The sequence below is a fragment of the Amphiura filiformis genome, chromosome 3 (assembly GCF_039555335.1).
Source record: "Amphiura filiformis chromosome 3, Afil_fr2py, whole genome shotgun sequence".
Classification (NCBI taxonomy): Eukaryota; Metazoa; Echinodermata; class Ophiuroidea; order Amphilepidida; family Amphiuridae; genus Amphiura; species Amphiura filiformis.
In genome coordinates, this window is record NC_092630.1 from 6,320,787 (window position 1) to 6,821,890 (window position 501,104).

At 35.6% G+C, this 501,104-nt stretch overlaps 7 protein-coding genes across 8 annotated transcripts in view; 2 read left to right on the plus strand and 5 right to left on the minus strand.

Moving 5' to 3' along the window:
* LOC140147610 (uncharacterized) overlaps nt 1-8,915 on the minus strand; it is a 15,152-nt gene extending 6,237 nt beyond the window's left edge. Inside the window, exons 1-2 of one of the 2 annotated variants that reach the window (XM_072169386.1) lie at nt 8,289-8,915; nt 1-101 (exon numbers count right to left, since the gene is read on the minus strand). The exon at nt 1-101 is cut by the window's left edge and continues 341 nt beyond it. In XM_072169386.1, coding sequence (XP_072025487.1) covers nt 1-95 — 95 coding nt within the window. In that variant the 5' untranslated portion in view covers nt 96-101; nt 8,289-8,915. Of the gene's footprint in view, nt 102-5,628; nt 5,831-8,288 lie in introns of those variants that run through there. The other variant, XM_072169385.1, reaches the window with a different exon arrangement.
* A 15,871-nt stretch (nt 8,916-24,786) lies between these two features.
* LOC140147035 (solute carrier family 22 member 4-like) lies at nt 24,787-31,172 on the plus strand. Its single transcript, XM_072168808.1, has 5 exons — nt 24,787-25,047; nt 26,720-26,950; nt 27,375-27,571; nt 27,867-28,187; nt 31,037-31,172. Exons 1-5 carry the CDS (start codon nt 24,820-24,822, stop codon nt 31,170-31,172), a joined length of 1,113 nt encoding a protein of 370 aa, XP_072024909.1. The 5' UTR covers nt 24,787-24,819.
* Nucleotides 31,173-45,793: 14,621 nt separating this feature from the next.
* Nucleotides 45,794-55,165, plus strand: LOC140147036 (solute carrier family 22 member 21-like). The gene is made up of 7 exons (XM_072168809.1): nt 45,794-46,021; nt 48,123-48,353; nt 48,711-48,907; nt 49,180-49,509; nt 50,492-50,623; nt 54,603-54,675; nt 54,941-55,165. Exons 1-7 carry the CDS (start codon nt 45,794-45,796, stop codon nt 55,163-55,165), a joined length of 1,416 nt encoding a protein of 471 aa, XP_072024910.1.
* A 7,413-nt stretch (nt 55,166-62,578) lies between these two features.
* LOC140147933 (uncharacterized) lies at nt 62,579-332,486 on the minus strand. The gene is made up of 8 exons (XM_072169728.1): nt 331,222-332,486; nt 117,436-117,809; nt 97,805-97,925; nt 92,978-93,142; nt 82,473-82,599; nt 79,944-80,022; nt 70,325-70,588; nt 62,579-65,526 (listed from the first exon to the last, which is right to left on the minus strand). The coding sequence occupies exons 1-8, from the start codon at nt 331,553-331,555 to the stop codon at nt 64,873-64,875; spliced, it is 2,118 nt and encodes a 705-aa protein (XP_072025829.1). The 5' UTR covers nt 331,556-332,486; the 3' UTR covers nt 62,579-64,872.
* A 73,240-nt stretch (nt 332,487-405,726) lies between these two features.
* On the minus strand, nt 405,727-406,290 carry LOC140147037 (uncharacterized). Its single transcript, XM_072168810.1, has one exon. It carries the CDS (start codon nt 406,288-406,290, stop codon nt 405,727-405,729), a length of 564 nt encoding a protein of 187 aa, XP_072024911.1.
* Nucleotides 406,291-422,025: 15,735 nt separating this feature from the next.
* LOC140147038 (uncharacterized) lies at nt 422,026-425,017 on the minus strand. The gene is made up of 2 exons (XM_072168811.1): nt 422,566-425,017; nt 422,026-422,045 (listed from the first exon to the last, which is right to left on the minus strand). The coding sequence occupies exons 1-2, from the start codon at nt 425,015-425,017 to the stop codon at nt 422,026-422,028; spliced, it is 2,472 nt and encodes an 823-aa protein (XP_072024912.1).
* A 52,486-nt stretch (nt 425,018-477,503) lies between these two features.
* Nucleotides 477,504-479,519, minus strand: LOC140147039 (uncharacterized). The gene has a single exon (XM_072168812.1). The coding sequence runs from the start codon at nt 479,517-479,519 to the stop codon at nt 477,504-477,506; it is 2,016 nt and encodes a 671-aa protein (XP_072024913.1).
* Nucleotides 479,520-501,104: the final 21,585 nt, after the last annotated feature.

Below are 501,104 nucleotides of genomic sequence, written 5' to 3' on the forward strand. Positions count from 1 at the left end.
TTGTACAGCTCAGTCTTACTGCATTTTGTTGTGAAGTCTGGGTTTATTATTTTGCAATCCAATTTTAATTTTTTCACTTTGGTGGTGCCAGCCATCTTCACCTGTGAGACAAGAGACAAATCATAACAAAATTACTGTATTAAAAAATCAGTGTACATACATAGTAGTAGTGCTTTTCTATTCATTTCAGTTCCAAGCAAAATAGGACATGGGTCGAAATGAGAATCAATATTTTGATCAATATATCATGTGACGTGTCATGTCAAAAGGAGACACTTTTGGGCAGGTTATCAATTTTGAGGTTTTTACATATTATAAATATAGAGATATTTTGCTCCACAACACCGTTTTTCCCCAATGAAATGGACATTCCTAAGCGAAGATATTGAGTTCGTAAGTTATGGTATTATATTGTCACATATATGAAGACTAATCTAAAATAATTTGGTATCAACTGAAAGAAGACAATTTCAAATCTTTAAATTGAGTGATGACAAAAAAAAAATTAAAACTTTAAATCATTCATACTCTTGTTTTTCACCTGCAAATGATGATATGATAATCATGTGTATTGAAATTATGAGATTCCATGTGTACCATTTCTTTTAACATTTAAATTGGATTAAATTTTGACATGTTGTCATTCTGTAACACTACATTGATTCACATTTTTGTATCATAAATATATTTAACATATACAGGGATGCAAGTGACCTGAAGTGATTTTGCAGGAAAAACCTGAAAAAGTGCGCAACTTAGTGCTATAAAGCCTCAAACCGGGCTGAAAATTAAAGTGCGGAAATTTGGAGTAAAAAAAGCCTGAATTCCTGCAAAAGCAGGAAAACTTGCATCCCTGATATATTTAATAAAAAGAGAAATTCTGTAGTTTTTAAAAGCTGCATCTTCACAGATCCCCTCTACTGTCGCTTTGTGGGTTGTATTGTAGTTTGGACGTAATCCCCCGCCTAACCACAGCATATTTTCATTGCTCTGACCAGCATCCCAGTAAAGATATCGGTAATTGGAATCGCCGTCCATCATAAGACTGGATATAGATCAGATATTCATCTGTATATCATTTCCTAACACTATGGGTAGGTCAAAAAAAAAAAAAAAAAGGGCGATGTTTCAAATTTCTTTTTAAGGAACCAGCTTATTTGATGCGGTATGATCTCCTGAGCATTTTGACACCTTTTTCATCCAAATCACCCCCCACCAAAAAAAAAAAAAATGCCGTAAAACAAATATTTGGACAGGGGCTCTGAAAATCAATAATTTCACCAACAATCATTCAAGTCAAAATTTCTTTAATATGTTTCTGTTTACTGAAATCATGCATAAGCAACTTAAATGCCAGTAAAATAAATAATGTTTCAAGGCTTAAAACTTTTGATTTATAATAAAAAAAATTGACATTTCCATATATTAACATTTTGGTTAGATCTAAGAAAAAATGTATTTTACATAAAATTATGACATGAAAGCTAGAATAGGCCCCTACATGTAAAATTGCATTCCAAAGTAAGTCAACAGATATAAGTTAAATTTTATATCATGTTTTGCTATGTTGCAGTTTTGAAAATGTTTAGCATCAAGTGTCATTTACAATGGAAATTTCCCAACCTTGCACATATTTTTAAAGTTTTAATTGGGTTCCTAAAATAATTTGAATGTCTGACTTCATGTACAAATTCCTTGATAAAAGGAACCTCCCAGCCAAGTTTAACAGAAATTGGGAGTTATTTTTTAGAATTGACAATTCAAGCGATTTGTGTTTCGGAGGCTTCAGTTAACAACACAAATGATCATAAAAGTAAAATATTTGGCTAACTATGAAAAAATAGGTAAAAATTATCACAATTACCAATTTTCATGCTTTGCTTCCAAGTATTGAATTTCAGTTGTGACAAAAAGTAAATTATGACAGCAAGTCATGAAATGAGTTTTATGTTTGTTTCGGAAGTAGTTTTTTTTTTAAAGAACACGGTTGGGATCATGTAGAAGCTGTTATTTTCTTGTGTGTATTGAATCAATAATTCTATGTGGTAGATTTTGTAGATTTATCACACTTTAATTTTTTCACCCATTTGTTTAGTATGGTGTTAACTTGCATGTGAAGCCTCCAAAACAGACTTTCTTGGGTATCAATATATTTTTCAAACATTAACCATAATATCAATACTTTTTTAAATTTATGACATTCTGCACATATCAAGTACCCTTAACAATTACAATGCAGATATCTGTATGAAACACACCAATTTAGATGTACAACGATGATAATTAATCTTATTGTTGTTTCGGAGGCTCATTTGTTTCAGAGGCTTCAAATGTTAAAGGAAAGTTTGTATTGGGTCCCATTTTCAAACGGTGATGTATATCTTCACTGTTTAAAAACAGGTGACTTTAGGATCTACTTTGCTACATTTTGATAAATAGATTGGATGAGCTATTTTATTTATATTGACAGTTTGTTTCAGAGGCTTCAAAAGAGTTAACGGCATCTTGCCTCTATGAAGTCAAGATTTTATAAAATTTTAAAAGCTTGCAAATCTGCTCATTTTTGTTACCCATTTCAAGTTAAGTTATCAACTGTTATGAATCAAGAAGAAATGAAAAAAAAAAAAAAAAATTATGAACCAAAGCTATACCCACAAAGTTTGTTAACAATTGTTAGCATAAAATGAAACCTCGAAGAAACGACAAATATCAAATTACGGTTCTCAAAAATACAGGGCTGTTCAGAATTAAAACTAATGTGGCAGTTTTTACTGAGCATATGACTACACTTTCAGCATAAGAAAAATTATCCATGAACTAACTGAAGAAAACACAGGCTTTCCAAAAATGTTACTATTTTTTTAGTACCGGTATATTAAAAAGGTCATATTTATGTGCATTTTAGCCTGCCAAAACTGAACGCAGTAACTCCCAAAGATGATTATGCTACCCAAGGTAGCTGCTAACTAGATGAATTATGTGGCCAAAAATAGTGGAATTCTGTAGCTTTATCAGACCACTACGTATCAAAATGTTGAAAATCCAAAGTTACACCCTTTACCGTGAAAATTACCATATAGTAAGTAATAATTGAATACCTGAGTAGAAGAAAGGCCCAACTCCATCAAAACTGTTTTTGAGATATTAAGAAAAACTTAATAATAATTTGGAAAAGTTTTATAGACAGCTTGTTTTCATCTTCAGGGGACCTTTAGGGGCTGTGCAATAATTATGAGCCTGGTGGGGGTAAAAATTCTAAAAATCACTTGGCCCCCCTCTCGGCCCGCCAAAAAATCTTCCCCTCCCCTTCGAACATGCCAAATTTTTGAGATCCCAATTTGCAAACTTTAAATGGTCTATATGTATGTTGCGAGCGCAGCGAGCAGGAAAATCTGCATATTTAGGCGTTTCCGTGCTGTTTTCCTAATCCTTTTTAGAGCGTTTTAATAAAAAGGCGCCCAATGAATGTGTGCCAAAATTGCTTGCCCCCGGCTTGCCAAAAATTGCTTGCCCACCCCTTTCGACTTGCCAAAAATTTCTGCCCCCAATTTTACCCTCCCAGGGCTCATAATTATTGCACAGCCCCTTAATACATGAACATACAATATCACATATACATTCGAAATTATATATGATGTCCCATGGCAACGGTACAGACAGGTCTTAATGTCAGCTGGAGTTGGGCCCTTCTTCCACTAATAATATACTGCAAGTGGCAGTTCCGTTAGCAGATGTGTTATAAATAGCTACAGAAATTTAATAATAATTATCCATTAATTGCACAAGTAGAAGCACGTATTTAGCAAGAAAGTTTATTGTAGTGAAAAGCAGATTTCATGGATGAACAAAATTCCTCTTCAACCCAATATTTGTGGGAGAAGGGCCAAACTCCATGGAGTTGAGCCTTTCTTCCATGCAAACCATGATTTAAAAGTGTAACAGTACGTGGAAGACTATTTAGAGAGTGGATTTTGGCTCAGCAGTCACACACAAGGAAGAACAGTCTGCTGGCAATGAAATGCTGGGTCTAACTCATTTTTGTAACAAAAATGGAGTTGGGCCCTTCTTCCACTCAGGTATTCAATTTCTTTCTTAATTTACTGTTTTACTTCATTCCTAACTTTTGGATACAATTAAAATACCTGTACGGTGTCATTTGATCTAAACCAGGCCTTCTCAAAATTTTATTTGAAGTACTACCAACTGGAAAATTTCAGTGATCATGAAGTGCCAACAGATATTCAAAATCTTAAAAAAACAAGCAGATTGTGTTTACTTTTTTAAAAGCCGATTCAGTGAAAAGTTCTTTTGATATATGTAATTTTAATATTAACATTTAGGCCTTTTATGGATTTTACAACAAGTTGAAGTTAAGTTTGGGTCAATTGCAATGTGTGACTCAACATGTTAAAGTTTTAAGGACTTTATGTAAATGAACTTGTATGTTCTATTGAATGATAAGTGAGCCATTGTCACTTGTTGCTATGGGCCAAATGTTGCTATGACTTAAGTGGAAGTCATTGTGTTTGCAAGTTTATGAGCTCTTGAAATTTATGGTCTTTTATTAGTTATGATGTGCAAAGTACTTTGTTGATTGGCTATATTCTGACAAATAAGGTTATTGATTTGGAGCTCACACACGAAAATGTGGAAGGGAATGCATGCGTAACCATGTTCCTTATCAAACACACCATCATTTACTCAAATTATATGCAAGCAATAAGAAAAATATAAAATATGATAACATACAAAAGTAAAATAAAATAAAATGCATACACAAAACTGACTCTTTTATACCAGAAAGAATGACAATCAAATATGCATCACATGCCTTTTTAAGTGCTTTGTCTAACACTTAAATTTGCCCTGAATGATGCCGAGCATACAACCAATTCTTTCTATAAAAGTGTCATAAAAACATATAAATAATAAACACAAATTATATTATCTTGTGTACTTTTAATTAATGCCAGTGTGTATTTCATATATATTTTTGTGTAATCTGTACGATTAAGGTAGGCCTATTAAGGGGTTTTTAGTAATGTATTGGTTTTGTATTACTTTTGTTCAGCGCCTTGAGGTGTATGCGTAAGGCGCTATAAGAATGCGGTTTTGTTGTTGTTGTTGTTGTTGTTGTATCACCATGTTCACTCAATGTTATTGAAATGAACAACATAAAGATGAAAATGTACACTAAAGTAAGAATCAAATAATATTTTTAAGTTCAAACTGTGATAGATGGATCTTGAAAGTTAAACATGAGTGTGAACTTCAAACAAAACCAAAATTGTTTTGTAATATGACAAGTTATCATTAGGATTTTGAATAAAGTAACATAGCAAATGTAAGAACAACATGTATTAATCAAATTACTTAATATTTTTAGAAGCAATTTGGAATAAAAAGTCCAAAGGAAATTCCAAAAAGAAAAGTATGAAATAAATCAATTAAATGAATCACAATTCATTTGAGCTCAGACAAAACTTTGCAAAAAAGTTATCTAAAAGCTAGTACGTCCATGCTAAAAGTTATCAAAACTTCAAACTACAAATATTTTTTTTGCAACCATAACTTAATGTGGAACATTGACATAATTATGAGAAAATTAGACAAGGATATCTGGCATACCTGAAACAATATAAAAACAGGAAAAGTTGTGATGATGAAGAATATGTGTCCATGGCCATTGACCGCTGAATGCTGCAGATGATGTAATTGATCTATTGTGTAATGTTAAAACTATGTTGCCAGATCCCTTGTGCTTGGTTGAATCTATTAATTGAAGAGGGGGTGCTCATAGGTCAATGTACTTTATCAATAGGGGAGGTTTTGAGGCTATTACTTAAAGTCATGTGTGAACATATATGGTTACTCTGCTATGTTTTTTCTGGCTAATATTAGTAATAAAAAATGTTGAACATTTTTGGTTTTTGACCAGAAGTGACCCTTTTGACCTTTGATCCCAATTCTGTGGTATAACTTTTAGACACTGCCTGAAAGCATGTGGCTACGATGGCTGATTAGGCTATTGAAACTTGATGTTGAGTTTAGCGTCCAATTTTTTTCAGCTCATAATGAGGCAACTATTTCATTATTCATTATTCATTATTTTCAAGGTTTCATTATCATGATTATCAGCAGCCTTTTAACAATGCTTATATGAGCTTTTGTTCATTCTAATTGGGTATCGCAAGTCGCAATATAATGTCACAAACACACATACATGTAAGCATTTATAAAAGTATAATTATCGTGCTTCTTGTTTTTCAAGTTTTAAAAGAAACTAAATGTATTCCGAAGTATACCACGCCAGTCTTCTTCACTCCAATTTGTACTAACCTCTCCGTATACATTTGAGGATAGGGGGAAATGGGGGGGGGGGGGGATTGACTCATTAAATACAAAAATAACAATCATGCAGAACATTATGAAATACATTTTTGGCACCAATTTGTCAAAACTAAGTCTTTCCTAGTTTAATTATTTAGAACATCAACAATCTGGTAAAAACATTTTGGCTAGCTTGATTTCTCTTCTAGTCTATCCTGGTATCCCAAAGGTATAATTCAAATAATTGGATAGAGCAAGGGTCAAAAACCTGTATATTTTTAATGCTAAAATATTTAGATGGATTCATCTAATAGTTCTCAAGGCTTGCTATAGTTTTTGAAGGGTTCAAATACAAAAAAGGCCCCGGTTTAAACATTTTGCAGAACAAATTTTCTTTCTGGTTTAGTAGTAATTTGCAAAATAATGAATTATTTTCAGATTTTACATCTCAAACACCGCACAAAATTCATAGGCAAATATGCATCACTTTGGCACAAAGCTTGACCTTTCACCACTTTTATATTAGTGCGCCCACTTGATCCCAAGTAGCTGTTTTGTCTACCAAAGAAGCTAGACGATGAACAATAAAATTGGGATCTTGTTGGCGCATCTTTTTGTGATGCAGTAAAAAGCCCACATTGTGCTACGCGTTGAACATTGAAATGCTGTTCGGAGAGTCAGGTAACGTTGGCGCGCAATAATACAGGCATGTAAAAATGTGCGAAAATGGGAAATTTTGACCTTTGACCTCTGTTAACTATGTGCGCCATCGAAATCCCAAAAAACTTTTTGCTGAAAAATGAAACTTACCATTGAGGTCTTTAATTTCAAACTTGTTCGGACTTGGGATCTTGATGGCGCAGCCCGTTATGATGCTTTGAAGTTTGCACGAGGGCTCTTTTCATCAAATCATTGGATTTGCTGATTTTGTGCGACATCAAGATCCCATTTTTTTTCTTGGTTTTTGTAATGTAACCATTTGGTACCGGTACTTTAGAAAAATACAAAATGTAGGTTGGGATGATGATGGCGCACAATGTTATGCACCTCCAAAGTTTACCATTTGCAAGTAAGGCTCAGAGAGGCTGAAATGTCACGACTTTTTTCAAGCTGAACGTGGGCGCTGTGCACGCTCATGTTTTATATGTATGTGAGTTGTTGGTGCTAATATGTACCAAAATTATTTTTTAGAAAAAATTCTATTTTTTTTTGTATCACAACCCCCTGGGCCCTTATTCATCCATGTACATTGGCTCTTAATAAATACGAATATAGAGTAGGCCTAAAATGAAAGACAAAGATAAAAAGACTAGTTTGCGTCTGACGTCACTGTCAATCAAATAAGGAAGGTCGATTCATCTGGCTGGTGCCGATTTTTTTCTCCCAGCTTGACCCAAAACGCATTGCAAAAAATGTACTATCATGACTATCTAGCACTCCACTGGTCTCTTTTGACTTTAAAGGGTAAACTTTCTTAGAAATTAAAAAAAAAAAAAAATCTGATTTGGATGATATTATGAACTCCTCATTCACATGCATGCTTGATATGACTGACCCGGAGACTGACCTATGGCCGACTGTTATTGCTCTATTTATTAATTCACCTGTTGTTCATACCCTGAAACTTTGATTGCGGTACCCACAAGATGGGCACGTTGACGTTGTGACGTCACACTGATGGCCTCAAATGCTATTTGTGCATGTGTCCTTGACTATTAATGCTTCACGTTGTCATGAAAGGATTCAAATTAAGATAGACACACAATTTCACCCCGGATCCTGTAGGATAGGCCTATCTTTCACTTTTCACTTAAAATTTGATTAAGAGACCCACATACATGTAGGTCATAGCACCCAATTGCAATTGGGCTATTTTTAAAGTGCACATTCCGTATTATAGCCACTGCCGTGGCAAAAAGACTAAGCTAGCTGGACAAATACAAGTTTTACTATCTTACCCTATCATGTCCAACTCAACTTTGAGAGTGACATCATGTCATGACTGTAAACTACCAAGACTAGTACAGGTACAGTACAGCTAGCTCACGGCACGGCTGGCCTGGTTCATATGCATACATGGATCAATGGATGAGTGCAGAGTGACTACCGGTGGTGGTGAGGCGTTTTACATGTTTAGCACATAGATCGTGAGATGCATGCATGCATATAAAGGACGTGATGGTGGGATGTTCCTCACTAACAACATGAAGTCAAATCATGTATAGAATCCAGATCAGAATCCTTGTTATTGATTATTATTGCACTTGATGTCTTGCGGAATTCATACGGACAGCCACCACACTACCTCATCAGCAAGATCAGAGCGGCTAGTCTCGGGCCAATCTGTGGCTATCACGACAGTCACGACTGTTTTAGAACCGACACAAACCGGCTGTGAAGGAGACTGCACTTCGGCCTACGTGGTTGAAACCCTTTTTGTTTTTCAGTGTTTTTTTATGGTTTTTCTCATTTTGCTCAAAGCGAAGTGGAATATGAGGACGTGTGGAACGACCTTCACCTTTTACGGATGGGTTTGGGCGTTGTAGATAATTCAGTGATCAGATCAGCAAAAGTGTATTTAATCTGAAGAGACTATCTATATATCTGAGACGAATTCGTCTCGGGTAAAATCATTCAAATACTAGTAATATTCCCGGGTAATATTGTGTAGTTTAACTTTTGTGTCGATCCCCCAGGCTGAATTAACAGTGGCTCGGGAAGGGGGGGCTGGGGTCCACTCAATAATTTTGGTGAGGGGCCCGAGTACCCTAGAGCTCCCCCAATAATCTAAGATAAAATTCATTATTTTTAGGATAAAATTCATAATGTTAAGATAAAATTCACAATTTTAAGATAAAATTCACAATTTTAAGATAAAATTCATAATTTTAAGATAAGGCACAATAAAAAAATAAACATGTTTCACGTCCCCTCCCGCTTCCTTTTTTGAGATTTCCTCAAATATATTTTTATTTTTTTTATTTCAGTTATAACTTTTCAAAAAATATGTCTAGGAAGTTGGAATGCTTTCTATAGCCTTGTTAAGATACAAGAAACATTTTAGGAAGGTTTTGTGATCATTGGAGGGGGTGTAACTCTCAGAACAACAAATAAAAAAGGGCCTCCTTCTTTTTCCAGGCATTATTGTATATGCTAAAACAGCTCCAAGTATGGGTATTTACACCAATGTTGCGATAAAAAATAGAAAATAAAAAGCCCCCTCCTCCTCCTTTTTTTTCGAAAACCCGGACATGAAACATGTTTTATTTTTTACTTGGCCTAAAATTCATAATTTTAAGATACAATTCATAATTTTAAGATAAAATTCATAATTTTAAGATAAAATTCATAATTTTAAGATAAAATTCATAATTTTAAGATAAAATTCATAATTTTAAGATAAAATTCATAATTGTAGGTATAATTGAAAATGTAAGGTACAAATCAAGTAAAATGTATGCATTTCAAAAGATTTCGCGCTTCGTGCCGGAGGGGGATAGGCTTACCCCCGCCCACACCCACCCCCTTTGGCGTTTCGCAACTCGAAGCGGACAGAAAACTTTGGGCCCCCAATATTAAAAGTCTTCCGGAGCCTATGATTAAATTTGTATGACCCCCTCCCATTAAGCTCATATTGAAGACAAATAATATTCATTCTTGGAACTATCATTGGGAACTATAGCCTACAAACGCGCCGAGAAGAGGAAAACAGCACTATAAAAAGCTGAGATGCCATCAACATGGCCTAGTTTCTTTACTTAGGCCTATTTACAAATTCATGTGAATACAGATCATGTAGCAGGTGACTCCTAGATGGGTGGCGGGGTCAAAAAAATAAAACTAATATTGATAAAAAAAAGCCCGCTTCCAAAAATCAAACTTTTATTAAAATATTATGCAAATAGGCCTAGACCTAGGGCCTATCCAAAAATGATGTAGAATTGATGCAAAATTTCCTGCTCGCTACGCTCGCATAAGACAATCAAAATTAAGGTTTTAAATTCGGGGCCTACTAGCAAGCAGCGACTAGCAAGCAAGTACCTGTACTAGCATATCCCTGGTACTAGCAAGCAGCGTCGTTAGGGAGTTTTTTGAATAGGAGACGGCAAAACTGGCACTTTGATAGCTTTTGATATGGTAACGGCGCATACCGTGTGTATATATATCCTGTAATACAGATTGGTATCCCAGCCACGGTGTCCACCGTGTAGATAGGGGAGAGCGGGGAGTGTTCGCCCTAGGGGCAGGTTCGCCCACCCCTTGTTTCTCAGCACTACGGCTATCGGGGAATTTGGTGATGGCAAAATTAGGTGACATATGTCATTATAAACTTCTCATATTAGCTACGCGACATATAGGGACGTGTTCATCGAACTGCAGCCAAAACAAAAAAATTACACCAAAACGTAATTTTTTCTTGCATTAATAATTTCGTATTATCATTGATACATAAATGCAGATGGTTTTAATGGAAATCTGTATTGGGAACATGTGGGATTTGTAAAAGATTTAATGCAGTTATAAACTCCTTATTCGATTTGTATTTTGCATACCCTGAAGAAAATAAAAAAATGTGCACAAGGGGCACGTTCGCCCTTTTGAGGATGGGGCATGTTCGCCCTATATCTTCCCCGGGCGGACTTACCCCAAACTGGAGGGCGAACCTGCCCCATCAGCGTATTATGCAAAATATTTATAATTATACTATTAAACAAGGTAAAACTACTGAAACGCATGTTTTTTAACCTTATGTGGTATCAGTATTACTCATACCACCGTTTATGTCCTAATCCATAATCTCCCCGAAGTTGTAAACATGATACGTTTAAGCTCACTTTGGACCCCTACATTTTACCCTGACCCGACCCCACAGCAACACATTTAGTGACTCCCCAGAAGAGAATGAATGCCCTGTATACTCTTGCTAAATGTTTGCATTTAATATGTTATTGTTATGCAATGTTTAAACCTTTTTTTGTGATTAGGGTGAACTTACCCCACCATATGGGCGAACCTGCCCCAATATGGGGCAAGTTCGCCACTTTATAAAACTTTTTGTTTGCTCTATCCTGTTGCTATTGTAAGGCCTATAGTTCTGGGATTGTGGCCGTATATAGCTAAGACATAGGGCTTTCACATGGGCTAATCAGGTCATCCCTAACCTTAAAATTGACATCGCTAGGCTGGTCAGAAAAATATAGGGCGAACACTCCCCGCTCTCCCCTATAGTGCATATCTGTACAGTGTGTACCGTGTAGATACGTGTGTATGGGGTGGACATACACAGTAAAGGTGATGAGTGTAACCTGCTTGTAGCGCAGCGCGATATGTTCAAAATTGTTTTCACCTATTGCTATGGTAATTAATCCGATTAATTACGCAACTTCACCAGCGTATAATGGCCGAATAAATTCTGACCATCACTTGGCTTGTTGGATTCGTCTATACTACAATTCGCTGTCGAAGTGACGTAATAATCGCAATAACTACCATCAAGCAGATTGCACTAATCACCCGCGTATGTCACCAAACATAGATTGAATACCACTCTTTTCATAAATACTAATCTTACATGGCGAGTGATTAGCATTTCTTTGACAACTATGGTTTAATGCATAGGTGCCACGTGAACGATGAAGTGCAGGGCTATATTCGAAATTGTATTCATCAATTGCTATGGTAGTTAATCCGATTAATTACGTCACATCGACAGCGAATAGCCTATAGTATGGGTTCAAGTGGAACAAAAATAGTGTATGTCCATTGCTAGCTATGGTAATTAATCATGTGTTTACATCACTACTTCGGTGAAGACAAGAGAAGTGTGCCTTCTCTACCAACGCCTGTGATATAACAGGTGCAAGCGAAACAAAATTGAATGACCAGAATAGTTTCCTTTGTCAGATGAATTGATTGAAGTTTTTGAAGACACTCTATTCTTGATGGGACAATAGATTCAAATATGGAATAATTATTATTCCTCATCTATTTTTTTTATTGAAAAAACTGCAATTGTGGCAACAGAACAATATTTATTTTGATTTCATTTCAAGTAGAAACAAAATCGTGCTTAAGCCAAAAACGCACCCTACCTACCATTCCTCAAGAATTGGGATGGCACAAAGGTGCAACATAGGTTTTTATTGCAAAGACGAGGACAGACAAGTAGTTACAACACATCTGTCTAACCGTGGGTTTCGCTATTATTTAGAATAAATGCTTTTACTAGTTTCTATAAAACCACAAAATTACTAAAAAAACTATAAAAAAACTAAAAAAAAAAAAAAAAAAAAAAATTAGAAGTAGAAAGGTAGATTTGAAGAAAGATAAAAAGAACATGTCAAAAAGTTAAAATTAAACGAGAATGAAAAAACGGAACCGGTGCCCGGACCATGCTCTCTTCAGCATGTCTTCAGTTCCAAAGTCTGACGCTCTATCAATTGAGCTATACGATCCTGATATACGAAACAGTCGTTATTATGTCAATACAATTGATTGGTGTTACAACATACTTAGATGGAATGCATAGCCACCCAGTGCCAGTATATATTTGCTCAAACTCCAAATACAACAAGCAACCAATTTTATTGAGGGCGTTTCTCAGGTATATCCTTGTAGACGGGGTTTTACGGTATAGCACAATCGCCCAATAAAGCAGCTTTGTAGAGCAAATAGTCTGAAATTCTATCGTGTGTCATTTCCATATATGTTTCATCGTTCATGACATTTATTATGTTGCAAGGTGACAAAATTCGTAACCTTCAACGTACAGTCAGAATTAATAGGTAAATTTTCACGGGAAAATTTTCTGGACACGTGACACCCATGGGCGCAGACATATTAGCATTGTGGAATGTGACCCCGAGCACAGCGGGTGGTCTTCCAATGTATTTGAATAGGAAGAATTCCTCCTTTAATGCAAAATAAGTAACTTGTCGCAAGTTAAAAATATTGTGGTAAGAGTTTCCGTAGATAAATATTTTTTTCCGTAGGTAGATATTTTTGAAATTACGTTTTGATGATATTGTGAAGAAATTAAGTTTACATGATATTCAATAAATTTGCAATACACGAATTTCTATCAAAATTGCGGCCAAGAATACTATTCCTATTCAAAATTACTAAGACTTGAATAGCGAGGTCACCGCCGGGGGTCAAAGATCAGGCTCGAGGTTACACTTACATTGATAAGCATTGGTCACGTGTCCAGAAAATTTTCCCGTGAAAATATACCCATTAATGTTGACTGACGTATATGATTCCAGGAGAAGAAAAATCCACGAAAAGAAAAATGATGCAAAAGGTGAGTACGAGGCCCGGTGTGTCAACTACTCTTAAAAATGTTTTACATGCCATCAAACAACCGTGCATCCAGTTGAAGAAAAGTAAAGTATTCATTTGCTACATAAGCCAGTATAGTCCGACACGATTTTGAGGTGCCAAACTCAAAGCTTAATTTTCCGGTTACAATTCGGGAATTACTATTTAGCAGTGGACTTCGGGTATATATATAAATGCGCATATATAAATGCGCACGTGACATCTACAAGTCGCCATACCGTGTTCAACGATGAAAGGTACCCGGATGTGCACAAATTCCACACGTAAAAGTATAGGCGAAAATGACAGGTTACAAGGAAAATTGGCTTTGTAAAATAGTGGCATTGATTGCAAAGGGCAAAATAATTTGACCCGAAACATAAACTCTTTATTTGGATTTTCCATTACGGAAAAAAAAAACTATGACGGAAAAGCTAGATATAGCTGATTTAAAAAGTTATATTTCATTATTTCCGTGCTAAATGGGCGTGGCAATTGGCCATATTGATGACGAAATGTAATTCTTACTGGCATTAAGGTCAGAACTGGGTAGCTGCCGATGATGTTATTTGATAATGTTTGCACGTAGGGAACTTAGTGGGCTGTCATTTTCTTCGGAAGGAAGGGGTCATGGATTTATTTATTTGGGAGTCAAGATAAGTATTCCCCCCCCGTAGTGCCGCCAATGAACATAACTCTGACCCTAATTTTAACTCTAATTATAACGTAAATTGAGGAAACTATAACTTTAGCCCTTTTCGGCATAATGACCCTCTCAAACTAATAGGCTAGATGTCCCCGCCCGACCTCCTCAACTCTAACGTACTCATTCGCTCGCAAATGGACAAAAAACAAATTCAAAATGTGTTTTTAAGCACCTTTTTGTGTCCCCCATGTTAAATCGGTAATCTGTACACCCTTTGTCACCCTTTGACGTACAATTTAGAGTATAAACACGTAGATGACTGTACACGATCTAATCATCCCGGCTGGAAGATTTTGAGGAAGACTCGTATACTATACATCACGCTCATACGTTATATGACAATTTGACGTACAATCACGTATGTGATGCATGGTTTGAGGTTTATTCAGCTAGTAAGTTAGATCCGTCATACACATTATTGTCATGGTATTATATTGTAATTGTATACGTCAATTTTGTTCAGTTTGATTCAACCGGCTTATAAAGTTTTACTTTACACGGAAGGGGAAAGTAAGCAAAAAAACAATTAATTTATGAGTGTAAAAGGGGGGAGGGGTGGTTTTGGGGGGAAGGGGGGGGGGGACAAATAATATTTATAAAATTATAAGTAAGGCGAGAAAGAGAGAAACCCTGTTCTACGGGCGAACGGACCTTTCAAGTAGGGTCGGTCGGTCGGTTGGTATTTTTTTTTAAATTTTTAAATAACCCAAAAATCACAAAAATACAAAAAAAATTGTCCTGAAATTTCCGAAATTTGGGGTCGGCATTCATTTGTACAGGAAAAATTTGTTTCCCAATTTGTTCAAAATAGAACAGGGTTTTCGTTTTACGTCGTATAAATAAATAAATAAATAAATAAATATATAAATAAATAAATAAATAAATAAATAAATAAATAAATAAATAAATAAATAAATAAATAAATAAATAAATAAAAATAAATAAACATTAGTTATGTTCGTACATGGGGGTGCTGTGCAATAATCATGATCCTTTGATATCCATGATTTATCCTTGCAAATTTATAGCATCGAACCTCCAGCCAATGTTCCTTACCAGTGCTAGCCACGAAACAAGGTCACAACTGTAGCCACTCCTTCAATGGTCGCCATTTCAGTGATTGACAGTGATGTAATGCAAATATGGCGCTGGCCAACTGGTCACGTGCGCATTTATAAAAGCTCATTTATATATACAACCGAAGTCTACTGTTTACCTTAAGTGGATTGACATGATTGTACGCCCCGTAAATATGTGCAAAAACTGACCCGCCCCCCCCCCTCCCGGCCTGCCAAATATTGCCTTTACCCGCTCGGCCTGTCAAAAAGTAAGCGCTATTTTGACCAGGCCTATGAAGCGTTAAACCAAATGCGGCGGAATTATTTAGTTTTGTGCACCCGTAAGCTTTTACTATTATTAATTTTCTTTTTCTAATCTTTTCATGCTTGTTAACTTAAATCAGATTCATTCTTGACATATTTCGATCAATTCCTATACATTTCGATCAGTTTCGGCCCCTTTCGAATTTTCAGCAACGTTTCCCGCTGCAGAAAACATCGATAAGGAGAACAAAGCTCCAAATCTATAAATCGTTTGAACGGAAAATCAAGGTCGTGAACCGTGAACCGTCGCTGTGGAGAAATGTAAATGCGACGTATATCGCAACGGAAAAACGCCCGGGACTCAGTCCGAACTCACTTAGAATTGTTTCGTCACTCTGTTCAATGAACAATTCCATTCTCAGGACAACTGCTTAAGAGCATTAATACTAATATTGGCTTTAAAGGTCAATTCTTCTTAATTAAGAAGAACAGGGTGTATTAGGATCGGGGGGAATTATAAATGTTTGGTGGGTATGCTCCCCGGAATTTTGAGGTGGTGGGTCGTGCCGATAAAAGGTGTTCTTTTGGAGCTGCGAACAGGTAAAAAATCCAGGGTTTTTCTTGGCTTTTGGGTGTAAATTCACCTGAAAAAAAACCACAGACATGTGAGGAATGAGCAATTTAAGAGCCTTTTAGAACTGGATACTTTAAAAATAAAGGGTCTTTCGGACAAATTGGCGAAATCCAAAAATGGGGGCCTTTCCAGAGAGCATACCGTATGGTCATTTCTGCTAAGTCCCCCCAGAACGGGACTAGGATCGGATGGATTGACAGGATTCAGTTGGGTTTCCCCAAAGATGTTTTACTTTAGTAAAACCTAGATGAGCTTATCTTTTTACCGCTGCGTGGCCGCAAACGTAACCGTCTCGGCTGAAACATGCAGGCCATGTAGATGAATCAAAAAGGTTATACGGCAAGACTTTTTCGCACCACGTACGTCGAAGTTCGCTTTTAAATGTGCAAACTGTAGTTAGGATAATGAAAACGACTGGTAAGCAAGTCTACTAAATGATCTCAAAATCTGAAGAAAAAAAAATGGCGGACCGTCGCCGGACCCTTTCCAGAACTAATACAGCATATTTAGCCATTGTCAACATGGGGTCATCGGTTTGAATATTTTCCTTGTATACAAAACTAACACCTCCGCTATATGGTATTTCATGATATAACATTAATGGAAAGAAAAGTGCAAATGCTTTTCGTGTTTCGAATCGGACGAGTAACAAGCTCTGTGATGTCATGATGTAAACAACGTCTGGGTCATTAATAATTAATTAGGTAAACCCAAATATGGAAACCTCCAAAACTATGCAAATTAGGTGTTCGACAAATCAGAATACGGTCAGCCCACCTCCAAAATTATGCAAATGAGTTGAGGCGGTTACGTGAACATGTACACTAATGCGACTCTTGTGTATACCGACCTCTGTGGGTTTCCCCTGTCAATATACAATATATTATACCTGAAGTGTAGACCAACGTTAACATCGATGGCATGTTACCCGGGATGTCGTCACGGCTATATGACGGTGACGTCAAATAAAGCACCAAAAAAGTGGCCAAATGACGGACGGACTATCATTGAAGATATGTGTTCCGCAGTCCAGTCTCAACACCACTTTATAATCTCCGATATTTATCATTTCTAATGTAATTGTTTCTCTAAATTAGCAAGTCAGTATAATAGTATACTAAACGGTTCCAAAAAAAGTAAGTCCCCCTAAGACATTTTGGTATAATCCAAAAATCAATTCTCTTGTTTGCTATTTTTTTATCATCTTCATTGCGAAATACAGCAATTTATGAAATTTTCGGCCAAAAAAAGTTGCATTTTTCTACATAGGCTTTTGTTGCTTCAATTTGTGTTTGACAATTTGTTCCCTTTTTAAAGGGAACAAAAGCCAGTAATTTAAACAAAAAGAAGCATCTTTAATTTAATTAAATATAAGCTTTTGCTGATTTAGGTGTCACACATTCGAAAACAGTTTTTATGGTTCAGTGAATAGATTAAAATGAATGCTGCAGCTTATTAATGTCTTTCAATAATGAATAGGCCTTCCTTCATGTAAGATGGCTTCCATGCATCGGTCTTCTCTGCTGTTGGTCAAGCTGGTTCCCCGCATGCTGCAGGATTTGCTGCAAAGACCTTTAAGGTGATGTTGTCCCTCACCTGCCCGCTTATAACAAGTAAAGGTCTTGATAATAATACCCATATAAATGATTTTTGAACCATTCAAGGAATGACCAATGAAAAATGTATTGGGATCCAGCATAAAAGATTTAACCAAAAATCTGTTGGTCCATTGGTTAAATTAATCAATGAACTCAAGATGTATCATTGAAGTTATGCGACTGTCACACTACACCGAATAGGTCTTCCGTACAAGAAACGGATGGTATTTTAGTAAATCCGTTGTTGTTCGTCAATGATCGTTTTATGTTCTTTTTAAGTCCTGCTATCATCCGCCAAATGCGTTTCGTAATAGGTGATGTTCGTTAAGTCCGTCGGCAAGTTTTGTGCATGTACACAACTTGAAACGGAGTGTACCGAATACACATGTTCGGTATTTATCCGATGTGTGTTCGTATGGTGCTGCATATTGCCGGAGTTTGTTCGCTCTCCTTTCGTTCATGTTCGTTCTTTGTTCGTTGCACTCGGCCCGTGTTCGTTGCAAATACGTTCCTGTGAGGCCTTCACCACCGGATAGCATATTTTTGCATTCGGTGATGTACGTTGACCCAGACCGTGTTAGTGTCACACTACACCGGATCGGTCTTCCGTATAAGAAACGGATGGTATTTTAGCAAATCCGTTAGTGTTCGTCAATGTTCGTTTTATGTTCTTCATATGTCCTGCTATTATCCGCCAAATGCGTTTCGTGTTAGGTGATGTTTGTTTAGTCCGTCGACAATACGTTTCAAGTTTTGAGTGTGCCGAATACACATGTTCGGAAGTTGTCCGATGTGTGTTCGTACTGTTCTGTATAATACCCTGGGTTTGTTCGTTATTCTTTCGTTTATATACCGCAGGTGTTTGCAAGGTTTCGCAGGCGCTTGTGCTGGATGTAGGCCTATGGCGAACATGTGCATCGATCATGGGGGGGGGGGGCTTTCTGAAGGGTGTGTGACGCAATATCATATTACCCCCAGTACTTTAGTGAAAAAGTAGAAAAAAGGGGAAAAAAAAAAAAAAAAGAAAAGAAAGTGAGAAAAATTGAAGAGAGAAGAGAAGAGAAAAGTTAAATTGCACGTAATTTAGTAGGCCTATGCATGTAAGTAGTATTGAGGAGGGCACTTTCTAAAGGGTAGAGGACGCAATATCAAATTCCTACCAGTTTTAGTGATTGACAAGAAAGAAAAAGAAGAGAAAACATGGAAAAGGTTAAATTGTACGTTATTGAGTAGGCCCAGGATAGTATATAGTAAGCCTAAGTATAGGCCTGTGATTATTGTAGGCAGTGCTTAAATGTGGTTCCTTGGCCCAAAAGCCTGTGAAAATTACTGTCGGCCCGTCGATATGTAGGGCCCGTGACATTTTGTCACCAAAGTCAGTATTTAAGACGGACTATTACTGACTTTAACAGATCAATCCATGCATGCTTTACCTGAAATTACGAGTCTGAAGTCTTATATCTAAGTGTCAGTGGATCAGTGGATCAGTGTAACATTTTAAATTTTGAATAATAATAACAATAATGTAAATAGGCCCTACAGTCCCCATGCAAATGGCTTCAATTGGACCTTCATTTTGAAAAATGGACAAGTCTTCCTTTTTGCTTCTGCTATGGACATCCACGTGTTATTTTTAAAACAATTGTTTATATTATACAATAATGGTGAAAACTTTTCAATGGCTTCAATTAGGCTTTCGTTTCACCAATTTGCGGCTGTTTCCAACTAAAATAGTACCCAATAATAGTGCTAAAATTGATCCAAAAAAATGACAAATGGCTTCAAGTGGGCCTTCATTGTCCAAAGGTTTCTCATCTCTATTGCCTCCCCCCCGACGCTGGTTGCCCTGATATATCAGATTTGTAGCCCTTTTGTACTTATTAACCAATATTTGACCATTTTCGTCAAAGTTTTCCCCCTTAAAATTGTCTTTCCCCACTTTGTTCACCCTCTGAAAAAGTGCTTGCTACGTCACTGCCTCTAAGGGGTCAAAACCCTCTCAAACACCCTCTCCTCCCCACTTTTCTGATAGGGTGGACGTCCCTGTTGGTGCCACAGAATACGGATTCGCCGGTCATTTGTCGGACGTTGAACGATTGAATATAAAACGCCTGCAGGATTATTAGCGGCCACAACGCATAGAGAGACGAACGGGAATCGGACCCCCAAATCCGGACGTTTGTCGGACGTTGACCCCAAATCCGGTCATTTGTCGGACGTTGAACGATCGAATATAAGACGCCTGCAGGATTTTTAGCGGCCACAACGGATAGAGAAACGAACGGGAATCGGACCACCAAATCCGGGCATTTGTCGGACGTTGAACGATCGGATATAGGACGCCTGCAGGGTTTTTAGCGGCCACAACGCATAGAGAGACGAACGGGAATCGGACCCAAAATCCCACCGAATCTTCTGCCGGACTGGTGATTTTTCCACCGAATAAAATATTTTTGAATTCGGTGATGTACGTTGATCCAGTCCGTCATAGTGTGACAGACCTATTACAGTTGTTCCTTCATAATAAATTTAATTAGAATGAAAAACTAAATTTACCCATGTTAATGCAGGCAAAAAGCCAATTTAGAAAAGTGCAACTTTGGTTTATGTATAAAATTTCATAAATTGCTATAGGATTTCTCACTGAACCATAAAACATGTTTTAAATGTGTAAAAAGTAATTCATGAACATCTTTACTGAAGTCATTTTGATAAAAACAAACAAAAATAATAATATCTCGAGATAATATCTCGAGATAATATCTCGAGATAATAAAATTATCTAGAGATAATAAAATTATCCCGAGATAATATCTCGAGATAATAAAATTATCCCGAGATAATATCTCGAGATAATAAAATTATCCCGAGATAATAAAATTATCCCGCGATCTGTATCTCTTTAACAAGGCCATGTCAATCACACAAATGTATATTCGTTTTTAATAGACGCCCGAACTGTCAGGTGTGCGTACGTCTGATTAGGAGACTGTTGCAAATGCACTGCGCATGCGCAGACCGGTAACTTTAAAAAACCAGGAAATTACACTTCGGACGTAAATATTGCCGAAATGTAATGACAATACCCACAAAATACAGCCTTTTATTTTTATCAGAAGTACAATCGGATAAAACCAATTACATATGCATGAAAAGTGAAAACAAAATTATAAATAAGCTAAATAATTTGACTTGATTTGCTCAAATAAAGATAAAATCGACAGTTTTCCTCACACGAATCACGCCCAAAAATGTCACACAATTTCCCGGGACAATTTATCTCCAAATTTCATGCAAAAGTTCCCCAAAAAACTGCTCTATTGTGGCCACAATTTTTGATTTTAAGAACTGAGAATTAAACATTAGCTTTAGCATGGGGTTTTATTTCAACCATAAGTTGAAATGCAACACTGGACAACTAAAAGTAAAGCCTCCGAAGCAAAATGGACAGCAGGGTTTTTCACAGTACCACCAGTTTCACGCGAGAGTATTCGAGCGAGGCATCGCATGGGGAACGGTCCGTTAGTTGTCCCGGGGGCCCCGCGGGCTGCCGGCTGGGCTGGAGTGCCGTAAAGACAACTTGATGCAGTCGTCTTCCGTGGCCGGGGTCTTCCATGGCCGGGGTTGGGTTTGTTTGTTTGTTTGTTTGTCGGTCTCGGCCGTGTGAAGACACACTTAGGTCCTGATGGGACCAGCCAGGTTCAAACAAAGTGCTCAAGCCAGGCTAATTGAGCCTATAGCCTCGGGATCTCGGGATAATTTTATTATCTCGAGATAATTTTATTATCTCGAGATAATTTCCGAAAAAATATTTTTAACATTCTAAAAAAATATTTTTACCATGTCACTTCAGGGGCTCCGTAGATATCCACGAACAAGCTTATTCCCAAAATTTTAGTTGAATCTGATTTTGCGTTTGTGATTTATGCATGATTATGTGTATTATACTGCTCCATAGACAATGTGTTGTAATTTCGTTCTGGTGTACCAGAACATAATTCAATTTTCACGATATTTTTTCTAAACGAATAAATCTGCAAGTAATGTTTTGTACATAAACATTATGTAGCCAGAGGTTTCCAGTGGTAACAAAATCTCAACTTTTTTTTGAGAAAAGTAGGGGGGATGATGATGTGGATCACGAAATGCCCTTTTAAGAACATTTGTGTGTTTGTTGGACTAATAAGTCGACACGGTTAAATGGCGATTTACGGTGGTTGTCCTTTAGTATAAGATAAACTATCATAGATCAAGGTTATGGGTTAATAGATTATGTCAATTCAAAATAATCTGGTCGGAGATAAAGACAATGATTTAATAACAGCATACAAAGTACAGCTATTGTTGCCATATTCATTCTGTATGCACGTGTTTCGTATCATCCAAATGTGGCTAATTATTTCCTTCGGAGTATGTAAGTATTTATGCCTGTTTAATTTTTTCCTTTTATATGTGTATTATGATTTTTAAAAAACGGGGGAAAAACGATCCAAACAGGTAATTTAACACAATTTTGTGTCTATCTTAATCAGCCCAATACAAAAGTTTGAAAAAAAAATTAGTGGTATTTATCCCAGATTATTTGCAACACGTTCATATCGTGTTGCATATCAATGGACACCTAATTTATTTTCCTTTACAATGACACCACATTTTAAACATTCACCTTGTTCATGGCTGAGTAGGCCTACACATCTTGTCAATGTAGTGGGGTCTCAAACATAATGTGCCAGATTGACCATTATTCTGTCCCCAAACAACACTAGTCACTAACCTCAATGGACCTTTTCAAATCGAAGTTTTCCGAAGTTTGTTATGGATTACCCCGTTTACAATTCCGGGTTATCGCAACTATTACGTCTAAACACACATCTGCGTGAAAGACACGGGCAAGCGTTGGGTATGGCTTGTGCAAGAGATTGCGAAGACCACACTAAGACCAAATCAAGTTTGCCGCAGATCTGAGGATAACATACCATCAAAAAATTATGACTTTCTCCGATGTGATTTGGTGAAAATATCAAGTCACTCTTTTTTATCTGTTTATAATCATGATAATGTAGCTATTCACAGACCCGTGCTTTTTAAACAGCTATTTTTTATGTGCATATACATATTTGTTTTTATTGGCTATTACTTGCCGATGGTCGAGCTCCTGCCACCAGACAAGTTAGAAATACAAACTAGTGGCAAATGGTGGTCATAAACCACAACCCAAGCTTGGGCATGTTGGTGTTTTGGAGGTATCTGACCTCTGAAAAATGTTCCAAAAATGTTCCCCTGGTCATGAGGTTTGTTGTCACCAAATTTGAGCCCCATACGAGTTACAGATGGCCAGATAATACAATTCTAAGATTTGACCCCAGATGACCTTTGACCTGACCCAAGCATGATGTTTCTTAATGTTCCCCTGGTCTTGAGGTTTGTTGTCACTAAGTTTGAGCCCCGTACTTCTTACAGATGTCCAGAAAATGACATTCTAAGATTTGACCGCAGATAACCTTTGACCTGGTCCCTGCACAGTGTTCCAAAATGTTCCTTGATCATTAAGTTTGTTGTCACGGAGTTTGAGCCCCGTACCCCTTACAGATATCCAGATAATGCATTTCGAAAATTTAACCTCTGCATGACCTTTGATCTGACCCTGCAAATGTTCCACTGGTCATGACATTTGTTGTCACTGAGTTTGAGCCCCATACACCTTACATATATCCAGAAAATGAGATTAAAAGATTTGACCGCAGATAACCTTTGACCTGGTCCCTGCACAGTGTTCCAAAATGTTCCTTGATCATTAAGTTTGTTGTCACGGAGTTTGAGCCCCGTACCCCTTACAGATATCCAGAAAATGCATTTCGAAAATTTAACCTCTGCATGACCTTTGATCTGACCCTGCAAATGTTCCACTGGTCATGACATTTGTTGTCACTGAGTTTGAGCCCCATACACCTTACATATATCCAGAAAATGAGATTAAAAGATTTGACCCCAGATAACCTTTGACCTGGCCCCTGCAGAGTGTTCCAAAATATTCCTTTGATCATTAAGTTTGTTGTCACCAAGTTTGAGCCCCGTACCCCTTACAGATGTCCAGGAAATGCATTTCTGCATGACCTTTGACCTGACCCTACAAAATGTTTCCCTGGTCATAAGATTTGTTGTCACCGAGTTTGATGCACATACCCCTTACAGATGTCCAGATAATGCAATATTTTACCCCCTTAATGACCTTTGATCCAAATTCCGTGTACAAGTTATAGGCACTGGGTCAAGCCGACGCATGTGTAAGTGACGTAATTGTGCTATGTAATATGTGACAGAAAAAGCATTTTGAAGGTATTTGGTTATATACCAGAAATGCCCCTTTAATGACCTTTAACCCCAGTTCTGTTTGCACCCTATAGGCACTGGGGCACTGGATATAGGCGATACATATGTGCAAGTAGGGTGTAACATGCCGGAAGAAGAAAGAAGTAGAATCGGATAGCATTATAATTCCTAGATGGGGTGTAACCCGCCCTCCCCCAGCTAGGTAATAAATTGTCTAAACATATGTTGGAAATCCCCATAATTATGTCTCAATGTCAACGTTGACGGGGTGAGATTGCCAGGTAGATAGGATAAACTATCGCATGAGGAAATGGACCTGCCTGGCCGTTTGCCATTGATCAATAAAGGGGCATGATTTGCTCGAGATTATTTATGAGGTGTTTTATATAGTTTTAATCCAGGCACTACTTCAAGTCTTGTGTATGAAATTATTTTTTTTTATATTCGTAACAGCAAGCTGATATTATGGAGTTAGACGACGCCTTTCGATATATTGGTAAATGCGGTCGTTACCAAATGTTCCTGTACTTTTTAATGAGCTTCTGCTGCTGCTGGCTCAGTGGTTTCCAACTAACAGGGATGATTTTCGTGGGATATGGTCCAAAAACATATTACTGTACTCCTCCAAGTGGCTTTCTATCTAACGAGACAACTCCAGTGACTGAAACTAATGATGGAACGACAGAGATTGATAAATGTCATATGTATGACGTGACAGATGATGGTATCGTGACGACCAACTTAACAGATTGTGTTTATGGCTGGGATTATGTGAGTCAGAGCGGAGAAGCTAGCCTGGTTACTGATGTAGGTTGTCTGCTTTTTAAAAGAAATTACACGATATTATTATTTTAAATTTTACAAAAGGTTTAATAAAAACCTTTTAAAACCCCTTTTCGGTTGTTTAGGCTATATTATTTATAGGTTAATAAATGCGTATCACTTGTCACAATCACAATAATGCACGCGTACTGAGATGTTGATGCGTCTAATGCACACTTTCTCGAGCAACAAGTGATACGCATTTATTAACCTATTTCATACACAAGAAAAAAGCCGTGATTTTTGCCATTTTTATAACAAAATTGTCACTAAAAATGTTGAAAAATACGAAGAAATATAAATGCATCAACCCGCAAGAAAAATGATTCAACCTTACGCGATGCGAACGCGCGCGAAAGCACTGCGCGTAGTCGCGGAGTGCTCGCCCGTGCAATTATACAATATTAATGCACTAAGCGTATTTTTCTAACGGCTTTTCTGATTGGTTATGTGGTTCTAAGAGTGTATAAAATGATAATATGCTTCTTCAATGCGGAAATTATTCTGTCAAATTAAGCTAAAACTGTGCCTTTTATAAGAATGTAGCACTGGTTTAGTGCAGGCTGTGACAAACCATTCATGGCAATAACAAATTGAATACAGGTCAGCCATCTTGCCTTGTTTGCTAGGGCACTATTATGTGTGCAAAAACACAAAGTTCAGGACTTGGGTGGTTTTTGGATTTCACATGCTCAATAGACGCACGTAGAGGGTGGATTTATGGTTTTTTTTTATATATAAATACATAATGATAGGCCTTCGTATAAGCAACAATTTTCCATGCTTAACTCAATTTGGCCAAAGTATGGACTTGGGTGGGTTTTGTATTCAGGTATTCAATTGCACGCCCTAGCAAATATACGAGAACTGGTCAATAATTTCCGCGCAACTATGGGTGTATCTCCGCTCACGCACGACTTGGATGTCTATTACCTACGCTAAATACAAGTTTGTACTTTTGTCATTCGAAAAAATATGTATTAGCGATGTTGAATACCTGATTACGTAATGACATTAGCATAAACACAATAGCGTATGGACACTGCCTGGTTTATGGTGAAGAAAATAGTCAAGAAAATCTCGCGCCAAGTTGAGGTATTGTTACATGATTCCAAATATCTCGAGAATAAAAGTATCGAATCTGGCGCGATTTTTGTGACTTTGTTAACCGATAACATAGGAATGATGCTGTACTCTTTTTAGACCTATACCATTTTTTAAAATTAAAGATGAGGGATCATGTTGAATATCTCCAATTTTGAGTAGGCTTTATCACCCATTGTTCTTTATAACTGCTTTGGTCCTTACTTCTGCTTCTTTTTATTACATGTTCCTCAACTACAATTCAAATTTCCCGCCAATGTTGACATTATTGTCAGTGTTAGCAATGACTTTATGCAAATGAGATTACGTCATTAAAGATACTCTAATACTAATTGTTATGTCTTTTGAAAGATTGAGTCATCTAAGTCATGCATGAGCGGAGATAAATAATAGTTGCTGGATATTATTGACCAACCCTCGTAATTTAATACACGTTATGTGAAGCCAGTTTCCTTAGTAAGACTCAAAGTCACGTTTCTACTTAAGACAACTCCAAACGTATGACATAAAGCTATGTGTCCTTGCTAGACACATATTTTCTTGTTTTCTTTAGTTCGATCTTTACTGCGATAAAGACATATACGCCAAAGCAGCACAATCTGTTTTTATGGCCGGTGTTCTTGTCGGCTCGTGGCTATCAGGTCAACTCTCCGATTACTTTGGAAGGAAGATCGTCTTACATGTATCACTTGTATTAGAAGCCCTATGTGGAATGGCAATGGCGCTTTCTTGGAATTATTATCTGGTGGTATTCTTCTGGTTTCTGGTAGGAATATTTAATCAGGTGAGGTTTCAGAAAACTTATTGCATATTACTTAACTTATAAACACGATTATTGCGTAAATATTCAAAAAACGAAAACCATACAGACCACTAGGATGCTGCCTGTATCGAACACATAAAAAGCATAATAAAGGAGAACGATTAACCTGAAAAGACAATACGTATCTTATTTCCATTAATAATGGATGAGTGGATAGATAATTGTGTATTAAGTCATAAACTATATATACTGGACACTTAAAGAGTATCCAATGTTACCTTTGGAAGATGCAGGCTTTTCAATAAACATAAAAAATAATGGATACCAATCATTTTGATACAGTCTGTAATCTGTATGAAATAACATTCGTCTTGAATAGTGGGAACAATTATAAATGTTGTGATGTTATATACCCATAAATAAACCATTTATTCCATATTTTTAGGGTTTACTTAACAGCTCCTACGTACTTCTAACTGAAATCTTTCCACCAGAGGTCCGTACCATGTCCACTCCTCTTGTTGGTGTAATATGGGGCGTGGCAGTCACTACCTTCACACCAGTGGCCTACCTCTTGCCAAACTGGAGACATTATGAGCTATTTGTTTCGTTACTTTGTCTGATAGCAATACCAATGTGGTGGTAAGGAATACTGATGATGATGATGATGATGATGATGATGATGATGATGATGATGATGATGATGATGATGATGATGATGATGATGATGATGTTGATGTACAAGTGCGATACAGCAATGGAAAGTGTGTACTAAAAATAATTTAAATTCCATTCTAATTAACACATTGTTGTTGCTGCTGCTGCTGCTTTTAAGCCTAACAATAGCAAATATATCATTATCAATAATTGTTACGTCGTGTAATATGAAATTTAATAATATAATAAAAGTCACACATTTTCTCTCACTCTTTCTTAGGATTACACCAGAGTCCCCCAGGTGGCTTATTTCTCAGGGACGCATCGAAGAGGCTGAAGAAATTTTACAAAAGATGGCCAAAATAAACAAAGTCAAAGCACCAAAGTATTTTCTTTTGGACGATGAAGATGTTCCCCTGACAAAGACAGATTGTGTTACTGATACAAGTCCCACAAATCATGGATATAAACCAATCAATAACGGTGAAATGGACAAATCGATTACCGTATCAGTTGAAGATGAACTTCGACATGGCTCACTTCTTGACATTATTAAAGCACCAATTTTGTTTCGGAACCTTATTGTTATGGGCTATTGTTGGTAAGATTGGTCTTCTTTGTGTTCTTCTTTAATGAATATCACGATTTGTGCCAAAATAAGGGAAGCTTCCTCAAATTACATCTGCACAATAGAAAAAAAACTTCCTTCAAATTCAATGTCTTTATTTTCTCTCAATCTTTTAGGATCACGCAAAAGTCTCATAATAATTCCTTAATTAATGTCAAGATTTGTGCACAAATAACGGAAGTTTCTTCAAAATAAATATGTTAAATAAAGTAAATTTACTCCAATTAAACCGCTACAATTAATCTACTACAAAGGCGAAATCAGGGGTGCACTTTAAACGCATATCTATTAAATAAATATTAGGTTACTTGTAATGCCTTTTAAACTCGTCTTGGTATTTACGCAGTCAAGGTATAGCGGTAAATACTTAATTTAACACTTTCAATGCTAAACTAAACAAATAGACAATCAAAAACTCTTAAAATCATTTGGGTATAAACGTATTATATACCGGTATATACATTTGACATTTTAAAAGAAAACCTAACAAGAAACAACAATAAGTTGTCCTTACGATGATGATATTAAGCCAACATTTCGAAAAATTGTAAATGAATTATGTTATTAACTTTTTTTAGTTACAGTTTTAAAATATAAGTGGAGGTGTACCACAAGGGTAAATTCTTGGACCCCTATTATTTATATTACATATAAACGATAATAAATACATCAACGATGTTCCTTATTATTTTTGCTGATTACACAACAATATTACTTTTGAGAAAAGTTTTTTTAAGTCTCCACAAACATAAATGACAGCCGATGAAAAAATGTCATGATCGCCAAACCGACTCTACCAACTGAGCTGATGGATAGAGAAGAGTAATTACAAACATTTGCAATAATTAGCATTTAATTTTGGCCTCTTTTTGACGGAAATTAACCCCATTTTTGGCCCATTTTAGCAAAAAAAATATGAATTTTTCTCGCGCTTACTGCGCATTAATCTCAGTAAAGCAATTTTGATAGCAGGTCAGCCGGACCTTGCAATTCTGATCCTTTGAAATTCATTTTTCAACTTCTTCAGAGATTTGATTCCTTCTAAGTTAAAAATCATAAATATGAGTGGTGGGGAAGCTCTTCTGATGCCTTTTAAAGGCCTAAAAGCCGTGGCGTAACTTGTTGGAAATGTTTTGACGAAGTCCAATTTGATGTAGGTAGGATAGCAGTGAAGTTATTGTTTATTCTACAAAGGATGTGGTGGGTGGAATTTATTTTATTTATGGGTGCAGCCGTTTCTTTGTTGTATGAATTCAACAAAGAGCTAATGCTTATGCAAAATTGTCAACACCCATCGCATGCACCATTCATTAGCGTCAATGCCCTACTGTAACCATCATACTGTGGGAAGGGGGAAGATGTGTCCCCGGCTCTAAATACAGGGACAAAATTTACAAACATTTGCAATAATTAGCATTTAATTTTGGTCTGTTTTTGACGTGAATTAACCACATTTTGGCCCATTTTAGCATTAAAATGTGAATTTTTCTCGCGCTTCGTCGCATTTGTCTCAGTAAAGCCATTGGATTGGATTGGATTTGGGAATTCCCGCCTATATTTCAGGCGCACCACTGCTCATCTATATCACTATTTCACAACATTACATTAACACAACTAATCTACTACCATCACTGTACACACAACTACTACTGCCCTGGGACCTAGGGAGGGTGCAGGTAACAAGCCCGGGGATGGTCCCCCTACTTTTTTCGATAAGGCCTGCAACTTTTTACGTGCTCAGGTTTGACTTGTCTGACACACGAAACCGCCATTTTACGTGACCATTCGAACCACGAGACGCCGGGCACCCACCGTGTACACCTGCACATTCTACACGGTGAATGGGAGCGAGGAGAAATATTACAATTATATTCTACTAGACTGAAAGAGAATATGATTATGATATTTCCGACCTATTGGAACTATTTAGAGTGAGCAACAAGGATCGGGCAGGATGGGGTTTCGAACCACGGACCCCTCGCTCAACTCCAGCGCCTTAGACCACTAGGCCACCTCGCCCATTTTGATAGCAGGTCAGCAGGACCTTGCAATTCTGATCCCCTTTTTTCATTTTTCAACTTTTTCAAAAAATCAGAGATTCGAATCCTTCTCAGTTATAAATCATAAATATGAGTGGTGTGGAAGCTCTCCCGAAGCCTTGTAAAGGCCTGAAAGCAGTGGCGTAACTAGTTGGAAATGTTTTGACAAAGTCAAATTTACTGTGGGTAGGCACATTCAAAATATTTTTTTCTTAAAATGAATATAGAAGAAATGCATCTGAAAGGTAAAAAGGGTCAATGATTCTTTAGTACTCGTTTTATTCTGTGCTAAAGTTAAACCTTTGTTACTAGGTTTTGAAATTTCTACTACATTCAAGCACCGTAGCTTTTTTGTTAATTTATTTCATTTTAGAAAGCTTCAACATAGTTTGTTAAATTGTTGTATACGCTTTGCTAACACATTAGAAAAATAATGTAAAATGGGAATAAGTGGTTCCTGATTTATTTTATGATTTCACGAACTTGGTGATATTCAGTGCTCTGCACTTACTTAACTCGAGGGGAGACCCCCTTCCAGCACTCCCATCCCCACAAGCTCGTCTCCGCTGGTTGATCTTTTAGATTTTACGTTTGCTAACGTGCAGTGACTCTTTTTCTTAAAACAGCCCCTTGTGTGGGGGATCACCAGGAGTTTCTGGTTTAATGTACGTGTATATATATGAAACGTAACAGTTTCCCCAAAATGTATTTTTAAGCATACCATTTAATCGAAAGTACCTGTTTCTGTTAATACCAATTATGTTTCCATATTTTCTTTAACAGGTTTGCAACTGCCATTGCCTACACTTGTTTAAGTCTCAATAGCGCCACACTCTCAGGCAATATGTACCTAAACGTCTTTTTGTCATGTGTGGCTGAGTTCCCTGCATCGCTGATGATTCTACTTCAGAAGTGGTAAGATTATTTAGTGTCAATATACAGGATGTCAATGAAAGAAATGTATCGTCAAAAACCTGAATTCTCGTACCTTAATGCACAAACCAAACAATAAATAGATGATGTGGTTGAGGAATAAAACAGCTGGGTATTTCTCTGAAAAGGTGTACTATTGGAAGATAGGCAAATATGAATTTGAAAATGATTATAAATATGTTTCCTTTACATATCTGTAAGGATGTAAGTCTCTAGTTAAGTGCATGAAAACAATATTTGGCGCAATCTTTAGGGGCGCCCTCTATATTATAGAGGGCGTAATCTGCAGGTTGTGCCAGGTGAGTATCATCTCCGTCACATTTAGGCCAAAAAGGAAAAAAGGACAAAAAAATTGTTAAAACTCTTAATTATGTAAGTTGCTTGATTCATGTTTGCTTTTTTCATTTAAAAAAATACGATTTTGTACTTTCGTCATTTAGTTGGGACAATGAGAGACAGGCTGTACGGAAAAAGTCATGTCTGTTGGTATTTTTTTTATACAAACTTAAGTATATTCATAATTTTGCTTGAAATAACTAAATAAATTTCTATTGACATAGTAAACACATACAATATCAATTTTCAAATAGTAAATTCCATGTTGTCTGGGTCAAAGGTCAAATAAAGGTCAACAACAATTGTGATGGAGATGATATTTCTACACAAATTCCTATAAAGAATCATCTCCGTCATAATTGCAGCGATAAATTTGATTTCAGTAATGTTTTCACACTACATGAAAATGAAATTCATACAGATGAGAAGGTTTAGAATTGGTAAGCATTTTCTGATAAACTAAACTGGACTTCGCTGTATTTGAAGATCCGGTGCTGTGATGGAGATGATGGTGATGTAACGGAGATGATATTTCTACACGAATTCCTATAGAGAATCATCTCCGCCACGGCAAATTGTGACGCCAACTGATGTAGCGGAGATGATGGTTCAGACATTGCTTACGGTTAATAGCAGGGTAAAGCTTACCCATGTGTTACATATCACCACAACAGCTTGTGGGACATATTCAACCATCATTATTTGCCGGAAAAATTCAACAATATCACTTATATCAAATTGATCAGAAACGTTTGGAGATGATGTTGAATAAAGGTACGCGCCTGTATACTTGAAGATACCCTCAAAATTGGCAGGAAAAGAGTGCCAATGTGCAGCTATTTCGGGTTGATGTTTTTCGTCGTCTGTAAACGGCAGCGTACGGGGTCAAATTATTGACCTCTGATATTTGGTCTTCACCTCCAGCCGTTTTGATGCCAATGTGACGGCAATGATGCAAAACTAAGGGACAGCAATTTTTGACACACATTTTGAATTATTCCATAAAATTGACTTTAGAAGTGGTTTTAAGCATTTAAACCTTCTTAGACATGATATTTACCCCAGTCAGTGGTAATTTTCACTTCCCACACTTGCTCACAAAAATACTACAAAATCACTAAAATTCGGTGCGGGACATGGGGGTTTCAGGGGGGTCGTCAGATATTGAAGAATTTTTTGACTCAAGAAATTTATTTTTCCCCACTTGGATGTTCTATTTTTATACATACAAAAGTCCATGACTAAGCCAAAAAAGAAAAAAAAAACACCCGCTTTTAAAACTTTTATGAGCGCCGAAAGTCGCGGGACTTAAAAGTTCACCTTTTCAGAGAATCACCCAGCTATCACTTAACTTGAATTTGTTTGTCTATTTTTATTTTTATTTAAATCCGTGGAACAGATTGAAAATGAGGCATGTTCGTAAAATTGTTAAAATGCAAGTATGTGATAGTTGTTTCATTCCTCAACGACTATTTTCTTGTGTTTCCATGACACATCCTGTGCGGAATCTATCGTTTAAAAAAATATACATACACTCGCATAACACGCTTTAAAAGTCGTGTCATAAACGTAAGTTATTTCAAGGACACAGCGCGGAATGCATAATTTATATTGCATGATTTAGGGATACACCGATGCAATCTCCGGGGGGGCACTCGAGTTTGGAAGTGACGGGGATGTGCGGACAGCAGTTCGAAACTAGGGGTCTTTCGGTATGAGCCTAGACACCGCAAAAGGGGGGTCTTTCAGTGAGAAGGCCCCAAAAAGGGGGTCTTTCAGTGTGACTGGGGAAAATCTTACCAAAAAGGGGGTCATTCAGTGAGACTGGAAAAAAATTGGGGTCAAAATATAAAAGTTGATACAAAATTGTCAAAAATTCATCAAAATTTGAAGAAAAAAATGAAAAAATTGAAATATTTTGAAAAATTGTCACCAATTTTTAGAGAGTGCCCCCCCCCCGGGTGCAAACCAACCACGTTCCAACGTGACGTTGGTGTATAACAATATCAAGTTCTTGTTACCTCATGCAAAAAGATTCATCACGTTGTTTAATCATCATTATTGCCTACAATAAATTACATAGGGTTGGTCGCCGCCCTGCTGTTGGAGTTGCATTTCTCATGGGTGGCATCTGCTGTATAGTTACTGCCTGTCTTCCGAAAACCAATGGTATGTGTCTGAGAATGTTGTATTCTTTGCGTACAATTCCATGTAATTATACAGATTGCGATATCCCATACTTCCTGCACGGACCTTGCGTTTATATGGCGTTCAATACGTCGTACATATTACTAGTCTCGGTTCCTATCTTCATACTTGTGTTCCTTCGTCACGATGGAGCACAAGGCGACTTGGACTGCTCAGACCATCAAAATAGGGCGACACACTTGAAATTTAGTGGTCATCGGGTCTTATGTCTACTGCAATACAGCATGTTTTGATTATGACTATAAACCCAAGGTTAATATGCCACTTAAAATGAATTGTATTTCAGTGCTTCCCGAATATTATGGTTGCCATAAAACAAATATTTCGGTAGATTAAGGACAACTACATGCATATATAATGACTGTATAGTGACGCCGTCAATTCAACGTCCTCCGTGCGTTTACTATACGTACGTGTGTTTCAAAACATGCAAATCGCAATCTGCTTTTCTGTACGGCGGATCTCACACGCATTTTAATCTCTACGTACAAGCCAAACAAATGAATGAAGTCAAATTTAGACTTTTCTTCGTACGTTCAATATCCTTCACTGTCTTTATTGTGTATTGTGTCCATTTTCTACGTTGTTCAATTCTGGCTATATACGCAACCTCGTTCCGTTACAGGAGAGTGATTTTTAATTAACCTTTTCGGTAAATCCCATAAGCCTTTGTGAGTACACCTGAGAGCTCGTCATTTGACGTCACGCCGATCTGCGCCGATGCGCACATCGTTTATTGAACATCGTTACTGCGCATTACAAGTCGGCGTAACGTCAAATGACGAGTTCTCAAGTGTACTCGCAAAGGCTTATGGGATTTTCCGAAAAGGTAAATACGGTAGATAGACGGGCGTACGATCACGGCGTTTGGAAATAGTAACCGTTATATACCTCATATATAGATTCCTGTCATCTGATTGGTTGAAAGTGCAGTCATTGAATTAACTATGCCCGCAAAATGAACTATGGACCGGTCCAGGGAAATGAACTATGGACCGGTCACGTGCGTCACGATCAAACTGCGCGTGTTTCCCAGCGTAAAATGATATTACGCACGCGTTAATGTTTTCACGCGCTATAATTACGCAGAAATCGCAGATTGTAATCTGTGTGCCGTTCGCATTGAAACTATTAATTTCTCTTCCCAAAATCGATGCTTTTAACCAAACAGATGACAAGAATCTTAAGATTTGGTATATAAAACAAATATTGACTGCTTTTTATTCGGGGCATGGTTAAAATTATAGGCCCAAGGTTTTGAGATCACCGCGGGCCTATAATTTTAACCATGCCCCGAATAAAAAGCAGTCAATATTTGTATACTCTACTGTTAATATAGATCTTTGAGCGTAACAAAGTATTTACTCGAGAAGTCTAGCTCCGAATTTGCTCACCAATACCTTCGCATCTGCACTTCAATTTTGATCAAAAATGATCAACTAACCACCATAGATTAGTCTTTATTCTATTATACTGATCTCATTGCTGTCTTTGTTTTGTTTTTTTTTAGGAAAGAGTATATCCACAGCAACCATAGTTGTTTCTACATTCGGCAAATTCTGGATTACGTATTCGTTTTGCATCGTATATTTCTATACACCAGAAATCATGCCTACGCCAGTCCGGTATTTGATCACTTTACTGTTTATTAAAATAACAATATCACTCAACAGGTCGACCCAGTACTAAGGTGTGCAGTCCCAAAGACCCCCTGTTTAAGTTGCCTGTTTGTCCCCAAAGATTTTTTGTGTTTTCTCCAAATCGCCCCTCTTCCCCCAAAGATCCCAAATGCTTCGTGTTTTTCCCCAAAGACAAACATTTTCCCCGACTGTCCCCAATTGTGCTCCCAATACCCTTTTCAAAAAACAAGAACACGTTTTTAGGATCTTCCCATGCATGAGAGGCCCTCTGCCCCAACCCCCCATGTTTTCTTATTTTGCATCGAAGGACCCCAATATGTTATGTTAGCATCTGCCCACGAAGCCCCCCCCCCCATTTTTAGCATTTCAACCGAAATACCCCTATACCCTCATAACATTACTACAAAATCTTTCCATAGATTTGTGCTAAAAGCAGCGAAGAACTTCAATTTGTCTTCTTAATGTCATAGCTTAGGAACTCTATATGCAAATCGTATGCAAATTAGATTACATTTATTGTTATAAGTATGCTTAATGTCCAATGAAACTATAAAACTGATTTTGCTAAACATATAACGTACCTTTTGTTTTGGAGTCTGCTTAACGTTGGTCAAATGAAGGTTTTGATTTAAAATATTTATTTTTTCATTTTGATAAAACTTAACTGGATTATTGAACACATTTTACAGTACACTGGGTTTAGGAGTCTGCTCAATGTTTGCCAGAATTGGTGGTATTGTGGCGCCGTATATTATTTACATGGTATGTTGAATTTCATTGTGTTCAGTGATTTTGTTTCTTACAAAAAAATTATCTTGAAATCGGACATAATATTATGACAACTTGGCGCAGATTGCACAATTTTCATCCATTGTTGGTAAGTTGTTCCCCCGGGGTTGTTTCAGATGTTTTTAAATGTGTCTTAATTGATAATTTATGAAAATTACTAAATACTGAGAATGTATGTCGTTCCAGAAAATTGTCATATTTACCCGGGTTTTTGTTTGTTGTTTTTGTTTCAGAATAATGTCACAGAATATTTGCCGTTTAATTTCCTCGGTGTGTGTGCTATATTTGCTGCTTTTGTGAGTCAAATCTTACCAGAGACCAGAAATATACCCCTCCCTGAAACATTTAAGGACGGAATAGAACTGGCCCAGGACTCTTTGTGTAATAGGCGCTCTGGACGACCGTCTGGAAGCAGAATATAATCAGAATGAACAAACAAACGATGTTTGATCATTTTGATATAACAATGGAAGAGAGACAGAACAAAAAGATCTACAACCAAACTACCAAAAAACCGCCGTTTGTACTTACAAAACTTATATGTGCCCTGTGCCGTCGAAATGAGCATTCAGTCGCAAGTTGGAAGTTTCGTGACCTTCCAATTGTTGAATTGCTGTTCTTTGTTTGAAGACACCTGTATAGTTAGTGGTATTTCCTCTGTGAATTTTGACATAATATGCTGTACTCTGTATTCAATTCTGTCCCCAATCACAATGGACATACCACTTCCAATACTGGTGTCTTCAAGTAAAGAACATCAACTCAACAATCGGTACGTCTCCAAACTCTCAACTTGCGACTTTACGCTAATTTCGCGGGAACAGATCACAAAATTATACACAAATGTACAAACAGCGTTCCATACAGAGCTGTAGACTAAGTAATGTCACGTGGTATTCTAAAAATAAATATTGGAGGTTCGTTATTTTGTCTTGTGGAGTACATTATCTTATTACCATTATTCCATGGAGAATAAGGCAGGATTTCTCACATGATTGAAAACACGGAATGCTATACCATTGTTTATCGGCTGGTTTCTGTTCAACAGGAATAAGTTTTTAACCTTGGAATAAGATTTGAGTATGAAATGTGAGAATACATGCAATATTTAAAAATACAGAATGCATGAGCAGTTCTTTCGAAAAAAGATATCGCTTCCATGTGTAATTAAAAGAGTATCGTCTGGACCAAGGAGGCTGGTCAGATTTCATGCTATTTCTGTCTTGGTGGAATTATATACCTCAATTAACACTCACTCCCTGCCTGTGAAGTACATGACAGTATTCCAGTCCCTTGGATACGAGAACCCAAAATGTTATGTAATTAAGAGTAAGCAAATGGTCAAGGAAAAACACAAAATGTTGTTATCAAAATGTTTTATAAACGTGTTATGGTGTACAGGGGAAAGAAGAATTACGCATCGCACACTAGCACATTGAAACATGAATTTTACAAATGGAAACATAACATGCATAGGCAGATATACCAGAGAAAAAACTCCGGACATACCTGCCTGTGCGGGGACTTGAACCCCAGACCTCTCGCTTGTCGGGCGAGCGCTCTAACCACTGAGCTACACAGACTGTCCCTGATAAACAGGACTCAAGTCTGGTACTTATGGATATGAGCAGTCAAGGGTGAACAGTACAAACAACACATTACACACCAGTGTACGAGATCAATTAATGATGCTTACCCGCCAGCCTAATATAATCATACAAACAGAGGAAGAGGCTTACGCATCATACACTGGAACATGGAAACATTCAAACATTACAACTAGCGCACGAGATCAAATTAATGATGCTTAATCGTTATTCTTAATATATCAATATACAGGGGAAAGAAGAATTACGCATCGCACACTAGCACATTGAAACATGAATTTTACAAATGGAAACATAACATGCATAGGCAGATATACCAGAGAAAAAACTCCGGACATACCTGCCTGTGCGGGGACTTGAACCCCAGACCTCTCGCTTGTCGGGCGAGCGCTCTAACCACTGAGCTACACAGACTGTCCCTGATAAACAGGACTCAAGTCTGGTACTTATGGATATGAGCAGTCAAGGGTGAACAGTACAAACAACACATTACACACCAGTGTACGAGATCAATTAATGATGCTTACCCGTCTACTATTAAAGCATATCTACACGGATGGTTAATTTTCACTGCACGAATATTTTATCTCGTCACGTACGTGACAGTGAGGCACGTTAAAATAGCCCCTGCCCGTGATAGCCTGCAATTTCAATTTATAGGGGCTATGGATTCCATGATTATGAAAACCATGTTGTCTGTTTGTTTGTTTGTTTGTTTGTTTGTTTATTTACCTAGGATGAGGTCCATGGGAAAATCCACTGTCCAAACCTAGAAAAATTCGCGTGTTATTAGAGGGATTTTAATTTTCTGTCCCTTCTATCTCCAGGTGAATTTTGAATGACCCCCCCCTCCCCCCATCGCGGGTTGGCATTTTCATTGCACCCTTCAGACTTGCGTTCGGGTTTGTGTAGGCCTATTTGTCATAATTTAGCGCTATATGACCTACTTTCTAAATGTATAGCTATAGCCGTGCTATATAAATATTATAAGGTACCGGTATGTAATATTATGTAGGCCTATGGGGGTGGGGTGGGTACTCAACACATTTTAACCATGACTTACAATGCAAGGCTCATTGTTGCCATAAATGATTTTTCCTTTAGGTCATTATAATAGGTTGTTATAAACTTCCATGTTTAACCTTGTATTGTTTTGGCTGCTTCATTATGACTTTCGGTGGGTTTAAGCAATTTCAAACAAACACAAACAAAAGGCACTATACCCAGTCACCTTCATGACAATTGAAACACTAGGTAATTTCTTTGCTATATTGAAGTTCTGGCAACACTGTATCCAGGCCGGGCACCCAGAGATATCGATCCACAATGCTAGTATTAGCCTAAGATTTCACGCGTGGATTTGAAAATTTTTCAGCTGGTAGTCAAAAATTATGGAATCAATACGGAAATTCTGACAAAACTATGATATATCGCTCACGGTGATGTGCGTTAGAAAGTTGGGAAAAATCCTTCTTTAGCGAACTATATTACTTTGAAAAGCTAAAAGGTTGATCAAAAAAAAAGGCTCGCGGGCAGAGTTGAAGCCTATCAGAATCGAAAATCTTACACTAAATGACTGAATTTCACGACTAAGTTTAACACTAAGATTTGAAAAAAATACAGTATCAAGCATTACAGTTTTTCCTGACATTTACTGAAAAAATGAAAATTATTGCTTTTCATTTAGCCGAGAAAAAAAATTTTACACTGAAAAGGTGTAACTCAAAATTGTGTTCATTTGAATACCAAATTCGATCGTTTGTATTGTCTTATTAAATGACTGAGTGAGCCTTGCAGAACAATAACAATCGGTTGTCCAGCGTCCTAACTGCAATGACATGAAACACTGATCTCTCTTAAGCTCGATTCGATTAATCAATAATGTTATACGGTCTAGTGAAGAGATCAGAGGGTGTTTTACATGTCTAGATCATGTAGATGATTCGATATTTCGGGTATTTCTAGCTAGAATTACCTGAGGGATTTCAGATAGAAATTCCTTATATAAAAATCTCTAAATTGTTCCATAGTTTTGGATATTTCTGTGTTTTTCGTATTATATTTTCATCGCCCAATGAGATAGCTTCTGACAGGATTCAGGTTCTGTCCGGGACCTGCCACAGTTATAATTTTCAGATAAGATACATTTCCTTATTTTCATGTATGATTTTTATGATCAAAGTTCACCAAACATGATTCATCACAGCGCCAGTAGGCGCTGAAGCGAAACGTTTGTGATTGGCTATTATTCCCTCACATCCGATTGGCCAGTATTTACGAACCAATCATATCTCTCCCTTTACCAACCAATCAGCGCAATGCGTCATTTCCGGGTAGGCCTTAAAAGAGGATGTCTTCTAGTCAGAAGCATCATTCGTGATACCCTTTCCACAATGGAAGGACGCAACAAGAATAGCAAGCTTAGCAGAAGCCACCAGAAAGAGTCAGCAAGTCAAGAATCAGGGTCGCCGTCTAGTAGCAAGTCGCAAGGCTCCAAAGAGCAGGCGGTAAGTTCTTCAACATGTTCAACAGAGATAGTTTTAGTAGTGCAAGTGTTGAAAAACCAGGTACATGATGATGATCCGATCGGGCCTACTCAGGACCCAGAACTTATTGCCCCAGGTAAAATTGCTCGACAAGATGCCCCCCTCCACCACCTAAGTTAATTGATACGGAGATCTCGAAAGTCGCCCATACTTTAGTTAACGATCTAATTCAGGTGGTGGAAACCAAATTAGTACATCTCGCCATCAACGAAGAGAAATTGGCAAAATTTGAAAGTTGGATTTTGGACCCCTCTAAAATTCCGGCGGAGTACCGTGTCGCGAGAAAACTCCCCGGCCTCGCACCTGGGCCAAGGCGAGAATTGAAATCGAAGCACAGGACATGGCCTATATCAAATTACTGAGAGATGACGTGGAAAAGGTAGTCATCCCAGAAAGTGAGTCGGATTTAGAAGAGGCAGTAGCCTCGGCTAGGAGAAAGCTTGATAGTAAAGTTCCAGCTTTTGAACTTCCCAAAGCAAGACAGCGATTCGAAGAGAGCCTTGAGAAAGAGAAAGGGAAGAGGGTAGAAATCCTCGACCAAAGAAGAAAGCCTTCAAGCAACAAGAAGAAGAACACGCAGCAACTACTGAACTTAGTCAACAGCCTAATAAAAGGACACGCTACTCTTCACGGCAATATCACGCTCCCCCGCCCCAGTGGGGATGGGGTCCTCCGCCGCAACAACAGCAGTGGTGGCATCATCAGCGGACCCATCGTTCCGCCCGGCCTGGAAGCCTTCCAAGGCCAGAAAACAGTAGTTCTGTTTAATAAACCCAAAGGCCCTTTTCAGGGCCACCCTACCTTCCAAAAAGAGAAATGACTTTGTTCCCATTTGTCCTATGTCGCATTTATTTATTTAGTATAATAAAATAATCGTGTGTATATCTTTCTTTCGAATCTTCATTACTCTAAAGACAAGAAATTGCATCAGAGTTCTTTTACCTTAAATTTATTTAATGAAATTTTCATTCACTCAGACTCTTTAGGCAAGAAATTGCATTAGAGTTTTATACTAGTTAAACATGTTGAAATGACTCCTTCGGCAAGAAATTGCATTGGAAATTTTCAGCTAATTAAAATAAATTTATCTTTTACATTTGACTCTTAAGGCAAGAAATTGCATTAGAGTTTTCTAGTTCATTTTAATTGTAATTTTAATCGGACTCGTTAGGCAAGAAATTGCATTAGAGTTTTGAATTTAGTTACACATTTTCTCAGAAGTTTAGTTTAGCTTATTATATCAGCACAGCATATATGTTAGATAATTCAGATACAGCCTAGAAAGTCATGATAATTTTGCCACGTTAATTAAAAATGCAAGTATATTAAAAGCCAACATGACATGAATCAACAATCTTTTCATAGTTGATTAATCAATATAATCCGTGGCTCCGCGGAGACCGTCAATTAGATCAAAGGATGATTGACAGGTTATTGATTGACATGTTAATTAAGTATACAGGTTATACTTGAAATACCAAGGAATTTCAAAGTTGGAAATTACTTATATAATTAATATATCAAAAATATCCCATAGTTTTGGGATTTTATTTTATTTTAAATATATTTTTCATCGCCTATGACATTTTCCGACTGGAGGCTGGTTCTGTCCGGGACGCTTAATTTCCTTCTGCAACCATAATGGGCCGCAATATATCACTAACCGCATCGTCCGAGGCAAGGTTCATTATTGTCAGGGTTAGGGTTAGGGTCTTATGGTTAGGGTTAGGGTTAGGGTTAGGAGTTAGGGTTAGAGTTAGGGTTAGGGTTAGGGTTAGGGTTAGGGTTAGGGTTAGGGTTAGGGTTAGGGTTTAGGGTTTAGGGTTAGGGTTAGGGTTTAGGGTTAGGGTTAGGGTTAGGGTTAGGGTTAGGGGTTAGGGTTAGAGTTAGGATTATATTCGTATTTATAAGTACTAATATACTAGTAATAGTATATTGTGTGTATGCACTTTATTCAGTAATCAATAAGTATCATAAACAAACACCTTTCTGGCACAACGAATCATAGCACAGTCGTGTAGGCATTAGACTATGGATACATAGGTTGTGGGTTCGAACCCCAGGTAAACCTTTGTAGAATTTTAAATTTTATCGATTTCTTTTTATTTTATTAAGTAAGAGGAAATAATAATGGTAATAAACTCGTGTTATATCTTGCCTCATAGGCCTATAATTACATGTATGTACTACGTGTTATCGCATTGCGGCCCATTATGGTTGCAGAAAGAAATAACGCGTCCGGGACCTATTTCATCTTTAAAAAAACCGGTTTAATGGCGATTTATGGTGGTTGTCCTTTAATATTATCTACTACCTTGGTAACGTTACATTGTAGCAAGTGCAAACAGTATCTTAGATAAATTATTATAGACCAAGGTTATAGGTTAATAGATTATGTCAATTCAAAATATTCTGATTGGAGATAAAGACAATGATTTAATAACAGCATACAAAGTACAGATATTGTTGTAATATCCATTCCGTATCCGCGTGTTTCACATCATCCACGTGTGGCTAATTATATCCTTCGGTGCGTGATCTGAAATATAAAAAAAAATCGATCAACTTTAGAATACTATAGGGTTACGTAAGTATTTACACCTGTTTGATTTTTTTCTTGTGTATTGTGATAAAAAAAACACGATCGAAGCAGGTAACATAACACAATTTTGTGGGGTGGGTCTATAGGAATAAGACCAAACAAACATATTCTTGTTTATGCCGTAATACTGTAGTCTTTCAACCCTTTCACAACTTCAGCTGTGTAATAAATGACCACCAGCCTATAATGTTCTGATCACACTATAGTCTGGGATTAAATGTGACGTCATTGCCAGGCAATTTGTCTCTATTGTTCCTTGCCCGGAAATATATATCGTCGCCAGAGTGCTACACTATCGTAAGTGACATTTTTGGCCAACATGAGATTTTGACGATTTATGGAAGGCCATATAAAAACAAACATTTTAACCCAGGTTTTAAGTTTCAAAATTGCTTAATTATTTTTTAATTAATAAAATAAAATATCGTAAGTGCAATTTTAATTGATGCATGCAAGACTATCGTATGTGCCACTTACGATAGTCTTGCACGCTAATTTTGTTTTTCATTTGCTGCAAGACCATCGTATGTGCCACATAGGCTACTTTATTGGGCCTAAACAACAAAATCACGGAATGCTACAGCATCGTAAGTGCAAAACAGTCTCTAACACATCACTGGCTGTGACGCTGACGGCTGTATGCGTTGTCAACATACTGGATAAGTTCATAGCTCCCATGACTGGTAATAGAGACGATAAATCCGGTGTTTTTATTTTTAGATTCAGTAATAAATCTTGAGCGATAACATTACGCCAAAAGGTGTCTTGCTATTGTAATCATGTGCCAAAATAAATTAACACTTGTTAAGAAACATAAAATGACAAAATATTGGACATTTGAGCCGATATTACGCACATCCTAATTTAGCAATGAATGCTACACTATCGTATGTGGCACATACGATAGTGTTGCACTCTACACATATTTCTATTTCAGTGCAACACTATCGTATGTGCCACATCCGATAGTGTAGCACTCTGCACTCATTTCTATTTGAGTACAACACTGTCGTATGTGGCACTTACGACATCTAAATCAGTAAATAATTCATCGATTTATTAACTTTAACACCATTTATATAGTTTATATTATTAAAATCAAATTGCTTTACATTCCCATGTCATTTTATGGCTACTTGGAAACGAACAGCTACGCAACACACAAATATGCTCCTCCTGTAAAACTGTCCAAACTGCACTTACGATAGTGTAGCACTCTGCCGACGATATGCCCACGCATCATGTTGTGTTCAGGGACCGTGGTTTTAAAACGCCCGCCAGATCACAATAAGGCCATTGAACTGTGTAGTGGTTATACGTATTCGCTGAAGCATTACAGTAGGCCAGTCCCTTAGCGACTCATTAATAATGTGTGGAAACAGGTCAGGGATGGTATTATGATGATTCTAATCCTTTCTTTGAGGTCAATAGATAAAAGAAAGGTCTTCAATCACACAGGTGGATGGTTGTAGATAATATTTTATCATCAAAGCTGCTGGCATAGGAAATTTTAGGGAGGCGGTGCTTATTATTTCTTGTAAACACAATCTAAGTGTGGTACTCACTACATGTAGAAGGCCGGGTCTGCAAATGTTCAGTGCATGAAGCTAGCCTAGACATAGCTTCATGTTCAGTGTAATCAATTAAAATACTAAAGCTGGATATCAACAAAATCGTGAGGCATTCCTTCTTGTTATGGAAGACAAGTATTAATTTTGATATTATTATTATTATTACGGGGTTCGTTTTTTCGGTGAGATGAAATGTTTAAAATGATTTGAATTTCTGCCCGACAAATTTAATTTCACCTCGTCGAAATTAATCAACTACCTTTTTCGGAAATATTAAGAATTTCGGCGAGCCGATGTGTTATCCAATCAAAATAGGAAAATGCTGGCTTTAACCAATGGAAAGACGTTTCTTACGGCGAGCTGAAATTAATTTCGGTTACCGCTAGCCAAGGGTAGCATTACCCTACTGATTGGATACCATTTATCTCGCCAAAATCTACACCGCTCGCTGAAATTCAGTTAGTTCTGAATCGAATGACCAATGACAGTGTGGTTCTTTACATCCAGCGGGGCCAATTTAGCATATAGATCTTGTATTTGGTGTTCAGCCTACTGTTTCAAGTTTGTAGAACACACTGATCTCATGATTTGCTATTAAAAATATTGTATAGCCTATCAGTCGTTATCCACATAGATGGGAAATCCACGGGCGGGAATCATGTTTTAAGGAATCTAAAGGCTAATTATTTCACCAGAAGGTTGATAATATATAATTAAAATTTTTTATTATTTATTATATCTTTTTTTTTGTCCCGCCTTTTTTCTGTCTCTCTCACTCTCTTATAAAAGTGGCATGGCCTGAGCCACGCTTCTGACCCCTCTGGATTAGAGAATAATGGCTACTGGCCTATCATTCCGAACTCGGAGGGTGAGGGAGGGGTATTAGGCTCATAACCAGTACCGACGGTAAAATGTTTCCATATATCCCTGATATAAACCATGTAGTATTTGTTTTATTACACCAAACGTTGACTATGCTGATGCGATTGCCCTGTAGTATCGCACAGGACAATAGACTTGGTCGTTTGCCATTGATCAATAAAGTGCCATGATTTGCTTCAGAATATTTATGTGGTGTAATTATTATTATACTGCAAATTTCTATTCATCCACTGCCACAGCTTTTATGGCAAATACTTCAAGTTTTATGTGTAAAATTATTTATTTCCATAGTCGTAACAGCAAGCCGATATTATGGAGCTGGACGACGCCTTTCGATATATTGGTAAATGTGGTCGTTATCAAATGTTCCTTTACTTTTTAATGAGCTTCTACTGCTGCTGGCTCAGTGGTTTCCAATTAACAGGGATGATCTTCGTGGGATATGCTCCCAAAACATATTACTGTACTCCTCCAAGTGGCTTTCTATCTAACGAGACAACTCCCGTGACAGAAACTAATGATGGAACAACTGAAATTGATAAATGTCATATGTATGACGTGACAGATGATGGTATCGTGACGACCAACTTGACAGATTGTGTTTATGGCTGGGATTATGTGAGTCAGAGCGGAGAAGCTAGCTTGGTTACTGATGTAAGTTATATTTTGGTCAAAGAAATATCATGTTTATTATTTTGAATTTTACACAATTACCGAAAAGGTTTAAAAGCATTATTTTTTCCTTTACTTGATGATTGATTATTACCACTGAAATGCAGGTAACAACCCCGAGGTAATAAGAAACTGGATAAGCAAAAATTAGCCTCATAAAAGGTTATCTCCAGTATGAATTATTCTGTCAAATTGAGTGAAAACTCATACGAATGGTGTTTTGTGATATGAAGTCGCTTCGAATCTTTACAAATAACTATATTGGCAAATTTTCACAGAATATATATTCTGCTTTTGAAAGTATAACATAATTATTATGTAAGGACAACTTGTTGTGTTTAAGAATATTGTTCACGATTATAACAAACATAAGTGGCTCACTAGACCAACATTAATTCTTAATATTTTGTGACGTGAATTTTGTGTTTTGTCATAACTAAATAACTACATAAAATTTATAGACTTTGAAAGTGCATATTTATGACTCGATTCTTATTATCCTAGCACACACCTGGTTCACTTTTTATTAAATGTTAATCAGAAAATTACAAAAGAAAATGTTTGAATTTATTTAGGATAAATTTTCACTTTAAATTTGATCTATTTAAATGAATTGCAATTTTGTATCTAGCTGTAGCTCGATTGAAGTTCACAGCGTTACTGTCACCAAGTTCAATGATATTATGTTTTACAAAATCAAATTAATAAGAATGCAAAAACGCATGCAAATTTTGCGAATTGCATAAAAGACACTCAGCACTCTGTCCCCAACGCCTGTTGCGCACCCGCTCGTCCCCAACTTGAATAGTATAGAAATAAACACGGATATTAACAAGCACGAATTTTTAATTCTCACTGCACGGATTTTTATTCTCATTGCACGGACGTGGGCACGTTAAAATAGCCCTTGTAAAGTTGTGTCAATGCAAGACACTTTGAATTAAAAAGAAGTGTCAACACGTCTATTTGCGAGACGCTGTAAGTTAACCCGGCTGTGTACTCTAGACATTGTTTCTTTCGCGAAATTGAGCTTTTTTGAAATGTATTTACTTTGTTATGTTTTTATCAATACAAGGAAAGAAAATCCAGATTTGTTAACTCCAACTGCTCTATTTTATGGATTTTATTTCACTATTTCACTCGTTTCCGCAATTTAAAAGGAAAGACAATCTTTGTTGTACCATCGGGGTATACGCGCGCAACAACGCATCGCGTTTTGTAGACGCGCAATTTGTTAACGCACATATACACTACGCAACGCTTATCTGCAAGCGCGGCGCATCTTATGGAAGCACCACGGAAGCACTCATTTCATAAAAACCTAGCGGTCAAATGGCTCCGTTTTAGCTGATAAAATGTGATTTTTTTTTTCAAGTTCTTTCCCCCGATTTAAACATCAAGATATGAATAGATTTCACCCAAACTTCTCAAGGGGCTGTTGATTTACCCGATGTTCACGTAATGTAAGGTAGAAAAACGAGAACTGTCACATTCTCCTGTGAGCTTCGATCAAAGTGCAACTTGTGACCACTTTAAACTTCAACGGCCTTTATTTCAATGTTCATTTTCTCGGTAAAATGACGATTTAGGTACACGATAACTCAATAAATACAGCATCTATATAGGTAAGCAATTATGCTCATCATAAAAAGCATGAGCGACTTAAGAAACGGGTTTCTCATTTTTTTTTTTGATCTATTTCCGATTTTAGGCATCATTTTGTGCAAATAGGCGTTTGTGAATTTTAAAAAGTTCATATTGATGCCTTATATGGTCAATATCTCAAAAAATAAGGCCAATATCAAAAAACTAAAAAAACCCGTTTTTGGAATGGTGTCTCAAGATTAAGAAAAAAACAAAACAAACATTTTTGGAAAGAGTGTTTTTTTGTTATGATGTACCGAACAAAAATTACACCAAATCTGTATTTATATTAAGATTCATTGATGTATTGCCTTTATAAAAATGTATACTATTATATGTCTTGCGTGAATAATTACAAAGTTATGGCACTTTTACTACATGCATGTCTGAGAGTACACAGCTGCCTTAATAAACATACGGTATTTCTTGTTTTCTTTAGTTCGATCTTTACTGCGATACAGACATATATGCCAAAGCAGCACAGTCTGTTTTTATGGCCGGTGTTCTTGTCGGCTCGTGGCTATCCGGTCAGCTTTCCGATTACTTTGGAAGGAAGATCGTCTTACATGTATCACTTGTATTAGAAGCCCTATGTGGAATGGCAATGGCGCTTTCTTGGAATTATTATCTGGTAGTATTCTTCTGGTTTCTAGTAGGCCTATTTAGTGAGGTGAGGTTAGAAAATATATTAATATTAACTCTCGAACAGTTATGTTATGAAACTTATTATATTCAATTCTCTTGGTTGATAGGATGAAAAAAATCTTCAACATGTTTCTTATTAAATAAATATTCAAAACAAAACACGAATAACATACCACAGATGCTGCTTATATCAAACATATAAAGGCTTACAACGGAGAATGAACATATAAAAAGGCCTATTTAGTACGGAGAACGAAAAACATAATATTTTAATATGCAATAACAGTCAGTGGACATGTTGATATTTGGGAAACAATTATGAATGTTATGATGTTATATACCCATAAATACACCACATAAACTATTTATTTCATATTTTTAGGGATTGCTTAACAGCTCCTACGTACTTCTAACTGAAATCTTTCCACCAGAGGTCCGTACCATGTCTACTCCTCTCGTTGGTGTAATATGGGGTGTGGCAGTCACTACCTTCACACCAGTGGCTTACCTCTTGCCAAACTGGAGACATTATGAGCTATTTGTTTCGTTAATCTGCCTCATAGCTATCCCAATGTGGTGGTAAGGAATACCGTAAACGGAGCAGGAGGAGACGAAGATGATGATGATGAAAATGCTAAAGAAGCTAGATTATAATGCTGACGATGATGGTGGTGGTGATGATGATGATGAAAGAGAATAGAAAGGTGGAGTAGAAAATAAAATGAGGAGTTTGAGGAGAAGAACGAAGTTGAAAAAAGAAAATAATATCAAATATACCATTATCAATAATTGTCACGTCGTGTAAAATGAAATTCAATAATAAAAGTCTTAAACTTTCTCTCACTTTTTAGGATTACACCGGAGTCTCCCAGATGGCTTATTTCTCAGGGTCGCATCGAAGAGGCTGAAGAAATCTTACAAAAAATGGCCAAAATTAACAACGTCAAAGCACCAAAGTCTTTTCTTTTGGAAAATGAAGATGTTCCCATGACAAAGACAAATTGTGTTACTGATACAAGTCCCACAAATCACGGATATAAACCAATCAATAAAGAAAATGACGGTGAAATGGACAAATCGATTAATGCATCAGTTAATGTTGACCTTCGACATAGCTCACTTCTTGACATTATCAAAGAACCAATTTTGTTCCGGAACCTTGTTGTTATGGGCTATTGTTGGTAAGATTGGTCTTCTTTGTGTTCTTCATTAATAAATATTAAGATTTGTGCCCAATAAAAAAAGAACTTAAAATTAAACCATTTATATGGTATAATAAAGTTCAATTTATCCCATTTTCTCTCACTTAAGTCCCATAATAAGTCTTTAATAGATGTCAATATTCGTTCAGAAATAAGGGAAGTTTCTGCAAAATAAATGTGGTAAACAAGTAAATTTCCTCAAATTAAACCACTATCGACTATCAAAGTAAAAAGGTATAACCCAGCATGTTTCAGCTTATTTCTGGACACACAGCAGCCGAGAACAAGATTCATCAACTCAAATTTCTTGTCCATATACTGCGTCTTGAAAACGGGGAGCCTGTGCGAGAATATGTCGTTTATATTCCACCACATGGGAAGATGAAACCGGGACGGCCGCGCACACTGTACTTACAGTATGTCCAGCACAGACTGACGACACATTAATCATTGCCGGAACTAAGGCGCGAAGGGGGCAACAACTTCAATGCAAAGAAAGTGTGCAGAGCGCGAGTTAAAATTTTGATCATATGTGTAAAGAAGGTAAAATTTTGAGTCGTATAACTAATAGTGCGTACATTTTGATCGTAAGTTAAAAGAATTTTGCACATTTTCGGGTCACCAGCATTTTGGGTCACCAGCCCTTAAATATTGGGTCACCAGTCCTTAATAATTCTTAACACCCCCCCAATGTTGGTGTCAAAAATTATAACCCCCCTATTTCTATGACCCCCAGTATATTCATGACCCACCCCCTTCTGCAGAAAATGACAGTCCCCTTAGTTCTCATCAGTCATGTATGTGTGTTATACAGGGTGGGTCTGTGTGGGGATCACCAGGTGTGTCTAGTTTGAAATATACCTGTAACAGTTTCCACAAAATGTATTTTTAAGTATACCATTTAATCGAAAGCACCTGTTTCTATTTATACCAATTGTATTTCCATTATTTTCTTTAACAGGTTTGCAACTGCCATTGCTTACACTTGTTTAAGTCTCAATAGCGCCACACTCTCAGGCAATATGTACCTAAACGTCTTTTTGTCGTGTGTGGCAGAGTTCCCTGCATCGCTGATGATTCTACTTCAGAAGTGGTAAGATTATTTAGTGTTAACATACAGGATGTCACAGAAAGAAATGTATCGTCAAAAACTTGAATTTGTTGGTACCTTAATGCCCGAACCGAGCAAATGTAATTAGATGATGTGGTTGAGGAGTAAAACAGCCATCACTTAACTTGAATTTTGAAAATTGCCCGCTCCGTTCTTGAAAATATAAGAAATGTAATGTTACGTAAATACCTAATTTTTTATTTATCTCAATTCCATTATACAGATTCAAATATCAGTGACTGATCTAGATCTGGTACAAATCAATGTACTTTGATATTTGAATCTATGGAATGGATTGAAAATTGCGCATTTTTGTAAAACTTTCATATTTCAAGAACGGAGCGGTCAATTGTCAAAATTCAAAAGGTATGCGATAGCAGTTTTATTCCTCAATACGTCAATGTTCTACTTCTGTTTCCGACGATGCACTCTCATGGATACACTGTACGGGATCGATCGTTTGAAATAATAAATTTGCATAACGCGTTTTCCAAAAATAAGTTATTTTATGGACATCAGAGCGCAGAATACATTATTGCATTATTAATGGATACATCAATGCAAACCAATCACGTTGGAAAACACATGAAGTTATGTAGTCGTCATTAGGGTTGGTCTCAGAGTTATATTTCTAATGGGTTAGGTGGCATAAGCTGCCTATCACATTCCTTTAAATATACTTCGCCAATAAATATACTGCGCCAAGTATCCTTAGGATTATTTTTTTATTTATTAGATGCACTATCTAATAATAATGTATTATGACACCCATTTAATGCAATGTGACTTCAAGAAGCAAAGTTACAAGTATTTGATTAGACGAAGGTCCAGTGTTAAATGTGACAAACTGGCCTATTCAAAAAGCCACGGACAAGACATCTTGTTTGAGAGTGGTGCAATGCTCATTTATGGGCGCCTTTAATTTTAAACAAAAGGGAAAAAAGAAAACTCAAACAAAGGAAGTAACAAATGAAACGAAAGTTAAAACTGAAATAAAAAATGTTTTAAATAAAGCATCATTGAAGAAACTTGTTAATGTGTGCACCTCATGCAAAACATTCATCAAGTTGTTTAATTATCATTATTGCCTACAATAAATTACATAGGGTTGGTCGCCGCCCTGCTGTTGGAGTTGCATTTCTCATGGGTGGCATCTGCTGTATAGTTACTGCCTGTCTTCCGAAAACAAATGGTATGTGTCTGAGAATGTTGTATTTTTTGTTCCGTGTAAGTAGACAGATTGCGATATTCCAATGGACCTTGCGACATATTACTAGTCTCGGTTCTAAGCTAACTAATGCTCCTCCATCACGATGGAGCACAAGGCGATTTGGACTGCTGAGACCAAGAGGATGATTTAAGCACTTCCCAGCAAGTCTTGCGGTTAGCACAGCTGTGTGAGTGAACATGACACCACTGCCCGCCCACTGCATACACACGTGCATGGTTAAATTTGAATTTGGACAGATATATTTACAATAAAAACACCTTCAAAAAGTTGGTCGATTTCACATTTTATGTTATCTACAGAAGGTGTGAATTATCCTTCATGCATACATATTTACATCACTTTAGATCTGAAATCGACCAAGTAATAATGACACACGGGCAATTCTAAAACAACATCTTTTGCACAGAGTTCAATGGGATTTGAAAAGTAAAGTGGCAGTTGAAACTCTAGTGATAACACTTTTACAGTGCATGATGGGGCTTCCTTAAATCATCCTCTGGCTGAGACCATCATCTGACCTGGTCACAATAGGGCATACTTAAAATTTAGTGGTCATCTGGTGTTATGTCTACTGCAATACAGCATACGTTCATGAAAGTTTATCTTGTGACCTCGTTCAGTTAAAACAAGAGGGTGATTTTGAATAGATGGAAGGGATTACGATCACGGCGTTTGGGAATCGTAACCTCTCCACTGTTAATATAGATCTTGGCAGTGTTGCCAACATATTGTCTGTATTGCATACGATATTGGCTGCAATTGGCTGTTACCGCAATAAATGACGTCGTCCACCATCCTCTGCGAGAAGTCTAGCTTCGAATTTGCTCATCGATACCTTCGCATCTGCACTTCTACACCCTTTTTCCAGTTAAGATAAAATGATCAACTACCACCATATTAGTCTTTATTCTATTATACTGATCTCATTGCTGTCTTTGTTTTGTTTTTGTTTTGTTTTTTGACAGGAAAGAGTATATCCACAGCAATTATAGTTGTTTCTACATTCGGCAAATTCTGGATTGCGTATTCGTTTTGCATCGTATATTTCTATACACCAGAAATCATGCCTACGCCAGTCCGGTATTTGATCACTTTACTGTTTTTAAAATTACAATATCACGTCTGGGTCGACTCAGTACTAAGTTGTGCAGTCCAAATGCCCCCCCTGTTTTTGCCCGTTTGCCCGTATTCCCCCCAAAGACCCCATATATTTTAATTTTTCCCCAAAGGGGCCATTCTTCCTCCAAATATCCCAAATGATTCGTGCTTTCCCCAAAGCAAACATTTCCCCCGAATTACTCCAAACTTTGCTCCCAATACCTTTTTTGTGCAAAAAGTCCTACTGTAACAGCATCTTCCACGCAGACCCAAGTTTTAAAATCTGCCCCGAAAGAACACATTTTAAGGATCTTCCCATGCATGAAAGGCCCCTGTTTTTATATAGAATCTGCTCCAAATTACCCTATTTTCTATTATCTTGCTTCGAAGGACCCCAATATTTTAGAATCTGCCCACGATAACGATAACACCCATTTATAGCATATCAACCGCTTTCCACACACTTTTGTTCCGAAGGTCCCCTACAGGCTGAGTTAAAAAGAAGTAAATTCATGTTTAAGGGGCTGTAACTAGAGATCTGTAAGGAATCTCCTAAAGATAAAAATATCATTGGAAAGAGCAAATTCTACACGTCTAAATAAAAAAAGGATTGTTGCAATTACTCACAGCAAACTCAAGTTATACTCATATGAATACAACCACCCATTTTTGTGGCTACACACAGTTTCACTTCCCAAGTACTTATTATATTGATTGGTAAGGCGCGATATTCAAATGCAAATAAAGTTACGCGGCCAAATGACAACATGGCACCACAATTTACCCCACGGAAGCGCACGTTTGTGTCGACGAAGTATCATGAAACTAAGAGTCCCACTGAACTTCAGCGTGTTTCCCACAGCTAATCGGATTCCATGTAAGGGAGCAGTATAAGAATATGAACAAGCTCAATGTACATGGGATACTAAGAAGCAGTGAACATTGCTAGAGTTAGACATAAATTACAGCATTCCCCAATCAAGCTTCTCGCTCTTAAAGACTTGCATTGGTATCCCTACAAACTACAGTATCGTCAAGACTTTGTTGAATATAAATTAAAAGCAAAAGCTGTCATTTCAATAATAAATCCTGTTAGCACTTTGCTGATTCGTCGAAATTGAAATAGATGAGAATCAATCAGCCGTGTGCAGCTACAAAAATGAGTGGTTGTATTCAAATGAGTATAACTTTAGTTTGCTGTGAGCAATTGAAACAATTCTTTTTTTATTTAGACGTGTAGAGTTTGTTCTTTCCAATAATAATTTTCATTTATAGCAGATTTGTTACAGATCCCTAGTTACAGCCCCTCAAACATGAGTTTACTTCTTTTTTGACACAGCCTGTAATGTTTCTTTACGATTCGTGCTAAAAGCAGGAAAGAACTTCAATTTGTCTTTTTAATGTAATAGCTTAGGAAGTCTATATGCAAATCGTATGCAAATTAGATTACATATATTGTTCTAAGTATGCTTAATTTCCAATAAAACTGATTTTCCTAAACATGTTACGTACCTTTTGTTTTGGAGTTTGCTTCACGTTAGTCAAAATGAAGGTTTTGTATTACAATGGTTATTTTTCATGGCATGTTTCATTTTTATAAAACTTAACTGGATTATTGAACACATTTTACAGTACACTGGGTTTAGGAGTCTGCTCGATGTTTGCCAGAATTGGAGGTATTGTGGCGCCGTATATTATTTACATGGTATGTTGAATTCCATTGTGTTGAGTGATTTTGCTTCTTACAAAGAATTTATCTTAAATTCGGACATAATATTATGACAACTTGGCGTATTTTGCGCAATTTTAATCAATTGTTGGTAAGGTGTTTCCCCGAGGTTATTTCAGATGTTTTTAAATGTGTCTCTCTTAATTAATAATTTATGATAATTACTAAATACTGAAAATGTATGTCGTTGCAGAAAATGGTCATATTTACCCGGTTTTTTTGTTTGTTGTTTTTGTTTCAGAATAATGTAACAGAATATTTGCCGTTTAACCTCCTAGGGGTGTGTGCTATATTTGCTGCTTTTGTGAGTCAAATCTTACCAGAGACCAAAAATATACCCCTACCTGAAACATTTAAGGACGGAATAGAACTTGCCCGTGATTCTTTGTGTAATAGGCGCTCTGGACGACCGTCTGGATACAAAGAAGCAGAGTATAATCAGAATGAACAAACAAACGATGTTTGATCATATAAGAATGATTTACAACCAAACTACCAAAAAAAAAACCGCCGTTTGTAATATATATATGTGTCCTGTTCCGTCGAAATGAGCGTACAGTCGCAAGTTGGAAGTTTCGTGACCTTCCAATTGTTGAATTTCTGTTCATTGTTTGAAGACACCTGTATAATAAATGGTATGTCCTCTGTGAATTTTGACATAATATGCTGTACTCTGTATTCAATTTTGTCCGCATTCCACTTCCAATACTGGTGTCTCCAAGCAAAGAACATCAACTCAACAATTGGTTCGTCTCCAAACTTTCAACTTTCATGGGAACAGATCACATAATTATACACAAATGTACAAACAGCGTTCCATACAGAACTGTAGACTAAGTAATGTCACGTGGTAATAAATATTTGAGGTTCGTTATTTTGTCTTTTGGAGTACATTATCTTAATACTTTTATTCCACGGCAGGACTTCTCACAGTACACCATTGTTTACCGTCAATGGCGACCGGCTGGTTTCTTTTCAACAGGAATTAGTTTTTAACCTTGGTATAAGATTCATATGAAATGTGAGAATATATGCAATATTTTAAAATACAGAATGCATGAGTTCTTTCGAAACAAAGATAATGCTTCCATGTGTGATTAAAAGAATATCGTCTGGGCCAAGGAAGATGGTCAGATTTCATCAAATGCTATTTCTGTCTTGGTGGAATTTTATACCTCAATTAACACTCACTACCTGCCTGTGAAGTACATGCCAGTATTCCAGTCCCCTTGGATAAACGTGTTATGGTGGTTATTTATTGGGTTAAAAGGTTTTTATATCATTTAAATCGTTGGTTATTTGCTTCCGTAGTTTTTGTAATCGGCTAATGACTATTATGAAAAATGCTACAACATTTCAAAAATGTTGTCAAAATATCATTTTGTAACGTTTATATTAATGGGCAATATTTTTGAAAAAATATTTGGTCAACACTTAGGTAACATTATGTTAGAACTGTTTGAATGTTATTAAAACGTTTACCCTTATATTACCCGACATTAAACGATTTGCTTGTAAATACATTTGGTTTGCGGGGGTTAAACGTTTCAAAATCCAAACAAATCGTATTTTAGCCCTAATATTTCAAGGTAAATAAAAAGAATAGTGGACTTTCTAACCGATACTGTAGGTTCTGGATTAGGGTTAGGTTTCTTAAAATGGTTGGTGTGTGGGTCTTTTTCTTTTCAGATATATTGACCATGAACTTATAAACTTATTGGGTCAATGAACCATGACATAATCCTGCCCGTCGGATACGTGTGCAGAGTACAATACCTGCGTATGTAAATCACAGTGTGTTTCAAAAAGAGTACAGTGTTAACCCCTAATTGTCCCAATCCATCCTGGGGTTGTTTGATAGTCACGATCTAAGTGCCGACAGGATTTGTGTTTCGTAATATTCACCTGGAGAAAGCGATCTGATTGTACCAGCGCCTGGGAATATGTTATGCATATAATATTTGTGCTATTTAAATGTTGTTGATTGATAAATAAGGACACACATAGACTTTTTTTATGAAAAATGATAGTATATCTTTGGACCACATATCCATAATATAAAGTATTTTACAAATAATTTACAATACTTTACATTTACAGAAATGGGTATACAATATTGCCCAAATACAATATTATTATTATTATTACAGAATGAATGTATTACACATGGTGCAAAAGATTTCTATCGCCTTTTTGACCTGCAAAGTGGACTATTAAAGACGTTGTGATATCCCATAAGCAATGCGCCTTACTGCGGGACCTTCACCAAGGCGAATGTATCAATTTATACATTATGGATGGCGGATACCTTCTAAAGACGCCTTAGATAATATACTTAACCTTACACGTCCAAGATGCAATCTTAGACGTCTAAGAATTTCGCGATAGACTTAAATCAACGAACCACGGGGCCAGAAATCCCAAACAGCCAATCATCTTAGGTCTATTCAATTATTGACCAATGAAATCTTACACGCCTACTAGTAAGATTTTACACCATTTACCATGACTAGTGATGAACGGTATCGCAAATTCGATCAAAACGTACGGCGGACACTGTTTAGACAGATGCCACTTGTAAATGTTTGCCAAAAAAATTGCTTGTCCCCTTTTCGACCTGCCAAAATTACTTGAACCCACCCCTTTTTTGGGGGGATAATTGCAAAAGAAATGTCCCCACTGCAATTTTACCCTCTACAAGGCATTCATATTATTATTGCACAACCTCTTACTAGTACTAGCAAGGAGAAGTATAGGAGAAGTGATAACATGTCAGTATAACTTCCGACTGTAGCAAAAACAATTTATGTAAGCCTACCCCTCTATACATGTAGATGCTCTCACTACTGGTGCCTGTTGTTGTTGACCCGGCATGGATGCGGTCGTGGCATTTGGTCAGTGTGTTCTAAGACCTGATACAAAATGAGGCGGCGATTTGCCATAATTCTGCCGGATTATAATAGTGATATTATAAAAAGTATGATTTTCTGGGTGATTTTCTTGGTAACTATAACTAAACTGAACTGATTATCCATTCCCGCTGTACTTTATGATCAGTGTGCATGGTATCTGTTGTACGAGCTGCTATTGGTCTTCAAGCTGTTTTTGCGAGCTTTTGGTGATACCGTCCATCACTACAATTATCAATCTTAGACGTGTAAGAAATCTTAGGGGTTGGTCAATAATTGAATACGATTTTAAAGATGATTAGCTGTTTGGAATTTCTGGACCTGTGATTCCTTTAAATCTGCCGCGAAATTCCTAGACGTCCAAGATGGCATCTTAGACGTCTAAGATTGCATCTTGGACGTGTAAGGTTAGGCGTATTATGTTAGGCGTCTTTAGAAGGTATCCGCCATCTATAATATATCGAACATTCCGGCTGGGTCAGAGACTCACCGTAAGGCCCGTGGCGTATGAGACATCGCAAACCGCTAATATCTTACATAATAATACGTACACGAAATGGGAGGAATCAGACCAATATTCTGTATCGTTTCGCCGGCCTTTCGAATGATTTGTTTTCATTTGTGATTCGTTCGAAGATATGGCCCGGGAAATAAATATTGCCAGCATTGGCCTGACCCATTATATATACACGTAGTTGAACTTATATTTCTGCAATACATGTATTGTGAATACCGTTCAAAATAGGTGACATCACACAAGAAAATAAGACTAATGTCGATAATCTTAAGGTCCATTATTGGGACAAATGGGACAATAGATACTGTAATGCAAATGCAATGCGACCTCACCAGAGTGCAATATTGTGTCATATGTCAAATAATTCAGAGAACGCTTCAACAACAACATCAGTGGACTTCTGATGAAACCACAATATCAAGGATTTTGTGTTTTTTGTGTTGGAAGTGCACAATCTGAACACCTTCCTCATTTACTCATGTTAAGTCACCTATTTTAAAATAACAATAACATCAAAACTAACATAAAAATTATTAAAATGCGAGATAGTTTACACATGTTTGTGAATGTGAAATCGTGGTTACATATACTTTCTTAACCTACGGGAGATGTTATGTTTATCAAAATACTGGTGCAAAATAGTTCTGATTAGCCTGTATTTATATTATTTATATGTATATAAATACATATATTTATTAATATTAAATTTCAAATGAAAGTAAAACAAATCTTCAATTTTCCTTTTGCGTATTTATTCAAAATGTCGTTACCTGAATTTGACTTCGAGAATTGATTCTGTGAAAGTTAGGGCTACATTATAATGGTATTTATTCTAAATGGTTTCAATTCAGATCTTCGAATCATTGTGAATTTGAGAGAAATGGCCCGTATTAGCCTTTTCGAGATATGGCGGACATAGGATGGCGCTGCACGAAGTGGGTAAAGTCTTTTGAATTTGCCGGCTTTTACCCAGATTAAAGGCTGCCCTCCTTCTGTGTACGCCATAGTTCGAATAAGGCTAATTTGATTTATTTTTCGATTCCTGCATCTACCAAATCTAGATTATTATTTGTATGTAGAACTTTATTTACATTTTATTATTCTTATCGATTATTTGTTGATCTATTTATCTATTTTATCAATTAATTCATCTACTTTACAATTATAAACAGTGCGCTTAGGTGGTTAATATTAATTGATTAAAAAAATCGTACGTGACGTACGTGACCCATGGGTGCCATCATAACAACATCATGCAACTAATTCAGTTGACTGATCAATATACACAAAATGAATTGAACTTGTCAGACATGGTCATCAAAACTCTAACAATAAAAAGTCAACATTGTGCTGAGAAATCGGTCATGCTTGTCGCCTCTCCATTCAAATGTACAGGAAGATAACCTGCTGTACCGAATGTCATTTTCCATACTTCCTGTCCAGACGCTGTAATGTCAGCGCCCATGTTTATAACGTGACGTTTATTTTAATAGGGTATTTTTAATCCATTTAACTAACTGACAAACGACTTCACTGCGTCATTATGATTTGTATTTCAGTTATATACGTATATTGATAACATGACAAATATTATTTTATTTAGCTATACATGTTGACCAGCTTTCTTATAATTATACATATATGTGAAGGATGCTTTGTATTTAACTTTACTAGGTTTCTAAGGTTGGCGGTTTTATATAATTAATAATAATAAATAATAAATAATAATAAATAATAATAGAAATAAAAATAGAAATAATAATAATAATAATAATAATAATAATAATAATAATAATAATAATAATAATAATAATAATATATATCCGTTTATTTTCTTATTCTCGCTTATTCTCAATCTCGCTCTCCTCCGCTCGCCCTCACTTCTGTTTTCTCACTTTTAATCCTCACTCGTACTCCACTCTATTTTGTATAATATTCCCTCTTTTGCTCTTTCAATTTGATAAATTAATTTCTTTGAATCTTGCAACATACACAGAAGATGACTTCAAAACCCAACCACTCGTTAACTACCGGCATCCTGGCAGAACCGGTGGTTTTAATCAAGTTCTGTTGTTCCGAACACATAGAAACCGGGTCAAAGCGCCGGTTCTGTCTAGCCTTGGTCCAGGGCTTAAAGTCACAAAAATCACGCGGTTTGAATGTCAAAAAGACTTAGTTAAGTCCATATGACAGTCGGTTGAATTTTGAAGCTATTCCTAACACAATAACAGATTGGTTACTTCAATCTTACGCCGTTTTATTTTTCTATTTCCTCCTCTCTCGCACGCACCCCACACCCCACCGCACACACAAACACCCACCTTTTATCTTTCAACTCTCATTCTATTTCTTCATGTCGTTTTACTTGATACTCCTTTCCGTTATTCTTTTTCCCTTCGTTCTCGTAATTTAGATGTGTGTTTTTTTCCCTCTTTAACATTTTCCCTTTCTCTCTCACATACCCTCTAACAGCTCTTCACGTCATCTCTCCTTTCATGGTCTCTATATCTCTCTCATATCAACCGTTCAAGCACATGTGTCACTCCTTACGTTTCATAATGAATGCAACAATGCTAAATATCCTAAATTTGGTCAGATTGTTATTTGGCAAAACCCGTTTCATACCTCAACAAAACGATCAAATTGCTAACTTAAAGAAATATATATTTTCTTAAATATATATGTCTGACTTTATCGCATTATCTTACTAGTATTTGGATTACCATCGCTCGGGAAATGGGATGTTTTTGTAAAGCAAAATTAATATTCAAGTCATCTGCGATTTCACTACCATTAACCAATACGCTAGAAAGTTAATTTATGCCAGAGTTACATTCAGTAATCGGTTACTTGTTACTGGCGACTTAAGTATAAACCGCGTTAACCATACGCAGCAGTATACATGGTATACTGAAAAAAAAAAGAAATAAAAAGATTGTTTTTATACAATTTATCCATAATTATTGACCAATACATTATTATTTATTACATTACAGCCTTTGTCAGACCAAAACTTTGTATTATACTTTTTAAGTGCATTACATAAGCGTTGAAATACAAACAATGCACTTTTTTATTTGAAGAAGAGAGATTGAACATGATTCTAAGGCATTTTGTATGAGTAAATACTTGTTTTAAGTACAAAGGTAACACCAAAATGAAAATTAGGGAGTACACTCGGTAATTGTATTGTTTGATGCAGTGAGACCCTGTGTTTTATTTCGCCCCTGGACATACATAGACTTGAGACATTGACCAGGATGCATGAAATGTAAGAGGTCCAGTCCACGACGAAAACACATTCGGCAGATAACCGTCAATATAAAATTTAGTAGTAGAGGCCACACAAAGGTCTGTAATAGATCAAGGCGGAAGCGGGGATGTATGTCTCTGACAGTGATTGACTACATGTTGTTGATCAGGGGTGCCAACGCCGCGATTTCAAGATGCTGAATTCGGCTACTCGTTGCTGACACAACTCGCGGTTGTTTGATGGCATGTACAACTGTATTAATGTTTAAGCAAAGTTGAACACTGATGGCGCTATTTAACTAAAATCTCGTTTGTTTCTTACAAGGGGTAGAGACTTGTTTAATGACATTAAAGCATCATAAAAATGAGTAACATATAGTAATATCATGAAATGATTAGGCTAAATTATATTTGAAATAATGTAAATAGCGCCCTCAATTTTCACACAAATATACAGTTTATAGAATAAGAATTACTACAAAAAGACAGAAAAAATTTCATATAGAAACGAAAATGTAAGTTAAAAATATATAAGTGTGTGAAAGCTGTTGGTATTGCAAAGGTCTAGAATTGAAAGTTCTGTAATGTTTTGTTAGAAACATTGATAAATGATCACATCAAACAACCGTAAACTGACGACAAACCGTTAATGCGGCCAAGTTGGTCAGAATTCACTTTATCAAGAATCAAAGAAGATTTATTTAAGCAGAAAGCTAATGATTTCACTCTGCCTCACGTGTGCCCCTACAAACTTATCATCATGTAACACATAAGCGTCACTTGACGCCAACTTACTGCTGTTAAAGTATAGAGTCTGCTGGTCATTAATATCCACACATGGTAAGGAATAGTTCAAGAGATTTCAGTTCACATGCACTACAATCGTGCAAATCGTGTTAAAGTTGCCGTATTTGGCAGAGTAATAAATAATACTTAAAGAGGTGAATTATCTAGGCTATGGAGCCGTTTCAACAACACCCATCATTTAGTGGGAAAAGGGCATTGAACTTTGCACAGGAGGTTAAGTTCAAAGTTATTCAAACTTGCTCATAACCCACACCATATTGTGAAAATTGGTCTCATTTTGTTGAAAATGGTCTCAAATTATTCATCTTGTTGAAAGAAAGGATAAAAAGAATAGTTATAACTCTCTAAGAGTGTTTAATTATCCATTTAACAACAACTCTCAAGGTCAAATATAGAATTCAATACGACTAAGTGGATCTTGTCCTATTTTGTTTTATTACCAAGGTAACAAAACATCCTTCATAAGGAAACCTATTCTTTTTCTGATTTTGCATGGCAAAACAAATAGTTTAAAACCAATTGCAATAAAATCGGAGCAACTTTCATTTACACTCCCGTGGAGCCAAAATTCGATCTATGACATCACAATGTTACCTATTTGCCCATAACTCCATAACCATATACAGACCCTTTTAAAAATCAGTCCTTTTTTACCGACGTTTTACAGTTTTAGCTGAAGAAGGTCACTTTCTGGAAAATTGAACAGCCTGAATTGAACAAGGTCATCTGACCAAACATCACCTCCAATTCCTCATCTTCAGGATACATTTATGTATTGGAAGCTTGAAACTCCTTGAAAATCTGTGTTTTAAAGTCGAGTCGCTCTTTTTGTACGGGTATAAGAAATTAAACACATTATTGCATAGTCATGCACGTAAGAAGGCATTATTAATGTTTGCATTTTGGCTTCTTATTGCATAACAATTAACATTTTCCCATCCGCTTATCAATAACCTCAACACTAACATTATTTCCCATATCGTCGGGTTCATTTTATAGTGTAAGGGGATTTTTTTCGTTTTCTTGAAAATTGGAACATACGTAGTCAATGATGTACTCTTTCATTTTGTCTCAATAGCCAAAATTAGCTAATTAATTAATAATAATTAGATAATTACATTTGGCGTATGGTTACAAAATTAAATTTTGTGTTTTGCATAGTAACCCTACGCCACTTTTATACGCATATTGTAATAGTAAACAAATTAAGAAATATCGGCAAAATGAAAAACATTGCACGTCATACTGGCGTATCATCATACTTCATTCCATAGTCACCTTACGCCACTATGGAATGAAGCCGACGTAGAGTAAAGATATAGGGATTACACAGCGACCGAGCTGACGTACGTTTACGGTATTGTGTTTTACATGTTTTCCATACTGACGTGCTGCTCGTCAATTTGCCAGTAATATGTCTGTATTCTTTAGTTATATAAAGTTAAAATCTATTTATTTATTATAATGAATGTCTGATTTACTTGATTTTATATTGGCATTTCTTCAAACCTGACTTTCTCGAAAAGTTGTTTATTCGCGGGGCCCCACCTTACGCCACTATGGAATGAAGCCGACGATATGAGCAATTCTTCAGGCAGCACTGCATATATCCGCCACTGACTTTGGTGGTAATCACTTTGCTTGGCCATTATGGTAGTCATCAACTTACAAGGTAGCGGCTACGAAAATACACAACTAAAATTATTAGTACTTAACAATTTTAAGCTTCAAGCGGCCAAGCATAGAATTCGGCGCGGCCACGAGCTAGTAGCCAAGGGTTTATGGTGGGAACGAAAGTCAATGGCGCAATTAAACAGTAGGCCTAGTACCTTCATTAACTCTTTCACATAGCCGTTATCTACTTACATCAATAGTCTTATTTCATCTTGATTATAATATTAAACTCTATAAATAAACCTGCATAAAATGTGTGAATCATGTCATTAATAACAATAATTTATCAAGTGTTCTCGCATCGTCTGTCATGGTCTGTGCAAGCATTATTGAACGAATGTTGTTCCACAATTATTGTCGACAGCTAAAATTTTGACTATAACATTCCTGACGTTAGTGGTGTGATTCTTTTGTTATTCTGTTTTTATTAAGTTCGGGATAAGCAAACAAATCCAACTGATTTTGACGGTGGCGGTTCACAAAAAAAAAGAATTTCATAACTTAAACCGTTCGTTGAAACCGAAAAATCACTTCCATCTGTTATTAATTGTCAGTCGCTCCACGACGACGATTGCGTATTCAGCAATACATGTGGTGTTTTTGTTGTAGTTTGCACGAATCAGAAGAGTGATTACAACCTGATAACCAAAATTCATTGTTTATGTCATACTGGTAATCATGGGCTTATGAAGGCAATCGTCAGTCACGTAAAAATGATGTTTGTTGCATCCACAATATGTTGTTCTTATACTCCTTCTTATACAATTGTATTTATGTACAACTGAATGGAATTGTCTAAAATAAAACAACACATGTTAAATAAAAGGTTACTTCAACCACAACTACTTTAATGCAAAAAGGATGAAGAATGTAGAAATCGGAACAAGTAACATATGTTTGAGGTTTCAGTGTACGAAGTTGTTATTCAACATACACCACGACTTCAGCTATAAAAACACGTATTGTAATTTGTATGAAAATGTGCTGAAAGATCACTCATCCTCACAATCATTATTATACACTCGCAGTTTGTGCTGTATCATTATCCTCCCATCTCATTTCAAAACAGTTTCTTTTCAATTGATTAGCAGCATATGTTTCCTTAGTCAACGGTTCCAATTCACTGCATTTCACATTTTCCTCATTATCTTCACTTTCACGTCGTCCATTGGGGGTTTCATCAACATGATGGACCTCGCACGTTATTACCACCTGCTTCTTGCCATCCTTCTCATCCTTTTTATTTGACCCCTCAGCGTCCAACTCATCTACTTTAAATCGAGCACTTTTACGCGCTTTCACGCTTAAAACAGCATGCCTAAAAGACGATATATGACGTCCCTCGCCTTTGGTGGGACTAGCGCCTTTAGAAGACGTTCCGTTAAGTGTTTGAAGTTCAAGATAATCTCCTCCTTCATTGGGTTGATTTCTTTTACTACCAGTTCTTACAAATCGCCTCGAAAAAGGCGGAGAAAGCCCCTTTAAATGTTGATCAACTTTAGGCTTTTTAAGTATGGAGTTTTTTAGTATAGGAGTAGGCTTATGATGTGGAGTCATCTTGAGTATTCCTTTTAATTTTCCATCCCCTGTTGGGTGTGGCCCATAACCTGGTGATAGAGATCCTTGCTTGGCTACGGGTCGCCAGGTTCCGAAACCTTCCCTGCCGGGCTGTGATAAATAGAAAAGATAGAAAGTAAAGAAGGGTAGGTTACATGGTAAAAAAACATTATTACTCACTGCAACATAAGGTTGGTTATCTGTACAATGTGTATTCTTTATTCCATACTACACCAGGCACAAAAAAACTCGTCAACAACCTGATAATTTTGGATTATTCTGAAATATACATTTTGTCTGTTGGTTTCTCATTTGACACCCTGTTTGTGAAAATCGAGTCAGAATTAACCAAGATATGCGCCTCCAAACCCTCAAACCCCAGAATCAAAAGTTGCAATTTTAACTATTCCATTGTGCCTGTTACATTGTGTTCTTTATTGATTGGCCCGTGGTGCTTATGTGCAATACAACGATGCGTTCCCATTGAAAATCGTTGAAATTGCAACTTAAGATTTTGGGGTTTGAGGGTTTGGAGGCGCATATCTTGGTCAATTCCTGTTCGATTTTCACGAACAGGATGTCAAATGAGAAAGCAATGTCCACATAATAAAATGTATATTTCAGAATAATCCAAAATTATCAGATTGTTGAACAGCAAGGATGACAATAACTGACGAGTTTCTTTTTTGCCTGGTATATAAGTCGATATTTTAATAAGAATTTTACTAAGAATATATAGCAAAACAATAATGATATAAAAAATTAATATTAATAGTATCATTAATATTAAATCCATTAAATAAATCCTGATGCTGCACACAATGACTTCTTTCAATACGGAACTATAACAATAGTATTATGCTAGTGGTAAAATTCTCTGATGCATGCTATACGATTTTCAGATTCATATCAGCGCTATTATTCAAAAATATCTCGTCACCAGTGGCGTAGTTCGACACGCCCCATTTGCCGATCATATCTAAATATTTGACCTAACGTCGTGGAATAATAAGTTTTAGTACCTCTACTTTCATAAAGGTCACTCTATGATTGTACAGGTGTATATGTAAACGAACTGTGTACTAATGGATGAGTATATTTTAGATCCTAGTTCAGATATAAGTGACTTAATGGAAGATGATAATGTCAGATGGCGTTCCTATCTATATCAACATAATACATTACCTACATTTGAATGAAATTGAATAATATATGGACGGTGAAAAGAAACCAGAGCAAGGCAAACCTCAAGAGTAATAGAATTAGTAAAAAATTCACGAAACCTATCGTTAAGTTTCATATTTGACAGAATCAACGTCTCTAATGGCTTTAAAGTGGCACTAAAGTGTAAATTAGTTTTCACAAGTTTTTATAATCAAATTACAAATTCACAATCATAACAACATAAAAAAGCGATTTTCACATTTTATGAGACTCGAAGACTGAGTGCATTCTCAGTTCAACATGTCTTGTAGTTCGTTTAATGTGTTTGTAATGATATAAATGATACTAATGTTCAAATCTCTTGCCAGATTCATTATTATATGCACTTTTAATGCTACCGTAAAAACTTGATAGTTAGCATATGTGCTTTACTATCGAGCGCTTTTAAAACATGCAAACATGAAGAGCACCATATATACTAACAATTTAACCTGCAAATGTGTGTCTCAGCCCCATTAGCTCAGTTAGTAAAGCGCCGGACTTTGGTACAATTCCATGTTTTCAAAAGCGCTCGATAGTAAGCATATAAACTAACTCGAGTTTTACGGTATATATAAAATGCCTTTCTTTTCTCTGAATATGTTTAAAAGTTCCAAAGAAAGGCTTTAATGTTGAACGCGACCTTAACATAACTGAGCTGATATAATAATGGGTTGACATTGCATATATTTTTAGCGCGTTAAAATCATCATTGTTAAGTCACGAAGTAAATAACAAATGTCCTTGTGCTGATGCTCATGACAATAGCTTGTTCGAAGTCAAACGTGTCAACAATATCGGTATTTTTAAAGCTCGTGACAATGACGATAGGTTGTTCAAATTCAAACGTGTCTATACTGTCAATAATATTCAAACTTCAATTATACAGGATATAATGGTGTCAGAAATGTCAATTATTACATGACAATGACTTAAAACATCGCGTTGTACAAGAAAATTCACCAGTAACCAGCCCAAACATGGCGCCTCCTTCATTGACCGGCATATTTCCAAACACATTAGTGCAAAATATCTGTGATGGTCTCTAATGAAGCGCTTGCCTTTGCTCTAAGTATTAGTTCTAATTATGTCCCGGGGTAAAATAGTAGGTCATGAACGTAAAGATTTTTATTCTTTGTGAGGGAAATCAATGGACAGTTTATAACTATTGTGTATCGGCACACAAATTGATGTATATTTGCAGGAAGGGAGGTGTGGATGTGACGAGTGGATGTAGGGATGGGTGTGTGGGGTTTGTGATTATGTGGGGTGTGGGTGTTGATGTAGGCGAGAGCGGTTGGTATATGTGTATGGAATAAATATGTGCAGGGGTGCGTTTGAACACAAACACACCCCCGCACACACGAAAAGGTTTTCAGAGTACACCCAGAAACTGGAAAACTTACGCTGCCAATACATTTGATGTTGCCGTGATAACAATGCATGAAGTACTTTTTAGGGGGCATCTATAAGAGTTGTAAAACTTACCCTACCATCAAGTTTGTGCTCGATAGGATACAGTTATATACAAAAATGAACCATATGTCAGGTTTATTTGGTTCATAAGATAAAACTTTTTGCAGGCGACATACATGATTATTTTTTCTATGGTTACCGATAAGAGGTACAGTCGATGTAGAGATTTTGTGACATCGCGAATGGTCACCTGTTGGAGGAATATTATTGATTATTAGTCTAGCGTTTATTCACTTGACGTTTTCGCTTGCAACGACATATCGTTTAAAATTTGATAAGTAAATTTCGTGTTTTTCGACATCGACCATACAAGATCAGAAACGGGCTAGTCGTCTCGCAATGACATATTGCATAAGTGATATCTGAATCTCAGCGATCTTACTGATCCAGTTCAGTCCAGTCATATCAGCCAGAGCGGCACCGGGTTGTCAACTTAGCATAGTATGACCATTTTAGATGGCTGAAGAACATGATCATAAATTCTTGAGGGAGGCGTATGCTATTCAGTTGCTGCAGTGGAGTACTACGTCGCCTCCCAGGTAATAGTGTTTTTTGTTGTGTATGTTTCTCTTTCAGGGATAAATAGAAATTAATTTATCCGCGTTTAAGGTCACGCATAGAATAAGTGGAAAACTTACCTGACTATCGAGTTTGTTGTTTAATAGGAAAATATGAAATCTATTTCAGAGTACATCCGAGTTCTATAGCCAAAATATTAAATTCTCGATCATGAGAGCCAACTTGGGTACGCACAGTTATTTGCGCCGAGCGTACTACGCAATTACCGGCGCTTACTGCGCAAACACAGCTTTTGAGAATTTACCAATCACACGGTCGTTGCTAGGCAAGGTCAAGGTTCGGTCATGCAGGTCGCGCGATCGTGTTATTCTATGAAAAGTACGCTGACGCAGAAGGTACATCCTCTCATGATCGAGAAATTATTATTTTGGCTATAGTAATTTACTTTTATCAAATTTGGTGATGCATGCTCATAAGATACAAATCTAGATAAAGGAACCAAGATCTGAATAACTTACCTTATACTCACGTTTTATGTTTTGTTGCATAGAAATTAAAAGTGTTTTTAGGCTCACCGGGAACAGGAAAACCTACCCTGCCATCATTTTTTTTCTGCTGTATAGGATAAAAGGTTACATCCAGACTTCCAGTGTGTTTAGTCCGAAATTGGTGCATAGGTTGAAAAGTTTTTTAAAAAACCTGTTCTCAGAGGGCACCCAAGATGCACAAAATGTACCCCGATCATCATGTTTTGTCCATGTATGATAAAAAAAAAACGTACCTTACCCTCGATATGCTGACAGTAGGAACAAATTATACATATTTTCACGATACACCAGGACCTAGGAAAACTTACCTTACTATTAACTTTGCTGCTTCATATGATGAAAATTGAACCTATTTTTAGAGCACACCAGGGATATGGAAAATTTACCTGATCATCAAGTTTTACTGTTGCATAGAATACAAATGTATCACATTTTAATGCTCTGCGTGCTACCATAGGGGTGAACATAAAAAAAATATATTTTTATTTTTATTAAAATATCAAGAGCTATCTTATATAAGAACCACTGAACCAATATTAGGTTTGTTTGTACTAATTTTAATGCATTTTTCCTGCTGATTCCAAATATGGTAATGAAAATGTGCAATTCTGATATTTTTACAATTTTGTGGTCTTCAGTCGACACCAGCGTGGAGAGAGGATCTGGGCAAAATACCAAATGCGTTTGCTTCATAGGATATAGTTAGAGTACACACAAGATCTGGAAAACTTACCCTACCGACGAGTTTACTTTTGTGACGATTATCATTCAGGCAGTAAAAATAAGACATTTTAGTATCACAATCTGCACATCTGGGCTTATTAGTTTTGAGTGGCAAATTTTCACATCCGAGCCTGGATGGATCATCACACCAACTGATATTTTGGTGGCAAAAGTTCGTTGATTGTGCATGTGCAACTGCTGAACACCTGGGATGTGATCATTTGACGATGCATCCTTGATTAGATTTGAAAAGTTGCCACTTAAAACTGATCAAGTCCTGATGTCTAAAATGCAATTCAAAATTTCATATCGAGTTTACTGCCTCAAAGGATAAAAATGAAGCCTATTTCCGTGGGTCACCCAGGATCTTACCATCAAGTGTGTTGGCTAGATAAAATACATTAAAGCATTTTATCCTTATTCCAGCAACTAGAACTTACTTTTGTTGGTAAGTCTAAATACGATGGAGGTTGTTTGAATGAAGACTTCTTTTTAGGCGTATTTTCCGTCGATGAACCCGTTTCGGCACGTTGTTCGGAAGACGACGGTGATGTAGTATCTTCAGCTTCAGCATCGGCATCTCCATTTGAACGGAACGACGACGACGATGATTCACTTTTCTTCTTCCGTTGACCCTCAGAACTACTACTGTCGTCGTCATCTTTAGGTTTAGCAACTTTGATCATAGGCATATCATAGTTTTCCTGTGTAAAAAGAATACACAAAACAAAAACTAATACTGTCAAAAGAATGAAATGAATTATAAACGTTAACGGGAATTTTCAATGTCATGTTTTTTATGTACTTGGTGCTAAAGAGAGCTTTTTATTGTCTTTGATTTCAACGCACCTGTCTAGTCTAGATGAGAATAGATAAAACTGACAAGTAATTGATTTCTTGGTTCTTAGTTCTAATGTTTATGTGATCATTAGGAACATTTGGAATAAATGATAATGATCATCCAACGGTATATCCTCTCTTTCGAAGGACGTTACACTCATAATTCGTTTATTTAAATTCAAATTTTAATCTGAAGAGGGTAAAACTAAATGGACTTTTCCAGTTGAAATCCATACACCCCTATGATATTAATCTCCCACATAGGGAGATAAGGAATGTAGATTCCAAATGAAGTCACCCATTTAGGAAACCCCATTTGAATTTCATACTCATGATGTGGAAGTATAGGAGTTTGTATGGATTTCAATTCTCGCTATTCGCAATAAGGGCGCCGCCAGCGGTTTTAATGTAATCGTGATGTATCATGGGAAAATCGTGATGTATCATGGGAAAAGGTCGACATCAAGTCCGCGCAATACGAATATTACCATGCTATTACATAGGAACACGTGATAATATTGTTTAGTTTGCCAATATAACGGTATTACACGCAAATCGATAGAGAAAAATTAATTGTGCACATTTCAAATCACATTATTAAGTATTATTGAGTATCGATTCGCGTGTAACACCGTTATATTGACAAACTAAAAAATATTGTCACGTGTTCCTATGTAATAGCATGGTAATATTCGTATTACGCGGACTTGGATGTCGACCTTTTCCCATGATACATCACGATTACATCGCAAACCGCTGGCGGCGCCCTTATTGCGAATACCGAGAATTGGAGTAGTCTAATGCAGATGCAGATTTTTGAAGGCAACAACTTTCCAACAAAATATCCGGAATGAACAGGTAATATGAATCTTTTAAAATAGAAAAGGAGTATTTTGTGATCTCTTTTCATGACATTTTTTAGTAGATAACCAAAAGACAAAAGATTACTGCCAAATTTTCATTTGATTCCGATTTTCCGAGTTATGCATGACCATGTGTATCGCATTGCTCCATAGGCGACTGTGTTGTGGTAATTTCGTTCTGGTTCAAATTTGACTCGACGATATTTTTGCTAAGCGAATTAATCTGCAAGAATTTGTTGTATATAAACATTGAACTTTTTGGGGAAAAGTGCGGGGCGGGGATGAGGCTGTGCATTAAGAAATGGCCCTTTAACTTAAGGGTATCGACAAGGATGTGTACCGTGTGATACATTGGGTAAAGTGTGACAGTGTCATGAGAGTATACAAAATTACAATAATTATGTCAATATCTTTTATTCTTTAGCAAAAAAGTCAAGAATCATTATATTTTTAGAAGCTGATAAACGCCAAATTGCTCATCACCGAAGAGATTGATGTTTGTGTTTTCATACACTTCCGATGATTACCTATACAGCTACTTATAAAATTCTTCTATATATCATTATTAATATCTTTTAACTAGGTCTCATGTTGTTCAACACTTGACACATTGTATATACATACGGTATTCATATTCTCTTTCTCAGCCGTTTTTACTGTTTCATCCTATTTTTGACGCCTGCATTATGTATTTGACGTGCCTTTTCCTGTCGTTCTAGTTTTAAATGTCATAGGTAGTAAAAAAAAATTCGCTCTTCGATCAAATCAGTATTTCAAATCGTTTTCAGTATTTGCAATAGCTGCCAGGTGTAATAATATATCACATTTGTACAATACAGAATGCAGAAATGGTCAAAAGTTTATAGCGCAGCTATTGCCGATAGGGCCTTTTTTGCACTAACCCCTTGGTTTTTTTCATCTTGCAACAATGTAATATGACACAAAATAAGGTTAACAAATGAAAATGTAGCAAAGCGTAAATTGTGTTAATTGTCCTGCTCATGTGTGACCAACCATAAAGAGAACGCTTGATTATTTCCAATTCATTTTGATCTGACAGTTTTGTTGTTGTTAATAACCATATTGTGTAACCCTTAACATGATGTCCTCAACTACTAATAGCCTCACTTATAGAGGCCTTGCATGAAATTATTGATTGGCTCCAAACAAAGAATTTGAACCGGTGTCATTCACCGTAGTTATGGCGGAGTACAGTCCATTCAATCAAATGTTGTCATCAACCTATTTCATCGTAGTGCAGGGTTATGTGTGTGAGACGAACTGTCACGGTAGATTGCAATCATGCTTTTGTTGAATGCATTTGAGTAGTCTGCCATATTTACGGGATGATACGTCACATGCAATGCCTCTATATCTATACTCAACCCCACCTAAGCCCCACCCAGTAAAACCCACCTCACACACAATAATTACATACAGACTATGGTAAGGCTCGGTTCAGATTTACTCTTCTTTATAGATACATTCCCAACAAGCCCTCTTAAACGTTTTCTTGCATTTAGACCGCTTATTGCCATAATTCTATAATAGCATCATTATCAAAATGATAATCTATGCAACAGCGCTTAACATGTGATTAGGTTTGGCAAATGCCTACAAAGTTCTCAGGAGTGATACTAAACCGAACATCATAGAAATCTACACTATGAAAATATATGTACGCACAGAAATAACTTCTATCACGAGTTTTAAAACCGATTCGATTTGTCGAAATGTAATTTCTATAATAATTCCATAAGTTCTACCGGTATGTATCATTTGAATTCAAACCCTTATATTATATTTTAATAGCATCTCATTTCGCCAAACAAAATCCCCAAACGTTGAGTGACGCATGGTTTTTAAAAATCAGAGCACAAATTGAATTTTTGTGTTTATGTTTAACATACATTAGAGTGTTTGTGGAAGACTTATGTATGCGCAGAACGCAGGTGCCAAAACAAACCTGTGTTATTTCTAACGATACTTGACGCCACTTGATATCAACCTGAAACATCCATGTTTTAGCATTTATCCACTTTTATTCACTATAGTGTCAATTTTGTGGGACATAATAATTATTTTCCTGTAGTAAACGGTTGAATAGCTCAGAATAACACTAGGCACCGCTAAGATGCGTTGATTTGGGTTATATTATGCAAGGATTTGGATTTACGTATACACTAACACAAATCAACTAAAATAGCTGGTATTCTTCGTCAGATTTTCTAGTCTCCATTTTCCAAATTTGAGACTTTGCTTTGCAAATTAATTATCCTGATTAAAAATATGAAAAATGTAAGAATAATTTCCGTGTGACATTTTAGAAACAAATTCCTGATCGAGGATGCTTCCTTGGGCAAACTCGAGGGAAAAGATAAGACTATAATATTAGCCTCAAAAATAAAGAAACAGTTATTAATCAATGGAATTGAATATGAAGAACACGCTTAGGGAACAACAGGAATGTTCGACGACGTCCTATAAACGAAAGTCAGCATTTCATACTTTCATTTCAGTGCTTTTGTTTATAGGACTTTATCGAACTATTGGTTTGTTCTTTAATTTGAATTGTTTTGATACTTATTGAAACAAGTGTTGTTTAACTACATGATCCGCTAGTCCACACGTCCAAATTTTACTAGTGTCCTATCCCTAACCTTAAAATCATAACCCTTACTCTAAACTGTTGAATCCTTTTATTATTTGCACTAGCGAACCTTTTCTCCGACAAGCGAACCTTATAATCCAAGACCGACGCGACGTCGCGACGTTCTGTCAACCAGACCAAAAATACCGTACTGCACAGGTCAGCAACCAATCACGCCACGCTTTTGCCCTGACGTCAAACGCAAACTAGTCATTTTTTATTCGGTCTTAGATTATAGGATTAGCGGTCGGTTCTCAGTGATTTAACCAGTTTCCCGTTAAGAAGTGGAGGATTGATACATACGAAACAAAATTTATCATTTTCAGGACGCAGGTATAAGGTAGCACATTTGATTGTTGAAATAAAATTAAAAGTGTTTTTAGGCTCACCGGGAACAGGAAAACCTACCCTGCAATCATTCTATATTATATTGAATAAACATCAACCATACGGAAAGTGGTGTTTTAAATATACACAAGGATTTTCGATATCATTTTACGTAGTTGCAATGCTGTCGTATAAATATTTGCTTACATCGGTTTCCAATGGATCATAGAGTAGTTTTGTCTTATTTATCTTTTCTATCAACGCTCGTATTATTAAGCCACCATCATGAGTGTGACAAATACGAAGATAATATATGGAACCTGTCATTTCGTCAAGCTCAACAATCATTCAATTTTAAATTACTTTCTTCTTTCTCTCTCGTTTTACTCCCTTTCTCCCTCTATTTCTCTCCTGCTCTCTGAACATGTCCTTAGGATCTCCTTCTGATTCGCTTTAGAGTAAAGTTTAGACGTTTGTCAATGATTAGGTAAATTCCGCTGACATTTTCACAGCGATGTGATGCGCAGAACAGTGTACTTTTCCTTTGTATGCATGCAAGGTATGTTGAAATGATAACTTACACGGTGATTCAATAGTTTCAACTGCTATCTGAACAATTACAATATTAACGAATCGATGATAATGGCATAAGTTTCTATTGAATAAACTAACTCAAATGAAAGAAAATTCACATTTCGTATATTAGATCTAAGGTGGTTGCTGTAATATGCAATCTATCAATGTCATCAAAGTATAGGCTTAATTACTTAATTGGCAAAAGCAATTTGGCAAATATGGGCATCAAAATTGCATTAAACCCGTTTATAACCGTCTCATTGCCAGCATGCAGTATAAATGATTATGTGTTGTAATAGTAAATGACCATTAACCAGAGTTCTACTCAGAGGGGTTGTACTATCTCAAGGTTTTTCACCCGGCATAAAAAAAACGCGCGTATTTACACCCAAACGACTTAAGCTAATCGTAGATCCATCCTTTGCGCAAATTTAGGTGATAACATTTTTCCCAAGTACCTACACGAGTAAGGACCGACAATCAAAAATGAGCAGGGAGGGGCACATAGGTTTCTACAGTAAAATCCATGATTTTTTTGCTCGTTTAAAATAATTGCAAGATGTATCGACTATTTACTTGGTAGATGGATATATAGACACAAATCTGATAAAAAATCGCATGTTTATAGAATTTTTAGCCGAAAATCAATTTTGCCTATACTTTTGCGAGGGCGCGCTCACATTATGACGTCAAAGCGATATTATGTGTGGAATGCTAGCTTGTACTTATTTTGGTATCATTGGATAGAAGAGATGGCAACTTATCGTCTTCCGTGTTAGGCAGATTGTTAGGAAGTGTTTCAACATTATTTAGTGCAACTTGTCTTAACTTTCCTCTGTTGCATCAGTAAATATGTACATATACATGACCGCTAAGGGTTGTTTTTTCCTACATTTACTTTTTTCATCTGCTATTGTTTCAACGTTGGTTTAATGGTAAGGCATTGAGTGCAATTAGTCTTAATTCGCTATGCAATTAAGTTCCATACGTCATACAATTTGTCCAAAAAGTAAAAGCAAAATGGGCTGTTCCACAAATACATACACCCCTATGGAAGACATGACTTCCATCCATTTAAAATCATGTGTGGGAACTTTAGGTCATGTATTCCATAGCAAGTGTATTGTCGGCTTCAACTGGAATAGCCCTTTTCTCCCAGTGTGCCTCGCAAGCCGTGTAATTAAAGATTCAATTGCCTGGTCATCAGGTTCTACAAGTACCGATCAATCTTATCGTACAATTCCTGCCCCTTATATCGTTTTCAACCGTCTTTACCCGATATGCTATGCTTCCATGCTTAGGTCGAGTGTGCTGTAAGCGACCACAGGTTCCTGCATTTAATGAATGTCTCATATATCTGTTGTTTTTCATCTCAAGTCTCGTTTAGGCTGTCTATTTAGGTTATATCAACTTATATGACTGATTATTCTAACTTTCTTTTTAATATTTTAGCATCCAGTGATATACTTCTAGTTATATATAATTCCTGGAGCATTGGTCAGCTATATAAAGCAGATAAGACTTCCCTTGACACAATCGCTTAGATTTAACCCACCCTACTGTCCTTATAATGCAGTATTCTAATTACAAAGTTAATTGCAGCTCCACAGTTTATGGAAAGCCCTGATTATTATGCTAGAGAATGCTGATTTTACGGTTTGATCAGATTGTCATGGGGACAACATACAGCGTCAGGGTATGAAAAGTACGAGGGATACAGTTTGACCAGTTATCGCGTTTATCGTCCCTAAGGGTTTTCGTTCTCAAAACGTCATTGGCAAACCTATATCATTAGGTCTATATTATAATTTATATGAAGGTGTATTCTCGAATCTTGGCTAACGGAACAACTTTACTTGGTTTCTTTATACTTCGGGCTCAAACGCTATGCTCAATTAACTAAATTGTCCAGAAAACGAGTTGGGCCACTTTTGTCATTTTCGCGCAAATCAAGATTGCATTGAGTAAAATTAGCTTTCATGATGAGCAATTGCATTTGTGCTTTTCAGAAAAAACTAAAAGGGGTCATGGTCTTAATGTGATATACAGTATAATCAGTAATATATCTTGGCTAACAGTAAAACTTTACTTGGTTTCATTCCTAGTGCCGGCAAGTTGGGTTGTGTTCCAGTTGAGATTTGTGTTTATTTGTTGTTTAGTTTAATACACTTTGGGTTGGAAAACTGTTATTTCTTTCTTATTAATTATATTCAATTTCCTCTTGTAGCGAGCAATCGTTCCCTATTGTGTTTATTTGTTCTTGTGCAGGATGGGTAACCCCGTTACCTACTTTACACGCTAATTCGTCGTCCGTATTCCATAGTGGCGTATAGTGGGGCGCCGCGAATAAACAACTTTTCGAGAAAATCGGGTTTGAAGAAATGCCAATTTAAAATCGAGTTGTGTAAATCAGACATTCATTATATTTTGTAAATGATGTGAAATTTCTGTAGTAAACTAAATAGATTTTATTGTTATATATGTTTCAAAAGAAATAAATACATACTATTGCTGGCAAACTGAAAATAAAACTATACGTCACTATGGAAAACGAACAAAACGCAATACCCTAACCTAACGTTAACCGTACGCCACCTCGGTCGCCGTGTAATCCCTATGGCGTTACTTTTCGTCGTTCGTATTCCATAGTGGCGTATAGGTCCGATACGTGTACGCCACTATGACATACGATGTTTTTCATTTTGCCGATATTTCATAATTATAAAATGTGTATAAAAAGTGGCGTATGGTCGATACGCCACTATGGAATACGAAAATGTCACTTTGTAACTATACGCCACATTTAATTAATTAATTACTAATTAATTAGCTAATTATGACTAATGAGACTTAGAAAAAATTAAAGAGAACATAATTAAAAACATATGTGCCAATTTTCAAAAAAATGACCAAAAATCACTATACGCCACTATAGAATACAGCCGACGAATTGTTGTTTTTTCATCTTTTTTCATCTGGTAGTGTTTCAAATTTGGTTTACGTTATTACTCAAATGGCACGGTATATTGAGTGCAATTGGTCTTAATTCGCCGTGCAATTAAGTTCCATACGTCATACAATTTGTCCAAATCGTAAAAGCAAAATGGGGCTGTCCAACTTGAAATACGTATACCACCATGGAATACATGAGTGAATTTCAAATAGGGTTACCTTAATGGCTGACTCAGGTCATATCTTCCATAAGGAGTGTAAGGATTTCAACTGGAATAGCCCATTGCTCCCAGTGTACCTCGCAAGCCGTGTAATTAAAGAATCAATTGCCTGGTTATCAAGTTCTACAAGTACCGATCAATCTTATCGTACAATTCCTGCCCCTTATATCGTTTTAACCGTCTTTACCCGACATGCTACGCTTCCATGCTTAGGTCGAGTGTGCTGTAAGCGACCACAGCTTCCTGCATTCTATAACTGCCTCATATATCTGTTGTTTCTCATCTCAATTCTCGTTTAGGCTGTCTATTTAGGTTATATCAGCTTATATGACTGGTTATTCTAACTTTTTTTAAAAATATTTTAGCATCCAGTGACATACTTCTAGTTATATATAATTCCTGGAGCAGTGGTCAGCTATATAAAGCAGATAAGTCTTCCCTTGACACAATCTGCTGTCCTTATAATGCAGTATTCTAATTACAAAGTTAATTGCAGTTCCACAGTTTATGGAAAGCCCTGATTATTATGCTAGAGAATGCTGATTTTACGGTTTGATCAGATTGCCATGGGGACAACATACAGCGTCAGGGTATGAAATTACGAGATACAGTTTGACCAGTTCTCAAAACGTCATCGGCAAACCTATATCATTAGGTCTATATTATATATGAAGGTGTATTCTCGAATGCTATGCAGACTCTACCAATGAAAATTATACAAGTGCAATTTTGCTTATAAGAAATAAATAAAAAAAAAGATCATGGCATCAAAGGTATATGCAGTGGAATCAGTAACATCTTGGCAAACAGAACAAGTTTTCTTTATACTTCGGGCTCAAACGCTATGCTCAATTAACTAAATTGTTCAGAAAACGAGTAGGGTCACTTTAGATATTTTCGCACAAATCAAGCTTGCATTGCGTAAAATTGGCTTTTATGATTAGCAATTGCATAAAAGGGATGATGGCATAAATGTGATATGCAGTAGCTATAGTCCGTATACCTTGCACGAGTCAGTCAGTAAAGTGAAATCAAATTTTGATATTTTCTCAAAAACTGTTCATTTTTGCAGGAATCTGTTATGCTAGTTGGATTCTTCCATCATTTCCTTTATGAAAATGTATACTTTTATATAGTTCTCATCATTACATTTAGAGATACAATAAAAAGCAATACCTAAATTACTGACTCGAGGAAGGTGTACAGACTATATCAGTAAAACTTTACTTGGTTTCATTACTAGTTCTGGTTAATCGCCCGAGTTGGGACCAATACGGTATTTGCCATGTTCGCACGTATCAAGTTTGTACCGCGTAAAATTAGCGTTCATGCTTATCGTTAAAAATTTCAGAACAAAAGCAAAGATTTTTCCCTGTTTTTTTATACTAAATTGACATATCTCATTTCTATTTGTTTTTGTTATGTTCCAACACATAACTTCGTTCACCATTAAGTTTGGTAGTGTCGTAGACAGGTAGATGCGTAGCTCGTCGGTCTCAGTTTCAAATCGTAAGCACTAAACTAAACGTTTGTCGGCAGTCGCGAAAAAGCACGAACGTCACTACCAAACTGTAAGTATCAGGTAGTATAGACTGAGTGGCTGAATTACATGACAATCTATCATATTTACCATTAGATTCCGTCTACAGCTGGACACTGCATATGTATAGGTCCTTGAGGAAGATGTTTTCCCTTCTCCTCGTGCTCTCCTGCATAGGAAAATAAATTATAAAACGTTCAGTCTTTTCAAGAGATGATAAAACGACATTATGATGTTGTTGTGAGTATTTTATGCCATATTTTTGTTGTTGAAAGAAGTAGTATGCAACAAATTCCTCGTCTGGTAATTAAATTAGTTACATCCTATCCATCAAGGCTCCTATAAAACAAACCATTAAAATGACTATAATAGGCCTAATATTACAGGAAATGTCATAATACTGGTATTCAATCTTTGCCAATTTAGATGTTTTAGTAGCAAATATGGTATCAAATTAGAGCTAACAAGATGCTGCACACACCTGAGTCAATCAAACCGTCACACCATACGCAGGTTTAGATTTATGACAGGTTACATAAGAGAGGACTTTCTTTTTGTGTTGTGTTAATTTTGCAAGCTAGTACGTAATACCACTTATTCACTCTGATTATGATTGACGAAAATAAGCTTCAATCATGCGACATCAAATCATGGTCAACTATGGCGAGCATAAAAATAAAGCCGTCGTTTGTGTGCGCTTTATGTAAGTACCTCCCTGCACCTCATACATTAACTTGATTGCTGCTGATCACGGCATATTGTTAAGGACCATTTATTTTCTACTTGGTCACGATTTACCAGATTTCTTAGTGGACATTAGGGAACTCTCAAGAGTAGGTGCTGGGCTCGGGTTAATGCCTTTTAAGATTTCATGGAAAAAGGTTTGAAATTTTTCTTTTTTTGCTTTTTTCTTTTTTTTGACGGCTATCTAAGTATGGTGAGTCGGTACTTTTGCTAAGAGGGGCCCTTTTGGTGACATGCCATGATAAAAATCGTATCTATCAGAAAAAATCATTAAAGATGACAGTATCGATACACGCAAGATAATTTTTTTCTAAGAGGGGGTCCCTATTGGTGACATGTCGTGACTAAAAAAACGTATTTATCAGACAAAATAAGTACCAGGATGACAGAAATTAAAGGAGTATTTCGCGATCCTAGCATCCTCTTCCACGAAAAAAGCTTATTCTCCAAATTTCAGTTGATTCTGAATGTAATTTTGTAAGTTATGAAATACAAATTTGACGATATTTTTGCTCAATGAATTAATCTGCAAGATATTTTGTGTACATTTAAACATTATGTAGCCATAATGAAAGAAATGTGAAAAGTGAAGGGGATGAGCCCGTGGATCATGAAATGCCCCTTTAACAAAAACGAGGTGTTTTGTAGGATTTTGTTTAAAGACATCTGTGGTATTTTCTTGCATAACTCAATCATCACAAACCATTACACGCGATTAGATTCCATGTTTTCCAGATTGAACCTACATGTTTTTGTGAGGAGTTATTATTGAGTAAAACACGTTTTAAGCTAGGATGGTATTCGCCGTAGAAGAAGTTTTGATGTAACAGGATTAACTGTTTTGTTTTGTTTTAATATATAAAATGCTAGAGTAAACAATAGCCCATGAGGAGTGACACATGTCAAATACTAATATAGGCACCTATGCACTATAAAAGACAACCACATGGGCCAATCAGTGGTTCACAGCAGCTTAGGGACAACAAGAGCGAGGGGGTACAGTAAAGCATCAGACACAAGAAATAAGATGCTTCTGCACTCTGCTCCTGAAGGATGGTACGCCGTTGTCAGATATGTCTCCAACTACTCTATCTAGTAGGCTATTCCAAACGTGAACTGCAGTGTGGATGAAGGTCCTGCCAACAGTTATGATTCTACAAACTAGTACTGTGAGAGCATGACAAGGCATGGACAAGCTGGAGCGTGTAGCGTTTCTGACAACAAATGGCTTTGGTAGCAGTGCTTTCAGATCTGGTGGGCCCAAGCTGGTGTGCATTTTGTAGAGGACTGTTGCAGCAACCGCTCGACGTCTTTGATGGAGAGATGTGATGTTCAGCGTTGTGCTTGCCTCTTCGTAGCAATAGCACTACCATAGCAATAACTAATGTTTGAATAGGTCCATTTTGTAATATATCGTCCTGCACTACACGCAGGTTGCACTAATCTCCTGTGTATGTCTGCAATCATACATTAAATGGGCCCCTACAATACCGCTCTTTTCAAATATACTAATCTATGATATGAATATTCTATTGAATTACGATATAGGTCTTTATCCCTGTTCTTTGACACAATGGTTCAATGCAGAGGTACCGCGTGAACGTACTGCGATATAATAAAAAAAAATGGTTTTCACCTATTACTATGGTAGTTAATCCTGTTACATCATCACTTTCACTTTTGTCCTTTACTATAAGATCATTGTCGATCCGTAACTTGAATTCAAACATACCACCATATGTTAGTAATCCTATGTACAAATATGTTTCTCAAAAACGGTAAAAGCATTCAGAAATACATTGACATTTTATAGACGATCAATCTGCAGTCTATGCCACGCGTTACGAAATGGTAATAGACCAAGAGTATGCTTACGTCGTCTGAACACGCTTTTCAATTGCAAAACAAGTCATCCAAAGGCACATGATAATTGCAACTCCAACACACACCCCAGTCACGATTACTTCAAGTTCTTCATTGGCCACGAGTCCCGTTAGCACGTCTGTAAAACGGAGGTAAAGAACAAAAGAACACGTTAATGTAACAATTTTGTGTGTGTCAGTCTAGAATTGAAAAAAAGAGTAGATTTTTATTGTCTCTTATATTATTGCATTCGTGACCTGAATTGTGCATTTGAAAAATCAATGGAGTGACAAGCCGGCACTATAACCGGTATGAATGAATTTGAAATGCATTTAAAAATGAAAACAAACAAAAAGTGATGTACAGTTACGATGATATTGATACTATAGCTGGGTGCATAAGACGATCAAAATCTACCATATTTCCGTGTTAGCTACAGTAAATTTGTCATGTGAAAAATTGAAGATGAATTTGGAATTTGATAACGGTTAAGATGAACACTGTCACCAAAATACTGGAGACATTATTCATCTTAACTATGCTGTAGGCACTTTTCCGCAACCAGTCAGGCACTCGGGACAAGTCAAGCGAATGGGGACAAAATACTAGGATAAATACTTAGGTACGGGTCCAGTTTTAAATGAATTGACCATGTATAAACCGTCGACTGATGAAGAGATGCTATTGTTCCGCTTTGACACAGAAAACAATATTTTGATACATAAAGAGAGTTCAAAACTTTTTAAATCAAGACTCAAATGTTGAACAAAAGTAGAAAACAAAAGTACACACATGTCTGTAGGTCATTCGGATGGTTAGAATCATCCAAAAATATCAGTATCTATATTTGTACTAAAAATAAAATAAAACGATTGGAAAAACATTAGTAATAAAGAAAATACTCACTATTTGTTATATAGTCAACTGTTACATATCGTGAGCAAGTGTGAAAGCTGTTATTTGCAATATTTCAAAAAATGTATTTTACTTTTTATCTGAATAACACATGGACATGACGAAGAACCCAACCTACATGAAGAGGTGATATCTTGGGTTAGCTTAGTGGATGTCGGAAAGTTATAAAGAACATCAACAATTTACAATGAGGGTTTTGTGTTGCAACAAATCGGTATTTTACATACGGCAGCTGTTACATTATACTGTACTTTCGATGGTCTTGCTCTCTACCAACGATATTTTCCAACCCAGAATTTTACCACAACGAAAATTGAAATTTGATATATAAAGACATTCAGACAGGACGAATAATGAATATCCACATCCAAAGACCGTACCCCTTGTTTTAAATCACACTATATCAAAAGCAATAAATCGTTTAATGCATTTTTGGCACATTAAATTACTGACAAGCTTTTGAATTGAAGTCGGTACCAGTTTCCGTGGCCTCTACACATAAATATACAGGGTGTGCCAATACGGTTACAGATACTTGGGAAGGCAAATTGTGTAACTATCGTTCCAGTTTAAGGTGGTGTTGGCGTTGTAGTTAGCGTTGCAATAGCTAATATGTTAATGTTTATTAAATTCAGTTATATTTTTAGCATAATTACGTTTATCCTACCTGCTGGACTGCATTAGATTACAAAATACATAAGCAGCAACGTGTGCCGTTTCCCCACAATGCAGTTACAGAGCTAGTAAAGTAATTAACTAGTTAATAAACTCATTTGGTCAAAATACAGTTTTGTATGAAATTAAAATCATGGCAAATGGCGTCAGATATGCAACAGCAACATTGTTGAATTATATATATATATTCCCTAAACATTCTGGAAAATAAAGAAACCAGTAAAAATATTATAGACATTAAACATGTTAACTCATTAACTACGTGTTTACAACCCCTTCCTTTGTCTTAAAGATACAGCGCTGCTGCTTTAAATTACATTATTGCCATTTTGTTCAATCTTTGTTTGATCACCCTGTATAGCAGTAACTAGTAATAAATAATTATCATGAGAGGAATAACATCACGTTTTTCGGTGAACAAATCATTGTACCAAAATACGATGAATGCTTTTACAAAAGCTTGAGATATTTTTCTACAACTAACGAACGGCACGACTAGCAAGAATATGCACTTTGAGTGCGGTAAATTGGAGAATTACTTTCAGCTTCAACCAGACTTAATTCGCAAATGGAAGTTACTTTTGAAGACTACTTATTGTCGGAGAGAAGGCGACGAAGTGGAGAGTTAATTATGAGAGGCAGTTAATTTTCTTCAGTGGATGGAATTCATCACTTTATTGTACGGTCCTTTCCTCTTGAGCGGGACGAGCAGTCAAATATCATTCTAATGAAAAAACTAACAATAATTTAACTCGAATTAATGAATGCTATCATCCACTGCTTTCATCTTTCTCTCTCTGTGTGTGTGTGTGTCAGGTGGCGCTGTGTAGCGCTGCTGTGGTCTTCACAAGAGTACGCCATCTCACTCGATCTGATGCCAAGTGCGTTGCACCTTGCATTCCCTGGTTAGAAACAAGCTTCACGTCATTAGTCCAAGATGTTGGTGGACGTCCTCTTCCTCGTTTGCCTTCTATAGCCCCTTGCAAAATCTGTTTTTCTACACCACCATGTTTCCTGACAATATGGCCAAAGTACTTCAGCTTTCTCTCCATTATGCCGCTTCTGATGGTTAGACTTGTACCAATCTTGTCGAGGATCCAGGAATTTGTTCTCCTGTCTTTCCATGTCACTCGTAGAAGCCTCCTGTAACACCACATCTCAAAAGCATCTACTCTTTTCCTATCATTCTTGGTCATAGCTCAAGACTCGCATCCATAAGTGGCAATGGAAAACACAGTTGCACGAAGTAGGCGTACCTTGAGGTCAATGGATAGGCCTCTGCTTTTCCATATGCTTGACATGCCCTGCACAGGAAAACGTAATTTGAATTGCAGCGCTTTGTTCTGGTCTAGTATTCTGCTTGTTTATTTTATTCCACAGAATATTAACCAACCATCATTGAGGCGAGTCGGGGGATATTTTTTCTAGTTTTGGTAATTTTGCTTAAATAATATGCAGGCCAATACATTGACAGAAATGAGTGAAGCAAGCCACTGGTCACATGTATACTTATATACGTTGTCGAAGTGATGATGTAACAGGATTAATTTTTGAATAGATCGCCCAGCACTACAACGTTCACGCGGTACCTATGCATTGAACCATAGATGTCAAAGAAAGGCTGATCACTCGCACATGTAAGATTAGTATTTTTGAAAAGAGCAGTATTGTATTCAATCTATGTTTGCAGACATACACAGGTGATTAGTGCAATATGCTTGTAGTGCAGGGTGATCTATTCAAAAATTGTTTTTCTCTATTGCTATGGTAGTTAATCCGATTATTACGTAGCTTCTACAGCGTATTGCAGTTATTCAGTTATGACAATAACAGGCCAAAACGAAACTTTTCGCTATTTCCCTCTACCAGGAAAAATAAAACCCCGTTACAATAAGCCTACGTATTGAATCCATATTAGTGTGGGCCTTTTTTCTCAATATATGAGCACAAACACCGTTAGCTCGGGTGCTTCCAAATTTTGAGATGTATTCCTCCAGCGGTGTTGATATGATAGCAAAAACCTTAATAACCAATGGCCCCATTTGAAAGTACATACTTCTTTTTACCACATTTTACCACATTTTACCACGAACATAGTTTCCATTTTCCCACGTTTTTGTTCACACCATCTAAACAAACCATATCTCGGGCGTTAAATGTTTACAATTTACTGGGTATATGAGAAACATCTGTTTTGATGAGGGAAAAATTGGGTATGTGTACATCGATCTGGTCAAACACCTTAACGCTATCGACGTTGTGCCATAATTGCTTCAATTAATATGCCAATATTGTACATGAAACCCACACGTTTGTTACCGAGCAGATATATTATTATTCAAAGAATGGACGCTGATTAGTGAACTATTAAATGAGTTACCCGTATAAAAGGATTTTTTACAATAATGTTAGTCTATGAACAGTAAAGTTGTTGTTCAACGATGTCTTCTTTATTATTTAAAAACTTGAAAACTTAAATGTGCAAATATTCTTAATCACAGTGACAATTTAGAGATAATCTATTGTAGACTTATCACTGTGATCAGTTGGGGCATACTTGTGGCAATCTGTTGACATCAAAATCTGGATTTCCATAATTATTTCTATCAAACATACCACTCTTCCACTTTCAATGAAACTACAATATATAATGAAACTTGGGCCTTATTTTTTTATTATTAAAATCTGCAGTACTTGCCTTATCCAAATTTACACATTAAACGTCATTTTACCAAGACTGTGTAAGAATTACAATATACGAAAGCATCTCAGACGTAACACAAAAGATCCATTTAATATCGCCTTCTTTGACTGATATATAACCACTTTCCTTAGAGTATTCTTTACTGGTATGCACCAAATGAACGAAACTGTTTTCTTAATGATTACAAAAAAAATTGTCTTTTTGTATGCAGCAACAAAATCCCTTGACAATTGCAAAGAATTCGTCTGTCAATAAGATGGATGGCTTTGATTACTCTAGGGTCTGTGGGCAATGGCAATTCTTTGGGGAGATTGATTATACAATTTCGCGCTGATATGTTGCAGATCAGTTATGTGATTTCTGCTGTGGATTTTACCTTTACATTATGTGATTACAACCGTGTATAAAAACCAAGGCCGCATGTGTAGATTAGATGAAAAAGAACGACATTGTAATGTACATTGTTCACGAATTGATCAGGAATTTCAGACACAGACCTTTACCATTCGGATACAATAACTTTATTAAAATATGTGTAGTTATATTTAGAATCCGCGATATACAGCTGTAGCCGACTATTAATGTAAGTTTTTTTACATCGGATACTCCAGACGATCCTGATATCAGAGCAGACTAATCTTATGAACTTATCAAAATAATCAAATTAATCAGACCGAAACAAATTTACTTCTGCATTTATGAAAGCAATTTTGTGCCAATCGTGACTAAAAAACGCCCTTAGCAAACTTATCAGACTGAAACATACATTGAAATTCGTTTTTAAGAAAGCAATTTGTCGCTAATCGTGACTAAACCATTTTGATTTTCTCTACTGACTTGTTTGGAAAGTGTAATTCGTGTTTTTGGACTAATAGATCTACTCAAGTTATTAATTCATTGAAACAGACACTGCAGGTGGCTGGCAAAGAGATATCAGATTGCGCCTAACCTCTGGCGCAGGGCTGGTACTTGTGTCTCCTCGAACGAGGCATGCAGATTAGATCTGAAGAGCAATTCGGTTTTTTCTAAAGAAAGCTTGCAAAAAATAACTTGTTGGTGAATATATTTGTGTTGGAGAAGAGCTGGAATTATTCTGAAATGTTGATGGCGAGAGCGAAAATAATATTTTGAGTTTTCATTCATTCATGCTAGTTGATATTTTAACAAGGACAGGTTTTTCTGTTCCGATATGATATTATTTGTTCAATGCAATTGGTAGACCCACAATCCTATAATACAGAAGTCGATCATTTGCGTAAACTTTTTAAACTTGTACTTCTTACGTAAATGCTATGAAGCTACACTTTTTATATCGAAATAATCAAATTAATCAAACCGGGGAAAATCGTTTTTATGAAAGCAATTTTGTGTAAATCATGACTAAAACATTAAAAACCTTTTACTTTTCTCCGACAACTTGTTTGCAAAGTGTAACTCGTGGTTCTAGACTAATAGATCTACTCAAGTTATTTATTCATGGAAGCAGACACTACAGGTTGCTGGCAAGGCGATATCAGATTGCGCCTAACCTCTTAAGGGCTGGTACTTGAGGTACACGAGTCTCCCTGAACGAGATGGAATAGTCATAATTAAAAACGAGAAACCTTTGTGTTTTCTACAGAAAGCATTCAATATTGAACTTGTTGACGAATATTTATATTGTAAAACAGTGACATCACGGTGATTATTTTGAGAATTCTTTCAGTTAGTGTATTGTTTTTGGTAGATCTGTAATGAAATTATTGGTTAATATAATTGGTCGACTAAGACTCCAGTTGCGAATTTACGCTTTGAACATGCTAACAGTTACTGAAAGGGCCACCTTGCTATCTTGGCCTTTGCAGTCGGGTTCTTTGTAGATTCGGAAAACTAAATATCCTTGATATACAAAAGCCGATCAATTACGTAAGCTTTTGTGACACTCCTGTCGATCCTGCTATAATTAAAACTACACTCATCAAATGTACTTGTGTTAATCATACCGACATACATTGGCTTTCATTTTGTGAAATCATTTTGTTTTGCTAATCGTGACTTAAACAATACGGGGATATGATCTTATGTATATACTTGTGTTAATCATACCGACATACATTGGCTTTCATTTTGTGAAATCAAATTTTTGCTAATCGTGACTTAAACATTACAAACACTTTTCCCCATCAACTTGTTTGGAAAGAGTGACTCCTGGTTCTGAACTAATAGATCTACTCAAATTATTCAATCATAGAAGCAGACACACAGGTGTTTGGCAAGGAGATATCAGATTGCGCCTAGCCTCTGGCGCAGGGATGGTACTTGTGACTCCGTGAACCAGAAGCAATAGGCATGATGAAAACTGGAGAACGATTGTGTGTTTTCTAAAGAAAGCTTTCAATAAAGGAAGATGTTGATGAATATTAGTGGTGAAAAACAGTAAGGATTATTATTTAATGCATACTGGTAATTGTAAGAGTGTAATAATTATTTCGAGATTTATTAATTCACGTATATTTCTGGAAATTTGGTATTCAAGATTCCATTCATTCTAAACATCTAATAAATGCAAACATTTCCGAAAAAGAAACAACGATCATTTATTGTGCCACAAATAGAGTGGCGTGTAATTACCATTTATTGTATACTAATTAATGTTTTTTAATAAATAAATAAATAAATTTATTAATTTATTAATTTATTCATTTATTCATTTATTAATTTATTAATTTATTAATTTATTAATTTATTAATTAATTTATTTATTAATTAATTTATTTATTTATTAATTTAATTAATTAATTAATTAATTATCTAATTAATTAATTAATTAATTAATTAATTTATTTATTTATTTATTTATTTATTTATTTATTTATTTATTTATTTATTATCAGATACCCTGTAAATTTACGCTTTTGATCCCTCCCCTTAATTTCTTTGCTAAAGTTTCTGATTTATGCCTATTCGCCAACTCACTAAGGCAGCCGGACTATCACTTTACACGCCTTCCCTCCTCATCCTCCACACCTATTTGAAATGGTACTAGGTAATAGGTAACAGGCATGATTAAAACCGGAGAGCGATTAAGTGTTTTCTAACGACAAGTTTTCAAGCAGGAACCTTGTTGAATTAATCTGAATTGCGCACTGTTAATGGCACGATTCATTCATTCATCTAGGTTGATATTTTAAGAGGGACAGTCGGGTTATTAGATTCGGAATTATATTATATTATTGGTTAAATATAATACCAAACATATTTGACATGCAGAAGTCGATAATTACGTAAGCTTTTGTGAAACTAACACTCTGGTATTAAATTTAAGCTATATACTCATCAAATGTACTTGTGTTAATCATACCGACATACATTGACGTTCATTTTGTGAAATCAAATTTTTGCTAATCGTGACTTAAAGAATGCGGGGATATAAGCTTATAAACATTACAAACACTTTTCCCCATCAACTTGTTTGGAAAGGGTGACTCCTGGTTCTGAACTAATAGATCTACTCAAATTATTCAATCATGGAAGCAGACACTACAGGTGTTTGGCAAGGAGATATCAGATTGCGCCTAGCCTCTGGCACATGGATGGTACTTGTCTCCGTGAACCAGAAGCAATAGGCATGATGAAAACTGGAGAACGATTGTGTGTTTTCTAATGAAAGATTACAATAAAGGAAGATGTTGATGAATATTCGTGGTGAAAAACAGTAAAGATTATTCTTTAATGCATACTGGTAATGGTAAGAGCGTAATGATTATTTCGAGATTTATTAATTTACGTAACTTGATATATTTCTTGAGATTTGGTATTCAAGATTCCATTTATTCTAAACATTTCATGAATGCAAAATTTTCCGAAAAAAGAAACAACGATCATTTATGGTGCCACAAACAGAGTGACGTGTAATTACCATTGATTGTACACTAATTAATGTATTTATTATTTTTTAATTAATAATTTATTTATTTATTTATTTATTTATTTATTTATTTATTTATTTATTTATTTATTAATTAATTAATTAATTAATTAATTAATTAATTAATTAATTAATTAATTTATTTATTTATTTATTTATTTATTTATTTAATATCAGATACCCTGCAAATTTACGCTTTTGATCCCTCCCCTTTAATTTCTTTGCTAAATTTTTCTGAATCATGCCTATTTGCCAACTCACTAAGGCAGCCGGAGTATCACTTTACACGCCTTCCCTCCCCATCCTCCACACTTATTTGAAATGGTACTAGGTACTAGGTAACAGGCATGATTAAAACCGGAGAGCGATTAAGTGTTTTCTAACGAAACGTTTTCAAGCAGGATCCTTGTTGAATTAATCTGAATTGCGCACTGTTAATGGCACGATTCATTCATTCATCTAGGTTGATTTTTTAACAGGGACAGTCGGGTTCTTAGATTCGGAATTATATTATATTATTGGTTAAATATAATACCAAAAATATTTGACATGCAGAAGTCGATTAATTACGTAAGCTTTTGTGAAACTAACACTCTGCTATTAAATTTAAGCTATATACTCATCAAATGTACTTGTGTTAATCATACCGACATACATTGACATTCATTTTGTAACGTCATTTTTTGCTAATCGTGACTTAAACAATACTGGGATATGAGCTTATAAACATTACAAACACTGTTCCCCATCAACTTGTTTGGAAAGGGTGACTCCTGGTTCTGAACTGATAGATCTACTCAAATTATTCAATCATGGAAGCAGACACTACAGGTGTTTGGCAAGGAGATATCAGATTGCGCTTAGCCTCTGGCGCAGGGATGGTACTTGTGACTCCGTGAACCAGAAGCAATAGGCATGATGAAAACTGGAGAACGATTGTGTGTTTTCTAAAGAAAGCTTTCAATAAAAGAAGATGTTGATGAATATTCGTGGTGAAAAACAGTAGGGATTATTCTTTAATGCATACTGGTAATGGTAAGAGTGTAATGATTATTTCGAGATTTATTAATTCACGCAACTTGATGTTTTTCTGGAGATTCGGTATTCAATATCCTATTTATTCTAAGAATTTCATAAATGCAAAAAACAACGAAGCAACGATCTTCCAAGATTTCACAAATTGTAATTATCGTTTATTTAATATTCCTTTGTCTAATAATGCGTTTCAAACCAGAGAAAATAATCATGATTTTTAATTTTTTAATCATATGTAACATGTAACGTGTCAGTTTACTTACGTGGTCCCCCTTTTACATCCGATCGCTACACACTTATGAAAAAGCATGGCAACTTTGGAGAATTGCCCGGAGAATTGTCGTAGCTCATACACATTTTTTTGTGATGCATTGAAAATAAAATGCCTTTTTGGTCGATTTTGTCGATGCTAAAGATACTATAGATTCCGTGGTATTCTGTTTAAGAAGATCATAATTGTGTTTTGGCTCTCTCTATAATCGACAGTTAATAATATCCAGGTGTTGCTGAAATTCCCCAAAGCCTAGAGTAATACCTTTTGTTTGTACCATAGAGATGGCGAGTGAAGTGCAGGTACTTTTACGTAGAAGGTAAATAGTAAGCATATTTATGTAACTATAATTGAAGACCGAATTAAACAGACTAGTTTGCGTCTGGCGTCAGGGCAAATGGGCGACGTGATTGGTTGGTTTTGGTCCGGTTGACATGATGTCATACGCAAACTAGTCTTTTCAATTCGGTCTTCAATTATATTGTGCCCGCCTTTTTGTCGACATACTACTAGTATTCCACATTACCCTTAAGATAATGTATCTCGAATTTCATACAATAAATATAGTCACGCCCTATGATTAATACGGTTAATGAAACTAATTTATATGAATACATGGAGAAGGAGAGACGACTGCTTTATATCCATTGACAGGATAATAAGCGCAATTCGCCGTTGAAGTGACGTAGTTAATCGGATTAACTACCATATCAATAGAGGAATACAATATTGACTAAATCGCCCTGCACTATACAACGTTCACGCGATTCATTGATCCATATATGTCAAAGAAAGGCTGACTACTCGCACCTGTATGATTAGTATCTTTGAAGAGAGCGGTATTGTATTCAATCTATGTTTGCAGACATACACAGGTGATTAGTGCAATCTGCTTGAAGTGCTGGGCGATCTATTCAAAAATTGTATTCCTGTATTGCTATGATAGTTAATCCGATCATGACGTCACTTCTACGGCGAATTGCGGGTTATATTGGATTGTAATTGTTTACCTGTTTTGTTCCCAGCCGTTGATGTGATGGCCTGATAAACAGGTGTTGTCGCGGAGGATGGATCGCTTGTGCCAATTCGCACTATAAACTGTGGCTCATCTCCCATAGTCGTTCTGGTAGTCTTAGTAGGAGCTGCTGTACTGGGTGACGGCCAAAATATCGTATCTGTTGAGTAGACAAATTAAATCACAATTGGTACATATGAAAACAAATATCTGTCCACGTCACAGTGATGCAGAGATACGAGTTTCTGCTCATGATCGTAAGGTTTCGGGTTCGAGCTCCGAGGTACCAATTGATCGGATTATGTTTTCCTACGTGAAATGTGAATCCGGAAGGTGAACGTCTGCCGTCGTTACATTGGCAACTTTATGAGACGTAATCAACATTAATGTGCAGTTAACTATCGCAACACTAATCGGTACTTCAGTCGAACAGGTTTTTCTTTTGAGACTAACATTCTTAATGACGTCACACGTTCACGTACCGCATCCTCGTCCGAAAAACTAAACCTGACAATTGTTCAATGCAGAGATGACATCATCTGCCTTTAAATATCTACCCAGGTGTATGTAGATGATAACCTCCTCCGAAGGTAAAACAATCTTGTTATTCGAGGGCAAGCTTACTCTGGTGTCTTGCCTTGGAGAAGATCATGTGAGCATTGCTCCGGAAATGATATTTGCCATTATTTTGTATATTTGCCCCACTGTAATGTATTAATTTTATAGAATCCGAAATCCTAAAAGCACGACGTGCTTGGATAAATGTCAGTTCATTTAGATAGCGCATTCTGTACCATTTGAAATCATTCATTTTATTTTTATACCTCCAGCGTAGAATCAAATATAAATGAAACGCTTGCAGATGGGGGTAAATGTAAAGAAGTATTTTAGATAATGAGCATTTCTGCGAGGCTGGGTGTCTAATAGAACTTTTTGAACAAAGAGAAGAAGGAGCAAAAGAAGTAGATGAAGAATAAAGAAGGTTATTTGCTCAAATAAGCACCAATTAGTTTGATTAGTTTTATTGTTTAATATTTTGTAAGTACAAGAATTGAAAAAGAACTATACGCTTCTTAATACACTGCGCCAATAAAGTATCCTTACACTTGGAAAAATAATCACAATTTCAAAACTGAACAATATTGGGGTAAATTTGCAATCCTGCACATTATGACACCACATTGAATCCGATGTGACCTCAAGAAGTAAAGTTACAAGCAATTGAATAGACGAAGTTCCAGTTTTAAAAGTGACAAACTGGTCTATACAATGCGCAAAATAAGCGAAGCAAAGAGACAACACAGTTTCTGTACTTTTCATAACTTTAATTTTATTTGTCAGTTCTTTTGTTTCAGTGTTCTTTTGTTCCTTTTGTTTTAAATTAAAGCCAAACGCATAAATTCGCCATTCACCACTCATTCATGTCTAGTCTTTGAAGTTTTGAATAGGTCAGTTTGTCACTTTTGAAACTGGGCCTTCGTCTAATCAAATGCTTGTAACTGTGCTTCTTGGAGTCACATTGGATTCAATGTGGTGTCATAATGTGCAGGATGAGATAGTGCATCTATTAATATGTGATTATTTTTCCAAGTGTAAGGATACTTTATTGGCGCAGTATATATGCCACGTATTGCATTTAATCTGGATTGTGTATGCTCGAATGAGACAATATAAAAAATATACTTGAAGAACTACATGTATTGTGATTTGACCAAATTGAAGGATTGAATTGAAGCAAGTGAAGATAATTTTCAAACGGACCGAGGAATATTGTATCATTATATTGCTTATTGACACAGATCGGTCTGTCCTTCCAGGTACATCCTTATTATTATTGTACATTATTATAACCTTGGCTTCAATTTAGTGGCCTCATTTTACCTACGCTGTGCTAGAATGCCAAATGAGTGTATGTGGCATTTTGAATATATGTTTGGCTATTTTCAGTATTAATAATAGCAACCGCCTTAAATTGTCCAAACTAAGAATTTAAGATCATGTAATAAAACAATTGCCCTGCCACGATAAACGGGCACAACCTACTATGTATTAATGGCCAACACTCATTAATTCGTACATGCACATAACTTTTTTTAACGTTTTTTAGGTATTCTTTGCAAATCTGAACCCTTCGAAGTTAAAACTTCTGAAAAGTATGTAACGGATTTGTATAATGATTTCGTAGGTTTCAAATTGTCAAAAATACAATTTGAGTTATGGGCCACGGTGTTATTTTTAAATATAAAATTGAATCAAATTTCTTTTATCGTGGTAGGTTACAATAGTCATGTCGAATTCATTGATCCTATGTGTGAATAACTTCTAACAAAGACTTTGTGAAACCAAAAAATGACACAGTAGATATCTTTTTTTTTATCTATGTAGCGAAAGAAAGTGTAAATGTTGCTTTAAAAACTTTCTGTACATTGCAAACATAGAAATGTCTGCATGGAACTCTGTAAGCTACTTGCACAACTCTAACACTTAATGCAGAGTCAAATGTGTTTTATTACAAGGCTAGACATTGTGGGATGAAATTTTACCAGGTTAAGAGAAAACAGACCTAAGAAAAGCAAATGTTAGTGAACTACGCTGGATGGAACGAGAATCTAGAATTACTGCTAACCTTTTATCATTACTTGCTTTTCTCAGATGATATTTCCTCCAAGATATACAAACACTTTTAATGTGTAATTCGAACGAATAAAAAAGGGCAAAAGTGTAAAAGGGAAAACGAAAAATGGCGCTTTAAGTCTAAACTTCATAACCACGTACGTGACAACGAATTATCTGTATAATGGTATGTACATGTATAGACCAATCCTGACGTTTTTGACCAGTTCTCGTGTCGATAATGTGCTACACCCATTTCTAAAAATATGACAAAACATGCAGGGACAATTATATAGTTGCTCCCTGTACAAGTAATTTGTTCTGCTTTCAATTTTACGTTAACTGTCAAGTGTTGTTGTAAATCAACCTTAGAGAAGTCAACTTTTTGCATTAAATGCTGTGTATTCACGTGAGAAAATCTAACCAGCCTCAAATATATCGTCATTTTGATTGCAGTGAAAAATTCACCGTCATTATTATCATGTGCCAAATTGTTAATACACTAAGCCAAAAAAGAAACTTATGATTTTTCACAAGGTCATATCTTAAAATCCTGTCTATCAAAATTAACCGAAATTACACACAGGATTGCCTCAATACTCTACTCTAAACACATGTCACTAACTATGCAGTTGTCCAACTGACACAATAGCAAAATGCACTGACATGCAACACCTTCCTGGACCACATTCACAGCGCAACAGATTTCTTTGGCTGGGTTCCAATTATTCGCCTGTGAATGTGATCCCGGAAGCTGTTCCGTGTCAGTGTATTTTACTGTTGTGACAGTTGGACAACTGCTTGGTTACTGACATGTGTTTAGAATAGAGTATTGAAGTAATCCTGTGTGTAATTTTTGTTCATGTACAGGCGAAAATTGGAACCCAGCCAAAGAAATCTGTTGCGCTGTGAATGTGGTCCAGGAAGGTGTTGCATGTCAGTGTATTTTGCTGTTGTGTCAGTTGGACAACTGTTTGGTTACTGACCAGTGTTTAGAGTAGAGTATTGAAGTAATCCTGTGTGCAATTTTTGTTCATTTTTATGGAGAGGATGTTAAGATATGACCTTGTGAAAAATTATAAGTTTCTTTTTTGGCTTAGTGTAGTTTTGTTGACATTTACCACGGAAAGGTGAATATCCTCAGCTACGGTTGTCTGTGAGATGAAACAAGATCAACTGTCATATAGGAAGCCTGACAAGCTCATTATGCCCCCCTTACACGCGGGATTTAAGCATCATTAGAATCTAAATGAACATTGATTTCAACACGTTCGTTCATCGTCGTCAATTTGTTCAATTTGAATCATGAGATTTAATTTGAAATTGTCATCAGAAAACTATACTGGGAAATCTGCCATGTGTTTCTTTGGGGATTACGTAACATAGGATCTTAAATAGTCGAATCTATCAGGACACGGTTGTTTGAACCCAATATGATAATACAATTATAATATGACCTCTTAATGAATTAGGTACAAAAACTCATACTTCAAAGACTGAGGTCAGTTTTGGATTTATCACTTAATTGAAGAGGTTATTGAACGATGTCAATAAAAACTCAAAGTGACTGATATACGTGCCATAGCTTGCTTCCGAATCGTTTTAATTTCATTCCTTCCGTTTGTGCCTTAATGTGTATACCTAAATTTTTATATACCTTAAGCATGGCATCATTGTACCAGCACCCTACAGATACTGAGCTCCTTTTTAGTAAAACATATCACAATATCATTGCACATATTGGCTACTTATTGCTTATGATTGCATAAGTATGCTATAGATAAGAGACACATTTTAGTAAATGGTTCAATGTGTGAATTTTTCCTCTGTAAATTGCATCTCTCGAAAATAACATGCGCCCTCCAGTGGTCGTATATGAGACACATTGTTTCCTCATGGTGAAGAATCCGGGCCCCAGATTATTATAGAGAGTCTTGTACAACATTACCAATGAGGCGACCTTATAATTTTTCCAGTGAAAAGCTGTTGTGACATTGTCGCTACACTTAACACGGTGATGGTTAATGAAGGTTTGTGAAGGTTGTCATTCATCCAGGTTTAATAAATATTGAATTAAGCATAAAACTGATCAACTGGACTCACATTTATGGTTTATATTAATCTTCTTTTCGTAAGTTCTTTTGAAGTTATCACTATGATTTTTTAATAGATGTTATAAAATACGTGTAATATGCAATATGCTACTTACAAGTTTTGATGCCTTCTACTTTCACCATTGCACAGATCTCAGTCTCTATTGTGACACACCGAACTCTGAGCCGAACCAGCAGCCCAGAGAGTTGCTTGAATTCACTCTCACTCCCAGTCCACTAACAAGAGAAGAAAATAACACAGAGAAAAAACATCTATTAAAGTAGCTGTTTTATCACTAGGCCTTGTTAATTAAATTAACGAATAAAGCACAAAAGTACCATTCACCCTTTTTAATACTTTTCAGTCTTTTTTTATCTGCTCAACTATTCACTTCTGATTACTAGCTACAGAAAGGAATAATATTAGTACAGGTGAAGTGGTTTTGTTGTTGTTGCTGCTGCGCTGATGTGATGATGATAATGAGGAAGAGGAGGAGATTCGAGGATGAGGATGATGATGATGATGATGATGATGATGATGATGATGATGATGATGATGATGATGACGATGATGATGCTGTGATGGATAATGATGATGATGATGTTGATAATGATGATGGCAAAGATGACGAGGAAGACGACCAAGAAGGACAACGATGATGATCATGATGACGATGATGATGGTGATGATGATGATGATGATGATGATGATGATGATGATGTTGATGATGATAATAATGATGACAACGATGATACAATGATAATAATCACGACAAAATAATGATGACGCCGATGGCGAAGATGGAGATGACAACGTTAATGATGGAATAAAAAACGATGTATTGAATAACTCATTCTGATCTCGTGAGCCGTAATGAAAATAAAATTGTATTGTTACATCAAGCATTTGATCTCAAAAGATATCACAGAAATTGAATCATATGCCCCAGTTAACATTTCGCAAATGATAATTATATCAAAACCCATTTCCATTATTTATCAACTAATGTTGGTTCAGAACGGTAGATTTAACCAGTCGAATCTGTAAAACTGGGACAGGTTTACAAAAATATTGTACTGTTTCATATTATAATAAGTAGTTTCATATTATAGGATGATGTTTCACACTCAATTATTTATTTTTTTGTTATGACTTTATGATGAATGTTAGCGATAATTCTCTTTTGATATTTTACCCCATCTGATATTTTCATGTCAAAATATTATATGCATAAAAAAATGAATATGCTATTCACATATTTTCTTCGAGCATCTGCAAAAAAAGGAATATCAACAAGAAAGACACGTGATACACATTATTCTATTGTGCCCTAAACTTAAATATACAAAAAAATACACAGGCCTTGGAAAAATACTGGGTTGCATAGGTGACATTTACCATAAGCAGCAAATGAGAAGGTTTTAGCAATTTTGCACGCCATTCATATCATGTGCTAAAATCGTGCAATGCGTGTAAATAGCACGGGGAAAGTCATGCGGGATGGTTTGAACATCTTGTAAAGAGGTCATGCTTATCCCTACTTATTTATTCACGTCTAACTTTAGCACTGAGTAAATACGAATGATCTCCTAAGAATCATGATACCGATTTCACATTGCAAAGTAGACAGATAACAATTATTGGAATTAAGAAACCTGGATTCAAAGAGTTGGAAATGATATTTTAAAAGCTTAAACAGGTTTTTTAAAAAAAAAGCGCAGTGATTTATAGTGCGCTACGCACAGGCACAACGCCTAGACGTTGATCCACAAGCCTCAGCACACTTTACAGGTTGTCGCTGACCACTACGGCCCCATATCATTCCACAAACCATTAAACAACAAATCAGGGACTTTGCTGCTTCAAGAGCGCACACCCTAGACATTCCACAAATAACCATCGCAACCAGGATCAGCTCCCCGAGTTTCGCACGGGCTACAACGAGACAAATTAGCAGTGAGTTCCTTGTCCAGGGGAATTTCAAGCTAACTCAATTTTTAAGCGATTGTCATATTGCCGCAGCTTGATTGGTCTATGCACCTTATAGAGGAAGTAACACATATAATGCTAATTGTTCTGTCCTTAGCAGTACATCATCCACTGTTAACAGCATTCTTGATCCCGTACAAAATCATCGTGTGCAAGTATCCCATAGTAGCCGGCAAGATGATTGATGGCCTCACCTTTACTGAATACCTTACATTAGCGGAATTGAAGAGGCAGACAAAGTAGGAGATGAATACACGACATCAGAAAATATGGTCACGTTACATGGAAGCGGACATCTCAGGACAGAACAAAGTGGACAAATTGATGAAGAGGCCTCCATCTGCAGTGGAGTATAGGCTATAGAATTTTTATTGACATTCACCATATAACAGGTATGGTCAAAATACAAGACAACACTAAATACTACAACTAATACAATTTTTAAAATTACTATTATAAACTAGCACAATAATACTGTAACACTGAAAACTAATTAATCAATTTATTGATGATCGTAGATCAAATGCAGATTTAACATAATTAGCAACTACATGAACTGTATCATGATCGTTAGCACTCATAATTAAATGAAATTTGTTATTAACAAACATTGAATTGAAATCAAATATATCACTAAATTTATCAAACAAATTACCACGCAAGTTATTATAAAGCGAACAACGCATAACAAAATGGAATTCATCTTCAACCTCGTGAAGCTCACAAAAAGTACAAAGACGATTTTCAGGAGGAATTTTTGGTGAGGAATAACGACCCTTTTCAATCATGAGTTGATGAGCGCTGATACGAAGTACGCTGATAGACATATAGTAGTACACACGTGGTGCTGTTTTTTCTATACTTTAGAGTAAAGCATATGTGTGTGTCCTGGGTAATTTAATTTGATTATTCAAATTTGTTTACATTTAAAGCTATCTCATAAAAGATAGGAATCCCCATGTAATCATAATAACAAAGTCAGTCAGACTTACATATGAAAAATCCTGTGGCTAAAATAAGATGAATGTGGCAGAATGATCTTTCATAGAACTTGGACTTTTGAGTTTTATTAGCTCCGTATAAAAGACAGAAGCAGGAGATTTTCGTGGCAGATTTACTAAACTTGTGTTGTTGTCGACTAGTTGATGTGATTATTGTTTATGTGCCTCCAAGGAAAGGTACTTGCGAGCCATGTATATATGTTTTTTCATAGTCAATATGCTACCAATTATAACGAAGATTATGCAGAGTACGCCAAAGAGTGCATCTTTTCCTAAAAGGGATTATATTCTTCTGTATTGTTGAAGTGTGCTTTATAAAACTACACATCTGTCAATGTCATGTGGAAACAGAGTGGAACAAAGGCTTTTCCTGAAGAACGTGAGTGAATGGAGAAAGAACCACCGTTTGAAAATCGTCACCTGTGCAAGGATTTTGTACATATATTACGCAAGACCAGTGCCCATTCATACTATACTTTCCATTAAACACCATATTTTCCATCTTATACAAACATTGTGTTTTTTGTGTGCATTCTGAAGTGAATTTGGGTTAAAGGTGTTTTTGACAATGAATCGTTGCGATCCATAACACAGCCAATATCAACAATGCTGTTCATTTCTCATAAGAAATACGAAGCATTTTCTTATGATCCTCAACACGGGATGCTGGTCAAAAACTCTATCCTTTTTGCCTGATACAGTTGGCAGTATCATAATAGGTATTCCAACAAAACAACTCAAATATCTATGATGACCCCACTTTTATTTTCAAAGGCACTCCAGCAACTCAAACTTAAACGAATATATGAAGTACCTTCATTCTGATCCTTAAGCAAAGTTCAGAAAATGTCACTCACATGAATTGCTACAGGAGAATTATCCATGACAAGGCACTTCTTATTTTCAAGAGATTATGCAAATCAGCATCAGCAAACATTCAAGTTATGTTAATATTTAGATAATACGCTTGATGCTGAATCCCAATAGTCGAGCAACATTGTGTTTGATGAGTCGAACCATTCAAGGAAGAAATAAGACCTGGTTTAACGCAATATATAATTGAAACAGTCAACCAGTTTATAGTTGAACATTTGACCTTTTTAAATTATACATAACCGAGCAACATCCCAAGTACACATTGGTGACATAAATTACTGCATTACGCGTAAATATTTAATTTTAATGTTATGTTAGCAATGTAATATCAGAATGTTACGCTCTATTAATATAGTATATACAGTAAGCAGATGTTCTTAACCAGCTCAATGTTACAGCATCGATTGACGTCGTCTTTGAAAAGATTCAAAGTGAATATTTGAAGCTCTTGATCTGATTTTGTCTATTACCTAATGTAACAAAAAATCAGGCATCACGCACACCTCGCATATTTATAAAAGCTGTAAAGTATGTTATACATGGAGCATGGATGGCTAGCACAGAGCATGATGTCAAAACACGCAAGGCAGCAGCTTGGAGAGCATGCAACAGCCTAAGTAAGATCTGGAAGTCTGCTCTACCAAAGAATTTCAAACTGAGGGTCTTCAGTGCAACAGTGGAGTCTGTGTTAACGTACGGATGTGAAGCCTGGACCATAACTCCCAAACTATCTAAAGAGCTGGACGGCTGTTACACCTGTATGCTTAGGGCAGTGTACAACATCCACTGGAAACAGCACATAAGCAACAAAGAGTTGTATGGAGAACTCCCAAGGCTCTCCGAGAAGATCAGAGAAAGGAGAACACGCTTCGCTGGCCACTGCTTCAGAAGCAAGTGTGAACCTGTCGCCAACCTGATAAACTGGGCACCCAAACATGGAACAAGAAACCCTGGTAGACCACCCCTTACATATGTAGATGTACTCAAGCAAGACACTGGACTGGAAGCATCTGACCTGGGAACGGCGATGCAGGACAGGAGGATATGGAGAGCTGTCGTGGTTCGGGAAAACCACCCGAAATAAGCAAGTAAGTAAGCATGTTATACTAGTAGCTGAAGCAGCAAATTCTAAAGAAAAAGTAGTCCCTTGGAACTTCTGTATTTCACCATTCTCACGTTCCAAATAACACTGACATATCAGTAAGTATAAAAACACTGTTGGGTCAACTCTGTATCCATTAATGTTAACTATCTCCCATCATTTCAAGTCATCAATATCCAAATCTAATAGTATTAGCATGTTAAAAAGGAATCAGGAATCTCTCATACCTGATTCCCGGATGTCAAGTTCCTTTTTATAGGTGTCTTATAAGACCTTGATAATCCGCTTTCTGGTTTTTCAACAACCTTGAAGTGCGATGCTCGGCTGTAATTGAAGGTGGGTAAATGTATATATTTTTTGTTAGGTTGTCGTTAAAATATATATGGTCTCGCACATAAATTTCGAATGTATCGGTTCGCATGTAGAATATTCTTGATTGTCGCCTTGTTGATCGGATAAGTCATAACAATCAATTTGAAGAAGTAATATTCTCTTAACTTTGACAACTAACAAAATACACTTGAAATAATATAACTCCACTAACATACCAACACAAATTTCTCTTCAAATAATGGAAATCTTAAATTATCTATCCAAAGACACCAATGCCAACAGGCTGCCAACAAAATTTGTATAATTTTACGGCGATATTGTCATTTGAAAATTGACGGCTAGAGTCATTTTGATTAACTAAAATGTTAGCTTTTTCAGTCATAATTGATGATGATGATGATAATGATGATGATGATGATGATGATGATGATGATGATGATGATGATGATAATGATGATGATGTTGATGATGATGATGATATTCATGTCTAAGTATATTACATTGCGTAATTCATATTCATGTCAAGTACACTGCAGGCCTTGGAAAACCCATGGGTTGCATAGGTGACATTTACCATGACAACATAATGTAAGCAGCAAATAAGAAGGTTATAGCAATTTTGCATGCCATTCATGGCATGTGCTAAAATCGTGCAAGGTATGTAAATAGCACGGAGAAAGTCATGCGGGATGGTTTATACATCCTGTAAAGAGGTCATGCTTATCCCTACTTATTTATTCACGTCTAACTTTAGCACTGAGTAAATACGAATGATCTCCTAAGAATCATGATACCGATTTCACATTGCAAAGTAGACAGATAACAATTATTGTAATTAAGAAACCAAGACTCAAAGAGTATGAAACGATATTAAGCATAAACAAGTTAAGCGATTGTCATATTGCCGCAGCTTGATTGGTCTATGCACCTTATAGAGGAAGTAACCCATACAATGCTAATTGTTCTGTCCTTAGCAGTACATCATCCACTGTTAACAGCATTGATCCCGTACAAAATCATCGTGTGCAAGTATCACATAGTAGCCGGTAAGATGATAGATGGCCTCACCTTTACTGAATACCTTACATTAGCAGAATTGAAGGGGCAGACAAAGTAGGAGATGAATACATGACATCAGAAAATCTGGTCACGTTACATGGAAGCGGATAGCTCAGGACAGAACAAAGTGGACACATTGATGAAGAGGCCTCCATCTGCAGTGGAGTATAGGCTATATAGACATATAGTAGTACACACGTGGTGCTGTTTTTTCTATACTTTAGAGTAAAGCATATATGTGTGTGAGAAAGGTTTTAACACAAGTCATCACATACATAAATGACAGCCAGTGAAAAATTTTCACTGAACATCCAGGATTTGAACCTGGGACCTTCGGATCACCGGACCGATGCTCTACCAACTGAGCTAATGGTCAGTGAAATTTTTTCACTGGCTGTCATTTATGTATGTGTTGACTTGTGTTAAAAACCTTTCTCATATTTAATTTACCACATAGTTTGACTTTATTTCTCCGTCTCATATATGTGTGTCCTGGGTAATTTAATTTGATTATTCAAATTCGTTTACATTTAAAGCTATCTCATAAAAGATAGGAATCCCCATGTAATCATAATAACAAAGTCAGTCAGACTTACATATGGAAAAATCCTGTGGCTAAAGCAAGATGAATGTGGCAGAATGATCTTTCATAGAACTTGGACTTTTGTGTTTTATTAGCTCCGTATAAAAGACAGAAGCAGGAGATTTTCGTGGCAGATTTACTAAACTTGTGTTGTTGTCGACTAGTTAATGTGATTATTGTTTATGTGCCTCCAAGGAAAGGTACTTGCGAGCCATGTATATATGTTTTTTCATAGTCAATGGGCTACCAATTATAACGAAGATTATGTAGAGTACGCCAAAGAGTGCATCTTTTCCTAAAAGGGATTATATCGTCGGGTGCATCACATACTGGTCTATCTTGAATTGTTGACTTTTTTGAGAAAATTGGTATATAGTTCATTTTTACGGAGCTCTTACAATACAACAAATTACAGACCTCAATTTTTCCTAGATAATTAGTTATAAAATGTTTATTTAAACTATCTATGATTTTTTCAAAATACGTATTTTCACATACTGATCTATCTCGAAAAACACGCATTTCTAGAAAATCGAAATTGAAAATCTTCGTATTAAGTTGACCTTTCTACAATTTAATTAGACTATGGATTTTCATGAAAGTGGTTTTAGATTAAAGCATATACTTAGCAGATTTATCTAAGTGGAATCTTTAATTATATTTACGTATGTAATATTGCTTAAAATTACACTTAAGTTGTAGTTCTGTATGTGAAATCATTAATTTCCCGATATCGTATTGAAAGTGCATTACATACTGGTCTATCTCGAGATAGACCAGTATGTGATGCGTCTAAAGTCATATCATTGTTCGCGAAATCGAGATAGCCCCCAAGATAGACCAGTATGAAACGCACTTTAAATACGATATCGGGAAATAAACTATTTCACATACAGAACTACAACTTTAGTGTAGTTTTAAGCAATACTGCATACATAAATATAATTCAAGATTCCACTTAAATAAATTTGTTAAGTATATGCTTTAATTTAAAACCACTTTCATTAAAATCCATAGTCTAATTAAATTATAGAAAGGTTAACTTAATACGAAGATTTTCAATTGCGATTTTCTCGAAATGCGTGTTTTTCGAGATAGACCAGTATGTGATGCTTCCGACGATATTCTTCTGTATTGTAAAGGGTTGAATCATCTGTTGGAAAAGTAGGCCTCAAAATGAACGCTTCAAAAACTAAGTTCATGTCTTTCAACCACAATCAACAGATATCTATACAGACAAACAACGGCACCAAACTAGAAGAGGTGAGCGACTTCAAGTATCTGGGTGCATGGATGGCTAGTACGGAAAAAGATGTAAAAACACGCAAAGCAGCTGCATGGAGAGCATGTAACAGCCTCAACAAAATCTGGAGGTCAACTCTCCCAAAGAAATTCAAGAGCCGTTTGTTTGCTGCTACCGTCGAATCCGTTCTAACCTATGGATGTGAAGCGTGGACTATGTCTCCCAGACTATGTAAAGAACTTGATGGTTGCTACACAAGAATGCTTAGATCAGTATACAACATCAATTGGAAGCAGCACATCACGAACAAAGAGCTATATGGTGACCTACCGAAACTTTCACAGAAGATCAGAGAGAGGAGGACACGTTTTGCTGGGCACGCATACAGAAGCAAAATGAACCTGTAGCTAAGCTGATCCATTGGACACCAAAACATGGAAACAGAAAACCTGGTAGACCCCTCTAACATACGGGGATGTATTGAAACAGGACACTGGACTGGATGTTATGGATTTGGGAACGGCCATGCAGGACAGAAGGGTTTGGCGTGCTGTTGTAGTTCGAGGACACCACTCATCTTAAGCAGGTAAGTAAGCAAGTATTGTTGAAGTGTGCTTTATAAAACTACACATCTGTCAATGTCATGTGGAAACAGAGTGGAACAAAGGCTTTTCCTGAAGAACGTGAGTGAATAGAGAAAGAACCACCGTTTGAAAATCGTCACCTGTGCAAGGATTTTGTACACAAAGGATATACATTACGCAAGACCAGTGCCCATTCATACTATACTTTCCATTAAACACTATATTTTCCATCTTATACAAACATTGTGTTTTTTGTGTGCATTTTGAAGTGAATTTGGGTAAAAGGTGTTTTTGACATTGAATCGTTGCGATCCATAACACAGCCAATATCAACAATGCTGTTCATTTCTCATAAGAAATACGAAGTATCTTTTATGATCCTCAACACGGGATGCTGGTCAAAATCTATATCCTTTTTGCCTGATACAGTTGGCAGTATCATAATAGGTATTCCAACAAAACAACTCAAATATCTATGATGATCCCACTTTTATTTTCACAGGCAGTCCAGCAACTCAAACTTAAACGAATATATGAAGTACCTTCATTCTGATCCTTAAGCAAAGTTCAGAAAATGTCACTCACATGTATTGCTATAGGAGAATTATCCATGAAACGGCACTTCTTATTTTCAAGAGATTATGCAAATCAGCATCAGCAAACATTCAAGTTATGTTAATATTTAGATAATACGCTTGATGCTGAATGGGCTATTCCAGAAAATAGATGCACACCCCCTATAGAGGAGTGCGGATATCCGGACTTTTTGTCCAACCGAGACTGTTGGAAATCCAGACTTTTAAAGTGTCCAAAGGTAAAAATATCCGGCAGAAAAATGGTTCAACATCAGAAATCCTCAATTTAAGAGTTCATTTTGGACATTTCCGTGATATTTCCTTCATTTCATTGGATTTCCAAGCTTTTTCCAGTGATATTGGCAACTGGAATTCCAGTCGTTTTCAGAAAGCAGACTTGGAAATCCGGACATTTCTTTGATTGAAAATTTACTCCTCTATAGGGGGTGTGCAATTATTTTCTGGAATAGCCCAATCTCAATAGTCGAGCAACATTGTGTTTGATGAGTCGAACCATTCAAGGAAGAAATAAGACCTGCTTTAACGCAATAAATAATTGAAACAGTCAACCAGTTTATAGTTGAACATTTGACCTTTTTAAATTATACATAACCGAGCAACATCCCAAGTACACATTGGTGACATAAATTACTGCATTACGCGTAAATATTTAATTTTAATGTTATGTTAGCAATGTAATATCAGAATGTTACGCTCTATTAATATAGTATATACAGTAAGCAGATGTTCTTAACCGCTCAATGTTACAGCATCGATTGACGTCGTCAAGCTCTTGATCTGATTTTGTCTATTACCTAATGTAACAAAAAATCAGGCTTCACGCACACCTCGCATATTTATAAAAGCTGTAAAGTATGTCATACTAGTAGCTGAAGCAGCAAATTCTAAAGAAAAAGTAGTCCCTTGGAACTTCTGTATTTCTCACCATTCTCACGTTCCAAATAACACTGACATATCAGTAAGTATAAAAACACTGTTGGGTCAACTCTGTATCCATTAATGTTAACTATCTCCTATCATTTCAAGTCATCCATATCCAAATCTAATAGTATTATCATGTTAAAAAGGAATCAGGAATCTCTCATACCTGATTCCCGGATGTCAAGTTCCTTTTTATAGGTGTCTTAAAAGACCTTGATAATCCGCTTTCTGCTTTTTGAAATACCTGGAAGTGCGATGCTCGGCTGTATTATTGAAAGTGGGTAAATTTATGATTTTTTTGTACTGGGTTGTCGTTAGAATATAGGCCTATATGATCTCGCTCATAAATTTCGTATGTATTGGTTCGCATGTAGAAAATTCTTTATTGCCGCCTTGTTGATTGGATATATCATAACAATCAATCAATTGTTAATACTTTATAAATTTACCTTTTCAAGAACACAATTGCCAACAAAATTTTTCTCACTTTTTAGTGGTTAATTGCGGTGATGTTGTCAACTTGTCATTGGCAAAATATTAATAATGATGATGATGATGATGATGATGATGATGATGATGATGATGATGATGATGATATTCATGTCTAAGTATGCTCTATTGCATAATTCATATTCTGATCTTGTGTGCTTGAATGTAAAAAAAGCAGATCTTAGATATAATATATAAATGTTATTTGAATCATTTGTCCCAGTTACATAATTTCAAAAAGATAAATAATAACCCATTTCAATTATTCATCAGCCAATTTAAACAGCCACATTTGCAAAACAGTGCCATGTTTAAGAACAGATCTTTTTTTTAAAGTGTTTTGTTTCGCATTCAATTAGTGTTAACAAATATTTTATATTCCTCGTATAGAAATCGAAATATCTTTGTGCATTTAAGCTACGACTTTATCATGATCAAATTGCTCTTTCAAAAATTACTGTTATGACTATGGTTTCACAAACCAACGAAAAGAATACTACAAATGAAGACATGGGAGAACACATTATTCCATTGTACTCTCAACTTCAAATAGGTCTTGGAGAAACCTGGGTTGCAAAGGTAACATGTAATGTACCATAACAACACATAACATAAGCAGCAAATGAGAATGTTGCAGCAATTTTGTACGCCATTCATGGCATGTGCTAAAATCGTGCAAGGCGTGCAAATGGCAACGGGGGAAAGTAATGCAGGATGGTTCATATATCTTGTAAAGAGGACACGCTTATCTCTGCTTATTTATTCACGTCTACCTTTAGCGCTGAGTAAATACGAATGATCTTTTAAGAATCATGATACCAATGAAGGGGGTGTACCAACATAAGGTTGTTCATCTGTCATCAAAAACATGCTCGTCTTTACGCCCAAACAGCTTAAGCTGATCGTAGAGCCATCCCTTGCGCTCATTTTAGTTATAAAATGTTTACCTCAGCACCTTACCCAGGGGTATGACTGACCACCATAGAGTAGGGGTGAGGCCATCATTGGTTTATACGGTAACATTCATGATCTTAATTTCGCTCTTGTAAAATTATTCCAAGAGACATTAACCTTTTATTTTGTTAGTTTAGTTTGAAATTGTCATTTCTTTTCCTATTTAGGAGAAAATTTGGTGAAAAACATTTGTAGCAATTTTAGCCGAAAATTAATTTTGACTATACTTTTGTACATAGCCAGAAAAATGTCACGATTTTGCAAAGGTGTGCTCAACATCATATCGACATTATGCGGGGAATGTTTGTATTTATTTTGGTATCACTGGATAGAAAACATAGCAAACATGTAACCACGTACCCATTGCTTAGAGAGTATCGCATAATAGTAAACATGTGGTTTTATAATTCTGATCTCCTGAGAATAAAATACCTGCCGGTTCTCTGTGGTATGCAGTATTCAATGTTAACAATGTTGTTTATTCTGTTTAAAATACAGAATATACCCAAATTACTATACTGATACCCCAATTAAAGCAAAGTTCAGAAAATATCACTCAAATGCATTGCTATTGCAGATATCCATGACAAAACACACTATGAAACATGAAATTACATCAGCAAACATTCAAGTTATGTGGATATTTAAATGCTTGATGCTGGATCCCAATTGTCGGGCAGCATTGTATTTGATGAGCCGTACCAGTCAAGTAAGAAATAAGTCCTTGTTTAACGCAATGAATAATTGAAACAGTTTATAGACATTTGACCTTTGTAAATTATACATGACCGAGCGACACATCACAAAGTACATTTTGGTGACATAACTTGCTGCATTAAGCGTAAACATTGAATTTTAATGTAATGTTAGCAATGTTATATCAGAATGTTATGCTCCATTAATACTACATTAATAATAAGCAGATGTTCTCAACTATGGAACCTGCTAATTAACAGTACTTTCGATATTGTTTGCGTCGTTTCAAAAACAAAGTGAATATTTGGACCATTCACACATTCCTACGACATTCCCAAACAACACTGGCATGTCAATAGTTAAAAAACAACTTTTGGGTCGTTTTATCTGTTATATGAGATATAATACAACTGCGCCCTCAATTTTGACCGAAGTCCAGTTTTTAATATGTACGCTATATTTCCCAAAATTATTATACTAATATAGTTATGGCTATGATTTTGTAATAAAGTTCCGGATCCGGAACTTTATTCCACAACACATGTCTAGCACATAAGCTTAACGCGGTGCTGTTATGTTTCTTATATCAATATTACAGATTTTTTTCCACAAATTACTGCTCAGTAAGGCTCTTCAATTCAATCTATGAAAATAAAGCAGTCTTTTCTCATGTGATTGTTTTTGCAAATTCTACCAGAGTCACATTCCATTCACATTATTCATACCAAAATCTAACAGTATTTTAAACATGTTTAGTAGAAATAATAAAAAATCTTAACCGTGATTACCGGATGTAAATCCCTTAATCCATATTTAAGAGGAATAAGAAATATCTCAACCGTGATTACTGGAAGTAAACTCCCTTTAAGGTGGTACTACACTCCCTGATATATTTTGTGACTAATTTTGCATTTTTCTAAAAAAATAAATACACACTGGTAACAAAAATTATGTATATTATAGGGGCAAGGAATCCAATTACTTCACGGAAATTTCAGTGATTCAAGATTTGTGGTTCATGTATTATATGTTAAGAAATGAGGTACATTCTAGCGGTACCTCTTTTCTTATCATAAATAAATACCGCTTGTCTTGAGTCACTGAAATTCAAGTGTAGTAACTGGATTCCTTGCCCCTATAAGATACATAACTTCTATTACCAGTGTGTTATTATTTTTTGAGGAAAATGCAAAGATAGTCACAAGTTTATCAAGGGGGTGTAGTACCACCTTAAACTGTTTTTAAACAGTTAAAATTGGGTTTTCTCAGTCGTTTGTAATCTGCTTACAGCTTAATGTACTTTTCAAGTGTTTCAGTGTTTCAAGTCTCGGTATTTAGAAAAAAAGTATATACAATAGCTTGAGAGTCCACATGTTAATGAGTAAATTAAAATAGGCAATATATGGATGGAAAGGTGATATATTACCCTGCTTTGATAGAGCTAAAAAGCAAACTAAAACAGTATATAAATATTGAATGTTTATGGGTTCAATGGTAAGAATGTTTTCATGAGGAGTTATTGTGGACTGTTTTTCCATTTTTTCACTTTAACGAATAAAAACATTAAATATTTGTTTTATATAACTCATATGTAAGCTCCCTTTCTTCTACTTAATTTTAAATATCACCAGGAAAACAAAATAAATTAAAAATATCAAAATGTTCATTTATTTTAGAAGCAACACCCGTACCAATAATTGGCGAGTCGAGGTGGAAACCTCGCGCGTCTATCAGCGTTGCTATGGTAGCTCTGCGTCAGTGCAATGGAAATAATTACTATTGCACTCGCGCGGAGTGCAATAGTCATTTTGCAGTTGGCGGCTAAAAATAGCAGAAATAATCAATAGTAATTGACCAATCAAATGACAAGAAATTTTGTATGAGTTATATAATTAACTGACCAGCAGGGCTGCAGGGGGACTTTGGTATGATCTCTCACAACCACTCTTTGTTCTACATGAATAACATGCAAAGAACCAATGATATTGATAATACACTATGATTAGACTTCCGATATTTTTATGAAATTAATGAACATCGTTATCTTGGGATGTTGTACTCGTACTCGTACATTCGTTTTGGCCAACATTTCAAATCCATATGTTTTGTGACTTTGGTCTGTATATATCAGGGGTTTTTTTTCACAAATGCATTTGCGAATAAAATGATTGTCTGCAATGCAAATAGGCCTATTTTGGTACATACTCGTAACTCCATTCTACCCAGCGCAACAGAGGTGGTACCAACCCATTATACAGAACACGAAGTATTAAATCGCCAATGCGAACTCAATAACACCACATAACATACCTTCGAATGAATTTAGAATGTGTTCCTATACATGGGTTCCTGAATGCCCATTTAGCACAAATCGGCCGAGGTATAAACTTGGATCATTTTCATCATTTTCTGCCTGCAGCATCTTTTATCACTATCAATAACACGTGTTTGAAAAACTAAACCCGGCTGAAACCAGCCACGTTTTAGCAACGAGGCACATGCTTCCGAATCTTGACACATTTTTTTAAAACTCCATGCCGCAAAGCATTATGGGCTGTACTTATTATTTTTGTAAGGAATTATGATGATGCTCTGATACCACTTCCTCAGGAAACAGATTGAGTGCTGTTGCACTTATTGCGTCCAAATTCAATTCAATCAATCAGCTCTCTGTATTCTTGCAAAATGATTACTAATGTCATATCCTAAAATATCAAATCACGGACAGATTGCAAATGTCGAGGAACTGATGTAGAACAGCGGACATGCAAACATGTTATGATTGTGTAACGTATCACCTGTTTTGATTGTTATTTTACGAGAGATTGAAGACACGACCGTTCACTAGACTGTACTGGATTAGTTCATGTGACGTGAAAGATCAAATTCACTCATATGTCAATTATTTTCTTATTCCATTTTCAGTACAATTTACAAATTATTTATACTGACAGTTGAATCCAACCTGGTAGACCCCCTGAAACATCAACGAATGTACATTTTCTGCAAATCTGCTTGGGTCTAGAATATAGACTAAAGATATAGTCATAAACATTCTCATTGTAGTATACTTGATCATGTTGGTTGTGAAGGTATATTTTGAAATGCCCTTTTCCTGTTTAGTAAGCGTATATTGTTCATTACCTAATGCCTAAATTGAAAATCAGCTGCAGCTTGGAAACAGGCACTTATTTATAATCCACAGTATGTAAAAGATAATAAATCACAAAAGCAATTTTTGTTATTATTAATTTACAAGCACAAGAACGACAATACATGTAAATAAAAATCTACAGGAAATTCTTAAATATCCAAATACGGTTAAATATACATGGCTAGGAAGGACTATTTAAGTAAGTAATTTAAGTGCAATAGACAATACACTATAAAAGATAGGGGGATATGCTAGCGGTGGCATGAAAAGTGCTAAAAAGAAAATACATGCCAGTTAGTTAAACAAGCGAAGATATGAATAAAACTATAGGGTTTTAAGGTATGAAAAACATCGATTCAGAAGTAAAGCAACGAATTCATGCGAAGCAAACAGTAGCAAATTGCCTCAAGAAGCAGTAGGTATTTGAAAGGTAGATAGAGCGTAGGAAGTAGAGGAGAGAGTGCTACAATGTTTTAAAGCGTCGTGAAGATATCAAAAGAGTGAAGAAGAAGTGATCTAACGGCAAGCTTGAAGACACAATACAGGGTGAATGCAAACAGTGATGATATTTGCAATGCGGAAGCAGAGAATAAATGATTAAGAAACGGAGACCAACAGAAATGGGACAGGATACAATCCACCTTCCACACATATTGGCCGAGAAGAAACCTATAATATTACCTTTAATCCATTATGTGTGGATTCAATAAGTTTATTCATCTAGTCACGGTAGGCATAGAAGCTATTGCAATACGGTAGGCATAGAAGCTATTGCAATATACCGTTCGTAAAGCAATTCGTAATAATGCCGTGGCTAAGCCCAGCTTGCTAAAGTGATACATGACTATACTGTGAATCATTAGATATATACTGTGAATCACTAGATATACACATATACGGATAAAAACATTAACGTTAAAAACAAATAAATCACACCCTTGCACACCCCTCCCCACCCCCACGCATTATTCACATATACGCACTCACCCCCAATCATTTATTAATGTTTCTAACAAAACATTGCACAATTTTCAATTCTAGACTTTTACAAACCAACAGCTATCACACTAATGCACATATATTTTTAGCTATTTTTAACTACATTTCTTTTCTTTATCAAATTTTTCATCCTTTTCTGCCTTTTGTTGTAATTTTTATCCTATAAATCGTATATTTGTGTGGAAATTGAGGGCGCTATTTAGATATATTTTTAATTTAATTCAGCCCGATAATATGAGGTATACCTTTCATTTCATGATAAAAATTAGTTTGAAAATTTCTCTGCTATATGTTACTTGTTTTTATGATGGTTCAATTATTATAAATAGCGCCATCGGTGTTCAACTTTGCTTAAGAATTGGTACAGTTTTACATGTCATCAAACAACCGTGGCCCCTACACCAAACGAAACACACCTGTTATCCTCACGTCACACATACACATACAAGGTGTCCCAAAAGTTTCGATACCATTGTATACCGTCATATCTTTCACTAGGATTGACCGAGGAGACATCACAATACATATCTGGAAAGGAAAGAGTAAATTCATGCATTTATTTGGATACCAGACATGATACATTTCCTTCCTTAGTAAGACATGCATGACAAGTGAAAACATTTATTCATAGAATTTTCCATCGAACAATGGTTATTATATTCAAATATTAGTTTTAACCTTGGCCCTGATCACACTGATGAAGCACCAACTGAAGATCAAAAGTAACAATTAATGTTTTGAATATGCCTTGAATTTGTTTACAAAAGGTGTAAGAGAAGAACGACGCTTATGTTCAATGTTGTCCGTCTTTCATCATCCACTGCGAATTATTATTATGCCCCACTGTTGAGAGGAGATAGTGGATACTTGGGATCCGAAGAATGTGCTGTAAAGTTATTGGATGATTTTTGTGTGTAATATGCCCAACTGTTTCACCGTAGATTACTAGTATTTATTATGTGTGTGTGTTTATATGTCAAATTTGGTGTCAAAATAATTACACAAGTTTTAATTCTGCACCGTAACCTTGATGTTTGTTTCGGTTGTTGAATACTAGAGTTATGAATGTTTAAAATGGTATCGACTTTTAGGACACCCTGTACAAACACAAAACACCCATATCCACACAAATAAACATAACCTACACCCAAACCCCCTCAACCCCACTCGCATTATAAATGAGCGCGCACAGACTGCAACATATCTATTTGTAAGCGTTCTTTAGCAAAGTCATAGTTCATTGAATTTACAACCATATGGCATAACAGGCGAAAATAGTAACTTTTTGCACAATATTTGCAATTTAAAGAGAATTGGCCAGTGCTCATTCTAATGAGGCTAGTATATGGACAATATAAGTGTGCTCTTTCATTTAATGACATTTAAAATTGGAAAGATATTGTAAGAAACTCTTGCGGTTTTGACTTTTAAAACCTACATTTTGCTCAAAATTTGTGCTGGGATAGGTCGTTTTCAAAAGATTTACCACATTTACCTTGCTATAAACATCTGTTGACCTAATGAGAAAAAGTGTTTTTAAGGGGAAGTGTAACCTTTCGTTCAATATAAAAAAATTCTGATTGGATGAAAAAAACACTTCAGGTTTGAACAAAAATACAATCACAGAGGCATGTTTGTTTTCCAGCTGGAAGCGCACAAAGCTCTTACGATGCTATGCACTCAACCGTGTAGTGTAATCAAAGACTGTGTTGAGACAATTCACTGCTTGCTTGGAAGCTCTTGGACGGAAATGTGTGTTCAGGTGTATCGAGGTGGAAACTGTGCAAAGATGGTTTATAACAGAATCGTTTTTGTATAGAAACTTTTCCATATGTATTATTCATGTTATTACCATATTCGTTCCATTTACCGTCCATATCCTTATAAGCGCCCAATCAGCAACTTTTCTACACACAGCAACCATGCATACTATACATGGATCAAACACATAACCATATATACTGCGCCAATAAAGTATCCTTACACTTGGAAAAATAATCACAATTCCAAAACTGAACAATATTGGGGGAAATTTGTTGTTTTTAATAGATGCACTATTTAATCCTGCACATTATGACACCAGATTGAATCTAATGTGACCTCAAGAAGTAAAGTTACAAACAATTGATAAGACAAAGCTGCAGTTTTAAAAGTGACAAACTGGCCTATACAAGGCGCAAAAAGATTCCAACAAGCGAAACAAAGAGACAACACAGTTTCTTCAATGAAGCGTTATTTAAAGCAGTTTTTATTTCAGTTTTTGCTTCTCTGTACTTTTCATAACTTTTATTTTATTTGTCAGTTCTTTTGTTTCAGTTTTCTTTTGTTCCTTTTGTTTTAAATTAAAGCCAAACGCATAAATTAGCCACTCACCACTCTCAAACCAGATGTCTAGTCTGTGGAGTTTTGAATAGACCATTTGTCACTTTTAAAACTGGACCTTCGTCTAATCAAATGCTTGTAACTTTACTTCTTGAAGTCACATTGGATTCAATGTGGTGTCAAAATGTGCAGGAAATTTACCACAATATTGTTTAGTTTGGAAATTGTGATTATTTTTCCAAGTGTAAGGATACTTTATTGGCGCAGTATATCTACATTTACACATGAAATCCATACTTTAATTTGTACTATTATGTAATTAAATAAAAGATTTTAAAAAGTAGGCGCCCACCCAAAATGACTTTGTTAAGCACCATGAGCGGTTAATGGAACGAATACATATTCGAACACGAATACATTAATTTCATCAGACTGTTCTGTTGCAACGACTGCATTTGTAATACATGTTGAACTTGGTAACAGAAAAGAGTAGGCCTACTAATTGTTTTATGTGTGTGTATATATAGTGGAACACACACCCTATGACACACCCCTGCACCCTCACCCCTTTACCCCCCCCCCCCACACACACACACACCCACCCACACACCAATACGCCCCCCCCCCCCATACCATCCCCTATCCGTATTCTTGTCCAAGCATGCACCCCACATAATCAGGCTCTCAATGAAAACGTATACATACTGGATTTGTGTCTGTTCCACCCTATATTATACAGGTACTTTTCATAAGACCTGAAGCAGGCTTTATACATTGCCTTATTTACAGAAAACAGCGCCGCTGGATGCGATCTAACAGAAACGGAAAAACGTAATTTAACTTACCCTCACACTAGGAATCGTATCCTCGTCCAAATCAAAATTCCACGTTACTTGTTCTTCTGTCTCTTGTGTTATATTGTCCTGTGAAACATTGGGTTTCACTGGCAAACTGGAGTTCCATATTATTCCATCTAAAAATTCAGATGATACCACTTCACAATTGTGGCTATTGCTAGGTATACTTTGTGGAGTAGAAAAGGTCGTTGTGGTAGTGTAGTAATCGAGTGCTTCCTCATATGTGTGGTTAAACTCAATAGTGATTGGAGCAAGGGATGTGGCGAGAACAGCTTGTTCAGTTTGTTCTTTTTCTATGCTGGTATCGTCTGTGGTTATAATATGGAACACGCCATCGCTGTTTGTATCTATGTTGATGCATTCTGTGAGGAAAAGAGAAAAAAGAACGAGATGTCGAAGATGATTATAAAATGATAGATAAACCTAAGAAGAAATTCAATTATCAAACAAATCCTATATCACGTATATCATTATGTTTGCAGAAAGTTGCTATAAGGAAGTTGTTAACAATAGACTACACGGTAGTCTTGCCGTTCGTTTCTTTTTGCGAGTATTACCAAAGGGAGAATTAAATTGGATGACATTCCCGAGGTTTCAGATTAATAAACGAAATGTTAAAATAAATATCTTTATTCACTGTAACTAATTTGAAATGACAGTAGCTATCAAAGCAATTAAGTAAGTCTGTGACTTTTTTGTCCTTTCCCTTTTAACCTTTTTAAAATCCATTGTTAAATTTTCATCTTACACGGAGATTATTGAAAAATTCAAAATTTCAAAATATTTTAAGGCAAATGTGTACCAGATCTTTGAAATTGTATGCATGTGTATTGAACGTGAGTCAGATTAAATGGTGAAACACACGAATCTATGCGACTCATAAAATCATGCAAACATCTTTTTTCAATATTGTTGGCACCTATATAACAGGTAACACATCTGTCGTTGGGGGAAATTAAGTACTCTACTACGATTCGCAGATATATCACAAAAATAACTCTTAAAAGAGCGTTAAATATAGAAAGGATTGAAGTATAGAATATTAAGAGTAATCATGTGCTTATAAATCTACTCGATATTGCAAATGGGAAAGAAATAATGGTTGTAAATTATGGCACCTATGTAACATAGGTAACACATCTGTCGTTGGGGGAAATTAAGTACTCTACTACGATTCGCAGATATATCACAAAAATAACTCTTAAAAGAGCGTTAAATATAGAAAGGATTGAAGTATAGAATATTACGAGTAATCATGTGCTTATAAATCTACTCGATATTGCAAATGGGAAAGAAATAATGGTTGTAAATTATGGCAACCTATTTTCACAAGCTCCTTTTGTATGATAACAAATATAATCACGACTGATTTTCCAATATCCCAGGTTACTATGGCAACCATGGGCTGTATAATACTGCACATCTTACTATCTAGGATCTCCTGTTGTCGTGGCAAATAAATCGAATGTAATTTGGCTTTCCTTTGTGGCATAAGACACCAACCGTGATGTAGTTAGTATTATGCTGTCATAGTGTCTCCGATGCTCACATAATTTACGTTAAAACACTTTGTCATAAATTTAACAGCATATTATGATGTGTAGTGAATGGGCGCTTTCTAGGCTTGGTGAAATTCAAAGCGACATGCTCGTACAAGCGCGAAGGTAATATAATAGCAAATATAGATGAGAAAAGGAACTGCTTTATTAAAAATCACTACTTTGAAGTATAATCTTTGTAATATATATAAATGCTTCAAATCACTTTGTTTTTTATTACATGTATCGACGAAACTAGAAATATCAACTAAGATACTGTAGCTTCGATTTTGCCTTGACTCTCAATTATATTAAAGTGTTATTGATCAACAAATATATCCTTTTCGTAGACGAGAATAAAGTTCAATATTATGATTCTCCAAACACTACCCATTTGCTATTGATCCCCTGAATATAGAATGTATATAGCACAAAATGATATCTGACATTTATGCAGGTAAACGAATAATACGTGTATTATTTCAAAGAAATAAAGAGCAATATGTATTGATATTTTAAAGGCAGGCATGACAAATATCTTACAGGTGTTTTTAAATGACGATTTATAAAGCAAAGAAACACTGCATTGAAGAAGCAATACAATTACCCATGGAGTGACTATTCGGATTTTTACTTATTTGTAATTTTGAAATTGTGTAATTTGATAAGCAATTTTGATGCTCGGTTCTGTTTTATTTCAATTGCCTTTTGACCGATTTGTCAACGGTTTTATCGCGATTCTCATTGCTGAGAAAATACACATCTATTCGTTTTGTGGAGGCAATTCTATTATGTCAATATCAGTATTTATCTTGAGTTTGGGTTTTCCATCCCTTGTTGAAAGGCTTTGGGGTATAAAAACAATGTGATTTATAAAATTTCTCATTCTTTCCCTTACTCTCTTATAGTTGTCTTTTCATCCAATTTTCTATATTTCGAAGCACTCCATTAAAGCTTATAATACAATCTCACTTAAAATAGGCATTATTGACCGCTCCATACAAAATCCGGATATTACTGCATTATAATAGTTTCTTAATTATAGCAAGCCGAATCATTACATGGCGTTTACAACATATTCGTCCTCAGGCAACATCAGCAAGTTGAAAACACAATATTGAATATTTCACAAAGTAATAAAAGATCGACGGCAGGGTTAGAATTTTGTGTAGAGAAATTAGGAGAATGGGAATAAACAAATGTATTTATTTATGTATCTATTTCTTATTTAACCTGGAGTGACTAATCAGTGCGCTGGCACTGTTCTCTCTTGGTTCCCGGGGAACAGATATGTATTATGCTTAGTGCTATGACCTTCAATTTACGGGTACCTATAATATGATGATTTGATCAAAAGTTGTATAATGAATTGACCACTGCACAAAAACACCACGACCATATGGCATCAGGGTATTATACTGATACACCCCCTACACACTCGCCCCCACACACCAATATTGCATACACCCCGAGCACTACTAATATTTCCGAGAACCTATAATATTTCCAACTGTCTTCGGTGCGTCGGTGTGTTGTCATGTCAAGTCTTTAAAAAGTCAATAATACCGAACAAGTTTAAAACGGTTAAAGCTTCGAGGACGTGAACTGTAGAGGGCGTAGTGGGGTATAAGACCTCGTTTGGCGCTGTTTAACGAGGACTGTACGTAGTGAGGACGCGTGTTTAGGTCCTCGTTAAGAACGAGGTCCTCGCTGTGTCGGTGTGTCCTCGGTGTTCTCAGAAGTAATGCGAAACAAAAACCCACCCCAATTGAATAGTTATTCATCTAACACCCGGAATCAGGAAAAGACACCCCAATAGTAAGATTGTTGTGTCGCACAAAAAAAAGTACAGCTAAGAGTCATTATGGTTTAGTATGGATGAGTGTGTGTTCTATGCTTATATTTATACAGTTTGCTTTACCTTAATCTACAAAAGAAACATCTTAAGGGATCTGGAATGAGCGTTTTGAGCGTTTCGACAGTATTTTTTATGGAACATGAGAGCACCTCAGACTTATCGAATTGCATTCTGAATACGAAGCATGTCTTTCTGATATCAAATAATTTTCATTTTTTTGAAAATCACGATATAATACAAATTTTATGACAAATTATAAAAATTTGGTATTTTCAAATTTTGATATATAACAGTCCTCGAAGTAATTTTATAAATCTAATGATATATTCTTAAAGTGTATGTAGCTGGGAGAAAAAGTTGACGATCAATTGAAAATTTTGACCTTTCATATTGAAGATATGGATTTTTTCCCAAAAAGACCTAATTTTTTTGGTATTTTGGGGAAAAATCCATATCTTCAATACGAAAGATCAAAATTTTCAATTGATCGTCGGCTTTTCATCCAACCTACATACACGTTAAGTATAAATCATCAGATTTATAAAGTTTACTTCGAGTACTGTTAAATATAAAAAGTATCAATTTTTAATGATTTGCCATAAAATGTGTATTACATTGCGAATTTCAAAAAATCAAAATTATTTGATATCAGAAGGACATTCTTTGTATTCAGAATGCAATTCGATATGTCTGATGTGCTCTAATGTCCCACAATAAATACTGTCCAAACGTTCATACCCCACCCCTTAAGACGGAATAAACATATGTGTAGTTTTCGAGTGAATAGCAAATGTAGGATATGGTCTAACACTCAAAAACAGGGTACATCATTGTAAATCAAATATAGGGACTGCTTAAAGCTGAATGTACAGTTCAATCAATACCGATTAACAGTTGCTTTATCAGCCAATAATTTGGATCGTGCATTTCAATACAAGAACTAACAACAAGTCTGATTGCTCAGTTTATATAAATCGCTTCGTGCCAGCGATTGAACTGTAAATTGAGTATAAGTGTTTATTGGTGCCAAACGATCAGGCGAGCGAACAGACGTGGAGCTTGTTTGTGACATGCCAATCGCAGACTTTTGCGCCAAGCATATCACATTTTCTCCTAACGATGTCAGAAAATCGATTTTGAGAAAAACATTAAAGCTTACAACTGGGGAGAACGTAAATATAAAAGCGGACACTTAGACCATCCTTTTGAGCAAGAACACGCATGAACGCAGTCAACTGGTTTACTGTTTACTATTGTTTTGTTTGTTTGTTTGCTTTTCAATAAAAAGGTCAAAAAATAGATGAAACTGTTTGGTGATAAGGCGTTTAGGAAGTCCAAAAAGGGCATATTTATCGACATGATCAAATATACATCAACATTCAATAGCATGATTTGAAAATAATCAAACAACAAAATAATACACAATGTCCGCTTCGAAAAAATGATAATTAAAAACCTCTCTTCAGCCATTTCTTCATCATGTTCATGTTGCTTCATATCCATTTGCCTTATTGCGATGTTTCTGATGTGAATTAAACTTGCGTGTTCATTTATACTTAATTTCAACTCAATATGCATTTATTGGGAGGATTTAATTTAAAAGTACATAATGATCACAAACATTAAATTGCCTTTAATGTCTGGAACATTTAGTAAGATGTCATGTTGATAGACAAGACTCTCTTGAGGAATGTGATATTTTTAGAATACATAACACCATGAATGTCAATTTCAAAGCATAATACTGTTATTTCCTCTCACCTAAATACCTTGACTACATAAATATTGACATTTTTATTTTCCTTTCCATTAACATTTATATTTCAGCAAACAGTTAAGGATATTGTGCATTTATAATCTGCAATATAACGTTAATGTTAAAAAACAAAAACTAACAAAAAACAAAAAACAAATAAGCACTGATTTTTGGGGAGAACAAAACGAAATACTATTTCTATAGGTGCAATCCTCGCTGAAGGTCTGTATTGTTAAATTCTTCTGAGGGTTCCTCAATATTCTATTATTACAAACTTGAATGTCATATATTTGAGTTGATTTTGCCTGCTTCAATGATTTGTAAAAGAGAGTCACCGAAAGCTTTTTTGCAATTGCTGCTCATTAAAAAAAAGAGATTATATTTGCTAAGGTAAACGACTCCTGAAGCTACGTCGTTGCAAACTGTATCGCTTGGGGATATGTGCTGATATTTCGTAAATCATGTGGCAAAAGCCATTATTGCTTATATTAAAACACTCAAAAGCTCTCCGCATACATTTATTCTTTCACTTTAATCACAATAAATAATTTCATTCAATTGAATCAGTTGATGATTTATCTTAGTAGTCTTACAAAATAACAAAAATGCTACATTGAAAGTACAACCGTTATGTCATGTTCCAAAACCGGAAAAAGTCAAATATATTGGCTCCAGTAGGATTAAGTAAAATGTCATGTTGCATAAACATTGACGTAACATTGAGCAGTACGGGTGACTTGAATTAGTTACACGGCGTAGTTGTATCATGTGCCCAGAATACCAGAAACCTATTAATTAAGGTACTTGTATCAAGATAACGTTTTATTTATACATATGTTAAAGCAGTGAAATTCCAGCACAAACTATATATATCCGTCGTTCAATCACAAGACAAGGTCAAAGCAATGCGAAGAAGAGAATTGTGTATTTTGATAAGCGATTACTTAGTGAACCGAATTTTGCTGTCTCATACAAGCAACCACAAATCGTTTACCATAACTTTTAATTAATACTAGTGATATTATTTTTAGCAAATAAACATTTTATGTATTTCTCAAATGATCACAAGCAGATCCTTCAAAGTAACGCAGTGATCTGATCAATCATTTGACGTAAAATGTGATTTATAACTAACATAATTGTTAGAAAATGTCGCGTGTTCAGGCACATATTTGAACAGAACCCCGAGAAATATAACATTATATCCTTTTCTGTAGTAGACTAATGTGGGAACGGAAAGTTGAAGAAGCAATTTTTGAAAGAGTCAAAGATCGACCTTTCGGAATGTTGCACAGATATGGCGCTTATAATTAGTATTAAAGGTAAAGGTAAAGGAGACGATCCTGTATAAACAGTGATCGGAGTGCCCATCTCTCTTTCATTGGCGATTGGGCCAGACTCCTCCATGTAATTTTGCTATAGGGGGATCGCTACACCTCCTCTACAGCGAGTCAGTTACCTTCCCAGCATTTAAGAATGCCGGTACCCATTTAAACACCTGGGCGGAGAGGAGTAATCGAGATAAAGTGCCTTACTCAAGGGCACAACACGATGGCGTCGCCGGGGCTCAAACCCGCAACCTTCCGATTATGAGTCAGCGCCCGTTCCGCTAGGCCAATTAGTATTAGGGTAGTATTAAACACTGTGTTATTATTTACGTGCACTTGCTTTCAAAAAATAATATCCTTATGAAGTATCTATCTCTCATATTTACTATGACCCAAATGACCTCAATATAGCTCAAAGTTGACCTCTAGTAGTTGCAGAGTATGAGTTTTTGTACCCTATGTATGAAATGTCAATATGTACACGCATACTGAGGGAGAAGATATGTGTATATGGTAAAGTTTAGAATATTTCATCACAGCGTCTCATTTTCTTGTTTTCATATATTTCCGAATCAAAGTCTGTATCAAGTGTAATGCCTTCGATCACGCTGACCCTAGCGTTACAAATGTATTAACCGATCGTTTTCCCGCCACTTCGTCTGTTAACGCCACTAATACTGACACTAATGTCTACAGTTTGACAGCGAACACTGTTGATACTATGAAGCTTATAATAACAGTAGGTAGCTTATTTTAATAATTGAAATTATTAATCCATTAAAACGAGCACGGCAAGATGAACTTCTTGCCAGGCACTCTGAGCTGCGTAATTGACAACATGGTTTCAAAAGGTTTGCTGCTAATTTCATATAAAAGACAACTAAGAGTGAAAACAGTAATCATATGAAATGATGTCAAATTCTGAGAAAAAGTATTGATTTACCTGTTTTACCATACGGTAATGCCCAATAGCAAAGTAGCAATCATTTCCGCAATGTTTTTATTTAATTACTTGCGAATAAGAAATAAATTAAACTCGCTCGGTAATTTGGAGGGGGGAAGTAAAGTCATTACCATAAATTTTCTATTTTTCTTGTTATAAATACTATCTTTTACACTGTATGATTACAGATTCACAATAAACAGTTGATTGAACTCACATAGCAGGGAACCACAAATATGAATGCATATAAAGAAAATATCAAAATTGGGTCAGCCCTTCTTGAATTTACACCCACACATGCCACAGGTTTCCGTTTATATAAAAGCCTTCAGCAACTTTTAAAATGGTGTACGTATGCGGGAATTGTAGCACACGGATTAGTCAGGTACACAATGTACCGTTACACGTCTAAAGGCAAAAATAAGTTTTCAACTTAAGGCGTCACATGAGACGCAACACACATGTACATACCACAATCTAACTGTAATAACAGACGACCCAGAATGGGATTGCTGGTTAATTTAATCAACAACATCATTGAACGCCAAAGACTTGTTTACTCTGTCTGTTATTGAAAATAACATATACTTCTAGGTCTGCGATCTGGTAAACACAATTAAATTCCTCTTTCATGAGATACTGCACATAGGCAGATAAATTCTTGATCAAACTGTTTCTCGAGAAAAATTATAAATACTTCCAAGGGTGTTATAATTCTTCAAGGGGTGTGTCATGCGAATTAAAAATATGTCTAAGATTGAAATAAATAATTGAATATCTGAGTGGAAAAATGGTCCAACTCCACCATTTTACAAAAATAAGTTTGACCCAGCATTTTATTGCCAGCAGACTGTTCTTCCTTGTGTGTGAAAAAAGGGCCCAAAATCCACTCTCTAATTATTAGTCTTTCAAGTCATATTTAACCCAATATTTATAACATATCTGTTTATAACATATCTGCTTACGGAACTAGCACTTAGAAGGGCCCGACTCCGGCTTGTATTAAGACCTGTACCATTGCCATGGAAACATCAAATATCGTTTCACAGGTATGTAATGATGTATGTTCATGTAATAAAGGTCCTCTGAAAACTCTAAAACGTTTCCAAATATTAAACGTTTTTTCTTGATATCTCAAAAACAGTTTTGACGGAGTTGGGCCCTTCATCCACGCAGGTATTCAATTATATTCACGTGTACTTTGGTGATTCAGTAGAGCAGAGATATACCAAGAGAACTCCATATAGAGAGGTACCAGAAACTAAATCAATGCGTAAATCGCCTTCCTCTGCAAAATAACAGTCCACCGCTAAAGATACCACAATAGAATAAAGTAGAAACGAAACAGTAATTGAAACACTGTAGGTTTCAAGCACATTTAAACCACTGTGTGCAGGTTGGACACGTCTGATAAACTCAAGAAGCCTAGTGCACTCCTATTAATTCAGCAATAGAGTGTCTGTCTCCATAAGTGAATTAGTAAGTCTTTTAAAAATGATTAAACATAGTGTCTGTAGAAGAACAAGAGAGTTATTGTCACTTCATTTAAATGGGGTACGCCTGTGTCAGCTTTTGCTGCATTTGATGAACAGCTAGAGAGAAAACAAATCTGGAAACTAATCCACGTCATTATGACAAATGGCGTATTGATTTGGTTTAAGCACCATACGTGGAATAAAGCATTAGGAATACAAATGTTGTTACTTATCTTTAATGTATAATGCTTTAGATGTAACTTTGATCATGTTAATAGTACGACGTAAGAACCTTTTATGACTAATTCTAACACTAAACTATTTGAAAGTCATAAGTATAATCCAGTCTTAGTTGCTGATTTAGTGTCGACAACGCTTAATGTCGACAAGCAGAGGATTCCTTCCTACTCCACAAAATTGGCATGAGTCCAGGTACAAATGATTTACGTGGAAAAAATAACAAATTGTGCGGAGATTGCGTGGAACTTTTACACATGAAACACACATATAAAACAAAGGTAAAAGAAAAAACATACACCATGTCATGTATATTTTTTAGCATTATGACATCTAAATCACACAATTTGTGGCAATTTTTGACAATTTGTAGGCATTTTTGCGGCCATTTTGAAAATAGCCCTCTATCTGGAGTGTACCAACATTTGACGAGGTTGCATACTTTTTAAATGATTCCTCATGCTTCAAAGTGTAAGATACCATTTTCAAATCTTATTCCCCGTGAATATGGTCACGAAATCACTATTTTAACCCATACAATACATCCTAAACTAGTATTGATATCACTTGTGTGAATTTCCAACATAAATATATGCCTCAAAGTTTATTCACACGCGTAAAGATAAACGTTTAGTATGATGATGAATGCGCGAAACTAAGCAACGCTGGTACGAGACAGACTAGCAAATGATTGACATGACTGTGACGCTTCAAAAAAGCTGACATTTCAACAAAATGAATCGAATTTCGCGGAGCAAATAAAATTGCGCGGGGAAAGGAAAATTTCGGGGCGCGTCGTGCGATTTCGCGCCGCGAATATCGTTGGACCCTGGGCATGACCCAAACTAATAGGGGGATAAATATCAATAAGGAAATAATTTATTATAAGATGAATGATCCATAGAGGCATACCAGAATGGACTCGGAATTAAGTGACATTCGTTACCGTATAACGGAGACTGGATTAATGAAATGTTTGTTAACACATTTTAATACTATGATGTCGTATTAATGCCATTCTAGCAATAATTCCATTCAAGGAAGCTCTCTTAAGTACTACTTTCATTAATTTTCATAGATTTAATATTATCTCATTAAAGTACAGTCGTAACAATATTATGCTACATTGGTAATACAATGCCAGGATCGTTAAATATGTATGTAAGAAGTAATGAGTTTTTATGATTCTTTACACGAATCCCTTAGCGAGCATACCGAACACAATGTTGACACATCCGACTATTAGGACAAGCAATTTACTGCAACTACTATTTTTATTACATAGAAACATATTATCTTACGCATGAAAATACTTCATCAACCGTTTTGGTACCCTTGTGCATTGAGGGTTTGCTCAACGTTCCCAGAGGGACGGGTTTTTAAGCGACTCTCTATAAAAACATATTTCGTAATGATCATAATTTGCAACTAAATAATTATCTTTTAAATAGTATTAGGATTTGCTAGCACATGGAAAGATGCTGATGGATGTATATTTATGTATGATAAAATATTGAATAAATTGAGGAGGTTATTGGTGATTTTTTTAAAAGGCAGTTTTGTTGTTGTTATAAGCAGGTCTAAGGATTAGTGAAAGAGGAAGAATGTCTCGTCGACACATGAATCGACGAGACTCATATACAAAACAACATTTGTAAGACGGAAGACGTACTAAAGATTTTTTTAAACATAGACACATATGCATATAATAAGGGTAACATACCTGTCGAAATGGACATAAAATCAAGAAATGGTGCTCGGGCAAACTAGCAATAATAAATTAAGTACTCTAATATCACACAAATGGTAGGTTAAAAATGCAAAGGATCGCATTAAAAAATATGAGACAAATTGTGTATCTACTCAATATTGCGTATGGGAAAAAATGTTTGGTTGCAAATTATGGCAATAATTTTCACAAGCTCATTTTGATGTAACAAATATATTTTGCAATATCCCACGTTACTATGGCAACCATTGTCTGTATAATACTACACAACTTATTATCTAGGGTTCAAGTTCTCCTGTTGTCGTGGTAAATAAATCGAATGTAATAATGGCTTTCCTTTGTGGTATTATACACACACCATGATGTAGTTAGTATTATGCTGTCTTGGTGTGTCTCATGCTCACATAATTTACGTTAAAACACTTTGTCAGAAATTGTCTTTCTAGGCTTGATGAAATTCAAAGCGACATGCTCGTACAACCACGAAGGTAATATAGATGAGAAAAAAAGGACTGCTTTATTAAAAATTCACTACTTTGAAGTATAATCTTGTAATATATATGTTTCAAATCACGGTGTAATATTTTTATTACATGTATCACTGGAACTGGAAATAAAAATATAAATTGATAATATTGTAGATTGGATTTTGTCTTGACTCTCAATTATAATAAGTGTTATTTATCAAAACTATAGGCATATAGCCTTTGTTTAGGCGAGAATAAAGTTCAATATGTGATTTTCAAAACACTTCCCATTTGCTATTGATCCCTTGCATGGAATTTAAATGGCGCTAGATCAGTGGCGTATCGTGGCCGCTCCTGCCCCGGGGCTGAAGAAAATTCAATTTTGCCGCCCCTTCCTCAACAGCCCGAAGTTTCATTTTAACCATTTTAACCATTTAAGACATCATTATTCCTTGAAGATGAACATTTCATTCAAAAGATGTTCATAATTTTGGTTCCATCGTCCAAAAAGACATAAACCATAATTTTGTTTCACTTTCATATCTTTGAACTAGAAAAAATAACCTATTTACGTACCGCATCGCTCAAGAACATTGCCAACACATAATGCAAGTGATTAATACAACTGCTCATTCTCTTATAATACTTTCTTTTCTTTTCTTTTTTTTTAATATGGGGAAGTTTCTGTAATTTAAATCACCCTTTAAAAGGGTCTTACTCTCTCCACGTTGGTGTCGACTGCAGACGACATTTTAAAAAAAAATCAAAAATTTCAAAACTTTTCATCACTATATTTGGAATCAGCATGAAAAATGCATTAAAATGAGTACAAATACCCCTAGTATTGGTTCGGTGGTTCTTAAGATAGCTCGTGATATTTTCAGAAGAAACTCTCAAAACTTGGACTTTTTATGTTGAAGCCTATGGCTAGCACGCAGAGTATTAATACAATATTACCCAAAATAGGCGTTATCGACCATACCAGACGCGTGGATTACAATCCGGAATTGCAGCATTATTATCATGTTAATTATAGCCAACCGAATCATTAGATGGTGTTCAATACAGGTTTGTCCTCGAGCAACAGCAGAAGTGGATTTATAAATACATGCATTAATAACATCACAAAGTAAGAAAAGTACGACACTAAAGCTATAATTTTTTTGTGTAGAGAAATTACGATAAAGATAAAAGGACAAACGAGATTAGATATTTTTTTGCTGAGTGTTGTGACCTTCAATGTGCTATTCTAGTTGAAATACACACTACTTCTGTGGAAGATTTCAAAATATCTTCAATAGGTTGAGTATGTTTTCAAATGTAATTTGTCAAAGTTAATCATTTTGAAACCCATACTCCCTCTGTAGTATGGCTTTACCTATATCTCCCACATCTGGAGTGAGTATTGCAAATGAAAGTTACCCAACTGCTTATTCTATTTGAAACTCATACACCCTCTGTGGAAGATTTTAGCTAAATCTTCAACAGGGGTAGTGTAGATTTTAAATGGAATACCACAATGTACAAGCACCCGGAATCGGGAAAATGCACCCTAATAGTAGGTTTTTTGTTTCATGGAATAAAATAAATAGCGGAGAGTCATGCTGCTTTAGCATGAATGAGGGTGTGTTTATGTTTATATCATACGATTTGCTTTACCTTAATCTATAAAATAGACCTCTTAAAACTAAATAAACATGCATGTATTTTTCATGAGAGAAGCAAATCTGGTCTAACAAACAAAAACAGGACACATCGTTGTAAATCAAATATAGGGACTGCTTAATGCTGAATGTACAGTTCAATCGATACTGATCATCGGTTACTTATCAACCGATAATCTGGACCGTGCTTTTCAGCGCAAGAACTAAAAACAAATCTGATTGCTCAGTTATGAATCGCTTCGTGCCAGCGCCTGAACTGTAAATTGGGTAAGTGTTTATTGGTGCCAAACGATCAGGCGAGCGAACAGACGTGGAGCTTGTTTGTGACATGCCAATCGCAGACTTTTGCGCCAAGCATATCACATTTTCTCCTAACGATGTCAGAAAATCGATTCTGAGAAAAACATTAAAGCTTACAACTGGGGATAACGTAAATATGACAGCGGACACTTAGACCATCATTTTGAGCAAGAACATGGACGCCGTCAAATCACGTGATATTGAAGAGCGCTACACATTAAACTCTTGCTAAGATAAGTGCAGATTGTTTATTCTGATGTTGGGCAATGATTTAACAATTTCGTACAGGTTTTGAAGATAAGTGAAGGTTACATGTGAAACATATTAATCTGAAGCATTCCACGAGATAAAATAACATAAATCAAATCATAATGAACGGTTACAATCTTACATGTAATATCAAACAGATACTATACTAGTCTTTTTTTTAAGGTGATGTGTTATTTACTTGCTTTATTATGTTTGTGAACATTGCAGGAACCTACAACATTTTCTTTATATATTTTAAAATATTTATTTCCTGTTATGTAAAGAAATGTTACAAAGAACAAGCAATGCCCAGAACAATTTTACTCAATGAATCACAAAATATTCACCATCATGATTCTTTCAATTGCATTATCCTAAAAATCAAGCAATAACATCTGGCTGTTTCATTCCCATCTTCGAAATGTTTATTGTAAATTTAACTTGTCTTGTTGCCTTGTAGTTGCCTTGTAGGTATGTTTATTAATAATTGTGAGATTACATATTCACAATACTCAATGCATTCATTAAAATGATTTAAATTTAAACTACATATAATGATTATAAAAATTAAATCGCCTTTAATGTCTGGAACATTTAGTAAGATGTCATTTTGATAGACAAGGCTCTCTTGAGGAATGTGATATTTTTAGAAAACATAACAGCATGAATGTCAATTTCAAAGTATAATAATTATTAGCAATACTTTCATTTCCTCCCACCTAAATACCTTGAATATATAAATATTGACATTTTTATTTTTACTAAATACCTTGAATGTATAAATATTGACATTTTTATTTTTTGTTTTCATTTTTAACTGTATTGAACAAATCAATCCGTAATGTATTGTTTTTATTAAATTCAGCTGCAAGGCCACAGAGCTCACCATTATAGTCTTTGCCTCCAGTATATCACTATTTATTTAATATAAAACATCAATGTGCTTGCTTTTTTTCTCGCTAACATTTAATATTTGACAGAATATGATTGACTTTTCTTGTAAATGTTGAGCAGTTTCTTTCTACAATCTTGGCAACAACAACGACGAGCGATGATGATGTTGAGGCCAGATGATAATGGTGGTGATGATGATAATAACGATGACATTGATGATATTGATTATAATAAATAAACCAATTACTGATTATTTTGTGCTTAATTTCGAATTGGGAAAGTAGTAGCATCTTCTTCAATATGTTGAAAATTATTGTGTTGTTGATGTTGTGTTGATGTTAATGATATATTTAGTATTTGATGCTATTTATATGTATCTTTCTCGTTGTTTTAAATTTGCAAATGAATGTATTAAGGTTATTAATTATTTTTAACTGTTGTGATTTGGTAGTTCACAGCATCTTACAAATGGTAGTGAGCTTTGGCAAAAACTGCATAGCTCAATTCATAGCGAGTGTGTAGAAGAATTAAAATATCACAGATATACTTTTATAGGTGCTGCGGTTCTTGAGTTACGTTGTAAAGAGGGCTGAAACAACAACACTTTTGTAAAACGTACATACCTCATTAACAACAATAAATTAAGCAAGTTTGCAAAGTATACGATTTGTAGAATGAACTTTTGCAAAACATCAAGGTGTTAATTTTCAATAATATATTGATCTAGATAATGGAAATCGATTTTTAGGTTGCTTCGACCAACAATACCTCGTCTACCCTTAACAGTGATTCGCGATTGTACGATCATGTTGCTTTGGATGTTGTCGAGCCTAGAAAATGCCAATTCGAATATTACATATCACAATATGCTGTAAAATTTCTGACAACGTGTTTCAACGTAAGTTATGTACATGTGAGCGTCAGAGATACCATGACAGCATATATATTAACTACATCATGCTCAGTGTTTTATGCCATGGGTTCGTATAAAGGGTAATATAAGAAGAAGATTTTTATTTAAATCAAATAATCTACCCAAACAACCATCTAGGCCTAACGATAATCACAAAGTGGCTCATATGGAATTTTTTCCACATCACTGCGTCCAAAAAAGACCAGGAAATATGTCGAAATTACCATTTATATTTAAGGCAATGTTATCACATCCTAAGACTGAAAAATTAATATTAAAAACCTTAAGCACTGATTAGCTTTCAAACGAATACTTTAATAGCTACATAATGCCTCACTGACGGTATAATTGCTATTTTCAGGTGGTAGTTCCCCGTTCTTTTATTACTAAAAACTTGAATGTGATATATTTGGCTTGACTTTTACTGATTCAGTGATTTGTAAAGGGAATCATCTGACGTTGTTGTTTTTTTCTATGGATGCTCAGTTAAATAAAACAAATATGATTTTATTCGCTTAGCTGTACGACTGCTGATGTCACGTCGTTTGCAAAGAGAATCGCGGGGAGTGATGCGGATATTTCGTAAATAGTGTGACATAATGTTGTTTATTAAGTGGCTTATAATTAAAACCCTTAAAGGTCTTAGCATACATTTTATACTTTCAATTCCATCACAAAATTAATTTTATTGATTTGATCATTCATCTCAGTAGTCTTTACGAAAAATGCTGCATTGAAAGTAAAGTCATTTATTTTTAACGTTATGTTCGAGCACCAGAAATACACCAGGCACAAAAAGAAACTCGTCAGTTATATTCATCCTTGCTGTTCAATAACTTGATAATATTGGATTATTCTGAAATATACATTTTGTTAATTGGACTTTGCTTTCTCATTTGACACCCTGTTCGTGAAAAACGAACAAGAATTGACCAAGATATGCGCCTCCAAAGCCTCAAACCCCAAAATCAAAAGTTGCATTTTCAATGATTTTCAATGGGAACGCATCGTTGTATTGCACACAAGCACCACAGGCCAATCAATAAAGCACACAGTGTAACAGGCATGATTGAATCGTTCAAATTGCAACTTTTCATTTTGGGGTGTGAAAGTTTGGAGGCGCATATCTTGGTCAATTCTTACTCAATGTTCACGAACAGGGTGTAAAATGAAAAAGAAAAGTCCAATTAACAAAATGTATATTTCAAAATAATCCAAAATTATCACGTTATTGAACAGCAAGGATGAATATAACTGACGAGTTTCTTTTTGTGCCTGGTGTAGTTGAATACAGTGGCTCCAATAGGATTAACTAAATTGGCGTAAATATTGACGTAACAATGAGCAGTAAAATGTTAGACGACGTAGTTTAATAGTGCCATGCGCCCAGAATAGTTGCGAAACTTCTTAATTATAGTACTTGTATCATGATGAGAATTTATATATACATGTGTTAAACAACGGTTGAGAAACTCCACAACAAGCTACATTTAATTTCAAGAAAAGATCAAGCCAATATGCGGAGAAGATCTTATGGTGTATTTTGATACGCGATTACTTAGTGACCCGAAATGCTTGTCTCGTACTCACCCACTAATGGGTTTTTTTTATCTTTCCACAGTATACACAAGGTACACTGTGCTTTTATTTTATCAACAGGTTACATACAACGTAGCATGAATGATATAATCATAGTAAACATTATGATATATGATATGTATAACAACAATGCATTTGTACTCAATAAACTGTAACCATTCCCGAGCTCTTTACCCACCTTTCAGCCGCCTCACACTTTGTCAAAGAAGTTTCTTCCACCTTGGTCCTATGTTATGGAATGCGCTGCCAGAAAATGTTGTCTGTTGTCCCACCTTGTCCGCTTTCAGGGCTGCAGTTAAAACCCTCCAATAGTTGTCTTTTTTATCTTGTTTTTGCTTTTCAGTTTATTTTTGTTCGCTTTGTATGTAGGGCTTCCTTTAATTTAGTGCTCTTTGAGCACTATTGGGTATTGCCTGTGCTTTTTGCCAAATGTTATAAATAAATAAATAAATAAATAAATAAACATGATACGGTATACAATTATTATAATTATTTTACAAAATGGAGTTCCAACGTTTATGCCATTCATTTAACCTATTGCTAGTACATGACATGCTTTTTTCTACCTCAGCAGTCTTCTAAAGCCGCCTAATAAAATAAGAAATATTAAGAGAACCCTGTTTTTACTTCACATCATAAATTAATTTTTTCCATGAAGAACAAGGAAGTTGAATTTGGACAAATCTGGGTCAAGAATACCTAACAAAACACTCTTCATGTCCAGGTAAACCTGTTTTTTATGATTTGATTTTGAACATCATTCCAGAAATTTCTTACAACATTACATTCCCAAAAGAGATGCTCTATAGTCTCAACTTCATGTTTACAAAAATAACACAAATTGGAATCAACATAACCAAATTTAAACAAATTATTATTGGTACCAATGTACCTATGAAGAATTTTAAATTGAAAATATCTAAGTTGGGTCGATCGGGAGGAGGACAATGGAATTTGATAAATATCACACCAATTCAAATCAATATTATCAAAGATATACGACCATTTCTCTAATTTTATCAGGTTTGTTTGACCAAACAAATTTGAAAATAATAGAATTCAATTCCTTAACAAATGAATCAGGCGGGTTTGGGAGAACCGAAAAAAGGAAAATAAGCTGTGAGAGAGCAAGAGATTTAAGAATGGTAATTTTGCCTATTGGAGTGAGATCTCTCATAGACCAAATTCTAAGAATCTCTTTGAGTTTTTTTTAATTTTGGCGCAAAGTTTAACTCAAAAGTATTATTGAGATTAGTATCAAAAAGTACTCCTAAAACAGTCAACCGGCCGGTCACAGATATAGGCCTTGGTTTCTTTTTTCTGAGTGCATCTGACTTGGTCTATCCTCTGTGAAATTGTACAAATTAAGTGGAGATAACCTTGTATTTGTTTAATTTTGCAATGCTATTAATTTTCGAATGACAAATAATAAAGGTTTTCTGGTTGTAAAGGGTCCAATCCATCATTACCAGATTTCACTTTAGCGAAAATGAGTGAAGAAATGTGATTTTTGGAACAAAACAGATTGCTCAATTTTTGGGTACAAAGTCGGGTAGTTTTTTGTCTTAAAGAATACCTCCAGCAGACATATTTACTTCTGTTTTTTTCAGTGTACAAACTTTACATCATTCCCTTCTAAATGCCATGAAAATTATATCATATCAACGTTGCAAACGGTCAAATCCACGAAACTAGTCCAAAAAACGCATATAAAATATTTTGTCAAAATTCGTCTGTGTGGAAGCCACGGAATCAATCAATATTGCTTTTGTAGTAGACAAGGACATAGAACCAATCGTGCGTGGAGTTTATACAGGCGCGTGAATTCAACCGATCGGATTGACTCGTGGTATTCGGAAAACTGTGTAATGTCAGACCTGCTAAAACAAAACATGCATAGAGTCGCAATGGCTTTATTAGACAAAAATCCATTGTGATACTGCCCGACTTTGTCATGTTTATGAGGGTGCAGATTCCATAATATTCTATGGCGTAAAAAGCCGATCTAGTCGTAATTTTATATACTTTCACTTCCATTTTTGTCCTAATGAAAACCGTTGAACACTTCTGATTTTGTTATTAACTGACAGATCAATGTTTTATGAGCAATTTACCTATGGTTATTTTCTAGGGGAAGGTTGTAAACGGTCAGGTCCACGGTTTATTTGGGCACAGTTCATGAAACCTTCAAATTTATCATATTATCTTAACGCAATTATTTTCCAGAAATATTTTATGAATACCAGTTTTTTGCATGATAAGACAAGAAAAAACCTACAAACATACTTTTGAGGCTTTTAACACAACTGATGACTACTCCATAACTATCAGAAAATGGTTTTAAGATGTGCCTTTACTTCGGCAAACTTCGGCAAAATCAGCGCGGTGACTGGGTTGAGAAATTGCGAGCATAGAAACTGTGACCTCGTAATGCATAGATCGTGACCTGCCGTCTGACTGTAAAATGGTTTACTGGCCCTTGATTATTACTAGATATTAATTTAGCTCAACCGCTTTGTATTTATTTTATACATTATCGTGTCATTTTAATCCTTAATTAAAAAAAAAGCATTCGGTTATAACCTTGGTTTTGTTCTCGATATCAAGGTAACACAGTGATCAATCATTTGATGTAACGTGGGATTTTTTAAGTAACATAATTGCTAGAACATGCTGTGTGTTCAGGCACGGACTGAGCTTATGATTAAAGGAAGTGTCCGGCAATCACAACATTATGTCTTATATGTTAGAAAAATAATTATCAAGCACGAATCACATTGTTTTATTTAAAAATTATCACACAAATAGGTGATTTGAATGACAACTGTCATTAGGTTTTAGACGATGTTCATATTGGTTTCACAACATTATGTCTTATATGTTAGAAAAATGAGATGGTTTTATTTAAAACAAAGTCATATTAACCATAAAAACAAATAAAAACAGCAATCCCTCAACGCGCGATATTCAAAATTCCCGCGCCGAAATTTTCTAGAGCAATGACGTCATGGTTATTTGTGCTCATTTGTCGTCAGGCTTCATTGATCTATTAGGACGTCATTGCTCTAGACAATTTCGGCGCGGGAATTTTGAATATCGCGTGTTGAGAGATGGCTGTTTTTATTCCTTTTTATGGTTAATATGACTTTGTTTTAAATCAAACCATCTGATTCGTGCTTGATAATTATTTTTCTAACATATAAGACATAATGTTGTGAAACCAATATGAACATCGTCTAAAACCTAATGACAGTTGTCATTCAAATCACCTATTTGTGTGATAATTTTAGACATGAAAATGCATTGAAGTGAATACAAAGCTAATTAAAAAATCAAGGGTCAGTAAACGAATAGTGGGTGCGTGCGAGACAGTCATTTCGGGTCACTAAGTAATCGCGTATCATAACACACCATAACATCTTCTTCGAGTTGGCTTGATCTTTTCTTGAAATTAGTCGATGTAGATTGTGTTGGATTTTCTCAACCATCACTTTAACATATATAAAATTTTATCATGATACAAGTACTTTAATGAAGAAGTTTCTCAGCTATTCTGAGCGCATTTACTTCATTTTTCGTAGTTTGTTTCACGCCATTTCCCGAGAAAACGACGATAGTATTATATTTGCAACAAAGACATTTTACACATGGGAGCTAGCTTAAGGACGTTATCAGCTGCTATATTGGTTACTGATCTGAGAAGCTCTTAGACAAAATAAGTTGCGATTTAGACTGTAGAGTTAACAAGAAGCCTATGAAATAAAGGCTTATCTGAACAAATGGATAGTAAAGAGGTGTGGGATTATTCACTTACAAAACAGATACCAAAATAAAGGCTGGGTAAAATCACGATAGAGCCATCATCATATGATATAAGTCTCCTGGACCTCATTTATAGATCGAATTCATTCTTGAACCGTGTCACCAAGGTATACTTCAGCTTACTTTTCGTGGTAAGGGATAATCTTTTCGACATAATACCATTGCCTTCTTAAATCTAGGATTAGTAAAAAACATATCCTTTACTGAGCTAGGCGAATGTGGGAGTGCCGACTAAATCGTCATGGAAAATTGAAAATGCAATATTTGAAAGAGTCAAAGAAACACTTTAATGTAACGTATTTTCGCACACATGTGTGGAAGTTCTAATCAGGCCTATTATTAGCCTAGGATTTAGGATCAGTATCTATGAACTAGGCGGATGCGGGAACGCCGAACATGGACATTCACGTTTAGTATTAGGTCGGCGTAGGGTTTGCGTAGGAAGTTGAAAAAAGTGAGTTTTCACAAATTGAACAACATAGAGAGCTTTTTGCGATTTCCAAACATACATGTCATCCCTGTGCGTGTCATACGCCCGAGCATCTATTCAAAATCACTCTCACGTGACGGGATTTTGAACAAATGCACGGGGGTATGATACGTACGTTTGCAAATTGCAAGCTCTCTACTATGTTATTATTTGCCGTGCACTAGCTTTCGAAAGATAATATCCGTATGAATTCTCGCTATGACTCGTTCAATATCATAAAACTCATAGCTCCACCAATAAATATGGGTTCAATCAATTATTTAATATCAAAGTTAACCTCTAGTTGTGGAGTATAAGTTTTTGTATCCATGTATGAAATGTCAATCTGTGTGCGTACACGCACATTGAGGATGATTATAACATAATGTTAGATCATAATGTCTCGTTTTCTTATACTTCATATACTTTATATATTTCAGAATTTTGGTACCCAGTTTATGCTTGCGATCACGATGACCTTAGCGTTACGAAAGTATTAAATTGTGGATCGTTTTCCCGCCACCTTGTCTATAATGTCACTAATACTGACAGTAATGTCTAGCGTTTGACAACGAACACTGTTGATACAAATGAGCTTATAATAATCTTACAGGTAGCTTATTAATTGTTAATTCACTGTAACAAGCACGGCAAGATGAAATTCTTCCCGGGCACTCTGGGTTACGTAGTTGAAAACGGGGTTTGAAAAATGTGCTGCTAATTTCATAAAGGTGCAAAAACAGAAAAAGATTGCAAAAAGCAATCGCATGAAAACATGTCAAATAATAGGCGAATAGTATTGATTTACCTTTTGATAATTGCCAATAGCAACGTAGCATTCATTTCCACAATGTTTATATTTAATTACTCGCGAGCAAAAAATAAATTGAACTCGCATGGTAATTTTTGGGGGAAAATAAATTCATTACTAGAATGTTTCTATTCTTGTTTCTTTTTATAAATACTTGCAGCACATGATCATAGAATACAATAAATAGTTGAAAGAACGTAGCTGAAACACAGGTATGATTATATAAACAAAATGTCAAATTTAGTGGGTATGCCCTTCTTAAATTTACACCCCTGGGTTTACAAACGTTATCCTGTCAACAAATTTTAAAATGAAGTTTGTTTTGGGGAATTGTGGTACACATATTAATCATGAACCGTTTTACGTCTAAAGGCTAAAATAAGTTACCACCTTGAGGCATCACATGAGCAGGAAATATAACATAGTGAAATAACGGGTGGCCCAGTACGTGAGTGCTGGTTAATTTAATCAACAACATCAAGGTACGCTAAAGAATTATTTTCAATGTTTACTATTGAGAATGAATTCCTGTTTCATCAGGTACTCCACCGCCAAAGTGTCGTGTAACGTGTAGGCAGATAGAATGCTAGATCAGATTATTTCTCAAGACACACGATAAATACTCCAAAGGTATAATCATTATTCCAGGGGTTCGTCATGCGTACTCCAATGTTTTAAGTTTTAACTAGATAATTATGATACTCATAATTATCATACTCAAAAATAAATGAATGAATGATATGAATGAATGAATGAAATGAATGAATGTGTACGCCTTTATTAAGTAGAAAACTAATATACCAAAAGAATTCTAATATAGAGGTACAAACAACTAAATAAATGTATAAATCGCCATTCGCTGTAAAATAACAGTCAACTTCTAAGATAAAAAAAATCGCTGTAAAGCAAAAAAATAATAATTGAAACACTGTAGGTCTTCAAGTATATTTAAACCGCCGTGTTCAAGACGTTCTCGTGTACTCGTGTACTAAAATTCAGCAATGGAGTATCTATCTCCAGAAGTCTACAAATCAGCGTGTCCTACATGCTTAAACATGGTGTTTGTAGACGACCACGAGTTCTCTATATTCACTTGCATTATGAAACAGGAATGTGCCTGTGTCAGAGCTTACAGGATGTGCTGTGCAGCTATAAGTGATTAAAATACAAATTTACATCAAGTATTGATTTGATAACGCACCACACGTGGAATACAACATTAGTAGTACCGTAATGCACACCTTCTGATATAAATTATGCTTAACCCTCGAACCCTAGTACCAACCCTTGAACTCTAGTACCAACCAAACGCACGCGTTTACGCCCAAGCGACCTAAGCTAATCGCAGATTTATCCTGTGCGCTCATTTTAGTGATAAAACTTTTACCCCAGCATCTAACCCGGGGGTTTGACCAGCCGACAAAGATGACCATAGAGGGGAGAGGAGGGTGATGAGGTTTATTGGTTGGTTTATACAGTAAAATCAATGATTTTCATTTCACTCTTGTAAAATTATTCCAGGAGCTACGGACGTTTTACTTATTAGATAGGTGAAAATAGTCATTTCATTTTATTGTAGACTTTTTAGCCGAAAATCAATTTTGCCTATATTTTTGTACATAGCCAGAATTCCCTAAATTTGCATGGGCCCCCTCACATTATGACGTCATGGCGATATTCTGTTGAGAATGTTTGTACTTATTTTGGTATCACTGGACAGAGGACACCGATAGCTATACATTGCTACCAAATATAACGGTACCTATATGACGTTTGAAAATTGTACTCCGTGTTACAAAATATGGCTTAGTAGTTCAGATGGTAAATGTACCTGTCTGACATTGATCATTCTGGTTTATCTATACCTACGTTTGCTCGACACTCCACTGCTCGATAAGGTAAACCCTAACTCTAACCTATACTGCCCTAACCATACCTCCATTACGTGTCGAGCACGCTGATTGTCGAACAAATGCTTCCTTTCTATTCCACAAATAGCGTGACCCAGAGGAGGATAGTTACATCCGTCAGCTTAAATAGATCGTTAATCGTAAGATGAATATCTGTATGCAGTCGGAAACTCTTTGACGGTCCTTTCTTTTAACTTCGATTAATATATGTAAGAAAACATTCCATAGCTATACGGTATACTAAAGTAGTCTCGGAATATACATGTACACTAAGGCAAAAAAAAGAAACTTATAATTTTTCACACGGTTATATCTTAAAATCCTGTGTATCAAAATGAACCAAAATTACAAACAGGATTACTTTAATACTCTACTCTAAACACATGTTAGTAACCAAGCAGTTGTCCAATTGACACAACAGCAAAATGCACTTACATGGAACAGCATACTGGACCACATTCACAGCCCAATAAATGGCACACGGCACAAGAAATCTGTGAGTAAGTGGAATAGTGTAGAACAAAACCTGTTTCTGGAAAACAATGCGTGAAAAGCAGAAATCATCCCCGTTCACACTATTCCGCTTACTCTTTGGGAATTGTCATCTGTGTAAGGATCTTATACGCATTCTCACAGATTTCTTGTGCTGGGTGCCAATTATTGGGTTGTGAATGTTGTCCAGGAAGTTGTTCAATGTTAGTACACTTTGCTGTTGTGTGAGTTGCACAAATGCTTGTTTACTGGCATGTGTTTAGAGTAGAGTATTGAAGTAACCCTGTGTGTAATTTTGGTTCATTTTGATACACAGGATTTTAAGATATGACCTTGTGAAAAAAGGTTTCTTTTTTGGCTTAGTATTCAGAAATGTGTTGTGTATGACGCAGGCTGGATTAATGACATGTTTGGTACCATTTTAAATGAGATCAAACACTTCTAATTAAACACTGTCTCATCAATTAAATGACATTCAAGCAATAATGCGATTCAACCAATCTCTCTCAGAGGAGTAGCGAACAAAAATGTTACTCTTTTATTAATTTATATAGATTTAATATATTTAATTGAAAACAAATTGCAGTCTTAACAATATTGTGCTTCATTGGTAATACAATGCCAGGATCGTTAAATATTCATGAAAGAAGTAATGAGTTTTTATGATTCTTTACACGAATCCCTTAGCGAGCATACCGAACACGATGTTGACACATCCGACTATTAGGACAAGCAATTTACTGCAACTACTTTTTTTTTACATCGAAACATATTATCTTACGCATGAAAATACTTCATAAACCGTTTTGGTACCTTTGTGCATTGAAAACGTTACCAGAGGGACATACATACATGCGGTTTTTAAGCGACTCTCTATGAATATATTTCATAATGATCAATGATTAAATTGCAATTAATATATTAAATTGTCATTAGAATTTTGAAAATTGGCACTAGGAAATGACATTTAAAAAATGATGAACATGATATTGTAGACCGTCTAAAAATGCAGGTGGGTGTATATTGTTGATAAATTATTGATTAAGTTGAGGAAGTTGATGATGAAAATAAAATAACTGACAGTTTGATTTGTTTTCACAAACAAAACCATGACAGTAGTAGGTATTTTGTGATAACACCGACGCTGAAGCTGACAATAATACATCACCATGATCTTCCGAATGACGTGTCACAACGGGGTTCTTTGTCGGAAAACGTCCTTAAAAGAAGCTAAGATACAACAAACTTGATGTAAGGGCCAGTTTTCCCGATGCAGGCTGCACATTACAAATATCCTTTATGTAATTTTTGAAGCAGCAAACTTAATGGTAGGGTTAATTTTCTGGATCCTGTGTGTTCCTTGAAAGTATGTTTGACTTTTATTCACTGTGCATCCCAAAAATAGTTTTTCAGAAAAATGCGTCCTGCTATTAATCATAGAAGTTCCATGTAATTGTGAGCTTTTATGTTATGGCTCTCTTATACACTTGGGAAATGTTTATGTCTACCATAAGTAGGTTCGTTTGATTAGTTCGAAGTAAACAGATTTTGACTGATGATATACGAGGAATTCGAGATGCAACAACCGCAATCCAATTCCGTGTTAAGGTGATCAAAGTCTGTGACTCTGTGTGGGATCTGTGCAGAAAGGTCGATGGTATAATAATTAACAAGTGCCCGTCTGTCCATTAATTGAATTGTTGGGCAGATGCAGTAGATGAAAAAGTTATCGCAGCCAGTTCTGAACACCGAGTGATTCACCGACAAAACCTGTTATTAAATAGAGAGATTCTTAAGCAACAATGACAGCAAATGACTCTCAAAGGTCACTGACTCAACGGATCTAGTTTTTTATTCAATTAATATTGTAATGGATGTTCACCAGCAAACATTCGTGTTATCGTGTTTCATGTTTATGAAGACTTTGAATTCCGCTAAGTGCAGCTATGAACTTGAGACATGTCTCTTCCCACTAAAACGTGGTCACTCTAAATCGTGGATACTTTGATCGTCTTGTTGGCCATACTGAATTTTACAATTACGTTTTCCACCTCTTGGCAATACACGATTAATATTATCATTGAAAGATTTTAAAGCACAAAGGTTAATTCCTTGTTTATGGTATTAGTAATCGGATTAGTTGACGACTGCACATAGATAGACCGCTCCTCTTCGCTTTAGGTATTAAAATAACTCAAGCAGCAGCTGAATACGGATTTGAACATAATAAATATTGAGCATGATGCAGTCATGGTCCATGGCAAAGGCGATTCGACCTTTGTGGCATTAAACCCAGTTAACAGGAAATTAATCCAGTAAATCGATTCAGTAAAGCAAATAAGCTCATGCATTCGATCACTAACGGCAACCAGCTTCGGTCGATTACCCCAGCTGCAGCGTGTGTAAACTCTAATTTGCATAGAGGCTGTACGTGAAATTATTGATTGGCTCCAAACAAAGGATTTGAACCGGTGCACGTAATCATGGCGCAGTGCAGTCCATTCAATCAAATGTTGTCATCAACCTATTTGATCGCAGTGCATTGTTATGTGTGTGAGACGAACTGTCGCGGTTGATTGCAATCAAACAAACGATGTCTTATGTATTACTTTGTTCCGTGATGAAAATCGTGATGTTTTATTTAATCACTCTCGAAAAATGTATTTCTTTTGTAGGCCTATTACTTTGTTTTGTGATGAAAATCGTGATGTTTTATTTCATCACGCTTTAAAACAAACGATTTCTCATGTATTACTTTGTTTCGTGATGACAATTTTGATGTTTTATTTCATCACTCACGAAAAATTGATTTCTTATGTATTACTTTGTTTCGGGATGAAAATCGTGATGTTTTATTTCATCATCACGCTCTAAAACAAACGATTTCTTATGCATTATATTTGTTTTGTGATGAAAATCGTGATGTTTTATTTCATCACGCTCTAAACAATAATTATAGTTACATGCATTTCAAGAAAAAATCTTATTAAACTGTAGGCCCTATGTTGTTTAGAAAAATGTAGAAAGTGATGATGATGATGATGTCAATGATGATGATGATGATGATGATGATGATGATGATGATGATGATGATGATGATGATGATGATGATGTCTCCAAAAGTGTCCCTGTTTGTTTTTCTTGCCCTAAATCGTGCGTATCTATTAATAAGGCACTTCAATAATCAATAATCAGTCCCGTGACGGCCTCCACTAACTAGCTACTAACTTGGGTTTATGGGCGCTGATATTTCATGTTCACTGTCACTTATTTATCAGAAAAGTGCGACCCTTTGTCAATCACCTACAGTACCCTATTTCGGCATACTATATAAGAAACTCATCATGATGATTGCCAGAGAATAGTTAAGATGTAGCTTGTACCGTTTTTTGTGGCATCCTTCAGAAGTGAGCGGTCCGATACCAATATTTTCGGTCAAATCTCCATTCAATTAACACGGGGAGTTGGCTAGCTATGCCTTGCCCTCACTCATATTTTACAAAAGTGCGACTATTTCTGAACATCTAACCTAGCTGTAATTTTAGGTCATGTTAGAGAAATATATTTGCTAGAAGTTTGGAGAATAGCTAACATATTGGCTGGTTATTTTTCACACAGTGATGTTAACTAGGCAAGTGCCCATTCTTGCAACGTACATCATTTGTAGGGGTCACGCGTCAATGGTGAGAGCACTGTGTATTGTGTATAGGAAAACGGACAGTAACTGCAGTATGGTTATTCTAAATTTGTTACTTTCGATGCTGCTGATGCTGCTGCTGCTGCTGCTGATGATGATGATGATGATGATGATGATGATGATGATGATGATGATGATAGTAATGATAATGATGATGATGATGATGATGATAGTAATGATAATGATGATGATGATGATGATGATGATGATGATGATGAATCTTTCCACTTTGGACAAGATTCTACCTCAAGAATCGCTCACATCTGAATCTTAGTTTAATGAAGAAAATGCTATAATCTCTCACGAAGAAGCCACAAGAATGGATCTTTTATCCCACCCCGAAGAGGGAGGAAACCTAAATATAAAAATACCACCAGACACCTGTCTTGGGTTGCTTTTCAACAGGTTAGGTTGGGGATTTGCCATTTGGTCTAATACCATTTGGTATAATATGCATCTCGTCTATATCCATTTCGTCTAAACCCATTAGGTATATATCCACTACGTCCAATAAGCATTTGGTCCCTTAACCATTTGGTCCAATAACCATTTGGTCCAATAACCATTCAGTCTAATAACCAATAAGTCTAAAACCATTTAGTCTAATAACCATTTAGTCTAATACCCATTTGGTCTATAACCAATAAGTCTAATAGCCATTTGGTCTAATACCCATTTGGTCTACAAACCATTTAGTCTCACTAACATTTAGTTTATTAATGAATAGACAAAATGGTATTAGACTTACTGGTTATTAGACCATACAAGTATTAGACCTAACGGTTATTAGACGGAATGGGTATTAGACCAAATGGTTATTAAAAAATATTAGACCAAATGGTTATTAGACCATATGGTTAGTAGACATTCTGGTTATTAGACCAAACAATGTTAGACTAAATGGACATTAGACTATATGATTATTAGACTAAGTGGCAATTAGCCTTTCTGGTAATAGACCAATTGAATATAGACTAAACGGGAATTAGACCAAATGGTATTAGACTAAATGGCAATAGACCGTTAGGTTCTATCCCCGTCTTTTCTTTTCAAATAATATATCAAAAAATATAGTTGAAAGCATAATAATATATTTTGTTATTCAAGAAATAAAAAAGGCAATGCATCGTTAAACAACAAATGTGCTGGCATTGGAAGTCTGCAACACTTGATGCTAAATAATTGCTATATGGTTGATCCCTTGAGAATACACAGGGTTCATCGAATATTCAGTGAGGGTGGAATATATCTCGACTTAGAAATCACATGTGTGAAGTGTGATGTAGTTGTGAGCAATTTGAATTATTTATCAAAGACCAAGTGAGATGTTATAGTAGTGGTAGTTGTAAAAGAATACCCTCATTAGCAATTATGATTAACAGTCAACATCAAACCCATTTACCAAAAAAACCCGCCATGTTGGAATAAATTATTACTTACGTTGCAAAATTCGGAATTAAACCATAAACTCTGAAGAGAGAGTCTGTGATTAAACATAGTGGATTTTATTTTTACCTGGTAATTGCTGAATTACAACGTCCCCAAGAAGTGAAGCTGTTTTACATTAATTCAACACATTATTATTTACTATTACCAGAAAATAGTGCGATTTAAAGAGAAAATATCATTTTTGGCACAATATTTTAAGTTGTTTACTTCAAGGTGGAGCGCGTACGCGTAAGTGATAGCGCGTATCGCGGAAATATAGCACGCGTAACCAAGCGTAATGCCGTACGTAGAATGTGTTACGGCACTTGACCCATTATTGCAGAATAATGGGCTCTCACGTGACGTGTTTTAACAAATCACAGTGCGCGATTTTGAATAATGGGTCGTAAGAGTAATAGAAATAAAGAGCTATAAAGGGTGCAGCATTATCCTTTGCACGCGAATAATGTGTCCTCGGTAGTAAAAACGTTTAAATATTATTTACGTTTTTACTGCCGATGACACATTATTTGCATGTAAAGGATAATACATTACCCTTTATTTCTTAAATAAAATAAGACTGAACTTTGGAATGATTTGCAATTTAAACAATTGCAATGCTCCGTTGTGGCGTGACCCCTGGAATGATAAACCAATCAGCGACATTATTTATTACCTATTATGGGATGGTAAATCCACAATGTGTCAGTCAGATGTAAGGTTCACCCAAAGGCAAACAATGTATGGCAGGGAGTTTCACAAGATCTTATCAATCTTGTGACCTTTCCAACACGTACCAAAAATTGACGGAAAATGTATATTTATTGAACGTCAAATAGCTTTCCATGCGTGCTTATTCACGTTGTGAAAATATTCAACACTAATTTATGCAATTGAGAAGTATTATGTACTACAATACTACGTGTATGTAACAATGCATAGGAATGACACGTGGGAATAATCGTCTGCAATTACACATCAATCAATTATTGCATGTGGGTATGTGGGTGTGCGTTTCTAGGTATGCAGAGGAGTATTTGAGTACGTTATTCTTGATGTTTTGGCATGTGGACAAATTACATTACTTTCTTACGTAAGCATACCGGGTTTGGAAGTTCAACTGGAGTATAAGCTTAGACCAGTCATAATCAACGCGCCAGTCGGATTTATGCAATGGATCAAGGTACTAAATGCAATGATGATATAGATGAGTTGACTTCTGACGTCAATGTCTGGCAGTATGCGCACGCATCATCACAATGTCCATTGTGTTTTGCCTGGCAGTATGCGCGCGCATCATATTATGCTCAGGGCTCATCGTGTTTTTAAAACTCCCGCCACATCACAATAAGGCTATTGAACAGTGTAGTGGTTGCATGGGGTTCACTCAAGTATATCGATATACCAGTCCCTTACCTTTGTTGATAAACATTGAGGTCACCTCATCTATACTACGTATGTTAAACTGTATTCATGTCACGTTGTTCATTCTGAATTTGCTAACTTTTTTGTGTGTGTGTGTCACGTCGATTGACAGTTCAGCCTGTTGATAGTTATGGATGCCCTATTTTAGTTATCTATTTATAACATCAAGGAGAAATCGTGACAAAAGACGTAAAATAATAGGTCAGCAGCATCAACGGCACGAAAGACGGCTTTATTGAAATTACTATTTTTCTTCGTGCGTGATGTTATTTTAATTATTCATGTGTCTGTTGTTTCAGTGTTACGCTAAAATAACAGCTCTTTCAAATGTCGCAGGCAACTCTTTCCAACATGCTTTAGACATTTGATTGAAGGTCTTCATGCAAATCATCCTCAACCCAAATTGCGACTTCAGCTTAACAGGATAAACTTGTGCGTTCAAGTTCTTCTTCTTGCCTACAAGAATCTGATCCGATCAAACCAAATAATGAAATAATGAAATGGACAAATAAAAAGTTCATAATTTTGCAACCAAATATAACAGGAATATTCGGGATTTCAACATTAGTAAGGCAATAGAAACAAATTAGTTCGATTTTTGGATCGACCATCGATGCTTGGTCGATCCTTATAATTTATGAAACCAATTAATGTACTATTGTTAATTGTGATAACATAGAAATATTTGCCTGTATTGATATTGACCAATAATGTAATTAATTGATAGTTCATTAACAACAAGTATCGAAGCATTATCGGCGGTCTATCCAATTATTTTGGTTCCGACTGATTAGATCAGATTTTGCCATAAATAATATTTTCTGCAACCAAATGTATGCCAAGCTCATAGAAGTCGTCTTACTTTATCAGTTATCTTCACAAGACATATCAACTCATACCTTTTGCTGCCAGCCAAGCACGTTGGTATGATAAACTTTGCTGAAGTATTTATACCAAGAAACAAACTCGAATCAGAAGATGAACACATGCAAATACCCTTAAAATTTTCCCTTCCACAAACACGCCAGCTTACAAAATACACTTAAAGATATTAACCAAATCCCTATCCGACGCTTGGATAGATAGATATTTTATATTTTGACGTCATTATTACCATGGTAATAGTATTGATTTTGTATAACCTTGACCATTCGATAGAGGAAAACAAAGGGTCGATTCAAATAGAAGATTGGCATACTTAAGTGTAAGGAAGTCCTTTGTCATGAAGATTTTAAAAGAACAATTAATTCAGGTTATGCTTCTATATTTTGATCAAAAATATACTAAGCAAAGCTCTTTAAAGTTCTTCATGAACAAATAATACAACAACAAGCTAATTCAAACTGGGAATGTTTCTTCAAAAAAAATAATCATAATTACAATCATAAAGAAAATGCACTAAATATACCGTAATTTAATAAAAAATACGACATTTTCCCATTTTGAAATATAAGGTATTACATTAGTACTGAATGTCTAGAGGTACCTTTTCTCTGCAATCATTAAAATACATAAATATCGTAACCAAAACTCTACATACAGATATCTATATTACATGGAATTTAATGCAGCTTCTCATGTTGTATACAGAAGTAAAACAAAATCTCTGAATAAATAATTTGACTTACCAGATACAGGTTGATGTATTATCTCATCATCTCGCAATGGTGACGTGAAACATAGCTCAACCCTATATTAATGACGAATGCATTTACATAACTTCCTACAGATTACTCCACAATATAAGGAGCAAATGCGAGTCTAATTAATATACGTCGTATAAAATAGACCTTCAAGTTTCTGCGTCCCCAAAAACTCCGGAATCGATTGAAAATTAATCAATTTAAGCTTTGCGAACACAGGAATGAGTAAAAACGATCAGCATATACGACAGTCTCTAAAGACTATCGTTCTCCACCAAATTGCTAGATTGTGCTGACTACAGACCTGTAATACACGTAAAGGTTCAGAGACTCTAGAGTAAAATATTGGCATTTCCGCTTGTTTCTTTGCCTCTGTCACGGCATTTGTAATAAAACTGTTTGTAGGCCAGAAAAACGTGTCTCTTGCGGCTTTCTCCTGTTATTACACGCTTTAACCTCAAATATTGTCAACATTTAATACCTGCCTCCAAATTGTAATAAGCTTTTCATACCCATGTATGTGTAATAAACTTGTATTCCGAAATCACATCTTCTGTATGCGTGTCGCTTGAGTGAGTACAATTCTACTTTGATGTTTTCATCAATAAACATTGTGCAAGCACATTAATATAAGGCTTTTTCATCTGTGCTGGTAGACTTCGTACTTAATGATTTAAACCTATGATTTCAGCACAAAATTAAGACGTACCTCAGACTTCGTACTTAATGATTTAAACCTATGATTTCAGCACAAAATTAAGACGTACCTCAATTTTCCCCTAAACTTTGATCCACAAGCCTCAGCACACTCATGTACTTATCTTGTTGATCATCTGGTGGACCAGTTTTGCAAAATATTTGTATTGAAAACATTTGACTAGACTCTTAATAGAGTATGTATGATAACCTTGAGCGAAAGACAAAATCCTTGCTTTGTTTACTTTGCTGCACTAATCAGACGCTAAAATCATCCCCGTGAAAAGATTTACACAGTCTTTCCCCTTTCAAACAGGAGCTTATTTTATATCTTCCCTGTCTCTGTAAATATTTGCAAGCGGCAAAATTACATGTGCATGCAACATGCTGTGTCAGAAAATTGTAAAACCATTTGCTTAGGGAAGAATATTTTCCAGCATGTTACCAGATACCGCTTGTGTATAACAGTATCCAGATGATTGACAGTAACACAATGGTAGACTTGCTTCAAGTCCTTGGGCGTCCTTATGGTTAGTGAATGAAAACTACTTTGCCGCATCTTCCGAAAATCCCGTTTCTTTCCAACATGTTGAAGTTATTCTTTCAAAATAATTATTTACCATCATAACTTTGACATTTAAAAAAATCTATTTGAAATTTGACTTTCTAGGCCAGATAGTGGAGTTCCTTATCATACTTGGTACCTCTAGGCATTATGTGCACTGCAGGGTTTTTGAACAAAATACCCACTAGGCATATGCTTCCTCCCTAGCTCATGAGCTAGCCAGCGCCCAGTTATCTGACCTGAATAAAATCTGAGGGAGTCCAGTATAATTATGATACTACTACCACTGATTAATGGGTCCTGTACATGGCATGAATACAGAAAGAGTAAGGGGAAGCCTTGACTCAGGCTATTTCATGATATCTAATTGCACAATATTTAATACTCACTCCACTATAGAGTGATCACGTGCTAATATGTTGACATGGTGTACCTCAGAGATTGTGATTCATTGTGTTTACTCCTGTGGAGAGATTATTTATTGTAAGAACTTTTTTGTGAGGATCATTGTAGATCTGTCGTAACTTTTTCACAATTTTACAGATTATAAAGAGTGTGACCAGAGATCGATCATAAATAAATCGTTCGGTTCTGATCGATCGGTCATCCGTTCTTCAAATCTTATACATTCGTGTAATTAGATGCATCAGGTTTCGATGAATAATGTATTGTAAGAGTGCTCTTAACTTGTACGCCTTTTGCACTAGACGGAAACTATTAGATTGCTATTACATTTAGCACATTATTCTGAACTATTTTTCACCTTCATCAAAATATCAAATACAATAACTGACCATTTAATGCATCAGTATGTCAAATAAAAACTAACCTTTGTCTTTAATTGTAGCTCGATCCCCGTTGTATAAACACAATACAGATTTCAAGTTGAATATGTCTATCTTGTCCTTTAATATTGAAAACACAAAGCAATGCGATAGAGCAATGAAAAGCGAATCGCGATGTTTACATCATTGTAATTTGTGCTCCTGTTTGGTTACTTCTCTTCACGCGGGTGTCGACTGCAGACGACAAGTCTCAATTTTTTTTAAATCAAAAATTTAATATCCATATTTGGAATCAGCATGAAAAATGCATTAAAATGAGTACAAACAAGCCTAGTATTGGTTCAGTAGTTATTAAGATAGCTCTTGATATTTTGAGAAAATATTTCAAAACTTGAACTTTTTCCGTTCAAGCGCATGGTTAGCATGCAGAGCATTAAATACACACAGCCTATGTTTTACTATTTTGCGTAAATATTGCCTTTACATTGTAGAGATAACAACACTTGTGCGTATATTCAAATATTAGTCGCGATACACTTTCTGTAAATTTTTTAGAAAAACATGCCATCTGGGTTTCATCGCAAAGTTGGTGAGCAGTGAAAACTAAAGGTTAATGTATGGTTATGTATAATACAACATCTAACGCGAGCGAGCTGTTTAATGCATATCTGATGGATATCTGCTGTCGTGAGATACACATTAAATCGTTCTGTTTTGTAGACCCATGTACAGCTGACAAATATGACAATCAGTCAATGTTGCTATACTTTAATGCTCTGCCTGCTAGTCATAGGCTTCAACATAAGTTTTGAAATATTTTTTCAAAATACCAAGAGCTATCTTAAGAACCCCTGAACCAATACTAGACTTGTTTGTACTCATTTAAATGTATTTTACAGGCTGATTCCAAATATGGTCATGAATTTTTTTTGCAGTCGACAGCCCCTTGGAAAGAGTTAAAAGATCCATTTATGTTGAAAATGTGGGCGTATTTTTATTTTACTTTCGCATTATTGATTTGTATATCTTGACCATAACTCCTAATAACATCCGGAATACTCGTAAACTATCCGTCAGTATAATCGCTTTTTGGTCCGGCCCAGTTATTTTGATTTGATCGCGTTGCATAGGACCACAGCATAATTACTCGTTGACTATGCTTATCCCGAAGCATATTCCTTTTAACTCAACTTTTGAAGCAGATGTTGAACAATACATATATAAGCATAGAGATCCATCATGACAAACTCACTTAGCAGAAGTAATTATAGTGTTGTTCTTCTTGTGGCTGTATCTAAGCTGGTGACTTGCCCCACATGTCAATTAATTTGTCATCGGTTTTAAGATGACAAACCCACAATGCACATACTGCACAAAGTGACTGAGTTGTGTTGCAAATAAGATAAACACCAATTAGTTAAACATATTTTCAATGACAATGAAAATGACTGACTTTCAATTGAATATCTCAAATTATGCATCTTCGCTCTACACATTAGAGTTTATTGTTACATTTACTGTTGATAATGTTTGAAGCAAGGGGGTTACACTTAAATTATAATTACAAGTGCTATGTAATAATACTGTTGGGGCTTTTCTCCAAGCTAACTAAATGTTCGCTTCTTGATGTCTGATATCAATCATACCTGTTCGAAAGCTAACGTTAACACAATATTTCAACAAAATACGACTTTCATTTTGAAAGTCATTGAAATAACATCAGGCTGTGTATCTTTTGTTATTATTGTTGTTGTTACTTTTTTCTGATTTCAGAATATTGAGGAGCAAACTGCTTAGTATATGTTTCAACATAATTTGCGCACTTTCTTATTCCATCCACCCAAATCTTATTTGCACCACCAAAGAGCAAAAGTTAGTACAAAAATCAACTTTAACTCGCAAAGAGCTATTCCAGAAAATAAATGCACACCCCCTATAGAGGAGTGTGGATTTCCGGTATTTTTTGTGCAGTCGTAATTGTTGGAAATCCAGCAGAGTGAGCAGAATATAGTTCAAAATTGGAAATCCTCAATTTGAGAGCTCATTTTGCATATTTCCGTGATTTTTCATTCATTTAATTGCATTCAAAAGTTACTCCTCTATAGGAGATTCTTATTTCATGGAATAGCCCAAAGCATGTAACAAGACATACTCGGCTACTTGGTCTAACAAAGATTGTCTGAACGTGTAGCAGGAAAAAATCCTTTAACACCTTAAATTAAAATTCCTTATTATATTTTGCCTTTTTGAAAAGAAGCACTGTGAATCAATAAGTATTATGGGCTATTCCAGAATTTAGATGCACAACCCCTGTAGAGAAGTTCGGATTTCTGGAATTTTTGCCCAGTTATGATTGTTGTGACTTTCACAGTGTCTAAATACAAGAAAATCCAGCAAAAATAGTTCACAATCGAGAATTATGGGGTTATTGCGTGATTTTTTATGCATTTATTGCATTTCAAAGCTGGAAATCCAGGCATAACTTTTATTGAAAATGTACTCCTCTATCAGGGGTGTGGAATTTTCTCCGCATAGTCTAATAGAATCTTTCGAGTATATTTACATCGCTGAAGGTATTTTCGTTTGCATTCGGTAGCTTTCTTTTTAGCATGTAAAAGAAAAGGTGAACACTGATGGCGCTATTTATCTTAAACCGTGTTTTCATCTTTACAAGGGGTAAACACTAGTACAATGCCATCCAAACATCAGAAGAAGAGTAACTACTAGCAACGAAATTTTCACAAAACTTTTTATCATGAAATGTAGGAATAATGTATATTATTTGGCTAAAATAATTTTGAAATATATGTAAATAGCGCTCTCAATGTGGACACAAATATACAGTTTGTAGAATAAAAGTGCCATAAAAAGGCAGAATAAGTCGAAAAAGAAACGAAATTCTTTGTCAAAAAGAGGTGGAAATATGTACATAGTTATTGGTATTGTCCAGGTCTAGAATTGAACATTATATAATATTTTGTTAGAAATTTTATAAATAATCACATCAAACAACTGTGAGGAAATAAAAAAATACATTTGGGTACCGCCTGTTATTTGTTTAGGAATATGTAAGTAAAGATTCGTATAGAAATCGCATGGTCATAAATTAGCCTTGTCTGTAAAGTTTTATTTAAACCCACAACTAGGTAAAAAGTCAAGCAGGCCATAACATTTTCTGATTACCTACTTGTACATGTTCTCGTTGAAATACATAAAAACATGGCGGATAGTCAGTTGCAGGTGAAAAGCGATGATCCCATCAATTTTGATTTATATCCACCCCAAATCTAGTGTGCATATTAGATTTTGACCAGCTATATACTACTTGGTAACGTTTGATTTGATTTACTGCATTACATTTAAATTTCAAATACGTCAATATGGTGTTCTAGTTTGTAGCTATAATGAAAGACATAGATAAAAAGATTAAATCGCGTTTGACGTCAGGGCAAAGGCGCGCCGTGATTGGTTGCCGACTTGCACAGTACGGCATTTTCTGTCTAGTTGTCAGAATTCTAGACGCGAACAGTCGTTTTATCTCTGTCTTTCATTGTACATACATGACATATGTATCTGTCAAAAGTATCTGCATTTTCATCTATTAAAGGCCTTGCCCATAGACTTAACCAAAACAAAACAAACAGTTTAATCGTTTTTAATGTTTAACCTAACCCTTGGTACTAAATTTTAGAATGCGAATAACAAAAATCTTTCAAGTAACCCCATAACTTTTCTTTAATGCTCAAATGTACGAGGGATTTCCTAGCTTCCAATTTGACCTTCAAAAACCTTCCAAGTGACTTAGGTACCGACATTTATTCATATTATAGTCATGTATAACACCTGTGTGCTAGACCCGAAGCTATATAGAAAGACATTCAACTATTGTAAAACAGTTGATACGAAAAGGAGTAATATAAAATGAATTCGCAGCACACGCAATACCAAAAACATGTCATATTTTAAATGTTTTACGAAAAGGTATATCAAAATGAATTCGCAGAACACGCAATACAAAATAACATGCTATATTTTAAAGGTTTTTGTTTCTGCAATGAATTAGAAATGGATCTTCATAATATGTGGGGGCATTGTCTGAAATGCCATCCGAAGTATGCAAGAAAGAAGTACCCTAGCTCTATTATATTTGCATGAATATTGGACATCCAAGGCTAATACTGAAGCACTATGCTTGAATTCTTACGGTAGGCATACAAAAATAAATCTGCAAGATAAACAAGACAAATATCATGTTTAAATGCACAATTATCATTTTTCTATCATGAATAACATGTGCTCAAATACAGAGAGGTTCCTTCTGAGGCATAATATACCGGGCGAGTATGTTAACTTAAAAACGATGAGACATACTGTTTGAAAGAACTTAGATGAACCTCATCTCAAAAGTAGGGTGTATTTTCCTGTCTAAACGATGCGACAATATGAATCGTGCTTCCTGTCAGGATATTGAGACATCATAGCGTATCAATGCATCTGACATTCCTGGCGATCGAATTTCCTAAAACTTGCTACATCCTGCACTCTTATTAATGTACTTTTTGACCGGAAGGCACAATCCCATCTTGCTGTTGTTGGCAAATCTGATCCATAGAGTTCAGTCAAATATTTATTATAAAATAACCGTATGTTGAAATCATCCCTTAATTAAATCAAAAATTGACACACTCGCTTCACATTGGATATTATTGGATAATACCCATGACATTCAAATAGTTTTCGTCGAGCGAAATTGACTTAAAGTGAATATACTAAATACTCGTATGCATCCGCTACCTTTTAAAGTGTATAAAGTGTATAAAGTGTTCAATGAACTTACCGGAAAAATAAATAAAAAATATAACTACTTGTGTTGTCGCGGATCTCGCAGCCAGTTTCGGCTTTCGTACACCCTGCCCTGGGATTCATGGAGAACAGTATCCGAACACTATTTGATTAACAACAAGAAATCATTACAACATTACAAAACAGACAGAATTCTTAAGCAACCGTAACAGCAATGTCGCTGTCAAAGGTCAGTGGCTTAAAGTATCTTGTTTTTAATTCAATCAATTTTTAATATAGGTTTGCTATCGTATTTCCACTACCGCCAAGTGCATTTAACATCTTCCTATTCCTACTAAACCGTGGTCACTATGAATCGTGAATACTTCTTTTGACATCTTATTAGCTAAAATATATTTTACATTTCTAGATTCAATTATCTTTTTTACCTCTTGGCATTACATGATTATTATTATCATTGAAAGATTTGAATGCACAAAGGTTAATTCCATGTTTATAGTTGCATTTATCGGATTAGTTGCTTGCACATATAGCTAGACCGCTTTTAGTGGCCTCCACTTGTGAAATTAAAATACCTCTAGCTATACGGATTTGAACATAATGAATTGAGCTATTCTAATTTTTATTGAACTTTTTTTTAGAATACACTTTTTGTGAAATTTAACTCCGAAAGTTAATTGTAAAAGTGTTACAGGTCAGCTTTTTGCCCAGAATGAAGATTTATCTTTAAAAGATCTGCATATTACAAAAAATCCGCACCACCACGAAAAAAATCTTGGCTACAGACCTGATTATGATAAGATGAATTGAAAGAGTAGGAAATATTATTGTATTCATGAAAATAATTTTTAAACAATCTTGTAATGAATCGTAAAGCACTAAAATGGCATTGTATGTCTGTATCACCCGATGCTCAATATTTGCTATATGGCAGATCTCTTGAGGACACACCAGGCTCATTGCATATGCAGCTAGGGTGGAATATATCTCAACATGGAAATCACACTTGTAAAGTGTGATGTAGTTGTGAATAGTTTGAATTATTTATCAGAGACCAGAGAGAGACGTTATATATGTAGTAGTGGTTAGTTTGCAAGAATGCTTAATTTTCAATTATTATTAACAGCCCACATCAAACCAATTTGCACAAAAACGCTGTGTTTGAATGTTTGAACAAAGTACTATCGATACTTTCTGCATAATTCTGAATTGAACATGAACTTTAAGTTAACCTGGTGATTGCTGAATCACATCTTAAATAATGCAATATTTTGTTATATTAATTTCAGATAATTATTGGCATCAACAAGAAATACAACGGCTTTTGAGAGTGAATTGCATTTTTATTCACGTCCAATATAATTTCCATGTTTAACCCATAGAATGAGCAACCAATCAGCGACATGTATAACCTATTATGGGATGGTAATCCACAAGGTGTCAATCAGACGTAAGGTTCACCCGAAGGCAAAACAATGTATGGCAGGGAGTTTCACAAGATCTTATCAATCTTTTGACCTTTTCAACACGTACCAAGAATTGACGGAAAGGGTATATTCATTGAACGTCAAAAAGCTTTCCATGCGTGATTCAAATATCTACGTTATGAAAATATTCAACACTTGTTTTATCTATCATATAGTATGGTATGCAATTGAGAATTATTTTGCACTACGAAAATATGGTGCAATACGGTGCAATGTATTGGAATGACAATTAGAACAATTTCAAAATTGGTATTCCAGAATGGGTAAATTTACATGACCCTGACCTTAACGCTCCAATTGCTTTTTGGCGACTGGAAATGAAAGAAGGAAGGACTAAATAGAGAAAACAACAAAGATGTTGTTTGTTTTGGTCGGGATTTGAACCCGAGATCCCTCGCGTGCCGTGCACTAGGTCGACGACCGGTAGCCACGTGTGTTTTGCTGGCCGGGCCAACGAAACCATGCGTATGATGATTTAGGGTGATATAATGTAGTATTTGTTATTACCTGGGAGTGTTTATAAACTCTCTGAGAAAAAGTGCAGCTTGAAAAACATGCGAGATCGTTATCAATTCAAAATAGTAACTCCATTTTCATTACATAAATCCCTCAGACACACCGGGTATGGGAAGTTGAAGTATAAGCTAAGAATAATTGTTATAATCAATATTGCGGTCGGATTTAGGTGATAGATCAAGCTACCAAATGCGATAACGATATACCACGTATTCTAAAACTGTTCTCAGGTCACGTTGTACATTCTAAATGTGTTTCAACAAATGTGTTTTCTTTGGCGTCAAGTCATTTGACAGTTTAGCCTCATGAGAGTTAATCGAATCGTATAAACCGGTTGGTAAACCAAATGGGTGTCCTCTTGTGGTTACTGTATTACATCGTTACTAGTGGCAATGATGCTGTTGTTGGTTTTGGGTGTTTTTTCCGAATTTTTACTTCTCGTTGTTGCTGAGTGCTGAACTTTCCATTTTGTTTCTTTAATCACTTTTCTTCTTATTATTATTGTGATTTTGTTTGATTGGTTTAGTTGATTGGCTTTTTTGTATATAATAATGCAATTGAAGTTTGAAACGGAAACAAAAATATGGTACCAAGAATTATGCAAACCAGTGCTGGACTGTGTTTTGCTTAGGGAGCGATCGTTATTTATGGCAGGGGGGAATGGGTACATTTATGGGGGAACACGAAATGTTTTTGTGGTCTTGAGGGGGGAACCTGAAATTTTTAGTTGAACCAGGAGGGGGGATTGTTAAATTTTAAATGGAGAAAATTGGGAAAACAAGGGGAACGCGAAAATTTTGAGCGGACGCGAGGGGGAACGCGAAATTTTTTTTTCGATATTTTTGCCAAAACACCCATTCCCCCCCTGCCGTAAATAACGATCGGTCCCTTAACACAGATCTATAATCTAAATGTTGCAGGCAACTCTTCTAAATGCTTTTAACCATTAACAAATTGCAGTTTTTGTTAACCAACCATCCGCAAGTAAAAAACACCCTATCATAGCATAACACACGCCCTTACAAATCACACTTAAATTTATTACCAGAATCCCTAGATACTATCAGATGCTTTGATATATAAATAGATAGATTATGACGTCAATATTGAATCTGATGTTAAAAGCTGTACTTGACCATCGATAGAAAACAACAAAAGGCCAATTCGAGCAGAAAGGATTGGCATACTTAGAAAATAAACCCTCTGTCACGAAGGTTTCAAAAAGACTCGTAAAGAACAAAACACATATTTGTATATTCTCGTTTAAAATTTATATTGTTTAAAATTGGTTAATTTGTATGGTTAAAACAGTCCATATTTTGATCACAACTATTTAAATACGCTAAAAGCTCTCAAAATAACATGATTCTTATATAAGTTCTTCTATATAAATCCTTCAAGACAAAATGATACAGCAACAAAGCTATTTCACAGTGGCAGCATTTCTTCTAAAAGCCTAAGTCTAAGCCTTGTATTGATCACAATCATAATGAAAAAAACCACCTGGTATACTCCGATAAATATACCTTGATATAATGCAAAACACGACTAACATTTTTTCTTTTATTTTGAAAAATAAAGCTTTTAGTGCTGATATGATATCAAGAAGCACCTTTTCCCTGTAATCATTATAATACATAGATATCATAATCTAAACTCTTCAGGCAGATATCTATATTGTCTGGTGTTCAATGCAGTTTTGTGTATACAGAAACAAAATGAAGCACTCAATCTCAAAAGCATCAAGGGGTGTTTCACTAAATAAATAATTTTGACTTACCAGATACTAGTTGATGTATTATATTATCTTCCCGCAAAGGTGGCGTGAAACATAGTCCAATCATAAGTTTATGGCATATGCATTTACATAGGTTGCTATCAGTCGATGAAGATAACTCTACACTTGTATGTAGTAACAAGTACGTATAAATATAAGTAATGTATAGATATAGACCTTTATTCAACTGTATATATGCAGAGGAGACGCAGAATCAATTGAAAACGAATCAATTTGATGTATGCAAACCATAGGAATGGGTAAAAACGATCAGCATATAATGTCATTCTCTAAAGACTATCCTTTCCCGCCAAATTGATAGATTGCACTGACTATAGATCTGTATTACAAGGTGTCCCATAAAAAGGTTACATGTAGGAAATGAACCGCATTTTGTGGTGGTACAACAAAACAATGTCATTATTCCGATATTTTTAGTAATCCTTCTTGTAATTGCCTATTAACAGATTAACTTATGAGCGCAAGATGACAGGGCAGTCAAGAGTGGCTAACCATCACAATATCGCACAACGAAAGCTGAACACACGACGAGCACACATGTGATTTCATATGTTTCCTTATTACTACCTAGTATGTGTAGACCAGAAAATGGCTTCTGCCAGTTATTACACGCTTAAAAGTCAAATATTGTCAACATTTAATACTTCTTTGCAAATTGTAATAGACTATTAACCCCACCGATGTGTGACAAAATTGCATTTCCGAAATCGCAGGTTTTGTAAGCGTGTGGCCGGCTTTGATGTTTTCACCAATAAACTTTGTGCAAGTACCATTCATGCCATTAAAATTAAGACGTAAAAACTAGGGCCATTATGAAGTTACATTTGTCATAAATTTGATGCATTAACTCCATTAGCCTGTCAAAAATACCCATTGCTTATTTTCCCATGATATCGTAATACCGACCCGGTTTTTTCACATACTTTAAAAAGTTGCAAAATACAGTAACATCATCTGAATTTAAATTTTGTCAAAATTGGAAAAAAAGTATAACTTAATAACAGTAATATAAGCCGTGCAATGGAAAGTCGTGACAGCAATTTAATAAAGACAAAATTTGACATTTAATATGAAGGAAGGATAAAAGTACATTTGTGCACTTATTGTCTAGCAACTGAGTCTATCGAATGTAGGAACCTTGGTTAGCATGCGAGCAGTAAAAACCGAGGATAGACGCTAACATATGGCCAGGCTCGTATGCGTTTTTCTTCTTTTTTTTTCGAGGAGGGGCGATTTTGTGGAAAGTGGACGTTATTCCCAAAACATGGACCACTTTTTAACCAAAAAGCATTAAAAAACCTGATTTTTTCACTCGCTACGCTCACAAATTGGGATTTTTGGGACTTATTTGTTTTTATATTTGTGCAAATTTGGAGCATACATTGTAGTGCTTCTAGCCAAATGCTTCTAACCAAATGAGAATTACTTTCCTACTCGTTTTTTCTGTGATGGGCGATTACTGTAGTAAACGCAAATGTTACACATTAAGAATGTATTAGATAAAGACAATGAATGGATCATCGGTCTTTGTTAATCCGTTTTTTAATCGTATACATCAGTGTACATCGCTAGGTAATTTTTCGATAAATAATAATACATTATACGAGTCCTCTTAAAATGTTTTACGCCTTTGCACTACACGCAAACCATTAGGTTATTTTTACATTTAACTGAAGGAGTTTCGTCTCGCACGCTATTTTGTCACCTTCATCAAAATATCAAATACATGATTAGATTTCTGACGATGTAATTGATCAGTATACCAAGTATAATAACCTTTGCCTTTGGTTGTAACTCAATCTCCGTTGTATAAATACCATATTGATATCAGGATGAACAAGCCTCACTTGTCATTATAAAAACAAGGCATTGAGAAAGATCTGTCATAGAATTTTAACGTTAATTTGCTTCTAATGAAAAGAACGAATTGCATGACAAGATGTTGACAAAACAATGCAAATTTACATCCATGTAATTTATGTATAATCAGTTTATGGAAGTGTCCATAGTCTGTGTTTCACCGTTTTGCGTAAATAATGATTTTAGTAGTAACAACATTAAGTGCGTATTCAAATATTGGTCGCGATACAGCCATATTTGGTGTTAATTTTCAGCCTACGACTAAATCGTGCTATCTTGGTAAATTAGGTGAGCAGAGGCTGAAGGTTAATATATTGCTATGTATTATACAACATCTAACACGAGTGAGCTGATAGCTATCTGATGCCGTGAAATCGTTTTGCTTTGTTCACTCTTTTCACCATGTATATAAAACAATATGACAAGAAACTATTTTTGCTCAAATTCAAAGGATCCGTTTATATGAAAAATGTTGGCTTTTTTGCACTCTATATTATTAGTTTGGATGTCTGACCAGAACTTAGACGATCCTAAAACAGCAGGAATACTATCATCGCAAAATACCCTCCAGCCTTCAAATTGTTGGTACGGCCCAGTTCTTTTGTTTTGATCGAGTTGCATAAGACCACAGCATATTTATACGTAGTATATGTTTATCCCGAAGCATATTCTTTCAAATAATTCTTTGGAAGCAAATGTTGAACAATTACATATTAGCATAAAGATCCATCATAGGAAACTCATCTAGAAGAAGTAATTATAGTATAGATAGTCTTGCGGCTATATATTGTTGGACATAAGATGAAATACTCGATGTGTCCGTTTGCCCTCGGTATTAACGATTCTACCCCATTTATGCATTCATAAAGTGGCTAGGTTGTGTTGATAATAATCAATTATCAAAATGTCTTTGGGATGATAAAGTTAGGATCTGAGACTCATAACATGTGTATTGGTATAGAATGACATGTGTGACTGACGCGCGCTTATGTGAATTTACGTTCAGCAAACACATGAATGTTCTTTAAATGTTTATTCAACTCTTTAAATGTAGGGTTATATAAAGATCATGAATACGTTTCTAAAAATGATTGTCAAATATTTTGGGCAAATAGTTTTTCAAAATATTTTGTCAACAGTTAAGTAACATTTTGTAAGAATGTTTTGCATCATTCAAAAATGTTACATGAATGGTATTAGAACGTATATATTACCTTTATATAACCCGACATTTAAACCTTTTTTGTAAAACCTTGTGTGTTTGCTGGGTGGTGAGTTCATTGACGTGCGCAGTAATAAAAACCGAATAATTTTTGCAATTATAAGCCGAACAAACTTTAGTTCTCATCTTCACCCCAAACACTGAACTTGTAATTGCATTTCAAGTGCTGATATATCTGAAACAGGTGATTACACCTATGAATTATACATTATTACAAATGCTAGTTATATCCATGAAATAATTATGTTTGTTGTAGGTTTTTGGCTGCAAATTTTACGTGTATTGATGAACGAACATGTTGGTTGTAGGGTTTTTGCTTTTGTCAAGCGAGCTGAAAGTAGGTTCGCTCCATGATATCTGACCCAAATCATATTGGTTTGATACTATCGTGAACAAAAAGGTATGGATTTCTTCCTAACATGTATGAACTGATCCAGAATATTGAGAAGTAAACTGTGTAGTAGCCCAGCAAACACAAAACGTTTTCGACATCATTCGCAAAAGGTTATAAAAGGTTGTCAGAAAACGTTTAAATGTCGGGTTATATAAAGGGTACATTAATGGTATAAAACGTTTTTATAACATTAAATAACATTTTTTGATAATCTACTGCTCAGCAAACAAAAATGTTATATAAAGGGTATAAAAACGTTTTAATAACATTCCAAAAACATTCTTGAAAACTTGACACAAAATATTCTAAACAGAATGTTATTTTGGGGTTGAAAAAATATTTTGCGAAAAATGTTTGCCCAAAATATTTTCAATAACGTTTTAAAAACGTTTTCATGACGTTTATATAACCCGACATTTAAATGTTATTAAAGGGTTTTGAAAAAAACATTTTAAGAACATTTCTGTGGTTGCTGGGTTCAAATATTTTAACATAATGTTATTTAAGTATTGACACAATATTTGGCAAAAATGTTTGCAAAAATAGTTAACAATAACATGTTTTGAAAACATTTAAAAATATTGTTGTAGTGTGTTTTCATACAAAACGTTTTAAAACGTTATCATGACTTTTATATAACCCGACATTTTAATGTTATTAAAACGTTTTTACCTAAACCAAAAGCCAAAATATAACTTATTTAAAACGTTTTTAAAACGTTTTTGTGTTTGCTGGAGGTTTAATCAAATATGAGCAGTTTTTAATTCTGACCGCTGACGTAAGTTTATACAAGTTGATCTTGAACATCTCAAAATTGCCTCAAGAAAATAATGTTACAACCTCCCAAATCTGATTTGTTACCATCTAAAGAGCAATAATCAATAAAGAAACTAACATTAATTAACGGTCAAACAATCTAACAAGTAGCATACCAATACTAATTTACATATTCTGCTAAAGATTGTATAACATTCTAATAGGACAGTTTCCTTGACTATAGAAAATGTTATTATATTTGTAACTGCAAAACACATTTAGGTACAGCCTAAAATATAGTTATTTTCGTGTTTGTCGTTAATTTATATATTTAGGACGCTATGAGTATAGCAATAGCATGGTCAGAAGTAAGTATTTTCCGTAAGAGTTATATAAGACCGTAACTAGGTCAACAGTCAAGCAGGTCATTGCATTTTGTGATTACCTACTTCTACACGGGCAGGTTGAAATACACAAGAACATGGCGCCTGGTTACTTATAGATGAAGATCGATAATGCCTTCAATTTTATTTTAGGTCCCACAAAAAACTAGAGTGTGCATATTAAATTTCTACAAGTTTGTACTTCTTGGTAACATTTTTGATGTTTGATTTCTACTGCTTCTACTGCTTTATTAGCACTCGATCAAGCCAAGTTGCTTGAATACATTTCCATTTAAAATACGTCAGTATGGTGTTCTGAATTTATAGCTACATTTAGACCAACTTTATCGTCATTTTCATCGTTACCTGGCCATTACGCCCAACCAAAACAAAACATTTGAATCTTCTTCAAAATCTAACACTGACTACTCAATTTTAGAATGCAAATGGAATTGTCATTTTTATCAAAGCCCCATAGCTTCCCTGTTATAATGATCTAATCTACGAAGAATCTCTTTTTTTTCATATCGACCTTGCAAAGTACCGACACTTGTTCATATTATAGTCCTGTATCACAAGAAAGAGAGCACCTGTGCCTTTACAGAACCACCCAGGGTAGACCCGAAGCTATGTAGATAGATATTCAAGATGTTTCAACTAAACAGAGTCCGGGGAAAAGGCATTCCATAATCCAAAATTCGCCATACAAAATAATATGTCAGGTTTGAAAGTCTTCATTTCTATCATGAATTAGTAATATATTCAAATATAGAGATAGTTTGTCTCAAATGCCATCGCGAGTATGGAACAAAATCAGAAGTTTAATAAAATTCAGTCAAAATCACTGTACACGTATTTAGAATGCGGCAAATGAACGATATCATTCAGTTCAATGTAATTGTTTTTCTATGCATTCCTCTGTAGATTTGAGGATAACTATTGTTATCCCATATCAAAACTACACTATGTAAGTATATAGTGTTCGTAAGACACAGTAGAAAAGCCATTGTCAGCATTTACAGTTTATCTGTCATTCAATCAACTCAAGCTAAACAGCTTTTCATTAAAAAAACACATATCGACGCGGTGTTTTCAATTCACAATATACACTCAAAATAAACCATAAAGCTACCTAAACTAACACCATTTTCAATCATCCCCCATGATTATCAGCACACTCAATTTTTAAAGGATGGTAGTAAATTATATTTGTACTAGACGCAAACCATTAGGTTATTTTTTACATTTAACTGAAGGAACTATTTTTCACCTTCATCAAAATATAAAATACATGATTAGATTTCTGACGATGTAATTGATCAGTATAGCAAGTATAATAACCTTTCCCTTTAGTTGTAACTCGATCTCTGTTGTATAAATACCATATTGATATCAGGATGAACAAGTCTCTCTTGTCATTATAAAAACAAGACATTAAGAAAGATCTGTCGTAGATTTTTAACGTTAATTTGCTTCTAATGAAAAACGAATTGCATGACAATATGTTGACAAAACAGTGCAAATTTACATCCATGTAATTTATGTACAATCAGTTCATGGAAGTGTCCGACAGTCGGAGTTTTACCGTTTTGTGTAAATATTTTGTTTTTAGTAACAACATTAAGTGCGTATTTAAATATTAGTCGCGATACAGCCATAACTTGTGTAAATATTTAGAGACTAAAAAATGCCATCTCGGTTTCATTGTAAAGTAGATGAGCAGAGAAAACTGCAAGTTAATATATTGCTATGTATTATACAACATCTAACACGAGCGAGCTGATAGCTATCTGATGCCGTGAGATACATACTAAATGATTTTGTTTTGTTCGCTCTAGACCCATGTATATTAAACAATATGACAAGAAATTAGTTTCGCTCAAATTTAAAGGATCCCTTTATGTAAAATATATTGGCGTTTTGCACTTTACATTATTGGGTTGTATGTCTGGCCAGAACTTCCTAAATCAGCAAGGAATACTATAATCGCAAAATACCCGCCAGTCTTCAAGTTGTTGGTACGGCCCAGCTCTTTTGTTTTGCTCTAGTTGCATCGGACCACAGCATAATTACACGTAGAATATGTTTATCCCGAGGCATATTCTTTCAGACACACATTTTGAAGCAGATGTTGAACAATTACATATTAGCATGAAAATCCATCATAGGAAACTCACTTAGCAAAAGTAATTATAGCATAGTTCATCTTGCGGCTATATATTGTTGGACATAAGATTTATGCAGTGACATTATGTCACGTGTCTATATGCCCTCGGTTTTAAGGATACTTGCCCACAATGCACATACTGCATTCATAAAGTAGCAGGATTGTGTTGATAATAATCAATTATCGCAACGTCTTTGGATGATAAAGGTAGGATCTGAGACTCATAACATCATGTATTGATATGGAGTGGCGCTGGGTGCAGCTAATTGTGTGTTGCGTTATGCGTAATGCGTGACTGGCGCGAGCTTATGTGAATTTACGTTAGAGTAAGTGTGGATTTCATTGACGCGCGCAGTAATACAAAACGAATATTGTATGCAATTATAAGCCAAACAAACGTTATTATTCATCTTCGCAGCAGACTTCGCTCTCAATATTGAAGCTTGCAATACATTTCCCGTGCTGATGTATCTCAAACAAGTGATTACATCTATGAATTATATTACAACTTCTACTTATATTCATGAAATAATTATGTTTGTTGTAGATTTTCGGCTAAAAATTTTACGTATATTGATAAGCGACCATGTTCGTTGTAGGCTTTCAAGGCAAGCTGAAAGTAGGTTCGCTCCATGATATCTGACCCAAATCATATTGGTTCCGTCTATCGTGAACAAAACAGTATGGATTTCTTCCTAACAAGTATGAAAGGATGCATATCTATTGTACTTCCGAATACAGAATATTGAAGAGCAAACTGTTTAGTATAGCTTTGAACAAATTTGAGCAGTTTAGAATTCAGACCGCTGTATATACAAGTTGATCTTGAAAATCTCCAAGTTGCTACAAGGTAATAATGTTACAACCTTCCGAATCTGGTTTGTACCATCTAAAGAGCAATAATGCATAAAGAAACTAACATTAATTAACGGGCACACAATCTAACAAGTAGCATATCTACTCGACTAACAATACTAATTTACATATTCGACTAAAGATTGTTTGCAATTCTAGTAGGAAAATATCCTTGAGTAACTTTTTAAGAAAAAAATGTGACTTTAAAATAAATTTTGGTACAGCTTATAATATCCTTGTTTCTGTGTTTGACGTTGATTTGCTTAGCACGCTAGAAGTATATTCTAGAAGTAGCATGGTCAGAAGTAAGTATGTGCCGTAAGGCTGCGATCACATAGAAGTATACGGTATACGGTATACGGTATTCGCTATACGATACGCTCATTCAATCAGGCTGAGTTCACATAGGAGTATACTATGTGAATTCAGCCTGATCGAATGAGCGAAGCCCGTAGCTAGGTCACAACAGTCAAGCAGGTCATTGCATTTTCTGATTACCTACTTCTACACGGGCTGGTTGAAATACACAAAACAATTGGCTGAGAAGATCGATGATGACTTCAATTTTATTTAATATACACCCAAAAACATAGAGTGTGTATAATGTAAGTTACAAACTGCTTGGTATCATTTTGTTTGATTTTTACAGTGTCTTTAGCATTCAATCAAACCAAGTTGAATACTTTTCAATTTAAAATACGTCAATAACTGACACGTAGTTATTTAGGAGTTTCTCTTTGCTTGTTTGTCTGTCTGTCTGTCTGTCTGTTTGTTTGTCTATATGTGACACTTACCTGTTAATTCCAAGTCAGGTGTAAGAAACAAAGCATCAGCACATGAAAAAGACAAAATAGAAACATTTTCCATTAATCAAATTTGAATGACTAGGATCTACTTTACAGTTTAAATAACACATTATTTAATTAAAATACTAAAATGAAGCAAAATACTATCTACTGAATATACACTTAGCAGAAGTAATTATAGTATAGTTCGTCTTGCGGCTATATATTGTTGGACATAAGATTTATGCAGGTGACATACCACACGTGTCCATATGCCCTCGGTTTTAAGGATGCTCGGCCACAATGCCAATACTGCATTCATCAAGTAGCAGAATTGTGTTGATAACAATCAATTATCGAAATGTCTTTTGGATGATAAAGGTAGGATCTGAGGATCATAGCATCGTGTATTGATATAGAGTGACGTGCACGCCACGCAGTTGAGTGCAGCTAATTGTGTGTTGCGTAATGCGTGACTGGCGGACTTCATTGACTCGCGCAGTATTAGTAAACCCGATTTTTGTTTTGCAATAATAAACTAAACAAACTTTAGTTTTCATATTCGCAGACTTCGCTGCAAATATTGAAGCTTATAAGTATATTTCCCGTGCTGATGTATCCGAAACAAGTGATTATATGAATTATATTACAACTTCTACTTATATTAAGGAAATACTTATGTTTGTTGTAGATTTTCGGCTGCAAATTTTACGTATATTAATAAGCGAACATGTTGGTTGTAGGTTTTTTGCTTTTGTCAAATCGCGCTGAATGTAGGTGCGCTCCATGATATCCGACCCAAATCATATTGGTTCGGTACTATCGTGAACAAAACAGTGTGGTTTTTCTCCTAACAAGTATGAAAGGATGCATATCTATTGTGTTTATACAGAATATTGAGTAGCAAACTGTTTAGTATTAAGTATAGCTTTGAACAAATGTGAGCAGTTTAGAAGTCAGACCGCTGCATATCTTGAAATCTGTTACAACCAATTATATCGGGTCTGTACCATATAAAGAGCAATAATAATTAATAAAGAAACTAACCCTAATTAACGGGACAATATTCTAAAAAATTACATATCTACTCGACTAACAATACTAATTTACATATTCAACTAAAGATTGTGTTTGCAAATCTACTAGGAAAATTTCATTCAGTAGCTTAAATTAAGAAATTTGATTTGTTGATTTGTTTAGGACGCTATTAGTATATTCTAGAAGTAGCATGGTCAGAGGTAAGTCTGTGCCGTAAGAGTTAAATAAACCCATAGCTAGGTCAACAGTCAAGCAGGTCATTGCATTTTGTGATTGCCTACTTCTACACGGGCTGGTTAAAAACATGGCGGGTAGACACTTAGAAATGAAGATCGATGATGCCTTCAATTTTAATTAATATACGCCAAAAAACCTAAAGTGTGCATATAAGTTACATACTATTTGGTAACATTTTGTTTGATTTTTACTGTGTTTTTAGCATTCAATCAAACCAAGTTGAATACAGCTCCATTTAAAATATGTCAATATGGTGTTTTTAATTTATAGCTACATGTAAACCAACAATAATTAATCATCTCTTTCATCGATTAAGTTGCCTGACCATAACTAAGAAACGGTTATAATGCTACTCTACGAAGAATCTCCTTCTTTTTTCAATCAGACCTTGAAAAGTATCGACACTTGTTCATATTATATTATATAGTCCTGTGTCATAAACAGAGAGCACCTGTGCATCCATAGTACACCCGAAGCTGTGTAGAAAGATATTCAAGATTTGTAACTAAACATAGTTATACTAGAACTCAGAATTCACCATACAAAATGATATGTCAGGTTTGAATGTCTTCGTTTCTATCATGAATTAGTAATATATTCAAATATTGAGATGCTTTGTCTTAAAATGCCATGTATCGCGAGTATGGAACAAAGTCAGAAGTTTAATAAAATGCGAAATCACTATACACGTATTAAGAATTGGGCAAATGAAAATATCCTTCAGATCAATTTTTAAGTGTTTTTTTTTAAATTTCTCTGTAGATATGAACGATTTTTATCCACCATCAAAATTACCGTGTGTATGTAGTCTTCGTAGAAAAGCCATTATGAAAACAATTGTAAGCACTTACAGTTTATCTGTCATTTAATCAACTCAAGCTAAACAGCTTCCCATTAAAAAACACATATCGATGTGATGTTCTCACTTCACAGTATGCGTTCAAAGTACATTTTCGAATGTATCAAACCATAAAGCTACCTAAACCAACTGCTTTTTCAATTTTTCTCCCATATTTAACTCTGATCATCAGCAGACTCAATTTTTTAAGGATGGTAGTTCGTTATCTTGGTAAAAGTGCATGATTTTCTTCTCAAATTCTTGACTGTATACTCGTTGGTTGAGATGTAACCTAATCCCGAAAGTAGGGCACATTTCCTGGTCTAAAAAGATGCAACAATGAGAATCGTGCTTTGTGGCAGAATAATGATGCATTGTACCTCAATATATCAAAGCATCTGATATTCTTGGCGATCGGATTTCCTGCATTCATTCTATTAATGTACTTTACGACCAGAAGTCAAAGTCTCACATTGCTTTTGTTCGGCAAATCTGATCAACGGAGTTCATTTAAATATTTATTGTAAAAATAACAGTATTTTCGAATCAAGTCTAAATTTAATTAAAAATTTACACGCTCTCTTCAGATTGGACATTATTGGATATTTGTATGAAACATTCAAATGGTTTTCATCACATGAAACCTAAATTATTTACTCAAGGCACTTTAAGTTAATAGACTAACTACTCGCAAGTGCATCAGCTACCTTTTGTTTCCGTGAGAGCGTATCGTCAGTATTTAATTAAAGTACCGCCGTAAAACAAAACAATAATACCGTATTGTGTTTTCGATTGGGTAAGGCACCAGACACAAATTCTTTCGATCTTTGGATCGAACGTCCATGCTGCTTCGATGCTTGTTATTAATGATCTAACAACTAATTAATCAGAATTAATGCTAAATTTATATTGCTCAATATTAATACAGGCAAACATTCATATGTTATCACAATTAACAATGGCCAATTGATCGATTTCATAAATAGTAAGGATCGACCAAGCATCGATGGTCGATCGAAAGATCGAACTAATTTGTTTCTATTGCCTAAGGGATCGACTTGAATGGGAAACGCAGGTCCGTATATCTTTTGGCTGTTTTCAGCAGCTATTAGTAGACGAGGTGAAGTTGCCATTAGTAAATACTCCTATGCTACTATTATTCACTGAAACCAAAGAGCCTCAAAGCTCAATAACAAAACTTATACTAAATGAGATATAACAGTCTGACATATTATCAGCTGTAGTAAGCTTATAGTGTCGTGAATGTCTAGTTCTCTCAAATGACTTACTTTAAAAAGTTAATATTCTCTCTCTACTTTTGATGACCTACTATTATTATATTTAAAACGTCTTAGCTTTGAAACGTCGTATCTTGTGTAAGTTCTAAACTGCAATGAGTTATGTAATCAGCTATGGTTTTGTTCATAATTTGAACGGTATTTACATAATACCTCAAGGAACCTTACAAATTAGTAACGTTACCACATTCTGTTGCAGAAGACAACACGTTCTTCTTGTATAATAGCGTCAATTTAATTTCACAATTTCACAATAAGAAATCTAAGCTATATATTTAACAGTATACTAACAGTATACTACATCGAAATGGCAAAGACCCATCCCATGCTTAGGCTTTATACACGTGATCGACAACATTATCGGCAATATTCTAGCTAGTTCGTGTCAGCATTTCAAATTGTATTTTTGTCTTAGTCTTAGACAGAATCAAAGATTTGAAAGGACAGAGAAAGGTTGTTTGTGTCATTTGCCGCTAGAGGCGAGTGTCAATGGGTTGGCAAACTCACCAGACAGTAACCACCGCCTCATGAGACATTTCATCCGTGTTCAAATATTTAAAGTCACTGGTGAGAAATGGGGAGAACTATCTTGCAACAAAAGTGTCAAAACAAGTTTCAGATGCGGAGACATAAAGTTAAACTATGTAGAAAAATAATTGTGAGAATATTTTTAACACAAGCCTCAATCATGCATAAATGACAGAAAGTTAAAAAAATATTATATTGAAATGAAGGCCTATGGGATGGTTGGTATTTGAAAGTTGAGCTACTGTTGAGTTAAACCTTGTGTAAACAAACTGCTTATTAGTGTGAAGCAATTTGCTGTTCATTTTTGTCGCGTGTACCTGATAAAGCTGTTTTTATGTTACCTTGTTAATCCATTGCGTATATTCCTGATTCATTATTAGATTCTGCCTACAAAGAATACAGTGTGCAAATGTAAATAGTATGTCAAAAGAGCAGTCTCGGCGATGTCATTGTTTCACTCATTTACTTTGTTGTACCTGTGACACAGGTTTTACTTCATTTTGTTGAATGATCCGCCGGTTTTCCCGCGAGACTTCTCATTCCTAGGGTACATAGTTCTCAACAGCGGATTCTTCGGTATTTGAGAGGTAAATTCTGAACAAAAATTAATAATGACACTCCGACATAAAACAGACAAACAAATATTCACTATACAGTGGCTTGGAAGGAATAACCGAATAACCAGCAGGTTGGCATAATGCAGCCTCACATAAATTACTTGACTATATTATAATTAGTATTTTCACCTAACCAATAAACACAGGATGCTTCTATAGCTCTTGGTTTACATGTATAAATCCTCATGATCAGAAAATTCTTTAATTAATAATAACAAAAAAGGTGCCACTATAACTTTCTTGTATTTGTGTGCCATCTTTAAGTTTAAAAAATAGTCGACAAACGGGACAGTTGGAGAACCCTTCTAAGCCTCTTATATTCTGAAAGTGTAATAACTATTTATCACCTGAAAGGGCAGATGGGATGCCCTACTACGTGTAAAATATGCATAGTCTCATAAAAGGTCACGCATTCAATACACACATTTCCCTTTTTATTCCGGTCCAAGATACTACCCTATTTAAGTACAAAACTCACAGTGATACGTCAATAGAGATATTAGCTAGTCAGAGCTGATTAGACCAAATAAATCGAATTATCTATTGAATTATTTTACCATCCCAAGTTGACCAGAAAGCTTTACGGCTTTATACGTGTATATATTGTTGTGATCGTGGGTTTGACCCACCATTGTTTTAACTCAAGACTTATGATAATCATATACAGCCTGTCTCAAAAAAAAGTGTGCAAGTGAAAAGCGCCCTCTCTCGCAATTAGAAAATACCGTTGTGAAATAATGCTTACATCAACGTCAAAGGTGTAGTCTTAGTTCTCAAATGCCGTTTGTTCTGTTCAATTTGCTTGTTTTAATCTCGAGATATGTTGAGTTAAAGACGAAAGGGTAAAATCACAATTGTGCCACTTTTACTATGGAAGAGGGCTTCACATGTAACAGTGATAGCATCAAGTTTATCAAGAGTTCCTTCATGAAATCAAAAGAATACACAGTACAAAAAGTTTTTGACTGTTTTTACTGTTTTATCATGATGCAGGAATGATGTTTCTCTTTTTCCACTTAAAATAGATTAAAAGATAAATAAATATTTCACATTCTGTTGTAAAAATGGATTTCACATTATGATTTTATCATGGTAAATACTGTTCTCTTAGTCACTTAAGGGATCTAAAATGAGCGTTTATTGCGTTTCGACAGTATTTTTTGTGGGACATGAGAGCACCTCAGACCTATCGAATTGCATTCTGAATACGAAGCATGTCTTTCGATATCAAATAATTTTCATTTTTTTTAAATCACAATATAATACACATTTTATGACAAATTATACAAATTTGATATTTTTCAAATTTTTGATATATAACAGTCCTCGAAGTAAATTATATAAACTAATGATATATTCTTAAAGTGTATGTAGCAGGGAGGAAAAAGCCGACGGTCAATTGAAAATTTTGACCTTTCATATTGAAGATATGGATTTTTTCCCAAAAGGCCTAATTTTTTTTTTGTGTTTTTGGGAAAAAATCCATATCTTCAATACGAAAAGTCAAAATTTTCAATTGATCGTCGGCTTTTCATCCCGCCTACATACACTTTAAGTATAAATCATCAGATTTATAAAGTTTACTTCAAGTACTGTTAAATATCAAAAATATCAATTTTTAATGATTTGCCATAAAATGTGTATTAAATTGCGAATTTCAAAAATCAAAATTATTTGATATCAGAATGACATTCTTCGTATTCAGAATGCAATTCGATATGTCTGATGTGCTCTAATGTCCCAAAATAAATACTGTCCAAACGTTCATACCCCAGCCCTTAAGGCATGTTAAAAGACAAGCAAATATTGCGCACTTATACATGTTATAGGTTAATGAACGCATATTACTTGTTGGGAGAGATATTAGACAAAATAATGCACGCATGCTGATGTTGATGCGTCTAATGCGTGCGCCCCGAAAGGGCGAGTGCATTAGACGCATCAGCATCAGCTATCATTGATTTACATGTACAGCTTTCTTCCCTAGTAAAAGTGGCACAATTGTGATTTTACCCTTTCGTTGTTAAATAAACATATCTCAAAATCGGAACAAGCAAATTGAACAGAACAAACGGCATTTGAGAGCTAAGACTGCGCCCGTGACATTGATGTAAGCATTATGTCACAACAGTATTTTCTAATTGACAAAGAGGGCGCTTTTCACTTGCACAATTTTTTTTGAGACAGGCTGTAGTCTGAGGTTGCTTAATCCGATATTCTCCAAACTGGACGTTCGATATATATTCCTACGGAGTGGAGAAGGCTACAAGAACTGAGAACCATATATTGCTCACTCTAATTCCCCCATGTACTTCTCTCCATTTCCATCTGAGCACCCTTACCGATCTTCTCTACTCTAATCTACCATGAGCTATTCTTCTACTCTTACCTCTTATGTGCCATTCTTCTCTACTCTAATATCTCTACTCTTACCTCTTATGTTCAATTCTTCTCTACTCTAATCTCTCTACTCTTACCTCTTATATGCAATTCTTCTCTACTCTAATATCTCTACTCTTACCTCTTATGTTCAATTCTTCTCTACTCTAATATCTCTACTCTTACTTCTTATGTGCCATTCTTCTCCTCTCTAATCTATCATGACCCATTCTTCCGGTTCTACCTTCATGTAAGTATTATCACGAATTCTAAGATTTGGTTTTAGGGTTTATGGTTAGGGTAAGGTTTAGGGTAACAATTAGGGTAAGAGTTAGGGTTAGGGATATAATAATTTCGTAATGCTTACATGAAGGTAAGACCCATATAATTCTTCTCTACTATAACATCTCATAAGCTATTCTTCTATACTCTAATCTAATGAACATTCTTCTCTACTCTAATCTCTCCTGATCTATTCTTCTTACCCTTAAGTGCCATGAGCTATTGTAGCTGCTCATGTTAAAACAGTTATTCAGGTTATTTATATACGCATTACTATATAAGGACTGAGATTTGTTTATTACTGTCTTTCTTGGTTTGCGCTTGAACATTATAACGTCTATAGTGACAATAAATATACTGCGCCAATAAAGTATCCTTACACTTAGAAAAATAATCACAATTTCCAAACTGAACAATATTGGGGTAAATTTGTTATTTTAATAGATGTACTATCTAATCCTGCACATTATGACACCACATTGAATCCAATGTGACTTCAAGAAGCAAAGTTACAAGCATTTGATTAGACGAAGGTCCAGTTTTAAAAGTGACAAACTGGCCTATTCAAAACTCCACAGACTAGACATCTAGTTTGAGAGTGGTGAATGGCTAATTCGCTAAATGCGTTTGGGTTTGATTTAAAACAAAAGGAACAAACTACAACTGAAACAAAAGAACTGACAAATAAAATGAAAGTTATGAAAAGTACAGAGAAGTAAAACTGAAATAAAAACTGCTTTAAATAACGCTTCATTGAAGAAACTGTGTTGTCTCTTTGTTGCGCTGTTGAATCTTTTTGGGCCTTGTATAGGCCAGTTTGTCACTTTTAAAACGGGACCCTCGTCTATTCAATTGCTTGTAACTTTACTTCTTGAGGTCACATTGGATTCAATGTGATGTCATAATGTGCAGGATTAAATAGTGCATCAATATTGTTCAGTTTGGAAATTGTGATTATTTTTCCAAGTGTAAGGATACTTTATTGGCGCAGTATACAAGTAAAACCTGTCTACTTATGTTGAGTCTATATTGTTGTCCCGAAGGACACAACAATATTTGTTACAGTTTCAACTCTTCCTGGTTTTATGTGCCTTATATTGGCGTTGATTAATGAGTGATATCCACAAAGGAAGTGATATAATCATGATAACGGTAGAAAGCCAGTTACAGGCTAATATGGATAGTGAGTTCGTCACTGCAATCGAGACTATTATATGGTATTCATTTGTTTTGAGTATAATTGAATGTGGTAGTACAAAATGTAGTATGAATTCTCTGACATTAATTGTATTAATACGATTATGAGTTTCACTCCCCTTAATGAGTTAATGTTTAATTAACGATCACAATGTATTGAAAGTAAACAATATGTACAGCAGAACAAAAAAAACAACATTTTAGCAGTCGATTGGTTTTGCCAATACCATTCATATCAAGCACTTTAGATCTGACACGTAGAGCACATAGTACGTGAATGCTATATATATACAATTATTTGTCTTCTTGTGTCAAATGTAGCGATATTTATGTCACTCACTATACGGTGTAATTTTAGCTGATTTAACTACTTCAAGGTATATGGATGAGTTTAAATGGGCTATTGTTTCACCGTTCAACTGCTCTTTGATAGTACTTTATTTGACAATTATTCAACAACTATAAACGAAGTTGATTTTGAATTATATTCTTTAGCATTATTTTTTTTGTTTTCAAGTATAGTTTAATTTTATGTTATTCTATAACCATTCATCGTAGTATTTATTTATATATTTATTCCAATATTTTGCTCATTGACTTATTACATCTATTACTAATCATGCGTGGTTTAAGGGGGTACTACACGCCTGGCCAATTGTGTGCCTATTTTTGCATTTTTCTCAAAATTATAGGACATTGGTGACAAGTAAGATGTGTACGTATATTATAGGGCAAGGACTACAACTACTGCACTGAAAATTCAGCAACTCATTTTTTGACTGTAACTCCACAACTGTTGTCTGTGCTGAAATAAAATTTCCAGTGCAGTAGTTGTAGTCCTTGCCCCTATAATATACATATCTTACTTGTCACCAATACGCTATAATTTTTGAGAAAAATGCAAAAATAGACAAAATTGGGCAGGGGTGTAATACCCCCTTAAGTCATAGCACTTTAATACAATGCTTTTTCAAACCACTTAGAATTATTGAAGACGGGGCAGAAAACAGTATTTGCTTAAGAAGAACGTTTTTGATGTTCGATTTTATTCCATTGTCACCTCCTTTGAGTTATATAGCCTAGGGGAAGAAGTGGGTCATACGTCACTGATAGTAAACATAAAGATTCAAAAAGGACATCGGCAAAACTGGATTGTGACGTCATCCTAATGTACACAAGATATTGAGGGTCTTAGTCTTAGTTTGTTGCTGGTGAAACAGCTGAAACAAGAAATTCCTTTCGTAATACCACTAACGACAGTTTTTAATTTTCAATGCACTCGATGTGTTGATGTCCTCGGTTACTGAGGCTCAGTATACACGTTTCTAACACGTTTTTATTTACAATCCACGGTTAGTATCTTGGAAGTAATGGTATAAATTCCTTTCTATCGCATTAATATCTATAGACATCAGAGAAGCTTCGAAAACTAAGCAGTTCAATTATCCGTATAAGAAAAAAGACAAAATGTGCAATATTTACATTTCTCGAGGGGAAAAAACAATCAGTAAGAACCATGCAACACACACATGCGTATTACAATTGTTTTGTGCAAAATAATTTGCTCAAAATCCTCACTGGTGGTGCGTTTTTTTTCTAATCATCTTTATCGCGCGCTCTTAACTTTAATCTTTTGAATTAATTTATCGCTCAAGGGATATATCAATACAATGTCTTTGATTTGTGAAATTGGGTTTGACATTTTACATTTATTTCAAATTAAAGGTCCGTAACCCGATCGACAGCATCATCCCCCGATTTTTTCATTGTTGATGAGGTTTTGGTATCACATAATAGATACTATTTTTCTCATTACTATCCTGAAATTTGACGCTCCAAGTCGATGTATTTCCGGAGAAATCATGAATCACAGCGGTTTTTACAGGTATACCAGTTTGTAAACAATGGTAAATACTTTGGAATTCTGGGAGGAATTATGAACGAAATATCAGTCACCGCAAGACGGTGCGCCGTATATAGTTATGAAAACGGCAACGGTAAGCGTGGTGTGCTAAATAGCTCAATTGACTAGCGCGTTTGTTTTTTACCTGAGAGGTACCCGGTTCAAAACCCGGTCTCGGAAGGGTTTTTTCCTCTCAATTTTACCCAAACTTTTTTATATTCATTTGAAGTGTACATATTGCAAGGGAAATATATTTTGTTTCCTTTTTTTCTGAAACGGTACGAAAAAAAAAAAATTTTCCGTTCAATACGGGCCGGGCATTGTACAGCATGTCAGCATTCGTCATTGCCTGCCCAGAATGCAATTCACGTATACCAAGGTATTGGATTGCAAATTTGGCTATTTATTCACATTTACGCTGAAAATGCTCTCGTTTTTTCACAAAGCAGCATAAAGGAGGCGATATTTGATATTATTATGTAATTTTAAAGACAATCCATATCCAAAACCAATAGGGTTACCCCCCTTTAACACAATCCAATGTAGCAAAGTGCTTAAAATACATTTGAACATATGAGATGCATTTGGCATTACTTCGTAAATACTAACTTTAAACAGAAAATAATCCCGTTGTCGTCTTTTTATAGACCGGAAGAACTATGTGATTTTGTTATGAAAACACGAAAACAGAAACTGAAAATAATAAATGGTGACTGCGAATCATCTACTTCCTTTTACTTACTGTGTCTATGACATTATCATTCAAATATTCATAAACACTTGAGAATGTTCTTGCAATCTTATATCCGTGTGATATGACACAATATCACACACTTTACCGCGTGTGCGTCGACGCGATTCTCGTACACGCTATTTGAACCAATCGGAGGTGCATAGCAACAACGGGACTGATCGATTCTAAGTCCTAGGTAATTCCTTGTAAAATGTAGGATTTAATTTGATTAAAATTTGGTATATTTATGATTAATATATTTATTTGAATTGATGTGTTTAAGAATGAGAATAAAGGTATTGTTTTTAGCTGCTGTCGTGCATCTATCGTCTCATATAACACGCGACATCATTATTTTTGGCGTAAAACAACTCAGTTTCGCCTCGTTGTTTTACTTAAAATAATGATGTCGCCCGTGTAATATGAGACGATAGATGCACTCCAGCGGCTAAAAACAATACTTTTATTCTCTAATTAATGTATAAACAAGACTGATAGTGTGAAATAGCGTTAACTTAATCTTATATTGCCCCTTGTGCGCACAGTGCAATTTGTTCGGTTGGAAAGATCCCTTTTGTACAATTAGAATTTGTATATAGTAAACACTCCTATTATCCACTTCAAGACTGGGGAATATTGAATAACACATTCCCAATGTATTTAGAATGGTATCTTTATTCGAATGTGATTATTGTATTTTGTTACTGTATGCTCAGCATGATTGTGTTACCTAGTCCTGGTAAACCTAAATTAGAAACAAAGTTATCAACAGCTCATTAGTACGAGAAAATTGAAGCTGTTTTTAACCTGCATGTTTGTAAGTAAACGTTATTAAACGTTATTATGATCGATTGTCTAGCGATACCATAAATGGATAATCCATAATTAATCTTAGCCATTAAAATACTATTGATATATTTCACAAAAGGCCTCATCGTTTCCTAATTATGTCTAAATCTAATATTCTTAATATTTCAATTCTACATTTTATATCTTGAAAAAAAGTGACCTCTATTCATAAAATATTCTTGCAACAGAAAGCACCTGTGCCTATATGTGAACATCCAAGGTAGGCCCGAAGCCCTGTGCAAAGGAAATTAAATGTTGTCTTGCGGAAAGTCGTACTAACACTATGGACCACAAAAGCCTCATCCCAATGGCATTGTCCAATAACCTCAATTACATAATCATAGTGCAAAATTTGACCTCAAGTCGCAGAGTATGAGTTTTTGTACCCAAATCTTCAAAGGTCATTCAATGAATGTACAAATGTATTGGGGTTCAAGAACTGTTCTCCTGATAGATGAGCAAGTTGTGGATCCTAGTGTATGATCAATTGCAAGAATACGCAATACATTATAATAAATTATGTTTTAAAAGTTTAGTTGTTTTAATAGTAGGCGTTTAAATGACACCTGAGCTTGTGTGTGCAACGATTAATATCCACAATCATAAAAGTACTGGACTGTGTATAATTAGTTCTTTAAAAGCCAACTCATTTTGCATTCAATTTACTCCAAGCTAAATATATTTCCATATAAAAACCATCGATGAGATGTTTTTACATTATTATATACCCAAAATAAACTATCGACATCCTTAACGTTTAAAGGTACATAAATTTAGAATCGTTGAAAAATATTTTTAACCGTGTCCATTAGACTTAATTTTCAACCGATGCTAGTAAAATTACACGTTTTTTCTAATGCGTGAATCTACAAGTAATTAGTTTCTTTACACGAGTTAATTATTACGAAGTGTCTCTACCATTGTGTGAATAATGTCCATTGAACATCTCAGGCCATGTTTGAAGCTTCATGGGCTATATAATTCAATTCAAGGTCGGTTAAATTATCAGAGAAGCCATCCAAAAATAATTAGCAAGATAGACAATTCAAAATATGTCCATGTTTCAACGCGTAATTATCATTTCTTTGTCATACATTTGTGGCAGGTGTTCCAATATAGAGAGCCAGATCTGAGCCGTAATAAATCGTTCGAGTCTTGTACAGCTAATAAAAACGTATTCCAAACATCAAACAATAACTCACGCTGAGACATACTGTTAAAGAGAGATATTCGTGCCTTTTAAAAGAGTTTGATATAAAAAGTCCCAAAAGTAGGGCATATTTTCTAAACTTTCTAAACGATGCTATAATACGAATCGTGTTTTCTGGCAGGATATTGGTGCATTGTAGCGTATATCACAGCACCTGACATTCCTGGCGATCAAATTTCCTAAAACTTGCTACATCCTGCACTCTATTAATGCACCTTTTGACCGGAAGGCACAATCCTAGTTTGCTTTTGTTCGTCAAATCTGATCCATGGAGTACATTCAAATAGTTATTGTAAAAATAACATTATCGAATCAAGTCTAAATTTAATTACAAATTTACACGCTCTCTTCTGATTGGACATTATTGGATAATTGCCATAAAACATTCAAATGGTTTTTGTCACATAAAATCTAAATTATTTACTCAATGCACTTAAAGGTAATAGACTAATTACTCGCAATTGCATCAGCTACCGTTTGTGTTCATGAGAGTGTGTCGTAAGCATTCGATTAAATTACCCTACAATACAACTTGTGTTTTCAAATAGTTAATCGACTCGGTAAGAAACCCCAGGTACGTAAATTGTTTGCTTATTTTCAGCAGCTGCTAGTAGACAAAATGAAGTGACCACTATAAATACCCATATGCTAACTATTATCCACTGAACCCGAATAGCCTCAAAGCCCAATAACAAAACTTATACTAAATAAGATATAACAACCTGACATATCAGCTGCAGTAAGCTTATAGTGTCGTAAATGTCTAGTTCTCTCTCATGACTTACTTTGAAAAATTAATATCCATTTGACAGCTAAGTTAACATATTATTTTACGTAGCGGGTACGCCAGTAAGAGTAATATAATCAAATATACAAATCTCTCTGGTCTCTACTATTTGCCACCTACTATTATAGTACTGTCATTCTCATTTCCTACTATTTTCATCTCATGCAGTTTTTTAATAATTTTTTTCAAAGACAATAACATGAATATCTAACATACAATCTGAGTTTCTGTCTACTTATCATTTTTATCAGCTATAGCTTTGTTCATGATTTGAACGGTAATTGCATAATATAATACCTCAAGGAACGTTAGAAAATAGTAACGTTACAACATTCTGCGGCAGGTGACAATACTTTCTTGTATAATAACGTCAACGTATATCACAATACCACAATAAGACTTCTCATGAAGCCACTTAATATTGTATACTACGTCAAAATGGCAACAATCCAACGCATTCTTAGCCTTTATACATGTGATACATTAGCGGCTATCTGGCTCATGTCGGCATCTTAAATTTAGAAAAGTTTGAAAAGATAGAAATATGTTCTGTGTATCGTTAGCCGCTAGAGGAGGCGCGTGTCATTGCCTTGGCCATTCACCAGACAGTAACGAACACCTCTGGAGACATTTCATCCGTGTTCTAATAGTTGTAGTCACTACAATAGTGAAGACTATCGTGCAACAAAAGTGTCAAAACAAGTTTCGTTATGATTAAAAGGGCATTTCGTGATCCATAGCCTAATCCCCCTACTTTTCTCAAAAAAAGTTGTTTTTTTATACCACTGGAAACCTCTGGCTACATAATGTTTATGTACTAAATATTTCTTGCAGATTAATTCGTTTAGCAAAAATATCGTCAAATTTTAATTTCGTTCTGCTATACCAGAACGAAATTACAACAGTGTCCTATGGAGCAGTGAAATGCATAACTCGCAAACGCAAAATCAGAATCAACTGAAATTTTGGGAATAAGGTTTTTTTTTGGATATCTACTGAAAAATGTCATAAAAAGTGGAGACATTTCATCCGTATTCTAATAGTTGTAGTCACTACAATAGTGAGGGCTATCTTGCAACAAAAGTGTCAGAACAAGATTAGGAGGGATTGAATATTAACATGAAAATAACTTATTTTTACAGCAATACAATACCGTCATGAATGGACAATTCTCACGTTTCACAATACAGTGCGCCTCCAGCGGTCGCTGGGTCGAGGCAAAAATACGCAGTGCATCATGGGAAAAGGTCGACATCCATGATAGCCCGCGTAATACGAACACAATACAGGAACATGCATCATTATGGGTTTAAATGTCATTATAATAATATTACATGCGAATGCACACGCACACTAAAACAACAATTATAGTAGATCCATTTTCTATCTCTTGATTACAAGGAATCCTTCGTGGAGCTGTTTTCAACATATTTATTATCACACTCGCGTGAAAATTCAATAGCAGCTAGAACGGCGATGTCAACTTTGACTGCCAAAAGCAACCGTTGGTGGCGCATCGTATTGTGAAACGCGAGAATTACACAATTATGTGCTTAAGGGGGTACTACACCCCTGGCCAATTTTGTGCCTATTTTTGCATTTTTCTCAAAAATCATAGCGCATTGGTGACAAGTAAGATGTGTATATAATAGGGGCAAGGACTACAACTACTGCACTGGAAATTTTACAGTCAAAAATGATGGAAAACCGGTATTTAATCAATAAATCAATAACTACTTGCCTTGAGTTGCTCAATTTTCAGTGCAGTAGTTGTATTCCTTGCCCCACGTAAGATAAGTAGTAACTATCAATTTAAGGTGGTACTACACCCCTTGATACATTTGTGACTATTTTTGCATTTTTCTCAAAAACTAATAAAACACTGGTAACAAAAGTTATGTATATTATAGGGTCAAGAAATCCAGTTACTACACTGGAATTTCAGTGACTCAAGACAAGTAGTTATTGATTTATTAATAACACCACAACTGTTGTCTGTGCTGAAATAAAATGTGCAGTAATTGCAGTCCTTGCCCCTATAATATACATATCTTACTTGTCACCAATGTGCTATAATTTTTGAGAAAAATTCAAAAATAGGCACAAAATTGGGCAGGGGTGTAGTACCCCCTTAAGGAAGTGGGTTATTTTAAAGTTACTGTTTTTTCAACATTGCGTAAATACATTATGCACTTCACTTTTGTCGAGTGTACCTAGTAAAGCTGTTTTTGAAATTAACACATTATCTCCGTGGCGTATGTTTCTGTACTCGACATTAGATATCATCTATAACTTATTCAGTGTGATAATGTAAATAGCATGTCACACTAAATCCGCAACACTCATAGCATTGTTTTTAGCATCTTTTTTACATTTTCAAGAACATGATTAGTGCAATTATCAATTTGTTACATTACCATGGAGGTTATTCTAAAACTCTAAACATTACGGTACTCAAGAGATAAACTCAGGATTTCTTTTTCTTTTTTTCATGCAAACGTTTAATCCAAAGTGGCAATGAATCTCTGCCATAACAAATACATAGAAAGGAAATGACACAATACTGCGTATCACCTGTTGCAAATTACACAACAGGTCAACATAAGGAAGCCACAAGCAAGATATTTCCTTCGGCCATTGTCATAGCATTCATTAGGTAGGTTATTTGCACCTATTCATTGGCAAGGAAAAAATACAAGAAAGTTACAGAATGATTCTTGGTTAACCTATGCAGACCCCCCAGCGCACATTTAAAGCCATATACGATCATATAATAATGAAATTGAGTAATTTAACCTAATTTTTGACGTATTTGTAACGTTTACACATGTCCCAGCTTACACCTAAATGGAATCAGCTAAATTCGTTATGTTTATTAGGTCAACATAGCAATTTTTATAATGTCATAATCCACACACTTAAAAGCCTCTCATAGAACTCCACGTTAAACGGCCAAAAATAGCCAACGGGTTTCTTCCACTTTACCTATTTTCTTTGGCTTAAATTGGACAGAAACATTCCCTGACAGTTATTTTGAGTGACAATAACAAAATTAAAATTTGATGGAAATTGTACATCATGGCTTTAATTAGTGAACACATAGAAAGGTACTTTATATAACCAGATGGTCCACAATTAGGACAGGTTGAGAAGCTTTCTTCTTCTATTTATCAACCACTCGTACAGATGGGCTACTTTACTACAGGTGAATTAGCATGAAAGGTCACGCACTAAATACAGACATTTCCGCTTTTATTCCGGTCCAGGCAACTGCATTGCTCACGTACAGAACAAACAGTGATACGTCAAAAGGAATAATAACTAGCCAGCTTTGACTAAACCAAATAATCGGAATTATCTATTGAATTGGTTCATCCTCCCATGTTGACCAGCAGGCATTATTATAAAAGGTTTGTATATGTATTTTCAAAGCATCGTGGTTTTTGTGCCTTCTATTGGAGTTGATTGATGAGTGCTTTCCACACAGGAAGTTAGTGCTATAACGGTGGAAAGCCAGATACAGACTAACATGCATGCTTCATTGCAATAGTGTATACAAATAAAACGTACATGACTAAGAAACGGCGATAATTTGTTTTAGGTATAATAGAATGTGATGCAAAATATAATATTAATTTTTCTAATACGACCATTAGTTCACCAGACGGCATTACATGAGTTTGTGATTAATTAATAAACGACAAGAATATTAACAAATATATCAATGCTATTATAGAACAACAGAGCAGCATTTAGTCGATTGGTTTTGCTGAAGCTATCCATATTCAAGCACTTAAGGTGTGACACGTAGAGATCACTGTACGTCAATGCTATATACAATTTGTCTTAGTGTGTAAAACGTAGCGATATACAGGTTGAGTCAAAAAGAAGTAAACTCATGTTTGAGGGGCTGTAACTAGAGATCTGTAAGGAATCTGCTATAAATGAAAATATCATTGCAAAGAGCAAACTCTACACGTCTAAATGAAAAAAGATTTATTGCAATTGCTCACAACAAACGAAAGTTATACTCATTTGAATACAACCACCCATTTTTGTAGCTGCACACGGCTGATTGGTTTTCATCCATTTCAATTTCGACGAATCAACAACACAGTACTAACAGGATTTATTGATAACTTACATTGGTTATTGTTTCACCGTTTAAGTGCTCTTTGATAGTGCTTTATTTGAATATTATTGAATAATTAAAAACGAAGTCGTTTTTATGCTAGCATTTGAACATTCATTTAATGTTTAACATTCAAGCAGATTTTGAATTGGATTCTTCAGCATTTTTCTGTTCAAAATGATTAAAGATATTAGTTGTTCTTATTCATCGTACTATTTATTTCTGTATTTAGTGCAACATTTTGCTAATTTACTTATTAAGTCTATTACAAACCACACGTGGTTAAAGTGAAAAGCAAGTAACGAAAATCTGATCAAAATATTCATTGTATTTTAATACAATGCTTTTTTCAAAGCACTTAGAACTATTAAATACAGAGTGGAAAACAGTATTTGCTTAAACAGAAAGCCGTTTTATATAGATACTTGATTTTATTCCATTGCCCCTCCTTTGAGAGATATAGCAAATAGGTAGGGCATATATATCTCATAGTAAAAATCCAGATATCAGCAAAACCTGATTGTGACGTCACCATAAAGTGCAAGAGGAAATGTCATTTATGATACTTACGGGTAAAACAACTGCTAGAAAAAATATCATCACCAGTGACGGTTTGTAATTTTCAAAGCACTCGATTTCATCTTCTCCGTATAAACGTTTCTTACATGTTTTCAATAAGCCACGCCTGGTATCTCGAAAGTAACGGTGCACGAGGTGTTTTATGTGAGAAATGTGGGAAAACAGATTGTACTAAATCTACGTATATAAAAACTTTGTACCGCATTTTGGGGATAGAGAAAATAGTAGCTTCGAAAATTACCCAGCTCAATTCTCCACGTCCGAAAAAAAATAAACCTGGAATACTTACGTCTTACGAGAAAAAATGCAAAAAAACGAGAAACCCAAACATGCGTACACTTCGGTCGACAACCTAACTGTTGGTGTGCTTTTTTATAATGATTTCATTCGTACGCTCTTAACTATATTCTTTTGAAATAATTTATCGCTCAAGGGATTTAGCAATCTTTGGTTTATGAAATTGGGTTCGGCAATTTACAATTCAATTTTTCCAATTGACACAATCCGGTGATTTTACCAAAGTCCTTAAAATTTATTTGAACATGTGAGATTTTGTCTACATTGGGCATTGCTTTGTAAACACTAATTTTGAACAGAAACTTATATTGTTGCCTTCCCTCGCGGCGGTGGTGTAATATAAAAAGTGTTGTCTTCTTTGCATACGACAGTAGAACTGTTTGATTTTGTTATGAAAACAGAAACGAAGAATAGTGGATTGTAACAGCGAATTATCTGCTTCCTTCTACTAATTGTGTCATTTTAGACTGATTCGGTTATCTATAAAGAAAGATGCATTGTGTACAAGTATAGTGTGTGTGTATTGGTAAACACTCTTGTTAATATCCACATGACGACTGGGGTATAAAGACTAACACAATACCAAAGTATTTTCTAGTATGATACATTTACTCGGATGTGATGGCTGCTCTTCGTTTCTGTGTGTTCAGCATTATTGAGTTACCGAGTTTGGATAAAACTACAGTGGAAACAAAGTTATCAAGAACTCATTAGTATGAGAACATTGAAGTGATCAGCATATATGCATATTCTATAAAATTACAAAACAGGGTTTTATCCCTGTTCTTTAACATCTATGGTTCAATGCATAGGTACCGAGTGTACGTTGTAGTGCAGGGCGATATATTCAAAATTGTATTCATCTATTGCTATGGTAATTAATCCGACTAATTACGTCACTTCTACGGCGTGTCAAAGCACATGACATTACTAGCGATTAAATTTCCCAAATCTTGCTACATTCCGCACTCTATTAATGTAATCTTTGACCGAAAGGCGCAGTTATATCTTTCTTGTTTTTGTTGGGGCAAAATCTGATCCGTGGAATTAATTCAAGTCAAATATTTCTGATTATAATAATAGTATTTTCGAATCAATCTAAAATGTAATTAAAAATTAACAAGCTCTCTTCAGTTTTGACATTATTGGGTAATTACCATGAAACAAAAAAAAATATTTTCATCACGTGAAACCTAAATTATTTACTCAAGGCACTTAAAGTCAATACACTAATTGCTCACATGTATCAGCTACCTTTTGTGTCCAAGGGAGTATATCGCAATATTCAATAATGGCAGTAGACCAATTAAATTACCAACGTAAACAAAACATTACTAACCAAGAAAATTTTAAAACTTTCAACGGAAACTGAAGGCAAATAAATAAATATTTACCTGCTAATATTTTCGGTAACTAACAGTTACCATCCTCAGGCAGTAATGACTGGCTGACTGTCTTCTTCACACTTGGATGATTTTGGTGTTTCTAGAAAAACAAGTCAAGCTCAACAGAGACGGGGGCCGGGATCTTCCAAGAATTTACGACTGTCTATGTTATTTTAACTACCGGAACGTATGAGCCTACATAGCCAAAACATTACTAGTTTGGATGGAAAACGTAAATCGCAATTTGCTTGTTATTGTCTTTCAGCAGCTGCTTGTTTTCCGCAGTAGCTGAAATGAAGTGACCATTATAAATATATTCCAATTATTCACTGAACCTAAATAGCCCCAATATAATAGCCTGACATGTTATCAGCTGCAGTAAGCTGATAGGGTCGTGTATGTCTTGTTCTCTCTCATGACTTACTTTGAAATATTAATATTGATTTGACAGTCAATGTAATATAATATACGTACCGTGAACGACAGTGAGGTAATATAAGTAAAGAAATCCCGCGATGATTAACGAGCTATTACATGTATACCAACCAAACACAAAAATGTTCTTAACAAGTTTTTTTTTCTAAACATTTTAATAACATTTAAATGTCGGGTTGTATAAAGGTCTGGAAAGTGTTTTTGAAATGTTATTGTAAAATATTTTGGGCAAACATTTTTGCAAAATATTTCATTCACAAATGTTTTTTGAATATTATTAAAATATTTTATACCCTTTATATAATCCAACATCTAAACGTGTTCTGTAAAACGTTTTGTGTTTGCTGGGTAGTCTATGCGGTTACATGTGCAAGTATAATTTCTAACAACAATACGACCTCAAAATAATGCAATGATTTTGTGTCTACTTGGTATATTTTACCAGCTATAGCATTTCTCATAACTTGAATTTCATATTACTTCGAGGGACTACATTATGGTCCCCCAATTTTGCTTCAGGTGGCAATATATTTGTGTATAATAGCGTCAAGGTGTATCACAATAGAACACATTTTGTTTTTCTCAAGCCACTTCATAGCATATTTCAGCCGTTTTAAATTGAAGCTCAAGTGCAAAGACCCAACCCATACTTAGCCTTTGTGCGAGTGATAGACATCGTTAGCGGCAATATTCGAGCTCGTGTCACCATTTGAAATTTACTTATCTCGTGCTCTTTAACAAAATCAAAGGTTTGAAAGGACATAGGTTGTTTGTGTCGTTTTGCAGCCATAGGCTAGTGTCCTTGTGTTGGCTAAAGTCACCTGGCTGAAGTGACTAAGATAGTGAAGGTTATCTTGCATATCATGCAACAAAAGTGTCAAAACACGGGTTAAGTAACATGAAAATAACTTTGTCAAAGCAATCTTTCAACGCCAACAAATATGTTAGGGAAGATGAGTACTTTTAAAGTCGGGTTACTGTTGAGTTAATTGTTGTCTACTTAGTTTGAAGCAATATGCTGCTCATTTTTGAACGCGTAACTGTTCAATCTGTTTTCCAATGAACCCTTTTTAGTCCATGGTGTATATGTTTCTGAATTTGTTTTTATTATATCATGATATAATGAAAGACAGAGATAAAAAGACTAGTTCGCGTCTGAAATTCTGACAATTAGACAGAAAATACCGTACTGCGCAGGTTGGTAATGAATCAAGACGCGCCTTTGCCCTGACGTCAGACGCGGTTTAGTCGTTTTATCTCTGCATTTCATTATAGTAGCTACCGTCTATACAGTGTGGTAATCTAAATAGTGTGTAACAACAACTTTAAGATGCCATTGCTTCACAGTAGAATCCGTTTTCGCAATTTCAAGTACAAAGTATATAATTTGATTTATCACTTATCATTCTGAGTATTTTTTCACACTAACTGTTAATCCAAATTGGAAATGAAACGCCTATGAACAAGATGCATAGTTTTGAACAACAACAAACTCACTATATAGGGCATCAACAATTACAAACAGGTCGACATAAGGTTGCGAGAAACATCCATACTATAACTATAACAGGAGTTCGCCAATACAATAAATCATATACACATACGAAATAAGGGCTATGGGTAAATACAATGCTTTTACTTTTACAGTGACGTCACCAAAGCTGCCCAAAAAGTGCACGAGGAAATGTCATTCTGAATGCAAGATATCGAGGGTCTCATTTGTGCTTCCTTATGCATTGAGTATACAGAAATAAATCTTTCCTTTCGTGCACAGCAGAAATAAACCTTTTCTTTCGCACATTTTCTAATCATCCTAATCGCATTCTCAGTTAGTAATCTTTTAAAGTAAACTCAAGGGATATATCAATACAACACAAACAAGGAAACGCCTTTTAAATACTCTTGCATAGTTAACCTTGACCGTGCATTAAATCGTGAAATGGTCAGAGTATTGTTATATTTTGAACAGTCTCATCGTTTCCCTTTTAAGCATTAATCTGCGGTTTTTTTCTTCAATTCGACATTTAAAAAAAATCTATATTTTGAATATTGTAAAAGTAAATGAAAGTATCTCAGTATACCACTATTGTAGATCCCGAAGCCTTGTACAAATAAAAGTGAATTGTATTATGGCGAAATTAATGCAGACTTGCTGATGAGAGTAACCACAGATATCGCATACGTACGCGCGCAGACCAATTATGCGACCGCGCGCACTTTTCGCGTAAATACGCAAAAAACAATGATGCTTTGATACAGTAACCGTAAGTTATTTTTTTACCCTGGATAAGGTATTTTATGCTGCCTTTGCTCATTTTTGGACTTTAATTGCTAAGGTGGAATAAAATAAGGTGAATATGCAGCGTAACTCGTTGTATGATTAGCATTGCAAGATTTCAATTACAAATTCATCGTCATCCTTCGAGTTTTGATCTCGAAGGGTTTTCCAACAAGACACGGTAATTTATTATAGATGTAATAAATCACGTTTTAAACATCTTTGTTTCTATTATAAATTAGTGATCGAGTAAAAATTATTATGCATTCTATCGTCAGTATGCAAGAACGTAATTAGTGGTGATAGATTACAAAATTCCACCGAGCGAGTCTTGTACATGCAATGAAAATGGTAACCATCCATGTTTGACTAACATAAGTCACGATTTCAATTTTGGGTACTCAGGCTCAAATTAGATATAAAGTGGTTTCTTATAATTTGCTGTGCAAAGCAAATAATAAGATAATAAGATAATAAAAATTGAAATTGCACTGTATTGCGCATAATATTCGTTTATAGAAAATCCATCACTATATTATAGTTTCTCTTTTGCAGCCTATCTGGCATTCAAATTATATTACCATATAGAATCCATCAATGATATGTTTTTTTTAATAGTATGATATACCCAAAATAAACTTGGGAGCACGTGTGGCCGAGTGGATAAGGCGCCCGACTCATAATCCATAGGTTGCGAGTTCGAGCCCCGCTCGTGCCAACGTGTTGTGTCCTTGGGCAAGGCACTTTATCCTCATTGCCTACTGGGGGATGGGGATGGGTTTAGTCCATACAGGACCAACGCAATATTTAGTACTATAATCAACGCCGTCAGGCGTTGGTCCTTATAGATCCGACATATCCTCCCTTGGAAAGTCAAGGGAAATGTCAAACTGACTATAACCACGCCTACTGACAGCTACTGACGATATTTAGCCAATCAGATTAGACTTGCCTTTCACCTGCCAACTACTAGCTTCCAGCTTTGGATCTAACACCACTATTGCGTAACAATATCGATAATCCTGTCCATTCATTCATTCATTCATTCAATTTATCTATGTCCTTTTCAATCGCGATCAATGTTCATCATCCACGTGAATGAGCATTGATCTGATTTTACCTCTTCACAGGGTTACTAAACCGGCGAGGTGGTAGGCAATTGGGCAACTATTGAAGATTTTCCCGGGACTTTTGATAATAGAGGTTATCCACTTCACTCATGTGTGACTTCTAACAAAAGGCACTGGTTCCCGTAGTATTCCTCATTCAAACTAATTCAATGCACGACCTCGGAGTTACCTGCATGACTTTGGCAGGCTATTTTGAAACAGTCATGGTTGCACATGCAGGTACTTCTTTAGAATGTCCTAAACAATGTATAGCAGTCGTTGATAGGACATGCAGCTTATTCCTGTCCCAGCTGTCCCATATAAATCAATGGTTAAGAAGATACTTGGCGATTATTTGACCCGTGATTCGGGCTGAAATGTTCTGTTTTCAAGTTCTTCACTTTGTAGGTTGCGCACATTATACAGGTGTGTTTTTTTGGGGGGTGGCCATCGTTTCATTTTATCATTAGGCCTCAGTTATTATTATTTGTTTTACAATAATATAAAATGGATGACGCCGCTATTTTGCATGCTTCGAATAAACTAGGAATTCAAGAAGTTACCCGCCAACAGACGAAGGGAGTTACAAGTTTATTACATGGACATGGTTTTTCGACAGGATATGGGAAGAGCTTTATTTTCCAGTCAGCGCCAATTTGTGTTAATTTTCTTTAAAATGTCGACATCGCCATAAAATGTAGTCATTTACTTGATTTGTAGTTTAGTCCAATTCATATTACAGTGAAGTAGGCCTATTCACTTTCTTTACTAACACAATAATTTCAAGAGTTTGTTTCCAAAAGGCATTAGTTCAATAGCTGCCTTGTCTAACATTTTGCTGGAATATTTTTACATTCTAAAGTTTAAGTGACATTTAACGATTGGAATGGATATGTTTGCACATATGGCTTATTCTCTTTCAATAATAGATTTGTCCCCTAAAATTGTCAAATTCAAGGTTTTAAAATGGCTGCCATTGCACTTTATGCCTTTTTCTTCTTCGCACGTGGGATGTTAAAGAGATTTGCAATTATTTGCCAAAATTGTTATAACTATATATTCTACTACGCCAATGTTATTCGAGTGGCAAGGTTACTGCTACTCAATATTTTCAAATGGAACTAAACTCTTCATTTAATGATGTTCAAATTTTCTCCATTATTTTAGGACCCTGGAATAAAGCAAAAAAGACCATCGCTTAATTCAATACCGGTACATTTAATTTATGGGTATAAAAATGGCATTTTTTTTTGTGATTTTTGTTAAGTTTTGACCAAAAGAACAAATTTTATATGGAAAATATTTTGAAAATTGACATAATACATCTTGCAAAGTGTATCAGTTTACTAAGATGGATGTTTGGATCAAAAACGTCAATCATAACATTTTTCTGCGACCTATGGTTTTTGACCTATGACCCCTTGGAATTCATAAGTAGGTCTAAAACGGTGTTTTAGTGATTTTGGTGTGGGGTACAAAATATTTTGGTGTATACAAAAAAGGATCCAAAAGTTTTGAGTCTATAAAAAAGTGGATCTAAAAGTAGGGGGTCAAAAAGTTTTGACATACCGAAATCAAAATTTTCCAGCCCCCAAGTATTTATGAACGTTCCTTAGCTCTTTATCTCTACCAAATATGGCAAATTAGGCCTATAAACATTTAGATTTTGCAGTGTTCCTCTTTTGGACCTCGCCTCATACAAACAGACGGCTGCCAAAAATTGAATAACGATGAAAGCAGTGCACTTTTTAAAATGTTGTCTTGTCTTGTCTTTTCGTGTTTGTAACTTTGAAATAAAACAAAGACCAGGAAAGTATTACTATCAACGTGCATTTGAAATATCAACACATTCAACAGTAGGCCTACTTGCGAGTTGCATCGCCTTTTATTTTATTTTACTCACTCTGTTATTTCCAGTTAGGTGTTAAAGGCTTAATGTACGATTTCTTCAAATTTTAAATTTGTCATTATATATTCAAAATGCTGAAATAATACCAGTAATGGGCCCTAATTATCGGGAATGGCTTCTGTCCATTTTGAACTGAAATAACGAGGTAAACATAGGAGGACATAAAGTCATAATTGTTGAATTATGACTTTATGTCGAACTTTGCTCTGTTTACCTACAAACACAGCAAATTTGGCTGATTCCATTTAGATGCAAGTTGTGACATGTGTATACATTACAAATATGCCATAAAATCAGGTTTGAAAAAAATTAACCAAATTCATATTATAAGACCGTACATTATGACTTTAATAAATCAAAGTTCAGTTCCAAATAAACGGTGTGTAGAATTGATGTTCTTTTAGCTTTTTTAATGGTATCACAGTTAGGCCTATCAACAAATGTGACAATATTAAATAAAAAAAGAAAACAAACCTAGAATCATACAAATGACTTTTTGTTAACACTGATTAGGCCTACATTATCTCTGCACTGATATAGCAACAAAAAACTTTCATTTAATTCACACCAGCCCGATTTACACTGGTACATGGTCATGGAAATAGTAGATATCTACTATTTCCATGCACTGGTAAGCGACCTCAAAAGTGTGTATTGCTTTGATTGCATTATCAAAATCAATCGATTGGGATACCAAGTACTTGAGATGACTTGAGAGTCCCAGTTATGTAATAGATGCGGCTGAATGATGGCCCGAATGATGGGCGGGGCTATTTTCCATATTTGGATTCATGACGTAACTTATCGACTGGTTTGGTTTTGGTCACTGTTTATTATAATGAGGTGCACTGCTGGGGGTAGCGAACGGATTTGTAAGGACCAACGCCTGACGGCGTTGATTATGGTGCTAAATATTGCGTTGGTCCTGTATGGACTAGATGGGTTGGATTGGATGTTTGTATTGTTGTTTGTTTGTTTGTTGCAATATTGGCGCTGATTAAGCTGCTGCCTGCAAATTGCATTGTGTCTGTTTAGGTGTGTTTAGTGTACAATTCTAGCAATTTGACCTGCAGGTCACCATTAGAGTTTAAAATTTAAAAAACCTTCCTTTAAAACTATATAGACATCGGGCAATATTTAAAGGTATCAAACCTATACCTTTGGAATTGTCTCAAGTTATTTAACCTTGACAATTAGACTTAATTTTTAAATTAGACTTAAATTTGTTATCTTTGAAAAGTGCATTTTTTCTCTGATGCATGAATATATGCGTATTTAGTTCCTTAACACGACCTTCAAGAGTTAATTAGATAAATGTCGACCCTTCTTCATATTAAATTTTCTATTAGAAAATTACTATTATATGGATAATGTCCAAGGCCAGGATTGAAGCTTTTATGCTCTATTCAATTCAAGGTCGTTAAATTCTTACTGAAAAGCGTACTAAAATAATAACATGTTTAAACGCGTAATTGTTATTCTTTATCATAAGTATGTGACAATGCTCCTATATAGAGGTTCGATCTAAGCTTTGATATACTGAGTAAGTTTTGTACACATATGCTCTCGTGGAAAAATTGAGCTAGCTTGAATTTCCCCTGGACAAGGAACTTACTGCTAATTGTCTCGTTGTAACCCGTACGAAACTCGGGGAGCTGATCCTGGTTGCGATGGTTATTTGTGGAATGTCTGGGGTGTGCGCTGTTGTAGCAGCAAAGTCCCTGAATTGTTGTTAAATGGTTTATGGAATGATGTGGGCCGTAGTGGTCAGCGAAAACCTGTAAAGTATGCTGAGGCTTGTGGATCAACGTTTAGGCGTTGTGCCTGTGCGTAGCGCACTATAAATCACTGCGCTTTTTTCTTCTTTTTTTTTTTTAACTCTAAACGATGGAAAACATTGTTCAAGAGAGATATTTGTACCTTTCGGTAGAGTTTAACGTACCCTCGTCCCCAAAATAGGGCATCTTTTCTTGCCTAATCAAGTAGGTAGAGATGTGCTTTCTGGCAGAATATTAAGGTAACGCATCTGATATTCTTGGCGATTTAATTTCCCGTACTATTTTGTCTCGACAAACTTGATCCAGTTACATTATTCGAAATGTTGTTAAAAATTGACAATCTCTTCAGATTGGATATTATTAAATTGAAATGACGCATAATTTTCAGCATATGAAACATTAATAATTAGTTACTTTTACTTAGCCCTAGTGAATAGACTAAATGCTTCCATGTATCAGCTACCTTTTGGGAATTGTAAACCAATATAAGTGAGGACATTTGTCTGTACTATATGTACAATGTGGGGATAATAAAAAATGTGAGGACAATTTTGATGTCCTCACATTTCTATAGTGTCAAGGTCACTAAGCTTTCTTGCCCTGCGGGACCCTTCTAAATTGGAACTCACTTGGAGTGCTTAGTCGTCTTATGGGAGCTTCCGGCCTTGGGCCTGCAGGCCCTGCGGCCTTGATTTTTTTTATACTGGGGCCAAGTATCAACAAAAAACATCAAGGCCGCAGGACCGGCAGGCCCGAGGCCTTAAAACAACATAATGATTAGTATTGTGCATAATTTGAAAATTAATTTATGAATACCTCGAGGAGCTACTACAGTAACGTTACCAAATTTTGCTGCAGTATCAATACGTTGATTAATAGCGTCAAGCTGTATCACAATAAAACATAGTTTGTATTTCTCAAGCCACTTAATAGCACAATACATCCGCTCTCAATTGAAGATCAAGTGGAAAGACACAACTCATACTTAGCCTTTATACATGTGATATATAACGTTAGCGGCAATATTCTAGCTCGTGTCACAATTTTGAATTTTCTTTTTTCGAGCTTTTATTAAAATCAAAGGTTTGGAAGGACATAAAAAGCTTATTTGTGTCGTTTACAACCACCGGCTGGTGTTCTTGGCGTGGAAAAGTCACCAGACAATGACGAACACCTCAGGAGACATTTCAACCATGATAAAATATATTATATTAAGGGGGTACTACACCCCTCGATAAATTTGTGTCTATTTTTGCATTTTTCTCATAATCTAATAATACAGTGGTAACAAAAGCTATGTATATTATAGGGGCAAGGAATCCAATTACTACACTGGAATTTCAGTGACCCAAGACAAGTGGTTTGTTATTTATGATAAGAAATAAGGTACCGCTAGGGTGTACCTCATTTCCTATCATATATACTGAACCGCTTGTCTTGAGTCACTGAAATTTCAGTGTAGTAATTGGATTCCTTGCCCCAATAATATACGAGTACATAAGTTTTGTTACCAGTTTGTTATTAATTTTTGAGAAAAATGCAAAATTTTTCACAAATTAACCACAGGCGTGTAGTATCCCCTGAAGGCACGAAGATAGTGTGGGATATCTTGCATATTTTGCGAAACTTAGAACACAAACAACTGGGTTAATAACATGAAAATAACTATTTTACAGATATCTTTTAACACTAACAAAAATAGGGAAGGGGTACTTCTAAAGTTGGGTTACTGTTGAGTTAAACACCTGATCATTGATTGGCAAGAATAAAAAAAATAATAATAATAATAATAATAACATTTCCGTTTGTATTCTAAAGTACAGTATACCTAAGTAATGACCTCTCAGGGAAACAACAAAGGGATTACAACTAGCCAGAGCAAAGGCCGACATAAGACCTCTCTATCCAAGATATTGAAGATATTGAGGGTTTATTTGTGTTTGCTGATGACCCAACTCCAACAGAAATAAATCTCTCCTTTGATGCACTTTCTAATCATCCTTATCGAACGTTCAGTCAATAATCATTTGAAGTTATCTATCGCTCAAGGGATATGTCAATACAAAATATAATGGATTTTGCATTTTACAATTCATTATTTCATTGGCTTGCTATATAAATAAATGAAATTGATAACCAAAGGGCTTGAAAAGTATTTGAACATGTGAGATTTGTTTTTACATAGTGTATTACTCCATTAATACTAAATTTGTACAGAATTGTATAATGTTGCCTTTACTCGCGGCGAAAATGATACATTAGATTAGAGAGTTCTCTTCTTTGTATTTTGTGATGGAAACATAATTGAAAATAGTGCATGGTGACTGCGAATCATCAATATCTCGTTTCTGTGACATTTTGATGCAATAAATTTAACAAGATTGATAGTGGTTATGACATAGCATTTGTTGAATATTATATTGCCCGTGTCTATAGTGTGGTTGGTTATCTATGCAGAAAGGTCTCTAGTGTACAATTGGAATGTGTGTGTGGTTAAACGCTCTTATTTCCCATAAGACCAATATCATGCCAAGATGACTTAGGATGAAGACTAACTCCAACCCATTTAAACAAGTATTTTTCTAGCGTGATACCTTTATTCAGATGTGATGCTTGTATCTGGTTATAATGTGATTCAGTTTGCTTGTGTCACCCAGCCGTGTTAAAAGTACATCGGAAACAGATTTATCCACAACAATAATCACATGCATTGCTCAGGAGTTTCTTGAACTATTGTTATCACACAACATTAATCTCTTTAGCTACTAAATATTTACTAGAATTATTTGCATTTGTACGCACAAGGTGTGTCGATTCCTTCAATGTATTTCTTTATCATTTTCCAGTAAAGTACCTGACAAAACAATGCAAAATTTATAAGATCACTGTAGCACGAAACTTGGCACACAAGGAAGCTTCTTTGCAAGATATTGTTTAATTTACATTCACGTGTCTGCATTTAAAATCAAATTTTGCCGATGGTCCAATCAAACATATTTCTTAGACCAAGCTGTGTAAAACATGTAACAATAAACGGCATTCTTATGTATTCAATGCATTTTAAGTGTAAATTATGACGCTATTCCAAAAACCATTGAGCTTGTGCTGCATATTGAATAGGATGCAAGAGGATAAAACAAAAAGGGTGAGTTATATGAATAAGGAAAGGTAGCAAAGCGAATTATGCAGTCATGCATTTATAATATAAATATGAAGAATATATGGATATCATAGAGAATGAAGGCGGTAATAGCATAAATTATTGTAGTGTACTTTGTGTGTGTCTATTTGTAGGGTATGTATTGGGGTTTGCATGTAGGTGTGTAGTTGGACACTGGTTTCTTTCATAGTCGTTTGCTGTCGTTCCTAAACCGTAATTGAGCAGAAACAATGCCTCCAATTTTTTTGGCTACAGCTTTCCGACTGAAATTGGGAGATGTCCATCAACATTCTCAGTAGTCTAGTCACGATTGTCTATCTTAATCCATTATAATTATCACAATTGACGTCGACCTTTAAATTATTCAAATGATATACTTACCTTACACGCATAACCTGAAATGCAGTCAACCTCTCCTAATTACAAGGCTTCCATTAGCTGTAACAACCCTACCAGTATCTTGACCTAGAGTACACATGCATACAAATATGACAATATCCCTCAATGCAAAGTACCTATACTAATTATGTTGTATTAATTGGTGTGCTGGTATAAGAATTGAGGGGTGTTTATGTGTTGGTCTTTGTTTGCTTTGTTTTACTTGAGTGTTTGTTTTTCTTTAACTGTTGCCCTTGTTATGTTATTTATGCTGTAAAGGGTGTATCGAGTGTGCGCCCGTTTGTTTTGGGGTATTTATTATGTTGGTGTGTTGCTGTGTTGTGTGCTTAAGCTTTTTTCACTGTCGTGTTTCTGATTTACTAATGGAGGTCAACCTTCTTCAATTTGAAAGGCAGTTTAGCAGGTTTCCAGGTCTCATAGAAAAACTAATTAATTAAAGTATGCATAATAACGTTGTTTATATTTTATGTGCGGACCTTTCCATGTATTTATTTATGTAGGGTGCCTTTGTTTGTGCCTGTGTGTCCCCTGCTCAATAGTAGCGGTTTAAGATTCACTCAACATGAAGGGCACTCAACTAATGCATCCAGGTGATGGAAAAAAAACTACTCTATTATTGAATTTGTCAATTAGCGTCACTCTTCCGTAATCTGTTTCACCGTCATTGTTTATTTAGCGTGAGTGTTTGTATAATGTGTGTATGGTTGCATACTTATGAGAGTTCGCGAATATTTACACGTGGTGTGGGGTGTGTAAAACTATGTATGTAGGTAAAGTAGTGGGATACTTACTACTCTTTACTTATTTCAAGGTTCTTTACAAATATATCAAACGCTATTCTGTGTTTCTATCAATGCATAATATATAAGTTATTTTTCGAAAAATGACAACGTAATTAAACAGAGTACTACTAGGATAAATAGATTGTTACAAAGAGAATTGCTTTTGTGGCTACTCTAGGAAACAGAAATACCAAACAATCCTTATATTTACGATGACAAAAATATAATACTGATATATTATGGGTTACTGTACTATAATATTGATTCCAACTACATCTAGTATTATACATATATGTTCTTCATGTCTCACAATATATTTCCATGAAGATTCAGGAAATCTCAGATGTGCATTATGATTGCTTCTACCGCGAGATTAATGTACGGTGCATGTTTGGCATCTAGGGGGAGTGCAATTTGAAATACGAGTTAATATAAATTCCTGCTGTCGTTATTCAAAACAGCGTTTCTTTCAGCCTGAACATCCGTGTTAAGGAAAGACAGCCCTATACGCTTCAGTATGCGCTTACTCTGGGAGCTTTACACAATATACAATATTTCAATAGCAGTCTTGCTTTTAGTTCTTATTGTATCATAATAATCATCTGCTAATGATGTGATGCTAAACGACGCACTTCAAACTTGGTGAGTGTTAATGTGTGAATGACTGTCAGTACGAATTACTTCCCACAAGGTGCTTGGAATAGGAAATACACTGTTTATACTGTACACTCAAAAGTGCAGAGATGAAGCAAGAGTCAACAACAGATGGTCTCGCACATGTGACGGTAAATAAAAAAAGTACTGGAGGAAGTGCCCGTATCCATCCGTCTTTAAATATAATAATTTAATTTCAAGTCACTTCGGGATGTTTTTGGTCAAAAAATTAATTCAAATCAATTCTTCCTTATAGTTTGCGGCGATATACTTTTCATTCTAACAAGCGGGTCTGTACACCTATTAACGGTAATCATTCGATCCATGATATAAAAGTCACGATTGCAATTTGGGGGTACGTGGACTCAAAATAATAGAATATTGCATCCGCTTTAAATTGAAGATCAATTGCAAAGCCCCAACCCAGCCTTTATACAGGTAATAGACAACGTTAGGGGCAATATTCCGGCTCGTGTCACAATTTAGAATTATTTTACTCTTTTCTTGGTTTCAGAAGAAAAGGTTTAAGATGATGTGTTGTTCACCGCCATAGGCGAGAGTCCTTGGCTTGGGAAAGTCACCCGAGAATAACGACGACCACCTCAGGAGGCATTTCATCGATGTTCAAATATTTGAAGTCACCAAGATAGTGCACATCTTGCTACAAAAGTGTCAAAACAAGTTCAAGGTGGATTAAATAACACGAAAGCAATGTTTTGAAACCAACCAACTATGCTTAGGGAAGGTGGATATTTTCAAGGTTGAGTTACTGTTGAGGTAAACATTGCGGAAATATAGATATTAGTTTGAAGCAAGTTGCTGCTAATTTTTGAATGTTGTTAAAGCTATTGTCAAGTTAACCCTATTTGGTCCGTGGTGCATGTTTTTAAATTTATGACCAGATACCATCTACAAAGTATAGTGTGAAAACCTAAATATTGCGGCAATGTCATTATTTCACTGTGGAATCCGTTTCAGCAATTCTATGTACAAAGTACATGCTTTAATGTGTTGGTTATTATTCTTATTTGTATGACCTTGGAAATAATTCACAATATGATAAATTTAATAATGTTGATATCTATTTGGCAGATTATGGGTTTTTATGCAAACTGTTAATTCTAGTTGAAATGAAACTCCGCCATGAAAAGGATACATGTTGTCAACAAAACACAAAATCACTACACAGCGTACCACCTGTTGTAAATTGCCAGATTGATTGGGCGGAATAACCAACAGGTCAAAATTATCTAGCCGCAAATAACTGCTATCCTTGACATTGCTACATCGGCATAGTTTAGAAAAGCAATATAAAAATAAATCCAGGTATTTTCACCTGATCATTGGCAAGAAAAAGATATTGCAGGATAGTTTTATGTTTGTTCGTTTACCTATTATTTTCTTTGACTCTTTTAATTAAGAACAACGAAAAGTGCTTAATAGAGCCAGACTATTTCTTTCTGGCATTTATACCAGATATTTAAGTTATTGAAAGATTCCACAAATAGGACAGGTCAAGAAGCCGTCTGAAGCTTCTTATGTCTTAAAAGTGTAATATTTCTTCATCATCTACCAGTGCAGATGGGATGCTCTACTACAGGTGAATGCATATTCTCATAAAGGTCAGATACTAAATACAGACATTTCCGTTTTTAATCCGGTCCAGGCTACTGCATTACTTAAGTACATAACTGTCAGTGATACATCAAAATGGATATTAGCCAGCCAGATCTGACTAAACCAACTAAATCGACTTATCAATTGAATTCCTACGTCCTCCTAAGTTGACCAGCAGGCTTCATGGCTTTATATTTGTATATACATTGTTTAAATTTAAAGCTTCATGGTTTTAAGTGCTATTCTATTGGAGTTGATTGATGAGTCCTCTTCGCACAGGAAGTTCTATAATGGTAGAAAGCCCGATACAGGATAATGTACATAATGCATCCGTCATTGCAATAGAGTCAGACAAATAAAAATATATGATTAAAAAACGGCCATAAAAGTGGACGTCGTGCAAAATATATATAATACACTTCTGGGGCAAAGTTGTAATACAAGTACAAGGCAATTATTAAAATGGGTTAGTGATTGATGTAAACGACCAGAATGTAATGAAAATAAATAATATATTAACGATACAAGAGAAAAAGCAGTAGCATTTAGTCGATTGATATTGCTGAAACCATCCATATTCAAGCACTTAAGGTGTGACACGTAGAGATCACTGTACGTGAATGCTGTATACAATTTGTCTTCGTGTGTAAAACGAGAAGATATCAATGTCAGTATGCGGTGTAATTTAAGATGAATTCATGGTATACGAAAGAGTTTACATTGGCTATTGTTTCGCTGTTCAAGTGTTCTTTCATATTTTTTATTTGAACAGTAATAACTACATGCACCTAAATCCTATCTTACATGAAGACCTAGAATTAAAATAATATGTTTCCAAATAATTTTGAGTTGTATTGCTCCAGCGGTTTTGATATGAGAAGCACAATTCATCCCGGTTTTTGTGCATACCATCTAAACAAGCATAATTTGGGTATTGAATTCTAATAAGGTAGTGAGAAAAACCTCTTAAGAAGAAGAATTGGTAAATACGTCGCTTACATGGTAATCATCCAGATGATAACAGAACATTGGAAATATACAGTAAGCAAAAGAATTAAGGTAGCAGTTGTGTTCACCCCTATATATCCTAAATAAAGACAAATGTGTCAAAAATAAAAACAAGCAGCCGATGCCTGTACTCTTCACCTCTAATTTAAGACCTTATTTGTTGAAATTGGTTGAGAATTAAAGAAACGGTGATCCAAAACCTAATGAAGATTTGAAATAAAAAGTTGCACTTTTGTGTTCTAATCAATGAAAGCACGACGCTGGATTTCGTGCTAATCAATGAAAGCACGGCACTAGTTATCTTATTCGCGAACGCTTTCAGTGTACAAATCAATAGGGCATGCAATGTGGCAAACTGCAACTTTTATATTTGAATCTTCCTTGAGTTTTTTGATAGTCGTGTCTTTATTTCTTGAACAATTTCAACGAATATGGTCTTAAATTCGAGCTAAAAGATGCAGCTATTGGCTGTTGGTTCCAATTATTTAGGATAATTATGGTCATTTTCACAGTAAAGGGTGTAACTTTTGATTTTTTGGGTCAAAATTTCAAACCACTTAAATATGATTCTGTTTACTGAAATCATGCATAGAAGCAACTTAAATTCCAGTAAAATAATGTTTCAAGGCTTAAACCTTTTGATTTCTAATAAAAATTTTGACGTTTCCATAACATTTTGTTTTGGTTAAAATCTAAGAAAAAATGTATTTTACATAACCTCAGAAAATTATGACATGAAAGCTGGAATACATGTGAAATCCCATTCCAAAGTAAGTCAACAGATATAAGTTAAATTTTATACCATGTTTTGCTATGTTTGTAATTGCAGTTTTGAAAATTTTTAACATCAAGTGTCATTTACAATGGAAATTTCCAAACCTTAAACATATTTTTTAAGTTTTAATTGGGTTCCTAAAATAATTTGAATATCTAACTTCATGTACAAATACTACTTGATGAAAGGAACCTCCCAGCCAAGTTTCACAGAAATTGGAGTTATTTTTTAGAATTGGCAATTCAAGCGATTTGTGTTTCGGAAGCTTCAGTTAACAACACAGGTGATCATAAAAGTAAAATATTTGGCTAACCACTACAAGTTGACATAAAAAATAGGTAAAAATATCACAATTACCAATTTTCATGCTTTGCTTCTAAGTATTGAATTTCAGTTGTGACAAAAATTAAATTATCACAGCAAGTCATATTTTTGGTTTCGGAGGCTTCATGTTAACAATTGTTAAACATTGCAGAAGTAGTTTTTTTGAAAACAACAGTGTTGGGATCATCTAAGCTGTTATTTTCTTGTGTATATTGAATCAATGATTCTATGCGGCAGATATTGTAGATTTATCACATGTTAATTTTTTCACCCATTTGTTAAGTATGGTGTTTTTTTTGCATGTGAAGCCTCCGAAACAGGCTTTTTGGGTATCAGTATATTTTTCAAACATTAACCATAATGTCAAAAAAATTTAATTTATGACATTCTGCACATATCAAGTAATAATTACAATGCAGATATCAGTATGAAACACACCAATTTAGATATGCATAGATGATAATTAATCTTATTGTTGTTTCGGAGGCTTCATTTGTTTCGGAGGCTTCAATTGTTAACGGAAAGTTTGTATTGGGTCCCATTTTCAAACGGTGATATATATCTCCACGATTTAAAAACATGTGACTTGAGGATCTACTTTGCTACATTTTGATAAATATATTGGATGAGCTCTTTTATTTATATTTGCACAAGCTTGCTGAACAGTTTGTTTCGGAGGCTTCAAAAAAGTTAACGGAAAAACGGCTCTTTGAAGTCAAGATTTTATAAAATTGTAAAAGCTTGCAAATCGACTAATTTTTGTTACCCATTTCAAGTTAAGATAACAACTGTTATGAATCAAGAAGAAGTGAAGAAATAACCAAGAATTATGAACCAAAGCTACACCCACAAAGTTTGTTAACAATTGAATACATGAATACAAAAGCCACCTAAGTCCATAGGAAGTGATTTTGAGAGAAAAACCTGTGTATCATTTTAATTCCTTCAGTTAGATTTACCTGGTCAATATGGTAAGTTTTACGTGCAAATGAGTGGATTAACCTGTATTAGGTATGACGATTAGCATTTCAGGGACTTCGTGGGGTTCATTTTAAATTTTGGACTTAGGTGGTTTTTTGAATCATATACAAAGACAACAATGTTAGAATGAGATTACCACTAGTAAGATAATACAAAATAAAGCACACAGGTATGTATAATGTTGATAAGCATTCTGCCATGTAATATAAACCACACACTTTCCTTTATTAAACCCATTTTTTGTTCAAAAGTCACTCTCTAGCAATGAATGTGTTACAAGTGGACTTTTATACATAATGGATTTCAATCAATGTGTTACAAGACTCAAATCATGGAATTGGGTGATTCTTTCATACATGCTATTTTTCACATGCTTAATATACACAGAGAATGAATTTGAGTTGTTCTTTCATACATATGACAGGCCTATGTATAGCAACAATTTTCCATGCTTAACTCAATTTGGCCAAAGTATGGACTTAGGTGGCTTTTGTATTCATATATTCAATTGTTAACGGAAAATGAGGCCTCCGAAACGACAAATATCTAAGTCCGGTTCTCAAAAATACAGGGCTGTTCACAATTAAATCTAATGTGGCAGTGTTTACTGAACATATGACTGTACTTTCAGGATAAGAAAAATTATCCATGAACTAACTGAAAACACAGGGTTTTACAAAAATGTTACTGTTTTTTATAGTTTTTCAAAATGGCAATATTAAGTACATTTAAGCCTGCTAAAACTGAACGCAGTAACTCCCAAAGCTGATTGTGCTACCCAAGGTAGCTGCTAACTAGATGACTTATGTGGCCAAAAATCATGGAATTATGTGGCTTTATTAGAACATTACGGATTAAAATGTTAAAAATCCAAAGTTACACCCTTTACCGTGAAAATGACCATATACAAAGGGTGAACGTTATTGGTACCTTAATTATTTGGCTTACTGTATATTCGATAAGTACCTTAATTTTAAAAACGGATTGTAGCGTCACCAACGCTGCACTAAGAAATACATGAGAAAGTAACCTGTTTATCCGAGATATTGAGGGTCTTAGTTCTGTTTCCTGATGTAAAAACTCCTAAAGAAATAAATCTTTCCTTTCGTACACTTTCTAATCATCCTTTATCGCTCGCTCAGTCAGTATTTTGTTTTGAAGTAATGTATCGCTCGAGGGATATATCAGTACAAAATAATGGGTTTGGCATTTTACAATTCAATATTTCATTGGCTTGCTATAGAGATGAAATTGACACAATCAGGTGATTTTACCAAAGGGCTTAAAATGTATTTGAACATGTGAAACTTTTTCTACATAGGGTATTAGTCCATAAACATAAAATTTATACAGAATGTTGCCTTTACTCGGGGCAAAAATGATACATTAGCGACATGTCTGCTTTGTAGTGTGTGATGAAAACAGAATAGTGAATTGCAAACCGTCAACTTCTCTAACTCGTTTCTATAACATTTTGATGCAATAAATTTAAGCAGATTGATAGTGGTTTTGACATAGTGTTTGTTTAGTATTATTTTGTCTGTGTGTGTTGTGTGATCGGGTATCTATGCAGAAAAATCCCATGTGTAACATTATAATATGTGTGTGTTTGAGTGTAGCTAAGAGGACAGACAGCGTACTCTAAATGGGAAATGTTAGATATTTTGTATTGCAGTCAAGATAATGCGTATAACTATGATGTGAGAGGTTGCGGGTTCGAACCCTGGCGGTGGTTTAAGACGCTCTCGTGGAAATTTTAGTTAGATTGTCCCCTGCACAAGGAAGCTACTGCTAAATGGCTCATTGTAACCCGCGCAAAACTCGGGGAGCTGGTCCTGGCTGCGAAGGCCAATTGTGGAATGTCTATGGTGTGCGATGTTGTTGTTGCTCAATAGTTTATAGAAATAGTTGTTATTTTGAAGAAAAATAATTAACATGGAAAATCAAATTTGACGCTTTTCTCAAAAACTGCCCATTTGTTTAAAAATTGTCTGTGCTAGTTGGATTCCTGGCATCGGTTCCTTTTTGAACATGTATACCTTTATGTACCTATCATCATTACATTTACAGATATAATACAAAATAAGACCAATACGATGCCAGATCAACCTTGGCACCACGTCTAATTTGGTCTAATGGTGCTATCGGTGCCCGGTTAGGTACTGATCATACACTGTTGATGCAATACATTGTATCAAGCATAATAATTAATACTTGCATATTGTTATCGTTTTTCATTTAAATAAAAAACGAAAGCAATCGTTTAGGGTACGATAGAAAGGGCCATCAGTACCTATTCTTGGCGCCGATAGCGCTAAAGGACCGAATTAGACGCTGTGCCTTAAGATAACAGAATATCATAAACCGGCTGAGGAAGACACCACTTATTTTTGTATAATGCAGTTAGATAGCACATAATCAACAGTCATCCCTTTAATATCTTGCGATTTTATATAGTTACTACTTTCTTTATTTTACACAACCACACTGAATTTGTATTATGATATTAACCTTTTCGTTTATTCTTTGTTCATCTCATTATGATAAATATTTGGTGCTCATTATAAATATTTGGTGCTTTAAGTTATACATTCTCTTAGCTATTTTGAATCATTTTAAAGTAATATTTTAATGAATAATTTACGTAAATCTCTTAATACAGTCCATTATCTTATTCCGTCGCCCTTTAATATTAAAATGACAGTATCTCAAATCAGAGTGATCTAAAATGCACTCAGCCACTTATAATTACGGGACTTCCATTAACTGATAACAACCCTACCAGTATTTTGACCTAAAGTACACTGTGTACAAGTATGATAATATCCCTCCTCCATACAGCGTATTTCCCGTAGTATGTTGCATTTTATTAAACATATTATTACGGGAAAAACCAAGTAAAATTAGTCAAATTAATGTGCTGTGACTATAATTGAGTGTTCCATAGCTGGATGGATGGGTACGGCAGAGCTAATTTGTGGCATGGGGTGTGTGTATGTATGGGTATTTGTTTGCTTTGTTATTTTAGTATTTGTTTTCCGTTGCCCTGTGCGTGTTTCGAGGGGGTGAGAGGTGCGTAAGGATTGCGGGGGTGCGTTTGCTTTCGGGATACGTCTATGTTTGTGTGTTGGGGTGCTTATAGCTGTGTATTTTAATGGACCGCCACGACAGCCTCCAGTTTTTGAAAGCTTAGCTTGTCGGTCTGTATTTGAAGAGTTTGTTGCCAAAAAGAATTATATACATCCACTTTGTATAGTTCTGAGACAATCAACAATTTTATACAATAAGGATGTTGAACCTTTTTGATTACGTTTATTAGGTAAACACCAAATATCATCTTCTAGTATATGTAAAATAATTCTCCTAAGAATTGGGGAATGGGCTATTGCATTTAAAATCCACATTACCCCTGTGAAAAATTTTGGAAATATCTTCCACAGGGGGAGTATGTTTTTCAAATGTAATTGATCAGGGCTAATCAATTTGAAACCCATACTCCACCTATATTATGGCTTTACATATATCTTCCACAACTGGGGTGAGCATTTTAAATGGAAGTTACCCAATTGTCTATTCTATTCAAAATTGAATCGATACTCCCTCTGTGGTAGACTTTAGCCAAATCTTCCACAGGGGTAGTGTATATTTTAAAAGGAATAGCCCATTACATAGCTTATCGCTAAGCTTTCCAGGTCACTGAACAAATAATTCAGTAATAAAGTATGAACAATTTTAATAACGCTTTTCCCTTTATGCACATAAAGTCTGCACAAAAAGTAACTCAGCTGTTATAAATACTCCTATAGATTCAGAACAAATAATATTAACAACACAGTAGTGCTTTTACAGAAAAATACCCGAATTTAAAAGTTGCAGTTTACAGCGATCAATGGTTATAATGCCAGCACTGCAAACACATAAAGCCCGCCATTATCTTCGCGCTTACTTCAAATCAATACAAATAACTGCAACTTTTAAATTAGGGGTATTTTTCTTTCAAAACATTGCTGTATTGTCAATATTGAACAATATTGAACAATATTGGACAAATGGGGTATCAAAATGCGCGTAAATAAATCATCCTTCTTTTTATCTTAATATATTGTGAAAACAATTATTAGTTCTGAATCTATAGGCGTATATATAACAGCTGAGTTACTTTTTGTGCAGACTTTATGTGTGAATGTCTTAGCGTGTGTATATTTGTATGCAAACTCAGATGTACGCGTTTGTTAGTATGGAGTTCCTTTGATTGTGCATATGTGTCCCTGTTCTCCTATCTAGCGACGGTTTAATATTCACTCAACATGAATGGTACTCAGCTAGTGCATCCAAGTGATGGAAAAACTACTCTATTATTGAATTTGTCAATTAGCGTTACTCTTCCGTAATCTGTTTCGCCGTCATTGTTTATTTAGTGTGAGTGTTTGTATAAAGTGTGAATGGTTGTGTGAGTAAACACTGCATACTTATGAGTGTACAAGTGCATGAACGGTAGGTGGGTTTAGTAGGGGTGTGTGAGTAGATGTACACGAATTTGTGTGTGGGTGTTTATTTTAATACGTGATATACACTCGAACCCACGTAAGATGACATAAATATATTTTGCAAATCTTGAGCTTCTGATCGGCGCTTAGTTTCTTCTCTTAGTCGTGAAGTCACAGTTGTTTGATGTGATCATTTGTTAATGTTCTAACAAAACATTATATATTGTTCAATTCTAGACCTGGACAATACCAACAACTATCACACTAGATTCTCGTTTCTTTTTCAACTTATTCATCTTTTATTGATTTTTTGTGGTATTTTTATTCCATAAACTGTATATTTGTGTTGAAATTGAGGGCGCTATTTACATATAATTGAAATTAATTAATTTAGCCAAATAATATAAGTTATTCCTACTATTTCATGACAAAAAATTATATCAGTGTCTACCCCTTGTAAAGATGAAAACACGATTAAAGATAAATAGCGCCACCAGTGTTTACCTTTTCTTAAAAATTACGCAGTTTTACATGCTACCAAACAACCGTGAAGGCAACGTTTACTCAAAACACCATAATTATACGATACCCAATGTTTGCATTTAAACAAATACCATGGATTTGGACTGCTTTCCTATGTTATCTTGTATACTCTTCACAGAGTTTGTTTTTATACTTTCTTCTCATATCCTAAAAGAGCACACGAACTCCTGATTAGTATGCCATATTCTTGGAATTGCAATCCATCTAAAACATTTGCAATATTTGCAGACATTTCTGACTTGTTTGGTAAATTATTCACCTGTTGCCTCAATTAAATACAATCTCACGTACTGTGTAATATCTACCGTGAAGAAATATGAAATGTTAACAATTTTCTTGACAACATCTCTTCATATTTTCGATCTTCATTCATATTTTCCACTTATATCCTCACTTTTCTAGTTTTGCAATAACCAATAACTAATTTCAAATGCATGAATATAAGGGAAATTTGACAAACCATTTAATGTAAAACTGGATATTATCAACATTCCCGAGGGTGCTAACAGATAAGTATTGAAATTATATCAAATTGAAGCCTAACACGTAACGCGTGAAATTGAACACTTTCTTTACTTTACAGATGGAACTGTGTAATGCAAGTGTGCTTTTTGGCAAGGTACAATGGCTTCCGTTTAAGATGGTGGGTAGAGATCTACTATCATTCACGACATTCGATAACTGATAAACCACAAATGTGATACAGTTGCCCTATATTGCGATATTGGTCTTGGGCGATATCAAGTGTACTTCTTAATGCATAAAATCATCTTCAATTCTATATGCTATGCTTTTAATGTTAAAGTAGCGTGAGAAATACGACTCTTTACTTAATTCAAGATTGTTTACAAACCACTACAGCGTTGTTCTGTGTTTCTATCAATGTTTACGATCTCAACAAAAAGTAATACTGATACTGGTCTTAAGAAATACAAACAAAGATATTTTAAAACGAAGCAGGCCAACGTAATAAATCAACGGGATACTACTAGGCAAATTGTAAGTTAAAAGTGCTTTTTCAACTACTCTAGGGAACAAAAATATCTAGCAATCATTATATCTACGATAGATAATGGTAATCCTGACAGAATAGGGGTAGCTGTACTATAATGATAACGGTACTTATCATTATACCTAGTATTATAGATACGCCATTAATGCCTCACAGTACTTTTCCATGAAGATTCAGGAAATATCAGATGAACATATGATTGGTTCTCCCGTTAGATTCACGTACGATGCACAGACAATAACCGTCAGTGGGGTATTGGTTTCAATCGGCTCTGTACATTGGGATATCTTAGGGGATGTCCAATTTGAAATACGAGGTAATGCCAATTCCTCCGGCCGTTATTCATAACAGCGTTTTCTTTCAACATGTACTTCCGTGTTCAGGAAAAACAACCTTATATGCTTTAGTGTGTGCTTATACTGGGATCTTTGAGTAATATCCTCACAGCAATATTACAAAGTCATGTTTCAGCCGCCTTGCTTTTAATTCTTGTTGCATCATAATTATCACCTGATAATGTAATGCTAAAAGACGCATATCACACTAAGTAAGCGGTAATGTGTGAATGACTGTCAGTACGAATTACTTCCCGCAAGGTACTCGGAATGGGAAATGCACTGTTTATACTGTACTCTCAAAAGTGCAGAGCTGAAACATGAGTCAACAACAGATGTTCTGGCACATCTGACGGTGAATGAAAACATATTACTTAAAGAAGTACCCTTATCCACCAGTCTTTAAATATAATAGTAGGGTTTTGGTATGTTTCTTGCAAATTAATTCTGATCGATAGGTGGTTGTTTTCTCAGCATGTTTCAATTTCAAGTCATTATTGGTTTTTGGAAAATACAATTTGTGAAACCAGCTCATATGCCTTTACCATCAACTCTGACATTTAGCTTCAAGTTTGTTTTATGTAGAAAATTGAAAATTAATTTGAATATATCATTTCGCTTGGATTATGACATTCTATTTCGTCACAACCTTTTCAATTTCTTAAATCAATTTCACCCACCAATTTATGTTCTGTTTATAATGTATTGAAATGTTTATAAAACATGCCATACACACAGTCGTATGCCATAAACTTTATGGCTCGATTTTATTACACTAATTATTAAGCCAACTAACGATATAATAAATGATACTTTGAAATTTATTACGCGTACGTTCTAGGAAAGTGCCGTCTGATCACTCGTTTCCACAGCGAAAGGTACAATTAGTATTGTACTCTTGGTTATCTTTTTTACCACGGGCTATATATATAATAAGCAAATCAATATCACGCGCGCTACTCTCATATAATTCACTTAAATATTAAATATGAAAGGTTCAACATGCGCCAAAAGGTAAAATTCGTCGTATATTATCATCTCATTGCAAGTTATCCATGCTAACCTCAGATTATTATGCTAGTTCTAGTATCTAAATGCAAAAGAACATGCAATGTGCAGAGTACGCGTGGACAGACATTTATGATCAAACTTATATGACTCTATCAGGAATGGCTCAGAAGATGATACCTACCCTGACAAGTAAAAGTCCAATATCTGCTTTCGTGAGTATTGTCAGATAAAAACGCCGTATATGCTGTTCTGTTTAATAAGGAAATAAAGGGTATACAGTATTCTTCACACCCAAATAATGTGTCCGAGGCAGTAAAAACGTAAATAATGAGTGAGGTGCAGCCGAACCCATTATTGAAACGTTTCTACTACCCTTTATTTATATTCTGTTACCACAAAAGAGTGCGATTTGAAGACAATATATCACTTTTTTCACGAAATATTTTAGGTTGTTTACTTCAAGGTGGAGTGCGTTCGCGTAAGTGACAGTGCGTATCGCCGAAATATTGTACGCGTAACCACGCGTAATGCTATGCGTAGATTGTGTCCCAGTACCGAACTTGACGTATTATTGCAAATAAAGGGCTCTCACGTGATGTGTATTAACAAATCACATTCGGCCATTTTGATTAATGGGTCGTGAGGGTAATAGAACACGGCATTCTGGCTGAAGGAGCAGACTGATTCTAAACACCTGTCTCCTGAGTAGAAGGCAGTATGTGTTTTGTAATAACTCTACAGATACTGTGTTTTTACTTGGACAGGTAAGGAAACACGAGATAGTATCATCACCAAAGAAGCAGCGAAAAACAGTAGGGAAAGATGAGACCATACTGAATAATCAACATTCTAGTCATCAAGGTTTGTGTTCACGAGAGGGAATTATCTACATACATGTGACCTGCTATCACGAAATGAGCGTAAAGTCGTAAGTTGGTAGTTCCGAGACACCCTGGCTACTGAGTTTGTGTACTTTGTTTGCCGCGCACCTGTTCAAGGCAGTAGTATCCCAGCAAACACAAAACGTTTTCGACATCATTCGCAAAAGGTTATAAAATGTTTTACAGAAAACATTTAAATGTCGGGTTATATAAAGGGTATAAAACGTTTTAATAACATTCCAAAAACATTTTTGAAAACTTGGTACAAATCATTCTAAACAGAATGTTATTTTGGGGTTGAAATAATATTTTGCAAAAAATGTTTGCCCAAAATATTTACGATAACGTTTTTAAAATGTTTTCACGACCTTTATATAACCCGACATTTAAATGTTATTAAAACGTTTTGTAAAATTTTTTTTAAAAAGACGTCTGTGTTTGCTGGATGCAAATATTTTAACATAATGTTATATAAGTGTTGACAAAATATTTGGTCAAAATGTTTGCAAAAATAGTTTACAATAACATTTTTTGAAAACATTTAAAAATATTGTTGTAGTGTTTTTTCATACAAAACGTTTTAAAACGTTATCATGACCTTTATATAACCCGACATTTTAATGTTATTAAAACGTTTTTACCTAAACCAAAAGCCAAAATATAACTTATGTTTTTAAAAACGTTTTTGTGTTTGCTAGGATGTCTGTATGTCCTTCGGGAATGTGGACACAATGGGGCATTCACGAAAGACATAGTACTGACTTGTACAGGTCCACGGCAAACAAACAAACAACATCAACTCAGTCAGCCTGGATGTCTCGAAACAAACTACCAACTTTCGTGGTCGAAAGGTCACAAGTCCGGGACAAAACCCTACTATTGTATGGGACACGTAAGGTGGAGAAAAGCTTATGAAGCTGCTAACATATAATACAAGCTTCGTGAGTGGTGTGAGCAAACGATAGTACCAAACTGTTATTTACAAAGAGCAATCGATCTTACGTTTTAAACAATGAAATTAATTTAGGGGGAAAAACATTCGATTCGATGCTGTACTCAAGACAGTTATGTAACAATAGTTCTATTAATTTGTCCCAAAATTACCATTGAACACTCATGGGATAATTCATAAATGTTGAAATGATCTCTGTTCTCAAAATAGTAACAACCCGATTGCCATGAAACTATCTGGGAATTATCTAACAACGCAGCTAATTAATTTACTGAAATCAAAAGCTCTTTCAAGGATAAAACCCTCTTTGTGATGGACCTGATTTTAATTTGCAAGTAAAGAACATTTAATTACGGATCACCTTACCCTGAGTCTTTATAATATTAAAATACTCCACTTTTATTCGAATTAAAAAAATTCTAATGTCTAACATCATTCGGTGACATTTTCATGAGAATCAAATAAAATAAAGAGAAATGATGAATAAGCTTTTGTTTTTGTGTTTTTTAAGTTTCCTTCTACCTCTCGCATATTACATAATTTGTATGTTGACAATACAAAGTGTCTTTTTATGCAAACAATTAATAGTTATTAACAAGCTGCCATTCTGCTACTACGGATGCGATCACAGTAGAACTGATATTAAAAACGATAAAAAAAATAATATCTATTGAATATTACAAAAGAACAATCCAGGAGTTGCCGATGGAAATGATAGGGCACGGAATTCCTGGGCGTTTGGAGGAATATGTAATATTATTCTTATCTAAATATCTAATATTTTTATTATTTCACATACTTAGCTTTCAAGATAAAATAATAAGATAATACATGGGTAATTAGGAAACGTAGACGACGGATGAGACGACTTGCAAGGAATATATAATATTATATAAATATTATATTATATTATATTATATTATATTATATTATATTATATTATATTATATTATATTATATTATATCATATTATATTATATTATATTATATTAAACTATATTATATTATATTATATTAAACTATATTATATTATATTTTATTAAACTATATTCCATGCCAGAGCTGTTAATACTTGGAATGGAAATGCACCTCATATCCGCAAATAATTAAATAATATGTCTTTGTATCAATTTAAAGTGCAAACAAATATTTCTGCTAAATAACTTGTATTTCTATTCCCTTGTAAATTGTACTTTTATAAGGACATATTAACTTTAGTTTGTATTTTGTATAATCTTTGCCGTATGTAACCAATATTATGCTTTAGATTTATCATGTGTATTTACCGTTTTTTCAATTTATGTATTTTACAGTAATTGTATGCGGGCCTGCTTGGAAAGCAGTGCTTGACACTGAAGTGGAATTACCCTCAATAAATTATATTATATTATATTAAATTATATTATATTATATTATATTATATATATTATATTATATTATATTATATTATATTATATTATATTATATTATATTATATTATATTATAATAAATATTTTCATCAAGACTTAAGACTTATAAATATAAGTTGAACATATTATAGTGAATACACATGTATGAAGCACCAGCAAAAAATAGAAAAGCTCTACAGCTTCTGTATTTCTGTCAGAAAAGAAAATGTATTTGTCGATAAAATACTATATGGGAACCTTTAATTTCCTAGTATATGTTGATTATGCTCTTTCTGATCAAATAGTACTTTAATCCATCGTATCTGATATTGCATGACGACCACCATGACCACGGTCTAGCCAAAGGGTTTATATATCACCGTGGTTTACAGCTTAGTGCAGGTCATATCATACAGCTCGGATTTCATGAAGGATCTCTGGACAAAATGTTTCTCGGATATAAATTGGTTATCTTGATGGTTGTTTAATATTACATTATATTCATGTATATCTAAGTTCTTTTAGCTCTATATCAGTGGTGATTGCCCATATTTGGTTATTGCCTACTGATCTGGACTCAACAATATCATATTTATCATTTTCTGATATATTAAAAGTCAATATTCCAGTACTATCCAAATACTAGATGGACACTAGGGAACAAACCAAAAGATCGATGACGTCCTATAAACGTAACTGGTTTCGTCCGTTTAGGGGGGAGGGGGTAAAAATACTCGATTACGTTTGTACAAAAACATCGGTCTGAAAAAATGTGTCATTATTATTATTATGTCAAAATTTTCAACATTTTATTATTACGTTTCTGCAGGGAGAGGGGGGGTCGGCTGAGAAACAAAACCAGTTACGTTTAAAGGACGTCATCAATCTTTTGGTTTGTTCCCTAATACATGATAATTATCAACAGCATTTATCTACTTTAAGTTTGAATGACTACTATATAATTGACACGCACTTTGTCTTATAGCACAAAAACTAGCTTGCTAAATAACAATATTTTGGGTTTTTTATGCGCAGTGGATGCGGTCAATTTTAGGTTCCACAGTGCTGTTAACCTCAACAACACTGTGGAGCCTAAAATAAACTGATCCAAAATTGTTCATTATGTAAAAATAAACCAAATAATAAATTATATTGCAAACTTTGTTACTGGAGTAATAAAACAAGAAAGAAATTTACGTAAAATACCTATACCTATCTAGCAAACATACATGTACTTCAATTAATAAAATTCTATCAAAATTCTAAGTGGAACATTACCTATATCAAATGTATTGTCATTGAACATGTTGAATAAAGCACTTATCTTGAATTATTGGTTTGCAATTGTTTAGTCACGTGGCATTTGCAACATTGATGCATTCTTATCAGCTATTACTTCCACTGCAAACATCAAGGTTGTTTGAATCATTGTCTTCACATGGTTTTTATGATGACATTTAAATAGTGTAGGCGGAGTAGTTTCCACAATGCAATTATTGTTTATGCTTCTCTTGCTACGACTTATGGCGCGGTCTTTTAAGGTAGTTATAGTAGTTATATTGCAATGGTAGAGAATTGCTGGTGGTTACTGATGGTGAAGGACTCGTAATTATTGTTACTTCCTTCGGCAGTAAACAAGAAGTATCTGTTTTGTTAACAAGTAGCAGATACTGCTTCTTACTTTAGGATTAGGCTGAAGCGAAATATCCGTCTTCTATATAAAATATATGTGGCCCAATCAGGCCAAAGTTGAAAATTTTGAAAATTGAGTTACAACCATTGCTAACTTGCTCAGTACATTATTACTGATGTTGAATCCCCAGGTCTCTTGAATACTTCGTTGCAAAGTTATGAACATTTACTATGTCCATTTTCGTATTTTTTAATTGTTTTTTTCTCCTCACTTTTTGCCTATATCTCGGTTTCATTATTGCCGACTTTAGCCTGATTGAACCAGATCTGGTCACATTATAAGAACATATAGTAGCTATTTGTAAATACTGCAGTATTACTTTAGGAGGAGAGTTATTATCAAGACTCAAATACGGGCAAATAGAATTTGGCCAAAAAAATGTCCAAAATGACCTAAATGTCTTAGTAAAAAAAATGTCTTGAGTGGGATCAATAAGACTGATTTGTGTGCAATCTGAACCTTTTTTAATTATATAATACATAAAATTGATCATTTGACAAAATATAATCTAAATGGTAATTGTAGGCCAAAAAGTGCCCAAAATGGCCAAAATGTCTTGATATGAGTGGGGTGATTAAAACAACCATTTTGGCATTATACACTTTTTTGTTACATTGGGTATACTTTTCTAAACAGTTGCACCAAAAATCTGACCCAAAAAATTGTGTAACTAAAACTTACCAAAATGGTACTTTTTGGCCTAAAAGTAGCCAACATGGCCAAAATGTCATAAGTCGGGTCAAAAAGACTGCTTTTTTTTCCAATCAGCACACTTTCTTGACATATGATATCATGACATATCTGATTCAAGCCAGTTATCTCCTAGAGTAAGTTTCAAATTCACCTGTTTCTCAAGTTTTGAAGAGCAGGTGGATTTCAATCACTGAAAAAGGTAGCATCTACCCGTGTTGGATCAAAGGCTTTGTCATGCAAGACCAAGGCCAAGGCGTTGACTCTCAAGGTCAAGGCTAAGGTCAAGACTTTGACCCTTAAGGCCAAGGCTTTATACAAACTGGCTATTAATAAGCAATGATTGACTTTTATCAATATACATTTTAGGAATGATTCCACTTTCTGATTGATTGTGACAAAAGTTAACCATAATCTTACATGTTGTTTGGGTTACAGGCCTCGGTTACTCGTTTTACTAAGATGGTGAGGGTTGTACAACCCCTGCTATGGATTTCTATTAAGTGCTGTGATATTTGTTTATCTTTAACTCGGGAGAACACTTCTTCCGATAGGGCGTTACCAAATAACAGAACCATTATAGTGTGAATCATAGTTGAGATGCATTAACATACAAAGAAACATGTAATAACAAATAACAACAAAACGTCTTCATGTTTCCGACTGGTAGCCATTAAGTCAATATTCAAATTTCAAAGATTTACATCGATATCATTTCTATTCAAAACATCATTGCATTTTGCCACCTTTATGCTAACAATAAACCCGTTAAACACCAGTTTACCAGGGTTTTCAAGTCACATTTTAGGTACAGTGACTATAAAGCTAGTCCAGTCAATCAACGTTGTAAGACACAATGAGAAACCTACCTTTGTAGTTGTATCATCCAGTAGTATTTTGTGCTTGCAAACACAGAATAACAAATTGCATACACGTTAAGAAATTCCCAGTGTTATTATGCCATTATTCCAAGCGTCTGATTATTTTATTATGAGATGGGTTTGCACACTGCCATGCCACGACACGAAGCATGTAACTAGACATTCACCGACGAAAAGCACTGAAACCGGCACTAATAACTCACTTGCCGCTCTTCCACTCTTCATCGGCTAATATGATTTCTGCGACCAGCATAATTGACCTAATCGAATGTCTGCAGCAGTAGTATAAAGCCAGGGGCGCTGTTTGGTCCTACCATACCATACGTTTCTATTGGGTTTTACGTTTTCCTAATTCTGACCGATATGCATCCGTACGTCCGTCTGACAGGAAATCTCATCAATATATCTGGGCATGTCGTTAGCATTTAGATGGGTGTGTATTCTGCGTGTCTATATTCACCTCCAAATTCATTCAAATATAAATATATATATGTATCAATACTATTAGCTTTGTAGAACTGATCCAATAGAACTTCCTTAAAGTTCATTGAAAAGCGAATAATATTGGTGTATCAAGTAGTGTTTTGAAAATATACAAGGTATGCGGGATATCAATACAAAGCATGTAAAATAGTAATTTCTCAGCGGAGGGCGCTTGAGCTGAATATTGCGTCATGAGGATTTGTTTGTAAACGTACCCTAGATGTATGTATAAAATATGTTCACAGTTTTCACACAGAGTTAGAAATCGGTCATGACGTCATAGTAAAGTGGAGACGATTTAGAAGTCCCTGGAAAATCATGTTGAACATGATGGTAAATGTCATTGTGTTTATGAACGACCTTCCTCTCATGTCTCCCTCTCTCTCTATCGCCCTCTTTTTATATTATATCTCTCTGACCATCTCTATTTTGTCTTTCTCTTTTAGTTTTACGTGTCTCAGCGAAAAATTAAATAATCCATAAAACGTGTCAAACGGTTATTTTCCAATTATCTCACTTCAATAGACTAATATTATGAAATAAACTAGCGATGGACTAATATTGAATACATCATGCATAAAGTAATCAATAACAAGCATCGGTGGACGATAACCCTGGGGAAAGAATGATATAACAACATTTTAATTAAATTCTACAGTATTTTTATTAGATAAAAGCAAGCTTCGATGACTTGTTTAACATTCATATAGTGAACACATTCAGAGGATTTAAAGCATAAAAGCAGTTATGTTATTGGATTTCATCGACTAATTGCTAGATATATTTTATATATTTCTTTCAATTAATGGAAGTCACGAGCACGACTCTTCCATAATTGTAGGAACCTTGCACTATAGAATATTAAATGTTGATAGGTTTAAAGGGAATATCAATGTTCGGATATGTTTGATGATTATAAATCTGAATTTATACTCCATCGCTGAGCGACGTGCGATTGCTATTTGACCATTAGTTAGTGCGCTTTTCCAGCACAACAAAAAGCGCTCAACCTTATTGACTAAAAACCAGTAGTATAAAGTCAGCTTAACAGCAATTGTATATTTCTAATGAACCGAATAATTACCATATAATGATGCTAAACTTATTCGAACATTATTCGGAGGTACAACTCAGCGAGGAGACAGTGCACAATAAAATCAATTTAATTTATGTTTCTGCCTGTGGCTATTTCTTAAGAGCTATCGAACGCACTTACGACAGCAGAACATACAAAACAGTTGATAAGAATCGTCACAAATCTAATCAGTTCAACTCGCAGATATTGTAACTGATTTCCTCAACGAATTCAGACTATTATTATCAAACAGGTTGGCTTTTGGTATTTAAGATAATTTGTAATATTTTTGCGTCATCTAGGAATAATTAAACAATTATAATTACATTAATTGTTGGTGTTAAAATATTAGACTATATCTGGTGATCGATATTTGTGACTAGTAATTTAACATTTAATACTTCAAACGCACAGAGTTCAAACCTGATGCCAAAAATGAAAATTACGATATTTCAGAAAGGAGTTAATATAGGCATTAAGTTCATCATGTGCATGGGCTAATGTGATTTAAAACGATAGCATGATAAAAATGGGAATGATTATCAAACGTATGACAAACAATAACATATTTGCTACTTTTAAAAACATATGGAGTCAATCTCATCGTTATTCCAAATCTTGTCCGACAAAGTTGGTTAAGAGCTTTAACAAAATGTTTTTCCAAAAACAGATCATGGGTAGTCTATCACTGTTTATCAACAAACTCTTCAATAACAGACTGCGCAAGAAACGATATCTCTACTTCTGTACTGATGAGATCATATAAAACCCAATAACAAATTATTTACCACATTAAATTTAAGATGACGTTGTTACTATTACAATAACACCATGGACGAAAAGATAACAGATCGCGTACAAGCAGTCAAAGTTTCAGCATCACCCGAGGGCCGATTGTTCCATGAAATGCGACAGGCAAAACTGCTACGCACTTGTCGTGTATTTTTACGATCTATAGCGTAATCACGAAGGCACGCAACGTTCTATTGCGTATTCGCATAGGCACCCAACGCTGGCATGATTGTTAGACACAGCACGATCGAACAATCGGCCCTCATGAATATGCGAGAATTCACAGCATAAAATGCACGGGGATTTTGACTGTTGATACATGGTCTGTAGTAGTCTGTGACTAACACCTACACAAATAGCATGTCAATATCTATCTACTTACTTGACTGTATAGACAAGCCTGAAGACTGCAACATACATAGCTACCGCGCAGAATTCCTTTACATTCCTTTGCCAACTTTACTTGATTCGGAAACATTCATGTATTCGAATAGGTCTTTGAAACTAACAGGATTTGGAGTAAATATAATGATATACTCTACTTTAAGACACAAGTGAGAATAATCTTTTTATTCCGTTGCGCCTTCTACAAAAGTATTCACATAATTTGTTTATAATATTACATGAGCCATGTATGTGGTGCTCACACCTATCCAATGAATGGTCATCAATCGTGGCTGTCGATGTAAGAACATGCAAAAAGATCATATCCCCGAGAGGAATCAATGATCGATGATCGCTAAGATGCAGCCATCGACCGTTAAGATCGCAGCTAGCAAAAGTGTGATAAGTACGATCAGGTTATTTTGTGTTACCTAGTGAAAGAGCAAAGGTTACAGCCAAAGGAGATCGCTGTTGTCATATTCGCAAAGTGTCTAAGCGAGGTTTAAGGATTTATTGCTTTGCCTAATGGCAATCTTAAATTAAACCACTATAGCTCTAGTAAATAAGTCCGTCAAACGTTATAACGTGAACATGGTGGTAGTTGAAATGTGGCAGCCGCATCTGGTACGCTAGGTAAATACTTGATGTTTCGTATAATCTTAGAAAGTGCTTCCAAAGTCCACCTTGCCTTATTAAGTGCATTACCCGGGTGCCTTGTTTCAAGTGATGTTTTTCAATCCGCAATGGTTTGGTGATAGCTTGTTTCTATCCTCATCTACGTTCAAATTAAGAATATTCTAACTGATTTCTTCAAAGAGAAAAGACTATTAGTTCTATTAGTTTGGTTTTTGATACTTAGATTGTACTAATTGGAGATAACAATAAACACAATTGTTGACATTGAAATAAAATATATTACGAAATAGCCTACTTTATATATACATGGTGACAAGTAACATGGTATTCTAAAGTTCAAATATCGAATTTCATTAAAAAAAAATCGGATGTCAAACAAATTCGTTCATGCATCAATGACTTAAAAGATGATTAAATGACAATATCTGAATTAAGCGGAAACCATTGGGGAAGTAGCATTGGGGAAGTAGCTACTTTCAAGTACAAAGGTCAAAGATATTTCATATAACAGTTAACACCCATACCGGTATTATTTCATGCGTCAATGGCTAATAAAGTTGACGACATGGTGTGAAGATATTGTGAATTACGCGGAAATCAATCAGGAGAAAGGGTAGCTATATAATATAAACACATGAACCTCTGTCTCATTTTAAGTCACAAGGTGGCCAGTAAAAAAACCCAATTTAGTCAAATTTAATTTCCAATAATGTCGAAAACAGGGCCTATTTAACTAAATTACAGATTTTCAGTAATAATCAATTGAACCACAGACTGCGCAAGTAAAGACATGATTTCTCAATATCAAATAAAACACTGTAACAAATTCATTACCACACTCAATTCAAGATGACGTGGTTATTTTACACACCTACACAAAATACCCATGTCAAGATCTAGATATCTACTTTGATTGTAAAGACAAGCCCGAATACTGCCCTAATTACATAAATAGCTACAGCACAGAATTTCTTCACATCATTACACTTTACCTGCGTAAATATAAGTCGATATTGATATGTCTGCTGTATATTCGATTCGGAATCATTCATTTATGCAACTATATAGGTATTAGGTAACATTCATTTCATTCCATACCACTGCGGAGCAGGCGACTATAAATTTATCCAAGCACAACGATCTATAGGTAGTGAGACTGTAGGACCTATTCGTAAATCCTCTAACAGCTTCTGCATTATAAGTCAGATATCTTGTCCTTTGTTGTCCTGGTCTCTTTTTGCCATGTGATGGAACCGACTCTGGCATCCTTACGATGTGTCCGAGGAACAAATATGACGCTGCCTTTAGTATTTAATATAATGGTATTAGAACATCGCAAAACATACTAACAATGGCAAGGAAATTTTCAAAATACTTTTTATCATTAAATGTAAGAAATAAGTTATATTAGTCGGCTAATAACATTTAAAATATATGTAAATAGCGCCCTCAATTTTCACACAAATATACAATTTTAAGAATAAAAATTAAAAATTAATATCGAAGCGAATATCTATCTTAAAAATAGCTTTAAAATATATGTGTATTAGTGTGATAGCTGTTGGTATTGTCCAGGTCTAGAATTGAACATTAAGTAATGTTTTTGTTAGAAGAATTAATAAATGATCACTTCACTGTGTGTCAGTCATATATAGAATAGATCCGGGCGTTGCTCACACAATCAATGCGCTTGACATTGACCACAATCCTGTTGCATGATGTGGCGACTGTATTGATCTTATTTCCATAACACTAGATATTACCCAGTATTCACAGCCATATAAAAGCACTGTTACACAGGTGGTGTGGCAAAGCCTGGTTTTTGTTGCGATGGAATTAGGTGGACTTCTCCAAAAGTGCTCTAACTTCCAAAAATTTGTCCAAGCAAGTGCTTTCCGCCTGGTTAGATCGCTGGTACTAAGGGGCATCATTGATCCAAAATTTTATTTCAAGTTCAAGTTGGATGCATACTTGATAGACTCCACATGTATGTGGCTGTGGGATGCACACCTTTGTTCCATAACCATTAGTGTATAGGACATTTTTTGTTTTTGATATAGCCCCCGAATGAAATGTATTTAATTATGTTTGTACTCACTCAGGTAGCATTGTGTGTGAATTTTACATCCGAACTAGAGGCTTTTCTTTTTTTATGGGCATTTTAGTGTCTAAAATGGCCCAAAATGAGGGTTTTTCAATATTGCCGTCCATTTCTAATCGTCACCCCCATAGGCTTTACATGTAAAATAAAAAGGCACATAAAAATTTAATAGCCTCTAGTCCAGATGTAAAATTCACACCAAATGCTTTTTGAGTGATTACAAAGATAATTAAATACTTTTCATTCGGGGGCTATATGGAATTTTTTTAAATGTATTCATTGTACAATGACATTTCACTATAAAATGTCCATTGGAAACAAAGGTGTGCAGTTGACTGTCATTTACTCAGTTTTTGGGTACGCCGATGATAAGCCCTAGCTGTTCTGTTACGTCAGCTGTTCCAGTCAGTTGTGTACATGTACCTGTGCTCATGAGATGGAAGATTCAATATCGTCAGCAAAGTCCAGATCATTTATAATCTGTGCTGGACTGACAAAGGCGTATTACTATACCAGAATTGGTATTCTCGGTTGTATTTCTCTGGTAGACTATGAGTACAATGAATAAGAATTACTTCCAGAACACCCCACTACAATACCCCAATGAATACCTGAAACGGTTGCCATCCATCATAACAGCACTCTTCCGGTTGCTGTATATAGAATACACCTATTATATTATAGCAGGGCTCTGGAATACGGAAGTGATAGAAAATTAAACACATGACACTCCTGTTGATTGAATCAAAAGCATTCTTAAAGTCAGAAAAATGTGGTGTAAATATGTGTTCTAATTCTCTGCTTATTAAAGACATGAGACTATCCCTTAAGCTTGAGGTGTTTTTGTTATGTTGCACCTTACATGACTTCACATGAGCCATGTATGTGGTGTTCGCACCTATCCAGTGAAGGGGTCATTAATCGCGGCTGTGGAAGCAGGAACATGGAAAAAGAACAAATCCCGTTGAATCGTACAATTTACGCACACACATCTATTATTTTTCGGGTATTTTGAAAAGCTATTCATTTTGCTTAGAATTCAGAATATTCCTCGGTTCAAAAACAACTGATGTTATACCACTAACCTCTAATTGCTGACGTTGATAAAAAAATAAAGTATTACAAATTACTTCAAAACATATAATTCTAGCTGGTTCTCCATTTTGTCACACGTAATTTCATGTTATACATATATAATCAAAGTTCAAAGGTTAAAGACATTTCAAGAAAATATTATTACCCAAATTAGTTCATGAATCAATGGCGTGAAACAGATGATAGTATGATATTAATCTGAATTAGGCGAAAATCATAAAGGGGAAAAAGTAGATACATAATAAGGAACAATCAAGTAAAGGAAAACAATTTGTTCAAGAACAATTTCTAATAACGTCGATGACAGACGCTATTTGATCAAATTATAGATTATCAGTTTTAAACACTTGAACAACAGACTGCGCAAGTAAAGACAAGATTTCTCACCTTGCTGATGAGATCAAACTAAACACGCTTAAACATTGCCATCTCAATTCAAGATGAGGTAGTTACACTCCGTTACACTCCATTACACTCACCTACACTTATATTCATGTCAAGATCTAGATATCTACTTTTTTGATAGCAGACATGCCCGAAGTCTGCCCCAATTACATAATTAGCTACCGCGAAAAATTCTTTCAATCACATGTCTACACTTTGCCAACATAAATATCATCGATATTGATATGTCTGCTCTATATTCGATTCGGAAACGTTGATTTATTCAACTATATAGGTATAGGTAACTAATAGGATCTGCTATAAATACAATGTTATATGCTCTGCCGTTAAGCTTGAGGTGTTTTTGTCATGTTGCACCTTATGAGAGCATTCATAATTTGTTTGTAGTTTTACATGATGCATGTATGTGGTGCTCACACCTATCCAGTGTAGGGGTCATCTCGGCTATCGAAGTAGGAACAGGCAAAACGAACAAACCCCTGAGGGGAATCAGCATATCGATGATCGCTAAGATGCAGCCATCGACTGTTAAAATCGCAGTTAGCAACAGTGTGATAAGTGCGATCAGGGTATCTTGTGCTGCCTAGTAAAAGAGCAAAGGTTGCTGTTAAAGTTGGTCGCTGTTGCCATATCAGCAAAGCATCTATAAAGCGAGATTTAAGACTTTATAAGGATATTACTTTGCCTAATGGTAATCTTAAATTAAAGTACCGTAGCTCTAGTCAAATGCTATAAAGTGAACACGGTGGTGGTTGGAATGTGGCAACTGGTACCTAGGTAAATACTTGGCATTTCGTATAATCTTCGAAAATGCTTGCAAAGTCCACATTGCCTTAGTGAGTGCCTTTCCCGGGGTGCCACGTTTGAAGTGATGTTTTGAATTGCAATCCGCAATGGCTTGGTGACACCTTATTTCTTGTCTCTTCTACGTTCAACTTTAAACTATTATAACTGATTTTGTCAAAGAATGAAGACTATTTTTTGATATTTTTGATATCTTAAACTGTACTTACGTGACGAGCTAATTGGCAATGACAATAAACACAATTGTTGATGTTGAAACCAAATGCATTACGAATTACTTTAAAACATAAAACTGGTAATGCGATATTTTATAATTCGAAAAAATCAGGCTGTCAACCAAATTAGTTCATGCATCAATGGCGTCAACGATAATTACATGAGAATATCTGGATTACGTGGAAAGCATGTATGGGAGAAGTAGCTACTTAATATGAGACAGCATACACCCCTGTCTCATCTTTAGTTACATTTTGGCCCTTAAAGGAAATTTGTCAATTGCAATTGTTGATGTCGAAGACAGATTGTAATGTGATCTTGTTACAGCTTATCAGTAATAATCGCTTGTTCGTAAGGAAAGACAAGATTTTTCAACTTCAGTACTGATGGAATCAAATTAAGCACGCTAACAATTTCATTACCACATTCAATTGAAGATGACTTACTTTGATATTTTATAATTCAAAAGTACAAAGGTCAAAGATCTTTCATAAAAGAGTCAATACCCATAATAGTTCATGCACCAATGGCATATAGAGATGATGACATGATAATATTCTGAATATTTGACAAAATTACAGTTTATCAGTAATATTCACTTGGACAGCAGGTTGCGCAAGTAAAGACAAAATTCTCACTGAGTACTGATGAGATTAAAAAAAACACGATTACAAATTAATTACCACACTCAATTCAACTTGACGTGGTTACTCTACGTTAGACTTACCTACACAAATACTCATGTCAAGATCTAGATATCTACTCGTTTAACTGTATAGACAAGCCTGAAGACTGCCCTAATTACATAAATAGCTACCGCGCAGAATTTCTTCACATACTTATACACTTTACCAACATAAATATCATCGATATTGATATACAGGGTGAGTCAAAAAAAGTGCAATAGAGAAAAGAATCCATTTTTATTTAAGAACTGATTTGAATCTTTTAGGTTTCAAAACATTTTATAAATGATATACCCATTAGTGACCTTGTGTGAAAAAAAACCAAGGAATTAGCATTTACCGTTTTGTTTTTATGACACATTTTATAGCGATACCCAATTTTAACGTTTGTCCAAGAAGCATCTCAAATTTGAATGTCAGCCCACTCTGTGTAAGGTAGATTTGGAACAACTGCTATTTCCTTAACCTCATTGGCATTGAAATAAAATACAGCATCCAAATTGTTATTGTCCTTGGTCTTGTTTAAGGAAAAGAAACATTATTTGTTGTTATTTTGATTTTACCTTTACTTTAAAGATGTTTATTCTCTATCAAAAACATACACATTTGTAGGCGGATTTTTCCAAATGTCGAAATGAAATGCGCGCAAATTGAAGTGGAGTGAATTATAAAATATCCAGTAAGTTGGACATATTGGGATTAAAAAAACTGGAGTTGGAGTCGAGTGAGGTATGAAGGACTTAAAGTAATGTTAGAAAGTTAATTTGAACAGAAAAAAGAAATTAAAATAACGCAAAAATCAACCTTATTTAAGTTAAAGTCAGTTTCAGAGCTGGCGCCTTTATCGTGCATTGTGTGCTCTCATTCAAAATACATGGTACCTCGTGGACAAATAATGAAATTGGGTATCGTAGCAAAAGGACTCATAAAAATTAAACGGTAGATGTGATTGACTTCATTTTTTCCCAACAGGTGACTATTGAGTGTGGCATTTATAGAAAATTTCAATAATTGGAAAGTTCAACGTGGTTCTTACATAAATATCGATTCTTTGCTCTATTGCACTTTTTTTGACTCACCCTGTATATGCTGTATATTCACTTCAGAAACATTAATTTATTCAACGAGGTATAGACGAATCCAACAAGCCAAGGGGTGGTCAGAATTCATTCAGCAATTACTGGGTCCCATCAGCACAAACCGGTGTTATGACTGTCCAATTAGGTGGTGGAAGGCCGCTTAAAATTCATATTATTATTGTATTGCGTTGTAAGATCTCATCAGTCCTTTGTCTACGTGTAAAACAGGTGATGGAATGCAGTTTAAAATCCCCATCAAGCCTGCATTATTTCACATATCAGGTGGGATGAGAGTGGGACCCAGTAATCTCTGCCATTGGGGTGTAGGAATGCGTGAAATTGGATTAGTCTATAGGTTACTAACAGGATCAGGTGTAAATATAATGTTATATGTTCTACTTTAATTCATAGGCGAGACTATCCCTTAAGCAAGGCATCCACACAATTTGTTCCTTACTTTACATGGGCCATGTATGTGGTGCTCACACCTATACAGTGAAGGGGTCATCAATCGCGGCTGTCGAAGTAGGAACAGGTAAAATGAACAAATCCCCGAGGGGAATCAGCGTATCGATGATCGCTAAGATTCAGTCATCGACCGTTATGATCGCAGTTAGCAACAGTGTGATAAGTGCGATCAGGGTATTCTGTGCTACCTAGTAAAAGAGCAAAGGTTGTAGCTAAAGGAGTTCGCTGTTGCCATATTCGCACAGTGGCTCAGCGAGGTTTAAGGCTTTATAAGGATATTACTTTGCCTAATGGCAATCTTAAATTAAAGCTCCGTAGCTCTAGTCAATAAATACGTCAAATGCTATAAAGTGAGTGTGGTGGTAGTTGCGATGTGACAGCGGCAGCTGGTCTTTTATGTAAATACTTGTTTTTGTATAATCTTAGAAAATACTTATTAGTAGGTGCCTTGGTTTTAAGTTTATGATGTCGATTACAATCAGCGATTATTTATCTTCATGTTGTTCCTTGTATATATATTTTGCATTGCGTAACCCAATTTGCAAGCATGCAGTTATCAATGTTTTAACTTACATGGAACATGAAACTTCCAGGTTAGCTGCAATCAATATCTATAACAACATAAGGGCAGAAATGCTTACAGCAGGCGCACTACCGGTCTGCGCTTTTACCGCAAACACCACCAGATGCGACAGGTGTTACACTCCCATTCAACCTTAAGGATGGTCTTAACCCTGGAATTATGGAAACTTTTGGGCCTGGTATACGCGCATTTGTAATGAGCTGGGACCATTATATTCGGAACGCACCTTGGCTGGCGACATGGGGGCAAACAATAGATATTCATAATCAGCTTTATTGTTCTATACTTTCAAAGCATGTTACAACTTCTAACCCCACACATTTTAAAAACAAACTCCTTAGTATAAGTTATATTGATAAAAGTCATCTATAACAGACGAAACAAGTCTGAATATGACATGAGAAGACGAGCGACATGGAAATGGTATTTTTAGCGGAGAATGTGCCTTAAGGACTAAGGGGTACCACTGAGATACAACATATACAAATAAACAAGGAATTTTGTCCATCCCATGTTTTGAAAGATGTTGAATATAAGGAATAAACAAATTTGATAACAAAGAATGCTGTATTCCAGATGGCAGAATAGCCAGTATCCTATGCTACTTACCATACGATAACACATGCATTAGGTGGTTTCTTGCTTTCTATTCGATTCAAACTTACACTTAATTCTTAGTCATCGTTATGAGGGCAGTATTTTAGTTCAAAGACAAACGCTTAAATGAATGTTTTACCTATCGTAAATATAGATGGCGGTCTTCAGTTTTTTCATCTGCACAAAAACGGTATCCTTTGCCATATTTGCTGCTACATTTGTTCATCAAACCTTTGGAACTATGAAGTCGATGCCAGCTTTCAAAATCAATAAAGAATGCCTCAAAACAATTAGTCTCCATAGATTCCAAAACATAGTTAAAGATATTCAACAACTGCCTGTATTAATACTACATTCAATTTCTTTGGGTAAATTTTGCAATCTTATATTTATAGCACAGATGGATCTTATTATTGTGCACATTAATGGAAAGTGCAATCGACAATATAGCCTATTTAAATGATTCCTCCGATCTTGCTGAAAGGTAATTAATCACATAGATTGTATTACACCTACAACATGCGAATATCAGATTGACTACACTTCTATTGCTTTACTTGTCTTTTGTGTTCAGGTGTATGAATGTATGGCTCATAAATCAGAAACCTCAACGTCAGATTTTGTTACAAGTCAATATCGGCATGATCGATCATTCTTCCACTTTTTAATTGAACTCCAGTGAGAGCAGAACAGAATGACAATAACAAGGTTGAAGACTGTAAACATGGTAAGTAGGTCACGCTTTTGGCCCTCGGAGATCACATGTCCTCGAGTAACTGAGCCATTCTTTTTTCACGCGAAACAAGTGGGATTTTTGCTTCCCTGGATTTTGTTTTGCAACATTTTCTTACATTATATGTGGTATCAGTGAATGTGTCTCCTAAAGTGGGGGAGGAAGTATTGACATTTTGTGCTGATTTTATTGGGAAGAAAGGTGCAAAATATTTTCAATTTCAAGCTATTTTAGCCCAAAATGAAGGTCTCGTCGTTATAAAGTCATAATATGACGGTAACCTCAAGTAATTGCAAATCATGGCTGTAAACAAAATACTAAGCCATTATTTATTATCGGCTAACATGAATCATACAAACGTGTGATTTTGATTATGTATAGGAAATTAGAGCATAGGAGCAATGGGGAATACAGTAACCTTCCCTTGATCGTGGTAGGTCAATTTATGCTCGCTAACATGAATGAAGTGATTGACCCCACAATTAGATCAAATGAGCTGGTAACATTTTAAGCATGCTGGGTGAAACCGTATCTTAAAAGAGGGTTGCCATTATATACCTCTATGGAGTGATCAACAGAGACCACCAGATACCATGCATAAATTCGGCCAACCCGATTTCCCTAAAAGGAAAAGTTTTATTGGCGTACAGTGGTGTTTCACAAACCTCTTATTTAAATGTGAAGCTTCAGAGGAAAAAAAACAACAACTACAATGTACATTTTTAATTTATTTACTTGTATCGTTTTGCTCGTTTTTGCCAATGAAGATTAATGAACAACAAAAATAATTCAGAAAAATGCTCTCCGTGCATCACATTTACGTACTGCTACTTTTCAAAACTAATATAAGTATGTGATTTTGTCGGTCTGCATTAGTAAACGTTGCGAGCCACAAGTAAGTAGGGTCATTACGGCCCTGATTTGGTAAAATGATCTAACTTGAAAATCGCTGTTTCGAGAAAAAGAGCTTTTAAGTTTGAACACTTGACGTTTTTCTTTTTGAATAAAATAAATTATTAAACACGTCTAATATCTTAGAAAATATAAAAATTTTTTTAATTTGCAAAATTTGGCTAATTCGGTTGAGTAATTTTGAAATGACGACCATTTTTAGGAAGTAAGATTGTTTTACATTGTTTTACCTCGTAACAAAAATAAACATAGCGAGACTCATTAATTTGGTAAAATGATCCATCTTGAGATTGTTTTTCCGTGTTATGATCAATGCGTTAGGGTTTATCTGACGCTCTCTAGAGTCTTGGCTAATGTGGTAAAATGATCTAACTTTGAGATAGCTCATTTTACCACATTAAACACATGAAAAGTGACAAAAAGTGTCAAGATAGGTTCTACTATCTTCAAAATGAAGCACGGTGGTGATTTGAGGATGTCACCAATGGAAAGAGCGCCTTCACATTACCCAAGATATGGATTTTTCTCAAAATGTCCAAATTTCAAGTTAGATCGTTTTGGTATCACGCTTCTGTCAAACTTCCATGTCTGCGCTGCACACAAACGTTGTACATCTCATCTGATTTAAGAAAATATTTGCATGGCGCCATCATTTGATATGAACTTGATCTAAGCTTTGTCGTCATAAGGTTTGTTACATCATAATATAGAGGGATTGTGATTTACCGACACAGGAAGAAAGTACTAAAATTTTAAATTAGTCATTAGTCAGACTCGGAGATTTGCAAAGACTGTTCTATATGGCAATAATAGCTGCAATCACTTTAAAATCACCTGCTTGCCATTTGCTACGCTATCGCAGAATATTATTTTACTGTGGGTTCCTGAAAGAACTGCACCGTCATTTTGGGATATTTTTAACAAGTGACCGCTCCGTTCTTGAATTAGAACAATTTGAGATGTACACCTTATTTTAATCCATTCGTCAGAGTCACCCGTAAACTATGTATTGAACAATAATGACAAATGACGCCTGATACGCAGTGCTTGGCACTCCAGATACAATTGATATTTGAATAAGCTGGAATAAGTGGAACGGATTATAATGAGGTATATTTTCGTAAAACCCTGACATTTTAAGAATGAAGCGGCCAGTTTTCAAATTACAAAAAGTACGAGTATATATGAAAGCTATTTTACTGTAAAAATGCATCATGTATTTGGATATGTTTGATTCATGTATATAAATGCCCAAAGTTCTGACAGTAATGTTCTTTCAGGGACATCGTTTATTTGCGGGGTTTTTATTTCATCAAGTAGAAGAACAATATCAAACGTATGTCGTAATTTTTGTCTTTAATGTAAAATGTAAAATTCAACCTTTAAAACCATTTTTGTGCATTTCACCAAAGTTCGAAATCCATACTTAGACGTAAAGCCGATTACAAAATGAGCAGTCATCAAATCAATGACATTGATTGTTACAACTAGCGAGGAATGTACGATCCATTCCATTGGTTTAAAATGTAATCGTCGCTGGCGATCGAGCTACTTGACCTATGAAATTAGGTTTAACGTTCGCAGTTGAGCAGATTATCTACACATTCCCACCCGGTAATCATATGCACACTTTATTACATCCACGACGTCTATTGGGACTACATGAATAGAGAAGCGTCTATTTTGTTCACCGCACCATATTATATTAAAACGTTATCGAATTAATATTACTTCAAAAAAAAATTTGATAATAATACATTCCAAATATCATTCAAACAGTGTTACAGAACTGTAATCAAATTACAGAAATTTTGCAATAATACATTCCATATATCATTTAAGCACTGATACAATATTGTAATCAAATTAAAGGAATTTTTCTTTTATTACTTACTATTGTCTTATTATTCCCACTAATTAATCGTAATTTTTCATAAAGACGGAACTGAATTTGTTCTAAATCTGCCAATTCTAATTTCAACACACCTGAGTTACATGAATAGTGGTAAACCATATTCATCTTGTAATAAGATTTTAAGACAAGCATTGAATCATTGTCTTTTGCTCCTGCATTATAAATAAGCAGATAGTGTAAAGCCTGTGGCATACGAACACAATAGGTAAAGCCTGCATTACGCTTGAAATTGAAAAGCGACCTAGTATTGGGAATGTTGAATGAAGTGTAAGCAGGATATTTTATATATCAATTGATTATTATGGGCTATTCCACTTGAAATCTAACACCCCTGTAAAAGGTGAAATACATGATCTTCCACAAAGGGGGTGTAGATTTTAAATGGATTAGCCGTTCAGGTAATATCATTTGAAATATTAGAATGAAGTGTAAGCAGGATATTTTATATGTCAATCGATTATTATGGGCTATTCCACTTGAAATCTAACACCCCAGTAAAAGGTGAAATACATGATCTCCCACACAGAGTGTGTAGATTTTAAATAGATTAGCCGTTCAGGTAATATCATTTGAAATATGAGGGTCATGTCTTCCATTGGGGGCGTACGAACTTCACGTGGAATAGCCCAATGGCTACTTTATTCGAAGTACTGTATAATCATATTTTGTACAGCAAAGTACAGTCTTGCCAAAGGTAAAAGAAAGACAGACACTATATCGGTAATACGCCCGGAAATGTATATCTTAATGGGGACACTTGTCCGTTCAGTATGTGGCCGTGTTTAACTTGTGGGGACAACAGCCACGTTCCCATAAGCTAAATATGCTTTAAAATATTGGCATACCGTGTGAAGCCCACATTCTTAGGAGCAAGTCTTCACAGGGTATATGCCTTATGGGGACTTGAGCCTTGTGGGGACAATTTGTTCTCATAGAGATAGTACATAACTTGTAACGTCCCCACAAGGTTTACACACTTGCACACACTTGGTCCCCATAAAGATAAGAGTGTCCGTATGGGATATATGAGTGTGATCGAGCTTTGAAGTGGAATGATGCAACATCACCTGATTCAAATAATCATAATTTACAGACGACCGGAGAGAGGAAAGTCTACATTGTATTTTTAATTTTTTTTAATCCATTATTGTTTCCATCCATTGGCGTCTACCCCATCTACGTCTTTAGATGGTGGGCATAATATCAAGTGCCACCCCATACCACCATGTGTCGGCATGTTGCTGCCACGAAATGGCCATGAAATGGCATACAATTGCTTCAATTGAGCCTTCCATCCATTTTTTGTTGACGTTTCAAACTTTTAAGGGGTACATCCCCTCAGAAACCCATTGTGTATAGACAAAATACTCGTAGTTTCTTGGCTTCTGTTTTGGACAACCTACACGTTTGGTCTTGAACAACACTACAAAAAATAATAGTGTTTTTAAAGGTGGGTATCATGCTTATGCATGAACTCTCGAAATACACCATAAACAAGTATTATTGTGAATATTTTCCTGTCCCAAGAAATAAAAATGCAAATAGATACTATATTACACGGTTAAGTTGGTACTTTTCAATGACTTTTGTATGAAAAAATTGTACCGTATGAAAACTTTATATATACTCATGCAAAAGTAACTCATTTTCTTGCATTTTATTTTCCTTTAATTTTTTCACCATAAACACATGTTCAAATAGAAAAATGTCCCTTTTGCATAATTTAATATTTGAAAACCAACCTAATCGTTAATCGCTCATCTCTAGCAACTGAACTATACATTTAGCCTAAATATTTTCCCAGTCATCACCCTGTGGTTTGTTGTACTCTGAAATTCAATATACTTCATTGGCCAACAAGTATGTCTAATCGCTCACCGTTAGCAAGTGAAGTATAAATTTAGCCTAGATATAATTGCCCAGCTCTCACCCAGTGGCTTTACGTGCTAAACCCACTTTGACGAAAGAGACAACGGTCTACAGAGTACTCACATGAAGATCATTTTAGATAGCTGTGGAACTCAAATTGTACTCGTAAACGTGAAGAGGTCAAATAGGCAAAGGGGAGGTCCATTGCAAATATGGTCGATGCAATACACCCAGAGTGGTCACTCGCTTGCTTGTCTCTTTTGATCAAGCTCTGTCCACTTAAAGACCCATTCAGTGATTCTAGCGCAAGTGTAAAAAATTAAAATTGTTTATAAATTGCTTGAAAGTGAAGGATAAGTCATTCAAATTGTCATTTGGTATTTCTAAAATGAAAAAAAATAGCAAAAAACGAAGAAAACAGCACTATTGACGAAGTTGAAGCCCCATTCAAATGCATGTAGCTAATTTATATATATAAATTACAGATTCATGTAAAATGTCTTATGTTGTCTTAAATACACGGCTGTCGGCTGAACCACTAGCAGGTTATGTTAGTACATCTATGACAATAACAAAGGTACCCACATCTGAATTTTGATGATTTTTACAATCGTCCGGATGAGCAAATCACTGAATGGGCCTTTAAAGTGATTCAAGCATGGTAAACAATAACTACGGTATGGTAGCAATATGCATAACGACCTGAAAGCTTACTAGACTAGACTGACGTTTGTTTTAACAAACAAAAAATTGTGAATGCTGATTGGTCTATGAAAGCTTCTTTTACGACTATCTGTCTCTATCTCCCCTCTATCTATCTCTCTCCCTCGCTCTCCTTCACCTTTTAAACCGTTTTTTGTCTTCTGTCTGTATTTATACTATATATCTTTTTCTGTCTTGAGGAAAATTATATCTGCCGTTCCCCGAAATATAAATATATCATACATCTGGTGTACATACCGTAATGAAATCTATATCAATGTGGGTGGAAAACCAATCGAAGTTAAGTGCCTTGCCCGAATAAATATGCACAGTGTCATTTCCAAAGGCACTCTAATACAGCGATCCTTAACATGATAACATGTTGCGATTTTGGTATTACTTTCTATAATTATAACAAAAGAAGCATAATTACTTCTTGGTAATGAAAACAGGTAAAAGTTTTGTTTATATCTTGGATCCTAGAAAGCCCCAGGTATGCCCTTTATTATTTGCCAACATTTTAGTTTCGATTGTTCGAAAGAAATCTAGTTCGTGTAGTTATTATTTTTATATATCTATTGTGCGTTCCACTATAGTTTTGGACAAACACAATTGTAGCATTGTTCAACGGAATGTAGCACGACAGGGTAAATCTCCTAGGAAAACCACCCATATAAAAAGTTTTTGTTCATTCCAATTGCCTATTTGGCATAATGTGTGATTAACGTCCACTGAGTTTGTGATTAACGCCCACTAAGTTGTCAGTATCGAGATCCATGTCAAATAATTTGTCAGGGCGTTGAATCACTGGAAATAAACAATCGGACAAGACAGGAATGATTGCTTTAGTGAGTATTACTGAAGTCATCTGGAGCAGCACGTAAGAAAAACATAACAGACCATTACCGTACATATGAAATAACAAACTGGCAACAGGTGGAAGACATCGCCCTGCATTTAAGAAGCCATCATTTAACATGTTTAAAGGAAGTGTTTCCAGTAGCAGTAACCCGTCCTTTTTATTTGCGCCATTGTAGTATAGGCTATATAATATACTTTTTTACAGAGATAGTTAAGTACGGCGAAAACCTCGTTAAAACATGGCATATCGAATATCCAAGCAAAGGCGACGTAAAAAGATTCTACGGCCGGACGGGCCTTTCAAGTGTATGGACGATTGGTGGAGAGTTTGTTTAGCAAATGACAATAAAATTCACCAAAATCTATAAGTAATTACAATTTTGTGCTTTTTCTTTCTTTCTCCATTTTTTCTGCAATTAAATCCACTTTAGCAATTTTTTAAATCCTAAAACAGAAATTCTGGGTCGGTTTTTTTCTTCGCCTTATCCTTGAATATCTTACGATTTACTAAACATTGTAAACACAAACTGTTAACAGTATATACATGTACTACGTTAATTGCAGTAAGCCATGTTTTATATGTTTACTGTAATATATAAGCAGGTACAAGAAACATTAACTCATACTTTGTCAGCTACAACAATCGATAACATATCGTTAAGATTATGGGATGAGTCTGAACGTGAATTTACTCTCCGTCGCTGAGCGACAAGCGACTGACTTTCGACAGTTCATTGCTGTAGACAGGAAATCACGCTTCACGAAGTATCGGCTAATGACGATTTCGTGAAGTACTTAAGTAAAATTATGGCAAGCAAAGACAGCCGCTTTTAAATACGTCCTTCCTAGCTCAACAATGGTATGCAACCTTCAAGAGTACCCAGATATTAGTCGTGCGACAAAATTACTCGAGCTTGGAAAAGCACTCAGGCCTTTCATCATCCTTAGCTAATAGCATCCCTAACCAACAAAAGGAGAGTATAATGACATTAATATGGGGTGATCCAAGATCTCTACACCATTTTACTGATATTTTTCTGAGTGTGGTATCAAATAGACTTCTCCGTAGTCCACTTGCCCATTTTGCATACTCTGGCTATTACATATCATAGTCGGATTTTTTACTCGCGAATAAACTGGTAGATTCCGAAATCAGAATTGTTCGGTATTAAAGTGAGCCATTATGCAAGATATGTTGCATTCAATAACATAAGTATACTTACTTTTACTGTCACTAATAATATTATATAAACTCTTTATGACCATTTTACTATTAATGATATACACATCAGTATAATTTTGAGCTCCAACAGGATGCGTTCAGCATGATTGATAATAACATATTTTTATTTAAATCAAAATTCGACTATGGCATAGTCTAGGTATAAAAGGGTGTTACGATCACAAAAACAAATAAATCCTATCAAACTTCGGATACATGTGAAATATTACCATACTTTTAAGTATGTCAGATGGCAATACATGTACATGTATCCGAAGTTAACCCTTTTAAAATATTTGTTCTCGAGTTCCTATTTTGAGTTCAGTTTGAGTTCAGTTTCCTATTTAAAATTCACGCCTTTGTGCACTTCTTCTTCTGCTCTACGGTTTTTAACCCTAGAACTACGAAGGGCTGTGTACCAACCATCCCTAAGATTTTCATCCGTCATTTTGCCCAAACAAGTTAAGCTAATCGTAGCTCCATCCTTTTTGCTCATTTTAGTGGTAAAATTTTACTTAATACTCAAAATAAATCAAAGCAACCCAACTGACAACCGCAATCATACAATGCAAAAGCAAATTCGATGCACATAATCATTCATTGATTAACTGTATCTATTGGAAATTACTTTCTAATGATTTTCATTAGGAAAATCTGACAATGTGTGACTCCCCTTTGAATGACATTGTCGATGTTATATACGTTGTAAATGACTGTCTATTGCACATCAGGAAGTCATAACATGCCGGCCGAGAGGTCGGAAACTTATATTTTTTTATTATCAATAAAGAAATATTTTAGCTGCCTCTTGCTTGTTTAAACAAGCTCTTGTAATCCCAGGACAGGTTTGGGATATATATATACAGGGTGTCCCAGAATGATTTATACCGTGTTTGAACAAAATATCAAAAATATATAGTCAACAGTGTATCTAATCTTAATAAGTGTAATACAATGCCACACACATGTCTCCTACTTATTCTCTGACTTTCAGGGAAATAGCTTGATTCGTTTTGGCGTGACATTGCTATTACTGAAAATGGACGAAAACTACATGTGTGTAATTCGCAGTGCAAAGGCATCATAATACATGGATCCTTTATCACCATCGTCCAGCCGCACTGTGCAATATATTGGAGAAATCCTACATTCTTTGATAGGAAATACACCAAATTTGGCACAGATGTAGAGCTTACAATGCTAAATAATTCTTGATATGGGATTAAGTGAAACATTTCAATATGACATCAGATATTTAGGTTAAAAACATGCTTTTTATGTGATTTTTACCACAATTTTCACACACACATGTCATTATTACAGAGGATATAACTTCCTCAAGGATCCTCCGCAGTAAATGTTAATCTTCTTCATTACGTAGCTGTGGGTTTGCCCATATACAGTGGACATAAAAAAAACTTAAAATGCAAAACAATATGACCAATAGAAATGCCGTTCATACCTAAAAAATTCCATCTTTCCCGGTATAAATCATTCTGGGACACCCTGTATAAACCTAGTGCCATGCGTGTGCTAGATTACACAGATGATATGAACATGATTTACGATCTTACATCATGTCAAATATACAAAGTTACTCAAATCTTTCGGTTTCTTGGTTTTTGTTGTTATTGTTTTTGTATTATTTTTGTTTGCTTGTTTGTTTGTTTTTTAAACTTAACATACATTTACATTAATATTAAAAACAAGAACAATTAAGGTACACACATGAAATTAACTTGAAATATTGAAAGAAATAAAAATGGCACGCAAGCCGAATTTTATGGGTTCTATAAAAGAGATCAAAAAGCTTGATATAATGCATGATTTTTCATGATATTATAATACTTTCGTTTTGATATATTATTGGCCTTACCCAGCAAACACAAAAACGTTTTTAAAACGTTTTAAATAAGTTATATTTTGGGTTTTGGTTTAGGTAAACACATTTTAATAACATTAATATGTCGGGTTATGAAATCGTTTTAAAACGTTTTGGATGAAAACACACTACAACAATATTTTTAAAATGTTTTCGAAATGTCATTGTAAACTATTTTTTGCAAACAATTTTGGCCAAATATTTTGTCAACACTTAAAAAACATTATGTTAAAATATTTGCACCCAGCAAACACAGAAATGTTCTTAAAATGTTTTTTACAAAACGTTTTAATAACATTTAAACGTCTGGTTATATAAAGGTCATGAAAACATTTTAAAAACGTTATTGTAAATATTTTGGGCAAACATTTGTTGCAAAATATTTTTTCAACCCCAATGATTTGTACCAAGTTTTCAAAAATGTTTTTGGAATGTTATTAAAACGTTTTATACCATTTATATAACTCGACATTTAAATGTTTTCTGTATAACATTTGTGTTTGCTGTGCAGTAAAGTACCAACAAATGTTTTTTAATGTTATGAAAACGTTTTATACCATTAATGTACCCTTTATATAACCCGACATTTAAACGTTTTCTGACAAGCTTTTATAATCTTTTGCGAATGATGTCGAAAACGTTTTGTGTTTGCTGGGTACCTCAAGAACCAAAAGACATTTGAATACATGAATTCAAAACCCACCCAAGTCCATGGGAAGTGATTTTGAGGAAAAAACCTGTGTATCATTTTAATTCCTTCAGTTAGATTTACCTGGTCAATATGGTAAGTTTTACGTGCAAATGAGTGGGTTAAACTGTATTAGGTATGACGATTAGCATTTCAGGGACTTTGTGGGGTTCATTTTAAATGCTACAACAATGTTGGAATGAGATTACCACTAGTAAGATAATACAAAATAAAGCACACATGTATGTATAATGTTGATAAGCATACTGCCATGTAATATAAACCACACACTTTCCTTGATTAAACCCATTTTTTTTTCCAAAAAGTCACTCTCCAGCAATGAATGTGTTTCAAGTGGACTTTTATACATACTAGATTTCAATCAATGAGTTACAAGATTCGAATCCTGGATTTGGGTGGTTCTTTCATACATGATATTTTTCACATGCTCAATAGACGACACAGAGGATGAATTTGAGTTGTTCTTTCATACATATGACAGGCCTATGTATAGCAACAATTTTCCATGCTTAACTCAATTTGGCCAAACTATGGACTTGGGTGGGTTTTGTATTCATATATTCATTTAAATGGAAATATAAATATAAGAATTACTTGATTCATTTCCCATAAGATAAATTTATTGACATTAAGAAGTACATTCCACTTGTTTCAGCTAAATCTAAACCTTGAAAAATATAGCTCCTGCCATTCCCTCGCACTAAATCAATTTCCGTCAAATACTAAAGATAATGGTAAGAGTACGATGGCAAAGCCTTTATTTAAGTAATTAAATAAAATTTCTTGTGCGCTCTCTTATATTAAATTACGAAATATAGTACAATACCTTACAACAATATAATGCCACATACCATGCTAAAGACACCATACCACCGAATACGCAATAGCAAACCGCGCATTGGAATAAAAAAAAACACACGATGATCTGCTATTTTTGGTAATTTAATTCTCAATAATTCAATTGATAACATTTTGCACATTGTTGTTGAAGAGAAAAGTACAGATCGTCACATACTCTTGTTAACAGTTTTATTGAATTATCTTTTCATTGAACATCACATAATATCCCCACTAGTATAGTATTTCTTAATTATTTTTCTCTGGCAATAATTAAGCACAGTGGTTAATGTATTTGACTCCTATAGACGAATCCAAATCCACGCATTCCTACACCTGACTAGCAGCCTTTAGTTGGGTAGCCGTCGGCTACAATGCACCCAAAATGTGAAATGATTCGGCCTTGGCGGGAATTTTAAACTGCATTCCATCACCCGTTTTACACCTTCCACGAAAACACATGTAGACAAAAGAATGATTAAAGTTTACAACACAATAGGCCCTATAGTTCCTTCGGCAAAACACACAGCTTCTACATGGTCTATTCGCTGTTGAAGTGACATAATAATCGGATTAACTACACCATATCAAACGCTACAAATGGATGTACTTGCGAACAAAAGGACTATGCATGAATAGATGCGACGGGATTACCTGCGGAATTATCTCTATTGTATATATTATTCTATTAACCCTCCTCGTCCTTGCATCTTCTCTAGGTGTTAGGCGGCTTTTATTTGCACAATGGGGCGCTCAAAACACCAGGTTGGTGCTAGCGGCTACCCAAAGATGGCCGACCAAATCCTGACCATGACTTGGCTCGTTGGATTCGTCTATAACCAGTGGAGGTAGGACATCTTCAATAAATACTTTTCGTTCTCTCTCTATCTTACTATATTCAAATCATGGAGTAGATGCAATGGGTAACAAAGACTTCGCAGGCAGTTCTTATCAGGGCAAGACCTATAATTGAAGACCGAATTAAAAAGACTAGTTTGCGTCTGACGTCAGGGCAAAGGCGCGGCGTGATTGGTTGCTGACCTGCGCAGTACGGCATTTTTGGTCTGGTTGACAGGACGTCATACGCAAACGAGTCTTTTTAATTCAGTCTACAATTATAGCTGTTTGTTCTCACTGCCTTTGGTATAATTGGAGAAATGTGTCACCAATGATTCGTACAGGCTTTACAGGTTTTACCACAGAATTAGAGACAGAGAACCGGGACTCGCCCGGCATTTTGATACAGGCATGGAGCAAAAATGGGGGTATTCGGTTTCTTTTTCGGAATGCGCTCGAGGCAATGCAAGCGCGACATGGATGATGGACGCCATTGAGAGACGCACAGAGACGCTAATGATGAGACGCAGAATTGTTTTCGTTCGTCTCCGCGCACCGTCGGCAAGGACCCGAATACCCCCAATTTTCTCCCCATAGCTGACGGCGCGATTGTACGTGGCGGTATAGGGAGTCCCAGTTCTCCTTTTCCAATTATGTGGGTTTTACACATATTTTTAAAGTTTTGTAGGTAAAGTCATGATATTTGACAAAAAGTTAGCTGTCTCTTTTCGTCAAGCTCTGCCTACTTAAAGTGATTCAAGCATTGTCAACAAGAAATATGGTAGCAATAGGCATGACGAACTTCAACTTTACTAAACTAGACTGGCGTTGGCTTTTGTTAACGAACACACTGCTGATTGGTCATGTTGGTTTATACCACACAGTGTCGACTTCCTATTCGATAAATATAAACTTAATACTCCGTTGGTGAGCGACGGGCGACTGGTATTTCACCGAACGCAAGAAAAGGAGTTCTATCTGATTGGCTAGCAATCGATCGCTTAGGTCGCTTAGTAGTCAACTACAAACTCAAAACTGAGCATCGTATTCAATTCGATTGAAATCGATATTCTATTATTGCCGTAGATAAAGAGAGTGATAGTGTGTCAATAATGTACATTGTATTGCAGCTGGATTTTACATGCATTTTTTATATAAATTTTTTCTCAAAGAGTTGAATATGATCAAAATTTTTTACTCAGGATTTCAAATTTTTACCCGCAAATTGCAGTTAAACATATCCACAGCAAAATACCGGTCCTCACTAATTAGTGTATTTAATTTCCAGTTAGTGTATTTAAGATAAAACCTGACAACAGATAACATTTCCTTGCAATAGAAATATCATATGGGCTACTGATATGGTAGGCCGCAACCGCCACAACGTGGAGCTGACTTTTTGCTCCGTGGAGCCAAATTGACCAATCATGATCATGTTAGAGTTTTTCATTACTCGGAGGTAAAACTGACTAATTAAGTACGACTTACTCATTACGTGAAGCGAATTTATTCATTAAGAATTTGCCAGACGAGCGTCACGTAGTTGCAAGATATCCTCGGTCACGAAAGTTATGATTCAAAAAGTAGTTTATGAAAAGTACGAACTGACTTATTATTAAGATGGACATGCACTCATAAGAAACTCATACAGTATTGTACATAACTATATAGCTAGGCAGAGTGGTGGTAAACTATGCACACAGTTCTGCGATCTGCAGTGTATCGCCGGGAGCTAATTTGTATAACTTGCGCGGTGTCCCTGCGAATTCGACCTTCAGCAAACTGCAAACCAGTTCGGATTTACTTTATATACTAGTAGTAGGCCATACATACTGTAGTTACTGTCCGTTTTCCTATACACAATACTCAGTGCGCTCACCATTGACGCGTGACCTCTACAAATAGTGTATGTTAGAAGTATAGGCCATTGCCTAGTTGACGTCACTGTGTAAAAAATAACCGGCCAATATTTAAAGTATTCTCTGAAATTCTAGAAAATATAGTTTTGTAACATGTCCTAAATTTTAGCTAATTTAGGTGTTTGGAAATATTGGTACTTTTGTACCAAAAAATATGAAGAAATTATTTCTAAACCGTGTTAAGTCATTAAGCTTCTCATTTTCAAGAACGCTGGTTAACAATAAGCAGACTATTGTCTCATTTCGTAAACAAAAGCGCACAGTATTGTTACCTTGCGTTCGCTTTATAATCGTTCACCCAACTGAAACTATAATACCAGCTCATTGCTCATTGCACAGTTAACACATTCTCATGTGTGTGTGGTTTTAACCAGAGAAGATCTGATGTTACATAGTTGAGCCATTTTCATTGAGTGTTATCTTGGTTTAATAGCTTTTAATAGGGTTTAAGTCCTTCAAAGGTCGTGGTGAGTTCTACTGTAGACATGACTGCATCATGATTATTTTTAAGTCAACAACATTCAACAATATGATCACCGTGATAGTATGAGAGTATCAGTACCTGGGTGTCAGTGATCCTGGCCTGACACAGTAGACAAACAAACAAACAAACAAACAAACACGCCACACACATGACACATGCATGCAAGGTAACATTGACTATACACTAATCAAACAATGGTATTGATCCTGTACAACTGGTCGTGGTTTATTTACAATCGATTCATTTAAAATCCCCATAGTAAACATTAATTTTGGCAAGAGTTTTCTCTCTCTGGAACGAGGATGCATCCACTGGCTCCGCGTAATGAAAAGATCTAACATGATTGGTCAATTTAGCTCCGCGAAGCGAAAAGTAAGCTACGCGTAGCAGCTCCACGTTGTGGCGGTTACGGCCAGCCATATATTGATCATGCGAAAATCGTAAAACATAGAATAGAAACAGTGTGGCAGGCGCTCAAAATCTCAAATTGTATGCTTAGCCTGAGTTGCACGGCCTATCTCGAATAAAATCACCATGCGTAGTTGTTGAAAAACGTGAGGATTCATCGTACTATCACGGTAATTTTTAACACGAAGATATAGGGATGATGACGGTGTGTACCAGCTGCTTTTACGACCATCTGTAATATCCACAGATTTCTAGTATGCTGGATCGTTAACCTTTGTCTCTCGTACAAACCCATCAGATTTGTTTACCACCAAACGACTTGGAGTAATTGTAGGAACATCATTTGCACTCATTTTAGCGAGAATAAAAAGACCTTCCATCTCACATTAGACCAAGAGTGTAGGCTGGTGCAACCTCAGCATAATTTGTGTCGCTGTTATGATAATATTTAAAGGACTACCAAGTTTGAAATTAATATAATGATTTTAATGTAGTTAGATTAGATAGTGAAATTTCATTTATAATTAAATTGCACGTTGCATTTATTAGCCGTAAGTACGCTCATATTTTGTGTGGGATTCTCTTTATTTCTGGAGGGCATACTTCAAAATAATGACGTCATAATGACATAATATAGAGACAGTTGATACTTAATGTGGTATGGTATAAATTGATAGAGGAGATCAATCGCTATAATGTTAATATAAAATAAAAGCAATAAGATAATACGTTTAGTATTGAAATTTTAATTACCCCCTCCTTCTTCGGTAGACGTGTTATTTTAATAATTTAAAAATCCTTGCTCAAATTAGGAAAGATAATACTATTACTTTACTACTCATGTTGTTTTTTGTTACCATAAATAAAATTAAATGTATGAGTTTTTTTCTTTCTTTCCATCATCATGTAACACTTCTGCTTATAAGGCTTCCACATTAAATGGTATACAGCATGTCATCATTTCCTGTATATATGAATATTTGAATGACAAGGGAGGCATCGCTTACTATTAATAATTCACTGAACATAGTAAAGGCCCACTTGATTTTGATATTATGTGCACATAAACATAATCCGTGGATTTTGGTTATTAAAACGTTTACATTTAACACCTTGTTTTTGAAATTACAAGTATCGAGCGCATTTCCACTTATTGCTTAGAACCATGATCGCAATAATCAATTGAATACATGAATTCAAAACCCACCCAAATACATGGGAAGTGATTTTGAGGAAAAAAACCTGTGTATCATTTTAATTCCTTCAGTTAGATTTGCCTGGTCAATATGGTAAGTTTTACATGCAAATGAGTGGGTTAAACTGTATGACGATTAGCATTTCAGGGACTTCGTGGGGTTCATTTTAAATGCTGGACTTGGGTGGTTTTTTTAATCATATACAAAGACAACAATGTTGGAATGAGATTACCACTAGTATGATAATACAAAATAAAGCACACATGTATGTATAATGTTGGTAAGCATACTGCAATGTAATATAAACCACACACTTTCCTTGATTAAACCCATTTTTTTCTTCAAAAGTCACTCTCCAGCAATGAATGTGTTACAAGTGGACTTTTCTACATACTGGATTTCATCCAATGTGTTACAAGACTCAAATCCTGGACTTGGGTGGTTCTTTCATATATGCTACAATGCTCAATAGACACAGAGGGTGAGTTTGAGTTGTTCTTTCATACATATGACAGGCCTATGTATAGCAACAATTTCCCATGCTTAACTCAATTTGGCCAAAGTATGGACTTGGGTGGGTTTTGTATTCATATATTCAATTGTCAAGTTAACCACTTAAAAAGTCGATGCCAACAAAACTATTACATTGCAACTTTCTATCCACCATTTACTTCTCTTATTGCATACATAAATAGTTCTTAATTCAATGGAAATGCATACAATGCAAATCTTATCAATAGTGTCTCGCATTCATGTATTCTGCTGAGACACATAGTCCTTTGGCGAGTTATGTTTACCTAGAAGAAGTGCATCAACACGGGCTTCAATAATACATCTTAAATTTTAAAGGAAGTGTCTCTCTCTCACATGGAAACATGACATTTTTAGACTTTGTTAGACATGTCTTGTATAGTAAATGCACCGAGTGCTTTGTTCATCTTTCTAAAATGGTCACATAATATGTGGGTCAACGTCTAGGCGCTGTGCATATGCGTAGCGCACTATAAATCACTGCGGGTTTGTTGTTGTTGTTGTTGTTGTTGTTGTTGTTGTTGTTGTTGTTGTTGTTGTTGCTGTTGCTGTTGTTGCTGTTGCTGTTGTTGATGGTGGTGGTGGTGGTCGTGGTGGTGGTCGTGGTCGTGGTGGTGGTGGTTTTAACACACTTTCATCCGAACGGTCCATGAAAATTTAAAATATCCTATATTGAAAAAAGCCCAGAAACAAATAATTCGCCCGAAGGGAGTGCCTTTAATGCATTCATGTTAAGTTCGTGTAGTTAATTTTAGTTAGCTCCGAGATATTTCTATGTCAGCCTTTCAAAACCATCATCAACGCCGAGAAAACGAGATCAATGCAGAGAAATGTGGAATACGATAAGAAGGACACATTAAGATTAATGGATGCCATGAAATAACTTTCAAATTTTGCTGAAAATGTGGTTTAAGAAATACTGCCGTAGATTAATGATTTACCTAAATATATGATATTCTTAACGCTGATAGCTACTTGCATGTTGATTACCAGTTACTTATCATTGTTATGGGCCGCTGTTTCCTTTACAGCTGGTAACTTGGCTTAGTAATGTATTTGTGGGATGGTAATAGTGTATTTTACAAGAGAAATGATTTAGGAATAGCTTAATGTGGCTATCAGTCAAAGTTGTATTACTATCAGTCGGTAAACTATATCATAATTAATAGTATTATTCTTATAGTAATTATTATAATTATTATAGTCGTCGGCGTTATCCCACACACCCGCAACACCAACATCAGCACCGATACCAAAACCAACCAATACCACCACCAACACTACACTGATACCACCAACACAATCACACTATCAATACCACACCCACCACCTATACATGCAGTAACATCAACAACAACGCCAACGCCAAGACCAATATCAACACCAATGATAATAATAATAATAACTAGAGCGGTTCTCAGGTTGCGCGGTTTTCGGCATACGCGGTTGGTGTGTAAGGTTGTTGGGCGATGGTATGGTAGTGGTTGTGTTTAAATGTGAGTTTCTTTTCAGAACCCTGTATGGGCGAAGCCTGGATGGTGGATGGGGAGTGTGGGGTGATTAAAGAAGGAAATAATATGGAAATGTAATAGGCCGCACAGCTATGTAATGTTTATGTTTTACAAGATGCCCAGAGCACGGGTTGGGATATGGAAAATCCCCTCGTGGTGTCGAGTTCACAACAGGTGTTGGTATTGCTTTACCAAAACAACCCGAGCCGTGTGTTGGAAGATTTTGTATGTTTAGACAGTTTTCTAGCAATGTTCACTGTACCCACCACGTTTCATGCCCATACGACAGATTTTAGTAATTTGACCTCAGATGACCCATGAGTGACCTTGGATTACCCCCAAAATGACCTTCCAAAAATTTGACTCTTAATGTTGACTGTACTCACCAAATTTCATGCTGTTCAGACAGTTTTAATTTGACCTCAGGTGACCCCTGGGTGACCTCGGATGACACCGAAATGACCTTCCAATAACTTGACTCTAAATGTTGAATATACCCACCAAGTTTCGTGCCCATATAACAGTTTTAGTAATTTGACCTCAGATGCCCTTGGGTGACCTCGGATGACCCCGAAATTACCTTCCAAAATATTGACTCTAAGTGTTGACTATACCCACCAAGTTTCGTGCCCATATGACAGTTTTTAGTAATTTGACCTCAGATGAACTCTGTGTGACCTTGGATGACCCCGAAATCTATTCAGCTCTGTAAGAACATCAACTACAAATACAACTGACCAAGTTTAGGCAATACACCATGTTGTTAAAACCCCTGTAGACCCTATGGCATCATATGATATCGCACATGTTGACTTCCAAACTTCATCACAACATAAACTTCGAAAATGATCCATTCATACTGTCCCATTTATTGACACCATCGGTTTGTATCAATTGCCAGTGAGCAAAATACACGTGCTCTGTTCACTATACACAGCAAGGTATGGGAAGCTATGTGCACGATATTACAACCTCTACCTTGCTGCATTTTATTTGCAGTTCTGACATCTGGCCTGCGCCGGTTTAACCAACCAGGTCAGACCTTTGGGCTAGACAGGGATGACAGAAAGCTGTGTCGTCATAAATTAAATAAAATGTATTACTTTTGGTAAACAAGGGTTGTCTGAGAAGAAAAAATGTGGAAAGGTGAAAAGCAAAATGAAAAAAAGAGAAAAAAAACAGAAGGGGGAAATGGGTAGGAACGGGAGGGAAGCTATGATTTCCTTTCTCCATGCTCAAAATTAAATGTTGAAATTAAAGTTTTCATTTTTCGTTGGAAAGGGTGTGCCCGAGTGATTGCGTATTAAAACAAACGTTAACAAACAAAAACAAAATTCCCTAAATTGTTATGCCAAAATAAAAAAATTTATCTTGTAAATTTTTGGCTCTATGTAAAGTTTGGAAGGATTTTTGTTTCTCAAAAAAAAAAAAAAAATCTGGTGTCATAATGAATCAAAAGATGTATGTTTTATACAGTAAATTAAGTAAAAATTATGATGCGCAGTGATTATGCCATCTTTTTAAATTTCTAATCTTAATATTTCGTCTTTTTGTCAAATATACACAGTGGCTAGATAACCCCTTAAACGTGCGAACAAATATTGCAAAACAAAATTAAAGTATGGCTCTCCGCCTATGGCTACGCCCATACAATAATAATAATAATAACTTTATTTATACACGGTAAAAACATGTTCAATACAATATTGATCTTCCACATGTCCGTGTGGATATTAAAAATATTACTAACAAACACAAGTTAAGTTAAAATACAATACATTAGTGTACATAGACTAAAAACTAAAATTAATACGATCTTTTACTAAAAGACAAAATATATATAATAAATAAAATATTAACCCTGCATTCTTCCTCATACAGTCACACTCTCACTCCCACATGCACACCCCTAGACATCCCCTCTCACCCTCTCAACACACGCCATTCATACATCTTTTTACAATAAAATGTTATGATTTATGTACAAGTTATATTTAAATTATTAAAACACATCATCAAGACCACTATTGCACAAATACAGAAATTTCAAAGAATATAAAATATGACACAATCTGGTCCATGGGGGCCAAAGGCGGCAAATTGTGACGTGTCATGTCAAAAGGAGACACTTTTGGGCAGGATCGTAAATGGAGAAATAGCCAAAAATCTACCTGGGGTGATTTTTTCACAATTTGGGTTTCTTGCGAATTTGTGATGTTAATAATGTTAAAAATATTGGCCAATAGTTTCAGACCGGAATATAACTGGCATCTTGTATTTTTCAAGGTAATTCCTACCCTCACCATTGTCAATAATATTTTTAAAGGCTGATATCTCAATTTCCAATTTTATAATACCATAACTTACGAACTCAATATCTTCGCTTAGGAATGTCCGATTTCATTGGGGAAAACGGCGTTGTGGAGCAAAATATCTCTATATTTAAGATTGGTAAAAACCTCAAAATTGATAACCTGCCCAAAAGTGTCTCCTCTTGACATGACACGTCACAATTTGAAACTGATATAAAAGCAAAAATATGGAGTAAAAAACAATAAAATACATAAGAAAATACACATCACAAAACCTCATAACTTTAGAACCAAGTATACTAGACCTATGGTGTTTTCAGTATATGATAGCCTAATGTTACAAGGTAATAATTATAGTAACTCAATTTTCAAAAATGCCTCCTTTGGCCCCCATGGAGCAGATCGTGTCACAAATACTATAAGAGTAGCACCTACGTTCATCCTCATACAATCACGCACACACCCACATGTAAGCTACCACCGCCTCACCATGAAACAACATACACTCCACTCACCATTTACTGAAAATGTCTACTACATGTAGATCGGCATCTTAAAATAATATAATTAATTATCAACATTATTCAAGTATAGAAGTGTGTTAAGATTCTCATTGGTGATAACAGCGCATGGCAAATCTACATAAAGAATAATTATTCTAAGCATATTCACCGTTGTATCTACTTAAAGCGATAATGCGAGACAAAATGGAATTTATTGCCAGTCTGGTGGGAGCTTAGTCCATAAAATGAATACTAATTGCTAAATAATCACCTATGTATTATTCTGGTCACAGAAAATTTGCTACAATGTGTGAAGCTCACAGATTGGCAATTATTATGGCTTAGTGGCTTCATAAGAAGGCTCTACTAATGAATTTGTTGCTTAAGCCACAGCAATTAGCGACGGCACAGGGGCAAGGCCAATTTCTTGCAAAAAGTGTGTTCTTACCAAAAGAGTTTCAACCTGGTTTGAAGTGGGAATCTACCTACAAACATCAAGCAATAACCCAATTTCAAACTGTAACCCTATTATTTTTCCTCCAAGTCCGTTTTCGGCAAACCCGAAAACAATAAGTGAGTGAGCAATCTAAGTCAGCTATAACAGACCACGCAGTGCAACAAAATCATGTCATCAGTTGGTTAAAAAAACTCTTAATAAGGAGTGTGATGCAAATGTCAGATATGTCAAAGAATCAATATGGATCATGAGACAAGTACCCAATGTCATGAACAGAGACGAGGGGGCCATACCTTAGTCACGTGTATGATCCTCTCCTGACTGTAAATACACCCTCTACGTAAAATCGGGATAGGTCCTACCGGAAGTAAGGATCTACCAATGATGCCTATCGAACATGATAGGCGAAACCGTCAAGTGAGTATATTTTGGTTTTGTGCATAAGAAAATGATTTTACTGTAACCCTATTATTATTAAACATGTATAAAACTATTTAAAAGAGAAAAAGCATCTTGCTTTAAAGAAAAAAAATAATATAAAACGTAATAAATATCAACATGCTAGCAGCACACCGCTATTTGTCTGTACAGCAGAACTCACATATTACCTTACAAATCTAATCTAAGATTTAGGATGCAGCCTCCATATCAAACACATTCCATCAATTCTTAAAAGAAAACTTGCTCGATATAATTACCTAGTTGTATAAACAGTTATTAAATGAATGCATTTTTGCATATGATCGATTGACATTCGCTTTCAAACATCTTTTCTAATATAAGAGTGTTCTTTTTTACAATGCCTTAAAGGTCTTTGATTTGTATTAAAGGTTGGTGATCTGCTTTTATCACACGATGTATTCTACTTGGCGATTCATCACCCACACATTCTTTTTCTAATTTTGAAGGTAAGTCATTACCACGATTATCTTGTGGAGTTTGAAGCCGCAGAGCCCCTCCCAATTGCTTGTTAATATCATCCAAATCAATCTATTTCTTCCTATCTAGGTTTCATCAATCCCAGTGCCAGGATTTATTCGGTGTTGTACAAACCACGCATTTCCTTAAAAAGTAAATCAAACTTGTTTTAGGCTTGTTCTGTGCCATTTTTTAAAAATTTAAAAGTCAATACATTTTGTCATTTCGATAATGTTTTACTGTTTACTGTTTTTAATGAGAGATTTCAGATTATATCATCGATTAAACGAGAACATAATTGCAAAAAACATGGCGATACATTTATAACTGTTATACAAATTTTACATTCTACACGACTCTTTATATATTAACACCCCTGCAAAACGAGCCGTATTTGAGTCAACAATTGACGCAGGCGGTTATAAGTAGCTGTAATCGAACCATTACAATGTTTACCTAGTCAGCTATGAATGTTCTGCATTAATGAATACCAGGTTTATTTATCCATCTTGTAAGAGGCATCCTATGAAGTCGCAAAGAAAAACATGACCCAATAACGATATTATTTTGTAAAACATCTACATTGTGCAGAGATTGATGAATACATCACGTGTTAACAATGACATAATCATAAACATGTCTTATTGGTTCTTAATATGTCTTGGTATTATTTGACCCAATGCACATTGAAATGGAATTTCTTACTTGTATTACCTTTTCTTTTGGTTTTAAACAAATCTAATGGCGTGTTATTGGCCCGGTTATTGTATTGTTGTATACATTTTAATGTTGCTGTTAAGTTCGCTGTATATGGTTGCTCTTTTTCTATTTTCATTTCGCAACAGCACGCAATATCCGTTTGAGAATATCAAATCAAAGTAAGTATTGCTATCGAAACAAGTCGGTTATGTGTGTTATGCATCTGTCGTCATAGGACGAGTCAAGGGTTTCCTATGGAGTAATTAAATGTCCAAATTAATAGATATCCCCATATAGGGAAGCAATAGGGAGGTCAAATAGATGACTAGAGACATACCCCCATACCCCCATACCCCCACACACCCACCAAGTGGCGTAGCGTGGGTCTTCACGTTGGGGGGCACCGACCATGATTGGGGGTACCGGGTCTGATGGGGGCACAGGCCGTTTTTCGGCAATTTTCCTGTGGATTATTTTTTTAAATTTCGGATCGATTGGGGAACGTGCCTGCCCCCCCCCCGTATCCTTATAACGCTACGCCATTGCACCTACCCCACCCACACACATACACACCCAAATATAGATCCCCATCCCTGCAAATACATTTAAATTGATCTTGATTGCATATATGAAGTTGATATCTGAAACTAAAATGGCACAAACTAGTTAACAAATTTTTATGAACAAAAGAAACAACCTGAAACAAATAAGTGTTTCCAATTTACTGGAACATACGGATCAGCGGGAAATGAATTAATTCCTAATATCATCAAAATATTATCTGAGACTACAAAGGGACACAGATCATAAACATCAATATTATATTACATGTACATTCCCAAAATGACCTTTATATTTATTGGTACAAATGTCATAAACAACCAGTTGAAGTCAGCTTTGTGAGCTCAGAGTTATAAAGGTCATTGAATGTTCATATTGGAAATAAGAAAGTTATCATAGAGTAAGTTAATACACTACACCATCACTACGTAATAAATTGCGACAGGCTTATGTGACTAACAATATTGTCCAAGTGAGTTTGTTATGTAGACTTTGTCGCTTTTGGCAAAATGTATACTATGGAGGCCCAAAGGAAGCCGCGAAAATCTGGCACTGAGACACCAGCTGTTCCCGTACTTGGCTGTGCTGGTCATGATAGCGAGCCTCTAGACGGGTACATGTAATATTCTTCGATATTACGTCATTATTCATAAAGGTAGAATAATGTCAATGTCAGCAATTGCCATGCTGAGATATTAATGCTCTATCACAACACATCATTCTTTATAAGATATGAAAAACAAATGACAACTTATTGCCATTTCTGTTCTTACGACAGTCAACTACAGCCTGTCTCAAAAAACATTGTGCAAGTGAAAAGCGCCCTCTGTGGCAATTAGAAAATACCGTTGTGACATAATGCTTACATCAACGTCAAGGGCGCAGTCTTCAAATGCCGTTTGTTCTGTTCAATTTGCTTGTTTTAATTTCGAGATATGTTTATTTAACAACGAAAGGGTAAAATCACAATTGTGCCACTTTTACTAGGGAAGAGAGCGGTACATTCTGCGGTGAATATTAACATACCCTTGCTTTTTCTCCTTATTGTGTGCTTTGTATAGCTTCCAGTGCTTTGCATAGCTTCCAAACAGCCATATTACAGATTGGATCAAAATAAGTTGTCGTCTGTATTCCATAGTGGCGTATAGTGGGGCGCCGCGAATAAACAACTTTTCGAGAAAATCGGGTTTGAAGAAATGCCAATTTAAAATCGAGTTGTGTAAATCAGACATTCATTATATTTTGTAAATGATGTGAAATTTCTGTAGTAAACTAAATAGATTTTATTGTTATATATTTTCAAAAGAAATAAATACATACTATTGCTGGCAAACTGAAAATAAAACTATACGTCACTATGGAAAACAAACAAAACGCAATACCCTAACCTAACGTTAACCGTACGCCACTTCGGTCGCCGTGTAATCCCTATGGCGTTACTTTTCGTCTTTCGTATTCCATAGTCTTGAGTCTTGAGTTTGGTACTGTCCAACACTCCAGAATGGAGACAAACGGCCAGGATGTGTGATCTGGGCTGTGGTTTTTGAAATTCTTGCTTAGTCTTGGTTGCTTAGATACTTTGTGGCGTATAGGTCCGATACGTGTACGCCACTATGACATACGATGTTTTTCATTTTTGCCGATATTTCATAATTATAAAATGTGTATAAAAAGTGGTTATACGCCACTATGGAATACAAAAAAATGTCACTTTGTAACTATACGCCACATTTAATTAATTAATTACTAATTAATTAGCTAATTATGACTGATGAGACTTAGAAAAAATGAAAGAGAACATCATTAAAAACATATGTGCCAATTTTCAAAAAAATGACCAAAAATCACTATACGCCACTATGGAATACAGCCGACGAAGTTCCACATTAACGTTATATTTAAAAAGGCTTTTTAAAAGCCCGTATTAAAATATACCAGAATATGCTAATAAAAGAGTGTTTTCCTTCACAGTGACTTCTGGGAAGATATTGAATCACAAATTAAATAAAACCAGACTACCCAGGGACTTGGTATCACCCATACAAGACCGTAGACTACTTGTAATCTCTTCACATACACGATATTTAACTTATTTAATTAAATGATAGCCCAAAGCATCGGTTTAATTTTCAGTTATGTATCAAACATATCGAATGAAGAATGCCAAGTTAGGTGGTCTAAATTTGCATCCCGAGAGTAAAATATATGCAAAATGATATATGTTGCCGAATCAGGAACTGTAATTTGAGCCACACAGAAGGAACTTATCACGACCGTAAAGTTAGTTTAAGATGAAAGTATGAATTGCATGAACACATGCAATACAGGCATATACATACCAAATTATTTTAGTCAATTACTAGAACACGACGTGACGGCAATATGTTGATTATTTCATCGTATGGCTGCGCTACGAGGAGACAAGTATATTTTTCAAAATACACTTGTTACAAATACTACTAATCAATGATGACAAAACATACGAGAAGCTCTCAAAAGATCCAACCAAAATTTACAAAGCTGACCTTATCCGTACTCTATCACGTCTCATAAAAGAAAACAAGATCACGCAGAAGGATTAACAACACCTATATCCCACTTCTGGGGGTGTCCCCAGAATGTATTGCACACCTAAAATGCACAAACCGGGCACACCATTGAGACCCATAGTCGACTACACAGGCCAAATATATCGCCAACGTTTTGGCACGGCAATGGGCAGTCCAGTTTCCGCCATAATTGCTTAATTCTGCATCGAATTCTTAGAACAAAAAGCCATTTCCACGGCCCCCATGGACTGTCGTTCCATACTGTGGAAAAGATACGTTGATGATGTCCTCGAAATCAAAGAGGGTAGTGTAGAGAATTTGACAGATCACCTCATCAAACAGAACCTACAGGCAACATCAAATTCACGCACGACCCAGAAAAGAACAAGCCAGATGGATCAGTAAAATTGCTCATCTACAGGAAACCCACTCACACAGATCAGTACCTAAACTTAAATTTCCATCATCCGTTACAACACAAGCTTAGTGTTGTCAGGACACTAATGGACAGAGCTCAACACATAGTCACTGAACCAGAAGACAGAAAGAAAGAGGAATCATACATCAGGCAAGCGTTACGAAAGTGTAACTACCCAGACTGGTCTTTCGACAAAGTTAAAAACAACGGGCCACCAAGTCCAAGAAAACCAACAAGAAAACTGACTCCGATAGCAAATCTAAAGGTATGGTGGTGATACTATACATCCAAGGTGTTTCAGAGAAACTGCAAAGAGTGCTCCGCAAACTTAACTTCTCCACCGCTATGAAGCCACACACCAGCTTGCGAAAAACTCTTGCTCACCCCAAAGATAAACGCCAGATAACAGAAACAGCCGGCTGTTTTTTATGAAACCCACTGTCAAAATTGTGATTTCACTTATGTCGGAGAAACTGGAAGGCTAATGGGCACCCGCATAAAAGAACACTGCGCAGAAGCGGAAAAGATCTCCAGCAAACTCCACACCAGAGCCTCCAGACTTAACATCAGTATCTGACCAACATAAATCGGCTATCAGCGCTCACGTAGCTACAATAAACCATATCATAGACTGGCAGGGAGTTAAAATCCTTCACCGGGAAGACCAGAAGTACTCCAGATTGATCAGAGAAGCCATTTGGATAAGACGCAGAGGGGACAAAGTTATGAACAATGACCAGTACAGACATTTTTATGGAGCTACGACGCATTGTAGCTACATAAAAATGTGAGTACTGGATATGTTTCAAGACATTTTATATTGCTTAACTACTAATCAATGTTTTATTGTTCTAAAAATGAACCTAAAAATTTAGCTTGTTTGTTTGGTTTTTTTGTTTTTGTTTTTGTTTTTGGCTACAAAAACATATCGAATAATATTTGCTCACAAGATTATGACAATACCAAAGTAAGTTTTGTGCATGCACCAAACTTAAAACGGACTGTGCCGGATATACATGTTCGGTAGTTGTGCAACATTAGGGAGATATATCATTTGTTAATTTATTTTGCATTTCTGTAAAACCATTGTAATGTTTCTTAAATGAGGCGATGATATTGCCGTGATATTTTTCAAGAGGCATAAATTATTATTTTATCTTGATTCAACTATCTTTAATTGAACCGTTCTAATGAATACATGCATGCTGCTTCTAGCTTTAACAAAAAAAATTGGTTGCCTATATTCTACGTAACCAGTTTTGGTTTACTGTTTTACATTGTAACATCCCACAGCGTTATTGTGATATGCACGGTTGTAACAACGTTTTTCACAGCATCGATTTCGATTTTGGGTGTTTTGCAATATTATCTTAATCCAATTATTTTACTGAAATGAGGTTAAGTATATATTGGTTTATTTGAAAGTGCTGTTCGTTTAGTTGTTTCTATATGACAAGCTCTCCGAAGCATATTTATAATGAGACTGTAGTGATTCCATTTAAGTTTTCATTGTAGCCATCTATAGCCAATTTCACTGTTATGCGATTGGTAATTGAATCAAATAAGTGATTTCAATCAAATTATTACTTATTAACATGTCTAATGAGATATTTGTGTTACACGTCGTTCTATATGGCGGGTAAAATAGCACCATTTCAAGAAATAGCACGTACATAATTGAGCTAAGCGACTGATGACTCCAGTTTTCAGACTTTTTGTCTTTGCTGTTTGGTTGATTATATCCTCTATTTGCTACTACTAAAATAACAAAAAAATGTGTCATAATATGTGATGTGAAGTAAAATCAATCAGAAGTCGGAAATATTGATTTTGAGATTATAGTCAAACAAAGGAAATAATTTCTTCTCTTTCCTATTGTTTTGGAAATCCTTCGCCTGCTCATATCTTTTGAACTATCTGTCCAATTTCAATGGGGATTTCTGCAAAATGTAGGGTTGCAAATACTTTATACATCAAAGTAATAAAATACAACTTAAGACTGATTTTGCTATGTGTCAATTGAAAACATTTTCAAGAAATATCATCACGTTGATCGCCTGAATGCACACAACCTGTAAATGTAGCGTCATGGTAATTGATCATTGTGGCAACTGTCAGCGTGTGTCATGGTCTCGGAAATAATTGGCATTCCATAACAAAGGGGATTTCCTTCTGCTTCACATATTTTTCTTCAATTAATCCTAATGAGTCGTCCTATACTAAAATGTCACCTGAGTTTTAGTAATTATCCAAAATTGCTTTCAAGAGACTTGATACACTATAGGAGAATACTTGTAAATTCCAACGTGTTACACAGTCTCCTTGAGTGGTGTTGCAATGAATGAATTACCATTATTGTACAACCATTACTAAAACCAGCCAATAAGAGCATCAATTGGGCATCAACAACAACATGTCAAGAACAATAGCATCGGGACAGTAATAACTGTTATGTATATTTCTTCTGACAGTGATTTATTTGACTGCCCATTCACAGTGCATTTACTATAATCGACTAGAGAAGCCATCAAATATATGATGCGATCAAGCAAAATCAGTCAGAACTCGGAAATATTACATTTTCAGTTTCTTATAAGATAGTAAAAAGCATTTACAAGCTGCATTTTGCAAAAAACCGCATTGATTTTGGTTATAAAGAAATGCCTCATTCAAATGACTATTTGACTTTCATCTCTTGAAAGCCTGTGAAATTACTGCGGGTCCATCTTGAACAGTGGAATCACATGCCGGGCAGAATCGATGCTTCATTGGTCAATTCGGTGCATCCCCTCCCCCCTGCTCATACGCATATTGGGAATGCGCAGAATGTGATTCAACTGTTCAAGATGATCAAACACGATAAAATCTAGGTGCAATACAAATACGGAGAGCTTCAAGTTTACCAACCATTGATTGACTTAAGTCCGTCAGTCACGCTTGAACATGTTGACATGTTAATTACTGTTTTATAATCGGAATCGTTGATTTAATTACAAGTTAACAAAAGTCTTAGGTGTTATGTGCTTTTCATGGAGCTATGTTTATTTTTTTTTAAATATCATTAAACGTAACAACTTTTCTCTTAGATATTCATTCGTTTTCAAAGACAAGATTTTAACTTTAAATAAAAACACTTGTTCGTTTAAATAGTCTTTTTAAAGCATTGTCCTTCAGGATGTGCATGAACATTTAAAATATCTTATATCACATAAAGCCTAGAAACGCGTAATTCGTCTGATTGGTGTGCCTGTAATACAACCTTGTTTCGCTCGTGTGTTTAATTTTAGCTAGCTCTGAGATATTTCTATGCAAGGCTTTCAAGAACGTTAACAACGCGATCGAAACAGAGAAATATGACAAGTAGGATTCGATTAAATCTAATGGAAGTATGATACCGACCTTGTTACCGATTACCGACTGTGGTAAAAGCCATTTTGAAAGAACCGTAGCAAATGAGGTTACGTTACAAAGAATTTTGCCGGAAATTGGGGCATGACTATGTTGCAGTTCAATTAGTTAAGTAACTGCAAAATGTTGCTTTATAAGCTTATGTATGTTTATTATTTAGCTTTTGGCTTATGTTGATTTCAACATTACACAAATTCTTTTCTAGGCCGTTTTCCTTTATGTTGCTTCTTTTACAGCTAGGCGGACCACTTAGCATTCTAATCACTGCTGTTTGATTGTAACTTTATTACTTTTAGCCTAATACCAGTTAAGTCTCAACATTGTTCTTATTTATAACAGTATTTTGGTAAATGTATGCATTTATTTTACTACCTTTAAATATTTATAACTATTATTTACCAACACGCTTTAGATTGTGTGAAAATTGAGGGCGCTATTTATTTTCTATAAAAACAGGCGGCATTTGTCATTCCATGTTCAGTGTGGAATCACACGGTATCAACGTTTGAAACGGTTGAAACTGCATTTTGTGGTATTTTTATTCTAGACTATAAACTGTATATTTGTGTGCAAATTGAGGGCGCTATTTACATATATATTAAATTTAATTCAGGGTTAATTCAGTCAAAAAATAAGTTATTCCTAACATTTCATGATGCAAAGTTTTTGAAAATTTATTGTTACTCTTTTTTTAATGCCATTATACCAGTGTTTATCCCTTGTAAAGATAAAGACTTAAATGTGGTTTAAGATAAATATTATCATCGGTTTTCAGCTTTTCACATGATATCAAACAACTGGGCGCTGCCACCACCACACCCAAAACCATTAATACAGGTCCCTGAAAATATCTACTGGAAAGCGACAACTTCAACAATGTAAATGATTCTCAACTGTTTTCAAAGTATAGAATTAGTAATTGTCGCTGGTGCTAAAAGTGATAGGCAAGTCTGAGTATAGAATATTTATTCCAAGCATATTCATGATTGTTTCTACTTAAGCAATAAAGCGAGACCAAATGGAATTTCTTGCCGGCCTGGTGGGAGCTGAGTCCAATCAAATGAATGCTAATCACCAAATAATGACCTATGAAAATTCTGGTCACAGCAAATTTGCTACAATGTGTGAAGCTCATACGGTAGCAGATTTCAAAAGAAGTCATTATACAAATCGTTAACGGAAAAAAAACTTTGGCCATGCTAATGTCGGATTTTTTTCGTTTCAGTCACAGCAATGCTGTCCTACCATGATGTAAGGTTATAACGGCTGACATTCTTGCCCACTAAGTATCACTAAGCTGTTTTTGGCAAGGTGGTAATTATCTACAAAAACACACTTTGGCGATGCAAATGTCAGATTTTTTTTCCTTTCAGCCCCAGCAATGTTGCCCTACCATTATACAAGGGTACGGCTGACATTCTTGTCCACAATAATTAATCATTAAGCTGCTTTTTGACAGGGTGGTAATTACCTACATATCATTTGAAGCAACCCAATTTCAAGCCGCTATCCCCCAAATCTACCTTGGTAAAATTTGTCATTCGTAATACATTATTCTGAAATAATCAATATGTCAATTTTCGCTGTGGTAGGTCATAATAATCTTGTATATAGTAGGTTTATGATCTCTTACTATTCAGATCCATTATCTATTCATATTGTGTTCTTCTTTTTCCAGGTACTGAACATTGATTGATTGTGTTACATTTTGATCATAGTTATGAAAATTTTGTCCTTGACATTAAAACGACAGAAGTCGTTTTATTACACCAAGATGATAGAATGAAATTATTGAGTTGCATTTTATGAAAAATTAAAAACTATTTGTCGTGTTGAATGAAATATAATTATGAAGACAGCATTAATTCAGTGTTATTTTGCGTTTGCGTTGTGCTATCTTGGGAGAGTGTAAATCGATTTCGCAGACGTTTTGATGTCATTCATTAGAATCTGCATGATTTCTATATATAGTAAAGGAGAACAAAATGATTTGAAGACATGAGATAAGTGAAGATAAGAAATTGTCAATTTACAAGTACCTTTAAAATTAACAGTTGCCAAAGGAGCCGCGTTTAAGTCAACAATTTACGCAGGCGGTTAAAAGTAACTGTAATCGAACCATTTCAATGTTTACCTAGCCAGCTATGTGTGTTTTGCATTAATGAATACCTGGTTTATTTATTCACCTTGTAAGAGGCATTCTATAAGGTCTCAAAGGTCTTGTATGAAGGAATATAGAACACAATTAATAATATTATTGGCTTGCCATCATGAGCCAAAATAGCGTCATATATCTGTATAGTTCAGCAGCAATCAATATAATATAGCTCAAAAATTGTTTATGATGTTTGAGTTTTTGAATGTTTGCCGACAATAGTAGCATACAGCCTGTCTAAAAAAAAATTGTGCAAGTAAAAAGCGCCTTTGGCGACTAGAAAATACCGTTGTTACACGATGCTTACATTAACGTCAAGGGCACAGTCTTAGCTCTCAAATACCGTTTGTTCTGTTCAATTTGCTCTTTTTAATCTCGAGATATGTTTAGTTAAAAACGAAAGGGTGAAATCACAATTTTGCCACTTTTATATACTAGGGAATAGAGCTGTACATGAAAATCAATGATAGCTGATGTTGATGCGTCTAATGCACAATTGTTGTTGTTAAGTAAGCATATCTCGAGATTAAAACAAGCAAATTGAACAGACTAAACGGCATTTGAGAGCTAAGACTATGCCTTGATGTCGATGTAAGCATTATGTCACAAAGGTATTTTCTAATTGCCACAGAGGGCGCTTCTCACTTGCACAATTTTTTTTTGAGACAGGCTGTAAACAAGTGTATTCATATATTCGAAGCACTATGTAAACATATAAACAGTTTAATATAGTTATGTTACCTTAATTACGTTAACAATGCCATAATCACGATTCATGTTTGATTGGTTCTTGTCTTGGTATTATTCGACCCAATCGACTTTCTAAATGCTATGCACTGCCTTTGAAGCTTAGAGTTAACCTAGAGACATCTTTTAGCTAAAAATATCAGATAAAATTTGCAGGTAATATTGTCTGCATTTGTATGTTGCTGTTAGCGGCACTGTGTTGTTTGCAAACTTTCTTCTTTTTGTGACTTTGTCTTTGATTACTCTGTTTCTATGTTCATTTCGTAACCGCACACAATACTCGTTTGAGCATATAAAATTAAAGTAACTTTTCGCTACCGAAACAAGTATGTCTGTTATGTATTAAATATTGTTAAGTTTATGCGTCTGTCATTATAATATGAGGTATTCCCAACGAAGGGTCCCGCGTGGAGTAATTTAATGACCCAATTATAGGTGTCACTATTCCATTATGGAGTAGTCAAAATAGATGTGTAGGGAATATTTGCACTGTCTGAGCGATACCCTACATACAGCCGTGACCCATCCATAAACATAAGGTTTAATGGCTACTCGGATAGAGCGCATTTTCCACATGTATCAGGTAAACGATTTACTGTGTTACACAATTGTAATATATAAACATCCATTCACCCACACCCTCCAAGTTCCAATAATATCCGCCCACCAAAGACACCCAGACGCTGGAAAACCCGTTTTTCCTACTCTAGCTGTACCCTGAAATGAGTTAATCATGTTTATGGTGTACTTTTTTACTTAATAATAATAGTAAAAAATAGTTAAAATTAATAGTATTAATACACCCAAATCTCATCTCACATTTACCCTGTACTACCAACAACCCGTACATATCCCGCACACTCACCCCCACACACACCATACACCCATACAAAAAATGACTGTTCAGATATGCTGCGCTTAAGTTAATTCTAAGGAAAAGCAATCATATTGTCATATTGAAATGTTTCACTTAATCCCATATCAAGAATTATTTAGCATTGTAAGCGCTACATCTGTGTCAAATTTTGTGTATTTCCTATCATAGAATGTAGGATTTCTCCAATATATTGCACTGTGCGGCTGGGCGATGGTGATAAAAGATCCATGTGTTATGATGCCATTACACACATGTAGTTTTCGTCCATTTTCAGTAATAGCAATGTCACACCAAAACGAATCAAGCTATTTCCATGAAAGTCACAGAATAAGTAGGAGACATGTGTGGCATTGTATTGCACTTATTAAAATTAGATACACTGTTGACAATGGGACACCCTGTATAGATCTATTATGGAGTTTGCCATAGGCAATACTTCTATTATTAGTCAGTTATTAGTAAATATGACCTAACTAATAATATATCGCCCTGCACTACAAGCAGGTTGCAATCATCACCTGTCTATATCTGCAATCACAGATTGTATACAATACCGCTCTTTTCAAAGATACTAATCTTGCAGGTGCAAGTGATTAGCATTTCTTTAACATATATGGTTCAATGCATAGGTAGCGCATGAACGTTCTAGTGCAGGGCGATATATTCAACAATTGTATTCATCTAATTAATCCTGTTACGTCATCACCTCGACGGCGAATCGGAACAAAGCAGGTGACTGACCTACAGCCATTAATGCTTGCTCAATATTCATCCAGAGAAACATAATTATTAGCAAACAGAGAGCAAGGAAGATTATGAGAGACGAAAAAAATGCAGGGCAAAGGGGTAGAGAGAGGGACATGGAGTGAAGAAGAGAGATACGGTATATATTTTTGGAGGTTTATTTCGTACTTCAGTAAAAGTGTATCTCTCAAAATGAGGCGATATTATTGCCCTGAATTGCTTGCAAGGAGCATGCGTTATTTGAGCTAAATGTCAAATTTATATATATTTTATCATAGAAATAGAATAATGAGTAAACTGCAGTATGCTTCTATACCTTTAATGAATACTTAGATTCCTTTTATGTATATTCTACGTAACTAGTAGTGGTTTATAATTTTCACTGCATTATTGTAACACCTCACAACGTTAAAGGTGGGTAACCTGATTGACAGCCTCGTCCCCCTACTTTATCCCATCAAAATGCATATTTTGGTATCAGGTAAAAGCTCATATTTAGGCGTTTTAGGCGTTCCAAATCAATGTATTTCCGAATAAATCATCAAAAAATTGACGAATTAGTCTCGACTGATGATATCTTTGGAAATACACCGATTTGGAACTCCTAATTTCAATGTGTTAATAACAAAAATCTTTCATTTGATATCACTTTATTACACGATCATGATGATTATCATTAATAAAAATACCGTAGACTACTACGTATCACGATGTATAAATGTCAGTAATTCCATAAGGAATTAGTCACATTTACAAGGAACATTTACATGATCATTTTGCATGAATGCTTGAAAGGGACAACATTTTATGTTATATATTATGTTTTAAAGAATTATATTTTCCAAATATATCAGGTCACCTTCCTTTAAAGCATTATATTGTTATATGCACGGTAATAGCAACAATTTCATTTTTTGAAGCTTCGATTTGATTTATATATTGTCTTAGTCCAATTATATCATTTAAATGAGGTCAAGTATTTTGATTGATTTAAATGCAGTGTTCGTTTGGTTGTTACTGTATTACAAGTTCTCTTACTTATTATTCGAAGCATATTAATATGGCGTCTGTAGGCGTTTGATAGGCGTCTATAAAGAATTGAATCAAGTAAGTAAATATTTCAATCAATATATTGCTTATTACTTATGAGCTCTTTGTATTCTGGGTGTTACACGTCATTCTATAAGGCCGGTAAAATAGCACCATTTCAAGAAATATCACGTTTAGAACTGTGCTAAGCTGATAGAATGATGGCTCCACTTGTTATACTTCATAATTTGTAGGTGCTGTATTGATTTACACGAATGTAATCAAATTTGCATCACTTGTCTGCTTCTTTACCTATCTTGCTAATACAAAAATGTAAAAATGTGTCATATGTCAATTGAAATACTTTTCAAGAAACATCTTGACGTCGGTCGCGTGAATACACACAACCTGTAAATGTAGCATTATGGTAATTGATGATTTTGGCCACTCACTGTTAGCGCGTGTCATTTTTTGGCATAAAGTATAATCTGCCTTCCATTATAACAAAGGGTGATTTACCTCTGCTCTATATCTTCTTCTTCAATCTATCTTAATAAGTCGTCTGGCATGTAAATGTCACTTGAGTGTTAGCTCATACGTGGTTGTAGTAATTATCAAAAAGTGTTTCCAACAGACTTTCAGAACTATAAGAGAATATAAACCTGCAATTCCCAACGTGTAACACGTGTTACACAACCTTTGTTTAGACTACAGAAACACTCATTGAAGTGCATGAATTAAGCATCAAAATCAAATGTCAAGAAAAAAAGCACCGAGTCTGAATTAACGTTATATAATTTCTCCGGTCAGTGATTTATTTTCCCAATCACAATGCAGCTCCTATTGTAAACTAGTAAAGCTCAAAAGGAATTATCAGATATTTTATGATAATTATGAGGTTTTTGTTATGGTTTTCGTATTCGAATGCATTGGTGGTTCCTATGTAAACAACCGCTATTCTTGAGAAAGGAAAGAAGTTATTCTATACAGATGAAAATTTAAATTGTAAACTTACGAGTATGTTGTTAATTTTAGCTAGCTCCAAGATATGTCTATACCAGGCTTTCAAAAACGTCATCAACATTAACAAAGCGGAAATATATATATGGGGTATGATAAGAAGGATTCGATTAAATATAATTGAAGTATAGTACAGACCTTGGTAAGTATTACTGACTATTGTAAAGGCCATTTGAAATAAGAGGTTACTTCAATGAGAATTTTGCCAGGAATTGGGTCCTGCTGCACTACAATCTGCTACGTAAATGCATAGTGTACCTTTATAAGTAGGGATAACCATCAAAATTTCATGTTGCCCCTATTGCTACAAAAGATCGTTTTCTGGATAGAACTCATCAATAGAAGTATTTTGGTGGTTAAATGGTCAAAATCGGTCAAAAACTTTTCAAACTTTTCAAAGTTTCCCATTCTGACCGGTCATTGGAACGAAATGAAATGACAAGGTCCAAAAATAGCAATTGGGAGCAAACTTGGCATAAGCATTCCTTTATATATTTCTTTATTTTAACATATATGCAAACATGAAACAACATATTGTGAAAGTATCAAAGGGGTTTCTTATAAAATGGCACTTTACTAGTCAATGGCATAAATTATTTTTTCAAACCGAGGCATTGAAATCATGCAATTAGAGAACATTTGGCAAAAATCATCCAAGATGGCCGATATGGCACAAAATCAAAATTGCACTAAGTACAGGTGAACTTTTTTTTTCACAACCAAAAATGTTATTGGGTTTAATATGACCAATTAGTAGGTGTATGCAAAGAAAATCTTAAGTGTCATTGAAGGTCATTGACTCACTATATTCACAACAATAGAGGTTATCCACTTCACTCATCATGCTCATGTGTGACTTCTAACAAAAGGTGCTGGTTCCCGTAGTATTCCTTATTCAATACAATTCAATGCATGACCTCGAAGTTAGCTGCATGACTTTCGCGGGCTATTTTGAAACAGTTATGGTTGCACATTCAGGTACTTCTTTTGAAAGTTCTAAACAAGGTATAGCCAGCAGCAAGTTGTAGATGGTATAGGCCTAAATATAAGAAAACGTTTAGGGTTGAAATCAGGTGAACAATACATCAAATGAGCACGAAACTTCACATTTATGTTCAGAAAGGTGTCTTCTTAGCATGATTCGAAAGGAGTATGGAAATTCCAAAGGTAAGCTGGTGATTTAATTTGTAACTCAAGATCTACTTGTTCAATTTTTTAACCTTTTTTCAGAGAGTATGATAGAGGTATTACTGGCAACTCTGCCAAATTACAGCTCAGTAGGCCACGTTGTTCACCTGATCTTATTGACATGAATATTTTGTGCCATTCTTGAGCAGTGCTGAACTCAGCCACTGGCAATTAAGTGCACTGTGGCGATGGACCAATTTTGACTCGCACTTACAGGAAAATCAACTAAGTTATGTTGCTGTAATTTGCAAGATAGTTACAAAACATAATTGGCATTAACATCCCCAATTTTTACAGAAAAATTATGAAAAATAAAAGAATGAGCTCAATTTAGAAATGTCTGTGCAAGCAGTGCACAGTTGAGCTCCCTGCATGTCTATGGGAGTGTTCTAATCAAGTTGATGGTTCATTGGTCATCCCTAATATAAGCTTATATATGTTTGCTCTTTAGCTATTGGCTTATGTTGATTGCAAAAATTATTATAAATTATTTTATGGGGCGCTTTCCTTTACGGCTGTTTCCTTTACAGCCAGAAGGGCCACTTAGCATTGAAAACTCTGGTGTTTATTACTTTTAGACACCAAATATTATTTAATTCAAAACTTTAGTCTTGATTGATACTTTGAAGGTATTTATAACACAATTTTATTAAAATATATAGATTTATTCTTCGATTTATCTATTTATATCTATTATTTAACCCTACACTTTAAATTGTGTGAACATTGAGGGCGCTATTTAAAATAGAAATATTTATTAATCGGCTGTATAGTGTACAAATCTTTACCATTTTTTAATTGCAAACAAACCTTAAATAATAGCGCCAGTTAATGTTTGTTTTACATCGACCTCTTACAGTTTGCAACAGATCCTTTTTGCAAACTGGAAGAGCTACATTGACAGAACTGACACATAATGGCCGCCATCATTAGTCTACCATTTCATTCTGTTGTACTGATTTGATTACTGCTAAGTGCACTTTCCCACATTTGTGGGGTAGTTGGGTATAGATCATTTTGAGTCACCTTGTACATTACGCGGTACACTCTGCCACATTCGTGCACACATGGAGTAGGGGTAAAATTACTGCTTAGATCCATTATTTGCAATTCGGATTCTACAAGATACTGTGCATTGAATGTATTACTCTTAATCATATTTATTTCAGGAAAAAATTGCCCTTGACATTAAAACGCCAGAAGTCGTTTTATTGCTGGAATATGACATGATTGAAAAAAATCAAAGAGTTGCGTAACTTAACAAAATTGAATTATTGCTGTCATATTAAACGAAATATGGGTTCTTTATTAGAATTGCACTACTTGATATTGAGTGATTATGTTGAATTATTCAAATTTACCTTCTTTCTTCCAATGTTTGAATAACGCGCAAAGGAAATACTACCGTTGCAAATTCCCACTGATGTACCCTATTTTCTTTAAGAAAAACGTAGACACAGCTTTTGTTTTTCAATTTACTTAGAGACACTATTGTTTGAGTAAAATAAATGGGACGAAGCAGAATACTGATGAATTTTTCAAGTTCGTCATTTGATTATCGTAGATTATATTTATATTTAAACAAATATGAAACGTATTAACTTGCTAGCGTCCCTACTAAAAAAAAGTGAAATGGGTAAAGTATACCTGTACGATCAGTTTCCTTTTTCTGCATTAGTATAATATACTGCAGGTGACGACTTCGTTGGCTTCCAAAACTTACAATTTTCTTTAAATCCTTTTTTGTTGACAAAAATGACAACTTACTCTCTCAGGTCAAACCTATAACGTTTTCGTTAGTTTATTTCCGGTCTAAGTTACTTTGTTTTGAATTAACTTTTACTAAATTCAGTTGCAAGGAGCAGATTATTTAAATCAATTGAATATTACTAGTGGGTTGATGAGAATTAACAATATAAGTGATCATCAACTGTTTTGAAAATAAATGTCTGTTGTTTTTGTTCATATTTAATATCACTGACTATTTATGCATATGGTCAATATTTTGTTTTGCAGTTGTATTAAGTACTGCAGGCGATTACGTTGGCTTGTTAGAGCAAGAGCTTGTTTTCTTTTCTATATATAATAACGGTTTCTATTCCTTTAAATAAGAGAATGTTTCATAAACATTTAGCTTGACAAAGCCAAGTTAATTTTTACTAGTTACAATATTTCGTCCTTCACATCGGAGGATTTATCAGGTATGACTGATATGGTCAGTCAAGAGAATGTTTCCTTTGCTATGTCTTTAAATTTATTCGATTTGTTGACAAAATGGCAACACTACTCTTTGAGTGTTTGTGTGTTATTTGTTTGGGTAAACAAAAAAGTACATTTCAAATCTGATACGCTGCAATAGAATAAATTTATTGCTAAGTTCAGTTGCAAGGAGTATTTTTAGTAGATTCATGGTTATGTTGGGTAAATCATAGGCTAACCACGATGCCCTTAGCAGGTAACTTATATGCACGACCGGATTGTCACAATACATTATGCTCAATCTGGTTAAAACATTACATTTGCATATCTATATTATGCTGGTCCAAATTTATCAGATGGTGCTTTCCACCTTATATGAGGGACCAAACATTCTCATTTCATGTTCAACTGCTCAACACTGCTCAAGCAGTTTGCATATTACAAGAAAATATGTATCTCATAATGGCCCATAAGCTCAACAGCACGTGGCACTGAAAAGGTCTGCCCCCGGGGGGCACTTCAATATGAAATGGATATAGGTGTAGGGCTAGCACTTTCGCACTAAGGGGCATTCGGTGAGAGCAAAATGTAAAAAATATGGGGTCATTGGGTGAGAGGATGATTTTTGGCATTGGGTGAGAACATGACCTTTTTTAAAAATGGAATCTTTGGGTGAGAGCCAAAACAGCGCCACAAAAACCTCGAAAATTGAATTTCTTTTCTAAATGGCTTCAAATTTCATTATTTTTTCAAAATAAGTAACAAAATCAGTGATAAATGAAAGTTGCTGTTCAAATTGAACTTATAAGGGTCTTTGGGTGACAGATCAAATGGAAAAATAAGGGGTCTTTGGGTGACAGAGCATGTGTTCGTAAAAAAATATGGGGTCTTTAGGTGACAGCGATGCTGAAAAAGGGGGTCTTAACAGCCCTACATACGCGTCACCTCCAAAGTTGGAGTGCCCCCCGGGTGTCTGCCTAGATATGAAGAGCTTATTAATTTTCCAAACCGTGTTAAGTCCACCCACCTTCAAAATTGAGATTTTGATGAAAATGGGTAGTGAGTAACTAGGGCTATCCAGCAATGTGTGTGTTTTCCCCCAAAATTAGTCAATTTCCGAAATATTGACACACAAAGTATTGATTTTTTTCCAAAACGTGTTAAGTCCAATCCAGTTTGGTAGCAAACTGTGTTAAGTCCACGAACACTGCCCTTGTGGGCAGCATGTAGGCAAGTAGCATGGCATAGTGCTTCCAATAGTTAATCGCCCAAGTTCTGCATGATTGATAACACTGCCTTGCTTTGTGTCTTCGTTCTTCTTTGGTCCTGAGAATACCTGAATTTGGTCTGCATAAAAAGTTGTTGTTGTTGTTTTTTTTTTTTTTTGTTTTTTGTTTTATATTAGTAGGCCCAGTTTGTATGGGATTTCTTAGATATTTGATAGATACCTCCAGAAAGACATGAACAGGGTGGGAAGGGGGAGATGTGTGATGGTAGAATTAATGTTAGAGGTAGAGTTAGTTTTTGATATTATTATTTTGTATGATTATCCAAATGTGCTACTAAATTCAAGGTATAATTTTAAAGCTAAAGGTATAAAAAAAACTTAGGACTTAAAGACTTAAAAGCTTACGACTGTCAATATGAGATTAGGGTGGCAGCATGGGGGGAAGGGGGAAATTGTAATAATGTGATAAAACAAGTGGATATTTCAGGGCATCACTTATTGTCAGTGAAATGATGTTTATTCAATTATGAGAAATGCAATTCAACTAAGTTTTGAATTTTGAACTATTTTAAACGTCGCATTTTGGTTAAAAAATGAGCGGGAGGAGGGGTGTTTTGTGGCAAAATTGTGTTTTTTAGTAGAGAGAATCACATTTTGTATGTTTTTAATAAATGTGTTATCTTTTAAGACTAGTTTGAGACAAATATGGTTAGTTCTGTGTTACAGATACTATGTTTTGTGTCAAAATGTGTTAAGTCCATGCCAGAAATTGTGTTTTGTGTCAAAACGTGTTAAGTCCATGCTATTTTTAATACAAATTCATTAAAAAAATCAAACGTCTCTAGATTTTAACTTACTATGTTTTTATGGTCCTATATATGTCACCTTCACTTCACTGTAATTTTATAGAAATCGAACTTTTTTTCATTGCCATAAAGAAAATTCCTGATTTTCTTCAAAGTGAATCTTGTGGACTTAACACGGTTTGGAAATAAGCTCTTCATATATAAAAAAAAAAAGCTTTTGTTGTGCTATCTTGTAAAAATGTAAAACTCAATTGATTTTGGAGAACAAATTAATTTGTAGACGTAAGATAAGTAACAACTATCAATTTAAGGTGGTACTACACCCCTTGATAAATTTGTGACTATTTTTGCATTTTTCTCAAAAACTAATAAAACACTGGTAACACATGTATATTATAGGGTCAAGAAATCCAGTTACTACACTGGAATTTCAGTGACTCAAGACAAGTAGTTATTGATTTATTAATAACACCACAACTGTTGTCTGTGCTGAAATAAAATGTGCAGTAATTGCAGTCCTTGCCCCTATAATATACATATCTTACTAGTCATCAATGCGCTATAATGTTTGCGAAAAATGCAAAAATAGGCACAAAATTGGCCAGGGGTGTAGTACCACCTTAAGCAAATTTATAGCTGTTCTGAAATTACCAGCTGCCAAAGGAGCCGCGTTTATGTCAACAATTGACGCAGGCAGTTATTAGTAGCTGTAATCGAACCATTACAATGTTTACCTAGTCAGCTATCTGTGTTCTGCGTTAATGAATACCAGGTTTATTTATTCACCTTGTAAGCCGCATCCTGTAAGATCTCAAAGGTCTTACATGAAGGAATAAATGGCACAATTAAAGATATTATTGCTTTTCACTCTGAGTCCAAATATCATCACCATGTATGTGTATAGTTCAACAACCTGTATTCAACAATAGCTTAACATGTGACATCATGTTTTGGAGTATGAGGTTTTTAATTTGTACCGAACAGCTAAGCGTATGAAATCGTCTGGAGTATTGAAGTGTAAGGTCACGGAAATGGTGGTGTAAGTTCAATGTCTTGTAAATTTGAAAAGATAAACAAAGTTATTTATATATTCCAAGCAGTATGTCAACATTTGGATAGCGCAGTGGCTGTGATTGCTCTGTATAATTATTTATGCGTGAAGAATGACATCATTTTGACAGGAAACATGTTTTATTGGCTCTCATATATCTTGGTTTTATTTGCTACTTATCGCTATAAGACATTATCAAGCGTCCTGCATATACACACATTTATTCGCCACACACAAACACTCTGACCCACATCAAAACACCCCTACCAACACCAGTTCTCCACCCAACAAATATATTTTGCTGTTTCTAGTTTTATATGAAAGCAATAGTATGACAAAATCAATTTTATTAACATACGAAACACAAATATTTTCAGCATTTACATTTACATACTGAATCAGCGAGAAGAAAATTAATGGCTCTAGGTCAGAACACATTTTTTAAACTTAAATCGACTGCTCAGTGCCAGAAGTGGGTAAGTGCAATTAGATGCCATGTGTAGCTGCCGTGTGTAAATTGCCAAATGTTCACAGGGCAGCTACAGCACTTTCCCACTTTTGGCACTGAGCATGCGAAATATACTTGTACACTCAAGTAATGAAAGTGAGTACAAATCATTAGATTTGTCTATCAAAAAAAATCACTAATTGTATGATACAATCCTACAAATGAAACTTTGTAATGAATGTGTTAGTTACAAATTTCATACACCACAACTTTTAAGTTGCCATTAAAATGGCATCTTTTTGAACTATGAAGGTTTGGAAAATTGCTTGTAGTACATGTTACAAAGTCCATATACTACGTTATTCCTAGTGGCTTATTATTGAGACTAACAAGATTGTCCAAGCGAGATGGTTATAGACTGTGTTGCTTTTAGCAAAATATGAAACAAGAGAGGCCGAAAAGGAGTCATTAGAACCTGGAAGCTACCAGATGTTGTCTATACTTGGCTGCGCTGGTCAAGATAGCGAAACACTAGACAGAGAGACAAAGATAGTATTGCTCTCCAATAATATATCGTTTTTTATCGGGACAAAAATTATGTATATAGATCATGGCAACAATTTTATGCAGTGGAATCAGTAACACCTTGGCTAACAGAAAGACTGTACTTGGTTACTTTACTTAGTTCGGGTTCAAACGCTATAACTCAAAATCTGAATCGTCCAAAAAACGAGTTGGGCTATTTTTGACATCACGTAAAATCGACTTTCATGATTAACATTGCAATTTTGTAATACCTTGGCTAACAGAAAAACTTAACTTGGTTACTCTCCTAATTCAGGTTCAAACGTTATGTCCGATTTTACTTAATCGCCCGAGTTGTGCCATTTTTTGCCATGTATAGCGTAAAATGAATGAATGTTTTTTCTTTCACATATTTGACATTAGTAAGTAAATAATGATATTTATTTCAAATTTATAAATTAAAATACCACTTTAAATGCCCTATTGTTTAAAGTTACAAAGTGGCACAAGCTATTTTAGGACTACTTAACGCAGTTGGTATTAATAGGTCTCAATCGCTTGTAGACCACCGATTTCATTGAAACAAAACTTAGGTAGTAGCTTAAGAAATTTCCCTGACGACCAAGTAAATTTCAATACAATCAATAAGTGACATGTTTGCATAATAATTTTGCTAAATTGTATAAATGTTTTCTTACAACAATTCAATCTGCTTTGTAAATCAATATATATTCTAGTAAACAATCTACTATTATAAATTTAGATTACATATGTATTTAAAAAGGTTCCATATTAATGTTACTTTTAAAGACTTCGTTCGTCTAATACACCATCTTGGAATAGAATAGAATATTGTACCAAAGGCTGTCGTGGTTTGCCTGACAACTAACTCTAGAACGGCTTTGAATGAGCTTCATATAAAAGCAGACTTTACCCTGGGACTTTTATATCGCTCATACAAGCGAATGCGACATAACAATACAATAGACTACTGGTAATCTCCTCTCAGACACACTATTGAAACTGATGCTTTGGGCTAACATTTAATTACGATCAGTTATGTATCAAACATATCGAATGACGAATGCCAGGTTAGGTGGTCTAAATTTGCATTACCTGTGAGTAAGCAATATGTAAAGCGATGTCTCTCTCCTGATCAGATTATACAACTTTGCGCACATAAGGAGTTTATTAATATCAATAAGTTAAGTAATAATGGAAGTGTAAACCTCGGAAACGCTCTTTATTGAGTCCTTATTCAATTGTTTTACATATGATACTGTGATATAAGCATGTATGCACACCACATTGTTTTAGTCAATTGCGTTATATCGACACGATTAAGATTGAATCTGAAGTAGTTTGTGCTGAGTTTCCTGTAAGCATCGAGATGTGACGTCAATATGTTGCTATGATGTCATAATATGGATGCTTGCCACCGAGCTATCTAAATACTTACCTATACGTGTTGAAAATGTTACCGACCATATTGATGTATTGCGAATTTTAGGCATTTAACGTGTGTTATGTTTTGCTTGCTTGTTGGTTGTTGGGTTTTTTTGTGTGTGTGGAAGATATTGATCATAAGCATAATTGAACAAACGTATTACGATTACGACGGTATTTGAAAATTTGTATTGACATTCCATAAGGTCGTTTTAATAAATGCCAGTATTACCTGTTTTATTGTCAAATTAAAGCTACAAGTGGAAACAAGAGATGATAAGCAACAAGCTGTTTGAGACCAAACAATTGGATAAGCCATATGTATTACATTATGCTTACACCCAGTTTAGTTCCCTCAAAGATGTGTCGTAGACAGAGATCTAGAGTCAGGGAAGCATAGTAGAGAGATTGAGATGATGCGGGCGATATTCATATAGCCTATCAAACCGACTAACCGACTAAATAAGGAGAGATAGAAAGAGTCTAATTAGTCATTTTGTTTTCCACACGTCAGTAAGACAACCTTTGTTTTGCATTTCTCGATTCTTTAAATGTCAAATGCATAAAATTATTTTATCTTGATTTAATAATTTCTTAAATTTAACCTGTTCTTTAAATCGCTTACTGATAAAAGAATATCACTGATACTTCTGGTAATAATTCACCACCTTTTACTGTTTATTGTTACGCAATTATAACATCTGTAGTAAATTGTAACAATGTTGCAATATTATATTTTCATAGGCACTGTTGTAACAACATTCTGATCTTTAATGTGTTTGGTAATATTATTCTAATCCAATTATATCATTGAAATAAGGTTAAGTCTGTTGATCACAATGTTGTGTTCGTGTAGATAATTATCATAAAATTACGAGTTCCGCTATATGCATGTAGTTAGCCTGCAGCCAATTTTACGGTGAAATTATATGTTGCTAATCAAATAAGTAAGTTTCAATCAAATCTTATAGAACGGAAGTACTTTTTAAGATGCTTAATGAATTTTGTGTATTCTATGTGTTACGCGTAAATTATGAGAGGCGTCTGAAATAGCACCACTGAGAAAATAGCACGTCTAGAATTGATCGAAATTGAACTAATGTTTCTTCTGGCAAAGCTTTTCAGATTTTATCATTAAAGTTTGTACTTCCTGTAGTGAATTACACACATTGAACTCAAAACGTGTTTCTTTCTTGCAAACCTGTTTTTATCATTACTTATCTTATACTTATTCTAGTATGTTTTAAAAAATGTACTATGTATGTGTCAGTTAATTACAAGCTGTAATTTGTAGCGCCATGGCAATACATCATCGTGAAAACTGCCACTTAAGTTATATAGCATTATTCATTTCATTTCAATGAATCGTGGCTTCATAGGAAGGTTATTTACCTATGTTCTGTCAATGTTACTTTCATAATGCAATGCTATTAAAAGCGTGCAATTAGCCTCTCATAGTAATAATTAAGTGATTCCCCTTTTCACCTTCCCTCAACCTACGCTACCAAGTCGAGTGAAACGAAAAAGCCACTAGAGTGTAAACTCCTAAGTGGTCGGTCGTAGTAATTATTCCAAAAGTGCTTTTAACAGACTTTTACTACTATATTCTGGTATGGATTCTCTTATAGTGTGAAAGGCTGTTAACAGCACGTTTTGGAATAATTGTTGGAGCAATCCTATGTTGGTGTTGTGAATTTATACCATTATACAGAAAGCACTGCAGGTATTCTCTGTCGTTGTGCATATATTATACTTCTTTATACATAGCTTTGTTTATAATATATATTTTATATGATCTGATGATGAAACTGCCCAATAGGGTCCATGTGTCATTCTTCATTAAAATACCCGTGCAGATGTATGTGAAATTCTCTTTTATCCAAATATTTGATGCAATTTTTCGCCATGCTGCTTTGCTATTTTGATGTACTAACGCTATGCTGTATATTTTTGGTGTATATTATAATTTGTTTCTCTGTAATGCGCATTGGTCCATGGGAAATGCGTTCAACCTTTTTATACCCTTTATATGACCAAACCTTTTCTGTAAAACGTTGTACGGTTAAAATCCATTAGAGCTAATAGCCATTGTTTGCAATTCGGATTGTGTTCTTCTTCTACTGAGATACTTTGCATTGAATGTATTAATCCTAATCATATTTATTTGAAAACAATTGCCCTTGACATTAAAACACAAAAAGTCGTTTTATTGGTCGAAGATGACATGATTGAAAAAAAATCAATGAGTTGTATAACTTAACCAATTGAATTATTGCTGTCATATTAAACGAAATGTGGGTTCTTTATCAGGACTACACTACTTCAATGATATTGAGTGATTATGTTGAATCGTTCAAATTTACCTTCTTTCTTCCCATGTTTGAATAACGCGCAAAGGAAATACTACCGTTGCAAACTCACACTGATGTACCCTATTGTCTTTAAGAAAAAACGTAGACACATCTATTTCAATTTATTTAGAGACGCTATTGTTTGAGTAAAATAAATGGGACGAAGCAGAATATTGATGAATTTATCAAGTTCGGCATTTCATAATCGTAGATTATATTTATATTTAATAAATATGAAACGTATTAACTTGCTAGCAGCACACCAATTGTTATTTTAACGACAGAGCTCGTCTTATAAGATTTTGGATACAGCCAGTCTCTTTCGTCCCTACTAAAAAAATGAAATGGTTCAAGTATACCTGTACGATCAGTTTCCTTTTTCAGCATTAATATAATATTCTACAGGTGACGACTTCGTTGGTTTGACAAAGATAATTTAATTTTTACGCATTACAATATTTCGCCCTTCACATCGGAGGACTTCATCAGGTATGACTAATATGGTCAGTCAAGAGAATGTTTCCTTTGCTATGTCTTTAAATCCTTTCAATTTTTTGACAAAATGGCAACATTACTCTTTGAGGTCAAATCTATAACATGTTATTGGTCTAAAAAAAAAAAAAAGTATATTTCCAATGATGATGATACACTGCATTAAATTCAGTTGCAAGAAGTAGGTTATTTATATCAATTGAATATTTTTAGTAGATTGGTGGTTAAGTTGGGTAAATCATGGGCTAACAATGAAAGGTAGCTAATATGTAACGACCTTATTGTCACACTACATTATGCTCAATCTGGTTAAGAAAATTGCATTTACATATCTATCTTTTTTTATTTAAATTTAAATATATTTTACAGATTGGTGGTCCAAATTTATCACATGGTTCTTTCTACCTTACACGCGGGACCAAACATTCTCATTTTATGTTAAACTGCCCGAGCAGATATTACAAGAAAATATGTATATCGTTGTGGCCCATAGATATCTCAACAGCACGTGATACTGAAAAAGTCTGTTTAAATAAAAAATATATATAGCTTTTGTTGTTTAAGTGTAAAACTCAATTGATTTTGTAAGCGTGTTAATATCATTCGTTAGACTCTTGACGATTTTAACAAGTAAAGGCGAACAAATTAATTTGTAGACGTCAGGTAAGTAGTAACTATCAATTTAAGCAAATTTATAGCTAGCTCTGAAATTAACAGCTGCCAAAGGAGCCGTGTTTGAGTCAACAATTGAATACATGAATCCAAAACCCACCCAAGTCCATAGGAAGTGATTTTGAGAAAAAAACCTGTGTATCATTTTAATTCCTTCAGTTAGATTTACCTGGTCAATATGGTAAGTTGTACGTGCAAATGTGTGGGTTAAACTGTATTAGGTATGACGATTAGCATTTCAGGGACTTCGTAGGGTTCATTTTAAATTCTGGACTTGGGTGGTTTTTTGAATCATATACTAAGACAATAATGTTGGAATGAGATTACCACTAGTAAGATAATACAAAATAAAGCACACAGTTATGTATAATGTTGATAAGCATTCTGCCATGTAATATAAACCACACACTTTCCTTGATTAAACCCATTTTTTATTCAAAAGTCACTCTTCAGCAATGAATGTGTTACAAGTGGACTTTTATACATACTGGATTTCAATCAATGTGTTACAAGACTCAAATCATGACCTTGGGTTGATTCTTTCATACATGCTATTTTTCACATGCTCAATAGACACAGAGGATGAATTTGAGTTGTTCTTTTATACATATGACAGGCCTATGTATAGCAACACTTTCCCACGCTTAACTCAATTTGGCCAAAGTATGGACTTAGGTGGCTTTTGTATTCATATATCCAATTGACGCAGGCAGTTATTAGTAGCTGTAATTGAACCATTACAATGTTTACCTAGTCAGCTATCTGTGTTCTGCGTTAATGAATACCGGGTTTATTTATTCACCTTGTAATACGCATCCTGTAAGATCTCAAAGGTCTTGCATGAAAGAATAAATGGCACAATTAACGATATTAGTGCTTTTCACTCTGAGTCCAAATATCATCATGTCTCTACATAGTTCAACAACCTCTCTTCAACAATAGCTTAAAATTTGACAGCATGTTTTGGAGTATGCGGCTTTTAATTTATACCGAACAGCTTGGCGTATAAAATCGTCTGGAGTATTGAAGTGTAAGGTCACGGAAATGGTGGTGTAAGTTCAATGTCTTGTAAATATGAAAATATAAACAAAGTTATTTATATATTCCAAGCAGTATGTCAACATTTGGATAGCGCCGTGGCAGTGATTGCTCTGTATGTTATGCGTGATGAATGACATCATTTTGACAGGAAACATGATGTTTTATTGGCTCTCATATAGCTTGGTTTTATTCAAGGGTGGGGGCGACCAAGATTGACTGCATTTTGACGTCGTCATTTCATTAGTTTTACACGTAAACACGAAAATGTCTCAAATAATTCCAAAAGTGTATTATCAAGCAATATTTTATCAGTCTAAATCCGTTGAGGTTAGACAATGAATTTTTTGTATGAATAACGCACGACATGTTATGCTATATACTAAAATGTCCCCTTGGTGAAGCAATGTATACATGGTGTAGTGGTTGGTATTGGTACCTGCCACGTAAGAGGTCTGGGTTCAATCCCCACTACCGGCAATTTTTTTTTTTTTCACATTCATTTTGAATCCAAAATTATTTATTTTCATGTGAAAATGTATACATTGCACTGGGAAATATTTTTTTCTGTAACGGGGCCAATAGAGCTAAACACGCACCTTGGCTCGGGGAAAAATAATTGCGTCAAAGCAACGTCTAGGCAGTGTTGCCGTCATATTGTCTGTTTTGTTTACGCTATTGGCTGTTGCCACATTAAATGGATGTCGGTCACCATCGTCTGGTTTTATTTGACCTATCGTCCGCCATGCCTGCCCATCTTGTGCATAAAAACGTCGGACAGTTGCATATTTAATAAAGTGACATATATTATTTTGTAGACTGAATTTTGCTAAACTGAATCGAATTAATGTGTAATGTGTGAAAAACGCCCCCCCCCCCACACACCCCCACACAACATACACCCCCACATAACCCACCCCCATCTACACGCCCACACACACACCACCGACCAGAATGATCAAACGACTCTTTTATTTTCTTTATTATATTCTAATATGAATTTATAAACTTGATGATAGTGTGTTTGTCAGATCTTGGGTGTATTCTAAAAATTATTTATTCTGTTTTACTTATTGGTAATTATACACACGCACCACACACTCTAATACATTATTTCGCGGCTTCCATATACACCCATTTTCCCGCCACACACAAGCACCCACCCCCACTTCCAAACACCCCTATCAACACACACCAACCGGGCCACAGCATCCCTACCCACACCAGTTTATCAACCCAGCCAATATATTTTGCTGATTCTAATTTCAATAAAATGAAGTAACAGTATGACACAAACAATATTTTATAATCAAATGATACCAAGTGTATTCGGCAATCACATTTATATACACAAGAGAATTAATGGCTCTGGGTTGTTACAATTTAAATAACTTCTGCACTACTAGTGCCAGAATTGGCTAAGTGCAATAACTGTCATGTGTAGCTGTCGTATGTTGATGAGTACAATACATTGTGTGTAAATTGCCAAATGTTCACCGGGCAGCTACATGTATTGCATTTACACCACAATTTATTTTCATCTTTTGAGCTATGAAGGTTTGGAAAATTGCTTGAAGTTCATGTTACAAACTCCATATACTACGCTATTCCTGGTGGCTTATTATTGAGACTAACAAGATTGTTCAAGCGAGATGGCTATATAGCCTTTGTTGCTTTTGGCAAAATATAAATAAGAGAGGCCGAAAAGGGACCATTAGAACCTGGAAGCTACCAGATGTTGTCCATACTTGGCTACGCTGGTCATGATAGCGAGACACTAGACTAGAGACTAGATACTAGAGATAGTATTGCTCTATCACAATACATAATTTGTTATCATGACAAAAAATAAAGTCAAACCCTTTGTTTTATCTTACTTTAAATATTGAAAGTCTCAGGTGAGCAAGAAATCTGCTTTGTGAATCTCTATAATAAACAATTGACAATTATATACTTTGCCAAACAGTATCGGAACATTTAAAACAAAGCCATATCTTTAACTCTAAATCTAAATTGCAAAATAAAATGGTCGATAGATGAAGAATGTTGTTCTGCGTACTTTAATATCTTATTTGGCACTATGCGATTTTATTTCACTAAGCTATACTCATTTGAATTTCAAAGGTGACAAATTTCTCAGTGTTTCCCTTTGATCAATATATCTGCGTGCTTCGAAAGATAAGATAAGTCAATGCAAATTTGTGTCACTTTTGAAAAGCTCTCTTTTTATTCAAACTGCTATAAGTTCGGAAAATAAAGTCGTATCGTACCATGAGAGATATTAAAATATGTAGAAAAGAACAAAAGTTTATACCTATATATACAGTAGATAATTTTGTAATTTAGTTGTAGTGTTTTTAAGAAATTTTAAGGCTTTTGTTTTAAGTGTCCGGATACTTTAAAAAAGGCTCCATATTAATGTTACTTTTAAAGACTCCTTTCTAATACACCGTTTGAATAGAAAATATACATGTATCAAATGCTACCGTATTTTGTCTGACAACTAATTCTAAACGTATTTGAATCAGCTTTCAAACTTTGATAACACCCATATATGTGAATACGGCATAACAAAACTATAGATCTCCTCTCAGACACACTATTCAAACTGATTCTTTGGACTAACATTTAATTACGATCAGTTATGTATTAAACATATCGAATGAAAAATGTCAGGTAAAGGTGGTCTAAATTTTCACCACTCTTATACCCGTGAGTAAGAAATATGTAAAGCAATGTCTTTCTCTTAACCAAGGTATATAACTTAAAAGTACTTAAGATCAATAAGTTAAGTAATATATGGAAGTGTAAAACCTCGGAACCGCCATATTAATGTTGCTTTTAAAGACTCCTTTCTAATACACCGTTTGAATAGAAAATATATATATATGTATCAAATGCTGCCGTGTTTTGTCTGACAACTAATTCTAGAACGTCTTTGAATCAGCTTTCAAACTTTGATAACACCCATATATGTGAATACGGCATAACAAAACTATACATCTCCTCTCAGACACACTATTCAAACTGATTCTTTGGGCTAACATTTAATTACGATCAGTTATGTATCAAACATATCGAATGAAAAATGCCAGGTTAGGTGGTCTAAATTTTCACTACTCTTATACCCGTGAGTAAGAAATATGTAAAGCAATGCCTTTCTCTTGACCAAGGTATATAACTTAAAAGTACTTAAGATCAATAAGTTAAGTAATATATGGAAGTGTAAAACCTCGGAAACACTCCGAAACACTCTTTTATCGGATCCTTATTCAATTGTTTTACATATAATGACACTGTGATATAGGTATGTATGCACACCAAACTGTTTTAGTCAATTGCGTTATATCGACACGATTAAGATTGAATATGAAGTAGTTTGTGTTGAGTTTCCTATAAGCATCGAGATGTGACGTCAATATGTTGCTATGATGTCATAATATGCATGCTAGCCACTGAGCTATCTAAATACTTACCTATACGCGTTACAAATGTTACCGACCATATTGATGTATTGTGAATTTCAGGCATTTAAGTTTTATTATGTTTTGGTTGTTTGCTTTTTATGTGTGCAAGATATTGATAATGATAAGCATTATTGAATGCCAGAATCACCTGTTTTATTGTTATTATTTTATTAAAGCTACAGTGGGAACAAGATGAGATGATAAGTCTGGGACTAAAGAATTGACTAAGCCCCATGTACGAGGGGCGGTCAAAAAGTGAGTAGAACACGGTAATGACTTTGGACTCATTTAAAAGCTTGTTCTTTCAAAACATTACTGCAAATATATTCGATATCACTGTATATGGACAGGATACTCTGCAGAGGACACATTAATCACTGAATTTATTAATCCCACTTCTAAGAAGATCATCACCAAGGTCTTCGTCATTATTTTCTGAGATTCAGGGAGAGTCTTAAAGACAGATCATTTGCCAAATAAAAGTGTAATCATAGGTATATTTCATACAATTTTATATATATTTAGGCAAGCCATCAAGTAAAGAAGGTTGATGGTAGGAATGGGACTGTTCTCGGATTGTGGCCTCTACCAAATTCTCAGTTTGTCAAGCTGCCAAAGGGCTCAGTTAACTAAAGTAACTATATTGTGGTCCAGGCATGTTCTGCAGTTAGTGAAACCAATTTAAAATTCTAAGACCTACCTTCACAATATCAGGTTTGAAGAGTGACATGGAACAATCGGAACACTTCTATTTTGTTGACACAGAAGGTTTCAAGAAAAATTGTGACGTGTGCATTAAGGTATGCATTGACCGTGTTCAAGAGTGAGATAGAAATAATTTGGCTAGTACTCTTTCAAGTACCTTGTTCTACAAACTTATTGACCGCCCCTCGTATTACATATGCTTACCCCTCTCTACCAGTTTGACTCCCTCAAAAGAGAGACATGGAAGCATAGCAGAGAGATGGTGATGATGCGGGGCGATACTTATAGAGTAAATAAGGAGAGATAAAAAGAGTCAATTGCTTCTTATTTCCACACGTCGGTAAGACAATCTCTTTGTTTTGCATTTCTCGATTATTTAAATATCAAAAGAATAAATTAATATTTTCTTGATTCAATTATCTTAAATTAAACTTGTCTTTAAATCGCTTACTCATAAAAATATATCACTGATTCCTTCTGGTAATAACTCAGCACCTTTTATTGTTTATTATTACGCAACTATAACCTCTGCAGTACATTGTAACAATGTTGCAATATTATATTTTCATATGCACTGTTGTAACAACATTCTGATTTTTAATGTGTTTGCCAATATTATTAGAATCCAATTATATCATTGATATAAGGTTAAGTATGTTGATCGAAATGTTGTGTTCGTGTAGCGAATTATCATAAGATTACGAGTTCCGCTATATACATGTAGTTAGCCTGCAGCTATTTTACGGTGAAATTGTATATTGCTAATCAAATAAGTAAGTTTCAATCAACTTAATAGAGCGGAAATACTTTTTTTTAATGCTTAATGAATTTCGTGTATTTTAAGTGTTACACGTAAATTATGAGAGGCGGCTGAAATAGCACTACTGAGAAAATAGCACGTCTAGAATTGATCAAAATTGAACTAATATTTCTTCTGGCAAAGCTTTTCCGGTTTTAATTACTATCATTGAATTGTGTACTTCCTGTATTGAATTACACACATTGAACTCAAAACTTGTTTCTTTTCTTACAAACCTGTTTTTATCATCACTTATACTTATACTAGTATGTTTAAAAAGTGTACTATGTATGTGTCAATTAATTACAAGCTGTAATTTTTAGCGCCATGGCAATACATCATCGTGGAAACTGTCACTTAAAGGAGTATTTCGTGATCATAGCATCCTCTTTTTCAGGTTTCCAGTGGTATAAAAATCTCAACTTTTTTTGAAAAAAGTGGGGGATGAGGCTGTGGATCACGAAATGCCCTTTTAAGTTATATAGCATTATTCATTTCATTCCAATGAAACGTGGCTTCATAGGAAGGTTATTTACCTGTAAGATCATGAGCTTTCTCATGTATCCTCTAGCCCACTCATTGTGGCCATAAACGTGCAGACACCACAGTGGGGGCATAGCATGCCGTGGTTCGGAGAGTCACGTAAAATGGTGGTCCCATGTAGCAGAAGAGCAATATCTGGACTTGTAAAAGTTGCAGGCCTTTTCTTAAAGAGCAGGGGATCAGCCCGGGCCTGTTGTATGTCACACTCAGCATTGAGGTCAACTTGCGCTGCCCTTTGGGGCTTGGAAGCATATCGACATTTGGTGCGCTTTGAGGAATCTGAGTATTCAGAAAGCGTGGATAATGCCGTTTTATTATTTTATTATTATTACCTATGTTCTGTCAATGTCACTTTCATAATACAATGTTATTAAAAGCATGCAATTAGCCTTCCATATTAATAATAAAGTGATTCCCCTTTTCACCCTCCCTCAACCTACGCTACCAAGTCGCGTGAAACGATAAAGCCACTAGAGTGTAAACTCCTAAGTGGTCGGTCGTAGTAATTATTCCAAAAGTGCTTTTAACAGACTTTTACTACTATATATATTCTGGTATGGATTCTCTTACAGTGTGAAAGGCTGTTGACAGCAAGTTTTGGAATAATTGCACCTTTGTCAGAGCAACCCTGTGGTGGTGTTATGAATTTATGAATTTACATCATTATACAGAAAGCAACATCAGGTATTCTCTGTCGTTGTGTATATATTATACTTCTTTATACATGGCTTTGTTTATAATATATATTCTATATGATCTGGTGATGAAGCTCCCCAATTGGGTTCATGTGTCTTTCTTCATTAACATACCCTTGTAGATTTATGTGAATGTTTTATCCAAATATTTGATTTTGTACTAACGCTATGTTGTGTATTGTTGGTGTATATTATAATTTGTTTCTCTGTACTGCGCATTCGTCCATGGGAAATGCGTTTTACAAATTCTCGGAAATAATAATAATTAGAGTCATTATTCTCATTAATCAGGCTAGGGTGAATGACATCACTTAAGCCAACACCAACGAAGTTAAAGTAGGAGAAGGCAAATCCATCACCTAATCACATAATCACTGTATCATTTTCTGAAGTTTCAAGTTACATGAAACATGGAGAAATTCAAGATATGAATTTTCTAGAAACTGATTCTTTTTTCAGATTGTACGAAAGCACGTGTTGCATCGTGACATTTGAATTACGGTTTAAAATTTATAATGATGTATAGTTCGTAAATCATCTATCACTTATAAAGCTGTAAATTTGACGACTCTGGCTCCACTGATAATTTCATTTATCATGCTCAATGCAATTGTATTCCAAAATACAAGCATATAGTGTGTTTTTGATGAAAGCTAGATTAATACGAGACAGCCGTAAATATGCCAATACAATAGATTGGTCTTACGGTCTTACAGTAGCACTTGTTTTTATATGCTTGTATCAGTAATTAATTTGCTCATACTCCATAATATTACAAGTTTTTCGATGGATGGTGTCTGGATTAATTTAGCTTTCATCAAAACCACTCTATATGCTTTTAGACGCGGTTTGACGGTAGTTCATGAACTCCGAGATTAGATACAAACTCAAGCCAACTAATGCAAACTCGAATCCTGCATGTGTTTCATTAGGGTCTCTTTACTCCGTTAATCCATCAATGTAAATAAGTAATATTCCAATGTTAGCATATGACATGAATATTTGCTATATGTAATAAAACATGGTATGTTACAACGGCAACGTTCAGTAATCTCCACTCAAAAGAAATACCACAAATGTTAACCTCGTATTGTAGACTATTGCTTTGTGTACCAAACACATACGAATGTCATTCTTTCCAAGTACAAGCATATTGAAGTTAAAGGGGCATTGTGAGATTTCATAAAAAGTACGCCCTCATATTTGGTCAAAGTAAAGTTTGTAACATGTACGCAATGTTTGTCCATACACTAATCAGCATATGAAATAGTTAAGCTTAAATCAGCATGTTTCATGCAAAATTGTATGATTTTGTAATAAATGTCTGGATCCAGACATTAATTCCCCCACACAGTTCTATAGGAGATAAGCTTAACGTGGCGCTGCACAACATGTCTCTTATTTTAAATTTGATAGATTTTGTTAGCAAAATTACTGCTTGGTAGGCACTCTCTGAGTATTCAATGTATCAAAATAATTGAAAGCGAAATATTCTGATTTCATTTTCCCAAGAAATCTCTTAGAGCCGCTTTAAGGAACTGTGTCGTGGTAGAACCCCCACCCCTTCATTGTTCCCCGTATGTGCTCTGAATTTAATTAACTATAGTAATGAGACTAGATGATTTTTTGGCGTCATGCGTTTATTAACATGGACTGTTTTCTACGCAATATCTAATCTACCGTTCCTAATCATTCTTCCGAAATAGATCATATGTGGGTTAGTCATATAAAGGGGAGTAGCTTCTGCCGGTATCTCCTCTATGTTTTCTTTACATAATGGGTTCCATAATTTCCATTGTTCGCTATTGCTCCACATGTTTCCATCTGGTTTGTCTTTAATAACAAAAAATTCCATGTTTTTAATATCAAAATATAATTTTGTATTTCCATTTCATACGACATAACATGAAATATATTCAATGCCCCATTGTATATTGAGTAGAAACCATATAATCAGCCCTAGATTTTGTTTAACCAAATATAGGGCAGCCTATCATATTTGTTCCAAATCCCCGACATTTTGTCGTCAACATAATGTTGACATAATTATATTACACGCACTCGATTGTGGTTCGGGGTTTCCATATTTATATAACAAATTTTTTCGTTATATTCGTATTGTCATTTATGTCATTCTGAATATCACCTAGGAGCAGGTATATTGCCCATTTCCTGTTCAGCTCGTTCCACTTCTCATTGTTCCATTCTCGAATCCTTCAAAACCATAGTACCAATAGCGTGTTTTAGATGTGAAAATATTCCAGTCATCATACTAATTTTCCCTAATATAAATGCAAATATCCCAGTACAATTTGTTCCGCAGTTCTTTAATCCCCAATTCAAAAATCGAGGGTTGTACAAATTCGAGTGTCTCTCCCATTGTAGCCCTTGATCTAGCGACGTCACAGTCTTTCGTAATTTACTCCGTGTTCCACAATATGGCTGTTTTATATGGCTGCCTTGATTTGGAAGCGTTCTTAAAATTTTGAAGAATCGAGAAGATGAGAAACAAATTTCTCTGTAGATTTGTCTTGTTTACTACATCAGAAAGGTAGTAACGATCATCTTGTCATGTACGCGGCTTGAAATTATTTTGTGTTGATCCAATTCAAATACTGAAATTATCAAATTAGGTTTCAGTATAAATAGTTCATGAACTCCGAGATATTCAAGCCATGAAATACAAACCTGAACAACGCTGTATTTAATGGGTATGTCTTCGTTGGTAATACTACAATGTATAGAGAATGTTGCGGAATGATTACACTGGCTGTTGAACCTGTACAAATCATTTCAGATTATTAGTAGTAGAAATACGTACATTATTGACGCTTTCAAATGAGAGCCAGAAAGCCTTAACTCACAATCACTTGCTCCCACAAAATGAACAAAAGGTCGCCAGAACACTTCCATTAAGTCCATTAAACATGAAAAAATTCAAAGGAAAACAAAAGAAATTCTGGTAGAAATATTGATTTTTGAGAACAAAAGCAAGGAGCCATCTTAACATGTTTGGTATGAAGTTGAATGGTATAAAATAGGGATTTAAAATCTGGAATATCTCAGAAAGTTATTTGTCAGCTTTATGCTCATTTTGTGAGAGCTGGTCATGATGAGTTACGACTTTCTGGTTCTGAACCCTCGATTTATTTATATTTGTTGAAATGGCTCATATGATTTCGTTTCTCTAAAACGAATTCTGGGAATGTTTTAAATTAGCCTCTAAATAAAACCAGACTGGAAACCCAGACTTAACCAGGGGACTATCATCTATAAATGCAAATACGGCATAATATAGACTCTTTGTAAGAGACCGTTTACTATTTACGTCAGGTGGGAATGAGGGGAATAAAAATATATTCCCACTCGCTTCCGCTCATAAATATACGGATACCCTTTGCTTTCCCAATTTTTTCCAGTTTTTCTAAACTTAACATCCCCTATGTTTCATATAAAAAGGCAGTTTCACCCTCACGACCCAAAAAAGACTTGTTTATTTCTACCCTCATATTACTCCCCCCCCCCCCCCTCATCACCCGCATAAATATTGAAAGGTCCCTAATATCCACTCAGACACAACACTCAAACTGATGCTCTGGGCTAATATTTAATTAAGATCAGTTATGTTGTATATCAAACATATCGATGGTGTAAATTTACATTACTCTTATACCTTTGAGTAGGAAAAATTAAAAGCGCGCCATTCTTCTGATCAGGGTCTATAACTGTACACACATGACTTATTAATAATAGTTAAGCAATAAATGGAAGTATGAACCTCACGAACACTCCTTATTCGATTGTTTTACATAAAATGACACTGTGATACAGACATGTATGAACACACATTGCTTGAGTCAATTGCGTTATATCGACATGTTTAGTGTTAAGTTTCCTTTGAGCACCGCGATGTGACGTCAATATGTTGCCATGATGTCATCGTATGGGTGCCTTGTAACCGAGACATCAAAACACTCACCTATATTTGATGTCATTGTACATTCTCTATATTGATATTTATTTATATTTTGTGTGTCTGTTGTATCAAGTTTATGGCCAAGTTAGACAGTGGAAGTGATGTTGAAATGTTGTTAACTGAAATCGTACCCATTAACATCACAGCGACCCGTTTTCAGCTACATTCTAGCATGAAGTTGATATTTCGTTCAAACATGATCGGAATACGGGTGAAATTTGATCAATATCAAGTTACAAATGCGGACGCACGTCGACGTTGATTGGACGTAGACTTGACGTTGACGCAACTTTTAATTCCGACAGTCATTTCAACCGTTGATTCAATGGCAATTCAACGTTGATTTATCATTTATCAACATTGTGCAACTAAGTTATTCATCAAAACAGAGACAGAAAGCAACTGAGATCTGGGACTAAAAGACAGGGGCAGAGAGATGGAACAGATGGGGAGATCGAGAGAAAGATGAACACGCCTTAGAGACAGAGAGACAAGAATATAATTTTTCGTTTATTTCCGGAAACCAACATTGTCTCTAATGTTATTGCTTTTTTGGAAGAACATAAATAACCTTTCTAAATGTCAAACCATTATATTTTAATCTAAATTCCATTATCTTGAATTCAAGCCGTTCTTAAAATACACTAATGAAACCAAATGCTTCAAGCTTGTACAAATAATTCGATAACCCTACATATTTATTCAACTAGTAGTTTACAACGACAACCTCCAATAACCCCAGTAGCAAATATATAGCAACCTGCAACTTTTCAGTGGTGTATTGTTATATGAACGGTTGCAACAACATTTTGCAAAGCATCATTTTCATTTCTAATTTGTATTTCTTATCCTGTAATAATTATTGAAATAGGGTTAAGTATATTGACCGATTTAAATGTAGTGTTCCAAAACTGTTACTGTATTGGGCTATTCCAGATATTATCCACACTCCCCCCAAAGATGACATGGTTAAAAACAATTTTTAATGTGGGATTTCCCATGGGTGAATTCACAAAACCATGTGGGATTTCCCAAGGCTCTCATATATAATAGTGGGATTTCCAAAGACCAAAGATGACAAAATCAAGATCAGTTTCCTTTTTCCATGGGAATTTACCACAATTTGCTGCGATTACTCTGGGAAATCCCAAATACCCAAAGATGGCATCCATGAAAATCACTTTTTACATAGGAATTCTTGAAAACCCAAAGATATGTAACAATTTAAAACATTTGTTTACAAATATGTTTCACTTTCAAGATGGGAATTAGTAACTTCATTTGTTTTATTTTTATTTTAATATTGTTTTATATTGCCCAAGAAACAAATAAACAAACAAAATCAAAAAAGATGTATTGTGCAATTGATGGAACGCTAATGAAAAAGCATCAAGGCCCACAGACCTTTACTCAGGGAAGTATATCGACCTGCGATTATTTTAGGCCTACTGTTTATAAATATTATCATGCAAGACATGCACATTTGCAAATAAGAAACTCATAGTTTATCATTTTATGCATTATTACCTAGCTGGGGGGTTTACACCCCCCAGCTAGGTATTGTAATCGTTCGGGTTCTTCCGCTGGCAACAAACCACTGTAATCTTCCCGTTTTCTTCCGCTGGCAACTAAGTGAAATTGCACATGTTTTTGTACTTTATGCACCAAACCCTCTATCTTTTAACCAAATATCCCACAGAGTTGTGCGATATGTCAAACTTTTCCTCTGGTCATAAGGAACAAAAAAGTCAGTGGTCACATCTCTGTTCGATCATTGGTTAATGAGATATAGTCACTTTTTTGTACTTTATGCACCAAACCCTCTATCTTTTTAACCAAATATCCCACAGAGTCGTGCGATATGTCAAACTTTTCCTCTGGTCATAAAGAACGAAAAAGTCAGTGGTCACATCGCTGTAGGATCATTGGTTAATGAGATATAGTCACTTCTTTGTACTTTGTGTACATAACCCTCTATCTTTTTAACCAAATATCCCACAGAGTTGTGCGATATGTCAAACTTTTCCTCTGGTCATAAGGAACAAAAAGTCAGTGGTCACATCTCTGTAGGATCATTGGTTAATGAGATATAGTCACTTTTTTGTACTTTGTGTACTTAACCCTCTATCGTTTTAACCAAATATCCCACAGAGTCGTGCGATATGTCAAACTTTTCCTCTGGTCATAAAGAACGAAAAAGTCAGTGGTCACATCTCTGTAGGATCATTGGTTAATGAGATATAGTGACTTTTTGTACTTTGTGTACTTAACCCTCTATCTTTTTAACCAAATATCCCACAGAGTTGTGCGATATGTCAAACTTTTCCTCTGGTCATAAGGAACAAAAAAGTCAGTGGTCACATCTCTGTAGGATCATTGGTTAATGAGATATAGTCAATTTTTTGTACTTTATGCACCAAACCCTCTATCTTTTTATCCAAATATCCCACAGAGTCGTGCGATATGTCAAACTTTTCCTCTGGTCATAAAGAACGAAAAAGTCAGTGGTCACATCTCTGTAGGATCATTGGTTAATGAGATATAGTCACTTTTTTGTACTTTGTGTACTTAACCCTCTATCTTTTTAACCAAATATCCCACAGAGTTGTGCGATATGTCAAACTTGTCCTCTGGTCATAAGGAACAAAAAGTCAGTGGTCACATCTCTGTAGGATCATTGGTTAATGAGATATAGTCACTTTTTGTACTTTATGCACCAAACCCTCTATCTTTTTAACCAAATATCCCACAGAGTCGTGCGATATGTCAAACTTTTCCTCTGGTCATAAAGAACAAAAAAGTTAGTGGTCACATCTCTGTAGGATCATTGGTAAATGAGATATAGTCACTTTTTTGTACTTTGTGTACTTAACAATCTATCTTTTTAACCAAATATCCCACAGAGTCGACTGTCGTGCGATATGTCACACTTTTCCTCTGGTCATAAAGAACAAAAAAGTCAGTGCTCACATCTCTGTAGGATCATTGGTTAATGAGATATAGCACTTTGTGCATTTAACCCTCTATCTTGTTAACCAAATATACCACAGAGTCGTGCGATATCTGATATGTCAAACTTTACCTCTAGTACGTGAAGACGGCCTGATTGGCGCGAGGTTCATATCGGTGCGTATGCACCAAATATGTATCTTGTAAACCTTAATAAGTTTTGCCTTGCCTTGCTTCGTAATCCTGTTTGGGCTGGACAAAAAAAAAATTCCACTTTTCCCCAGTTTCCCCTAGGTATTTCGTCTTTAAGCTTACTGATATACAGGGATTGAATACGAGTGTCACGGCCCTGGTTAGTGTGCATTCAAATCAGAGATCCCTGTTCAAGGCCATCTTACTTAGCCGTCGGAAATGATTGCAAATTACCCCGGGCAAATTACACATTTGTAATCATTTTGACCACAAAATATGATGTGAAAACACAGGTAAGCAATGAGAACAAGTCCTCAAACATTTGAAATTTGTAGCTTACTACAACCTGATGATGTACTCATCCCAGGCAAACCTTAGTTAACACATTTGCTAGTCAGCCAAATTCGCCGACAAAATGCAAATCAAGGGGTGACACTAAATTCACGGTTGTTCTATTAGCAACGCAAAATCTATGAAAAATTCAGCTGGTTTACTAGCTAGAAAGTGAGGCCAGTTATCGATCCGTTATAGCTCGTTATGAATAATTCATGTTCGACCCCTTGGATCATGTTAATTGAGTTTCGCAAATAACAACGTTGTTAGTTTTGCGAACTTTGCCTGTTCAATGAGAGTATAGCGCGCCCCCAATACATCTGGGCACAAACCAGGCGAAAACGATCCAGTTTAATGAAATGGCGGACGGGTATTCCCATCAGGCACCAGTGATATGTTTTTTCAAAGAAAGTCTACTAATTTGATATGAAATGACATTTTGCAATTTGCAAAGTCAAAATTAGGACTTGCTGGCAATAATATGAAGGAAATATGTGACAGAGGCAATGTGGGAAATACAAGTAGTATTTAAGTTATAATAACCTTTGATACCCAACCTGACCTTCCATCATGGCGCCTTATTCGTCTTATGTATTTCTATTATGCTCTCAAGTAAAATAAAATACCAATCTGCACTGAGTAGACAATGTTACTTGGCTCCCAGCAGGAATTATTGATTTTATACGGAGGTAAAAGAAATGCACAGTGTACTGTGCATGATGTGCAAGCATACTCCAAATATGTACGGTAAATCTGAATAGTGGTCACATGTTGAAATATCATGTGTTCGGGAAATCACGTGGCAACATTTTAAGATTTCAGGCTTGTTTACTAGTTAATTGCCATTTGTACTCTTTATTATTTATCTTTGTTAATTAACATATATTTTAAATGCTGATAAATCGTGGTTGGCTGCCCATGATATCTGTTAAATTCAATGTTTTATGAATATAATTCTACCACGCAGAGGGGGTCACGCAGCAGAATTTCACATCACCTGACTTAGCTAGATTTCGAAGCTCTGCTTTTCAAATTCATGTAAATTTCAAAGTTTATACATTTAATATATTTAATATGATACTAATTTTTTGTTATAACCAACTGGTACACGAAATATACTAGCTTATTACCTATACAGAAAGGTGATTATCAGCCTTCACTCAGCAAATTGACATGCCTGGCATATGCAGCCATTCTCCGTCTGGGTAACATGACTGTCGCCCTCAATACGTCTGGGCACAAATTTAAATAACAATACGCTATTTACATATCAATGTGGCCTCATGCTAATTAAAGCTGCCCCATCCAGGAGTTCATCTATGTGCATATTTACATAGAAATTTAAAACAACTGGCCGAAGAAGGAAACCTACATAAATATGTTTTCTATACTTCACTTGACCCAAATATATGATTTTTTATGGTGATAAGACAATCGCACAAGGAATTTTAGAGGGATTTTGATAGCAGTTCCATTAAAAAAAAAGCTGCTATCATAATGAGACTAAGATCTAGAAACACCCCGAAATGCCGTTTTGGGGAATTTTGCTAGCTGAATCTTTTTGATGAAAGTCAATCTTTGACAAGATGTAACTTTGCTACGGAAAGTGCTATGAAAAAAAGGTTTTCAGTTTTGGCTTTGTTTACTCAAGAGCAGGGTTAGCGGTGACCTGCTGAGTCCAGGGGTCCAAATTGGCAAATAAAGGGGTCCAGGCATCTAATTCTACACAGACGTACAAAATTAAGGGGTCCAAATCACGGGGACCTGCCAAATCAAGGAGTCCTGGACCCCAAGACCCCTTAAAACGCTACCCCTGCTCAAGAGCTTTAATTTGATATATAAAATGATGCAGTTTGATGGCAAATTAGAATTCACCTAGCATACCTAAAATACCATGTACATGTCAGATGTACGGTATATTGTATTGGCAAATATCCATAAAAGCGTTCATTATAAAATTATTTTGATAAATTGTCACATTTTATGCCATGTATTAATATCCTTAAAAGTAACCGGTGGATTTGCGAACAATTTGTGGACATAAATGACCTTCCCGGAGAAACGGTAGCCCAAAATGGGTTATATTTCATAATATGCAGACGAATGGTCAAATTAATAGAAAAATACCTGTGATAAATTTATCTGTACACATTGTCGCACTCCGAGTGACGTATAGTATATTTGCAACCCTGTGGTGGATTTGCGAACAATTTGTCGACATAATGATGTTCGCGGAGAAAAGGTGGCCCAAAATGCGCTATTTTTGGTAATATGCAGACGAATGGCCAAATTAATTAATAGAAAAATAGCTGTGATAAATTTATCTGTACAAATTGTCACACTACGAGTGACATATGGTATATTTGCAACCCTACTGTGGATTGGCAAACAATTTGTCGACATAAATGACCTTCGCGGAAAAACGGTAGCCCAAAATGGGTTATATTTGGTAATATGCAGACGAATGGTCAAATTAATAGAAAAATACCTGTGATAAATTTATCTGTACACATTGTCGCACTCTGAGTGACGTATGGTATATTTGCAACCCTGTGGTGGATTTGCGAACAATTTGTCGACATAATGATGTTCGCGGAGAAACGGTGGCCCAAAAATGCGTTATTTTTGGTAATATGCAGACGAATGGCCAAATTAATAGAAAAATACCTGTGATAAATTTATCTGTACAAATTGTCGCACTACGAGTGACATATGGTATATTTGCAACCCTACTGTGGATTTGTGAACAATTTGTCGACATAAATGACCTTCGCGGAAAAACGGTAGCCCAAAATGGGTTATATTTGGTAATATGCAGACGAATGGTCAAATTAATAAAAAAATACCTGTGATAAATTTATCTGTACAAATTGTCGCACTCCGAGTGACATATGGTATATTTGCAACCCTACTGTGGATTTGCAATTGACCTGGGGAACATATTGGAACATTTTGCACGGGTCAGCTCAAAAGACATCACTAAGTTCTGGGGCCAAATCTTAGAATTGCGTTATCTGGACATCTGTAAGAGGTACAGGGCTCAAACTCGGTGACAACTCATGACCAGGGGTGAATTATGGAACATCTTGCAGGGGTCTGGTCAAAGGTCATCTGGGTCAAATCTTAGAATTGCATTTTCTGGACATCTGTGAGGAGTACAGGACTCAAAACTCGGTGACAACAAACCTCATGACAGGGGAACATTTTTGGAACATTTTGCAGGGGTCAGATACCTCCACAACACCACATGCCCCAGCTAGGTTTGTGGTCTATGACCACCATTTGCCTCTAGTGTTCAACTTCAAATTGACATAACATTTCATTAAAAATTGTATTGTAAGCTATTTTATTTTATAAACATAGGCCTAATATGTCATTAGTGCTAGTATACTGAGCTATACCTAAAACAAAAATTAATAAAACTAAATAATAGATGAAGAACACAACCTTTTTAACACAGATCTTCATGGCTAGAAAGCGAATGTGATTGATTTTGCCACTTAATTGTTGCATTTTTAGATTTATACTAGTCTTTTTTCATGTAAATAATTTGTAATACATTGAACACAGAGAAGGCATTATGTTTTAAACACCTGATTCGCTCCTATTTATGTGGTTTTCAAAACAATAGAATGTGTTTAATAATTATTGATACTCTAAATATACCAGTGCACCTTAATAGCAGTGCAAGAATTCTGCCAATGCCATTAACCTCTGCCCCTAGCTCGCCCTATTTGACCTTAGTAACTAAAAGTGGTAAGTTTGAACTCTCTTTAGCTCTAGTACTGGCTACTAGGCATAACTTGCTACTACTGTGACACAGTACATATTTACTATTTAGGAAATTTAAAATAAACTTGAACAAGAATACTAGTGTCATAACAATTACACATATTTTATAAATTAAATAATTATCTGATGAAGTAAATAAGTAACATGTGTACAAATCTACAAAGAACATAGTGATATTTGCTATGAATATACCCTAACTGTAAACTGTTATACTCTGAGAAATACATGTATACGTCTAAAAATCCTGAGAGTCAAAGTCATCATTAAAAAACAGTTGTGTACATTATTTAACATTTTAAAATTAATGTTTAGCAAATTACCACATAAAAGTATGAGTATAAATTGAGTATGATTTTGATGAAAATTGCCCGGGAAAATTGTTAATTTTAATTAAGTATTGTTGTTGTTGTTGCCGACTTCCTGCAAAGTGTCGTTCGCGTGTTTTCATGTTTTTGGCCGGGGTTTTTGGTATAAATCTTGGTATATGAGTAGGCCTACAGTGGCCTATAAACTTATTTGCAGGCATATTCAAATTAGGTTTTCTTCTACTTCTATGCATATTCTCATCAAAAGCCTGTTCAGCAACTGGATGAAGGAAATGCCTTTCAGACTCAATTTCATACAGCTGCAAACTGCATGTTTATTTTGGGCAGTTTTTAAATCAATATTTATCATCATCTCTTCAAAAGTATTAACAAAGAAACTATTGAAATTTAAATATGGAAGACAGAGATATATGCAATCAGATATTAAAAAGGAAAAATCATGTGTATAGTGAATGTTATAAATAATTTTTCAAACCTAAAAAGGCCTGAATAGTCCTTGAAAATTTGGTTCATTTTCAAACAAACAAACAAAAATAACCATAATATTCTGAAGTTGAGTTTGGGCTTGTAAAAGTTGGTGAAGGCCAGGCAAATATGCAGGATTTATTGGGGGGGGGGTCAGTATGTCCAAAAAGTGGACCTTTTTTAAAATAAAACTATACTTGGGCAGATATGTGGACCCAAAACCATCTACAAATTGCCCTTTTTGGACCTTTTGAATGTCTATCACCAAAAACCTGAGTGGACCTTTTGTCAATGTTTTTCTCCTACTTTTGGACCTTTATAATTGGTAAAAGGAACAATAAGCAGACCTTGACCTCTGTGGATTTTTTTTTTGGGGGTTAAGGGAGCTCTGCCGCAGCTCCCTGTATGGCTTAGCCTTACGCACACCAGGCCCATAGATAAGAATTTCAAATTTTTATTTATGCCCTTTGGAATTTTTAGATACATTGTTTTAACAAAAGTTGTTTTCTGTTACCTGTAGCCCATTCATAAAACTTTTTGTTTCAAAATTATACTGTTGATATACGTACGTCTGCAACAAGCAAAATGAAATTAATAACAATAAATGTGTAGATTTATAATATTAGCCTTTTTTTTCCAAAATTGCAATATCAATCAAAATTAACCCTCAGTGTTACACAAACACAAAATAATTTTAAATACTTATTTTGTAACTTTGGTTCAGGCCACCAGCAAAAAAACAAATTAACTTGTTTGAATAAGTAGGCTATACTTTGAATGAAAACATATTTTAATGTAAGTCATGACACATCCCATACCCCTATATCTTTGCACACATAAACAAACAAACATAACAAACACCACCACTAACAAACCAACACGGACACCAAGAAACAAACAAGCTAACAAACAATAAATAAATATTATATATAAATATATAGATAAATAAACTAAATAAATATTAAGAATTACAGACCAAGAATTATAAACAAATAAAATAAATTTGAAATAGGCAAAGGATGTTCTGTAGGCCTACATGTATGTCTAAGCTAGGTTTATAGTGTTCTGAAATCCTTGTAGTTCATCTTGGCATTACAACAATGTTTCAACACAATTTCCTCACAAATATTGCTAATTATTGTGCCCATTGCATTAAATGGATAGATTGATCTAAAATTCAACAAATTTATGGTACCCGACAATCTGCAGCTTTCTCAAACAAATTTGACGGTGTTTTTCTTCAGGTTATTTAAGTGGAAACAATAACCTGATGAAAAACACAGCCAAATTTGACGATGTCCTGCGATCAATGTTAAAAAGCTGTAGATTATCGGGTACCATGATTTTTTTTCTTTAATTTTAGATTAGAAGTATTTAATTCCCGATTTTTCAGATTAAGGCCTATATATTGTCAAATTGTTAAATATTGAATAAAAGTAAACTTAATACATCATAATACTTTAGTTGGACTTAAAGTGGCAATAAAAGTCCAATTTTAATATTTGGCCCAAATTTTTTTAATAAGGGCCAAAAACTGTTCCTTCTGAAAAAAAAAAAAAAACCAGCATGTGCATTGTATTTTACAAGCAAAGGTTTATTTTAAAGTTTTTGCGTAAAGTGTAGAGGACTGGGGATTCACTTTAAAATAATAAAAAAGTATTTAAAGAAAGATGTTTTGGAGTAAAAAAATTTAGTTTAAAACTGTAATGAATGACCGACGTTACTTTAAACAATGAAAAAAAAAATTGTGATCCATCAAAAAACAAACCTTTTATATCAATTGTACATTTAAACACTTGTACTATGGTCTTTTTTTTTTCAAATGTGTGCCCTCAAAAAAAGAAAAAACATGCTGAGTGATTGCTTTCTCCCTTATCCGTATATTTACACTGAGTAATATGTTCATGTTATTTACACATTAATCATATTTACCTTTAAAAGAAAACATAATATTTTATTTAACATATATATTTTGTGGCTAAACAAAAGAATAAGAACAATATATTTGTTTTCAAGTTTTTTTTTATAAACATGGTAAAATAGTGCACTTTCTCTTGCTATATAACAAATATTGATTGTTTTCAGGTAAAAAAAGTTAATGGGACCTAATCTACCTTGAATTTATATTTATAATTTATTATTTAAACCAATTAACAAATTGAAAAAATTATCAAGTTATATATATTATTTCTTAAAGTCAGTCAACTTTGTTCAATTCACCCCAAGTGGATCTGATATGGGGTAAATAGAACACCAAACTGATTAATTAGCTAATAAAATAATAATATGCATAATTTCATCATTAAAATCTACTATACCAATATTCAAATATTTAGGAATCAATACCCTTAAATTAGTATTGTTCACTCAATCCTACCACTACTTTATGGTTAGTGACAACCTTTAGCTTTTCTTCCGCTCCAATATCAAGTAAACCCATGAAACAAAACGCAAGGCATGGAGGGGGGGGGGAATAGAACACTCGGTATAATGTTGCCCGATTTTGTTGATTGAGGAAATTCTTAGTATCCATATAATTTCATATACCCCACATCATGTTTTGCCCTCTCTGTGTCCAAAAGCATCCCTGTCCCCGCACATACTTAAGCTTTAAGGGCAAAAACTGTGAACAAAAGACATTATTAAAACATCACTTTATTGAACACCATTGCTACCCAGTAAACAAAAAACGTTTTACAGAAAATGTGTAAATGTCGGGTCATATAAAGGGTATAAAACGTTTTAACAACATTCAGAAAACATTTTTGACAACTTAATGCAAAACATTCTAACATAATTTTATTAAGTGTTGACAGAATATTTTGCAAACATGTTAGGCCAAATTTACAATAACATTTTGACAACACTTTTAAAATGCATGTTATTGTGGTGTTTTTTTTTCATATAAAATGTTTTTCAAATACCGAATCCAAAACGTGTTTATAACATGTTTAAGGGTATACGAGGTATTGTTGGTCGAAGCAGCCAAAAAATAGATTTTCATTATCTGAATCAATATATTAGAGAGCTTGCGAAATGGCGTTACTTTGACTTTAACTTTATACGTCTAGAGGATTATAGAGGATTATGTATAATCCTCTATAATCCTCTAGACATTAAAGTTAAAGTTAAAGTAACGCCATTTCGCAAGCTCTCTATTATTGAAAAATAACACTTTGGTGTTTTGCAAAAGTTCATTCTACAAATCATATACTTTGAAAACTTGCTTAATTTATTGTTCTTAATGAGTTACGTACGTTTTACAAAAGTGTTGTTGTTTCAGCCCTCTTTACAACATAACTCAAGAACCGCATGACCTACAAAAGTATATCTGTGATATTTGAATTCTTCTACACGCTCGCTACGAATTGAGCAATGTAATTTTTGCTAAAGTTCACTACCATTTGCAAGATGCTGCGAACTACTTTTTGTTTTGGCTGCTTCGACCAACAATACATCGTATACCTAATAATAATGTTTTAAAACATTTTTTGTGTTTGCTGGGAAAGCGATTTGGGAAAACAAATTTATACTATACACTTTAATCAGAGACTCGAGCATGATACAACTGTTTGCGCCTTTGTTTAATCAGAGTTCTATTATCATGTTTAAATCTTGCGCGTTTAACAACGGCTAGTATCGTAGAACTTGGAAAGAGAAAGAATTTGGACATAAAAAGTTACAATTTTCTATAGATAAGATAGAAAAGTTTTTCGTTTTCTATCGGGAAGCAAGATATAAATCTTACTCTAACCCAACCTTAACCTTAAACTATACCCTGATCATAAACTAACCCAAGTCATAATCCTAACCCTATATGTAATACACCATTTTACCCGTCAATTATAAAATCTCAAATTACCAAATTCGAATTTTTGATGCCAGATAAATGGGCATTTTCTATCAAATTTTGTTTAAATTTTTTTTCTCAATAAGAAAATTAAATCCATATAATGGTTTTCTTGGAGAGTTTTTGATTCAAACAAACCATCAGAAACAAAAATTGCTACAATACGGCTATTTACAATACCTACTCATGATTTTCTGATTATGGTCTGCAGGTCTTCTTCTAAATGCTGATTGATATTAAGGGTCTTTTTACCTTTTCAGTTTATGTTTTTGTTGTCGTTTACACTTTTGGATGACATTGTTATTTTGAAGTGTTAAGGGCTGGGGTAAGGGCAAACTTACTGGTAACTGGAGAGAGGAAACTATGAGGAATCCCAAATCTCAGCGCCAGGTAATGACTGGGCTGTCATGTGCAAATGTTCATTTATTTTGGAAGGTTCATGTTTGTTTTAAATTTGGGGGCGTTTTTTCCGAAATATTTTGGTGATATTTCAAGAAAGCGACATGCCAAAGACAAATCTTTTTGCACATACTCTGTCATTGTTAATGCAACTCTTTTCTGCATACCTACGTTACAATTGGTTTTGGTGATTTAGTAATTATTATAAATGTTGTGACTGCATTTTGGCATTTTCAATGCGTTTTAATCTTACCGTGGAATTAACGCTGATATCTGGTCCTGCTCCTTTTATAATTTCTGTCTGGTCGTCGGCTTTTGCAAATAATAGAATGCAGATTGGCTCGCCAGACACCGAGTGATGTAATGGTTGGGTGGCCGATCGGTCTAAGGCGTTGTAATTGATTTATTTGATGCTGCTCTGATCGTCGCTGGTTCGAAACCTTGTTATTTTTTCATCTTTTTTCTTATGAAACATCAGTTTAATATTTTGCAAAAGTTTATTCTACAAATCATATAGGCCTACTTTGAAAACTTGCTTGATTTATTGTTGTTAATAAGTTATGTACGTTTTACAAAAGTGTTGTTGTTTCAGCCCTCTTTACAACATAATTCAAGAGTCACAGGACCTACAAAAGTATATCTGTGATATTTGAATTCTTCTTGAATGAAATGATCAATGCAATTTTTGCCAAAGCTCACTACCATTCGCAAGATGCTGTGCACTACCAAATCGCATCAGTTGCTAACCTTAATCGTACAGATGTTACTCAAAAAGGGTAGCTAAATTCAGCACCAAGAAAAAAGTAAAATGTTGGGTAAAATTGAACTCAAAAACTCCTCAAAATGTGTTTTCAACACCCTCTCACCCAATGACCCCCTTTTTTGTTTTACTGAACTCTCACCGAATGACCCCTTTTTTGTTTTCCTGTCACCAAAATATCCCTTTTTTTCCAAAATTTTGGGAAGTTCCTGATAATATCTCACTTATGACCCCATTTTTTCATGAATTTTCTTTAAATTTTTGTCATATTTTGATAAATTAAAAAAAATTGTATCAACTTTTATATCATGACCCAAAATTATTCCCACTGAATGATCCCCTTTTTTGGTCAGATTTTCCAGTCTCACGGAAAGAACCCCCTTTTGGGACCTTCTCACTGAAAGACCCCCCTTTTATGGTGTTTAGGCTCTCACCGAAAGACCCCTAGTTTTGAACTGCTGTCCGCACATCCTCGTCACTTCCAAAGTCAAATGCACGCCCTCCCCCCGGGTCCGGGGGGTTCTTGGCCTCTTGACTGGTCTTGACTGGTGGTTTTATGTGTGTTCGTCGTAACTGTTAAATACTTGCTTAGAGTGAGAAAACAACCGCATAGTACTTGTTTTGGGTCCTTTTTATACTACTGAAAAATACTTGCTTTGGGTACTTTTTGAAAGTTCTTGTATGCGGGTGATATAGGCCTACATTTTGAAATACAAGTGGCTCACCGGATCCGGACCTGGGCCCAATTCGTAAAATACTTTGCCTGTACAGCGCTATGAGCTTATTTTACGTTTGGTGCATTTATCATGAATCTTTTTATCATTATTTATCATTATTATTAGTACTATTAATATTAGTATTATCATTATCATTACTAATATTATTAGTATTATTATTATTATTATTATTACTTTTTGAAATTTTCATTCCAAGCCTCCTACATTTTACAACTATCCTCTCCCAGTATAATATTGACAGGAAGGTGAGTGGGAAATCCCAGTGTCATCTTTGGGTGAGTGTGGTACCGCATTTTAATGATGGGAACTCCAACTCAAAGAGGCATTTTTGTGATGGGAATTTCCATGCAAGAAGATGTGGGATACTACATTTTAATGATGGGAATTCCCACTAAAGAGCCACTTTCATCATGGAATTCCCATGCATTATGCACCTTTCATGATGGGAATTCCCATGCAATATTGAGAAGAGAAGGAGTGGGAAATCCCAGTGTCATCTTTGGTGGGGGTGTGGATAATATCTGGAATAGCCCATTACGGGTTCTTATTCATTACTATCCGAAGCAATTTGAAAAGGCGGTTTTAGTGTATCCATTTCACTTCCTGTTAAAGTCAACATATTGCCAACTTCGCGGTGCAATTGTATTTTGCTCTGCAACCACAACGAATTGAATCAAATAAGTAAATTTTAATCAAATTAGTTACAATGAAAATAAACCCTTTCTACCATGACTCTTTTCTGGACACCCTCCCAACAAAAAATAACCTCAGCCGTTGGGGCAAAAAATTGTCCACAAACTGTAATTTATGTTTTAAAAAAGAAACTCTTCACCATGTTTTAAACCACTGCCAGATTATGCTCGAACAAGGCAGGTATACTTGGCGCCATGACTCTGTCCTTCGTATCATCCATGACACTCTCCAGGAAATTGCTGCCCCATCATGGACCTTCTATTGTGACCTAGCTGGTACAACCAAAGTTGCGGGGACCACTATCCCTCCTGATATTTTGGCAACTCAACAGAGACCAGACCTGGTCCTCGTCAACCGCGACTCAAAAAGATCATTGTCTTCGAGCTAACTATTCCGTTCGAACAAAACATCAGAAATTCTCACGACCGCAAGGTAAACAAATACTCAAGTTTGATCATGGATCTCCAGGGACAGAGTTATGACGCCAAGTTATTTTGTATTGAAATTGGCAGCAGAGGCCTCATTACTGACGACAATAAGTGCAATATTCAAAACATTTTCACCTCTGTTTCATTGGGTAATAAACCCCACAAAATACTGTGCAAGAAATTTCAAGCCAACCTCAGTAAACGTGCAATACTGGCTTCATATGCAATCTTTTACTCCAAATATGACCAGGACTGGTCAATCTCCTAGGAGCTTTTGTAATCTGTACATATCTTGAAATGTTTATTGTTTTTAATATATTTTGTTTACTGTCTTTCATCCATTTTACTCCTGCAGAGATATGGCAACTGAATTCTTTCTGATGCCATACTCTTGTCTGGATTTGTATGTCTACTTTTCGATCTGTTTTGATGTAAATGTATTTAATAAAGATTGAAATGAATAAATAAATACTGCGTGTATTCTAGGTGTCACGCGTTATTCTGGGAGTAGCACGACTGAACAAATAGTATGTCACGAATTGGTTTAAGCCCAAATAATGTTTCTTCATCTGGCACAGGTTTTTTTTACATTTTATCATTTATTGTTGAAGTTTCTGTATTAATTTACACCAATTGAAGTGAAGATGTATTACAAAATGTGCTCAGCATCTTCTTTTGGAACAGAGAGATTAAGAGAAAGATGGTCACGCCTAAAACACAGTAAGACAAGAACATAATTCAGGAAACCAACATCGTCTCTAATGTTATTGCTCTTTTGCCGGAGCATCAATTACCTAATTCCTTAATGTCGAACCATTATAATATTTTAATCTGAATTCTATTATCTTGAATTCAAACCGATGAAACAAAATGCTTCCAGCTTTACGAATAATTCGATAATCCTATATACTTATTCAACTAGTAGTTTACAACGTCAACCTCCAATAATCCCAGTAGCAGGTAGAAACCTGCAACTGTTGAGTAGTATATTTTATATGAAACACAGTAAGACAAGAACATAATTGATTCCGGAAACCAACATTTTTCCAGAACATAAATTACCTTTCTTAATGTTAAACCATTTATATTGTAATCTGAATTCCATTATCTTGAATTCAAGCCGTTCTTAAAATATCCTAATGAAACCAAATGCTTCCAGCTTTACGAATAATTCGATAACTCTATATACTTATACAATTATTCAACTAGTAGAGTTAAAGGACAACCCCAGTAGCACATTATAGTATTACTACCACTTTACAGTAGTATATTGTTATACGAACGGTTGGAACCACATTTTGCAAAGCATCATTTTCATTTATAATTTGTATTTTGTATCCATTTATATTACTAAAATAAGGTTAAGTGTATTGACCGATTTAAATGTTATGTTCGTTTAACTGTTACTGTATTACGGGTTCTTATTCATCACTATCCGACTATAACGCGACTGTAGTGTTTCCATTTTACTTTCTGTTAGTTAAAGTCAACATGTAGCTAACTTCGCGGTGCAATAGTATTTTGCTATGCAACCACAGGAATTGAATCAAATAAGAAAATTTCAATCAAATTAGATACAATGAAAATAAACCCTTTCTAACATGATTAATGATCTGCGTGTATTCTGGGAGTTATTCTGAGAGGTGGGTGAAGTAGCACGACTAAACAAATAGTATGCCAAGAATTGATTTAAGCCCAAGTAATGTTTCCATCTGGCACAGTATTTTACATTTTATCATTGAATGTTGTAGCTTTTGTATTGATTTACATCAATTGGCGTGAACATTTGTTATAACATTTTAAAACATCTTCGCCGTGTTCACATCGATCTCCTAAATACCATGGCAGAAGATCCTTGGGGATGGGGATATTCTTCGAAAAACACATGAATCTCCCTTGAAAAGCCCAACGCCTAAAATCCCACGCTACTCGCGAAATTTAGATACCACATAATTATACAATCAATAAAAAATCATGACATTATAGAATAATGACATTGTACAAAATCCTTAGATATGGGTCCCTATGTTTTGGGAAGTTACCCTTACAATTTAACATCTTCATCTTCAACCTAAGCTAGCAAGTCCTGTGAAACGAAAACGTCACTGGTAATAAGTTCATATACGTGATCATATTAAAATTTTCAACAGGCTTTCAGCATACCTTAAATTATCAACGTGTGACACGCTTCTTCTTCAAAGGAATCTCAAGGTGTTAATTGTTTCAACCGACATCAATATACATGCAGTCATTTATCATGTTAGTCAGATAACAGACACGCTAGAAGTACATCAATTAGGTCAACATCAACTACATGTAAAGGGCAAGAAGATCAGAAAATGATAAATTCATTGCAATGTCGCTTTCATAGACGACAGTAATGGTCCTGTACCATTATTTTGGGCAAACATCTATCGAATGCCAAAGAATGCAGCGGCTGTTGAACATATTGAAGTATTGAAGTATTTCAGATTATTGCATTACCGTAGCAGATATACGTACATTATTGGTGCTTTCAAATTGACAGAGAACGTAGCGGAATGATCACCATGGTTGTTGAGCCTATGACAATTATTTCAAGTTATTGCATTCAAGTAGCAGATATACATATTGATGGTTTCAAAATTAGCGGAATGATAACCCTAGCTGGCTGTTGAATCTGTAAAAAAAGTTCACTCTATTGTATTGAAGTAACAGATATCATTATTGATGCTTTCAAATGATAAATTGTCATATCATCAGGGTTTTTTGCAATCGTAAAGATGAGAAACAGATTTCTCAGTAGATTTGTCTTGTTTACTACATCAGAAAGGTAGTCACGATGATCTTGTCATGTACGCTGCTTGAAATTAGTTTGTGTTGATCCAATTAAAATACCAAAATTATCCAATTAAAAGCATAAATAGTTCATGAACTAGGAGAACACTGTATTTCATTATGGGCCTGTCTTCGTCGGTAATACTACAGTGTGAGATATAATTCAATTTAGTAAAGGTTGGACTATACATGTACGATAAATTGCCATCAAGTCCAATAATCCCCATTTAACAGTAATACCTGAAATATTAAATGTAGGATGGAACATTCAAAAAGGTCATTTTCTTTCCCCGTACAATCATATTAAAGTTAACGAACTGTGTCCTTTCAGATGAGCATGTATTATAATCCCCTTCCCTTTTCACTTAAGTTCCCCGTATGTGATTTGAATTCAATGAACTACAGTAGCGATTTTGAGACAAGATATTTCTGGCGTCAGGCAAATTTCTAGGGAATATCTGATCTGCCGGTAATTTCAGGTAATAAGTCCTAATCATTCTTCCCAAGTAGATCAGATATGGATTATTTATAGGGGGAGTAGCTTACGGCTGTTTTTAGATGCAGTTGTTCGGTCTCATGTATGTTTTCGTTGTATAATGGCTTTCAGATTTCACTGTTCCATATATTTTCCATTTGTTTTGTATCTGGATAATCTATTCGTTTTTATATAATAATAGGCCTTTTGTGTTTTTATTCCATAGAATACGACATAAAAAGATCTTCAAGTTAAATATGGAATAGCGACCCTATAATAACAATCAGCCCTAGATTTTGTTGAACCAAAAAGTAGGGCTGCCTATGTGAACAAAACAACTCAAACATGATAATTGTTCAAAATCCCTGACATTTTGTCGTCTACACGCGTTGGTATAATTGGATTACAAACAAGCGTAGTTTGATGTTTTCATACTTGTCATATTAACATCGTAATTTTTCGTCATATTTACGTTTTATTGATGTCATGCTGAATATAATTGGTAGGAATACTGAATGACGATACGGCAATGTGCAATATGGTCGATCAAGTTCTTATAGAAACTGTTCAACTCATTGTATATCCGAGTGTAAAAATGTTGCAAGTGAGAAATTGATTGAGAGCACCTATGCAATAACAATATTGAGCGGTGAAGCTATTCAACTTTACTCCATTTTCACAATGTACCTGGCAATTAAATTTTGGCTCTTCAAGTGGGCCAGTCTATCAAGTTTGGAACTTAAACTTTTATATTCAAAAATCTTTTAAAAATACATATTTTGAACTTGATATACTTGAAATGCCAAAAAATGCAGCGGCTGCTGAACCTATAAAGTATTTCAGATTATTGCATTAACATAGCAGATATACGTGCATTATTGGTGCCTCTAAATTGACAGAGAACGTAACCCAATGATTACCCTGGCTGTTGAACCTAAAACAATTATTTCAAGTTATTGTATTCAAGTAGCAGATATACGTACATTATTGATGCTTTCAAAATTAGCGGAATGATAACCCTAGCTGGCTGCTGAACATGAACAAAATGTTTCATAATTGTATTAAGGGTATACGAGGTATTGTTGGTCGAAGCAACCAAAAAAAAAATCGATTTTCATTATCTGAATCAATATATTATTGAAAACTTTGGTGTTTTGCAAAAGTTTATTCTACAAATCATATACTTGCTTAATTTATTGTTGTTAATGAGTTATGTACGGTTTACAAAAGTGTTGTTGTTTCGGCCCTCTTTACAACATAACTCAAGAACCACAGGACCTACAAAAGTATATCTGTGATATTTGAATTCTTCTACACGCTCGCTATGAATTGAGCAATGCAATTTTTGCTAAAGCTCACTACCATTCGCAAGATGCTGTGAACTACTCTTTTCTGCTGCTTCGACCAACAATACATCGTATACCCTTAAAGTAACAGATATACGTACATTATTGATGCTTATAAATGACAGTTTGTCATAATCATCAGGGTTTTTTTGGAAGTGTCCTTGAAATTTTGAAGAATCAAACAGATGAGAAACAGATTTCTCAGTAGATTTGTTTTGTTTACTACATCAGAAAAAAGTATGACACCGTTGTTTGATGTGATCAGTTTCTAACAAAACATTACATAATTTTCAATTCTAGACCTTTACAATACCAACAACTTTCACACTAATATACACATTTTATTTTTTAGCTATTTTAAAACCTTTTTGTGGTAAATTTAATTCTATAAACTGTATATTTGTGTTCAAATTGAGGCAATTAATTTCGGGCTCTTCAATAGGGCCAGTCTATCAAGTTTGGAACTTAAACTTAAATCATTTATTTACAAATGCGTATTTTGAACTTCATATACGAGTAACCGCGGTTTGTCAAGTGTTCGATAAGAGTAGAGAGACTGAGTTTAATTATTTATGACCTTATCTTGAGTACTAAACGAGTATTCTTGATTCCAAAAGCAATATATAGACGACATTGTTTTCTGCTCAATTCTAACTGACTATTGTATTATAAAAGTGAAAATAATATGATGGGCAAGCATATTATATTCATTGCCAACCAATATGCCCATGAAATACCATTAGCGTAATGCATTTCAATAATCATAATTATCTGTAACTAACATCTTGACCTCCATTAGATATTGAACTTGGATCGGGATTTCATGACTGATAATTGATGGGAATATATGAAATTAATTTATGAAAACCTTTCATGTGCAGCGGTATATTATCTTTAATGAAAATGGAGAGTGCATCATTTTGTCAAAGATTGAGAGATTAAATTAATGTTGCACAAGTAGCAATTCGTTTTGTACTATAATATCTGTTACTATAGGGTCCACAACTTATAAGTTCCCCCTAATACTTTTTAGAATAAGTCCAAACATATTTTACAAAATGTAAAAATGTAAAAAGGTATGTATAGCCCTTTTTGTTTTACACATGTGGACCGATTTATAGCATCACACGTCATTGCGTTCAGTCACAATGGCTAATTGTGTAAGAAAAGAGGCCGCTTTAAAAGTTGCACCTGAGTCCGTAGCAGTCAGGTTTTCTTTAACAAATACATGCATAGACCTGGCCTACTGTATTGTTTAAAACAGTCTCTTATTTTACATAATGAACCATTATGACTGAACGCAATGACATGTGACGTTATAATTTGGTCCAATGCTACCCATACCTTTTTTAACGATTGCATTTCGTCAAATATTTTTCTATTTATTTTAAAAAGTATTTGGGGGGAACTTATAAGTTGTGGACCCTATAAATATCACGAAGTATTATGGTTTTTTTATTATGTCATGATGCAGTCATGTCTACAGTAGAATTCATCTCGACCTTTGCAGGACTTAAACCCCATTAAAAGCTATTAAACCAAGATAACACTCATTGAAACAGCTCAACTGATTAAATCGGATCTTCTCTGGTTGTGCACATGTGTCTGTTTTATATGTGCGCTATCGCTATGAGGTGCTATAATACAGCTTCAGTTGGGTAACTGATTATAAAGGAAACGCAAGGAAACAATGGTATGTGGACCTTTGTTCACGAAATGAGACAATGGCCTGCTTTTTGTTAACCAGCATTCTTGAAAATGAGCAACATAATGATTGTTGACTTAACACGGTTTGGAAATAATTTCTTCATATTTTTGGTGTTATCTGTCGTTTACATATCCTTCCTAAAACACAAAAGTGCGACTATTTCCAAACACCTAAATTAGCTAAAAATTTAGGACATGTTAGAAAACTATATTTTCTAGAATTTCATAGAATAGTTTAAATGTAGCTTGTACCGGTTTTTTTGTGGCATCCTTCAGAACGGAGCGGTCCGTTACCAATATAGCTCAATATTTTCGGTCAAATCTCCATTCAATTAACACGGGGAGTTGGCTAGCTATGCTTTGCCCTCACTCATATTCTACGAAAGTGCGACTATTTCTGAACGTCTAACCTAGCTGTAATTTTAGGTCATGTTAGAGAAATATATTTGCTAGAAGTTTGGAGAATAGTTTAAATATTGGCCGGTTATTTTTCACACAGTGATGTTAACTAGGCAAATGCAATACCGTAAACGTTCGCCTAATGGCGCTTTTGGATTCTTAGAAATGTGAGAGCGCCATCCTTGTAAAATCTCAACAGCATTAAGGATACGTCTATGTTAAATTGAGCAACCTGGACATAATGCCTCAGAAAAATATATCGTGACATGACCCAATACTTTAGGTCACTAGGTTAATTGCTAGAGCAGCAAATGTTTTGGGGTTTCTTCAGGTATTCTTTCTCAAAGTGCCATTGGACTTAATTTGTAAATCGATTCATACGTTATATCTAACTCATTTTGGTAAATCTTTTTATAACATTGTAATTTCTTTATATTTGTTTAATATTCTTCAGTTCAAAATTACACCCTTCTATTGTCTGACCCGTTAGCTCAGTCGCTAGAGGGTGCGCCTTGAATGGTGAATGGTACTTGTTCGAATCTTCATTTCTGCCCCCACTTTTATGTGAAGAAGGGTCAAGAAATGTTTTTGGATTTTGTCCCCATTTTACGAAAGAATATTGTGATTTTTTTTTAATTTTGTTATTTATTTTAGATAAATAGGCACTGCGAACAAACTTCAACAAAAACCGCTGACAAAATTTGCTCCACCTGCTACCTATCAATGCGTGATATATTCCACTACATTTAACAGTTAAATGACCTTTGAAAAATAGAACGGCCTCGATGTTTCAAATTGTTATTTATTTATTTATGGATTATAAATGATCAGCTATTTTTTCTTTTCTTAAAAGGATCGAACCCAAGTAGATCAGACCATTGATCATATAACTACCAGACCACGAAGTAGTTACGTAACTCCGTGATGGTATCGGAACCAAGCACTGTTTGTATGGCGATCATTACGATCACGCTATTCTGGTATGCCTTTTTGTGTACTGATTGTTTCGATCGTGGTTCATTACTTAAGCGCGTGATCCCGTTGACATAGTAACATTACATAACTTCGATACCGGGCTTCGATACTAAATAGTTGTTGAGTGCACATAATATGGAAAACCATTGGGGTATTGTGTGCCTTCCAAAGCGCCTTATAGAGTGTATGCAATAAACCCAAGCGGAACGAGAGTTGCTAAGTAACCGCTACCCGAACCATAAACACATGCATGATCAGACAACAAGTGTTCAATTTCCCCATAGCTTCCCACGTTGTACACATGTCAGTCGAATTTGGCGGTGTCGGTTTGTTTGTCCTCCAAGTTATAGCATTGTTCACTTTGTGTTGAACATTGTACGTGGGCCTCACTGTAAGAACTCAAAGATAACTGTGATCATCATTTCAAGAGGTCACTCTCCCGATTAAGCTAAACAACCTATGTGGAGGAATTTTATGCATGAGCAATCACATCAATGACGTAGTAATGAATACCCTCTATAACATGTTCTCATTGTGTTGTGGAATCCTAGCCAGTATTCAATGATAGCTATAGAGGCCTTGCGTTTATCGATTGGCTCCAAACAAAGGATTTGAACCGGGTTCTTCCCCGTAATCATGGCGCAGTGCAGTCCATTCAATCATGGAAGAAAGAGATGAGAAGGAACCACAACGACTTCGATCGGCCAAGTTTTAATCCGCTTATCTATTGACGCATGAAAAGAAAAGCTATCCAGTCAGCTACTTGCACAACCGATTCTTTTGTTCTGCAAGGCTCACTCAGTCATTTAATGAGGCAATACAAACGATCGAAATTGGTGTTGAAATGAGCAAAATTTTGAGTTACACCTTTTCAGTGTAAAATTTTTTTTTTTATCCTAATGAAAAGCAATAATTTTCATTTTTTCAGTAAATGGCTTGAAAAACTATAATGCTTGATACTGATTTTTTTTAAATCCTGGTGTTAAACTTAGGCCTGAAATTCAGTCATTTAGTGTAAGATATTCGATTTTTATAGGCTTCAGCTCGGCCCGCGAGCTTTTTCTTGGATCAACCTTTTAGCTTTTCAAAGTAATATAGTTCGCTAATGAAGGATTTTCCCCAACTTTCTAAAGCACATCACCGTGAGCTATATATCATAGTTTTGTCAGAATTTCCGTTTTGATTTCACCATCTTTCACTGTCGGCTGAAAAAATTTCTAAATCAACACGTGAAATCTAAAGGCTAGTACTAGCATTGTGGATCGATATCCCTGGGTTTAATAGGAATACCGGCATGGCTATAGTGTTGCCAGAACTTCAATATAGCAAAGAAATTCCCAGACCTATAGCGCTCCTACTGATCATGTTTAACCAGAACACCCAATTGGGGATTTAATCGCTGGTCGGGCAATTTGCTTTTAATGAAAAATTGACCTGGATAACAACAAAGGAAATATCGACTATTTCTGCTGGTTGCTCTCGAGATAAAAGTACTCACCATTGCCTACTTTTACTTAGTTTGACATTTTCTGAGCATGAATGGAAAAAGGGTAAAACAAAAACGGAAATTCTGACAAAACTATAACATATAGACCCACACGATGTGCTTTACAGAGGTGGGAAATATCTTTCTTTAGCAAACTATGTTAGTTTGAGACGCTAAAACATGAATTCCGTAAAAAGCTCGCAGGCGAATTCAAGGCCTATAAAAATCAAAAATATCACACTAAAAGACACAATTTGATGCTTAATTTTAACACCAGGATTTTAAAAAAAATGTATATCCAAGCACCAAGTTTTTAACTGACATTACTGAAGAAAAAAAAATTGCTTTATATTTGTATCTCTGCTCTGAATTGTGCTGATTTTTACATGTATCGATCGACTTTTAGCGCGACTAAGCATTTCTAAAGAATTGGTTGTCCAGGCGGCAGACTGTACTTTCATGTATGATCCATTTACCGCGATCGATGCTTGGCGAAATCATTACTGGAAAAAAACTATAACAAACCCATCCAAGAACAAACAAACGCTACCCAGAAGTAAGATTATGGAATTTCACTGATGCTCTGAACTTGTATAGTAGCTTTGTTTTGGGATCTACAGTCAAACTGTTTACTTGATCGTGTTGTGTAGAAAATGTCCTTTAACACATCGAAAAGGTCATCAAAATCGGCCGTTTTTTTGCTGAGTTTCATCTTTAGCAAATAAGGTAAGATTTTGGTGATTTTTCGATGAAAAATAGATGCAAAATGTTCTTAAATAATGCACAATGTTCCGGTTGAGTCCGGTACATGAAACCTGTTTAATTTAATAGTTTATATGTGTATAATCGTAACTAGCTAACTCGTTTCAGTGCCAAAGACTGCCAACTCTGAGAAAAAAAGTCATCAAAGTTCGGGAAAATTGGGCGAAATGGAAGAAAAAGATGTAGGCCATCAATGACCGATGATCACGTCACCAGAGAAAATCCTATAGAGTGCTTGCACGGAAGGTCATTAGTTCAAATCATCCTTCAGACACGCTCCAGAAGACATGCAAATACATGGAGTACAATACCAATCACCTATTTAACGCGGGGTATTGATCGAAGTAAATCCTCATGAATAACAATGTCAATTAAATGTCGGTAAAGGGAGTGGACAAAGTGAATGCGTTCGTTGTGGTTCCTTCTTATCTCTTTCTTCCATGATTCAATCAAACGTTGTCATCAACCTATTTGATCGTAGTGCATTTTGTTATGTGTGTGAGACGAACTGTCGCGGTAGATGCAATCATGCTTTTGTTGAATGCATTTGAGTACTCCGCCATATTTACGGGATGATACGTCATATGCATAGTCTCTATTCAGTTGGTCGTTGTATGATTTTGTTCGTTCACTCATTCAAATTTTATTTATATCATTTGAAGACTGAGCCTATTATGATACATCCTCGGTGGAACAGTTTCAAACAAATATAGCTAGGGATTATTGGGGCAGAGGTTATCTTTTGAATCCTCTCAGAGGGCTATCATTTTTTTTCGGAAGGGGGGTCCCAAATTTACAAAAAAGTCTGCGTCAATAAAATTGCGTACCCCCTATTTCGGCATCAAAAAATTTATGACCCCAAACCCAAAAACTGTATTGAAATCAGTCTTTTTGAATAAAATAATACACTTTCTGTGGTCATCGTGTGACTCCCTACATTTTGGTCATAAAACATTTTATGACCCCCTCCTATTATTCTTTCCAAGACTTTATGACCCCCGTATATTTGGGACCCCCCCCCCTTTCGATAAAATGATATACCTCTTATGACCACTGATGCATAGGCAAGGACACTCGCGCGAATTTAAAGACTTGTCGCACGCGACAGTTCGTCTCACACACATAACAAATGCCTATACAATCAAATAGGTTCATTACAACATTTGATTGAATGGATTGAGTTACTCTAAAATGAAACGATAAAAACAAAGAATCATGAAAAAAGACACATACAAGATAAAATAATTATATAAACAATGTTAAAGATAAAATCAAGAAAATAGAGAATAAAATTTCCTCAAATCAGAAAAAAAACATTGACAGACATCATAATCTGTCAGAAATTACTGCATGAGATTCGAACCATCTTCTCCACAAGTTCTCTTTATCCTCGCACTATAGTCTAATGCTCTGCTCACTGGGCCACAACGTATCAGGTGAATAATTACCGCATTATCATGAACAAATTTGTTCGATCTTATTCATAATTGTATGTGTCGATAGGTTTCACCCTTTAACTACACGTACCCTTAATGATCAGTGATAATAGTCGGCTTTTACAGGGATGGCGCTCTCTCATTTCCATGAACTCTATAGCGCCATTAGGCGAACGTTTACGGTATACTTCTAACATACACTATTTGTAAAGGTCGCGCGTCAATGGTGAGAGCACTGTGTATTGTGTATAGGAAAACGGACAGTAACTGCAGTATGTCGTGACTTCTTTTCAATCGCATTCGAACTTTATGATTTACTAGGCGGCTTATTGTATTTTGACACAGTAAAATGTCATGATAACAATTTGCCCACAAATGTATTACCATGTCTTACGTTAAGTTACTTATACTCATCCACATCAATTCTTTTATTTGTCGTGACAAGATTTTGCATTATTTTCATCATTCATGTGGCCCTTTTCATAAACAACATCATAAAGATTAATGTTCAATGCATTAGAACTATGAGTTATAGAGCAAAATATGTTTCATTTAAAGAGGTGTGGTGCTATTTTTTACGTTCTGTTTTCTATCTTATATTGACGCATACTATTAAGACAATATGTTTCCAAATTTTGAGTTGTATTGCTCCAGTGGTTTTGATACGAGAAGCAAAAACGTGTCCCCATAGGGTAGTACATAGGGGTATCAAAAAGTTTTTTGAAATCACCCAGAAGTGAAGGAGCTATATCAATTAAATTTTGTCAGTGTAATCACTGGTCCTTATGTACACTATGGTGCCAAAAATGGTCTCATAAGTATGTTTACTCTCTTTACAGTGGCGCAAGATGTCAGTACCTGCCTATGTAACACATAACCAGCAAGATGAGAAAATTGAGGCACAAAGAGGGATTAAATTCCATTTTAAGGGTTACAGTGCCCAGAAAATCTATGATGAAATAAAAAAAATTCCTTTTCCAAAAGTCAACAGTACCATATGACAATCACCACTGTAGACAGTTTTCATTTTATTATAGATTTTCTGGGCACTTTAACCCTTCAAAAGTAGGATCTTAATCACGCTGCTACCCTCAATTTTCTCCATCTGGCAATTTATATACGGTAACATGGGCAACAGGTTACTGGCATCTAGCTCTACCTGTAAAGAAAGTAAACATGCTTATGAGCCCATTTTTGCACCATAGTGTGCATAAGGACCAGTAATTACACTAGCAAAATTTCATCGGTATAGCTCTTTCCCTTCTGGGCGATTTCAAAAACTTTTTGATACCCCCTCGTAGACTACCGGTGTACCACATTTCACAACGTTGTTTTCGCAACGTTTAAACAAGAAATATCTCGGGTGTTAAATTTTACTGGGATAATGAGAAACATATGAGCTTTCTTCTGATACCAAAATCTCAGTTTTGATGAAGGAAAATAAAGAATGAGGCTGGCGATCGGGTCAAGGACCTGTATTGGCTAAGAAAACGTACGTTTCTAATAGAACAGCATATATCAGACACAGGACTGACGATAATATAATATCTCCATCGATGGACCGAGCATTCTCCTGGTTAAAACTGCTAGACATCTTCTACCAAGTGGCCCCTATTGCAAAATATTGAACCGTAAACATTTGAACTAGAAACGTGACCTGAAACATTTGCACAACATAATTCACCATTCCGTACGAAAGCACTAGCAATCAAAATCAATCGAATAATATTTCTCATGGCGAACAATCTATTTTAAGTAATAACAATTGTTGATTGTCTTGAAACACTATCACACATATTTTTTCTTCGCTATAAATATTCATATTGACGCCATATTGACGGCAATTCAGCAGTACTAGATGAATACAGTAGAAGCAACTTGCCTATTATGTATCCTGAATTCAACACATGTTAGTCAATGTTTTCCACACAGTATGTCAAAAGTCATATTTCACGTTGCTTGAAATGCGCTCGAATAAAATATGTCGTGCAAAATGGATTTTTTGGTGTTTTTGGTAGTGAAATAAAGTTAACAACATTTAGTAACCAGATCCGCTTTTTAAAACTGAGTTTATTTGTAGCACCATCTTTGTTGGCGTCACCAATTCGAATTATGTTATTTTAACAACTATTTTATGGTTGTTTGTCTCAATTTACCTTATCTGTATTTGTATGTACCCATAGCCAAATTTCGTACTCCTGTATTTATGTCAGTATTTGTGGTGTTCGTTACAGCTCAAGCTGAATAAACGAAGTTACTAAAATATTTTGCGTCATCCCAAGAGTGGCTTAATGTTTAGCAGCAACAGTGTCGTATCTTTTTAATGTTCCAATATCTTCTCCTTATCAATATCAATCTTTTGTAGATTGGTTGCAAAAAAAGCTTTTCTTGTACATGTTGTATTTCTAATCTTTTCATCTATCATAAAGAGCTGATATAAAATGCATCGAATTACATGAACTCCAGAAGACTCTGTCTGCATCATCAGACATTAAACGGTGGTCCGCGAAATCTTCATTGGAGCTTGCTGGGGCTCACACATCTGAACCTGTGAATTTTTGACCAGCGATTTACGTATAATGCACGCACCTCTCTGGTTAAATAATTCGCCACGTTTCACTATAACTTTTTAATGTGTACGTCACATTTATAACGTATGAAGTGGATTGTCGAATATATATTAGACTATTATTTTTATATGACACTTGAGGCACACTGAAGGAGCAACAGATTGGGTAAGATCAACCGCAAGGCAATATCAATAATCGATGCTAACTCCAAGTCAGTGTTTGAGATTCATTTAATACGGTACCTTACCCTAGTATTCTGTATTTGTGGATTTAATTTCTTTCAAAACTTTTGCGTTCATGAAAAAGTTTGTAAAATTATCGGAATCTGTCGTATTACGGAATCTGTTCCATTATTTTGCGCAAACATCTATCAAATGCCAAAGAATGCTGCATGTGTTGAACCTATAAAGTATTTCAGATTATTGCATTAACATAGTAGATATATGTACATTATTCCTGCTTCCAAATTGACAGAGTGAGAGAACGTAGCGGAATGATTACCCCGGCTCTTGAACCTAAAACAATTATTTTAAGTTATTTTATTCAAGTAGCAGATTATACGTATAGTATTGAAGCCTTCAAAATTAGCGGAATGATAACCCTAGATGGATGTTGAACCTATACAAATGTGTTCACATTATTGTATTAAAGTAACAAATATGCGTACAATATTGATGCTTTCAAATGACAGTGTTATATGATCAGGATTTTTTGGAAGTGCTCTTGAGATGGTGAATAAACGAAAAGATGAGAAACAGATTTCTCAGTAGATTTGTCTTGTTTACTACATCAGAAACGTAGTAACGATTATCTTGTCATGTACGCGGCTTGAAATTATTTTGTGTTGATTCAATTAAAATACCAAAATTATCCAATTAAGTTTAAGCTTAAATAGTTCATGAACTCCGGCTATACAAGCCATCAAATACAAACCCCAACAATACTGTATTTCATGGGTCGGTATTCGTTGGTAATACTCCAATGTACTGAGTATGTTGCGGAATGATTACACTGGCTGTTGAACCGATACAAATTATTTCAGATTATTGTAATCAGGTAGCAGATATACGTACATTACTGATGCTTTCAGATGACAAAGTGTCATATCATCGTGTTTTGGAGGATGTGTTCTTTAAATTGGGAAGAATCAAAAAGGTGAGAAAAGAGATACGTAGGTTTCCATGCAACTTAGTACATCAGAAAGGCACATAGTAACTATTATATTGCCATGTACGCTGCTTGAAATTAGTCTGTATTGATCCAATTAAAATACCAAACTTATCTAATTAATTTAAAGCATAAATAGTTCATGAACTCTGAGAACACTGTATTTCATTATGGGTAATACTACAGTGTGAATATAATTCAATTTAGTAAAAGTTGTACTATACGATAAACTGGCATCGTACAACGGCAAATTCCAGCAATCCCCATTTAACTGTAATACCTCAAATAATCACTTCGTAGGATGGAGCATGAGTGTGTGACCCAATATATTTGAAGGTCATTTTCCTTCCACGTGCAAGCATATTAAAGTTAACCTGTGTCTTTCAGATGAGCATGTATTAGAATCCCCTTCCCTTTTCACCTAAGTTCCCCGTATGTGATTTGAATTCAATGAACTACAGTATTGATTTTGAGACAAGATATTTCTGGCGTCAGGCAAATTTCTAGGGAACATCTAATCTGCCGGCAATTTCAGGTAATAAGTCCTAATCATTCTTCCCAAGTAGATCAGATATGGATTATTTATAGGGGGTAGCTTACGGCTGTTTTTAAATGCAGTTGTATCATGTATGTTTTCGTTGTATAATGGCTTTCAGATTTCACTGTTCCATATATTTTCCATGTATTTTGTATCTGGATATTAAATCTATTCGTTTTTTATATAATAATAGGCCTTTTGTGTTTTTATTCCATAAAATACGACATAAAAAGATCTTCAAGTTAAATATGGAATGGCTACCCTATAATAACAATCAGCCCTAGATTTTGTTGAACCAAAAAGTAGGGCTGCCGATGTGAACAAAACAACTCAAACATGATAATTGTTCAAAATCCCTGACATTTTGTCGTCCACACGCGTTGGCATAATTGGATTACAAACAATCGCAGTTTGATGTTTTCATACTTGTCATATTTATATAACATCATATTTTTTCGTCATGTTTACGTTTTATCAATGCCATTCTGAATATAATTGATATGGTCGATCAAGTCCACCGTTCTTATAGAAACTGTTCAACTCATTGTATATCCAAGTGAGAAATTGATTAAGAGCATCTATGCAATAACAATATTGAGCGGTTAAGCTATTCAACTTGGTGTAATTTATTCCATTTTCACAATGTACCTGGCAATTAAATCTGGGCTCTTTAATAGGGCCAGTCTATCAAGTTTGGAACTTAAACTTTTATATTTAAAAATCATTCAAAAATACATATTTTGAACTTGATATACTTGAAATGCCAAAGAATGCAGCGGCTGCTGAACTTATAAAGTATTTCAGATTATTGCATTATCATAGCAGATATACGTACATTATTGATGCTTCTAAATTGACAGAGAGGGTATATGATTACCCTGGCTGTTGAACCTAAAACAATTATTTCAAGTTATTTTATTCAAGTAGCAGATATACGTACATTATTGATGCTTTCAAAATTAGCGGAATGATAACCCTAGCTACGGTTATGATCTAATTAAAATACCAAAATTATCCAATTAAGTTAAAGCATAAATATTTCGTGAATTCCAAGAACACTATTTCATTATGGTTCTGTCTTCTTCGGTAATACTACAGTGTGAAGTAATTTGATTTAGTAAAAGTTGCACTATACGATAAACTGGCATCGTACAACGGCAAAGACCGATAATCCCCATTCAACAATAATAACTAAAATATTAACTTTGTAGGATGGAGCGTGAGTGTGTGACCAAACACATGCGAAGATCATTTCTTTCCATGTACAAGCATATTAAAGTTAACGAACTGTGTCTTTTCAGATGAGCATGCATTAGAATCCCCTTCCCTTTTCACTTTGTTCCCCGTATCAATGAACTACAATAGCGATTTTGAGACAAGATATTTCTGGCGTCGGGCAAATTTCTAGGGAATATCTAATCTGCCGGCAATTTCAGGTAATAAGTCCTAATCATTCTTCTTTAGTAGATCAGATATGGGTAATAGGGGGAGTAGCTTACGGCTGTTTTTAGATGTATCTATTTATGCAGTTGTTCAATTTCCTGTATGTTTCATTGTATAATGGCTTCCATTTTTCATTGGTCCATTTATTTCCTATCTCTTTTGTGTCTACTACCTGTTCTGAACATAATAATTGGCTTTTGTGTTTTTATTCCATAGAACACGACATAAAAAGACTTTAAAGTTAAATATGGAGTGGCGACCCTATAATAACATTTAGCCCTAGATTTTGTTGAACCAAAAAAATAGGGCTGCCTATGTGAATACAACAACTCAAACATAATAACTGTTTCAAAATCCGTGACATTTGTCGTCCACACGCGTTGGCATAATATTGGATTACGAACAAACGTGGTTTGATGTTTCCATACTTGTCATGTTTATAGAACATCATAATTTGTTAGTCATGTTTACGTTTTATCAATGTCATTCGAAATATCATAGGTAGGAATAATAAAAGACGGCACTGGTATGTGCAATGGTCGATCCTAGTCCACTGTTCACGCATAGGCTGCGCAACTCGTTGTATATTATCCCCTTTACAAAAATATGTTGCCTTCAATGTCTTTTAGAGCCATTGCAACAAAATGATGTGTAAAGTCCTCAAATCATCATACCAATAATCCACTGACTTCTTTAATTTAAATGCAAAATGAACCCAGTACAATTACATATATGAATACAAACGCCACCCAAGTCCATACTTTGGCCAAATTAAGTTAAGCATGGGAATGTCATATGTATGAAAGAACAACTCAGATTCATCCTCTGTGTCTATTGAGCATGTGAAAAATAGCATGTATGAAAGAATCAACCCAAGTCCATGATTTGAGTCTTGTAACACATTGATTGAAATCCATTATGTATAAAAGTCCACTTGTAACACATTCATTGCTGGAGAGTGCACTGTGTTCTACTAATTTAAATTAGTAAAATAAACTGCTTGAGCGCATGCTACCAGTTTTACGATGTCTTACGATATATGTATACTAAGCGGACGTATGCAAGACTCGTAAATGAAGGAATAATAGTTGTGGAGTAGGTCCTACTAATTGGATTTGGAAGTTCTACGACAATGCAACATTTAGTACAGCATCGATAGTTCGTAAACCCTGTCATCGCGGCGTTTACGAACTCGTTGTACCATTTGGTTTTACAAATCTCTGGTGGTTTTACGATGTTTTAAACATTCCCGCTGTTTCGATCATGTGTTCGTGCTTGCAGACGACTGACCGAGTAGCGGTTGTGCAGCGACAAACTTGAAAGTGGAAAACTATGCTAACAGTTAATATTTCAAGTTATTTCTCTCAAAATGAGCACTAGATATTGTATTGATGGTGTAAGCTTCTTCTCTGTATGATCAGAAATGCTGTGCCACATGTGTATGATCAGAAATATTAACTGTTAGCATAGTTTTCCACCTTCACAACCATCGTACATCACATTTGTACAATTGATTCGTTAGACCAGACAAACGAGTTCTAAACTTTGTTGAGCCTGTGGCAGGTTTGAAATTCGTAAAGCGTATGCCGTACGAACAGTTTCATTGGTAAAGCAGACTTGTTCGGCATACCCAACCAATATAATAGCATCGCTAAACATCCCTTACAAATCACTAATTAGTAGAACGAGACATTGTTTTTACTAACTTTTATTTAGTAGAACTTACAAAAAATGTTTTAGTGTGACTTTTGAAAAAAATGGGTTTAATCAAGGAAAGTGCGTGGTTTATATTACATGGCAGAATGCTTATCAACATTATACATAACTGTGTGCTTTATTTTGTATTATCATATTAGTGGTAATCTCATTCGAACATTATTGTATATGATTCAAAAAACCACCCAAGTCCAGAATTTAAAATGAACCCCGCGAAGTACCTGAAATGCTAATCGTCATACCTAATACAGTTTAACCCACCCATTTGCACGTACAACTTACCATATTGGCCAGGTAAATCTAACTGAAGGAATTAAAATGATACACGGATTTTTTTTCTCAAAATCACTTCCCATTGACTTGGGTGGGTTTTGGATTCATGTATTCAATTGTCTTAGTAACCAATTTCCTTAAAGCGTCTAATGCAGTTCCTAATCAGTTCCTCAATTCCCACTTCAAAAATCTAGAATTGCAAAAATATGAGAAGGATATCTCGACTCCTCCATTATAACCAAAATTTCAAAAGTAGATCAGATATGGATTGTTTATAGGGGGAGTAGCTTACGGCTGTTTTAGAAGCATTTATCTACGCAGTTGTTTGGTCTCTTGTATGATTTCGTTATATAATGGCTTCCAGTTTTCACTGTTCCATATATTTTCCATTTGTTTTGTGGCTGGATAATCTACCAATTTTGAATATAATAATCGGCCTTTTGTGTTTTTATTCCATAGAACACGACATAACAAGATCTTAAAATAAAATATGGAGTGGCGACCCTATAATAACATTCAGCCCTAGACGTTGTTGGACCAAAAATAGGGCTTCCTATGTGAATACAAAAACTCAAACATTACAATTGTTCAAAATCCCTGACATTTTGTCGTCCACGCGCGCTGGCATAATTGGATTACAAACAAACGTGTTTTGATGTTTCCATACTTGTCATATTTATATAACATCATTATCTTTTTGTCATGTTTACGTTTTATCAATGTCATTCTGAATATCATAGGTAAGAATATTGCGACGGTACTGGAATGTGCAATGGTCGATCGAGTCCACCATTCACGTATAGGCTGCTCAACTCATTTATGTATTTTCCCCTTTACAATAATGTTACGATATCTTTCAGAGCAATCTCAACAAAAATGATATGGAAAATCCTCAAATAATCACACCAATAATCCACTGATTTGTCAAATTTAAATGAAAAATGTCCCAGTACAATTTGCTTAGCAACCAATTTCCCTGAAGCCTCTAATACAGTTCCTAATTAGTTCCTCAATCCCCACTTCAAAAAAACTTGGAATTGAAAAAATATGATGCAGTTCCTGGATGTGATCAGTTTCTAACAAAACATTACATAATTTTAAATTCTAGACCTTTAGTAGTTTACTCCGTTTTTTCACAATGAACCTGACAATCAAATTCAGGCTCTTCAATAGGTCCAGTCTATCAAGGTTGGAACATAAACTTTATTTAAAAATTATTTAAAAATGAATATTTTGAACTTGATATACTAACCGCGATGTTTACTCAGTAAGGGTTGAATCATTTATGACCTTATCTTGATTATCTTTGAGTCCAACAGCAATATATATAAGACATGGTGTCTGCTCAATTCTAACTGACCATTGTATTATGAAAGTGAAAATAATATGATGGGCAAGCATTTTTTATTCATTGCCAACCAATATGCCCATAGACCATGAAATACCATTAGCGTAATGCATTTTCAATAATCATAATTATCTGTAACTTACATCTTGACCTCCATTAGATATTGAACTTGGATCGTGATTTCATGACTGATATTTGCTTGGAATATATGTAATTAATGTGTTAAAACCTTTCACTATGAACCACAATGGCCTCATCCCAATGGCATAGTTCAATAACCTCAATTAAACACTCATAGTGCAAAATTTGACCTCAAGTTGCAGAGTATGAGTTTTGGTACCCAAATTTTTAAAGGTCATTCAATGAGTGTACAAATGTATTGGGGTTAAAGAACTGTGCCCTGACAGAGGAACATGTTGTGGATCATAGTGTTTCATGTGCATCGGTAAATTATCTTTAATGAGAATGGTGAGTTGAGCATTTTGTCAAGGATTAAGATTATATTAATGTTGAGCAAGAATCATTGTGTTTAGTACTATTGTATCATGTTACAACATATCACCAAGCATTATGTTTTCTTTATTAGGTCGTGACTTCTTTCCAATCACGTTTCGAACCTTATGATTTACTAGGCGGCTTATCTGATTTTGACAAGGTAAAATGTCATAATAACAATTTGCCCACAAATTTATGACCATGTCTTACTTTAAGTTACTTATACTCATCCACATCAATTCTTTCAATTGTCGTGACAGGATTTTGCATTATTTTCATCATTCATATGGCTCTTTTTATAAACAACATTATAAAGGTTAATGGTAAATGTATCTGACCTACATGTATGAGTCATAGAGCAAAATATGTTTACACGTTTCATTTAAAGAGTTGTGGTCCGATTTCTTATGTTCTGTTTTCTATCTTACATTGCAGCGAACAATTAAGACAATATGTGTCCAAATTTTAAGTTGTATTGCTCCTGCAGTTTGGATATGTGAAGCAAAAAATGTTTATAACAATGCCCTATAGAATAGTACATACACTACCGGTGTACCGTGTTCACGACATTTAAACGAAAAATATCCCGGGTGTTAAATTTTACTGGGATAATGAGAAAAATAGGATACCAATATCCCAGATTAGATGAAGAAAAATGACGGATGAAGCTGGTGATCGAGTCAAGGACATTTAATGGTTGAGAACCGAAATACACCTGTTGCCATCTTTATACCATTGTACCTAAAACAATAGAGCAACATATAACCTACGAAAGGTACACACAATGAGTGTAAAGGAACAAAAACAATCAAAGATGAGCGATAATATAATATTTCCATAGATGGACCGAGCATTTTCCTGCTTAAAACTGCTAGACATTTTCCACCGAGTGGCCCTTATTGCAATGTATTGAACCCATAAGCCTGTGAACTAGAAACGTGACCTGAAACATTTGCATAACATAATTCACCATTTCGTACGAGAGCACTAGCAATCAAAATCAATCTATGATAAGTAATAACAATTGTTGATTGTCTTGAAACACTATCACACATATTTTTTCTTCGCTATAAATATTCATATTGACGCCAGAATGACGGCAATTCAACAATACTAAATGAATAAAGTAGAAGCAACTTGCCTATTATGTATCCTGAATTCAACACATGTTAGTCAATGTTTTCCGCACAGTATGTCAAAAGTCATATTTCACGTTGCTTGAAATGCGCTCGAATAAAACTTGTCGTTCAAAATGGATTTTTTGGTGTTTTTGATAGTGAAATAAAGTTAATAACATTTAGTAACCAGATCCGCTTTTTAAAACTGAGTTTATTTGTAGCACCATCTTTGTTGGCGTCACCACTACGAAGTATGTTTTTTTAACAACTATGTCTTATGGTTGTATGTCCCAATTTGCCTTATCTGTATCGGTAAAATGACCCACCCATTTATTGTTCTTTTCAGACACTTTTTGACAATTCAGGCTGATTGTCCCCCCCGCCATATTTCAAACCGGATTGGCGCTATTGTCTGTACGTACTCTTAGTCATAATTCTTACTCCTGAATTTCTTTCAGTGTTTGATGCTTTGTAAAATAAACAAAGTTACTACAAAGTTTCGCTCCATCCCAAGAGTGATCTAATATTTAGTAACAGTGCCGTATATCTTTTAATGTTTCAATATTACCCATCATCTCCTTTTCAATTTCAATATTTTGTAAATTGGTTGTAAAAAAACCTTTTCTTTATTTCTCATCTATCATAATGAGCTGATATATAAAATGCATCGAAGTACATGAACTCCAGAAGACTCTGTCAACATCATCAGACATTAGGTAATTAGATATCTATAAATGCTGTCCAGCGAAAATCTTCATTGGAGCTTGATGGGGCTCAGACATCTGAACCTGGGAAATTCTAAGTATAATGCACACTCCTCACTGGTTAAATATTTTGCCACGTGTCAGTATAACTTTTTAATACGTACATCAAATTTATAACATATGAAGTGGATTGTCAAATATATATGGTGTTTGGGAAAGGAAAATGTAAAACCATTATTTTTATATGACACTGGAGGCACACTGAAGGAGCAACAGATTGAGTAAGATCAATCCACAAGGCACTATCAATAATCGATTGTAACTCCAAGTCAGTGTTTGAGATGTAGCACTTTCAATATGTTGTCTTTTTATTACGGTACGTTACCCTATTACTCTGTATTTGTGGATTTCATTTCTTGTGTGTAAAATCATCGAAATCCGTCGTATTACGAAACTGTTATAAGTGCCAACATTAAAGCTTTTATTAGCAAATTAATGGGTATTACTACACTTATGATAGTTTTGTTTTTCACATTCAGCATTAATTGGGTAATTTTGATGCATCCAATTTGGTTTTAAAACGACGCTCTTATTAAAGGTTTGGTAAAAAAAGAAAATTAATGTCCGCTGTCAATGTGTCAAAATTGCCACTAGCGCCAACATTATGGTTTGTTTATTGGCAATTGGTTACGATGTTGCAGTATGTTAGCTCTACGATAAAGGCATATGCAGTTTACTTCCATTTTTTAAGTGGGTAAATTTGGAACATTTCGGTTTTGAATACTATTCGATTGTGTTGTAATTACTGATTCTTTTTCCTACTGAATTTGTTAAAGTTTTAATGTCTTAAAAATATATTTTCAAAACCGAAGAGCATAATATCATGATTCTTTAAAACCAATGTCAATCATTTATCAATATGGAATTTTGTCTGCCGCTTTTGCGTTGCTGTTGCTGCATTGCTATTGTATTTAAATCAACATCTTCGTAGCACCTGTTCTAACAATTTCATGTCTCAATTCTTACCTGTAAACGTTTCCACGCATTTCATTATATCCGTTCGGAAAGTTTGTCCCTGTTGACAACGGCAAACACACGGCGTTTCTTTTAAATCGCATCGTATCCGGACAGATTTGGCATAATCGCAGAGTTCTGAACATTGACGGCAATAACTCTGTATAGTATCGCCAGCTGTTGATCTTGTTACGTTGATCTGAAATCCTAAGTTGTCTTTTTGGCAATCTTCTGGGACTCTGTTGTCGTTGTTGTTTTGCCAGGAGGAAGATAGATTTCCCCATACTGACGGCAAGGGAATCCCAAATGCCATTGTAAAGGTAAAAATTACCGTCAGAACTCGCATTCCGATATAAAGGTTCGACGGGGTCTTGGTTTGTCCGGTGCTGAGGGTACATGTCCCTATGGAGGTACCCGCCAATATAAGTAACAGGCCTAACAATTGTTGATATCAAACAAGCCCCTTTAGGGTCATGTATATGATAACGATAATTATACCAAGTGACGTGTTATATTTCACGATATTCCATGTCAAATTCCACACTCTATAATCCAAGGCATTGGGCCCCCAGGTATCACGATCCAATTTCAACAAAATGAATTTTAATTTTTAGTTCCAAGCATTCACGTACATTGTGTTTCCTTTTTAAAACTTCCAGTTATAGATGTAGCTCGAAGACAAAACAAAGCTATGATCCTATGTTCCCAAACTGACGCACTGAAACTACCCTAAATCCCACTGGCGTAAAAGTGCATCCTTGCATATCCTTCGCACGTCCATTCCACTTTTTTACAAATTAGGTTGTTGATAATAAAAAAAATGGCAGATTAGCTCCAGGGTCAGACAAGCTAGTTGTTATTTTTATTTTTCACAACATTCACAAACTATCATCTCTGCAGTAGAAACTACCCATCTGCTCCGTATCGCAAAATTCACAAATACACTGCTTGCAAAAATTTACATCCGTGACACCGCTGTGCGATGTGGCTTTCCGCCTCTATCGGTTGTTTCCCCGTGTGAGTATGAGCAGTGCCAATTTGTATGCTATATGTGGTAGGCTGATCACAGCATATAAGAGAGTGTGTATCTAAGACACAGACGACACCATCTTTCAGATGTTTAAATGCATCCTCATAACTAACTGACTGATAACAAAATCGTACAGGCTCACTGGTGGATATTTTCATTCGTCATCGCACTGCTTGAGTGTTATATACTTTACTGATTCGGTTACTGTACATATCTCTGTGCTGAAAACCGCTTAAACGGAGTGTCGTCTGCATGCGATTCAATAATTGACAAATGCCAGTCTGGCAACCGCATGAGCACTATATCGTTCTGATTTCGAATATAATGTTAAAAAGCAGTATGTTTTTTGCCCGAAGATTGAGTGCAAAGACCATAAAATGGTAATGGATTAAAGATTTAGGGCTCTCTAATGGATGAGTGACTGATACAGTAGCTATGCAACTAGTAACAGCTTAGAGCTATGAATTAGAGCCGAATCATACTTGATAATCTGACAATAAGGTCATTAAATATGTAAATATCTTAAAGGAACTGGCTTATATATCTATATTATCTATGTGCCTATCAAATGTTATTATCGTCAATTTTCTAATCTATTTTGGAGATATTAATGTGCCATTTCCGTGATCTTTTCAGCTTGGTTAAGCACCGATTCAGGCATTTCATACATTTATTCTATAGTAGTCGATGGGATGGGATGTGTTGACGAAGATATGGTGCCGTGTTTGTTTTCTATAATTGCGATGATAAAGTCGTAATTAATGTCGTGATCGTAAATGAAAAGAAGATATTTATAAAGAAATTTATTAATGTTGTATAAATGGTTGTTTGATATTCGGTAATTGAATTTGTTCATATTCGCGCGAGCGGGCAAAAAGACATATTCACAAACAATTAAACAGGCAAAAACATACAAAAATAGAGCAAAACAAGAGCGTAGACGAACGCACTGACGCACTTCAAATGAAGATATATCACAATACAGATTACGCCAGAGTGGTGTCTGCATGATTCCGTGCTTTGAAAGTAAATCTTTTGTACAGGATAAGTCATATTGTTAAGGGCACACACACCTCCACCCACACATGATCCATCACCAACATATTTTGCTATGAAGCAACAAACTTGATGACAGTGTGCGTTTTCCAGATCCTGGGTGTACCGATAAAACAACTTCAGCTGAATTTACACTCCATCGCTGGTTTCTAGCCAATGAGGTAGCGCGCTTTTGCTGCGTTCTGAAAAGCGCGCTACCTCATTGGTTAATAAACAATCACTCGTCTCTCAGCGATGGGGTATAAATTCAGCTTTATTGATTAACAATGCAGTATCATAAATCCTATTATACTCCACATTTGTACATGTAACCACCTACACACCTCATACAATGACCACGACAACACCCACATACAGGGTGTCCCAGAAAAAATTACCGGGCGAACAAATTTGAACGTAAGTCGAGAAATAGACATCAGAATCCAAAAATCTAAACATCAGCGTGTAGCCCATCTTATTCTGCATTTCATATGCCAATTTCGCTGTAATCAATTGACTGATCGCGAAGAAATGAGCGATTACATAACGCATGTGTTAATTCACTTCATTCCAAGTTTGAAAGAAAGATCATTCAACATAATGCACACTAGTTATTAACTGTCAATGGGCTTCATATTTTCTTCTGCGAAATACTCGTTCTTTTTAAACAAATACAATGAATGAATGAATGAATGAATGAATGAATGAATGAATGAATGAATGAAAACAATCTGTTTCTTGAAAAACATTTAATTAGGTTTTGTTCAAATTTGGAAACCTGCACGATATTGAAAATGAAAGCTTGCTTGTAAGATGAAGCTCGGTACTTGTAAATATATATTTTTCGTTAATGTTGCATAAAAAAGTATTGCATAAAGAATTCCAGCTGGCTTAAAAATTTCTCACACGCATTAATGTATTTGGAATATTTTCAAGAAATCGTAATGCAAAGTTTAAATCTTTTAAAACTTTGACAGTAATGATATTGGTATCAAAAATCACATGTAAAGCTGTAAGCACTTGATAATTGTTATTCTTGTCTCAAATGTTCTTTGGAAAGTTAAAATATAACATATTTGCACAACATGAAGAATTGAAGTGGGAAAGCTTCCAATTGCAGAAATCAAAGTTTTACGGACAAACTGTTATTCATCTTTAGAAAGTATGAATGACATAACACCGTTCGATTATAAAATATATAATATGGACTAAATTTAATGAGATACACACACTTTAGGCAGCGGTGAGCGAGTATGAAAAAAGCGTCTGTTGATCAAACTTGGAATGAACTGAATTGATGCACACATTATGTAATCGTTCATTTCTTCGCAACCAGTCAACCGAATCAAGTAAAATTTTCGTATGTGATGCACAGCAAAATAAGCTATGCGCTACATTTTACATTTTATGATTCTGGTGTCTATTTCTCGACTTACGTTCAAGTTTATTTGCTCGGTAATTTTTTCTGGGACACCCTGTACATAAATAAACGACACGTAGCTTCTACACGCACAATCCGGTGAAATCGCTATATTTGAGGATTGCCTACACGTATTTTAGAAAATATTGTGTTGACTTACTTAAGGATGTCAAGGATTCCCATTGCTCATTGCGCGTTCATTCAATACACCAAAATATGCATTTATAGCGTTTTGATTTTGAAGTACGCTGGTATAAATAACTTTTCTATCAATGTCGTATTTATCCATGTTCCTCTTGATTGCCAATTTCCTAAGCACAATAGATCCAAACATCACATATGTTAACAACAATTGCGCTACAAAGTGCTCAAAGCAAATGATGCAATGAAGGAAAACATATTTCATGCCCAACTGATTTGGCTTTTCGTTTATAGCTGGAATCTTTATATATTAAAATGTTGGTACCAGCATTATTTCTCTTCAATTGCAAAAGTGGTATTTTGTTGTTTGAGTGGGTGGCTAATGTTTGTTTGTAAGGACCCTAAAATATTATTAAAAAATTTTGCGTGGTTATTTTTATATCGTTTTATGTCATTTTATGATTATATGAGTCATACAAAACACCAATCTGCCTGTATAGTTAGGTATACTTAAGCGGACCTAATTAATTAAAAATGGTGTTGTTGTCTTTCTATACCATTTCGAAAAAATGTCACCACAGAAGGGATGTTTAGAACCTCTTTTGAAAGATGGTTGTTTCTTTCGCTTTAAAGCAAGCCAATCTGGATATAAAGGAATTGTTACAACTTCGTAAAAAAACCAATGCATTCTCATTTCATGCAGAAGCACTTGCTTATTGATTTATGAAGTAGGAAATTCAAAGTGAGGAAACGAAATACGGAGCAATAAAGCATGGCCATTGTTAGAGAAAACACGCATGTCTGGGAATACGCTGAAAGAAACCAACGAAAACAAATCAAACAAAAGATTTAAAGAATCGCATCGCACGAAGTAGGTAGTTAGAAACATAATTGAAATACGATATAGCCCTAAATGTAAAACAAGTTTAACTTGCAAGTTGCACCTAGCATGATAGGTTTCATAAGGTGACTGATGATTGCTGATAGCGATCGATAGGCAAACGTGATGCATGCTGGGAAGTACAAGGGCTCAAATCCGCGATATCGGGTGAAGAATTCTATAGCTTTTGAGCCCTTTTCATTCCCAGAATGCATCACGTTTGCCCATCGATCTCGATTAGCAATATACCTTATAAATCGAGAATCAATTCCTTCATTTCTAAAATGCCTAAATTGCTGTGTGTTTGTTTTGTTTTTTGAGTTGTTGCTTTCTAATGACAAAGCCCTCTCACATTTCAAAACTAAACTTTTTTATGAACTGATATTGACTATAGGCCTACTGATCATCATGATCATCTTTAGAAGCAAGGCACATTTATAGATCAAACGTGACAGATGGCAAAAAAGTTAATTTAACATTACATTTATGCAAAACCTTCCATTGTACACATAATACATGGTAGTCGTCAATGAGAAATAAAATAGAATTATAGTCACATACTAGAGATAGAAGCCCCGTCGATGATATCTGGCGAGACTGATTTAAATGAAACCTGACCGTGTGAAATCAAATGCAGAATCGGTAATATTGCGCGTGCCCATTTTTGTGCGTGCCCATTTTTCCAGGCACGTCTTCTTTCCTAGTGTGCTAAATGTTGATAGCATCTTTATGACATAGTGAGCAATGAACTATTGTCACGTTACGCTAATAAACATCTCAAAAGAAGTAACTAACTCCCCTTAAATAATGGCCATTATTCAAAAAGGGGCTATTGTATTACAAATCTGTAAAATGCGTTGGAAGCATAATTTATTTCTGCGCATTTTGACACCTCATTTGATACGATAGCCCAGAAAACAATAAAACACCGGTCAATTTAATGTAGTAAGGGCCAGATTTGAAAGTTGCACTTACATGCAAATTTTTACAATACAAAAACACTCAGATATCATTACACAGATTTCCTTCCATTACACTGAATACAAAATCAATACAATTTACTGCAACTTTCAAATCTTGGGTTACATTGATTTAAATGTACGCTGTGACGTCAATATTTAGTCAATTGCTGCAAATGAGGTGTCAAAATATGCAGAAATAAATTCTGCTTCCAACGCATTTTACAGATTTGTAATAGAATCACCCATTTTTGAATAATGGTCATTATTTAAAGGGGGTTAGTTACTTTTTTTGAGATGTTTACATACAAAACATATGTCGGCAATGATGTGCAACTGTCACATGCAAAGCCCGGATCTACAGGACTATGGGAGAGAAAGGAGCCCCGTCCCGTCAATGATATCTGACTAGACTGATTTAAATGAAACATGATCGTGTGAAATCAAATGCAGAATCAATAATATTGCGATTGCCCAATTTTCCAGGCACGTATTCTTTCCCAATGTCTTAAATATTGATATCATCTTTATGCCATAGTGAGCAATGAACTATTATCATACAAAACGTGTGTCGGCAATGACGTGCAACTGTCACATTCAATGACCGTATCTATACAGAACTAAACATTGAGGGATTTGACTTTAAGGAGGGGGGTAAAACAAACAAATGTGAAAATACACGAAAAAACAAGGAGAGATACCACATTTCAGTGAACGCGTTTTAGGGGACTGGAAAATTGTGAAATCCCCATTAGCTCACAATCCCCTCCCGATAAACCTCCGCCGTAAATATCGGTCGTTATATGATATAAACTGTGAGTATACCATTTATATTCTATTCTATTACCCCCACGACCCATTATTCAAAATCGCGCACTGTGATTTGTTGAAACGCGTCACGTGACAGACCATTAATTAGCGATAAAGTGTCAAGGGCAACGAACTTTATGTTCTTCTATCATCACAGCGCACAGCAGAGCGCACAGCAGAGCGCACAGCACACCTGCTTATGTAGGGGAGAATGGAATGCCAGGGGTGTGTTATTGTATGTACATACCTGCTTATGGGGGAGAATGGAATGTTAGGTTGTGTTATTGGAATGTACATACGCTTTGGCTACGCTTATGCGCTCCACCTTGAGGTAAACAACTTGAAATATTTGGGCAAAAAATTTGATATTTTCTCTTTAAATCACACTATTTTGTGGTAATAGAATAGAAATAAAGGGTGCAGCATTATCCTTTACACGCAAATAATGTGTCCTCGGCAGTAAAACGTTTAAATAATGGGTTCGGCTGCGCCTCACCCATTATTTACGTTTTACTGCCTCGGACACATTATTTTCGTGTAAAGGATCATGCATTACCCTTTATTTCTTAATTACTGTCAAGGGTATGTTACTTATGTAAACCATTCCTGTTTGGTTGGTAAGTATTATTTACGATGATGTTGTTGCTGTATTGTAATGTACCTCGAGTTGACCTGTGAAAATGTGGACATCAATAAGGACTAGACACAACAACAACATCGAATGTATATTGAGTAAACATTACAGTATCACGAGTACAATACGCACAGATAAAAAAAACTGTCAGTTTTAGAGAAAGGACATATCAAACAAAGCATAAGATAAAAACAAAACTGATATAAACAATGCTTGTTATGCATTTTCTCACACGGCATTTTGATTTTCACAGTTAGGCACATTTTAAATATTATTAAGAATATTCATGGAAAATTCATGGAGATTAACTCTTCAGTGACCAAATTGTTATTCCCCCAACAAACACAAAAACGTTTTTAAACGTATGATTGTTTGGATCCAAATATTAAATATCGGGTTACATAAAGATTATGAAAACTTTTGAAAATAGTTCAAAGGAAAAAACACTAAAAATTTTCAAATATAACCACGTGACCAAAACCAAAACCAAAACTAAAACTAAACATTTGAAATGACCGAATGACGTGCAACTGTCACATTCAATGACCGGATCTACAGAACTAAGCATTGAGGGATTTGACTTTAAGGAGGGGGTAAAACAAACAAATGTGAAAATACACGAAAAAACAGGGAGAGATACCACATTTCAGTGAACGCGTTATAGGGTGTCTGGAAAATTGTGAAATTCCCATTAGCCCACCATCCCCTCCCAATAAACCTCCGCCGTAAATAACTGTGAGTATACCATTTATATTCTATTACCGTCAGGGTATGTTACTTATGTAAACCATTCCTGTTTGGTTGGTAAGTATTATTTACGATGATGTTGTTGCTGTATTGTAATGTACCTCGAGTTGACCTGTGAATGTGGACATCAATAAGGACTAGACACAACAACAACATCGAATGTATATTGAGTAAACATTACAGTATCACGAGTACAATACGCACAGATAAAAAAAACTGTCAGTTTTAGAGAAAAGGCATATCAAACAAAGCATAAGATAAAAATAAAACTGATACAAACAATGCTTGTTATGGATTTTCTCAAATTAAGACAGCATTCTGACTTTCACAGTTAGGCACATTTTAAAGATATGGGTCTCATTAAGATTATTTATGGAGAATTCATGGAGATTTAAAGTTAGCAACTATTTTTAATTGTTGCGATTTGGTGGTTCACAGTATCTTGCGAATGGTAGTGAGCTTTGGCAAACATTTCATTGATCATTTCATAGCGAGCGTGTTGAAGAATTCAAATAGCATATACTTTTGTAGGTCCTGTAGCTCTAAAAGTTGTAAAGAGGGCTGAAACAACAACACTTTTGTAAAACGTACATAACTTATTAACAACAATAAATCAAGCATGTTTTCAAAGTATCTGATTTGTAGAATGAACTTTTGCAAAATATCAAAGTGTTATTTTTCAATAAAATATTGATTTAAATGATGAAAATCGATTTTTGGTTGCTTCGACATACAATACGTCGTGTAGCCTTAACTCCTCGGTGACCAACTTTTTATTCCCCCAACAAACCTCTCCTGCTTAGCTTGATTATATCCCAAACAGAGCTAAGCGAATCATCAGACTACTAGAAGATGAGCTGGTCACCGTATTCAGCCGATAGACCATTGAAGGACAGTTCGAGCAGCAACAGGAAGCTCCAGAAATACTGGTGTCAATTAAAGCCAAACATACAAACTCCAGATCCTAGGTGTTGTCGCGCCTCGCCGGTCCATATGATCGTAGGTCTTGCGGTCGTGATACAACGATCAAATATTGTCAGCCCATCAAAGATCTTGTGTCCCATCTACAACCCCTATGTGGAATGCTTTCCCCGCGCATAGCTCTGCTGTCAGACCTGGGCAAACATTTACAGACCTGTCAGACATTTACAAAAAGAATAACAAAAAAAGTTTTGACATCGCTGTATACCATTTAAACGTTTTCCGGCATTTTTTCTAACTTTTTACAAATGTTTTCGAAAACGTATTGTGTTTGCTAGGATATGTCCTGAATTGACAATAGCCACTCTCCTTTCACGCGTGTTACAGAATAATTGTAAAGAGCTGCAGGCATTTCAGAACAGGAAAATGAGCAAGCTTGTTGACCACTTCGCAATTGGGACGGATGCTCATTTAAAGTACATTTCCTTGAACGATGTAATTCTAGTCAGCTTTTGCAAAATGGCATATCACCAGTATGGCTCAAATTCTTAGCTTGTGTTAATTCAAAACAGGTGTTAATTATTTACATTGATTTTCTTCAGATTTGCTATATTAGCCCTTGGAAGATCACATTTATGGATTTATTCGGATAAAATGGGACCAATTTTTATGGGGTATTGGCGAACGTTGACCATTTCTATGCCAATCGAATCTCGAATCGGATCATCCCCGAACAGCCTGTATTGAATTCTTTGATAATACGTAATACTGGATGAAGTTTTACTTCGAAATTATTGCTAAAAGTTTGGACTTTACAAGTAGCAAAGAAATTCAACAGCTTCTCCCATTGATTTATTTTGTACTTACAAGCTTTACCCTACACTTGGTTACTTAAAGCACGTCTGTAGAATAATTCAAACCTTACATTTTATCCCTTTTACGTAACACACTACATAATTGTTTTAAAACACAAGCACTCGTAGTTTCCCCGAGGAAGACTCGAGTTTTCAATGAAACATAAACACGTGTGTCGTCAAACTAGGACACAGAGCAGGTGCATAAGAATTCAATAGAGGCTACTTCATGGCAAGTATAAATCCAGTTCAATCTGAGCTGAATCAAGAAAGTGTGCAGTGCAACCTAATGCGCATCTTTAAGGTTGCCCTTACACTCTTCGTATAAACACCGATGTGGAAGGGGGTATTTGTGTCCCATCTGGATTTTAGCTATAAAACGACCAATGGATAGATAAAGGTCTCCTCGTCCCATTAATAACACAAAAGCTAACTTTCACCACAATGTCACAATGCCTCTATGACGCAAAATTGAGAAATGGTGACGTAACGGGTAAAGACTTTGACTCATAATCATGAGGCAACTTGTGGTCGTGGGTTCGAATCCCTGCAGTACCAACGAGCTTTGCTCTTAGCTTCCTTCACCCAGGTTTAATGGGGAGATGTTAGACATAAATGAAATTTACCGATAAAGGTTTTATTTTAAAAGATATATGTCATTCGTTCATGACAATATATGCACAAGCTGGTGTAGTAGTTCTAGTATTCAAACTTTGTAGACTCTCATTTATCATCTGGGTATGTTGAATTTAAGATTTGATTTAAATCTGGTCAACCAGATATACCTATTTTTGACGGGCGAACCGGCGTTGCGACTAAAACATACTCAAGGTCATTTGCATCACAACCCAGCTGAAGACTGAAGGTTTTAGTCGCAACGTCGGTTCGTCCGTCAAAAATAGGTATGTCTGGTTGACCAGATTCAAATCAAATCTTAATTTCTAGTATTCAGTTTTTAATTATAGGGGTGGTAAATAGAAAACAAAAACATTGCTTTTCATTAACTCAGAAATCACCAGACATGATCATAATTATTGGTGTCTTCAAATGAATACAACATTACAAACTGTAAGATTTTAATACACTCTGGTAAGATATTTGAATTTGAAATGTACTGATAAACTGTCAATTTCCTTTGATGCCTTTAAAACCGAATGGCGCTATTTGGTGAATGTTTACTGAAGGGAAATACTTCTAGAAGAATATGGGTTAATAAAATATGTATTATGCAGTCCTATTTGCTTTGAAACGTCTATAGATTTAACAAGATGCTGTTTCTTTATGAATAGAACTAGTCCTACGGCGCATACAATATTGAAAGGCTGCCTACTTAAGAAAGTCTTGTTCATATGTCATGGTCATATCGAAGCTGTAAAATAAATCTTGAAATACTTAGAACAAATATTGAGAAGATCTAAAAAATGTAAAGTATTTTATTTAAAATTGCCGACAGTCTTAATGGAAACAAGAATTTAATGGTGCGGATTGGGAAAGGCGGGTAACGGAGAAATGTATGAATTGAAAAGGAACTTGGTACTTTAGAGATAATAAAACAATTTTTTTCACAAGAACTCCAAAACGTATATTTTCTAAAATAAGCTTAATATGTCCAAATTCTCGATGGAGTACATAGACCACGTAAATTACGTAACAACAAATGTTCTTTGGGTAAATCATAAAAGAGTTACGACGTTTCGTAAGTTCAGATCCATCATCAGCTAGAGATCAAAACTCGGCTGCCGGATGACCGCCGGTTCCGGGCGGTTCCATCCGGTTGGTGCCGGTTCTACTGTTCTAAACAATGGAACGCAGTTCAACCGCCGGCAACCGCCGGTCGAGTTCTCGTGAGTATCCGTTTTCTCACGTTGAGTGAGCACTTACGTTTTAAGTTCTGATTTTTGTTTTCGAAGCCTTGTACCGAACAAGCCATCCGTTTTACCAATTTATCTTTTGATTTACGATCAACTCATCAATAAACGGCAACCAGGAAGTCTGAAAATATCATCACATCTAGACATATCACAACAACGTGGGAAGCAAAGATCACGACAAAGCTGAAAAAATCAAAACCCCTTTTGCGACGCTACATAAAAAGAAAATGCAGCAAATGTGAAACTCACCAATTAGAAACCTAACCTCACCTCACAGGCTATGTCACCCACTGTCGGATGTAGCCCTCATCAAGTAGCTTCCATTTACTTCTGTTCTGTGCTTCTCTTGCCCAGGCACGCCATCTACGTTTTTGTCTTCCTCCTTCTTCTCTTTCCTGTTCTTGCCTGCCATTCAGTAACCTCTTTGTCCATCTATTGTCCTCTCTACGAGCTGTGTGACACGCCTATCCCCACTTTGCCTTTATTTCAATGATATCTTTGGTATTTGTTTTGTCCCTTATTTCAACATTTTTTACTTTATCACTTTGATATGTAGCATGTTTCATTCCATAGCACGGTGTGCTACCTTGAATTTTTGTTCCAAAAATACAGCCATAGGTCATTGTAGTAACACAATTAGAAACATATGTTAATATATGCAAAAAATGAACGAAAATGCTGCATTTTTATCACGCTGATTTGTTTGAATAGGGCTTTTAATCCCGTGTTCTAAGTATAAACAAGAATTTGTCTTTAAAAAAGACAAGTTCACGGATCAGGTGTATAGTACATGTACTTTGAGCTACTTTGGTCTAACATTTAATATTCATATCTAACCTACTCTGCACTTATTCGACAATAAATAAGTGATACGAGGCTTAATAATGATACCTGCGTCTTTAATCTGGAAAACAATGTTTTTTAAAAACCTCATTTTGCATTTTTAAGCCACCTCGGGAGCCACCTATACAGGATCTCATTTTGCATTTAGGTTTTTATTGCGTTGCAAAGTAGCAAAACTTTCTTTATATATGGCCCAATTCGTGCCTGGAAAAGGCTCGACAGGTCTGATTTCTATAATGAGGTGTCACCGGGTTTGCAAGAGATAATAATACCAAATCTAAACACCATGAAATTCACCACATCACGACCAAGCTCACATTCGGCGCCCCATTCCTTTTTTAAAGGAATTTTTATTAAGCCACCTACCAAATAAAATTGGCTATAACTACGAAGAAAATTGTATTCAAGATGCCTTATCACTAAAGTAAACAAATTACACAGCCATTTGCTCTTGCTAGCTTTTGTCAGGGTCAGGGATATTTATGAACACCGATATTATACAGGTTTATACACATGGGTTATTACAAGAGTCAATAAACATTCAATTAACTAGTATAGATAATGGACTTAGTTTTGTGCAATGTAGTTATATTGAACGTTTTCTGAAGTAAATTGCCTGCTGCATAGTTTTCTAATACAGATGATATGTTTACTTTGTGATTAGGACTGACCATGGCCTGCTAGTTTTGATTAACCAATCAGTTATGTGTATTGTCAGCATGTGATAGCTATAAGCCAATTGCAAACATGTTTAAAAAAAAGGCTAAAAAATTCCTACACTAAACAGACTCTTTGTCAGGTTTAAGGGCTAAATAGCAAGTTGTCATGTTGGGCAAGATTAGATAAAGGCATACAAACTAGGGTATGAGATATTAGGAATTATTTCCTAGCCTCTTAACCACAGGGTTGGTGGGTTATATAGCTATTCAAGACACAGGATATGTAAGGGATAAACTGTGCATATGAGATGTGGGGGCAAGTGGCATCATTTCACTGCCGTGAAAAAAATAATATATTCAATAAATGTTCTTATGCTATGTCGTGATAGAATGTATGTTACCGGTATATATATCATGTTTTGTTATTTGACGCTTATAAATTGAGGCTTTATACTTTGTTAGGCTTTTTGCTTTGTTATCAATATCGCTTTGATATCATATACCAAATTTAAAAGTACTCTCCGCCCAGGGCTTGCAGTTGGTTGTTCGCCTGTGAATATATGGCTATCATCATGATCGTTCACGAGGTGTGACTATGATGCATGTCCCCATTATATACCCCATGAATTTTCAGCCATGTGATAAGGCCTCCAGGCTTTGACATTTTCTCCCCTGAAAAACAGGGATGTATATCAATACAACCCATAAATTTTTTAAGACACAATGTTCAAGGTCACTGGTAAAAAGACGTTTGAAAAAACATGAAAATGTGTTTATCATGAGGGAATAACTCCTACGCCTAGCGGATGACGTTATATATGGATGACGAAAAGGTGAGGAACGAATCGGTGTGCCATGTTACCTGCAGGTGCCAGTGAGGTAATATGGGATGCAATGTCGACACCTGTAGTAACATCCGCCTAATTAACATAGCACTGGACTAGTCATATATAGTGCCTTCTTATGGTGCAGCTCAATAGTTCTATGAGCGCTCCATATCATATGGATGGTCATACAATTGTCATTCTGTGGGACCAAAGCGGGATCACGAATTGTTTCGGTATTGGATAATTTAGTATCACGTCAACGTCAGGGAATGTGTGTCACAAGGACGCATATAATAACAGTCTTTGGTAAAAAATATATCTTGTACTACCTTCAAGATTCGCGTAATGGCGCTATAGGCTGCTTTGATCTAATTGTAATTTTAAGAACAACCTAAGTGCCCTCTCGTAATAATCACACCAGCAAATAACGGCACGTATCCTTAATTCTTGTTAGGATTTTCAGAGGAGGGGGCTCTCAATTAATTTGTACATAAAATTTACTCCAAGGCAAAGGAGTCCATGTGCGCCATTAGGCGAACCTTTACGGTATATAAATGAGGGCGTAATTTTTCTCAAATATTTTGTTTAACTCTCTTCTTTTTTTTTAAATTCAAAAATTTCAGAAATGTAAATTTTCATGAACATATTTGGAATGAAAAATGCATTAAAATGAGTACAAACAAGCCTAGTATTGATTCATTAGTTCTTAAGATAGCTTTTGATATTTTGAGAAAATAATTTGAAAACTTGAACTTTTTCCATTTAAGCGCATGGCTAGCACGAAAATAACACCTCTTCAATAATACCCTAAGCGACCCAGAGCCTCTGAAATCTCTGCAAAGCATGTTGATGGGCAACGTATACGGTGGCCGAGGATCCTGTTGGTTGTGGTAATCTAAAGCTGTCCTGGGAGTTACAATATACTAGTGATAAATGGGTAGAAGCAATATTTTAAAATTTAAGTAAGTGGTAACACAGCCGTTCGACAACGAGGTTCTTGTGAGATCAGTGCTACCATGGATGTTGTCAAATAAAAGAGAAAAGAATAACAAATATTTCCCAACCCGGGGTAACAGTGTTTATAAGACTCGGGTCAATATTCATATTTTAGGTCCTTTTTTACATTAAATATTTTTTAAAGAAAGTCTGACCCGGTGTTGCCAAACCAAAGAGAGGAAAAGGTAAGGCATACAATAAAACACCGGGTACCACTTATATATTTTTCAATTTAAACATCTCAAAAAGTGTAAAAATATTTATAGTGGATCAAACATTTTGGCGCGAAAACATAACCGCCAAACGCATCACTGCGTAAACTCCGTAATCTTTATTTCTGTGTGTTATATGCAAGATTGCAACCACTATACAATGCTAATGATATATCATCATGGATAATTAATACAGTAAGAAAAATCCATCATTTATTATATGTAATAGCATCCGGATCATGATTGAAGACACAGGAATATAATATTTTATCATCATTTAGCCGCAAAATATGTCTCACTATATCCTATGTAAAGTGGGTCACCGATAGTAAGGAAAACGTGATTCAGATTAGATGAGAACCCAACCAAGATGAAGTGGTTAGGAATCGTGGCCAAAGGCTACTCTAAAACTGCCATTCTGCTTTTCTGTCCTGCATCCTATAAACAATAAAGAATGTGGTTGGGTGTATTATATTTGTATATTCGTCTGAATTGTCTTTAGATTTCTACCCCCGGTATTCCATTATCATTGTATGAATATTGTGGGTGAGTTTGACGATATAGTATGGATCCTTATATCATATTTTACACTGTATACATTTGAGATCTGGCGACCAATCACAAGCCAGATCCATTTAAAGATGCATTACATCCCCGGGGGGGGGCACTCAACACAAATGACCATACGGATATGCTCCCCCGGAAAGACCCCCTTTTTGGGTTTCGCAGATCCGAAAGACCCCCTATATTTGACCAAAATACAGCTCCGAAAGACCCTTGATTTTGATCATTTCAGCTCTAAAAGACCCAAAAATTTCAGGCGATTTTCAGCCAAAAAGCCAAGAAAGACCCTTGATTTTGACTTTTCGCAGCTCCAAAAGACCCCATTTTACTTGTTCACAGCCCGGTTCGCAGCTCCGAAAGACCCCTTTTACCGGTACGCCATCAGCTCCCAAAGACCCACCACCTCAAAATTCCGGGGGAGCATACCCACCAAAAATGTTTGATGTGCCCCCCCGGATTACATCATGGCCAATTTTAGTAGGCCAGAAATCCGACAATCTCATCCATAGACAACCGTGTTAAACATGCATACTGCAGTTACTGTCCGTTTTCCTATACACAACACACAGTGCTCTTTCCCATTGACGCGTGACCTTTACAAATAGCCCTACGTTAACAGTATGGGGATATGACTAGTTAACGTCGCTGTGTGAAAAATAACCGGCCAATATTAAAAGTACTCTTCTAAAGTTCTAGAAAATATAGTTTTTAACATGTCCTAAATTTTAGCTAATTTAGATGTTTGGAAATATTCGTACTTTGGTGTTTTAGTTAATGTTATAGGTAATAGTACATTGCCTAGTTAACGTCGCTGTGTGAAAAATAACCGGCCAATATTAAAAGTACTCTTCTAAAATTCTAGACAATATAGTTTTGTAACATGTCCTAAATTTTTAGCAAATTTAGATGTTTGGAAATACTCGTACTTTGGTGTTTTAGGAAGGATATGTAAACGACAGATAACACCAAAAATATGAAGAAATTATTTCTAAACCGTGTTAAGTCAAAAATCATTATGTTGCTCATTTTCAAGAATGCTGGTTTACAAAAAGCACGACATTGTCTGATTTCGTGAACAAAGCCACACATAACATTGTTTCCTTTCGTTTCCTTTATAATCGGTTACCCAACTGAAGCTATGAATACCAGATTTATTGCGATATCGCACATGAAAACAGTCACTTGTGCACAACCAGAGAAGATCCGATTTAATCAGTTGAGCTGTTTCAATGAGTGTTATCTTGGTTTAATAGCTTTTAATGGGGTTAAGTCCTGCAAAGGTCGAGATGAATTCTACTGTAGACATGACTGCATCATGGTTAACCGCAATCGAAAGTTTTTAGTCCACTTGGGAAACTAACAAACAGAGGGAGTACGTACGGTGACTAAAAAGATCAGATGTGAAAATCTGTCAATTGTGCACAAATTAATTAAATCAGAGTTTTAAGAGTATGCACAATGGGCAAGTGGACTACTGAGAAGTCTACATATATTCCAGAATAGGGGTATTCTTAAGCTATTACTCCAAACCACATCAATGAAGGTATTGTCTGTTTTCTTCTTTCTTGGCTTTCAAAATATCCTCTGATTCCAAGCTGTTTATGTATATATAGCTTCTTGGAAGATATAAAATATTCAAATAAAACTATTGTACTCGCTTTGATATCGATATTTCAGCTAAAATTTTAGCATTTACGTGATTTTTCATTATCTATTGCTTTGGACATTTGCTTTTATTAGCAGAAGCATTTTTCTCATTATATTGTAATTGCAAAAATGCTTCTGCTAATAAAAGCAAATGTCCAAAGCAGTAGAAAAAGAAAAATCACGTAAATGCAAAACGTTCTTTAAAGTGTGAACCCTTTTATATCAAATCAATTAAAAGCGACCTGATTTTGGGTGTTTTATTTTATCGGGGCACACACTACTTGATACACCTACGGTACTAACAAGTAAGAACAACACCATGAAAATTCGTAGGCTTGTATTGAGTATCAGTGAGAAATATTGAGTAACGAGAAGAGTTCAACACCGCCTTATGCAGAAGCTTACGAATGCCATCGCCCTATGGAGTGTGCAACGTGATTAGTCATTTATCATTCATGCAGATGTCACATACAGAGGCTAAACCTATTATGATTGCTGTATCCGAGCTAAGATTTAACAAGATGAAGACTGCTTTGTCATGTTTGTTGGTATGTGTTCTCATGCAGGTATTGAATTTGCTTTCTTTTAACATTCTGACAGCAATGCAATGTTTCACTGATTGCATAAAATATATGTGGTGTTTATCGTATTATTTGCAATTTAAAGGATAAGGGATCGGCCAGTATTTATGCAAATGAAAGAAGAGGCTGCATCTGTAGCACCTCCAAGTAAAAGCTCCAAACAGAAGACAAAGGAGGATATTGAAATCGACCAATTGAACTCAAACAGAAAGCAACTCAGGGAAAAAATAACAAGTCAGCAAGAGAGAAAGTAGAATATGCTGCACGTGTTAAAACAACCAGAAAGAAACGAAGACAGGGAAATAGAAAGAGGAAGGAGAAACAGATTCAAAGCATACTGGAAATGGGAAAAGGTCCCAAAGAAATTAATAAAAACAAGTCGAAAGAAGGTCAGAATCCAAAAAACTGCGCAAAAAAGATGGTTCACCAACTTCAAATAGGGAGGAAATCCTCCAAATATGTTCAGAATTCTATTAAGAACTATACAATTCACATACAGAGGCCAAGAGCCTAGAAGCCAAAATAACATCACCAGAAAACTCAGAATTACCAGACATCACATTTCGTGAAGTAGAAACAGCAATCAAGGAGATGAAGAAAAACAAGGCACCGCGATCAGATGAAATAACAAAGGATATTCTCGAGGATGGAGGAAGTGGAATAATAACCCATCTAGCAAAACTGTTTAACCAAAGAAATGCATCCCACAATCTTGGAAAGAAGCAAAAATCATTCTTCTTCACAAGAAGGGAGACAAAGCAGACATCAAGAATTACAGACGCATTAGTCTTCTCTCACATCTGTACCAAATTTTCTCAAAAATTCTTCAACGTAGACTAAAGAAAGAACTAGATAAACATCAACCAGGAGAGCAGGCGGGATTTAGAGAAATATTAAACATCTCACTGCGAGACAAAGTTAGGTGCTCAACAATCAGACAGCTGACCGGTGTTACAGACATTTTGAGAAAAATCAAACAATCAAAATGGACATGTTGCCAGAAGAAAAGAGATTGTTAAAATGGCAACCAAAAATGGGGAAAAAGAAGAAGAGCCAGAAGAGGAGATGGAGAGATGATATAACATCATATATTGGCACAACATGGGCGAGAGTAGCAGTAAATAGAAAGGTCTGGAGTGGTCATGAGGAGGGTTACATCCAACAATGGATTGACATAGCCTAGATAGAAATAGATAGAAAGATAAGGCCGGATAATTTAGTTTTAAATATTTTTATCTGATTATACTCACTGTATTATGTAAAGCGTAAATAGTACATTTCCTCATACGGTATTATATCTTTTAAAAAAGGAAATAGAGCTGTAAGTTTAGTTATTCACCATGGTAATGTCTGAGGGGAATTTGTTCTTGAGGAATAGACTAATAATATAATATATAATTTGTATTATGCAACCCTATTTCCTTAGAAACACACATTCGGCAAGATGCTGATTCTTTATTAACATAACTAGTTCTAGGACACATACCGCATTGAAAGACTGTATACTTAGGAGCCGTGTTCATAATGCAATAGTTTTATTGAAGCTGTAAGATAAATATCAAAACACTTGGAACACATTATTGAGACGATCTGAAAAGCGTAATACAAATTAACATTCATTGCCGGGAGTCGTAGATAAAACCTGCTTTTTTGTCGTTTGGATTTAACTTAAAGGAGTTTAACAATTTATCGAGTAAAGTCTTGATGAAATTAAATCCTGTTTAAACTTCAAATTTTTAGTATTGGTTTCGTTTGGGAACACTCTTGTCATTTGTATTGAATTGAATGTATGGACTGTTGACTAATTGTTCATTAGTGTTAGCTATATAGGTTGATATCTTCTTCTAAAGCGATATTCTACGCTACCAATTGCGTTTGGTAAAGCGATTAAATTATCAGTTAAGTGTAACGAAGGTTGTAAAGCGATTAAATCATCATTAAGTGTAATGAAGGAGGACACAGTTGTATTAATTCTGATATGCTACACTACTACATTTGGTAAATCGATTAAATTACCATTAAGTGTAATGAAGTGTATTAATTAAGATACAAGCGTTGCTAATTAATAATTGAAGTAATAAGGTGAAATTGAGTTCCCTCGATCATCTATTATTAATTAACCAATGAATGAGATGAATTTATATGACTTGTGTTTGATTATATTTAATACTGTATATCATTTCGACTTCATTCTATGTTTAGTCTAAAAAAATGTTTGGTTGCCCTTCCAAGATCAAAATTTGGAGGGTCGGTAGGTCGATCTTTTTTTTTTTTTTTTTTTTTTTCATAGGATCTTCCTCCATTTTCCCTACAGTTTGAAAATTGTGCGTTTTTGAACTTAATTTAAATGGAAATACTTCTTGTTTTTAATCAAAATAATATGCATTTAATAAATAAAATGAGTGAATAACAAATATAAAATGTCCTTGATTCTGTCCAAATTTAAGGTTTCTTCTCAAAAAGTGATTTAAAAAAACACGACCCAAGATTTCTAATTTTTTAGGTCGGTCTCTGAGGGCAACCAAATATATTTTTGGCCATATACGGTGGTAAAACTTATTGAATTCAATTAATATAACTTATACAATAGAATAATGAGAATAATAAAATATTCTAAAAATTATCGAGTAAAGCACTGAAACAGAAAGGTCAAATGTCAAGTCAAATGTGAAGAGTGATGTTGAACGGTAATTAAATGAGATATACAAAATGACAACTGCGAATGATTGATCTATATATTTTTCAACGTAAATGACCTGCTGGAGTTGAACCCGTTCTTGGGGGAGAACTAGTGTTTAGTACGTCTGTAACGAAAAGGCGTTTTACGTTCCTTTTAAAAGATCTTCTAAATATATAAACCGGATTAATTATTTCGTATTACTATATTAAACCTACGTATCGCACATCTCGTTGTGTGGTTGTAGTCAATAAAAAATGCAGAAAAGCAATAATATTTGCTGTCTATAACAAACCGGTAAAATTCTTTCTTTTTGCCATGAAATCTCTGCAAAGCATGTTGATGAGCAATGTATACGGTGGCCAAGGATCCCGTTGGTTGTGGTGATCTAACGCACAAAACTGTCCTGGGAGTTAATAATAATAATAATAATAATAATAATAATAATAATAATAATAATAATAATAATAATAATAATAATAATAATAATAATAATAATAATAATAATAATAATAATAATAATAATAATAATAATAATAATAATAATAATAATAATAATTATATAATAATAATAATAATAATAATAATAATAATAATAATAATAATAATAATAATAATAATAATAATAATAATAATAATAATAATAAAGATTTAAAATAGCGCCCAACGCAAATAGCCTCTGGGCGCTTTACAAAACATAAAACCTAGGGAACAAAAATTTTAAATACAATATTTAGCCTAACTTAAACATACTATAACACATACACAATATTGCAAGAAAATGACCGGGTATATTGCACAAGATTGGAAGCACACAGCAACTCTTAGGTGGGGAGCCGAGCCGGGAGAAAGAAAACAGAGCAAAAACAAGGAGCCGGCAAAAAATGAGGCACAGATGAGAACTAGATGGATTAAATTGATAGAAGCAAATTGAAATTGAAAAAGTAGTAACTTGTTGTTTGGTTCTAAATTGCATTTCATTACCGTATACGCTTTGCAGCGTAATGTGACGGTAGATCATTGTTCAGTATGTCATAAAGATGATGCTAATATTTACAACATTAGGAGAGAAGAAGTGCCTGGAAAACTGGGCACGCACAAAATTGGGCACTCGCAATATTACCGATTCTGTATTTAATTTCAACGGTCAGTTATCATTTAAATGTAAGATAACATTGATGAGGCTCCAATCCTTAATATTGCTGTTGCTTTCTTTATTCAATACGTTCACATTATGTACCCTGGACGATTTAAAAAAATATTTAATCTGTCACGTTTTTTCTATAAACGTGGATACAAAGTTCTGCATCCTATAAACGAAACCACCAGAAACAATGTGGTTGGGTTTATATATGTATATTGGTCTTGAATACGAGTAATTACCTAGCTGGGGATTGTAACCCCCCCCCACCCACGGTAGGTCCTGTTTTTCTATCCGATTCTTCATTCTTCTTCTTCTGGCAACAAACTTCAAAATGCTTCTCCTCTTACATGTTACACCCTACAATTATGTAAGTTGCACATTTGTATGGGCTATATCCAGTGCCCATAGGGTGCAAACAGATTTGGGGTCAAATGTCATTAAGGGGGAATTACCGGTATATAACCAAATACCTTCAAAATGCTTCTTCTGCCACATATTACATATCACAGTGACGTTACTTACACATCGTCGGCTGTATTCCATAGTGGCGTATAGTGATTTTTGGTCATTTTTTTGAAAATTGGCACATATGTTTTTAATGATGTTCTCTTTCATTTTTTCTAAGTCTCATCAGTCATAATTAGCTAATTAATTAGTAATTAATTAATTAAATGTGGCGTATAGTTACAAAGTGACATTTTTTGTATTCCATAGTGGCGTATCGACCATACGCCACTTTTTATACACATTTTATAATTATGAAATATCGGCAAAATGAAAAACATCGTATGTCATAGTGGCGTACGCGTATCGGACCTATACGCCACTATGGAATACGAACGACGAAAAGTAACGCCATCGGGATTACACGGCGACCGAGGTGGCGTACGGTTAACGTAAGGTTAGGGTATTGCGTTTTGTTCGTTTTCCATAGTGACGTATAGTTTTATTGTCAGTTTGCCAGCAAAATTATATGTATTTATTTCTTTTGAAAAATATATAACAATAAAATCTATTTAGTTTACTTCAGAAATTTCACATCATTTACAAAATATAATGAATGTCTGATTTACACAACTCGATTTTAAATTGGCATTTCTTCAAACCCGATTTTCTCGAAAAGTTGTTTATTCGCGGCGCCCCACTATACGCCACTATGGAATACGGACGACGACATGTGCATCGGCTTGGGGTCCAATGTCATTAAGGGGGAGTTATCGGTATATAACCAAATACCTTCAAAATGCTTCTTCTGCCACATATTACATATCACAGTGACGTTACTTACACATGTACATCGGCTTGGGGTCAAATGTCATTAAGGGGGTAGAATCTTACAATTGCCTTATCTCGACATCTGTAAGGGCTGTTGTGCTCAAACTCAGCGACAACAAATCTCATGACCAGGGGAACAGTTTGCAGGGGTCAGGTCAAAGGTCATGCAGAGGTCAAATGTTAGAAATGCATTTTCTGGACATCTGTAAGGGGTACAGGGCTCAAACTCCGTGACAACAAACTTACTGACCAGGGGGGACACTTTGGAACGCTGTGCAGGGGTCAGGTCAAAAGTTATCTGGGGTCAAATATTAGAATTTAATTTTCTGGACATCTGTAAGGAGTATGGGGCTCAAACTTGATGACCAGGGGAACATTTTGGAACATTTTGAAGGGGTCAGATCCTCCAAAACATGCCCCACCTAGGTTTGTGGTCCATGACTACCCATTTGCCACTAGTTTGTTTTTAGATTTCTATTCCCGGCGTTCCGTTGTATAATTATATTGTGGATAAATTTGACAAGATAGTATGGATCCTTATACCATATTTTACACTTTGTATATTTGCAATTTACGTTGCAACTGATCAAGGGGGCTTCTAATAATGTAGCAACTGATCAAGGGGATTTCTAATTTTTCTCCGGCAAAAGATTTTTGAGTTTGGACGATTTCACAAAAAGTTAAATCGACATATTTACCATACCGTAGAATTCCGTCTAGAAGCATATATGCCTCTAAACGAGGTTTTTTTGAACGAAAGATATGAAAGGCCAATACCCTTCTCAAAAACATTGTAATAGATTGGTCTTACAAATATACATGTTTTGTACAGCCGCCTTTATCAGTAATATAGTTGTTCAAACTCCAAATAACGTTTTTGTTGAGAGTGTCTGCCTCTTGTCTCTTGTGTCAAAAAAACCTCGTTTGTAGACGGAATTTTACGGTATGTCATGTACGTACTACACAGTTTGTTTAGCGTCTAAAGATGATCAACATGATCAGATAAACGGGTACATGACAGTGGAATGTACGGACTTTGTCACTAATAAAAGCACAAGCCAAACGAATGCAAAACACTAGGTATTAACTCGGAAATGATTTTCGATTGGAGAAGCCTATCTGCTTTGCATAAGTAATAATCATGCTTAGCTGCTGCCTATTGATTATCTGAGAACTATTCCTCGGCAATCGGCTGTATTTTCCTAGGCCATTTCTTAACAATAACCAAGCTTTATTTCTCCATCTTTCGATACCTACAATCATAAATCAATAAAAAAATCAGCATATATTTGCTTCTGCAGACATTAGATAATAACAGACACTGAAGAAAGCATAGCAAAAAAAAGAAAAGAAAAAAAAACATTTGATCACGTGATAAAATATCTCGCAGCAGTACATGCATTAAACATGTACATCAAATTGACCAGAACATTACGATTCAAGTTCTAGTAGAGTGTTTTCATGAGGCAGGTCTAACGTCATAGGGGTTTATAAACATAGCGTTATTTAAAGAGTCAGTCGCGTCTTCCTAGATTGGGAGGCTACCTTGTGAACTTGACATATTTTCCATTTATAGGGATTTATATTTTTGTCTTTCTACTTCAGATCCAATATTTACACAGCAACCACACAGGATGTAGTCTGTGATGAAATGCTCTCCAGGTCTTGGTTTAATTTTATTTTATTCCATATGAATCACATTGTACGAAATAATTCACAGATGTTAGTGAAGTTTAGGAAACATATTGACTCAGAAAATTGGTAATTTAAAACCCAATAAGTAGTTGCATTGCGAAATGTTAGAATTTAGTATAAAATGTGAGTCGTAATTTGAACCCATTAGATATGATTCTTTCGTGACTTTGTTCCACTATGTTTCCTAAAGTAGTAGTATTTATATGGTTTGTTGATGAATTATTAATGCAAATGAATGAGAAATATACAGAGTGACAGTTAGCGAAGTTTAATCTTCTGTGATAAAAGTGGCATAAAAGAAACATTTTGCATCATATGTGGCACTGAAATTAAGTATTATAAAGCGCATGTAGTGTTACATTGAACCCAAACATTCGAATGGTTCTCGATATTTGTCTATTGCTATCACTAAAAGCTTGCAGTAATTTGAGCTTCATGTGCTACAAACTAATTGTAATGCTAAACCACATTTGGTGGCCTGAGGGATTTTCATGTCGGAACGACTGACTTGAACAAATATATCCTCATTGCATTGGTTATCATATAGACATGTTTAAATCTAGGGAGAGCAAAGAAAACAAGCCAGATCAGAGTGATGAATATGCATGTCATGTAAAACATAAGACATACTGAATTTCTTGCACACACACACACCTAGTGCTTGGGACCTCAAACGTGGCGTAGTTTGCACTCGGAGGCCACCGCAAATATTAGTGGGATTTGATGATGCCTCTTCGCGAAGTTGTCATGCAGTGTTTATCTAACTGTCATTAAAAAAACCTTTTCGTATGCTAGGTATACTGAAGATACTGATAATAATATGGATTACGATAAAAGACACGGCCGTTGAGAGCTTGACCGGTTCATAAAATATAGACAAGATGTGCTCTGTCTTTAGAAAAAGAATATTCTTCATACTAAAACTTTGACCTCCAACTTCAACTTCTGTCAAGTGCAACTACTTTAAAATGGCTAATCTTTTGATTGTGCGTTTTCTCTGCCACTGCTTCAATCCTATATTAAAGGCCCAGGCCTGGGTATGTTTCGCCTTGTTATCGTCAACACCATTTTTAGTAAAATTGCTCAAGGTGTATAAAATCTAATTCTAAGGAACTCAAAGAAGCCGGAAAAGTGGTTATAGTAGAAATGTAGTTCGCGTCATAATTTGTACGTGAGTAGTTTATAACCCATGTTGATATAGGGGATCATTACTTTGGAAAGTTAAGTGTAATGGACAGTTCTAAGAAGTCTATTATTACTGAGGCATATAGCAGTACTGTACTCTTACCATATCCTGCTTCGCTACTTAACATACTGCACCCGTATCAAAACTAGCTATGACGATAAAGTACATGTGTAAAGCTGTGGGTTATGATATAACGTCACCTCTCCGGGTCCCTCCTAAACATTCTAAACATATGATATTTTCTGATATTAGATTTGCGATACCATAACTTGAACATCAAGATTCAATCCAAGTAGTATGATTTTAGTGATTTTTCTTCTGTGAGTTTTGAATGAGTAACAGCGGCATTTAGTTCTAAGATGTACGTACGTCACAGTTGAAGTTAAAAACAGAAGCATTTGGTACTTTTTTATCTTAAAAAATGTTTCCATCGACCTTTACGAAATGCATTTAACGCATTATCTACTTATAGCAATATTACTGTAAAAGGTAAATTATATCTCTGTCAAAACAATTTCGTCTCTCAATTTAAGTTGAAGATCCTAAATCTATCAAGAAGGTCTATCTTAATTGCATTTGAGACATTACCAGAACTATCACATAATCTACTCATTTTCATAAGATACATAAAGACATTTACCTAGACTTAAATGTAATTTCATTGCATAAAAGCAGCATGATTACCTAAAATATATATTAAAAAAAGTAATTTGAGGTTGTGGCTGGATAATAAAATTCAAAAGTTCTTAAAGCTGTTTCCCATTATTAGGTAGATTTAATAAGTCAAAACAAATAGGTATAGCAGATGAGATGCGATGACATTCAGACGAGTGGTCCACACTTTAATCCGGCGATTGATTGACTAATTTCTATACGACATCAAGTTCATTTCTACTTTCAATAAGTTCAAATATAAGTTCTGACGCACTCTTTAATGATGTCTTTTCGAGAACCATAGTCAAAAGTTAAATATGCTTTGCTCTATTGATCAAGTCTGAAATTGTTTGAGTAGCCCTCTTGAATTAGCAAAGAGTATTGAGAAGAACGAAAGGTTCTTTTACTACTATTGAAATATTTCCTGGTAATCATCAATTATGTTATTTAATCTTCCTTTTATAATCCTCTCTCCACCCTTCTTAAATATGTACGTGCACTAGCAAAGTATGCTCTTTCTGCCTCGAATTTTGAAGTGACTCCACATATTAGAGCCACATTTCTATTTCACATCGATCCTACTTGTTTCGTAAGCGCCATACGAGCTACGATCTTTAAATATAAGCGAAGATGCACTTTTACCATTGGGTGCCATACATTCTAGAATGGGTATATTCTTATGCTATTACTCCAAACAACCTTAATGAAGATATTTAATGTCTTTTTTCTTCTTTAAATCTTGGCTTTCAAAATATCCTCTTATTCCATGTTCTTTAATTTATCACTCGGCTGTATACATAGCTCCTTGGAGGATAGAAAATCTATAGTACTCGCTTCGATATTTCAGCATTTTTTTTTTTTTTTTTGCATTTACGTGATTTTTCTTTTTCTACTGTAATTAGCAGAAGCATTATAACAATGTAATCATTCGAATAGGTTCACCAATTACTTCAGAAACATAAGGTATTTCTTAAACGTTCTATAAAGTACCTCTACAAATCTCAACCCTTTTATATCAAATCAATTAAAAGCGACCTGATTTTGGGTGTTTTATTTTATCAGGACACACACTACTTGATACACCTGCGGTACTAACAAGTAAGAACAATACCATGAAAATTCGTAGGCTTGCGTTGAGTATCAGTGAGACATATTGAGATTCGTAGGCTTGTATTGAGTATCAGTGAGACATATTGAGATTCGTAGGCTAGCGTTGAGTGTCAGTGAGACATATTGAGTAACGAGAATATAAACTGAGCTCAAAAAGAAACTTATCATTTTTCACAAGGTCATATCTTGAAATCCTGTCTATCAAATTATACCAAAATTACACACATGTTTACTTCAATGCTCTACTCTTAACACATGTCAGTAACCAAATAGTTATCAACTGACACAACAGCAAAATGCACTGACATGGAACAGCTTCCTGGACCACATTCACAGCCCAGCCCTGTTTCACGAAAAAAGTGTATGAAAAGCAGAAAGCAGCACCGTTTTATCATCAGAGCAAGGATCTTGTGTGCATTCTCACAGATTGTTTATCCTGGGTGCCAAATGTTGGGCTGTGAAAGTGGAAGAAGTCCAGGAAGCTGTCCCATGACAGTGCATTTTGCTGTTGTGTCAGTTGGACAACTGCTTGGTTACTGACATGTGTTTTGAGTAGAGTATTAAAGTAATCCTTTGTGTAATTTTGGTTCATTTTGATTGACAGTATTTTAAGATATGACCTTGTGATTCACAAGTTGTAAAAAATTATAAGTTTCTTTTTGAGCTCAGTTTAGTTCAACACCGCCTTATGCAAAAGATTACGAATGCCATCGACCTATGGAGTGTGCAATGTGATTAGTCGTTTATCATTCATGTAGATGTCACATTACAGACGCTAAACCTATTATGATTGTTCTATCCGGACTAAGATTAACAAGATGAAGACTGCGTTGTTGGAATGTGTTCCCATGCAGGTATTGAATTTCTCTGCTTATTTTAACATTCTGACAGCGATGCAATATTTATGATAAAATATAATGGGATGTTGGTCGTATTATCTACCATTTAAAGGATAAGGGATCGGTCAGTATTAATGCCAGTGAAAGATAAGGCCGGATAATTTTAGTTTTAAATATTTTTCTTAATATGATTGTACTCACTGTATATGTAAAGCGTTAATGGCACATTTCTTCATACGGTATTATATCTTTTAAAAATGTAATAGAGCTATAAGTTTAGTTATTCACCATGGTAATGTCTGAGGGGAATTTATTCTCGAGGAATAGACGTCAATATATAATTTGTTTTATGCAACCCTATTTCCTTAGAAGCGCACATTCGGAAAAAATGCTGATGAACAGAACTAGTTCTAGAACACATACTGCATTGAAATGCTATACACTTAGGAGCCGTGTTCATATATAATGGTTTTATTAAAGTTGTGAGATAAATATCAAAACACTTGGAACAAATTATTGAGACGATCTGAAATGCGTAATACAAATGAACTTCATTGCCGGGAGTCGTAGATAAAACCTGCTTTTTTGTCGTTTGGATTTAACTTATGGAGTGCAAGATTTCCTATGTTTTAACAATTTAGCGAGTAAATTCTTAATGAAATTTTAAAAATCCTGTTTAAACTTCAATTTCTTAGTATTGGTTTCGTTTGGGAACACTCTTGTCATTTGTATTGAATTAGAATTCATGGATCGTTGACTAATTATTCATTAGTGTCAGCAATATAGGTTAATGTCTTCTTCTAAAGCGATATGCTACGCTACCAATTACGTTTGGTAAGGCGATTAAATTATCAGTTACGTGTAACGAAGGTTGTAAAGCTATTAAATCATCATTAAGTGTAATGAAGGAGGACACATTTGTATTAATTCCGATATGCTACACTACTACGTTTGGTAAATCGATTAAATTACTATTAAGTGTAATAAAGTGTATTAATTCAGGTACAAACGTTGCTAATTAATCATTGAAGTAATAAGGTGAAATTGAGTTCCCCTCGATGATCTATTATTAATTAACAATGAAAGAGATGAATTTATGTGACTTTTGTTTGATTATATTTAATACGGTATGTTATCTTGACTCGATTCTATGTTATAATGTTATATACGGTGGTGAGGCTAATTGAATTAATATAACTTATACAATAAAATACTGAGAGTAATATATTATTCTAAAAAATGTCGAGTAAAGCACGGAAACGGAAAGGTCGTCTTACCAAGTCAAATGTGAAGAGTGATGTTCAACGGTAATTAAATGAGATTTACAAAATGACAACTGCGAATGATTGATCTATTGTCAACGTAAATGACCTGCTGGAGATGAACCCGTTCTTGGAGTAGAACAAGTGTTGTGTACGTCTGTATTCTGTCTAAACAGAGAAAAGGCGTTTTATGTTCCTTTTAAGAGACCTTTTTAATTATTTCGATTCGTAATACTTTATTAAACCTACGTATCAAACATCTCGTTGTGTGGTTGTAATGAAAATGCAGACATGCAATAATATTTGCTGTCTATAACAAACCTGTAAAAATTATTTTTATTTGGCATGAAATCTCCCGGGTGAAATCTCTGCAAAGCATGCTGATGGGCAACGTATATGGTGGCTGAGGATCCCGTTGGTTGTGGTAATCTAACGTACCGGTACACAATTGTCCAGGGATTATTAGAAGGATTAGATGGATAAAAGCAAATATATTTTTAAAATTGAAAAAGTAGTAACTTGTTGTTTGGTTCTAAAACAATAAGGTAATTTATTTCATTTAGAACACTAAAACGGAGCCATTCGACCATGAAGTTTTTGTGAGATCAGTGCTTCCATGGTTGGTTTCAAATGAAAAAGAAAAGAGTCAAAAATATTTTCCAACCCAGAGTGATTCATATTTTAAATCCTTTTTTACATTAAATATTTAAAAATAAAACCAAAGTATGACAACGGGGTGGTATCAAATCAAAGAGGAGAAAAAATGAAGAATACAACAAAACACCGGGTGCTAGTCCTAGTAGGGTGCTCAAGAATTGATGTACCCCTAGCACTTTTTGTTATCATATCATTAGTGGAGGAAAAAATTGTGATGCAACTCAAATACACATACACCTGTCTTGATTGCATCTTAAGCTTTCTCTACCTTTTAGTTCATCAAAATCGACCAAGTTTTCGTTGAGTTCTGGATATTTTTGTGAATTGGTGAAAATTAATTATACCGAAAGTTCCCAAGATTGTGCTGGACATTTAAGATGGCGCTTGGAGGCATGAAAGAAAGAACCAACAATTCATGAAGAAAAAAGAATTGCATACACTTAAAAGAGTTGGGAAAACAACCAAGGAAGTTGCTGAAACACTTGGATGGACTGAGATGTGGGTAAAATACTGGTGGAGTCAAGAAAACAAGCCAAGTCCCACCAATTGATGCTGTTGATTATTGATTGATTATTGATTCCAACAAGATACTGGAATTCCATACCCAGAGACGTTAGGGGCGCTTGTCAACGATTACTGGACCCAACGTTAAAAAAAATGGAGAAAATAATTGTTAAGTTAACCTCACTTTTAAATCACAAATTAAATCATTTTCAATTGATTTATGTAGCAAGTAATACATCATCATATGAATGGGTACATCAATTCTTGAACACCCTATAGTTTTTAAATTAAAGCTGCACTCATTTTGGCGTATATATTTTGAGTTTTAATATTAATGGTGGATCAAATATTTTGGCGAGGATCTTTTCAAAAGTAGGCAATTTTTCATATTTTTGGAGATAAAGTTGAATTCCTTTCATCATTTCCTTGCAAATTACTTTGTCTTTGCCAAATGCAAAATAGGGTACATCCTTAGCATTGTCATACTGAGGTTGCAATCTTCATCATTGATAATTAATATAATAAGAAAAATCCATCCGATCATGATTGAAGACAATGTCAGCTGCAAAATAAAGTGGGTCACCGATATAAAGGAAATCGTGTTTCAGATTAGTTAGAAATGAAGAGAACCCAACAAGATGAAGCACTGAGGAATCGTGACCAAAGGCTACTCCTAATCTGTCATTCTGCTATTGTGTTCTGCATCTTATAAACAAAACCACAACAAACGAGGTGATGTGTATATCATATATGTGATGCGATCAAGCAAAATCAGTCGGAACTCGGAAATATAGTATAGGATAGTAAAAAGCATGTACAAAGCTGCATTTTGCAGAAAACCCCATTGAAATTGAACAACCACTTCCAAAGATATGAGCAATTAAAGAGTTTCCAAAACAACAGCAAACAAAAGGAAATATTTCCTTTGCGTGGCTATATCTCAAAATCAATATTTCCGAGTTCCGACTGATTTTGCTTGATCGCATCACATATGTCTATTCGTCTGAATATGACAATTGCATGTCATTATCGTATTCGCTTTGCACGTAAGCGTAACATGACGATAGTTCATTGTTCACTATGGCACAATGATGATGTCAACATTTAGCACATTGGGAATGAAGACGTGCCTGGGAAAATGGGCACGCACAAAATTGGGCACTCGCAATATTACCGATTCTGTATTTATTTTCACACTGGATTTCTCAGTTTCAGATTGTCCTATTTTAAGCCGAGTTTTGCTTCTGCTGAAATAATATGATAACAGACACTGAAGAAAGCATAGCAAAATAAAAAACAAAAACCCTTTGCTCGTGATAAAATTACTCGCATTTTACATTACCCTTTAAAACGAACGAAGGAAGAGACAATAACAGAAGTACATGCATTAAACATGTACATAAAATTGACCAGAACATTAAGATTCAAGTTCTTGTAGAGGTTTTCATGATACAGGTGTGACGTCATAGGGGTTTATAAACATAGCGTTATTTAAAGAGTCGGTCGCGGCTTCCTAGATTGGGAGTCTACCTTGTGAACTTGACATAATTATTTTCCATTAATATTTTTGTCTCTCTACGTACATATTAATTGTTTAAACAGCAACCACACAGGATATAGTCTGTGATGAAATGCTCTCCAGGTCTTCGTTTAAATTTTGTTTTATTCCATATGAATCATATTGTGCGAAATAATTCACAGATGCTAGTGAAGTTTTGATAACATTGACTCAGAAAATTGGTAATTTAAAACCCATACCAATAAAGTAGTTGCATTGCAAATGTTCGAACTCAGTATATAAAAATGTGAGTCGTAATTTGAATCCATTAGATAGGATTCTTTCGTGAATTTGTTCCACTATGTTTCCAAAAATAGTATAATTTTATATGGTTTGTTGATGAATTATTAATGCAAATGAATGAGAAATATTCAGAATGACAGTTAGCGAAGTTTACTGTAATCCTTTTAGTGATGAATAGGCAATAAGCTTTCTTCAATTAAATAATACTACATTTGATTATGTTGCTTTCTTCTGTGGCATAAAAAGTGGTGCTGGATATTTGTCTATTGCCATCACTAAAAGCTTGCAGTAATTTGAGCTTCATGTGCTCCAAACTAATTGTAATGCTAAACCACATTTGGTGTCCTGAGGGATTTTCATGTCGGAACGACTGACTTGAACAAATATATCCTCATTGCATTGGTTATCAAAAGAACATGTTGAAATCTAGGAGAGCAAAAAAACGAGCCGGATCATGAGTGATGAATATGCATGTCATGTAAAACATAAGCCTTACTGAATTTCTTGCACACACACCTCGTGCTTGGGCCCTCAAACGTTTGCACTCGGAGGCCACCTCAAATATTAGTGGGATTTGATGATGCCTCTTCGCGAAGTTGTCATGCAGTGTTTATCTAACTGTCATAAAAAAACCCTTTCGTATGCTAGGTATACTGAAGATACTGATAATAATATGGATAATTACGATAACCACACCGCCGCTGAGACCGGTTCATGAAATATAGACAAGATGTGCTCTGTCTTTAGAAAAAAATTATTCTTCATTCAAAAATGTTGTCCTCCAACTTCAACTTCTGTCCAGTGCAACTACTTTGAAATGGCTAACCTTTTGCTTGTGCCTTTTCTCTGTCTCTGCTCCAATCCTCTTATAAAGGCCCGTGCCTGGGTATTTTCGCCTTGTTACCGTTAAAACCATTTTTAGCAAAATTGCTCAAGTAAAGTTAACAGGTATAAAATCTAATTCTAAGGAACTCAAAAAAGCCGAAAAGGGGATTATAGTAGAAATGTAGTTCGCGTCATTGTGCGTGAGTAGCTTATAACCCACGTTAATATAGGGGATCATTACTTTGGAAAGTTGAGTGTAATTGACAGTTCTAAGAAGTCTATTATTACTGAGGCATATAGCAGTACTATACTCTTACCATATCCTACTTCGCTACGTAACATACTGCACCCGTATCGAAACTAGCTATGACAATTAGGTACGTGTGTAAAGCTAATATAACGTCCCATCTCCGGGCCCCTCCTAAACATTCTAAACATATGATATTTTCTGATATTATATTTGCGATATCTTTCAACATTATCCGATACCATAAAAGCCGAATGTTCTTGAAACTTGAAGATTCAATCAAAGTATTATTTTATACTTCCTCTGTCAGTTTTGAATGAGTAACAGCCGCATTTAGTTCTAAGATGTACGTATGTCACAGCTGAAGTTAAAACAGAAGCATTTGGTACTCTTTTTATATAATAAAATGTTTCCGTCGACCTTTACGAAACGCATCCAACGTATTATCTACGTATAATAGTAATATCACCACAAAAGGTAAACTATATCTCTGTCATAACAATTTCCTCTTTCAATTTAAGTTGAAGATCCTAAATCTATCAAGAAGGTTTATCTTAATTGGATTTGAGACATTACCAGAATTATCAATAATCTACTCATTTTCTTAAGATACATTGACATTTACCTAGACTTAAATAAAATTTCATTGCACAAAAGCATATTGATTGCCTAAATATATACGAAAAAGTAATTTGATGTTACAGGGTGGCTGGATAATAAAATTCACAAGTTCTTAAAACCGTTTCCCATTATTAGGTAGATTTAATAGATCCAATTTGAATATTTTCTACACTTAAATACCAGCTAGTCAAAACAATTAGGTTTAGCAGATGAGAGGCAATGACATTCATTTCTACTTTCAACAAGTTCAAATATAAGACATGACGTTTCTCTTTAATGGTGGCTTTCCGAGAACCAAAGTCAAACGTTAGGTATGGTCCATTTTATGAAAGATAATTCTTCAACGCATATTAGTTTTCAGTAAAAGCATAGCCTGATCAAATCTGAAATTGTTAAAGTAACCCTCGTGAATTAGCAAAGAGTATTGAGAAGAACAAAATGTTCTTTTAACTATTGAAATTTTTCCTGGAAATCATCAATTATGTAATTTTATCTTCCTTTTATAAGCCTCTCTCTTCTCTTCTTCAATATGTACGTGCGCTGCAAAGTATGCTCTTTCTGCCTTGAATTTTGAAGTGACTCTACATCTTAGAGCTTCACTTCTATTTCATGTGTATCGCATGCACTCTGTTAAGTATATACGCACATATGAGCTACGATCTTAAGCGAAGATGCGCTTTTATCATTGGTTACGAATACATTCCAGAATGAACATATTCTTAAGCTGTTGCTCCAAAACACTTAAATGAAGGTATTTAATGTCTTTTTCCTCAATTTAAGTTATTCCATTTATCACTCGGATTATGGATGATACAACAAATTTGAATAAAACTAATGTAATCGCTTTGATTTTTCAGAATTTTTTAGCATTTATGTGATTTTGTTTTTTTTCTACTGCTCTGCACATTTGCTTTTATTAGTAGAAGCATTATTGCAATTTCTTATAATCAATCAAATATGTTCACCAATTACTCAGTTCGGAAAAATAAGGTACTTCTTAAACGTTCTTTAAAGTACCTCTACCAATCTGAACCCTTTTATATCAAATTGAAGCGACCTGATTTGGGGTGTTTTATTTTATCGGTACACACACCCCCACACTACTTGATACACCTACGGTACTAACAAGTAGAACAATACCATGAAAATTCATAGGCATGCGTTGAGTATCAGTGAGACATATTGAATAGCAAGAATAGAGTACAACACCGCCTTATGCAGAAGCTTACGAATGCCATCGACCTAAGGAGTGTGCAATGTGATTAGTCATTTATCATTCATGCAGATGTCACATTACAGAGACTAAACCTATTACGATTGCTCTGTCCGGACAAAGATTTAACAAGATGAAGACTGCTTTGTTGGAATGTGTTCCCATGCAGGTATTGAATTTCTCTGCTTATTTTAACATTCTGACAACGATGCAATATTTTATGATAACATATAATGGGATGTTGGTCGTATTATCTGCAATTTTAAAGATAAGGGATCGGTCAGTATTTATGCCAGTGAATGATGAGGCTCGATAATTTAGTTTTAAATATTTTTTTAATCTGATTGTACTCACTGTAAATGGTACATTTCTTCATACGGTATTATATCTTTTAAAAATGGAATAGAGCTGTAAGTTTAGTCCTTCACCATGGTAATGTCTAAGGGAAATTTTCTCTTGGGAAATAGACGTCAATATAATATGTATTATGCGATCCTATTTCCTTAAAAACGCACATTCAACAAGATGCTGATTCTCTATGAACAGAACTAGTTATAGGACACATATTGCATTGAAAGACTATATACTTAGGAGCCGTGTTCATATGCAATGGTTTTATTGAAGTTGTAAGATAAATATCAAAACACTTGGAAAAAATTATTGAGACGATTTGGAATGCGTAATACAAATGAACTTCATTGACAGGATAAAATGAACCTTTTTGTTGTTTGGATTATAACTTTTGGAGTGTAAGAGTTCCTATGTTTTAACAATTTAGCGAGTAAATTCTTAATGAAATTAAATCCTGTTTGAACTTCAATTTCTTAGTATTGGTTTCGTTTGGGAACACTCTTGTCATTTGTATTGAATTAGAATTCATGGACCGTTGACTAACTATTCATTAGTGTCAGCAATGTAGGTTAATGTCTTCCTCTGAAGCGATATGCTACGCTACCAATTGAGTGTGTTAAAGCTATTAAAGTATCAGTAAGTGTACTGAAGGTGCTAAAGCGATTAAATCATCATTAAGTGTAATGAAGGAGGACACATTTGTATCAATTCCGATATGCTAAACTACTGATTACATTTGGTGAATCGATTAAATTACCATTAAGTGCAATAAAGTATATTAATTCACGTACAAACGTCGCTAATTAATAATTGAAGTAATAAGGTGAAATTGAGTTCCCCTCGATGATCTATTATTAATTAACCAATGAATGAGATGAATTTATATGACCTGTGTTTGATTATACAGACTTGACATTTAATATGGAATACTTTTTCGCAAAATTCCAAGACTGGTCTGGTAGAGGTCTGCATAAACGGCACGGGCTAAATATTAATTGGGGTGTGTCGGGAGATGGTGTTAACTAATTGTTTGCCAGAAAATGTGCTTTCCATTAGTTTATATTATGGCGCTCATAATGTAGTAAATTAGCCTAAAATGGCGGATTAAAGGAGACTGAATTTGAATTTTGTGGGGGTAAAATTTCTGAATTTGAGCAACAATAATCTGATATAATCAAATTTATTGAGGTTTGAGGCAATTTTATTGAACCTAAATACCGATAAGTGATCGTCAGAACTAAAATGCACCGGTGATCTACTAGTTTTGAAAGTGGGAGGAGCTTTGAAAAATATGGCTCTATAAAGTAGTATGCACTCAGAAAATTTGAATGGTCCCCTGGGGCCAAATGTTATAAACTTACTGTACACAAAGAAACAGTGTGAGTTTATTGGACAACCAGGAATCCGCACAGTTGTTTTTGTACCGCAAGTTTATAACATTTGACCCCAGGGGGCCATTCAAACTTTCTGAGTACGTACAGCTTTTAAGAGCCCTATTTGTAAGCTCCTCCCCTGTTCAAAAACTTGGTACATTGTAAGTGTAATTTAGCTGTGATGAATGCCAGTTGCTAACGAAGTTTAAGAAATATCACCTCAAACCGCTACAAATTTGATAATAACAGTACCACGTTGCATAAAGTCCGAAATTGTGTCCCCCTCAAAGCTCAAATTCAGCCTCCCTAAATCCGCCATTTTAGGCAAATTCGCTACATTATAACACCATAATGTAAACATATCGAAAGCACATTTTCTATCAAACAACTATTTTTCACCATCTCCCGACACACCCCAATTAATATTTAGCCCGTGCGGTCTATGCAGTCTCCGTTCAGACCAGTCTTGGAACTTTGCGAAAAATATTCCATATTAAATGTCAAGTCTGTATTTAATACTGTATATGTATGCGATCAAGCAAAATCAGACGGAACTCGGAAATATTGATTTAGAGATATAGCCAAACAAAGGTAATATTTCTTTTTGTTTCCTGCTGTTTTGGAAACTATTTAATTGTTCATATCTTTGGAACTGGTCGTTCAATTTAAATGGGGTTTTCTGCGAAATGCAGCTTTGTAATTGCTTTTAACTATCCTATAAGAAACTGAAAATTTAATATTTCCGAGTTCCGACTGATTTTGCTTGATCGCATCACATATTATTTTGACTTTATTCTATGTTATATACGATGGTTAAGCTAATTTAATTCAATTCAATTTTATTATAAAACTAAATAATGCGAGTAATAAATTATTCTTAAAAATATCGAGTAAAACACGGAAACGGAAAGGTCGTCTTACCAAGTCAAATGTGAAGAGTGATGTTCAACGGTAATTAAATGAGATATACAAAATGACAACTGCGAATGATTGATCTATTTTTCAACGTAAATGACCAGCTGGAGAAGAACCTGTTCTTGGAGTAGAACAAGGGTTTTTTATTGGGTTTTTTTTAAACTAGTCTTAAATTGATTATGTAACAATTATCCAATAGTCAAAATGTACAAATGTGACCAAATCTAGCGCAATCAGGTTAAAGTCGGCAATAATGAAACTGAGATATAAGCAAAAAGTGAGGAGGAAAAAACCAAAAAAAAACCGTAAGGAAATAAACAAATAAAAGGTTCATAAGTTTGCAACCAAGTATTTAAGAGACCTGGAGATTTAACATCAGTAAGTCTGGGTACTTTGACCTTTATCTTTAACTTAGATTGAATAGGCGTTTCAGGCCCTTGTTTAGGCACATGTCGGCGAAATATAGTTTTCATTTCGACATCGACAATGTTTTATGTGATGTTTATCAATCTCATATAACAAGCTTGAAATCTCCGCACTCTCCTTCCAAAGCGGACAATCTAATTTCTGTTAGTCCATGAGGATCCACCATCGTTCCCATAGTGTTACTAGGATGTATTACCCATGACATACCCGATGACGATGAATTTGAAACCACATGACAAGGCCTGCAGGCTCTGACATTCTCTCCCCTAAAAAAAGGATGCACAATATATATCCCAGTCAACGACACTGTTAAAGGTCAATGATAACTAGAAGAGACGTGCAAATTTCTTTTCCGCGAGAGGATATCCTCCGCACCTAGCAGATGACGTTATATTGGTGTATGTATGACGAAATGGTGAGGCAGAAATCGAACTCGTATGTAGCAAAATGTTACCTATGGATGCCATAGCGGAAGTATGTGATGTAGTTCCAACACCTGCTGTGATATCAGCTTTAAGCATTACAATAGTTGCGCCCTTTCCGTAGTAGCTAGGGAGGAACATGAGAGGACGAGATTGAACAGATACGGACTAGACTAGATTAGATTCCAAGGTCAAACCAGTACATTATTATCAAATTAAAGTTTTCAGATTAAAGTTTTAAGGTCGGACCATTTAGATCAAAGAAATGTTCAAGGAATTTGATTGTCATTCAATTGGACCATTTGAAGCACCACATATTTGGCGATAGTTGTGTACATGTACATCTCAAGTACGTACGTATATAATGTAACGTGTCAAGCGTTATAGCAGAAAAAAGTGCATTTTAGATATTAAGCAATAGCATTATATCGCCCAAAGGCTGTCTATCACATAATTTAAAGCGGGAGAGAAAAGAAAAGACAGTAAGCATCGAAAGCATATCGTAATAATCAAGATATAATTGATTAATTAACTGCTTTTTTTTTTATAGTGGCGTACAAACCATGTAATGCAATGCAATGAAAAATACAATGAAGAATTCAATCCTTCCTTTTCAGACTATTTGCCGTAGAAGTGACGTAATAATCGGATTAACTACCATAGCATTACAAACAGATTGCACTAATCACCTGTGTATGCCAGCAAACACAGATTGAATACAATACCGCTCTTTTCAAAGATACTAATCTTACAGGTGCGAGTGATTAGCCTTTCTTTGACATCTATGGTCAAATGCATAGGTACCGCGTGAACGATGTAGTGAAGGGCGATATATTCAAAATTGTATTTATATATACCTATGGTAGTTAATCCGATTAATTACGTCACTTCTACGACAAATTCTGAATACAACAATTAATTACGTGTTCAACACTGTGCTGTCTTTGCAATCTTACAAATGAAACATCCAAATTAAGTGCACGAAGTTAGGCATCATGACTAATCAATGTAATAAGAAGAATCCATCACATTTTGTTTCTTATACTATAGCCGCCGGATCATAATTGACGACATTTCTGTTTATCGTCATTCAGGTGCAAAAACATGTCCTACTATACAGGAAATCGGTCACCGATGGAGAGAAAAACGTGTTTTAAATTACACAAATGACGAGAAGAAGTGACTCCAAAGCTGTCATTCTACTTTCTTTGGTCTCTGTATCCTATAAAGGAATCACAAGAACCAATATGTGTTAATGGTTTATGTATCGTACGGGTATGGAAACACGTTCGTACAAATGTTTTCTAGTCAGAAACGAGTCTCCCAATATTTTTTCTTTAAAGAACTGGAGCTCAAGCACTGATGAAGACCTCAGCATCGCTGGATGCATATGTTATTGCTGACTTGGAATTTTTGTCTTGTATTTTAAGGCCCAATGTAATTACCTTAACAATGTGAATTTAACTTTGGAATATTGAGTGGTATTTGGCCCAGCCAAAACTGTTGGAGGTGCCGGACCCCATCTCCACCCCCTGTTCCGGAGAACACATTTACTCTGCTTTGGTTTAAATCTAAAGTACGTTTGCCTTTCTTTGCCTTCAGTCCGAAAGTACCTTGTGTGGAAACGAATAACTGTTATAGTCACCACTTGCGCACACGACATTATTTGCGATTATTTTGCGAAAATGACAATTTTGTACTGGCAAACATATAGAAACTCCAAATAAGCCTAATGTAATTAGAACATCGAGATATAAAACGTAATTATTGTGGTGCCTAGAAATTAATGCCTTCATAATTCAAGGTCAGCTTCAACCGATAAGTGTTAGGCCTACATTTTCGTATTTTCATCAGGTAGATTTGGGAAAAAATGTCCCGTCCAATTCACGTTTGGTCAACGAATTTCTCTTCACCCTTATTGTTAAAATTTTGGATATAAAAATTAAAACCATGCCCTTTTTTCTGAACAAAAAAGTGTTAATTACTCATGTCCCAACTAACCGCAACACTACAATTTCAAGATCTGTTAGATCTTTTTAATACATAAAATTATAAGTACATGTAGATGTTTAAGTATGTGTATGGCAAAATTGCACTTATGACCAAGGCTATAATATGAGTTATGAAGTATAATTTACACAACTTTCAAAGTATTATGCATAAAATAAATATATGTGGATGTATGTGGATTCTTGAATCTGAACCAAGAAAATCAAAGGGGAATGTTCAGTACAATTCACAGCCTCAATACCGAACCTAACAACTGTGTTCATCGCATTTATACTACTACTGAAAGTAATAAACATCACCAATGAGGAGTGGGAGATGTCTGGAGATTTAACGCTGGGCAGATTGTGCCCTTTTCTATTTAAACAAGTTTGATTGAATTTCGTCCCTATGCAGGATATTCTTCGTTTATTTAGGTTTTATGTGTCATTGGGTTTACGTGATATATATGTCTAATGTGTCATTGGGATTTATAAACATAGGGGAAAGACGGCGTGTACAGTAATTTAAAAAGGCTTTTCAAGAATTTGTCAGGCTTCCTATGGCCCTTGTGTACCTGTTGTCCATCTATTAGGATTAATAGGTCAGTATATCTCCTTATGGATGCACAATTAAATATCAAGCGAATAGGACGTAGTCTTTTGTGAAATGGTCTCGAGCCCCTGTTTGAACATTTTCTAATTTATTAAGAAGCACACTGATGGCATAAATTTACAGGATGCCGTTGAAATATTGGCATTATAGAAAATTGGAAATTCAAAACCTGTACCAAAACAGTACTTCAATTATTCACGCAAATCCCAGAAATGGGATTTGACATTTTGAATTTCTTAGTTCTTCTAAGTCTTCGAGATTTGTTGATGAATTGTTAATGAATTTCGATGAGGAAATATGGGAGGACACTTAGCGAGGTTTAGTGTAATCTTTTTTGTTTTGAATTGGCAATAAGCCTTCTTAATTAAAAAACATTACTTTTAACATAATCTATTGAACATATTATGTCGCTTTCTGATGTGATAAAAGTGATACAAGGCAAGATTAACTGGCGAATATTGTACAGCGCATTTAGTGTTACATTGAACCTCCTACATTTGGATGATGTAAAGCTTGCAGTAATTTGAGCTGCAAGTGCAACAAACTAATTGTAATGCTAAACCACATTTGGTGGCCTGAGGGACTTTCATGTCGGAACGACTGACTCAAAAAATATATCCTCATTGCATCGGTTATCAAAATGAGTAATGAATAAAAATGTCATGTAAAAGATAAGCCATGCTGAATTTTTGAAAACATGCATTTCGTGATTCGAACTCAGTGTACTTTGCTCTCGGATGATGCTTTTCTGGATTTTAGCCATGATGATATTGTTGTAGTTGTTTATGGTTTTCCCTAGTAAAATGTTTAAATGTTGGGTTGTATAAAGGGTATAAAAACGTTTTAATAACATTAAAAAAAGATCTGAAAATGTGATGCAAAACATGCTAACAGAATGTTATTTAACTATTGACAAAATATTTTGCAAAAATGTTGCCCCCCCAAATGTTATAGTAACGTTTCATGATCTTTATATAATCCGACACTTAAATGTTATTAAAACGTTTTAATAAACGTTTTAAGAACATTTGTGTACTTGCTGGGTCATGACTGAAATGTAATTTGCTTGAATATAAAGTAGCACCTTGGTCTGGGGGACATTTTATAAATGAATTTAGGAGAGCGGCAACGACACCACTTACATTACATTCTAGATGTTAAATCTACATCATTATGCAATATTTGAGAACAAATGAATGTGCCGTTTTTATTTTAGAGCCGTTTTTCAATAACTAGTCTTTACATGTAGCCCTATGGAGAGAGTGTTCGTTGATAGCGCTATAATCCTCATTTTAGTAACAAAAATGTGATTTAAAAAATAACTAATGCTACATGTATTATGAACATGTAGAAATATAACCAAGTAGTTGCCCTACCTGCTCTTCTCTGAAAAAAAAAGTCCTATACCTCTAAATTCAAAGTTCTTATCAGTAAGTATCATCAGGACATCAAGATGAAGAAGGGCTTTTGTGTGAAGCATCCTGACAGGATGAGAGTCTTTGACTTTGAATAAGTCAAATACATCAAAGGTCTTGTGAACTTAGCCAACACGGGATCCAGGCCCTTTCTCCGGCTTGTTGTTGTTGGTAGTATACCTGTTGTTTGCCAACAATTATTGCAGTTTCTGATTTTGTATTAATTTAACTATTCGAATAAACTCACTTACTATTTAGGAAAGAAAAGTGCTTCTAAAGCATTCTTTAAAATACTTCTACAAATTGGACCCTTTTGTATGAAATAAATAGAAAACGACCTGATTTTGAGTGCTTTATTTTATCCAGACACAAAATATTTGACACAACTACTATTCGCAGGATTTTGTCGAGTGTTAGTGAGACCTACTGTCTGATATAGAATTCAATACTGTCTGATACAGAAGTTTATCGATACCACCGACCTATGAAATGTGTAACGTGATTAGTGATTTATCATTCCTGAAGATGTCACATTGCAGACGCTGAACCTGTAATGAGTGCTCAATCTGAGCCAAGAGGTAATACGATTTAATGGTTAGTTGTTATGTGTTCCCTTCTTTATATAAAATTTCACATTCTCATATCGATGTAATGATTAACGGCATGTTGGGAATGGGTGGCTTCATATGTCGTGTGGGTCGTATTATCTGAATTTGAAAGGGACCGGTCAAAATAGTAACTGTAGAAATGTTATTGTATAAAGTTTGAACTCCTCAATATCTCATCTCCCGGTGTAAATGTTGATCGGTACTTAAGGGCTGGGGTAGCGACGTTCTTTAGGGTAGCCCCTCTTGAAAAGTAAACACGACCTACACCTACTATTTAGTGTGAGAAGTGCCATGGGTCAGTACATGACATGTGTACTCTTTTTTTACTAACTTTTGTATCTGGTAAGATTTTTGGGGCAAATTAGTGAAAAATCGGTTTTTTGCACATTTTTCAAACAAGAGAAATGTCAGACGCAATCGCTTTTGGACATTTGTTATACATACATATACACAAAATTTCAGTAAGGTTTTAGCAGCTGTGAGTTTCCCAATTTACTGTTACACTTTGATTTGTCTTCCCATTTCACTGTTTTCTGACGGTTTTACACATATACTTGAATTAAGAATCATTTTTCACGATAGCATGCTCAAAATTTTGGTTTGACCGTCGGAAATTCTTGAAAACATTATGCTGACTACATGCGCATTTATTTTAAATCACTCTCCAAGTGCACTTTGGTTGTTATCAAAGTTTGCAAGTGATAAAACAACGAGTACAAGCTATAACATCATATTTCGAAAAACCCGAGGTTGTACTTATTGGATTAAAACATCGATTTCTGAGGCCAATTTGTTTATTCGCGTTTTCCTACTTACCCTGCTGTTACTGCATGAAACGAGAAATCTTGCGATTATTTCATTTTATGATTTGACTTTGCCTTTTGCCTTATTTGGAGGCTAATCCTTGTCGGAAAACTCTCCACAATGTTTTGAACACCACGCTATTATCCATTTTTCATGCAAGGCCAGATTCGATGAGACTTGCTTCTCTATTGGTCAATTTGGTTACTTGATGAAATATTCCACCAATCATATTTCTTCTTCTATCTTCTTCTATATCGATATACTGTCCCCCAATTTGGTTATAAAATTAGTCTCGTGTACGCTAGTTTATAGCCGTCCTGTGATTGACGACATATCAGAGACATTGCGATTTTTCAAACGCAGCACGTGGCACGTACGTTTTCGCGTACGTTTTCGCGTACGTTAATACGGTGTTGAATATGGCTAGTCTCTGTTCCAGACTGGATTGTGCTCATTCGTCACGATGGAGAACAAGAAAGTCAGAATAAAGACTATAATATTTGCTCAATATCTAACAGCTTCTAACCTAAGTCGATAGAGGGCATAGTGATTGAAAAATAACAGTGAGCTGAGACTCTGCCTAAATTCAAACAGACCGCTTTTGATTTTGATTAAAATTTTGACCTACATGCTGATTAAACCTAATTGTTTTTTGTGCTCCCCAAATATTATAGTTGCCCCAAAACATATATTTTGGTAGATTAAAGATCACTACATACATCATGACTTTACTTTCAAAATGAGACTTATTCGTCCTGAAATTTGGGCGCGTTGCATGGACTTAGACATGAGGTAAAATCAGCATATTTCAACGTAGCATCTGCGTTTTTATTCTACGTTGGAATCCAAAATGGAAATCGCAATGTAATTTTGTTACAAACAAAAAGGATCATAATAATAATTAGACTTTCCTTCATATGTTCATTATCTTTGACTGTCTTTAATATATTGGGAAATGGACAAATTTTGTGAATTTTCAACGATGTATCTACGTCGATTTCGCACGTGGAATATCTTCAAAATAGCTAAATACGTGACCTCGCTTCGATACAGGAGAGTGGTTTTGAATAGATCAACGTACGTCCGATGTCTACGTTTGGAAATCGCAATGTTATTGGGGTCTTGGAGTCTGCCCATTCCTCCTCCCTTAAGGATACGATACACGATTTACCGACAAGTGATTCATTTCGGAATGCAATCATGAATTTTGAATTGAAAAAAACTTTCCACAGGCATCGATGGGACTCGAACCAACGATCCCAAGCGTCATTGATTATCAGTCCCTGTCTTTACCGCTCGGCCACGGAGGCAGATGAACAAAAGAGGGTAATAATAAAAGATAAATCTCATAATGCTATCTTTAGCCTTTTGTTTACATAAAAATGACGCATTTTGTAAAGTTAGATTGGCCGTTTTATGCATAAATAGCACGAAAGTTTGGAAAAGGTCTCAAACAAATAATAAAAGACACTGATACGATGATGAAATTGCATAAGTCGGGGAATATCTGCGTCGCAATGTTTTGTTTTGATTTTAGGAATTTGACCTTAAAATTTACGACGTCATGACATTATCATTCGAAATCAACAAAAGATATTTCAGCAGTATATGGCCTCATTCTTTGTCTCTGGAATGTTTTGAACATGTATGTGAAATAGCTTCAACAATGCTTCGCTGCATAATGGTAAAAACAGCCTTGACCTAAAAAAGAGCGAGAGGTGCCATATTTACGGATTCAGGCTAAATTCAAAATTGGTATAAAACGTTTGGTTTTTGATCGATTACAAAAAAATAATTTTTGTCATTAAAAGAAATTGTGGCTGGCGTGAATTACAGTTTTTATTCCTAGGGCTCTTTGATTTCTTCAAATATTTTTTTATAATGATAGGGTGAATCCCCTGGCCCTCTATAATTACGCACAAAAGATCGCCTCCCCTTAAAGCAATAATACGCGATTTGAACGCGGTTTTCACTGATCAAATCATTTCCCCTTTTAATTTCGAGGAAACAAATGAGGTAAAACAAAGGAAATTGCTATTTCATTCCAGCGCCTATTAAAATATTATTATTGTCAATGTGTGCATTTGCTCGCCGGTCGTTGGGACACACTGAATAAGACATAAGACGAATAGCGATATACGCACAGTTTATACGTCTCTGATTCAATGATACACATGCACGAATGTGTCAGCCATCACTCGATCGGTGAACTCGGAATAAAACCGGAGATCTCTGGGCTTTTTAATTTTATAAAAACTTAATAAAAATGTTACTGTAATTTAAGCACTTCAGGCTTAGTCTTTCAGGTGGTATTTTAGTTCACCATTGGGCATTATAATTATACAAAAAGCACGAATTCGAGGAAACATTGACTGCGTCGCTGTGGAGCAAATCACACATTATGGCTTTAAGGTCAAAAAAGGACAAGTTTTAAAAACACATCTTGGTAATATCACATTTGTATTCTTCTTTGCGCCGTGGTCTTAATGAAATGGTGCATATAATACATAATCCGTGTATGTATGTATGTATTCTATTACCGCAAGGGTATATTACTAATGTAAACCATATTCCTGTTTTGTTGGTAAGAATTATTTACGATGATGTTGTTATTGCATTGTAATGTGTATCGAGATGTCCTGTGAATGTGGACATCAATAAGAACTAGATACAACAACGACAGCGAATGTAGCCTATATATTAAACAAACATGACGGTAGTTGGAACAGAATAAATTTAATGAATATAATAACAGCTTTAGAGAAAGGTATATAAAAAAATCATTGAATAGTCCATAACAATAGTGTAGGTTTCTGGGGTTATGTTTGTCAATATGTAAATCCGTTGCTTTATCTGTTTATATTGACTCACAGATCATCAGATTTAAATTGGTTGACACATTTACATACAAACTTTGACAAAATCAAAAACTAAACCATATTTCAGTGAATTTGGTTTTGTAATAGATGCACTCATCCTGCACATCATGACGCTGTACGAATGCGACCTTTAGAAGCAAAGTTACAAGCATTTGAATGGACGAAATTCCAATTTTAAAAGTGACACTTTGACCTATACGCTCGTACAAGGAGAACAAATTTTTATATGCGACGACTTTGCGCTTTTTTTTTAGACAATAATGGTTGTCACACAATCTATTGATGGAAGCACAATAACTGAAACAAAAGGAACTAAAGAAAACTGAAACAAAAGTTTAAAAATTAAAGTTGTGAAAAGTACAGAGAAGAAAAACGTGAAACAAACTTTACTGCTTCAAATAAAGCTTGAGTGAAGAAAGTATTGGTCTCTTTGTTGCACCGGTTGCAATCTTTTCTCCTTGTATAGGATAGGAATAGGTCAAAGTATAGCTTTTAAAATTGGACATTCGTCCATTCAAATACTTTGCTTCTAGAGGTCGCATAGAGGTCTTGCATGTGACGTATCATCCCGTAAATATGGCGGACTACTCAAATGCATTCAACAAAAGCATGATTGCAATCTACCGTGACAGTTCGTCTCACACACATAACCCTGCACTACGATCAAATAGGTTGATAACAACATTTGATTGAATGGACTGCACTCCGCCATAACTACGGTGAAGGACACCGGCTCAAATCCTTTGTTTGGAGCCAATCGATAATTTCATGCAGGGCCTCTATTGGATTCAATACAGACAGTGTCATAATGTGCAGGGTGTGATTATGATCTTTTTTTTCAAGTGTTCGGATACTTTCTGGGCGCATTATATATTTACAATCATTAATTTTACATTGTTACCTGAATACATATCAATAAAATCTGACAACAAATCTAAGTTTACTAAATATACCAGCAAGTGTTAACAGCCTATTTCTTGACATCGAAACGAATGGAGTTATAGATTAAATTTTTACAATAGAGTAAAATATTTAGTTATTTACCATGGTAAAGTTTGAGGGGAAAATCTCTCGAGAATTAAACGTTAATATAATCTGTATTATGCAGCCCTATTTCTTTAGTTCTATAGAAATGCAGATAGACTCGGTAAAATACTGATTTCTTTATTAATAGAACTAGTTCTAGGGCATATACAGTATTGAAAGACTCCCTGCTCAGGAAAGTCGTTTTAATATGAAATGGTCCTATTGAAGCTATAGAATAAAATCTATCAAAACACTTCCCTGGCATTCTGTTCATGAAGATTGTGAGTACACCCGGGAATTTTAATGGTAAGAATTGAGAAGGTTGGCAAGGGATACATGCTGAAGAGGAATGTATGCGTTTAAGTGATATTTATTGTGAGAATGTGTGCAAATACTCACTTGTTATGTACGACGTATCTATGAAAGTTGGACGATTTGGAATAACAAAATAAGATTATTTACCATTCTTTTTCGTGCAAAGAGCAATTATTAGTAACATATATCGTGTGTCAATGTGGGTCAATGTCTCTAAGGTTTACCTCGGAATAAGAATTTAAGATTAAATTCTTTGAAAGCATCCCTATCACAAAATCGTCAAACCCGACGTCCCGTATTAGCCCGTCCTTATGTTAAGATTACTGATGATAACTCACTGTTTATCCACAGACTCTTACTTTCTAGAGTCTATGGTTTATCTGTATGGAAGCACATACTGATGGAAGCCCTGTTTTACGTACGAAGCGTATCATCAATGGATGTTACAACTCACGAGATGGACCCGGAATTTATATAAGTCCATCGTAGATTAAATAGTATTCTACAGCTGAAGGAAAGTTGATAACAATGCAATGAGTTAATGCATCATTAACTGAAACCCTGTTTACCTTCAACTTCTTGACACTCTTGTTATTTGTATTGAATTAGAATTCATGGACCGTTGACTAATTATTCATTAGTGTCAGCAATATAGGTTAATGTCTTCTTCTGAAGCGATATGCTACTGCGTTTGGTAAAAGTAATTAATACATTATCATTATGTGTAATGAAGAGCACGTATTAATTCGGATACAATCGCTGTTAGATAATAATTGAAGCATTGAGGTGAAATTGAGTTCAAGCATTATTATTCGAGATTTACCAAAATCTAAACAAGGAAATAAAGAAAGGAATTGTCTGTTGTCAATAGTATGGGAGTAGTATGGTCTGTGGCCTTGTATAGGTCCGAGACATGTGTCTGTGTCTGTGGCCTTGTATAGATCCGAGACATGTGTCTGTAGTCGGTAGTATAGATCCCAGACATGTATCTGTAGTCAGCAGTTTGGACTATGGCCTTGTATAGATCCGAGACACGTGTCTGTAGTCAGTAGTATAGATCCGAGACAGGTTTATGTAGTCAGTAGTATGGACTGTGGCCTTGTATAGATCCCAGACATGTATCTGTAGTCAGCAGTTTGGACTATGGCCTTGTATAGATCCGAGACATGTGTCTGTAGTCAGTAGTATGGACTGCATCCTTGTATAGATCCGAGACATGTGTCTGTAGTCAGTAGTTTGGACTATGGCCTTGTATAGATCCGAGACATGTATCTGCAGTCAGTAGTATGGACTGTGGCCTTGAATAGATCCGAGACATGTGTATGTAGTCAACAGTATGGACTGTGGCCTTGTATAGATCCGAGACATGTGTCTGTAGTCAGCAGTATGGACTGTGGCCTTGTATAGATCCGAAACATGTGTCTGTAGTCAGTAGTATGGACTGTAGCCTTGTATAGATCCGAGACATGTGTCTGTAGTCAGAAGTATGGACTGTGGCCTTGTATAGATCCGAGACATGGACACTACAGAAAGAGGATGTGAGAAGACGAAGCCTCTGAAATCTTGGTGTGTAAAACAATCAAAAAAAGCGAGTTGGAAAGGAAAGGAGACCAGAGAGGAAGTGGTAGCTGCTGCAGGAGCCGCAGATCTGACAATCACATCAAGGTAGTTCATTAAGCAGCAGCTTTCAATTATTATACCTTGTTTGTCCTATTTCAACTTTAGAAGCTTTTGAGCTTTACATTTATCATCGTTATGATAAATTAGTGTCCATTGCTGCCCACTTTTATCAATGATTGTGTCATTACATCATGTTAAAACCTTGAACATCGTATGTGGAAAGCGATGAACACAATTTTGAGACACACATAATTTCCTTTTGCCTGAATAGGAATATCGCGACTCATAAAAACTGGTGCTACCATTCAAAAATTCATTAAATTAAAAACATATGCGAACAAATTCAAACAGTATATTGCATTTTTATCAAGTGCTGATATGTATGATATGTGCATTTAATCTTATTTCCTTACACTATGGACCACAAGAGCCTCATCCTAATGGCATGGTCCAATAACCTCAATTACATAATCATAGGGCAAGAGTTTTTGTACCCAAATCTTCAAAGGTCATTCAATGAATGTACAAATATATTGGGGTTTAAGAACTGTTCCCCTGATAGATGAGCAGTTGTGGATCCCAGTGTTAGGCATTGAAAGTAACAAAATAAATGAAATGCTATGTCGTGTTGTAATTTATGTTATGGGTAATTTATTACACATATATCGTGAAGAATTATCGCTTTAAGAAAGAGGAAGCCTATACAGTAGACATGATGGATAATATTGAAAAGTGCTAGCATTAAAATTGCTGTCTTTTCATGTAATTTAATATTAATTCAAATTAGCTCGAACAGACGTTCAAGGCTCTTGTTTACTGTCATGCCATTTGAAATTCTGCGATAGAAACTGTCTAGTTTTGCTCCGATATCGACAAGTCTGCATGTGAGGTGTATAGATCTCATTTAGCATCTCAAACACTCTCCGCCTAAAGAATACAGTTTGATGTCCGTCCACCCGGGAGTATCTAGCCATCAATGTTCCCAAGGTGTTACTGAGATATATTCCATTTACATATCTTCGGCTTCATGGCAAGGCCTACCTGCCTTGACATTTCTCCCCTAAAAACGGATGCATAATACAACCATGAATTTTCATGGTTCTAAAGGTCAATGATAAAAAAGGAGACATAACAGTGTGTTTATGTGAGGGAACTGCACTTATACCTAGCGGATGGCGTAAATGTATTCATGACGGAAAAAATAAAGGAAGATATCGGTGTGACATGTTACCTATGGCTATGTGCACCTGGCATGGTAGGGGAATGGCAAGGGATGCAATTTCAACACCTGTCGTGACTTCGGCCCTCATAGCACTGCAATTGTTGCATATTTTGGGTGTTATAGTCTAAAAAAATTAAAGGGGTATATGGGTTCTACATGTAAGCATTATCCGGAATTTTTAAGTTTGGGTTTAGGGTTTCGGGTTAGGGGTAGGGTTAGGGTTAAGGATTAGGGTTAGAGTTAGAGTAAAGATTACGGTTAGGGATACAAAAATGGTCCAATGTTGCTTTGTCTTTCAATTGGACCACTTGCGCATCACAAACTGGGTTATAGTCGAAAGCAAACAGTCAGTCAGTATTGTACGTCTGAAATTCTCATACAATGCCAAGCGTGAAAGCAGCAATGAAGTGTAATTTACATACATTACCGTAATTGCACAATTTATTATCGCTCATTGGCAGTTCTGACTACAGCAAAATATAATGTGCTTTTGAAGAAAAGACAGTGAACCGAAAAATCTCGTAACAATTATCGGTGTTAATTAACTTCCCTTAACGAATGATGCGCAATCCATACAAGTGAATACAACTTATATTTTTATGATTTTTTCTAGAGTCTGTCTGAGTATTTTTAAAACATAGTACTGTCGTTGCATCTTCTAATAACATCGTTATGGCTAATTAATACAATAAGAGGAATCCATCATTTATAATTTGTAATAGCCTCCGGATCATGATTGAAGACGACAATAATACCTTTTAGTTTTTAACCACTCAGCTGCAAAAACATGTCTTACTATATCCCAGATACAAAGTCGGTTACCGATGGTAAGAAAAACGTGTTTCATATTACACTGAAATGGAGTAAAGCCAACTGTATGGTGTTGATAAATTAGCAAGGAATCATGACCAAAGGTTACTTCAAAGCTGTCATCCTGTTTCTCTTGCTCCCCATCCTATAAATGAAACCACAATGTACCACCACACAGTGTCAACACCCTGTATTATAAATATTTTTTTCCATACAGCTCAATACTCCGTTGAAATCAATATTCTATTATTGACACAGATAAAGAAAGTTTCCATATGCATTGTGTTATAGGACGTGCACCCGGAACTTAACTAAATGGGCTAAACGCATTCCTTTATACCTATAAAGTATAATAATTGTCATTCTCAAAATTAAATATATCTCAATTTTTACATTGGATTTCAAATTGTTTACATTAAAAATGCAGTAAAAGATATCCACAGCAAGCTGCAAGGCCCCGCTAATTAGTGTACTGCTTTTCGAGTGAGTGTACTGGATTTTACCTGAAAACAATTGTAATAGAAACATCATATGGGGTACTAGAGCATGTACAAATCGTAATAATGTGTAGAATATAGAAACGCTGTGGTATCTCATATGATAGTCATGGTATGCTTAGCCTGAGCCGCTCGGCCTATCTCGAACAAAATCGCGATGCGTAGCTGTTAAAAAACGAGAGGATGCGCTGTACTATCACGGCAATTTTTAACACGAAGATATAGGGATGATGACGATGTGCACCACCACCACCACCACCACCACAAACACAGAGATAAATCCACAAACAGACATACTTACGCAAACAACATAATTTGTACAAAAACGTACTTATTGTGGTATTTAGAAATAAACGCCATCATCAAAGGTTAGCTGCTTATCGATAAACAAAGTAAGTGGCCCAATTTCGTGTATTGACCAGGGGACATGGCAGGAATTTGCCATTCTTGAAAGAAATTGTCAAGTTCTCTCATGTTTGATCAAGACATCCATGCCACATCACTCTTTCTCCCGTATTGGTCAAGTACGTGGAACATTCCATTCCATAACAGATGTATGCAAAAAGACACATGCCGTCATCTACAGGAAAAACGGGCCATGAATGTGACATTACACGTCATTGCCGTATAAGATTTGTATGTAAACGTAACGTGATGACAGTTCGTTGTTCACTATATCATAAAGATGATGTCAACATTTATCACTTTGGGAAAGAAGACGTGCCTAGAAAAATGGTCAAGAACAAAATTGGGCACTCGCAATATTACCGATTTCGTAGTTTGATTTCACATAATCAGGTTTTATTTAAATCGGTCTAGTCATGATATCATTGGGAGGTCATCTACCTATTACGATTTTATTCTTTGCTAAATACTGGAATATATACAATTGAAGATTTCACATAATGTTAAATCGATAATTTTACCATCTCTCACGATTCATATAAAACTGTGTACAGACTACAGAGTGTGTTTTGCCTAAAAAGATGGTCACGATGATCAGGTAAATTTTCACGGGAAAATTTTCTGGACAATTAACTCCCAACATTTTAACTCCCACAGCTTCTTGACAACTCTCTAATTCATAACTCCAAACTTTTCTGTCTTTTCTGTCATTTCTGTTATTTCTGTTTTCTGTCTTTTACAGCTACCGTAGGAGCTACGTATACCTGTAATAAACACGTGGGAAAAGGGTCGCGTTTTCGCCATCAGACGGCGTTTTGGGAATCAGGGGTTTCACCCCTGTAAATCGCCTCATTATAATTTGTATAATGCTACGTGTGACTTTGTATATATCGTGGCTGGAAAGAGCGGAACCAAACGCTGCTGAAGAGACTGCAATTATTTGACTTGAATATATCATTTTTTTTAAATTCCCGTATTTGTTCAACTGTTCGCGTGGTCCAGTGGTAGAATTCTCGCCTACCACGGGGGAGGCCCGGGTTCGATTCCCGGTGGAGTAATTTCGGTAATTGTTTTTCACATCCATTTTAACTAAATTATTTGTTTTTATGTGAAAATGTATACATTACATTGGGAAATATATTTTGTTCTGTAACGGGGCCAATAACAGCTAAAAACACACCTCGGCCCGGCTCGAGAAATAAATTACGTCCAACATATTTTAATAATGAAACGCTGAAAACAAAAATAAAGAAATAGGGGCGAAATAAATACAAAACAAGACCTTATCTTCTCAAGCATGATACGAGGAACATGAAAAAAAGAAAGGAAAAAACGCACCCCTCTTCAAAATTAATTAATTAATTAAAACTACAAGAATGAAAACTTAATTTACAAAAATTATAAAATAAATGACAAAATGTTTAATGTACATAATGATATACAAAATTAAAAAAAAAAAATTTCAGGGTCGAATTAAAACAAAAAGATTGAGATATATTGTCAAGAATGATGGGCGTAGTGGTATGGCGACGGGGATACGGCAACGTTGCTGCATGTTTCTGGATGCCGATGTCGGAACATATGCAATTCACGCAATGATTGGCTTGCTGATTGTGCTAATTATTCACATTTACGCTGAAAAATATTCTCGTTTTCTCACATAGATACATAAAGGGGACGATATTTGATATTGTATGTAAGTTTGAAGACAATCCATATCCTAAACCAATAAAGTGCTTGCACTGCCTACTACTTCCTGCAAGGTCAAATATTGATCCATGCTTTGGCGATTTTGCTGCAGGACAAACAATGCACTGTACACTGCACTGAGCAATAGGAGAAACTCAGGTTCATCACAAACTGGCTCTGAAAATGTTCAATTATCTCCAATTCATATTATTGTTTCACCAGAGGAATTTTTCAGAACTATTTCTTTAATTTTTCTGCAAAAATTTAAGATTTTAATGATGAAATTGTCTTTCAGAGATAATTTTTCCTGTCTCAGAGCATGACTTTGCATTGAAGGTAAGAATTGAGAAGGTTGGCAAGGGCCCACCTAGGTTTCATTATCATTGAGGTATAGGACTTTTTATTTTTTCGGAGAAGAGCAGGTAGGGCAACTACTTGATTATATTTCTACATGTTCATACTACATACTCTGAAAATTTTAGAAAATTCGCACGAGTCCGTTTTTTAAAAATCACATTTTTGTTCCTAAAATAGGGGTTATAGCGCCCTCAGCGGGCACTCTCTCCATAGGGCTACATGTAAAGACCAGTTACAGACAAATGGCCCTAAAATAAAACGGACTCGTGCGAATTTCCTCAAATTTTGCATATGATGTAGATTTAACATCTGGAATGTAATGCAAGTGATGTTGTTGCTGCTCTTCTAAATTCAGTTTTAAAATGTCCGCCCCAGACCAAGGTGAGGGACACATGCTGAACAGGAATGTATGCGTTATAGTGCTATTTATTGTGAGAATGTGTGCAAATACTCACTTGTTATATACGACGTATCTTGTTGAACGATTTGGAATAACAAAATATGAGAATTTACCATTCTTTTTCGTGCAAAGAGCAATTAGTAACATATATCGTGTGTCAATGTGGGTCAATGTCTCTAAGGTTTACCTCGGAATAAGAATTTAAGATTAAATTCTTTGATAGCATCCCTATCACAAAATCGTCAAACCCTACGTCCCGTATTAGCCCGTCCTTATGTTAAGATTACTGATGATAACTCACTGTTTATCCACAGACTCTTACTTTCTAGAGTCTATGGTTTATCTGTATGGAAGCACATACTGATGGAAGCCCTGTTTTACGTACGAAGCGTATCATCGATGGATGTTACAACTCACGAGATGGATCCCGGAATTTATTTTAACAAAGTCCATCGTAGATTAAAGAGTATTCTGCAGCTGAAGGAAAGTTGATAACGATGCAATGAGTTAATGCATCATTAACTGAAACCCTGTTTACCTTCAACTTCTTGACACTCTTGTTATTTGTATTGAATTAGAATTCATGGACCGTTGACTAATTATTCATTAGTGTCAGCAATATAGGTTAATGTCTTCTTCTGAAGCGATATGCTACTGCGTTTGGTAAAAGTAATTAATACATTATCATTATGTGTAATGAAGAGCACGTATTAATTCGGATACAATCGCTGTTAGATAATAATTGAAGCATTGAGATGAAATTGAGTTCAAGCATTATTATTCGAGATTTACCAAAATCTAAACAAGGAAATAAAGAAAGGAATTGTCTGTTGTCAATAGTATGGGAGTAGTATGGTCTGTGGCCTTGTATAGATCCGAGACATGTGTCTGTGTCTGTGGCCTTGTATAGATCCGAGACATGTGTCTGTAGTGGGTAGTATAGATCCCAGACATGTATCTGTAGTCAGCAGTTTGGACTATGGCCTTGTATAGATCCGATACACGTGTCTGTAGTCAGTAGTATAGATCCGAGACAGGTTTATGTAGTCAGTAGTATGGACTGTGGCCTTGTATAGATCCCAGACATGTATCTGTAGTCAGCAGTTTGGACTATGGCCTTGTATAGATCCGAGACATGTGTCTGTAGTCAGTAGTATGGACTGCATCCTTGTATAGATCCGAGACATGTGTCTGTAGTCAGTAGTTTGGACTATGGCCTTGTATATATCCGAGACATGTTTCTGCAGTCAGTAGTATGGACTGTGGCCTTGTATAGATCCGAGACATGTGTCTGTAGTCAACAGTATGGACTGTGGCCTTGTATAGATCCGAGACATGTGTCTGTAGTCAGCAGTATGGACTGTGGCCTTGTATAGATCCGAGACCTCAAGGTAGTTCATTAAGCAGCAGCTTTCAATTATTATACCTTGTTTGTCCTATTTCAACTTTAGAAGCTTTTGAGCTTTACATTTATCATCGTTATGATAAATTACTGTCCATTGCTGCCCACTTTTATCAATGATTGTGTCATTACATCATGTTAAAACCTTGAACATCGTATGTGGAAAGCGATGAACACAATTTTGAGACACACATAATTTCCTTTTGCCTGAATAGGAATATCGCGACTCATAAAAACTGGTGCTACCATTCAAAAATTCATTAAATTAAAAACATATGCGAACAAATTCAAACAGTATACAGGGTGTATCAAAATGATTGGTACCCATCAAATTCCAGGGATTACGGACAATAGTACCACAACACAATGCAACATTCGAGCTACATTATTCATAGATAAATGTTATGTAAGGTCATAAAACTATGAATCGTGGTCATTTCAAGAGGATCCAATGTTGCATATTGAAGAACAAGCTTGTAAGTAAACACGAAGACCTTATGGGTACCAAACATTTTGATACAGCCTGTATTGCATTTTTATCAAGTGCTGATATGTATGATATGTGCATTTAATCTTATTTCCTTACACTATGGACCACAAGAGCCTCATCCTAATGGCATGGTCTAATAACCTCAATTACATAATCATAGGGCAAGAGTTTTTGTACCCAAATCTTCAAAGGTCATTCAATGAATGTACAAATATATTGGGGTTTAAGAACTGTTCCCTGATAGATGAGCAGTTGTGGATCCCAGTGTTAGGCATTGAAAGTAACAAAATAAATGAAATGCTATGTCGTGTTGTAATTTATGTTATGGGTAATTTATTACACATATATTGTGAAGAATTATCGCTTTAAGAAAGAGGAAGCCTATACAGTAGACATGATGGATAATATTGAAAAGTGCTAGCATTAAAATTGCTGTCTTTTCATGTAATTTAATATTAATTCAAATTAGCTCGAACAGACGTTCAAGGCTCTTGTTTACTGTCATGCCATTTGAAATTCTGCGATAGAAACTGTCTAGTTTTGCTCCGATATCGACAAGTCTGCATGTGAGGTGTATAGATCTCATTTAGCATCTCAAACACTTTCCGCCTAAAGAATACAGTTTGATGTCCGTCCACCCGGGAGTATCTAGCCATCAATGTTCCCAAGGTGTTACTGAGATATATTCGATTTACATATCTTCGGCTTCATGGCAAGGCCTACCTGCCTTGACATTTCTCCCCTAAAAACGGATGCATAATACAACCATGAATTTTCATGATTCTAAAGGTCAATGATAAAAAAGAGACATAACAGTGTGTTTATGTGAGGGAACTGCACTTATACCTAGTGGATGGCGTAAATGTATTCATGACGGAAAAATAAAGGAAGATATCGGTGTGACATGTTACCTATGGCTATGTGCACCTGGCATGGTAGGGGAATGGCAAGGGATGCAATTTCAACACCTGTCGTGACTTCGGCCCTCATAGCACTGCAATTGTTGCATATTTTGGCTGTTATAGTTAAATTAAAGGGGTATATGGGTTCTACATGTAAGCATTATCCGGAATTTTTAAGTTTGGTTTTAGGGTTTCGGGTTAGAGTTTAGGGTTAGGGTTAAGGATTAGGGTTAGAGTTAGAGTAAAGATTACGGTTAGGGATACAAAAATGGTCCAATGTTGCTTTGTCTTTCAATTGACCACTTGCGCATCACAAACTGGGTTATAGTCGAAAGCAAACAGTCAGTATTGTACGTCTGAAATTCTCATACAGTGCCAAGCGTGAAAGCAGCAATGAAGTGTAATTTACATACATTACCGTAATTGCACAATTTATTATCGCTCATTGGCAGTTCTGACAACAGCAAAATATAATGTGCTTTTGAAGAAAAGACAGTGAACCGAAAAATCTCGTAACAATTATCGGTGTTAATTAACTTCCCAACGAATGACGCGCAATCCATACAAGTGAATACAACTTATATTTTTATGATTTTTTCTAGAGTCTGTCTGAGTATTTTTAAAACATAGTACTGTCGTTGCATCTTCTAATAACATCGTTATGGCTAATTAATACAATAAGAGGAATCCATCATTTATAATTTGTAATAGCCTCCGGATCATGATTGAAGACGACAATAATACCTTTTAGTTTTTAACCACTCAGCTGCAAAAGCATGTCTTACTATATCCCAGATACAAAGTCGGTTACCGATGGTAAGAAAAACGTGTTTCATATTACACTGAAATGGAGTAAAGCCAACTGTATGGTGTTGATAAATTAGCAAGGAATCATGACCAAAGGTTACTTCAAAGCTGTCATCCTGTTTCTCTTGCTCCCCATCCTATAAATGAAACCACAATGTACCACCACACAGTGTCAACACCCTGTATTATAAATATTTTTTTCCATACAGCTCAATACTCCGTTGAAATCAATATTATATTATTGACACAGATAAAGAAAGTTTCCATATGCATTGTGTTATAGGACGTGCACCTGGAACTTAACTAAATGGGCTAAACGCATTCCTTTATACCTATAAAGTATAATTGTCATTCTCAAAATTAAATATATCTCAATTTTTATATTGGATTTCAAATTTTTTACATTAAAAATGCAGTAAAAGATATCCACAGCAAGCTGCAAGGCCCCGCTAATTAGTGTACTGCTTTTCGAGTGAGTGTACTGGAAACAAAACCCTGGTTTTACCTGAAAACAATTGTAATAGAAACATCATATGGGGTACTAGAGCATGTACAAATCGTAATAATGTGTAGAATATAGAAACGCTGTGGTATCTCATATGATAGTCATGGTATGCTTAGCCTGAGCCGCTCGGCCTATCTCGAACAAAATCGCGATGCGTAGCTGTTAAAAAACGAGAGGATGCGCTGTACTATCACGGCAATTTTTAACACGAAAATATAAAAAATGATGACGATATGCACCACCACCACCACCACCACAAACACAGAGATAAATCCACAAACAGACATACTTACGCAAACAACATAATTTGTACAAAAACGTACTTATTGTGGTATTTAGAAATAAACGCCATCATCAAAGGTTAGCTGCTTATCGATAAACAAAGTAAGTGGCCCAATTTCGTGTATTGACCAGGGGACATGGCAGGAATTTGCCATTCTTGAAAGAAATTGTCAAGTTCTCTCATGTTTGATCAAGACATCCATGCCACATCACTCTTTCTCCCGTATTGGTCAAGTACGTGGAACATTCCATTCCATAACAGATGTATGCAAAAAGACACATGCCGTCATCTACAGGAAAAAACGGGCCATGAATGTGACATTACACGTCATTGCCGTATAAGATTTGTATGTAAACGTAAAGTGATGACAGTTCGTTGTTCACTATATCATAAAGATGGTGTCAACATTTATCACTTTGGGAAAGAAGACGTGCCTAGAAAAATGGTCAAGAACAAAATTGGGCACTCGCAATATTACCGATTTCGTAGTTTGATTTCACATAATCAGGTTTTATTTAAATCGGTCTAGTCATGATATCATTGGGAGGTCATCTACCGATTACGATTTTATTCTTTGCTAAATACTGGAATATATACAATTGAAGATTTCACATAATGTTAAATCGATAATGTTACCATCTCTCACGTTTCATATAAAACTGTACAGACTACAGAGTGCAGAGTGTGTTTTGCCTAAAAAGATGGTCACGATGATCAGTATAGTCAACATTAGATTATATAAACGTTTAAATGCTGGTATCAACAGGTGACAACACCACAAACAAAAAGCATTTCCAAAATTTTAAGAAAAAATTTATGAAACTCGGCATGATGTGATGCGGTTACAACATTGGTAATTTAGGTTCTTTTAGAGTGTTTTTTCGCACACACCATTTATAAGTTTACGAATGATCCAATTTATACATGTATGTGGCAAAATTAATAACTTATGAAGTATAAAGTATGAATATTATGAAGTATACAAAGCTTTCAAAGCAAACAGACTAAAATCAGTCTGGAACAAAATATCAGAAGGTGGATGTTCAATTCAATTGACACTCTCATCATAACAATACATCCATCGGTCGTCCTTCCCATTCATTGCAGTGATACTTAATACTGCCACTAAAAGTTAAAAGCATCACCGATATGAATTCTGAGATTTAGCTATGCAGAGATTTAACACTCTGCATATTGTGCCCTTTTAATCTATTTTATCAAGTTTGATTGAAGTTCTGTCAATAGATAAATTAATACCCAGGATAACTAGGATATGTGATGCGATCAAGCAAAATCAGGCGGAACTCGGAAATATTGATTTTGAGATATAGCCAAACAAAGGACATATTTCCTTTTGTTTCCTATTGTTTTGGAAACTCTTTAATTGCTCATATCTTTGGAACTGGGTGTTCAATTTCAACGGAATTTTCTGCAAAATCCGGATTTGTAAATGCTTTTTGCTATCCTATAAGAAACTGAAAATTTAATATTTCCGAGTTCCGACTTATTTTGCTTGATCGCATCACATATGTGTCATAGGTTTTACGTGATGCAGGTCTAATGTGTCATGAGTTAATCAACATAAACATTACTTACTTACCGTGCATTACTTTTTTGAGATCGTAAGCATGATCTATTTTTGTCTTACAGCAGTTTTTTAGTAACAGCGAAATTAGTCGTATTGCGAAAAGATTTCATCTATTCACTGATAGAAAAGTGACTATGGGTCATTCCACCAGAAATGTTTGTTTGTTCTTTTCATTTTTTTTCTCGGCTGTGTCTATATTACGGAATTATTTGGCGTTAATACTGTGTTTTTATATACAAAGCTCTCCTTTCCCTTTCTTCTTAATGTCTTTTATTCATGATAGTGAATATTCTCAGTCATCCAGTCGTTAAAATCACAAGGTTTTTGAATTAAATCAAATACTGAAACTTACATTTTTTGCAACTTGCTACGTTGCGTCTGAAACCATCAGACTTCATCAGGCAACTGACCTCGGTCATGTGACACTTTTATTTATGATTCACGCAGAATTTTGAGAATCTGAGAAATATTTTGCGACAAAATATCCTGTTCTTCATTTTACACCAATTATATAACAAGCGATATAAAACATACTCCTTTGGTAACATTTTGTATCAGTCAAATACCCACGTTGTACGTTTTCATTGTTCGTGTGTGCTGTAACAAGAACACCTCATTTTACCTGTAGATTTGAAAGGTTACAGTCGTATCTCCAGGGAACCTGACGAAACCGGAAAAGGGATTATGGTAGACATGTTATTCGGTGCATTGTGTATGAATAGTTTATGACTCATGGTAATACAGGGGATCATTTCTTAAACGATGAGTGCAGACAATTTGATGAAGTCTACAATTTCAAAGGAATATAGCAGATGTACTCTACCGTATCCTCATTCACCACGTAAAATGTTACACATTGCGTTGATGCAAAAAGACTTCGCCGTTATTGACACTGATTGTGAGGTACACTTACAGCTTTTGGCCGACCACTCCTAGGGACGGAACTCTCTCATGTATCATCCACGCTATTTTAAATACCCTAGGTACGCCGCGGTAATCTGAATTTAATTTCCGAATATTCGAGTTTAATATCTTACAATCTTAACCGTTACCAATATTATAAAAGGAATATAATTTTCTCGAAACTTTCACACATCTAATTCAAGTAGCATTTTATACTGCTTCTTTGAGTTCTGAATCAATGACAGCTGCGATACACGTACGACTCACACGGCTGCAGTTATAAGCAGAAAAACTGGCATCTCATGATTCTCATCAAGTTAACGTGATATTTCATTAACGTTTATCAGGATTACATATGAGACATTACCATACCTATCCAATAATCTTGTAATTTCCTTAAGTTGCGTCGACATCTACTCAGATGATGAAATGTAATAGCTTGCAGTAAAGCAGAATTATGTGATTACATCAAATACATAATACAAAACAACAGTGATTTAATGTTACAGGGTGGCCGGATAATAAAATTCAACCTTCTTTTTAAAACCTATTCCCAATATTAGGTAGATTTAACAGATCTATCAGGATACTCAGCTAAAAAAAACACCGGCTAATAAAACTCTTGTAGCCAAAGTCTAGGAATTGAGAGACGATGATCATGATTGGCAGACGAGAGATCAATACATCAACCCAGATATCAATGTATCGATTGATCACAGTGACACCATATATTATAAACACAAATGAAAATAATCCTAATCAAATCAAACTGCATCAGGAAGAGGAGGTGATGGTACCCTTAGGAGTACACATCCGGTTGAACTGCGTATTTTGTTCCCGTCTCATTTAGTCCAGATGAAACTGGAGCTAACCTAGCCATAAAGCTGCCTCCATTGCATGGTTCTGTTATATCTGTAGCTGGCATGTGCCCTAGTTTGACGATACCATCTTTCAATAAAAAATAAAAAGGTACTTAAATAATTAATCAACAACAGAGGATTTAGTGCACATAAGTAAAATCACTTGATTTTGCTCTCGTCTCTTTTAATATTTGCTTATGCTCTTAAGTTTCAGTTTCAAGCACAAAATAATACTATTAATCATTGGTTTACAAAGAAATTATTTTGCCTTCAAACCATGGGGAAATCTCCAATATTTTACACACAACATAATGCAAGCTGTAGCAACGGTATCCATGGTAACTGAAGAGAGAAAAGTAGACCAAAACACCTGTTTGGAATTGGCACATAGCTAAGAATATGAGCCTTAATTGCCGGTGCTAGGACATAACAAGCGTGCATATCACAAAAAGTTACGACGCATCAAAAGTCTTAAACCCATCATAACTATCCCATCGGTGTTTATATGGTATGATGGGTTTGGACTTTTAATACGACGCCTATAATTATTAGCAATTATTACTGAAATCGACCTAACAAAGAAAAGAACATTAAGGGTGTTTTTGTTTTTTGCAACCCACCTAACGCTTTATGATGAGGGCTGGTGGAAAAATAATTCCAAAGTTGATCCTACATCAGATATGATGACCCATATTCCGTGAAAATGATAATTCTTGAATCAAATATCAAGTGTTTCTAGATGAAATTTGTCTAATTATGCTGATTTGGGACGTTTTTTGCATGAAACCAAAGACATGTATTTCTAGTTGAAAACCAAACATATCCAAATTGATTGTGCTCAGACTGCATCACCATCTTAGGGTTCCTACTTAGCATGTACATTATACATTATATCTTGGGCCAATCAATATTTACACTGGAAGTGGGAATGGAAACATTTAATATTTTCCGATGATAATATTTCGTACTGATATCTCGCGTTTGCTTCAAATTATAGTGTTTCCCTTTTTATTTCACATTTCTATCAATAAAATGTTGTTGTTATTACTGTTGTTGTTGTCGTTATTGTTGTTGTTGTTGTTGTCGTTGTTGCTGTTTCCTAAAAATATATCGGCTCCTACATTTTTTTATCCTGACTAAGTTCTTGCTCCCTCCCCTTCTAAACTCATCACCCACACTCCCCGTCATACAATATATAGTTGGTCCGTTATCCCCTGAATACAGGCAATACAATATTCCCAATTCAGCATTATATTTTATGCAACTAGCTTTCTGCTAAAACATTGCATCGCTGTCAGAATGGTAAAATGGTAAAAAGCAGTGAAATAGTACACTACCATGGGAACACATGACAACAAAACAGTCTTATAGTATTAAATCTTAGCTCGGATAGAGCAATCATAACAGGTTCAGCGTATAATGTGACATCTACATGATTGCTAAATGACTAATCACGTTTCACAGCGTACACATGTCGATGGTGTCGGTAAGCTTCTGTGCGAGACGGTGTTGAACTCTATATTTACTACTCAAGTGAGAGCAAGGTAGACCAAAACACCTGTTTGGAATTGGCACAGATCTTCACTTCTCTTTCCATATTTTGTTTGAGCCTGGGCCTATCAGGACCCAAGTATGTTTCCACAAAGAGCAATTGATCGGTCTTCATATCATACGCTGGGTTTGGACTTATTACTGAAATCGACCCAAGAATATTAAGGGTGTTTTTTTCTTCTTTTTTTTTTTTTAACCCATCTGACCTTCGAGGTTGGAAAAGCATTCCAAAGTTCGTCCATGCATAAGATATGATGAAATCATCTTCCATGAAAGGGTTAATTCTTGAATCCCATGTCCCAGTGTTTCTAGATGACATTGTTCTGATTTTGACATTTTTGCATGAAACCAAAAACCTGTATTTCTAATGAAAACCTATAACTCCAAATTGATTATGCTCATGATACATGCATCATCTTTAGGTCCCTACTTAGCATATACATTATATCAGGGAACGATTAATATTTACACCGGAAAGGGGAAATGAGAAAATTCAGATATTTTCGGATGATCATATTTCGTACTGATCTCTCTCGTTTGCTCCAAAATATTGTGTTTCCCTTTTTATTTCACATTTCTATTAATAAAATGTTGTTGTTATATCGGCTCCTACATTTGTATCTTGAATAAGTTCGTGCTCCCTCCCCTTCTAAATGCATCGCCCCACACGCTAGCTCTCCGGCATACACTAAGGTTGGTCTGTTTTTCTCTAAATACAGACAATACATCCCAATTGAGCATTATATGTTATGCAACTAGCTATCTGTTAAAACATTGCATCGCTGTCAAAATAATAAAAAGAAAACAGAGAAATTCTATACTACCATGGGAACACATGACAACAAAACAGTCTGATCGTGTTAAATCTGGGCTCGGATAAAGCAATCATAACAGGTTCAGCGTATAATGTGACATCTACATGAATGATAAATGACTAATCACGTTACACGGCGTACACTTCATAGGTCGATGGTATCGGCAAGCTTCTGTGCAAGACGGTGTTGAACTCTATATTCACTACTCGTTATGTGATGTCTCACTAACACTCTACACAATCCTGCAAGTTTTTCATTGTATTGTTCCTACTTGTTCCGTAGCTGTGTCAAGTATTGTGTCCCAATAAAACATAAAAGCAGGTCGTATTTGATATGAAAAGGTTCAAATTTTACTATCCTTCCAATATCTACCTGGAGTAAAGAAATTACTGAACTTTTTGGAAGTGTTACAAGCAAACTTTCTGAAAAAATTAGTGAGTATATACAAAATATCACAAAATAATCCTAACACAAAGTACAATAATGGTTTTGTTACTTTGTCTAATAATTATTTTATACAAAAATGCAATAGAGTGGACTAAAGACAAAACTAGGCTACACCATGCAAGTTTGTAATCTTCATACCATTTCAATGAAAAGAACGTTGTTACAAATCAAAGCGAATGCAATATTATTTAATACTATACATATTGTATCAACCAAAGAGTTATATACACAAAAAATCCTAGTAGAATAAAAGAATATTTTGAAAGCCAAAATCTTGATGAAAAATGATCCATTTGAAGCTAAGTGTACCTACTAAATAATGTTTGGGAGCAATGGCTCGACAATATGTCGTAACTGAATGGATTATGTATTCATATCATGTATTGCGCTCAATGGTAAAGGCGCATTATTACTTAAGACCACAACTGTTATCGTGCGTACTTGAAAGAATTCATGCAAGCTTTAAGTAGGGTCAATGTGCAACATGAATGTAGCTTTTTAGAGGAGGGTTACTTCAAATGTCACGGCAGAAAAGAACTCCAAACGTTTCGACACGTAGAACATGTACAATACTGATGGATACTGTAGAGATATATGGACGGAATATTAAAGAACATAATCTATGATTTCGGCCATTAGTTTAAAAGACTCATTTGTTCATGTCAAAACTCACTCTGCTAAGTTAAAGTGTTAATTTTTCAATTTTCAGATAATGATTAGTTTGATATTTTACTGAAACAATACTACGTGGAAGTGTGTGCTCTTAGTTATTCATACAACAAATGAGACCTATTGTATATAGTCCGGTGCAGTGGTATTTGAATATAAAAGTGATATTTATAAGCACTTTTCACAAATAACAATATGGTTCTGCTACTTTGTCTAATTGATCTCTCCATATATAGAGAAAAAAATGCAATAGAGTGGACAAAAGACAAAACTAGGGTAATCTTCATACCATTTTAACGCAAAGAACGTTGCTTACAAATCCAAGTTAATGCAATATTATTACTAAACATATTGTATCAACCAAGGAGTTATGTATACAAAAATCCTGGTAGAATAAAAGACTATTTTGAAAGCGAAAATTTGGAAGAAAAACGATCCACCTGAAACTAAATGTACCTACTATTATCAAAGACCGAATTAAAAAGACTAGTTTGCGTCTGACGTCAGAGCAAAGGCCCGATGTGATTGGTTACCGACCTGCGCAGTACGGCATTTTCGGTGTAGTTGACATGACGTCATACGCAAACTAGTCTTTTTAATTCGGTCCGTAATTATAAATTATGTTTTGGAGCAATGGCTCGACAATATGCTATAACTGAATGATTTATGTATTCATATCATGTTTTGAATTCAATACTTCAGGTGTCAAGACATAAAGAGTTGAAGACGCTTCCACGCGTACAATACTGAACAAGACTGCGAAGGTTTAGACGGAATATTAAAGAACAATATATGAGTATCAATAGTTTTTATTAAGCAGACCATATTGCAGTTTTGTCCACGGCAAATTCACCGTGACCTTTTCAGCCATAAACCCGCTTAATGAAGATTAAACCGAAATATGCAGTACTAAACCATTATAGTAATCGATTGTCGAATGCAAATTTCTTACCATGTGATAATATTAATCCAATGAGCGATCGAATTGTCCGCTACGGTCGACTAATCCAATCGATAATGACGCTATTGACATGTACGGGCGGAGCTCCACTGACTGAGTTTTGGGGTATTTTTCACTGGTTTGCTATCATTTACTTATCAAGGCGGTCCCCGTTATTATAAGGACTATGCTAATAATTTAAAGATTGACATGTAGAGAATAAACCATACTTGCTTGACAGAAAGTACTAAATTTGTACCTATTGGTAGAGTTTAAACCTATACAAATTTGTACCTGTTGCAAATGCGACCAAGTCAGGGCGGCCCGGTGAAGCAAAATGTGCATTGGATTAACACGGGAGTTTGGATAAGATGTAGATTTCCTTTCTCATACAAATGTATGGTCCCCCGTTATTAAAGCTTGTACCGGGTTTAAAAAAAGAAGAAAAGAATAAGTAATTGAAACATAGAGCAAGTACTAAAATCATAGCTTTTATACTTTTTGATATATGACGCTAACTAGTTCATCTCCTATATCTACAACACAGCGCTACCAGTACGGGTCAATTGCCTATTGTGAGTGCCCCTGTGTTGTGTGTATACATGTAGTTAACAATAACTGCATGATGCTCGTTTGTTCATGTCAATTGGCACACTGCTGGTTTAGAGCTTTATTTTATCAAATTTCAGACAAAATCAGGCTAGTATTTTACTGAATATAATGCAACGTGGAAATGTTCACTTATATCAGACCTTATCTTGAACAACATTATTGAAGTGGTTCGTCAGGACTTACAAGGTTGACTTATTCAAGGTAGTAAATTTGTGTAATCAAGTCGTAATGATATCATGCGATGACACTCGGATATCGGTCGATACATTGATCGCTGGCCTGGATTGGGGTATGGGCCTCTCGTCTGCCAGTCATCGGTCAAGTCAAGATTTGATTATCTGGTGTTTTAGTTGATGAAGTATCCTGACTGGATCTGGTATATCTAGATATTAATAGGAACTGGAAGGGGTTTTAAGAAGAAGTTTGAATTTTGTTATACGACCGCCTTGTAAAATTAAATTAATTTTTGTATATTAATAAATGATATAGAAGCTTAGAAGATCGTAGTCTAATTTTCTATCCAACATTGAGCCCCTACCATTAAACATTATATTTCCAAATTTTGAATCATATTGCTCTAGCAAGTGTTTCTTAAAAGTTGGCTGGACAAATACAAAACCGAGGCTTTTGTTGATTCACGCAGAGACGCTGTATACAATAGTTCTTGGATTAGATCTTAATGTTCAAGTTCCAAGAAAATTGTATTCTTTTATGATATAAGTAATGGTTCAGATTGTAAGATATCCAAACAAATCTAGTATCAAAAGATATTAAAGTCCGGATTAAAGTCAGACCACTACTTTACCTATGATACTTAAAATAGCGTGAATGAACCATATGAGAGTGTTTCATCCTCCGGAAGGGACGTTATGCCATCGACCTACAGTTTACAACTGTTTTACTTGTACCTCACTGGGTGTTTTTTTTTCGAGAATGATGAAGTGTTCCCCACCGACTGTTCCAATCTGTTCTCATCAATGATCATTATATAATGCAGAAAAAGTCAAACGTAATAATTTACGTGGTGAAGCAGGATGTTGTAAAAGTATACCGTATTTGTTATTCCTTACCATTTTGCCAGGCCTGGATAATAGTATGTGTTTTTACAGGGTGGGTCAAAAAAAGTGCAATAGAGCAAAGAATCGATATTTATGCACACTCAATAGTCACCTTCTGTGAAAATATGAAGTGAATCACGACTACCGTTTAATTTTTATGATTCCTTTTGCTGCAATACCCAATTTCGTTATTTGTCCACGAGGTACCATGTATTTTGAAAGACAGCACACAATGCACGGTAAAGGCACCAGCTCTGAAACTGACTTTAACTTAAATAAAGTTGCTTTTTGAGTTATTTAAATTTCTCTTTTCTGTTCAAACAAACTTTCTAACATTACTTAATAAGTCCTTCATACCTCACTCGACTCCAACTCAAGTTTTTTTAATCCCAATATGTCCAACTTACTGCATATTTTGTAATTCACTCCACTGCAATTTGCGCGCATTTCATTTTGACATTTGAAAAACCCGACTACAAATTATTATGTTTTTGATAGAGAATAAATATCTTTAAAGTAAAGGTAAAATGAAAATAACAACAAATAATGTTTCTTCTCCTTAAACTAGACCAAGGGCAATAACACTTTGGGTGCTCCTTTTTATTTCAATGCCAATGAGGTTAAGAAAATGGTAGTTGTTCCAAATCAACCTTACACAAAGTGGGCTGACATTCAAATTTTAGATGTCTCTTGGACAAACATTAAAATTGGGTATCGCTATAAAATGTGTCATAAAATCAAAACGGTAAATGGTAATTCCTTGATTTTTCACACACGGTCACTGATGGATATATCATACATAAAATGTTTTAAAACCTATACGATTCAACTCGGTTCTTAAATAAAAATAGATTCTTTTCTCTATTGCACTTTTTTTTACTCACCCCGTATATTGAGTTTCTTGTACATTATTTTTGTGTTGTTTTTTATGAATAAAGAATGATTCAATTCATCATAAAGCCTATTAGAAAACATTTATTCATTACGACTGAAATTACATTTCTACCATAATTTCTTTTCTAGTTTCCTCAAGTTCCCATGTGATACGAAAGTAACCGATCAAATATTCAAGTAATATGAGGTGTCTTGTTGCCGCATAAACACGAGTTATTTGCAGCATATAAAATGTTCCCAAAAGAGTAAAGTTTTATATCGCTGATTATTGGTGTAAAATTTATAATTTATGGAACACTTTGTGCAGACATATATAGTAATATTATACAATTATACCCCCTTTATGACAGGTTATCCACATCTATTAAGACAGAGTGGTGAGCATCCGCACCAGGATATTTTGTCCCAGAATATTTAAAAAAATCATAAAAATCTATGTGAATTATGAATAAAAGGCGTGCAAATTTTCAAGCAGTAGAAAAGGAAACTGGAATGTGAAAACACAGCACTGATGACACATAATTCCCATTAAGTTGACAAAACGGCGTTAAAAATGTAACGTTTCTGTGGTTTGATAGGCTTACATTTAAATGATATCATCAGAAATGATTCTCCATTACTATTGAGCAGATAAAATCTTTATCTGATACGGCTTATGTCTCTGTTTCTTAGAAGTCATTTAGGACAAAATCGGTATACACTACGCGTGTATTAACAATATTATATGGCCCATTCTCCGATAAAGCGTCCAAGTTTGGTCTCGCAAATTGCAAAATTCCAACCACGAAGAATTCATGAAAATCATTCAGAATCGTAAACTTTAATAGTTTCAGGGCACAAAACAATGCATGGGTGATTTTTCAACAATACTTAATTTTTGAGCAATATTACTTGTACGCATTGGTGGTAACGTATCAGTGGTAACGTATCTGTGAAGCCTTTTCACACTTTTGTCTTAATCGTGCAAGTGTAAAAACTTACCGACTTAATACTCATACTTGATCAGTCATCACCCAAAGTACTAAAGTCTGGTATGGTATTTGGCTTCATTTATCACAGCGTTTTTTCCGAGGGGAGTAGAATTTAGGTAACGTATCTGTGACGACATGAACGTAACGTCAGGATTTTTTGCCGTTAATAGACCTGATTTTTTTACTTTGAAACCATTGTGTTATGTACCACATATATAATATAACTATGGAGCCTGCTTGATCCATCACATATGAGAACATTCATATAGCTAGTTATTTTGACAGATTGCTATCCATTAGAAATATGGTAACGTATCTGTGAACAATATTGGCGACATAGTCTCAAAGACCTGTTGGAAAAATTTAATAACCTGCGTTGTGATGTTTTATACTTTATAATTAGGGCATGATACCAGCTAATGAAAAGTACCTATAATCCATTATTATGCGCGCATGTATAGCGAACAGGGACACATTATACGGAACGCACCTTGGCTGGCGACATGGAGGAAAACAATGGATATGCATAATCAGCTTTATTGTTTTATACTTTCCAGGCATGTTAGAACCTCTAGCCCCACACATTTTAGAAAGCAACTCCTAAGTATTAGTTATATTAAAAAAAGTCATCTCTTTCAGACGAAACAAGTCTGAATACGACTTGAAACTATGGGCGACACAAATTTGGCTTTTTGAACGCTTTATCGGAGAATGTGCCATATTTATAACCAGTTTGTTTGACATTTGTTTTTAATTTACGAACATCGTTTTCCCTTTCGTGACTATGACCTAATTAAATGGAAGGGAACAATAGCGGGCGAAACTCTCTGGGCCTGGCTGGGACTTTGGGGTGACCTTTTGCACTACTTTTTCGTACCCTTCAATATTCGGGCGCATTTTCATAAAGGCATGGTACATCTTCAATATGTTTGTCAGAACATTTTTCCCGATTAGTAAATCTTCATTATGCCTAGCATACAAAAGACCTTTCATGACTGATTACATGAAGACTAAATGACAGTTCGGAGTCATTAACTTACAATTTACACCATGTTTGAAGTCACAAACACGAGATGCATGATTCAAGAAATACAATATGGCTTATGTTTTACATGACATGCATATTCATCACTCATGATCTGACTCGTTTTCTTTTCCTTGTATTTGATCATGTCCTTTGATATGCAATGCAAGGAGGATATATTTTTCAAGTCAGTCGTTCCGACATGAAAATCCCTCAGGCCGTCAAATGTGGTTTAGCATTACAATTAGTTTGTAGCACTTGCAGCTCAACTTACATGCGGCAAGCTTTTAGTTTTGGCGTTGAGACAAATATCGAGCATCATCCAAATGTTTAGTTCAATGTAATACTACAGGCGCTTTAGAATACTGAATTTAAGTGCAATATAAGATGAAGGTTGATGTTTTCTTTTATATCACTTTTATCACATAAGAAAGCAATGTAATATACTTTATATTCTGCGCCCAGAAGGTATCCGAACACTTGAATCATAATCTTAAAACTAAACCACATTTGAGCATGCACATTATTTGAATGGACAAAGGTCTTCTCTGTTCTTAAAACTTTTATTTTATTTTTTAGTTCTTTTGTTTCCGTTTTTTAGTTCCTTTTTTCCATCAATATTTTGTGTAACAACAGTTATTGTCACTTTTAAAATTGGACCTTCGTCCATGCTTGTAACTTTGCTTCTAGAACTAGCATTGGATTCAATACACTGTCATAATGTGCAGCATGAATGCATCTATTTAAAAAAGTAAGGTTTAGAGTTCAAATTATGATTTTTTTTTCAAAGTGTACGGATACTTTCTGGGCGCAGTGTAGTATTATTAGAGTACGTCATATTCAGTATTATCTAAACCAAACAGGCTTATTGCTTATTCATCACAAAAAGGCTTATATTAAACATAACAAAGTATCATCCTGTTTTTCCTCATCCATATTCGTTAACAATTCATCAACAAACGGCATGAAAATTATTACCGTAATCAATAATTCTGAATCTAGGGGGAACAAATCCACAAACGAAACCCAACCTAAAAAACTTTATTGATACAGGTTTTGAATTTCTATTTTTCTAAGCAACCTGTGAATTTATTTCACCAATGTGTTTCCTGAATGGAATGGAATATGTAGAAAATAGGAGCTGGGGTTAGAGCATTTCATAACAGGCTCCATCCGGTTGCTGGTTTAAATAAGAATTTCATAAGGTGATAACTATAATATTAATCCCAATAGATGAAACACAAGAACACAATGTAAGTCTCCTGTAATAAGAAGCCCGACTGACTCTTTAAATTACCGTACACTCTGTCTCCTCCCTGTGTTTATAAACCCCATGACACATTAGACTCGCATCACGTAAACCCTATGACACATAATACTCAAATAACCAAAGTATATCCTAGATATCAGGGTATCTATTGACAGGCACGAAATTCAATCAAACTTGATCAAATATAATAAAAGGACAGTGTTCAACCTCGACACCATCTTATAGTCCATAATGGTGATGTATATATACTTTTAGACCATTAGTATTAGTGCGTTGACCGCAGAGAAAGATCTTCATAATTATTGCTAGCGTTATGGCATATATGATGACGCTGCAAATTGCACTAAACATCTTAATTCGAATATTTTGGTCTAGATTCCAAACTTCAGACACCAATGTGATTTTGTTACACTTTGAAAGCTATGTGTGTTGCAACTTGCAAAACACTCAAAAAACTTATTGGTTGGATCAGTTTATGTACATGTTTTATGTATGTACGGTGTGCATTATTAATTTCATTATCTAATTTCATTAATTTCATTATCTAATTTCATTAGTTTCATTAATTAATTTCATTATCTAATTTTATTAATTTCATTAACTAATTTGATTAGTTCAGTACCTGAATTTGTTCTTTATGTGGAACAGTTGAACTTCACTTGAAAAGTGACGCGTCCGCGTCATACACTTTCCTTCAAATTTTTGTTATCAGCACACGAAGGTTGATTGGAATTGAATACTTTCATTCAGAATGTTACTTATAATTATTATAAATTAAACGAATCTTCTTTCTCAAAACAGCAAAAATAGCTCAACTTTGGGTAACTCTCTATCTGCAATTCACTAAACTTTATTCAGCCCCTAAAAAACACATGGGGTGCTGTTGGATGTGCTATTGAGACTCAACACCGTCTGACGGTGCAGGACGTGTCAATAGTGAGGTGTAAATCTTTGGTAGGTGGTACCGGCCGCCGTACCTGTATTCTTGCTAAGTTTGGATTTTGGCATCCGCGGTAGGGATATTGTGTCCAGTGTTCTTAACGTGTTCCGCTACCGGGAGGCCTCCCTCATATGTTCTGATGCTCTGATGCCTAGAGGGCGTTTGGTTTCGCCAATATGAGCGGCGTTGCAGTTCTGGCATTGGATGTTGTACACGGTATGGCACCTCTCATGGATTTTGTCCTTTGGTGACACCAGGAATTGCCGAAGAGTATTTCCTGGCTTAAAATGCATTTGGATACCGCGTTTGCACAGCATTCGGCGAAGTCCTTCCAAAGCTCCCTTAATATAGGGAAGGATGCTGGAACCCTTGGAAACAGCAGTAGTGGAGGGTTGACGGTTAGGAGGATTGCGAGTATTGGCAATAGTGAAATGTGACCGTTTGTAGCCACACACACCAAGCGTTTTCCGTATCTTTTCCAACTCTACAACTTTATCCTCTTCTACTGTGACTGATGATTTTGCTCTATGAACTAGTGTTCTGATGACCCCCAGCATATGTTGAAGAGGTACTGCGAGTCCAGGAGCAAGTACTGATTGGTGTGTGTGGGCTTGAGGTAGTCTCCATTCTGTGTATAAGAGTGTTGGAAACTGGTGGTTTTCCTCCTGTCCCATGGTAAAGGTGATGATGGGCGAAATATTGTTGATGTGGGTGGTAATTTCGTCGATATATTCCTCACGAATTACAACAAAAGTATCATCGTCGTCATGGGCCCAGAAGGATGGTACATAGGGGCGGTACCTAGTGCGCGGACCTCAAACCATTCCATGAAAATGTTGGATGCGAGCGGCGAGACCGGCGATCCCAACGCAAAAACTTCGATTTGTTGGACAATTTTGCCCAATCCCATCATGTATGTTGAAGTAGCGCAAAAAGTAAGAATTTCCATGACATCATCAACAGATAGTGTTGTGCAATCAGGAAGGGTGACGTGTCCCTCCAATCTTCTCCTGGTATTGCGGAGGGCATCCGGAACTGGGGTGAAAGTAAACAGTCCGGTTACATCGTACGACACCAAGAATTCACCTTCATGTAGTGTGAGGTTCCCCACTCATTCAGCGAAATCCGCAGAGTTCTTAATACAGGGTGTCCCAGAAAAAATTACCGAGCAAATAAAATTGAACGTAAGTCGAGAAATAGGCATCAGAATCAAAACAATTAAAATGTAGCGCATAGCTTATTTTGTTGTGCATCCACATACAAACATTTTATTTGATTCGGTTGACTGGTTGCGAACAAATGAACGATTACATAATGTGTGCATCAATTCAGTTCATTCCAAGTTTGATCAACAGACACTTTTTTCATACTCGCTCACCGCTGCCTAAAGTGTGTGTATCTCATTAAATTTAGTCCATATTATCAATTTTACAATCGGACGGTGTTATGTCATTCATGCTTTCACTGAAGATGAACAGTGTGTCCGTAAAACTTTGATTTCTGCAATTGGAAGCTTTCCAACTTCAATTCTTTATGTAGTGCAAATATGTTATATTTTAACTTTCCAAAGAACATTTGAGACAAGAATAACAATGTTCAAGTGCTTACAGCTTTACGTGTGATTTTTGATACCATGCAACATCATTACTGTTTAAGTTTTAACTTTGCATTGCAATTTCTTGGAAATATTCCAAAAACATTAATGTGTGTGAGAAATTTTTAAGCCAGCTGGAATTCTTTATGCAATAATTCTTTATGCGACATTAACGAAAAATATATATTTACAAGTACCGAGCATCATCTTATATGCAAGCTTTCATTTTCAATGCCATGCAGGTTTTCAAATTTGAACAAAACCTAATTAAATGTTGTGCAAGAAACAGATTGTTTAAAAAAACGAGTATTTCACAGAAGAAAATATGGAGCCCATTGACAGTTAACTAGTGTGCATTATGTTGAAATGCATTATATTCAAACTTGGAATGAAGTGAATTGACACATGCGTTATGTAATCGCTCATTTCTTCGCGATCAGTCAACCGATTCCAGCGAAATTGGCGTATAAGATGCAGCATTAGATGGGCTACACGCTGATGTTTAGATTTTTGGATTTTGATGTCTATTTCTCGACTTACGTTCAAATTTGTTCGCCCGGTAATTTGTTTCTGGGAAACCCTGCATGGTGTGGGGGCTGGCCTACAAGTGGTGCAATATTAATGTCCACAACAAATTTAGCCGCGTGATAAGTTGTACAAATTTTAGTGCAGCTTCAAACACATCTATACTACTTTCATTGTGAAATTTGTGCTCTGAAATACTGATTTTTTTTTAGCTTCTAATATGTCCAAAACCAGGAGCTTCCATGTGCTCCGCCCCCTGGACCACCGCCGGGGCCCTAAGGCGTGCCCCTGGACCCCACCTGTTACTACAACTTTTGATCAGTAATTGGGAATTTTTTTTAAATCTTGCCCACCCCCCGAAGGTCAGGTCTGGTTACGCCACTGGGTCTGTATATAAAGAATGCCGATTATAGCTGAATCTGCTTTCAGACAATGAGCGATGATGTTAGCAACTATCTTAAACTGTTGCGATTTGGTAGTTCACAGCATCTTGCGAATGTTAGTGAGCTTTTGCAAAAATTTCATTGATCAATTCATAGCGAGTGTATAGAAGAATTCACATATCACAGATATACTTTTGTAGGACATTTGGTTCTTAAGTTATGATGTAAAGAGAGCTGAAACAAGAACACTTTTGTAAAATATACATAACTCATTAACAACAATAAATCAAGCACGTTTTCAAAGTATATGATTTGCAGAATGAACCTTTGCCAAACATCACAGTGTTATTTTTCAATAACATATTGATTTAGATCATGATTTGTTTTTACTACTTCGACCAACAATACCTAGTCTACCCTTAAAGTAAGCACTTTTCGTAGCTAATGAAGGGGCGGACCATTTGATTTCTAGGGGAGGCTAAACAAAGATATTTCTCCTGACCAAAACTCCCATCCCCCAATCAAATGGTGCTTCCCTGGTCTTCGGAATAAGTGAGGCACAAACTTATGTACCTACGGAAATATTTTGCCGACTGAAATTGTGAATTGTAGATCCAATTTTTGTCCTCATGACGCTCCAGAATCTAAGAAGGAAGATACAATTTTCTAACCAGGTCACTATTTCTTTACAACATCACATGCTACTACCAACACACATTTAATATTTACATGGCAATATTAGTGCTTAGATCGAAACGCTCGAAATTGTGAATTGTTGACCATTTGCCGATGGTCTATGGTTAGCAAGAGTACCGGCTCCTAAATGTTATATAACAATAATTTATTGTCTCTTTGTTAACAATCGGTACCGGGACCTCCCCTCCCTGCGGCTAAATTTCATAACATCAAACCTGCCAAAACACTTGTTCGAAATGTCAACCCTATGTAATAAATTACCGATAAACTGCTCTGCGCTTTGATGATCGTTTTATTTTCTTCAAAATCATATTATTCAACTTATTCGTACCTAAACCAAGCTGAACGAATGTATGATTATTGACGTTCCGCCTCCATTTTTGCCTATGGTTATTGAGACCACATGCGTTGGGGTCCTTGTCCTGTACGATAGTGCGTAGGGGGTGCGTTTGTGTCATTGTGTGTGTGTGTTTTTTCAAAAGAATATTTTGGTATGTAACAATGCTCCCGCCATTTGTAGACAGCTGATTTGGCTAGAGTATAGAGTAAATGAGCTATAAGTTGGGCTATATAATATCCATAGCTGTTAAAATATGTAATTACAATTCAGACAATCTTATTTAATTCACCTACAATATAATCCTACAAGGGAACGCCAGAGGTAGAAATCTTAAGACAGAACAAGATTAATATACAATGTCAACCTCGTTGTATTTTGCTTTATATGATGTGGAACGGGAAAAGTAGAATAACAGCTTTTGAGTAGCCTTTGGCCACAATTGCTCGCTGGTTAGCGCAATAAATTATGCTTCTCTGTTCATTTCTCTTCAATCTGATACACGTACGTTTTCCTTTAATACATGTACCATGGGTGACCGACTTTACATACAGGATATAGAGTATGACTTATTTGCAGCAGACTAATGATAAGCTTAAAGATCAATCATGATCGGCAGACTGCAATAATGCATGATGGATTATTTTTACTGTATTAATGATGATTAACTTGGTGCACTTAGTTTTGTGTCTTATTTGTAAGATTGTAACGACGGTACAATGTTAAAAGCTCAATTTAGAATAGTCAGAAAAACACCAATTTATGTCGTTTGGGCTTCGTACCTCAGGGAAACAGTTAATATAACATCAACTTTCTGATGGTTCCGACATGATTTCGGTTCACTGACTCTCATCCAACCCGCATATTAATTATGTTGTAGTTATCCATTTTAGCAACGATTATTGTTTAATGTAAATTAATGTGAGTCATACTATTTAATTAAAAGCGCATAAGCCTGTTCAGAATATCTTTAAAACATGTATTGGTACGGTACTTTGTCTTTAGCATTAAACAGTTCATATGATTTCTCCGTCGCCAACCATACCCGATCCGCATCATTAACGGGCTTCTCATGACGAAATCGTAGCATTCCGAAATAATTAACCTTTGTTGGAAAAAAATCAATTTCGTAAGTAAGTTTTTTTTAATAGCAAACACAGAAGCAGTCAGATTAGAGAGTATATTGACGGCAACAAGCTTAGTGATCCAGGGCCGGATTTACCATATAGGGCCAGATGGGCCCTGGCCCAGGGCCCCCAAATTTTGAGTCCCCCAAAATTGTCCTGTGCAGTGTGCATCTTCCATTTTGGCCGGAAAACACCCTATTTTGGGCCAAAATATTACTATTAAGAGTTCAAAAGAGTTGCTGAAGTCTCATAAACCACTCCATCGATCACCGGTGATCAATATGAGCAATCCGGGAGCTATAGGGTATTTATGTATTGATGTTGAAGTGCTTTCAATCTATCCAGGAAGGAAAACAATTTCTGTTTGTTTTTGAAATGGTAAGCTATCTAAGCGAATGTTGGTTCTCTGACTAAATTGACACCATAGAATATATAAACGAGCAATTTGATAAGTTAAATTACTCAATGAAGTATGTGGAAGGGTCCGGCAAGGCCCGCAGAGTTGGAATAGTGATTGTATGCGGGCAACCCAACCCAAACCTCCACGCGGTGTCGGATGGGTCACGCTAACTTGGGCAATGGGGAACAGGCGTGGAAGCCACGATTTCGGATAGTCGGAGGACCATGTATAGTTTTGGCTACGGTCTAGCCACTTCTTCTGCTGATTTGGCCTGGTGTGGCTCTGAGAAGACACCATATGCGCTGGCAATTAAAATTTGTTAAATAGCCATCAAGGTTGTCCCGCAGGGCTACAAAGAAACAATGACAATCAAGCTTGCGACCTTCATTTTTTCCTTACGGGCTGGGGCCCAGTATCAACAAAAAGCATCAAGGGCGCAAGCCCGTTAGGGCTGAGACCAGAAACTCCCACAGTGAGAACTTGCAACTAATAGAGTTCCAATTTATAAAGGCCCCGTAGGGCAAGAAAGCAAGGTGAATGCGTAACCTTAAGGAATGTCATATTTTTTTAATTTTTAGTTTTACCCCCTCATTCTTCAGTCAGTGCCCTCTATCGAGGGGCTAATTTATAGTTAAAATCTTGGTCGCTATTGTTTCTTTGTAGCCCTAAACTGCTCTATAATATAGATAGTTTAGAGCTAAACTATAAACCACAGTTTAGTAAAAACAGACCAGGTTGGGTTGTCATATGCACAAACCTGTCACATTTGTCTCTTTAGATTATAAGAAGGAAATCACATCTACTTCACACGGGTGACTTTAAAGCTGCCTTTCAAATAAATCATCACAACCGTTTGAATAAGTAGGACATTCATCATTTTCAGGATTAACTGCCTGTACGTAAATCGAGTTTTTAATACACAGAGTTCGATTTCATATATCAAAAATAAACATCACGTCGGTTTGGTAATCTCCTTTTCCCTGAAACGGATAACGCATTAGTATTGGAAGAAACGGTTAGATTTCAACATTTAAGCAATCAAATCCTCTGCAAATCTTTATTGAGAAATCGCATTAAATTATGTATATGCTGTCCAGCAACCCCATTGAGCTATTTTCATAATGTATTTATTTAATCCAGATCAATTCGAAATAATTTTCAAACTACTTTTTTATCACGAATTGAAAGGAATAACTCATATTATTGGGCTAAATTAAATTAAAAATATATGTGTAAATAGCGCCCTCAATTTCCACACAAATATACAGTGCATAGAATAAAAATAACACAAAAAGATGAAAATTTTGATAAAAGAATAGAAATGTTAAAAAAAAAAATGTGTGTATATTACTATAATAGCTGTTGGTATTTAAAAGGTCTGGAATTGAAATTAATGTAATGTTTTTGTTAGAACCATTAATAAATGATCACATCAAACAACCGTGACTAAGTGTACTGTTACATGGTCCAGAACATTTTATAGAGGTTTGCTTAGTTGTATGGATAATATACGCCACAAGAAGATGTTATGGATTCTGTCTACCTCAGGAAAAACACTTTGGTGTTGCCCTTTTCTCTCAAAATATTTGCTGTACTCTTGAAACCCAGGTTCAAGAACAAATTACGACAATCATTGATTGGTTTTGCAAACAAAATCTTTATTTCAGACCGTAGAGAAAAATGCACTACCTTAAAACGTTACACACAATACAATATAAAATGTAGTCACGGTAACAAAATTGAAGTAAAATAGTGTAAACAATTAACACCTGTTTTGAATTAGCACAAGACAGGAATGTGAGCTTTACTAGTGCTCTGACATACAAGACATGACTAGAATTACATCGTAGAAGGAAATGTACTTTAAATGAGCATCCTTGCCAATTACTATGTGATCAATATGCATTTGTATTTCCTGCTCTGAAATGCCTGCAACTGTAACCTTACATTTAACCAATACTTGATAATGCGCTTTTACCTGGGGATTCAAAGCGATATAAAATAAAAACAAAGTAAACATGAAAAAAAACCTAAACGTAAAATTCCTGAAACAAGTATGTTTTGATAGAATATTTAAAGCTCTAAACAGTGGGAGCATAGCGTAGGTGTGTGTATTCGGTGAATGTACCATAGTCTGGGACCAGTTACTGAGAAGACTCTGTCTCCTGCACATTTACGTGTCTAAAAGATCCTGGCCGATCAGACTGTGACCTGAACGGGTGATTACTGAGCCAAGACGAGGTATATTCCCCACAAGGCAGTCTTTCATAATAATCTACTTTATGACAAAGGGGAGTTTAGATCTTCGATAATGTGATCTGAATGTGATCCAGCGCTAGTACAGAGACAGATGGGTAGTGTAACATGATTTTGGTTATTGATAAATCAGACGAGTACATTTGTTTTGAAACTTTTGCAGACGGTTCAATTGTTTTTTGATAGCATTGAACACAAGATTACAGTGGTCTAAACGGAAGATAATGTGAGATCTAACAATGTTAGCACATGTGTCTGCGAATCATGAATTTGTCAGTTAATAGATTGACTCTAGTTACTAGTTATTGAGATAGAGTCATATTGCAGTCAAGACCGATATTTAAGTTGCAAACAATTAGGGAGCGATCGTTATTTACGACAGGGGGGAATGGGCGTTTTGAGGGGGGAATCCGAATTTTTCGTTGAACCAGGAGGGGAATGTTAAGTTTTAAATGGAGAAATTCGGGAAAACAAGGGGGAATCCGAAAATTTTGAGCGGACGCGAGGGGGACGCGAATTTTTTGTCGATATTTTTCCAAAACGCCCATTACCCCCTGCCGTAAATAACGATCGGTCCCTTAGAGGGACAGACATGACAGCACCATCAAAGTGAAGATTGGTATCTTGAAAGCTTTTTACATGGTTTGTAGAAGAGATTACGAAGAAATCTGTCCTTTTTAGGATGAAGTTCAAGTTCATTGTGTATCGTCCATTTTTGATGTCTTTTGACACATTGTGATAGTTTGAATATTGCAGGGGCTGCATCTCCATACATGGCTCCAGGAAGGGAAGTTCAAAGCCACTCCCTTGATTCCCACGATGAATTGTCAGTTCCTGTTTAAGTCCACGAGCTCATAATATTCCCCAATGGGAAATGATATCTACAAAATATACCAGACCATGACCATGATGACGGCAAAAATTCCGTCTATTTGTTAGAGAAAATGCCTCATAGTTGCGTTTCATTCTGATTCGCCTAATCTGCTCGTACGCTGATTTATCGTAAATCATTTGAGGTTTTTCTATTTCAAGGTAGTAAAGAAAGCGTATTTATAAGTCCTTCTAAAGCACAAGTTTGGGTACTTAAAATTGTATGGAATCTATATTTCAGAAAGCAAGTACCGTAAAATGGGGTAACTTTGGGCACTTTTGAGAGTTTTTAAACCACTGCTTCCAAACAAAACAAATTGTATTTCTAATTATCTCTTTTTTGTGACATTAGGGCTCCTTCTTCACTTTGAAGTTGAAAAAAAAAAAATTTAATAATTTTTAAGGGTGCCCTAGGGGGGTTAAAATAGCCTGACCAAAGTTACCCCGCATTTGGGGAAACTTTGGACAGAGTATTACATTCCACGAAGAAAAAAAAATCAAAAAAATTGATCTTCGCTATATATGGGCAAGTTGTTGTTTTTTGTGACATTTGACCCCTTCATTAATCAAGCAAACATCCTTGCTCACAAATATCGATTTTTATTTTTTTTTTATTTAATATATAAAAATGCTTATTTTTGGTCAAAAATCCTGGATTGGACATGAGTGAGTATTATTTCTTCCAAATATATTTCTTAACAGATTGACACCAAATATGACTAAAAACAATATTGCTGTACGAAAATATGACCATTTAAAAAAATATATTCGACTGACCAAAGTTACCCCGCTGACTGAAGTTACCCCATTTTACGGTAGATCTGAAAGGGTACAATAAACTGACGGCCGCGTCATCGTCAAACAAGAATTGGTTGTATCGTTTTGGTATTATATGCTTTGTTTGACATTTCCTTTCGCTAAACATGTCAGTTTATCTATTTGTCCATACAGTACGACAATACACATTTGCTGTTTTTGTTTTGTCTAGTCCTTATTGATGTCCACATCACAGGCCATCTCGAGGTACATATTACAGTGTAATAACAACATTATCGTAAATAATACGTACCAACCAAACAAGAACGGTTTACACTAGCAACATACCCTGACGGTAATTGAATATAAATGTTATAATACCAAGAAATGCTTTCAAAACGTGTCCTTTTTCGAAATTTTGCGTCCTCTTGTCGCTTTCAATCAATTTCGTATCCCACTTCTTTTACTTCAAACCAGAAATTGCAATAATTGTTAGGGTATATTCGGTGTTGTCAAGGTTATTGTCAAAATTTATATTTAGACTCATTCAAATTCAAGATTCTCACTATATCTTGATATTTTTTGATGGCACTCGGATATCAGTTGATGCAATCATTGCTGGGTGCTGCCTGTTGGCTAAAATCAACAACAAAAACATCATCATCAGTCTCAAAATCAAACGTCACATCTTCGTCGTGGCGAGGCATGATATAGGCACAAGTAATAATATAGTTGACATAATTTTTCAATTTGTTCAACTGTTTTGATCGAAGAGGCAAGTACAACGGAGAACTGAGCTAATATCATTGACAAAATGCATTGTCATCAATATTAAAGGAAGTAACATGTATTTTAATTGCAGTCAGTGCCTGGAATACCATCTCCACTGCCCATTTGGGAAGGTCGATTTCATTTATCACAATATCCTGACGACCAAAAATGACGAATCATAACTAAACATGATCTTAGTAAGAACTTTTCCTTTTAAATCTTTATTTTCTTGCTGTTACTGCATAGTTGTTTTTTAATGAGCATTTACCAACAAGTTCTACGGATCACAATAAGCGCTTTGAATGTGACTTGTTCGCAACTGATCGTCTAAAGTATTCATCATTCTCACATTTGTTTAACCAATTTAGTTAAGCATAGCCTTTGCATCAGGGCACACAGTAAGAATTTCCATTTTCTTATTTCAAAATTGTATGCTCTATACTGCTCTACTTAAATCTGATATAGGAGAGTGGTTTTTAGCTCTCCTTAAGGGATCTAAAATGAGCGTTTATTGCGTTTCGACAGTATTTTTTTGTGGGACATGAGAGCACCTCAGACCTATCGAATTGCATTCTGAATACGAAGCATGTCTTTCTGATATCAAATAATTTTCATTTTTGAAAATCACAATATAATACAAATTTTATGACAAATTATACAAATTTGATATTTTTCAATTTTTTGATATATAACAGTCCTCGAAGTAAATTATATAAATCTCATGTTATATTCTTAAAGTGTATGTAGCAGGGAGGAAAAGCCGACGGTCAATTGAAAATTTTGACCTTTCATATTGAAGATATGGATTGTTTTCCCAAAAGACCTAATTTTTTTTGGTGTTTTGGGGAAAAATCCATATCTTCAATACGAAAGGTCAAAATTTTCAATTGATCGTCGGCTTTTCATCCCACCTACATACACTTTAAGTATAAATCATCACATTTCTAAAGTTTACTTCAAAATACTGTTAAATATCAAAAATATCAATTTTTAATGATTTGCCATAAAATGTGTATTAAATTGCGAATTTCAAAAAATCAAAATTATTTGATATCAGAATGACATTCTTCGTATTCAGAATGGAATTCGATATGTCTGATGTGCTCTGATGTCCCAAAATAAATACTGTCCAAACGTTCATACCCCAGCCCTTAAATGACCATGCAAATTCCAAAAGACAGCCCTGTGTATGCTTGATTTGTTAGGAGTGGCATTTCTTTTATCTTCTGTTTCTTTTCTTTCTCTTCATATAAATGCCAGCATGGATAAGCTTTTATGCTTGGCTTGGGTGTTTCGCCTGAGTCTGGTTCCATGATGAATTCTCAAAATGGTCTGTCAAAAATTGATTGCATCCCTTTCGAAATGCAAAACGGTGTCATCCTGACATGTTTGGTATCATTTTCAATGGTATCAAATAGGAATTTCAATCTGGGAAATCTCAGAAAGTTATTTTGTTAACTTTGTGTTCATTTTATGAGAGTAAGTCAAGTAAAACCTGACATTGTCTTATCATGTGATGAGAGCGCAACAATCAGTCAGAATTAATATGTAAATTTTCACGGGAAAATTTTCTGGACACGTGACACCCATGGGCGCAGACATATTAGCATTATGGAATGTGACCCCGAGCACAGCGGGTGTTCTTCCAATGTATTTGAATAGGAAGACAACCTTCTATCAAAATTGTGGTCAAAAATACTATTCCAATTCAAAATTACTAAGACTTGAATAGCGAGGTCACCGCCGGGGGTCAGAGATCAGGCTCGAGGTTACACTCACATTGATACGCATTTGGGCACGTGTCCAGAAAATTTTCCCGAGAAAATTTACCTATTAATGTTGACTGACAATCAAAAAAGTAAAATCGAAATTATGCCCAGATATATGTGCCAAAAAATCTTTGCCCTCTGGTCTACCAAAAATTGTTTGTTCCCCATTTTTTATGTGAAAATATCTTTGCCCCCCCCCCTCCAATAATTCACCATCCTGAGGAACACATTATTGTACCACCCCTTATACAAATAAACACACATTTTAAACATGGGATGCTGGTTATTCTACCATCGTCAACATAATATGTTGTGTTTCATGAATCGAGAATCAATTCTTAAATTGATGGATTTGACTACTTAACAATAAGGCATTGTTTTGTGGTTGTTTTTTTGTTGTCACATGACTGTTTGCTGTAGAAGTGACGTCATAATCGGATTAACTACCATAGCAATAGATGAATACAATTTCTGATTACATCGCCTTGCACTACAAGCAGATTGCACTCATCACCTGTGTATATCTGCAATCATAGATTGAATACAATACCGCTCTTTTCAAAGATACTAATTTTACAGGTGCGAGTGATCAGCATATGGTTCAATGCATATGTACCGTGTGAACGTTGTAGTTCAGGGCGATATAGTCAAAATTGTATTCATCTATTGCTGTGGTAGTCTTACGTCACTTCTACAGCGAAATTCCTCTTACATTGCAACATGTAATCTTTTGTATGACCTGATTTTATCTATACTGATCATCATGATCATATTTAGAAGCGAAGCACACTTTGAAGTCTCTGCATATTATATAGATGAAACGTGACATACGGTAAAAAGGTTAATTTAACATTACAGTTTCTCTGAAATCTTCCATTGTATAAATGACAGTCGTCAATGAGAAATCATGATATCTGAATAGACTGATTTCAGAAACTTGATCGTGTGAAATCAAATACAAAATCGGTAAAATTGCCAGTACCAATTTTGTGCGTGCCCATTTTTCCAGGCACGTCTCCTTCTGTTGACATCATCTTTTTTTGACATAGTGAACAATGAACTGTCTCACGTTACACTTGCATATAAATCTCACACGGTGATGACGTACAATTATCCCATTCAATGGCCGAATCTGTTGGGATTTTCCCCGCAGATGACGTTTATCGTATACATCCAGGATAGAGAGCTAAACATGTTATTGGCGCGATCAATATTTGCGCCAGGGGATGTGGAAAATGAGTAGGGAACAGAAACAAATGCACTATTTTTAGATGAAGAACCAAAAGAGCAAGATTGTTTATAGGTGGATGCGGTAAAAACATGGATCACTTATGTGTGTTGTTTACCGATTAGAAGCTGAAATAATACAGGCATTAATTTCTTAACACCCAAATAATTCCTTAAGTACATGATGTTCTGAATTATATGGAATTTATTTCGATTTTCTAACGGTGGTTTGTTTATACGCTGAAAAAGGTCAGACTCCTTCTTTGTTCCGTCCTAAATTCTCCCACATCCGCTTATTCAGGCATGACTGATCCCTTGACATTTACAATTCAGATGATACGATCCGGGGATACGATTATGTATATACCTTATGCAACTAGCTATCCGTTAAACATTACTTCGTTTTCCGAATGTTAAAAGAAATTCTATACCTCATTCATTCATTAACGGTGTATTACAAATTGTCTCCACAGTATAACTAGAATTACGCGGTTCGTAATTAAAGTGGTCCCACACAAAGGTATGTAAATAACAAAGGCTTGTAAAATAAAATAACATATTCAAATAACATGACACAAAAAAACCAAGTTTGAGGTAGATCGGTTATTGCGTTTATGCTGCAGAGAGGATTGATAAAAATGTAGGCAAAATGTGCCAATAAGCTAATTAATATTCATAAATATGCAAATAGCATGACACAAAACTGTACAGCACATGAAGTCACCATATCCAATCACCATACCAAGTTTGAAGTTGATCGGTTATTGCATTTGAACAGCACTGTGGGTTAATGAATTTGCTTCCGCCCGGACAGTCAGGCAGCCAAACAGCCAGCCAGCCAAACAGCCAGCCAGCCAGACAACTATATAAACCATTTGGATGATAACATAAGCCCCACACATGTTTGGAGGCCAAAAACTGAGTTGCAACAAATTTACAAATTATTTTAAATGCAGGGTGTGTCTGGAATTCGGGAATAGCATCTGCACTACTCAGAAGGTCGATTTAATTTATTCCTTTTAAATATGTTTGGCTGTTACTGTATACCGTAGTTGTTTCTAATGAGCATTTGAGAACTTGATCGAATCCAACAAGTTCCAAGGATGTTATGCTTATGTTATGATTTGCTCAAACCGATCGACCAAAATTAACCACATCTCACGTTTGTTACGTACCAAATGCAGTTCAGTATCATATTAAGATAAACATGGGATGCTGGTTATTCTGCCATCTTCAACACAGCATCCCATATTAATAATAATGACTCTTGGGTTTGTCAAAAGTACAGACTTGCTAAAGCTGTACTCAATTTTAAAGTAATGATTCTCTATATTACCATGAGCTATAAACTATTCATACACAGTGACTCAAATTACATCTTACCATAACCTCTTTTCCTGTTTCCTGTTCCTCTGGAGATACGAGAGTAACCTTTCCAATCTACAGGTACATGAACTGCGAGGGGCACATTCAGCATACGCAATGTTTTATGCATATTATATATTTTGGTAATTGATGTCAAGTGTAGTATTCAAGGAGCTCTATTTGCCGATATAAAACTAAAAATTTTTATTTTTTGGCACCATTATGTCACAAATGTGTGTCATTGACATCGGCAGGATATTTTGTCGCAGAATATTTAAAAATAGAGCGGTGGTGGGATTGACTTACAGTTGTAGAAAATCACTTTTCTAAGTGCTTTGCCATTGAACTGATGAAATATTTCAGCGATACGGCTAATTTCTCTAATTCTCATAAATTGTGGTAAGACGACAATAGATCTTGCTAGCCTAAAAGAAAAAAGGGACTAGGTGATATATAGTAAAAATAGATAGTTTTTCTTGACTGTACTGATTAAACACAAAAACGACATAATTTGAAGTTTTTGCAACCATCGTTTTCTTCATGTGAAAAGCCGGAAATTACATACTATTTAAAAGTAACCTAGAGCTATAGACGTTTTATTTGACTTGATTTCAAATGTTTTTGATAAGTCACGGAATTCAAAATACAGTAGTATTATCACTATTATCTAAATAACTATCAGCATGTCTTTGTGGTCAACATGAATACTACATTACAACTTGACGGAGCGGCATCGCCATCGCCAAACAAGTGCAAATTACACCATGTTTGAAGTCTGAAATGTTTTACATGATATGTGTATTCATCTGTCACGATCCGGCTCGGTTTCTTTACTCTCCCTATGATTTAAACATGTCCTTTTCATAACCAATGCAATGAGGATATACTTTTCAAGTCAGTCGTTCCGACATGAAAATTCTTCAGGCCGCCACACTGTGATTTAGCATTGAAATCATTTTGTAGCACTTTCAGCTCAAATGACACGCTGTAAACTTTCCGCGTTGGTGTTAAGATAAATATCGACACGCTGTAAACTTTCCGCGTTGGTGTTATGATAAATATCGCGAATCATTCAAATGTTCGTGTACAAAGACTAAAGGCGCTCTAATGATGCAACTTTTCATTTAACGTCACTTTAATTCAGAGGCATACCGACCGGAATCAGGGTGCAACCCAGCAAACACAAAACGTTTTCGAAATCATTCGCAAAAGGTTATAAAAGGTTGTCAGAAAACGTTTAAATGTCGGGTTATATAAAGGGTACAGTTATGGTATAAAACGTTTTCATAACATTAAATAACATTTGTTGGTAATCTATTGCACAGCAAACACAAATGTTTTACAGAAAACATTTAAATGTTGGGTTATATAAAGGGTATAAAAACGTTTTAATAACATTCCAAAAACATTTTTGAAAACTTGGTACAAATCATTCTAAACAGAATGTTATTTTGGGGTTGAAAAATATTTTGCAAAACATGTTTGCCCAAAATATTTACAATAACATTTTAAAAATGTTTTCCAGACCTTTATATAACCCGACATTTAAATGTTATTAAAACGTTTTGCAAAAAAACATTTTAAGAACATTTCTGTGTTTGCTGGGTGCAAATATTTTAACATAATGTTATTTAAGTGTTGACAAAATGTTTGGCCAAAAATGTTTGCAAAAATAGTTTACAATGACATTTCGAAAAATTTTAAAAATATTGTTGTAGTGTATTTTCATACAAAACGTTTAAAAACGATTTCATGGCCTTTATATAACCCGACATTTTAATGTTATTAAAACGTTTTTACCTAAACCCAAACCCAAAATATAACTAATTTAAAACGTTTTAAAAACGTTTTTGTGTTTGCTGGGAAGTTCTTGGCTAGAAATGACTGGACAAATTTGATCAAAAGTGAACGTTGTAATATGCATCTTCTCTTGGCCCATTTTAGCATTAAAATTGCAACTTTGACGAACCGGGAATCCCGGGCAGGGAATTGTCTTGCTTGGTGGCCCCGGTACCGTCGGTACGCTTCTGATCTTATCACATAAGAAAGCAACTAAATTAATGTATGCTTGGTAGAGTACTTCAAATAGCTTCAACTGTAAGTTATATGCTAAACCAAGAACGCATTTTGCTTATTCATCGCAAGAATGTTTACGCTAAGCATCAGTAATAATAATAATAATAATAATAATACACAGATTTAGAGAGCGTTTTTTAAATGAAGAAACAAAGCGCTATGGAAAAGGAAAATTGCAAGAGGGAGGAAACATTAGGTGAAAAGGTGAGTTTTTAGGTTCTTTTTGAAAGTTTGGACATTGGGAGAGTCAGTAAGTGTCATTCCGTATTTTCTTCATCTATATCAACAAAGCGTATAAAATATTACCGCATTCAATAAATTTAATCTCAAAAATGGAGGAAGATCTAAGCGATTCAAATAACGGATGATTCCTATGATATCGAATAAGTTCCCGATAGGAGCTGCGTAATAAGTAGTGGCTCTTTAAATTACCATTCACACTGTCTCCGGTTTATGTTTATATATATACCTTATGACACATCCCAGCAAACACAAAAACGTTTTAAAAACGTTTTAAATAAGTTATATTTTTGGTTTAGGTAAAAACGTTTTAATAACATTAAAATGTCGGGTTGTATAAAGGTCATGATAACAAAAACTGGTTAATTATGTTAGCCAAATCCAATAAATATTACTCACGGAACTGAGCTTTCGCCATCTTGGCTGATGGCTTGATCACAGATGAACTGGTCCACTGCTTTTCCCGCGAAACTTGGTTGCTATAGACGCATCCTCGTTACCCGGAAGTGATGTTGATTTAAGCAGTGGGTCATATACATGATCTAGAAAGTACGCACCCTCGTCGCGGTTAAGTGAGTTCTTCCCCTTTTTTCTGATTTGGATGGCCTCCCTGACTCCTCTTGAGAAGGCGTTGGAGTCTCTATCCAGTAATTTGGCCCCCTCCCAGTCGATGACGTGATTTTCTTGTGCTACGTGGTCGGTTATTGCGGACTTGTGCTGTTCAGTGGTAGAGAGCTTTCTGCTGGCTCTGGTGAAATTTTTGGTGGCGATCTTTTCAGTGTCTTTCTGATGCTCCTTCTTCCTTACCCCAAATGGTCTACCAGTCTCACCTATGTATGATTTATTACACCCTTTGCACGGGATGTCATAAACAACTTCACTGGTCTGATCGATGTCTTTTTTGTCTTTCGGGTGGACAAGGACACTTTTTAGAGTGTTGGTTGGCTTCATGGCTGTTGTAAAACCATGCTTGCGGAAAACTCTTTGCAATTTTTCAGAGGTACCCTCCACATATGGTATAACCACCATGCCTTTGATTGGAGTCTCCGTTGTCTTCTTCTGAGGTTTTGCTGTTGTTTTGTCCTTCATTTGTTGTTTCACCTTGTCCATCGCCCACTTGGGGTATTCACAAACCGCCAATGCCTTTCTGATTCTTTGTTCCTCGTCTTTCTTGTCGTCTTCCTCCGTAACAATCTTGTCTTTTCTGTCCATTAATGTCCGGATCACCCCTAATTTTTGGTGAAGGGGGTGTTGAGATTTGAAGCTTAAATATTGGTCGGTGTGGGTTTTTTTGCGATACACAAGAAGTTTGACTGTACCATCTTGTTTACGGATGAGCAATGTGTCCAAGAATGGTATTTGGCCCTCTTTCTCTTCTTCATACGTAAACTTAATGTTCCCAGATTGATCAGTGGTGTTGAGATGATCAGTAAGCTTTTGTGTGCTGTCTTTGTTGATAATTTCCAAAATGTCATCAACATATCTCCTCCATAGCTTGGGCTTGCAATCTAGCGGCGCAGTTGTTATTGCTTCCTGCTCCAGCCACTCCATGAAGAGATTTGCTACGATCGGACTGACGGGACTACCCATCGCGGCTCCAAACACCTGGCGGTATATAGACCCGCGGAAGCTAAAATATGTGGTAGTTAATACAAATTGGAGGAGTTGGATGATGTCATCTGGAGTGAGATTTGTTCTTGTATTGAGCGTCTTGTCTTTTTCCAGCCTGTCTTTGATGATGTCAAGTGACTTGTCAATGGGCGTGTTCGTAAATAATGACACCACGTCATGGGAATTAAAGATGTCATTTTCCTCTATAAGCACACCTGTCATCTCTTCAGCCAGTTGCTTTGAATTGACAACATGATGATCTGTGTTGCCAACTAAGGGGCCCAGAATTTCCGCAAGAGCTTTGGAAGTTTGGTAGCCTAACGACCCAGTATAATCCACAATAGGTCTGATGGGATTTCCTTCTTTATGGATTTTGGTGGTACAATATAGTCTTGGAACGCTCTCTGCCGTGGGATACAGCAACCTATATTGCCCCTCGTCGATCTTTTTTTCTTCCTTCAACCGCTTTAAATTTTCTAACAATTTGCGCTTGTATATTTGGGTCGGGTCTTTCTTAAGCTTTTCATAAGTACGCTCATCGCTTAACATGGCATGCACTTTGTTTTCATACTCGGTTGTAGTCTTGACAATGGTGCATCTACCTTTATCTGCACCCATTATAAGCAGATCTTTTGACTTTTTCAACTCATTCATTGCCAATCTTTCTTCCTTTGTGATATTAGATTTTGGAACTGTAGCTGATTTAAGCATACCTGTTACTTCTGCACGAAGACTTTTGGCCTCTTGCCATGGGAGCTTAGCACACGCAGTTTCACATGCTACGATATACTCCGTGTGGGGGATCTTGTCCACACTCACCGCGAAATTCAACCCACGAGCGAGCAGTTTTTGTTGAGGGTCTGACAATTCCTTGTCGGAGATGTTTTTCACCCATTTCTCTCTCCATTTCTTGAGTTGAGTGCCGCTGAGGTCCAATTCGGTATTTTCCTTACTACGAGATTTGATTTCTTGCTTTAAAACCAGGCATTTTAACTTCTGTTTCTGTCTTTCTTTGGTCGTAACTTCCTCTTGTTTACGTTTCCTTTCGAGGAACGAATCAACATGGCGGCGTGACTCATCGTCGATGTTGAGTGTTTCTAGATTCTGAACTTTACTTTCTTGTGTTTGTTTTAGCGATTTGATTTTGTTTTTAACCACACGAATTCGCTCACCGATCAGATCTTTCTCCGTTTTACGGATGATATTTCTCGCCTTTTCCGTATTAATCGGGCAACGTATTTTCAAACTGGAAGGTGTAACTCCATTATCTTTGCAACGGTGGGTAAACGTGAGGTGTTGACGATGACGGACTAGTTTCCTTTCTGTACTTTCTAGATCACGAATAGACTTTACTGCGTGTTGACCATAACGATTTCTAACTTCAGCAAAGAGATTCATTTGGTAGGATTGTTGAGATCATAAACTGGTTAATTATGGGTAGCCAAATCGTACTTTACTCACATGAATGACTTTCCCACTGCTTAAATCAACATCACTGGTCCGCTTTTCGAGGATGGTTGCTATAGCAATCCAAGTTTCGCGGGTGCAGTTGACCAGTTCATCAGTGGGTCGCTTCATCAGCCAAGATGGCGAAAGCGCACGAGGTGAGTAATATTTATTGATTTGGCTAACATAATTAACCAGTTTATGATCTCAACAATCCTACCAAATGAATCTCTTTGCTGAGGTCATGATAACGTTTTAAAATATTTTGTATGAAAACACACTACAACAATATTTTTTAAATGTTTTCAAAAATGTTATTGTAAACTTTTTTGCAAACATTTTTGCCAAATATTGTGTCAATATTTAAATAACATTATGTTAAAATATTTGATCTTAGCAAACACAGAAATGTTCTTAAAATGTTTTTTACTAAACCTTTTAATAACATTTAAATGTCGGGTTATATAAAGGTCATGAAAACGTTTTTAAAACGTTATTGAAAATATTTTGGGAAAACATTTTTCGCAAAAATATTTTTTCAACCCCAAAATAACGTTCTGTTTAGAATGTTTTGTATCAAGTTTTCAAGAATGTTTTTGGAATGTTATTAAAACGTTTTTATACCCTTTGTATAACCCGACATTTAAACGTTTTCTGTAAAACATTTTTATTTGCTGAGCAGTAGATTATCAAAAATGTTTTTTAAGGTTATGAAAACGTTTTATACTCTTAATATACCCTTTATATAACCCGATATTTAAACGTTTTCTGACAACCTTTTATAACCTTTTGCGAATGATGTCGAAAACGTTTTGTGTTTGCTGGGATCATACACATATCACGTAAACCATAAGACATAAAAAAAAACCTAAATATACATAGTATATCCTAGATATCAAAGTATCTATTGACAGGCACGAAATTCAACCAAACTCGAGCACATACACTAAATGGCCACTATGTGCGCTTAGTTATTCTCTAGACATCTCACCATCTGATATTGCTGATGTGTATTACTTTTACAATGCGGTGGTAGATGTAATAATGCAATGAAAATGTTTGATATTTCTAACATAACATGATTTGTCTCATAAATCGATAATCAATTCTTTAATTTCCGAGTTGACTGGTTACCCTTAAGGCAATGTTTTGTATTTTTATTTTGTCACCTATTGGTTTCTAATGACAACGTTCTCTAATATTTCAACATAATGCAAACTTTTATCTGAATCGATATTGACATTACTGTTTATGATGATCATCTTTTGAAGCAAAACACCATTTATACACATCTGTTTACATTTATAGATCAAACTTTACAGATGGTAAAAGGTCGATTTAATATTATTGTTATATGAAATCTTCCATTATACATACATGGCAGTCGTCAATGAGAAAATAAAATAGTAATATAGTCACATACTAGAGATAGGAGCCCCATCAACGATATCTGACTAAATTGATTTAAGTGAAACTTGATCGTGTGAAATCAAATACAAAATCGGTAAAATTGCCCGTACCCAATTTTGTGCGTGCCTATTTTTCCAGGCACCCAGCAAACACAAAACGTTTTCGACATCATTCGCAAAAGGTTATAAAAGGTTGTCAGAAAACGTTTAAATGTCGGGTTTTATAAAGGGTATATTCAGACTATAAAACGTTTTCATAACCTTAAAAAACATTTTTGATAATCTACTGCTCAGCAAACAAAATGTTTTACAGAAAACATTTAAATGTCGGGTTATATAAAGGGAATAAAAACGTTTTAATAACATTCCAAAAACATTCTTGAAAACTTGATACAAAACATTCTAAACAGAATGTTATTTTGGGGGTTGAAAAATATTTTGCGAAAAATGTTTGCCCAAAATATTTTCAATAACGTTTTAAAAACGTTTTCATGACCTTTATATAACCCGACATTTAAATGTTATTAAAAGGTTTTGAAAAAACATTTTAAGAACATTTCTGTGTTTGCTGGGTTCAAATATTTTAACATAATGTTATTTAAGTATTGACACAATATTTAGCAACAATGTTTGCAAAAATAGTTTACAATAACATTTTTTGAAAACATTTAAAAATATTGTTGTTGTGTGTTTTCGTACAAAACGTTTTAAAACGTTATCATGACATTTGTATAACCCGACATTTTAATGTTATTAAAACGTTTTTATCTAAACCAAAAGCCAAAATATAACTTATTTAAAACGTTTTTAAAACGTTTTTGTGTTTGCTGGGCACGTCTTCTTCTGTTGACATCATCTTTTTTTGACATAGTGAACAATGAACTTTCGTCACGTTACGCTTACATTCAAATCTTACACAGTAATGACGTACAAGTGGCACATTCAATGCTCAAACCTGTTGGGATTTCCCCGCAGATGACGACATGTGTTTATTACATACATCCAGGATAGAGAACGAAACATGATACATGGAATCGATCAACATTTGCGTCGGGAAATGTGGAAAATAAGTGGTGAACAGAAAAGGGGCACTTCTTTACGTATTTTTAGATGAAGAACCAGAGCAAGCTTTTGATCGAAAGCGAAATAGCGCGATGCTTTTCTGTCAAAAATGGCGCATTCCCACCATTCCTCCTGGTAAAAATGTATACAAACAAGGATCACTTGTTTATCATTTATTGATTAGATGCTGAAATATACAGGCATTAATTTCTTACCACACCAATAATTCCTTTAGTACATGATGTTCTGAATTACATTTTGATTTTCTAACGGTGGTTTGTCCTTAATACCAAAGCATAAAATTGTTGTGGCTTAGTCGGTCTTAAAGAAAATACCGTAAAGATTTGCCTAATGGCGCACTTGGGTTCATTTGCCTTGGGGTAAATTTCATGTATATATAGGGAGCACCCTCCTCTGAAACCTAAACAAGAATTAAGGTTACGTGCCCTTATTTGCTGGAAGGGATTTTACGGGAGGGCACTTTTAGGTTGTGCCTAAAATTCCACTTATGTCAAGGGATCCCATAGCGCCATTAGGCGAACCTTTACGGTAATACAACAATATTATTACCTTAACATTATTGCCTGGACGGTGGCACAACGGTATAAGACTTCAACTCATATTCGTGAAGGAGCTCGAGGTAATTCACCAGTGCGGCAATGTGTGTGTAATTTAGGCACGGCTTGTCAACCCTATTACCTCTCTCCCATCCAGGTGTAGAAATAGGAACCGACTTTATCTAATGCTGGTAAGATAACAGATTCGCTGTGGAGGAGGTGTAGCGACCCTCCGCACATGGAAGATTCTGGTCAAATCACTTCGAAAGAGAAATGGGTAGCCCGGCCTGGGAACACAGGTTCGTCCATTTTACCTTTACCTTTTATTTTACCTTCGTTAACGAAAAGGAATACAAAAATACAAAATAATCAGCCAAACCTCCAAAGATGTGTTCAAAATGTTGGTATTTATTTAATAAATTACCGCTTTAGAATATCAATTTGGAATCTTTTTATAGTTTTTGGTCATATTTAATAAATTGCTGCTTTAGAATCATCAATTTGCAATTTTTTGATAGTTTTTACTTATGGTGGGGAACAGGGAAAGCAGAATGGCAGCCGTAGCCTTTGGCCACAGTTTATCGTTAGTTTATTTTCACCAAAGAGTTAATTTCTCTTCTTTTCAGTTTTATCTGAAACACATTTTCCTTACCAGACAGGATATAAAGTAGGGCGGTTTTTTACAGCTAACTTATGATACATTTAAAGGTGTTTTTGTAGTCTTCAATCATTATCCGCAGACTGTATGATGGATTCTTCGTATTCTATTACTATATAATATCCATGATTATTAACACACCACTTACTTTCTAGACGATTGTAAAATATAGTCTCATCAAACTCACCTATATTATATTATCATCATACAATGGAACGGCGGTGCAGAAATCTAAAGACACATGACGAATACATAAACCCAACACATTCTTTCTTGTTGTTTCAACTCAGTCGCAATCGATATGAAATTTTAGAAAATCACATAGAAATGTTGGCAAAATACGTCTTGTGGACCCCCCCCCCCATTATGCCCGGTATACCCCCCCATCATGGTCGATGCGCCCCCCAATCGGGTGACCGACGCTACATCACTTTTTCCTTTATAGATGCGGAGCGTGGAAAGCAGAATGACAGCTTTGCAGTAGCCTTTGGCCAGGATTACTAACTGCTTCATCTTGTTGTCTTTTCTTTAGGGAACAACCCAAAAGTTCGATGAAGCCCTATAAACGAAAGTCCTTTCGTTAGAAGGCTAACCCCTCCCCTCCCCTCTAACGTAAGTTTTCAAATATCGAAAATTCCAACCCCGGATTCATAGGATACAGGGCCGTCGCTATGGTGGATGGGGATGTGGAGGAGTGCGACAGTGCAATGATATTGATCACGTTTATGGAAGAAACCAATATCTATTTTATAAAAAATAAAAAAGAATCAAGGGGTGGTACAGCTGATTTAAAAAATGAACTTACAAATTGCAGGTTGCGAGTACTGCACTCTATATCGATTTGAAATTATTTTGAAGCAACCACTTTAAAATGTCAATATCGTACTTCAAAAAATACTAAAATTTTAAAATTATATTTTAAATCCTTAAAAAAAGATCAACTTTGACCGATGTTTTAACTACTTTTTTACAAACGTAATCCGACTTTTTGACCCCCTCCCTCCCTAACGAAAGGACTTTCGTTTATAGGGCTTCATCGAACTTTTGGGTTGTTCCCTTAGTATATGTCTATAATCATCATCGGTGATACAGGATATATATTAGGACGTTTTGTGGTATTTGTTTGATGATACATTTAAAGACGTTCTTGTCGTCTTCAATCATGATCTGCAGACTGCAACAAATTATAAATGATGGATTATTCATATTTTATTATTGTGCATAGTCACAGCGGTATAACGTTAGTCATCCTATGGGGGCACCGACCATGATTGGGGGCCTGATTTCGGGGTACAAGCCCTTTTTGACAGGTCCTGGTACTATGGCGATTAGTTCTATAGAGAAGGATATTTTCGGTATTTTTTCTATAATATTGTAGATCCTGTTCAGGGCAAATACATGTAGCTTAATATTACTAGATATCGCTGCAGTTCAACTTTTGGACTTGCTTCACGTAGGAGTAAATCGGCTCCCATTTGCTGTACACCAGGCACCAAAAGAAACTCGTCAGTTATATTCATCCTTGCTGTTCAACAACCTGATAATTTTGGATTATTCTGAAATATACATTTTGTTAATTGGACTTTGCTTTCTTATTTGACACCCTGTTCGTGAAAAACGAACAAGAATTGACGATGCGCCTCTAAGCCCTCAAACCCCAAAAACAAAAGTTGCAAATTTATCAAGGGGTGTAATACCACCATTAACAAAATGTTTATTTCAGAATAATCCAAAAATGTCAGGATGTTGAACAGCGAGGATGACTCTAACTGACGAGTTTCTTTTTGTGTCTGGTGTACATTGGCTATAAGTTTTTATGGGCCGATGTTTTAATTGAGAAAGTATCTGTAAAATCTAACGGTTTTGAGACGAAGTTGTGAATTTTATTCGACCACCCTGTAACATATTACTTTTTTGCATATACATTTTGATGTAATCATATAATTCTTCTTTTATGCAAGCAAATTACGTTTTAGTCTATATAAATGTCAAAGTAGCTCAAGGAAATGACTAGATTATTGAATAGTTCTGGTAATGTCTCAAATGTAATCGCGATAAATCTTTTTAGTAGTTATAGGATCTGCTACATCAATAAAAACATGAGACTTTTATAACAGGGAGAGCGTTATCCTAGAACGAGATGATTGCGGTGAATGCCTTTTGTGATAGGTTGGTGGAAAGGTTTTTATAAAATAAATTCCAAATGCTATTATTTGTAAATTGAATCGTGATGTATGAGGATCGACAGTGCAAGACGGCGCTGTTTTGATTTTAAACTCAAAGGATTAGTTGACTACATGGATTGCATCGTAATGTACAAATTGTTTTCCTTCGATGATATTGTCTCACATTATAGAATATCGAAAATCGTATATGTGACTGGACGCGGCGAATCAGCGGATTATTTTGTATTTTTGTATTCCTTTCGTGTTTAGAAAATATATACCATAAGCTTTAAAATGGTATATCATTTGACTTCAAACGATATCCAGAAGCGGGGTTATGATTTGTTGAACTCTGTTCCTTCGACAAAATTGTATTTTTTATCAGTTCTACATGTGTCTTTTTTTCTACATTTCTGGTAATAAATATCCAACAGTCATAATACGCCGTAGAAGTGACGTCATAATCGGATTAACTACCATAGCAATAGATGAATACAATATTTGAATACACCGCGCTGCACTGCAGCAGATTGCACTCATCACCTGTCTTCAATCATAATAATAGATTGAATACAATACCGCTCTTTTCAAAGAGGCTAATCGTACAGGTGCAAATGATTAGCATTTCTATGACTTCTGTAGTTCAATGCATCTGTACCGCATGAACGTTGTAGTGAGGGGCGATATAGCCAAAATTGTATTCATCTATTGCTATGGTAGTTAATCCGATTAACTACGTCACTTCTACGGCGTATTGGCGGTCATTTCAAATCATCCCCAAGTCAACGAGGTTCAGAAATATCCTCTCATTGTTCATTGTTGATTATACATACCTTTGTTATGCTTTGTTATCTACCACTTGAACAGGATTTAGCCAAAGCAAACAAAGACAAGAACTATTCTATAGAAATAGGTAGAAGCTTATTATCCTCTTCAGCAGTAGTATTATTGATTGATTTAAACAGCGTTTGATAAGATACTTGTCGCAACGAATTGATACACCTATGAATACGACCTTCACATACATTTTAAACTTTAACTCAGAATACAATTTGCCGAGCTTACGGCTGATTCGCCGCGTCCACTCGCATATATTTATAAGTGGCGTAAATGAGCCATATGTTAATGTAACATCTTCTAGAAGGAACGTTATGCCGTCGGCCCATAACTTATAATGCAACGCCACGTACTATTTTACCTGGTAAAGAAGCAGGTAAGAGTACATTTTCTATGCCTTAGCAATTACACACTTCATAAAGCCGACGATTGCACTCGACTGTCAAGTAATCATCCCCCTATTTTACCATAGTTTTTAAAATATTCATTCACAATGACTCGAATTGTATTCCTACCATAATCTCTTTAACGGCTTCCTCAAGTTCCCTCGAGATACGAGAATAAACCTTTAAAATCTACAGGTAAAATAAAGAATGAAGTGTTCTTGTTACAGCACATACGAACAATGGCAACGAACAATGCGGGCATTTGCAGCATACAAAATGTTCCCAAAAGAGTACGTTTTATATCGCTTGTTATATAATTGGTGTAAAATGTAACATTTATGGAACACTTGTGTTATTTTGACACTTTTATGCCAGATTATCAACATAAGAGTGGTGAACATCAGGAACATGATATTTTGTCGCGGAATATTGAACAAAATGGAAAAGGAAAGGGAGATGTACATTATAGAAACAGAATGACGAGTAATTTCCGTTATACGCTAGTGACAAAAACAAAACAAATTAACACATTGTGTGGTAGGATCGACTCACAGTTAAAAGAAATCCCTTTTCTTATTAATCACAATTCTAATCACTTGTTGTAAGTACTTCTTTATTGAATAGATGAAATCCTTTTAAAGTCCCAAAGACGATAGGTATGATTTCAAGAAATACGACATGTTTATTTATCACTCACGGTCTGACTCGTTTTCGTTACTCTGCCCCTGAATTTAAATATGTCCTTCTTATAATTAATGCAATGAGGATATTATTTAGTTAGTTAACTTAACTTATATGTAAGTTAGTAGTTCCGACATTAACAAATCCCTCAGGCTGCTACATGCGGTTAAGAATTACAATTAGCTTGTAGCACTTGCAACTCAATTTAGATCACACTTTTAGTGTTGGTATTAGATAAATATCGAGCACATACACATGTTTGGTTTCAATGTAACACAACAGGCGATACTGAATTTCAGTGTCAAATATGATACAAGTTAATGTTCCTTTTCACTGTTACTTTTATCACATAAGAAAGCAAAGTAATAATGTATATTTAAAGTATTAACAAAGTACATCAAGTACAGAATAATTTAACTAAGGCATAAACTAAGGCTTGTACCAAACTTTCCATGGCATATTTTCCTCATCCATATTCACCAGCAATTCGTCAACAACAGATTCAAATTACGAATTCCCATAGGTGCTGTGTTTAAAAGGTCACAGTATAATTATATACTCTATAGGTATGGGTTTAAATTTCTATTTTTAGGCCTATTTTGTTGGGATCATTTCAAAGGCAACCTGTGAATTTAATGTCATCAATATGTTTGCTACTGAATGGGATTAGTTCAAGCATGCGTTGATGTTAGAGCATCTTATATTAGGCCACATCTTGTTCGGTCGCTGGTTTGAATAAATCCAATCCCAATAGATACAAGACAAGTTCACAGTGTATAGGGTCCCATATTATAACTCACTGAGACTGATTCTTTAAATTACACTATTGGGCAGGCTCAGCCGTCTCCGCCTTTAGACTTCTCCGTAGCGGCTCCGTAGTCCACTTGCCCATTTTGCATACTCTGGCCATTACATTTAAGCATAAAACTCTGATTTATATTGATTTGTGTGCAACTGATAGATGTTCACATCTGTATCTGATCTTTTCAGTCACCGCACTCCCTCTGTTTGTTAGCTTCCCAAGTGGACTACTGACTTTGCCTTGCGGTTAAGATTTATAACACGGGACTCTATGGAGAGTTAGGCCAATTTCTGGCCTAACTAAAATTGGCCATGATGTAATGCATCTTTAAATGGATCTGCCTTGTGATTGGTCGCCCATATCTCGCTATTGTTTAAATCTTCCGGGCCCGCGCCATTACCATTAACTACACCGTACACAACTATCTGTGGTATTTGCGGCGCTTTTGTGTTGACGCGAAAGTTAATCTATCATCAAACATCTGGCGCGTCTTGTACTATACCATGCTTAGTACTTGTGGTTAATGGACTGATAAACAAGTATGCTTGACTGTGTGTTTTTAGAGAGCAAAGTCCCGGGGTAAAGTTCTGCTTACAATTCAAAGTCCATAGTCGGATTTTCGGGGTTCGCTATCAATAAACTGGTAGATTCCAAAATCAGAATTGTTCAGTATTAAAGTGAGCCATTATGCAAGATAATGCTGCATTCAGTTACTTTTATTGTCACTAATTATCTGATATTTTTTAACTCTTTATGACCATTTTACTATTGAATACTTTAATTTTAATAAACATCAGTATAATTTTGAGTTCAACGAAATGGGTTCATCATGACTAATAATAACATATTTTTAATAAAATTCGACTATGGCATAGTCTATCTCCGCCTTATGTTCATAAATCCCCATGACATTTTAGACCTGCACCACGCAACCCCTGTGACACATAAAACCTAAACACATAAAGTATATCCTGGATATCAGGGTGTCTATATTAGATTTTATAACAGACACGAAAATTCCATCAAATAGAATAAAAGGACACGATCTATACAGAGCATTGAATCTCTAGGTATCTCAGAATCCATATTGGTAATATTTAGGTCGTGAAGTAGTGTTAGTGCGATAAGCACCGAGAAAGACCTTCGTATTTAGCGTATCACGAGGTTGCCAATTGAACCGAACGCCGTCTTTGAATATCGTACTCCAGTTGTCAGACTTCAGACATCAAAACCAAAACTCGCTTTAAAACAAAATTATCTGTAATCGCTATGTATGCTCATTATTTATTATTGTACGAAATTGTAATTAAAGAAACGAAAGACCACATACCTTAGAAAAAGAGCAATAAAGTCGTAAGAAAACTATACATATTGTCTGGGCAAATGCTGTGTAAAAGGACTAGATAGAAAAAAAATCCAACCAAAAAATTTCTAAAGAATCAAAATCCAGCAACTAAGAATACTTTTTAATAGACGCAGTTTCAAACTTTTTTTTATTGCGATATGATGTATATGCAAAGCAGATATTTCACTTGTAATTCGTACCTACCATTAATTGAACGTAACATCACGATGCGTTTCTTGCATCGAGAATCAATTCCTTAATTTCACATTTCACTTCTTAATCAATGTTTTGCGTTTGACTTTGTTTTGTCGTCACCTGTTGATTTCTATTGACAATATCCTCTTATATTTCAACATATGTAAACATTTTATATGAATTGATGTCTGCATACATTTATAGATGAAACATGGCAGAATAATTTCGATTTAACATTATATTGTATTGTGTATATATGGTAGTCGCCAGTTAAGTAGTATTATAGTTACATAGGGATAGGAGCCCATCAATGATATCCGACTATACAGATTTAAATGAAACCTTATCGTATGAAATTAAAAACAAAATCGGTAATATACATGTAGAGGTTGTGCATATGACGTATCATCCCGTAAATATGGCGGACTACTCAAATGCATTCAACAAAAGTATGATTGCATCTACCGCGACAGTTCGTTTCACACACATAGCAAATTCACTACGATCAAATAGGTTGATGACAACATTTGATTGAATGGACTGCACTGCACAATGATTACGGGGAAGGAAACCGGTTCAAATCCTTTGTTTGGAGCCAATCGATAAAAGCATGCAGGGCCTCTATTGCGCGTGCCCAATTTTGTTCGTGCCCATATTTCCAGGCACGTCCCAATGTGGTAAATGTTGACATCATCTTTCTTTGACATAGGGAACAATGAACCGTCGTCACGTTACGCTTACTTTCAAATCTTACACATGGTAATGATGTACAATTGTCACATTCGATGCCCAAATCTGTTGGGATTTTCCCCGCAGATGACGACACGACGGTTTTTGCATACATCCAGGATAGAAATCTAAACATGATATGTGATGCGATCAAGCAAAATCAGTCGGAACTCGGAAATATTGATTTTGAGATATAGCCAAACAAAGGAACTATTTCCTTTTGTTTCCTATTGTTTTGGAAACTCTTAAATTGCTCATATCTTTGGAACTGGTTGTTCAATTTCAATGGGTTTTCTGCAAAATCCAGCTTTGTTAATGCTTGTTACTATCCTATAAGAAACTGAAAATCAAATATTTCCGAGTTCCGACTGATTTTGCTTGATCGCATCACATATGATATGTGTGATCGATCAATATTTGCGCAAAGGGAATGAGGTAAATGAGTGGGGAGCATAAACAATTTCAAGAATTGAAAAATTAAAACGGGATTTTTTCATCCATTCCTCCTGATAAAAATACAAACATTTTGTGTGCGGGGTGAGTTTGTGTGTTGGTGTGTGTGAGTGTTTATTTTTTGTCTTCGATAGTTTTGGATATGGGGTGTTTTTTATTCTGTTCGGGGTTTTCAATAATAAACTAGAGTAGTTATAACACCACTCCTGCCAATTGTGGTTTGTTTTCACAATGATATTTTTGAACGCAAAACGTTCATTAGCTTTATGTGTGGCCATCAGCAGTGTAAAATGTGTTGTTTCAATGCATACAGTCTCATCAGATTCACCCACAATATATAATCATACAATGGAACGCCGGGGGTAGAAAATTTAAAGACAGTACAAGAAGAATACATAAACCCAACCACATAATTTCTTATGGTTTCCTTGATCAAGTTTATAGGATGCGGAGCAGGAAAAGCAGAATGACAGCATTGGAATAGCCTTTAGCCACGATTTGTCGTTTAGTTTATTAACACTAGAGTTGGTTTCGCTTCTTTTATATTTTATCTGAAACATATTTCCCATACCATACAGGATATAAAGTAGGGCGAGTTTTTTTTTCGCTAACTGATGATATATTTAAAGATGTTCTTTTCGTCTTCAATCATTATTCGCAGACTGTAATGTATGTAACAAATAATTAATGATTGATTATTCTTATTCTATTACTATACTTATACTATGATCAGCTCGTAATCGGCGGGCCGTATAACATCGCGAATTAATATCTATATATTTTATTTCGAGAATTGTCTTGTGACATCTTGCCAGAAGCATCACAAATTATTCATCCAAGTCCAATACGCTGTCTATTTTCATTAACAAGCACAATAGAGAACAGACAGGTCAACTATGACACTTTTAATGTGGGTCTACTTTTCGGTGTAGTGCTAAAGGCCGAACAATTCCCGCCGATTACGTAGTCATGATTATTAACGCAAGAGGCGGGGGCAAACGATTTTAATGGTAAGCCGAGGAGGGCGTAAGCAGTTTTTGGAACGCCGTTTAGAAATTTTAGCCCCTCCGACTATTTATTCTTGCACAGTCCCTTAGTGTTTTAAGCTGATATAGTAACAGGTGTCGGCATTATATTACACACTGCCTTTATGGCGCCCAAGGGTAAAATGACCATCGATTTCTTCCATATATGTGACCATCCTCCACAACTGAGCCCGGATGTCGCCAGTGCCACTATTGAGATATGCTCGATTGAACTTAACAATAAACAATAGGAAACAAAGGATTTATTGACTGTTTTATTGATTTTTCACTACTTAAATGTCAAGTACTATAGACATGATATACATCATTTTAAAGCTAATTTCAAGCAGAATATTTTGGTTGAATATCTCAAAAATGATGATTGGCGACTTCAGGGCTCAGTTGTGCTGGATGTTCACATATCAGTTATGTGTAGAGGCTAGTACAGAATACACATTTTCATGTCTCTTCTATATTTATCATTGACCTTTAACAGTGTCTTAAAAAATTCATGGATTGCATTATGCATCCTTTTTTCAGGGGAGAAAATGTCTAAGCCTGGAGGCCATGTTCATATGCCTGATAATTCATTGCATATGAAAAGGAAAATGCATCATACATGTAGTAGTACCTCGAGAGCGCTGATCATGATGATGGTCAGATACTCTGGGGCGGATGGACACCCAACTATATGCTTTGGGCGGAGAGCACTTTAGATTTAAACTTGACATGTGAGATTGATGACACCTCACATGCAGCCATGTCGACTTGACAGCAACTTTCGCTGAATCAGAATTTCCAATTGCATATCAATACTTACGAAGATGCTGCCCACTAGTGCCAGTGTTCACTTTACAGTAAGCCAAACAATTAAGGTACCAGTTATGTTCACCCCTGAATATCCTAAATAAAGACTTAAACAGGCTTACTGTATTTTGAAAATGAGATCACTCATTTACAATTGACATTAAATTACCGGTAACATCACTCGTTGACATTTTGTTACACATACATCATAATAACTGTAACATAAAATGAAACCTCCTGATGATCTATTAGTACTATTAATTTACTAATGAATAAGCTGAATCTATATGACATACTTATAAGCCTGAACTTATAACCTAATATTATTTCAATGATTACCTAACAACGTATGCACACGAATTCATACAAATGTGTCCTCATTTATTGCACTTAACCTGGTATGAGGCAATTAACGTTACCAAACCCAAAGTAGCGTAACATATCGGTTCAGTAGAAAACATTAACCTATATTGCTGACATTAATGAACAATCACTAACTCTCATACCTCTCATGACTTTGTGTATTTGTTATAAATAATATGCAGTTCTGATGCCTATTAGGCTAGGAATACGACGAACATCATTCGAACCTAGCAGACCCTTGAGAGGGCACTTGGCTCGTTTGCATGGCAGTCGGACCACAGTCTATGGTCGGACTCTCCATTGTATTTGATAATTTGTGTATGGGGAGCAATGGCGACCCGTCAGTGTATTTGTTCACTTGTGTATGGAGAGCCACTCTTGGAGCCCATGGGACTTAGGCTAGGTCATCAGGTAGCGTCAGACGCTGTATGTACTAGAAACGCCCATTCTTGATTCTGCGTTCATTCAATGTTAGCATTTAATTTGTATTGGCCGGCGGCCCCGCGTAATGAAAAAACCTGAATTTGTTACATGAAAAGAAATGAAAATTTAAAAAAGCAAGGTTCTACCTGAGTACATATTAAATGGGTGTAGAAATTGTTTTCAAATATATATGAATTTAGACAAACATACGGGATATAATGAACCTTTGACATGACGCCATGATGACATGATTTTATTAGTCGTTTTATATATCACCTATACCGTGTGTCAGAATACCAATATTTGTAATTTTATATTAAAACTAATATTTTGCATCATAAATGCGCAGTCCATATGCACAGACGATTACTAATCTTCAAGATATTAAGCTTTAGAAGACTTCAAAATAACATGTTACTAAGCAGGTAATAGGTGCCAGGGATCTATACGAAGGGATAAGCATCCTAGGTTACATAACCAAACCGGAAGATGTATCCTAGGTCTAGACAATAGGCGGATTAGCGGCCATTTTGTCTTCGACATGATTTTATTCACGTGTCCTTATACTTTAGTACACAAATATATAAGTTAACAGGTTTACAATATTAAAATTATATTTTGAATATACAATATATTCTGTAGTAAATCGATCAAATGACGGTGATTGTTCAGGTATTATATGCTTGCTGTCTGACCAGCTAGTATTCTCCTCCGCCGTCAATGTGATTCCAGACACACCACGTACCGTGTTGCGAAGGTGGATGAGACTAAAGCTGTATTGACGAACACGCATGCGTTAAAAATGATGTAGCCTAGGTCGAACAATAGCGTGACGTAGTTTCCGGCATTGTTATGCACTTTCACCCTCCTGTAGGTGCTGGCTTTGTCCTATTGTACTTGTTCATTTGTGTATGGAGAGCTCACTGACCTGTTAATAGAGGTCAATGGGAGAGTTACTTTATCAGTCCCAGAACAACGCCAAATATGGATTAAAAGACCTTTGACCTTGGATGTACAACAGCATGTTATGATCTAATGGGAAACTGTGCACATCAACAAACACCATTTCTATCAAAAAGGCAACGGCCGATATAATTTGAAACCACATAAATTACTAGAGTTGGTTCTTCTCTTGGATTTGGACCAAGCTTTAGAATATCGACTGTTGCGTTTTGAAATAAAACAAACCAGAAATTTATCACCCATTGTAAAAGATATGGCACATGTACCGAATACATGAACATACATTGGCTGACCTTGTGGATTTCCTGGCCCAGCCATGCTAACCACATAAGGAGATTATACGATTAACCTAGTGCAGCTATTGTCATAGCAGGGTATTATTATGTAATACTCCTGATCCATATTTGGCGCTCTCTTGGACTGTTTATGGGGCACTTCTCCATCGGTTTCAGGGCGCAGTTCATTGAACAAAATAATATTAATCGGTGTTTAATGAAAATTACATGGTCCTTTCAAACAGACATGTATTGGTACTTTTAGAAGGTTTTTATATCACAGAAGTACCAATACTGTCTGTGTGCTCAGAACCATTGTGGAACAGAATGACAGGCAATCTTTAGGGTATTAAATAAAAGGCACTATATATAATGCCCACGTGACCCATGGGCGCCGCCATACCAAGACCACCAAGTGATCAGTAGATGTGCTACAGATAGGAATTTTTCAGACAAATATCATCACAATTGCTGAAAATTTAATAGGCAACTTAATTATACATACGGGGATTCTGTTTTTTTAGTATGTTTTCAAGAACTAAATTTTGAAAGTTTTGGTCGACGGAAAAAAGGTTATAGGAAACTCTTACAATAGAGGTTATCCACTTCACTCATGTGTGATTTCTAACAAAAGGCACTGGTTCCCGTAGTATTCCTCATTCAAACTAATTCAATGCACGACCTCGGAGTTACCTGCATCACTTTGGCGGGCTATTTTGAAACAGTCATGGTTGCACATGCAGGTACTTCTTTAGAATGTCCTAAACAAGGTATAGCAGTAGTTGATAGGATATGCAGCTTATAGAACATGGATAACCTCTATAATACTACAAAGTTGCAAAAATATGACAAATTTGCTAGAACATTTGGATATGCATCCCGCGTTTTCAATTGAAATACACAGGAAGACCACCTACTGTGCCAAAGGTCACTTTTCAAGACATCCTGTCTAGACGCTGTAATGTCTGCGCCCATCTGGTCATGTGGGCATTAAATTAAGTGCCTTTATTTAAATGCCCTAAGACGACTGGTAATGAAGTCGCTTTACCTCACGTTTTACAGATTGTCTCAATAATGTGTTCCAAGTGTTTTAATATTAATATTACAGCTTCAATAGTAAAATTACATATGAAAGCGACTTTCCTAACCGTCGTTTTCTTTTCAGTTTCTGTTTCCGTATCCGTATCCGTTTTTGTAAGTCATTGTTATTCTGAAGTGGTAGTCTCCCAGGTGTGACCAATCTTTTATTCTAGCCTTTTGTTAGTTACTGAAAATTTGAAGCTCGTGAATTTCAGTTTTCGTTTTGGTAAGTTATATTGATTTTTGACATAAAACCTTGAGATGTGCGGTTGGGTGCTAATCTAGACAAAAGAAGAATCTAAATTTTACGGTCCTAAATTCGCGGTAAATTGTACGGCTTCAATTGACTTGTGTTTGGTGTATATGCACTTACGCCTAGACGTAAGTAGCTCGTAAAAATAGTCTTGCATTGAAATATATACTAACCATGTTGCCAAGTTATAAGCAAAAGTATTTCATATTGGCGATGAAACGAGCGTCTGAAATAGCCAAATATCTCCCAATGAAACGCGTACAAGTGACGATTTGGTAATCATGTTTTATATTGAAATGCAATACAAAAGAATTGCATTGGATCAAAGTATTGATTGGAGCAAAGATAATTTATTCTATTCATACGCAAGCTAATCCGATAATTGGTTGGGCCTATATGCAAGACTCGAGTTTATTTTAAATGTTTATTTTTGTAGAGCTTATTTTCAGTCATGGATCATACTGATAAATTTCACATGGAGGGGGAGGGAGGGAGGGAGGGAGTGAGGGAGGGAGATGCTTGAGACTGAACAAGTGAGAGTGGGAGGGGTGAGCCTGGAAGAAAGAGAGGAGAGGGAGAGACGGAAAGACTAGAAAGAGAAGAACTCGAGAGGAGAGAGCAGGGACCGGGGAGGGAGTGGGGAGACTGATCATGGGGGGGGGGGGGCAGGAGGAAGCAAAATAGGGAGATAGATATTGATACGAGGGAAGAAGGGCGACACTGTGCCCCTGCACAAGTGCATTGGGGTGCGACAGGCTCATAAGCGGACCTTTTGTGATTTAAGGGCTTATTTTCAACGTTTTTACAGAAAAAAGTGGACTTTGTCATTCGGATTGGCATGCATTTTGTCAAATTAATGTAGATCTATTTAACATTGTCAAAGACGAGAGGGCGCTAGACCATTAAAAACACCGGTGTTAACACCGGTGTTCCATAATATTGTGTTATGGCGCTATTTTCTTTCTATAGTTCCTCATTTCAATATATCGCTCCGCGGCTTCGTGTCATCAATTACCCTCGCCTATTATCCTGGGTAGTCGATAGTCAGCCGCTGTGGAGGGAGGACGTAAGCATATTCAATCCTCTATATTATGTTGTGATCACTTTGTTGATACGGAATTAAAGTTTATTTGTGAAGTTATATTTTGTTATCCGTATATTTCTGTTCGAGTATTTAGCGAGTCTCCCCGTCGAACTGTGAGATCCATTGGCCACGTATCTGGTTTAATTTCTATAACCAAATAATTGGCGAGTGGGTTTTCATATCAGTTCTGAGTCATATCAATTGTCTATCCCGCTTTTATTGACATAGGCATGCGCCTCTATTGAAATAAGCTGATTGGTACTTCAAAGTTAACAATGAAGTCAGATTATAGTAAACTTACTGAATCCCTTGCGTTTTCGTATCTGAACAATAGACTTACGGAAATTGAAAAGATAAAAAGACCCTAAGTATGCAGTCCAATGCAATAACGTACCCTAGAACTAGTCTTATCCATAAACAAACAGCATCTAGCCAAATCTATGTGCATTTCTAAGGAAATAGGGCTGCATAATGCATTGTAATTCTTAGCCTAGTAGTCACACAAGAATTGGTGTGGTGTATCAATTGTGTTTTATCATATTGCTTTGTTTGATATTTTTGTTCTCAAAAGCTGTCAATGTATGTATTTACTCATACTTTACCATGTTTACTATAAATATCATTATTACATCGTTGAATAGATTCATCAGGTTTGTTCAGTAAATAAACATTTTGGATTTTTGTTTGACAAAACCAAGTGAATACTCACTACAATATTTCGTCCTACTCATCGGAGGACTTCATCAGGTATGACTGATATGGTCATCTGATCCACTTTCCCGGCAAACAAGTTTGAGTGGTTTCCGGTGTTCCTTAGTCTCTTTTGCAGACTTCAGTAGTGGATCATAGACGTGACTTAGGAGGTATGTGCCCTCCTCCCTGTTTAGGGAGGATTACTGTAATCCAGTAAGACCCATAGTAGATTACACTGACTCTCTTGGTTACCAAACATCCAAAGCGCTAGCCGACTTTCTCAATCCGCTCATCGGAAACACTGAGCACCATGTTAAAAATTCCAAAGACTTAGCAGAAGAGCTCAGTGGAGTTTTCATTGAAGAACATGAAATTTTTAACTCCCACGATGTAGTGTCGCTTTTTACAAATACACCTATCAAAGAAGCCCTCGGCATTGTTAAACAAAGACTGATTGAGGATAAAGACCTTAAGAAGCGCACAAAACTTGAAGTCGATGACATAATTGAGCTGCTTGAATTCATATTAACAATAACCTACTTTGAATTTCGGGGCACCATTTATAGGCAACGCTTTGGTGCCGCGATGGGCAGCCCAGTTATCCCCATCATAGCCAACTTTTTCATGGAATTCCTAGAGCAGCAGGCCATTGCGACTGCCCCATTAGAGTTTAAGCCACGGTATTGGCGGCGCTATGTCGACGACGTGCTAGAGATAGTAAAAGAAGGACAAGTGCAAAACTTAACCGACCATCTGAACACCATAGATGAAACTGAGAGCATAAAATTTACTTTTGAAGAAGAGAAAAATGGCCAAATCCCATTTTTAGATACACTCATTGTTAGGAAACCAGACGGATCAGTTAAGCTATTAGTGTACCGCAAACCGACGCACACTGATCAGTACCTTAATTTCAAATCAGAACATCCTCTCCACCAAAAAATGGGTGTGATCAGAACGTTATTCGACCGCATGAACTCTGTAGTAACAGAAACGGAAGACAGAACCCAAGAAGAAGAGCGTGTACGTGCAGCCTTAAAAACTTGTGGCTACCCAGATTGGGCAATGGACAGAGTCAAAAACCAAATGCATAATAAAAACAAAGATGCTGAAAAATTAAGATCAAAGAAAAGTAAGACCAATGAGGAAAAGAGCAAGGGTATGGTGGTTATCCCGTACGTCAGTGGCCTTTCGGAGCGTATCCAAAGAGTCCTCAAGAAACACAAAGTTGACACGGCTATGAAACCCCACCGCACCCTTAGACAAATCTTAGTCCATCCAAAAGACAAACGGGAAAAAGCAAAAACCGGTAACTGCATATATGAAATTGGTTGCAAAAATTGTGACCTCAGTTATGTCGGAGAAACTTCACGCAGAAGTGAAAAAGGCGAGTGAGAAAAAGTACACCCGCTCTGAACGAAGGACATCCGAAATGGAACAAACAAAATCAGCAATTTCAGATCACGTTGCACGGGCAAACCACGTTATAGACTGGGAAGAGTCTAAGATCCTTGGACGGGAACACGATAAAAGGTCTAGAGAAGTGCGGGAAGCAATGGAAATAAGGAGACGGGGCACCAAGACCCTAAACAGGGAGGAGGGCACATACCTCCTAAGTCACGTCTATGATCCACTACTGAAGTCTGCAAAAGAGACTAAGGAACACTGGAAACCACTCAAACTTGTTTGCCGGGAAAGTGGATCAGATGACCATATCAGTCATACCTGATGAAGTCCTCCGATGAGTAGGACGAAATATTGTAGTGAGTATTCACTTGGTTTTGTCAAACAAAAATCCAAAATGTTCATTATTACATCATATTTGCTCAATACACATTCGCTGTTGTTGTTGTGTCTAGAATAGCCATCTCGAGGTACATGACAAAGCAAATTCATCATCATTACAAATAATACTTACCGACCAAACATTAATGGTAACATACACTTACATACGCTCCAAAAAATCGATGAATATTGATTTCGATGTCGTAATAATACCAATGTGATGCAATCGATCGTTGGATTGACATCTGGACCTCTCATCTGAACGTCATCGGCTATCACTTGGTAGACTTTGGCTACAACTTTTTATAAGCCGGTGTTTTAGTTGAGAAAGTGTCCTGATTGGATCTGTTAAATCTACCTAATAATGTCAAAGGGTTTTAATAGAAGGTTGTGAATTTTATTTTTTCAGCCACCCTGTAACATCAAGTTACGTTTTTATATACTTTTGATGAAATCATGTGATTCTTCTTTTATGGAAGCAAATTACATTTTAGTCTATATAAATGTCAAAGTAGCTTACGGAAATGACTAGATTATTGAATAATACTGGCAATGTCTCAAATGTAATCGCGATAAACCTTTTTGGTAGTTATAGGAGCTGCAACTTAAATAAAGACATTAGAGTTTTATAACAGGGATATTGTTAACATACGGACGTAACAGTGCTACACGGAGATGATTGTGTTGAATACATTTCGTGATAGGTTGGCGGAAAGAATTTATAAAATAAATATGAAATTATTATTATTATTATTATTAAAAAACATTTATATGGCGCTCCGCAAAGCACAGAGCGCCTTACAAGAAAACATATACAATATCAATAAGCAAATATACAAAGCAATTCCAACAATTGAATCAAAAATACAAAAACAAGCAGCAATACTAATCTGAAAAAAGATGAGTTTTGAGCATGCGCTTGAACCCAGACACCGACTCCGCCTCTCTGATCTCAGTAGGGAGCTCATTCCATATTTTGGGAGCAACTATGGCAAACGAAGCATCCCCAGCCTTTCTAAAAGAGCGAGGAACCCAAAGGCGGGTGAGATCAGATGAGGAACGAAGCCGAGATATGAGACCAAGCGCAACACTACTATTCAAGAGATGAATTAGATCAGTCAGGTAACCTGGAGCTTGAGCATTAATGCATTTGAAAATGTACAGAAGTAATTTGAAATGAACCCTTTGTTTAACTGGAAGCCAGTGAAGCTCGTCAAGTAAGCTGGCAGAGGACGGGTCCCGTCCACAACTAAAAACGAGGCGCGCAGCTGTAATTTGGAGGCGCTGCAAACGCATAAGATCTTTCGCACGTGCACCTAGTAAAAGCGAATTGGCGTAATCTAGACGAGACAGTTACCAACCCTCTGACAGCATTGTGACAAGCTTCCTGTGATATAAAACGGCGAATATGCCACAGATTGCGTATATGAAAATTAACAAAACTACATATTTAATTTATGTGAACAGACATATCTAGAGAAGAATCAAGCATAACACCAAGATTTTTCACAGATGATTTTGGATGAATACACAGGTTACCAAGTTTGAGTTGAAAATTCTGAAGCGTAGGCAAAACACGGTTATTTGTAAAGACAATACAATTCTCTTTTGTCTTGATTAAGTTGGAGCATATTGTCCACCATCGATTCATTTATTCTAGCAACACAAGGTGTTAATTTATCAAGAACACATTCAAAGTCCCCTATGATCTTAGGATTGAATTCAGCAAAAAGTTGGATGTCATCCGCGTAAGCATGAAAAGAAACATCATATGCACGAATGATGTCACCTAGAGGGGCGGTATATAACGTAAACCCCTGTGGACCTATTATAGAGCCCTGAGGAAGTGAGTATGTGAGCAAATGCTCTTTGGAAAATGTGTTCTTGACGTTTACCTTTACGGTGCGGTTATGAAGATATGTACTAAACCAAGATTTAACGGCACCGCCCATGTCAAACCTAGTCTGAAGCTTTAGCTTATGAAGTAAGATACTATGATCCACAGTATCAAAGGCAGCGAACATGTCCAGTAGAACCATGAAGACAGCATTACCTTTGTCAAGAGACTGCAGGATATCGTTCTTAACTTTTAACAATGCAGTCTCCGTACTATGGTTTCGCCTAAATGTCACTGCCTTTTCCACTACTTTAGACAGAAAGGTAATATTCGCAACAGGGCGATAGCTCTTTAATGAGTTTGGATCCATGGTGTTCTTCTTAATAACAGATTTTATGATGGAATGTTTCAACCTTGATGGAAATACACCTGATGCAAGAGAAGCATTGACAATTTTTGTTATTACAGGAAGCATGGTAGGAAAGTTCTATTTTACTAACCATGAGGGCATAGTATCCAGCAGACATGACTTACTAGGAAATTTCAAGTGAGACTCCTACCCCCCCCTACCCCCCCCCCCCCACACACACACACACTTTTTAGATTTCTGAACGTCGTCCTGGCTAAAAAAAATTTTGGGTCAACAAATTACAAAAAATTTACGTCGGCAAACCATACTGTACACCCCCCGAATCATATTGGTCTAGCGACGCCCCTGGCCCGGTGAGAGATGACCTCGCTGTGTGTGAGCATAGATTATCAAAAATCAATGGTGTGAGTTAGCATGGTACGCCATAGGTCACTGCTTTTAGACTACCTCCACGATTGACCTATACACTGCGCTATATAATTCGGCACATATAAAATCAGAATTATTGTCAGTTTTTGAATTCAAGACGCAAGCTTCTTTCTCAAGACGCTAGCTAACGACTATCATATCTGTTCAACATGTATATTCAAGTGCAATGAACCACATCTGGCTTCTTTAAACGAAATCATTAACGGGAGATATGCATCATTTTCTACCCCGGTATCCAAAGATTTTCGTCTGACTATCAACATCGTGCAAAGTACATTCACGTGTATCGATCCCGGGTATTTATTTTAGTATCTCTGCTGTACCAAGTAATTATTAGCCAGTCGGTGTGTGAGAGTGTCCCGTCCTCCAAACGGGACATTATGCCGTCGACTCACAGCTATACGTGTACCTCATAGTCAATAAGGGGAAGTGTTCACCGCCGAATGCCCCAATCCGTCCTCTATAATGCAGTAACACCAAACGTAATATTTACCTGGTGAAGCAGGATACGGTAGGAGTACATTTTCTATGCCTTAGCAATTACACACTTCATAAAGCCGACGATTGCACTCGACTTTCAAGTAATCATCCACATATTTTACCATGGGTTATAACATATTCATTCACAATGACTCAAATTACATTTCTACCATAATCTCTTTTCCGGCCTCCTCACGTTCACTCATGAAACGTGAATAACCTTTTAAATCTACAGGTAAAATGAAAAAGGCAGTGTTCTTGTTGACGTGCATACGAACAATGAAAACGTACAACGCGAGTATTTGCAGTATACAAACTTTTTTCAAAGGAGTATGTTTTATATCGTTTGATAATTGGGGTATAAATGTAACATTGTTGAACATCGGTAACAGGATGTTTTTGCAGAATATTTACAAAAAGGAAAGTAAGATGATTATGTATAATTACAGCACTGGGACAAGTAAGGAGATTCACTCGTGACAAAAAAATACTGTTCCAATTTGAGAAATTGGGTGTTAGTATCGACTCACAGTTAAAAGTTTCTATTATTTATTCTTGATCAGAGAAGAGATTTAAATAAATGCTCACGAACTAAATTTAATTTGAAAACTTTGATTGATGACAACGAGTGCTCGATTTTGACCAATTAAATGGATTGTTACTGTGGCCTTAAATTTAGCCATAAATTGATACCTGCATGTTGTAACAACGGAAGGTCTTCATAATAGTAGAATTATTGTTAAGGTAATGACAAATGTCGAATTTCAAACTCTCACTGCATTGACCATTAAAAACCATTTAATTCAGATCATTCGTTTCATCACGACCACATGACAAAGACCTTGCAGCCAATTATAATTATATAAACAGTATAACCACGACCAAAGTAGAGAACTAAAGGATAAGGCTTCAAGGATAATGTTGCAACATGCCTCAGATTTTCGTATCGGTGGACAAAATAGGTCACCAAACAGACTCGTTACTTCCCCTCCGGACAAAACCTTAACTAAGCATGATATATAAACAAAACAGTGAATATCCTAAAACTTCTTTCAATGCCTCAGCTTTTCCCTAGCAGTATCAAAACATCCGGTGCAGTTCAGATGTTTGTAACATTTAAGCACATAACAAACATTCGACCTAGTTCAGTACTTCCGATATTTGCTTCTGTTCATGAGGACATTATTAAGCTTATGATGTCATTGCGACGTCATTCTATGGTTGTTAGGAGATTCAGTGGTAAATCACTAACTGATACCTAGGTATGGTAGGAAATTGCAATTGGATATGGCAGAGGGCATATGAACCAATCGGCAAACTTGCGCTCCAGGGCTTGTGCTGATTTGACATAATAGGAACATGTATGACGCGTAACGCATTGTTACACTACCTACCCGTTGCCGTTGAACAATTACATTAGGAAGGTATCCCTATATATATGTAGTTTCTAAAGACTTGGCCCAACAAGTTTCCAATTTAAAGCCCGTATAAAGTAGCAGCTGTTTTGCGAGCAACAAATCTTATTTTAGAGTGCGATTTGTTATTTGATATATGGATAAGGCTCCTTTCGAGGAATTTTGTCTAGATTACTATTATTGACCAGGGTATTATTATTACTACGATGGTATTTGTGAGAATTTTGCTGATGAATGTATATAAATATTACCTGACAGTAGCAAAACATCTGGTACAGATCGGAAGATTTTAACAATGTTAGCCCCAAACCAACATTTGACCTATATTTAGTACGTCACTTCAATATTCCTGAGGGCATGTCTAACAAATGATTTCATAACAACTATACATTAAAGGGTTGTGGGTTGTTGGAGTCAAGAGATTCATTGACAGGGGTGCAAAACAGTGGCGGGCTGAGGTATAGGCCTAAATGTTGTTATGTGATAGCACAGTACGTACTGAAACGTAAGGAGAGATTTGCATCAATAATATGATTCCTCTATATGGGACGCCTATTATACATAGTGTTTTTGTGTTCCATCACCTTATAGATTCCTTATGTAAAAGAGCCACAAAGGATGAAGCCTTTCATACTCTTGATGTCTGTCTTGTAAGTGAGTTTTTGTTTGGTTGGTATCATCAGCAACCTGGAGCTAGTGGTAATGATGTCGTTTATGTGTATGAGGAAAAGTAGAGGCCTCAAGATGGATACCTGAGGGACCCCAAGTGAGTGAAAAGTTTGGAACTGTGAAATTTTACATATTGCTGGCGATCGGTGAGGAGGTAGTTTTGGAAACATTGAGGTGCAGTGGCATGGATACTGTATTATTCAAGTTTAGCAATGTCGTGATTGATGGTGTCGAAAGCTTCTGATAAATTATGAAAGATCCATGTGGTGCTTTTTGATATTAGTGCGTTGGTTTTTATTAGTAAATCTAGAAATGTCAATTTCATTTGTGTGTAGTGTGCCTACTACGACAGAAATACTGATGAGTAGTATGTTATGTTTGTTAATGAGATGAGACGGTTATACATAATCTATTAAAGAAGTTTAGATAATGATGGAAGGATGTATACTGGGCGGTAATTATTAAATGAAGATGGATTATTTTATTTGTGAATATGAAATACTTTTGCTAGTTTGAGGGTGCTATGAATAGTGCCGTTGGTAAGAGACGAATTGAGAATGTGACAAATTGGTCTAGCAATGTGAGGAAAAGAATATATGTCCGTGTCAGGGTCAATATCATCCGCCCTAGCTCTTTTTCCTCTTCATGAGCAATTTTGTGAGATGAGTGATTTCTTCAGTTCTAACTAGAATGAGACAATTTAGTTAATGATGCTGTTTTTTAGGTAAGATGATCGTATAGTATTAGTAGGTATGTCACAGTGGCTGCACAATAATTCTGCTACACTGTGCATGCAAGCATAACAGTGAATTGAAAAGGGCGCGCTTCAAATTTGGCCAATTTTAGAAAACATCCATGTCATTAAATGAATTTCTTCATATGCTTCATTTATCCAAATTGTTTAAATTTTTAATATATGGTGTGTGAAGCCTTTCCGAGGCTAACATCGGGTCCTCAAAAATTAAAAATTGTTTTGTTTAAGAGCTACTGACTGTTTTTATGGATTTTTGAAGATCGCTCATAAATCAGTAAATATAGGCCTATTGAAGTAAAGGAACTACCACCATTTAGCTGAAATACTAATCTTTCTTAGCATGTAAATTAAGTCCGTCGACAACGAATGAAACACTTCCCTAAAACTAGTTGAAGCAAAACATTAATCAATGATATTTTTAGGGAGTAATTTTCCAAACCACAATAGCACTAAGCCATTGTGTGTGTCCAAGGCCATACTATTTTTGTATACGCGGTACAGTAAAATGGCTATTGCTTTTACTGATTGTCCTCCCATGTTAATCCAGATGACAAAATGTTAATTTAAAGTCTCATTGCAACTGAATTTTACTTTTTACTTTTCGGACTTGGCTTTGAGTAATGGTGACACATACCATGTTTACAGTAAAAATTAAAATTATATTCCAGACACCGTCAAAATGTCAAACTTTTTATTTTTTGTATTGTTTTTAAATAATTAACTGCAGTTCATTTATTCAACCTCATAACAGGATCATACTTAAAAATTTATGATGAATGAACAGACGTTCATTAAATATTGAAAAAACCTAAAATTACTCATGCCTAATTTGCATAATAAAATCATAAATACATAATTAGCTGTAATTACCTAATTTGCATAATTAATTACTTTTTGTGTATTTTTGTTATCAATTGAAAGAACTTTGCATACATATGTGTGCAAAAAACCCACACCTTTATATCATGTACGGTTTTCTATTGGCATCAATTTTGCATATTAATTAGCTGAACATTTTTTGAGATTTAATTTGTCTGCAGATTGGCCGAAATTGCTAAAATAGTATATTTGGTTAATTTATTATAATTATTCAATGATAGATTTTTAAATTTTGTTTTCTGTAACGAAGTCAGGAAAGATAGGCATTTAACATGTGATATTTATATTAACGCTGCTTTTTCAAGCAAGCGTCCAAATATACCTTCAAAATTTTGAAATGTGCCAATTTTGTCATTACAGCCATTTGTGGCAGGATTTCATTCCATCTACGAGCATCTTTAAATTGACACTACGTCACAATGCATTGACCGATTTCAATTCTGTTTTTTGATTTTTGATGCTTTAATAAAGCTCAATAATGTAGGAACATTAAATAACGTGTTTCTGCTGCGATTATTTTTGAGGTGATATGCCTAGTATTAGTTTGAGGTCAGTAAATCTGGCAGCCACAATCAATATAAAGGTCTTTCTCTGTGGAGATCGCAATAACACGTCACAAAGTAGTAAACATCGCCAATATGTGATGAGATCAAGCAAAATCAGTCGGAACTCGGAAATATTAAATTTTCAATTTCTTATAGGATAGTAAAAAGCATTTACAAAGCTGGATTTTGTAGAAAACCCCATTGAAATTGAACAACCATTTCGAAAGATATGGGCAATTAAAGAGTTTCCAAAACAAGAGGAAACAAAAGGAAATAGTTCGTTTGTTTGGCTATATCTCAAAATCAATATTTCCGAGTTCCGACTGATTTTGCTTGATCGCATCACATATGTATTCTAGATTTCTAGATTTAACGCTGTGCATATTGCACCCTTTTCTATTTGATCAAGTTTGATTGAATTCTGTGCCTATCAATATATACCTTGATATCCAGGAAATACTATGTGTATTTAGGTTTTATGTGTCATAGGGTTTATGTGATGCGGGTCTGATGTGTCATGGGGCTTGTAAACAGTCAGCCCGTCTATAGTCAGTCTGGCCTGGTACATGACGTCTGCCGTGTGTACTTGTCATGTTTTTCATCTATCGGGAGTATCATTCTGTGGATTTCTTATTTAAAACAGTTAGCACACAGGATGTTGCTTGTCATGCCGTCGAGATCTAGGAAATAGATCGGGTTATACAAAGATACAGGTTGCTGTTGTACCTAGAAAATAGTAAATGACCTAGAAAATAGGACACTTAAAACCCATAACAATAATGAAGCCGGTGTGCTAACGTGAAACCTCTTTATAGCGTTTCGTAATTTGAAACTACAAGATTAGGTTACTTTCGCGGAATTATTTTTAATCAAAGATTGCTATTATTAACGTTAAGAGGATACGTTGGGGGATTTTCGTTGGAAATTTTGAATATGAACTTTCAGCTGCAAAATATCTTGCGCAGATCAGTTCAGATGTTTATGACATATAAACCTTTTAGTTATCCTTTGAAGAACATTTGGTAAAATTTGTTATGTTACGTATATTTTCATTATTTGATATTGTGTATGTATTATTCACTGTATTACATTTATGAGTGCATTTGGGTGTATTTATATTGTATTGAGGGCTCCTACGGCAAGCAGTGCTTTCAAATAAAAAAATAAATAAATAAATAAATAAATAAATAAATAAATAAATAAATAAATAAATAAATAAATAAATAAATAAATAAATAAATAAATAAATAAATAAATAAATAAAATTGGAAGCAAATATCTGATGGTAATAACAAACAATAAGGAAATGTGTGATGCGGTGATATTTTTCTGTAGTCCCTTATCAAGTTGTAGCGCAACTACTTACACACGACGAACAGGCGTAATGCACGTGTAATGTTTTTACTATTACACAAACCGATAGAATGTATGTACTACAAACCTTCTCATGCATCAAATATATACACAAAAGGACCACAACATTGCAAGTTCAAGATCTGTCAGATCGCTTGTCAACACAAATTATTAACAGTTCCGCATAAATACTCAAATTATTGTAAGCTCTCAAAGTATATTAAAAAATAAGTCGTTTAAAGTTTGGAATAGGTGACATAAATTCACAGGTTTCTGTTGAAATAAAGCTAACTAACTTGGCGTAGGAAATTGGAAATTCAAAACCAGTATCAATCAAGTACCTGCATTGTGAACCCAGTACCTTCTTCTTCTTAGCATGTCCAAGCGCAGGGTCAAATGCGCCCGAGCCAATAGCTGACGCAGTGACGAGCAGAATCGTTGAATTCAGCTAGGTCCTCATGTGTGCAATGTTGCCCCATCTGTGGACAGACCAGCAGGTGTCCATAGTCTGTGGAACCGTTCCACACTCACAGGTAGTGTTTTGTCCTTCTGGTAGGTAGCCCCATTTCTGCAAAGCGACCTTGCACCTTCCGACCCCTGATCCGACTGGGCTACAGTCCCATAGCTGGTGAATTGGGAGATCTCTCTTTCCACAGGGTGAGTCTTTCCGCTTCCTTGGAGACTGTCCCAAGAGGATGAACTTTGCTTAGGAAGCTTCCTCTGGATCTAAGGCGTTTGGGTGCATTAGTGGTCTGACGCTCACGCTCCTGCATGCTGATCACTTGTCGACGTACATCTGGAGGGGCTATAGCAGCTAAGGTGTAGAGACTCTCCGTTGGTGTTAATGTTGATCGGAGGCATCCAGTGATAAGTCGACAGCATGAGTTGAGTGCTTGGTCCACCTTCTTGGCCTGAGTTGATCTTCCCCACACTGGGCAGGCATATTCAGCACTAGAGTAGCATAAGGCCAATGCTGTTGATCTGAGAGTGTCTGGTCAAGCTCCCCATCTGGATCCAGTGAGCTTGTTCAGAATGTTGTTGCGTGAACAACCCAGTACCTAAAGATGCGATTCGTAAATTGAATCTATTAGATTGGGTTTCTTTTGTGGACTTGTTTTCCTAGATTTTCGAGATTAGAATTATTGATTACGGCAATAATGTATGCTGTTGTCGACGAATTCTTAATGAATAGCTATGAATGTGGATGAGGAAAGTATTGAATTATATTTAGTGGGGTTTAGTGTAATCTTTTTCGTAATGACGAGGTTATAAGCCTTTTAGTCTTAAATAGTACTACATTTTACTACTTTACTGGGCATATTATGCTGTTTTCGTATGTGATAAAAATAACGTAAAACATTGACTTGCATCATATTTGACATTGAAATTCAGCATCGTATTGAACCAAAACATTTGGAAGATGCTTGATATTTGACCAATACCAACACTAAAAGTGTGGTGTAATTCGAGTTGCAAGTGCTAGAAACAAATTGTAATGCTAAACCACATTTGGCAGCCTGAAGGATTTTCATGTCGGAACGACTGACTTGAAAAATATATCCTCATTGTATATTCAAAAGAGAGTAAAGAAAACGAGTCAGATAATGAATGATGAATATGCATGTCTTGTAAATCCAATTTAGTCTCCTTAAAACCGCATTTTTAGGCTAATTCACTACATTATGAGCCAAATAATGTAAATTAATGGAAAGCACATTTTCTGTCAAAATATTATTTTACACCATCTCCGGACACACACCAATTAATATTTAGCACGTGCGGTTTATGCAGACCCTTTTAGACCAGTCTTGGAATTTTGCGAAAAAATATGTCATATATTTATTTATTTATTTATTTATTTATTTATTTATTTATTTATTTATTTATTTATTTATTTATTTATTTATTTATTTATTTATTTATTTATTTATTTATTTAATTAATGACAGCTTTAACGTGGGTAATCTCGGATCAGTGAAAGCAGGTGGTGTATGACGTGCAGTCCCTAAATTCAGTAAATTTTCATCGTCAACCGTGTAATTGAATGGGATTATTTTGAAATTGTAAAACGCTTGAAATATCACAAACAAATAGTCTTATTTTAATAAATAATATAAATACAAGCTAAAACCGTTGGGGTTCGCTAATGAACCCCACAAAACTAACTGAGTATATGGAAAATGCCATACGGCCGGGCGGTTTCACGAGTTGCCGGCTCGATCATGTCATCCGCCGCCTGAGTGAAAGCACTGCTTTCCGTAGGAGCCCTCAATACAATATATATAAATACACCAAATTGCACAGATTTTACCAAATGTTCTTCAAAGGATAACTAAAAGGTTTTCAACAAGATTCAATCAAACAACCTCACAAAAAGCAGGGCATATATAATATAGGTCGTAATTCATGTTAGCTATGGTTTACAGATGTCATAAACATCTGAACTGATCTGCGCCAGATATTTTGTAGCTGTAAGTTCATATTCAACATTTCCAACGAAAATCCCTAAAAGTATCATCTTAATGTTAATAATAACAATCTTAAGAAATAATGCGCACAATTCCGCGAAAGAAACCTAATCTTTTAGTTTCAAATTACGAACCGCTATAAAGAGGTTTCGAGTTTACACACCGGCTTCATTATTGTTATGGGTTTTAAGTTTCCTATTATCTGGGCCATTTTTTGTATAACGCTTCAACAGCAACCTATATCTTTATATAACCCGATTTATTTCCTGACAAGCAACATCCTGTGTGGTAACTGTTTTAAACAAGAAACCAATAGAATGATAGACATACTCCCGATAGATGAAAAACATGACAAATACACACTGACTAGGCCTATAGACTAACTGACTGATTGTAAGCCCCATGACACATCAGACCCGCATAACATAAACCCTATGACACATAAAACCTAAATACACATAGTATATCCTGGATATCAAGGTATATATTGATAGGCACGAAATTCAATCAAACTTGATCAAATATAAAAGGGTGCAATCTGCACAGCGTTAAATCCAGAATCCATATTGGTGATGTTTACTATTTTTTGAAGTGTTATTGCGATAATCTCTATGTGAGATTAATTGTCCAGAACTGCCCAATATGATGTGAACCGAACATTGTGACGCTAATATCACGCGCCACTGACAAGTGGCGCACAGTGTCGACGTCCTATACGATCAATATAATTTAATTCTCCGTTGGTGAGCGACGGGCGAGTGGTATTTCACCGAACACAAGAAAAGGAGTTCTATCTGATTGGCTAGCAATCGATCGCTTAGGTCGCTTAGTAGTCAACTACAAACTCAAAACTGAGCAATGTATTCAATTCGATTGAAATCGATATTCTATTATTGACGTAGATAAAGAGAGTGATAGTGTGTCAATAATGTACATTGTATTGCACCTGGATTCCTTTATATAATTACTTTCTCAAAGAGTTGAATATGATCACAATTTTTACCCAGGATTTCAAATTTTTTACCGCAAAATTGCAGTTAAACATATCCACAGCAAAATACCGGTCCTCACTAATTAGTGTATTTAATTTCCAGTTAGTGTATTTAAGATAAAACCTGTGATTTACCTGACAACAAATAAAATTTTCTTGCAATAGAAATATCATATGGGATACTGATATGGTAGGCCGCAACCGCCACAACGTGGAGCTGCTACGCGTAGCTGACTTTTTGCTCCGTGGAGCCAAATTGACCAATCATGATCATGTTAGAGTTTTTCATTACTCGGAGGTAAAACTGACCAATCAAGTACGACTTACTCATTACGTGAAGCGACTTTATTCATTAAGAATTTGCCAGACGAGCGTCACGTAGTTGCAAGATATCCTCGGTCACGAAAGTTATGATTCAAAAAGTAGTTTATGAAAAGTACGAACCGACTTATTATTAAGATGGACATGCACTCATAAGAAACTCATACAGTATTGTACATAACTATATAGCTAGGCAGAGTGGTGGTAAACCATGCACACAGTTCTGCGATCTGCAGTGTATCGCCGGGAGCTAATTTGTATAACTTGCGCGGTGTGGCCTGCGGAATTCGACCTTCAGCAAACTGCAAACCAGTTCGGATTTACTTTATATACTAGTAGTAGGCCATACATACTGTAGTTACTGTCCGTTTTCCTATACACAATACTCAGTGCGCTCACCATTGACGCGTGACCTCTACAAATAGTGTATGTTAGAAGTATAAGCCATTGCCTAGTTGACGTCACTGTGTAAAAAATAACCGGCCAATATTTAAAGTATTCTCTGAAATTCTAGAAAATATAGTTTTGTAACATGTCCTAAATTTTTAGCTAATTTAGGTGTTTGGAAATATTGGTACTTTTGTGTTTTAGGAAGGATATGTAAACGACAGATAGCACAAAAAAATATGAAGAAATTATTTCTAAACCGTGTTAAGTCATTAAGCTTCTCATTTTCAAGAACGCTGGTTAACAATAAGCAGACTATTGTCTCATTTCGTAAACAAAAGCCCACAGTATTGTTACCTTGCGTTCGCTTTATAATCGTTCACCCAACTGAAACTATAATACCAGCTCATTGCTCATTGCACAGGTAAAACAGACACAAGTGCAGAGAAGATCTGATGTAACATAGTTGAGCTGTTTTCATTGAGTGTTATCTTGGTTTAATAGCTTTTAATGGGGTTTAAGTCCTTCAAAGGTCGTGGTGAATTCTACTGTAGACATGACTGCATCATGGTTATTTTAAAGTCAACAACATTCAACAATATGATCACCGTGATAGTATGACAGTATCAGTACCGTGGGTGTCAGTGATCCTGGCCTGACACAGTAGACAAACAAACAAACAAACAAACACGCCACACACATGACACATGCATGCAAGGTAACATTGACTATACACTAATCAAACAATGGTATTGATCCTGTACAACTGGTCGTGGTTTATTTACAATCGATTCATTTAAAATCCCCATAGTAAACATTAATTTTGGCAAGAGTTTTCTCTCTCTGGAACGAGGATGCATCCACTGGCTCCGCGTAATGAAAAGATCTAACATGATTGGTCAATTTAGCTCCGCGAAGCGAAAAGTAAGCTACGCGTAGCAGCTCCACGTTGTGGCGGTTACGGCCAGCCATATACTGATCAAAATCTCATAATTGTATGCTTAGCCTGAGTCGCTCGGCCTATCTCGAACAAAATCACCATGCGTAGCTGTTGAAAACGTGAGGATTCATCGTACTATCACGGCAATTTTGACACGAAGATATAGGGACGATGACGGTGTGTGGCGGTTAGTAAAAGTGCAACGTTCTGGTATTATGCCCGAAGAATCTTGAACAATATTGGTCTAGATGGGCAGTCACTGATCCTTTAAAAGCATCGAGGCCTTTCTTTGAATCGCTGGTCTTAACAGTTTTTATTTTGATGCCAAATATAGATGTAAAACCTTGAAGGTCTGTGTATAGAATTAAAACCTTCTTATGAACCATGGGATAAGTCAAAAGTAATATGAATAATACTGGCAACGACTCAAATGCAATCGCGATCAACCTTTTGTTAGGTACTTATAGGGCCCGCAACATAAATAAAGACATTAAAGTTTTATGATAGGGACAGTGTTAACCTAATGTGGTAATATTGCTATAAGGAGATGATCGTGTTAAATACCTTTTGTGATAGTTTGGCGGAAAGAATTGATAAAACAATTATCAAATATGTTTGTTTTTAGCTTTAACCGTAATTTACGAGTCGTACAGCGTCAGATCAGAACGGTGCCGTTGTACAAGTTCCAAGAAACTGTTTTGCTTTTATGATAATTGATATTGGTTCGTTTTGTAATGCGGCAAGCGGCAATCCAGTATTTAACTTGCATAAAAATTGGATATCAGAAGATTAAATTCAGATTTAGCTCTACCTACGATATACTTAGAATGGCGTTTATGAACCATGTGAGAGTGTTCCGTCCTCCAGGCGGGACGTTATGCCGCACAGTGTCATCGACATATATCTTCATGGCAGAAATCGCCATGGTAGGTTGAATCCACAGCCACGATTGGCCATTTGGTTCAGACCTTTGAAGCTCTTTGAGACGAATAATTAGTCGAGGGGCATGACTAAGGCTACTCACAATAGCCGGGTAATTGATCTTGGTTGTGCGTGAATAAGCTTGTATACCCCATTGAGGTCAATGGTCATCGACTTTTATTCTGCCTAGTAGTGAGTGCAGCTGTACTAAACGATGTAGTTCATACAGGACCAACGCAATATAAAATTAGAGTTTTGGTCCGATTTTGAGTTCAAAGCGCACGGCCAATTTTCAAAGCGCATTCTAGCGACCATCATATCTGTTCAACACGTATTTTCAAGTGTATGAGACCACATCTGGTTTCTTGAGAAAAATTCATTTACGGGAGATATTCATCATTTTCTAACCCGGTATCCGAAGATTTTCGTCTGATATCAAAATCGTGCATAGCAATTCACGTGTATCGATCCCGTGTGTTCATTTTAGTGTCTCTGCTGCACCAAATAATTGTTAGCCAGGCGGTGTCGGTGTGTGCCGTCGACCCACAGCTTTACGTATACTTCATAGTCAGTTTCATAATGTCAGTCAATAAGGGTGAAGTGTTCACTGCCGAATGCCCCAATCCGTCCTCTATAATGCAGTAACACCAAACGTAATATTTACCTGGTGAAGCAGGATACGGTAAGAGTACATTTTCTATGCCTTAGCAATTACACACTTCATAAAGCCGACGATTGCACTCGACTTCCAAGTAATCATTCCCCTATTTTACCATGGTTTATGAAATATTCATTCACAATGACTCATTTTACATGTCTACCATAGTCTCTTTTCCGGTTTCCTCAAGTTCCCTCAAGATACGAGAATAACCTTTTAAATCCACAGGTAAAATAAAGAATGAAGTGTTCTTGTTGACGTGCATACGAACAATGAAAACGTACAACGCGAGTATTTGCAGCATACAAAATTTTCCCAAAGGAGTATGTTCTATATCGTTTGATAATTGGTGTAAAATGCAACATTTATGGAACACTTTGGGCATACGGCAGATATAAGTAAACATTTTGTTATTTTGACACCTTTATGTCGATTAACAATATCTTTTCAAGACATTGGTGAACATCGGCAACTTCTTTTTCTTTTTTTTTTTTTTTTTTTTTTTTTTTTTTTTTTTGCAGAGAATTTCCAAAAAGGGAAGTGAGATTTGTATGTATAATTACAGCACTGGGGACAAGTCAAGTAACAAAAAATACTGTTCCAAATTGAGAAATTGTGTGTTAGGGTCGACTCAGTTAAACGTTTCTATTCTAATTGTTTCTCCATTGAATAGATGAAATCTTTCAGCAATATTGTTAATTTCTCTTGGTGTAGACTAGTCATCCAGTAAATAACATATAAGGTAAAGTTAAATCGAATTCTGGAAATAAAATTTGCAACTTACATGCGACAGTTGCGTTCGGTAACTCCGAACTTCATCAGGCATCTGATTGGTCACGTGACAAGTTTTCTAAAGCGGATTTAGACACTAACTGGCGTTCTACTGGTGGTCAAATTGACTTAGAATCTAAGCAGAAGTGGGTGAAAAACTTGTCTGATAGATCGCTGAGTGAAAGTGAAGTGTCGGTTCTAGCCAAAGGATTGAACTTTGCTGTGACTCCTAATAAAGTTCCAATCGCTGATATTGTCACTGCCACAGAGACTGCGATCAAACAAGCTAAGCTAGATCAATCTAAAGCTGAAAGCCTACGGCATAAGGTTAGCACTACTTTATGTAACGCTAAACTCCCACCTCCAAATACCACCAAGGAAGAAAGAAAAGCCCTTGATGAGTTAGCTAAGGACAAGGACATTGTCATCGTGCCAGCGGACAAAGGCAAGTGTGTTGTAGTTTTAAATATATCGGACTACGATAAGAAATGCCAACTCCTTCTGAAAGATAAAAAGACCTATAAGTCTATCGGCTACAACCCTACTAGCGGTTACAGGAAACAGGTTACAGAATATATTAACAAAGTTCATTCGCAGGGAGCTATTGACGTCAGCTTAAAATACAGACTGACCCTCCCACAGAACCTAGTGTCCCAGCTTTCACGGTTTACCGAAAGTGCACAAGCCGGAACCCATTCCTGTCAGACCGATTATTAGTAGCATCGGATCAGTGACATATAATTTAGCCAAGCACGCTGCCAAGATCATTGGCCCCCTAGTTGGTCAGTCCCCCCACCACTTAAAGAACACTCAGGATTTTGTTCATAAAATCCAGGACATCAAGCTTACAGGGAATGAGATTATCACATCATACGACGTGACCGCTCTATTCACATCCATTCCTCCCGACGATGCTATAACAGTGGTGAAAGAATATCTCTCCAAGGACAAGACTCTAGGTGACCGAACGAATTTATCGGTGGACCAAATCATTGAACTCTTAACCATCTGTCTCAAGACTACGTATTTCTCATATAACAACAAATTCTTCATTCAACAATATGGCTGTGCCATGGGTTCAGCTGTCTCACCTATTGTTGTTAACATCTACATGGAGAATTTTGAGCAGATCGTGCTAGACAAATATCCGGGAAACCCTCCTAAATTGTGGCTGCGCTACGTCGATGATACTTTTGTTGTTATTGATAGGAATGAGGCTGCCTCTTTTTACAAATTCATCAACGAGGTAGACCCAAACATCAAGTTTACCCAGGAGGAGTGTGTTGATAACAAGCTAGCCTTTTTGGACTGTCAAGTTCACATTCACGAGGACGGATCACTCAAGTCCACGGTTTACAGGAAACCAACTCATACGGACTTTTACTTACAATTTGACTCTCATCATCCCCTAATACATAAACTCGGGGTGATCAGATCCCTGCAACATCGGGCTAATACCATTATCAGCGACCAAGAGGATCTTCCTGGAGAACAAAATCACATTCAGAAATCCCTGGGTTGCTGTGGCTACCCCAACTGGGCCTTCACCAAAGCTAAAAAGACCAAAGAGCACACACAGAATCAAAACGCAGAAACGGGCACGGGTACCCAGGTAACAATACCCTACATATCTGGCTTGTCAGAAAGGATCAAGAATACTCTTAAGTCCTTTGGGATCGCAACGTCTTACAAACCCACCAACATCATCAGGGGGGAAGTTAGTCCACGTTAAGGATAAACCCCCCAAGGACAAGCAGAGTAATTTGGTGTATGGCATAACCTGTGCGGCTACTGACTGTGGTGAAGCCTACGTAGGAGAGACCAAACAGTCTCTCAGGGCTAGGATAAATCAACATCGGAGACCTAGCTCCAGCGAAGCTCAGAACTCTGCAGTTTTCAATCACTGCAAAACAACGGAACACTTCTTTAAGCCAGAGGAGGTTGTGATCCTCGACAAAGAAGAAAAGTGGTTCGAGCGGGGTGTCAGGGAAGCCATTTGGGAGAGAGTGGAGCAGCCAGCCATCAACAAAAAAGGGGGACTCCGCTTTCAACTGCCGCACGCTTGGGACCAGGCTTTGCAGGATCTTCCCCGTCGTTTGTCACGTGACCAATCAGATGCCTGATGAAGTTCGGAGTTACCGGACGCAACTGTCGCATGTAAGTTGCAAATTTTATTTCCAGAATTCGATTTAACTTTACCTTATATTGTTAATTTCTGTTGAGTTGTGATAAGTTGTGGCAGCCATGTGCTTTATCAGAATTGTCCAGATAATTATTACTTTTTTTTTTATTATGTCTAGCATATAAACAGCTTTCATGACTGAGTACATGGAGACCCGGGCAAGAAGATTACATGACGGAGCGGCATCATCAACTTCCACCAATTTTTACAGTAGCATTCAAGTGCAAATAGCCCGTGTTTGAAATTCTAAAAACGAGGGACATGTCTCAAGAAATACGCCATTTTGCACGTTTAACATGACATGCATATGTATCACTCATGATCTGACTCGTTTTCTTTACTATCTCTTGAATATAAACATAAACTTTCGCCGTAGAATTGATGATGTAATAGGATTAACTACCATAGCAATAGTTAAAAACAATTTTTGAATATATCACACTGCACTGGTACGTTTACGCGGTACCTCTGCATTAAACCATATCCTGCTGATCACTCGTAACTGAAAAGAGCGGTATTGTATTCAATCTATGATTGCAGACATTATACAGGTGATACGTGTAACCTGCTTGTAGTGCAGGGCGATATATTAAAAAACATAACCTATTGCTATGGTAGTTAATCCTGTTGCATCATCGCTTCTACTTCTATATTAAAGATATATTTTTAAAGTCAGTCGTTCCGACATAATAAACCCCGGGGCTGCTACATGTGGTTTAGCATTACAATTAGTTTGTAGTACTTGCAACTCAAATTACACCACACTTTTAGTGTTGATATTAGACAAATATCGAGTACCATACTAATGTTTTGGTTCAATTTAACACTACAGGCGCAATATGGTGCTAAATCTTTCAATTATGATCGAAGTCAGTGCTTTACGTTATTTTTTTATCACATACGAAAGCAGCATAATATACCCAGTAGTACGTCAAATGCTGTACTATTTGAGACTAAAAAGGCTTATTACCTCTTCAGAGATTACACTAAACCTCACTTTGTGTCATGCCATATTTTCCTCATCCATATTCATTAACAATTCGTCAACAACCGCATAAAAATTATTACGTAATCAATAATTCTAATCTCGAAAATCTAGGGAAACAAATCCACAAAAGAAACCCAATCTAATAGATTCAATTTACGAATCGCATCTTTAGGTACTGGGTTTTAAGTTCACAATACAGGTATTTTATTGGTACTAGTTTTGAATTTCCAATTTTCCAAGCCAAGATTGTTAGCTTTATTTCAACAGAAACCTGTAAATTTGTGTCACCGATGTGCTTCCCATGGAATGGAATAAGTTCAAAACAGCGTTTTATAGGCAACATCCTATTCGGTTTCCTGGGTTGAATGAAAAACCCACACGGTGATTGATAAATTTTAAATAGATGGAAAACAAGTACACAACGTAGGCATCTCAAATGTTTCGATACAGGCTGACCCATATGACACGTTAGACCGGCATCACGTAAACCCTATGACACATAAAACTAAATAAGTATACATAGTATATCCTGTATATCAAGGTATCTTTTGACAGGCACACAATTCAATCAATTTCGCAAAAATTGACTGAAAGGACAAAATCACCAGAATTTTACAATGTCGACATCTCACCATGTTGGTGAAGTTTAATACTTTTAATAGTAATGGCAGTAGTAACATTTTGCTTCCTCGAGAGAGTGACGTCAGTACTTTGTTGCAGTTACTTCGTTCGTGTACAAATGTACTGCCTTTGATAGCGCTTGTAGCCTTGTAAACAGGACAAACAGGTCAATATTTTGAATTAACGCGTACGATTCCATGCTACGTGTACTGGAGCACACATTGATGTCACTTTCTCGAGGAAGCAAAATGGACCAAATAGCTAGTGCAAAAAAGCAGGCCGTTTATGATATAAGTTATAATTTATGTTGCTATGGGTTAACAAAGTCATAAACATCTTATATCTAATATTTTATAGCTGTAAGTTTATATTCAAAATGTCCAACAAAAACCCCCACAAGTATCATCTTAACGTTAATAATAGCAATCTTTGATTAAAAACTAATGCTCACAATTCCGTGAAAGACACCTAATCTGTTAGTTTCAAATTACAAAATGCTATAAAAAGGTTTCAAGTTAGCACACCGGCTTCATTATTGTTATGGGTTTTAATTTTCCTATTTTCTAGGTCATTTTTTTAATAACTCTTCAACAGTAACCTGTTTCTTTACATAACCCGATCTATTTCCTATGGAATTTTTAAAAAAATGAAAAGAAGATCTCGACAGCGTGACAGGCAACATCCTGCGTGGCAATTTATTTAGACAATAAATCCACATAATGACAGACATATAACTCCCAATAGATGAAAAACATGACAAATACACACGGCAGACTGACTATAGACTAACTGACTGTTAGTCAAAACCCCCATGACCCATCAGACCCGCATCACATAAACCCTATGACACATCAAGCCAAAATACACATAGTACATGTATATCCTTGATATTGATAGGCACGAACTTCAATCAATCTTGATCAAATATAAAAGGGCGCAATCTGCACAGCGTTAAATCCAGAATCCATATTGGTGATGTTTACTACTTTTTGAAGTGTTATTGCGATCTCTACAGAGAAAGACCTTTATATTGATTCTGGCTGCCAGATTTACCGAGCTCAAACTAATACTACACCATCATTAACTAAATTTACCTCATTCTAGTAACAACTGAGAAATCGCTGATCTCTCAAAATTACTCAAGGAAGGAAAAAGAGCTAGGGCGGATGATATTGACCCCGATACGGCCACCAATTCTCTTGCTCACATTGCTAGACCAATTTGTCACATTCTCAACTTGTCTTTTACCATCTTGACTCTAACAGAGTCTGTAGCTGTTATGAAATCATTTGTTAGACATGCCCTCCTATATTGAATACTTGAAGTGATGTACTAAATATAGGTCAAATGCTGGTTCGGGGCTAACATTGTTATTATTATAAACTTCCGAACTGTGCCAGATGTTTTGCTACTGTCTGTTAATAATCATTACATTCATCAGCAAAATTCACACAAATATCATCGTGGTATTATTAATACCCTGGCCAATAATAGTAACCTAAACAAAATGGACAAAATTCCACGATTTCATCCAAAATTCCATCCATATTTCAAATCACAAATCGCACTTTGAAAAAAGTTGTATATCTCGCAAAACAGCTGCTACTTTATACGGGCTTTAAATTGAAAACTTGTTGGACCAAGTCTTTAGAAACTAGAGAGGAATACCTTCCTAAGTGTTCAACGGCAACAGATAAGTAGTGTAGCAATGTGTTACGCGTCACACGTGTTCCTGTTATCTCAAATCAGCACAAGTTTGCCGATTGGTTCATACAGACTATATCAAAAAATTTGGTACCCATCAGTTTTTGGTGTTTATTGACAAGCATGTTCTTCAATATGCAATATTGTATCCTCTTGAAATGCCCAGGATTTATAGTTTTATGACCTTTCATAACATTCATCTATAGATAAGGTAGCATTTTGTTGTGGTATTCTTCACTAGTAATCACTGGAAACTGATAGGTACCAACATTTTTGATACACCCTGTATGCCCTCTGTCATATCCAATTGCAATATATCTCCTATCATACTAAGGTATCAGTTAGTGATTTACCACTGAATCTCCTAACAACCATAGAATGACGTCGCAATGACATCATAAGCTTAATAATGTCCTCATGAACAGAAGCAAATATCGGAAGTGCTGTACTAAATATAGGTCGAATGTTTGTTATGTGCTAAACCATGTAAACTGTTACAAACGTCTGAGCTGAACAGGATGTTTTGATACTGCTAGGGAAAAGTTGAGACAGAAAGAAGTTTTAGGATATTCACTGTTTTGTTTATATATCATGCTTAGTTAAGGTTTTGTCCGAAGGGGAAGTAACGAGTCACTTTTTGGTGACCTATTTTGTCCACCGAAATGAAAATCTGAGGCATGTTGCAACAGTATCGTTGTAGCCTTATCCCATAGTTCTCTACTTAAAACAGCCAGTAATATTTAATTATAATTGGCTGCGAGGTCTTTGTCATGCGGTTGTGATGAAACGAATGATCGGAATGCAATGGTCAATTCAGTGAGAGTTTGAAATTTGACATTTGTTATTTGTTATTTGCCTTACCACTTGTTTTTGAAGTAAATTTCGTGTGAATTTATTGAAATCTCATCTCTGATCAAGAATAAATAACTAGGACGCAGGTGATACTTTATTTGAAATCCAGCAGGTCAAAAATCTAAATACAGTGCCGCATGTGTAAGTATTTTTATCGGATCGATGTACAATTTAATGGATGTTTACGTGTTTAGCTCACTTGTTGTCATCATCAACGGGCAAGTACTACAGAATCGTTAAGTACTAGTAAGCCAAGCTGAACTTACACTCTCTTATCAAATATGAAGTGCAATAACAACAACAACAAACCATGCTTATTTGAAGGCAGTAACGACTTCGACGCATAATCGCGGGGTAGCTCGAGGCGCGCATGGGTTCGATTCCTTGGGACACCAACGGGTTGTGCACCTGTTTACTTCCTTTGACATCCGATTGTTCCCTTTTTTGATGATTCTTGTGAGAGTAAATTGCCCAGAACTGCCCAATATGATGTGAACCGAACATTGTGGCGCTAATATCACGCGCCACTGACAAATGTCGGTTAGTAAACGTGCAACGTTCTGGTATTATGTCCGAAGAATCTTGAACAACATTGGTCTAGATGGGCAGTCACTGATCCTTTAAAAGCATCGAGGCCTTTATTTGCATCACTGGTCTTAGCAGTTGTTATTTTGATGCCAAATATATATAGATGTAAAACCTTAGTTTAAACACAATGTATTTTCCACTTCTCTGATATGAGGAGCTATAAGCGAAAATCCATTAATTTGACTTTAAACGAATACTTCGTCCAAACGGTGTAATGCTGTATCTTAATCTTTAGACATCAAAGATGGAAACATTTTAAAGCTAAATTTAAACAAAAACAAAGGAAAAAAAGATACGTGATCGCTTCTAGGCCATTAACTGGAGGACATCACAAAAAGGAAATGACAAATTGATGTCGAATTAACAATGAACTCAGTTTAAGGTCATCATATCGCCAAAACTCGGCTAATGTTTGCGATATCGGAAAGCAAGACGTGACTATAAAAGCGGACTATAAAAGAATAATGTCATGACTTGACACGTTTCATTTTAGATCATATTTGCTTAAGAAAATGGATCATATTACAACATCTTTCAACTATTGGGTTATCTAGCTAGAGGTGATTGTGGCCGGGGATTGTGGGCTGCCTACGCCTTAGTCTTGTAAGAAGCAATTCAGTTGTTTTAATGAACATCGGATAGTTGAATTGATAGAGTACTTAAATTCACTATTTTGGGAATAATCTGAAGGACCCCTTAGAAGTTAACACGAGTAAACGTGGCTCTTTATGGGTGTGGAAAAATTCCACATAAATCATCTTCATCATTATCATGATCATTATTATCAGCAGCGGCAACAACAGCAGCAACATTATCTTCATTAAGGTGGCTGTGTACTCTCAGACATGCATGTAGTAAAAGTGCAATAACTTTGTAATTATTCGCGCAAAACATATAAAAGTATACATTTTTATGAAGGCAAGACATCAATAAATCTTAATATAAATACAGATTTGGGGTAAAAACAACAATTTTGAAGAAAATCACAAAAAGTGAGTTTTTGGCAATATTTGTTAGGTACATCATAACAAAAAACACTCTTTCCAAAATATTTTATTTTGTTTTTAGCTCAATCTTGAGGCTCCATTCCAAAAACGGGTTTTTTTTGTTTTTTGATATTGGCCTTATTTTTTGAGCTATTGACCATATAAGGCATCAAAATGAACTTTTTAAAATTCAAAACGCCTATTTGCACAAAATGATGCCCAAAATCGGAAATAGACCAAAATATAAAAAAATGAGAAAACCGTTTCTTGAGTCGATCATGCTTTTTACGATGATCATATTTGCTTACCTAAAGATGCTGTATTTATTGAGTTATCGTGTACCTAAATCGTCATTTTACCGAGAAAATGAACATTGAAATAATGGCCGTTAAAGTTTAAAGTGGTCACATTTTGCACTTTCATCGAATCTCACAGGAGAATGCGACAGTTTTCGTTTTTGAAACTTATATTACGTAAACATCGGGTAAATCCACAGCCCCTTGAGAAGTTTGAGCGAAATCCATTCATAACTTGATATTTAAATCGGGGAAAGAACTTGAAAAACCCACATTTTATCAGCTAAAACGGAGCCATTTGACCACTAGGTTTTTGTGAAATCAGTGCTTCCGTGGTGTTTCCATTAGATGCGCCGCGCATGCAGACAAGCGTCGCGTATGCGTCGCGTATTTGTGCGTTAACAAATTGCGCGATACGCAACGCGATTAGTTGTTGCGCGCGTGTACCTTGCTGGTACAACAAAGATTTTCTTCCTTTTCAATTTCAAACACGAGTGGAATAGTGAAATAAAATCCTTAAAATATTGCAGTTGGAGTTTACAAATCTGGATTTTCATTCCTTGTATTTATAAAAAACATAACAAGGTACAAACATATCATAAAAACTCAATTTTGAGAAAGAAACAATGGCTAGAGTACACAGCCGCGTTAAGTATTATCTTCTGTATCAAGATCATCATCATTATCTTCATTTTTTTCATCATCATATTCATCATCATTATCTTCAATATCTTCATCAGCGTTATAAATAGATATTTATATAGTAACGGTTGCCTTGCCAGAGGTCTATACTTTGAATTTGTTTCTATAGCTCACCTGTAATGGGTTTGAGCACTTTAAATTCCAAAGTTAGTCACTTGTAAAGTAAACTTGTTATAATACGCCCCACTATTTTTAGTGGTTGAGCACTCTCGACTACTTTTGGAGTAGAGACTGTTCTGGTTGGCTTGGTTCGTCATGATTTTGACACCACAGAATGTATATACTCGTATAAACATTTCTGTAAATTTGAAATCATGACAAACTATCCGTCTGATGATCGGTTTACCCAATGATCGTAAGTGAGGGTATTCCGTGAAACTTTAAGTAACGGTTGCCTTGCCAGAGGTCTATACTTTGAATTTGTTTCTATAGCTCACCTGTAATGGGTTTGAGCACTTTAAATTCCAAAGTTAGTCACTTGTAAAGTAAACTTGTTATAATACGCCCCCACTATTTTTAGTGGTTGAGCACTCTCGACTACTTTTGGAGTAGAGACTGTTCTGGTTGGCTTGGTTCGTCATGATTTTGACACCACAGAATGTATATACTGTATAAACATTTCTGTAAATTTGAAATCATGACAAACTATCCGTCTGATGATCGGTTTACCCAATGATCGTAAGTGAGGGTATTCCGTGAAACTTTAAGTAACGGTTGCCTTGCCAGAGGTCTATACTTTGAATTTGTTTCTATAGCTCACCTGTAATGGGTTTGAGCACTTTAAATTCCAAAGTTAGTCACTTGTAAAGTAAACTTGTTATAATACGCCCCACTATTTTTAGTGGTTGAGCACTCTCGACTACTTTTGGAGTAGAGACTGTTCTGGTTGGCTTGGTTCGTCATGATTTTGACACCACAGAATGTATATACTCGTATAAACATTTCTGTAAATTTGAAATCATGACAAACTATCCGTCTGATGATCGGTTTACCCAATGATCGTAAGTGAGGGTATTCCGTGAAACTTTAAGTAACGGTTGCCTTGCCAGAGGTCTATACTTTGAATTTGTTTCTATAGCTCACCTGTAATGGGTTTGAGCACTTTAAATTCCAAAGTTAGTCACTTGTAAAGTAAACTTGTTATAATACGCCCCCACTATTTTTAGTGGTTGAGCACTCTCGACTACTTTTGGAGTAGAGACTGTTCTGGTTGGCTTGGTTCGTCATGATTTTGACACCACAGAATGTATATACTCGTATAAACATTTCTGTAAATTTGAAATCATGACAAACTATCCGTCTGATGATCGGTTTACCCAATGATCGTAAGTGAGGGTATTCCGTGAAACTTTAAGTAACGGTTGCCTTGCCAGAGGTCTATACTTTGAATTTGTTTCTATAGCTCACCTGTAATGGGTTTGAGCACTTTAAATTCCAAAGTTAGTCACTTGTAAAGTAAACTTGTTATAATACGCCCCCACTATTTTTAGTGGTTGAGCACTCTCGACTACTTTTGGAGTAGAGACTGTTCTGGTTGTCTTGGTTCGTCATGATTTTGACACCACAGAATGTATATACTCGTATAAACATTTCTGTAAATTTGAAATCATGACAAACTATCCGTCTGATGATCGGTTTACCCAATGATCGTAAGTGAGGGTATTCCGTGAAACTTTAAGTAACGGTTGCCTTGCCAGAGGTCTATACTTTGAATTTGTTTCTATAGCTCACCTGTAATGGGTTTGAGCACTTTAAATTCCAAAGTTAGTCACTTGTAAAGTAAACTTGTTATAATACGCCCCACTATTTTTAGTGGTTGAGCACTCTCGACTACTTTTGGAGTAGAGACTGTTCTGGTTGGCTTGGTTCGTCATGATTTTGACACCACAGAATGTATATACTCGTATAAACATTTCTGTAAATTTGAAATCATGACAAACTATCCGTCTGATGATCGGTTTACCCAATGATCGTAAGTGAGGGTATTCCGTGAAACTTTAAGTAACGGTTGCCTTGCCAGAGGTCTATACTTTGAATTTGTTTCTATAGCTCACCTGTAATGGGTTTGAGCACTTTAAATTCCAAAGTTAGTCACTTGTAAAGTAAACTTGTTATAATACGCCCCCACTATTTTTAGTGGTTGAGCACTCTCGACTACTTTTGGAGTAGAGACTGTTCTGGTTGGCTTGGTTCGTCATGATTTTGACACCACAGAATGTATATACTCGTATAAACATTTCTGTAAATTTGAAATCATGACAAACTATCCGTCTGATGATCGGTTTACCCAATGATCGTAAGTGAGGGTATTCCGTGAAACTTTAAGTAACGGTTGCCTTGCCAGAGGTCTATACTTTGAATTTGTTTCTATAGCTCACCTGTAATGGGTTTGAGCACTTTAAATTCCAAAGTTAGTCACTTGTAAAGTAAACTTGTTATAATACGCCCCCACTATTTTTAGTGGTTGAGCACTCTCGACTACTTTTTGGAGTAGAGACTGTTCTGGTTGGCTTGGTTCGTCATGATTTTGACACCACAGAATGTATATACTCGTATAAACATTTCTGTAAATTTGAAATCATGACAAACTATCCGTCTGATGATCGGTTTACCCAATGATCGTAAGTGAGGGTATTCCGTGAAACTTTAAGTAACGGTTGCCTTGCCAGAGGTCTATACTTTGAATTTGTGTGTATATATTTTTATAGATATTTATATCTATTTCCAACACGACTAAATCACAAGAAACTGAACACGTTTAATTGCGAGCTATTCTCTTGTCAGTTCAATACTTTACTACCTGAATCTTATTTTAGGAAAACTGGAGTGGAGATAAACATTGCATCTCAGAAAATAGAAAGCACTTTTGACTTTTTGTCCAGTAACATATTCTATGCGTTTATTTGACGTTACTAAGTTGGGTTTTGTGCCATGGTCCAAATGAAACATGGTAGTGGCCTCCTGTCCAGGGTTCATTTTAATCCTTGCAACAGTCTGTGGTTATATGGCATACAAATGGTAGCTTTTACCTGAGCTATACCAGACTATTACACAGCCGATTACCATTGATCGCGTGGATCACGGATCATTTACCACATCAGGAAGTACAAATCATTACCAAACTACCTGATAGTAGACGTCTGAGAAAAGTCGGCGTATTTGAAGAACACTTGAAAGCATTTACAGGTGTATAATATTTATGAAGAAATGAAGTGGTAGAATTATTTAAAGGGAAAGTATACCTTGACTTTGTTGTTGCTTTTGTTTTCGTTGTTGTTGTTGACGTCGTCACTGTCATTGTTGCAGTTGATGTTGTTGATTTTGTTAGATAACTGTCCATTACAGCTATATTTGTTTTAGTTTGATTGGATAGCATCACATCATAGTAAAAATGGAACGAGCATTCTGTCATCTGGAGTACGCCACCTCATCATAACAATGTAGCTTATTTTGTAGAGAATACGGCAAGATACTTTCTGCATGATTCTAAACATGGCGTGCTGTTTATAAACAAAATCACGTGATTTTTTGCATTCATTATCTACAGTTTTACATAAACAAACGTTAAAAGTGAAGATAATAACCTTCAACTTAAGAGAAACAAGAACCTACTTCAAAAATCGACCAGTAAGTCAGGACAAACAAGATTTGCACTTGCCAAGGTGACGAAACTCACGTGGAAAATAGACAAACAGCAACTGAGTAAATAATCAGCATGATCAGTTAAAGAAACCGATGTTTCAAGCAGATACACTACCCTTCTTCAAGGACGAACAAGAAAATAAATAGTCGTGTAACCTGTATGAAAATGATTGGTACCCACTATACCTTAAATGCAAGAATAAACCTGAGCTTTCATGAGCTCATTTGCTAAAATGAAACATTTTGAAACTAAGATTCCTTAACCCAGTGTTCGAGAAAAGAGCTATGTCTCTGCAGAAAATGCAGGCTTGTCACAAAATAATTTTGTTTTAAATCACAGTAACAAACAATTGTACATGTCTTTTCAAACTATTTCTTACTATTTCTAGTAAGTTTGAAATCCTTTATGTTCTTTAATGGTGCTGCTCTAGCACGTGATTAATATACCCACATTAAAGCCCGAGCGCACTATTTCCAGACAAATTGTCTACCATATCAATTGGAAATGCTCATTCATAATGCGATTTTTCTCGTAATACTGACAATAATTCTCGCTATTCGCAATAAGGGCGCCGCCAGCGGTTTGCGATGTAATCGTGATGTATCATGGGAAAAAATATTGTCACGTGTTCCTATGTAATAGCATGGTAATATTCGTATTGCGCGGACTTGGATGTCGACCTTTTCCCATGATACATCACGATTTTCCCATGATACATCACGATTACATCGCAAACCGCTGGCGGCGCCCTTATTGCGAATAGCGGAATTGTCCCTGCGATTGATCAAGCACATAACTATCATGACCAAAATACCTTTGAATGCAATAATTTGCACCAAACATGCACATTAGTTGCTAGTCAGTCCTCTATTAGATGTCATTTCATATCTAATATTTAAATTTTCAAACATTGATACCTTCCTGCCGCGATATCTTCAAGAAATTTGCATACTAAGAGCGAAATAAAGTTGACCCGATATTTGTGTATCCCAGTGACATCTCTTGTAATTGTCTTCTATTCTCTACCAAGGCAACTGTTGAATTCAGTCAATTAATTCCCACATTTTACCCTCAATCTGTTCCACGCATGGCTTGATGCCCTCAGCATATGACATTTTCCAAATGAAATGTGTGCTATTCGATTCGGTTCACTTTATATTTAGCCAAATTAATGTTGACACCGATGCAGTGTTGTAGGTGATAGAAGAGGTTTATTACACGGCGTTAATCCATTTATTGCTAATAGCAACAGAATGAAACGTGTAGCTGTTTTGCCTGGTGACTCTGAAAACGAGAATGAGGCAACGCCAAGCGTATAAAGTGTTAATAAATAAGCTGCATAGTAAAGTCTTGAAGTTATTAGTGATTGCATGATAGATTTAATGCTATGTTTTGACGGGTAGAAATTGATAGTTGTTAAAATGATTAATGTACTCTCAGCTAATCGGGGTCGTAAGCCTAATACTCTCATATCACTTAGTGAAAATCGAAGCTATTTTGATTTGCTGACTATTCATTCAATCTATTTAGTAGAAAATAAACGTGTAGTGATATTTTGTAAGATAATCCTCTCGAATACCAAGATCGTCAACGTGGGATGCTGTACTCCAATCTCCAGAAGACAGAATAACCAGCACCCGATATGTTATAACCTAACAATGATACTACGTACTTATATTTTGTGGACGGTCCCATAGCTCTCTTTTATTTTAACAAAGAAACTGATGAAGTATGGCGTCGCAACTTTCCCTGCTTTCGAAGGTGATAAAAATAAGTAATTTGTGCACTTGAGAAATGGTTGCCCTTTCAGCAGGCCAATATTAAAGATCTTGGTGGGTGGGTGAGAATTACCTATCACGTGATTGATCGTTTTCAATGTAGTATATGTCTGGTGCAGTATTCATGTTTTAACCCAGTTATCAAACATGAGGGAAATAAAAACGAGTATAATTTAATCAAATATGCTCCTGTTTTTATGATAGAAATGCGTTCTTTTCATTGTATTATATTTGATTTCTTTGACAACTGAACTCATGTCTGGGCTTTTATTAAGCGACAAAACCCTAAAAGTCTACTTTTTCCAAAAGCGTGTAAACACTGTGTAAATCTATATGCCTGCAGCAGCAAGTCAGTTCCGAATGATAATTATTTAGCACCACCATCTATGGTGTTACAATGTGATCGTTTTTGTAAACGTTTAAATCACTAAGATCTGTAGTGGCAATTAAATGATTAGTTGTTTTTACATTTCAGTGGATTATTTGTGTAGCTGATAAATAAATAATAAATGTTGGTATTTATACAGCGCCTTTCACATGTCTACATGTACCAAATCGCTTTACATTTATTCCGCTGTCGAATAATGTCAGCTGCCATACAATGCCCAAGGCATGCTCATACCTTTGGCGGCGCTCAATGGACAATATCCATAACAGCTTCCCATTTCACTCCTGTGTAGAGAAAGGCAAGTAAGGTAAAGCGCCTTGCCCAAGAACACAACACGATGGCACCGCTGGGGCTCGAACTTGCAATCCACCGATTATAAGGCAGAGCCTGTACCGCTGCGCCAACGTGCCCTTGATTAGCTGATAATGCACTGAAAACTCACTATGTGAAGAACAAGGAAACTTAAGGGATCGAGGAGAGGGATCCTTTACATTCTTATGGAGAAGCTGTTATTATTAATCAACACTTATATGGCGCTCTAACAAAGAGCACAGCGCCTTACAAAATATACAGGCAAAATGAAGCAAGAAATAAATACAACCAACATTAATACAAATGTGTTTTAAGCAAACGCTTGAAAGCAGGCACAGACACCGTCTCCCTCAACTGGATAGGCAACTCATTCCAGAGCCGTGGAGAGGCAACAGCAAACGAATGATCACCAGCTCTCTTATTTGATCGTGGAACCAAGAGCCTTGTGGTATCTGAAGAGGAGCGGAGTCTGGGCCTATTTTCGTGCGTTACCGTGTCGCTGAGCAAGGTAAGCAGGTCACATAAATATGGTGGAGCGACATTCATCAAACACTTATAGACATACAACAATATTTTAAACTGTATTCTATCCTTCACTTGAAGCCAATGCAAGGAGTTCAGGAGATCCGCAGAGCACCACTGTCCCGTCCACAAGCAAAAACTAGCCTGGCCGCCTTATTTTGGACACGTTGTAGCCGTTTGAGGTCGGCCTCACGAGCACCAAACAAAGAGAATTAGCATAGTCTATGCGGGACAGGACAAGTGCTCTAACGGCATGATGACAGGCTTCCTGAGAAATAAAACGACGTATGCGCCACAGATTGCGAATGTGGAAATTGATAGTTTTACACAGGGTACTAATATGGATGGACATGTTCATTACACCGTCAAAGGTTACACCCAGGTTCTTAACAGAGATTGAAGGCTCAATTGTTTTACCATCGAGCTTCAGTTGGATATCAGACACTAAATTTAACACTCTTGGGCCCGCAACAACAAAAAACTCTGTTTTTCTTGGTTCAATTGCAGTTTGTTGCGCAACATCCACATATTAAGATCAGATATGCAATTGGTAATACGATCCATGGTCCGTTCACGCTCCCCGGGACTTTATGATCAAAAGCAGCATATAATTGGATGTCATCTGCATAGCAGTGAAAACTAATATTATGACGGCGAATTATATCCCTATTGGTGAAATATACAATATAAAACCTTGAGGACCTATGATAGACCCTTGAGGCAGAGAATAAGTGAGGACGTGTTCATTGGATAAGGCATTCTTTATGGACACCCTGGTGGTACGGTTTTCAAAATAAGATCGAAACCAGGAAACAACGGAATCACACATTCCAAACCTATCTCTAAGCCTCTGAAGGAGAATGGGGTGGTCAACCGTATCGAAAGCGGCCGACATGTCAAGTAGCACCAACAGTACAGTCTTGCTGTCGTCAACGTACTGGAGAAGGTCGTTCTTCACCTTTAGCAGAGCAGTTTCCGTGCTATGAAACTGTTTGTAGGAAGACTGATTTCTTTCGCCCAGATCATTCCTGTCTATATGGCTACCTACTTGACATGACGCCGCTTTCTCGATGACCTTTGACAAGAACTTGATATTGGCCACGGGCCTGTAGTGCTTAAGAATGTTATGATCAAGGTTTGATTTCTTTAGAACAGGTGTTATTATAGATTGCTTAAGAGTGTCAGGGAATGTTCCAGAAAACAGAGAACTGTTAACAACCTTGGTTATTATAGGTATTAAAATAGCCAAATTGTCCTTGACTAGCCAGGTGGGCAGTGTGTCCAAGGAGCAGGTCTTACTGGGGAACTTCATAACAATCTTCTCAACATCACCTGTTTCTAGAGATTCAAAGCCATGCATACTTGTACAAATAACTTGATTAGGATCAGTGATGTTTCCCTGATCAACAAAATCAACATTAGCTCTGATTTTCTCAACCTTAGATATAAAAAATGATAGAAAGTCATCCGCCAGTTCTTTTTCAGATTTGGATTCCAAAGCAGGAAGAGCTTTTGTTGATTTATTCAGAAGTCCATTGATTGTTGCATACATATCCTTTGCGTTAGCGTTAGAAAATTTGTCCGAAAAGTACTCAGTTTTAGCTGTGATGATTGATTTATTAACAAGTTCTTTCTGGGTCTGAAAAGCTTCATAATCTTCTTCCTTCCGACTTTTCCGCCATTTTCGTTCAAGTCTTCTGCGCTCGCGTCTCTGGATATGGACATTCTCATTGTACCAAGGTAACTGCGGCCTAATGGTACGCTCTTTAGTAACGACTGGACACACTTCATCGAGGACAGATGACGTTATAGTCTCATAAGCCTCAGCCAAGACATTGGGGTCATTAGATTCGTAGGGGAAATCAACCAAGCGATCTTTAAGTAGTTGATTGAACAAATCAGGGTCCAGTTTCCCATAAGGACGAGAACTTGTAACAATCTTCAACGGAGGTGGTTTGGCACACTTAACAATGCAAGTGATTATATGGTGATCAGAGTAAAACTCAGGATGGACGTCGTGTACTTGAATAAGATCATCAGTTTCCCTTGTAATAAGTAAATCAAGGATATGATTCGACTTGTGGGTGGGTTTGTCAATAAATTGACGAAACCCAGTGGTCATTAAGCTATCATTAAACCTCTTTGTGTCCCACTTGTCAGGCCTATCCATATGTACGTTAAAATCACCGATAAGCACAAGCGATTCTGGAACAACACACAGTTCATCAAGAAACATTTCAATGTCATCCAAAAATTCAGAAGTTTTAAGACCGTTAACTTTGGATGGTGGAGGATGATATATAACAATGAACTGGATTGAGTTTTTCAATGTGACAGCGTAATGTTCAAAATTCACAGAGTTGAAACCTGTGTGAGAAATGATCAGATTGAGTGTCTTTTTGTACAAAACGCCAATCCCACCTCCATCTCGGCCACCCCTCTTGGGGAATTCAAAACTCATAACCAGGGGTTTACACTCGCCAATTACGACCAAGTCATTTTCAGCAAGCCAAGTTTCGGTAATGAACATTATGTCGACATCATACTCAATAACATGATCAACCAGAGTTGTTGTTTTATTTGTTATACGGTTAGCATTCCAGTGATGGACAGTAAGATTGGAATATGGTTTAGTACGTGCTATTGGACGAAGATTAGATGCATTTCTAATCATTAGATTCCGATCAGATCTTTTTTCAACATGTTCAGTTCTAGTGGAGAGGGTCTATGAGATGACAAAACTGGTATTGATCTTTCTGAGGAGTTTTCTTGAGCACTGTTTGTTGTTTCAAATTTTGGGGTCTGACGACGAGTGCGTACACCACCACGAATACCCCTGGGTCGAAAAATGCCAAAGTTCTTAAGATTAGCATAGGTGGTAGGTGCTATCCAGTTACCAACACCTTTACGTAGTGTTATGAGTTCATGTCTACTATACTGCAGTAGGCCAGCATTGGGCTGAACCTGAGTAGTTACAGTACTTGATAACTGAAGTGGACTGGTTCCATTCATCTTGAGGTGCTCAAGTGGGCAAGTGATTGAGTTATCAGTTGAGGAAGTTATTGATCCCTCCACTTGAGAGTGTATCCAGTGATGGAGATATAGGTTCAATGAACCAAGTATGTGAAAATACAGACACAGTACCAATATTGGAAAAATAGAAAATAATTTCATCATGAAATTTCAGTACTTATCCAGCTACAATCCTTTTAAAAGTCAGTCAGGTTTGTCACTACCCTTAGCTCTAGTAGTTTGTAGAAATTCATGAAGATCTGGCAACAAATATCCATTTAAACACAACAAATTGAGAGAGACATTTAGCAGTGGCAGCAGCTCAAGACAGCGCCCATTTTGCATGTTAATGATATATACCTTGCCACACGAGGGAACGTTTTCATATTTCTAACACTAACAACCTAATGCAGAACTCTTTAAAAAGTGAAACTATAGTGTTTTTTATGACATTAGCCACAGCATTTTCCAAGTCCACCGAGAATATGCTTTATTTTTTTCTTCTTCACTTTTCTATCTTCATTTATGGATAATGGTACACGTCAACTTTTTAAAAACCATGTCACCTCTACTTCTTAGAATTGATCATTACCAAAGATATCATTCATAATTATTTACTCACAAACAAGCCATTTTTCTTACTACTTAACATTAAAGAATTTTTCATACATTATGTTGTTATCACTGCAATCTTATTCCATTGTAAGTTTCTTAGTTCTGAGTTAAGTTCCTCCAGAGTTTTGGGTATCAGAAATGGCTCATTTATGTTGGAGTGGTATTATATCACCATTGGGGCGAGATTTATACCGTCTCTTTTATGAGCTTTCTCCAGATTTGATTTCTGTCAATTTTGATGTGGTAAGGTGTGGGATTATGCAAATCAAGTGGGAAAACCCACTTTTAACAAGTATTAGGAGGAGGTTAGGTGTAGACAAATCACCTTTTCTTGAGCAGCAAACAATTCAAAACAAAGCATGTACTGGACTGGAAACTTTATATTTTCTTTAAACTAGCTTTGCAGTATGCACAAATGTTATTAAATTAAAATCGTGAATGGCAGGTGCAAGATGCATTGGCATTCTCAAAGATGATCGCTATTGTCGTGGATGTCAAGTCAGATATGTACCCGACCTCTCTGATGAATCTATCCGACACATTGAAGTGATACAATAAGTGATCACAACAAACCTTGCAGGTGAGATAGGTAAGCAATATTCTATTTTGACAGAGTTTGGCTTGACCTCAAGTACGAAGTGTTCTAAAATAGTTTTAACTATTAAAAATAGATAGATAGATAGAATAGATAGAATAGATATTATTGCCGCGGTGGTATTATATTTGACCTGCTGTGTCTCACTCATTGCTTCATGTCTTGTCAGATCGGTTGATCATTGACCAGCTCGATATGTATTGCATTTATTCCAAGGTCAGGAACCGATCGCTTATTACTTACGACAATTTTTGTAAACAGAGAGTGAGTCCTAGCACTCTTTATTAATAAACTCGACTACTCATGAAATCGTTAAATGTTGGTGAAAATCGGGGCATATTGCAACTTTGATAGCCATTTTGATGAGGTCTTAAAAACAGTAGGCGTGATTAGATTTCCGTATGTAAACGCATGCCCGGGAACGTATGACGGCAAGTTGATGTGATTAAAAACGGGGCCGAACGGTTACATCGGTTGAAGTGATCTCGAATTGACGTCACAATTTCACGAGCATCTAATCCTGTCTAGTCCGTATCTCAAGCCGACTCAAGGGCTGTTAAAGTTATCTTTCATATTGATTGTCTTTACTAAGAGAATGAACGATACCAATTTTTGATTTTACTATCATCTACCGTGTGATAGACATCCCTGGTATGTAAGTCATGAGAAACATGAATTTAACAAAAATACGAATGGATGTTTGGCATTCTCCCAAACTCATAAAAATTGTGATATGTCATAACCATACAATCAGTCCGGTAATCAGTACAATAATGCATTACAATTAGCACAGTATTTTATTATGTAGGTTAGTACATGCAGGTTAGTGGCATAAACTTATCGGGTCTGACAATATTTAGCAACATTTATCGCTACTTGTCGAATATTGAATAACAACACCTGCTCTAAGTTTATCGAATACATAATAGTCGCATGTGGTTCTGCGCCATGAGTTGGGACCCCTTTCGGTAACACATGGAAATTTTACAAATTACAATGGCTTTCATCTTGCAGCTAAGTAACATCTTACTTGATGAGGCTTGTTTTCCTGAGCATTTTGACACCTTTTTAATGAAAATCGGCCAAGAAATGAGCTGCTACTGGCCAAAATACCATTTTCAGGAAGGGGGGTCTGAAAAAATATACTGAACAAAATTGTCTTCAGGTACCCTCTTCAAAGCTCTGGCCATTGTTGGTAGGGGATAATGAAGGTCAAAAATGTCTCAATCCTGTTGAAAAGTATGTCAAATTATTCGTCTGGTCATCAGATATCCAACCATGTATAATTTGCACCGGCGGCAGGATTGCATATCGTGTATATCGTTAGAAGTTTGGCTAATTGCCGAATACCGATTCGCCTTCTTGTGAAATTCATGTTACGCATGAGTCCTTTAATTTAACGGTAATTCACGGTGATACACAGGAGGGTGAGAGCCCATAGGCGCAATGTCGGGTCTGTGGTCACAAACAATGCGGAGTTAGGATACATACGAGAGCCATTCAGTGTTGTTTAGTCTCTCTTTTTATGCATTTGTGTTCCTCAAATAGCTTCCACTGGACAGTTATCGCCTTCTTTTATCGATATTTTGATCATATTTGATCGATTTACTAAGAGAATGAACGATACCGATTTTTGATTTTACTATCATCTACCGTGTGATAGACATCCCTGGTCTGTAAGTCATGAGAAACATGAATTTAACAAAAATACGAATGGATGTTTGGCATTCTCCCAAACTCATAAAAATTATGATATGTCATAACCATACAATCAGTCCGGTAATCAGTACAATAATGCATTACAATTAGCACAGTATTTTATTATGTAGGTTAGTACATGTAGGTTAGTGGCATAAACTTATCGGGTCTGACAATATTTAGCAACATTTATCGCTACTTGTCGAATATTGAATAACAACACCTGCTCTAAGTTTATCGAATACATAATAGTCGCATGTGGTTCTGCACCATGAGTTGGGACCCCTTTCGGTAACACATGGACATTTTGAAAATTACAATGGCTTTCATCTTGCAGCTAAGTAACATCTTACTTGATGAGGCATGTTTTCCTGAGCATTTTGACACCTTTTTAATGAAAATCGGCCAAGAAATGAGCTGCTACTGGCCAAAATACCATTTTCAGGAAGGGGGGTCTGAAAAATATAAATTTTTAATAAAATGATGTTAATTTTTTTATTTTAAAGCTGTTTATTTCATTTTGGTGTCTATATATATATGTATTTGGTGTCTGTTAATCCAAAAATTGGGTTTTCATGACACATGGACCTTCCCGTTTCTTTAAAATTAACTTTTAAAAGTGTGAAAATGGCTCCCCAGCCACCGGCTCCCTAGCCACCACCGCAATCACCAATTCATTAATTAATTAATCCTAATTAAAACTAAAACAATATGAACCAATTTTATTTATTGCTATGGAAAGAGTATAGATTACTCTTTAAAATGACACATATTTATTATTGTATGACAAGTATTATGGAAATTATGACATCATAAACATCACTTAAAGTGGAAAAGTGTTACTCCATCGCCAAATTAGGTATCCCAACTCATGGCGCACGACCATATACGTTGTATTGAAACCCAAGGAAGTTTTGTTGGTGTCAGTGAAAGAGCTCAATAGAAGTCTAGCTGTAGACAAATATCAATCTGCTCGAAACATGTCCCAGTATACCGGCTATTTGCTGAGCTTTCAGCGACTCAACTGATGAAACAAGAATATGGGTGAGAGAGGTAGTGTAAATAAAACCTGTCGCCTTACGCTTGCTTGTGAAAGCGAGAATTAGTTCACGGAGTGATTGATGAGAACTGTGTAAGTAACATGATATGGGTATTAAATGGACAGCGTTACGCATTGTGTTATTTAAATGCGAGTTATCTGTACTTGTGGTAAAGTTCAATTTAATCGATGTTATTCTTTGCTGGGTTATGTTAAATATCCTTATTTTATTAACTTGTAAAACTGTACGTCTGAAATTCATACAATTTTCTAATTCACTGGTACCTTATCTATATTGGGTATCCAAATCAGTGTAGTCCGACAAACGGGTGTTTTTTCTTAGTTACCAGACTATACTCAGACTATGATCACGTACTATATAGTTTATGACGCAAGAAAGGCGAATCGCGAACGTCCATTGACCGCGCCGCCACCCCGGGTGATTAGCGGAATTTCGCATCGGCTTTTGCGGTTTATCTTTCTTGAGCGATTGGAGCCTAAGTATAGTTTGGTAACTAAGAAACAATTGGAGTAAATCAGTGTTTATGTTTACTGTTGAACATTGCTATATCAATAGTTATCAATCACGTTAAACAAAATAGTTTTTAATTAAACAAAAAGAAGAGAGAATTAAGGGCTAATCATTAAAAATGTTAGCTTTCCTTATTACCAGACATGCCAGAGAAGATGTAACATTCACTTTAAAAGTTGTGCTGGTCTGACAATGTTCTTCAAATGTCAGTCCAGATCAGAATAGATGAAACGGCTGTGCCTTCATGTAAAAACCCGCCCGTCTAAATCATGTTTGATACATAACCACAGATGCAGGCAGGTTTCGTATTTTTAGTAACAACTATTCAATATGCCAGCAAATAAATTGTGTAAACTTATCACGGAAAGCTAATACTGCATCAATTCTTTTTTATATAACTCCGACCCTGTAACATCAAACACTATACATTTGAGAGACGAAGTTTACTGAACAAATTTGATTGATCATGTATTCAGTATGGAGTTCGTGAATGGCAAATACCCTGAAACTACTTCAATGTTGCTTTATATTGTCTGGTTAAATATTTGTTTCTTTTTCAAACGTAGCATCAGGTAGCGAATTCATTCAGCACACATCTTTCAAAGTATCAAGATTTTGTTTGAAAACTGCGTAAGTCTGGAGCCGTCGAAACAGTATGCTCAGAACTTCTGGTCGTGTCCCACTTTATGCGCTTGTCTTTCAAACATAATTAATTTGCAGTCATGGATTTCTGTGTGTATCTCTAGATTTACTTGATGCGTCATTGGATTGGTTTTACGTGTTTAATGTTGTATAAAATGCTGACGGAGACATGAGAACTACCTGCCGATAACTTTGAACCAATCAATGAGGGTATTAATAAGAATATCTGCAAATGCAAGTTTGACCATAAATAGTTTAATGCCTAGCCATAATTGGCAATTGAAATGAGCATTTTAAGTTATCAACCAATCAGAAATGCTGTTAGATGACCAGTAGTGTCCAGGGGATTAACTAGAATAGAAACACTGGTATCGCCATTGCTTTACATGTAGGTCTGTCAGTAGCTCTATAGTCACTGCAATAAATTAGGTTGTAGTTTATTATGTAGGTTGTAGTACCTAATTTGCGCTGGTGTTCCACAGGGAACAAATCTTGGCCCACAAGCTTTCAGGCAGTCATCAATGACGCGGCTAGCGTTTGAAGGTCACACTATTAGAAATATGTTGACGACCTCACCTTCGCTGAAAACCGTTCCTCTAATGTGACTAGCAATTTGCAGGCAGATTTTGATGACTTCCTGAAGTGGTCGGTAGATAATCAATTCAAACTTAATCCCGTCAAGTGTCCGGCCAAATTTGATTCAAGAAAGATTCCCCTCCTCAACCAGACGTTAAAATTGGTCCCATACCTCTCTCTTTTGTGTCTCCTGCTAAAGTGTTGTATTGACTCCAAACTGACCTCAAATTGGATGGTCAAATTAACCATATGGGTAAGAATTCCAAAAGAAGGCTTTCAAGCTTCGTTCTCTAAAGAGGTTCGGGTTCAATACAACTGAGTTAGTGACTGTTTACAGAGGATATATTAGACCCCTGGTTGAATATTCCGATGTCATTTGGCACTCCATGCTCACATCCAAGCAATCCATCAAGCTTGAGAATATCCAGAAAAGACCTCTGAGAATTATCCTTGGGTCCAATTATGTGTCATATGACAATGCTCTTGTTGTGTGTAATCTTGATAGGTTATCTGCTAGGAGGGAGCAACATTTTCTTAATTTCGCTCGTTCATTGTCCAAGTCTGATAGGACCAACAAGTTGCTTCCACCCAGCAGACGTCAGGCTCATGGTAGACAATTAAGAAACAATGTTAATCTCTCCCAGCTCCGTGAACGTACAGTCCAGTTTGCTAGGAGTCGAGTTCCTTACTTTGTTAGGCTAATAAACAGCAACTCATTTTAATTCTGTCTCCTCTCCTGCATTGCCTTGCTGTGAGCCCCGTTTCTTTTCAGTCTTTTTGGCTACCTTGAGTTCTGATCTCATTAATTGTTGCCTATATTTATTTCATATGTTGTTATATTGCTTTTCTCATTATTGTGTTTTGCTTATAATGTTGTGTACAATGTGATTCGGCCTCCAGGCCGCAATTTTGTGCGACTAAAATCATTATCATATTATATCAAGAAACATGACATAAAGCACCGAGTATGTTGAGCCAAAGTGAGGGATGATTTTCAAACCAAGGTGACTATAAATGACCACAAGGATTCTCCCGTGTTTTCTTTCATTTGTGATATCATTTGTATCACAAATTAAAGAAAACATCATTGCGGTCATTATGGTCACTTTGGCTATATAAGGTCATGATTTATGAAATGCTACCTTATTTATTGTGCTGATTGTAATATGTATCGCATCACAATTGACTTATTTGTTATTTTTCCTCGGTATTTTCTTATTTATTGTTCTTTTTCATAGGTAATAATATGTTCTTATTTTGCATTTATACAAAGAGAGGATGTAATGACAATTGGAAAAAACGAAACAGACTGGACAAAAACAAGATCAAGATTCGATATTCAAATAGTCAAACACCTAGTCTGTTGCCTGAGAACAATATGGTATACAACTTAGAAGAAACCAAGTTTTATTCTTGAAACAGCTTATGCAAAACAATCCATCATTTATTACACAACCAAAATTTGCTGATTTTGCGTGGGTTATAACCAGCATAGATTAATAACACATAGATTGGAATGTTTCATGACTGTGCCCTTTAAGCGTACTTGAATTTAGCTGACGCCGGTAAAGCGTTCAACAGAGCGCTCAAATTGTCAGCGCTTACGCGCAAACTCTCTTTTGTGTACGCTCGCGCTGTTTGCGCTATTTTTAAGTTCGCTGCTAAGGCACCCCTCACTTAGGGGCTGTGCAATAATTATGAGCCCTGGGGGAGGGTAAAAATTTTGGCGAGCTGAAAGGGGGGGGCAAGCAATTTTTGGCCAGCCGAGAGGGGGGCAAGCGATTTTTGGCACACATTCATGGGGCGCCTTTTAAATAAAACGCTCTAAAAAGGCTTAGGAAAACAGTGCGGAAACGCTTTAATATGCAAATTTTCCTGCTCGCTGCGCTCGCAACATATATCTAGACCATTTAAGGTTTGAAAATTGGGATCCCAAACATTTGGCATGTGTAAGGGGGGGGCAAAGATTTTTTGTCGGGCTGAGAGGGGGGGCAATCGATTTTGGCAGGCCGAGAGGGGGGCAAGCGATTTTTGGCGGGCCGTTTGGAAATTTTACCCCCCCGGGGGGAAAATAATTATTGCACAGCCCCTTATCGTCGACCCTCATGGGCAACATGCTCCCGGACATGTTTATTTTCGTATATGGTTATAATGATTAAAATGAGCCAAGAAGCCACGTCAATTTGTTTGGGATCTAGGGGATCTTAGATGGCGGGAAAATGCAAAAAGTATAATGTAGCATCTAATACTGACACATACTATAATACGTTTATTTGAGGATGTTAATTTCGGTATTTGTTTGTTTGCTTTATTTCCCTGGGACACTCAATCAGTTGAAAACACAATTAATCATCTGTTCTTCCTTGAGGCCCATGTATCAAGTGATCTTGTATCAAGTGCTAAATTTTCATCCGAAGAAGATGATGCTAACGATGAAAATTATGATGATAGTATAATGATTTTGTACATAAATCTGATTACTCTAAAAGAGTGAATTTCACTCTTCGAAAGTTAATAGAGAAGCCATTCCATTAAACCATCTGATATTCATTAGATTAAAGCAACTAACTGTTTCTAAAGATTGAGACGTTTCCCTCATGCTCAATGAGCCTCATTGCTCATGGTCATTGACCGCCTAAAACACCACTAGCTATAGCTAACCCAATAGTTGACTGGTGCTGTAATATGATCCATTTTCTTTGGCAAATATGATCTCAAAATGAAACGTGACGACCCATCCCATTATTCTATTGGCCTTTAGTCACGTCTTGCTTTCATACATTGCAAACATTAACCGAGTTTATTGGCGATATAATGACCTTAAACTGAGTTCATTGTTAATTCTTCAGTAATGGGGCGTTATCTGGCGATGTAAACCAGTTTATTTGCATCATTGCCTTAGATGCAATGCTAGTATCATAACAAAACATTCTCGGATTGAGAAAAGAAAACTAAACTTGTCCGACGGCGAACCCGCTAAAAACCTACTAATTGTTATGAATTCCCGTCGTAAAAGCCTATCCCACAATTAAAAGAAAGTATATTGTTAAATGCTTTGTGTATGCGATGAAATTTGTTGTTGCTGTTGTTCTCATTGTCGTTGTCCTCTGTTGTAGCTGCTATCCATGATCTGATGATAATAATGATGATGATGATAATGATGATGATGAACACGAAGAAGATGATGCTAATGATAATGATGATTATGGTGATAATATGATGATTTTGAAAATAAATTTGTGGGTTTTAAAATTACTCTAAAAGAGTGGATTTCACACTTTGAAAGTTAAGAGAGAAGCCTTTCCGTTAAATCGTCCAATGTTCATTAAATAAAAGCAACTTAAAGATTCATGATTGAGACGTTTTCCTTATGTTCACTGACCGCCTAAAACACCACTAGCTATAGCTAACCCAATAGTTGACTGGTGCTGTAATATGATCCATTTTCTTTGGCAAATATGATCTCAAAATGAAACGTGACGACCCATCCCATTATTCTATTGGCCTTTAGTCACGTCTTGCTTTCATACATTGCAAACATTAACCGAGTTTATTGGCGATATAATGACCTTAAACTGAGTTCATTGTTAATTCATCAGCAATGGGACGTTATCTGGCGATGTAAACCAGTTTATTTGCATCATGGCCTAGAAGAAATCGTGTATCTTTATCATTTGAACTTTAAATTCAGTTTTAGTTCAGAATTTGCAAATAGAACATATTGTTGCAGTAGAGGTAATGCTGTAATGGTAACTGTTTAAATTACATACCAACCAGTATTATTTCGACATTTTGGTAAGGAACTGCAGAGTACCGAAATAAATGGTGAGTGAGTTTTTACATGACGGCGTAAACTTACTTTCAACTTGTGGCTGTTTACCCCGTATCTATGAAGGTATAATGTCACCATACTAGTGTCATAACAAAACATTCTCGGATTGCGTATGATTTGCTTCAATTAGTGAGTGTGTAACAGGGTTATGGATATCTTATCTATGAAACGCGGACTCAAAGCTACAACCATTATCTCCTTCCTCTACAACCATCTTCCTCTTTCTACCATGGTATTACCTCCTTCAATCAGTTTCTTTTTTCTATCATCTTCTATATATATCCTACTATCTACCAATATTGTGCACCTTTAGACTAACTTTAATGTCCAGGAGATCACGTTGCAGTTCTTTCTGAGACTTAAGGCGGATGAATACAGTTAACAATCTTCGAAGCAGCGACGAATCCTGTTCTTTTCGATGAAGCCTGCTGCATCAAGTTTAACTCATCGATCGTTGGAACCCACCTCCGCTTTTACGTGACCATTTACGCACCGAACTCTAAGTCCGGTTTTGAAGCTTTGGTCGCTCGTACGTCACTATCTAAAACGCAGCATATCGAACTTTCAGTGTCTTTTTTACCGTAGGCTTCATCATCTGTCATTACATGAAACCGAAGATTTGTAATTTTCGGCTCGTTTCTAAGCCAAATTCGCGCCATTTCTTTGACCGATGATGCTGATTATGTGGCTACATGTTAACAAAACCGATTTTCACCGCATCACATAGCGGCGGATGTTAAACATACGTCAGTATGTGAAAAGGAAGATATTGGATTATTCCGGAATTGTCAATATTAATTTATCAAATTTGTCACTTTGTCAGTATTCCAAATCAATTAATAAAAGTTATACATTCTAACTTGGTGTACCGTTGGGCTAAATTTCCCAAAAATAACCAAAATTATCCTACGTCACTATGTGTTGTGACTAATGAACTTGGACTCGCAATGCCATATATAAGAGGTTTATAGCCGGGGTGAATTGGAATCACATGTCCACATCCGCATTCGTCCTTGAGTGGGAATGAGAGTAAATTCAATGTCCCAAGTAGATATATATGCCGCGTTTGCATCTTTTGATCAATCATTCCCAATAAAATAGCAGCTTTTACCGCGGGTATTATCCTACACCTGTCCATTCTGTTAAACAAACCAGATCTGTTTCAGGTGCCCATGAAAGCAAATAAAAAGACACAACAACTGAAGCAATATAACATCATCTCTCATGGCATTGTTCACGACCTTCACAGCCAACAGATTAACTTCGGGTTGCGATGTATGAGGTTTTGTATCCAATATATTCAATCTACAAGTTCACAGTCATATTGCCATTGGAGTTAAAGAACTGTGTTGTGATAGATGAGAATGTTTGAAACCTTAGTGTATCCATTCATTACAATGGTCATCTAGATGGACAAACAGACGATTGGACCCGTGCATCGGATGTTTAGATAAGCCCGATACTTGATCTGTCTCAGACCATTATTTGGTAGGTAAATGTTGCTTGAGACAGCGGGAGAAGCGTTGACTCTTAATTATACTTTCTGTATTCTTTACAGTGTCGGTTACACAGAACAAAGTTTACATTCTGATCATGACTGACATTTGAAGAGAATTTGCCGTCCAACATAATTTAATACACATTACGATAAAAGGGAGAGTAAAATATCAAAGAAACATTTTGCCTGATGAGCTCTTGATTCTCTTATTTTTAACTTGCAATTTATGGCATTCATGTAGCAATGTTCAACAGTCAACATGAACACTGATTTGGATACCCAATGTAGATAATGATCCAGAGAACAGAAAGTCTTATTATTATTTTCAGACACCCAATTATAAGATATATATTAGTAAATTATCCGGTATTCAACAGCTCAACATTTTCCAGCTCAAAAAAACAACGATTAAATTGAACTTTTCCACAAGTACAGATAACTCGCATTTAAATAACACAATGCGTAACGCTGTCCATTTAATACCCATATCATGTTACTTACACCGTTCTCATCAATCACTCCGTGAACTAATTCTCGCTTTCACAAGCAAGCGTAAGGCGACAGGTTTTATTTACACTACCTCTCTCACCCATATTCTTGTTTCATCAGTTGAGCCGCTGAAAGCTCAGCAAATAGCCGATATACTGGGACATGTTTCGAGCAGATTGATATTTGTCTATAGCTAGACTTCTATGGAGTTCCTTGTGCCTCAATGTAAAGTATGAGATCATGCTTAATATTTTGGCTATTGCAGCTGAAATCCATACATCCCTTATAGAGGATATGACCTAAATCTCCCACTTCAAGTATCCCCGTGGGAATTCACATTCCTATGTGGATGTGGAGGGATTTCAACTGAAATAGCCCATTGCAATCCTGCTTATTTTAGTAGAAACATTTCATAATACTTGGCATATATAATTATATTCCTATTTTAATGTATTCTTGAACAGATTATTATATATACCACAAATTCAAATGCAGTCCTGTCACAAGCTATATTTACCTGTTTTGGCGCCTGAAGTGTTGTTTTTGATGGATTTTACTTATACAGACAAGCAATTTGAAAGATAATTGTACCTGTCCTGTCGGACATTATCTGAGATAGACCTAGAAACTGTTTTTACAACCTCGTAAATGTATTTTTCTGCTTATGAGGATCCAGATAATGAATAGTTTTGCCTATATGTGACCTAGGTCACGTTTGATACTTCATAGTGATCAAAAGTTGCGAATTGATCCGATTTTTACTCAAATTTAAATGATTCCATGAGTAGTCGACCCTAATGGAGATTGCTAGAGCTCGCGCCCTCTATTTATCTATTATAAGTGACAAGTGGTTGGTTACTAGCCTTAGAATGTATTTTCAACACAATAAAATCGAACCTTCACATTGGTCAATGATCAACCGATCTGACAAGACATTAAGCAATGGGTGAAAGCAGCGGGTCAAATGTAAGGCCACTGCGGCAATAATATACCAGCATATCTATTTTTAATAGTTAAAACTATTTTAGAACACTTCGTACTTGAGGCCAAGTCAAACCAGTCAAAATAGAATATTGCTATGATGTGTTGTGATTACTTAGTGTATCACTTCAAATGATATAATGAGAGCAATGGATGACATCTCATATGTGTCAGGTAGATGAGGTCAGGTACATATCTGACTTGATATTTACGACAATAGCGATCATCTTCGAGAATAAACAATGCATCTTGCACCTGCTATTCAAGATTTTAACTCAATTACGTTTGTGCACCCTAGGAAGCTAGCGTGAAATTCACGGAAATATGAAGTATGCGTGTGCATGCTTGAAATTATGTGTTGTGCAAGAACAAAGACTTTTTATTCAATATTCCTCCTCCTATTTTATTCATAATCAGGTATGTAAATTTATGTTTTGCTTAAGGCGATATGAACCGCCAAATACCAAAAATGTACCATCGCCGCTTGGTGCTTACAGTTTACAATAATGAGTTTTGTTTCGTTTACCCAAACCATAGGAGCAATTTCATTTAAAACTTGGAATCAGATATGCCTTCAAGTTAAAAAGCCTTGAAGTTAAAGAAAAAAACCGTTGATGCGAAGAACGTGTTTTGAGGTAACATAACAGGTTAACACAATTTATGGTATCTTGAGAAATGATCAGCACTATTAAGTAGAGGTTAAATGGTTTACACAAGGTTGAAGGGTATCATCTACAAATGAAGACGACAAAGGGGAAAATAAGACAAATAAAAACATATTCTCTGCTGACTTGAACACGCCATGGCTAAATGTCATAAAACACACGTTTATAGTTGCACTTTTAAAGAGTTAAAACATTCTTCCGTTAAATGTGAAGCTTTCTACTACTCCCTTAAGAGCCCTTCTGCTTCACACAGTAAATGTTCTATGAATGACCAAATATTCCACTGAAACATGAAAACAGCTAATCATTTCGTCGCTGCCCTAGCATACCGTAGTTTTAATTTCTCAATTAATGACCATACTCTATCTTCTCACAAATTGTGAACCAAAATTGTGATTAATTACGGTATATGAAATTTTTTACAAATGATCGATACGCCACTATGTCGGAACAAACAGAATACAACATTGCACAGTTGTAAATGTATGGCGTTTCTCAAATTATGTGCCAGATGTCAAATTTGATAGGAAGGAAGTAAGAAGGTAATGACGGTACCTAATACAGAAGTATTACAGTGCTTTACAAATGACATAAAAATTACAAAAAATTAAAAAATTAATTACAAGAGGTGGGTCCTAATAAACTCCATTATCAGATGAACCATAGACTCTATGGATGAACACGGGTGGGTGAGTGGGTGATCGGTCCATTGATAATTGTTGAGCCAGAATTAGAACAGTGACTGTGGAGAAGTTCAATTGGCATAATGAGTTCGGTTTAATATAATGGTGCACTATCACAAAGGTGATATATGAGGGTGTGCTATCAGAGGGTGTACTATCAGAAACACATTACAAAATAATGGTAAGGGTTTCAAATCAAATGCGTTGACGTACAGAAAGTCAAAAGACAATATACTTTATTCAGCGGATCATGAAAAACTCATGCATTGAATTTCAAGTGTGCAGAGTGTTCCAAATCTTTTATTCCCAAGACTGAAATTGCATTTCTTGTCTTTCAGCTGTTAGAAACATTTTAGTGCACCATATTGTGTAACTTGTATGGCAATGTAAATTAAGTAACAGACCCCCCGCAAAGTGTTAAGTATACCACTCATCTCAGAAAGCTCTTCTTCTGCACATAGTGACTGTTCTGTGAATATTTTTCAAAATTCTGTTATTTACTCGATTGTTATGTAAACTAACATACCCTGCAAACTTTAGGTGCTGTAGTTTAGTCGAATTTTGAATAAACCGCAGGAACCGTCTTTTTATTATTACGATGGAAATATTGGTTGAGCGCGATGTGGATATTACAGTACGTAGATGGCGTGCGGGCAGTCGTGACATATTAAAAGAGCCGACACGACTCACGTTCGAATGAGTGGCTCGCATTGGCGACATATGCGCTGTTGTTGAATAGCGATTTTCGTTGTATTGCCTCGTATTGCTTGTTTGGGGAGGACATATCTGACAGTGAAAACTAACATTTTATACCAAAAAAAATACAATTTCTTATAGAAATGTTATAATATGGCTTTAACTGGATTCTGAGAGATTTCGTAAAAAAATGTCAAATGAGAAAGCGTTGTATAAATTGAATATTCTAAAAGCCTATTGAGCAGTAGGCCTCGTTTAGAAATAAAATCTGTAATATTGAAAACAAGAGACATAATGCCAGTGCGAGTGCCGCGTTAAGCTTATGAGCTATTGAATTGTGTTGTGGAACATAATTTCGGAACCGGAATTTTATCACAAAATCATCATACAGTAGAGTTTTACACGAAAGACGTTAAATTTAGTTACTTTTTAGATACTGATTAGTATATGAACAAGCATTGCGTATACGTCAAATACTCGACTTTGGCCAAAACTGAGGGCGCAATATATTTTTGTGAAAACTCGCTTTCTTACTGAAACGAACATCAAACAGATAAACCTTTTATTTATTATCAAATCGAACATGAGACTTTGACAACTGGGTTAATACATGGTTACTGCATCAGACATATGCTACATTGCAAGCGATCAATCACGAGATAGGTAATTCCCACCAAGCCGGTCGGCAAAATCTTTAATATCGGTCTACTGAAACAAAAAACCATTTCTGCACAACTGTCTTATGTCCACTTATTTTTTCCACATTCAAAAGCATAGACCATCAAAATACATTGATATATGTTCAAAAGCAAAGGTGTCGACGATCGTAGTTTATTAGTTTCTTTCTTAAAAAATACTAGAGCTGCGGGTCGCAGTGGCGAATCTAGATCAGTCAGAGGAGGGGGGGGGTCCAATTTCTCTTCTCTACTTTCCTCTTTTTTACATAATCCGCGCCTGCGTCGGGTCCGTCCACCAAATGTATAAGTAGTATGGGATACTTGTTATTCTGTTTTCTTGAAACTGGAGTACAGCAACACATAGTAACGATATTTTTTGAGGATATCGTCGCATGTTTTAAAAAATAATACATTACAAAAATAAATATTTGAATCATGTTCTATTATCTCCGGGTCAACCAATCCAAAAAAAAGGCATCCATTCGTCAACAACATGCATTGGATGTATGTGAAAGGCTGTGGGATAACCTCACATACTTGCGTGATAATATCATGCAATCACTAATAACTTCAAGACTTATTATGCAGGTGACTTATTAACCTTTTATACGCTCGGTATCTCCTCATTCTCGTTTCCAGAGTCATCAGGCAAAGCAGCCACACGTTTCATTCTGTTGCTATTAGCAATAAATGGATTAACCCCGTGTAATAAACCTCTTCTATCACCTACAACACTGCATCGTTGTCAACATTAATTTGGCTAAATATAAAGTGAACCGAATCGAATAGCACAGTTTTTCATTTGGAAAATGTCATATGCTGAGGGCATCAAGCCATGCGTGGAACAAATTGAGGGTAAAATGTGGGAATTAATTGACTGAATTCAACAATTGTCTTAGTAGTTTGAGAATAGAAGTCAATTGCATTAGGATAATATAGATACTAAGTATCAGGTCAACTTTATTTCGCTCTTCAGCAAATTCCTTGAAGATATCGCGACAGGAAGGTATCAATGTTTGAACATATTATCACGCAAGTATGTGAGGTTATCCCACAGCCTTTCACGTATACATCCATGCAGATTGCTGACGGAACTTCACGGAAGGAATATATTTCCTGACAGGTCGTAATGTTTGAACATTTAGATATGGAATGATATGTAATAGGAGGGCTGAGTAAGGTGTATGTTGGTGCAAATTATCCTACTAAGTATATTATCATGATGGATTTGTGCTTGATCAACCACAGGGACATTTATTATGGCTATTGTGAGAAAAATGCATTATGAATGAACATTTTCCAATTAACATGGCAGACAATATGTCTGGAAATCATGCATTTAGGCTATGAATAAAAAATTATGTGATATTCCAAAACTACCACATTAAAGAAAAGACTGAAAAAGTATTTCGAATTTGCTAGAGAAATATTGATTTGAAACGACTGGTAAACTTGTTTATCAGTTAAATCAAAATGATCTATGTGACAAGCTTACATTTTCTGTAGAGATACAGCTCCTTTCTCGACGTAATCTCGTTTTAGGGCATGAGCTTTTTATCTCTTAAATTTTTAAATTGTGGAAAAGTATATAAGTGCTATATGCTGTAAATATCCAAGAAGTGATGGCAGATTTAAAATTTAAATACGCTCTGCCTGGTAGTTTTCATCTTAGTGGAAATAATTGGTACCTATCAGCTTCTTCCAAATGCAGCGTTGGATTCAGGATTCGATGTTTTCAGTAGCATGAGTATTGAGTAGTGTCGGCAGGGGGTATGGGGGAATGTTCCTAGTCAGAACACTTGCCCCATCCTCCGTTTCTCCCCAGTAAAAACCCAACATTTTCCCCCAATGCCCCCACCGAAAAAAATCCTGGTGCCGCCATTGGATGTTTTTAAATTTTTCAACTCATTTTATTAACCAATGGTAAAGTCGGAGAAAGTAGTTTTATTCTTGTTCTTGCATTCAGTGGCGTCGATTTCTTTTTGACATGTGGGATGGGGTTGGAAATCTTGGAAGTATAATGAATCCAGTACATTTTGGTGACGAAATAAGTTTATGGTACAAATTTTGGTCAAAACTGGTCAAACATGGTACAAAAGTGGAATAAATTCACGCAAAAAAAAAAAAAATTGGCACTTTTTAGGTTAAAATGGTCAAATATGAGGTTAATTTGGTCAGAAACCCACAAACAGGCAGCATCATCATGGGGGTGATCGGACAGACAATCCCCCTATGAAAATATTCCAGTTGAAACTGGGATAGCCCATTTGGTAACCAAACATTTTCATACAATACTCTCTTCGTGTTTGTCCTTGAAGAAGGGCAATATATCTGCTTGAAGCATTGGTTCCTTTAACTAATTATTTACTCAATTGTTGTTATCTTTTCCTTTTCCAGTACATATTTCATTTGTTCTGACTTATACACTGACGACTAAAATTAATTACAATTTTTTTTCTAATAATGCTTCGGGCTACAATCAACATCCCCTGTTTGTGTTACACCCTTATTTAATGTCCCATATTTAATGATCTGGTGTCGTCTGTTATTTCCACCACAAACAATGATGACAATCTTTGTTTTGAACTTTCTATAATTAAACATAGATAGCTTGATTCAGTGGCCAGGACTTAAGGGGGTACTACACCCCTACCTAATTTTGTGCCTATTTTTGTATTTTTCTCAAAATTCTAGTGCATTGGGGACAAGTAAGATAAGTATATTATAGGGGCATGGACTACAATTACTGCACTGGAAAGTTTATTTCAGCACAGACAACAGTTGTGGAGTTACAGTCAAAAATGAGGGAAACCAATATTTGATCAATAAATCAATAACTGTGTGTTTTGAGTTGCTGAATTTTCAGTACAGTAGTTGTAGTCCTTGCCCCTATAATATACATATCTTACTTGTCACCAATGTACTATAATTTTTGAGAGAAATGCAAAAATAGGCACAAAATTGGCCAGGGGTGTAGTATCCCCTTAAGTATGGAGGAGCAAAGCCTTAATATTCATCCCCATTTGTCCGGAATCGGGACTTTATTACAAAATCATGAAGTTTCACATGAAACGTTGAATTTAGTTCAACTCTTAAAAGATGCTGATTTGGACAAACATTGCGTACATGTATGTGAAAAACTGGACTTTGGTCAAAACTGAGGGCGCAAATAAACATTTTGTTTCATAATTACTGTACAGTTATGTTCCCGGATATGTTAGAATGAGTTAAAATAAAAAATCTATGAATCTATAACACCAAAAGTACTTTTGTCTGACCTCGGGTACTTATTGCGTGCTTATTATTCGCTTATCGTCAATTCAACACATTACTGACTGAAGTCTTATTCATTTACTTGTATTCTGTATGTAGTCATTTCCCTCAACAGCTTGTTATTGACTAGTAAATCACTATCTGTTATTTATTAAAGATTCATGTCTGTACCTCTTATGGTTTTGCAAAAAATGTATCTTCTAGGATGACACGCCAAAAATGAAATTGTACCTAACCTGGATGGACAATCTTATTTACACTGCCTGTCCTGACGACTTTGACACTTAAATGACGATAGTGTTACTTACATATTTTCAATTCGAAGTGGTTAGACATGTTCATTCAATATTTACTGCAGTGCGCAATATAAATAAAGGAACAGTTCCTACATTTCTAGAATGTTTACAAAAATCAACTAAAATTTCAAAGATCTAAAACCTGAAAACTGAGAGCTTGAGAGCAATGAGCTCTTCCATTTAAATTCCACACTAACCCCTGTGGAAGATTTGCCTGAAGTGTTCCACAGGGGGAGTATGAGTTTCAAATAGAATAGACAATTGGGTAACTTCCATTTGAAATACTCACTCCAATTGTAGAAGATATATGTAAAGCCATAATACAGAGGGAGTATGGGTTTCAAAATGATTAACTCTGACCAATTACGTTTGAAAAACATACTCCCCCTATAGAAGATGTTTCCAAAATCTTCCACAGGGGTAGTGTGTATGTTAGATGGAATAGCTTAATTTACACTTCTCGCCTGCAGTACTTTTGTCTGACCTCGGGTCTACTTATTGCGTGCCTATTATTCGCTTATCGTTTCCGGAAAACTGGAGGAATGATTAGAAAAAAATTGTCATACCGAAAAGTAGTTGTGCTGTGCACATTCGTCTTTTTCAGATAAACATGTTGAGTTCTACGCAACACTTGTATTGTTCTTTACACAGCAAATACGCAGACATGCAAATATCATTATCCAAGATGACACTGGTTTTCATTCATATCATATTTCAGTCACCAATGCCTCCAAGCTAAAAACACAATAAGAGAATTTAATCAGTCTTACTAACATCTGTATCAATCATGATCAAACTTCAAATATATGGGATCATTGATGGTCTTTATAGTACCAGTGATCTAACCAGGCGGAAAGCACTTGCTTGGACTACTTTTTGGAAGTTAGAGCACCTCTGGAGAAGTCTATCATTCTCCATCGCAGTAAAAATCAGGCTTTTCAACACTATCGTGTAATAGTACTTTGATATGGCTGTGAATCCTGGATAATATCGGGTGATATAGAAAATAGATCAAGGCATTCACCACACATATGCACATACTACAGGATAATGCTTAACATGAAGTCCCTTGACTGAGCAATACTCTGATCTATTGCATGACTGACACTCAGCCTCTCATCAACCTAGCAAGGCAGCGTCAACTCCGCTTCCTCGTACACATTTTGATGAGGATGCTAGTGGTGGAGCCCTGTAAAATTATAGCCCAGTCAAAGTATGAAATAACCCACCACTAATTGCAACATATCCATTTTACATCCATCCATCTTCCCAAAGCTCACACAAAAACATATCAAAAGTCCCGGAAATTTCAATTAGTGGAGCAGTGCCTAATTTGCATAAATCCAAAATTATGCAGGGGTGAAATTTCAAAGTTGGTCAAAAACCAATTAAATAAATCAAATTTATTAATTACGTTTCATTTGTTATAACGCAAAAATAACTGCATGAATACTCACACACACACTTCAAGCTAAGCAATTCAGCACAGTTAACTACAGATGCTATTATGTTAAAGTGCCTTTACATTAAAATATACTCTCCTGATTAAAAGAAGACTTACATGTGCAGGACTCCTCTTATACTAGTCTTAGGCAAAAAAAATCAAATGAAGTATGTCTCAGACACCCACGCGCATTGCTATGTGAACTCCAATTTAGTGCTTTGCACTACGCATTGGCCGTAAAAAAAATTTCTCTTATTTTTTTTCCCATATGTTCCTTTAAAAAAACCATTTCAGTATTGTATTCGCCTATTGCACGGTTCCGCCATATGCGAGGAGAGCCTCGAACTGGCAATAGGCATGAAAGGAAGTATTACGTGACTTTACGCAATGTTATATGACTGGTTCAATTCCCATTCATGCATGCTGCCAGATCGAGGCTCTCCTTACATATGGCGGAACCGTGCAATGGGTGAATAGCAATCCAATTTTGTCTTTTTTTTTTAGCAGTTTGGTTGTTGTTTTTTTGTACACATTTTGCCATGATTGTAAAAGAGACAAAGAAAACTGTTCATTGTGTATGTATATTACTATGTTTCTGTTCCAGGTATTCTGTATTTGCAGCTTACAAAACTTGAGTAGATATAATGTGATTTATGTAGAATATACAAACTGTGTATAGACTTGAATTACACTCCAACAGCTTTTGTTCATTTATCTGTTGCAACAAATTTATAACATTCATCACAGCAGTTTTTCACTGAAAACATTTTACTTTCAAACTCTACCCAGCTTCTAATCTTTTTAATAGAAAGTAAACTGCTGAGATGAAACATAAAATATTCTACATTATGTGGCAATAGGAAGATATAAAAACATAAACATGCCTTATCAAAGTACGAGGGGGTATCCAAAAGTTTTTGACATCAACCAGAAGTGAAAGAGCTATACCGATGAAATTTTGTCAGTGTAATCACTGGTCCTTATGTACATTATGGTCCAAAAATGGTCTCATAAGT

What these genes read in the sequence shown, in the direction of transcription:
- LOC140147035 (XM_072168808.1), top strand. Translation starts at nt 24,820, where the DNA reads ATGATTTTCGTGGGATATGGTCCAAAAACATATTACTGTACTCCTCCA. An exon ending in AAGCTAGCCTGGTTACTGAT is followed by an intron (nt 25,048 to 26,719) that starts GTAGGTTGTCTG and finishes TGTTTTCTTTAG; the next exon opens with TTCGATCTTTACTGCGATAA. An exon ending in TGGTAGGAATATTTAATCAG is followed by an intron (nt 26,951 to 27,374) that starts GTGAGGTTTCAG and finishes CCATATTTTTAG; the next exon opens with GGTTTACTTAACAGCTCCTA.
- LOC140147036 (XM_072168809.1), top strand. Translation starts at nt 45,794, where the DNA reads ATGATCTTCGTGGGATATGCTCCCAAAACATATTACTGTACTCCTCCA. An exon ending in AAGCTAGCTTGGTTACTGAT is followed by an intron (nt 46,022 to 48,122) that starts GTAAGTTATATT and finishes TGTTTTCTTTAG; the next exon opens with TTCGATCTTTACTGCGATAC. An exon ending in ATGATTCTACTTCAGAAGTG is followed by an intron (nt 50,624 to 54,602) that starts GTAAGATTATTT and finishes CACATTTTACAG; the next exon opens with TACACTGGGTTTAGGAGTCT.
- LOC140147933 (XM_072169728.1), bottom strand. Translation starts at nt 331,555, where the DNA reads ATGCGAGTTCTGACGGTAATTTTTACCTTTACAATGGCATTTGGGATT. An exon ending in AGTAGAAGGCATCAAAACTT is followed by an intron (nt 93,143 to 97,804) that starts GTAAGTAGCATA and finishes TCTACTCAACAG; the next exon opens with ATACGATATTTTGGCCGTCA. An exon ending in ATTTAGACTTACCAACAAAA is followed by an intron (nt 65,527 to 70,324) that starts GTAAGTTCTAGT and finishes TATTTATCACAG; the next exon opens with CCCGGCAGGGAAGGTTTCGG.
- LOC140147037 (XM_072168810.1), bottom strand. Translation starts at nt 406,290, where the DNA reads ATGGGACAGGAGGAAAACCACCAGTTTCCAACACTCTTATACACAGAA.
- LOC140147038 (XM_072168811.1), bottom strand. Translation starts at nt 425,017, where the DNA reads ATGAATCTCTTTGCTGAAGTTAGAAATCGTTATGGTCAACACGCAGTA. An exon ending in CTCACTTAACCGCGACGAGG is followed by an intron (nt 422,046 to 422,565) that starts GTGCGTACTTTC and finishes TTGTTGATATAG; the next exon opens with ATGAAGAAAATACGGAATGA.
- LOC140147039 (XM_072168812.1), bottom strand. Translation starts at nt 479,519, where the DNA reads ATGATTAGAAATGCATCTAATCTTCGTCCAATAGCACGTACTAAACCA.